Raw genomic sequence first — 576,716 nt, forward strand, 5'->3', positions numbered from 1 at the left:
TGCATATTTTTTCCTTTTAGCACTTTAAATATCTCTTGCCATTCCCTCCTGGCCTGTAGTGTTTCTGTAGAGAAATCAGCTGGTATTCTTATGGGGGTTCCCTTGTAGGTAACATTCTGTTTTTCTCTTGCTGCCTTGAGGATCCTCTCTTTATCACTAACTTTTGCCATTTTTATTATGATGTGTCTTGGTGTGGGTCTGTTTGGGTTCAGTTTGTTTGGGGCCCTCTGTGCTTCTTGTATCTTGAATCCAGTATCCTTTAGATTTGGGAAGTTTCCAGCAATAATTTCTTCAAATATATTTTCCATTCCCTTATCTTTTTCTACTCCTTCTGGAATTCCTATTATGCGTAGATTGGCCCGCTTTATATTATCCCATAGGTCTCTTATATTGCTTTCCAGTTTTTTGATTCGGTTTTCTGTCTGTTGACCAGATTGAGTGATTTCCATTATTCTATCTTCCATATCACTGATTCGTTCTTCTGCATTATTCATTCTGGTTTTTACTGCCCCTAGTTCAGTTTGCATCTCTGCAAATGAATGTTCTAGTTTTTCTTGGCTCCTCCTTATATTTTCTAGTTCCTTTCTGAGGGTATCTGCATTACTGTTCATATCTTCTCTTAATTCCTTCAGTATTTTCACTATTTCTCTTTTGAACTCCAGGTCTGTCAGACTGCCGAGATCTGTTTCATTGTTGACTGTTTTAGGTGAGTTCTCCTGTTGGTTTGACTGGGAGTGGTTTCTCAGCTTCTTCATCTTGCTTGTTGTTTTCTTTCTCCTGAGGGAGTTGTACTCTCCGTGATTGGGCAGTGTTAGCCTTGTCACTGCCGTGGAATATTTCCTGAGGGCTGGCGTTGTTGGTCAATCTTTTCTGAGGCAGTGTGGCTTTTCTGGAGTGTTGATGGGGCTAACAGTGTTTCTTTGAAGCAAAGGAGGACTTCCTGAGGGCAGACAGGACTGAGAGGTCCACACCGTGATGGTAGCAGATTTCACTTGGCCATGCAGAGCTTGCTCTGGTGTTTTTAGGCTGTGGGGTTCTTGCAGGGGGTTGGCGGTGTTGGGCAGCTGCTTTTTAGGGGTGCATCACCCCCTGGGGGCTGGAGCAGCTATCTGGGGCACTGAGAACCTGAGAGGCTCTTCCCTAGGGCAGCCCAACTCAGAAGGACAGCCTGAGAATGTAGGCGGATCTTTTCACAGTCTGGCTGAGCTTGTTGCAGCTTTTCTGGGCTGCAGGGGGTCCTGCCTGGAGCTGGCAGTCCTATGCAGCTGACCCACTAGAGCATCCCCTGGGGGCTTGGGCGGGTAGCAGGGCCGTTGGAAACCGAAGAGGCTCCTCCCCGGGGCAACCCGACTCAGAAAAACCGTCCAAGAATTAGGCCGATCTATTCACAGCCTGGCTAAGCTTGTTCTAGCTTTTCTAGGCTGCAGGCCTTTTCTCGGGGGGTGGTGCTGTTTGGTGCTGCTCTGCAGAAGTGTAGCCCCTCCAAAGGGCAAGCAGGCCTGTGCAGGGACAGCCCCTGCGGTGGTAGGCTTCAGGCAATTGTTGAGGCCAGCCCTCCTGGATGGCAGGCAGCCCCAGGTCCGTGAGAGGGTAGGGCGTGGCGGGGGTGGGGGGAGGGGATGCACTGGGAAGCAGAGTTTTCAGCTAGCTAGCGGGCCTGTAAGCTTGCTGTGGCGTGGGGGGTATTCTATGGGGACCCACCCCTTCTTCTCTCCCCTCCCCAGCACGGGCGCAGACCAGGCTCTTCTCCCAGGTTCCCTCTGATGTGGCTTTCCCCTTCCCCACCCCTGAAGTATTGCTCCCTTCCTCTGCGACAGCTTTGTTTTCTAGTCTCCCAGGCAGTCTCTGCCCCCTCAACTGGTTTCTAGACCTCCCAAGCAGTTTCAGCTCTGCCCTGCCCCCCTAGCCCGGGGACTAATCTCTGGAGGCGAGGTCTCGGTGCCCAGCCCCCACCCAGGCGTCCCCCGGCCCTTTCTCAGGGATTAACCTTCGGCGGCGAGGTCTCGGTGTTCAGCCCCCACCCAGGCGTCCCCCAGCCCCCTCTTGGGGACTAACCTTCGGCGGCGAGGTCTCGGTGCGCAGCCCCCACCCAGGCGTCTCAATTTTTGGTGACTGTGCCCGTAGTTCAGATGGTCCGTTGGGTTCTTGATCGGCTTTTCCGTACTCCGACTTACTGCTACACTCTTCTCTGCATCTGGAGATTCCTCCGGTTCGTTTGATCTTTCGCCCGGTAGGTGACTTTCCAGGGTGCGGGGTCCCTTTCTCCTCCGCAGTTCCCTTTCGGGAGCCCCCGTCTCGCTCGGATTCGCCTTCTCTCACTCTCCTCTTTTCTCCTGTTCTGCCCAATAATGTCACGAATTTCTTGCCGTTATTGGAGTTTAGGTTCCTCTGCCAGCGATTGGTTGCTGTTCTGTGCGAGTCATTTATTCTGTAGATGTGCTTTTTTTGTTGTGTTTGTGGGAGAGGGCGAGCGTGTCCCCCTACTCCTCCGCCATCTTGTCCTCCCTCCAGGGAACTCCTTTTTTTAAAAAATTTATTTTTGAGCCACTCCATTGTGGCTCAGTGGAAACGAATCCAACTAGGAACCATGAGGTTGCGGGTTCAATCCTTGGCCTTGCTTAGTGGGTTAAGGATCCGGCATTGCTGTGAGATGTGGTGTAGGTTGCAGATGTGACTCAGATTTGGCGTTGCTGTGGCTGTGGCGTAGGCCGGCAGCAATAGCTCTGATTGGACCCCTGGCTGGGAACCTCCATATGCCATGGGTGCAGCCCTCAAAAGACAAAAAAATTTTAAAAAATCAAAAATAAATACAAATTTAATTTATTGAAGTATAATTGATTTGCAATATCATGTTAATTTCTGCTGTATGGCAAAGTTCAATTATATAGGTATAGATATTTTAGATCTATAGATATATTCAATTACATAGATATTTATAAATCTATCACACATATATATATATTCTTTCAAATTCTTCATATTCAATATATTCGAATCTCAATATATTCAATATATTTTTCATATTCTTTTCCATTAGGACATATTACACGACATTGAAAAGTCCCCTGTGCTATATAATAGGACTGTGTTGTTTATCCATCCTATAGATACTAGTTTCCATCTGCTAATCTCAAACTCCAAATCCTTCCCTCCCCCAACCCCCTTCCTTGGCAACCACGAGTCAAAGCCCCTTTTAAGGGAGCCTAATAAGTGCTGTCATAACAGTGGCAGGTGTTTTCCAGCTCCTCATAAAGGCAGCCGTACCAGCAGCGTGGGCACCACCTCCATACCAACTACTCAAAGGCGATGCTGGTGGAGTGAGTACATGGGAGGACGAAGGGCATTCGCTGTGGCAGCAGGACAACCCTGCCAGGGAAGGGAGGCAGTGATGCTTCTCTGCTGGCTGGATGCTACCACTTGGACCTTGAAGATTCTCCCTCAGGCTTGTGCGAATACGGAATGAGACAAGCTAGGGTTTTCACCCCGCATTTACAAAGCCCCTTTCTTTGTGTTAATTTGAATGTAATAGCTACTCAGGAAAGATGGTAGAAAAGTTGTGGGGTGTTTTTTGTTTTTTGTTTTCTCAAACTTATGCCCTCAAGACTATTCAAGGCCTTATTTTTATTTTATTTAATTTTTTAATGATTTTTATTTTTTCCATCATAGCTGGTTTACAGTGTTCTGTCAATTTTCGAAGGTACAACAAGGTGACCCAGTCACACATACATTATATACATTCTTGTTCTCACATTATCATGCTCCATCACAGGTGACTAGATATAGTTCCCAGTGCTATACAGCAGAAAGGCCTTATTTATTTATTTTTTTTGCCATTTCTTGGGCCACTCCCCCGGCATATGGAGGTTCCCAGGCTAGGGGTCGAATCGGAGCTGTAGCCGCCGGCCTACACCAAAGCCACAGCCACAGCAATGCGGGATCTGAGCCATGTCTGCAACCTACACCACAGCTCACGGCATCACCCGATCAGAAAGGCCTTATTTTTAAATAGGGAAAAATGCAAATAGCTTGCAATACTCAGAGTCAATTTTGTTGTTGCTGTTGTTCTGGGCTAATTAAAAATTTAATACAAAAATGGAAATATCCCAATTAAGTAAAGGCTTTGGTCATTCCACAAGAAATCCTAAATATTCTATTTGGAAAAGACAACACTGACTCACGGTCGACGAGATAGGTTGCATAGGCTGTCTCCCAATCAGGAAACTTCATGGTGAATCTGATTGCACAATTCTCTTTGTCAATCAAGAGGTAGAAATACATTCAGAAGCAACAATTTAAAGAGACATTTCAACCACAAGTCATTCACAACATTTAGAAGCGTACACACAATCAAACTTGGTCTAAATTATTTAGCACGTTATATTTTAACCTCTGAGAAGGGAATGGAAGGAGGAAGGGCAGAAAATGGCCATTGAAATTCTTTCGTGTTCTCTCTTAGAGTTTAGTACTCTGGTCTTCGTGGAGTCATTGCATGTAATCGTCACCACAACCCATTTGGTTGGGTCACTTATTATTTGTTTTGCAGATGAAAAAACACAGAAGATGCAAACGATTGCATTTAGAATGGACGAGCTATGAGGGCCTATGGTACAGCACAGGGCGCTATATCCAGTCCCCAGGGATAGAACATGATGGAAGATAATATGAGAAAAAAAAAATCTATATATGTGTATGACTGGATCATTTTGCTGTACAGCAGAAATTGGCACAACATAGTAAATTAATCATACTTTAATAAAAATACTAAAATCTAAAAAAAAGAAAAATGAGTAATTTTTAAAAAGATACAAAAGAGTTCCCATCACGGCTCAGTGGTAACAAACCTGACTAGTATCCATGAGGATGCAGGTTCGATCCCTGGCCTCGCTCAGAGGGGTAAGGATCTGGCATTGCCATAAGCTGAGGGGTAGGTCACAGATGCGGCTTGGATCCCATGTTACGGTAGCTATGGTGTAGGCTGGCAGCTGCAGCCCCAATTTGACCCCTAGCCTGGGACCCTCCATATGCCATAGGCGTGGCCCTAAAATGAAAAAAAAACAACAAAAAAAGATATAAAGAGGTTAAACATCTTACCCAACGTCACCCAGTTTATAAATAACCAAAACATTGGAATAAGCTGCAGTTACAAAAGCTCCCCTTCATCTTAGGTATAGCACAGGCAGTCAGCAGAACATGCTGGAAAAAGGTGAGCTTCTTCCAAGGGATCCCACTTAAGGTTTCTACATGGGAAATAGTTTGTTGCAGATGGGGTGACCTGTCTTATTATAACTGGACAAAGAGCAGTGGCATCTCCATCTTGAGTAACATCTATGAGAAGGGAGAAGGTGCTGGCTTCCCGAACACCATTCCTAGCCGACTTCTTATTAACCTCTCTGTAAAGTCAATAATGGAGATCCCTGTCATTTTAGAAATGAAGCCGATTGTGTGACTTCCTCCTACAGAACACTGGCCATTTGCCCTCCTGGAGGTTGGATTCCGAATCCTGAAACCTCCTTCTGGCCAATTGTGATTTATATATGTATATAAATACTTTCAATAGGAGTTCCCATTGTTTCTCAGCAGATTAAGAGCCCAATATAGAGTCCATGAGGATGTGGGTTTGATCCCAGGCCTTGCTCAGTTGGTGAAGAATCCTATGTTGTCACAAGCTGTGGCATAGGTCACAGATGTGGCTCAGATCTAGCTTTGCTGTGGCTGTGGTGTGGGTCACAGCTGCAGCTCTAATTCAATCCCCTGGTCCAGGAACTTCCATATGCCACAGATGTAGCTGTAAAAAGAAAAAAAAAATTAATTTCAATAATCTGTTGAGTAATTGAAAGTTAAAATCAATCTTATTCCCACACGTTTGTTTCATAAATTATTTGCCCACATAAGAAAGTAATATTTCCTATAATTTTTATTCTTTCTTTTTATAGCCACACCTGCTGCATATGGAAGTTGCCTGGCCAGGGATTGAATCAGAGATGCAGCTGCCAGCCTACACCATAGCCACAGCAAGGTAGGATCCAAGGTGCATCTGTGACCTATGCCACAGCTCGTACCAACACCTGATGCTTAACCCACTGAGCAGGGCCAGGGATCGAACCATATCCTTACAGAGACAACATGGGGTCCTTAAGCCACTGAGCCACAACAGAACCCCATACTCCCCATGATTTTGGAGATCCTTTTAGTGATTTGTTTTTGTCAGTTAGAATGTTTCCACCCAGCCATTTGTGCTTTAAAAATGCCCTTTCCCTAGTGCTTGTAGAGTTTATCAAGCTTCTCTCATGTATTAACTCATTCAATCTTTGTGACAATCCTAAGGCACACAGGAATCTTCACTTTCCAAATTTGTTAACTGAGATTCAGAGAATCTTAGTAACTTGGGCACAAATAGTAAAGAGGAGAGACAGGACTTATCTGGTGTCCTTTGATCTTCATTGTGGCCGACCTCCCTGACTTATCTAGCAAATGCCCTGGGCCCCCAAATATTTTAGAGGTATCAGAATTTAGGCACAGTGCTCTGGGGGGGGTGCCATATAGATATATAAGCTTTTCAAGATGACAATGAGGGAGTTCCCATCGTGGCTCAGCAGTAACAAACCTGGCTATTCTCTGTGAGGACGTGGGTTCAGTCCCTGGCCTCGCTCCGTGGGTTAAGGATCCGGCATTGCCATGAGCTGTAGCATAGGTCATAGATGCAACGTGGATCCCGTGTTGCTATGACTGTGGTGTAGGCTGGCAGCTGCAGCTCAGATTTGACCCCTAGCCTGGGAACTTCCATATGCTGCAGATGTGGCCCTAAAAAGACCAAATAAATAAATAAATGACAATGAGGTAAGGCACACATGGGATGTTTCCAAGTTTACGGCTAGACCTGGCAGCCTAGTCATTCCTTTGCCATACTTGAGCCTTCCTTTACTCATAACCAAATTAAATCACTCTAAAACCATCTGATCCTATTTTCTACAGTTTTCTCAACAGCAGCCCATGCTGGCCATAACATAGGAGTCCGGGTATTTCCTTTTGACGTTTCATCAGAAAAGCATTCAATACTCCAGGAATACAGAATACTGTCTCACACTCCTGGGATCTGCATATCTACAGACCTGCTTCTTTTTATATTGAAAGTACATTTGCGCCTTTACATGTCTTTCTATCCCAAGCCTATTTTCTCAAGAAGGAATGAGAATTCCCAGAGAAAAGGCTAGGGGCTTGGCATTCCACCTGTGCACAGAAAAAGCAGCTTTCCCATTAAATGGCAAATCCTTCATCTCAGAGGTTGAATAGCCCCACACTTAAAAAAGACTTCCAGCTGGTAACATGTAAGGGGATGGAAAAAAGGCCGGTCCCAGAATATCTGCTGGCTCCAGGCCACAATATATTTTTGTTTGATACTGAATGGGAAGCATCTCACATGTTCTCTATTCCTCCCTATGAAATCTGGTCCTGTGGTCCCAGGCACATACTGCATGGGAGCCTTCATGGCTTCAGTGCCCCGCCTAGCACCCCACCAAGCTACCACCCCCTCATTTGTTTTGGGGTTTTTTTGTTTGTTTTTTTGGCTGTTTGTTTGTGTTTTTCTTTTTAGGGCTGCATCTTTGGCATATGGAAGTTTCTACGCTAGGGGTCCAATCAGAGCCATATCTGCTGGCCTACAACATAGCCATGGCAACACCGGATGCAAGCCACATCTTTGACCCACACCATCGGATCCTTAACCCACTGAGCAAGGCCAGGGATTAAACCCGCCTCCTCATGGATGCTAGTCAGGTTTGTAACCCTCTGAGCCACAATGGGAACTCCCATCCCTCGTTATCACTGATGAGAAACACACAAGACCAAGGGCTGTTTTCCTACCCTGTGTTGGAGCCACAAACTCTTTCCTGAAAAAGGCTGCAAGAATGGGAACTATTAGTCCCTCTTGGGCAGGGAAGCCCATTTGCCGTCTCCCCAATACCTCTGTAGGATCGACACCTCTGATCCCCCACAGGTGCACACCTCTCATCCCCCTTCATCCTCTTTCCAGGGAAAATTCTCTTCTTTTCCCTCCGATGTCCCTAATGCTAGATTTTCTAAATATTCAGTGTTTTAATCCTTGCTTTTTTTTTTTTTTTTTGTCTTTTTACAGTTGCACCTACAGCATATGGAAATTCCCAGGCTAGAGTTTGAATCAGAGCTGTAGCCACCAGCCTACATCGCAGCCACAGCAATGCCAGATCCAAGCCACATCTGTGACCTACACCACAGCTCATGGCCATACCGGATCCTTAACCCACTGAGCGAGGCCAGGGATCAAACCCACATCCTCAAGGAGACTAGTCAGGTTTGTTACTTCTGAGCCATGACAGGAACTCCTCTGCTCATTTTAAAATCTCTTTGTTGTTGCTGTTGTTTTGTTTCATTCGGCTTCACACATGCATGCAGAAGTGCTGGGCTGAGGATCAAACCTGAGCCATAGCCGTGACCATGCCAAGTCCTTAACCTTAACCTTGAATCCACACCTTTGGCCTTCTTAACAGAATGCCTTAGCCATCAGATAGGTTCTGATCTATTTCACTTTGGTGCAGTTATTTCCAATATAAATGAGTTCAGTTGATACAAATGAGTCCACAATCATGGGTATCAGGCCCACAGATACACTCAGTATAGGCAGACACCGCTTTTCTCCCTCTGCCTCATTCTTGGGTCATTATATTCCACTTCACAGTTTGGCTCCCACGCTTCTATAGCCCCTTGGGGTGGACAGTTTTAGGGCATGGGGTGAAGAAGTCTAGACCATGAACAGCCAAGAGTGGGGAAGCCTCTGAGGGAGAGCAATGAGCAAGGCTTTTCCTGTCTGTCTCGGTTTTGAACACATTAGGCAGTTAGCTGCCACATTTCACCTTTTTGCTTTTTTTCCTGAAAAAGCCTAAATGGAAAGATAAGACTTACACCTGTGGGCATTTAGTGTCCCTAATATTTTAGCCTGAATCAGGCACACTGCCACACCGGAGATGGCCATGCTGGACCAGGGTGGCCCTTAGCACCTGCAGCCCACCTGCTGCCCTGATGGGGCACAGACTATTCCTGCACAGAGCAAAGAGCAGAGAATGGATGAGATGAAGCAGGCAGGCAATTTGTTCTTTCCAAAGCTCCTGTGTAAAGTAACATGTCTTTTCTACCAAAGGAAATCTTTATTACTCAATTTTGCTCTGGGGTTTCCGCTGAAACGCCCTCCTCCTCTTTCCCTCTCCTCCCAGTAACAATTTGTTTCAAATTAACCAAGTGAGAAGAATGTGCACCCTGACCTGACCAGTGGGAAGGGGACAGGTACCTCACCTGCGTTAGGGATAAACAGGGAGGGTCTTTTCTTCTTTGTCCGTGCTTTTTGAGCACCCGCCCCTTCTGCAGAAGTAAAGAGCCTTGTCGAGATCTCCGTGTTCATGTGTCTCATTTTCCAACAATGACGATCTGAGCCATGTCCCCAACACCTCCAATCAGGTCACTCCACCTCCCCGAGGCAGAGTTAGCAAAGGAGCAGGATGAAATCAGGAAGATCATCCTTTGTAAGTTCCCGTGTGGAAAGAAGCATCAGGTGTGGAAATGAAACGCCCCGCTTCTAGGAAATCCCAGTGTCCTCTCTGACCTGAATGTTCCCATCCATCTGGTCTCCACTGAGGTTCAGAAGACTCCTACGTTACCTTTCCCTGATTTCCAACAATTAGTGACTCACCTCATCAAGGTCAAGGCAATATTCAATCTAGGAGGGGAGGTCTCGAGAGAAAAGAGAGGCTAGATTCCAATACGGGGATGAGACTAAAGTGTGACTAAGCCAATGGCTCCATTCCAGGTTCTGGAGAGCAGCTTATGCAAACATATGGACATCACTCAACAGGACTACCTGGAATGGGAACACCTCCGCAGAACTGCACATGTGTGGAAAGGCAGCAGAGGCTGGACGAGCACTCATTTTGCAGGACTGGAGTGGTAGCAACTCCTTAAGTCAGCTCCAGGCAGTGACATGGTGCTCAGCAAGGGTTCTAAGTGTGTCCAAAGGATGAAGCTTCCTCAATTCATTTTAAGAACCAAGAAAATTGAACAGTGTTAATGGATCCTTCATTCACTTCTTACCAAAGCTCTGCTTGTTGCTCGGTTGGTTGGTTGGTTTTTGGCCTTGCCCATGGCACACAGAAATCCCCAGGCCAGGGGTCAAATGTGAGCCACAGCAGTGACGATGCCAGATCCTTAACTACTAGGCCACCAGGAAACTCCTGCTTGTTTTTAATTGTCTGTGCGTCTACAGATCCTAGAGTGAGTATGGTCCTTCCTGCTCTTAGAGACAAAGCCCCTCTTAAGTACCAACCATGATGCTGGGATTTACCAATACTATATTAACCCATTTAATCTTCACAAACATTCTCCTGAAAAACAGGGACAACATCATGGCACAGTGGAAACGCATCTGACTAGGAACCATGAGGTTGTGGGTTCAATCTCTGGCCTCACTCAGTGGGTTAAGGATCTGGCGTTGCTGTGAGCTGTGGTGTAGGTCACAGACGTGGCTCAGATCCTGCATTGCTGTGACTGTGCCGTAGGCCGGCGGCTACAGCTCCGATTTGAACCCTAGCCTGGGAACCTCCATGTGCTGCGGGGTGCGGCCCTAAAAGACAAAAATAACAGGAACAACAACAGGAACAACAAAAATACACAATCACCTCTGATGTGGGTATTGATCAGATTTCCTCCCACTGAAGCTTTTCTCTTGGTTTCTGGATGCCTTTCCTTTCCTGGGATTAATTCCTTTTACAGTTAGAACTTTTTTTTTTTTTTTTTTTTTTTTTCTTGTTAATAGCGTATGGAAGTTCGCAGGCCAGGAGTTGAATCCGAGCTATAGCTGCCAGCCTACACCACAGCTCACAGGACCCTTAACCCACTGAGTGGGGTCATCGATCAAACCTGAATCCTCATGGATACTAGTTAGACTTGTTCCTGCCGCACTGCAATGAGAAGTCCTCCAGTTAAAGGAGTTCTTTTCTTTTCTTTTTTCTTTTTCTTTCTTTCTTTCTTTCTTTTTTTTTTTTTTTTTGCTATTTTAGGGCCGCACTTGGCAGCATATGGAAGTTCCCAGGCTAGGGGTCAAATCGGAGCTACGACTGCTGACCTGTGCCACAGCCATAGCAACTCAGGATCATTGGAGCTGCATCTGTGACCTACACCACAGCTCACAGCAAAGCCGGATCCTTAACCCACTGAGCAAGGCCAAGGATCGAACCTGCATCTTCATGGATCCTAGTCAGGTTTGTTAACCACTGAGCCATGAAGGGAACTCCCAGTTATACTTTCGGTTACAATCTCTGATTTCAAATGCCCAGGAGAGAAATAATTCACTTCACATCAAAAAGGAGGGAAAAAAACATCACATGTGATAATATTTAAAATGCCAGGGAATTCAACAACAAAATGCCTACGGAATAGCACCAGAGAAGAAACCTAATCCAGGGAAACTGGAAACTCCCTGCAGAGGAGGCCAACGCATGAATGCAAGCCATGGGTCTGTGAGGTGGCCCAGGACTTCCCAGCAGGACACCCCAATCACAGACAAAAGACTGGAGGTAGGAGTTCCTGCTGTGGTGCAATGGGATCCTTGGCATCTCTAGAGCACTGGGATGCAGGTTCGACCCCCAGCCCAGGACCATGGTTTAAGGATCTCGAATTGCAGCAATGGTGGCTCAGATTTGATTCCCGGCCTGGAACTCCACATGCTACGGGCAGCCAAAAAAGAAAAAAAAAAAAAAGGCTATGAGTAGAAAATCTTGCAATAAGAGAGCCCTTAAAGGCCTGAGCTTGAGTTTCCTGCTCACTTGGTGGGATGAAAGCTGTGAGCTGAAATTAAACTGATTTTTTACATTTAAAAAAAAAGACAATATTCTCTGCATATCTGACTTTGAGAGCTGTGATTCCCACCCACTACCCAATCATATAGAAAGGCAGAAGGGTCTCACCATGATTTTAAAACGGAAATGAACCTCTAAGAACCTCCTTGTATTTTCCAATATGAAAAGAAAATCTATTTTTATATACATGAAGGATGGGATAGAGAAAGAATAGCTTTAAGATGGAAAATTCTCATATATGGCTCATAAACACGGCAAGTACCGAGGGCAGCTGCTGGGCTTTTTTCCCAGATTCTCAGATTTTTTCATTCGGTTAGCCTGATCCAATTTTGCCCAGTTACTGGGTTCAGCCAATGTTTTTTCACTCAAGGGTCTGGCGGCGTAATGGAGCAGGAAGGCCCCTAGAGGGCAGCAAAGAGACCCGGGTTCTATGAGATGCTCCCCGCCAGGGGCCATTGGCTGGGTCCTGGGCCTTTATTTCCCTCCTCAGTCAATAAAAACTTTGGGTTAATTTACTCTCAAGCAAATGCACCTCATGGGGGCAGGGAGCAGCCACCCAGCAGGAGGAACATTTCTTTACTGGCGTTTCCAATTATCCGTGCCTGGATAATAAAAAGCAGACTATTACTCCCTTTTTATTGTTTAGAAGTTCTTTCCTGATGCTGTGCACCCTGTCATCCTCCAGCATCAGCATAAGGTTCAGATCATGCCTCTGGTCCCGCTCCATACCCCCGCTTGGACATCTTTTCCAGTTTCCAAAATCTAAGATTTTTTTTTTCTTCTCCCCAACCACCCATAAAGTTATCTTCTGTTTCTCATTATTTTTCTGCTGGACTGGGAGAGATAACAAACCAGGACTGGGGTGAGTTACCAGCAAAGACAGGAGCTAGCAAATTGGTAGGGAAAAAAGGCCCTCGTTAGCCTGCCAAAGGGTGAGTGTTATTGAAAGATGTAAAATACGCCATGACTTTGATAATGTGGAGAAATGGCTTGACACGAACTAACTGCCAGCCAAACAGAGGCAGTGACAGCTGATCCATTAGTCCGTCTTCATTTCCAAGCAGGAAGGTTCTTGTTGGTCCCCTGTGGCTTATTCAGAATCTGGCCTAAAGCATTAATTTGCAACCTTCTGAGGGCACTGCGAACTTGGATAAATTCAGATAAGCACAAGACAACTCATTTAAAAAATGCTCTTTCCCTTGTTTTGTTGGGTTCTCTGCAGTGGGTATAGGGTGTTTCTACAAGTTCTGACTTTGCTGCTTCCCATTAGAGCAGGAACTCAAAGAAGAGGTGGGAGGCCAGAGCACTGAGATGTCAAGGGGGTTTTCTTGACCAACAGACTGGCCAGGAGCACTGAGAGAGAACTCAGGCTCCCTGTCACTTAGGGAGCAGTTAGTTATATAGGAAAAGGGGTGGTTTCTATTTTTAGCACAGGTTTGTTCCTGAGCTAAGTCAGTATTCAAGGGTTGGGGGAGGCAATCTCCTTAGGAATGTGGGTAATGGTTTGGGGTAGGAGGTAGAGGGGAGTTGTAAAGAAACATCCTGTGACAAGGGACTTTTTAAGTTTAAGGGGTCTCCAGGGCAGCTCTTTGTTGGGGGAAGGATCAGACTTCTAGATTGTAAATCTGAATAGAGTTTTGGTGGTGCCCAGCAAGTCATGTCCAATTCCCCACTTAAGACTTTCCTTCCTTCTTGCAGGACTTTTACCAGCCCTGCTGGCCAGAAAAATCCCTGAGCACTTGAAGGCAGCCACACTTGAGCTGAAGATGCATGCTGAGGCTATGGAGACAGAAGATGGAAGTGGTTCAAGGGCAGAAAACCTCGTAAGTCAGCATCTCATGTCAGTTACAACCCCCTCCTCCTTTTCTCTGGCCAATCCCAGATTTTGGCAATGATTTGCTTAAGGTTCATTGCTTAGAGAAGGGAAAAAAGGAAGAAAGATAGAAGAATGGGTGAGAAAAATAAAAAACCCACCCTCAAGTCTCTAATCTCCGGGTTATCAATTCCTTCCCTTTCCATTCTTGGGTATCTCAATATCTTGGCTGGTGGGGCTCATTTGCCTCCCAGGTAAGTCTTAACTCCTCTATCCTTTGCCTATTTCAAAGTCCTTAAATTGGTCAACTAAAAATTATATATGTAAATACACATAGTTAATTGTATATTATATATAACATACAATTCTATAATATATATTGTGTAATATATATTGTTCCATTATTATAACATTATATGTTATAATATAATATTGTTACGTATTATAATATATAATGTAGTATATAATTGTATTATATAATTATATTATTTTATATCATTTATACTATACACTATATTATATGTTATTACACACACACACACACACACACACACACAGGAGTTCCACTGTGGCTCAGCAGGTTAAGGACCCATTGTTGTCTCTGTGACAATGTGGGCTAAATCCCTGGCCTGGCTCAGTGTGCTAAGGATTGGATGGATGTTGCTGAAAGCCATGGTGTAGGCCTCAGCTGAAGCTCTGATTCGACCCCTAGCCTGGGAACTTCCATGTGCAGCAGGTGTGGCTGTACAAAGCAAATAAATAAATATATACATATATATATATATATATATATTTTTTTTTTTTTGGTATAACCTGAAATTTGAGAGTTATGTTTTATTCTGAGGACAAAACTGAACCCAGGAGGCAGCATCTCAAGTAGCCCTGAGAAAACTGTTGTAAGGAGGCAAGTGGGAACTTAGGATATGCAGGAGTTTTTGCAACAAAGGGCAGGTAGTAAGAACAAAAGATTATGGCTAATAACAGAAAAGGAGATATCTCAAGCTAGGGAATTTAGTGCTTTTCTATGTATGTGAAGATGCAAGTTCTGGGCTGACTGAAACCATTCCTTTGATGTGCACTTCACTGTGGGGGCCGGTGTCCTGTGTTTTCACATCCTGAGGGCTCACCATGGGGAGTGGCTGCAGTCTGCTGGCTGCTGGATGGCAGATATTCTGCATTTCCTTCCTGAGGTCCCTCTGGGCTCACCCTTGGTGGCTGAGATTACTGACGACAGTGACATTTTTTGTTCACTGATTTGGCAGGCAGATTTGGGGCTCCACCCTGAAGGTACTTCTGTCACTCACAGCCTCAGAGTCACAGTAGCTTTTCAAACCCCTGAGACACCTTTGGGCAGTGACCTCACAGTTCTGGGCAAATACTTGCATGTTAGGTGGGGGAGAGTCTTTACAGGCAAAGGATCTTTTTTTTTTTTTCTTTTTAGGACTACACCTTCGGCATATGAAAGTGCCAAGGCCAAGGCTGTGGCCTGCACCACAGCCACTGCAACACCAGATCTAGGCTGCATCTGCAACCCATGCCTCAGCTTGTGGCAATGCCGGATCCTTAACCCACTGAGTGAGGCCAGGGATGGAGCCCACATCCTCATGGATACTAGTTGGGTTCTTAACCAGCTGAGCCACAACGGGAACTCCAAAGCAGGCAGAGGATCTTTAAATGAGGTAAAATTGTGGAAAGTCACATAATGTCTTTTCTAGCAAAGGAAATCTTGGTTACTCCATTTTGCTCTGGTTTCACTTTCCTGTGACCCCCAGCCCTCCCCTTTCCCTCTTCTCCCAATAACAATTTGCTTCAAATTAGCCAACCGGGAAGAATGTGAGCCCTGACCTGGCCAATAGGAAGGGGACAGGTACATCACCTGCGTTAGAGATAAATAGGGGAGGGTCCTTTGTTCAGCACACACACTTTTTTGGGTACCTGCGCCCTTCTGCAGAAGTAAAGAGCCTTGTCAAGATCTCCCTGTGTTCATGTGTCTCATTTTTTGACTCTGATGATCCAAGCCATGGCCCCAACAGATTTGGGGGCTCGTCCAGGATTTGGGGTCCGCTGGAGCACAGATTCTCAAGGAGGGGAGACGTGTCCCATGACCTGTTGCAGTGACCCTAAATTGAGAAGTCCTCGCCTGTGAACTTCAAACCCGCGGAGGGTTCTCGACAATGCAGGAAATCACATGACCGACCAGGCAACTTCTGTTAATGGACCAAGGTAGGAAAGATTGCGGGTGCGATCGAATACCTCCTTGGTGGTTGGGGATGGGGGTCGGTAAGCCGCAAAGGGTCTGCTGGCAGTTTCAGGTGAAACTGGTGATTTTGGGTGAAATTATAAAATCAGAGCACAATCCTCAAAAGGCCTCAGGTGAAACTGGCGATTTTGGGTGAAATTGTAAAATCAGAGCTCAATCCTCAAAAGGTCTCAGGTGAGACCAGTGGTCTCGGGTGAGACCAGCAATTTCGGAAGAAATTGGAGGATCAGAACATGATCCAGGGAAACGGGAAGTAAGTCTTCCAACCTGAACCTCCCCATGGAGGATCGAATGGGGGTGCGGGCCAGATTCCTCCGGCCCTTGCTCTGGGATTGATATTAAAGTATTGGGGCAACAATCCATGGACAAAGGACAAAAAAAGGGAAGAATAATTAAATAGAACGAAGGACAGAAAGAAGGGAAGAATGATTAAATGTTGTTTTATCTGGACACAGACACCTCTTCTCGCCCCATCCGTCCTCTGGCCAAAGTTTGGATCAGACAAGGATTGGGTCTGTCAGCAGCTCATTCAGTTTGTCCAGGACAAGTCACTGGGGTCTCAGGAGGAAACTTATTATGCTCGCCATTGGCAGCGGGGACCAGTGGTCTTATTTCTCCTTAGAGCATGGGACCAAAAGGGAAAGGAGGGGAAAACCCAAGAACATTCTGGGACCTCCACCCCTCCACGAGACCCCCGTGGCTTGCTGCCACCACCTTCCAATCTCCAAAATGGTGCTGGCCCCCTCTCCAGCCACAGCCGCCACCGCTGTCGCTGCTGGGGGCACATGGGAGGGGAGGGGCACAGAGCCCGAGCAGGCACAAGCAAACAGGCACAGCGCACTGCAGCTGCTCATAGCCAGAACAGGAGGGTTAAGCTGCAGGCACAGGCGTGCTGCCCCGGCCTGTAGGATCAAAGCCCACCACCTCAAAACCAAAGGCTATGACAGGGCCCTATACCAGACTTAGGCAAGAGTTAAAATAATATCAGGAGATCCCATCGTGGTGCAGTGGAACTGAATCTGACTAGGAACCATGAGGTTGTGGGTTCATTCCCTGGCCTTGCTCAGTGGGTTAAGGATCTGGTATTGCCATGAGCTGTGGTGTAAGTTGCAGACACAGCTCAGATCTCATGTCGCTGTGGCTGTGGAGTAGGCTGGCGGCTGCAGCTCCGACTGGACCCCTGGCCTGGGAACCTCCATGTGCTGCAGGTGCAGCCCTCAAAAGACAGAATAATAAGTAAAATAAATAAATAAATACATACATATACATATATATATATATATATATACACACACATATATAGATAGATCCTTCCAAAATAATGGATTGGAAAGATAAATTATTAGAGAACTTACTGAAAGAGACATAGAAGGTATATGTAAGAAGGAATGAGGAATGGAATTCTATTTTTATCAAGGGGAAAGAAGAGTAAGTCTGTCTTCTAGCTTGTTTTAAATGGAAAATGGAGGACAAACTAATGGATAGAGAAAGTGCTGGAAGGTTTGTGGGAAGTAAGCATTGAGAGAAGAAGGGTTACACATTGCCAGAACTCAGTTTAAAATAGGTTTGAGTAAATTAATTTTAAAATAAGCTGGTACAAAACTTAAACTTGGCTTCTCTTTGCTAAAAAAAAAAAAGTTTCCTTGGAATGCTACTTTGATAGCAGATCATATAATGTTCCTTTAAGTGGTCTGCTGTATTTGCTTTTGAGATCTCTTGTAACTTTGGTTAAGAAAGAAATATTATACACAGTGACCAAATTTTTAAAAAATGAATGATTTATTTATAAATGCTATGGAAGTCTAAAGTTTTTTTAATTCAGCTAACTTTAAAATGTTTCATGGGATCCTTGAGGCATTCAAAAAAAAAGTTAAATTTAATAAATTATTTGAAATGTTAAAATATGTAGAGAGTAATATCAAATAATGATAGACCTCAGATTATATAGATACACAGATGTTTTAATATAGATATTCTAGAACTTTTACAGTTCCTGAAGTTTGGATATATACTGGTACTATGTTATAATTCTTTTCTTTTTCCAGTTATTCCAAATTGTTATGTCACGACAGTTACCAAGTTTCATTGTCAATTGGCATTGCAATTAGATTTAAAATGTGCCTTCAGTCTTTTGTCATTGTTAGTTAATGGCTTTACTACGATTCCTCTGTAAAAATGTTTCCTTTTCTAGAAGATCTATAGAAAGAACTTCTTTTTTAAGAAATACAAATTTCTAACTTCTGGACCTTAATGGTAAGCTGAGTAAGAAATTTAGAAAAAAAAAATTCTAAAAGGGAAAATGATTTCATAAACTGTTAACAAAAAGGATTGGTGACGTTGGACTGTGTGAACTGGTAAATATGGTTATAACTTCATGGTTTCTATTTAAAATAATATGGGCTTTTAATAATACTGGCTTTTAATATCTTTTTCCAGGTATAAAGAAATTCTCCCCAACAAGCAATTTGGTAAATTATGCCTTTGTAACCAAAATAAAACATTTATCTCTTCTCTACCTGATTTCTTCAGAGAATGGAAATTCTCAGGTTTTCAGAAGCTTTATCAGATAATTAGGAAGGCCACCTTGTCTGTAGCCTGTAAAAACATCAAGGTATCTGGGTTTTTAAAACGGAAGTAATTCACTGAGATCTTTAAGATAAAAATCTTTAAGACAAACCCTCAGCATGACTTTCCTAGCCCTGAGGTGCCTTTTAAAAGCTTGATCTAAGATCCCCCATAAAGTTCTAACAAAGCCAATTTAAAAAAAAAATCTATATGATCAATTTTATTCACATAAATCATCAGGCTAAGGTTGTTGGCACCAGGCTTAATTCACAAATAAATTAGTCTTAGTTTGGCTAATATTTGATAAAAATAAGAGTAATTTTAGAGAAAGAGATGTTTCAATGAAAACTTGCTAAATCTGTTAATCTCGTTCTTTTAATTGTGGTCACTATCACTAGGACTTACTTCCTAGATGGCTCTTTGCTATCATGTTATATTGCTGCAAAGTTTAACTGAGCTTCCAAAAGAACATTCTAAGCTTGTTGCTAAAGTTTATCTCAGTAATCTATTTTTGGATAAAAATCAGATGCCCCAAAACCTACAACAAGGGGACTATGTATACTAAAAAGGATATAACATAAAAGGGATATTTCCAAGCTTGTAGAGGAAGACCCCGATCCCTTACTATGGAGCCGGGAAGAGATACAACAATTTAGGGGTTTAAGAGAGGTGCTGACAGGTGCCCCTCTTCTGGTTCTACCATCCTTTAAAAAAAAAAAACAAAAAAACATTTTATTTACTTATAAGCATGGGCTGGGATGTAAGCATGGGCTGGGAGATGGCCCTAGGAGTTCTCACACAGAAACATGGAGAAAGTCACCAGATGGTGGCCTTCCTTTCCTGCCTCCTGGACCCTGTTGCCAGAGGATGGCTGAGTACATACAGTCAGTAGCCGCCACTGCCCTATTAACTGTAGGAAACAAACAAAAAAAAAACTCACCTTTAGAGGATGGCTGACTGTGAGTATAAAAATAGGATAAGGGGACACAAATGCCTGGGTAAAATGGATGATATATTCTGTGGACACACTAGACAAAAACAGCTGTTATACTTGTGCCATAGGGAGGCCAGAGGCCCAAGTGGTTCCCTTTCCTTTGAGAGGGTCATCAGACCCACAGGGTCTTGAATGTGTGGTGGCCCTCTCCCAGGACAAAACAGCTTGAAATAATGAGTCCAGTTGGACTTTGTCACTACTATTCCCTGAGGTCTAAAGTTCTGCGGGTCAGCCCCCGAGAACTGTTCAGCAGCCAAATGAAAATGTCAGATTCTCCTCATGTCTAAAATGACAAGAGGCAAAGGTGACTTTCTTAGGCAACCTGACCAGGTACAGGGAAAACCGGTCCTACATCACCCCCACAATAAATCCCAGTTCCAAGTGCCCCAGGGAGATGTCTGGTGGAATTGCGGGAGTCCACTAAGGGGCATCCTTCTGGAATATCAAAGTGACACCCATACCTTGGTGCAATTGGCCATCCCTTTCACCCTGGCATTTAGGCCCTGATCTCAACACAGCCAATCCTGAGGAAATGAGACATCACCCCTATGGAGGGTGGTGGTCCTTTGATCCCCAGGTCTATATTGACTCAATAGGTGTGCCAAACAAATTTAAGACAAGAAATCAGGTAGCTGCTGTGTTTGAATCTGCTCTCTTTTGGTGGTCAACCATAAACAAAAATGTTAATTGGATAAACTACATCTTTTACAATCAACAAAGATTCATTCATTACTCTAGAGACGCCGTTAAAGAAATAGCTGAACAGCTAGGGCCAACTAGTCAAACAGCATGGGAAAATAGACTTGCTCTAGACATGACCCTAGTGAAAAGGGTGGATCTGTGTAATGATTGATATCCAGTGCTGCCCATTCATTCCCAACAACACTGCCCCAGACAGCACCATCACCAAGGCTCTATGTGGATTAATAACCTTAGCAGATGAGCTTTCAGAGAATTCTGGTATTAATGACCCCTTCACAGACCTTTTAGAAAATTGGCTTAAAAAGAAAAGAAAAGAAAAGAAATGGACTAAATCTTTACCCCTCAAATTGCTGTAGTTAGTGTCTGTATCTTAGTTGCATGTTATATAATTCCTTGTGCCAGTGGACTTACTCAAAAATTAATAGAAACTGCCCTAACAAAGCAACTGGGACCCCCCCTCCCCACCAAGCCAATATACTCCTGATGGACACAATAGAACATGAGAGCCAAACCATGCTCAAAGAGTTTGAAGAACAGAATATTTTATTAAAAAAAAAATGAATGGGGGGAATTGTGGAAAGTAACATAATGTCTTTTCTATCAAAGGAAATCTTGGTTACCCCATTTTGCTCCAGTTTCACCTTCCTGCGACCCCCAGCCCTCCCCTTTCCCTCTTCTCCCAATACCTGACCAATGGGAAGGGGACAGGTACGTCACCTGCATTAGGGATAAATAGGGGAGCGTCCTTTGTTTGGCATGTGCACTTTTTGGAGAACCTGTACCCTTCTGCAGAAGTAGAGCCTTGTCGAGATCTCCCTGTGTTCATGTGTCTCATTTTTCCACACTGACGATCTGAGCCATGTCCCCAGCAAAATCTATATTCAACAAGTTTGTTATTGAATTTCCAGGATGTGCCAGACACCATGCTGGGCAAAGCATCACACGTGATGGACAAAGTCCCTTCTCGCAGGAGACAGACAACCTGACAAGCCATTGAGTAAATGTGATGCATAATGAAATTTAACAGGACCCTATGGGGTTCCTGGGCACAAAAGTCTTTTTGTCCCCCATTCTTGTTTTTAGGAAATAAACCTCATTTAGCTTCCAAGACCTTCCCAGTGTTCCAAAGGGCAGGTCCAAAGGGTTGCTAATCAGGGGAGGGAGGGGATGCAGAGACCAGGGAGGAACAGTCAAGAAACAATGGTGCAGCCTTGGGGCAGGATCCTGGTTCCTCTTCAAGGAATATATGTAACAGTATCTTTTGAGTTCTGATGCAGAACCAAAACTCTCAACAAATGAAAACCTGCAAGGAGGACTGCCAGGACCAGTCCTAGAGCCTCTAAAGATCAACTTTGAAGAAAAAGGAAAGCTTGCATCTCCCCTGATTGTTATCTTGATAGGGATGGAGTAGGATAGTCACACAGGTAGTTGCAGAAGTCCCAGAGGGACCATAGATAGAAATGGAAACCTAGGGAAATTTGGGAGACCACTGTAAGCTAATGAGCACTCAAGAGGGCCATCAGAATGAAGCAGACTTGCTTAACTATAAAACCATAAATAAAAGCATGAGATGTACTGTAGGGGTGTGGAAAAGGGAACAGGGAGCTTGACAAGAGTGAAGCCATTTTGCTGCCACTGTCCATCTTGGAGAACTTAAGGTGACTCATATGAGGGCTCTGAGAAAGAAAAAAAAAAAGTCATTAGAACTTGGGAAACTCTGGGCCCCAATTGTTCTAAAGAAATTCAAAAATAGCTAGATTGAACTTGAGGTTAATCATTAAAGTAACAAGATGAGGCATTCTGTACAGCTCTACCTCTTTCTGTATCCTGCATGTAACTAAAAGTTAATGTTGCATGTTAGGCAAATAAGCACTGTAGATGTATCTCCCCCTTTCTCTTCAGGGTTCCTGATTGGGAAGCGATTCCCCTTAATAAAGCTGCTCTCCATCTTCCTCAGGTGTCCTCTGAGGTGATTTCTGGGAATTCTAGAACATTCCCTCAGGTCATTAAGTGAAAAATAAAATGAGGTCTGCATTCCAGTTCAGCAAGATAATGATCCTTAGGACCAAGAACAGGAATTTAAGGGAAAGATGACATTCCAAAATATGAGACCCTCATTATATGGAAAGCTGAGATGATTCAACATATTTTAGTATAGGTTATGACCCTTCAACTGATTTGAATGAGCTCCATGACTGTCCTAGTTTGACCTCATGGGGTCAAATACACTCTCACCTGATACAAAGGAGAAGCTAGAGATGCACGCCTGACATCTACTGGAAGGATGAGGAAGAAGGCGGTCTTTTCCCCCTCCCCACTCCCCTTGGATTATAAAACTGTAGCCCACCTAATTCTCAAGGCAAAGCCTCCTCACCTGCCCGCTTGCAGCTCTCACAAATATCTTATCTTCATAACTCTATTTCATGCCTATCACTTTGTCTCTTGCTGAATTCACTCTGTGCCGAGACACAAAGAACCTGCACCTCTAAGATCAGACACCAGGTGAGTGATTCTAATTAAAAAAACAAAAAATGGATTCAAGTCCCAATCTGGCTTCTGGCTGGGTTCAAGTCAGAGGTGTTTTTGGATTGCAAGACCACGACACAGGCATACACTCTTAGGGCCAGTCTGAGGCCAGGCTGGCCCTGAGCAACTGCTGGGTCCATCTGGACAGGCTTTGTCCAAGTTCAAGGTGCTACCTCCCTGGTATGGCACTCCTATCTGGGATGTTTTTATCTGACATCAATGCTTTCCCATGTACAAGAGGCACCTGCATAGAGTTCAGCCCAAAGCGGTGTCAGCTCTCACAATATCATCTCAAGGGTAGAGACTGCAGGGAACCAATTGCCTACAAACAAATTTAAAAAAAAGAAATCAGTAAGAACCATGTTTGCAGTGTTACAAGGTAAGTGTTCCATGAACACACCATAGATTTCTTAAGGAAAGCCAGAAGGAAAGTACAGAAGCCTAGAATTGTTGCAGGAAGGGAGGACCCCTTCCAGAACCCGAGTGTGGGCTCTTATCTAACACTCAGAAATGAATTGTCTGAGGAGACACATGTACTGACAAAGCAAGAGACTTTATTGGGAAGAGGCTCCCCAGGCAGAGAGCAGCAGGTGAGGGAACCCAGGAGAACTGCTCTGCCCCATGGCTCATGTCTCAGGTTTTAGGGGAAGCGGGTTAGTTTCTTGGTTGTCTCTGACCAATCATCTTGCTTGACCCATACTTGATCTGGCTCAGGGTCCTTCCTGGTGGTGTGGGCATTTCTCAGCCAAGAAGGATTCCAGCACCAAGGATGCTGGGAGGTTGGTGGTCTCCTTCCTCCTACCGGCCCCTTCCACATCCTCCTGGTTAGTCTTCAGGGCAGCACCATGTTCCTTATCGGTTATCATGCCCGGCCAAGGTGGTCAAGTTTTGGTCAATGGTCCCCAAACAGAATGTCAGGCCAAAGGGGTCTTCAGGCAGGATTTAGATCAAGGCTTCTCACCTGGGGTGGGGGTCTTCCCTGAACACCTGGCAAAGCATTTTCAAAGTTCTCATCCTACCAACATCCTACCCAGATTCTGACATGTTGGGGTTGTTGGGGGATGGGGGGGTGTGGAAGGAGCTGGCATTTGATTTAGAACATGGTCCTCTAGCATATTTCTGAGACTCCCTCCCCCACTTCCCTGCTCCACTCAGAGAGCCATTGATCTAATCCAGTGTCTCATTTTATAGACTGTCTAGAATCAGAGAGAGGTTAAGTGACTCCCTCACCCTTTATTTAGCAGTCAAGCTAGAACTGGAATGCCAGCTCACCCCTTTTTTTTTTTTCTTTCCCTGTGCTTTGGGCTTTTAAAGGAGGGCTAGCTCTGTGGGCTGCCACCCCCAGCCCCTGCCACTCTTCGTTGCCAGCTATGTTTCTAGTGACAGCCGCCAACATGTGTATGTCACGGTTCTCTGGAGTGGCCTGGACCCAGGTACGGCAAGGAGATGCCCCTTAAGTTGTAACAGAGCAGGACCCCAGGGGGCCTTGAGGCAGGGGGTGGGAGGTGGGGGGGGAGTCCCCTCCCCCACACCCTCTGCTTTAATTCTTCTTTGAATCACCCAGATAACAGGATCTGATCCACATCTCCCGAGTTGTTTTACAAATGGAAAAATCACCCACCCCCCACCAAAAGAAAGATGTTAACTATGTGATGACTGTGACCACATGGCCTCCAGGCCTCCTGGAGGCTAAGGATTGATGATGTTAACCTCTGGGACCCCATCTTGTGACCCCATCATCATCGACCAATCAGAGAACTATGCACAAGCTGATCGCTTACTCTGGGAGCTGCCTCCCTTACCTGGCTTTTAAAAATGTTTTTGTTTGGAGAGGTCAGTCTTTGCCGGGGGGGGGGGTGCAAAAGCCACCCATGTCCTTGCATCACCCCACAATGAACCTGCTGTTGGACTTCAAGCCCCCTTCAAGGAGAGAGTGCTCAAAACCTCCGGCCAAGACAAGAGATAAAAATGACCAGACCCAGGAGTTCCCGTCATGGCTCAGTGGTTAATGAACCCGACTAGGAACCATGAGGTTGCAGGTTCGATTCCTGGCCTTGCTCAGTGGGTTAAGGATCCGGCGTTGCCGTGAGCTGTGGTGTTGGTCGCAGATGTGGCTCAGATCCCACGTTGCTGTGGCTTTGGTGTAGGCCGGCAGCTGCAGCTCTGATTAGACCCCTAGCCTGGGAACCTCCATATGCCATGGGAAGCAGCCCTAGAAAAAGGCAAAAAGACAAAAAAAAAAAAAAAAAAAGACCAGACCCTTATCATCGACCCCCCATCTCACTGTAATGCCCCCCCTCCCCACCTTGAGCAACCTGGCCTGCTCCTTCCTGCCCCTACTAGGAAAGGTATGTGGCCCACTCCTTTTCCATCCCCTACAGAGGCCTTATACGTCCCCAACCAACCATCTAGTGTATTGTAAGACCCCTCTTTGCCCAGCCGATCTGCAAGTCAGCTGGTGTATCTTGAGACCTCTCCTCTCTCCCTGGGCTATCAAAACAGAAAAGACCACGTGCCCAGGGTCCACTGTCCCTGATCATCAGGAAATCCATCTGCTGTGTAAACAGCATCTTTCTCCTCGATAAACTTGGGGTTTTTGTTTGTTTTGTTTTGTTGCTAATTTAGGGCTATACCCACCACATAAGGAGGTTCCCAGGCTAGGGGTTGAATCAACCACAGCAACACGGGATCCAAGCCGCATCTGTGACCTAAACCAATGCTCAGGGCAATGCAGGATCCTCAACCCACTGGGCAAGACCAGGGATCAAGCCCGCATCCTCATGGATCCTAGTCGGGTTCTTTAACCACTGAGCCATGAAGGGAACTCTGATAAATGTGAATTTTCTTCACCTTGCTTTGAACTGGGAACATTCTTCTTTCCGACGCTTCTTTCAGACCACAAGGCCTTCCTCTGCTCCAAATTTAGAAAGGTTTGTTTGACCCTGCTGGGTGTCACTTATGTTTACAAAGTCCTGGGCTACCTTCATGCCTCCAAAGCAGGGGCATCTGCAGCTGGGGCGGAGGGGGAGCCCCTGTCTCAGGAGACCCTCAATGCTAGAGACCTAGGTCCTGCCCATCTGGTTTGTGAAAAGGGCTGAAAGGCACAGCTCTAGGCCTTTCAGAAAGGGCAGGTTGGGTGCAGGAGCTGGAAATGCCAGTGATGGGGTGGTAAGTCTGCTGAAAAGGGGGGTCAGTAAGGGGCACTTTTTCTTTTGACCTGTTTCCTGAGGACCTGCCAGAGACTGCAGAGGGCCAGGCAGGGAGAATTTGGCCTTGCTCTAATTATTTTCAACTCAGCAAGATACAGAGGAAGATTTGAGGTATAAAATAGTTCAGCCATGGAGACAAAGTATGAGTTACTCCCACTGTGTCCCTTCTTCTTTTTCTTCTTCTTCTTCTTCTTCTTTTTTTTTTTTTTTTTTTTTTTTTTTTTTTTTTTTTTTGCTCTTAAGAGTCACATGTGCTCTTAAAAGCACATATGGAAGTTCCCAGGCTAGGGGTCAGATGGGAGAGCTGTAGTTGCCAGCCTATGCCACAGCCACAGCAACACCAGCTCTGAGCCTCATCTGTAACCTACACCACAGCTCATGTAACCTACACCACAGCTCATGGCAATGCTGTATCCCTAACCCACTGAACAAGGCCAGGGATTGAACCCAAGACCTCATGGGTATTAGTGGGGTTCATTACTGATTAGCCACAATGAGAACTCCCCTCTGTGTCCCTTCTTAAGAGACAAGGGCCTTTGTCCACCACGGAGCCAAAGGCCACACCTCTAGATTGCACCTGCTGTTTCTGCCCTGGCCCTTCACTCTTTCATGCTCTCCCACCCACCCTGTCCCCCTCAACCAGGCATTAGTCTGCTTTCTTTTTTTCTGGGAATTAGTCTCTTTCTGAGCAGATCTTCTCTGGGCAGCAAATTTCCAATAGTGGTTAACTGGTCAATGTCAGAAATAAGCAAACAGGCCCATGTCACATCCTAGAATTCTAAGACTGTGATAACATTGACGGAGATGCAAAGGATCATGGGAGCCATACCCATTGGGGATTGGAGGTTTTTTCCTCTTCTGTAGCTTGCAAGGAGAAAGAACTAGAATGTTCTAATTTTACAGAAATAGATTTAACTTCTGATGTCAGACAACTGTAGCATAGAAGAGGAATCTCACAATCAAGCACATGGTCAGGTAGATCTTTCTGTGAGAATAGAAATGTCCCATGTCTGTGCTCAGAGGGTTTTGAACACTTGAAATGTGGCTACTGCAAATGGGGAATCATATTTTAAGTTTATTGGATTTTGCTACCTTTACAGCTACATGTGCCAAGTGGCCTCTGTATTGAACTGTTTAAGGGGTACCCAACAGACAAGTAAATGCCAGGCACCATAAGTTTGGCAAAGGCTTCTAAACGTTAATATATTCTGCTTGAGCTCTAATATGTAAATTCGAACAGGCAAAAACAGGGGACTTAGGAAGTTCCATTCTTTCTGAGGGCAAACCACAGACCCTGCTAGCTCTCGCACCATTTAAGGATGAGTAGCAATAAAAAGAAAATAAACATTGGACCCAAGAATATATTTTGATACATGAAAGGGCAAATATATGCTTCATCTTGTAGTGCGGGAAACAAAAATCTCTTTTGAAATCTATTGCTTAATGTTGCTTAAATTCTCCATAATGCTCAAGAATAGAAATGCTCTATAAGAGGAAAATTGGAAGATTAGCTGTTGAGACAACAAATGGAGGTGGAAAAATAGGTGGCTGAATATCAGGAAGAGATAAAAATGTTGTTAGATGAAATAAGGACCGATTATACACAATTGAAATGCAATCACAGAACTGCAATCTGCATTAGAAGCCCCAAAAGACAGAATCAATAATGTAAAAATCAAAGGCTCAATCTGAAAGATGCATCTTCAAAGCTCCACTTGACTATAGATTTAAAAAATGCAAAGAGACGCAAACCACTAAAGTTAAGAGGCACAAACGGAACAGAAGCAATAAGCAAATACATAATCAGAGAAAATAGTCATAAATACAAAGACAGACACAAGGCACAGATTGAAAGAGGTCATTAAAAGTAAAATAAGTAAAAAGAAGCCAAGAGATAGATATGTCTTTCATGAGGTTGTTTTTTAAGAGTTCATCAAAAATTCCAAGAGTTTTCAGGCAAACCTATCTCTTTTCCCATGCCCCCGAAAAAGAGAAAGACACAGGAGAGAATAATAGATTTAGTATTTCACCAGCTATCTTAATATCATTCTTGAGAGCCAACTGTATGCATACACAATAGCCACAGAGCTTTCATTCACCTTCCCTCTTTTACTGGATTTTTAGGGAGTTCCCTGGTGGCTCAGAGGGATAAAGATCAGTGTTGTCACTACTGTGGCCCTGGCTACAGCTATAGCATGGGTTCAATTACTGGCCCTGGAACTTCCACATGCCACAGGCACAGCCAAAAATAAAAATAGAATCAGTCTTAAAATGATAAAATTATTTTTTGGAGGGGCCATGCCCATGGCATGCAGAAATTTCCTGGGCCAGGGACCAAACCCCCACCATAGCAATGACAATGGCAAATCCTTAACCAGATGAACCACCAGGGAACTCTGATAAAAATATTTTTTAAAGTAATAATTTCATAAAGTAATTAAATACTGATCTATTTGAGAGGACATTGATTTTTTTCTCAATATTCAAGATTCCACCAATAATATCAGGGTTTTTTTCCTTATTAAAATATGAATGGTATAGCCTCTCCAGTAGTTCTTTCACAGATTTATTCAAGATAATTACATTTTGAACCCTTCATAAAACTGCATTTTTAACAATATTCAGAAATTGGTCCAAAATAGGCTATAATTTTTCACAGTTATGTCTTTTATGACTCTTAAAACTGTTAAACTTTAATGGATCATGATAAAACTAGATCTGGAGATTCTTAAGGTCAAACTCCTCATTAATTTTTTTTTCTTTTTTGCTTTTTAGGGCTGTGCCTGCGGCATATGAAAGTTCCCAGGCTAGGGGTTGAATAGGAGCTACAGCTGCCAGCCTACACCACAGCCACAGCAACACTAAGATCCGAGCTGCGTCTGCGACCTACACCACAGCTCACAGCAACAATGCCAGATCCTTTAACTCACTGAGTAAGGCCAGGGATCAAACCTGCATCCTCTTGGACACTAGTCAGGTTCTTCACCTGCTGAGCCACACGGAAACTCCTCCATCCAGAGTTTTGCCTGCGACTTTGCATCATGTCCATACCTGTGTCCTCTCCTAGCCCTCACCCTTGCTTGGGGCTCCTGCTGGGTCTGGGGCCAACCCAGCTGAAGACCCATGGCCAGCCCCAGACCAGTCACCTGTCATCCAGACCAGACTTTGATGTGACTTTTACCCACATGCCTGGAACTCAGCTGCTCTCCTTCCAGCCTCTCCTTGATGATTTCTGACCTGCCGCTTGGTCTTTTCATGAATCTGTGTTCAGACTGTGCCATGTCACAGGGTGGGGACATTTTTCAGAATGACACCCGAGTTTGCAAGAACGTCAGAAAGTCATGTGATATTGGTCTGAGTAGTTCTTTCAGGGCGATCCCTGGCTGTCTGCTCAGTGTCCTGGGTCTCTACCTGGACTCAGCTGCTTCCTGGGTCCTGCTGACACCTGGCCCTAAGGTCCCTGGGTGGGAGGCTCCCAAGATGTGACAAGGTCAGCTGGCACTGCCCTATGTTCCCACCTCAGAACGGCAATGGTCGGCAGCCAGAAGCTTCTCTCCGTGTCTTCTCTAAAAGAGCTTGTGCCAGAACAGGCATGCACGTGGGACAGAAAGCCTCCAGCAGAGAGAGAGTGAGCCCTCCCTCTTGGTTCATTTTGCAGAGAAGCTGGAGCTCCATTCATTATTATTTTTCGGGGCCGCACCTGTGGCATATTGAAGTTCCTAGGTTAGGGGTCAAATCCGAGCTGCAGCTGCGAGCCTACACCACAGCACAGCAACGTGGGATCCTTAACACCGTGATCGAGGCCAGGGATCCAACCAGAATCCTCATGGATACTAGTTGGCTCCTTACTGCTCAGCCACTGTGGGAGTCCATTTGATGAGGCTCCATTTGATGTGTTTTTGACACAGCCAGAGAACAGGAAGCAGTGTGGGCGGGGAAGAACTGGCCAGAATGGAGAGTCTTAGAATTGGTGGCAGGACTGGAAGTCTGAGCTTTTAATAGACTTACGGTAACTCAGAGGAGGATTCACAGCCACCAGGCCCCCAGTGGGCCTGTTCCAGTGTAGGTGACACTGAGAAAGCTCAGCTTCCACTTTCCCTCTTCAGCCTAGTATCAAATGGCTAAAGACCTTTTTTTTTTATCTTTCTTTTTTTTTTCCTTCGGGCCACACCTGTGGCATATGGAAGCTCCCAGGCTAGGGTTCAAATCAGAGCTACACTTGCTGACCTACACAACAGCCACAGTAACACAGGATCCAAGCCTCATCTGTGACCTACATCACGGCTCACAGCAACACTCCTTAACCCAACTGAGCGAGGCCATGGATCGAACCCACATTCTCATGGACATTAGTCGGATTCGTTTCCGCTGGGCCACAACGCCAACTCCCTAAAGCCATTTCTGAAAACTCATGTTTCCAACCCTTTCCTTCTTACGCCCTGATTTTGCTCAACTTCTACTTTCCCATCTCCCGGCTCTTGCTTCCCTGTCCAATGACCTAGAACTTTCCCACAGCTACTGCTGTTTTTTTTTTTTTTTTTGTAGAAGCCAGCCCTTTCTCTCTCCCTCCTCCCTCTGCCCAGGAAGTCGAAACCAATAAAGCGCCTTAATATTCCTAGGGAGCATCATTATCATTTGATATGCCAATGTGATAATGGGCAGTTTGCCAATTCTGTCATCTGAGAAGCAAATTGGCTTAAGTAATCACCTAAAACATCCTTTTCTAAGGGACTCCCACCCCCCCTCCCTAACACTGGAGACACCCCCTGTCATTTCCAACTGTGAGCAAGAGAGAAAATATTTTTCCTAAGTAATACCAGGGATTTGTCTGAAGTCTTTGCAGACCTTCCATTTAAAGAAAGCTCTCTTTTTTAAATTTTTTTGAAGTAAAAATTCCATGCACGCTCACGGGATTTCGGTGTTGTCAAATATTCAATTTAAACTGGCCCTGTTATTTCCATTCTCTATCCTAAGCACCGTTATTACCTGAGAGAGCTTTGTCCCCAGGAGAGCTTTCAGGGTGAAAAGCAATTCCCAAGCAATTCTTGTCTCCTGGAGGCTGCGTCCCAAAGCCACGTCCCCACCACCACCTTTGTCCCATCCAGCGCAGAGTGGGCGTTTGCAATGATTTCCATCTGGCAATCACCTGATTCCAAGGGGCAGGAGGGGAGGAATCCACAGCCTGAAAAGCACTGGGTGCTGTGCCCCAGGGGGGCAAAAGCTACAGTGGCTTCTGCTGGGAAGAGTGAACGCCTTGTCCTTTCTGCGTCTCATGCACACACATTTCCTTATCATTCCTAACACCAGGCTTCAGGGTGCCTCTTCTCTCCTTCTCAAAGGGCTCTGGGGAGTTTCCGCTGTGGTGCAATGGGATCCATGGTGCCTCGGAAGCATCAGGGCATAGGTTCGATCCCCCAGCCTGGCACAGTGGGTTAAAGGATCCGGCATTGCTGGGAGCCACATAGGTGGCAATGGAGGCTCAGATTTGACCATCCCTGGCTGGGGAACTCTATATGCTGTGGCGGGGGTGGGGGGGAACAAAAAATAAATAAAATGGGGGGCGCCTCTGGGGTGTGTGCTGTCTCCTTCAGACTCAGGCCTGGGAGTAGTGGCAGAACGTTCTCTTTGGGCTGAGGGTGATGGGGTCACTCTTGAAAATGACTGGTAGTGGCCACATATCTGAGTTTGGGATGACACCTAGGCTGCAGATCAGCCTGCAGATGCTTGCCGTGGCCAGGATGCTGCTCTGTCTTCCCCTGCTTTTGAGCTACATTGATTTGATCTCAGAGTCCATGTTCTTTGTTTCCGGATTTTTTTTTTTTTTTTTTTTTTGGCTGCACCTAGGCATGTGGAAATTCTCAGGCCAGGAACGGAATTTTCCCTGGGCTTGTGACCTGTCCCACAGCTGCAGCAACACTGGATCCTTAACCCACTGCTCCACAAGGGAACTTACTGGTTAGTTGTTTTAACTGCTAAATTGTTTGACATACTTGGTTATAAAATGAAAGTGCTTTGTCACTGTCAGCTGAGACCTGGGACACACAGGACAATTGCAGATTCACAAAAATGAAGAATGAGTGAGTCTCAGACAGAATAGAACAGACTTATGGTTGCCAAGGGGGAGGGGAAGGGAGGGGGATGGGCTGGGAATTTGGGGTTAGTGGATGCAAACTGTTGCATTGAGCACGGTTAAGCAATGAGGTCCTGCTGTACAGCACAGGGAACTCTATCTAGTCTCTTGGGATAGATCATGATGGAAGATAATATAAGAAAGGGAAGGAGTATATATGTATGACTGGGTCACTTTGCTGTACAGCAGAAACTGGCACCACATTGAAAATCAATTATACTTTAATAAAAAAAAAATTAGAATGAGTCAGAGCCGTGTCTTTGGAAAGGCCGATGGAGACAGCACACAGGCATCCTCCCATCACTGCCGAGAGCACAGAGTGAGACGCCAGACGCCTTCTGGACACCTTTGGGAGTTGACAACAGGGTAATACGGTGGGCAAAGTATTTGCAAACTCCATTTAGGATGCAGGCGGCATCGGTGTTACCCTCCTGTGATCCGGTCAAATTAAATTTTCGGAGATGCTGTAATCGCATGTCTGAAAACTGAGCTAATCTTCATGGAGAAGGTATTACTTCATTAGGGTGGGCAACACTAGAATGCATAGTTACATTCTTGAATATTCCATCCACTTCTTACTTTATATAGTAACTGAAACCATCTTGTCAGTACCCACCCCCACCCTCACCCCCCACCCCCATTTTACCCAAGAAATCTGGGCTTAGAGAGAGCAAAGGGGCTGGCACTCTAACAGCCCACATTTCCCTCTTGATAGAGCAGGGCTAAAACTCCCACATTTCTTCAATTTCAACTCCCATCTTGCTGCTGCACCTTGATGCCTCCTAGTTCATAAAATTCCGAGTTAAATTCATGATCATTTCTGTAAAGTATTTAACTTCAGGTCATTGAACCAGTGAGACTAGATATAGTTTATGGTTTTTGTTTGTTTGTTTGTTTTTTAGGGCTGCACCCACGGCATATGGAAGTTCCCAGACTAGGAGTTGAATCAGAGCTGCCGCTGCCAGCCTACACCACAGCCACAGTGATGAGGGATCTGAGCCTTGTCTGTGACCTACCTCTCAGCTCATGGCAATGCCACATCCTTACCCCACTGAACGAAGCTAGGAATGGAACTCGAATTCTCATGGATACTAGTTGGATTCGTAACCTGCTGAGCCACACTGGGAACTCCTAGATATATTTTTTTCAAATGTGTGCAGACCATCCAAGGTCATGGCTCCTGACTTACTGGAACTTACTGGAATGATCAAGGCTCCATCTGCTGATGATAAGACCAGCAGGAAGAGGGTTGGAAGTGACGGGTGGCTGGTGCAGAGAGCTAACCAGAAGAGCAAACCTCCCCTCTTTAAGAGAGGCCTCAGAGGTACACACCTCAAGACTAAGGAAGTGTGGAGTTCCCACTGTGACTCAGCAGGATTGGCAGCGTCTCTGCAGCACCAGGACACAGGTTTGGCACCGTGGGTTAAAGCATCCAGCATTGCACAGCTCCAGCATAGGTCTCAACTGAGGCTCAGATCTGATTCCTGGCCCAGGAATGCATATGTTATGGGGCGGCCAAAAAAGGGAAAAGAAAGTGATTCAAATACCTGGAGTTTCCGTTGTGGCTCAGAGGGTTAAGAACCTGGCGTAGTATCCGTGAGGATGCAGGTTGGATTTCTGGCCTCGCTCAGTGGGTTAAGGATCTGGTGTTCCCCTGAGCTGCATCATAGGTTGCAGATGTGGCTCGGATCTGGCATTGCTGTGGCTGTGGCGTAGGCTGGAAGCTGCAGCTCTGATTCAACCCCTGGCCCTGGTGCAGCCATCAAAAAATAAATAAATTTTTTAAAAGACTGAGGGAGCTGGTGAAATAAACATGACTTACCTGTAGGGATCAGGCTCCAGGAGTGGGGACCAAGAAGCCAGGTTCTGGGCAGAGTAGTCAGCAACTAGACATGGGGTGAGGGCTGTACAGAGAGACAGCAGCCTGATATTATCTGAAATAGCTCAAGACCATCGGCCTCTAGGTAGAATGTGGCAGGACAAGCCCAAACCTTGCTGGTTGCCAGATAGGTTGGGCTCAGGGACAGGGTGGCAGGTTTCTAAGCAAACATGTAGGGGGATGTCTGGTCAGCTAACAATGAAAAATTTAGGATGCAGAGCAGCAGATGCATTTAGAGAGCTGGCTCCTTTGATCTCATATCCATTTGTAGTCATTTAACTTTCTGGAGTTGGGGGGCTCATGAGTAGTTAAGCTGATTTATGCAGTGGGTTAGGCTCAAACAAACTTTATGACTCAGCAAATGTCCGTCTGACATTTATTATCACTCAAACAGACTGGCAGTCATAAATCCAGCTTCGTTTTTACAGTTAAATAGCTCCTATCAAGGGACCAAAAGGAACAAAGGGGAATCATCCACAGCTGTGCTATTCATCCTGCATCTCATCAAAAAATGGGGGGGGCATAGACATGAATAGGTCATGTCGTAATAGCTTCCTATTGACATGCATGCACGCATGTCCATGGTGTACAAATTATAAAAACATGTGCTAAACTCTGCTTGGCCCATGGAAATTTGCTCTCTTATCTCTCTGTGCTAGAGACACACTGATCACATGCACTTCTTGCCATCAGTAAGCCTGGTACCAGGTGAAAAGCCAACAGGCAGATGGAACTACTGGCAGAGATGCCTGGGGGCAGGGCAGCCGGCAGAGATGCTTGAGCCTGGGGTTGCCCATGGGGGGCACAGTGGGGGCGAGACAGATAAAGCTGCCTCTCACAGGAATTCACATTGACCACTTCTGGAACGTTCTGGGTTCTGCTCTTCTGGGGAGCTGTTCCCTATTAGAGTGATACCAGCTGCAGCCTTCTCCTGTGTAAGGTTCTGTCTCATTACGTGTTTTTAAAAACGAGGATGGTTAAAATAAGAGAGATGGGCAAGTTGGACTGAAAGGTCTCTGTGAACTCTCACACACGCTGGTTCTATTTTACATTAAATAATTGTGAGCTCGTTATCATTATTTAGGTGGTAGAAAAGAGGGGAGGAGAAGAAATCCATATGTATTTAATCTGTCTAATGTTTATAACCATCTAAGAAAAGTGTCATGAACCTCACCTTAAAGGTTGAGAAAATAAAGCTCAGAAAACTTACCTAACTTGCCCAAGATCAGAGAGCAAATCAATGGCAGAACTATTTTCTAAATTCAAGTTATTTTTAACTTCCGTAGTTGTATTTCCTCTGCAATTTTTTATTTAATAAACAGTTACTGTATCAGTATGTTCATATGTGATTAAACATAACCCATAGAACCCTTTCATCTTTGTTATGAACTGGATTATTAGAGTTTGCAAAAAAAGTTAAACAGGTTTGGGTTTTTGGATTTTCCCCTCTCAGGCTACTCATCTCTAGTCTCAGAGAATAGAGCTTTGGCTCAAGATTGAGTTCAGGGTTCCTGTTGTGGCTCAGCAGGTTAAGAACCCAGCTGGTATCATGAGGCTGCAGGTTTGATCCCTGAACCTCGCCCAGTGGGTTAAGGATCTGGCATTGCTATGAGCTGTGGTGTGGATCATGGATGCAGCTTGATCCCGCATGGCTGTGGCTGTGGCTGTGGCTGTGGTATAGGTTGCAGATGCGACTCAGACCTGGGGGTGCTGTGGCTGTGATGTAGGCTGGTGGCTGCAGCTCCGATCAGACCCCTAGCCTGGGACCTTCCCTATGCCAAAGGTGAGGCCCTAAAAAAGGGGGGAAAAATGATTGCAAAGGAAAAATGGTTTGTTCTCTTGAAATCTCAGCAATAAGTCAGATCCTATCAGACATCTCCTAAAAGTAGGAACCGTATACTCTGCCTTGCACTCGACATCGACAGGTCCTCTGGTAACCAAGGCAGGTGTTACTGTACACAAATGGGTAAGGATTGAGTCCAGACTCACCCACAGAGAGCTCACCATTCATCTGGGAAGATGGGCAATTTCTGAACGAATGAGTGGCCAGGAAAAATACTCAAGTATTTAGTTCAGTTGCACCTCCACACTTTCAAAGAAGTAAAGGGCTGATGGAATCCCCCAGGGGGATGCTCGTTTTATGGCAGAGCCCCCTGGGGGTGGTTTGTAAGGGGTACTGTCATCACAATTAAGCTCTCTACACCTAAAGGACACCAAGAGACAGTAGCTTATATACAGAGATTAATGTGAGCTTGTCATTGGCTTTCAGTTAAGTGGTAGAGAACAGGATAGGGAAGACAGAGGCTTTAAAAAACATATCTAGCAGAAATTTGTTGGCTTTTGAAAAAATGTGTCTCCAACATGCCAAATATTTTCTATACATGGACCGGATGGTCCTGTTTCGAATGACTTTTTTGGACAGCATCTTGCTCTCGTTAAGCAAGAGGGGTGGAGAAAGAGACATCCCTGCAAAGTTCTGAGCATGTGGTCCTCATAGCCAGTCAAAATGACAGCCACAAAGTAGATCCAGTAAGAGGCCAAAAATAAATAAATAAATAAATAACTCAGAAGGACAAAGTGTGGAAGGATCCAACCATTTATTATTGCTCCTCTAGCTGTCCGTGGACACCTGGAGGCCGGAGAATGTCTTTTCTCAGCTGGGTGTGATCTTCCCAGCAATGACTGCTCTAAGCTAAGAGTTAGGATGACCTTGCATCCACGACTTGCAGGACGACCATCCTTCCTTTATTCTCAAGCTCAACCAAAGAGATGATCTTTCAGACAAAAAAAGAAAGCTATCCTTACCACCTTGCTTATACATATGCAGCATTCATCATTTTCTCGGAACTCATATGAGGAAGGCTAATCACATCCTTCCATTATGAACTTCTCTGGACTATTTACAGCTAGAGTAGTGAAATGAAGGGACATGGGGTTGACCCAACATGGCAACTCTTTGGAATCTGAGCAATATACTCATTGGCACTAATGCTTTTTTTTTTTTTTTTTTTTTTTTTTGACTGCCCAACAGCATATGGAGTTTTTGGGCCAGGGATCAGACCTGAGCCCTGCAGTTGTGACCTATGCTGCAGCAATGCTGAATCCTTTAACCCACTATAGCAGGCTGGAGATGGAACCTGTGTCCTGGTGCTGCAGAGACACTGCCAATGCCATTGCACCACAGTGGGAAGCCCTGTTAATGCTGATCTGCACACAGACGAACACCCCATCCAGCCAGGAAGACAACTGCAAGAAATATGAGCATATACCACCAAAAAAATTGATTTCAAAGGAGAGCGTTTGGTCTTTGTATGGGCCACCACAAGGAAACCTTGCCCATCGTTGGTGGTCGTACAGCCAGTTTGAATCATTCCAAGTAGAAAATGCACTGAGAGTTCTCAAAAGAGCAAGGATTCAAGAGAGGAATTCATTATTGTGTACAGCAATTTCATTTTCCCCCTTAATTAAAAAATGAATAATTGAGCAGCCAAATTCACTATAGTGTACATTATTTCAACCTTCTGAAGTTGAATCAGCCCTTGCTAAGTCCAGTGACTACCTGTGGAATGAGGAAACTTGAGCTTGAACTTCAAACAACTACAGATGAGCTAGAACTTCAAACAACCACAGCTGAGCTAGAACTTCAAACAACCACAGTTGATACGACAGCTTGGCTCATGATGATAGTTTGACTACTCCTTCAATTCATTTTATTTTATTTTATTCTTTGCCTCACTCATGGCATGCAGAAGTTCCCGGACCAGGGATCGAACCTGTGCCACAGTAGTGACAATGCTGGATCCTTAACCTGCTAGGCCACCAGGGAACATCTGGTTTAACAGTTCTTCACAAACAATGGAAACCTGTTAATAGTTGGAGATAGGGAGATAGGTAATATTAGATTTTCTTTCTTTCACTCATATAATTCAAAGATTATAGAATGTGGATTTTAAAGGTCAGAAGGAATTGTTAATTAAGTTGAAGAATTTGAAATCAGCAAATAAAACTGCTTCTCAGAATGGCGACTAAGGTGTAATGAATCATACTGGGAAAAATGGGAGCAGGGTAGAGCCGGCAGGAAAATTTCTATTTAACTAGTTGCCACAGAACCTTCAAATGACATTACTAAGAAGCCGTTAGATATTAATTCCTTTTCTTTCTCTTAGGCTATATCCTTTATAAGAAAATAATAAGCATTGTTCACCATTTTTTGAGAAAGATACAAATCAAGGCAGACTTTCACCTGCACAGTAGGTAGGTGCTGAGCAGTGTATGGGCCAGCTATGACTCATCCCTCTTTAACTCAGTATATGAGGGGATTAAGGGTTACATCATATAGTCATAATCTTAAACCCATTCTGATTAATTTTTAAATATAAAGCATTGACAATTTTTGGCATTTAAACTGCTATGATGCAAAATGACTTAATACACTCTTTAAAATTGGAGTTCCCCCTGTGGTGCAATGGGCCCAGCAGTGTCTCTGTAACACCAGGACACAGGTTCAATCCCCAGCTGGGCACAGTGGGTTAAGGATCTGGGGTTGCCACAGCTGCAGCATAGGTCACAATTGCAGCTCAGATCTGATCCCTGGTGGGAACTCCATATGCTGCAAGGAGGCCAAACAAACAAACAAACAAACAAAAACAAACAGTGTTGACCGCCCCCTCTCCCCCACCTTTGAGAACTTCTGCTTTAAAATCTGCTTGAGAAAATATTTTACTTCTAGGTGCTTTTGGTTTCCTACTGTACTACATTTGCCAGGTTTGAGTTTGATGCTTTCCATCAGTGCCAGGGCTCTCAGAGTCTCATTTCACATCAAGATGTTTGTATACTGAAGTTGCCTTCATGACTCAGTGGTTAAAGAACCTGACTAGGATCCATGAGGATGTGGGTTCGATCCCTGGCCTCACTCAGCAGGTTAAGGATCTGGCATTGCCGTGAGCTGTGGTGTAGGTCGCAGTCGCAGCTTGGTTCCTGTGTTGCTGTGGCTGTGGTATAGGCCCATGGCTACAGCTCTGATTTGACCCCTAGCCTGGGAACCTCCATATGCTGCAGGTGCGGCCCTGAAAAAAGCAAACTGGAAAAACAAAAAAAGACATTTGTACATTAAATTTCAAGCCAAATTTATCAACATGAAGATAACCATGAAATATACAGATAGTTCCTTTGACATGTGTATCATAAACTGGAAAACCAAGGCACCATTTATCCAGAGATTTATAGTTTTAAGCACTTGACTTTTATTAATTAGCCAATCCACATCACAAACCTATGAGATGGGTTAGCATAATTTATTTACTTTTTGAAGCGTTCACCTAATTCTTTAAAAAAATTTTTTTTTATTAAAGTATAGTTGATTTACAGTGTTCTGTCAATTTCTGCTGTACAGCAAAGTGACCTGTCATACATATATATATGTGTGTGTGTGTGTATATATATACACACACATTCTTTTCTCATATTATCTTCCATCATATTCTGTCCCAGGAGATTAGATGTAGTTCCCTGTGCTATACAGTAGGATAGCATGGCTTTAGTATGAATGAATTAGGTAAGAAACAGCGAAAGAAAAAAGTCTGTCCCCACAATAATCTGCTGATTAGCCCCCTTCTCATTCTGGTCACAAAAGAACAAAAATCAATTCTGTCAGAAACTCCTCATTCAAAAAATCAGCTTTGGAAGAGATCCATGATCTGCCCTCACTCACTCCAGGGCTCAAATTTCCCAATGTGAGTATCAGCATTTTTCATCTATCTCATATTTTCCTCTCCTGATCTGAGTGGTCTAATAAACTCACCTCAATAGAAAGGTACAGGAGTTCCCACTGTGGCTCAGCAGGTTAAGAACCCAACTAGTATCCATGAGGTTCCAGGTTCAATCCCTGGCTTCGCTTAGTGCATTAAGGACCTGGCGTTGCCAGAAGTTGCTGCGTAGGTCACAGACGTAGCTCGGATCTGGTGTTGCCATGGCTGTGGTGTAGGCCAGCCGCTGCAGCTCTGATTCAACCCCTAGCCTAGAAACTTCCATATGCCTCAGGTGAGGCCGTAAAAATAAACAAATAAAAAAATAAATAGAAAGGTATAAAGGCTCCTTCAATTCCCATGTATGTTTATGTGTCATCTAAAAGGCAAATGAAAACTAAATCCTATTGGTCTTTGTAGGCAACCAAATTCAGATGAGTTTTATTACTACTTTTATCATATTTATGAGAGTGCTGGGCTGCGGAGACTATGCCTAACAAAAGCTCATTAACTTGGGTCGCAGTCCCTTGGCATCTGTGGCCATGACCCTGGTGCCAGCCTGGAGCATACCTCTGTACTTAAAGCAGAAAAACTCTTTGCAAACCAAGTAAATTGCATGACCAGCACAGCTTTTATCTCAAAGAGAAGATATAGATGATTTCAACCACTTAGCAACTATCTTTTTCAACGCAAAAAATGTTACTCTCATAGAAGAACATCATTAGTCTGGTGTGTTAACTCCGAATCATTTTTTCCCTTTTGGGAGTGAAACTTCAAATCAGTGGTAGATGGTTAGTTTAGCTGACATTATAAGAATACTCTGAAACCGTGCAGTAATTTAAATATTGATCATTTGGAGATCAATATTTAATCCCCTCGCTCCCATGAACTAAGATTTTACAGGAAATTCCTGGTTGCAATCTTGTCTCTCCCAGAACCTCTGTCCTCATGGGGTGGTCCTTCCAGAGCCTTCACAAGGGCCAGGGCTGCGGGAGCCTCTTCCTTTCCACCAGAATTAACTGGACCATTTGAAAAGATTTCCCTTCTTAGCTCACCCAAATCATTCATAATGAAGATGGAAGGTAAGACGAATTAATTAAACAACTATTACAATACCCCCCACTCCAAAGGGACAGAAACAATAAACCACCAGTTCCTCAGCAGAGATGCTTCCATTCACGACTCTCCCCAAATACAAATAACTTTCATAGGCTCTTCTCGTTTTAGGTAAAATATGTCACCTCCATGGCCACTGGAATGGCAATTTCCTTTATCTGCAGAGAAATTTATAAACAAACAACACACCTCAGGGTATTTGCTTTGATTGGACAGGCTGCTAAAGAATGCTGGTATTTAGAGGAGGAATTCTGGAAATAATCTGATTATTATACCAGGAAGCTTATCTATTAGAGGTTTGGCACAGCCTCTCTGAAAAGCAAAGGAAATCTACATTCACAGGCTTGTCTATATTAGGTTATTAATAAAAAAAAAAACGCTTAAAGATATGAGTTCATTCACGAAACAAACAGAAACAAAGACTTTTTCTTTCTTTCTCTCTCTTTTTTTTTTTTTTTTTTTTTTTTTTTAACTTGGACAGGCTTATTTTACAGCAGAATTGACAAATAAAGCCTTACTTTACACATTCGAAAAAAAGTCAACATTGGAGGTCTGTAGCTCTGTTGTGTGCTTTCCAAAACAGAAAAATAGATTGCTTCCCGTCAAACCCTCCTTCCTTCCCATGTGGCTGCTGTGGCTGCTGGGGCGGCTCCTTGCTGCAGGCACAGAAACTGACAATCCCAGTCCCTTCTGAGCAGACCCTTCAGGAGGGAACGGGGCCAAATTTTAAGCACCCCCATCACAACACTGCGCATGCCTGAGTCATTTCATTTACTGCTCAACTGAATTGTAGCCACCTCAGCTCTCTGTGGAAAAATAATAGACATCTAGAAAATCCTGCCGCCAGGAGATCAATCATCTGTGGTCACCATGTGCAAAAGGCAACCCCACCCTGAGCCCTAAGAAATATCCAGAATAGAAGCTAAATGCCCAGCTGGCTTTGCAGCCAGCCTGCAGGTCACCAAATCCAGGCACCCTGGAGAAGAATTCAACCTAGACAAAAAACTTTACGAGGCGGAGATTTACACTGAGAGACATTCACCATCAGAGAGTAAGGGTTTTGCGGTCTGCCGTAGTGGCTGGTGACACTTGCTCCCAAGTGGTCGAATCTTAGCTCAGCAAGAAGACTTCGGTGGGAAACCGAGGAATAGGTGACCTCAATACCCAATGTCATCATCTCTTCCGAATTCACTCACTTCTTTCCACATCATCAGCACCCCGCATGAAAGCCCACGGTGCAGGCCTACTTCCTAAAAAAAATAAAACCTTCACCGGTTTCCCTCTCATTCTGGGGTGGATCATTCTTCTTTGGAATACCTTTAGGACAACGTTTCATCAAGGTCAACTGCTGTCAAGACGTTTTTGCCGAAGAGGATCATCATGCAGGCAGACTAATTCTTTTCCTAAGCTATTATTTTGGCAGCTTGCAAAGAGGACTTGGCTTAACCTTGAGAAATTGTTCTCTGAATGATCAGGAAGGGGAAAAAAAAAAAAAAGGATGAAGTTTCCTTCTTTATTTACCCTCGTCAATCCTGTTGTTCAGATGGCAAAGCTGGCTTATACTTTTGAAGGTGAAATGAGAATTTGTGTCCATTATATATCTTCTTCGAATAGTGATTCGTCAGGTTCTGTGCACGTTGCCACTGATCACAGGCAACACGATGAAAAGAGAAAGTTTATGTCTTGATCGAAGTGGTTTACCTCTCAATCAGCAAAGATTGAACAGAATAATTCTACGTTGAAGAAATCTGAGAACAAATTGGAAATTCAGATTCTTTTTCCCCACTGTCTTTAAGTTGAAATGATGTTCCCGTGGTTGGCTATAGGATTATAATTTAGAGCATGTGCTAAATATATTATCAGGAAAGAATTTTAAAAATCCATCCAACTATTAGAACTTACCACAAAAAAAAAAAAAAAAACCTCATTCACTCTCCAAAACTAAGATTAGTTATATGTGATTCTGTGAATCCTCTTAAGAAATGTTCGTTGTTCAAGAAAGACGCTTCCTGTGGTGGTTGGTAAGCAATTCTCCACAGCAGAGAAATCCCCCCTTTTTTTTTCTCAGCTCTTGATTGATGTTTTCACTACTTATTCTTCAGGCTATAAGACAGAAGGAAACACAGTCTTACCTTCTTTCATAATTATATATTCCAATCTCTCCCCCGCTTCTCTCTCAAGTTCTTCCCATCCCCCACACCACTTTAGCCATCATATTTAAATAAAGCTGAATTTCTATGATGACTCTTTTAAGTTCTAAATAAACTACATATATAATAATTCAATAACAAAGGTCACCTTCATGGATGCAGAAGAAAATATATCTCTCTCCACTGGCAATCCAGACACTAAATTCATTCGGAGAGTTCTTTAAAATGAAAATAATACATTGAATTGTATGTATGGTGTATTGCAAATACCCACTTTTAAGTTTCAGGGTATTTGCAGAACCCTTTTTTGGGGAGGGAAGAACTACATGATAGCATTTGGATTTCAAAGAATTATAAACCCTCATTCTCAAGTCACTCGGAATTTTCAGTTAGATAAATAGGAAAAAAATGTTTCTGCTTTCACTCTCAAAAAGTGCTGATTTAGGAGTTCCCATTATGGCTCAGCAGTAATGAACCCAACTAGTATCCATGAGGACACTGGTTAGATCCCTGGCCCAGCTCAGTGGGTTAAAGATCTGGTGTTGCCATGAGCTGTAGTATAGGTTGCAGGCACTTCTTGAATTCCCTGTTGCCGTGGCTGTGGCGTAGGCTGGGCAGCTGCAGCTTGGATTCAACCCCTAGCTTAGGAACTTCCATATGCCTCAGGTGTGGCCCTAAAAAGACCAAAAAAAAAAAAAAAAAAAAAAAAAAAAAGAGCATGGAGGAGTTCCCCTTGTGGTGCAGTAGAATCTAATCCGATTAGTAACCATGAGGTTATAGGTTTGATCCCTGGACTTGCTCAGTAGGTTAAGGATCTGGTGTTGCCGTGACATGTGGTGTACATCACAGATGCAGCTAGGATCTTGCATTGCTGTGGCTGTGGTGTAGGCCAGCAGCTGTAGCTCTGACTGGACCCCTAGCCTGGGAACTTCCATATGCCTCGGGTGCAGCCCTAAAAAGACCAAAAAAAAAAGCATTGATTTAAATCAAATAGATACCTAACATTAATGAACTCTTTTGTGGTTTTTGTTTTGTTTTGTTTTGTTTTTTTAAGGTCGCACTAGCTGCATATGGAGGTCGAATCAGAGCTGTAGCTGCTGGTCTACACCACAGCCCCAGTAAGGTGGGATCCAAGCTGTGTCTTCAACCTATACCACGGCTCACAGCAACACCAGATCCTTAACGCATTGATCGAGGCCAGGGATCAAAACTTCATCCTCATGGATGCTAGTCAGATTCATTTCCACTGAGCCACAACGGGCACTCCACAATATTAATGAATTTTCAGTTGTATTTTTCTTCATGGTAAGAACATAGTGTCATGTATTTCATGCCTACTAGGTGTCATGAAAATAAAAATAAAATTTTTATTTTCTGTCATAATTGCATCCCCTCAAACACCTTTAATATGGATGATATTTCTCCCCCCATTTTAAAGATGAGACCATTGAGGCCTAAACTGGCTAATTGAATAGCACAGGTCATCAGCTCTGAAGGGATGAGCGCTGAACCCTGGGAAAGATCAGAATCAGAAGGCAAAAGAGCTTGTTGGTATTATGTAAAGGGGGTTTTTCTCGCACCTAGTAGGTAGCCTCTGGCTGCCTTGAAGCTGCCAAAAGGGCATCTTGGGTTTTTTGTTTGTTTGTTCTTGTTTTTTTTGCTTTTTAGGGCTGCACCCACGGCATATGGAGGTTCCCAGGCTAGGGGTCAAATCAGAGCTGTAGCCACTGGCCTATGCCACAGCCACAGCAACGCCAGATCCTTAACCCACTGAGTGAGGCCAGGGATCAACCCTTCATCCTCACGGATGCTCGTCAGATTCGTTTCTGCTGAGCCAGGATGGGAACGCTTCAAAAAGCATCTTCGAATAATTGCCTATTAACCCTACTGCTCTATTTTAAGAGGGGTGGGTGGCAAAATGCTGGAGCAGATCAGAATCCTCACAAGATCTTTCTATCCCTGAACCCTGAGATGGAGATACCTTAGTGGAAAAATCGGGCAGCTAAAAAGTCACAGGCTGCAAAGGAAAATTCTAACACTCACCTAGAAGCACACAGCTGATCTTGAAATTTTATTTTCAAAAAAAAAAAAAAAAAAAGTGCTGTCAATGGAATAGTCTTAGGATTTAAAAAAGATTTGAACGCCCTTGGGATAAGGCAGATCAAAAGAAAATGGAGACTATGTGCATTTTGGGGGGTTAAAAATAGATTTGAAATTGCACCTTGGAATGACCCCAGTAACTCCAGATGCTTTTTAATAATTGTGATAAAAAGAAAAAATCCTGCTTTAGAATTGCACACTCAGTTGCTGCTACCATCCGGTCATGACCTAAGGAAACTGTACAGTCCTTGTCATTTTCATGAATTAATGTGACATCAAGGTTGGAAGTTGTCACAAAGCAAATGAGTGCGATCTCATTTTTAGAAACTGCAAAGAGGAACGCTTTTCAAATTAAAACTGAAGTGCAGTATCTCCACGTAATAGGAAGAAAACCAAACGTATTTCCAGTTCAGCAGACGTCAATCATGATTATATCATTAGAAAAAACCACAAGAGAGTTTTTGGTCTTTTTTTTTTAACTTATAGTAAAAGTGGTATATTAAAACTTAATCCCATAATGAGGAAAAATATTATGCTCTTCTTTTTTATACTCAGAATAATTTTATACGCAGAATAATTATTCAGATCCTTGCTAAATACATAAAAGTAATGACAAATTAAAATGCCTTTCAATTCCATACAGCTTTTATAATTATTCATCTGTTACTGTTATTATTGCTGGAGAGGCTCCTTTGTATTTTAGTCTGCATCCCATTTCGATCCCAAAGAACACGGAAAATTTTACTGCTATTAATAAATACGCAGCCATCCAATCCGAAAAGAAAATTCTTTTTCATCTGAGAGATAAGCTGCATAATTCATGTATTTTCAGAAATGTCTTTAAATAGAGAATTGAAGAAAGGCATCAGGAAAGAGAATTCATTACATAGTTTCCACTTGCAAGGAGGGATGATCTTTGTTTTTTAAGTGTGATGCAATTTGAAGAGACAATTTCAATTGCATAGTATTTGTATCAGTCATACTCACAGGGCTTACTTTATTTTCAACATTTATCAGGGTAAAAATGATAGCAAGGTGGTCTTCGTTTCACCACCGAATTAAAACAAAAAGCAAACCTGTAGCTAAAGGTTATTTTGGGAATTTTCTCTAGGGGTCTTAGAATGCAGGTAGAAAAGCTGAGAAGAGGAGTTTCCTGGTGGCTCGGCAGATTAAGAATCTGGCATTGTTGCTGCTCTGGTGTGAGTTCCATCCCTGGCCTGGGAACATGCTGCGGCCATGGCCCAAGAGAAAAAAAGAAAAAAGGAAAGCTTGGAATAATTCGGGACAGGTACCTCCAACTTTCCGGAAGAGAATTTTCCACAGCAGGGAACCATGGGACCCCCATCTACCTTCTCTGAGCCCCTGTCGGAACTCCTGCCTCAGGAGGGACATGATAGTTTTGCAAGCAGGTCCAGTCTTCCGAGGCCCCCTTCAGAAAAGGATCACATGTGCAGGACTAGTTCCTGAGAAAGGCTTTTCTTTCCACCCATCACCCCTTTCACAGATCTGACCCAGCAGATCCAGAGAGCAAGGATGCTTGGGACGGATTCCGAGGTAGAAGTCTTATGTCATCTGATAAGGACTTCTTAATACCTGACAAGGTGCCTTGAATACAGAAGTTAAACTGTTCTCTGTTGAAAAGCACCTGAAATGTACGCTGTCTTCTGAGATCTTATCAAGGTGAGGGGAGGGAGTAGAGAAAGCGTTCTCACGGGGTGACTAGAGAAAAATGTAATGACTCCTTTGTCCCAGGCTGACTCTACACTGTTCGAAAAATCACTAAAAAGCAAAGCAAAGCCTTCTCAAGCCACCATCAAGCTCAGTGTCTGACAGCCAGGCAGCGGTTGACAGTGACTTGAAACATGAAATCGTGAGCCATGGCTTATATGAAATGATAGGACCAGGTATTGTCAGATGAGGAGAAGTTATGTTCCAGAATTTTCCATGAGTGTGTTTCTGGACAGTCATGACTCTGACTTATTCCACCTGCTGCCTGAGGGATCGATGTGCCATGAGGGACATCCAAGGGCTTTTCATCTCCGTCCAATTTATTAGGATAGTCCAATGATAAACCACATTAAGCTACATTTCCAAAACTGAACATCTCCCACTCTTTACTTCTTTCCCTACATTCTCTAACTTGGAAAGTAAGAATCCAGGGCATAAATTCAGTGTTTTGGAGTTCTTGTTATGGTTCAGTGGGTTAAGGACCCAACTATTATCCATGAGGATGCAGGTCTGATCCCTGGCCTGGCTCAGTGGGTTAAGGATCTGGCATTGCCATGAGCTACAGCGTAGGTTGCAATGTGGCTGGGATCTGGCATTTGATGTGACCTTTAGCCTGGGAACTTCCATGCCATGGGTGTGGACCTAAAAAGCCAAAAAGAAAAAGAAAGAAAGAAATTCAGTGTTTTCCCTGACTCATTTCTTTCCCTTACCCCATAACAAATCAACTACAAATCTCATTGGCTTCCTGTTTCGCTCTCCAACATGTGTTTTCTCTGCATACCTTGTCCATGGACCATGACATTGCACAGGCTTCGACCTGGCAGCTTTGCAATCAGCTCTACTGCTTCCTCGTGCTGGTGTCCTGCTGACTCCACAGGGTCCCCTCACATACTGGAGAAAACGCAATCCCACTACGGTCCTCTGCCATGTGACTGCTGCCTTCTCCAGTTGCATCTTCTGGTCCGTTGTCCCTATAACCACTCTCCACTCCGATCACAGAGAACCACTGGCGGTTTCCAACTCTGCCACACTCCCACGTGCTTCTACAGTCTACACAGTTTTTTTTTCTGCCTGAGAACTCACCCCCTGCTCCCCAGCCGCTCTCATCCCACAGAATAGAAGCCTGCTTCCTCCACATAGCCTTTCAGAAAATAATCCTGACAAAATGTAACAAAACAACAAATGTATCTGGAATCTGTTGAACAGTCACTTCTTAGGAGCAGAGAACAAAACCTCGAGAAAATGTCAAAGCTACCAGAAGTGATGGGTAAACTTCTACCCTTCAGACAAGGGGTGCAACATGTTTTGCTTCTGAGAAAGGGAATGGCAGGGGGATGAAGGAGGGATGGGTGTTGTGGTCTTTGCACGTGAGTGGAAAACGAATTTTCCGGATTTAAACCAAGGCGTAGAAAAGACAAGTTTACTGAGGCGAGAGACGCTATTTACACAGTGGGCCAACTTCCTGATAATCAGGGAACACCGACTCTGGGCACACGGTCGTGTCTATATTTATAGCCCAAAGTCAAAGGAGTGCGAGGAGTGGACTTGCCATACATCTGTTGACCTGCTGATTGGTTGGGAGAAGAATGGGGTCTTCTGATACACTTCTTGGTTGGTTGGGGAAGAATGGGGTCTTTGGATACACTTGCTGGTCGGTTGGGGGCATATGTTGCCCCTAAAGGGACAGGGTAAGGAGTGGGCTATGTAGCTTTTCTAGTCAGGGGGCAGGAAGGAGTAGGGCCAGTTTGATCAAGGGGAGGAGGTGAGAAGTGGGCTACATACCTTTCCTAGTAGGGGGCAGGAAGGAGTAGGCCAAGTTGCTGGGGTGGGGAGGTCCTTACGAGCATTGTAACAACTATGGTGAGACAGGTGGGCTGATAAGGGTCTGGGGCGTCTTATCTCAGCCAGAGGCTTTTTGAGTTTCATTTCCCTGGAGAAGCCTTGAAGTCCCACAGTGGGGAAGAAAGGGGAGAAGAGAAAGAGAATGTGGAAGAAAGGGGGAAGGGGATGAGGCAGCGAGAGAGTGGAACTAACTTTGTTTTGTGCATGACGCTGTCTCCATGATGTCCAAACCTTCAGCAGCTGTCTAAACAAATAAAATACTTGCAAAGTGTGAATTCTTTAGTCTGATTGACATGGAGGGCACTCAAAGTTATAGGGGGAGAAAGAGGCAGAAAGACCACGAGACACTGGGCGTTAAAAGCACAGACAGGGCTTTGGATCTCAACAGGTTGTGTGAACTTGGTTGGGTTGTCCTAAGCCAACCCAAGATGACTGTAACTGGATGGGCTATACAAGATGGACTTCTAACTGTCTTGGAAAAGCAAATCCCATTTATATATAACCCACGAAATACAGAAATACTTTAAGAAAATTCAGGCTAATTCAGAGAAAAGTCAGCTATTCTGAACATTCAAGAAATAGTGAGTATTCATATTACAGAATATTTAAAATGAATGCAGCCCTACCACTTCCTAATATACCTAGAGTAGCAAAATTGGCAGGACCGATCTGTGATTAACTTAGCCAAACACCTAGGAAAACAAGCCTCCTCGGCTTATATAGAATTTGCATTGTTTATATGCAAATGAATGCTCCTGATGTGTTTGAGAACAATTTATTCCCTTAAGAAGGCAAATATACTCTTTATAATCTTGTTTACACTATTCATTTGCTTTGTGACATATTTTTCATAAAATCACAAAATCATAGAACGTTTGAGACAGAAGGGACCAAAAGGAAATCCAAAGTTCTGGTTGTTTAGAGGAGAAACTCCATGGAGCCCAGGCACACCCACATACCCTCAGCATTGCCAGGGTCTGTACCCTCGTAACCCACACCCCCTTATTTGGGGTTCTAGCCACAGCCGAGGCAAATGCATACAGGTGACCAAGCAGGGCCTGTGGGTTTCCTGGGCACAAAAGCCTTTCTGTGTCCCCCATGTCTGGTTTTTAGGAAATAGGCCTCATTCAGCCTCTCTGACCTTCCTGAGTTCCAAGGAGCAGGTTCAGACAGCTGCTGATCAGGGAAGGAAGGGGATGCAGAGACAAGGGAGAAACAATCAAGAAACAATAGTACAGCCTTGGGGCAGGATCCTGGTTCCCTCTCCAGAGACACACATAATGATGTGAGCATCTTATACACCTAAGAAAAAAGTTATATTCCTTATGCTTCCTTTAGAAATGAATACTTTTAAACCGAACAGCATGGAGCCCTTCCTTGTGCTGCTTCTTTCCCGCTTCCCTCTCCCCTGAAACCTGGCCCAGTTAGGTGCCCATCTTCAATGCTTTTCCTCTACTTTTTTTTTTTTTATTCCTTTTTATGGCCCCACTTGCAGCATATAGAATTTCCCTGGCTAGAGGTTGAATTGGAGCTGCAGCTGCCAACCTATGCCACAGCCGCAGCAACTCAGGAACCAAGTCCCATCTGCAACTTAGGCCCAAGCTTGCAGCAATACTGGATCCTAACCCAGTGAGCAATGCCAAGGATTGAACCTGCATCCTTATGGATACTAGTCAGGTTTGAAACCCCCTGAGCCACAAGGAGAACTCCCCTCTATTGTTTTTCTAAGCACATGGTACTGCCGTCTTTTGTTTACTATCTGATCCCTGCGAAGAAGCCTGGGACTTTGCCTATTTCTACAGTTTCACTGCCTGGGATAAGGCCTGACCCAGGCCTTACTGATGCCTGAGCTTCTCCAAATAAACACATGAAGAAATCCAGGGAGGGGATAAGACTGTCTCTTGGGAAGAAGCCTAACTCTCAGATTCCCACATTCTCCATCTCCTGTCCTATCCTGGCCAAGTCCATTTCCAACCTGCATTTTCAGATAAGGAATATAATTAATTCAAGGCCTATCTCTCTTCTTATCTTCTGCCACGACTCTTCTTATAGATTCAAAGGACTGCTGATTTAAAGTTAGAAAACTTGGTTTTAAACTCCAACACCAGGAGATCTTGTTGTGGCTCAGCATCCACTGTGGCACATGGAAGTTCCCAGGCTAGGGGGTGATTCAGAGCTGCAGCTGCTGGCCGACACCACAGCCACCACAGCATGGGATCTGAGCTTCATCTTCAAACTACACCACAGCTCACAGCAACGCTGGATCCTCAACCCACTGAGCGAGGCCAGGAATCAAACCCAAATCCTCATGGAGACTCCATCAGGCTCTTAACCTACTGACCCACAACAGGAAAGGATGGTTGGGGGCTGATAGAGGCAACATGGGGGTCTGTACCAAGGCATGGGCCATGGAGGGGCCACAGGGGACCCTGGGACCCAAGCCACCCACTGAACCAACACAATAATGCAATTTTTATAACTGATTATTTGACATTTCTAATATTATTATCAAAACATCAAAACGTTTTGTGATGGAACCCGTGCAGTTTTATCTCCTCAAGTCTCACTTTTTTCAACTATTCAGTGAAGAGATGGACAGACTTATTCTCCAGGCTCTTTGACCTTCATCTTGCTGGAATCCTGTGGCTGGGCTAAGGTCACTGCAGTACAGATAGACTCAACCCTTTAAGTCATTCAGTTCCAAAGTCAGCAGTTTTCTGTCAGCTCCATCTGTATTACCACAAGCTCCAAAATGACAAATCCAGAGATAGGATTCTAAACTAACTTTTCCCTTTCCTTTTTAATGTATTTTTTCCTTCAAACTCAGAGTTTATTTGCTAATCAGCCACCAGCTACAAACACAGTCACACTTTTCAGCAGATGTCCAAATTCACGGCTGAAGGCTGTCAGTACATTTTGCAAACAGACCCCAACTCTATCCTATAAATGTGCTGATAGGCCAAGGAGGAGGACCAAGCAAGCCAGTGTGTGCTCACAGAGAGCCTCTGGGGCCCTTGTCTGGTGTGGCATCTGCCAAGGCAGCCAGGTCTGGACAGAAACAAAAGAAAACACACACTACAAAGAGGGGGCAGTAGTGTTTACAATGTCTATAGCAGGCAAACTCAGTGATGTGAAGACCATTCAGCCACTCTAGACACCATCCTCATAAAAATATCCACCCTGATTCCCACTCCCAACAACCCTACCCTCCATATAACCCCTGGAGAATGTCTTCCATGCCGAGCAGGTTACACTGGTGTGGAGTCGGAAATTCTGGCATCACTTGACATCATCATCTAAATCATGTAACTGAGAGAAAGCGACTTGATCTCTCTGAACCTCAGTTCTTTAAGCTCTAAATTGAAGAAAAGACATCTGCTGCACAGAGGGTTTGTGAGGAATAAGCAGGTTAATGAAAACCCTTTGTAAATGGTAAAATTAGTGGGGAAATCTATTCAAATGTAAATCATTAGAATTATAGTTTTACATAATAATGACTTTACTGTTCCTTAAAGACTATTTTATACATTTTTTTTTTTTTTTTTTTTTTTTTTTTTGGCCTCCCTTGCCTGAGGCATGCAGAAGTTCCCAGTCCAGGGATCAAATCTGAGCTGCAAATGAAATCTACACCACAGCTGCAGCAATGTCAGATCCTTAACCCCGTTATGCCAAGCAAGGGATCAAATCCACTCCTCAGTAGTGGCCTGAGGCATAGCAGTGACAATGCCAGATCCTTAACCCACTGAGCCACAAAGAGACGCCAGGAGGAGATTTTCAAGCAGTGTTGAAGGTGTTATCCAGCTTCACCTTGCTGCTTCTACTAAATGGGAAGAGTAAGAAGTTGAAGGAAGAAATGTTAAACAAAAAGGAAGCAAGACTTGATGATTTTGAAAATTCTCAGCCTCTGGGCAGGAAAATTTGCTAAAATTAAGAAATGGTGGAGTTCTTTGGTGGTCTAGCAGTTAAGGACTCAGGTCACTGTGGTGGCACAGTTTCAATCATTGGACTGAGAAATTCTGTATGTCGGAGGCACAGCCAAAAAAATGGCTTCCAAGAAATGTCATAAAAAATATGGTCTAGAGACAGAGCTGAATGAGATTAGGTTCAGAGTCCAAAACAAGGAAAGGGTGGACCGTTTACTGGGTCCCGCACAGCAGCCTGTGAAGAGAGGGAGGGTGCACCTTACACGTTGTCTCAATGGAACAAGGCATCAATTCTTCATCTTCTCAACAAAACCCAAAGCTAGAGATAGATTTTCTCAAAGAGATTTGGGGGCGTGACATTTTTCCTCATCAAATGAACCCCTATAAGATTCATAGAAATCCCACAGAGTTTTTGAGAATGATATAAGCAGGAACACAGTGACTAAAAAGAGAAGACACAGTACAAAATGAGAAGAGGCCAGCAAAATTCTATAAAAAGCACACCAAGCAAACTACCGGGGAGGGGGGAAAGAGTGTGTACTAGTTTTGTTTTGTTTTCTTTTCTTTTCTTTTTGGGGCTGCACCTATGACATGTGGACATTCCCAGGCTAGGGGTCAAATCCAAACTGCAGCTGCCAGCCACGGCCACAGCCCACACAGGATCTGAGCTTCATCTGCAACCTGCACCACAGTTCACAGCAATGCTGGATCCTTAACCCACCGAACTAGGCCAGGGATCAAACCTGCATCCTCATGCATCCTAGTCAGATTCATTTCCACTACACCACAATTGGAACTCCCAAGTGTGTACTAGCTTTCATGAAAAAGGAGGGTGGCTCAGAGGGCAGACCATCTTAATTGGATACTGACATAGCTTCCAAAAATCCCTGTATTCTGGTAATAAGACATCTCCTGTGATGTGATGCCCTGTCTTGAGTGTAGTCCAGTTTACTGCCTTGTTTCTAACCAACAGAATATGGATGGTATTATGACAAGATTAGTGTTGTGGTCCATGCATGTGGGTTGGAAGAAGAATTTCTGGCCTCAAAGAGAGGTGAAGAGAAAGAAGAGTTCATTGAGATGAAAGATGCTGCTAGTGCAGTGAAATAACTTCTTGATGATCAGCAAGAGCCAACCAACCCTGGGCCCATGGTCCTGTCTGTTTTTATAGCCCAGGAAGAAAGGAGCAGTCTCATGATACACCTGCTGACCTGCTGACTGAATGGTTGGTTGGGGGCACATAAGGCCCCTATAGGGGTTGGGGGAGGAGTGGGTCACATACCTGTCCTAGTAGGGGCAGGCCAGGTTGCTCAAAGTGGGGAAGGGGCATTACAATGAGTTGGGTGGGGCGATGATAAGAGTCTGGTCATTCTTGTCTTGGCCAGAGGCTTCAAGTTCTGTCTCCTTGAAGGGTCCTTGAAGTTTCATAGTTAGTTCATAAAGGACTGTAATTTCCATCCTGTTTCACACTCTCTCACTCTCTTGCTTTCTAGTTCAGATGACTGTAAGCTAGCCAGGCCCAGAAATGCCTCTGGTCAATATTCGGTGAGAAATGGAGACCCTTGTTTCAACAAGCAATTGGATCCTGCCAACAACCACTTAAGGGCAATGGGAAGTAACTTCACCCCTAATGCAGCCTTGACGGAAACCTTTGGAGAAATGCAAAGGCAGAGAATCCAATGAAACCATGCTTTGATTCTTTTTTTTTTTTTTTTTTTTTCCTTTTAGGATCACACCTGTGGCACGGAAGTTCCCAGGCTAGGGGTAGAATCGGAGCTGCAGCTATAGTCCTATACCACAGCCACAGCAATGCCAGATCCAAGCTGAAATCTATGATCTATGTCACAGCTCGTGGCAACGCTGGATCCTTAAACCACCCAGCAAGGCCAGGGATCAAATACACATCTGCATGGACACTAGGTTGAGTTCTTAACCCACTGAGCCACAACAGGAACTCTCATGCTTGGATTCTTGACCCATAGGAACTGTGGGATAATAAATGTTGTATTAAGGCACTGACTGAGGTTAGGGTAATTTTTTAGGCAATAATTGACAACTAACGGCCAGTATTATAAACTGCCCCCCACCTTCTCCCCTCACAATCCATATGTTGGGGTTCTAAGCTCGAATGACCTCACTGGGAAATAGTCCCTGAAGATGTAATTAGTTAAGATGAGGTAATTCTACAGTGGGGTGGGCCTCAAGTCCAGTATGACCAGCATTCTCATAAAAAGGGGAATTTTGGACACAGAGATATGTATATGGGGAGTATGCTATGTGGAAATTGGTGCTCTGCCTCCATAAGCCAAGGAACTACCAGAAGATAAGAGAGGTCTGGACCAGATCCTTCCCAGAGACTTCAGAGGGTGCCAAGACCTTGATCTCAGACTTCTGGACTCCAAAATTTTGAGACTATCAGTTTCTGTTGTTGAAGTCACTCCGTTTGTGGTACTTTGTTACAACGGCCTTGGAAAACTAACACAATCAGTAAATGGGAGAGAAAAGGGTTATAGAGAATCAAGAGGGAGTTCCCTGGTGGTTTAGTGGGTTAAGGATGCAGCACTGTTACTGCTGTGGCTGAGGTCAGTGCTGTGGCAAGGGTTTGATTCCTGGCCTGGGAACTTCCACCTGCCATGGGTGTGGCCAAAAAAAAAAAAAAAATCAAGTAGAGGAGTTCCCATTGTGGCTTGGTGGTAAGGAACCCAATTAGTATATATGGGGATATGGGTTTGATCCCTGGCATTGCTCGGTGGCTTAAGGATCCAGTGTTGCAACAAGCTGTAGTGTAGGTTGTAGACGCAGCTCAGACCCTGAGTTGATGTGGCTGTGGCATAGGCCAGCAGCTGCAGCTTGGATTCGACCCCTAGCCTGGGAACTTCCATATGCTGCAGGTGCATCCATAAAAAAGCAAAAAAAAACCCCAAAAACCAAAAACCAAAAAACAAACAAACAAAAAAAACTTAAGTAGAAAAAGATCAACCAAGGAATGTTATATTCTGGTTCCAGTAATCCTCTGAAACACTGGCACCCCCTCTCTAAATCTTAGCCAAAAAAGTAAAAGGAAAAAAGATCTATGTGTCATTATTCAAATGTCTTCACCCAAGGGCTCTTCTGATCATGCAATAAGTCATGGGACTGATGCAGAGTCACCCAGGTGGGCATGGTACCTGCTTCACACACTTGGAAAAGGTAAGTGGGGTAGAGTAACTGCAGACAAAGCAGAGCAAGCCCCACCCACAAGATGCATTAAAAAGAAAGATCCAGGAGTTCCCATTGTGGTGCAGCAGAAATGAATCCGACGAGGAACCATGAGGTTGCGGGTTCAATCCCTGCCCTTGCTCAGTGGGTTAACGATCCAGCGTTGCCGTGGGCTGTGGTGTAGGTCACAGACAGGGCTCAGATCCTGCGTTGCTGTGGCTCTGGCGTAGGATGGCAGCTACAGCTCCGATTAGACCCCTAGCCTGGGAACCTCCATATGCCGCGGGAGCGGCCCAAGAAATGGCAAAAAGGCAAAAAAAAAAAAAAAAAAAAGAAAGAAAGATCCAGGTAAGCTCATGGGCTTCTCACCCCCATCTAGATTCATTACTAACAGAAGAAAAATAAAGAGAAAATGTGATGTCCTTTTGTGTGAATTAATTTACAGCACTGGCTGACCCATTTAAAGAACCACAGGGTGAATCATTTTAACAAGAAAGACACTGTCTTCTAACCTAGCAGGCCTCTTACATAAGCTTGGTCTCTACAGAGAGACACACGTCAGCGTGGCACTGAAGGGAGCCAGTGGGCTCCTAGGCATCGAGATCCATCAGTTCCCAAACTCTATACATATTCGCTTTCAATTAATAGACAAAAAGAAATTGATTAGGGAAAATTCAGGGCTGAAAAACAGTCTCTCTGATTAAAATTCATGCTGACTGCTCTCAGCCAGGGCTAGCAAGTCCTGGTGGGGAAGAAAACCTTTTTTGTTGACTTTGTTAATACGAGAGAAGAAAGAGTGAAGAAATGAATTATATTCCACTGGTCCTCCAGGAGAAGCCCCATTCCTGAGGCAGCATAATTATTGGCTTCCAGTCTGTGACCTTGACTCCTTGATGACTGGCAGGGAAGGAAGGGAGAAGGGGAGCCAGGCTCTCCAATGCTCCCTGGGAGCTGCCAGGAATCGCTCGGCTCTAACCCCTGGCTACAGAAATGTAGTTTCTGTGCCGCTTGTAAAGCGGCACTGAACGATGGCTTAACCCTGTTTCTGCCAGGTCCTCAGAACAGGCTCCACCACATTCCACCACCAGGGGCGGGTCTGAGTGGAGCATAGCTTTTTTTAAAGCATTTCGCACACATCCACCAACCTCACGTGGAACAAATACGGAAATGAAGGTATGAGAAAGGGTGACATCTCTCAAGGTGCGTCATTTGCAATATTTTGATTAACTCTCATTTCAGAACAGCAAAGCAGCTTATGCTCATAAACAGCAAGCTCCACTTAGACATCTGCATCTGGGATCAAAATGGAACCTGTGACTGGCTGGCATGTGGCACCGGTTCTCCCAGAGTTTGTGTGCATGTGCCTGTGATCCAGCCATGGTGCTGGGAAGGAAATTTCTAGCATCTCTTGAGGCACCTGCAGTGAACTCCTGTAAGCCTGCAAACTCGCCTTTCTCAACTCTCCTGGCCAAAATTCAGGGACCCCTGTGCAGAAGCCAACCCCTGAATATAGGCAAGTATTTTGCTGGCTATTTGAGGAAGGAAATCACCATGGGGTGAAAAGGACATGAATCTTGGGCCAAAGATCTGGATGTGAATTCAAGCCTTGCCATTGACTAAATAAGTGACTTGGGGAAAGCGGTTCCAGATTTCTCAGCCCATTAATTACTATTAATCTTTAATATTTAGTAATTAATGAATATGAATATGAATGGGAATTTTAATAGTTGCCCTTTTGGAGCCCGGCACTCTTGTTGTTTGCATAGGGGCACAGAGGAACATCAAAGTGGCAAAAATCCAGCCTGTATCTTGGCATTCCTGCTGTGGTGCAGTGAGTTAAGGATCCAGCGTTGTCTCTGCTGTGGCTCAGGTCACTGTTGAGGCAGGGGTTCAATCCCCAGCCCAGGAACTTCCAGGTGCAGCCGAAAAAGAAAAAAGAAAATCCAGGCCTTATGTGTCAGTAAGAAGAAGCTGGTGATGGATGGAAATAAGTCAATTACATGCTATAATGGAAGGCAATGGGGATTACAAAGAAAAACACAGCAAGATGGGGATACAGAGTTGCTGTCTTTAGGAGGGCTGAGGGGACATGTCAATTTGTACATGCTGGGAAATTGCCAATGGACACATGGCTGTCCGGGAAGAGGTCCTTTGAGGTGTCCAAGGAGAAACAGAGGTGAGTGTGCCTGGAGCTGAGGGAAGGTGGGTGAGAAGCTGGAAAGAGGACAAAGATTTCTGGGGGACAGCACAACGACAGGGGTGCAGGGTCCTGTAGGGCACTGTATGGGCTGAGGCTTTTGTGCTGAGCAACATGGAAAAGCATCAGTGCACTCTGGACCGAGGAGTGGCCTCCCCATTAAGTGAATAAAAAGAAGATGAAGACAGGTCAAGAGGGGGAGGGGGAGGGAGGAGGAGGGAAGGGAAGATGAAGGAGAAATGGCACCAGGTGTCTTAGGGAAGAGCAAATCCGACTCCATATTGGACGAGTTTCTTTTACTTTAACCTTTGTAGTCTTTTGCTTTTGCTACACGTTCACACCCCTAAAAGGATAGGGCCTAGAGCTTAATGCATGCACCCTGGCCCTTCTCCAAAACCTTGCCTCCCATGCTGAGCCTTAAGCTCCAATACCTGTCTTTAGCTCATAGGAAACATCCACCACCTGGCCCACCTCGGAAAGGCTGCAGGAAAGAAGAAATTAACCCAAGTGGGCCCAGAGTCTGGCTAAAACCAGGAGATATTTGCAACAAATGTATGGCCTTTCCACTCCTCACTTCTCTTTGTTTCACAGATCCCAGCAAGATGGTTCTCTAGGACATTAGTCCTCCAGCTTCTTGGATTTCTGCCTTTCTGAACAAAGTCATTGTTCCTTGCCCTGGCACCTCATGTTCTGATTTACTGGCCTTTGTGCAGCAAGCAGAAGGAGCTTGGACTCAGTAACAAAAGTATTTAGACACTTCCTGGGACAGGGAAATGCTTTAAAAATGCTATTTGGGGAAGTTTTCTTGTGGCAAAGTGGGTTAAGGATCTGGCATTGTCACTGCAGTGGCTCGGCTCACTTCTGTGGCACATATTCAATCCCTGGCCTGGGAACTTACACATGTAGCCAAAAAAATAAAAATAAAAATAAATGCTGTTTTGAAGCTCTCTTCACATTCCCCAGAGAATCACAACCATTTCTCTTCCCCTTCACCCCAAGAGAGTGTGAGGCACACATACAATATTGGCAGGAAAATTTTACGTTCCCTGAATGAATGCCATGAAACTGCAATAATGGAAATGAAGTTTGGAACCAGAGTGCATTGTTTTCCTTAGATTTTGGTGATTTCTGTGGGTAATTTCTGCCTTGCTGGGTCAGGGAAGTCAGGTGGTGTTTCCCCTTCCATCCATCCATCCATCCATCCATCCATCCATCCATCCATCCATTCATCCTTACATCCATCCATCCATCCATCCATCCATCCATCCATCCATCCATCCTTCCATCCATCCATCCATCCATCCATCCATCCATCCATCCTTACATCCATCCATCCATCCATCCATCTATCCATCCATCCTTCCATCCATCCATCCATCCATCCATCCATCCATCCATCCATCCATCCTTCCATCCATCCATCCATCCATCCATCTATCCATCCATCCTTCCATCCATCCATCCATCCATCCATCCATCCATCCATCCATCCATCCTTCCATCCATCCATCCATCCTTACATCCATCCATCCATCCATCCATCTATCCATCCATCCTTCCATCCATCCATCCATCCATCCATCCATCCATCCATCCATCCTTCCATCCATCCATCCATCCTTACATCCATCCATCCATCCATCCATCTATCCATCCATCCTTCCATCCATCCATCCATCCATCCATCCATCCATCCATCCATCCTTCCATCCATTCATCTTCAGCTGACAGAGATGAAGGTACTCATGATCAGTGCCTACAGGTTCATTCCACCCACCTGTCTGGAGGGAGCAAGGAAGGATGCATTCTTCTGAAAGGCAAAGATGGGCTGATAAGAGTACCTCGTCCATGTGGTGAGAAATGCATGGCTGTTATTCTCTTTACTGACTTCTGCTAACTAGACAAAGGTCAAAATCAATACCCGGATGCCAGGGAGGCAAGTTCACTAAGTCCCTCTCTTTACAAGATTCCAGGCAGCCACTGACCGTGCTGGGGTTGTTCAAAATGCCTCCCAAAGAGGAAACGTTCACAGCTTCCAGTCCGCATCTCAAGCCTTTGAGTTATTATTTCAGCTCTGGGAAATCAGTGCTGAGGGATCTAAAATGCCAGACTGTACAAAAAGCATTTTTTTTTCCCCCAAACCAGCATCTCTTCATGCAGTCCTCAGCTGAGGGAAGGGCTCCACTGTCTAGGGCCCAAGTCAGAAACCAGAATCGTCACACACAGTTGGTGACCAAGTGATGTTATCCAAACACCTTTCTGAGCTTCCCCTTTTCCAATGTTACTGTGATAGTCAGGACATAATCTGGTCCACCTTCTCTCCTGATTCTTGATTTTCTTTTCTTTTTGCTTTTTTGCTTTTTAGGGCTGCACTGGTGTCACATGGAAGTTCCCAGACTAGGGGTCGAATTGGAGCTGCACCTGCTCCCTATACCACAGCCACAGCAACACCAGATCGGAGCCGCATCTGCAACCTACACCATAGCTCACTGCAATGCTGGATCCTTAACTCACGGAGCAAGGCCAGGGATCAAACTCTCATTCTCATGGTTACTACTCAGGTTCTTAACCTGCTGAGCCACAGCAGGAGCTCTGTCCTCTCCTGTCTCTTATCACATCATCTAACCCATTCACTCTTATATCTGGAGGTAAAAAAGAAACCTGACTAAGTCTCTTTCCGACTTAAACCTCAATAATGTCTCCCCACTTCTTACATCCTTCAGATTTATACGGTAGACTCTGATCTGGCTACTGCACATCTCGGCTTATTATTTCTCAATACCTGCCCTTCATCTTTCATCACTTTCCTCATTTCCTCCCTTATTATGTTAGTCAGATTAAGCATGCAGTTCTCAAATGTTCGAAACTGCTTTAAGCAAATCCTTTGCTCTATCTGCCCTCCCAGACTGGAGAGCTGATCCCACAGATACGCTGGGCCCCTAAGAATGTGCGTTGGAGACCTGCCCCCACAGGGAGGGTGGCCTCAGACCCAAGAGCCTAAGGGTCCAGCTCCGAATGCTTCTCCCAGACCAAGATCAAGGGCAGCTGAGATGTCAAGGTGAACGGTTTACCTAAGGCAGGGAGGTCTCCTGAGGCAGACTTCCTTCCACCCAGTCCTCCAATGACCCTGCTTTCCCTGGATGACCCAGCAATCTGGGACACTTCTGCCCAACTTCTCTTCCTCTCTCCTTCACGCAGGGTCAGCTTACCCAGATTCTCCAGGACTGCCCTGCATTTTTCTGTTACAGTTGTTCCTCCTCATAGCGTCTTATACATTTAACCCTCTCTTAGCATCTGTTTCCTGAGGTCCTGGTCCCAGATTAATACAAGGGCCGTGCAGGAAAACATGTAGGGAAAACCCACTTTTTTTTTTCTTTTAAGGGCTGCAGTGGTGGGGTGTATGGAAGTTCCAGGGCTAGGGGTTGAATCAGAGATGCAGTTTCTGGCTTATGCCACAGCCACAGCAATGCTGGATCCTTCACCCACTGAACAAGGCCAGGGATTAAACCTGTACCCTCAACGTGAACCTCAACACCAGTCAGGTTCTTAACCCACTGAGCCAGAGTGGGAACTCCGGGGAAGCCCACTTTTTATCTGGCATGTCCTCCACAAGGTATTTTAATGGTCCTTAGGTAAAACACTACCTCATACATAATGAGTACATTATATATTATAACTAATCTTAGCACTGCTAATATTAGAGAAGTAAATATCCACATGTTAGCTGAAATGCCATCATCCCTCCTACTCAACTGCATTTGCTCATCACAGCGACAGCATCTTATGTAACACCTCTGAATCCAGACAGCTGAGCACAGTGGTTGGCCCACAGCCAGACATGATTCATCAGTAGCTAGAAAAGAGCTCAGCTCATAGTAGATGCTCAGTAAGTACATGTTGAAAGAGTGAATGATTGATGTTTACTTACTACATGAAAACCCCCATGAATGGACAACACACAAATCTGGAGGTGAGGTGGAAATAAAAGAACAGAAAGAAACACAAGGCAGAAAGGGAAAATTCCAGAGTTCCCGTTGTGGCACAGTGGAAATGAACCTGACTAGAATCCATGAGGATTCAGGTTCCATCCCTGGCCTTGCTCAGTGGGTCAAGGATCCAATGTTGCCATGAGCTGTGGTGTAGGTTGCAGACACGGCTTGGATCCCAAGTTGCTGTGGCTGTGGTGTAGGCCAGTGGCTACAGCTCCGACTCAACCCCTAGCCTGGGAATCTCCATATGCTGCAGGTGTGGCCCTAAAAAAGACAAAAAGATAGAAAGATAAGGAAGAAAGAAAGAAAGAAAGAAAGAAAGAAAGAAAGAAAGAAAGAACGAACGAACGAAAGAAAGAAAGAGAGAGAAAGAGAGAGAGAGAGAAGGAAGGAAGGAAGGAAGGAAGGAATTTTTTGTTTCCTTCTTTGAAGGAATGATGGAGAATGAGCAAATTCGAACAGAAAAGGATTATAAGATACCAAATTGCCCTACTGACATCTCCATTAAAAGTATAACCGTTAGGTCAAGTATGTGAAATCTTATTTTTTTCCTTTTCATTTTTTTAGGGCCGCACCTGTGGCATATGGAAGTTCCCAGGCTAGGGGTTGAATCAGAGCTGCAGCTGCCGACCTATACCACAGCCATGGCAATAGGCCGCATCTGTGACCTACATTACAGCTCACTGCAGCAATGGATCCTTTAACCCACTGAATGAGGCCAGGGATCAAACCCCCATCCTCATGGATAATAGCCAGGTTCATAACCCGCTGAACCACAACAGGAGCTCCGGTAGGTGCCGTATTTTAAGAAAAGTCACTTAATCCAGAAGTCTCTGCATTTGCAAGTTCTCATTTCAAGAAAGGAAAGGTTGTAATATAATCAAGTGAAAAAACTTGGAAGCAAAGCTCATCTTTCTGCATTGCTTGCTGCGTGACTTTGAACAAGGACCATAACCTCCCAGAGCACTGATCTCCTATAAAAGGAGAATAATAATAAAACTTGCCATACAGCGTTTGTGAGGGTTGAATGAGATAATAAATGTGAACACCAAAAGAACAGCGTTTGACACACAATTGCTGCACAATCAACACCAGCAGCATCGACAGCCAGGGCCGGAGTGGCATCAAATGCATTTGAAATGTCCGAGATGAATTTACAACTTGGTATTTATCCAAAATTCAAATCTACTTGGAAAGGTTTCACATCATAACCTCTCTGACTCTGGCCGGACTCACTCATTCCTTTGGATTCCCCACTCCGGTTTGGAAGAACAGCTCTTCTCTGGAAGGGTCTGAGAAATTTCCCCAGGGTCATTCCCACACTTGAGGTCAGCTTGCCACCCATCAAGCTGCTGCCTCGATTTCCATTTTCAGCGAGCACCGTTCACTTTCAAGCCTTGTCCTCCAGCCTTCCATCAATACGTGCAGTTGCAAAGCTGGAATCTGAGTGCCGAATTCTCTGTCCTTCTCCCACTTGGTCCCCTTCCCCCATCCATGTTCTTACACGCCATCCACATCCTCACTTTCCCTTCCTCTTACTAAAACCGGGGTCCTGCAAAGGATCAGGTCAACTGCTTATGAAGCTGTCAGCACTTATGACTTGAACCCAGCCGGAACCCAGATTGGGACTTGAACCCATGGTATTTAAATTAGAATCACTCACCCGGTGTCTGGACTTACTGACGGTCAGGTTCTTTGTGCCTCAGCGCAGAAGCAATTCAGTGAGACACAAGTGATAGGGAAGAAATAGATTCATTACAATAAGGCACTTGTGAGAGATGCAAGCCGGCAGCCAAGGAGGCTCTGCCCTGGGATTAGATGGGCTATGGTTTTAGAATCCAAGGGGAGTGGGGGTGCGAAAAGACCCCTTCTTCCTCTTTCTTGGAGTATAGTAGCTCTTCCTTAGTATCTGGCAAGAGAGTATTTGACCCTAGAAGGTCAGACTAGGACTGTCGTGGTGCTTATTCAAATCCACAGAAAGGTGGTCCTTAAACTCCTGCCCTTGGTCTGAACCTGAATGCAGGTCTTACCCTGTCCCCCATCCAATGACCTGAGGCACATCTTGCACCTTCACTAGTCAAGCAAGCCTGCTTCTTTCTGATGGCTTTCTTGAGTGATTATTAACTTACAGTGCTCTCCCAAAGTCCCCTAGGTTTCCCTCTTTATCTTTGGTCCCCTACTGGGACTTCCGCAAATACCTATGTAACTATCCTACTCCATCCCTATGCCTTACACTAGGGATCCTTCAATTGATGGAACTAATAATTACTGAACTATTTATTCCAGGCAGTGTGTTCTGTCTTGCCAGAGATCCAATATTTTAAAGGATAGAGCATATGAGAACATGCAAATAAACACAAACAAAACTCCACTGGGAGACCTTGAGCAAGCAGGTTGAGTTGGTCCTGCAGAAGGAAGAGGAGGTTGCCATTACTGCTTGGGTAGCAGCACTGGCAGCTCAGGCAATGTCCAAGGGGACTGCTCATTGTCTATGACTCTAGAGATGTGTGGTGGCTTTTAAATACATCCACAGATGCATTCACACTCCTCCCTTAAAAGGAGGAGCTGAGGGAGTTCCCATCGTGGCTCAGTGGTTAGCGAATCCGACTAGTTACCATAGGGTTTCAGGTTCGATTCCTGGCCTTGCTCAGTGGGTTAAGGATCCGGTGTTGCCGTGAGCTGTGGTGTAGGTCGCAGACATGGCTCAGATCCTTCGTTGCTGTGGCTGTGGCTGTGGCGTAGGCCAGCAGCTACAGCTCCGATTCAACCCCTAGCCTGGGAACCTCCATATGTTGCGGCAGCGGAAAAAAAAAAGTAGAGTTAATGGTGTGTGACCCTCAAAACTTGGCCACCCAAGACACCGTGTCTTCCTCCTTGCTCTTCAGGATTTCTCACTCTGGAAGGACTTAGCTGCCATCTTGTGAAAAGAGCAATGTGTGATGAGGAACAGAGGCCTCCTGCCAACAGCCATGTGAGTTTGACATCTTGATTGCAGCTCCTTCAGCCCCCAGCAAGCCTTCCGATGACTATGTCAGGCATAATTCCTGGTTCAGAGAAACTGTGAAAAAGCAAGTGCTTGTGCTTCGAGGCTAGTTAGTTTGGGGATGCTTTGTTACATAGCAATAGTTCATACAGAGGAAATGTTTTGGCATTAGTTATGAGCAATAGGTAGTGGAATTGCCATTGTGGTTCAGAGGTAACGAACCCGACTAGCATCCACGAGGACACGGGTTCCATCCCTGGCCTCACTCAGTGGGTTAAGGATCCGGCATTGCTGTGAGCTGTGGTGTAAGTCACAGACATGGCTGGGATCCCATATGGTTGTGGCTGGAGCCAGTGACTACAGCTCCGATTCAACCCCTAGCCTGGGAACTTCCATATGCCGTGGGTGCAGCCCTAAAAAGCAAATAAAGCAAAACAAACAAGCAAACAAATGAAAACAAAAAAAATAAAAAAACTCTTGTATTTGTGTAAAAGGCAAGAATAGAAGAGGCTTCAACTACTACCACCAACTTCAAGGTTAACACCAATTTCTGCATCTGTTTCTGATCATGACAAATCCATCACCAACTTTTAGAACAAAGGAATTCTCTTGTGGCTCAGTGGGTTAAGGATATGCTGTTATTATTGCAATGGCTTGGGTCAGTGCTGTGGCAAAACTTTGATCCCTGGCCCGGGAAATTCTGCATACAGTGGGTGAAGCACCCCGCCCCCAATGAACAAAGTGATCTAGGTTCTGGAAATACGTCAATGAAATAGATATAGATTTCTGACCTCACAGAGCTCCCTTGAATGTGACAAGCTATACTAAACATATGCACAACAAGTAAAAATCTTTGTAGGAAGTGTTCATTGCGTTTCCTGCCATATCCTCATCCATCCCAGCTGAGTCATCAATGGCATTCACCAATTTTTTTTTAATACATTTTATTGGAATATAGTTGACTTAGGCCAATATTTTTATTTGCTCTTCATCCACTAGGTCTCAAATACTTCTTCATCACAATCCAGATTGACAACTGCAACAACAACAACAGCAGATGTAAGTTAACACATGGAAAGCTTGCCCAGGTTAAGCACTGTGCTTAGCTTTATGGTAAACTCTTTTTTTTCTCATCGATGGCCACCCCATGACATATCAGGGGTTCGTAAATCAGGGATCAGATCTGAGCCATAGTTGTGACCTACACTGCAGCTGTGACAACACTGCTTCCTTTAACCCACTGTGCCGGGCCAAGGGTCAAACCTATGTCCCGGAGCTGCAGAGACACCACAGATCCCATTGTGCCAAAGTGGGAACTCCACAGTCAATGATCTTATTTGAGTCTCATAACTCCATGAGGTAGGTACCGATATCCCGTTTTACAAATGAAGATACCACACCCCAGAGAGGTTTAGCTGCTTTCTCCAAGTCAGACAACTAGTGAGTTCTGTGACTAATGACTACTAGTAACAACCAGTGACTCTAAGGTCAGAACCCACGTGCTTCCCCACAAGGGGCCACAGTATGTCCTCCAGTCCCCACCGCTTCAGATGATCATTTCTTCTTCACCAAAGAGACTGATCTCACGTGACACAGACCCCCTGCCTCCTTCCCTCCAATTAATAAGACACTCATGATCCCCTTCTGTTCTCCCTCCTCCTGCTGGAGGGCAGGATCTTCCAAGCCTTGAACCCTCAGCTCCTGCTCCTCTCCGATTTCTCCCGTTCTATGCAAAAGTTAATATATTCAATGAACAGTCTAGACCCTCAGCTTCCCTTCCTCACCTCTCGTCACCCTTCAACACACCACAATCCATCATCTCTCCAGACCACCCCACAAACTGCTTTGGCTAAAATCATCAAAGCAGCCCACTTCTAGCTATCCAGATAGCACTTAGATGTTATCTTACCAGATTTCTTCCCCCATTTGACTCTGATCCTGGCTCCCTCCATCTTTTATTTGTTTTCTTTTTTTTTTTTTTGGCCATGCCCACAGAACATGGAAGTTCCTGGGCCAGGGATTGAACCCACACCACAGCAGTGACCTGAGCCAAAGCAGTGACAATGCCAGATCCTTGACCTGCTGCATCACAGGGAACCCCAAGACTCCCTCCTTCTTAAAAATCCATCCAGTGTTCTGAGACACCAGCCACATGATTCTTTCACCTCTATAACTCTTCTCTTTTGATGTCCTTTATAATATATTTTATCCACACTTAGATTTTACTATTCCCAGGGTTTTGTCTTTGCTTGCCTATCTTTTCACACTAGACCACCCTCTTTTTATTCAATAGCATTCATGCTCTTTATTTTAACAACCACCTGTAGGAGGATTCCAGGTCTTCCATCCCTAATTGGTTTTATATCCCCTCAAACTCTTACATCTAGTTTTGCAGTGGAAGGCCTTTTTTTTTTTTTTTTTTTTTTAAAGGGGTGCACCTTCAGCATATAGAAATTCCCAGGCTAGGGGTTGAATTGGAGCTGCAGTTGCCATCCTATACCACAGCCACAGCAACACTGGATCCTTAACCTTCTGAGTAGGGTCAGGGATTGAACCCGCATCCTCGTGGATACTATTTGGGTTTGTAACTGCTGAGTCCCTATGGGAAATCCTGGAATCTCTTTCTGAATGCTCCACAGACATCTCAAAATGGTGAATAAAACTGAACTCACAATTTTCTTCTTTTGCTCAGATCAACTCTTCCTCCTTTATCAAGTGATGGCACCACCATTCATCTAGTCCTTGAGTCTGAAGTCTGGAGTTATATTTTAAAGCTCACTTTCACTCATCCCTTTCTTCAACTCCTGGAACTGTTAATGCCTGAGATAATTCCCTCATCCCTTACTCCACCCAGTCCTACCATCACCCTCCTAGATCAGAAGCTCTTCACCTCTTGCCTGGACTACATTAATAAACCCTTAATTGTTGTCTCTGTTTCTAGACTTTTCCAATCTACTGCCAGAGTGATATTTTAAAAATTACTTCAAGGTGACTCTACCATCTGTAGAACCAGAGTCCTTTCTTTCTTGTATTTCATCAATAAACTCAAGTACCACTTCTTCCAAGAAGTCTTCTAGACAGGCTATTTTGTCTACCCCTCTTTTGTGATCCCACAGCACCCTCTGATTTCCCCCAACACGGCCCTTTCCATATCATAGTCAAAGTCTGTCTCTGACTGTCTTTAATTCTAGAATGCCGTGCATGCTTTCTGTCTGCTGGTCCCTTCCAGGCAAGGAGACACAGCAGTGAACATGACACAGAAAATCCCTTTTTCTTGGGAATTTGTATTCTATTTGTGAAAGTAGAGATGGATGGATGGATGAATGGATAGATGGATGGGTGGGTGGATGGATGATGGATGGGTGGATGAATGGATAGGTGGATGGATGGGTGGATGAGTGGATGAATGGATAGATGGATAGGTGGATAGATAAAAATATCAGAAGGGAATAAGTGCTAGGTAGAGAATCAAAATAAGATAATGTGGCAGAAAGCACTTCAGAGTCATTTAAGCTGAGAACTGGTGAACGAAAGGAGCTAGTCGTGATAATTGGTAGAAAAACACATTAAGAAGAAACCCCAGGTTGTGTAGGAAATATCAGTTCGGGCAGAAAAAATGTGTCTGTTTGAAAATCAGAACAAAGGTCAGCCAGTCTGCCTAGAGCACAGTGGGCAGGGGAGGTTGGTCTGAGCTGACAGAGAGGAGGGTAGATAGAGGTCAGGTCACATGGGGATCCTGAGCCTGGATGAGGAGTTTGAATTTTCTTCTGAGTGCACTGGGAGGCCTTCAGTGCACTTTCAGTAGACGAGACTAAGGTGTGGATCACATTTTTAAAAGCTCACTCTGAGTGTGTGTTAGGTATGTCAAGCCGGAAGGCAAATGTGCCCACAGGGAACAAGTAGGGGGTTGTTACAGTAAGTCCAGAAGAGATGGAAGCCTGAGGCTGGGACGAGGGTGGCCTCAGTGGAGATGGAGAGATGAGGATAGCTTTGAGAGGTGTAGAGGCAGACTCATGGGTTTGCTGATAGATTAGGTGGGAAACTGGAAGGAAAGAAAGGAATCGATTTCTAGACTTTGGCCTCGAGAGACTGGTTAAAGGGTAGTGTTTAAAGATATACAGAGGTTAGGGGAGAATGAGGTAGGACATTGTGGAGGGAAATCAAGTGGATTTTTTTTTTCATTTTTCTTCTTGTCTTTCTTATTTTATTTTATAAAGTTTGTGGTGTTTCCAAAGGATTTAATTTTTTAAATTTGTATTTATTTTATTTTACTTTATTATAGTTGATTTATACTGCTGTGTCAATTTCTGCTGTACATCAAAGTAACACAGTCATACACATATATACATTCTTTTTCTTTTCTTTTGTCTTTTGTCTTTTTTAGGGCCACACCCATGGCACATGGAGGTTCCCAGGATAGGTGGTCTATCAGGTTCTGTAGCTGCCGGCCTACATCAGAGCCACAGCAATGCCAGATCCGAGCTGTGTCTGTGACTTACACCACATCTCATGGCAACGCCAGATCTTTAACCCACTAAGCAATGCCAGGGATCGAACCCACAACCTCGTGGTTCCTAGTCGGATTCGTTTCCGCTGTGCCACGACGGGAACTCCACATTCTTTTTCTCATCTTATCTTTCATCTTGTTCTATCCCCAGAGACTGGGTAGGGTTCCCTGTGCTGTACATTAGGACCTCATTGCTTATCCATTCTAAATGTCATAGCTTGCATCTACTAACCCCAGACTTTCAGTCCATCCCACTCCCTCCCCCTTGCCAACCACAAGTCTGTTCTCTTGAACTATCGTTGACTTACAATATTATGATAGTTTCAGGTATACAACAGAGTGGGCCAATATTTTTATAGATTAGAATGCATTTAAAGTTATTGTAAAATATTGGCTAGATCCCTTGTACTATACCATGTATCCTTGCTGTGCACAGTAGTTTATACTCTTAATCCCCTGTCCCTATCTCACCCTCCATCCTTCCCTCTCCCCACTGGTAACCACTATTTTGTTCCCTCTATCTGTGATCTGTTTCTGTTTTGTTACATTCATTTGTGTTTTATTTCTTGGATTCAGCATATAATTGATAACACATTTTTTTGAAGAAGACACAGATGGCCAACAGATACATGAAAAAAAGTGCTCAACAACAGGGAAATGCGAATCAAAACCACAGTGAGATATCACCTCACACCTGTCAGAATGCCCATTATCAAAAGGTACAACACTAACAAATATTGGTGAGGGTGTTGAGAAAAGGGAGCCCTAGTACACTGTTGATGGAAATGTAAATTGGTGCAGCCACTATGGAAAATAGCATGGAGTTTCCATAAAAAGCAAATAAATAAATAAATAAAACTAGCATACTATCCAACAATTCCATTTCTGGGTATCTATTCAAAGAAAATGAAAACACTAATTTGAAAGGATATATGCACCTCGGTGTTGATAGCAGCACAATTTACAATAGCCACGATATGGAAGCAACCTGAATGTTCATTAATGGATAAATGGATAAAAAAGATGCAGTGTGTATATATAATGGACTATTACTCAGCCATGGGAAAAAAGAAATGTTGCCATTTGCAACAACATGGATGAACCTGGAGGGTATTATGCTTAATGAAATAAGTCAGACAGAGAAAAATAAATACTGCACTTTATCAAGTATTTCTTTTTTTCTTTTTGCTTTTTAGGACCACACCCATGGCACATGGCAGTTCCCAGGCTAAGGGTCAAATTGGAGGCAGGAGCTGCTGGCCACAGCAACGTCAGATCCAAGCCGCATCTGTGACCTACACCACAGCTCATGGCAACCCTGGATTCTTAGACCACTGAGCGAGACCAGGGAACCTGTGTCATCATGGATACTCGTTGGGTTCATTACCACTGAGCCACAACAGGAAGTCCTCAAGTATTCTTTTGTAATCATCTTAAGTTTGAGATCTGAAGAGAGTCTGGATTTTCAGAGGAAAGAATATATATACTGAAATACACACATGAATGTATATACATATATACACCATTAAATACATATATGATGTGGGCATATGTATATGTAGTCATATAGATAAATGAATGGTTCGTGTGTGTGTGTGTGTGTGTGTGTGTGTGTGTGTGTGTGTGTTCATGTGTTCGTGTGCTCGTGTGCTCATGTGTTGTTGGATTAGATCTTTTCTGGGAAGTGTGCTGATAGAAGAGAATAAGATACCCAAGAATGGTCCCTATAAGCCCTTCTGTGATCAATTTTTTTTGATAATCTTCCTTGGCAGACACTGGAGAGGAGGTGTTGGGCTGAGCGAGGACTTGAAGTCTGTTGTAAGGGTTTTTACCCTTCTGTTCCCTGAGGGCTGCCACACTCTCTAACTCCATCCTCATGCCAGCTTCAGTAGTTGGCTTCCTGCGGCTGGGCTGCCATCATCCGGGCCACCTAGTGACTTTCTAGCTCTGCCCACTCACAAAGTGGTTAAGCTCTTTTCTTTGGAATGATCTTCCATAATCCCATCAAACTTTAAATATATACATTGAAAGTAAAATAGACAATTTCACCAAGGGAAATTGGACATTCTATCAAAACTCGTTGTCCTGAACAAATTATATAAATGATAATACTTGCAACCACAGATGGTCTATTTTTCCCAGGAAAGCTCTGTAATAAATCCCTAAGTTAAAGCACCAGCAGAAAATGGTTTTTTCCCTTCTTTCATTCACCCATGAGAAAACAAATCATTGTATCTTTCCCCTCAAATACATTCCAGTAATTTAAATTAATTTCAGATGAAACTATGTATTCTGCAGGTGGTATTTTAATTCTCGAATATCCCAGGTTCGATTTGTTTCTAGGTGGATATTAATTATCTTACATATGTGGGTCTAGAATATTTTCATTAAAGCCATATGGTTCAGTTGAAAAAAGAAGGCCTTTCATTTATAATTTTTATGTGCACCTGAAGCAAAGAGATTCAGAACATCATCCATTAATAAAACAAGTACATTTTCCTGAGAAAACTGGAGACCTCTAAAGTTCCTCTTTGATTTTATTGTTTTCAAATGACTCGGCACTTCATGCTTTGGACACTCATCTGGCATTTAACTCTTCCTCCTTACATCGTTTCTAGTTGCTTTACGAGGGCGCTGTAGTAGTTTTGTAGCATGTTAACACGGCTAGACTGAAAGTTTGCTAGACTTTCCTTCCCTGTCTCGTTCTGGTTCTGGTTTTGTCTTTTCACACTTGAAGGTCAGTGCTTTTGTAGAGCGCTGCTGCCAAATGCACCTGTCCCTAGGGGTGGGGGTGGTCAGGGGTGAGTGCTAACAAGGAGTTCTGTCCAGCCTCACGGGGGTGGGGGGTAAGGTTCCAGCTCCTGCTCAAGCTTAGCTTGTCTGGCTCTTCTGCCCCTTCCTTCCTTCCTTCCCTCCCCCCCCCTTCTTTCTTCCTTTCTTTCTGCTTTTTAGGGCCACATCCGGAGGTGTATGGAAGTGGTCCAATCAGAGCTGCAGCTGCTGGCCTACACCACAGCCAAAGCAATGCCAGATCTGAGCTGTTGTCTGCGACCTACACCACAGCACATGGCAATGCCAGATCCTCAACCCACTGAGCAAGGCCAGGAATTGAACCTGAGTCCTCATGGATACTAGTTGGGCTCCTTACTGATGAGCCACGATGGGAACTTCCTGTTCTGCACTTTTGATCTATTTCTCTTTCCAGCAGCCTGTGCTGCATCCTCAAAGCTTCAGCATCAGATGCAAAGGCAAACAGCTTTAGAAATTTTTTAACTAGCTCCCACAGCTGCCAGAAGTTAAACCTCTGTTACAAAGGCCTGTGTGTTCCCCTGGAGGGGAATTGGGGCAGGGGAAATGAGGCAGGAACTGTCCAAGGTGCTGCCTTTTCTCTCCGCCCCTTTCCCTATGCTAAATGACATATCTACTGCCCAAGCTTTAACTTCATCCTGTCTATCCGACTCCAAAACCTCCATTTTAAGTCCTGGCTTGTATCTGCACACACTCTGTTTCCATCTACCTTCAGGACATCCCCACTCTGATAAGGTGCCATCCCTGCAAAAGCTGTGGGTCTGAAACTTAACTCTCTAAAGTCCCTGTTAGTCTCCCTCGGCACCTCTTCCATCTTCCAGGCTGGAAAAAGGCAGTCACCTTTGACTCTTGCCTCTGCTGTTCACTCAGCAAAGATTATCAAACAGTCCCTCTGAGTTCTAGAGAACAGCAGAAACCAGGGAAGAAGTTCAGTGCGTGGCACTTTTGACCCTACACGTCCAGTTGCAATAAACAGAGCTCTGTTTCCATGAAATTTCACATGCAATTATTTTAAAAGAGGGTTCTGCTATTTCCTGTGATGTTCTCACACAAAGCCCTTCCCTCTGCATGCCGCATGGCCTCATGTCAACCCCCACCCTCCACAGTTACCATCAGTGGGGCTGCAGGTCAGTCTTGCTCACCCAGTAAAAAACGGTGGTAAGAATGCCCTCAGGCCATCCTTACCCCAGCCACTGTGGGCATCCCTGTCTCAAAACTTCAGCAAGACTCCCCCGGTGAAAATCAACCACCACCTCTTTATCGATAAACCCTCTGGCTTTTTCATTCACTTCCTACTTGACTTTTTGATATTTTAGTTACTCTGTTCTGCACCCTCCTTCTTCAAATGCTTTTCTTCCTTGGCTTCTGAAGCATTCATCTGTGCTGCTCTCCTCCTGCTTGAAAAGAAATGTAAAATGTGTCATTATAGGAAAAAGGGATGACTTTACTTCCTTTGTCACCTCGTGTGTGTGTGTGTGTGTGTGTGTGTGTGTGTGTGTGCCCCTGTTCATCTCCACTCTCTTTGATCTCCCCTCTTCCCATCACACCATCACATCCACTTCAACAGCCTCCTAGGAGCTGATGACTCTCACATCTGTATCTCAACCATCATCTGTGATCTGAACTGTCTCAGAAACCTAAATGCCCACTGGAATCTCCACCTGAATGCTTCCAGACCCTTAAACTCATCCCCTCCAGAACGGAATCCATCCATGTTCCCTAGCCCAGGCTTATCCTCTGCCCCCAAGCACGTCTCTCATTTATTCACATCTGCACTAATATCTCCCTTCTCTTGATTCCTTGGGGGATGTTAAGTAGGATCACGCTCTCGTATTAGCATGTAAATGGTCTTTTATCATGTTCACCTATTCGTTTAGCCTCCTCATTTATTTTTTATTTTTTTTATTTTTTATTTTTTTTGCTATTTCTTTGGGCCGCTTCCACGGCATATGGAGGTTCTCAGGCTAGGGGTCTAATCAGAGCTGTAGCCACCTGGCCTACGCCAGAGCCACAGCAACGCGGGATCCGAGCCGCTTCTGCAACCTACACCACAGCTCACAGCAACGCCCAGATCCTTAACCCACTGAGCAAGGGCAGGGACCGAACCCGCAACCTCATGGTTCCTAGTCGGATTCGTTAACCACTGCGCCACGACGGGAACTCCTAGGAACTCCTCATTTAAACTCTAGGCTTCTCAAAGATCGGGATCACACTGTTGGCTGCTCTTCTATCCTTGCAGTATTTGACACTGAGCTACATGTAGCATAAATGCACAGAATGGATTGGGATCATTCTCAAGGATTAGGCTCTATCATAGAAGGGACACGCCAGGAAATCCTAACTGCATCTGCTGTCTAAATCCCAAAGTAGCAGATGCAATTTGACTTCTTTCTGTACTCCCAGTAGGAGAAATAATTTTAAAGTGAAAAATCACTAAGAAAAAGAAAGGTGCCAAAGTAGACTTTTTTTTAAATTTAAGTTTTTATTTTTATTTTGCTTTTTTTCAGGGCTGCACCTGTGGCATATGGAAGTTCCCAGGCTAGGGATCGAATCAGAGCTACAGCTGCTGGCTGACACCACAGCCACAGCAACGCAGGATCTGAGCAGAGTCTGAGACCTATACCACAGCTCATGGCAACACCAGATTCTTAGCCCACTGACAGAGGCCAGGGATGGAACCGCATCCCTCCAGATACTAGTCGGTTTCTTCACCCACTGAGCCACAATGGGAACTCCTAAAGTAGACTTTAAAATCTACTTTAAATTTGGGAGTTCCCGTCATGGCTCAGTGGTTAACGAATCCACCTAGGAACCATAAGGTTGCGGGTTCGATCCCTGGCCTTGCTCAGTGGGTTAAGGATCTGGCATTGCCGTGAGCTGTGGTGTAGGTTGCAGACGCGGCTTGGGTCCCGCGTTGCTATGGCTCTGGCGTAGGCCAATGGCTACAGCTCCGATTGGACCCCTAGCCTGGGAACCTCCATATGCTGCAGGAGCGGCCCAAGAAATGGCAAAAAGACAAAAAAAAAAAAAATCTGAATTTGTCTTAAACACTTCCACCCGCATGATTTTGCATGACTTGATGATCCATCTCTCCACCTCCAGCCCTCTGATTGGAGCACTTCATATAAGGACAGATGAGAAGACCATGACTCCTTAGGCTCCAGGGGCTCCATCCCTAAACATAGCCTACCCTTGAATCTCAAAACCAGTCAGAACTGGGGCAGGGGGGGAAGGGGAGGCTGGGAAGCAGAAGCAGGGCTTCTCAGCCGCTTCCAACTCCTTCCTTTGCTGCTCTTGGTCTGAACCCTGCAGGCACAGACACTGACCTTGCAGCCATGGATGCAGGAAGAGAAACCCTCACCACTTTCCCAGGCCAGGATCCCCCAGATTCTCAGATGCCTCACATCTGTTCTCCACCAACCTATCTCAGATTGAGAACAATAATGAAACTACTTATTCCCTGTCTGTCACCCAAATGGATAAAAATGGATGAGTCATGAGGTCAGTCCAGCTACCATTTTTGCTTTGGTTTTGGTTTTTAGCGCCGTACCTGCAGCATATGGAAGCTCTTAGGCTAGGGGTTGAATGGGAGCTGCAGCTGCTGGCCTACCACAGCCACAGCAACACAGGATCTGAGCCTCGTCTTCTACTTACACCATAACTTGGGCAACATCGGTCCATAACCCATTGAGTGGGGCCAGGGATCGAACAGGCAACCTCATGGTTCCTAGTTGGATTCGTTTCTGCTGTGGCATGGCAGGAACTCCAAGAAGGAGTTTCTTCAAGTTTGCCTGGCCCTGGGCCCAAAGAAGCCAAGCTTGACCTTGCCTGCCCAGCCCCCTCTGCCTTCTCTGCCCCACTGAATGACACCTTTTATATTTCTATCTTAGGCCCGCCCATCTACACTCCTGGCAGACAAGATTCTCATCGTTGTCTTCTACACATCGCATTGTACAATATCCCTGGATATTCTGTGGGAAAGTAGACAAAAGTCATTTTTTTCCCCCTCTGTGAAAAAAAACTTTGCCAATTAGCTGGCAGTTGGGTACAAGCGGAAGGGTGTTGCATTGAGAGACGAAATCACATCCTAAGGCAGGCCCAGTGGGACCGCCTGTGACATCCTCTCAGGGGAACGGAGAAATTGACACAATTAGCAGAACAATATTTTGGAACGATAGTCACCACCTTTGGTGACTTTCATCATTCCAAGTCTGTGTTGGCCTCCACCCTAATTAAACGATTGAGAAAAGAAAGGTTCTTTTTCTTTCTTTCTTCTTCTTCTTTTTTTTTTTTTTTTCCTTTTTAGGCCGCACCAGCAGCATATGGAAGTTTCCAGGCTAGGGGTCGAATCGGATCTATAGATGCCGGCCAATGCCACAGCCACAGCAATGCAGGATCTGAGCCGAATCTGTGACCTACATTGAAGGTCATGGAGACGTCAGATGGCCAACCCACTGAGCAAGGCCAGGGATTGAACTTGCATCCTCATGATACTAGTCGGATTCGTTTCTGCTGAGCCATGACAGAAACTCCTGAAAGATTCTTTTTTGTCTTTTTTTTTGTTTGTTTTTGCTTTTTAGGGACCCATCCATGGCATATGAAAGTTCCCAGGCTAGGGGGTCCAATCAGAACTGTAGCCGCCAGCCTACACCACAGCTACAGCAACACAGGATCAGAGCTGCCTCTTCGACCTACACCACAACTCACAGCAACAATGGATCCTTAACCCACCGAGCAGGCCCAGGGATCAAACCTGCATCCTCATGGTTACTAGTCGGGTTCGTTACCACTGAGCCATAACAGGAACTCCAAGAAAAGAAAGACTCTTAGGAGTTCCTGTCGTGGCACAGTGGTTAATGAATCCGACTAGGAACCATGAGGTTTCGGTTCGATCCCTGGCCTTGCTCAGTGGGTTGACGATCCAGCGTTGCTGTGAGCTGTGGTATAGGTCGCAGACACGGCTCGGATCCCACATTGCTGTGGCTCTGGTGTAGGCCGGTGGCTACAGCTCTGACTAGACCCCTAGCCTGGGAACCTCCATATGCCATGGGAGCAGCCCTGGAAAGGAAAAAGAGAAAAAAAAAAAAAAAAAGAGAGACCCTTAATTGCCAACCATCCACTATGGACACAGGAAGAGCTATTTTAATCAAAACAGCCAGTGGTAATCCTACTTCTGGGTTAAAAGAAAAATTATCTGCATGGGTAGTAAAAAAAAAGAAAAAAATCCGCTTCGGAATAATAAAGTAGTTCTTGTTAGGAATATGTGACTCAGGCTTACCCTTTATTTCTGCGTGCCATCTTATAGAAGTTAATCATGTGCTATCAATCTGTAGAACTATACACTAGAGAATGTATTATAAGCATGAAGAGAAAACAAATCCTTAGAATTGTTTTTCAATAGAAGTTGGCCAGATAAACATCTCTAATCATCATTCTTTGATCACGGATGTCACTTCCCCGATCTCTTCCCAGGAAGAGCAATGAAATATCAGGGGTGACAAGGTTTAAATCTTCATATGTAAGTAATGAAGGCTCTTCAAAGAAATCCCAGAAAATAATGAAGTTTTGAGTGAAGAAAGCAAAAGCTTTGGGGGTAGAGTCTTAGAAGGCAAGGCTTCTGTGATGGCTCAGACCGCAGAATGGCAAATGCTTCCTTGATGCCTCATCCTGTTCCTGCCTGGTGCCCCTCCTGCAACCTCAGCCTGTCTTCTCTCCTCTCTTCCCAACTCAGGTTCCAGGCTGCTTTGGATACTAAAAGCTACACCTCAAACCTACCTTCCTTGTGATAGACAGTGCTTATAAGCACAGCAGGGCTCGTGATGACCCAGCTCCACTGCACTGACAGCCGCTCGCTCAGAGAGCTCACCCACCTCTATCACTGAGACAGGTCATAAACCCTCTCCCTCAGTTTCAACAGACCCTGGAAAGGGATAGAGTGAAGGATCATTCTTTGGATCCCAAAACTTTAGTGGAGTGGAGTTCCCTTATGGCACAAGAGGTTAAGGACCCAGTGTTGTCACTGCAGCAGCTAGGTGGCTGCTGTGGTGAGGGTTCGATCTCTGGCTGGGGAATTTCCTATAAGCCCCGGGCATGACCAAAAAAATTACCTAGGTGGTCTCAGGATAGGAAATGTAACTTGTTAATTTGTCATTCTCTGCTAAGTGCCTTAGGACCTAGCATGCAATAGATGACTATGTAATGATTTTCTAAACTACTGACCCAACCAGTGAATGTCCTGGTGTCCCTTCACCATGACACGCTGTCTCACTGAAAACCTCTAGATCCTAAATGGACCAAAATCCATCCACAGAATGAACTCTCTAGATTCAATATTGAACTATTACGTGCGTGTTCTAGAAGGTAGACTATTTACTGGCTTGCTACTGGTTTCCTTGAGAGTTAAATTTAAATGAAAGATGCCTCCCAGGAGTTCCCGCTGTGACACAATGGGATAGGGTGGGGGGCAGCTGTGGTTCTGTAGCATCAGGATGCAGGTTTCATCTCCAGCCTGGCACAGTGGGTTAAAGGATCCAGCGATGCTGCAGCTATGGCATAGGTCAAAACTGTGGCTTGGATCTGATCCCTGGCCCCAGGAACTCCTTATGCCGCAGGGCAGCCAAAAAAGAAAAAAAAGAAAAAAAAAAAAAGGATGCTTTTTAATGCGCATGTATAATGAAAAGCAATGATAGATCTTTTCCTTGTACAGATGTTTTCCTGACATGTGGGTGTGAGAAAGCCTGACCCTTTCCTGTCACTTTTAAAGGAAGAGCAAATTCCTTCTAATTCACTACATTTCCTGGCTGTAATATAGCTCTCCGATTATATTCTGAACTGGTCTCTCTTTTCCACAAGAAGCATGCTTTCACCTGCAGGATTCTTATACAATATGGAAAACCAGAATTATGGCATCTGGTTCCAAGACAGAGAAAGGAAACCTGTGTAGTTGGCTCAAAAGCTTCCAGGTTTGGAGGCTGCTGAAAATTCTGAAGCTGACCCTACCCGATTGCCCTGAGTAAGTATTATAGTGACCTAAAAGTGGGATATAAAATGAGAAACTTTAAAACACCCAGCTAAACTCATCTACGACAGAGCCTGAGCAGGTCCTTTCTAAATCAGATACTGAAGAACAACTAGATTCTCATTTAGTAAGTTGCCAGACCATGAAAATCTCAGCCCTGAGAGGAAGTTTATCTTATTTAGCACTGGAAAGATATTAGCCAATGGGACCTATTATTTGAATGTTATCCATTATCAAGGAAGCAAAAATCGGAGGTCTGAAGCTCCTCTATTTGAGGCTATTCTGCAGTCTTCTTATTAGAACAGAAATAAATTCGGTGGTGATGGTTTTAGAAATCAAAAAGAGTGAGAGCACATGTTATCCTGTTAGGTGTCTTCAGAAGAAAGGGCACTTAAATAACGATGAGAAAAGCCAGATATACCTCTGGAGAGTACAACACGACCAGAAGCTGTGGGGAGAACTTTGAAGTAATTGTGTCCTGAGCTTGAAATATCGCCAACGTTTCTGAAAGCGAGCTATATAGATTTTGATTTGTATTTGACTACTCAGCATGAAACGAGCTGAGATTTCTCTGTGACCCTAAAAGCTACAGAAAAAAAAAAAAAAAAACTACATTTCCTTTTTCTTTTTTCCTATTTTTTTTGTCTTTTTGCCTTTTCTAGGGCGCACCCGTGGCATATGGAGGTTCCCAGGCTAGGGGTCTAATCGGAGCTGTAGCTGACAAGCCTACGCCAGAGCCACAGCAACGCGGGATCTGAGCCGTGTCTGTGACCTACACCACAGCTCACGGCAACACCGGATCCTTAACCCACTGAGCAACGGCAGGGATCGAACCCGCAACCTCATGGTTCTTAGTCGGATTCGTTAACTACTGAGCCATGATGGGAACTCCATACATTTCCTATTTTCTGTTAAGGACTATTAAAAAGTGACACGTATAAGACTATAATGATACTCATAGAAATGTATATTTGGGATGAGGCCCAGATTCTGGTTACATCTGACTATGCTTAACACGATATAGAAAGGTCTAGATACTATTAACTCAAGGAAGAAAAAAACAAAGACCTTCAAGATGTTTATCCTTAAGTTATAACTTAAATAACGGTGGTTAACACCTAAAGAGGTGTCTCTGTCATAAATGGAAATCATCCCCTTTTTAAGAAAACCCTTCCAATTCCGAAAAATAGGGCATTTACCAAATGCTGTGATTCAAATTTGGATCTAATAACTTAACCTCGAGATGAGCCAGAATCTAGTATGGGCTATGGCAGATAGATGCCTGTGTAAAAAGGATACCTATGACATGGCAAAATAAAATATGGTACAACAAATACTGCAAATGGAGAAGAAAAATGAGCTCCATATTATCAGAAGGTAAAGAAAATCTCTCTGGGGAATCTCAAAGAATACTAGAAGAGAGATTTTAGGAAATGCAGCCAGGAGCATAGTTCATTTCATTTTATTTACTTTCAAGGTTATTATCTATGGTCTTTGGAGAATAGTGTGCTAATTACAGATGACTGACAAAATGTAACTGGTAATCAAAAACTCGGGTGGGAGTTCTCCTGAGGCTTAAGGAGCTAGTGTTGTCACTGCAACAGCCTAGGTCACTGCTGTGGTGCAGGTTTGATCCCTGGCCTGGGAGTTTCCATGTGCCATGGGCATGGTCAAATAAAAAAATAAAGTTTTTTAAAAAGGTCAAATAGGAGTTCCCGTCGTGGCTCAGCAGTTAGCAAACCCAACTAGCATCCATGAGAACGCGGGTTTGATCCCTGGCCTCACTCAGTGGGTTAAGGATCTGGCATCGCCGTGAGCTGTGGTGTAGGTCGTAGACGCAGCTCAGATCCCTTGTTGCTATGGCTGTGGTGTAGGCCAGCAGCTACAGCTCTGATTGGACCCCTAGCTTGGGAACCTCCATATGCCGCAGAAGCGGCCCTAGAAAAGGCAAAAAGATCAAAAAAAAAAAAAAAAAAAAAAGCCGGATAAAGTGGGAGATCTGAATAGCGCTCAGGGTATAAAGATAACATAAATTGGGAGCATTCAAAACACATTCTGCCATACAAAAGAATGAACTAATGCCATTTGCAGCAACATGGATGGACCTAGAGAGGATCATACTCAGTGAAATAAGTCAGAAAGAAAAGGAAAAAAACTATATGATATCCCTTATACATGGAATCTAAACTAGGACACAAAGGAACTCATCTATGAAACAGAAACACTCACAGACACAGACAGCAGGAGGGGAGAAGGGGGAGGGGTGAACTGGGAATTTGGGGTTAGCAGATGCAAACTATTACATATAAGATAAATAAACAAGGTATATAGCACGGGGAACTACATTCAAAATCCTGTAATAAACTATAATGGAAAAGAAGGTGAAAAATTACATATATGTATGTGTATATATATACATAATTGAATCACTTTGCTGTATAGCAGACATTAGCATAACATTGTAAATCAACTATACTTCAATAAAGTACTTTTAAAAAGAATGTCCTTTCTGCTGTTGCAGGATTGAATACCACATTTGAAACTTCTGTGTACATTGAGGACTTGGAGCAGGTGGAAGGCATAAAACCACAAGTACGAGAAGAGTCTTCGCAGGCCTGTCCTAGATCCTTCTTTATAGCCCACTCTCTGATGTAGGTCACTTTGGGTTCTAAACCCTGCATGGGCTTGAGCTTTTTGGGAGAGTCCAAAACCCCAACTTTGGACAAGAAACTAGAATTTGTTATGAAGAATTTTGGAGCAATCTTTTTTTGTGAAATTCCAATGTAATTTCATTCATACAGAATGATAATTGCCACTAACTGAGAAAAAAGTTCATGCCAAGCACTAGATAAGAAGTGTTGTATTTTTTGTTATTGTTTCTGTTGTTCTTAAAACTTGGGAGTTCCCTGGAGTTCTTGTGGCTCAGCAGGTTAAGGACATGATGCAGTTTCTGTGAGGATGCAGGTTTGATCCCTGGCCCCACTCAGTGGATGAAGGATCCAGTGTTGCTGTGGCTGTGGTGTAGGCCGGAAACCACAGCTCTGATTCAACCCCTGGCCTGGGAACTTCCATATGCCTCAGGGGCAGCCATAAAAAGAAAAAAAAGAAACCTGAGTTCCCTGGTGGCCTAGAGGCTAAGAACCCTGCATTGCCACTGCTGCTGTGGCATAGGTTGAACCCCTGGCCTAGGAATTTCTGCATGTTTCAGGGGCAGCCAAAACTACAACAACAACAACAACAACAAAAATCAATCCTCACCACAATCAATTTGGCTAAGAATTTTTATAATCTGTTACATTTTATAATCTGCGTGGAAACTAAGATCCAGGGGTCTTTAAGTAATAAATTCGAGGTCACCTCATCAGGAGATGCAGAGCCAGGATTGAGTCCAGAGGGTCTCATTCTCAAGCTCCTTCCCTGAACTCCCCCTGACCAGATGCATTTACTTCATCCTGTGAATGCCAGCAACATTTTGTACCTCTTACACTTACCACATCCTATGTTGATTTTTTTTTTAATTTTATTAGAATATAGTTGACTTACAAAGTTGTGGTACTTTCAGGAGTACAGCAAAGTGAATCAATTATACACACATATATATATATATCTTTTTTTTAGATTCTTTTCCCATATAGGTTATTACACAGTATTGAGTAGATTTCCCTGTGCTATACCTCTCTACTTTATATACAATACTGTATGTCAGTCCCAACCTCCTAATTTGTCCCTCGCTCCCCATGTTTCCCCTTTGGTAACTGTAAGTTTGTTTTTGAAATCTTGGAGTCTTGTTTCTCTTTTGTAAGTTTAGTTTCATTTTTTTTATTCCATATATTAGTGATTTCATATGGTATTTATCTTTCTCTATCTGTAAAGTCCACACATTCCTAATGGCCGGTCAAAACTGGGTCAAATGTTTGATCACATTTGTGTCTTAATTGAAGGCAAATCATTATTTTACAATTTATAATCATAGAATGGAAACTTTAAGGAACGCATTTTGACATGACTGATTCAACCCCTAGTCTGGGGACTTCCATATGCCGCAGGTGTGCCCATAGGAAGAAGAATAAAAATAAGGAAGTCTCTCCCATTGTAACTGATAATTTTTTTTTTTTTTGTCTTTTTGCTATTTCTTGGGCCGTTCCCGCGGCATATGGAGGTTCCCAGGCTAGGGGTCAAGTCGGAGCTGTAGCCACCGGCCTACACCAGAGCCACAGCAACGCGGGATCTGAGCCGTGTCTGCGACCTACACCACAGCTCACAGCAACGCCAGATCCTTAACCCACTGAGCAAGGGCAGGGATTGAACCCGCAACCTCATGGTTCCTAGTCGGATTTGTTAACCATTGCGCCACGACGGGAACTCCCGGGAAAATAACAAAGTTAAAGAAGCTCAACACTGAAGTCATAAAATTAAAGAACATTAGACTGATCGAGATCATGCCTACCCCATACTCAACAAGGACACTGGAATTCGGTGAGGGGACATGAATTGAGAAGCAACAACCTTGGGGCTCTTGGTCCACCTCCCAGGCCAGGCCTGTTTGTCTCCTTCACCTCCTTCTTTTCTCTCTTGATGCAGATGCACTTTTTTTTTTTTTTTACTTTTTAGTGCTGCACGCATGGCATATGGAAGTCCCCAGGCTAGGGGTCAACTCAGGTATGTAGCTGCCAGCCTCCGCCACAGCCACAGCAATGTCAGATCCGAGCTGCATCTGAGACCTACACCACAGCTCACGGCAATGCCGGATCCTTAACCCACTGAGCAAGGCCAGGGATGGAACCCACATCCTCGAGGATGCTATGTCAGGTTCTTAACCTGCTGAGACACAATAGGAACTCCCAAAGCTGAGACTTTAAACCATCCACTCAGCACCACTCTGGAGACAGCCATGACTCATGCACATTTCAAGTAAGACCAAATAATGAGTCTGAATCCCTGCAGAAGGTGAGAAATGAGTGGGCTGAAGAACACCAGGGGTCATCAGTAATTCTATAAGTCATAAGGAAGTGTGAAAGTGCTCCCCATTTCATTCTTTTCAAGCACACAAAAGGCTTAATCTATTCACATACTGTAATTATAATTTACCCCTAGGTAGGACATATATAGCCAAGGCATGCAAGTGAGACTTAGGAAAAAATAGAACTTTTAGAACTGCCTGTGCATTAGTGCTATAGAGACGGTGTGCTTTTCTATTTGTTTGGGGGTTTGGGTTTTTTGGTTTGGTTGGTTGGTTGGTTTTTTGGGTTTGGTTTTGTTTTGTTTTTGGCTTCTCTGGCATTCTTCTATTTATAGGCTACTCTCTCTTTCATTTGAGAAGCTGGACTCTGAGGCCTTCCTTAGAAAAGGGAGGGCTTTTGACAACGATGGACGTGAATGTTCTTTTTAAAATGGACCTAAAAAAACTAAAAATAGAGTCACTCTGTGATCCAGCAATCCCACTCCTCTTGCCAAAATTCGGCCTCTATCTGCTGGTGACCAAGTGAAATGCAGAGACAGAGTTTTGGGTAAAGGAGAAAAAACAGCTTTATTGCTGTATCAGGCAAAGGGGGCCACAGCAGACTCATGCCTTAAAGACTGTGCCCCCCCCCCATTGGAAAGAATTGTGAGGAGTTTTATAGTAAAAAGGAGAAAATGGGTTTTTGGATAGGAATCAGGATTGGGACAAGCATGCATTCTTTTTTATTTGGGGGACTCTTAGTCATTAAAGCTGGAGTCAGGAGATCTCGGTATGATCATGATGGTGGGCTTCTGGGTTATTGCCCAGAATAACAGTGCTTGCGAAAAGGGCATATTGATCAGGGATTAGAACAAACTAGGAAAGTTCCTAAAAAGCATGTGGTAATAATCTCTAGCCCAAAGGCAATTATGCTCAGGGTGCCTAATCTTTAACTTGTGGGCGATTATATTCAGGGTGCAATTAAGCCAGAGAGAAGGAGAAGGAAAGACACTAACCTGTTCAGTTTTAAAGTATTCATTTCTAAAAGAAGCATAAGGAATATAACTTTCCTCTTAGGTGTATAAGATGCCCATATTATTAGGTATATTCCTTGAGGGGGAACCAGGATCCTGCTCCAAGGCTGTACTATTGTGTCTCGACTGTTTCCTCCCTTGTCTTTGCATCCCCTTCCTTCCCTGATCAGCATCTGTCTGAACCTGTCCCTAGGAACTCAGGGAAGGTCATGGAAGCTGAATGAGTGCTGTTTCCTAAATATCAGAAATGGGGGATGCAGGAGTTCCCATCGTGGCGCAGTGGTTAACGAATCCGACTAGGAACCATGAGGTTGCGGGTTCGGTCCCTGCCCTTGCTCAGTGGGTTAACGATCTGGCGTTGCCGTGAGCTGTGGTGTAGGTTGCAGACACGGCTCGGATCCCGCGTTGCTGTGGCTCTGGCTTTGGCTGGTGGCTACAGCTCTGATTCAACCCCTAGCCTGGGAACCTCCATATGCCGAGGGAGCGGCCCAAGAAATAGCAACAACAACAACAACAAAAAGACAAAAGACAAAAAAAAAAAAAAAAAAAAAAAAGAAGAAGAAAAAAAAAGAAATGGGGGATGCAGAAAGGGTTTTGTGCCCAGGAGCCCCACAGGGCCATGCTCGGTTTCATTTCTGGACATATATCCTGAAAAGGTGAAAACTCTAACTAGAAAAGACACATGCACCCCAATGTTCACAGCAGCACTATTCATAGTAGCCAAGATTGGAAGCAACTTTAATGTCCATCGATAGACAGATGAATGGAAAAAGAAGATGTACAGTAGAAGATGGACAGAACACTGTCAACCAGCTAGAATGGAAAAAATAAAAATCATTATAAAAAAAAAGATGTGACATGTATTTACGAATAGACATACACACACACACACACACACACACACACACACGCACACACACACGAATATTACTCAGCCATAAAAAAGAATGAAATAGTGCCATATGCACTGACATGGATGGACCTAGAGATGATCATACAAAGTGAAGTAAGTCAGGCAGAGAAATACATACATTATTCGATATCACTTATAGGTGGACTATAAAAAAATAATACAAATCAACTTATTTACAGAACTGAACCAGACTCACAGACATAGAAAATGAACTTATGGATACCAAAGGGGATAGGTTAGGGGAGGGATTAATTAGGAGTCTGGCAAGTGCTAGAGGGTGGGGAGAAAAGGGAACCCTCCTGCACTGTTGGTGGGAATGTAAGCTGGTACAGCCACCATGAAGAACAGTATAGAGATATCTTAGAAATCTATACATTGAACGACCATATGACCCAGCAATCCCACTCTTGGGCATATATCCGGACAAAACTTTCCTTAAAAAAGATACATGCACCCGCATGTTCATTGCAGCACTACTTACAATAGCCAAGACATGGAAACAACCCAAATGTCCATCAACAGATGATTGGATTAGGAAGATGTGGTATATATACACAATGGAATACTACTTAGCCATAAAAAAGAACAACATAATGCCATTTGCAGCAACATGGATGGAACTAGAGACTCTCATCCTAAGTGAAATAAGTCAGAAAAAGACAAATACCATATAATATCACTTATAACTGGAATCTAATATATAGCATAAATGAAATTTTCCGCAGAAAAGAAAATCATGGACTTGGAGAATAGACTTGTGGCTGCCCGGGGGGAAAGGGAGAGAGTGGGAGGAATAGGGAGCGTGGGGTTAATGGGTGCAAACTATTGCTCTTGGAATGGATTTACAGTGAAATTCTGCTGTGTAGCATTGAGAACTATGTCTAGATACTTACATCGCAGCACAACAATGGGAGGAAAAAGAATGTATACATGTGTCTGTAACTTGGTCCCCATGCTGTATAGTGGGAAAAAAAATTAGGAGTTTGGGATGAATAGATACACACAGCTATATATACAGTAGGTAAACCACAAGGATTTACCAGATTGCACGAGAAATTATATTCAATGCCTTGGAATAGCCTATCATGAAAAAGAATCTGTCCCGTATACCTGAAACTCACACAATACTGTAAATCAAATACAGTTAAATGAATAAATAAATAAATAGGACTAAATAGAGAATGCCCTTTGACCCACAGCCTGGCTCTTTCCCAACTTGGTGCAGCATCAGTGACTAGGATGTAAGTCTAGACCTTTGGTGACACTTTGGTGACTGGTGACACTCCATAGGTTCCACTTTTTATATTTACTTATTTATTTGACTTTTTAGGGCCACACCCATGGCATATGGAAGTTCCCAGGCTAGAGGTCAGACAGAGCTGTAACTGCCGGCCTACACTACAGCCACAGCAACTCTAAGATCCAAGCCTTGTCTGTGACCTACATCACAGCTCATGGCAGCACTGGATCCTGGACCCGCTGAGCAAGGCCAGGGATCAAATCCAGATCCTCATGGACGTGGGAACTCCTAGGTTCCACTTTTTAGAAGAGCTCTTTTGCACAGTCAGATTTCTTAAATGGGACAGGCAAAGCAGTTGCCTTGGATTCTAAATTCTGCTCCTTATTCCGAGCCTTTCTAAGCAGCTTTCAAATAATTATCAACTGACAAGAAATGACTTGACCCTCTTTGGGAATGTTCTCAACACTGTCTTATACTCTGCTCATCTCAGAACTCAGAACCAAAGTCCTCTGGTTATTGAAATTCTTGGTCAATGCCAATAAACCACATTGACAATTCTACAAAGAATATCTATGTTTTTAGTCTTCAAAGTCCATGCATTGATTTGTTTTTTTGTCCGCCTGTTTCCAAAGAGAACATCTTCTCTGTACACTAAGCTACTTTTATTTGGTATAAATACTAGATGTTTCTTCATGTTCAGCTTCTCTTGCAAAAATATTTATTACGATGATGCAGCTCCTCAGACAACACACTACTATCCTGAATGCAGGAAGTGATTCTGAGGTATTTAAAGCAAATCTATTCCAGCTCTGAAAATTAGACTGAACATCTATGCAATCACTTCACAAATAAATAAGTATCATGGGGAAATGAGAATTAGGAAGGCTTTTCTGGAGAATTCATACTGATTGGGAAAAGCCTCAGAAAAAAACTATGGAGATCACCATTTTTGGCTTCTCAAAGGAAGCTGCATGCTTAGAAAGTCTGATTTATTCTCTTAGACACTTGTATCTCATTTTTAACCAACTGAATTATCAAAGTAAGTAATGACAACTTTTATATCCTTTCATTCTAGGTAATATAACGTCCCGAGGCTTCAACTGTTCCCTAAACTCAAATTTAAGTACATTATGGGGAAAACTGTTCATTAGTCTATGGTATGTACTCAGGTGTCTTTAAATTTCATTTTAAACATTTGTGCTAATTGACAGCCCAGATCCCCTGGAAGTGTTGAAACATCTACTAATAGGCAATTGCTTTATATGTCAATGTGATCGTTTGCATTTCTAAACCTTTAATCTCATTAGATACTGAATATTTCTCTGGCTATTTAACCATGGGGCAAAATTTGACTGTCATTTTGCTGTTTATGACATTTTCCAAAAAAGAAAAAAGACTTTTTACTACTGGTAAAGAGGGAGATGATAATAACAGCAGTGTTTCAGTATTATTCTAACAGGAATCGTAAAGGTTGCCAATAACCTGACTTCTGCTCTTGGATCTGCCAAGAATTACTTGGGGGGCCTTGGGCAAGTCACTGGACTTCTCTGAGACTCCATTTGCTAGCCTAGAAACAGGCGATGGGGGTGTCTGGTCAATTACAGGACTACTGTGCATATTAGATATGACCCTTTCGAAGCACTTTCATCTGCGGTTCTACCCCAGCCTCACACGAGTCCCACTTCGTTTATCAGTGGTGGCACCCCACCATCGTCACCATCTTCTTCATCATCGCCACCACCATCGTCCTTGGCATTACTGGGATCAGCATTAGAACCAGCTGCCCAGGAATATATGACTGAAGGAACACTTATAAAACTAGGCAAGTAGGTTTCACACTGAATTAACTTCCTACAGCTGCCCTAAAATAAGTACCAAAAACTGAGCGGCTTCAAGGGACAGAAATTTATTCTCTCACAGTTCTAGAGGAAGTCTGAAGTCAAGATATCAGCAGGGCACACTCCCTCCAAAAGCTGTGGAGGCGAATTCTTCTTGCCTCTTTCAGACCCTGCTGGCTCAAGGTCCCTCAGCTTGTGTCCTGTTTTCACACAGCTGCCTTCTCTGTGTGCTCAAATCTCCCTTTCCTTCCTCTCCTAAAGACACCCTAGGGAATTCTTGTTATGGCTCAGCAAGTTAAGAACTAGACAGAGTATTCACCAGGATGTGGGTTCAATCCCTGGCCTCGCTCAGTAGGTTAAGGATCTGGCGAGATGTGGCTCTGATCTGGTGTTGCTGTGGCTGTGGCATAGGCCTGCAGCTGAAGCTCCAGTTAGACTCCTAGCCCAGGAATTTCCATATGCCATAAGCGCAGCAATTAAAAAAAAAAAAAAAAGACACCCTAAATCGTTCTCATCAATCCAAAATGATTTCACCTTGAGGTTCTTACCTGTTACATCTACAAAGACTCTATTAACAAATAAGGTCATATTGAGATTCTGAGTAGACACAGTTTGGGAGGGGCATGGCTAGCTTCAATAAATGGTCAAGACTGACTGGAGGCATGTTTTAGGCAGAATTTTAAGGCTGAATTCAGGATTCATAGAAGAGAGTACCAGGATCATGAGCAAAGTGCGGCAAGTGGAAGCCCTGGTTGTGTGCCTGTCACCACTTATCACTCAACCGGGAAGGAACTGAGACTTGAAGATTTGTCAGTACCAAGGTCATTCAGGGGCAAAATTACACTAGAAATAAGATTCAATGTTCTTTCCTCTACACAACTGAAAAATCTTGACTCATCACAACACTTCTCTAGAAATGATTACTAAATATATATATATGTATATATAAGACCTTGGAAAATACTGACACTTTAATACTTATGTAAACTTAGAATTATTAAGAACCAGAGTTCCTATTGTGGTGCAGCAGAAATGAATCCAACTTGTAACCATGAGGTGGTGGGTTAGATCCCTGGCCCTGCTCAGGGGGTTAAGGATCTGGTGTTGCCATGAGCTGTGGTATAGGCGGCAGACGTGGCTCAGATCCTGCATTGCTGTGACTGTGGTGTAGGCCGGCAGCTGCAGCTCTGATTAGACCCCTAGTCTGGGAACCTCCATATGCCATGGGTGTGGCCCTAAAAAGCAAAAAAAAGGAAAGAAGAATTATTAAGAAGCATTTGGCAGACTTCCATTCCCAGCTGTGGTGGACTAATTGGTCACACCAAGCTTCCACCTGAGAACAAAATAAAAGCTGGATACAATTTAAAAGAAAAACTTTTTTGACTTTGAAGAGTTTCTATAGTTGATGTTGGTGTGCTTTAAGGAAAATACTACTAGTAATAAGGAAGGACAGACAATTCATGATGACAGAAGGTGACAAAAGGGGGCCATTCAATAGGAAGACATTTAAAAAATCTCAAATTTGTATGTGTATAATAATATACCTTTAAATACATAATGCCAAAAGAAATAGATAGAATTAAGAAGTCACCTTAGCAGAGTTCCCGTCGTGGTGCAGAGGAAACGAATCCGACTAGGAACCATGAGGTTGTGAGTTCAATCCCTGGCCTCACTCAGTAGGTTAAGGATCCGGCATTGCTGTGAGCTGTGGTGTAGGTTGCAGACGAAGCTCAGATCTGGCATTGCTGTGGCTCTGGCACAGGCCAGCATCCACAGCTCCAATTAGACACCCCTAGCCTGGAAATCTCCATATGCCCTGGGTGCAGCCCTAAAAGGACAAAAAGACAAAAAAAAAAAAAAAAAGAAGAAGAAGAAGAAGTCACCTTAGAAAATCCAGAATTATAGTTGGAGGATTTTAATTATCTCTATTTCTCATGGATATAATAGGCAGACCAAAAATGAGTGAAAACAAAAATGATTTAAATAAGGTCAAGAAATTTTACCTAATTATAGACAGGACCATTTATCCAATGGTAAATTCTTTTCAAGTGATCATGGAACATGAACAAAATTGCCTATATGCCTGGAGGACAGAGCAAGCCTACACAAATTTCAAGGGACTGAAGTCATTTAAAATATGTTCTCAGACCACAATAGAATCCAGTTACAAATACAGAAAATATAAATAGAAAAACCCCACATTACATTTTACACATAACACTTCTAAACAACCAGGAGTAAAAGGAGAAATTTACAGTAAAATTTAGAAAGTACAGGGAGTTCCTTTTGTGGCTCAGTGGAAATGAATCCGACTAGTATCCATGAGGATGCAGATTTGATCCCTGGCCCCACTCAGTGGGTTAAGGATCCGGTGTTGCCTTGAGCTCTAGTGTAGGTCACAGATGTGGCTCGGATCTGGTGTTGCTGTGGCTGTGGTGTAGGCCAGTAGCTGCAGCTCCAATTTGACCCCTAGCCTGGGAACTTTCATATGCCACAAGCGCAGCCCTGAAAAAAAGCAAAAAATAAAAAATAAAACTTAAAAAGTATATTGAAGGAGTTCATGGCCCAGCAGAAATTAATCCGACTAGGAACCATGAGGTTGTAGGTTCAATTCCTGGCTTCACTCAGTGGGTTAAGGATCCAGCATTGCCATGAGCTGTGGTGTAGGTGGGAGATGAGGCTTGTATCTGGCATTGCTGTGGCTGTGGTGTAGGCTGGCAGCTGTTGCTCCCTAGCCTAGAAAGCTCCATATGCTGCAGGTATGGCCCTAGAAAAACAAAAAAGAAAGTATATTGAAATAAATAGCAATGGAAATACCACATATTAAAAGTTTAGGGATACAAAAAATTTGCTTATAGAATGCAGCTAAACAATCTGTTGAAGCTCAGTGAAAGCCTTTGATTCTTCTAGTAGAAAAAGGAGGAACACTAAAAAATTATTAACCTTCACTTTCTATGTTGTGTTAGTTTCAAGTGTACAGCAAAGAAATTCAGATATAGATATTCTTTTTCAGATTCTTTTTCATTATAAAACCCACATTTTTACACTAAGAAGCTGGGGGCCAAAAATGAAAATTAAATCCAAAGGAACTAAAAAGAAGGAATTTTTTTTTTCCTTTTTAGGGCCCCACCTGTGACATATGGATGTTCTCTGGCTAGGGTTTGAATTGGAGCTGCAGCTGCCGATCTATGCCACAGCCGCAGAAACATGGGATCCAGGCCAAGTCTGTGACTTATGCCACAGTTTGTGACAATGCCATATCCTTAACCCACTGAGCAAGGCCAAGGATAGAACCATCATATTCATGGATACTAGTCTGATTCTTAACCCACTAAGCCACAACAGAAGCCCCAGAAATAATTTTTTTTTGTCTTTTTCTTAGGGTTGCACCCACAGCATATGGAGGTTTTCAGGCTGGGGGTTGAATCGAAGCTGTAGCCACTGGCCTACACCACAGCCACAACAACGCCAGATCCGAGCCGCATCTGCAACCTACACCACATCTCATGGCAACACTGGATCCTTAACCCATTGATCGAGGCCAGGGATCGAACCTGTGTCCTCATAGATACTAGTCAGATTTGTTTCTGCTGAGCCACAACAGGAACTCCCAGAAATAATTTTTTAAATGTCAGAAAATACCTGTACATAAAGAAAATCAACAAATCCCAACCTCTGTTCATCAAAAAATTTATAAAGATGGATCTAACAAAAAAATGATCAAAAAAGGGAAGAGACACAAATAACCAATGTCTGGAATGAAAACTATTCCACAGGCCTTAAAGATAAAGCAGAGGGATAAAAAGAACAAGTTCATACCACTATATTTTAAAATGTAGATGAAATGGACAAATGGATGGAAACACATCTTTTTTTAAACAGCTACAAGAGGAAGTAAATACAAATGTGAAGTTCTATATTAAAGAACCTGAATTTCTAATAAAAAGCATATTCCCATAACATAAATCTCTAGGCCCAGATGGCTTCGCCAATGACTTTTTCTTAGTATTGGAGATGAGAAATGACAGCAGTCTGCTACCAACTCATTCAGGGATTCAAAATAGAAGGAAACATTCTCGACTTGTTTACCGAGGCCCCCCCCACACTGGAAACCAAGCCCAACGAGGATAGAACAAGAACACTGTGCAACATCCTGTGTCATAAACAAAGACACACACACACACACACTCAGGATATTCAAATTCGTTCATAAGAGCAGATGAAATAGGCCATTTCCCTCACTTCCCTCTTCAGTGCTACCTGCTACTTCTGTGGTCAAAAAACAAACACTCTTGCTTATTGGAAAGAAGGCAACACCATAGGAGACATTCCCAATGGAAGTCATGTATGTTTATGAAATTATAGCAGGGAAGAGAGGTCCTTTTCCGAAATTCATCACAGGACTCTCTACTGGCAGTCCCTGCAGTCCCATGTCCCAAGCCTGTCTGGGGGGAACCAAGGGACATAAATCAGTTAAAAGCAGGATGCTGTCGGGTTCAGTCCTGGTTCTGCCATTTGCTGGCAAGGTGATGCCGGCTAAGTGACTTAGCTTCTCTGAGCCTTACGTTTTCTCAGATCAAATAATGGGCCAATAATATTTATCTCAATGCAGTTAAGGGGACTAAATAAGGTAATAAACGGGAAGAGGGCAACCACAAATTCTGTCCCATGAAGGTTTTGTTTGTGTGTGTTTGTTTTGTTTGCTTTTTAGGGCCGCACATGCAGCGTGTGGAAGTTATGCCAGGCTGGGGGTCAAATTGGAGCTGCAGCTCCTGGCGACAACACAGGATCTGAGCCGTGTCTGCAACCTACACCGGATCCTTAACCCGCAGATCCAGACCAGGGATGGAACCTGCCTCCTCATGGATACTAGTCAGATTTGTTTCCCCTGCACCACAAGGGGAACTCCATTACTTACCTTTTAAAATCACATTCACTCAGTCAGGAATGTTTATGAAGCTCTTAACCCGTACCAAGTGCTGTGCGGGCTGATGATGGTGAGAAAATGAGGCCCTGACTTCATCCTTGAGAGCTCAGTCTCCGCACCAATGTCCCCATAAAGCTTGCCCTGGTTGCTTCTGCCCAGGTCCTCAAAGCTTGGGGCGCACACATCGTGTGTTAGAGAACAAGCTATGTGTTTATGCAACTGCTCCCCAGACTGGCAGGAAGGTCCCCGAGAGGGAGGTCTGAGTCCATTCATCTTTAGTCCCCTGGGGCACACTCAGGTCTGACACACAGTGGGTGCTGCATAAACATTCTCCGAATGAATCATTCATTATTCAGGAGGCCCTAATGTACTCGAATCTGGTAAACGATTCTGCTAATGATCATGAGAGAAATGAAAACAATTACATTCAGAAAAATTACATATTTTTGAGATATTCTTTGTTTTTCCCTATTTGGTTAATTTTAGTAGCAGTTCTAGCAACCGCTTTAAAAATGCCTAAAAGTTAAATTTTTTTAAGATGCTCAATATAAACAGAGGTGAAATTATGCCTGATTAGCCTTTTCCAGTTTAAATTCATATGAATTTGTGAGGAAAAAAATGAGCTTCCATGTAATTGAAAATAGCTGTGTATGTGAACAACTTAAAATTTCAGAGAATTTGTTAGCTTTCCATATGAATCAACAACATTCATCTAGAGACGGAAATTGGTATAAGTCATTCATAGAATTTTACTTCACCCCCCTGAGGTCTGGCCCATCCTCCAAGTAAAGATTATATTGTTTATTTTAAAACATTTAATAGAGATCTAAAAGTTTCCCAAAGTTCATACAAATGTGCTGACTGTCCTTGAAAGAATTGAAAACATGAAAAAAAAAATGTCATTACTGTGTCAAAAAAAGGGGCAGAAGTCATTCTTCAAGTAGCGCTAGGCAGACTCTGGAGACCTGAGCCGCATAAATATCAAGGGAACCTTGGAAATAAGAGATGTATTTTCCACACACTTATTTTGAAATAAGTAAAGGGGTTAGCCTATATTCATTATGCTAAAAATTACATACAAAAGGAATGGAGGGTGAAAACATGAAAGTACCTACTTGGTCTGGTGTTTAGATCCTTTCAGATGGGCATGATACTGTTCTATGGAGTTTAGAGAGACACTGCAGATGGTACATCTGTAGTTGCGCCTCAGACCTGTGGACGACAGACACACAGACCTCGTTAGCTGCATCCTTGTCATCAACCGCCTGAAGGAAACCTAGACTCTCTAGAAGGTCAGGGACAGTGTATCTTCTAAGATACATCTGGTCTACCCCACTGATGCCATTTCCATCCTTCCTCCCAGAGGCCAGTCAACAGGTCTCTTAGCAAAAGTGTGAATACTATGAGCATGCTGGAAATAGCCTGCCCCATTGCTGAATGACTGAAATTGTTTGAACATACTTCTTTGAGGTAAAATGTTTCTGCATATTTTGTCACCCAAAGAAGCCTCTTTTTTTCTTAAAGCAGAGAGATATGGTAGGCTGTCATTTTTGCAATGAAAGTTAAGACTCCAGAGAAAAACTCTGTCTTTCTGCCACCTCTATGTCAATGAAAGAATCAGACATTCAACGTAGCTATCATTCATCTGAGCGCTTCTTCCAGGATCATCTTATAAAATGCAAATACCCAAAAAAAGTACTCTATTAATTTAACCCACATGAAAACTTATTTTCCAGCAGAGAGTTGAAAAAAATAAGTTATTCATTCATTTGTTGACTCATTTCATTCATTCATAAATAGAATGTGAACTTTGAACCAGGCATTGAGGAATCCAAGAAGAATAAGACCTCCCTTGTTTTCAAGGAGTTTAGGGAAAACTTTGACTCTTTTGTAATATTGACGCACCTGGAGTCAAATGTGTCAGAAAGAAGCTTTGCCCAAGCAACCTCAAACATTTGCCACAGCTCAGAGACCCTCCATGGAAGCCATGGAATATATTCCTTTGGTAGTTATCTCCCATCAGAGAGAAAAAAGTAGACTCAGAAGCATGGTCTGAAATGTTGGATTTAAATCTTGGCTCCAATTCAGTTAAAGTACATCACCCAAATTATAAGGGGAGTAGATATTTCACCTGGAATTCAATTTAAGGTCTGACTGACTACAAAATTAAGCTCGCTACTAAAACAAAAGAGAACTGATACATGGATCAGGTTTTGTACATTGATCTGGGATCTGAAAAACAATTTCATGGTACTTCCGAAGACAAATGTCCTCAGTCATAAGGGGAAGCTAGAGAGTTCTGCAACCTAACTTCACACCATATCACCTGTTCAGAGGACCAAAACCATCCAGGCATATATGTCTCAGGTGGGCAGAAATGAAGTTATTTGGTTAAGATCATATATTATATATATATATATATATATATATAAATAGATATATATTTATATTTATATTTATATATAAACTTTCATTCAAAAAGATATATGAGCCCCTATGTTCATTGCAACATTATTCACAATAGCCAAGACAAGGAAACAACCTAAATGCCCATCGACAGATGGATTAAGAAGATGTGGTTTTATATATACATGTATGTACATATATATATAGCAACTAGAGATTATCATACTAAGAGAAGTAAGTCAGAAAAGGGAAGATAAATGCCATATGATATCACTAATATGAGTAATCTAAAATACGGTACAAATGAACTTATCTATAGAACAGAAACAGTTTGTCAGACATAGAGAATAGATTTGTGGTTCCCAAAGAGAGGGGTTTGGTGTGGGATGGACTGAGAGTTTGGGGTTGGTAGACGCAAACTATTACATTTAGGATGGATAGACAAATAAAGTCCTACAGTACAGCACAGGGTACTACATTCAATCTCTTGGAAGAGAACATGATGGAAGATAGAATGAGAAAAAAAAGTGTATATATATATATATATATATATATATATATGACTGGGTCACTGTGCTGTACAGCAGAAATTGACACAACACTGCAAATCAACTATACTCTAATAAAAAAGATAATAAATGATGGAAATAGAAAAATCATGCAAACAGTTAAAAATTAATTAATTAATTAATTAAATCTTGGCTCCAAATACCCCTGGTTGTATAATAAAGGGGAAGTCGCATAGATTCTCCCTGGCTTCAGTTTTCTCATCTACAAGGTGAAGACGAAGCCATCCACATCACAAGCTTGTAAGAATTACATGAATAAGTATGCTTAGCAAGTGAGAGCTGTTCATTGTGCTCCAAAATTCTATGCTTTACCATCATAAAAGCCAGGATATTAAACAGGTATAGCATTTTCCCCTGACTAATGCATAGCATTTCCTTTCTAAGAGACAAAATCATTCTCATTTTCCTAAAAAGAAAATAATGCACAGTCTTGGAAGAATTTTGTAACCTGCTACCTGGGTGACTTTACACAAACTATTTGACTTCTCTGAACTTTTGCTTCCTAATAGGATTGTGAGCGGGGCTGAGAATGATCAGGTATTTCTGAAAGAGTGTCCGGTTCACAATATGTGATCAACATAAATTAGCTATTGTTATGATTTCAAAGAGATGTTAAAATGGAATCTTTATTTCCCCATCTCCTGGAGGATGCTCTAAGTTGAAGTTCTAAGACACAGACGCTAGCTCTACCCAAGAGACTACAGGGGGAGGTATGGGAGCCCTGATTCAAGGTATCCAAAGAAAGTGATCAAGAACCAGTTTCCAGAGTACCCACCAAGGCGCAGTGGGTTGAAAGTATGACTGCAGTGGCTCAGGTTGCTGTGGAGGTGCAGGTTAGATCCCCAGCAGCAGTTGTCGGTTGTTGCAACTGTGGCTTGAATTCAATCCCGAGCCCAGGGAACTTCCATACGCTGTGGGTTTGGCCATTAAATAAATTCTTTTTGAAAAAAAAGAACCAGTTTCCAACTCAAGGTGACCAATCACCACCAGTTTGAAAAAGAGAATGGAGAAGAAAGAAAGAAAGATATAAGTAGACAATTTCTTAAAGATTGTAGGATGAGTTTGACTTCTCCTCCTCCATGTGAGATGGGGGATTGCTTAGCACCTGTCCACCTTCATGCTCAAAAACCCATGGGAAAAGGATTCAGGGGAACTACCTAGAGAGCTTTAGGAATGCTCCCCCCCCCCTCCCTTTTTAGCCCTGAACCTGAACCTGAGCATGGAAGTTCCCAGGCTAGGGGTCGAATCCAAGCTATAGCTATGCTGGATCCAAGCTGTGTCTTCAACCTATACCACAGCTCATGGCAATGCTGGATCCTTAACCCACTGAGTGAGACCAGATATTGAACCTGCATCCTCATGGATACAGTCAGGTTTGTTACCACTGCACCACCACGGGAACTTCAAGGAATGCCTTCTTGTGCTTAGAGACTCTACACAACTTTCAAGATGCAAAGGCCTAGGAATTGTGGCTGCCTACCTACTCTGATGGTAAAGTAAGAGGAGTGGGATGATGGGCTTGGTGTGTGTTCTCAGAACTTCAGAGTAAAAGATGTGAAGTTTCCCACAGACCATGGGTGCATCCTGTATGAGTGGTGGGGCAATGTGGCCTCAGCAGAAAGATGCCAGGAGGGTTCAGCTGGATATCTAGGGCCTTAAAGTGAGCCCAGAGAAGACCCTTAGCCCATATCAAGTAGTGCTGAGTTCTTAAAAAAGCTGTGGAATCTGCCCCACTCTTTGAACCCATGAGAAGGACTCAGTTTGCAACACCAGCTGAGTCAGGCGGTGTCTATGCTAGTTTTGAGCCTGTACCCATCAAGTCAACTTTCACCTCCCTTGCCTTTCTGCATCCCTCAGGCCTGGAGGAACCTGAAGCAAATCGCTGGGATTAAAAAAAAAAAGCTGAAGTCTCAGGCAGTGAAAAAAGAGAGGAGCCTACCACATTCTTATTCCCAGGGCTAACAGGCAGCCCAAGCAGAACTGAGATGAAGGAGGGAAACAACTAACTTTCAGTAAAGTTTGGAGATATTTAAAGATTATTGTGTATGAACAAAGAATGTCACCTGCCATTTCAGTGAACAAAGGTGCCATCAGCCATTGTAGACTCCCCCTGACAATGGCACTCCCTGAGGGGACTCAGGATGGAGAAAAGTAGGATAGTAGTCCTAGATAGTTAAGGTGAATATCAAAGGAATGATTTTTTTTATTAAGTATAGTTGACTTATTTACAATGTTTCTTCAATTTCTGATGTATGGCAAAGTGACCCAGTCACACATAGTTCCCTGTGCTGTACAGTAGGGTCCCATCATGCATCAATTCCAAATGTAAGAGTTTGCATCCAAAAACCCCAAACTGCCCATCCACCCCTCAAACCCCCACCAACCACAAGTCTTCTCTCCTTGGCCTTGATCTATTTTTGTTTTGTAGATAGGATCACTTGTGCCATATTTTAGATTCAACCTATAAATGATATCATATGGTATTTGTCTTTTTTCTTTCTGACTTACTTCACTTATTATGAGACTCTCCAGGTTGCATCCATCTTGCTGCAAATGGGATTATGTCTTTTTTATAGCTGAGTAGTATTCCACTGTGTATATATACCACATCATCTTAATCTATCCATCAGTCAGTGGACATTTAGGTTGTTTCCATGTCTTGGCTATTGTGAGTAATGCTGCAATGAACACAGGGGTGCGTGTATATTTTTGAATGAATGTTTTCTCTGGATATATGCCCAGGAGTGGGATTGCTGGATCATATGAAAAGATTTCAACAAGTCCTGACTCTTGTATCTTCCCCTAGGAATGCACTAAAATTATTAGCTTGAAATGTTTGTTTTTGTGATTAGCAGTAACCTTTTGATGTCCGAGTACAAGTTTAATTTTTTTTTTCTTTTCTCAGCAAAAACTCCTATATATCCCAGCTGCTCCTTCAACTTTTGGGAGTGGCTATCATGCAGAGAGATCCAAGAGGCTGTACCCTGGGCTTATGTCCTCAGCAAGTCCACTGAATAATACATAATCCTCGACTTTTAAGCTGTGCTTTTTTATTTTCAGTAGACACCTGGATGTATCAGTTAATGACATCAAACACATATGTGTCTAGGAGTGAAAATAAAGAATGCTTTACTCCTTCAGAGTGATTGAAAATTCATGCAACTTATCCTAGTTTTTACCCAAGGGGTAGGAAAGCATTAACTCCACAGAGATGGTTTGAAAGGGCAGTGGATGGCAAGAATAAAGTTACTTCTTAGAGTTTCCACTGCAGGAGCTTGGGTTTGGTCCCTGGCCTGGAAACTTCCGTATGTTGTGGGTATGGCCATAAAAAATAATAATAAAGTAACTTCTGATTACTTCCAATAAGTCCTATTTACTGAATATTGCAGTGTCACCAGAATTGCTTCTATGTCGATAATATGAAAGAGGGTAGAACTTCCGGTAGGTTTTCGAATTCCTCTAACCCAGTACATGTTTCAAAGAAGCCTAGTTAACATGACATCATAAGCTGGTTTGACCAGTGGAAGCACTTACTCATTTCTAGTTTCAATTACATAATAATTGGACACTGACTTATCTAAGTGTTCAATTAACAGTCAATTCAGTTATGATGAAAAAAAAAAAAAAAACAATGAAATCACAGATCTCTGGGGTCTTCTTGGGAAGCAATTTAAGGGACTCCAAAGTTTCCAGGCACAGACTGACAGTTCAGAGATGACATAGACAATGGGTGCCTCTCTATTCCATCAAGCAATGACTCCCAAATGTCCCTGTGCATCCTGTGGTGATGGTGCTAAAAGGCAGATTCTCAAGCTCAGAGTCTGCCAGTTCTGTTTCTCTAATCCTGGGAGGGGGCCTGGGAATCAATAAGAAGTTTCAGACTCGTTACTCCCACCTCCAATATACACTCACACTTTAAAAAGTACTGCCCCATAGAGTTGTATTCCTTTCAGTAACTTGAATTTGTCAGAACAATATTGGGTCTTTAAAAAAAATTATTATATTAAGAAGAGTTGTGCTTATGTGGCTTTTCCATTTGACAGGTGTGCATGATTCAGAAAGATCACTATAGTCCCCAAACCCTGGGCGCAATAAATTATCACTACCTGCATGTGAGTTGTTTGAATGCTTATCTGGAGCTGATCCATTCTCACCTTGTATGCACAGAATCAGAATATGAAAGCTAGCTCCAGGCCTTCTTGCCTCCAGAGTTCTCCATCAATCTTGTCATAATAAATGGTAACCACTATTTTTATGGGTGCTCTTCAGTCTACAGACTAATCAAAGTTCTCCCCGTAACGAATGGAGGCTCGGCAGGGCAAAGGCATAAAATATTTATGTTGAAAAATAGGCATTTTTAAGATCATCAACAAATCTAAAAAATATTCTGATCTGTTGCTTTCCGTTACAGTTCTCTTGCTCTGCAGCCAAACAGAGGCGTGGGCAGGAAATATTTGGCACTTTATTGCAATGCAAACTACAGGGAGCATAAACTAGAAAGGCAGTGCATATAAACAAGAACAAAGGCAGAGAGGGGCAGAGGAGTCCTCCCCCACACATGACAGAGTGTCCTTGGTGGGAACTTAGGACTTTACTAATGCTCAGTTGAAATCCTAATTACTTTGGAATTATACAGCTCCTTGTTTCCTGCGAGAAAAAGAGAATCTTATTAAACAAAAATGCTAGCTTTCTTATTCAATTCATTTTCCCTGCAATACCATTTTATGAGTATCCTAAAGCCTTTACAGACCTAAAGCTTATTTCTGCAGAACTGTCAATATGTGTTCACAAATATCATTCCTGCCTGCAAGGAACTGACAATCCCAGTGGAGAGAGAAGATATGTATACAAACAGTAATAGTACCAGGTCAAACACAAAATGTACTACAGACAGCATGAAGTGGAATATTATTCCTGTTGTGGCTCAGTGGTAATGAACACAACTAGTATCCATGAGGATGTGGCATTGCTGTGAGCTGTGATGTAGGCTGCAGATGTGGCTCAGATCCTGTGTTGCTGCGGTTGTGGCATAGGCCAGCAGCTGTAGCTCCAATTCAACCCCTAGACAGGGAACTCCCAAATGCTGCAGGTTCAGCCCTAAAAAAAATTAAAAAAGGAGAGAGAGAGGGAGAGAGAACAGAGCAGAAGCTTGCTTCTAACTCAAGGAACCGGGACATCTTCTTAAAGAGGCTCCACTTCTGTATTGAGATTCCCCAGCACGGTGTGTAAAACAAATGGTCCTGGAGTGCTTAGCAATATGTGACTACTCAGTTTATCTTTTCAAGTCTAGCCAAGCTGGACTTCAGATGCCCCTGCAACTTCAATTGTATCCATTCAATATTACAGAAACTTCACTGTGCATTAATTATGATGCCAGGTAGTTTGTCAAATGCCAAGAAAGTAGGAGCAAATAAAACAGAATAAATTTTCCTATGGAGCTATTTGGGTAGAGAGCAGAAACCAGGAAACAAACAAAAACATTGTGGAAGTGCTGCCAGGATGTAAAGAGAAAAATAAGAAAGTCAGGGAAAGAAGGCTGGTTTTGGACACTATGGTCAACAGAGATCTCTGAGAAGTATAAAATTAAGCTGCAGAGATGAGAATTAGCCTGTAATTTGGTTAGAGAGTTGCACAGGGAGAGTAAACAGCAATCAGCGAGGGTCAGGGTAAAATGGGCTTGGACTGTTTAAGGGACAAAAAGTGGTGAAACAGACAAACAAGCAAGCAAAACAAAACAACCGTCAACCCAGAATTCTATATCCAGCAAAAATATCCTTCAAACTTTAAAGTGGAATAAGGATATTTTCAATAAACAAAAACTAAGAATAGTTTGCCAGCAGACTTGCACAGGGAAATGCTTATAAAATTCTTCAGGCTGAAGGCAAATGACACCAGATGTAAACTCAGAACTACAGGAAAAAAACAAAGAACATCGTAAATGATTAATAGGTTGGCATATTTCTTATTGCTCTAGATTTATTTGAAGATAGAGAACAATTTTAAACAAAAAGTATAACACTGTGTTGTGTGTTGTGGAGTTTATACTGCCTATAGATGTAAAATATGTGGAGAATAGACTTGTGGCTGCCTGGGGGGAGAGGGAGGGAGTGGGAGGAATCAGGAGCTTGGGATTTATGGATGCAAACTATTGCTCTTGGAATGGATGTACAATGAGATCCTGCTGTGTAGCATTGAGAACTACATCTAGATACTCATATCACAACACAACAATGAGAGGAAAAAGTATGTATGCATGTATGTGTAACTTGGTCCCCATGCTGTACAGTGGAAAATAAATAAATAAATAAATAAAATTCTAACAGTCTCCTTGTAGACTCAGAGGATTTCACTGGAGAATTCTATAAAACACTAAAGGATTGCAGAAACAGGTAGGTTCTAAAATTTATGCAGAAATCCAAGTACCTAGAAAGGCCAAAATTATTTTGAAAAAGAAAGAAATTTCTTTGCTTTTTAGGGTCTCATCCACAGCATAGGGAAGTTCCCAGGTTAAGGGTTGAATTGGAGCTGCAACTGCAGGCCTATACCACAGCCACAGCAACACCAGATCCAAGCCACATCTGTGGCCTACACCACACAGCTCATGGCAATGCCGGATCCCCAACCCACTGAGCAAGGCCAGGGATCAGACCCGCATCCTCATGGATACTAGTCAGATTCATTTCCACTGCACCACAATGGGAACTTCTGAGGACTCACTCTTGAGGAGTTCCAGATTTGCTATGAAAGTCGACTAATTACAACAGTGTTACATAAGAAAAGGGATAGGTAAAATGTGTCAGTGGAACAGAATAGAGTCCAGAATTAGATCTACACACGAAGAATCAATTGATTTTTTTTCAGTTTTATCCAAAAATAATTGTCATACAACTCTGTGTTTAAGGTGTACCCCATGAGAGCCTGACTGACATATACATATTACAAAATAATTAACACAGTGAATTTAGTTAATATTCATCCTATCACACAGATTCAAAAAAGGGGAAAAATGTCCTCGGTTTGGAAATTTTCAAGATCTAATCTCAGCAACTTTCAAATATATCATACAGCAAAGTTAACTATAGTCATCATGTTGTTCATTACATTACTGACTTATAAAAGGACTTATTTATCTTATAACTGGAAATGTATACTTTTGACCACCTTCACTGATTTTCTTTTCTTTTCTTTTCTTAATTTTTTTAAATGGCTGCACCTGCAGCATATGGATGTTCCCAGGCTATGGGTTGAACAGGAGCTGCAGCTGCCAGCCTACGCCACAGCCATAGCAGTGTCGGAACCAAGAGCCTCATCTGTGACATATGCTGCAGCTTGTGGCAACTTCAGATCCTTAACTCACTGAGAGAGGCCAGGGATTGAACCTGCATCCTTACAGACACTCTGTCAGGTTCTTAACCTGCTAAGCCACAATGGAAACGTCACCTTCATTGATTTTCAACAAAGGTGTCAAGGCAATTCTCGGGGGAAGAAAGCTTTTGTCAGCAAATGGTGCTAGAGTAACTTGATAAACGTATGAAATTTAAAAAATGGACATCAACCTCACAACTCACTTTAAAATTAAGGTTGATTGTAGGTTTAAACGTAAAAGCTAAAACTATAGAGCTTCTAGAAAACTACAGGGGGATATTTTTATGAACTTGGCACAGGCACAGATTTCTTAGGAAATAAAACACAGTGAACATAAAAAAAAAAAAGAGATAAATTGGTTTTTTACAAAAATCAAAGGCTCATGCTTAAAAAGAGACCCATCAAGAAAACAAAAAAGGAAGCTACATCCTGGGGAAAAAAAAAATTACAATACATAATCTGATTTAGTACCTCTGTCTGGAATATACTAACTCTTACAAATCAATAATAGAAAGACAAACAATCCAAGCTTTTCAAAGAACAAAATATTTAATCAGATATGCTATAAAAGGAGATAAAAATGATCAATAAGTACATGAAAAGGTGTTCCACGTCATTTGTCACTAGGAAATGAAAATTAAAAGAACAATTAAATACCATCTCATACCCACTCCAAGTGCTAACATCAAATAAAACAATATCAAATGCAAATGACCACATGGAACAGCTCAAGTTCCCATAAAATGAACTCGAAATAAATTGGGTGAAATGAGAAAACTGTCAGTTTCTTATAAACATAGACTTAGCCTATGACTTAGAAATGCTACTCCTAGACATGTACTCAAAAGGAATAAAAACTTAGTATAAAAAAAAGACTTGTGCAAAAATGTCTATGACAACTTTATCCATAATAGCCAAAAACTCAAAATAATCAAAACATTCATTGACACAGGAACCAATAAGCAAATTACGATGTATTTATACAATGGATTAATACCTGGAAACTAAAAACAAAACAAATCTACTGATTTATGCCTCAACATAAATTAGCATCAAAAGCATCATGTGTAGGTAAAGAAGTCAGACACAAAACAGAACACAGTATGATTTCACTGACAGAAAGTTCAAGAACAGCACAGCTATTCTGTAATGGTAGAATTCACCGCAGTGTTGCTTGCCTTCTAGGCATAGGGACTGTCCAGAAGGGGACAGAGGAGAATTTTCCTGAGTAAAGTGACTTTCCTGTATCTTGAGATGGTAGTTACAGGGTATATTCATTTATCAAAAGGCATCAGATTATATACTCAAGATCAGTAGATCTCTTTAAAAAAAAAAAAAAAACAGTTGGATGGATATGGTTCTACACAGAAATCTCAGTAAACTTGAGATTTCATTTTAGCCAATTTCTGTTCTATCCTTATTTCTTCCTTACAAATTCTACTATTTTACATTCCTAGAAAGTAAACATCATATTCCTACCAATGCTTTGATTACCTTGCCACACTCCAAGAAATATTTGCATATGTTCTGTATTATAATGCTTACTAAAGCTGGACCCATACTGAAAGATGATTAATAATATAAAAGTAAAAACAAACATTTGGCTTTGAATTATTTCTCTCTCCTCTCCTTAAGCATTCGTTAATCAAACTGTTCTGTAAATGGACTTGTCATTTTCCAGTGTAAAAAATAGAGCTAACGCCTATATTTATATATGCCATATATAAGTATTGTTGTGCCTCTTTTCTCCATCTACTCATTTATTCTTTGCAACACCACAATCATTTTCCTGATTTAACACATGAAGAAACTGAGAAACAGAGATGTGCTCAAAATCACAGAGCTAGGTAGAGACACAGCTGGGTTTGAACCCATCCATTCTGCTCAGGACACTCCACACACTATGCATGCAGCCTCCTGGGACAAGAGACTAAGAATCACAGAAACATGGAAGTTTTCCTTAGGGATCATCTGGTCCAGAAATTCCCACAATGGCCCCCAGGGAATCAGTGGGCAATTGTTATGAACATTATTAGCCCATTTTCCAGATAAGAAAACCATGGTTCAAAAACATTAATGTCATAGAACTAGCCATGGGACAACCAACCTGAATCTACTGACTTTCGAATTCAAAGCTAGTGACCTTAAGAATGGCATTAGGGGAGTTTCCATTGTGACTCAGCAGAAATGAATTCGACTAGGAACCATGAGGTTGTGGGTTCGATCCCTGGCCTTGCTCAGTGGGTAAGGATCTGGCGTTGCCATGAGCTGTGGTGTAGGTCACAGATGTGGCTCACATCTGGCATTGCTGTGGCTGTGGCATAGGCCAGCAGTTGTAGCTCCAATTAGATCCCTAGCCTAGGAACCTCCATATGCTGTGGGTGCACTGGCCCTGAAAAGACAAAAGACAAAAAAAAAAAAAAAAGAATGGCACTAGGGCTTTGAAAAGAAAAATAAGAGTGAAGAAAGAAAAGCAGAAGAATCCTGTTTGAAAAAAAGAAAAAAATTAACTGGAAACTAATATAGAAAATAGGCAAATCACAACTGCTCTGGTGGAAATGGGGGTTGGCGTTTCAAACACAGTCAGACCAAACTCCAAGCAGGGAACGTAGGGGACCCAAAGTATGGGACCTTGGACTTTGTGGAAGAGTTTGAAAATCACCGCATTTTGTCCTGCTCCTCATCATAAGGATAACATGAGGAATGCTGGTGATAAGGATGGAGTAGGGTAGTTACACAGGTAGTTGTGGAAGTCCCAATAGGGGACCATAGTCAGAGAGAGAAACCTAGGGGACTTTGGAAGATGACTGTCAATTAATAATCACTCAAGAAAGCCATCAGAATGAAGCCGGCTTGCTTGACTACTGGAGGGGAGAGATATGCCTCAGGTCATTGGATGTCGAATGGGGTGAGGCCTGCATTCAAGTTCAGGCCAAGGGCAGGAGCTTAAAGACTGCCCTCCTGCTGATTTGAATAAGCACCAAGACAGTACTAGTCTGACCTTCTAGGGTCAAACCCTCTCTTACTGGATACCCAGGAGGAGCTACTATACTCCAAGAAAGAGGAAGAGGCTGTCTTTTCCCCCTCCTTGCTTCTCTTGGATTATAAAACTGTAGGCCATCTAATCCTCAGGGCGGAGCCTCCTTGCCTGGGTGCTTGTATCTCTCACAAGCTCTTACCTTAATGAATCAATTTCTTGCCTATCACTATGTCTCTCTCTGAATTCTTTCTGTGTTAAGGCACAAAGAACCTGAACCTCAGTAAGTCCAGACACCTGGTGAGTGATTCTAATTTAGAAACTGTGGGTTCAATTCCCAATCTGGGTTTAGGATGGGTTCAAGTTCCAGAACATGGGTTCAAGTACCAGTTGAGGTTCCGGCTAGGTTCAAGTCATGAATGCTAACTTTCACTGGCAGGTCTGATCTTAGGTTTGGGTTATGGATAATTTTCCTGAGAGTGTCAGGGAAGGAAACTATCCTAGTGAGGCAGAATATTAACTCAGGTACTCAGTGTAGGAGCCTGGGCTTCGAGGCATTCTTTGATATGGCCGTTGATTAACATTTGTGGCTTAAGGGCTCCAGGAAGTAACATCCCCACAGGCTTTGTTTACTGTAGGGAGTATACCTATGCCTAGATGAACATTAGTCCCTAATGCCCTGTGACTCAGTTTAGGGGAAGAAAAGGACAAAGAAACTATGAGATTTATGGGACATTTCCACCCCTAAGACCCTATTGGACAAGGACCAATACAGGTAATTGAACAAGGCCAATGGAAGAAAACCACATCTTTCTGGACCCCACATTGGTACCCTCTCCACCTCTAAGAGATAAAAACCCCTCTAGGACAATAAAGAAAGAGGGCTCTTCTCCCACTTCCCAGCAGCCCTGGGAGCTATTTGCTTTCCTTTAATAAAGACTTTGCTTGCTGCCTGTGTGTTCACGGAATTCTTCAACTGCCGTGAGCAAGAACCCGGACTCTGGTATCATCTTTCTGGTATCATCTTTCTGGTATCAGTAGGATCAGGGCTTGCTACAGTTCCAGAAGAAGAGCTGTATTATTCCCCATCCTAGAGTCATTACAATGTACAGAATGTTTAAATGCTTAACCTTCTGAATTCACCCCACCGCTTGCAGGCATAGACTGCAGGATATCTAACAGTCAATTAAACAAAGAACACAGTTTCTAAAACAATTCTTTCTCTATTTAAATAGTATCTATGCAAAGCCTTGAAAATGGAATTGGGAACCAAATGGCTTTACATCTTCAAAAGTTATTTCCAAACAAACAAAACCTCAAGCTATGGAATAAATGTATTCTCAATAATTAAAAGACAATTTTAGCCATGTTGGATGCCTGACCCAAGAAAGGACTGGAAAATTGTCACCCTACTGTGAAGATTCAGAAGGGACAGAGTAGTTTATTCTAGGTATTTGGAGAGCTGCTTTGCTAGAAGAAGGTGTAGACGTATGCTATGCAGCAGAGAATAGATGATACATTTGCATACTTTGAGCAAATCATTCCCCAGACACCCTTGATTTTAGACTTGGAGGTGATTGCTATTATTATGATTGCTATTTGTAAACTTCAAGCAACCCAAAGAATTGAACTATTTTTTTGCTTTTGTGATTTGAATTAAATATTAAGAAAACAGAAATAAGTAAACCTACTCCAAAGTAACCTATTCAAATTGTACTCAAGTGATTTGTAACCACATGTAAAATAAAAACAGGTGGATGCAATACCGTCTTCCTGGTCTGAATGTTGATGTGATACAAATGGAAATTTATAGGACATGAAATGTGCTTTTTCCCTTGGGTCCCACAGCAGTGCCATAGATCTCAATTTATATAGGCAACTGATAACATAGCAGGGCTATATGTTTTCCATGTAAAGTGTTCTCATACAATTTAGTTTTTTCTACAATACAGTTTTTGATGACAGATTGTTTTATGCATAATGTGTACAGTCCAAGGTGAAGTTGTGAATGATGACATCAAGATAAACAATGGATTACATTAACCTTAAGTGGGTTAGATTAAACTCATCAGGGCTGGTACAAAGCACATGCAGGAAAGGAGATGCACAGTTTCTTCCCTTCTCTCTCTGCCCTATGAGATGTGTTGTCCAAGCCATCTTTCATTTCTTCCCACGGGGCTGGGGATCACAGGCCCTATGATTTCCCTGGAGAATGGATCTGTCCACAGCTGTCAAAGAATCAGCCTAAGCTAGCTTTTTAGCTGCATCCACTGAGGACCCAGTGATGGCCAACTCTTTCATCATTGGCTAGAGGTCCAGAAGCATCTTTAGCAACCCTTGGTTTGGAGCTGTCCCAGCTGCCTGGTCAATCAAAAGGCCCCCAGGAAGCAGGAGACACCCTGGTAGCCATTTGCAAGAGACAGAGTCCAAGAAGGATTCAAAGGTGAAATATGAACGTAAAAAAAGCCCAAATTGTCATTATCTCCTTGGAATCACATTATAAATGAGATTGTCCTCTCTCCCTCTTTCTCTCTCACTATCAGTCACACAAAAGTAGGCTGTTGGATATATGAATATTATCTTTGGTGTCCTTCTTTGCTAATGCCTCTTGCCTGTGTGTAGATGTCTGTCTCCCAGGCCTGAGTCTTTATCTGGCTTTTAGCAGCCTGTCAAACTCTGTGTTAAGTCACAGCTATCTGCTGCTTCCTGCAATATTGGCCTTTGAAGAGGGGTGTTTGAAATGAACAAACATTCAACACTTGATGAAAACAATGAGAAAAGTGGAATTTCTTGACCCAGTGGGTTGGAGAGACTTTTTGAAGACAGTAGCCTTTGAATTCCCCAGCCACCAGAGTGCATGCTCCACCTTCCTCTGGGCCAGCCTGACACACACAATGACCTGACACCAGTGGCCCCACTGGGCCTTGGATAAGTGACTTTTCTCTAGGACACATGGCAAGAGACCACCCTGTTCAATACCATTCTCACAGTAGCTTCATCTACTTATAGAAGCATACTTGATATTGTTTAAACTACAATGAACAAAGAATAGCAATATTCACAATTTACAGATAAACGTCAATTCTAGAAAAAGGAAAGATTGTAAAAAAAATATAGAAAATGACAGTGACTCAATTATTCTAAAATATATTGAGGTCTAAGAATACAGGAAACAAAGGACATAAGAATGAGATATGGATCATTTGCAGGGGACGGAATTATGTTTGTTCCCTCTTTCAATATATGCTAGTTATTTAACCCTTAGATGTCTCTATTTCCTAATCTATAAAAGGGAGATAATAATTGTACCTACCTCAGAAAGTTTATATGAAAATTAGAAGGGTAAATGTTAGTAAACAAGTTAGAAAAGAACAAAACAGCTCAATAAATGTAAATTATGATGGTTATTTTTCATTACAATGACCTTTTGCTTTGAACAAAAATAAAGACCTAACTCATTAGTGCAAGATGTCATAGTACTATTACAGGAAGAGTTCTCTCTTTTAGCATCCTTAAGGCATGTTCAAATTATTCTGGCAAGCTGCCTTCTCTACGGATGCTATTTATACACATCTTTTTTTGCAGGTCAAATGCTCCCTTATATACTAATCATCCTATATATTTGCTTGGCATAGAGATGAATGGAAAATTATCTCTATTCCTTATTTTTTAAAAAAACAATTTTTTTTTTAAACATGGAAGATATGACATTCCATGAACTGCTTTTTAGGAAGCAGTTGACAGAGTGGTTTTCAATATGTTTTGCCTGCTTTGTTCTTAAATTGAGAGATTGAGGATATTGAATAGGTAATTAGCTAAGTCCATAAATTAGATAAAAAGGAAAATGCAGAAGGGTGTATTGGAAATTGTGTAATTGCGTCTGTTTTATTCTTTAGGAGTGCGCTCAAGAATCCATCTGAAGACCTGTTTTTATTCTTCAATTAATAGCCTGTGTTCACAATTCGATTTGTTCACTAGGGTCCTTATAAACACTGATCAGGCAGCAGTTCTGGTGAAAGCATCAGTTCCTTTCCTAAATGCTCCAACAGCCTTCCCAGGAGACAATGATGTACTGGAATAAAATATATAGACATATCGACAGACATAGATAAATCACCTCATTATTAGATTAGATTATAATTCATGGATTAGAATTTGTGAGTTCACCTACATCCTAAAATGTATTTGTTATCCCCAAAATCAAAATGGGTCATGCTTTGTGGTCATATTCGGATGACCACATGCGCATCCGCCCACATGCACATTCCTTGATGAGGTTGAACAGGTGATAACTCTGTCCCCTAGTTTCAGCTCATTGGTATATGGAATGGATGGTCAACATGAACCTGCACAGGGAACTCTACCCAATATTCTGTGATATAAATAAAGATATAAATACTTTACTTTCCCAATAAAGTATGTGGGAAAAGAAAAAAAAATCATCACTTCCCCCTCAGCTTGAAAAGGGGGTAGATTCCTGCCCCAGAATATAATGACATATTTTGTCATCATGGCCTAAATCTTGTCAAATCAATGATAATCCAATATGGAGGAGGGAGGGAGGAAATTTTTTTAAAAAAAGAGAGATGACCAAAGGGTGGAGGTGGTATGGAGTAGCCATTATAGAGCACAAAGTTCCAGCTTTGGGGCCAGTGGATGGGATTCCAATCTCAATTCTAGCCCGTTAGTGAGTGAGGCAGTCTCAGGCAAGGCACTTACCACTTCTAAACCTCATATTCCCTTTTTTTTTTTAATAAAAGGAAAATAGCCTTCACTGATAATGAGTTGTTTGCAAAGATTACAATCTATGTGAGAACTGGATATCTGATCTTCGACCCTATTTCTGGCAAAGAGCCCTTAAGCCCTTGGAATTTCCAAAGTGAGAGCATAAAAGTGTCTTTTTTTATGTTCATGAGGCTAGGAGCTGATTGCCAGCAGACCCCACCACTTGATTAGAGGGTTAAAACTTTCAGACTCACCCTTGTGATTTCTGGCTGGAGGTTGACTTAACCAACAGTGGTCAATGATTTAATCAATCATGCCCATACATAATGAAGCCTCTGTAAAAACACAAAGGACTGTGTTCGGAGAACTTCTGGTTTGGTGCACTCAGGGAGATGTGGGGAGAGTGGCTCTCCTGAAGATGTCATGAAAGATCCTAGCCCCTTACCACATACACCTCTTCCATCTGCCTGTTCCTGAGCCATATCTGTTTATAATAAACTGGTGATCTAGTAGGTAAAATATTCCCCTGAGGTCTGTGAGCTGCTCTAGGAAATGAAACCCAAGGGTAGGAGTGGGTCATTGGAACCTCCAATCTATGACCCATTGGTCAGGTAACGACCTGGACTTGTGACTGGCATCTTAAGTAGGGAGAGGCGGGGGGCGGGCATGGATGGACAGAACCCTTAACCCATGGGATCTCACTTTGCCTCTTTGTAGATGCTGTCAGAATTTAGTTCAAGTGTAGGACACCCAGGTGGTGTGCCATGAATTGCTTGTTGGTGTGGGGAACTCCTAGCCAGCCTTGGAATTGGTACCAGAACATATTTAGATATACATATTTCTCCTTGGAGCCATGGTTCAGTATCAGTTAATTCAGTTTTGGGGTGAAGGGTGGGGACCTACAGAATAACCACCTTGAATAAAAAGGATGGACTGTATATACACACAGTGGGGGAGGTCAAGGCAATGGGAGGACCTTCAGGCCACTGTGGTGACTTTGGCTCTTAATCAGAGTGTGATGGGAGCCACTGGACTAAATGTAACCAGGATCACTCTAATGTGTTTAGAGTTGTCTAAAGAGAGGCAAATGAGCAGAGGCAAGGAGACAGAGGTAAAGACCAATTACAATTACTCAGGTGAAAAAAAAAATGTCACCTGGGGAGTTCCCGTCGTGGCGCAGTGGTTAACGGATCCGACCAGGAACCATGAGGTTGCGGGTTCGGTCCCTGCCCTTGCTCAGTGGGTTAACGATCCGGCGTTGCCGTGAGCTGTGGTGTAGGTTGCAGACGCGGCTCGGATCCCGCGTTGCTGTGGCTCTGGCGTAGGCGGGTGGCTACAGCTCCGATTAGACCCCTAGTCTGGGAATTTCCATATGCCGCGAGAGCGGCCCAAGAAATGGCAAAAAACACACACAAAAAAAGTCACCTGGACCAGGGTAGTAACCCAAATTTCATAAAATGCTGAAGATGAGCTTAAAATATACCTTTATCCCCCCAAAAGAAGGAAAGCAAGAGAGCTTTAGCTGTGCAGTGTCTTCATACCTCCAAGTTCTTCATCTTCCATCCCAGCTGCTCCTCCCATGATGCTCTGCGTCAGGTCCAGTGAGTACCAATCGGCTAAGCCTTCAGCATCATCCTCCAAGGCCCCTTCCCCCCTATCCGGCTCTACCACACATTCTGTTGATTCTACCTTCCAAAGAGATCCATGACATAATCTGACATTTACAAAATTGTTTTTGTTGTGGGTAAGTACATGTAACATAGAAATTGCCACCTTGACTCTTTTTAAGGGGACAGTTCAGTGGCATAAAGCACATTCATATCACTGTGCTGCCATCACCTCCATCCATCCTCAGAATTCTTTTCATCTCACAAACTGAAACTCTGTACCCATTAAACACCAACTTTCATCCCCTCCCCCCCGCAACCTTCTACTCTATGAATATGACTGACAATTCTAAGTGTCTTATGTGGTTAGAATCACACAGGATCATGTCCTTTTGTGTCTGACTTTAGCATCGTGTCTTTAAGGCTCATCCAAGCTGTGGCATGTGTCAGAATGTCCTTCCTTTATAAGGTTGAACAATATTCCATTTGTAGAGAAATACTAATTTTTGCTTACTATTCGCCCATCCCACCACCACAGACACGCGCTTCCACCTTTTACTTACTGCAAATAACGCTGCTAGGAGCATGGTATACCCCTATCTGTCATAGTCCTTGCTTTCACCTCTTTGGGGCATATACCCAGAGGTGAGATTTCTGGATAAAATAGATCCAGAATCCATCCTTCACACCTCTGCTGCTACCACCCTAGTCTAAGCCCCCATAATGTCCCATCTGAATGATTCCAGTCAGTTCCCACATCCCTGCTTTGGCCTCTCTCCCCCCACACATTCTCAACACCACAGTCAAAGTGATCCAGTGAACAATTCAGTCCAATGGCTCCCATCACACTCTGACTAAAGGTCATCACAGTTGCAAATAGAGATTCTCATACTAAGTGAAGTAAGTCAGAAAGAGAAAGCCAAATATCATATGATATCACTAATATGTGGAATCTAAAATATGACACCAATGAATTTACCTATGAAACAGAAACAGACTCACAGACATACAGAACAGACCTGTGGTTGCCAAGGGGGAGGGGGAGGGAGTGGGATGGATGGGGAGTTTGGGGTTAGTAGCTGCAAATGATGACATGTTGAATGGATAAGCAATGAGGTCCTCCTGTACAGCACAGGGACCTCTATCCAGTCTCCTGGTATAGAACATGATGGAAGATAATACAAGAAAGGAAATGTGTATATGTATGACTGGGTCCCTTTGCTGTACAGCAGAAATTGACACAACATTGTAAATCAAATATAGTTTTATGAAAAAAAAATTCAACTAAAAAAAAAAGTCATCGCAATGGTGACACACTGTCACCCTGGCTGGACCTCCACCACTGCCTCTTGGCCTCACCTCCCCCTGCTCCCTGCCTTGCACTTCTATCCCGCCTTTGCCGCCCCCTCTGTCTGCTCAAACCCAGGTCTGTGCATGGCTCACCCTCCCCTCCTTCAGAGCTTCATCCGAGGGTCACTTTCTCTGACACCCTTCTTGATGGAGTGAATGAAACTGCAAACCTCCTGCCCTATTCCTGCCTGTCTCCTTATCTTTCTCCATAGCATGTAGCACCTTCTAACATTTTACAGATTTTGCTTTTTAAAACAAGTTTCTGCAGTTCTCCTTGTGGCCCAGCAGGTTAAGAACTCAACTAGTATCCATGAGGACTCGGGTTCGATTCCTGGCCTCACTGAGTGGGTTAAGGATCTGGCGTTGCCAAAAGCTGCGACATAGATCTTGGATGTGGCTGGGATCCAGCATTGCTGTGGTGTGGGGTAGGCTGGTAGCTGCAGTTCTGATTCGACCCCTAGCCCAGGAACTTCCATATGCTGCAAGTGCAACCCTAAAAAGAAAAAAAAAAAAAAAGTCCAAAATGTTGCATTCAAGTCTAACAGTCAAACAGGCATATATTTTTTCTCTTTTGTTCCACTTGCAATGAGTTACCTGACACCTAGAGGCACTCCATAAATATTTGGATAGATAAATGGATGACAAATGAAATGGATTGTCATTGAAAAGCTCATTTGGAGAAGCTTGACATGAAGAAGTGTTTCCTCTTGAGACAAATATCCCAGTGGTCCTTTCCTTTGGGTTACCTAGATGGGAAAATTCTCTGACCTCTTATTTGAATTTCATGGCTACTTAAAACCAATGTTTGTGGATGGGAGGGGGGACTTCAAGAGTAAATATGATGCCTCTCTCCTTCCCATCAAGATTCTCATGCATCTCTCCAAAAGGAAGTATTTGAAGAGGCAAAGAGTATATACACTTATGTATTTAACTCCTTGCCTTTTATGATACAGGATTATACCATAGTCTGAAACACACACACACACACACATACACACAATTCATTGCTTTACGTGCCAATAAAGCATGTGTATGCCACAGAGGTGGCTCAGATCTAGCATTGTATGGTTGTGGCTTAGGCAAGCACGCATATGTTATATGAATACGCTATGTGCCTATGAGCATATTTTGAACATGGAAATAAGGTACGATGTATGTTATTAAAGGGAATTGTGAATTGATGTTGGAATTCTATGTGAATACATATAGGGAAACAGACAAAATACAACCTAGTGAGATATAATCCCAACAGCTGGTTTGGTTTTCCAACTGACAGTTTCCAGGATTAACCATCACCAGGTATATGAATTGTTTTAGGATTTTTTCTGATCAGCCAATATAAATGACTGCTCTTTAGTCAACAGTTACAATCTGGTGGGAAAATTGACTGGAGAAAGTTAATAAAACAAGTAGATTTAGGCAAATCAATCAAAAGTTTTAAATTGGAGATTTTTCTGAAATCTTACAAATATCTGACCTTAACTTCTAATCCAAAACATGTCTAAAACTTTAGAATTCCTAGGGTCCCAGATTCACTTACTGCAATTTATTTCATTCTTTCTCTTTTTTTTCCCCCTCACATTACACTTAAATCTTCTAATACTCTGGCCTTTTATATCACTTGGTTATAGTCCTAGAGAATGGGGAATGTCTGATTTAGTTACATATTTCTGACATAAGGCCTGGCACATAGTAGGTATTAAGGTCTATAATTAGTTAATCAGTAGGACTCTGTCAAATAAACCCAAATACATACACATACATATAAAATGCACATGCACATAAATGCATAACATAAACTTGTATATATATATACACACACATCCATAGACCACACATGCACACACATACACACACAGACTCAAATGTTTCTACCCCAACTTTCAGGAAGTTGGAGAGTTCAATTTTCAAGGTAAAATTTGAAAGAGCTTCCCAAAGAAGGGCTTTCCTAATCTAACAGTGAAACCGAGGGGGACCCTGTGGTCCTTCCCCTCCATGTCCTCCGCCTGCCTTTTCTCTGCAGAAAAAGTTTAACCAAAGAATAAGTTTAATCAGAGAAGTAAGAAAATACAGAAGCAAAAGCAAAGAGTCAATGCGACTAAACCATAATAGGAGAGTGTGAGCAAGTCAAGGACCTCTAGTTCCTCCTCAAGGACTGTGGATCATAATCTGAGCCAAGTCCTATGAGCTGCTTTGCAGAGACCGAAACCCCCACCGGGGGGAAGATGTTAACTACGTGATGACCAGAATGTAGCCGTGACATAAGCTGCCACGATTCTGAGACCCGGCCTCAAGGAAGTGGGGAAAAAGTGACCCTGGAATCGAAGATTATTTAAAACAATCAAGTCGATGTTTGGCAGACACCACAGGACCCATTTCAAGATAATTGTTAGGGAGTTCTCATCATGGCTCAGCGGTAACGAACCTGACTAGTAAACATGAAGACTCGGGTTTGATCCCTGGCCGCACCCAGTGGGTTACGGATCCAGCATTGCTGGCAGCTGTGGTGTAGATTGCAGATATGGCTTGGATCCTGAGTTGTTGTGGCTATGGCGTAGGCTGGCAGCTGCAACACCAATTCAACTCCTAGCCTGGGAATTTCCATACGCTGCAGGTGTGGCCCTACAAAGAAAAAAAAAAAAAAAAAAAGGTAATTGTCAGAGATGACTGTGTTGTTTCTGCATGTAATTCCCTCCTTCCACCTACACAGAACCTCTCCTTTAAAAGCTCTTGCCTACTGGTTGTCGCTGGTGGGAAGTTGGCCTTTGGACATGTGTCTGCCCTTCCCCTGCAGCTGCTGGCATCCAAAATTGAGCAAACGTTCCTTTTCTCCAAATTTGTTGCTTTATTGGCTTTAGAGCAGTGAGCAGCCAGATCCCACTTTTGGTAACAACAGGTCTTCTCCATCAAAAGAGCTAAGACTCTCTTCCCTTTGGTAAAAATAGGGGCACGCGTCGTCTCATGAGATACCATCTTAGAGAATCATGAGCTTGCTTTGAACCTAAGGGTTGGCATCTGCAAAGGACCATGTGAGTATGCAGTTGGGTGGTACCTAAGCATGACTTCCTCTCCCCAGGCTTTGCGTAGAGGCAGGTGGGAGGGTGGGTTGAAGACATCTGGCAGGAGGATGTCTGAGCATGTGCTGTAGGAGGTGCAGCCTGGGGAGGCAGGTAAGGTCCCCATCACTCAGTCCAATAGAGCCCTCAGTTCCCAGCACCAAACCTTTCCTCTGTCTGCCTGCCCTCACTATGCCCAGGTCATCCTCTGCATTCCTCAGCCACAGGTATCTCTCTTTGTCAAGCAGAATTTGCAAATGTTCTTGGTCCCGAAAGATTCAAATTCATGCCACTTAATCTTTTTCTATGTTTTCATCTCCCCATTTAAATGAAAAGCTGCTTGGAAGCCACAATGGCATCTCAGGACAGTCATCGTCTTAGCTACCTCATCATCTGCAAAGACCTCCGTTCACAGGGCTGCTTACGAAACAGCCATGCAATCAAATGGAGGGGGGGACGTTCCCCTTGTGGCCTGACATAGTGTCTGTGAGGATGAGGGTTTGATCCCTGGCCCCACTCAGTGGGTTAAGGATCCAGCATTGCTGCAAGTTGCAGCAGAGGTCGCAGATGTGGCTCAGATGGCATTGCTGTGGCTGTGGTGTACAGTCGACCCCTAGCTGGGGAACTTCCATATGCTGCAGGTGCAACCGTCAAAAGAAAAAAAAAAGTGTGTGTGTGTGTGTGTGTGTGTGTGTGTGTGTGTGTGTGTCATGGGAAGGTGCAGAGGGTATTGGAAGGGAGGAGGCAGGTGATGGGTGAAGCTCTTTTTTGTCTTATTTCCATAGATTGGACAGCTGTCATTTCTCCTAGGACAAAAGGCAACAGATAAGGAATGGAAAGTTTCCCTCACATTTAGATATGCTATTATTTTGACCTCCTTCCTAATCTGAGCCCTGCTAAATTCTGCGTTCTCCCAAGATAAAAGTGGACCAACTAAAGCATTCCTGCCCAGCTCAGTACAGGATGCCATCGGGTTCTGCCCAGGTCCCAGCCCACAGATCCTACCTCCTCCTTCAAGGCAGACCCAGCTGCCCTTGACAAGACACTAGCACACACACACACACCCCTAATGCCCAGCCTCACTCCTGGGGGGTCCAGCACCCCTGGCAACCTCAGGCAGGAGGAAGTGAGGAAGTTTTAATCTCAGGAACCAGACTTCGAAACGGCTCCCGTGGAGTTCCTGCTGTGGCACGAGGGGATTGGTGGTGTCTCTGCACCACCAAGGACACAAGTTCAATCCCCAGCCTGGCACAGTGGGTTAAGAGATCTGGCATTGCTGTATCTGTGGTATAGGTAGCAACTGCAGCTCAGATCTGATCCCTGCCTTGAGAACTCCATAAGCTGTGGGGCGGCCAAATGAACAAACAAAAAAGGCTCCCAAAGTCTCGGTTGTGTAATTCAATCTCATCCCAAATCTGGAGACTAGATTCTTAATTTGGTCATGATGCTTGCTTGAGTCCTCATTCTGGAGAAGTGCTCTTTCCTCCTGTGTGCCACCCTATGTCCCAGTCCCCTTCCAAATGTCCACAAAAGGACCAGAAAGCTGTTCCCATCAGTTCTGGAACTCCAAAAAGGGCAGACAGTAAGTTAACTTTTGTCCCTCTGGCTGGGTGGGTTTGGAAAAAAAAATAATCTACTCAGTCAATCTATACATGAGCACATAGATGTCAAGCACATAACATTGACAGGCAGCAGGTTAAGACGGATCTCCAGCCCTTCAACTTGAAAATGACTCTGCCTCCCAGCAGCCCTTATTGCCTGAATATGTTCGGTTGCTGAAAGAAATCATTTAAAGGCTTCGAAGAGAACGGAAAGGCTATATTCATCTTCTAGGCCATGGGGGAGCCCCTAAGATCAAGTGACACCCAGTTTCCACTGGGACAGGGACAGGACTTTATAAGGCTGGAGGAAGATGCGTATGGGTCCTTGTGGTTTGGACTCAGGCCGGCTTTTACCACTTTATCCAAAACCTGCACTCTGGGTATGGAAAAACCATTAGCATAGCGTTCTCAAGAAGGGTTTTATTAAGCCTTGCTATTTATCAGGTTTTCAAAGTTCCCAGGAGGGCGAGGCAGACAGCAGAAAAGCTAGGAAGGGGCAGAGGGGAAAGGCAAGGGAGAAACTAGCAAGCGGCCCTCTGAGATCTGTTTTATTCCCCTTATATGGTCAGTGCTTCTCAAAATATCTGTAAAAAAGAAGCACATTTTTTTTTTTTTGGTGTTTGTTTTTATTGACTTCTAATTTTCAGTGTTGCAGACCTCACTTTTGTGAAATTCAATAAAAATTAAATTAGTAGGAAAATAAAATGAAAACAAAGGCACATAAAAAACACCAGTCCCAAATTTTATTATCGGATTCAGTGCTCTTAAAATGACTCTATAAACTTAGGGTGAAAAGTCTCTCAATGTTTCCTCTCCATCTCTGTGTGTATCTCTTTGCAGACCAGTAAAAACCTGTGCTCAGACCAGCACCGATCTGTGAATTACATTTTGCACAGGACTGCTTTAATTACGTGCCTTTTTTGTTTTTGTTTTTTTTTTTTTGGCTTTTCAGGGCCATACCTATGGCATGTAGAAGTTCCCAGGCTAGGGCTTGAATTGGAGCTATGGTTGCCAGCCACAGCCACAGCCACACCAGATCAGAGCAGCATCTGTGACTACACAATAGCTCTCAGCAATGACGGATCCTTAACCCACTGAGCAGGGCCAGGGATCAAACCTGCATCCTCATGGATACTAGTCGGGTTTGTTTCCACTGAGCCACAAGGGGATCTCCCGAATTACATGGAATTTCTTCACTGCTTCTAGAACTCAAAGCCACGCCCCCACTGGAACAAGGCCCCTGCCCCAATTCCACTTTGGGGATCTCTGTGGCTGACTCGTGTTTACCTGACAGACACCTGCTGACCACAGCCCAAGGATGGTCACCGTGCTCTTGCTTCCATGAGAACTTACCCCCCAAACCCACAGTCAGGCTTTAACATCTGCCAATCTACTCACTTGCCCGCCCTTTGAAGGGGGCCAAAACACAGGGACACCTCACGGTGACAAAACAGCAAAGTCAGACTTTTTTTTTCTTCTAGACCCTTCTCAATTTTCTTCTTACCTCCCCATCATTTTCTTGATTCCCTGATGGATAACTAATTCAACACCCTTTGGTCCATCCTCCCTCCAAGCTTTTCCTGTAGTTTTGGACCTTGGCTTCCCTCCAGTTTCATGCCCTTTATGTTCACCCAGCTGCCTTGAGAAGGTGCCTTAGAAGGCACCAGCTGACCCCATAGAGCCCCAGTGTAGGGAGGATGCTGGTCACCGAACTGGCCAGATCCAAGCCCTACCCCCTTTACCCTGTCCCAGTGTAGTCAACCAGATCCAAGGTAAGACAGCTTCTCCAACTTTTACAGTTGTAAGAAGATGAATGAATGGACAGCAATTTTAACAGATTCCCATCAGCAAACTCTACACAGCCCATTTAAAGAATAAGAATAATAATAAAAGGAACACTGTTTTCCACTAAGGTCAATCCCTGAAAACAAACAAAGCTACCAAGAATCCACAAAAAGGAGTTCCCTGGCGGCCCAGAGGGTTCAGGATCCAGCCTTGTCACTGCCATGGCTCTGTTTGATCCCCGGGAACTTCCACAAGTGGTGGACATGGCCCAACAAGCAAAAATAAGAATCCACAAATAACCCCCCACTCATGATTGAATCCAGAGCTTGGAGAGTTTCTATTTTTTGTTTTTGTGGGTTTTTTTTAGGGCTGAGCCTGCAGCATATGGAAGTTCCCAGGGTAGGGGTCGAATCCTAGCTGCAGCTGCCGGCCATAGCCACAGCCACAGCAACTCGAGATCCAAGCTGTGGATACACCACAGCTCCCAGAAATCCTTAACCCATGGAGCAAGGCCAGGGATTGAACCCACATCCTCATGGATACTAGTCGAGTTCCTTACAGCTGACCCACAATGGGAACTCCCGAGCTTCCACTGTGCACAATAAATCCAGCAAACTGAGAGATCCTTCACAGAAGCACCCACAAAACAATTGAAAATATACCAAAAATCTTGTTCTCAGGCACGAAGGCCTCCCAAGGGTATACTCATCTTTTATCTTGGATCAAACAGGCAAAACTGTGTGAGTCCATCATGCCTTAGGTGGACACAAGACTACGAAGGAAAAAGAGGTTGTGGGAGGCAGCCAGGCAAGGGTTGGAATTCATCCCATGAGGAGAGAGCCAAAGAAAATCACACAAAAACTACCCTAATCAAGTGGATGATCTGCCAAACCACAGACATGCTTTTTGTTGTTGTTGTTGTTGTTGTTGCATCTGCCTGGAAAGCTTGATTGCCAGTTGAACCACTGAAGGGAAAATGAGTCGTCTGCTTCATTTGGATGAAAACAGGAACACTTTCTTTCATAAATGGCATGAATACAATTTAATTTTGTTATCTCTCCTGCTTGGGGAAAAAAAAAAGTGCCTGGATTTTCCACAGAAAGAATCATTTGATGTTTGTACGTCTGCCGTGTTTTCTTAAGAGTGTAAATAAGAAAGAGATGGTGCCTCACCCACTTCTGAATTTCTGGGTACATCTTGGGTACAAATGGGCAGGCTTCGTAAACAGTGGAAAAGAGAGATCAAGAGGAACCTGGAGGAGTTCCCGTTGTGGCTCAGTGGTAACGAACCCAACGAGTATCCATGAGGACTCCAGTTCAATCCCTGGTCCCCCTCAGTGGGCTATAGATCTGACATTGCCACAGGCTGCAGCTCAGATCCCGAGTTGCCATGGCTGGCAGCTGCAGCTCCAATTTGACTCCTAGCCTGGGAACTTCCATATGCCACTGGTGAAGCCCTAAAAAGACCAAAAAAAAAGTGGGGGGAGGGGGGTGCTGGAAAGGATGTTGGCTGTGGAACCCAGGCTGGTCATGGAATAGACTTTCTGCTTATTCTCAAACAGGATAACCAGAGTTATCCTCTGCATTACTCTGCTAGTCTCACCTTATGGAAATGTCTCTTCATTAGCACATAAATATACAACCATCATTTTCAAAAAGACCCACAGTGGCATCCGCACTTTCCTTTGAGTTCTAAGAACAGTGGTCCATGTTTAATTGAAAAGTTCCTTTCCCAAATGCAAAAGTTGCAGAATCTTTCATTGTAGAGAGTCACTTAAAAGTAGTTTTAATGGACCGTGTAATAGCTTATTTGACTGCGCTCTTTTTATTTTAGCATAAAAGCATAAATATTCCTTTCAAATGTTGAAAATATATTCAAGGCAAAAATATGGGCCCAGCATGTCAGCTCCAGGCTTCTTTGGGTCATGGACCATTTAAAGGACATTGATCACTGGGTCATCATTCACTTTGTCTTCCTAGAACATATTATCTGTGGATTATATCTGCTCTCTGAAATTCAAACTTCAGCTTACTATCTGTGGCATGGATTCACATTTAAAAAAAAAATTTTTTTTTTTTGGCTGCCCTGTGGCGTATGGTGTTCCTGAGCCAGGGATCAGATCCGAGCCTCAACTGTGACCTAAGCCACACCTGTGGCAATGTCAGATCCTTTACCCACTGTGCCGGGCTGGGGATTGAACCTGCATCCCAGCACTTCCAAGATGCTGCCATCCTGTTGCATGATAGCAGGAACTCCTAGAAAAACATTACTCTGTCCTACACTAAATAAGTGTAGGATTTCCTTCTGGAAAAATACAAAAAAAAAAAAAAAAAAAAAAAAAGTAGGATGTTCATTATTCCAGGCACTAGCAAAGGAGAACAGTAAAGATGAAAAGTAAAAGTCTCCAATGTTCAAATGGCTTCTCAAGAGAGGTTAAAAATAAAATTTTACTATCATCTATTTTAGTTTTACAGACAAGCAGCTTAAGAGCCACAGTAAACTGGGCAGGTATGGTCTGGAATTCTCCCTGTGATCTAGAGAGCTGATTTTTAGCAAGTGTTTTTATAGTCAGACCCGCGTGGTCATGGTTGAAAGGCAGAGGTAGGGCAAGTTCATGGGCTTCGGGTTTAAAAAACCTGAGGCTTCACTTCCAGCTGCATGACTTACTGCCATGAGGCACTGCCCCTTTATTTCTCTTTACAAGAACAGAGATCATTTCATTTGCTTTGTGGGGTCATCGTGAAGGAATGGAAGGCAGTAACGTATATAAAGGACCCAGCACAGTTCATGATGTATTATAAATAATCAATAAATGTTCATTCCTAGTCTATCCTTCTTTTTTTTTTTTTTTTTTTTTTTTGTCTTTTTAGGGCCACACTCTCAGCATATGGAATTTCCCGTGCTAGGGGTCAAAGCAGAGCCCTAGCCACTGGCCTACACCGCCCAGAGCCCAGCAACCCCAGATCAGTGCTTCATCTGGGACCTACACTACAGCTTGTGGCATTACCAGATCCTCAACCCACTGAGTGAGACCAGAGATGGAACCCGCATCCTCATAGATACCAAGTGGATCCTTAACCCACTGAGCCACAGTGGGAACTCCTCTCCTTCCTTTCTTTCTCTCATGAGTCTGTTGATGCTAAGTAATAGTCACACCTGCTGTGGGGCAATATTATAGACCCAAAAGCTCATTTGAGTATCAACATGGATAGTGGGTAGGACATGCAGCTTCTATGCCAAACAAGTGATGAGCGACACCCACAGAAAATGTCTAACTCCACATCCATGGCAACTCCTTACGTTTCCTTTCTTGCCACCCTTCCCCATGGACACACAATAGCCCTTCTTTATACATGGACGTTCCTCAAGTTTCTATGCTTCACCTGCCTTTCTCCTGACTCCTCCCTTATCGCTGATCTTATCCACTCAAGGACCCCAGGTCTACCTCTGTGCTGACAATCTGAAGTCCGTGAGGTCAGTCCTGCCCTCCCTCCTAAGCTCCAGACCTATATATCCAATGGACAAGTGACCCCTCGCCTGAGTCAACACAAAGCCCTCAAGGGTCTTCATGACCTCAACCCACTCAACGCTCTGACCTCCCAATAAATGCCTTTCTCTTATTGCCTACATTCCGGTTCAATGCGTTTCCCACCCAGTCAGTCTCTGAGCTAGAAATTCTTCACCTGCCAGTTTAAGTTGGTTAAATTACCTTTGCCCTCTTCCAGAGTCCTATGTGCCCTACTCAGCTATGGATTTCATTCCTTTGTCTCTTGCTACCCCACCCTCTAACTTGCTCCTTACATCCTTGTCTACTTGTATAGCAAATGCAGAGCTTATGTGGCATCCTGGATGTCCTCAGCTAGCCAGTTTTCTGTTATTGCCACCACCAGGGGAGAGTAAGTCACCTGGCCTTGCTGAAAGCAAGGCACATGCACTGGGTGACTGGCTCCTTCAATCCATTCTGGACTTGAATGAAACATCACACTACAGGCTTGGGATCTGACATCCCAGAGCAGCCTCTGAAGGCTAGGAAGGCACGATCTGAAAGCACAAGAGCATCGAAGTTCCCATTGTGGCTCAGTGGGTTAAGGATCTGACATAGTGTCCATGAGGATGTGGGTTTAATCCCTGGCCTCGTGCAGTGGGTTAAGGATCTGGCATTGCCGCACCTGCAGCATGGGTTGCAGATGAGGCTTGGATCCAGTGCTGCCATGGCCATGGCTTAGGCCTCAGCTGCAGCTCCAATTTGACCCCTAGCCTGAGAACTTCCATCTGCTACAGGTGCAGCTGTAAAAAGAAAAGAAAAGGGGAGAAAAAAAAAAAAAAGCATGAGGGCATCAATTTTCAGTGGGGCCAGTTTGCCCCAAAGAAATCAGAGATGGGATGGATCTGGATGAAGGCACTCCCCCTCCCTTCTCCCTCTAATGGGCTCATTTCAAAGTAAGCTTCCTTGATGGAGACAGTCCAGCAGTATTCCATATACTGAGTGACAGCCCTGCTGGGTCACCTGAGGTGTTTTCTCACAGCCCATCATGAAGCAGCAGGTCACACAGAAATGCATCATGTTTTATTGATTCATATCTTTCTTTGCAGTCTCTCCATGTTTCCTCACTTCTGGCTTTGCACCCCACAAACAAAGCATTGGCATTTAATCCTTGCCTCCAGCTGTTTTCTAGGGAATCCAGGGCTAAGAAAACATCTTTTTTTTTTTTTTTTTCATGCCCATGGCATCTGGAAGTACCCAGGGCCAGGGATAGAACTCACACCACAGCAGTGACAATGCCCAATCCTTAACTTGCTGAGCCACCAGGGAATTCCAAAACTTCTGAAGGGGATTTTAGACAACTTTAAATAAAAGTTCATGTTCAATAGAACCCTTGGCTTAGGTTCCATTTTCTGTATCAAGTATTAAAGACAAATAAACATAAATATTTATAGTTTTAGAGTCTGTTGAAAGAAGGCTACATTAATTTTACAACATTTTGCTTTAGATGTTCTAGCGGCTGGAATGAAGAAGGAAACACAGTAGGTTTTGTAAGTGAATAACAATTGGGAGTAAATTTGTCAAGAGAAAAATATCTCAACTCTTACTAGATGCTGAGCTTTGGGAGGAATTGATCACGATTGTTGTGATGGTCTTTACATAAGACTCATAAAGTAATGTAATGAATCATATCCTTTATATCACGTATTTCTTACAAAGAAAATTAAGAGGGCTCCCCACGTAGATCTTTCTCATACTAGAATTTAGGGAAAGGCAATAACAAGATTTTAGGGTCGCAGATGTAAAGCATTACAACTTTACAACACAAGATGTTTCCTGAAAATTTACATGCCAGGAGATCCCATGTGGCTCAGCAGGTTAAGCATCTAGCATTATCACTGCTTTGGTTCAGGTCGCTACAGTGGCAAGGGTTCAATCCCTGGCCCAGGAATTTCTACATGCCTCAGGCGAGGAAAAAAAAAAAAAGAGAGAGAGAGAAAAAAGAAAGAAAAGACACATTTCAGGGCTTCATGAATAGGAATTCTCAGGAGTAAACATGTATTTTGCAGAGGATGAATCAAACGCACACCAAAGGTGGGATATTGGCAATTTGCAGCAGTTCAACTTAAGTGTTATCTAGAAAAATGGTGCAATTTTGATATCAGAGGTAGCCTCCAAGAATGCATTCTAAATATTACTCTAGCAGGTGGGTCACTACACAAAAAGACACCATCATTTGGATTTTAGGAATTACACAATGTGTATACAGCTAAAATGAAATGGCAAATTACAAATCAAGATTCTTACGAATATTCTTTGAGCCAATGTCTGTGACATACCCTCTGTGGTTATAGAGCCTTAGTTAAGTAAATAGCTTTGACATGCAATGTGGGATATTTAAAAACAGCAGCAGCACCCCCACCATCAATAAGCTTATAGCCTAATTTGGATGAAGAGCCACACAACAAAAGGTTACATCCCTAAGGGCAGATGATGAACCTTGAATTATGTCCACAGATACATACAATCTCCTGAATATGCAATCTACTGAGGAAACCCAAGGCTAGCCAAATGTTTCGTCTTTTCTGAAAAGATGCTTTCCTCTCATAGATGGCTTTGCTGCAGACAATTAGTGTGAGATTAAAAATCAAAACATCTTTTTGAATGAAAGTTTGTTTGGATAGATGTCTAGGAGTGGGCTTGCTGGATCACACCGTACTTCTATATTTGGTTTTCTGAGGAACCTCCATACTGTTTTCCATAGTGGTTATACTGATTTACATTCCCACCAACAGTGTAGGAGGGTTCCCACTTCTCCACACCCTCTCCAGCATTTGTTGTTTGTAGACTTGTAAATGATGGCCATTCTGACTGGTGTGAGGTGGTACCTCATCGTAGTTTTGATTTGCATTTCTCTAATAATCAGTGATGTTGAGCATTTTTTCATGGGCCTATTGCCCATCCATATCAATAGCCAAGATACAGAAACAACCTAGATGTCCATGGACAGATGAATGGATTAAGAAGATATGGTACCTATACACAAGAGAATACTATCCAGTCATAAAAAAGAACAAACTAATGTCATTTGCCACAACATGAATGCAACTAGAGATTCTCATACTAAGGGAAGCAAGTCAGAAAGAGAAAGACAAATACCATCTGACATCACTTCGATGTGGAATTTAAAATATGGCACACATGAGCCTAGCTGCACAACAGAAACAGCCTCACAGATATAAAGAGCAGACTTGTGGTTGCCAAGGGGGAGGAGGAGGGAGTGGGATGGATGGGGGGTCTAGAGTTGGTAGATGCAAACTATTACGTTTAAAATGGATAAGCACTGAGGTCCTACTGTGCTGCACAGGGCATGCTATCTGGTCTCTTAAGACAGACCCATGATGGAAGATAGGATGAGAAAAGAATGTATGTGTATGTATGAACAGGTCACTATGTTGTACAGCAGAAATCAATACAACACGGCAAATCAACTATGCTCTGATAAAAAAAAATGTAAACATTTAAAAAATAAATAAAACAAATAAGGCACGTAGCACAGATCAGATCACCAGAACGTTCTCTGAAATTCTACCCCCGTCTCCACCTTTAGAAGGCATGACTGAGACGGCCTGGCTGGTCAGAGCTGAATCACTATTGCTTGCAACACATTAGCCTGCAGGCAGGAGGTTTCCACTACCTGTGTGTGGTAACAATCTAACCAACCATTATAACAGCACTGCTTAACTTAATTTCTTTCTTTATTTTTGGCTGTGCCTGAGGCATGCAGAAGTTCCCAGGCCAGGGATCAAACCAGCAGTGACAATGCTGGGTCCTTAACCTGCTGAGCCACCAGGGAACTCCCTATGAGGATTACTTTAATATGACTTTTGCAGATTCAATATTTAGAGGTATTTTTAAACAGCAGTCCAATTAGAACAAAGAGAAAAAATTCTTTGTCCTAGAGTCTCCAGGACAAAGACGAGGCGAAGCAGTGTTTTCATTTATAACAGAGTCCCACCGGGCCTACTGGCATTTATCTCCTACATCAACTGCCTTAAGAGGCTAAACACTTGCAGACAACCCTGTCAGAGGGTCTGGGGGAAAAAGCACATATAAATAATACTTCCTGACACCAAGTATATTTCAGTGTCTGAGAGTCTCCAGATTTTAAAAATGGAACCACGGTTTAAATATGTCTTAAGAGCACCCAGTTTGTGTGGGCAGAAAATCAGAGAGTGGGAGGTTTTTAATTTTTTTTTTTTTACATCTTTTAAATTCAAGCGACCAACTCATTGGTTTAGTGTAGAAACTGCAATTGTGATTTCATTTTTATTGAGCATACTCCATTTTCCTGCAATGAGAATTATATATATATATGAAGGAGATAAGAAGCAAGGGTCTGGCTCACTCAGGCCAGCCTTGAACTAGGCTCAAAGACACATGCTCGGACTTGGTGTTAAGTGGGGTCTTAGCTTGGGTTTCTCCAGAGGTGACTGATTCAAGGAATTTAGTGTAAGAATGTTATTCCGAAGGCAATTCCAGGAAACATAGAAGGGGGACTAGGAAAACAGGTAGGGAAAATGGTTCATGAGGGATATGTTTTCCAGTAAGTGAGCTCTAAGAAGAAGGCTGAATCCTGCTGAGGATTCCAGAAGTGTGTTTGTTTATGTATTTATTTATTTTGGCCCCACCCGTGGCATGGGGAATTTCCCCGACCAGGGATCGAACCTGTCCCACAGCGACCAGAGCCCAAGCCCTCAGACTATGAGATGCTGTTGTTTCGGGATGCGGTGGGGAGTGGGGAAAGACAGCCAGAGCAACAAGGGGGTCGATCTCAAGAGGACTTGACCTCATATGACCATTCAAACTCTCTGTAGTCAGGAAGATGGCTGGGGCATGGAATGGGTAAAAGAGAAAAGCTTACGAAATAATAGAAGCACCAAAGTTTGGTCTTCTTTACATGGATGGGGCATCTTTGGCCCCTTCGATGTTTATGCGGTGCTGGGTGGGATTCAGGCTGGAAACAGACGTCGCTTCCAGATGTGTTTGTAAGGCAGGCAGTGATGGGGAAGCCATGAGTCCAGATGGGGACCACAGAAGAAGCAAGCGGGGATGGAAGCAGAGGCGGAAGGCTTTTCTCAGTCCCTGAGACAGTGGGAGGCGGTGCACCAGCAGGGAAGAGCCCAAGTAGTCGGGCACCAGAAAGAAGCAGCGACAGCCTGCAACATCTCATGAAGAGCACCGGCCAGGCATTGCCCATCTCTTAGCATGAGCTCCACGAAGCAGAGCACAGACGGTGAACGGAGCACCTCTAGGGGTCCTACTCCGGGCCCCGCTCCGCCTCTGAGTTAAGAAACACGCCCAGGGCAGAGCATGGAAGGATCAAGGTAGACCATATCCAGCACAAACAGCCCAGGTGCAAGCCCTTTCATTGTAGGTGAGTAACACCCTTTTCCAACTTGAAGCACAGCCCAGGACCATTGGCCCAAGACTCTTCAATCTAGTTTCTCCAAGGGAAACACTCCCAAGGAGAACGCAAGGTAGAAACACAATAGGCCATCAGTCAAACAAAAATCCCCGCGCTTTGGAGTTCCCACTGTGGCTCAACAGGGTTAGAGGCGCTTTGAGAGAGTTGGGACACAGGTTCGATCCCTGGTCCCCGCACAGTGATCCATCATTGCCACAGCTGCGGCTTAGGTCACAACCATGGCTCAAATCTGATCCCTGGCCTGAGAACGCCATAGGCCTATGGCGGCCTAAAAAGAAAAAAAAAAAAAAAGTCCCAGCGTTTGGAGGCAGAAATCTAGATTTTTCTCACTAGAGGTATGGAGTTCTGAAAGAGTCCAAGACATGGAAGTGTCTGGGCTCCTGGCTTGGGCAGGAACACAGCAGGCTGAGAATTGCTGTGGGACCTGGGCCGTGACCCATCTTGGGATCATTTCAGCCCTGCCTCTCTCTGTCCTGATGGGTCACTGGCAAAGGCACCCATTTTAAAGTGAAAAATAAAAGTCAGGTGTTCAGAGCCACAAGAGAGTTGAGGTGGGAGCAAGGCTGAAGTGGGAACCATCGGGGCAGCCCTCCTACCACTTCCTTCCCCAGGTCTTTCCCCAGAGCAGGCTGGGCTGATGGCTGCAGGGCACAGGACTAGGACCAAGCAAGGGGTTGCTGCCTGGGGGCCAGGGCATCTGCTACTGGATTTTTTTTTTTGCTTTTTAGGGCTGCACCCATGGTACATGTTAGTTCCCAGGCTAGGAGTCGAATCGGAGCTACAGCTACCAGCCACAGCCACAGCCGCAGCCACAGCCACAGCCACTTCCACTGTCACTGCCACTCAGGATCTGAGCTATGTCTGCAACCTGAGCACATGGCAACACCAGATCCTTAACCCACTGAGTGTGGCCAGGGTTCGAACCCACATCCTCATGGATCCTAGTCGTTTTCGTTAACCACTACGCCACGAAGGGAACTTCCTACGACTGGATTAACATCAATTGCTGTAGGGCACAGAGAACTCTACCCAACATTTTGTAATGATCTATATGGGAAAAGACTCTGAAAGAGAATAGATGTATGTTCATGTATAACTGAATCATTTTGTTGTACAGCAGAAATTATCATAACATGGTAAATCAACTACAATAAAATTTTTTAAAATGGGAGATCCCTTTGGGGCTCAGCGGGTTAAGGACTGACCCGTCTTGTCTCTGTGAGGATGGGGATTTGATCTCTGGCCTTGCTCAGTGGGTTAAGGATCTGGCATTGCTGCAGTATAGGTTGCAGATGACTCTTGGACCTGGTGTTGCCAGGGCTGTGCCCTAGGCCACAGCCAGCAACTCGGACTTGACCCTTAGCTGGGGAACTTCCACATGCTATAGGTGTAGCCATTAAAAAAGAAAAAAGAGGAGTTCCCATCATGGTTCAGTGGTTAACGAATCTGACTAGGAACCATGAGGTTGCAGGTTCAATCCCTGGCCTTGCTCAGTGGGTTAAGGATCCGGTGTTGCCATGAGCTGTGGTGTAGGTTGCAGACTCAGCTCGGATCCCGAGTTGCTGTGGCTCTGGCGTAGGCTGGTGGCTGCAGCTCCGATTGGACCCCTAGCCTGGGAATCTCCATATGCCGTGGAAGCAGCCCAAGAAATGGGAAAAAGACCGAAAAAAAGAAAAAGAAAAAAAAATACATTTAATAATTTTTTTTTAAAGACCATTTTAGTAGCTCAGGATCCTTCCTCCAAGATCTAGGAATCCCATTTAATAGCAAAGCAAGGTTTGGGTCAAGGAGAGACAGCTTAGTTTCAGGTTTTGAGATGCTCCCAACATAAACTCTATCGTATATTATTATAACACAAATTATCCAGCCAGCGACTCCTCACTCCCATTGCTTGTTTATGGGATTTTATTATTCCATTCCTGATCTAGCCACTGGGTTTCCTATTGCTTCTATTAGAGTCTCCCCATAACAAATGGCCCTGAGAGGTTACAGTTCCACAATTACAGCGCCTCAGATGATCTGCATGTGAACTGGCCCGCAAATGTAGAGGAAGATGTTTCTATCTTAGTGGCTTTCTCGGCCCAGCGTTTTTGCTGTTCAAGCTCCTTTTAAGCCTTTGCTGTACATTTATTTTTCCGCATTAGCATTTGATTATATATCCCCTGCTGCTTATTCGTTTCCAATGCATCTTAGACCATTTGGAAAACTAGCCAATTCTTGACAGAATTATTTATAATTCAATATTAGCAATGTTCTGTTCCACAAAATTGAAGGTTGAGTCGTTTTATTAGAGAAAAGACACCCACCGTTTCCCGTCTCCATTCTAACCTAATAAGGGTGGGTGATGCCTGAAAGGGGACAGTGGGCTGGGTGGGAGGTGTGATAACAGTGCTTCTAGTTGAAGCCCTCCTGGGTAGGGACTGGGGGAAGCTTGGGAAAGTGACTCAGTGCCAGACTCAGGGCTTGTGCCCAGGTGGCAGGTCTACCAACACTGGGACCACAAGTCCAGGAAAACCCACGTGTATGAAAAGCATGTCCTGTCACATCGTAAACAAAGGATGCTGCAACCATCAGGCCACGGAAGCACTGAAGCGGCCCCTGAAGGTGAGCCCTGAGGGGACTCAGGGTGAGAAAGGATGGGATCTGGAAGATAGCTGAGGTGCACGTCAAAGGAATGATTTCAGTGAGCCCAGACTCTTGCATCTTCCCATTCGTAGAAAAGCACTAAACTCAGTAACTTGAGATGTCTGGTTTTCTTTTGCTTTTTCCTTTTTCCTTTTTTTGCTTTTTAGGGCCGCACCTGTAGCATATGGAGGTTCCCAGGCTAGGGGTCAAATTAGAGCTGTAGCTGCCGGTCTGCACCACAGCCACAGCAATGCAGGATCTGAGCCACGTCTGCAACCCACAACACAGCTCACAGCAATGCCAGATCCTTAACCCACTGAGTGAGGCCAGAGATTGAACCTGCATCCTCATGGATGCTAGTCAGATTCTTTTCCACTGAGCCGTGATGGGAACTCCCAGATTCTTATCCTAAGTGAAGTCAATCAGGAAGAGAAAGGCAAATACCATATGATTTCACTTAGATGTGGAATCTAACATATGGCACAGATGAACCTAGCTGCACAACAGAAACAGATCACAGACATGGAGAACAGGCTTGCAGTTGCTCAAGGGGAGTGGGTGGGGAGGCACTGGGATTGACAGGGAGTTTGGGGTTAGTAGATATAAACCATGACATTTCTTTTTTTAAATTTTTTATTATTTAAAAAAATTTTTTAGTGCTGCATCCGTGGCCTATGGAAGTTCCCAGGCTAGGGGTTGAATCGAAGCTACAGATGCCAGCCTAAACCACAGCCACAGCAATGCAGGATCCGAGCCACATCTTTGACCTGCATCATAGCTCATGGCAACCCCAGATTCTTAACCCACTGAACAAGGCCAGGGATCCAGTCTTCATACTCATGAATCCTAGTAGGGTTTGTTAATCGCTGAGCCATGAAGGGGACTCTGAACCATGACATTTAGAATGGATAAGCAATGAGGTCCTGCACAAGGAGCTATAGCCAATGCCTTAGACTCCGTTAAATGGCTGGGACATCAAGATAAATACAAGAGTATGTGTGGCCTCAGGGAGCCCTCCATCTGGCTGGGGGACTACCAAGGACATTCTTACTTAAGGTTGGGTCCACTGCTCACTCAAAAATCAATATTCAAGAGGCAATGGGTAGAAAGGAAAGTGTGCTTGATTCCAGAGGCTGGCAACCAGGCAAGAAGGCAGACTCATGTGCAAAGGCCAACTGCCCACTGCCAATCAGTGGGCAAGAGCATTTAATGGGAAGCTTCAGGGGTGTATAAGCAGAGGAGGGCCTACATGCAGAAAGAGCAATCAGTTTTTTTTTTAATTACAGTATATTATGCACATTTTTTATTAAAGTATATTATAGTATAGTAAAGTACAGTTCCTCTGATTAAATTTGTTCTTTGACTAAAGTTCTTCTACAGACAAAAAAGCAGGCAGAGGACATGGCAGGGGAGGTCTGTCCTGGTAAGGCCCCTTAGTGTCCTGATCCATTTCATAACCACAGGATGCTGCGCAGACAGAGGAAAGGTCCCCTGATGTAACAGAAGAAGCTAGCTAGAGATCCACAGCTATCATTTAAGTGCCTGGCCTCATGGGGGAGCATGTGGCACTAGGAGAGTGTGACATAGCAGCAAGTTGGCAGATTTGGAGGCTACACTAGCATAACTACTCTGAACGCTCCTGTGTGAATCTGAAAAAGAAGACTAATAGCATTCCCCTTGCAGTGTGGGTGTGAGGATTAAAGTGAGGTAATACACAAGAAAAGGTGAAATTATGCACAAGCATTTTGAAACATGTTTTTACCAATTTGCACTTTTACTGAAAACGCAAGTTTCTCAGAAGAGAAGCCAAGAGACCAAGAGGCTAAATTGGCCATTCTGCCTCTGACTGGCCTTGCCTTGGCTGGAAGGAGTGGATGTCACCAGCCTGCAGAACCCAAATTGTTCTTTCCTACAACTGTCAGGGAATAGCACACACACAGGGGGACAAGCAGCGGCATCATACATTCTAGCAACAACCAGAAAACAACAGTTCTCGTTGTTGTAAGAAATCCATCACCCTGAGGCATGAGATATGTCGAGTCCTAAAACCACAGGGACCTTGGACAGCCCACACCAATCCTATGATGAAATAAAGGACCCTTCTTCCTCCAAGTTTCAGCCCTACCGTAATAAACCACAGAAGAAACAAAGCCTCTGCCTGCCCCATCCCTTGACTACAGTGCTGATGTGCCTGACTCCAGTGGGAGAGATTTCTATGATTGGTGGCCCTTTGTCCCTGTATCCTGTAGACACTCAAGCCTTGTGAGAAACACCACTTTGCCAGGCTTTCTTCATTGGCTCAATGTTAACACCTTTGGAGAAGGACCTGGGCCCACTCACCCACTCACACTGCCTTTCCTTGCTTGTGTCCCCAGCACCTGGTGTTTTCCTCTGTTGGTGCATCACAAGGTCCTGGGTGTGTGTCTCTTATGTGTTGTTTTCAAGCCCCCTTCAAGGAGATAGAATTCCAAGCCTCTGGCCAAGACAAGAATGAACAGTCACTTATCGTCACCCCACGTATCTCACTGTAATGCTCCCTTCTTTACCTTGATCAATCTGACCTGCTCCTTCCTGCCCCTAATAGGAAAGATCTGTGACCTACTCCTCACCCCACCCCTAGAGGCACCTTATATGCCCCCAACCAAACAGCAACAGTATCTTAAAAGCCCTCTTTCCCCAACCATTCTGCACATCAGCAGGTATATTGCAAGACCTCTCCTCTCCCTGGGCTATAAAAGCAGCCTTGACCACACACTCGGGGTCAGATCTCCCTGATTATCAGGAAGATGGCCTGCTGCTGTGTTAACAGTGTCTTTTAGTGCAATATATTTGTCTTTTCTTCGCCTTGCTTTGAATGTGGAAAATTCTTCTTTCTGACCCACGTGCACAGACCACAACACTTTGGACGGAGTTGCATGCTCCAAAAATCCATACACAGAAGCCCTAACCCCAGTTCAACTGGATCTGGAGTTGGAGTCTTTAGGAGGTATTTATGAGTAAGGTCATGAAAATGGGGTCCTGATCTGATCAGGCCACAGGTCTTAAAAGAGGAGAGAGAAATCTCTTTCTGTGTGTGCACTGAGGACAGGCATGCCCACTGGCGGGGAGGAAAGCACACCCTGAGAGTTGAGAACTGTGTTTTATTTGGTGGATTTTCTGAGGACTTGAACTCAGGACAGAGCCTCTCAGATAGCTCTAAAGGACTGCTCCTAAAACCAAGTAGTGCCCTGTGGGGCTCCTGGGCACACGAGCCTTTCTGTGTCCCTAATTTCTTATTTTTAGGGAGTAAGCTTCAACCTCCATGACCTACCCTGAGTTCCAAAGGACAAGGGTTCCAAGGTTCAAACAGTTGCTCATCAGGAAAGAGAGGGGATGCAGAGACTAGGGAGGAGCAGTCAAGAGACAATAGTGCAACCTTGGGGAAGAGTCCTGGTTCCTCCTAAAGAAATATACCTAACAGTATCTTTGAGATCTTTTACAGAACTAAAATCATCCACAAATGAAAATCAGAGAGAAAGATTATGAAAACCAGTGCTGCAGCCATTGAACACCAACTTTGAAGATGAATGAAAGCTTGCATCTGCCCTGATCCTTATCTGTGGCCCTATTTTGCACTTCCAAACTATAAAACCACCTCCTAATATCTCCCAAGGAAGTGCACAGTCTTTAGGGAAAAGCCTGCTGTGGCCTCCTTTGCCTGGCAAAGCAATAAAACTGTTCTTTCGGCTTTACCCCAAACTCTGTCTCCCAGACTTAACTGGTGCTGGTATATAGAAGTCGGTTTCTGCCACACTTAATAGGAATAGGAGCATCAGAAGGGATTTTAGCTCACAATTGAGGAAACTGAAGGAAAAAAAGTCCCCAGGGATATACAACTCATCTGTGCAAAGGACCAAGACCAGTCTCCAAGACTGACTCACCTGCTAACTCCAGCCCTGCATTCTCGACTGGTCCCTCTGCCCTTCACATATCACCATTCCTGCCACCAAGCCACAAGCAGTAAATGCACTGGGTGTCTGGGGAAATGCCAAAGCTGGTTAAGATCTACTTGTGCCTGAGCTCCATACCCAGCTCACCTTCTGGAAGAATAGACCAGATCTTTAGCCTATTGGTGTGAAGTTACCTCTATGACTAAAGCAAAGAGACCTCGTGTCTTTGTTTGTTTTGCTTTGTTTTCTTTTTATGGCTGCACCTATGGTATATGGAAGTGCCTAGGCTAGGGGTCAAATTGGAGGTGCAGCTGCAGGCCTACACCACAGCCAGAGCAATGCAGGACCTGAGCTGCATCTAGACTGCAGCTTGCAGCAACACCAGATCCTTAACCCACTGAGCGAGGCCAGGGATCGAACCCACATCCTCATGGATACTAGTCTGGTTCTTAACCCACTGAATCACAACAGGAACTCCACCCCCATGTCTTTAGATTTGAGAGAGGGCAAAGCTGTTGATTGCTAATGGGAGTTATTGGGTAGATCGGTCCCAGTTAGGATTCAACAGGGGAGGTAAAGAAAAGCACAGAGAAGATGGGAGTAGGCTGGAGAGAGCCACTGAAAACGACAGCCCTCCGCAGGAAAAGCCATGATGTGCTGGGTTTGGAGTTTGGGTGAAAAAACGAGAAGAGAACCAGGCGCTATGGAATGATCCATGTGAAGAACAAAATTTCCAAACCAAAGTTCAGCACATCTGACCCCATGATGTTCTTCCTGATATCCCCAGGCTGAATTATGTGTTCCCTCTGCAGTTCTCACCAGAGATTCTATTTATGAAAATGCATTGTTCTTATATCTGATTTCTTCTGATAGAACATGATAGGGGATCATATGACAAAAATAATGCATATATATATACACATATATATATGTATGACTGGGTCACTTTGTTGTACAGCAGAAACTGGCAGAACACGGTAAATCAACTATAATTTTAAAAAAATTTAACTGCATTGTTCTTATCTACTTTCGTCCCTATCATCCCCATGGCACTGCACCTGGTCTGGCAGACAGTCAGTAAGTGATTCTTCAATCAATCAATGATCAAACAATGAATGGATCAGAGCTGGGAAGTTTGGTTTGTCCTTGAAAATCGCAGCCATGTATTTCCCTGAAGAATATTGCTGCGGAATATTCTATCCGAAAGGCTGAGATTTTCAAGGGCATTAAGCACACTGAGAATGTACCATCACATTATGTAACTAGAACATTTTAGACTCAAATATATCTGCAGCATAGTCAGGCATTAGAATCTAATCCATAAATAAAAGACCATAAGAATGTATGTCCATATACACACAATACACACATATTTACACACATATACCCAAAAGTGTATATATACACACATATGTGTGTATCCTTGTGTGTCTGTGTGTGTGTGTCTATGTGTGTGTGTGTGTGTGTGTGTGTGTATGCAGAGAAAGAGAGAAAATATTCATTGTTCTACCATCTTTATGGACCAGGAAAACATACATACTCCCAACATTAACATTCAATAACATTTATTAACAATATTATAATTAAACTTATGATTTGAATTCTAATTTTCTACCATTTAAAATGTTTCTTGGAGTTCCAATTGTGGCTCAGTGGTAACGACCCTGACTAGTATCCATGAGGATGCAGGTTCAAGCCCTGGCCTCGCTCAGTGGGTTAAGGATCCATCATTGCCATGAGCTGTGGTGTAGGTTGTAGAAGAACCTCAGATCCCACATTGCTGTAGCTGTGGTGTAGGCCAGCAGGGGCAGCGCTGACTCGACCCCTAGCCTGAGAACTTCCACGAGCCGCAGGTGCAGCTCTAAAAAGCCAAAAACAAAAAAAACAAAAACCATTAAATAATGAGAGCAGTATCTCTTTTCTTATACAGCAATAAGTGGTCTCTGTGTTCAACTAATACATAGGTTCTTAAGGTTTGTACTTGATCCAGCCTGATCTCAGAAGGAGTCCTCTGAGAGGATGGGGAGGGAGAGGAGGATGAGCCTAGAGACAGGGAGGCAGGAGGCCAAGGGATTGGCTGCTGGAAGGTCTCACTTCCATCCCCGTGGTGGGAGGGGAAGGTGCGGCTGAGAGCGAATGGGTGGGGGTTAGGGCGAGACTTGAAATAGGCTGTCAGCTTTGAACTGTCCATGGGGAATGGGAAAGAAAGTCACACAAAGATACCTAGGAGGACTGCAGTCTGAGTTAAGAGCTGAGGAAGGATCTTGTTAACGTATCACAGCCCAAGATTTCGGTGGTTTTTTTCCCATTGGAATCTCAACATTGTGATGAGGGATGGGTGGATGGCTCCAGGTTATATGCTGGCTGAGGGGTGTACAAGAGGCCAGGAGACCTGCAGTTTCAAATCAGAGATGTTATTGAAGACAGGGAGCCAGGCTAATATCTAGATAATAAAAGAAAAGAAGGCAGGAAAGGGTCAATATGATGGTAAAATACGGATCAAAAATGAGTCCTTGGAGGCATTCCCATTGTGGTGCAGTGGAAACAAATCCAACTAGGAACCATGAGGTTGTGGGTTCAATCCCTGGCCTTGCTCAGTGGGTAGGGGATCCAGCATTGCCATGAGCTGTGGTGTAGGTCGCAGACGAGGCTTGGATCCAGCGTTGCTGTGGTGTAAGCTGTTGGCTGTAGCTCCAATTAGACCCCTAGCCTGGGAACCTCCATATGCCTCAGACGCAGCCCTAAAAAAGCAAAAAAAAAAAAAAAAAAAAAAAGATTAGCCCTTTGCCCTTTGATCTATAAGGCTGTAGCACTGAACAGGAAGATTTTTGGATGGCTTAGTATGCACAAACCATTGGGCTAAGACTTTCACATCTATTATTTCTTTTCATAATAACTATATAGTCTGCACTATGACTAATCGCTATGATAAATTTAAAGAGGTTTGGATAATTATCCAAGGTCATATTGTTGATAAACAGTACAGCTAAGAGGACTCAGCCCTCTCATCTATTATAGCAAAAGACCACATGGCAGATAGTTACAGTGAAATTAAGAAGCTTTTGAGATTAGAAAGCTGTGGTCCAAGCATGAAATTTTGGATAGAAAGAAGTCATTGCCAGAAGGCTGAAGGTCAAGAAATTTGTCCCTGGAAGTCATGAATCTCAAAGGAACAGGATTACACATCTGGAGCAAAGAGGTGGAAATCTGAATATGGCTTTAGTTAATAAACAACGAGGATATCAACATTGCTTCTGGGTTCTTTGTAACATAGAATAAAAATAAGGAAAATGCCAACACAAATTTATGCTATAGAGAATCACTACTACTTAGAATCTATATGCATAGTGATTAAGTATTTATAGTAGCCAAGACATGAAAACAGCCTAAATGTCCATTGACAAATAAACAGGTAAAGAAGATATGTGGATGTGGGATAGGAGTTCCCATTGTGGCTCAGTGGTAATGAACCCAACCAGTATCCATGAGGATGCGGGAATGATCCCTGAACTTGCTCAGTGGGTTAAGGATCTGGGCTTGCCATGAGCTGTGGCGTAGGTCACAGACATGACTCAGAGCCTGCATTGCTGTGGCTGTGGTGTAGGCCAGCAGCTGCAGCTCTGATCTGAATCCTAGCCTGGGACCTCCACATGCCATGGCTGCAGCCCTTAAAAAAAAAAAAAAGTTTCTATGGAAGATCCTATGGAGATATAATGCTTACCTCGGAAAGCCTTATACTCAGTCTTCATTTTCTATCTTGATTCTACTTCCTGGCAAAAAAACAAACAACAACAACAAAAAAAACCAACCAAACCTCATTTTTAATTCCTACTGAATGATTTTCTGCTTCATGTGAAAAGTCTCAGACCACTCATGTTGGTTCTTCCATTTGGAATGTCCAACCCTCAGTGACATTCATGCAAACTCTTCTCATGTCCGGAACAAAATCCACATTCTACACAATTTTTTTCCCTTCTCCAAATGGAAGTATAGTTGGCCCATGGTATTTGTGAGTTGTTGAATCTGCAGATAGGGAAATTGGGATGCAGAGGGCTGACTGTGCTGTGTCTCTCTCTCTCTCTTTTTTTTTTTTTTTTCATCTTGGTCTTTTTTAGGCTACACCTATAGCATATGGAAGTTCCCAAGATAGGGGCCATATCAGAGCTTTAGCCACTGGCTTACACCAAAGCCACAGTAACAAGTGATCCAAGCCACATCTGTGGCCTACACTACAGCTCACAGCAACACCAGATTTTTAACCCACTGAGCAAGGCCAGGGATTGAACCCATGTCCTCGTGGATACTAGTTGGGTTCCTTTCCTCTGAGCCTGTGTCTTTTTAATATAAGTGACTTGAGTTCCTTGGTGGCACAGGGGGTTAAGCATTCAGGTTTGCTGGAGCTGTGGCTCGGGTTCAAACCCTGGGCTTAGAATCACATGCCACAGGCATGGCCAAAAGTAAAAAATATAAGGGACTTGAGGATCCACTGATTGTGGTATGTGGATGGGGTCTGGAACCAGTCTTCTCTAGATTCCCAGGGACAACTGTATACGCTGCTTATTCGGCACAATCCCCAGCACATTTATCTGTACTTTGCATCCCTATCCTGCCTTTCATGGTTACATCCACAATTAGAAAACAATAGTTCACATTCATTGAGAACATATTCCTGCCAGGCTGGGCATGGTTCCCTTTAAATAGATTTTGTCTAAACCTCACACATCTATTAGAGTATAATGGGTATCAGTTCCATTTTATAGATGAAGAAATCGAGGTTCAGAGAGGTTGTTCCTTATACAAGCTCACGCAACCAAAGAGAAGAAGACCCCGTATTCAGACACGGTGATATCTATTATTAACCTTGTGTCCAACCCCTGTAGTATTCTACACTTGCAGATTGCAGAAATTGGCACAACATTATAACTCAACTATACTTAAGTAAATAAATTAAATAAATAAATAAATGTTTAAATAGAGAGGCATCACAAATTGCAAGGCATAATATTTCTGTTTGCTAAATGCAAACCTTAGTTCATTCCTGCAATATTTTACTTATTTGGGATAATACCGTTAATATTAAAATAGATAAATTTTGGTAAATCTTGAGAGCTTCCTAACGAGTAAGTACGGGCTAGGAGCTGAGTCTAAATCATCTTTGTATTTCCTCCAGTGCCCATGGCAATGCTTACCCCGTGGCAGAATACACAAAGATACTGAATGAGGGGATAAGCGAAACTAGCTCATAATATTTGATAAAGGAAACTTCATTTCTTTTCTTTTTTCTTTTTTTTTTTGGTCTTTTTGCCTTTTCTAGGGCTGCTCCCATGGCATATGGAGGTTCCCAGGCTAGGGGTCGAATCAGAGCTGTAGCCGCCGGCCTATGCCAGAGCCACAGCAATGCGGGATCCGAGCCACATCTGTGACCTACACCACAGCTCACAGCAACACCAGATCCTTAACCCACTGAGCAAGGGCAGGGATTGAACCCACCACCTCATGGTTCCTAGTCAGATTCATTAACCACTGAGCCATGATGGGAACTCCCAAGGAAACTTCATTTCTGAGCATATAAATAATCATGAGAGAGGGTTTATTATCAGAAGAGAAAGGACTTAGAAAGTGAGGAATAATTGGTGATGGTAGAGTAAAGGGAAAATGGGGCTACAGTAGAATACGTTTCAGGAAGACTAAAGGGAGCCACCCAAGTGTTAGAGAAGCAGCACCAACCCCAGTCACTGTTAACCAACACATTACATCCGTATACCTGCGCCTATGTCCACAAAGTCATTTTCTTACCTTTAAGAGCTTGACTTTTCTTTTTAATTGTTTTATTTCGTTTTTCTTATCTCACTCCTTAGTACCTTCTCAATGCACACCCTGTCAATGGCATACCCTTTTCTTCCAAAACTAAGTAATGTTTAAAAAGATCATCTAGGAGTGCCTACTGTGGCACAAGATTGGCGGCATCACTGTAGTGCAGAGTTCGATCCCCAGCCCGGCACAGTGGGTGAAAGAATCTGGCATTGCTGCAACTGCAGTATAGGTCACAACTTCAGTTCCTATCTGATCCCTGGCCCAGGAACTTCTATGTGCTGTGGATGCAGCCCAAAAAAAGGATCGCCTCCACTGATACATCATTTGTGTTAAGTCAGAGCCTTTATTTTTCTAATTTAAGTGTCAGAGCCAGGACTAGTGGCTGTACTAGATTGCCTGGTGGTTAAGGGAGGTGGTGAAACATGCTTTACAGTAACATTGTTTTTTTCAAAAGATGCCTCATCTATGTATGTGTCTAGGAATTTACACACACATGCATGCAAGTTAAGAGCACACATGGTGCATGATCACTTTATGTAACTCTGAACATTTGGATTTTGGTCTCCAAACTGTTTTGCATAGATATTATAGAATAGCATTGGACAACACAATTATGCTATGAGCCACATGTGTAATTTAAATTTTCTAGAAGCTATGGTTAAAAAAAAAAGACAAATCAACTGAAACTAATTTTAATAATATATTTCATCTTATATACCCAAAATATTATCATTTCAACATAGAATCACTATAAAAATATTAATGAAAAATGTGTATTATTTTCAAATGGCCAATAGCCACTGGCTAGTGGCTGCCACATTAGACGGTACAAAATGGAATGTTCGAGTTGGGAAGATGGGGATTACTTAATTGAATGCCATTAATTTACAGATTAGACCCTATGGATCTCCTGAGGTTGAATGACTTGTTCAATTCCCCTCAGTTCTAATGTAAGATATTTTCAGTTCCCTTTTTAGGCCTGTTCCCTTATTGTTTCATGGTTGAATGGAGACATAAGGAGGTGGTTTGAAGTAGAGTCAAATCATAGTCATTTAAACTTCCCGAAATAGGAGTTCCCATAGTGGTGCAGCGGAAAGGAATCTGACTAGGAACCATGAGGTTCCAGGTTCGAACCCTGGCCTTGCTCAGTGGGTTAAGGATCTGGCATTGCTGTGAGCTGTGGTGTGAGTCACAGATGTGGCTTGGATCCCACATTGCTGTGGCTGTGGTGTAGGACAGCAGCTGCAGCTCCTATTGGACTGCTGGGAACCTCCACATGCCATAGGTGAGGCCCTAAAAAAGACAAAAAGACAATAATAATAATAATAATAATAATAATAAATAAACTTCTGTAAATAGAGTTTAATGGTACCATGGGCTCTAAACCCCTCCTTTCACAAAGGAAGCAACCCAGAAAGAGAGATGGAGTCATATGTTGAGAGGGTTTCAAGCTTCAGCTTTCGGATGAGCAATCTGAGGCTCTGACTGATTAGAAGCTTCTGACCCCTTAGAAGGTTCCTGAACCACACTGAGCAGGGACCCTAACCTTGGAGGTAATTCCTCAGTTCAAGCTGAATCTTCCATCTTCAAATAAGTCAATATTGCCTCTCAGACATTAAGTCTACATGTCAGAGGTAAGCTGTTCCTTTATCTGAAACTATTTCTACTCACATCCAGTTCTTTCCAAGTTAAAGGACCACAGGGAAACCTCTCCTGCCTCATCCAATGAGTTAAGTAGAACCAAGAGTTTCTGTAGTTCTATTTATAGGGCCGTCTAGTGGCTGAACAGACTGGGCTGCAAATTCCTGGGGTGGAACATTTGGTTTCTAATGTCCTGAATACTAGCTTTACAGCGCTCACTTTTAGATGCCAGAATTTCTGTAAAAAAGATGGCCAGGCACTCAGAACTTCCTCAGGGAAAGTTTCAAAAGGGGAAGCCATCAAATCACAAAAGTGTTATTGATTTTTTGGAAAGCTCTGCTATTTTCCATCCTGTTTATTACTAACAGATGACTTAAAAATGACACAATCACAGAAATAATAATAAAAGAGAACAATACATTAGTATGTGAGTTGAACAGTGACCCGCCAAATGAGCCCTCCATCCAGAACCCCATTATGTCACCTAAGGTGGAAAGAAGGTCTTTGCAGATGCAGCTAAGGTAAGATCTCCAGATGAGCTCTGAAATGTTTTTGGCCCTTTAACTTAGCCATCTCTGCCTTCCCAATGACCTCTTCAAGACAGCCTGTGATGGGAAACAATAGCATTCACCTGACCAGTTTTCTCTTAAAGCTGTTTTTGGACAGAGACAGGATTAAGATGGTGGAATAGGACTGAAGCTCAACTTCTCTCCGAAAAACAACAAAATTCATAACTAAAGACTGAGCAATCTCCACACAAATGGACTGGAAACCTTAAAAAAGATACCCTACTACAGAAGAAAAAGAGGAGGCCACATCAAGGTGATTTCGTGATATAAACAACTCCATACCTCCCTGGTGGGAAGCTCCACAGACTGAAAACTAACTGGTTCACAGAGACTCACCTACAGGAGTGAGAGTTCTGAGCCCCACATCAAACCCTCACGTGTGGGGATCTGGCACTGGGAGAAAGAGCCCCTGGAGCATCTGGCATTGAAGGCTAGTGGGGCTTGTGCGCAGGAGCTCCACGGGACTGGGGGAAACGGAGACCCCATTCTTAAAAGGCACACACGGACTTTCACGTGCACTGGGTCCCAGGGTAGAGTGAGGTCTCCATAGGAATCTGGGTCAACCTGCAGTTCTTAGAGGACATCCTGGGAAAACAGGGGTGAATGTGGCTTGTTGTGAGGGAGGGACATTGAAGGCAAAGCTCTCAGGAATATTCAGCAGCTGCCTTTCTCTGGAGGTGGCCATTTTGGGAAAATCTGGCCCCACCCATCAGTCAGCCTGAGAAGTCCCAGGGCAAACAACAATCCAGGTGAGATCACAGCCCCACCCCTCAGTAAACAGGCTACCTAAAGAGCCCTCAGGCACACAGCTGCCTCTAATCCCATCCAGAGACAAAGCCCCACCCACCAGAGGGATTAGAATCAGCTCCACCTACCAGTGGGCAGGCATCAGCCCCTCTCATCAGGAAGCCTACAGCAAGCCCACCATACTGACTTCAGCCACAAGGGGGGCAGACACCAGGAGTAAGAGAGGCTACCACTTTATTATCTGTAAAAAGGTCACCACACCAAAAACCTATAAAAATGAAAAGACAGAGAACTACAACTCAGATGAGGGAGAAAGGAAAAACCCCAGAAAATCAGCTAAGTGATGAGGAGATTCTCAGCCTCCAGGAAAAAGACTTTAGGCTGTTGATGCTGAAGATGATGCAAGACATTGGAAATAAACTGGAGGCAAAGATGGATAACTTACAGGAAACACTGAGCAAAGAGATACACGATATAAAACTTCAACAAGAAGAGATGCAAAATACAATAACTGAAATAAAACATTCACTAGAAGCAGCTAACAGCAGAATACTGGAGGCAGAAGAACGAATAAGTGAGGTGGAGGACAGATTAGTGGAAATTACGGATGCAGAACAGAAAAGAGAAAAAAGATTGAAAACAAATGAAGAGAGTCTCAGAGAACTCTGGGACAACGTGAAACGCACCAACATCCATATTACAGGGATGTCAGAAAGAGAAGAGAGAGAGAAGGAGACAGAGAAAAAATTCCAAGAGACAATAGCTGGAAATTTCCCTAACATGCGGAAGGAATCACTCACTCAAATCCAGGAAGCACAACGAGTACTATATAAAATAAACCCAAGGAGGAATACACCAAGACACATAGTACTCAAACTCACCAAAATTAAAGACAAAGAGAAAATCTTGAAAGCAGCTAGGGAAAAGAAACACGTAACATACAAGGGAACCCCGATAAGGTTATCCGCAGATTTTTCAGCAGAAACTCTGCAGGCCAGAAGGGAGTGGCATGATATACTTAACGTGATGAAAGGAAAAAACCTCCAACCAAGATGACTTTACCCAGCAAGGCTCTCATTCAGATTTGAAGGAGACATCAAAACCTTCACAGAGAAGCAAAAGTTGAGAGCATTCAGCAACACTAAACCAGCCTCACAACAAATACTAAAGGAACTTCTCTAGGCAGAAAAGAAAAGGCCGCAATCAGAAACAAAAATTCCACAAATGACAAGGCTCACCAGTAAAGGTGTATATATACCGTAAAGATACGAAATCATCCAGGCACAATTATACCACCAAAATCAGAAATCATGAGAAGAGGTGGGTACAAATGCAGGACACTGGGGATGAACTTGCAATTAAGAGAACAACAACTTAAAACAATCTCATATACATACAGACTCTTATATCAAAACTTCAGAATGACTGCAAACCAAAAATCTACAATTTATACACAAACAAGGAATCTCTGGAGAAGAAATATATCTCATAGTAAATAAGTGCATAATCCACCATGAAGGGGGTCATTTGACATCATTCTTGGAATGCTGAAGTCTTCTTAGATCTGATTCTGACGTCCTCTCCATCAACGAATTTGTGATAATTATAATTAAATAATACAGTTATGTAACAAATTGTGAGGACGTATTTATATAGTTACACTGTTTTTTAACCAATTTATGAATTTTATATTTTACTTATTTTCAGAGGGTATATTACTTTTGCTATTCTTACCAGTTATTCTTTTTATTATGCTATATAAAATATTTAATGATATATAAGGCTTCTTCTTTATAAATTTTAGTCGCATTATATAACAATTTTAATATAATGCTAATTTTTAAAGAAAAATTGAAATGTAATAGATAATACTAAATAGTAAAGATGAAAGCCATACAAAATGGGATAAAGTATAGAATAAATTTCCTATTTGTCTCAGCATATTTTCCATTCTACTTCTCCAGAGGGAGTCACTTAATCTATTTCTTAAGATCCATGATATAATAATCTGTGTGAATGTAATTGTGTTTAAATATATGTATTTTATTCTGTAAAAAAAAAATAAAATTTCAATTAAAAAAAAGCTATTTTCATGATGACGATGGAACTCAATTACCTTTTTTAATTTCAGTCACTCCTGATCAGTAACACATTTGAAGAAATTTTTAAAAATATCCGAAATTACATAAATAATTTTGTTTTAATTTAAAAGAGCTTTATTTATTTATGTATTTATTTTGCTTTTTATGGCCACACCTGCGGCCTATGGAGGTTCCCAGACTAGGGGTCAAATCGGAGCTGCAGCTGCCAGCCTAGGCCCACAGCCACAGTAATGTGGGATCCGAGCCATGTCTGCAACCTCCACCACAGCTCATGGCAACACTGGATCCTTAACCCCCTGAGCAAGGCCAGGACTTGAACCCACGTCCTCAGGGATCCTAGTCGGGTTTGTTAACTGCTAAGCCATGAAGGGAACTCCCTAAAAGAGCTTTTGAGTCTATGTGGATAGTCATACATATGTGGCTGACATACTTCATAATCTGTTGCCAAGAGTAGGTCCTTGGGATCAGTGTCCTTCAGCGATGCGGACCTCCAAGGCGATGTCAATGAGCCACTGGGGTGCTGTTTCTGTACCGGCATTTGCAGCTGTAGCTGGAAAAACCCATGGTCCAGCTGCTTTCTGAGCAGGGACAGAGCATCATAGTGGTCCTGGCGCACACGGATTCACTTGACACCCCTAGATACTGGAGACACCTTAAGACTGTGATTATGACAACCACTTATCCCTGCCTGTGTGAGCTGTTCTGAAACTCTTTGAGCAGATTCACCCCAGCTTTACTCTAACAATCCCCTCTGAGATGCTCCCAGCAGGGTGGCCAATATTTCTGAGACCTTTCTCCCACCAGGAAAGCAAGGGAAAAACAAGTTAAACTCTGGGGCCTCTTAATTTGGTCTCACTATGCTCAAGTCACTTTGATGCTGCTGCTTTCCAGGTTGCTATGGGGTTTCCCAGAGGATAGCCACAAAGTGGCGAAAGGCCCCTTCTGCCCTATGTGTCACTCTCCCTCAACACACCTCTGCCAAATATCTCTTCATCTCTGGCCACCTCTTTCTCCCCCCAGTGCCCTCTGAGCCCCAGGAGCTAATCAGTTATTTTCCCTACACCATATCATCTCTCTATCAGCACACAACATGCTTCACTGAACAAAGGCCTCACTCTCAGAGGCAGAAAGGGAAATAAATGTACCCTCGGGAGAACTTTTGAGTTGAGTCACTCAGGCCTGGTTTCTGATTTACTCAAAAGTGTACATTTGGTGAAAACAGTGTGGAGGCCCCTTAAAAAGCTAAAAATACAGTTACCATATGATCCTGCAACCCCACTCCTGGTTATATATGTATATATATACATATACACACACACACACACGTATATGCATATATCTACATATATATGTATGTGTGTGTGTGTGTATATACCCATAGGAAACTAATATGAAACGATACATGCACCCCAGTGCTCATAGAAGCACAGTTTGCAATAGCCAAGAATGGAAACAACCAAAATGTTCATCAACAGAAGAGTGGATAAGAAGATGTGGTACATATATACAATGGACTATTAGCCATGAAAAAGAATGAAATAATGCCACTTGCAGCAACACGGATGGACCTAGAGATGATGAAACTAAGTGAAGTAAGTCAGGCAGAAAGAGAAACACCATAGGATATCACTTATAAGCGGAATCTAAAATATGACACAAATAAACTTATTTACAAAACAGAAACAGATTCACAGACAGAGAGAACAAACTTACGGTTATTAAAGGGAAAGAGGGGGGAGGGATAAATTAAGAGTTTCAGATTAATAGATACAAACTACTCTGCATAAAATAGATAAAAAACAAGGTCCTACTGTATATAGTACAGGGAACTATACTCAATAGCCTGTAATAACCTTTAATGCAAAAGAATCCATATATACATAGAAAGCTAATTTGAAACACACACACACATATGTATATATAAAACTGTATCACTTTGTTGTACCCTTGAACCTAATACAACATAACAAATCAACTGTACTTCAATTTGTAAAAAGTTTAGGAGTTCCTGTTGTGGCTCGGCAGTAATGAACCCAACTAGTAGCCATGAGGATGCAGGTTCGATCCCTGGCCTTGCTCAGTTGGTTAAGGATCCGGCATTGCCATGAGCTGCAGTGTAGTTCACAGACTAGCTCAGATCTGGTGTTGCTGTGGCTGTGGCAGTGGCCAGCAGCTGGAGCTCTGATTTGCCCCTTAGCCTGGGAACTTCCACGCGCTGTGGGTGTGGCCCTAAAAGGCAAAAAATAAAAATAAAATAACAACACAAAAATAAAAAAGTGTAGATTTGGAGCATGGACGTGAGGGGGGATGATATTAAAAAAACAGAGATATTTTGAAAAATTCCCATTTTAGACATTAACCTAGATCCCAGAGTCTTTGTATTACTGTAGAATCATATTTTGGATGTCAAAAAAAATTATTTTTGCATTTCTTCTTCAACATTGCAATCTTCTAATCACAATACATTTCTTCCAGCCATGGAAGATTCTTAGCACTAAATAGATGGAAACCACTCCCAATGCAAGAAGAGAACCCCGTGAGAGCAAGGGCCTCCCCTGTCTGGCACAGTTGAGTAGCCTCAATAAGGGAGAACTTCCCTTCCCTGTAACTGAAATCAGAATGTAACCATAATATGACGTCAAATACATGTGCCCCGTGGGGAGTTCAGAAAGGAGACAAACACGGAGAGGACACATTACCGTGGGGGGCGCTGCACTGGGTGTATCCTTGAGGTACAGCTGCATAACCAGCTGCTACAAATAGCACAACTAAAAACAACAGAAACTTATTACCCCCTAGTTTGGAGGGTGAGAATCAGAAATCTAAGTGTACACCGAATCCCACTCCCTCCAAAGGCTCGAGGGCAGGATCCCTCCCGCCCCTTCCAGCTTCTGGCGCCCCTGCCATTCCTTGGCTTGTGGAACATCCCTCCAATCCCCACCTTGGCTTCATGAGGCCTTCTGTTCGGAGTCTCTGCCTTTTCGTTCTTCCTTTTCTGTTTGTTCAAAGGACACTCACCACTGGATACAGGGCCCCATCCTAATCCAGGATGATCTCATTTTGAGATCTTACCTTAACTACATCTGCAAGGACCCTTATTCCAACTAAGGTCACATCCTGGGGTTCTGGGTGGACATATCTTTTGAGGGCCACTCTTCAACACACTATAGTGATATAGTGTTCTCTTTTCTTTTTCTTATTTCTGTGACGATATTGTTTTTTCATTATCAACTGGTAATAAGCAGGAGAGACAATAGCATAGCTTGCCCCGAAAATCTATAAAACTCTGACCAGGATGATTTCCTGCTCTGGAGACAGGGGCAAGAGAAGAAGAATCAAGTACCTCACAGATAGACATTATCTAATAGCTTTGTTTAAATATCAGATACAGCTAAGCTTTAAGTGCTATTGGACTGCATCAAGTTCATTTATTCTTTGACCCAAGAGCAGCTAAAGGTATATAAAAGAGACACTATTTGTCTAGACAAACAAAAGAGCCTCTAAGTACAGGGCAAATGAATTTGTGTTTACCCCAAGTTTGTTCCCTTAAATAGCTGGAGAGAAATAATTTTCTTATTTGATGTCACCTCTAAGTTACCTTTCACAGCCCAGAAATACTCCTAGAGAAAGATTATGTCCACGGCCTTAATTTCACCCAGAAATTTAAAAGTAAGCTGAGGCAGTAATGCTATGCATCAAGCAGTCATTTTACACATAATGAAGAGGTTCTGGAAGCCCTAATTCTGCACTCGCAGAGCTGGGCAGGAAAGGTGCACTGTTGCCTGTAAAGGTTTCCTTTCTGGGGCATCATTCAGCATGGCGATCTTCAGCTCAATTACCTTCTTTGCATTCATAACACCTTCTGATCATTTACCAAAAACAACCCAAACATCAGTAATCTCCCACAATTCACTTGTGTGTCAAAGCGTCTAAGGATGGAAGCATCCACAGATGCAGATATGGTGTTTATTTTGCAATCTGGCTTCTTTTTACAGGTGCCTTGCCACCACCTGTAATTTAGTGTAATTTTATTAATATGGACACGTGTAGGAGTGTCTTCGAGATATATCTAGAGGGCAGTCATATGGCTCTATTCTGTCTTCCCATTTGGATGGTGGATGATCTTTTCGAAAGGAAGGGCACCAATTTCCCAGTGGTCCATGTGTAAACTGCTCAGCTACTAATACAGAGAACTACCCCCCACCCCAGATCTGATGGACAACATCAGATTTTCCCTTTCAAACCTGTGCAAAGCATGTCCATTCATATGATTTCAGAGATGTCCACTTAGCCAAGGCACCAATAAAAGGTGTCTTGGCCTCTTGGAATAGAACATGATGGACGATAATATGAGAAAAAGAATGTGTGTGTGTGTGTGTGTGTGTGTGTGTGTGTATACACATACACATATATATATGACTGGATTACTTTGCTGTACAGTCAAAATTGGCACAACACTGTAAACCAACCATACTTCAATTAAAAAATAAAAAATAACAAAAAATAAATAAAATATGGCTTGGGAACTTTTTTTTTCTTTTTACAGCCACACTGCAGCATAGGGAAATTCCCAGGCTAGGGGTCTCACCGGAATTGCAGCTGCTAGCCTACACCACAGCCATGGCAACACTGGATCCGAGCTGCATCTGTGATATACATCAGAGCTTGCAGCAACCCTGGATCCTTAATCCACTGAGAGAAGCCAGGGATCAAACCCTCATCCTGGGGGACACTATGTTGGCTTCTTAACTTGCTAAGTCACAATGGGAACTCCAATTTTCAATACATCCTGATCACTGTCTTCTCTGGAGAGCAGAACACAAGTGACAAGAATGACTAGGGCAAGTTTTGTTACCCCCTCCTTCTATCTTTCCTCTGCCTCCATTTCCTTCCCCAACCAGCCCCCTGCTCCCTCCTCTGCTCTCTGTGACTTCATTCACACACTTCAGCTCAGTAGCCAGGTGTACACATGTTCCCAGAGAGCCCATCCTCCTACCTGTACTCTGGTAGGACACACACAGTAAATATTCATTTAAAGTAATTTCCACTCAAGAGTGGCCGCAGTAGTCCAAAAAGAGTCCCTGATCCCAATTTGGAAGTCTGAGGTTTGCCCCCTTGCTCTTACTAATTCTGGGGCTTAGAAAAACCCTCTCTGTGTTTTCAGTGTCTCTCTCATTATCTTTGGTGTCATGGCTATGAACATATTTACGATCGTGGGTAAGTGGCTAATAGACGTGGTCTTTGCGAGTGTGTCCTGAAAAGTATCGTTGAAGAAAGGGGAGCTTAAAGAATAGAAACATTGGCATTCCCACTGTGGCTCAGTGGGTTAAGAACCCGACATAGCGTCTGTGAGGATGCGGGTTTGATCCCTGGCCTGAGTTAAGGACTGGCCGTGGCCAAAAGCTGCAGCATAGGCTGCAGATGAAGCTTGGATCTAGTATTGCTGTGGCTATGGTGTGGGCCTCAGCTGCAACTCCAATTGGACCCCAGCCCTGGAACTTCTGTATGCTGCAGGTGCAGCCATAAAAGATCAAAAAAAAAAAAAAAAAAAAGAATAGCAATGTATACATAGATAAAAAAGAAATATATTCATAGATATATGGATAACCGAATTACTTTGCTGTACACCTGAAACTAACACAGTATTGTAAATCAACAATACTTCCATTTTTAAAAAGTCAAGAAGCTAAAAAGCAGAAATTTTAAAAATAAAACGGGGAGCTTATTAAGACAAACTAATCTAATAGTAAAGTTTGAGAGTAGAAAAGGTTGAGTTCTGACACCTTCTGGGGCCACTGTCACCGTCTCCCAGCATAAAAAAGTGTCAGTGGCCCAGGCCCTTTTCTAAAGTTTCCAGACATCTGAGCAAGCTTTTTAGACAATGGTATAAAAGATGCTGTGCTGAACGTGAGGGAGTCTAGTGATCACAACTAAAGACATTTCCAAAAGAGCCTATGAATCTTCCAATGACCTCTCATTGGCTTTTTTAATTTAATGAACATGGGAACATTTCTTAGCAGCTATCTGAGGGTGTAAACAACACATACACACACACATACACATTTTGTATGCCTTTTCTTCTTGAGAAACAGACTTGTACTCACAGCATTGATTGCAATTGAAAAACGGACTTGGCCAGGCAGTATGCTGCACAAAACTGTCACTGTGCAAAAAACCAGCATCTCTGACATAAAGTCAAGCAGTTGCTTCCAATGTTGCACATACCCATCATTTTCTTAAGCCAACGCTCAATTTATTCTGACAAACACAATCAAAGGTGTCTCAACATCCATCGACAGATGAATGGATTAAGATGTGGGGCATGTATATAAGGGAATACTACTCAGCCATAAAAAGGAACAAAGTAATGCCATTTGTAGCAACATGGATGCAACTAGAGGTTCTCATACTAAGTGAAGTAAGTCAGAAAGAGAAAGACAAATACTATATGACATCACTTAGATGTGAAATCTAAAATATAGCACAAATGAACCTATCTACAAAATAGAGACAGACTCACAGACATAGAGAACAGACTTGTGGTTCCCAAGGGGGAGGGAGAGGGAGTGGGATGGACTGGGTGTTTGGAGTTCTATATGCAAACTATTACATTTAGGATGGATATGCAATGAGGTCCTACTGCACAGCATAGAGAACTACATCCAGTTTCTTGAGAGAGAGCATCATGGAAGATAGTATGAGAAAAAGAATATATATATTCTTTTATAATATATACATTCTTTTCAAATTTTTAATATTTGAGAATATATCTATTCTTTTGAAATACATATATTTTCAAACACATATATTCTGTTCAAATACATATATTCTTTTTCAAATACGTATGTGTCTGGGTTACTTTACTGTCCAGCAGAAATTGACACAACACTGTAAATCAACTATACTCTAATTTTTAAAAAAGCGTCTCTGTGGGTTTTTTTCTTTGTTTGTTTTTTCACTTCTTTTGGTGTTTAGAAGGTCGGTTTTAAATGCCTTCACATTTCTTCAACTGCCTTCTATTATTCTTTTTGGCAAACTAATCAACAACTTGGAAAAGAAAGATAATGGGCAATGCCTGCTAACACTTTGAGGGCACTAGGAAGAAAAAAAGCCAGAAGAAATCACAAGTGGCATCGCCTAGGGGAGCTTGTGATTAAACAGTGAGGCTCTGAGCCCCAACCAGAAAGCCCTGATGGTGGATCATCCAGTACAGAAGAGTGTCTGTTTCAGACGATCAGGTCTGAGTCTAATAGGTACATCTGGGGCATGGAGGAATCTTTTATGAGGGACTAGGGCCCTAGGATCAATTTTAATTTCACTGAATCCCTAAGACGCAATGGCCAAGGGTTTTTTTTTTAAATGAAAACCTTTCATCTTTTTAAGAAACACCTCCCCCCGCCGCAGAGGGAGTCACAATACCTGTTTCTGATCGAAAGCTGTCAAAGGCGGAACGAGGTATGCTTAAAAAGTAATTGCTTCTCTAGCTGAGGCACAAGTGTGTAGTACCAGAACAAAATAACCACCTTCGAAAAGTTCCAAAAAGCAAAAGATGGCTTGAATCTCAAATACATATATATACTGAAATAGATTTTAAAAAATGAAAGACGACTCTGCAAATTCCCAGAAGGGTACACAGAACTCATGAAAGATCTGGAAGTGATATTCTCAGCCAAGTTGCAAGTGTTGGAGACGAGGTAAGCAGGAACAATTCAATAATATGAGCAAAAATAAATAACATAAAATTATTTTCAGATGATCCTAAGGATAGAACCCATTTCAGACAGACAAGACAAGCCAGCAGTTATCAAGGGAACATGCCAAGCGCCAAATCAGAGTTAATGGCAATGAGGCTGACTCAGGTTCAAAGAGGCTGACACCCTAGAAAATGTGTGATTCTTGCATTCAAGTCTGAATCGACCAAGATCTGGATAAAGTGACTTAAAAATAAGATGTCAACATGCAAGACCTTAAGGTGATGTAACTCCCCATTCCTGGTCTCCCCCAAAAGAGAGAGAGATGAATGGGATTCGGAGACCTATTACAATTCATCTTTGGAAACTGAAATCCTTCCAATGCCATATTAGAACATGTATTAGGTGGGCCATCTGCTGTAATGGAAGCTGTGAACAGAAATGGCCACTGAGACAATTCAGGCCATGAAAAATGTCTGCTTTTAAGAACCCCTGGGGAGCCCCAGCATGGCTGGGCGGTTAACAAACCCGACTATCCATGAGGACACGAGTTCAATCCCTGGCCTTGCTCCATGGGTTAAGGATCTGGCTTTGCCGTGGACTGTGGTGTAGGTCACAGACGCGGCTCTGATCTGGCGTTGCTGTGGCTGCAGTGCAGGCTGGCAGCTGCAGCTCTGATTCAACCCGTAGCCTGGGAACTTCCATATGCTGCGGGTGCAGCCCTTAAAAAAAAAAAAAAACCCGAACTCATATGACTGATGGATGGAGGGGTGGTCCTTGCTTTCCAGACTCACCGCCCTAGAGGTCAGGGAGTGGCGCGGGTACACCAGGATGCTGGAATTTGGAGTAGGTCGGGAAGACAGTCACCAAATCTTTAACCTGTCTTTATTTTACATTCCTGGAAAGGGGGTTGGTGTCTTCCACTGCGCAGCTGACATAAGAGTTAAAAAGCTCCTCTGCTTGGGAGGAAATCTGCTGAGAGCCAGCCCCTTCTACAGCCTAAGTAAGTGCTTATCAGACAGGAGAACACTTGTGTGATAAGAAACAAGGGTAGAGAAGTGAGAGGCCTGGGGAACCGGGCGGGGGGGGGGGGGGGGACTGCAGGAGAGGCAGCAAAGGCATCAGGAGAAACAAGGGTGAGCGGTCAAGTCCTATTTCTCCCACTTCTCAGTTTTGCCATTTTTAGGCTGTCCCTGGAAGTGAAAATCCTCAGGAAAAGCTTCTGGTGCTTGGGAGAAAACAGAGTATAAACAAGCTCAGCAATGAACCTCTACGCTGTTTGGATTTCTATGAAATAGAGACACTCTGAGTACATGTATAGGTTGTATCCGGAGGAATAAGAAAATGATCTGAATAGAAGGCACATCGTAAACATTAAGGGCAACAGAAAAGCTTTCAAGTTCAGTCTGTACCATAGGTAGGTGGGATCAGGTCGATACAGAAGCCTCAAGTCCTTACCTAACCATGACTAAGCAGCCTCAGTCACAGCAAGCTCAGTTTACACCTGCAGGGACTGTGCTCCTGATGGCAGGGCACCCCCTTCTGCACCCCACCCCCAGGCCTACTACTAGGTGCCCTGCTTCGTAGCTGAGCAAAGCGGGAGATGGTAAGGACTTAAGCCACAGACAGTCATGGAGAAAATAAAGAAATAAATAAATTAATTAATTTTTTAAAGGGTTGGTGACTTTTAGTCCTTGTCCTGTTTTTGTTGTTGTTGTTGGTTTGGTTTGGTGTGGGGTTTTGTTTGGTTTGGTTTGGTTTGGTTTGGTTTTGCTTTGCTTTTTTGGGCCATGCCAGCAGCATATGGAAGTCCCCAGGCTAGGGATCGAATCGGAGCTGCAGCTGACAGCCTACACTGCAGCCACAGCAATGGGAGATCCGGGCCTCATCTGTGACCTACGTCATAGCTCATGGCAACACCGGATCCCTGACCCACTGAGTGAGGCCAGGGGTTGAATCCGTATCTTCATGGATACTAATTGGATTCATTTCCACTGTGCCACAGCAGAAGCTCCTGTTTGTTTTCAATAACTTTGCAAACTTGAGGATGCCTGAGAACCAAGGCCGATGCTGAAAAATTGCAGTGAACCCATTTCCCGCTTCTCAAATGCCTTCCACTCTTTATTTTATTGAAATTTATACTTCTCAAGATATTTTGGCCTGAAGAATGAGGCCTGACATCAAGTTTACCAAATTTAGCAAAAGCACAGGTAGGATAAACAACAAAGAATTTTTAGCACGGTATGTCTCAAATATTGCAAAATTGCTGTATACCTATACTAAAAATGATGTGCTGTGTATCTGGAATTCAGGTTTATCCGATCATCTTATAGTTTATCTGATACCGGCGGGGCGGGGGGTTAAAAAAATTAAACCTGCTCCAGATAGCCTACTGTTCTAGTGGATAAGCATTAAATGATATAAGGTATTCAAAAAAATGATTATCTTGGGCTGTCAAAGACAAAGAGTAGGAAAAACATTAAACATTTAGTCATTCTAATTAGCATGGCTGAAAGGTAACACATGTACACAATCAACGTGGCTTCCAGGCAACTACAGAAACTACATACCTCAGTGTATTCCGCTTTCGTAATTTTTTTCTTTTTTTTTTTTTTTGGCCACACCTGCAATATGGAGAAGTTCCTGGGCCAGGGATTGAACCCCTGCCACAGAAGTGACAACACCAGATCCTTAACCACTAGGCCACTAGGGAATGCCCAGCTTACCTAGTTTTCTCACTTGACCAAAAAGGTCCTTTTAGGACAGTTATTTCTTTTTTTCTTTTTTTTTCTCTTTTCTCTTTTTAGGGCCGCACCCATCACACATGGAGGTTCCCAGGCTAGGGGTCCAGTCGGAGCTGTAGCCGCCGGCCTATGCCACAGCCACAGCAATGCCAAATCTGAGTTGTGTCTGTGACCTACACCACAGCTCACAGCAACGCTGGATCTTTAACCCACTGAGGGAGGCCAGGGATTGAATCTGCGTCCTCATGGATGCCCATCAGATGCGTTTCCACTGAGCCACGATGGGAACTCCCCAGGACAGTTATTTCTAATTCACTCTATTCAGTAGGAAGATAAAGACTTTGCTTCTAAACCTGATCCACAAGCATGTCCTTCCTTCAGGAGAAAAATCTGACAACCCTGTGGCAATTTTAGCCTCTCTCCTGTAAAAGCTATCTGTGCGAGGGGGGCTATTAATATTCTCTCCATTTCCTTATCTAAGAGGAGAATTGGAGGTGATGTCTGTACACTATCAGATTTAGAGGACGAGTACTGATGCGCATACGTTGGGAAGGAGTAAAAATCGATTTCCATTCTGGTGGGTCTGAAGCCTCACATCTTGGCCATATTTCATGAGAAAGCAGGGTCTGACTGCCCTAGTTTCCTCAGGACATATATTTGAAAGACACCAAAGTTTTCTCCTGGTAAAATAAGGGTATGTGTGAGCAATGTCAAACCTTATCTTCCTGCTCCCCTGTTACAGGTTTGCGAGTCTGTCACTGTCAGGGTGGAAGTTTGGGTTTGGAAATGCCTCTAAGATCACGCCTCTTCTGAGCTGAGGTGCAGGTGTAAATATCTTGGCAGCTTCAGAAGTTTTGTCCATTTCTCCGTGGCTGGTTCCCCGGTTTGTTTAACCAGACATGCCACGCGCTAGATCAGGACTAGATTCAAGGAGTTCAGAAGGTGCAGTCTGCTGTCTATGTTCATGTGGAAAGGAAACAAAAAAAAAAAAAAGAGGAGGCCAGGAAGTCTGCCTTATTATGAATAACAATAGATGGGTTACATCACATGTCCACATACCAAAGGATGCTCTGCCTATGAAAATCACTATATACGTAACACTTGGAAAACCACATTCCTTTGGAAGTATGTCAGGGACCTTAATATCCATGCAACTGGCATGATGGGGAACCCCCCAGGGGACACTTATTGACTCACTGAACAAATACTTAAGTGTTAACACTGCCGTGATGAAACAATGTACCCAGTCTCTGCCATCGCAGAGCTCTCAGGCTAGAGGGAAGAGACACCTGAAAAGGTTAGTGCCAACCATTGCGATGAGTATTGCAAGGGGAAACCACCGTGTACAGCCCTGTGGGGGAACTGAGCCTGGAATCATTCCTGAGAAAGCTTCCTAGAAGATGCTCATCTAAGGAGTTCCCATCATGGCGCAGCAGTCAGGAACCTGACTAATACCCATGGGGATGCAGGTTTGATCCCTGGCCTCAATCAGCGGGATAAGTATCTGGCATTGCCGAGAACCGTGATATGGGTCAAGGGCATGCCTCAGATTCTGCATTGCTGTGGCTGTGGCGTAGGCTGGCAGCAACAGCTCCAGCTCCAATTCGACCCCCTGGCCTGGGAACTCCCATAAGCCATGGGTGTGGCCTTAAAAAGCCAATAATAATAATAACAATAAAAAGATGCTTATCTAAGGAGAGAGCTGAAAATTTAGAAGGAATCTAGGCAGTGAATGCATGTTTAATTGTGTGTGTGTGTGTGTGTGTGTGTTTGTGTTGGCAAAAAGAAAGGAATAAGGGCAGGGTTCCAGGAATAAAACTACACAAAGATTCACAAGGAACTAAAATTCCTCCTAATGGGTAAAGTGTAAATTGAGGATGAGAGTTTTCAGAGGTGAAGTTGGAAAGGAAAATAGAAACCAGATCCTCAAATCCCTTCCAACAATATTAAGTTTAAACTTTCTCCTGAGGGCAATACTGAGCTTCTGAAGGTTTTTAACCAGGGTAATGGCATAATGAGATTTGCATTTTATAAAAAGCTCTCTGGTTGCCAAATGGGAAATAGATTGAAGAGAGAGACCACATACTGGAAGGAGATTCTTCCAGTAGAGGAATGATGAGTTAAAGGACATAGATGGAAAAAGAAAAAAAGAAGATAAAAACACTGGAAGAGAAAGAATTTGACTATATAGAGGAAAGGGGAAAAACATCTTTCAAAGTAAGCAAGAAACCTTGGTTTCTAATAGCATTCTCAAAAAATAAAAACAAAAAAGAGGAGGGGGGACCAGGATGCCTTCCAAAAACGGCTAATTCTAGGACTGAAGAAGAAAATGTAGAAGATGAGCCTCAACTGTCTTGTTGGGTCAGGCAGTAATGAAGTGCACACCAAACAAATCACAAAAATCCCACAATAATGGGAGTATATCAAAGAGACGAGGAGCTAACTACAAAAATCGTCCATGGTAAAACCTAAAACAATTTAAGCAACAAAATAGAGTAGAACTGGATTATAACCCAAAGTCTAAAATAAATATGTCCATGAGTTCCCACGGATATAAATAAATGATTAGATAAATAAAGCTGTGATTAAAAATCTCCCATGGAGAAGAATTCCAAGTAATATCTACATGTCTAATTAACTCTCAAGTAGATAGAGGATAACTCCCCACTCCTCAAGTATGGGCTGTGCACAGGGACCTCCTTCCAAAGAGCACAGTGTCAAGGTCACAGCATGACCATGAGCCCAGGTGTCAAGGTTAACATTAACAGTTACAAGTCATGGTGATCTTATTTGCATTTAAGAGGATGTATTGAGGTTGGTACTTTACCACCGTGGTCTTTGCCGCAAACATCCATACCCCATAAGGACCATAAATCATAAGGACAACACCAATTAAGGGATGTTCTCCCAAATATCTAAGCAGTACCCTCAAAACTGACAAGATCATCAAAAACAAGAAAAGTCTGGGAAACTGTCACAGCTAAGAAGAGCCTAAGGAGACATGATCCATAATCATAATGTAGCATGGACTTCTGGAACAGAAAAAGGACACTGCTAAAATTAAAGAAATTCGATTGATTATAGACTTTTTACTGAAAGTGTATCAATATTGTCTCATTAGCTGTGACAAAGGTAGCACGTAAATGTAAGATGTTAAGACTAGGAGACCCTAGGGGTGGTACAGACGAAAACTTTCTATACTGCCGTCACAGGTTTTCTGTAAATCTGAAACTCTTCTAAAATTTACTTTTAAATTATGCATAAAATATAAGTATATTGACTTATAAAATATAAGTATATTTACTTATACGTAAAATATAAGTAAGTTTACTTATATTTTGCTTAAAATTTACAACAACTGGGGAAAGGAATGAAAACCATGAATTACCGAGATAAGAAAGAACTTAAGTTCATTCAGCAAGAGTATTTTAAGGGACATATGAGGTTTTAGGGCAAGCCAGGACATAATATATATTGTACTTAAGGAAGTTAAGTTCGTTTGATAGATTAGAGAGAAGAATGTATAGAGTCAAATGGAACATTTAGGAAGTCGAGGTTCATTGTAGTACAGGCCTTTATTTGGGCAGTATCTGTACACATGGAGAAGAGAAATCAGTAGAAGAGAAACTTTATGGTAAGCCATATTCTTGCTTAGGGAAAATAATTCTCTTTAGCCCATTGAATGGGGTAAGGAGAGCTCAAAGACAGAGGTTCTAGATGAAATGCCTCATTGAGATATGACCGCCAAGCTTTAAGTGTGGCAGCAAGGTTTCCATCACTGAGTAGATTGTCACACAAGGGACATGAGTTAAAGCAAAGTTGAGTGACAGCTCAGGAGAGGCATGGTTTCCATATGAAACAAGACACATGAAAATCAAAGTGCCTTTGAACACCCTTAAGTCATCCGCAAAGTGTACAATGTATATGGATACAGCCATATACATATTCATATGTACATTGAAATGTAGCAGTAATACAGCAGGGCAATTCTGCAGAGATAATACACATCTCTTACCAACAGAATCATAATTTTACAGAATAACTCATAATACTGTGAGTTATTCACACCATGACTGATAATCATCTGCTCGGTAATAAGTTCACACAAAGAAGTGTCTCCATTGTAAACAAATAAGGTCCTCACTGGTTTCACCGGGTCTTGAGTTTCATTCATTCTGAAAATGTCTTCCTTTTAAGTGAACGGTTTAATCACTTTATATTTAATATAACTATTGATATGATCAATTTGAGGCTTCAATTCTCACTACTTTTTTTAATAATGATTTTTATTTTTTCTGTTATAGCTGGCTTACAGTGTTCTGTCAATTTTTTTACTGTATGGCAAGGTGACCCAGTCACACATACATGTATACTTTTTTTTCTCATATTATGCTCCATTATAAGTGGCTAGATATAGTTCCCAGTGTTATACAGCAGGATCTCATTGTTTTCACTACTTTTTCCCTGATGATCAAATCTGTTTTTTGCGTCTCTTCTCTTTTGGTGTTTCTTTTGATTTCATTGAATTATTTTAGAATATCATTTTAATGTATCCATTACCTTTTTAGATATTGGATAAATTGTACCTCTGAGTGATCTCTCTAGAGATTATTATACACATACTTTAACTTTTGGTTCTACTTAGAATTAATATTATATCCCCTTACAAAAAGTTTAAGAACCTTACATTTCCATTCTTTATGTTATAGATTTCAATTCTATATCATCTACATGTGGTTTAGAGGCAAAGTAGGAAATTTTATAATGATAATACAGTCAATCCACCAATAAAATAAAACAATTATTTATGCCCCTACTAATAGAGCCTTAAAAGCCTCAAAAGTATGTGACACAAAAGTTGACAGAAGAGAATTGGAAATGGACAATTCATTTATAATAATTGGAGACTTCAATATCCCATTTTCAATCTGAAAAGTATTAGGCGAAAGGTCAACAAAACAACAAAAAATCAAAGACTTGAACAACATTGTAAACCAGTTAATAACTGAATTCTACAAAGGTGTAAGATACAGGATCAATATTTTAAAAGTGTTTTTCTAAATACTTGGGATGAATAATCCAAAAAAGAAATTAGGAAACAATGCCACTTACAACTGTATGAAAAATAATACAATATTAGGGATAAGCTTACCAAAATGGGTGTAAGACTTGTATGCAGAATACTACAAAATATTGTTGAAGGAAAATTTTTAAAGACCTAAGTAAATGCAACAAATATTGTATTCATGGATTGGAAGACTTAATATTGTTAAAATGGAAATATTCCCCCAATTGAACTACAGATTCAATATTCTATTGTATTCAATACAATACTCTTAGCTCTCATTTTTAGAGAAATTGACAAAATGACCGTAAATTTCATATGGAAATGCAAGAGACCCAAAACAGACAAGATTGGCTTAAAAGAACAAATGAGGAGCACGGACGCTTCTTGATCTCCAAGTGTTATACTCATCAAGCTTGTGTGGTACTGGAATAAAGGCAGACCTATGGATCCACAGACTAGAACTGGCAGTCCGGCAATTAATCCATACATCTGTCGTCAACTGATTATCATCCAGGATGGCAAGACCATTCAATAAGGGAACAGTCCTTTCAACAAGTGTTGCTAGGACAACTGGATAGGCAAACGCTTCACACCTACTAGAATAATTAGAATCAAGAAGATAGAAAACAAAATAAATAAATAAATATAAAAACAAAGATAGAAAACAGCGAGTGTTGACAAGGATGTTGTGAAATTGTACCTCTCCTTCACTGTTGGTGGGTATGTAAAATGGTACAGCCACTTTTGAAACAGGTCTCTTCATTCCTTAAAAAATTCAGCGTAGAGTTACCACATACTCCAGCAATACCACTCTTAGTTTCATAACCAAGAGAACTGAAAACATGTGCTCACACAGAAATTTTTATGAGAATGTTCCAAGCGGTATTATTCAGAAGAGCCAAAGGTGGAAACAATCCAAATGTCCATCAGTTGCTGAGTGGTCCACACACGATGATTCAGCAATAAAAAAAAAAAAATCATCTACCGATACATGCTACGATTTAAATGGACTTGAAAACATTATGCTAAGTAAAAAAGCCAGACCCAGAAGGCACATATCGAATGATTCTATTTATACAAAATATTCAGAATCGGCAAATGCACAGAGACAGAATGTACATTAGTAGTTGCCAGGGGCTGTGGCAGGGGAAGAATGGGGAATAACTGCTGATGGTGCAGGGCTTCATGGGGCCGAAGAAACACTCTGAAACTGACGGTGTTCATGGCTGCACAACTTCGCAAAGAGACACACACGCAAAAAACAATCACTGAACTGCATACTTTCGAGCTTTATGGCATGTGAACTATATCTCCATTTTTTAAGAGAGGGATTTAAAAGCATCCTATGCATTTTTAAAAAATTAAGAAAGCCTGCTACGCTCATCTACATATTTATTATGCTTGGTGATTTTCATTCCTTCGTGAGGATCTGATTTTCCATCTGGTATTTCCTTACAGCCTGAAGAACTTCTGTAGCACTGCTTGCAGTGCAGATCTGCTGGCAACGAACTCTTTAGTTTTTGTTTATTTGAAAATGTCTTCATTACACCTTTATTCTCAAAGAATATTTTCCCTGGTTGACAGGTTTGTTTATTGGTGTGTTATTTTCCTTCCAGGACTTTGAGGAGTTCCCCTGACTTCAAGATTCACTTTGTTGTTGTTTTTTTAATGAGAAATCACCTATAAATCATATCGTTGTTACCCTCTATGTAATGTGTAATTTTTCTCTGGCTGCTTTCAAGATTTTTTTTCTTCATCTTTTGTTTTCAGCAGTTTGACTAAGATGTACATGATGGTTCAAGGCATGGTTATCTTTATATTTGTCCTAATTAGGGTTTATGAGGTTATTAAATACGTAAATTCATTTCTGTCACATGAGTTAGACTTTTTGATATTGCCCCATGCACTATTGTGGCACTTTAATTTCTTTTAATATTTTTCTATGTGTTCTTTACGTTAGGTCATTCCTATTGTTTGATTGGTTTGGGTTTTTTTTTTTTTTTCTGACTTTTTGGCAAAATCCAATTGGTGTTACAAAGACATCCAGTGAATTTTTTATTTTGAATATTTTGTTTTTCAGATCTAAAATTTCCCCTTAGTTCTTTCCATTTATATGCTGATTAGATTTCCTGTCTCCTTTTCTTTTAGAACTGCATGTGTGGCATATGAAAGTTCCCAGACTAGGGGTTGAATCAGAGCTACACCTGCCAGCCTCCGCCACAGCCACAGCAACATGGGATCTGAGCCTCGATTGTGACCTACACCACAGCTCATGGCAATGCCAGATCCTTAACCCACTGAGCAAGGCCAGGGATCAAACCCACATCCTCATGGATCCTAGATGAGTTTGTTACTGCTGAGCCATGATGGGAACTCCAGGTTCTCTATTTCTTAATTCATTAAAAGCATGTTTTCCCTGATGTCCTCATGTATGTACTTTAGTTGGATCATCTCAGTGCTAGTCTGCACTGATTGCTTTTTTCTCTTGAATGTGAGTCACATTCTCCTATTTCTCCATAGGCATGTATATTAACTCAGTATTTTATCTGGACATTATGAAGTGGTATATTGTGTAAACCCTAGATTTTGTTATATTCCTCCAAATAGTACTGATTTTGAAAGCAGGCAGTAAACTTTAGCTGAACACACACTCTCCCCCCATTATATGTGTGTTGGAGCCCAGGGTGGGAGTAGCAGCTGAAATTTCTGCTCAGTACTTTTAGCTTTTGTGAGGCTGTTTGGAGTTGGCCTCACGGATGCATGTTTAGGTGTCAGATACAAGTTTAGACAGACTATAAACACAGAATGTGAGGCTGCTGATCTATGATTTTTTCTTTCTTAAATTTTTCCTCCACTTTTTAGTGCCATTGTCCCCCAAGGCTCTTTCCTCTAGTTCTTCAAGCCATTTGGACGGTGGGCTTTTATCCGAGTCGTAACTAAGGTCAGCCCGGAGGATAAAAGCCAAGCAAACTGGGAAACTCACTCGATGTTATTTTTTTCTGCCAAGTATTCACTTCCCTCCAGTTCTTGCCTGTTTTTTGAATGCTCTTCACGGCCTTCTAGTATGGCTTTTAAATATATTGTCCCAGGTGTATAGTCTTTACCAGTGGCAGGCTTGGTCTGATGAGAGTTACTCCACTGTTAGTAGAATTTGACCCCCATGATTGGGTTCAACCACAGGGAACTCCATTCAAATCGTAACCACACTTGGAGAAAATGAGAAACAATTGGAAATAGTAGAATCACATAATCACAGATGTGTTTTGGGGTACTGTGTGGGTGCATGTGTGTTTCAGAGGCCAGGGGACCACTGAGCCCACTGAAGAAGTTTTATGTCTGAGGGCTGAAGATTGAAAATTTACAGATGGGCCTTGGAATTGAGGGAAGAGTCTGAAACAGAGATGAGACGAGGGGATGGGTAAAAGGATGAATTTGGCATTGACCCCTGCAGGTTGACTGCGAGCCTCAGGTATGAGGGCAGTAAATCAATGTGCCTCCAGAGTTCCTCCTCACTCGGTTTGCCTCCAGCCTCAAGTGGAGATAGAGTTTGTCCAGACTCAATCCAAATATAAATAAAAAGCTACCTGCTAAGACCACATACTTTACCTTGGCCCTGGAGTGCAAAAGCCCATGGTGAGAAAAAAAAAAAAGAGAGAGAGAGAGAGAAGGGACAAAATGAATCTCTTCCTTATGGATCCAAGGTAGGGTCAGCTCATCTTTACAGCTGGATTTGGACAAGACCTGATGGACCAGATTCTATTCTGGAGCTGCAGCCGTCCACACCCCTTTCACAAGGACATAGCAACAAAAGGTTCCTCTGTGGTTCAGACTGACTGGATGGAAATTAGATGGAAGAAGATGCTGAGGAGACATCGTGAGTGACCCACCCCAAAACCTCCATTGTATAAGAGAGGAAACCGAGGCTCAGAGAGGTGAGGTGACTCATCAAGGTCTCCCAGCTTCTTCTTCTTTTTTTTTTTTTTTTCCTCTTTTTAGGGCTACTCCCATGGCACATGGACGTTCCAAGGCTAGGGATCAAATCAGAGCTACACCACAGCCACAGCAACACCAGATCCAAGCCACATCTGTGACCTACACCACAGCTCAAAGCTACACCAGATCCTTTAACCCACTGAGTGAGGCCAGGGATCGAACCTACATCCTAATAGATACTAGTCAGGTTCTTAACCCAGTGAACCACGACAGGAATTCCGTAAATAACATTTTTATTGGTGGCACGCCCGATTTCTAAAGAAATCTTCCACTTTATTACTGTATATTTTTAAGTTAAAGTGCTCTTTTCCAAAGTTTCCCATTTCATCCAGTAAAGACATGTAAATCCCTTGGGGATTTTAAACACATCTTTTCAATGTTAAAATGCCTGCATGAAAATTTCCTGAAGTCAAGGACCGTGTCATGTTCGTTATTGCCTCCCAGCATCAAGCATGATAACATGTAACATAATCACCTACCTAATCAGTATTTTTTGAATGACTAGCGAATAAATACATGAAGAGCCCTTTCTTTCAGATGACCCGTTATAGCAAAGCATCTATAGGACTGAATTTGTCCACTTTCACATAGGAGTTATAGTCCTGGGCATATCACACTACAAAGGAAAGGTTCCGGACACAATTTTCCAGGACGCCTGCTGCTTCCCTGACATCAGTCTCCACCATAAAGTCCCCATTTTCTTGGGGAAGCATTCACATGAGGTGATAATTACCAGCAGCAGAATCTGTTTGATAAATAGATCGAAAGGGTAGAATAGACTACACTTTGGGGCGTGCTTTTTCCGTCCCATATCTCTGTGCATGCGTATATACAGGATACACCAGAGATCTTCAGGTAAAAGGCATTTCACAACAGTTCCCTTGCTGCAGCAACCACCATGCTGGGCACTTCCTGAAGACCAGAGGATGCCTCCTTTTGTACTCCAGGACAATGCCATCTTTATCCTCCAGGTTATCGCAATGCCTGGGACATGCTAAAAGCTCATTAAGTGTGCGTCGAAATAAGAGAGCGGAAAAAGAGCATCAGTAGGTAGATTCTACTTTGAATAAACCTGGTATTTGTTTCTTTTTTTCTTTTTAAAAAAATTATTTGTATTAAAGTATAGTTGCTTTACGGTTTTGTATCAATTCCTGCTATGCGTCATAATGACCCAGTCATACATATACATATATGTGTATATATACGCACACACATTCTTTTCTCATACTATCTTCCTTCTTGTTCTATCCCGAGAGCTTGGATATTTGGATATAGTTCCCTATGCTGTTCAGTGGACCTCACTGCTTATCCATTCTACATATAATAGTTTGCATCTACTAACCCCAAACTCTCCATCTACCCCACTTCCTCCCCTCTCCCTTGGCAACCACAAGTCTGTTCTCTATGTCTGGGAGTCTAATTTAAAAAGATACATGCACCCCTATGTTCACGGCAGCACTATTCACAATAGCCAAGACATGGAAACAACTTAAATGTCCATCCATAGATGAATGGATAAAGAAGATGTACATATATGCAATGGAATACTACTCAGTCAAAAAAAGAACAAAATAATGCCATTTGCAGCAACATGGATGAAATGAGAGATTCTCATACTAAGTGAAATAAGGCAGAAAGAGAAAGACAAATACCATATGACCACTTATTTGTGGAATTTAAAATATGGCACAAATGAACGTATCTACAAAACTGACGTTTCTTTTGTAAAGTGCAATCTCAGTTTACAATCCACTTTATGGAATCCCAACTATGGCAGAAAATTAGGACTATCTGCAGCAGCTTTGAAAAAAAAAAAAAAAAAAAAAAAAGACCCTTCTGAGTACTCTTTGGCATGGAATATAAAGCTCTAATTTTAGAGACAAAGAAAATAGTCTCCCATTGTTAAGACAGGTTTCTCCTGATTTTGCATCTTCTCACAAGTATTGTTTAGTTTGTTAAGTGACAAAGCTCAACTAATAAGGCCCACAGCTGTTTAAGAGCCAGCATGGAGTTCCTGTTGTGGCTCAGTGAGTTAAGAACCCGATTAGTATACTTGAGGATGCGGGATCCATCCCTGCCCTCGCTGAGTGGGTTAAGAAGATCTGGCATTGCCACAAATTGTGGCATAGGTAGCAGAGGTGGCTCAGATCTGGGGTTGCCCCGGCTGTGGTGTAGACCTGCAGCTGCAGCTCCAATTTGACCCCTATCCTGGGAACTTCCATGTGCTGCAGGTGTGGCCCTAAAAAGAAAAGTTCCTTGAACCTCTTAGGAAATCTGTGTGCTAAGCTCTTGCAAAATACTATCCTAGTTCTCGAGCTTAAACTAAACAATAGAGACCTTCCATCAATACCGAGGAAGGACCCGAGCGCACACTATGGAAGAAAAGAGAATTGCTCACCAGCTTCACACAATACTGTCAGCTTCCTCAGTGTAACCCAAATTGGCAACTAAATCACACTGGAGTGACCTGGATTTCAGTAGGTGTGTTTTGATGTTGCTTTTTCCCTTTTCTTGGTCAGCATCTCCAAATCAAAGATGCTAGTTCCGTGGATCAAATTTAGAGCCGTTTCCATTGCATTAGCCCACTTGGAAATTAGATAGCCAAATGGGTTTGTAGTTCTCTGTTTGATAACCTTGCCCACAACTTATAAATGGAGGCAAAAAATTCCATTTGAAAAGCTCAAGCTCGGAGCTCCACTGGTGACTCAGCAGTAATGAACCCAACTAGTATCCATGAGGACATGGGTTCAATCCCTGACCTCACTCAGTAGGTTAAGGATCCGGCATTTTCCTGAGCTGTGGTGTAGGTTGTAGACGTGCCTTGGATCCTGCGTTGCTGTGGCTGTAGTGCAGACTGGCAGCTGCTGCTTTGATGCATCCCCTAGCCTGGCAACTTCCATATGCTGCCCTTTAAAAAAAAAAAAAAAAGAAAGAAAAGAAGAGCCCAAGCTCATCTATTTTGGAACGCAGTCAGTGATGATGAAGAATTAACCCAGCTTCTCCAGACGGCGATCCATTCATCCACTTCACAAATAACAATAATGGACAAAAACCTGTCTGGGCTGAAGAAAGAACGGCCCTACAGGATGCAAATAGACTGCTGTGAATGTTCACCATCTACATTTCTGGTTGGATTGGAGCATGAACAGAAATTTAGGTTACTACTCATGTTACTCATTAAATTTGTATTTCTTTAATGAGTGTTCCCAAGGCCTTGCCGAGGCATCTTTGAGAATTTCAATGCACTGACTCCTCCTCATTTGGCTAAGGGGAGCATCTGCTGCACAGGGGAAAGAGAAATTCATGTGTCTTTCATTGGTCCCATTTTCCCCTCCGCCCACGGGACCTCAGTCTTGCCCCCACCCCCCACAGGCCACTGCAGCAATTCTATCTGGTTTCCTGCCCTCCTGAATCCCTCTGTTTCAATCCATCCGTACGAAATCCCCTTAAAGTACAGATAAGACCAGTCATGTTCCCACTAAAAAAAAGGAGGGGGAGTTCCCGCTGTGGTGCAGTACATACAGCTCAGGTCTCTGTGGAGGCCTGGTTTCTAACCCCAGCTCAGCACAGTGGGTTAAAAGGATGCGATATTGCAGCAGCTGCAGCTTGGATTCGATCCCTGCCCCAGGAACTTCCATAAACTGTGGGTGTGGCCATCCAAAAACAAAATCAGTGGCTACCAATAAAGTTCAGCTTTGCCTGACCTGTAAGGCTCTTTATCATTTGGTTCTGCTCTGTCTCTTCGACTTTATCTCACTGACACATCCAACACCACTGAACGAGATTGCTAATCAGGCTCACTCATTTGTCTCCCATTTCTCCATAACTTCAGCCATGCTGATTCCTCTGCTCTACTGAGGTATATGGAAGGATTGGCCAGGAGTTCCCATCGTGGCGCAGTGGTTAACGAATGTAACTAGGAACCATGAGGTGGCGGGTTTGATCCCTGGCCTTGCTCTGTGGGTTAAGGATCAGGCATTGCCGTGAGCTGTGGTGTAGGTTGCAGACGAGGCTGGGATCCCACGTTGCTATGGCTCTGGCGTAGGCCGGTGGCTACAGCTCCGATTCCACCCCTAGCCTGGGAACCTCCATATGCCGCGGGAGTCGGCCCAAGAAAAGGCAAAAAAAAAAAAAAAAAAAAAAAAGATTGGCCAATGGGGACCTGCTGTGGAGCACAGGGATCTCTACCCAGTATGCTGTGATAATTTACGTGGGAAAAGAGTTGGAAAGAGAATAGAGATATGTACATATACAAGAGGACTGCTTTGTTGTACAGCAGAAATGATCCCAACCTTGTAAATCCACTATAAAACTTCAAAAAATGGAAGAAAAAAAAAAAAACCAAAAAACCTGGTCACCAATGGCCACATGTTCTGATGCTTGACTTCCAAGATGGAAGTCACTTTTTCTCTATGTTCAATTCCCAAAGCACTGTGCTGGAGTAGCTTCTAAATTCCTTTTTTTTTTTCATATTAGTGTTGTATTTATTTCAACAAAGGTATTATCTTGCTCTCCTCCCTCTTCTCAAGACCAGAAACTCTTTGAGATTAGAGTATGAGGCACAGACATTTCAATATTCTATATAACTCCAGACACAGAGCCTGGTATATAATAGGTACTTAGTAAATGTTAATGAATGAGTGAATGAATGAATGAATGAATATCTCTTGTATATCACCCTATTTTCCCACTTCAATGATATGACAGGAACATGATACATTTAAGCAATTTAATTATCTAACCCAAAATGTGGGCTCTGAAGATCAGAGTCAGCCTAGATGCAACAGCTGAGGTGTCAAAACACATTAAAAATAATAATGCAAAAATAACCAGGTGTAATCCAAGCTGAGCATTTTCTTCTGGCACCTCTTCCCCTACCATTCAATTTAGAATTATGTTCTATAATTATCATATCTGCTTAAAGGTCCTATTTTCTGCTGATTCTCAACTAGATAAAATACATACAGCTTTCAGAGATCGAAAATATTCCCAGAGGGAATGAACCAAAGCTTCTGTTTTAACTTATTAAATGGAATCAAAATACACCTTGCATGCCATCATAATTTTTTAATTAAGTATTCAGGACTGGGAAATGTTCAATTATCTCTTTGAGACCTATAATTCTGAGTGCACCAGGGAACCTGGAAAATGCAGAATCTTTCAGTTGGTTAACAAGAGTGAGATCATTCAAATACCGGGCATCCATTCAGGACCTTCCTTCAATGAAATATCGTTCTGGATACTGGGAGTGATACAAAAAAGAGCAAGACATGGACCCTGCCCTCCAGATACTTTGACAAACCATCACTGGGTTAAAAGTTTCAGGACAGGGAGTTCCTGCTGTGGTGCAATGGGATCAGCAGCATCTTGGAGTGCTGGGTCAAAGGTTTGACTCCCAGCCCAGGCACAGTGGGTTAAGAATCCAGCATTGCAGCAGCTGTGACTTAGGTCATAACTGTGGCTCAGATCTGATCCCTGGCCTGGGAATTCCATATGCCTCCGGGCGGCCAAAAGTGAAAGGTTTAAAAAAAAAAAAGTATCCCGAAAGAAAACACCAAATGCCATGCCCTGGGATTCACGCTGCAGAGGAGGGCTCTGACTTATCTGGACTTGCAGTCTGGCAAGTTCAGAGTAGACCATGGGCAGGTGTCACCTCTCTGTGGAAGGGGCAACTGTCAAGGGCTCTGGAGGACCAAGTGTCCACCAACTTCTGTTGAATTCACCTCCAATTTATTTTGCATTTTCTTCCCTTTTGTTATATCCCTGCGGCTACTACTTTCTTTAAATTGGCATAATTTCTCACTGGACTAAATTAGTAGCACAGGAAAATCTACTCAATAGTTTGTGATCGTCTATATGGGAAAAAAATGGATATATTTATATATATAACTGCTTCACTTTGCTGTACACTTAAAACTAATGTAACACTGAAAGTCCACTATACGCCAATAAAATTAAATTAAAAAATACATTAGTAGCCTCCCAAGAATAACAATAAAAATAAGGATAATAATGATGATGATAATAAGCCTCCCTGCTTCCACGTTCCTTCTAATCCAGCTTCCACGTTGCTCTCTGCAGAGATCTCTTTCAAAAATACAAATATCAACGTGTAATTCTCCTGGAAAATACCTTTAAATGACTCCCCACAGCCTCCAGTGTTCCGTGGAAAGTATTCTACTCCTACCACGGTCTGACCATTTCTCCAGCTGTGTCTCCCCTTATCCCCCAAAGCAGCTTTCAGCACCAGCCATCCCACACAGCTCCCCGAGGGGGCGCTGCTGTCCCCCCCAACGCCTTTGCTTGGGCTCCATCCACAGCAGCGTCCCCGCTCAGCCACCTGACCTGTCTTCCTTCCTGTTGACTTCTGACTCATGAAAAGTGATGGAAGTGAGCCCGCCTTGAACTTGAAGCATCATAAAAAGGATGGATCCAGCTGAGGCTCTGTGGGAAGCAGCAAATCCCCTGGGAGAGGCCCAGGAGAAAAATGGAGGCATCCGTAGACACATGAGTGAGTCACTTTGTCTTTCTTCTTTTATTTGTCTTTTTTTTTTTTTTTGGTCTTTTTAGGGCCACACCTTGGCATATGGAAGTTCCCAAGCTAGGGTCGCATCAGAGCTGCAGCCACAGCAATGCCAGATCCAAGCCTCATCTTTGACCTACTCCGCAGCTCAAGGCAATGCCGGGTCCTTAATCCACTGATTAAGGCCAGGGATGGAACCCACATTTTCATGGATACTAATCGGGGTTTTTAACCCACTGAGCCACAATGGGAACTCCCTTATTTGGCTTTTTAAATCTACATGTCACTCTCTTCTTGGCTAGTTACATGAGTTTTGACAAACACACTGTGTGGCTACATAGCCACACTGAGGTCTAGACAAATCTCATACCCTCCCCACAAAATGCCCTCTTACTTCCCCATGGTGGGCAATCCCTTCCCCTCACCTCTCAGGGACCAGCAACCACTACTCTGTTTTCCAGAATGGAATGAGCCACCTTTAAAAGTGGAACTGCAGGAGTTCCTGTCGTGGCGCAGTGGTTAACGAATCCGACTGGGAACCATGAGGTTGCAGGTTCGGTCCCTGCCCTTGCTCAATGGGTTGACGATCTGGCGTTGCCATGACCTGTGGTGTAGGTTGCAGATGCGGCTCGGATCCCACGTTGCTGTGGCTCTGGCATAGGCCGGTGGCTACAGCTCCGATTCCACCCCTAGCCTGGGAACCTCCATATGCCGCGGGAGCGGCCCAAGAAATGACAAAAAGACCAAAAAAAAAAAAAAAAAAAAAAAAAAAAAGTGGAACTGCAGCCTGGGCTGACATTACAGCGGCAACCACCAGCCAGAATCCCCCAGTCAATTCACTCCCGCCCCCCGCCTTCCCCAAATTGTCTACCATTGTGGGTTATTTGGTTTTGTTTTCTAGAAGTGGGGACTCTGTCCCTGGTTCAGCCACATGCTAGTTTTACCACTTTGCTTTGCAATTGCCTAACCTTACTTGCTGTGGGTTTATAATCAGGGATGATCATTGCTGCCTTGCTTGTCTCTCAGAGTTGCAAGGGCCTCAAGTAACGCTTCCTATTTGTAAAGCTGCATGAGAAACTGTAAAGTGTGAGTACAATATTCTTTCATGGAGGTTTTTTTGTTTTCTTTTTTTTTTCTTTTTACAGCCACACCCGTGGCATAAGGAAATTCTTGGGCTAGGGAGATGCAGCTGAGACCTACACCACAGCCATGGTAATGCTGGATCCTTAACCCACCCATCAAGGCCAGGGATCAAACCCCACATCCTCACAGAGACTATATAGGGTCCTTAACCGGCTGAGCCACCACAGGAATTCCTCTACTGTTGTTTGAAGCCACTAAGTTTTGAAATCATTATTACAGTGGTTCCCTTTGGAAATGGTTCAATTTTTTTTTTCTTTTTTTAGGGCTGCACCCAAAATATATGGAAGTTCCCAGGCTAGGAGTCAAATCGGAGCTATCGCCAGCCTACACCACAGCCATAGCAATGCCAGATCTGAGCTGCGTCTGCAACCTACACTATAGCTCATGGCAACACCAGATCCTTGACCCACTGAGCAAGGGCAGGGATCGAACCCGCATCCTCATGGATCCTAGTCGGGTTTGTTAACCACTGAGTCATGACGGGAACCCCAAGAAATGGTTCATTTTTCACGTACAATGCCTTTCCTCCCTCTGGTCTTGGAGCAGATCCAGTACCCAAGTGCCCTGCACAGGTACCTTTGGTGACAAAAGGGACAGAAGGATCCCTGAGTGATATGACCAAAGTGCCTACTGCCTGCAATGTGGGCAAAGGCCAGACTAAGATTCAGTGGAACGAAATAGGAGGCAGCCAACTTTTTATCATCTGAAAGCCCGCAGCAGAAATAATTCAGAAAGTATCTCGCATTCTAGTGTTCTGCTTATTTTGGAGGCAAGTCTTCTCATTCTGATTCCTCTACAATTTTTACGATGTGAAGTCCTCGAGACGCTTCCTGTATCCTCTGGAAATGACACCCCCCCCAACTCCTCCAATAAAGGCAGAAGCTGCGTAACAGGGGGGTGTCATCAACTCTCGTGGCCTCTCTAGAAGACCTGTCTCCAGTTTTCTAGTTTTCTAGTTTTGCTTCTCAATCCTAGGCCCCCATGAAGGGTGACTCTGATCTCTTTGCATTTCTCTGTTCACACCAGATGACACAGAGTCATGAATGTGTGAGAAACTCCTTAATTAAATTGGAGAAGGCACTTTGTAAATCATTCAACCCCAGAAAACTGAGCATAGATGGTGCCCATTCTGTACTTGAATTCCAAGTGAGTTTTATGCCAAAATGTATAAGTTCCCCAACTCAACCATTTCAAACAAGTTAATGATCAAAAGAGTCTTGGTTAGTCAATGAGTCACTGGAAACTGGGGCACCTCCATTCAGGAGTCTTACCCACGGATCGAGGCCAGGGGTCGAACCCACATCCTCATGGAGCCTGTTTTCTATGGGGACAGTCACCATCCTTCTCTGGGTCTCAGATTCCTGCTCTGTAATAAGAAGGGCTCCATTCATGATGCTGGATGTCCTTTCCAGCACTGTCAGCTCAAAAATAGTATTACATTTTCAAATGAGTTCTGTTGCTGTGACTTCAGATGAGAATAACACCAGAGGAGTCTGATTTCCTCTGAAACAATGAAATAACGGTGCATTTTCTCATCCAAAAACTTTTAAAAGAATAAATAATACAGGTCTACAAAAAGATTATTCTATTTCCACCTTGCTACAATTTCATAATTTACACTCTCACTGTTTTCTAAATAAGAAATTGCCTTCTATCTGTATTGTATGCTAGCAAGAAGAAATTGAACTATAAAGAAAACCTCTAAAGTACTTTCTTTTGAATTTTATAATTCTGTAATTCAATAACTTCCTGTGTTTTCTACATTGGACTCCATACTCAGCAAGAGCTGACTGTTTTTCTTATTAAACTAAAACTTGGAAGTAGAGACAACTATTATCTATTTTTCTGTAACAAATAGCACTAAACTTGAGTCAGTAACCAGGTTATGCATATTAATAACTATTTAGGCCAATCCCATTTAAGAGTTCCTTGTTAATCTATAGTAATAATTTCTTTTTTAAAAATGTGATCTGGGAGTTCCTGTCGTGTTGCAGTAGAAATGAGTCCGACTAGGAACCATGAGGTTGCAGGTTCAAAATGTGGCCTCGCTCAGTGGGTTACAGATCTGGCATTGCTGTGAGCCGTGGTGTAGACCGGCAGCTGTAGCTCCAATTGGAGCTCTAGCCTGGGAACCTCCATATGCCGTGGGTGCGGCCCTAAAAAGAAAAAAAAAAAAAAAAAGTCATTTACCAGGAAGGCTAGGATGCTTACACAGTTCTATAGAGTTTTCAACAATTAAACAGTGTGAATACCAAAAAAAAAAAGAAAGATACAAGTTATTTTGTGCTATTAAATTACATCCAAATAATAGGTAAGACGTTACGTGTAGGTCACAGGGATCGAGGTCAGTGTATAAAAATCAATTGCATTTTCTATGCATCAGTAACAAACACATAAAAATGAAATTTCAAAAACATGTAATGTAAAATAGTGTTCAAGAGCCCAAAATGCTCAAGGATAAAGTTCACATGGTCTGTGTAAAATTTTCACACTGAAAACTACAGAATATTGCTAAAAGAACTTAAAGAAACACAAGTACATAGAAAGAGAGGGGATGTTTGTGAATTGTGAGGCTCAATATTTTAAGTAATTTAAGTAAATCTCCCCAAATGGATCTAAAGATTGAATGCAAACCAATTCGATATTGCAACAAACTTTCTATGCAGAGATTCTAAAATGTATATGAAATGAAAGATTTAGAACAGCTAACCCATCTTGAGAAAGAAGAACAAACCTGGAAAACTCATACTACTTGATGTCAGAACTTCTATAATACTAAAAAAAAAAAAAAAAAAAAAAAAAAAAAAAAAAAAAAACTATGCAGTGCTGGCATAAAGATAGAAAATAAATCAATGGAACACAATCCATTGGATAGAAATAAACACACACAATCAATAGATTTTCAAAAGAGGTGCCAAGAATATCCAATGTGGAAAAGAAAATAATGTCAACTAAATTTTGTTTCAACTAGTTAAATGTCTGAAAATGAGATGAATTTCGACCCCCTTTTCACACCATATGCAAAAATTAACTTGAGCTTCATCATAATTCTAGATGTTAGAGCTAAAACAATGAAACTTTTAGAATAAAATATGCAAGGATATCTTTGATCATGAGTGTAGGTGAAGATTTTTTTTTAGGTGGACCTAAAAAGCAATGATTATAAAAGGAAAAAAAACAAAAGGAGTTCCTGTTGTGGCTAGGTGGTAATGAACCTGACTAGTATCCATGAGGATAGGGGTTTGATACCAGGCTTTGCTCAGTGGATTAAGGATCTGGCGTTGCCATGAACTGTGGTGTAGGTCACAGACGAGGCTCAGATCCTGAGTTGCTGTGGCTGTGGCGTAGACTGGCAGCTGCAGGTCTGATTCAACCCCTAGCCTAGGAGCTCCCATGTACTGCATGTGCAGGTTTAAAAAGCAAAAAGAAAGGAAGGAAGGGAGGGAGGGAGGGAAGAGGAATTAAATTTCCATAATTCATAGTATCTGCTTATCAGACATTATATTTAAGAAAATGAAGAACCAAGTCAAAGACAACAAAGAAAGTTTCACATGACATTTCTCTGACAAAGGATTTATATGGATAATACGTGAAAACCTTCTATATACTACTCAATAATAAAAAGGCAAACAACCAAATTTTTAAAAAATATATACATGAAAAAACATTTCACAAAGGAAGATACTCATCTGGCCAAAAGACACATTTAAAAAGGACTTGACGTCATTAGTCAACACAGAAACACAAAATCATAAGGAAATACTCTCCTACACCTGATAGAATGGCTGATACTTAACAGACTGATAAAGACAAATGTTGGTGAGAATATGGAATTGATACACATTGTTTTAGGACATGTAAAATAATGCAGCTACTTTGGAAAGCATTTGGGCATTTTCTTATATAGAGTAAAAACGACACCCAGCTCATGACCCAGCAGTTCTACTCAGAGGTATTTAACAAGAGAAGTAAAACATTTGTCCACAACAATGGCAAAAAGAATGTTCATGGAAGCTTTATTCAAACTAGCACCAAAAAAAAAAAAAAAAAAAAATCGAGAGGAGAATGGATAAACAAACTGTGGGATTTTTTGTCTAGTAGAAAACCTCTCAGTGATAAAGGATAAAGGGCTACTCTGCTTTACATGTGACAAATGGACACGTATCAAAAGCAATATGAGAAGCTGGACACCAAAGAATACATTCTTTCTGCCACCATTTATATGAAGCTTTAGAACAGGTACAACTAATCTATGGTGGAAAAAATAAGAGACGTGGTTCCCTGGAAAGGGAGGTTCGGATTGACTGGGAAGATGCACATGGGGACTATGTCATGATGAAGAAGTGACGGATCTTGATAGGAGGACACAAGATCATGAAAACGCAATGAACTATAACAATATCTCTGCGACTGGAGTGGGATAGACTGGGAGTGTGGGGTTAGCAGATGCAAATCATTACACTGAGAATGGATAGACAGCAAGTTCCTACTGCAGAGCATAGGAAACTGTATTCAATATCCTGTGATAAACTCTAATGGAAAAGAACATGAAAAGGATGTATATACACACATCTGAATCCAAAACTGCATCACTTTGCTGCACAACAGAAATGAACGCAACCTTGTAAATCCATTACACCTCAGCAAAAAAAAACAAAAAACAAAAAACTCTGCACTTCATCATATGGAAAATATACACTGGGTCACCTTGCTGTACAGAGGACAACTGACAGAACACTGTAAACCAGCTATACTGGAAAAAATAAAAATAATTTAAAGTAAAAATATATACAAACATCATTTTTTATTTAGAAAAAAAGTATAATTTCCTGTAAAAATTGTTCGATCAGGATCCTTTTATCTTTTCTTTTTTTTTTTTGTCTTTTCTATGGCCATACCTGCAGCACATGGAGATTCCAAGGCTAGGGGTCCAATCAGAGCTATAGCTGCCAGCCTACGCCACAGCCACAGCAACACCAGATCCGAGCTGCGTCTGCGACCTACACCACAGCTCACGGCAACGCCAGATCCTTAACCCACTGAGCGAGTTCCCTGCAACCTCATGGTTCCTACTCAGATTCGTTAACCACTGAGCCACAACGGGAACTCCAGGATCCTTTTAGAAACGAAAATGATTGCCACGTTAAAATTGTAGGATTTTTGCTGGTTTTGATATTCTGCTTTCTTTGTTTATTCATTAAGCAATTTTGCCTAATTCGTGTCCATCAATGTTCTAGCTGTTTTTGAAAAAAATCGGTGGACAAGACAGATAGATTCCTGCTTTCAAGTTGCTAACAGTCTAAAGGAGGAGTAGGGAGAAATCAGGAAAACCATAAAAAAACAGTAAATGATGTAGTGCTTAAAAAACAGAGAAATGCTAAGAAAGAGAAAACGCCTGTGACATGGCCATATCATGCTCCAGCTGCTCAACACCATTCTTTTTTCCACTGTCTTTTTTAAAGTTTATTTTATGTCATATTTTCTATTTAGGACACAGTTGACTCATCTGTTTTTATTTTTATTTCTTTGGCTGTGCCTGTGGCATTTGGAAGTTCCCGGGGCAGGGATCGAACCCACACCACTGCAGTGACAAGGCTAGATCCTTAACCTGCTGAGCCACAAGGGAACTCCTCGACACCATTTTTCAAAAAGTTATAGAGACTCTTGTATTTACTGATGAGCATTTTTCCCTTTGCTAATTGATATATCCTGCAGTAGAAGCATTCCATAAATAGGAGAGAGAGAGAGTGTGTGTGTGTGTGTGAAAACATGCTGAATTATCATCATTGTTTTATTCCTCAAGCCGCTGCAATATTTAATGCCTGAATAAATATATATCAAAATGTCACCAGGTTGGGGAAAGAGGTTAGTTTCAAGGACATTGTGTTCAGTGCTTATCGCATTTCATGTGCTACAGGGTCATCACCACATTGAGTCATCAAGTCAAAAGAACAGCCCTTTTTATCTTCTGTATAAAAGACAAACCACTCAAATGTTAAAAAATTCAGACGCCCACGTCATTAAGATGGGGTTGTACATAAAAGATGCAGCACTGATAATTCAAAACAGACAGGAAGAGTGTGCTCTAGGAATAATTCTTCCACCAGTCATACTATCTGGCACAAAGCATAAATAAAGCCCTATTTTTCGCCTTCGGTGCCTGCCGTGAAGGAGTCACTGAGCCGACTTGTTATCTGTCAGTAACAGTGAGTCGTGGGGAGGCCTTCAGCTAAAAAATACTCCTCCTGTATTTTTTAACAAGACAGAGAGTGAGAACACAAGAAATTCCCCAACAGCCATGGTACCGACAATTCAAAAGCGTCGCCATGAGATTATCCAACATACTGAACTATTGAGCTCCACAGTGTTTTCCAATAGCTAGAAAACCTACACAAAAATAAAGTGTTTACATCTACCTTTCTCCCCCTCTCCCTTGGCAACCACAACTCTGCTCTCTATGCCCACGAGACTGTTCCTATTCTGTAGATAGGTTCATTTGTGTCATAGTTTAGATTCCACGTGTAAATGATATCTTATGGTGTTTGTCTGTTTCTGACTTACTTCACTTAGTATGAGAATCTCTAGCTGCATCCACGTTGCTGCAAATGGCATTATTTCATTCTTTTTTATGGCTGAGTAGTATTCCATTGTGTATATGCGTGGCATCATTTTTGTTGTTGTTGTTTGTTTTTCATTTTTTATATTTCTCAATGAATTTTATTACATTTCTAGTTGTATAACGATCATCACAACCCAATTTTATAGCATTTCCATTCCAAACCCCTAGCACATCTCTTTAATTTTAATCCATTCATCTGTTGCTGGACATTTAGGTTATTTCCATTTAGAATGGATAAGCAGTGAGGTCCTGCTGTACAGCACAGGGAACTATATCCAATCTCTTAGGATAGAACATGATGGAAGACAGGATGAGAAAAAGAGTGCGTGTGCGTGTGCATGTGTGTGTGTGAGCTTGGGTTGCTATGCTGTAATAGTAGAAATTGACACAACACTGTCCATCAACTATACCTTAATAAAAATAAAATTAAAAAAAAAAACCATCCTACATAAACATAATACAATTATCATATTAAGTTTAATATTTATATATTGCTATTATCTAAGGCACAGTTCATACTCTAATTTCATCAACTGAACCAATGAGGAAGTTTAGGGTTCTTTTTTCTTTTTAAAGTCTGGGATCCAATTAAAAGCATTATTACATCTCATTTTCACATGTCTTTAGTCTTTTTTATCTAAAATAATTCCCCAAACTTTTAAAATTGTTGCCCTCCTAAGATATTGACATCTCCTGAAGAATTTAAACTAGTTGTTATGTAATTACACTTTAATTTCAATTTGTCTGTTTCTTCGTGGTTATTTTCAGGGCACGTTTTCTGTCAGGAATACTGTATTGTGTCCTTCTCAATGTAGCAATCAGGACACTCACATTTAAAAAGCTACTTGATTCTTTAAAAATAAATAAATGAATAGATAGATAGGTGAATAGATAGATGAAAAGTGTTTATACCACTTGATCTTCTTTGTTGTTTTCAATGATGTAGCTTGGAAAAAAAAAGCAGTCTCTCTTCAAGCTCCATAGACGTCCTCATTGACCTCCAAATCTTTCATCTCTGCTCTGTCGTAAGATTCTTCCATGATAATGTGTTTATTTACCAGCCACAACTGATGTTTTCCTCTCTTTTGCCTGAACATATAAGGATCTGCCTACCTGGAAGGCCTCCTTACCTGCTAAAATCCCACCCCTATTTCTAGTTCCAGTTCCAGTCCTTTTCCTTTGAGGACATCTTCTCCAGCCAACACAATCAGAAATGACCTATCTCTCCCCTCAGCTCACACAGCATGATTTTCTGTCCCACTTATTTGATCTAGAAATGCCCCAGGCCACTTCCTCTCATGGCATTGCAGAGGCTCATGTCCAAGGGGTAAGAATTGCAGCCTCCACGTATGGAATCCAGTTGAAACCCAGGTTGCCGTCTCAAGACTGATTTATGAATTGTGTGAGCACTGCTATTAGGAAGATGATCCCCCGGCCATCCCCTAAAAGTGTATCTAACCTGCAAAATATCTAACGTATAGAGGAGCACCCTTTGCAGAATATTGTCTCTGAGAAAGTGCATTTCTACTTCTGCATTGCTGGCACCAGTCGATCAAAAAATGCTTGAGTGGTTGTTGATGATGAAATATTCTATTACATGCCACAAATTGTATGTGGCTTCCTAAGGAATCCACAGGATGGATCCTCACCCTACAGATTCCAACTAGCCACTCAGCAACTCCTGTGAAATCTCATGTGAACTTCAAATTTCCATCAACCAAGAAAGTCCGGGTCGAGTGGGGGATGGGAAGAGCCAGGCATTGATGCTACTGTGGCCCACAGGGCTGTTTACTCAGCTTCCTAGATATACCCATTAAAGGTCCTTCGGCTTACTTTAAGCCATGAAATAGAACCAATGTGTTGCCCTGTTGTGGCTGAATTCATAAAAGCATCTAAGTTTAAAATTAAGAGAATGCTATTTGGCCTTTTTTGCCTTGGTCTCATATTGCTTATGTACAAAGCATGTATTCAAGAGGGTGTTTAAAGATAAAGCAGAAAGGAAAAATCTGGTTCATGGATGGGTGTCTGTGACCTGAAAAGTAGTCCATGAAAACATGGCAATAACAAATACTCCACAGAAAAGGAGATGACAAGAATTTGTTTTCTATTGATTTCCTTTTTCTTCTATTTCTTTTGGATAAACCTAGATTTTTCCTTAGAAATCAAAAGAGAATCATTCCAATTTGGGACAACACAGTCCTTTCTCTGAAAGCCCATTTCTGGAGCAAAAATTAGGAGACTTTTTTCTTACCTCTTAGTTCCCCCATGTCCAGAGTTGTCCCAAGCTGTTCTAGTAAAGCAACTCTCGCTGCATTCTTTTTGTGTTTCTTGCCATCATAATGCTGCTGGGCCATCAGAGGATTGTTAAACCAGGCTGCACAGAGCCCACAGTATCTGTCGGAATCTCTTCTTTGATAGGGCGATGAGACCACTGGAGCAGTGTCCACCCTCGGAGGTTTAAGTGAGCTCAGAGGTGTAGCTGAGAAGGAAACCAGAGAGAAACACAAACCAGGTTAGTCCCCTTCTTGAGGGTACCTGTCCTCAATATCTGAAGATGCAAAAGCCTCACATTCATTCTAGAGCTCAAAAATCCAAGAGTTGATGGCAGTTAGGAAAATGATCTTTGCCAGCCTTCATTACTGAAGCTAGGATGCAAATAAAAATTCCTCATGGAGTTTCCATTTTGGCTCAGTGGGTTAAGAACCCAACTAGTATCCATGAGGATGTGGGTTCGATTGCTGCAAGCTGTGGTATAGGTCACAGATCCGGCTCGGATCCCACATTGCTGTGGCTGTGGCTGTGGCTGTGGCATAGGCTGGCAGCTATAGCTCTGCTTTGACCCCAAGCCTGGGAACTTCCATATGTCTCAGGTATGATACTAAAAAGAAAAAAAAATGCGATGGTTACATTTGACAATTCCGAAGACCATCCTTTAGGAGGAAAGCAAGATGGTTTGTTTGTTTGTTGTCCACACCCACAGTATGCAGAAGTTCCCAGGCCACCGGTTGAACCTGTGCTACTGCAGTGACAACACCAGATCCTTAAACTGATGAGCCACTGTGGAAAGAAAGGCTTTCAATAAAAATAAACTTTTAGAGGTAAGGAGTGATCTGTTAATCAAACTGAAGCCAAAACTTGAAGTAAACATTGAAAATTCATGACTTGAAAGATTCTGAATGAATTAGACATTTGTGTGTTATAAATGGAAATAACTGAAAAATAACATATTTGTCAAAGTGATGGAAAAAGATCCTTCAGTTGCATAGATTGTACCAATTGACAAAATCGTGCTAATTTTATTGTCAGTTATTTCTGTTTATTGTGAGAGGTTATTTTAAACCCATACCTTTAAAATTGATGTTTAAAGTACAATACTATTTATAAAAGACCAAAAAGACAAACACTATAGAGCAGATGTTGCTTATCTAAATGAAAAGACACACTATCACTATTTTGAGATTGCACAGCCTCAGCTATTAACACATCTATTATGAGCTTAGAGTTATTTTGGGTCCGGGGGGAAAAAAAAGAATCTAACTTGGAGAAGTTTACTAACAGAGAATAAAAATAACTTCTTTAATGCATTACAACATATAAGTTGCTTTCATCTTTTGCACATGATTCAGATTATTGTCCTGTTTCTCGGGTGATGAACTTTAAGAGATGCCGAAGCTTTACTGAAAGTTAGATATCTAGTTGTGCTAAAGGCAAGACTCCAAGCCAAATTCTTGATTTCCAAGACCAATATTCCTTTCAATATCCCTAAGAACTCTTCATACTTCTTAATAAGCAAAAGGATTCTTTTTCTCTAGACCTTAGCCATCTTTGTATTTTACATATGATTCAATTTAATTTTAGAAAAATACTCTGCTCCAAATCTTTTGGAAAAGAAAGCAAATTTAAAATTCTCACATGGTCCATTATTCATAATTCAATACAAGCAGTGTTTGTTTTTTTTTTTGATTTTTTGAGGTTTTTTTTGTTTTTTTTTTTACTTTGCCTTTGTGACGTGGAGTGTAGCTGGCAAAACCATGAAAATTAGGGTCATTCCAAGGAAAAGTTGAGATCTGGAACATCAAAAACAAATTAATAAACTACCTTGTAAACTGCCCATGATTTCAAATAATTTATGTGGACTTTTATTTTTTAGATTAAGTAACTGATATACCCACAGCTAACACAATACTCTATGGTGAAAAGCTGAAAACCTTCCTATTAAATTCAAAGATGTCCACTTTTTTTTGTCTTTTTTTAAGGCCCACCCAAAGCATATGGAGGTTCCCAGGTTAAGGGTCAAATCAGAGTTACAGCTGCCAGCCTACACCACAGCCACAGCAACACCAGATCCAAGCCACATCTGCCACCACAGCTCACGGCAATGCAGGATCCTTAACCCACTGAGCAAGGCCAGGGATTGAACCCGCATCCTCATGGATACTAGTTGGGTTCATTAACTGCTGAGCCATGACAGGAACTCCCAGAGATGCCCACTCTTCATGCCTCTATTTAACATAGCATTAGAAGTCCTAACCACAGCAATCAGACAAGAAAAATAAATACAAGGTATCCATATTGTAAGAGAAGAGGCAAAGCTGTCACTATTTGCAGATGATATGATATGTAGAGAACCCTAGAGCCTCCACCCCAAAATTATTAGAACTAATAAATGAATTTAGCCAGGCTGCAGCATACAAAATTAATATAGAGAAATCTGTTGTTCTTCTATACACTAATAATGAAATATTTAAAAAGAGAGCGTTTAAAAAATGCCATTTAAAATCACATCAAAATAATTATGGAGTTCCCATCATGGCTCAGTGGTTAAGGAATCCAACTAGGAACCATGAGGTTTCAGGTTTGATCCCTGGCCTTGCTCAGTGGATTAAGGATCCAGTGTTGCCATGACCTGTGGTGTAGTCGCAGACGTGGCTCAGATCTGACATTGCTGTGGCTCTTGTATAAGCCAGCGGCTACAGCTCCAATTAGACTCCTAGCCTGGGAACCTCTATATGCCATGGGTACGGCCCCAGAAAAGACAAAAAGACAAAATAATAATAATAATAATAATAATAACCTAGGAAAAAAGTTAATGAAGGAAGTGAAAGACCAGTATGCCAAAAAATACACATATATTTTTTGTGTGTGTGTCTTCCTTTTTTTTTTTTTTTTTTTTTTTTTTTCCTTTTCTAGGGCCACTTCCCATGACATATGTAGGTTCTCAGGCTAGGGGTCTAACCGGAGCTGTAGCCGCCGGCCTACACCAGGACCACAGCAACACGGGATCCAAGCCACGTCTGTAACCTACACCACAATTCACGGCAATGCCAGATCCTTAACCCACTGAGCAAGACCAGGGATCGAACCCACAACCTCATAGTTCCTAGTCAGATTCGTTAATCACTGCACCATGACGGGAACTCCCAAAAAATATATTTAAGAATGGAAATTGAAGATGATACAAGAAAGAGAAAACTATCCTGTGTTCTTGAATTAGAAGAATAAATACTATTAAAATGGCCATACTACCAAAAGCAATCTACAGATTTAATGCAATCCTTATCAAAATGCCTAGGACATCTTTTTTTTTTTTTCACTAAGCTAGAATAAATATTCCTAAAATTTATTTGGAACCACAAAAGGCCCCAATTTACCAAGGCAATCCTGAGGGGGAAAAACAAAAACAAAAACAAAGCTGGAACTACAACTCTCTCAGACAATACTACGAAGCTACAATAATCAAAACAGCATGGTATTAGCACAAAAAACAGACACATAGGTCAATGGGAACAGAAGAGAGAGCTCAGAAATAAACCCACACATTTAAGGATAATTAATATTCGACAAAAGAGATAAGAATGTACAATGGAGAAAAGAGAGTCTCTTCAGGTGCTGTTGGGAAGACTGCACAGCCACATGTAAAGCAATGAAAATTAGAATATTTCCCCACACCACATACAAAAACAAACTGGAAATGGTTTAAAGACCTAAATGTAAGATTAAACTGAAGAACTAGAAAAGAATGTCAAGTCAAACATTTTTGACATAAGTTGTAGCAATATTTTCTTGGATCAGTCTCCCAAAGCAAAAGGAATAAAAGCAAAAATAAGTGAACGGTACCTAAAGTTAAATATTTTACACAGCAAAGGAAACCATCACAAAGAATGATGGTTTGTCTTTCCAACAAAAGGAAAAGACAACATGTGGGATAGGAGAAAATTTTTGCAAATGATGCCACCAATAATGGGTTAATATCCAAAAATACACAAACAGCTCATACAACTCAGTATCACAAAAACAATCTAATCAAAAAATGGGCAGAAGACTTGAATAAAGATTTTACCAAAGACATACAGATGGCCAACAGGAACATGAAAAGATGCTCAACATTGGTAATTATTAGAGAAATGCAAATCAAAACCATAATGAAGTATCACTTCACACCTGTCAAAGTGGCCATTATCAAAAAGTTCATAAATAACAAATGTTGGAGAGGATGTAGAGAAAAGGAAACCTCATAAACTGTGGATGGGAATGAAAATTGGTGCAGCCACTATGGAAAACTATGGCAGTTGTTGAAAAAACTTAAAAAAAAAAAAAAGATCCAGCAATTCCACTCCTGGGTATACATCCAGGGGCAAAAAAAAGAGACTAAATTGAAAAAATACATGCAACCCCTATTTCATAGCAACATTATTTGTAATAGCCAAAACATGGAAGCAACCTAAGTGCCCACCAACAAATGTGGAATATGTGTGTGTGCATGCGTTTGTGCACGTATATGCATGTGTGTACATGAATATTACTCAGGCATAAAATGAATGATTTTTTTGCCATTTGCAGCAACATGGGTGGTACTAGAGAATATTATACTTAGGGAAGTCACTCAGATTGAGAAAGACAAATATTATATATCATTTATATGTGGAATATATAAAATAATACAAATGAATGTTTATGCAAAATAGGCTAAGAGGAGCAGAAAACAAATTTGTAGTTCCCAAAGGGGAGAGGGGGCAGGAGGGAAAATTAAGGATATGGGATTAACAGATGCAAACTACCACCCATAAACTAGATAATACCCAGGGTTTTATAATGAGCTACAATGGAATATAATCTGCAAAAACACTGCATCACTATGCTGTATACCTGAAACACAGTTAATTACCTTGATAAAAATAAATAAATGAGAGAGAAATTCTAGCTGAATAGCATTTTAATTCAGGAAATGCCTGTATTATCACAATATTTAGAGAGCCTTTTCCTACCTACCTAGAGATTTCATCAGATAGGGAAGTTTTAGCTAACTTGGATAATACCTAATGGCATTATTTCTACAGGGACTTAGGGAAATAAGAAGTCTCTTAAAAGCCTCATTGCTAGAAGCATTAATACATCAGCATATGACGATAAAACTCCAACAGGGGCTGTAATAACCTGGCAGCAACCCAGAATGTGCTTCTATAACTTAGAAATACTCAGAAAAGCAACAAATATGCAGTTGGCCTGTATGCGAAAGAACTTTGATTCACTTTTCTGAAGGACACTGGATCTTTCTTCCAAAGTTTTCTGCATCCTTATCAGTCTCTGAGGATTTATAGCTACCTATTGTTTTTCACAGAAATGGAAAACATATCACATGTTTGTAGCCTGAATGAATGTTGATTCTTGAAGCATAATTTACTTGTCTCTAAACTGGGCCCATGGAATTCCCATCATGGCTTGAGATAACAAAACTGACTAGTGTGCAAGTTCGATCCCTGGCCTTGCTCCATGGGCTAAGGATCTGGCATTGCCATGAGCTGTGGTGTGGGTCACAGACATGGACACGGCTCAGATCTGGCATTGCTGTGGGTGTGGTGTAGGCTGCCAGCTACAGCTCCAATTTGACCCCTAGCCTGGGATCTTCCAAATGACGCAGGTGCGTCCCTAAAATAAAGAAGAAGAAGAAGAAGCTAACAATAAATTAAAAAAATAAACTGGGCCCTAAAAAAATATTCAAGATTTGATTTCATCAATTGATACCTCATATACCACATTCTGGCAGGAGCAAGGCACAAGAGAAGATCCATCAAAGACGATAATCTTATCTTGCACATAGAAAGTAGCTTGATGCTGCATCTGCATTGTAGCTTCTCCCCTTTAATAATTCTAATATCCAGGGACAGCCCCAAAGTTTAATTTTTCTTATGCCTTTGTTTCCAAATGTCTTCACCAGTCACAACCCAGTTTCTATTACCTATAAAGACAAACCAGGGTAGTAGCCTGAAGGGAAGACAAACGGCTCTGAATCCAAATTGGAAGTCAAGGTTGGCTTGGGCTCCACCACCACTGAACTCAGTGACCTTTGGCAAATCTCTGACATGGTTATCTCTGTATGTTTCAGCGACTACAAATTATGCATCTCACCCTAGAAATTTTACTCTCAAACAGGAAGCCATTTACTAGGATGCATTTGTCACAGCAGCCAAACCCTCACCCCAGCTTCTGGCATGCTACCAAATGTTCTGGGGAGCCTGGAACTAAGAGCCTTCCCAGGATGTGGCGCTTTCAGTGCTGAAACAGGGAATGTTCAAGGCACCCTAAGATAAGCTGGTCACCCTCGCTTCTGGGATCAGACCTGATTTAAAATCCCACTGGAGAAAGGAATTAGGAAAAAGTTGGAAAGAATTGTTCAGGAGACTAGAGCAGCTGTTTGTTCAACCAAGCAGAGAGGACCCACTGATGTATCTTAAAGGTTTACTTGTGAGATCAACAAGTGGGTGTCCCCAAAAAAGAAAAATAAATAAATAAAGGAATTCCCGATGTGGCACAATGGGCTTGGCAGCATCTCTGCGGCACCAAGATGCAAGGTTCATCCCCAGCTTGGCGCAATAGGTTAAAAAATCCATATCTGATCCCTGGCCCAGGAACTTCGTATGCTGTGGGGTGACCAAAAGAGAAAGAAATAAATATGCCTCCAAACCCCCAAGTATGGGGCTTTCACTAATATCTCCTGTCTCCTACTCTCTCTCTCTCCCCTCTCTTTCTCTCTCTGTCTCCTCTCCCTTCTTCTTTCTTCCTCCTTCTGTCCTTTACTCACTCCCTCTTTCATTCATTCTCACAAAGGATTTGGGGGCTTTGGAAACAGTTCCATAAATGGAATCGTTTTAAAGTGTGTGGTTTTCTACCAACTCACAAAGACTCATGCACCCCAATGTTCCTAGAAGCACCATTTACAACTGTCAAGATATGGAGGCAACCTAAGTGTCCATCAATAAATGAATGGATAAATAAGAGGTGGTACATATATACAATGGAATATTACTCAGCCGTAAAAAGAAGGAAATTTTGCAGTAATGTGGATAGACTTGGGTTTGTTTGTTCCTTTGTTTGGTTTTGGCCACATCTGCAGCATGCAGAAGTTCCCGGGCCAGGAACTGAACCCACACCACAGCAGTGACTCTAGCCACTGCAGTGACAACACCTGATCCTTATTCTGTTTTGCCACAAGGGAACTCCAACATGGATGGATTCAGAGGGCGTTATGCTAGGTGGAACAGGTCAGACAGAGAAAGACAAATACAGTATGGTATCACTTATGTGTGGAATCTAAAAAAAATAACACAAATTAGTGAATATAACCAAAAAGAAACAGACTCAGAGATACAGAGAACAAACCAGTGGTTACCGGTTGGGAGGCAGAGGAGGGAATATAGGGATGGGGAAGGGGGAGGTACAAATTGTTGTGTGTAGATAGGTGACAAGGATGTATTGTACAACATGGGGAACGTAGCCAATATTTTGTAATAACTAAAGGGAAAGCAACCTTTAAATTATATGGAAACAAATATTTATAAAGTAAAATAAAAGTCCATAATATATTCCCCAAAAATATCTGTGGTTTTCTCACCTAAGGGATCTTATTCACAATACTAATTTTTCCACGTTTTGTGACATTATTCAGTTTATTCTATAATGTCTGTCCTGTGTACTTTTTTTCTCTTGACAGCTGCACCTGCAGCATATGGAAATTCCCAGGCTAGGGGTCAAATTGGGGCTGCAGTTGAGCCTATGCCATGGCCAAACAACACCAGATCTGAGCTGCATCCACACCCTACACTGCAGCTTGTGGTAACGCGGAATCCTTAAGCCAAGAGCAAGGCCAGCGATCAAACCTGCATCGTGTGACGACATCGAGTTCCCAACGCACTGAGCCACAACAGGAACTCCTGTATATATATATTTTAATTTACATTGTCACCAAATCTGGTTTGACTAATGCTGCAGCTTGAAGCTCAGGAAGATAAATCAACCATCGTAGGGCCCCTAATTAATAATCAGCAAGGGAAATAGCAAAGACCAGATCTTCTGACTTGAGGATCAGCACCATTTTTCAGTGTCAACTAGTTCCCAGTGACGCCAAGGAAGCAATAGGCCAAATAAACATACAGATTAACTGTAGAGTCAGAGCTTCAACATCTGTTCTCAGCAGGGATCATGTGGAAATCTGCCTTTTCTCTAAAATAATTTTTCTGATTTCCAGCTCCTTTCTTTCTTTCTCTATTTTCCCCCCTATTCTAAATCAAATTAATGACCGTAGGAATTCTTCAGCAACTATCTTTTTTTTTTTTTTTTTTTTTTTTTGCTTTTTAGCGTTGCACCAGCAGCATATGGAAATTTGCAGGCTAGGAGTCAAACCGGAGCTTCAGCTCCCAGCCTACACCACAGCAACACCAAATCTGAGCTGCATCTACGACCTACACCGCAGCTCACAGTAATACCAGATCCTTAACTCATTGAGTGATGCCAGGGTTCGAACGTGCATCCTCATGGATACTGGTTGGATTTTTTTCCACTGCATCACAACGGGAACTCCAGCAAGTATCACTCTTTTTTTGTACATGCTGTTGACAGTTATATCTGACTGGACCATTTCCTGCTGGCTGAGGTGGCGGCTGTCAGTACACACTGGCAGTCCAGCCTCTTCTTCAGATAAACACCTCAATTTAATGCAAACTGTGCAAAGTTGGAGCTCAAAATGTAGAATTCCTTTGTACCACTCACAGAGGATGGCGCCTCCCTTGTAGATGGTAAATGGTCAATGAACATGTGATGAATAAATGAAGAGAAAGCCTGGTAAATTTCAGTTAATATCAACTCAGGAGAGTTTCTTGTTTTAATAAATGGTTTATGAAAGCCACATTTAAAATCTTTGATGGTTTCATTAAACTTACTTTATAAGATTGAAAATGAGTTAGATGTTTGCAAGTGGCTTGGATGGATGAAGTAAATGATGGCTCTCTATACTCTGAAATACCACGCAGCAATCAAAACCATGTTTTAGGAGTTCCCATTGTGGCTCAGTGGATTAAGAACCCGACCCAGTGTCTGTGAGGATGTGGGTTTGATCCCTGGCCTCGCTCAGTAAGTTATGGATCCAGTGATCCAGGGTTGCTGTGGCTGTGGCATAGGCGGGCAGCTGCAGCTCTGATTAGACACTTAGCTTGGGAACTTCTCTATGTGGCAGGTGCAACTGTAAGAAGAAAAAAAATTCTTAGAAAAAATATTCAGTGACCTGGAGAAATGTTCAGGATATAATATAGACTAAAAGATGGATGTCATATGTGGAATGCCAACCAAAGTTCTTATTAAATTATATACATAGACATATAAATCTATGTATAAAGACTAGAGGGCTATAAATAAAAATCTTAGCAATGGCTATTTTTGAGTTATGGATTATGGGTGATGTGTTTTACATCCATGGATATACACTCTTTGATGCAGGGTAAAATACTTTTATTTTTTGTCTTTATTATAGAAGCTACATTTCTTGCTAACTTGTTCTAGTGCAAAATCTAGAAAACACTGCCTAGGGGACTTTTGGTGCCACAACCAGGTCATACATTAAATCTCAGGAGTTTTATTTGCACTAACTTATTTATTAATTTTTTTCAATTTAATTTAATTTTTATTTTACATTGGAGTATAGTTGACTTACAATGTTGGGTGAGTTTCAGGTGTGCAGCAAAGTGAGTCAGTTACACATATATCTATTATCTTTCAGATTCTTCTCTTATATAGGTTATCACAGAATTTTTTTTTTCTTTTTAGGACTGCACCTGCAGCATATGGAAGTTCCCAGGCTAAGGGTCAATTTGGAGCTGCAGCTGCCAGCGGATTCCACAAGCCACAACCACATCCACAGCAAATCTGAGCTGCATCCATGACCTCCACTGCAGCTTGTGGCAACGTAGGATCATTAACCAACCTGCAAGGCCAGGGATCAAACCCGTATCCTCACAGACACCCTGTCCGGTTTCTAACCCGCTGAGCCAGAGCGAGGAGAACCCCAGTTATCGCAGAATATTGAGTAGAGTTCCCTGTACTATACTTATTAATTTATTTTTGATTGGGTTGGAGGGGATATGTTGGAAGAAAGCTAGCCCAGTCAGATTATGATGTAAAAGCCCCAGCTTCTCCTATTTCTCCAAAAGATACAGGGCAACGCCTTTCCCACTACAGCCAATCCTGAAATGGCTCTAATAATTTAGTTGAAATGAAGCTTTTCTATTTTTTCTCGTCTGATACGTTTCAAAGTGCACACTTCTATCTGAGGCTTTAAGACAGAAAATTCCATGGGCTATTTCTGCGATGCCATGAAGGAAATTAAAGAACACTGCGAAATATCCCATGTTCCAAAAGATATGCTAGTCAACACTTCCTGAGAATAAACAATGGTGAGCATGACTTATCAGCACCATCATTCCAATTCAATTTTGTACCAACCATCTAAGCATAATCAGCCTATTAGCAGGAATTGCTTTCTCGCCCATACCACATGCAACATCCATCTTCATTAATATCGCATTTATAGATCATTGATTTTCATTAATATAGAATAATTCCCTCTGGTTCAGTCACTGATTAGGTAGGTTCTCCATAACTTAAGTATGCTTGTTTCCTGCAGTACCCTAATCTTTGGAAACAAGTCATTAAATAGAACTTCAGAGAAAATAAAAGTCCTTTTGTAACTTTCTCATGCTATTTGGCAAAAGAACCCTAAGGCTGCCATACTTCACATCCTTTTTTTTTTTTTTTTTTTTTTTCCTTTTTAGGGCCATACCCAAGGTACATGAAAGTTCCCAGGCTAGGGGTTGAATCGTTGAATCAGAGCTGCAGCCGCTGGCCTACACCACAGCCACAGCAATGCAGGATCTGAGCCGCATCTGTGACCTACACCACAGCTCACGGCAACAGTGGAAGCTTAGCCTCATGAGCAGAGCCAGGGATTGAACCCACATCCTATTGGATACTAGTTGGGTTCATTACCACTGAGACACAATGGGAACTCCTTCACATTCTCCTCTGTATTTAAAGCAGAGGGAGAGAATATAAGTTCCATGAGGACAGAATCTATATCTATTTTGTCTGCTGATGTACCCCAGGTGCCCAGAACCAGTGCATGTTAAATCAAGACTCGTGAAATGAGGAAACAGTCTCTTCTCCATTAAACTAAATAAGAGAAGGAATCATGGTTTTACTTTAGGACCTTCTGCTAGGATGTTGTGGCAGCATCCTCTGTCCAAACTGATTTTAAAAAGCTACTACATGATGGGTACACTATAGTCACAGCATTTGGTCTTCAAACATTACTCAAATTTTTTTTTTTTTTTTTTTTTTTTTTTTTGCTTTTTAGGGCCACACCCTCAGCATATGGAAGTTCCCAGGCTAGGGGCTGAATCAGAGCTGCCAACCTACACCACAGCCACAGCAACTCAGGATCAGAGCCACATCTTTGACCTACACAAAGATGCCAGCTCCTGAACCCACTAAGCAAGGGCAGGGATCGAACCCGCATCCTGATGGATACTAGTCTGGTTTGTTACCTGCTGGGCCACAATGGGAACTCCTCAATTTTCTTTTTAATGGATGCACCTGCAGCAAATGGAAGTTCCCAGGCTAGAGATTGAATCCTAGCCACAGCTGTGACCTACGAATATGTGACCTACAACAGCTGCAGCAACATAGGATCCTTTAACCCACTTCCTTTAACCCGTTGTGCCAGGCTGGGGATTGAACCCATGCCTTCAAAGTGACCTGAGCCGCTTCAGTTGGATTCTTAACCCTCTGCACCACCACCACCACAGGAACTTCCAAACACTATTCAATTAAGGTACTTTACTTCCTGTGTTCAGTCTCAAAATGTTCAGTGAGGGTCCCAGTTCTCCAACTCTGTGCAGAGGTGCCCTGGGAGGATGCAGTGGACACACAAAAGACCCCATAAGATCCCGTAAAAGCGAAGTTGCTATTGTGGCTCAGTGGGCTAAGAACCTAACTAATATCCACAAGGATGCAGGTTCGATCCCTGGCCTCTCTCAGTGGGTTAAGGATATGGCGCTGCCATGAGCTGTGATGTAGGTTGCAAATGTGGCTTGGATGTGATGTTTCTGTGGCTGTGGCATAGGTTGGCAGCTGCAGCTCCAATTCAACCCCTAACCTGGGAACTTCCATATACCATGGGTACAGCCATAAAAATATAAATAAAATTTTAAAAATAAAATGAAAGCCTGGGAAAGCATAGTGAATCCATCGAAGGGACCACTATTTCCAGGTGGGTCACAGTTTCAGCATGAAATGTGACAATCCTTCCAACGAGTTCATATTCCTATGAAGCTGGATTTGGGGCAGTTGCTTGGACCTCCCATCCCGCCACCCAATCAACAGGAACAGGAAATCAAGTCGACAAAGTCCAGGCTAAGATTTGAGAAGTGCCTGGTAGACAAGCACACCCATTATTCAGTGTGGTTATTTAAGGATAAAGGACAAAATTAAAACTTCTTCTAATACATGTGTATTATTTTTTCAGATGGCCACTACATCACAATGACATAAATACTCATGAAGCCGTTGGGGCTTGAAGAATTATGACATCATCACACTGTATTCTCTGCTTAGTGCTTGAGCAAGAATGAGTGAGCTGCTAATGGGGCATGGCTGGAAGTGGCTCTCCTCTGGAACCTCAGACAAGAGGCAGAGCCAGCATCCTGAGAGGGACTCTTGATCTAGCGCCTCCCCATGCCTGCCCCGAGCAGGTGCCATCCTCAGAGTGGTGGGTGGGAGGGCATGACCCAGATCACAGAAGGTTTTGTGAGGAGGGCGGGGAGGGCCGGTGGGCAGACTCCTAGGAAGGGATCCTAGCAGATGGTCTTTACATTCTGCCATCATTCCTGGCATCACCTAATCCATACTCCACACTCAAGGGTGAGAATGATTTACTCACCCAGCAGCATCAGCTATTCAACCGGGAGTCAGCTTCCCGCCTAGTTTCTTACCTCTCATGAATATTTATAGAGGATTCAAAGATGAGAAAAGTGATCAGTGCCAGAAGCACAGCAGAGATAAAGTACAGGCTGAGCTGAGAGGAAGACAGGGAGCAAGGGTGGCCTTTTGGCCTGGCACTGGAAGACAGCTGAAACTTTAAAAGTAAATTTAGGAAAATTAGTGTGGATACCGTCCCCTGAATACAACAGGCATCGACCTTTTCTTCTAGATTCTTAGCCAGCATCCCTCATGCCCGCAGAGGGATCACCTCACCTCTCTATTCAAACTCAGCTTGAGTTACCCTCAGCCCACATTCCTAAAAGCAACCCTGACCTTAATAAGTTATGCACGTTATGCAAATTGCCTCTGCCTTGTATTTAAAACTATGAATATTAGTTCTGTATGTATTTTGCATGCATCTATCTGGTAAATCCAAATAATCTAGAAATGAAGTATTTTATATTAACAGCCATTTGGAAACTGCTAAGTCTGAAGGTTTGGTGCTTTTGGGAGTCAGTTATGTAAGACTACAGGACTTCAAAGCCACCCAAGAACTTCTGGACGTTAGAGATTAGGACACAGATGGAGGCTACTGCAAGGCACCCCCGCCCCCAACACTTGGATCAAGAGAATCCGGAAGAATAAAGACTAAAGCAAGAAGGTTCTCCAGCCCCTAAGAGTTTAAGGCCCATGGCCTGACACCACTGCTTCACCTACTAAGCAGTGAGGTTGGTGGGTCGAGGACAATTGTTAATAAGAGAGAGATGTGAGACTAGATAAGACCTTGAAGATAAATGTCAGAAACTCATGAGGTGATTCAGTCTTTGGGGAAGCAGGAGCCTACTCAGAGCCTGAATTGTTTAGATGTAGCATCTGTAAGCATTCATTTAATTCTGGCTTTTTTTTTTTTTTTTGTCTTTTTGCCTTTTTCTAGGGCTGCTTCCTGTGGCATATGGAGATTCCCAGGCTAGGGGTCCAATCGGAGCTGTAGCCGCCGGCCTACACCAGAGCCACAGCAACACGGGATCTGAGCCATGTCTGCAACCTACACCACAGCTCACGGCAAACGCCAGATCCTTAACCCACTGAGCCAGGCCAGGGATCGAACCCGCAACCTCATGGTTCCTAGTCGGATTCGTTAACCACTGCGCCACGACGGGAACTCCTATTTAACTCTGGCTTTGACCACAAATTGCACACTTTGTTGTCAGGCATACACAGCCGAAAGGGAGTTCATGAGAGAGAACCCTTCCTGTCAGAGGAGAGGCATTAACACGCACTAGACCCTTCCTGGCTGTTTTCCTGTAGATATTATTTTTTTAATAAACTTCCTTTTCTCCTCTGTTCAAATTGACAGGTTTCTTATGGGTTTTTTGGGGCCACATCCATGGCATGTGGAAGTTCCAGGGCCAGGGATAGAACTTGTGCCACAGCCACTGCAGTGACAACACAAGATCCTTAACCACTAAGCCACCAGGGAACTCCAACAATATTCTTATTTAATAAATTCTAAAATGATTTGAGAAATATTTCTTTATGTTGCATTAATTCTACAGAAGTCTTTGTGCTTTCTTGAAAAAATTGAAAGGGATAATGGGAATAGAAAAAAAATTCACATAGTTTCTAAAGGAAATCCAACTGAAAGCAACTATGTTGCCCCATTTCCTGTTTACCCATTTCTAGTCCCCTCTAACCTTAAAAGAGCCTAATTACAGGAATGATATCACTAAGCAATTAAAACTTGCTCCAGATCTAGGCTCTCCTGAATGCACACCATGCTTTGTCTATCATGTCAATTCTTTGCCTAGACAAAAAGAAGTAAGACTAGCTCTCTAGCCCCGGTTGCCCCCCTAAGCAATCCTACAGGCAGATTAGGTCAGCAAGGTAACATCTGAAGGGAGGACCAGCTTCCCTGCATCTGAAGGGATCTCAACCTCCTGCCTCAATGATTCACTGGGATTCTTCCCTCTGCTTTCTTCCCTTTAAAAACCATCATGGCTCAGGAGTTCCTGCCATGGTGCAGTGGGTTAATGATCCGGCCTTTCTCTGTGGAGGAGCCAGTTTGATCCCCAGCCTAGCAGAGTGGGTTAAGGATCTGGTGTGGCTGCAGCTGTGGCACAGATTCCAGCTGTGGCACAGGTCTCAGCTGTGGCTCAGATTCGATCCCTGGCCTGGGAACTTCCATCCATAGCCAAGAAAAAAAAAATCATGGTTGAGCAGAATCTTTGGAGTGGGTTTCTGGATGTGAGTCCAGCTTGTCCCCAGATTGCCAGCTTTTCTGATTAAAGCATCTTTCCTTTCTACCGAAACTTGCCTCTCAAATTATTGGCCTATGAGTGATGAGAAGCCAAGCCTGGATTTGGTTACATAACCACAAGGCAGGACAGGTTTTTTGTTTTTTTGGTTTTGTATTGGGCCAAGCCTGTGGCATGCAAATGTTCCCAGGCCAGGGATTGAACCTGTGCCACAGTTGTAACCAAAGCCACAGAAGCAACAATCCTGGATCCTTAACCCACTGACCCAACAGGGAACTCCTGGATGGGGTTCTGAAATATGCAATATAATGGGACTAATGGTTCAACTTCATAGGGTTGTTGTGCGGATTCAAAGTATCTGCTTGGTAAATGTTTGTTCCCAAGCATCCTGGTCACAGAGGAAACTAAGACTGGAACACAGATCTCTTAATTCCAGTTCCGTGGTTTTCCACTGCCCTGGGCTAACTTTAGTTCTGGCAAGATAGTTCAGAGGCTGGCCCCGCAAACACTGGAAACATAGCGAGCATGAGGAAGGCAGTGTTGGGTAAGCGTAAGTCAGAAAATTTCATTTAGTGGTAGTGAAATATTCACTTATAAGTTTCCGGTTACAAACAGTAAGCAGTGCTTGGTGTAGAATAATGAGAAGTGGACATAAGTGCCAGAGGACTGGCTTGAGGATGAAAGGGGTCTGAGTCGTAGTTGAAGGATTTGGAATGGCTTAGCCAGAAGAAGCGAGGCTGAAGTATAACTTAATAATTCATGAGACACAGAGAGGATTATGGTATTTGGACAGACGTCCAGCTGTCTTCCAAAGCTTCTACAAAGGGAAAGAGGCTGAGTCTGGACCAATGGATCTTTGGAAGAGAGGTAGCTTAAGGGCTCCCTTAAGCTTGATGTGAAGCATGCTCCCTGGCTTTGGGATGGGTACCTGAGTGAGCTTTGCAAAACGTGAATATTGTCATTACCCAGGGGTGGGGGCTAGAGAGCACTGAAGCCACACTACATGATGGGACATAGAATGAAATGGAATCTTACCAAAAAGAGATAGATGAATAAGATGCTAAGTCCAGATTCTGTGAATTTCGAGGTATGACTCATTTTGTATTTGAATCTCTGGTTAAACTATACCATTAAAAACAGCAACAACAACAACTTTCTTGAATATTAAACCATCAGGGTTCATCAGCTGATTTTTAGTCCAGATAAGTCAGAGAGAAAGTTACTCTCTGATTTATCTGGACTAAAAATCACCTCCCCTGGGTGTGAAGAAAGATCAATGAAACCGTTGTCGGAGTTAGTTTTTGCCTCCCTTGCCCATCAGCATTTGATCCATTGGCTTTACTAAATAACTGAAAATGAACGTCCAGGTATGAGTATTTCATCTGCTCTATTGACTGAAAAGCCAAATGAAGATATTAATGATCAGCACTTCACACTCATCAAGATGTAATTACAGTGAGAGTTCATGAAGAGGCCCTTAACCCCAGTGTCCTCGGGTAAGTGGGACAAAGCAGCCATCAAGCCTTCCATGACTGGGGGCTCCGAGCTTCCAAAGGCTTGGTATCTTCCAGTTTTGAGGGCTGCACTTGGAATTCTCGGGTCCTGTCTTTAGCTAGCATCACTAACTCTAAGAATGGTTGCAATTCATGCTGTCTCAAAATGGCCAACATCTTCTCAATTGCCTAACTGGCTTTATGTGCAACTGAAGCCATAGCTAATGATCAACAGACCATTCAAGAGAATCACTAAGCAGGAAATCCTAGGCAAGACAAGCAGCTTCTCTGAAGGCTGACCATAGCATCAGAAAGCATGAAACTCCATCTTTCTGTTTTCAGATAAGGAAACTTGCTTGGTGTCTGGGTCACACGACAGTTTCCATGGTGGAATAACAGGGGCGAACATTCTGTTTTCCTATAGACTCACTTCATGGAAAGGATGGGTGCTTTTCTATCCCATCCAACATGAGAGCTAAGCCTTGGAGTCCAGCTTTCCCCACCCCTAGGAGAGAAGGAACGAATGTGTTTATTCTGGGCTGTCTGAGAAGCAAAGGGCTCTGGGTGTCAGAGGGAGGTGTCTGATGTCAGGAAAGGAACTGCTACTTAGGAACTAGGAAAAAAAAAAGAGGGTTGTAATATGGATAGAAGCCTTTGTGTCCAAGGTGGCAAGACCCCCTGGGCCCCAGCCCCACAAGAATGTTCATAATGGGGCCATAGCCTCCTCTTCCATAGCTTCCATTGGTACAAAGGGGATGAAACCATCAACGAGCCACTGACCTGGAGGAATACGCCAGGCTGCACAGGGAGAAAGGTATGTGAGACCCACCTCTGCGGAAGCCCTTCCCCTTGAACCTGGGTGATAAGAAAGTAGGCAGAGCCCATAGGCGAGCAGACTACTTTGAGGGTACACACATGCTTTTAGTTCCCTGTGTTGTCCTAAAGACGGAGCAGGTACCTCAAAGAAGGTCCAAGACTGGCCTTCTCACAATGCTTCAAGGCTCAAGGACAGAAGTAATTTAAATTGAGTTAAAAAAAAAGAACAAAATAATGCCATTTGCAGCAACACAGATGCAACTAGAGATTCTCATACTAAATGAAATAAGTCAGACAGAGAAATACAAATGCCATATGATATCACTTAGATGTGGGATCTAAAATATGGCACAAATGAATCTATCTACAGAACAGAAACAAACTCACAAACATAGAGAACAAATCTGTGGTTGCCAAAGGGGAGGGGGAGGGAATGGGAGAGACTGGGAGTTTAGGGTTAGTAGATGCAAACTGTTTCATTTAGAATGGATGAGCAATGAGGTCCTGCTGCACAGCACATGGAACTATATCTGAGGACAGATCATGACGGAAGATAATATTAAAAAAGGAATGGGTGTGTGTGTGTGTGTGTGTGTGTGTGTGTGTGTGTGTGTGTGTGTGCATGACTGGGTGACTTTGCTATACAGCAGGAATTGTCACAACATTGTAAATCAACTATACTTTAATTAAAAAATTACTTTTAGGAGTTCCCGTCGTGGCGCAGTGGTTAACGAATCCGACTAGGAACCATGAGGTTGCAGGTTCGATCCCTGGCCTTGTTCAGTGGGTTAAGGATCCCGTGTTGCTGTGGCTCTGGCGTAGGCTGGTGGCTATAGCTCCAATTGGACCCCTAGCCTGGGAATCTCCATATGCCATAGGAGCGGCCCTAGAAAAGGCAAAAAGACAAAATAAAAATAAAAATACTAAACAATTAATAAAAAATTAATTAATTAATTTTAGGGAGTTCCCACTATGGTGGAGTGGAAACAAATCCAACAAATATCCATGAGGATGCGAGTTCGATCCCTGGCCTCACTCAGGGGGATGGGGATCTGGCATTGCCATGAGCTATGGTATAGGCTGGTAGCTGCAGCTTGATTTGACCCCTAGCCTGGGAACTTCTATATGCCATGGGTGTGGAAAAAATAAAATAAAATAGTAAAACAAAATAAAATAAAAAAAACAAATAAAATAAAATAATAAAACAAAATAATAAAACAAATCAAATCAAATCAAATCAAAAACAAAATAATAAAACAAAATAAAATCAAATAAAAAAACAAATTTTTTAAAATATAAAGAAATAGAATATTTACTCCATTCGAGGGCTATCCAGTGATTCATATTTATTACAAATGATTACTAAAGAAACCAAACTGTCAGGCAAGACTTTTGAGGCAGATGTTTAAAATGCAGAGATATTTCAGAGGATGTGAATATGGTTTGAGATATTTACTACCTGTTATTTCAGGTAGAATCCTAACTCTACAAGGGCCTTCTCCATTTCATAAACTAGATAGTTTTAGGGTTCTCACCTTTAGTCAATGATTTAAAAGTTGTTGCCAGGGGAGTTCCCACCATGGCCCAGTGGGTTATGAACCTGACTAGTATCCATGAGGACATGGGTTCAATCCCTGGCTTCGCTCAGTGGGTTAAGGATCCAGCATTGCCATGAGCTGTGGTGTAGGTCGCAGATGTGGCTCAGAGGCTGCGTTGCTGTGGCTGTGGTGTAGGCCAGTAGCTGCAGCTCCAATTTGACCCCTAGCCTGGGAGCTTCATATATGCCCCTTGTTGAGCCTTAAAAAGACCAAAAAAAAAAAAAAAAAAAAAAAAGAAGTTTTTGCCAGAAGATCTCTCACTCACAGTGTTTTCTGAACAGTAATGAATTCTGCATATGGATGCCAAGTCCTGACCTTGTATCCTACTGACAATCTCAGAGTGAGCACAGGAAATTGATTATTTTATTGTTCTACTGTATGCCTTCCTAAAAAAGGTGTCAAAGAACAGTTTCTGGAATAAAGGGATAGCTCCATGATAAAAGCTGCGGAAGTCATCAACTATCTTACACAACCGTTTGATTGCCTGGAAGAGAAAAGTAAGTTTACAGTATTTAAAAAGATTTGTGAGAATCACGTAGAAAGTAGCCTCACTGTTAAGAGCTTTAATTCTACCCAGTCGCTGATCTTTCACTTTATTGGTCATCAAATATAAAATAAAAAGATAGTAGCCTGGATCTAATCATTGCTCCAAGCAAGCCTCCTATAATCCAGTGTATGAAAACCTGGCCAAAAGAATTTGGCTCCCCTCCCACTGCTGATGCATTTAAGCCTCACTCCCTGTAGAGCAGTCAGTGGCCTGATGGGTGGGGTTTCCCCTGAGAGTGTGACAGCAGGGAAAGACCATTGCAAGGAAGAGACGCCTCTTTGCCATCAACCAGTTGTATCTCCCTGGGCAAATAATTTCACCTCTCTAGGTCTCAGTGTCCTCATCAGAAGAATGAGGTGATTGAAATAATGATTGGTGCCCTTCCAGCTCTGCAATCTGCAAATCTGCTACTTGCTGTATTTATAAGCATTCCAAAAGCCAAAGGCATCATCGGAACAAATGCACTGATCTGCAGACAATGCCTTAGATCATGCCAGCTTTGCTAATTTAAAAGAAAATGCACCACTATGAAGCTCTGCCTGTCTGAAAAAGTGTTGTTTGCATCTATTAAGACAAGTATCAGGACAGGTTACGGCAGGCAAACCAAATAATCTGATTCGGATGACAGAACTGCTGTGGTGGATAAAACTTTCTATGCAAATATGAGGCGCGGATTGCACCTGAAACGCATATATTACTCAAAATGTGAATTTATGTAACTTTCAAACCGAGCCAGAATACCGAGATCTTTATTCATTCAACAGGGAGCTCAAAGAAGCGATTCAGTATCTGCCATAGAAATTTATGGAAAAGTTCTGAAGCCTTGTCTCGCTCATTTTCAACAGGAAACAAGGCAAAAAGAAGAAAAGCAACAAGATTTCAGAAGAGGAACAGACCATAAACATACCTGCACATGAGACAAGAGTGGATGGGATTGCTGCTTGTCTGCTCCTTTCCCTACACTGTTCACTGCTCCTACAAACAAGGAATCCCTTTTTTTTTTAGCTTCAAATTTTTTCTTATTGAGAGACATTCTTTGTGTTGTGTGTGTGTGAGTTAAGTTTTCTTTGGAACAAAATGAGGACTCTAGCCTGGGAAGCAGCATTTCAGAGAGCTCTGAGATGCTGCTCCCCAGATGGGGGAAGGTCAGAACATACACGATTTTGGTGGAGGGAAGTACATGTAACCAAGCACACATTTTTTGCAGAAGGTCACTGCTGGTCATAAGGAGCAGGCATCACCATGAAGGATATTAGTGCTTTTCTAAATATGAGCAGAGGCAAGAATTGGCTCATAAAATCTTCCCCCCTCCCCCCAAAAAAATCAGAGTTCCCATTGTGGAGTAGCAGAAAGGAATCCGACTAGGATCCATGAGGATGTGGCTTCGATCCCTGGCCTCGCTCAGTGGGTTAAGGATCTGGCATTGCCATGAACTGTGGTGTGGGTTGCAGACGTGGCTTGGATCCCTCCTTGCTGTGGCTGTGGCTGTGGCTGTGGTGTAGGCCAGCAGCTACAGCTCTGATCGACCCCTAGCCTGGGAACCTCCATATACTGTGGGTACAGCCCTAAAAAGTAAAAAAAAAAAAAAAACAACAACAAAAAACTGTCTGAAGACCTGTTCTGCCAGCTTTCCCAGAGGACAGACTGCCTCACTTCTGATCCCACCCTGAGCTCCTTTCAGGGAGTGTTGAAAGTTAGCAGGTGTAGCAGCTCAAGATTCAGTCCTGAGAGGCAGATGGCAAGTGCCCATCTCCAGCCAGTAGGGCATCCTTGTGGTCATAAATCTGACGCTGGTTTGATAGGCATTTCAGGACCATTTCAACCCACATTGCTAGGAATGCTCATTCCCAGATCTGGCAAGGATTTCACCGAGAGGCCCCTCGATGTGATATTACTAGACTCGGCCTTATGAACAGCAGCCAGCAGTCTCTGGACCACCCATCTTACAAGTCTGTCATGGTCCAGGAAAATATTCCCTCTTGTTACATCTTCCCATATCTAGAGTTACACTATTACAATCGCTGACCTGATAAAGAACCATGTTCCTGTTCAATTGCTGCAAGGGGCCTCGTCATCATTATTTTTTGTTTGTTTGTTTTTGTCTTTTTGCCATTTCTTGGGCCGCTCCCTCGGCATGTGGAGGTTCCCAGGCTAGGGGTCCAATCGGAGCTGTAGCCACTGGCCTACGCCAGAGCCACAGCAACGCGGGATCCAAGCCTCGTCTGTGACCTACACCACAGCTCACGGCAACGCCGGATCCTTAACCCACTGAGCAAGGGCAGGGATCGAACCCGCAACCTCATGGTTCCTAGCCAGATTCATTAACCACTGCGCCACGACTGGGACCCCTCGTCATCGTTATTTTTGTGGGAGGTTCAGTCACACATTTGGCAACACAAGCTACAATAATCTTGTTAAATAGGCAAAATGCGAATCACATGACTAAAAGCATTAATAGAGTTATAAGTAAATATTTACGCCAAGAGCTTCCAACGCCAAAGCAGATTTTGAAGATGTCCTCAAGACAAGTCAGTGGGCCAGTTAAGGCAGAAGCTGGATCCTTCATATGGTTCATTAAACGTTATAGGGTTCATTATATTAGAGGATTTATCAGGTATGAAAACAGCATTCAGTTTGAATTCTGGCACAGGTGCCTCCCCGAGATGCTCTAAGGCTGTACAGGGCCGTGCAGTTCTGTAGCAACACTTTTCTCGTCATAGAGACCTCAGATTTCAGTAGGCTGATAGTCTAGTTGCTATCATTTAAAGCCTGTTGAGTGCCTTTTTAAAAATTTTATCAGGAGTTCCCATCGTGGCACAGTGGTTAACGAATCCGACTAGGAACCATAAGGTTGCGGGTTCGATCTCTGGCCTTGCCCTGTGGGTTGAGGATCCGGCGTTGCCGTGAGCTGCGGTGTAGGTTGAGCCGCTTTGCTGTGGCTCTGGTGTAGGGAGGTGGCTACAGCTCCGATTTGACCCCCAGCCTGGGAACCTCCATATGCCGCGGGAGTGGCCCAAGAAATGGCAAATAGACCAAAAAAAAAAAAAAATTATCAGACGATCGTTGAGTTACAATGGGAGAGACTTCCTTATTTTTATTCTTCTTCCTATGGCCACACCTGTGGCATATGGAAGTCCCCAGACTAGGGGTTGAATCAGAGCTACAGCTGCAGGCCTAGGCCACAGCCACAGTAATGCAGGATCTGAGCCAAGTCTGTGACCTACACCACAGCTCACAGCATCGATGGATCCTTAACCCATTGAGCAGGGCCAGGGATCAAAGCTGCCTCCTCCCAGATATTGTGTCTGATTCTTAACCTGCTGAGCCACAGCGGGAACTCCAATGAGAGACATTCTTAATTGAAACATCTGTCTATGAAATATGTAAATATCTGTCTCTGGTACTTCATTGTTTCCAATCATCTTTTGTTTTAGGGCCCCATCCAAGGCATGTGGAGGTGCCCAGGCTAGGGGTCCAATGAGAACTACAGCTGCAGGCCTACGCCACAGCCACAGCAATGCCAGATCTCAGCCATGTCTTTGACCTCCACCACAGCTCGCAGCAACGCCGGATCCTCAATCCACCGGGCGAGGCCAGGAATCAAACCTGCATCCTCATGAATGCTAGTCAGATTCGTTTCCACTGAGCCACGACGGGAACGCCTGTTTCCATCATCTTAAGTTAGAGCCTTGGGGTTTGAACTAGGAAATCATGAAGGTGATGTTTCTGATCCACTCTCTTACTAATTCTCAGTTATAATCATTGATTGTACCATTAGATTAAACTCAGCCTACCCAATTATAGTTTTACAGGGTCTTTCCAATATGACCTATTTTCATTTCACTATTGAAAGAAAAGACTTTTTGAAAGTTACACTCTGAAAATGTAATGAATGTAACATACTGTTTGTCACTTCAACAGTTATTTCTTGCTGTCTGTGATAGTGACATTCTATGACCTCTCCAAGGACCCTGCATTGGCAAATAGGGACCGACAGAGGGTTCCTTGAAGACATAGAGAGTTAGGTTCCTGTGAGCCTGTGGTCTCATCAACCGGTCAATAGAGAATCTTGTTTTCCGTGTGCTTCTGTTTAAAGACACCTGCTTTAATATATATTTTTGATTCACTAACATTTAACTCAAAGCTGATCTACCACAACCCAGGCCCCAACCATGCTTATCTAAACACACACATTTTCCCTGGAAGGCATATCACAGCCTTCTTGCACTGAGAAGCACTAGACTGCACTTCGGCACCATCCCAGGGAGCCACAATCGAAATGGCAAAATCTTCCAGGGAGAGCACGAAAAATGCAAAACACCTGGCAGGAAGTAGATTGCAAAAAGGCCACTTGTTTGCAGTGTGAGAATGGCAATTTAGAAGGCAGAGTGTTCCCCTCAAATGAGAACATGCCCAGGAGGCAACTCGAATTTTTCACCCCTTTGCACACATCTGTGAGCAACCACGAAATGCCATGAGTATTGACTTCGTGGCTACATTTTAGTGAGTGGGTAAGTTCACAAATACAGAATCCAGCAAATAATGAGGATTGTCTTTTTGTGTTTACTCACACATATGTATACACAACAATATATTCATTCAACATATAATCATGTGGCAGGCATTATATTATGTGTTTTACACATATCATCCCCTTTATCATAATAATTCTATAGTCTCAGTAACACCATCATCTTCCCAATACAGAATTGAGGGCTGAGGAGTTAACTTGCAAAAAGTTCAACACAGATAGAACTAGAATTTAAACCTAAGTCTGAATTCAGAGCCTATGTTTGTGCTATACATTATTCTATATACAAACTGATTTTGTTTTCTAAAATCAAGCAAGCAGCTAGATGCACCATTTCTTATAAAACTGGAAAGCCACTGCCTTTGATCATGATATTTAATTTTAAATAATCAAGGTAAGGCAATTTGAAAACCAAGCTAGAAATATTTAAATGCCTATCATGATTCTTTTTTAAAATTTTTTATTTAAGTATAGTTTATTGACAATATTGTGCCATGCCTATAATTATTCCAATGCAAGCTTCCGAAGTTCAATCATCTAACAAATATTTATTAAACACCTGCTATGTGCCAAGAACTGTTGTAGGTGCAGCCATCAACAGGGAGGCAAGGCCATAATTCCTCTACGGCACATCGCAAAACCATTCATCCATTTCCTAGGGTTAAGACACATACCCCACTATAGCAACCTCACGCTCTCGCTGGTCAAAAATGAAAGCATGGTTATTGCTAAATTTGATGCCATTACCTGTCAGGCCCCCGGTGATGGCTGGAAATTCTATAAAAGAAAGTGCTTAGTATCCATTTGGGCTAAGAATTCCTAGAAGCTTATGTGGGAAACAGTAACTCCTGGGAACAATGGATCCAGCAGGCTCGATTGGGCTCTCCTGTGATAACCAATAACCCCCAAGTGCCACAACAAAGACCTCTTTTTTGCTCTTGCAAAGTCTTAGGTAGGTTGGATGGCCTCCTCCATCCTGTAACCTGGTCTAAAGAAATGTACCCCCAACCAGCTGAAAGGTAGGAGCAAAGGGGTTTAGGATGAGCAATGTCTGCCACAACCACAAATAAATGTTCTCTTTAATCCTAAACATAATACCTAACTGTATAGATCATGGGTAATCTTTCCTTTTTTGGCATGTCCTTGGCATGTACAAATTCACACCGGTCACAGATCAAACCCACCACAGCAGTGACCCGAGCCACTGCGGTGACAACACGGGATGCTTAAGCTGCTGCACCCCCAGGGAACTCCAGTTTATGGATAATCTTAAATTTCATTTTGCCCGATTTCACTTTCACTTCGTAGACCATGGGGAGGATCTGAAGTTCAAAGCTTTGATTCTAGGCTTCAAAATTTCTTCTAAATAATTTATATTTTTTTTCAAAAACAGCTTTTTTTTTTTTTTAAAAAAAAGAATAGTTCAAGGATATTTTCTTTTAGGATTTTCTTCAGGATTTTGAGCAAGATCTCAATCTTATTCTTACTCCAATTATCTTGTTTGAATGAGTTGGTCATCAAGAAAAAGGGGAGGCGTTGCCACTGTGGCTCAGTGGGTTAAGGATCCAGTGAGATAGTAGCTGTGGCTTGGATTTGAACCCTGGCCTGTGAACTTCCATGCAGGTGCAGCCAAAACAAAGGAAAAAGAAGAAAAAGAAAAAGGGCGAAGAATTTGCTAGCTAGCAAGCATAAAATCAGGACCGGCAACTTCAGTTAAATGAAGGTGTTTGTGGACTCTATTGAGTCATGTGCCCCCCAAATTCATGTCCACTCAGAATTTCAGGATGGGAATTCCTCTGGAAAAAGGTCTGTGCAGACGTCATTAGTGAAGCTAACACGGGGGGTCATCCTGGACCAGGGGTGAGCTCTGCATTCACTAACTGGTATCTTTACGCGAAAAGGAAAGGACACAGAAACTGAGGAAGAAGGGCATGGGACACTGGAAGCAGAGATGGGGTATGTCTAGAAAGCCATGGGCTGCCTGCAGCTGCCAGGGGGGACGGTTCTTCCCTAGAGCCTGGAGAAGGCTCAGGGCCCTGCCCACACATTGCTCTCAGACGTCTAGCCTCCAGAACTGTGAGCAGGAATTTCTATCCCATCAAGCCACCCAGTTTATGAGCATTTGTTACAGAAGCCCTGGGAAGCATACAGATTAGACCTCTGTTTTCAAATGAGACTGACAAATCAGGAGATATTAAGCATATTAAAGTTGGGGCAAGAGCTGGTTACAATTTCAACTCTTTTGTTTCTCATCAGTGTATTTGAACTTCAGTCTGAGGGGACATATTTGCTGTCGCACATGTCCTGTAGCTTCTCTGGAGAGTGCTTTGTTCTTCAAAAGGAGACGCCACTGGGTTTCCCTCATTCTCTGTTCTTTTTTTTTTCCTTTTTTACAGCCACACCAAGGCATATGGAAGTTCCCAGGCTGGGGGTCGAATAAGAGCTGCAGCCACTGGCCTACGCCACAGCCACAGCCACAGCCACACCAGATCGGAGCTGCATTTATGACCTACACTGCAGCTCGTGGCAAGGCCAGATCCTTAACCAACTGAGTAAGGCCAGGAATCAAACCCACATCCTCATAGATCCTAGTCAGGTTCTTAGCCTGCTGAGCCACAAAGGGAACTCCAAGAAATATGAATTCCATAGGCAACCTCAGTGGCCTCTTGCCACGTAGCACATATTCGCAGGTTCTGAGAATTAGCAAGTGGACAGAGTTGAATGAACTCTTTGGTCTCCTGCAGGCAGGGACCATGCCCTTGGAGCACTATCCATGGCAGACCTGCACCATCGCACATACATCCTTCTAGGCCACAGGCAGCCTCTTGGGGAGAAACAGACACAGCTTAGGGCACAGGAGCCCAGAAGGAAGCCGTTGCCCAAGGCACAGCCTCCAGGCTCTGTCTGGTCCTTCATCTTCCCCATTCTGATCTCAGCTTCACCTGCAAACTCAGCTCTCTGGGAGGGGTCTCTGGGGCTGATCCCTGCCTTCCGTGGGCAGGTTTGGCATCTAGTTTCCAGCCCTTTCATCACTTTCTATTTCTCCTCAGAAAAACCAGCTTCTTTTTTTGTTTTTTGTTTTTGCTTTTGTTTTTGTCTTTTTGCCATTTCTTGAGCCGCTCCCACGGCATATGGAGATTCCCAGGCTAGAGGTCGAATCAGCGTTGTAGCCACCAGCCTACGCCAGAGACACAGCAACTCAGGATCCGAGCCACATCTACAACCTACACCACAGCTCATGGCAACACCGGATCCTTAACCCACCGAGCAAGGCCAGGGATTAAACCTGCAACCTCATGGTTCCTAGTCGGATTCGTTAACCCCTGAGCCACGACGGGAACTCCAAAACCAAATTCTTTGGTATTCCCCTCTGGGCCTTCATTCTGGTGTCTGGCTCCTTAATTGATCCTTCAGAGACCTTGAGTTCTGGTCTTGAAAATGATTTACTATCGCCTCGACTTGCCAGGTCCTAGTCCCAGACGCAAAATCCTCCCCTTGGCTTGGTGGCTGTGTCTCTCTCCTGATGATGGGTTTCCTTGATGTCAGAGCCTAGTGTGTCTCCTCAGCTCCATGGCCACCCCTGCCCCTGGGTCATGGTACCCACTCCCCACAACCACTAGCACCAGCACCGCCCCCTCTCCTGGCCTTGGTCCACAGAACATCCTGGAAATGTCTGTCTCCAAGGAGACCCAACCCCACATCCCCTTGTGCTGCTCCCAAGGCAGCGTTTGAACAACCCCATTACATCAGCGGCTCTGAGAGAGGAAAGAGGGGGGGCTATTTACTCCTCCACACCAACTCACTTACCAAATGCTCACCTGTGAATAACAAGACCTGCCTCTTTTCAAAGCACGTCTCAATCTATTGTTTGCTCTGCAGAAGGGCCAGTGAGATAAATGTATCCAACATGAGAATCAAATGGCAGATGAGAAAATGCAAAAGATGATGGAGCTACCAAAGATGATGGGACCAGGCAGAGTGGGGCCTGACGTCCTGTCTCCTGATCCCAGGCCAGGATTTTTTCTGCCCTTGTTACCTCACTGGGTCAAGACTGTAGGTAGCACCTGCCGAGAATCTCAGGGGTGGAAGGACTTTCAATGTCCTCCAAGCTAACCACGTCACCAGGGACTCTAAATGTTCTATAAGCAGAGGTCTCATTTGTGGCTCAGCAGGTTAAGAACCCGACACAATCTCTATGAGGATACGGGTTTGATCCCTAGCCTCACGCAGTGGGTTAAGGATCTGGCATTGCTGCAAATTGCAGGGCAGGCCGGGAGCTGCGGCTCCAATTCAGCCTCTAGCCTGGGAATTTCTATAGGTCACAGGTGCGAGCGTAAAAAAATAAAAATAAACAAATCAATGTCCTTAGGATGGGAACGCAATGGGGTCTTACTATACATCACAGGGGACTTTATCCAGTCTCTTTGGATAGACCATGATGGAAGATAATAGAAGCAAGGCAATGTCTATAAATGTATGACTGGGTCAATTGGCTGTACAGCAGAAACTGAAACAACATTGTAAATCAACTATACTTTAATTTAAAAAAATATCCTATAAGCTAATGTCATGATAGTGGAACCCTCTCAGGAAATGCCTTGTTAAGAGGTCAGCCAGCCTCTGCTTCAACAGTCCCCACAGCTGCACCTGTTACCTTTAAGTATCTCTGAGTATTAATGAACTCTTCCTTATCTTGAGCTCGGACCTAGCTCCCTAATTTCTGCCCACGCTTTGGTTATATCTGTTACACGCAAGCACACCACATGCTTGCTTACACACACACACATACACACACACACACACACACACACACACACACAGCATGACTCGTTCTTTTCTATGACTGCCTTCTGAGTTGTCTCTTTTCCATGCTAAATAATCGTGCTTCCTTTCCTCTTCCTCCAGTGAGAGGATTCCCATGCTCTTCCTTGCCCTGGCCTGTATCTTCTGAGTCACCTCTAAACACTCCCCATCGGAGTTCCCATCGTGGCGCAGTGGTTAACGAATCTGACTAGGAACCATGAGGTTTCGGGTTCGATCCTGGCCTTGCTCAGTGGGTTGAGGATCCGGCATTGCCGTGAGCTGTGGTATAGGTTGCAGACGTGGCTCGGATCCTGTGTTGCTGTGGCTGTGGCATAGGTCGGCAACTGCAGCTCCAATTCGACCCCTAGCCTGAGAACCTCCATGTGCCGTGGGAGCTGCCCAAGAAATGGCAAGAAGACAAAAAAATAAAAAATAAACACTTCCCATAGCTTGGCAGTGACCAGATCACAACTACATCAATCTTGCCTCAGATTTGGGCAAGATCTCCACACTGAGGTCGGCCAACCTACGAGAACATGGTGGATCTTGAGTCCTCTCCGTGCTCCTCATCTCACAGAAGGATCTAGAAGAGGCTGAAGCAGAGCAGAGATGCTGGACCTGGGTTTTGTTCCGGGAGCCCTGCCAAGCATTTCAGAAATTCCAGTAAGCACACACTCATCCGGAAAAGGCAAATCAAACTGCAATGAATTCTGCAGGATTCCCAGCTGATGCTTGACCAAAGTGCACCTTGAGCAGGAGGAAAGGTAACGATTCTCAGGTACCAATGCCTCACCCTCATCGGATGGAGCAGCTCAGAGAAGCCACAAGTTGGGCTTCAGTTATTCTTGCCCAGCAATCACTGCAGTTCAAGAGCGTGCCATCCTGCCATTCTTGGAGGGAAGCCTCCACAGCACACATGAGCAGAAGTGCTTCTCTCCTGCATCTTAATTCGGTGGGTTAAGTTATAGTTTGTTTTTATGGCTGCACCCACAGCATATGGAAGTTGCCCAGCCAGGGAATGAATCCCAGCTGCAGCAAGGCTGGATCTTTTAACCCACTGCTACCAGCCAGGAATGAATCTGAACCTCTGCAGCAACCCGAGCCACTGCAGCCAGATTTTTTGTTTCTTTTTTTTTTTAGGACTGAGCCTGCACCCATGGCATATGGAAGCTCCCAGGCTAGGGGTCAAAATGGAGCTGCAGCTGATGGCCTACACCACAGCCACAGCAAGGCCAGATCCAAGCTGCGGCTGTAGCCTTCACCACAGCTTATGGCAACACTGGATCCTTAACCCGCTGATCGAGACCAGGGATTGAACTAGCATCCTCATGGATCCCAGTCGGGTTTGTTACCACTGAGCCATGACAGGAACTCCTTGCAGTCAGATTATTAACCCACTGCACCACAGTGGGAGCTCCTGGTTGAGTTTTATATGTTCTTTTTTTTCCCCTTTTGTTTTCATCATAGACTTAATTTCAAGACAAGCTGGTTGATGAGGCAGGGAAGTTCCCAGATGTGCAGAGGGAAGCCCTAGCCACATCTTGGCAGGTAATGTGGCTAGGCATGGCTGTGGGCGGCAAGGGCAGAGGGCTGGAAAGCCTGACTCGATTCAAGGAGTTGAAGCGGCTGCACTTGGGAGCTCAGGACACCCATGGCCTGGGCATCCTTTACTGCTGCCTCTTGGTCCTTATCCTGTATTTGTAGTAACTGAAATTGTGCTTGAGACCAAGCCTCCTAGGATTGGAAGCCAGGTTCCCGATGTGTCCTTACACTTGGTTTCTAGCCCTGGACTCTTGTCTAAAATGATGATATGTAGTTCCCATCATGGCTCAGCAGTGACGAACCTGACTGGTATCCATGAGGATGTGGGTTCAATCCTTGGCCTCGCTCAGCGGGTGAAGGATCAGGCATTGCCATGAGCTGTGGTATAGGTCACAGATGCAGCCTGGATTCTGCATTGCTGTGGCTGTGGGGTAGGCTGGCAGCCACAGCTGCATTTCAACCCCTAGCCTGGGAACTTCCGTATGCCATGGGTGAGGCCCTAAAAAGTCAAAAACATAAAAAATAAATAATACAATGATGATGTTCTGCCATGCTCTTCGCAGTCTTTCCTTTCCCTAGAACCCCAGGTCTGCAGCCAGAGCTCCGTTACCACCTGCCTAGCTTTCCCAATGCTAGGACCTTGCTCCAGACTGCATGATCTCTGGTCCCAGAAACTCCATTGCTAGATTCCGCTTTTGATCAGGCCCTCAACCTTCATTCTCCGTCTCACCTCCCAGTGCCTGCCCTCTGCTCCCACATGTGCTTGAGGACTCAGCTCCCTGCAGGAGGTCATGTGACTTCCTCTGCTCCCTGCCAGCAGCTGGGATTGACATCAACTCCAGCCCAGGGACCAGCTGGGCAGCCCAGCCCCTCTACTTCTGTCTGGAATCGCCATGTTCCAAGGTCCTTTCTGCTTAGAGGAGAGGTTAAACTGGGGGGAAATGTGCAGCCCAGGAACCCTAAGCTTATGAGAAAGGTGGGTGCTGGGAAAAGATAAGCAGCATCAGTAACCCCAGCCAGGCCACGAGCTGTCAGTAGCCACTTACACCCTGCTCACCTCATGGCTTCCTGACCCGCCCAGCAACTCGATTTCTGACCCAGTGAGGACTGGAGCAGCTCCATGGACACCAAGACTTAGCTCATTAAGTAAACAGTGCATTTGAAGTATTTTAGATATTTTCCCCCCTTTGGAATATATTGATGACAACTAGCAAATTACCCCCCAAGTTATAGTTACCAGCTCTGAGGGTAACTCAGAAAAACCAACTGGTGCCTGGTTGTCTTAAGGGTGTACTGAAATGCACAAAGCACTAATTTTTTTTTTTTTTTTGGCCATGTGATTTTTTTTTTTACAGAAATAATAACTCCCATTTGCTAACTGATGTGATAAACAACGATACAGCATCTTTTCTTCCATCGCCACCTCCAAAATTAAATTTAACAGCGATACTCTGCTTAGGCAGAGAGAACAAATGGGCTGGTTACTCATTCACGGAAAACAGGTAAAAATTTTCCAGTGGCTGTTTCTCTGAGCTGTCTATTTTAAGAGATTTGAGGGGGAGTAGGTTATAAGGTGAGTATCCAGCCTTTCAGAGAGCAAAAATCAGGAGTTTCAATCCAGTAGCTGCTTATCAAAAAGTCAGTACACAGAGTGTGCCCCAACCAAGCTGAGTTTGCCTCCAAATCCCATGTATTTTGCAACCCCATCCTACATCTGAATGTCATAGCCACCTTTACAAAAACAACATTCTTTTAGTTAAACTAAGTAGGAAAATATAGTGAAAAGAAGCCTTGCTCATCTCCAGGTAAAAGATTTTCTTTTTCCTCAAGAAAAACCCCAGTAAAGAGAAAAGCCAAGTATTGTTTTAGACGCTCTTCAATTTCCAAAATACCATTTAAAAAATAATTACACCCACGATTTATGCATGATTCATTAGGCAGCGAGATACAATGCACTGCTACATTTTAATTGCTTTGAAAAAGTCGACATCGTGAAACATACCCTCCACTTCTTGGGATTGTAACCCAGTCTAGTGACATCTCTGTCACAATGTAAACCTTGTCCAAATAGCCTTTCTCGATTAAACTGTTAGCAGTCGTGTTTTCATTCTATAGCTTGATAGACTTCTGAAGGATTTTTTTTTTTTTTTTTTGCTTAAGCAATTGAAAAGTCAAATGATCTGTTATTGACATGAAGCTTTTTATTGTGAAAATTAATAAGCTTGAATTGCAGGATGCCCTCAGAAGGTGACTGGAATGCCATGAGGGTGGGGGTGGGGGAACAGCCCCCTTCAGTGGTCTGCAAATGAAAGTGTTTCACCAGACTGCCTTTTTTAGAGTTCCCGTCATGGCTCCTCGGCAGGTTAAGCACTGCCTAGTACCCATGAGGATGCAGGTTCAATCCCTGGTCTGGTTCAATGGGTGAACAATCCCGCATTGCTACAAGCTGCCGTATAGGTTGCAGATGTGGCTCAGATCCTGTGTGGCTGTGGTGCAGGTGAGAACTGCAGCTCCAATTCGAACCCTAGCCTGGGAACTTCCATATGCTGCAGGGGCTGCTGTAAAAAGAAAAAAAAAAAGGATTACCGTCTTCCTCCTCCCCACGGCCACCAAAGTAAAAACATTCTCCAGGCATAAGCCGTGAAGCAATATGTATATGATACACTCTCCATCACCCCTACTGACTACAGACCAAAGCTAGTAAAGGCCAGTGTTCATTACATAATAGATTATCTTACATAATATATAATAAACATGATAGACCATGTCGCACAGGAGGTAGATGGCCATTCAGAGGAGGCAAACTGCTGAATTACACATCTGAAGGTGCCAAGTTAAGAGGACCAGCTCCTGCAGGTGGATCTAATGGCCTTATGACAGCCAGTTCCACTGGGCTACCTGCCCATCGCTTTAGGTTTGGAAGGGCATCCACCCTTAGACTCTGATCCTGGCAGCTGCCCAGAGAGGGAGCCTGGTTAACGGAACAGGCGAGGGTGCTGAGATTTCGGCATCTCTCTACCATGCTGTTCAGACACATACCTGTGGTCTTTAATGGGGTTTTCTCTCCTAGCAACAGTTTTAACCTTTTGGCATGGATTTTGCCTTGATAATGTGACTCAGCCACCACTGCTGAGGTGAAGGACATGTTACAGAGCGTACAGCACTTGTTTTTATCCACCATGTCAGCATCATTTCCCTGCAAGGAAGAAGACAGAAGGAAAAAAAAAAATTAGAAACAGCCCCAAGGCCTCTGATTTCCTTTTTCCATTCCATTCTGTTGCATATGAGACTTAGTACAAACTTTCTTTCTTTCTTCCTCCCTTTTTTCCTTTCTTTCTCTCTTTCTTTTTTGACTGCACCTGCAGCATTCGGAAGTGCCTCAGCCAGGGATCAAAACTGCATCACAGCAGCAACCCGAGCCACCGCAGTCACAATGCCAGACCCTTCACCATTGGGCCACCAAGGAACTCCCACCACAGACTTTCTTTTAAAAAAAATGCCTATTTTGTCTTTGCTCTGCAATGTTCCTCTCCCTCTCCCCACCTCTTTCTTTTTATGGCTGCACTTGCATCATATGGATGCTCCCAGGCCAGGGGTTAAATGGGAGCTGCGGCTACACCACAGTCACAGCAACACCCTTTGCAACCTACACCGAAGCACGCGGCAACACTGGATCCTCACCCCACTGAGCGAGGCCAGGGATTGAACCCTCATCCTCAGGGACACTATGCCAGGTTCTTAACCCCCTGAGCCACAAGGGGAACTCCTTTTTTTTTTCCAGCATGATAATCATCATCAAAATTTTCTCAGTTAGTAAGTAATCTCATATATATTTAATAGGAACCACTACTACCAGTCACTGGGAACAGAGGACAGACAAACCTGCAGACTTGAGCTACTTGCAGAAAAACGGCGCCCAGGATAGGAAGACGACATTGGCTTTGGCACCGTGCGGAAAGCTGTCTCTAATTTCACCCATTGTACTCATAAAAGTATGTACAATATCAGAGTTTACACAGCCTGAATTAATCAGCAAAAAATATCATTTAGCATTCAGCTCTGCCTTTGACCCATTTCAGCCTCACCAGGATACGTGACCCCATGTTCAAGATTTTTTCTTAAAGATTTCTTTAAGGAAATGAATCTTTTTCACAGTTTAATTTGCGTCTCTATCTTAAAGGGATGACGACTGTGCTGGCAGACTTTTTCCAGGAGAATTCGTGTGATGTTCCTTTTCTTCAGGAAAGGTGATTCATTAACTGCTGCACAAAATACTTAAATCCAACCAGACTTTTCTTCCTTTGTAAGACTTAATGAAAATGAACCATGATTCAGGAAAAAAAAATAATAAGTCCTTTGTTAGACCACATGACCTGGCTTTTGTGCCCACCGATCATCAATTACCTATATTATATGAGGGGAAGATTAAGCCATTGGCTCCCCTCCTGCCGAGGTAGAAATTAAGGGTAAAGAGGACTTTCAGATAAGAAGTTAATCTGTCCCTTAATGGAACGGCCAGAGCAAAGCATCTCTTTGTTAAAGAGCAGCCTTGAGTGAGTATGTGGCCCCACAATAGCCCCCAAAGTGCAATTTTAAATGGCATAGGGAGGAGGAGGGGTATGGATGGGATGGAGCAAGGGCATTCTATCATTTTTCTGCATAATAAGAAGGTGCCTGCTGCCCTGCAGATTTTGTGGCAGGAAGAAAACAAACTCCATCTTTTTTTTTTCCTTTTCTTTTTTTGCTTTTTAGAGCTGCACCTGCAGCATACAGAAGTTCCCAAGCTAGGGGTCACATCCGAGCAATGGCTGCTGGCCTACACCACAGGCACAGCAACGCGCCATCCAAGCCACGGCTGCGACCTATATCACAGGTCAAGACAACATCAGATCCTTAATCCACAGGGTGAGGCCAGGGATCGAACCTGTGTCCTCATGGACACTAGTCGGGTTGGTTACCACTGAGCCACAATGGGGCTGTCCCCAAATCTTTCCATCTTAAGGCATCCGTTGGCAATGTCGGTGATGATTAGCACACGTCCTTGGGAGAAGTGGTGGGGGGGGCGTGTTTCAGGAGGCTGGTTTGCAGTTCAGGTATTGGGGGTGAGGGGAAGACCCCATAACAGCTTCTGAGATTTCCAGGTCCACCTATGGAGTTCCCCCGTGGCTCTGTGGGTTAAGGATCTGGTGTTGTCAATGCTCTGGCGCACGTTTGATCCCTAGCCCAGGAACTTCCACCTGTCGTGGGCATGGCCAAGTGAAGCCCCACCTCCAGCCATTTATTCTCTTGACCTTAGCTTAGAAAATTTTGGCATGTCCCACCCCCTGATCACAGTTCAAGAGTGAGACTCGAGAAAATGTAGGGGTTGGGGTGGGGGTCAGCGAGAGGATGATGGATTCTATGGAAAGAGGAGAAGCTTCCCAAAATGGGCCTCTCCTGGAGAAGCACACACCCCAGGACATAACACCTTGCTAGGCACTGAGGCTGGTTCCACTGAGCGCATCCTGGCTGAGGGTTTAAAGCTGAGGTGCTCTGAATTTTCTCCTCAATCAAAACCTCAAAAGAGGAGTTCCCATCATGGCTCAGCGGAGAACGAATCTGGCTAGCATCCATGAGGATGCAGGTTTGATCCCTGGCCTCGCTCAGTGGGTTAAGGATCTGGCGTTGCGGTGAGCGGTGGTGTAGGTTGCAGACGCAGCTCAGATCTGGCGTTGCTGTGGCTGTGGTGTAGGCCGGCGGCTACAGCTCCGATTGGACCCCAGCCTGGGAACCTCCATATTCGGTGAGTGTGGATCTAAAAAGCAAGACAAAAAACAAACAACAACCATAACAAAACAAAGAAAGAAAAGAAAAAAGAAATCATAAGGGCTTTTATCTCTTGGTGTGATTGGCTGTGGAGCTGGAGGGACCAGCAAGGCAAGGGAGGAACTGGCTGCCCCTCCCCGACACGTCCAACCAAGCACAGGGGCTGCCTCAGACCCCTGGGTGGGGTGGGATTGGGGGGCAGCCAGGAATATCAGGAAACACACCTCAGGGAGTTAGAGACCCATGTGAGCCCAGCCAATGAGGAATGGCTAGCTCAGGAGGGCACTTGCCCACTCTGCGTAAGTAGATATTGGTCCCAGATTTGGGGAGAAAATAAGGAAGGTTATCAAGGTGGATGAGGTTGCCCAAAGCACCTGTTTTCATCTCCTCATGAGTAATATGGGTCAAAGTATATAATTTTTCTTACAATTAGGCACCAGATCATAAGGCAAAGCTTAACTCCCAATCACTGCCTACATAGAATCTATGCAGCCCTTCCACCATTTCTAGCAAAACTGCCCGCCCAGCCTCAAGAACCAGTCCCCTTCCACCCAGAGCGCCAAAGTGTAGACCTTTCTACAGAGATGCTGGGAGCCTGGACACAGTGGCTAATGTCATTATATGAAGTCTATTCAGGACCGGTTTCTGGAGCAAAGAATAGCCCTTGAACTGGATAAGGACTGGTGGATTGAGGTATTCATTCATCCAACACATTTTAAAGGACCCACTAAATACATGAGATGCTGTGTTAGGTAAGTATAACTCTACTCCCTGTTATTAAGGAGGTTGAGGCCAGGAGAAATGGAGAAGGCAGGCATGCAATGAAAGGAAAACACTATGATTAATGAAATACAGTCTCAGATTGGACCCACACGCTCCTAATGGTAAGGTAAGAAGTTTCTTAACGTAAATTGGCCTATTTGCGTGGATTTTCTTTTTTGAGTTCTTTTTTTTTTTTTTTTTTTTTTTTTTTTGCTCTTTAGGGCCGCATCTGCGGCATATGGAGATTCCTAGGCTAGGGGTCCAACCAGAGCTACAGCTGCCAGCCACAGCAACTCGGAATCCGAGCCGCATCTGTGACCTACACCACAGCTCACTGCAACAACAGCTCCTTAAACCACTGAGCGAGGCCAGGGATCCAACTTGCAACCTCATAGTTCCTCGTCGGAAGTCCTTTCCGCTGCGCCACAATGGGAACTCCATGGATTTTCATCTTCACGTCTTTCTCATGTCTGGGATGTCCTTCCTCACCATCTCTCAGCTAATCTCATCTTTCCAGAACCTGTCTTTATGGCTCATTTTAACCATCACTTCCTTGAAATGAATCTTCTTCTGCCTCCCTCTGCTATCCTGCAGAAGTGGGCCACTGGCCTAGGGTCCTCTGTGTGTCCTGTACATACTATTTTATTATTTTATTTTATTTTATTTTATTTCATTTCATTTCATTTTTACAGCCACACCTGCAGTATATGAAAGTTCCCAGACTAGGGGTCAAATTGGAGCTGCAGCTGCCAGCCTACACCATAGTCACAGCAACGCAGGATCCAAGCCACATATGCAGCCTATGCTGCAGCTTGTGGAAACACCAGATCCTTAACCCACTGAATGAGGCCAGGGATCAAACATCCCTCTTCATGGACACTATGTCCGATTCTTCACCCACTGAACTACGATGGGAATTCCTACGCTTTTATGATAGAACATTTAACTCTGATATTTATTTGTTTCCTGTTCTTCCCCCTCATGAGGAATTTTCTCAAGATCAAAGGAATGGTTTCACTGATACTGAGGCCCCAGCTCCCAGCACAATGCTTGCCACTCAGTGGAACCTGCAGATGCTTATCGAATGAACAGAAGATCAGGGGAGGGTCCGTCTGTGAGGTTAGGAACTGGCATGCCATAAAAAGTCCAAAGAGGAGGAGTTCCTGTCGTGGCTCAGTGGTTAGCAAATCCAATTAGGAACCATGAGGTTGCAGGTTCGATCCCTGGCCTTGCTCAGTGGGTTGGGGATCTGGCATTGCCGTGAGCTGTGGTGTAGGTTGCAGACGCGGCTCGGCTCCCGTGTTGCTGTGGCTGTGGTGTAGGCCGGTGGCTACAGCTCCAATTAGACCCCTAGCCTGGGAACCTCCATATGCCACGGGAGCTGCCCAAGAAATGGCAGAAAGATAAAAAAATAAAGTAAAAATCCAAAGAGGAGACAGGGACCACAAGGCAGTCAGCCCCAATCTTTCAAACAAACAGGGAGTTGGCCAGAAAAAGAACCAGAGGTTTCTTTATACAGGAACTTGAGGGTTTTGAGTAGGGGAACATTTGCCCCAAATTAATATGCGTTTCATCATGGTTTTAATATATAGTCTTAGATTTTGGCTCTGCTGGGCAATTGCATTCACATCATCCAGAAGAATCTAAGAATAATAGAGGTGGAAAAAACCACGAATTGTTATACAAGAAGATACCATGGCATGTAGTTGTAACATGCTGCAGAAAAGGGACCAAGAAAGTTTAAGTATCTGACAAGAGAGGGGCTGTGATGCCCTGAGAAGTTAAGCAGCTTTTGAGGTCCATAGGACAACTTGTGTGGGATATTTTACTGAAAGGGTCAGTGTCACTAATATGATGCCGCCAATTCTGATTCCTCTAATGACCTAGGGGAGACAAAATTAGAGACACAGAAAGAATCTCAATATTAACCAAAGGCCTGGAAAGTGCCAGAATTTAATTATGTATTCTTGGGTACCCAAATCCCAAATTAATGCCTCCTTGCAAATACAGATCGGATCGTCATTGCTGGAGTCTCCCCACTGCACTCAGGGCCCTGTTAGGACATGGCTCGGGGTAGACATTCCATCAAGACGGATGAAGTCACCTCAATGAACACATTTGGAGTTTCTGGCTTAAAGAACTCAGAATGGCCTCAAGCTACCAAGTGAATGAAAGGGAACCCAAGATTATCTTAAAATATGAGTTTCAACCTGGAGGCAAGAATTCAGTCAGACCTTTTTCAATGCAGTATCCATAAGGCTGAAAAAAAAAAAAAAAAAAAGAGTTTGCAGAGTGTCCTAAGGCTGCTTAGTCAAAGCATTTTGCAAAGTTAAGACGCTTTCAGAAGAACTCGATCTAGGTGGAAAACCCTGGTCAACTCAGCCAAGAGATCCAGTCCCAAAAGCCCTTTCTATTTTTACTTTTTTTTTTTTTGATGGCTGTACCCACGGCATATGGAAGTTCCCAGGCTAGGGGTTGAATAGGAGCTGAAGCTACCTGCCTACACCACAGCCATGGCAACACCGGATCTGAGTTACATCTGTGAACTACCTCACAGCTTGCAGCAACGCCAGACCCTCAACCCGCTGAGGGAGGCCAAGGATCAAACCTGCATCCTCGCATCTACAACCCGCTGAACCACAATGGTAATTCGGTAAAATGCTGAATTTTTACTTGCTTTATTTTTACTTGTCTTCATGTTCCTTTACTTTAGGTGAATCTAAAAAGTCTAAGAGAGGGACTCCCTTTCAGAGGTCAGGGTGAGGAATTCCGTGAAAATTGTTCCCTGGCAAAACAACCGTAACTGATGAAAATTCTTTTTTAAAAAATTCTTTAAAACCTCTGAGAATTATCCTGAAAGTAAACACCAAATTAAAAAAATATGTATTTAGTCCAGACAATACACTAGGAGTTCCCTGGTAGCCTAGTGGGTTAGGGATCTGGCATTGTCATGCTGTGGCTTGGGTCGCTCCCTGCTCCCTGGCCTTGGAACTTCTGCATGCCAGGGACATGGTCAAAAAAAAAAAGGAAAAATGTACTAAATCTCATTAAGAACGGTGACAGTTTACAGTGCTACAGAAACAAACCCTCTCCCTTCCTACAGTCCCTCCAGCTCAGCATGATGGAAGCTCCACCCTGCTGTGTGTGGTCAAGAAAGTAGGGCTCCCTTTCCTGGAGCTCCCAGTTTAGAGATATCAGGAAGAAGAGACCCGCCAACACTAACCACATCCCCTTTAGCTCCGAGATGGAGAAGCAAAATCCTTGGCAATGTAGCCCAGAGCTAGGTTCTCCTTCTTCCACCCTTATTCATAGGACAGAAGCTTTGTAGACCAAAAGTAGGGGAACTCTGGTTGACTGTGCCCCAGTTTGCTTGTAGGATAGAGGTTCTGTTCCAGGGGGAACAAGCTAAGGCCAGAGGCTGCCACCTCTGCCCAGATAATGAAGCAGGGCTGTCACTCTGAGAGAAGCAGCAGCTCAGAGATTTTTCTATAAGAACAGAGCGGGAAACAGGGAACTGTAAGAACAGAAGGAGCCTAAACTCTCCCCAGGGGACTGTGTTTGAAATAGAGTGTGGGAATGTTTAAGCCTAAGGATGCACCCCAAAACAATGGGGATTTGGGTGTAGGCAATTGAGAGGAAGTTGATAGCTCCATCAGAGTAACAAGCTAAGCCACAGCCCAGCCTGCTTATCAGAGAGAAGCAGGGTACAAGCCAGCTAAGGCAAGCCTTCCTGGAATCAGAACAAACTTCAAAGGGCAGCCTCAAAAACAAGCTACACAAAGGACTGGGTTTAATCAAATCAGCATATATACCCTAGAGCACTCAGCAAAAACAATAGACTAATCATCCAGCAATCAGCAGAGCTTAAGAGCTAGGTGTCAGGGCTTTTTTAAATTATTTATTTATTTATTTATTTATTTTGCTTTTTAGGGCCGAACCCAAGGCACATGGAGGCTCCCAAGCCAGGAGTCAAATCTGAGCTACCCACCGCCGCCGCCACCCTACGCCACAGCCACAGCAACGCAGGATCCCAGCGGCTTCCACAACTGACAACACAGCCCATGGCAACACCAGATCCCCAACCCGCTGAGTGAGGCCTGGGATCGAACCCACAACCTCATGGTTCCTAGTCGGATTTGTTTCCACTGCGCCACGACAGGAACTTTTAGGTGTCATTTTAAGCAGAGGCACACAGCTTAACAGAGATCAGGGAAAGAGACAGAGTCCTGCAAAAACCATTGTCATCCAACAACGACTGTCCACTTTCTTAAGGCTTTTCCTCTGAGCAATGATGTTTACAAGGACTTTCCAACAGAGGGGAAGCTGCATTTGCAAATTTACGGACTTGCAAATAGGTGTGAGTAACCCCCCATCACTCCTGGTGGTGCTTTTATGGTGATTCACAGACACGTGAGAGGCAGCAAAAAAAAAAATCGGAGTCACTGAACACACAGGTTCCTGGCTGAGCTCGAACAAGGCAACACTGTTTCACCTCCCAGGCTCTACACAAGTGTTCTTTTCATGGCCCACTCCGTTCCATGTGTTTTTCATCTTTGTGCTTTGCTTTGGCGATTCTACTGCTTGGAATGACCCCCAAGGGAAATGCTGGAGGAGTGGGTAGTGTTCTCAAGTGCAAGAAGGCTGTAATGGGCCTTCCACCGAAAATACATGTGTTTACATAAGCTTCATTCAGGCAGGAGTAATAGCGATGCTGGCTGTTTCAGGCTGAGGTTAATCCATCAACAACACTCTACATCCAGGATAAGGGAGAGAAAATTCACCAATGTGTATGGGAGTTCGCTCTGAAAAGTGCTCAAGTGCAGGATGGCGCTGTGGAAAAGATGGAGAAGTGGCTAAAATGTGGATTCACGAGTTAACTGCCAACAGAAAAAGCATAATGGACAATGCTGTTGGGAGGCTAAAGGAAGATGAAAGGTACCCTACCACCCAGAGTCAGGAAACTAGGCAATGTTTCTCAGCTCATTTTATCAGAAAAAAAAAAAAAAAAAAAAAACCTATGTATAGGGAGTTCCCCTGGTGGCTCAGCAAGTTACCAACCCGACAAGTCTCCATGAGGATCCAGGTTCAATCCCAGGCCTCGCTCAGTAGGTTAAGGATCCGGTGTTGCCATGAGCTGTGGTGTCAGTCGCAGATGTGGCCTGGATCCCTTGTTGCTGTGGCTGTGTGCTGGCAGCTGCAGTCCAATTCATCCCTGAGTCTGGGAATTTCCATATGCCATAGGTGCAGCCCTAAAAAAGCAAACAAACAAACAAAACACTATGTGCAATGAATTATGTGTAAGGAATGTATATTGAATAGGACATCTTTAAAGAGAAACACACATAAAAAGAGGTCATGTCTTGATGAATTGACAAAAGTCTTGTGGCCAGTGGCTTGTAGGAACTTACCCCTGCATTTCCCCAGGAGCAATGGCTCAGTATTTGCTAATTCAGAACAGGTGACTTTAGAGAGCATCACTGTAAGGCGAGTGCAGAGAAAGAGAGAACCAGCTGGGTGTTCAGGCAAAGAGAAAATTTATTAGAGGGAAAGAAGAGGGTGACCGACCCTTGAAAAGCGCCAGCCCCCTGCCCTTCTGGTGGGTCCTTCTTATACCCCACAGATGGGAAATTGGACGTCCTGGAGCGGGAGGTGGCTGGTTTACATGTAGCCTGCACTGGACTCTGGTGGTCATGTAGTCATGAGGAAGTCGGAGGTGTCCCAAGGTAGGGGGGTCTCGTAGTGCTGGGAACGTAGGCACCAGTGGCAAAATCAGGATGTTGCTTGAGCAAGGTGATCGGTCTCATGGGTCACTGTGCCCTCGTATTTAATGTACGAGGTCAGCACAATGAGCCATGTTAACAATGAGCCCCCATGTAGGCCCGACCACAACTACATGAGACATGAGACTGGAAGGCACATTTCATCAAGAGAAATAAAAACCAAGCCCCACGTAAAACTGTGGACATAAATATTCATAACAGTATACTTCCTGAGAGCCCAGAAGTAGAAATAACCCATATGCCCATCACCTGAAGAACAGGGAAATAAAATGTCCTGTAACCCATACAAGGCACATGATGAGCAATAAAAACAAGAAGCTATGGATACCTGCTACAACCCAGATGAATCTTGAAACACGTTATGCTGAGTGAAAGAAGCCAGTCACAAAGACCATATGTTATATGAGTCCATTTATATGGCACGTTCAGAATAGGAAAATCTGCAAAAACAGAAAGTAGCTGAATGCTCGCCTCGGGGTAGGAGGATGGGGAGGGAGGGTGAAGAAAAATGAGGAGCAGCTACAAACAGGCACAGGGTCTTTTCTTGGTGATGATAACATTCTACGGTTAATTGTGGTAATAGTTCCACAATGCCGAGCATGCACTAAAAACCCTTGAACTGTACATCTTAACTAGGTGAATTGTTTATATCATACAGTGAATTATATCTCAATAAAATTGTAATAGAAAAAAAAAAAAGCCTAGGAGTTCTCATTGTGGCTCAGCAGGTTAAGGACCCAACGCTTTCTCTATGAGGATGCAGGTTTGATCCCTGGCCTAGCTAAGTGGGTTACAGATCTGGTGTGTCACCGTGGCTGTGGTGCAGCTGCAGCTTCAATTTGACCCCTGGCCCAGGAACTACCATAGGCAGCAAATACAGCCATAAAAAGCGGGGGTGGGAGGGGGCTAAGAGATGCATTTAAATGATTCCTAAAACCCAAAGGAATACTGACATTTGAAGCACAACTTTTCTTTTCTGGGCATCTTCTGCGTGGAGGCAAAGCCACCAAGAAAGGGAAAAATAAAAAGTATTTTGTGCATGTGGACTGCCTTATAGTATATGGAATTCCACTCAGGACCAGCTGGACATCTTGGAATTCTCAACAGTGGTGTCTCTTTCAGCTAAAGCCATTTCACGGAGGTGACAGCACTCTACATTCAGCGTCAACTAAACTACACCTAAAGGCAAAAGCCACCTGACACCCTCTGCTAGAGCCAGAAATACATGTACCTCCCAGCACACACCCTGCAGTAAGATGAAATATCCAAAAAAATGCAACTCTCTCCAGAAGTATGCATGCAGTTGCTTATCATCTTGGTATTTAGAAAGAGGCAGCAGGCAGGGAAGCTTCTTCCCCTCCTCTCCTACTTTACTGGGACTGAAAGACCTAGAAGATGCTTCCTGACGGAATACAGGGTCCTGAGCGATCTTTCTGCTGCTGTTCTCTCCCCTGTATCCTGTTCTGTGCCACTGAGGCCAGCTTGTTCTCTCGATTCCCAGCCTATTGAGATCACATCCAGATGCTGGTCCATCTCACCCAGGGGAACTGAGGACGCCCAGCACCTTCATCCGCATCTTCGTCATGGACCTGGCTCAGTCCTTAACATCCGTGTGTTAAGTTGTCATCAGGTCTATTCCTTTCATTGTTTTGTCAGCCAGTTCTTAGGACCATCTTTCCACAAATATCTTGAAGGCAAGAACTATAGGAATAATCCGCCACCCACCTCCAGAGCCCGCCGTAGATCTGGTTACGTTGAAGAGATTCAATAGACATGAAATAAATTGCTACTGAATGAATGGCTTGACGTGGCCTTCCGTGATCCAGCCCCAACTTGGTCACATACATCCATTTTCTTTTTCTTTCTTATTTTCTTTTTACGGCTATACCTGAGGCATATAGGAGTTCCCAGGCTAGGGATCAAATCGGAGCTACCATGGCAACACCAGATCCCAGCCACATCTGTGACCTATGCTGCAACTTTCAGAAACACTAGATCCTTAACTCACTGAGCAAGGCAGGGATCAAGCCAGCATCCTCACAAACACTCAAGCCAGGTTCTTAACCCACTGAGCCACAGAAGGAACTCCACATACATCCATTTTCCAGAAAATTTTCTCCCCCTGTCCTCTTCCCAGCACTATTGCTCAGTTGGTATGAAGCTCAGCTCAGTACTGAAAAATGGGGTAGAGACAGTGGCATGTCATCGTGAGAGTTTGCCCACACAAGGATGCGTCGTCCCAGCTAGAAAAGTGGGTCGTGTCTAGACATCCCAAAAGGAAGCTGCAGTGTCTGCATGGGAGCTGGCGGGAGCCTCGTGGCCCACGGTTGACTAGAGCGATGCACATCCTGCCACATGAATGGACACCTTCCCTCAGTTTCCCCAGAGGATCAGGCAAAGTCGTCCTTTTGGCAATAAGGGGAAGCGAGAGGAAGATTCCTCCTCTGGGGGGATGTAGAATGTGCCGTGTGCTTTGGGTATTTGGAAAACATCAGTTTGGTTTGTTTTTCAGTCACTGAAGAAATATTTAAACAGATGGTAACAGCACTTACAAGACCCCAAAAGGGAGAAATTAGCCAGGGCTCCTGAGAGAGGACAAACACCTAAGTAAGATAAGCCCCACTAACAAAGGGAAGCAGCTGACAGAACTGTTGCACATCAATAGATGCGCCCCTGAGAACAAAGGCGATTGGGAGGGACAGAGGGGAAGGTGCGGGGGGACCAAGGGGTAAAAGCTCCCAAGAAAAATGCCAAGCTAAAAGCTGCACTTTCTGTCTGAGACACTACTTGAAGGTTGAAGAGCGGAGACAGCCTTAAAATTGGCATGCCATCCATGCCCAAGGGACCTTCCTTCAGAGCAATGCTGTTCCCCATGGCATCTGCATGCTCAGACTCCAGGGTACCAGCACAGCCGCCTCTTCTGAGAGTCATATGTGCCAAATGTCCTATGAGATGCCTTGGATATTTTCCCACGCGTAGTTTTCATCATGACTCTAAAACAGGCTTAGATTTCTTCTTCTTCCCTTTTCCCTCATCCCCCCCCCCCAGTACAAGCCATTGGCAAATCCTGTCAGCTTGTCCTCCAATTATACCCCCAAACTCCAATTCTACCCCCGCATCTCTCAACTCCACATTTATGTTCTTTTCTCCATCACTCGCCTCCCTCCCCTCTCATCCTCAGAATCTTGAGTCCTTTCTCCATTCCATACCTGTCTTTTGCATTCTTCATTCTTTTTTTTTTTTTAGGGCTGCACCCTCAGCAGATGGCAGTTCCCAAGCTAGGGGTTGAATTGGAGCTACAGCTGCAGCCCACACCACAGCAAGGCGGGATCCGAGCCATGTCTGCAACCTACACCACGGCTCATGGCAACAGTGGATTGCTGACCCACTGAGCAAAGCCGGGGATCAAACCCACATCCTCATGGATCCTAGTAGAATTCTCTTCTGCCGCAACAGGAACTTCCTTATTTCACATTCTAAATGATATGCTTTAGACATTTACGTTGACTTGCTTGTTATCTATCCTCTACCACTAAATTATTTAGTTCTGTGTGCCCAATGTCCAGAACAGCAGCACTGACTTGAGTCTGTGATAAAAGCCACAACTACAATCACATTTAAATTTTCTAATAGCCATATTAAAAAAAATTAAAAGAGGGAGTTCCCGTTGTAGCAATGGATGCACATTACCTTATTTTATCTTTTTCGTGGAATTTACTCATATGTGACATTTTTCTCATTTACTGGTGTATGCGTTTAATGCCTGTCTTCTACCATTCTAGTGTATGCTTTTTGAGGCCAGGAACTCTGTTTGGTCCACAGCTCTACCCCCCAGTGCCTATAAGTGCACCTGTCAATAATGTCTGCTACTGAGTGAAAAAAAATACGTACACACAAAATAAAAGGAGAATTCTGAATAGATCATGACTGCAGTGGGATAGTTTTAAAATTCCTCTAAACCCCTAAATAAAAACAGAACTCAAAGGCCAAACAAAAAACCTTTAGACAACACTTGCAACAAATCTAGATGACAAGGTATTCCCAAGAAACTTCAAAATACAAGTGACAAAAAAGCAACAAGAGTTGGAAAGCCTGTGGGTCTGAGAGTCTGTGTAGGAAAACAGAGTGAAGCTAGGGAGCATCTGCTGGATCTCAGAGCAGCAGGACCCCCCATGGCCAGCAAGGACCATGAGAGCAGCCACTGAAATCAGAAGGGCTTGCTCGATCCCAACAACATGCTGGTATGAGGGTCTAGGGAAGCTCAGAAGAGGCAAGCACAGGAGTTCCCTTGTGGCTCAGCGGGTTAAGAACCTGAGTAGTATCCACTAAGCCACAATGGGACTTCCTGTAAGACTTTGAATGCAATGTTTTATTCCCAAAATAATTGGAGTGACATAGTTTACATTCTCAAGGGAAAAACATGTGAGTGAGCCCTCCCCTCTTTTTATATCCAGCAAACCTGACATTTCAATAGAAAGACATTTCAATAGACATTTCAAAAGAAAGTTCAATGAAACCAAGGAACTCAGGTAATTTTGTTCTCAAGAGTCTTTCCTGTTGTATCTACTGAAATGACTAGAGAGACGTCAACAGACTGAGGAATGGAAATGCTGTGAAATCAGATACTTATGATCATTGTGATAAATTCATCTGAGCAATTTCAAATAAATAAATTAATTAATCAACTTAAAAAAGACATCAACAGAAGATTAGTGGTTGCAGGATATATGTGGTTACCTATGAAATTAAGATAAAGGGGGTCAGCAGGGAGAAGTATACTATGTAGTGGTATACAATCAGATACTGTGGATTTTGCCACTGTTTAAATTCGGGAGAATATGTATTGCAAAAAAGATTTAATTTATGAGTTGACATATTGGTGATATAGTATTAGCATTGTTGTTTGCAAGATGTTATGTGTAAAATATTGGCTAGAGTAACTGAGTAATTATGGGATTTTTCTAATCTTGTCATTTCCTGTGTCTCTGGGAATCAAGATGCTCAAAGTGGAGAAAGAGTAAATACAAGAATATGGAGGAGTAAGTACAAACCCGGAAAACATGATTGAATGGGAAAAATGAGTATTGACTCGTGAGGTCTATGTAAACACATATCTTTCTGAGTTCCATCCACTGAAGAGACCCAAAAACAATTACAAGCTCAGTACAACATCCCTGGCACTCAGAAACCTAGCAATCTTGAACTACTACTCCCACTAAAAGAAACGCAGTATTTGGGGAGGAAAAAAAGCTAATTCCAGGAACTGTACAAGATGAGCCTAGAATTTCTTGCCATACTAGATAACAAGAACTCTATCAAAGACAACCACAGCCATGACACAAGGGGTCGGGGCAAACTTGAAGAGGCTCCCACCGGCCAAAGATGGGACAATGTGAACTTGAACGTGGACAGTAATTGCAACTGATCAAAACCCACCAAGATACATTAGATCCATGCCTTCAGAATAGTATTTCTTAAAAGTCTATTTGGTCACCTTTGCACAGTAACAAGGAAGCAGTTCCTTCATTGGAAAATTGAAAAGTAAACGGACAGAATAAAGCAGTACTTCTGCATCTCCTCAAAGAACTGTAGCACAGAGCACCAAACAGTAAATGATGAAAAGTGCTTGTCCAAAATAATTCCAATTAATCAATGAAAAAAATGATCAAATGAAATAATTTTGCAAGCCTCAGTGAATGAATAGATGGCGGCTTTCGGTGTTGACAGCTGCTAACATCACCAAAATAGAGACAATCAGATATCATGTGTCTTTGGATGAAAGAACCCAACACTATTTCCAGTCTTGCCAAATGCATCAATCCTGAATCCTATCAAGTCTCTGGATCCATCTGCTAATTTGCAGGGAAAAGGAAAGCTAGGAGAAAGTGCTGAACGGAACCACAAATACACATTCAGCAAAACCTACACTGTAGAAAATTCTGAATGTCAAAGGCCCCCGGGTTTGGGTTTTTTTTTTTTTTTTCAACAAGTAAATTATAAGGAAAAGAAGCAAATGGAGAAGAAAACCACAGACTCAATGAAAACAGGAATGTCAAGTTATAAAAAATAATTAGGCAAGACTAAACTATGATAATTAGGGAGGCACACTTTGTCATCAAACTATACAAAAGTCTGAGAAAGCAGGTGTGGAAAAACTAGGGTAGCGGTTTACTTTGCTGTCACTAAGAGAGCCAAGGAAGGGATGAAGATCCTGGGGTGAGTGACCTAAGTCCCGGTCACAGGGGATTTTGCCTTAACATTCATTAAGTGACACATCTATTTTTTGGGGGGGTAGAATCTTACATCTAAGTTTTATTTTCTAATGAAAGATTTAAAAGAAAGATGGATTCCAGGGAGTTCCCGTGAAGGCTCAGCAGAAATGAATCCAACTATCCATGAGGAGGCAAGTTCAATTCCTGACCTTGCCCAGTGGGTTAAGGATCTGGCATTACCGTGAGCTGTGGTGTAGGTTGCAGATGTGGTTCAGATCCCATGTTGCTGTGGCTGTGGTGTAGGCCGGCAGCTGTAGCTCTGATTCTACCCCTAGCCTGGGAACTTCCATATGCTGTAGGTATGGCCCTAAAAGCAAAAACAAACAAACAAACAAACAAAAAACAAAAAAACAAAGAAAAAGGAGGTGGCTTCCAGTTAAAAGTGCACCTGGCTAGCAGCCTAAGTGTCTCCCTGAGTATAACTCTAGATTACTAATGAAGAATGAAAGAGATGAAATGCACACTAAAAATTAATTTGATAGACCACCTGATACGAGGACTTAAAGTGAACTTCCACTTGCTGTAAGGCAAAAGGAGTTCAATTGAGATAGTAATAGAATTCCCCCGTAGGGTAGTGGTGAGGATTAAGTGAATTTACAGGTAGAAAGTACTTAGACTGGGGCCTGACCAGGAGCAAAACTATATTTAAGAATAAGCTACTGTTTTATTATAAACCTACCCAGGGCCATGTCTCATAAAAGAAAGACCACTGAAACAAAAAAAAATACCCATGGTGGCTCAGTGGGTTAAGAACCTGACATAGTGTCTGTGAGGATGAGGGTTCTATCCTTGGCCTCACTCAGTGGGTTAAGGATCCAGCATTGCTGCAAGCTGCTGTACAGATCACAGAGGTGGCTCAGATCCGCTGTCGCCATGGCTGTGGTGTAGGTTACAGCTGCAGCTTCAGTTTGACCCCTAACCCAGGAACTTCCATATGGTGCAGGTACGGCTGTAAAAAGAAAAAAAAAAAAAAAAAAGAAAGAAAGAAAGAAAAATAAAAATATTTACTTTCCACTGTCCTTCCCCCAAACTCAGATTTGCACCACCATCAACAAAATGGGAGAAAAAAAAAAGAACTCATTTGGCTTTCTCGAACTGATGAAATGCTTACAACTTATTATCTCTCTGTATCCACTCTGGGTCATTCTTGTGTAATTATCTGGGTAGGGAAATGCAACTAATCCATTATATGTTGATGGATGGAGCTTTCCATCTCACCAGCCAAAAAGATGGGCTACAGGGGCCGAGACAGGATGCTCAACATCTCGGGGGGTCATGGCTATAAAGTGATGCAGCCACTCCTAGTGTTGGAAAACCAAGAGGCGAGGGTAAGAAAATATGCTACTGAGAAAGCAAGGCTTTAGTACAAAGTTGAAGATCTTGCAAAAGCTAGGGGTGGACCAGGAACTATGCCCATTCAACCACATTTAATAATGGCTCTAAGAAAGGAGATAGAGAATTGGCCAGTTGGACACCAAGAGAACTCATTTCTTCTCAAATTTATTTCCAAATTCAAAGCAACTTTAACCACTGGACATCAGGGGAAAAAAATGAACCTGCATTTCTTCTTCAAGAGAAAAAAAAAAAAAAACAGAAAGCTGAGGTAATCTTGAAAATTAAAAATTAGGAGGGATTTAGCTTCAAATATGAAAAACATAAAACTTTAAGAGTTTTTAAGGTAGGTTTTCACTACAGAGAGGCTAATGAAACAAAACAAATGAAGAAACACTAAAGAATATATTCAAATTAGTATGTAATAAAGGGAAATTTCAAGTCAGTGAGGAAAATGACATTACTAAATAAATGGAATCAGTAATTGAATAATAATTTGGAGGAAATAATAAAGCCATAAAATAATTAGAAGAAATACATGGAAACATTCATATAATCTTAGGATGGGTTAAACTTTTAGAGCATAGCATCAAAAAACAGTTCAAAACAGAGAAGATAAGCATATACCATTCCACGAATATTAAAATGTCCTGTATATCAATACCATGAGGATATTTAAAAGCAAATGGGGAGTTCCAGGTGTGGCTCAGTCATAACAAACCCCACTAGTGTCCACAAGGATGTGGGTTTGATCCCTGCTTTTTTTCAGTGGGTTTCAGCTCCAGTGGTGCCATGAGCTGTGATGCAGTTTGCAGACACGGCTCAAATACCATGTTGCTGTGGCTGTAGTGTAAGCTAGCAGCTACAGCTCTGATTTGACCCCCAGGCTGGGAACTTTCATATGTAGCAGATGTGGCCCTAAAAAGCAAAAAAAAAAAAAAAAATACACACACACACACACACACACACACACATATATATAAACATTCATATAATCTTAGGATAGGTAAAACTTTTAAAGTATAAAATCAAAAAACAGTTCAAAACAGAGAAGATAGGCATATCCCATTCCAGAAACATTAAAATGTTCAGTATATCAATATCATGATGATATTTAAAAGCAGCAAATGGCAGAAAATATTAACCATATGCATTTTTAAATGCTTAGCAATATAAAAAGCATTGGCAAAACACTAAAAGAAAGCTGACCAACTTCCTTCCCAAATTAAGCAGAGAATATCAACTAAAAATGTATAAAAGAAATATACATGTCCAATTAAAATATGAAAAAAGATCAATCATACTAGCGAGCAATCAAAGAAACATAAAAATGCTTCATGGTACTTTTTTTTACACATAAAGTTGGGAACATTTTTTTAAAATCTAATATTGTCAAAGGTGAGGAGAAATGAACATTCTAAATCAGTGCCTGAGAAAAAATATAGCCTTTCCAGAGAGACATTTGAGAATATACATTAAAAAATCTTAGGAGTTCCCATTGTGGCTCAGTGGGTTATGTACCCAGCTAGTATCCATGAGGTTGTGGGTTCAATCCCTGGCCTAGCTCAGTGGGTTAAGGATCCAATGTTACCAGAGCTCTGGTGTAGGCTGCAGACACAGCTTGGACCCGAGTTGCTGTGGCTGTGGTGTAGGCTGGAAGCCTCAGCCCCAATTCGACCCCTAGGCTGAGAACTTCCTTATACTGCGGGTAAGGCCCCAAAAAGAAAAAAAAAAAAATCTTAAAGGCCTATTCTTCTTGACCAGAAATTTCTTTTCTGGAAATTCATCCTAAGGAAATAATCAGAATTTGAGTGAATACACACAAGATTGTTTGCTAAAGCACTGATTATAATAGCCAAATGCAAAAATGTACACACTGAGATTAATAGAGGATAATATTTGAACGAACTGTTATATCAGTTATTAAACTAATGTTTAATAAACTGTGGCATATTTACATATGGGCGTGACGGAAAACGAAGTTATTAAATGAAAGCAAAGCTATTAAAGTCACTGGTAGAAGATATTTATGGGTGTGGAATACAATTTCTGATGCATGGCTAAGCTCATTTAAACAAGTATTTATGGAATGTCAACTCTGCCTTGGGGACAGTGCAAGGAACAATTCAGGTGACAACTCCTGTCATGTAGCTTATATTCTAGTTGAGGCAAGTGATAGTAATTAAGATAAAAAAGTAAAATAACAGTATGTTAGTCATGATTGCTAAGGAAAAGAAAATAATGAAAGGAGAAATGAAATCGTAAAATTGTCCTAGAAGACGTCACTGTGGAAGGGATTTTATTTGGGGGGGGGGCATTGGCAGGATTTATTTATTTATTTGTTTGTTTTTAATTTTATTGTCTCTTTAGGACCACACCTGCACCACATGGAGGTTCCCAGGCTAGGAGTTGAATCAGAGCTGTAGCCACTGTCCTACGCCAGAGCCACAGCAACGCCAGATCTGAGCTGCGTCTGCAACCTACACCACAGCTCACGGCAATGCCAGACCCTTAACCCACTGAGCGAGGCCAGGAACCAAATCTGCGTCCTCATGGATGCTAGTCAGGTTCATTTCTGCTGAGCCGTGAAGGGAACTCCCTGTTTTTTAATTTAAAAAATTTATTGGAGTAGAGTTGACTTACAATGCTATGTTAGTTTCCAGTGTACAGCAAAGTAATTCAGTTATATATATATACACATATCTATTCTTTTTTCAGATTTTTCCCATCTAGATTATCACAGAATATTGCGGGACCTTGCTGTTTATCAGTTTTACATGCAGTAGTGTGTTTATGTTAATCCCAACCTCCTAATTTATCTGGAAGGGACCTTGGAATAAAGACCTGAAAGAAGTGATGACTAGTCATGCTGGTACCCAAAGGAAGAGTGTCCGAAGTGGAGGGAACAGCAAGTATTAAAGTCCTGAGCATGAGGTGCCCACAGTGTCCACAGGGCAGCAAGGAGACAGGAGCAGCCGGAGCACAGAGGATGGGAACAGAGGTCAGGGAGGCGACCAAGCCAGGAGCCTGGTGCAAATACTAGGTCATAATAAATGCAAAGTCATGTAGAGGCAACCAGCACGGGCCACATACCACCACATACAAAGAGAAGTACTTGCATGTGTGTGCAGACCCTTCATTTATTCATCTACAGAGAAGGCAGGGGAGAAAAGAGAAGAGTGAAACCAACAACTGGAAAGACATTTGGGATGTTTCTATGTCTTGGCTATTGTGACTAGTGCTGCAGTGAATATGCAGGTGCATGTGTCTTTTTTAAGGAAAGTTTTGTCCAGATATATGCCCAAGAGTGGGATTGCTAGGTCATATGGTAGTCCTATGTACGGACTTCTAGGGTACCTCCAAACTGTTCTCCATAGTGGTTGTACAACAGCCAAGACATGGAAACAACCCAAATGTCCATCAACAGATGATTGGATTAGGAAGATGGGTATGGAATACTACTCAGCCATAAAAAAGAACAAAATAACGCCATTTGCAGCAACCTGGATAGAACTAGAGACTCTCACACTGAACGAAATAAGTCAGAAAGAGAAAGACAAATACCATATGATATCACTTATATCTGGAACCTAATATACAGCACAAATGAGTGACTCAGTTAATATATAGATATACAGTTATACATACTTTTTCATAATCTTTTCCATTAGAATTTATTACAACATATTGAATGTAATTCCCTGTGCTGTACAGTAGGAAAGGAAGTCAACTTTTTTTTTTTTGTATAGGCACCACACCTGTTCCCAGGCCAAGGGTTGAATCAGACCTGCAGCTGAAGCCTGCGCCACAGCCACTACAACACCAGATATTTAACCCACCAACTGAGGCCAGGGATTGAACCACATCTTCACAGAGACAACTGTCGGGTCCTTAACCTGCTGAGCCACAATGGGAACTGCAGGAAGTCAAATTTTAAAAAATAATTTTTAAAAGAAAGAGTGAGCGTATCTTGATTCCCACTAGCCTGGAAGTTATCAGTGAAACGGTGTGAGATCACGCATTTTTAGACAAGATGCCCTTTCGGCAACAGATGGGGCAGATCTACAAGAATGTCTCTGGTTAGCAGAGCCACCAGCATGAACCACCAACTGGGACCCCTTGTCTACGACCTCTTGTCCCACAGGTTCCCACACGGGTCAAATTACTTACCTATGCAGACTTCTGAACAAATCTGAGTTCCAGAAACACCCTGACCCTACCGCTCATGAAGGTAAACTGCCGAGGCAGCAAGAAGTGGGATGCAAATCTACAAATGGGATCTTATGTCTCTACCACCCCAAAGGCCACTCCCAGTCCTCAGCTGTCTGTAGAGAAGACAGTCAAAAGCACACATCATGGAGTTCTCGCTGTGGCTCAGCCAGTTAAGAACCTGCCTAGTATCCATGAGGTTATGGGTTCCATCCCTGGCCTCGCTCAGTGGGTTAAGGATCCAGCATTGCCACAATTTGCTACATAGGTGACAGATGCAGCGCGGATCCCTCATTGCTGTGGCTGTGGTATAGACCACCAGCTGCAGCTCCAATTCAACCCCTAGCCTGGGAACTTCCACATGTCCCTAAAAAGACAAACACAAAGCAAAAACAAAAACAAAAAAAAAAAAGAAGCACATATCATGCTCCAATTCCACTGGTATCATGAGAGCATCGGGGAAAAGAAATGAAAGGATCTGACCTAAAGAAATAAATTAATGGAAGGTTTTGAAGGGCAAAGATATATCTCCACTGGATATACCATAAAAACACAGAAAAGAAAGTCTAGATTTTCCATCTGTGGCACCCAGATGTGCAGCATCAGCAGATGTTCTTCATGGGAGTCTGCCTCCCTTCAGGGAGAGTCAGTTTGATTGGGAGTTGAACATCCAGCCTTTTTTTTTTTCTCACCTTTTTTCTAGGCCTGCACCCGTGGCATATGGAGGTTCCCAGGCTAGGGGTCTAATCAGAATTGTAGTTGCTGGCCTACTTCACAGCCACAGCAACACCAGATCTGAGCCACAACTGTGACCTACACCACAGCTCATGGCAATGCCAGATCCTTAACCCACTGAGCAAGGCCAGGGATCGAACCTGCATCCTCATAGATACTAGTCAGATTCCTTTCCGCTGAGTCACAGCAGGAACTCCGAACATCTAGCCTTTTATAGGAGATCTGCATTCCTGCTTTGTGCTCTGGTTCCAAAAGCAGGGTCTCCTAATGATACCAGCGGCCAGCCAGTCTCATCTTGGTCTCCGGTTTGTTAGATTTGGGAAGAGCTGGGTCATGAACGCCTTCTCAGCACAGGATTCAGAGACCATATGCTCTCCCCTCCTATTTTCTCAATGGCCAACATTCCTGAAATTGTTTCCCTGGTAAATTAATCTCCTTGGATATAAAACTCTTGTTCTCCAATAGAAAGTTCTGAGCAGTTCCTTTTAACAGAGGGATGAACTGAAACATTCTGGGTTTCTTTTATAATCCTGTAATTTTGTCTGTGATTGCTCAGTAATACCATCTTTTCCCTGTAGGTTGGAACCTTCCATTTACTATTAAACCTTGCACACACCAAAGGCCCTTAAGTCCAGATTCTGCCAGATGGACAGAACTGTGAAAAATACCTTTGAATATGTACTTGTTTCTCTCTCTCTCTCTCTCTTTTTTTTTTTTTTTTTTTTTTAAGGAGCATAGAGAACAAAGAAGCAGTTTACTAAGGCAAAAACGAGAGGACACAAAGAAGAGTGCAGGATTCTCCCTGTGAGGGACAGCTTGCAGGGTTTTTTTGGTCCCCATTTTTATCTCTTTTTTTTAATTATTTCCCCCATTTTTTTTCCACTGTGCAACATGGGAACCCAGTTACACATACATGTATACATGCTTTTTTCTCCCATTGTCATACATGCTTTTTTCTCCCATTGTCGTGCTCCGTTGTAAGTATCTAGACATGGTTCTCAGTGCTGCACAGCAGGATCTCATGGTTAATCCATTCCAAGAGCAGTAGTTTGCATGTACTTGTTTCTGATGCAGGCTGCACAGAAAGATTCAGAACGCATCACATAGTCGAACTAGCCTTTCTGTGTCAGTTCAACAAAGCAAACCACGCCAAAGAAACACTTTCTACTGGGAAGTAGGCAAAATGAAACCGTCAGTGAAAAATGCCCATTTCTTGAAAAAACTCCATGTAGTTATCACTTCAGAAAACCAGCCTCCGGCAGGGACTAAATTTAGCAAAGGAAGGTTACTGAGGGCTTGGATGGTAGGATCCTTTTTATTTTATTTTTAAATAAACTATTTATTTTGGAATAACCTTAAGTGTACAGGAAAGTTGCAAGAATAGTACAGAAAGTTCCCATACACCGTTCACTCAGCTTTCCCGAATAATCATCCCTTACATAACCATGACACGTGTTTTTGAAACCAAGGCACTAACATCAGTGCATTTACTACTAGCTAAACTGTAAACTTAATTTGGTTTTCACCAGTTTTTCCCCTCAGATTCTTTTTCTGTTCCAGGATCCAATCCAGGACACCACATTGCATTTAGCAGCCTGTTTCTTCCGTTGCTTTTTACTCCTTCTTGCCAGCTTCTGGATTAGAACTTCATATAGAATAGCTGCTTATAAATAGCTGTTAATTAACTAACACAGGCTCCTGGGTTTCGTAATCGGCAGAAATTCTGCTCCAAACATCAAGCAACACAGCCCCCCTAGGGATTAGGCTGGCCTGTCCCACACTTAGACACTCTCTTAGGTGGGTCTAGGATCAGAGCAAGAAATCTATCTGGGGCCCTGGTGAACTGGATCATCGAAATAAGCCCCCCTAATTCCTATCCCTAAAGATAAGGATAAGCCAGCGTGTTGTGGGGGAAGCTCTTTGCCACAATACTCTCAGGCTGTCTGGGATGACAAACCATTTAAGAAACTGCAGTTAGGAAGTCCTCACTGTGGCTCAGTGATAATGAACCTGACTGGTATCTATGAGGATGAGAGTTCGATCCCTGACCTCGATCAGTGGATTAAGGATCCAGCATTGCCACAATTTGCTGCATTGGTCACAGATGCAGCTCGGATCCTGTGTTGCTGTGGCTGTGGTGTAGGCCGGCAGCTGCAGCTCCAATTTGAGCCCTAGCCTGGGAACTTCCATATGTCACAGCTGTGGCCCTAAAAAGAAAAAAAAGAAACTTCATTTATTTTTTTTTAATTGCCAGTTTTTGCAAAGGCTACAGTATGAGGATCTGGGCAACACTGGGAAAAACAGAAATCCCCCTTGATTCCTGAGAGCATCTCATTCTGACAACAGTTCCTGTGCTATTACCAGCTCAGCAGCCTCCCACACCCTCTCCCCACTCAACTCACCTCCACAACAGTGAGAGAAAGAGACACAACGCAGAGAAAAACTCAGAAAAACCTTTAGCCCAAAGCCAGGTCTGCAAAAAAGCTGTTTAGACAGTGGTTCTCAGCCCTGCTCTGAGGTTTGCATATAAAGTTTTTGCAGGTGCAGGAAAATGGTTTCCCGAGTGGAAGCAACCATCTCTCACATCCTTGTGAACTAGAGTCCCAATTTCTTTTTATATCTTTTTTCTTTTTACGGCTGCACTTGCTGCCTAGGTAAGTTCCCAGGCCAGGGGTCAAATTGGAGCTGCAGCTGTAGCCTATGCCACAGCCACAGCAAAACTGGATTCGAGCTGCATCTACGACCTATACCCAGCTCATGGCGGTGCCAGATCCTTAACCCACTGAGCAAGGCCGGGGATCGAACCTGCATCCTCACTAACACTGTGTCAGATTCTTAACTCACTGAGCCACAGTGGGAACTCCTCCAGTTCCAATTTATCCCATCCAAGTACTAACCAGGCCCAACCCTGCTTAGCTTCTGAGATCCAACGAGATCGGGCGTGTTCAGGGTGGCATGGCCAGAGACTCGAGTTCCAGTTCCTAATGACACCGTCCCCTAAATCTCTGATGTACCTACTCTTCCCAAGGTCCAAATGTAGCACCAACCTGGAATCTCAGGGACCCTCAGGTGAGGAAGAAAGAAATAATCAGATCTGATTCTTGGAGGTGCCCCAGAAAGCAACCTGAGGGCTCTCCCTCAATGCATTCTACCACAACCACGTTTTTCCTTTTCTTTCTTTCCTTTCTCTTTCTTTCTTTCTTTCCTTCTTTCCATTTTTTAGGGCTGCACCTGTAGCATATGGAAGTTCCCAGGCTAGGGGTCACATTGAAGCTGCAGCTGCCAGCCTACACCACAGCCACAGCAACGCCAGATCCTAGCTGCATCTGTGACCTACACCACCACTCACCACAGTGCCAGATCCGGAACCCACTGAGTGGGGCCAGAGATCAAACCCGCGTCTTAATGGATACCAGTCAGGTTTGTTTCCACTGAGCCATGACAGGAACTCCCTTTTTTCTTTTTTAAATTAACAAGTTGGCATGAATTTCGTTAAGACTTTGAGGAAGAAAGAAGCGGTAGAGGAAGCAGTGAGAATGTGGACCTAGATAGTCAGCCAGATGCATGAAGGTGGCTTGATCTCCGTGAGCCCCAGGGCACAAGCCCCACACCCCCAGGAGCCCCTGTCCTCCCTCAGGGCTAATCCTGGAGACAGCGCCACAGAGGACCAAGCCAGCATCTATGCCATCCTAGGTCAACAATGCACTCACCCTTCCCTGATTCCAACGACACCCATGAATGTCTGCATCTGAACCTTATCAACGTCCTCTTCTTTTTTTTTTTTTTTTTGGTCTTTTTGCCATTTCTAGGGCTGCTTCTGAGGCATATGGAGGTTCCCAGGCTAGGGGTTGAATCAGCACTGTGGTTTCCGGCCTACGCCACAGCAACACGGGATCCGAGCCACATCTGCAATCTACACCACAGCTCACGGCAACGCCAGATCCTTAACCCACTGAGCAAGGCCAGGGATCAAACCTGCAACCTCATGGTTCCTAGTCAGATTCGTTAACCCCTGAGCCACGACGGGAACTCCCTGAACCTTACCAACTTCCCGGCAATGCTATTTAGCCTCAGAAACTGATCTGGAAACATCAGCACTGTGAATGATCCAGAGGAAATTCATGCCTTTCTGGTGACTCATGTCTCCACTGATGGTGACAATCAGCACTGTGGAGAGTGAGAGGTCCTAAGATAAGCATGACATTCAGGGCAACGGTCCCCCAGTTTAATATAGTTTTTTAAAATTTTCTAAAAAGTCTTATGATTGTTTTGGGTAAATATGAGTCCTGATCTGAGGTCAGAAGCACTTGCAACATCCCCCCACCCTGCCATCACCGTCTGAAATATAGGAAAAGGATGACAGGGAGTGTGACATCCATGGCCAGCTAGGTCACAGGTCAGATCCAATTTCAGAATCACAGGGCGGACTCTTCAAAGCCCCCATCTCCTGATAGAACCATGCGAATGACGGGAGGCAGGATCAGAGACAAAACAGCAAATGCCATGGGAAAGCTAGTTTTAAGCCTTCTGGGGGCACTGAGGGGAGAGGTTTTTTAAACCATAAAGCTTCATCTTAAAGCCAAAGCATGTGCCTGCATTTTAGAACTATCAGCCAGACGTATCTTAGTGGGTAGAGAATTTATATCCATCATCAGATAAGTACACAATCTGATCATAAACATCATAAAGCCATCTTTCTTTCTATGCCTGGAACTATCTTTCCTAGCACTTTCTGCTTTACAAAGAGCCCTAAAAGTGGCCATACGTAAAATGTCATCAAATATAATCATCACATTCAAATTTTTCTCCAAAAAAGGTGATTAGCCATTTATTTCTTTTTTTGGCTCGGATACACAAAAATAAAACTATGTGATGAAACCCCTATGGGAAAGGCCACATTTGGAACCAAGACGCAACCCTTCTGCGCGTGAGCAAGAAAAAACAAGGGCGATGCATCTGCTGAACAAAGCTTCCGGGAAGTGATGGAGATGGACTCACAGAAGAGACCCAGCAGATGGATCCATCTTTACCTACTAGCGCACGCGGGCTCCCTGCCCAGACACGCAAGCGCATGTGCACTCACCCATACACAATGCACATACACGGGCAGGCACACGTTCACACGCACATACATGTGTGCACACAGATGCAGGCATGCACGGACTCATACACTCATAAACTAGTCCTCCTAGTCCCCAACATTCACCTTCTCAACGTAACAATGACCCACATACAAGAAAATGCTTTCCAAGGAGTGCAAAGCCTCACCCACCCCTGGGACGAGGCCCTTTCTCCCCCTCCCGACTGACCCTGGACGTGCACCTCCATCCAGGGAAAAACTGGAGGTGAAGGCAGTCACAAGAAGTGTTAACCGATGCCCAGAAGCGGAGCTCTCCGAGCGCAGCCTATGGGGACCAGGGACCCAGAAGCCCTTCCGTCAGGAGCATGAGCATCTGTATTGGATCCCAGATCCACCTTCTCAAGGAAACCGTACTGTAGAGATTGGTTAGGTGGAGCTGAAAGGTTGATTCTTCCCCTCAAGCACATGATGGGCTGATGAGGATCAGTGGACCAGGTGGAAATCGAACCAGCTTTTATAGTATCATTTCTATGGAAAAAAAGATTCCGAACTCCAGGCAAAGAGTCACAAGTGAATCATTAGAACACCGTGCATTTGTACTCTGGGGACTACCGAGGAGGGGCAGGGGCTAGCTTTTTGCCTGTTGTCTTGAAGAAGGACACAGCCAGTGGATGGCAGTGAGCTCTATGGGGCTGGCGGAGGATCCTGGAAATGTCACATCTGAAAATGCACTCAGGTGATGATTGCTACCGCCCTCCCGGGGGCAAAGCTGCCTCCTGAAGTCACTCTGCTAAGCACCTTTGCCCTTGAACACAAGCCAACTGTGCCCTCAAGAGCCAGGTAGCTGCCTTGTTTTGTCTGCATTGCAGGTTTTTCTTGTCCTATGGGTTGACTTTCCTCTGCCTTTTTTCTCCATTTTTTAAATTAAATTATAGTTGATTTACAGTGTTGTGCCAATTTCTGCTATAGAGAAAAGTAACCCAGTCATACATACACATATACACATTCCCTTTCTTATATTATCTTCATCATTGTGTATGCCAAGAGACTAGATATAGTTCCCTGTGCTATACAGCAGGACCTCATTGCTCATCCAGTCTAAATGTAATAGTTTGTGTCTGCCAACCCCAAACGCCAAGTCCATCCCACTCCCCTCCCCCGCCTTTGGCAACTACAAGTCTGTTCTCCATGTCTGTGAGTCTGTTCCTCTGACCTTGCCGTCTTTACAGAAAATCCACTCCCCATGCTCTCTTTCTCAACTCTGACCCAGCAATTTGCCCTGGGATAAAGAGCCACGTGAAAACAGGTAGACTAACCACATTCTGGGCCTTCCCTTGGTAATGCGAACCAAAGAGGATGGGGAGGGGAAGAAGCGACAGACCCATTCCAGGAGCCAGATGCGGTGTCTGTGGTGCTCCCGAGCTTCAAGGGAAGTCAGGACGTCAAATGACTTTCTCGGTTTGTAGTAGGATTTGAAGCTGATTAGCTTGCACGTAGGCGATGTGCTCTGTCGGTGTTCGATTTTGTTCTGAGCTGTTTTGTAGATCAGCACATCATTGGACAATGTTTTAAGATGACATCTAGCTTTTCAGTGGACTGACTCATATGCACAGATGTTTATTCATCATTTGCTACATGCCAGGCCTCAGAGATGACGATATAGACGCTGACCTTCAAGAACTCACGGTGAAAGGGGAGAGAATGACATATAACCGGATCAGTAGCTTTCATAGGCTGATGTGTTCTATCGTCAACAAGGGGAGGCACAGCAGAGAAAATAACTCTTCTTAAGAAAGCTAGGACCTTCCTAGGGAAGAAATATTTAAACGGGGTTTTGAAGGATGAGGAGGACATTGCCAAGGATATGCAAATGTAGGGATGAGAAAGGGAAGAAATGCAGAGTAGAGTCCCTGGATGAGAAGACAAAGTGAACAGGTGGGCAGGACTCAGGACCAAAAGAGGCTCAAATCCCAGGATGAGGAGGTGACCGGATATTCTTAGCTCCTCAGGCTCATCTACAAAACAGTTTTACTAATGAAGGATCAGAAGTCAAGTTCATGTTTCTTGTTGAATCTCTCTGCATTTCCACCAACGAAGCTGAAACAGCCACTCCTTTCCATCACTACAGGACTTGCAAGTGGACACTTAGATGATAGGCTGCCTCCCTAAGAGCCTTGCCTCTGGGGAGGCGGGTGGGGGCGGAGCCTGCAGGGGGCGTGGTCTCAGGGTTCCCGGACATCAGAGCTGCGCTTCCGGGGACACCTGTGTGTTGATTGCTGCTAAGCCACCTGGCAGCAACTTAAAAAACACAGATTTTTCAATTAATTATAAAGTGACTATAAGGCTATAGGGAAACTGATTCAGAAGAGGTAGAGGGGTTCACATCTCATCTTTGCTGTGTTTAGTCATTCTCAGAAGAGGCAGAGAAGACCTCATTAGAAACTAAGCTAATAGGGAGTTCCCGTCCATTATTCAATGGAAATGAATCTGACTATTATCCAGGAAAAAGCAGGTTTGATCCCTGGCCTTGTTCAGTGGGTTAAAGATCTGGTGTTGCCATGAGGTATGGTGTAGGTTGAAGCCATGGGCTCGGATCTGGCATGGCTGTGGCGTAGGCTGATTGGACTCCTAGCCTGGGAACCGCCATATGCCATGGGCACGGCCCTAAAAAATAAAGCCCCCCCCCCAAAAAAAAAAACCAAAGAAACTAGGCTAATGTAACATCTTTCCTCGGGTGCCTCTTAAGGGAGAGGAGGTTCTTCTGTTCTGTTTTCTTTTTGCCTGTGGTTGTATTCATCAGAATCCACCAAGATACTGGCTATAAGCATGTGTTAGGATGACAGAGCATATACTTCTATTCTACACGGGGTGCAAGGAGCAGCTGTTTGAAAGCAGGACAAAAAGGAGGACTCCCTGCTGAGTCAGGGAGGCAGCGGCGCTGCTGACCCTGCGAGGCAGTCACAAAGGAGGACCATCAAACAGCCGTGGGAACACTCTCGCTCCAGGGCACCACACACTGAGGACAACTGAAATCAAAATCATGATTTCATTTCCTCCTACTACCAGAGACAGTGTTGCATTTAAAGAGACATGGAGAATGAGAGATAAGAAAAGGGCTTGCACAATGAACACAAAGTTTTCTGCATATGTGTTATATTCAACTGTGTAACTTGTCCAATATTGCACAATTTTGCACAACCACCAGATCATGTAACCAGGATCCTCCCATTTCCACTCTGCTTTTCCTCTCTCTCTCTCTCTCTCTCTCTCTCTCTCTCTCTCTCTCTCTCTCTTTTTTTCCCCTCAACATATATTCATCACTGGGACTTTTCCAGATGAGTCTTGTACCTGATTTCCATTACCCCATGTTGGTTTGGACAGAGTTCATTTTTATCTCAAATAGTACCCTGACTAAAGGTGACAAACAAGAACTTTCAGAAATAGTCTTTCTTATTTCCCTAATTAGAACAACATTCCTGTGCAGGCCATTCAGATGCACCTGCCTTGGTGCAAACCCTGAAGACAAATCATGTTGCCTTCATTTGGTCAAAGAGGTTTTGAGTTAAAGCAGATGGATGGAAGGAAACTTTCTCCAGATATAAGTTTCTCCTTCACCCAGTGGCATCAAGTTCACGGGCTTTTCTAGACAAATGCTTTCCCCCAAAATGCAGCCAATCATGAACTATTTAGTAACTGATTAAGCAGAGTGTCAATTATGCAAATCTATGGTTTCTCAACTTTCTTTCCCTTGACTTTGGCCTTTCCACCATCTAACTGCAGGTGGCTCTCACCTATGAAAGAAGGGAAATGAGAGACAGGCAAGTGGCCATTGTGTGCCCCATCAACTCTGATTACCTGAAGTTGGCCGAGGATATATCTTGGGTCAGAGGTCCAACTCTGGCCCACTGTCTGCTTTCTGTAAACAAAGCATTATTGGAGCACTGTTACTGTCATTCATTAGCTTATATGCTATCTGTGGTGCTTTTGCATACATCAGAGCTGAGTATTTGCAACGGAAACCGCACTGCTCTCAAAGCTTCAAACACTAACCAGTGGCCCCTTACAGAGGAAGCTTGCTGACCCCTGTGTTAGGTGTTTGGGCTAGTGAGCTCAGCTTTTTAGAACAAACGCTGAGACTGAAGGACTCACGTCCTCTAGCTTCTAAGGCCAGATGTCACACAGGCCCCCAAGAAGAACATTATAAAGACCACTCTAGGTTACCAGAAATGCAGAAAAAAAGGTATTTTGGAAGGATGCTTTTGGTTGCAAGTAAGCAAAAACACCAAACAACTGACCTGAGGAATTCATTTTCTCACATTGTAAGTCAGGAGGAAATTTAGCTTAAGGTTAGTTTTATCGGTGGCCTGGCAGCTCAACAAGTACCAGGTTCCTTTGCTCTTTCTGGCTAGCTGCGTTTAGCCTGTGCAATGTATGCTTCAGGCTAACTGTCCTCATGGCCCTAAGATGGCTGCAGAATTCAAGTCATCTCAACCTCACACAGCAATGTCCAACAACAGAACAGTCTTTTCCTTATGTTTGTTTTCAAGACTGAGTCAAACTGTTCCCAAAATTGCCACACTCTTTCTCGACTATCTTGTCCCCTATCTCAGTAGCCAGGATAGCACCACACACCTGTGGATCAAGCCAGTGACTTTGATAAGGACACAGAACCAATGCTTCCTCCAGTAAGGATCCAGCCCTTGGTCCTGGGATGGACGCCTCTCTCCCCTGACCTTATGGCTTAGCTGAGAAGGGTGGGTATGCGAAAAAAATTAGGGCTCTACCAAAAGGAAAAAAAAAGCATAAAAATGGATATTAAGTAGACAAACAACAATGTCTGTTGTAGATCGACATGTATCTCTTTTCACCACTAGAATAACTCACAAGTCATGTCCAATTAGTGATGAGCAAGTCATACATATTATATATAGATATAATATATAATAGATGCAATATAATATATATATATTATATGTACATATGTATACACACACAGAGAGAGAACTTTATAGAGAATACTTTCTATTTTAAAGATTAAAATAGTTCCAGGAGCTATCACTTTGAACTTGAAACTTGGGTACATCATTTTAACTCTCTGAACTTTAAGAGGTTAAGACAGATTGAAAATCTCTTCAAGGTCTGGGACACAAAACTCATTATTAATTCAAAACCTTAAGTAAAGGAACATTCGTATTTGGATAAATATTTTATTGCTATGGTTTTATATTTATTAGCTGCATTTTTACACAAAGCATATGAGCTAACCTTTAAAAAAAAAAAAATCTCTATACCAAAAGGGAAAATGAGTAGCCATGGGAACTGGCGCTAACAGGAAATTAGGGAAGAAAAACATTAAAGAAAGATGTAAGGAGAATATGTAAAAAAGCCAACCATGTTCCCAGAGAGTTGCTTATAAGAAGAACCACCTAAACCTGACTACTAAGCTTTCTACGATTCGCAACAAGAAGGCAAACACAGTTAGTTACACGGCTGGCCTTGCTCATGAGATAAAATCATGTAGTGGCTTAGAGGAAGCACAGCTTCCCTCAATAGTAAGACAGGATAAATTTTGGAGTTCCTATTGTGGCTCAGCGAGTTAAGAACCCAATGTAGTCACTGTGAGGGTGTGGGTTTGATCCCTGGCCTCACACAGTGGGTTGCAGGAAGCTGGGGCATAGGTCATAGCTGCAGCTCTAATTCACTGTAGCCCTGGACCTTCCATATGCCGCAGGCGCAGGCATAAAAAAAAAAAAAAAAAAAAAAAAAAAAAGATAAATGTCACTCATGTCTCCTAATAAGAAATACATTGCAATAGGTATTATTCTTAATATCAACATTTTAAAGTTTGACCTATAAGTTAAAGTAATGCTAACTGCTGAAACAAACCAGCCCTAATATTTCCATGCCTTAGCACAGTACAAATGTATTTCTTGATGACATACATTCAAGGCTGGCGTTTCTGGCCAGTGGGTGGCCAGCATCTTTCCACATTATGGCTTCAGCCTTCTCTGGGGACTCAGAGCCCTCTGCATTCTGCTAACACAAGATTTCTCAACCTTGGCACAACTGACATTTTAGAACAGACGGTGTTCTGCCGTGAGGACTGTCCTGTCGTTGTAGGATGTTTAGAAACATCATAGGCCATTACACACTAGATGCTAGAAGCGGAACAATCTAACACGACTCCAAATACTGCCAAATACCCCCTGGGGGTAAAATTGCTTCTGGTTGAAGATGGGGAAAGAAAGTAAAGAAAGCACATTTCTTTTTTTTTCTTTTTTTCCTTTTTTTTTTAGTTTTATGACCACACCCACAGCCTATGGAAGTTCCCAGGCCAGGGACTGAATCTGATCTGCAGGTGCACTAATGCTGGATGCTTTAACTCACTGCACCAGGCGGGGATAGAACCTTCACTGCCACAGCAACTTGAGCTGCTCTAGTCAGATTCTTTCTTTTTTTTTTGGTCTTTTTAGGGCCGCACCTGCGGCATACGGAGGTTCCCAGGCCAGGGGTTAAATCAGAGCTATAGCCACTGGCCTACGCCTCAGCCACAGCAACACCAGATCCGAGCCACGTCTGCACCCTACACCACAGCTCATAGCAACGCCAGATCCTTAACCCACTGAGTGAGGCCAGGGATCGAACCTGTGTCCTCATGGATCCTAGTCAGATTCATTTCCATGAGCCATGACAGGAACTCCCTGCTCTAGTCAGATTCTTAACCCAATGTGCCATGGCAAGAACTCCACGTTTCCTTTTTATTGATGTATAATATACAAGTGGGCAGATCATCAATGTTCAGTTCAGGGAGTTGTGACCATTGCTACACCTCTGTGATAATCGCCATCTAAGACAGATGTTAGCCATTGCACTTACCCAGAAAGCTTCCCAGTACTCTGCCCAGGCAGTCGTCATCCCCTCCCAGACATTTCCAGCGATTAGTTTTGTCTAGTGTCAGACTCTGTCCATACACATAGAATCACACCATCTGCATTCTTTAGTGTTTGGCTCCTTTGCACTATGTTTTGCACTTCACCTGTGTGTTGCATGGAGCAGTGTTCTTTCCCTCGTATTGATGTCTTTAGCTATTAACTTGCTTTCTTTTTTTTGCTTTCTTTCCCTTTTATTTTTTTGGCTTTGCCTGTTGCATGCAGGATTTCCCAAGCCAGGGATAGAACCACGGAAGTAACCAGAACCACAGCAGTGACAACACTGGATTCTTAACCTGCTGAGCCATCAGGGAACTCCTAACCTGCTTTCTTTTTAAAGTCCTTCCTGAAGTGATGTGATGAGAACGACAATTGCTGAGAAATGACTTGTGACCCATCTGAATGTAAAAAAGGCCGGAAAATAATGTCCCTTGCTGGGCAGTCACTTGTCAGGGTGATTCTATACTCTGGAAGGTGGAGCATAAATCTTTTGCAAGACAGTTAATTATCTCTTTCGTATCTCGCATCCAAATGGGAGAAATATATAGTGCTTCTGGCCTTTAGGCTAGAAGAAGCGAGAGTTATGAGAAGTACTTACATTATATGTACAGGAAGATTTGAAATAAAGTCTAAAAAACAATTAGCTCTGCAAATATTTTACTAGTCAATGATGTTAAATAACAAAATAAACTCACACTGCAGTTAATTATCCACACAGTCTCCCTAATACTAAATAACCCATCAATATCCAAAACAATCAAGAACTTTCAGCAGATGCATGCTAATGCTTTTTGAACATTTTTCCTTAAAGAGTCAATGTTTTAAATATAAATTATTCAGCCTCATTGACCAGGTATAAACGGTACTATGTTTGAATAGCCATATTATGTTTAAAATCTGCAGATGTGTGATTCACAGAAGACTCAACCTGCATTTCAAATGATGTGAGTGTATTTAACTTAAATGAAAAAAAGTAACCTCGAAATGTAAGTCAAGTATCTGTCATCACATGTACCCATAAATGGAAGCACATTATTCATGAATTCATAAATATTTTCAGAATAAAATCTTTCCAGATCAAAAGAGCCTGCTCCCTAAAAACATAGCGAGAGATGGCGCTCCCATCGTGGCTCAGTGGTTAATGAACCTGACTAATATCCACGAGGATGTGGGTTCGATCCCTGGCCTTGCTCAGTGGGTTGTGGCATTGCCGTGAGCTGTGGTGTAGGTTGTAGATGCAGCTCGGATCCCGAGTTGCTGTGGCTGTAGCTCAGGCTGGCGGCTACAGCTGCAATTCGACCCCTAGCCTGGGAATCTCCATATGCCACAGGTGTGGCTGTAAAAACACAATAGACAAAAAAAAAAAAAAAAAAAAACAACCTTAATGAGAGAATGCATAGTCTTTTCTATTTTAATAGTCCTAAAAGATAAAACAGACTAGCATTTGCTGCTTTATGTTCACTGATGATTTAATACATACAAACACTATTAAAATATGTGAGAGTAAAACTGTAATGGAAGATGAACTGAGATATATATATACACACATACACATCGCTCATTTGAAAAGATGGGCATAGCTATTAAAATGGCATCATACGAAAATAGGAAGTTTGTATTTATGCGCATGAATATGCCACCACTTAATGATCTTGATTGGTTTTCCTAACCTAATACATTCACAGCACCTAATTCTTCACTCTCTTTAAAATACTTGATTTGGACACATTGCATATTTCTGTGTATGTGGGTTTCCAGCCTGGGTTTCCTGAAAGGGTTCAGACTCAAGTGTGTACATGGAGGGTCTGACAGATGTAGACCCAGCACGGGCCTCAGAGAAAGAATCTAGGGGAATGATTTACAATAGCCAAGACATGGAAGCAACACAAATGTCCATCAGCAGAGGAATGGATAAAGAAGATGTGGTACATATACACAGTGGAATATTACTCAGCCATAAAAAGAATGAAATCATGCCATTTGCAGCAACATGGATGGACCTAGAAACTATCATACTAAGTGACGTTAGTCAGACAGTGAAAGACAAACATCATATGATATCACCTATATGTGGAAGCTAAAAAAAAAAGATACAAATGAACTTATCTGCAGAAGATAAACAGACTCGCAGACTTTAAAAACAAAGTTATGGTTACTAAAGGGGACAGGTGCTGGGGTGGGGGAATGGACTGGGGGTTTGGGACTGGCATATGCACACTGAGGTATATGGAATGGCTGGCCAAAGAGGGCGCAGGGAGCTCTACTCAGGATTCTGTGATGTGGGGTAGAGAGAATGGATATGTGTACATGTATGACCGGATCAATTTGCTGTACAGCAGAAATCATCATGACCTTACAAATCAACTACATTTCAGTAACACTTTAAAAAAAAGAATCCAGGAAGACTCCAAGGAAGTACCTCCTCCCTGGAGGAAGAGCAAACAGATTGGGCTCAAATACAAAGGGTCCTGAGAAGAGGACCTGAAACAGGAAGGTCAAAGCCAGGAACAGGTCCTGGGAGGCAGGTGGGCCCAGCAAGCAAGAGATTATATACAGACATCAGATAGACTGAGGGTCCTGGGCTCCCATCCTCAGACGTCCAGGCAGAAAGGAGGCATCTGGCATTAGAGCGGGTGGCCAGCAGGGGGCTGGGCCCAAGTCATGGAGCTGGATTCTTGTCCAGGACTCATGCCATGGAGGAAATGGGAATTGGCAAGATCAGGTGCCTGCCCTTAACGGCAGCTAGGTCACCACAATGGGAACTGGACAGAGGAGAAAGGACAGTGTATCACGTACCCGAGCCCAGTTGTCCATGAGGCCTGGATAAGCCTCCCAGCAAACATGACCAATGCTGGTTTTAAGAGTTGTGGGTTTGGGGTTCCCATCGTGGCTCAGTGGTTAATGAATCCGACTAGAAACCATGAGGTTGCGGGTTCGATCCCTAGCCTTGCTCAGTAGGTTAAGGATCTGGCATTACCGTGAGCTGTGGTGTAGGTTGCAGACGTGGCTCAGGTCCCACATTGCTGTGGCTCTGGTGTAGGCTGGTGGCTACAGCTCCGATTAGACCCCTAGCCTGGGAACCTCCATATGCCGCAGGAGCAGCCCAAGAAATGGCAAAAAGACAAAAAAAAAAAAAAAAAAAAAGAAAAGAAAAGAAAAAAAGAGTTGTGGGCTGGATGTTCATCCTCTCTTCCCCAAATGGGCCCCAGGTGCCTTGGCTGTGGGAAGAAAAGGGATGCCGAATTTGGGAAGGAGGGACAGGTTGCCTGTGACCTTCATGCCTTTAACAAAAAATTCATATCACAGTTGAAGGATACTGACATTCTTTTAGAAGAGCCTCAAATCCACCTTTGCAGGGAAAATTATTATTAGGGGAGAAGAGCAGTCAAAGGGCAGAAGAGATCGCATTCGTGTGCCTTCCTTAGATTCGCCATTGTCTTCGCCAAAATCAAAACTGTGGTGTATTTCACTTTCAACTGAAAATGCCCTGAAACTCTATCATGCTCCACGTTTTAAAGAGCCATTGACGGAAAGAGAGTAACTGCATCTCATTTGCCATGCCTGCCTGGCCACAATGTTAATTCACTGGACTCGTGGTAATAATATGATACACTTCAAAGTGAATCCTCTCTATGCTATGGAATTAACTAGAGTTGTTCAGGGGCCTGTGAACAAGTTGCTGAAATGCAGAAGTTTTGGGGTTAGCTGGGCAGTCACAGCCTATTACAAGTTGTGTCAAAGCAATTTCAGCGGCAAGCAAAGGAGGCTTGCTACTCTCTGTGGTGCCTTAGGTGTGATTTTCAGATGTCATTAAGAATGACATAGACATGGATTCCAGATAACTCTTCTAGGTGGGCTCCATTTGAAGAATTCTTAGGTGAGAGAGAGAATCTTAGAGCATGTCTAAATTAGCATGATGTTATTTGCTGCAATAAAGAATTTTCTATTTACTCAACAACTATTATTCATTTATTCATTCCTTCATTCCACAAATGTTTGAGCCTCCCCAGGAGTAAGGAATGATACAAGTAAGGCATATTTGCCCTGAAGGAGCTGTTACCCCTGAAGACACCTATCAACAATTAGCTAGTTCCAGGAGGTGACAGATAAAGACGAGATGCCGTGAATGGTAACATGATGCAGATGCCACTTCCAGCAGGAAATTAAAGGAAAGCTTTTCAAAGAAGATGGTGGGGAGTTCCCATTATGGCTCAGCCCGTAAAGAACCCGACTAGTCTCTGTGAGGACGCGGGTTGGATCCCTGGCCTCACTCAGTGGGTTAAGGCTTCCTCAATGTCATCAGCTATGGCATAGATCACAGACGTGGCTTGGATCTGACATTGCTGTGGCTGTGGCATAGGCCCAGAGCTGCAGCTCTGATTCGCCCTCTAGCCTGGAAACTTCCATATGCCTCAGGTGTGGCTTTAAAAAGAAAAGGAAAAAAAAAATAAGGAGAAAGTGGCCCAGCTGACTCAGAGCTAGCAGGGCTTTAGTAGTTAGAAATTGACCACAGAAAAGAGGAGCAATCTAGACATGCAGAGGTGAGCAGAGAATGAGGACAGGAAACTAGAAGGCATATTCGGGTTCGGCCAAGGGACCCACTTGTCCAGCTGTGGATTTTGAACAAGAGTTGGGATTGGAAACAGAATGGTAAAGGTCAATTGGAGCCAAATGAAGAAAAGCCATCAATTCCAGGGTAGAGGAATGTGGGATGGGTCTGATGGGCGATCGGGAGCCACAAAGCTTTCTGCAAAGAAAAGGAACAGGATGAAAGCTTGTTTGATGAGAGCAACATTCTCTTCTGAATTGCCAAGCATCCTCCATAGGGAAAGAAGATTGAAAGAAACGACATCAGATACAAATATGTCACATGGTTTGGTAGAGAAGTGACCTCATGTCATTTTCCCCTGGGTACTGAAGGAGGCACGTCTGTGTGTTAGGGTCTGGAGGAGGTTCGTGGTGCTTCATGGGACATGTCATGGTGTTAACTAAACAGAGCACACGTTTTCAGCTGGGGCTTCACATAGGAGGAGGTTCTTCCTCCCAAGAGTCTTTCAGGGGCTCCATCATCCCCAGCCTTGAGGAAGATGCAGACACATATGGGTTAGAGGGAACTGTAGTCCGATGGTACTACCATCATGGCTAAGAAATCACAGTTATCGGGAGTTCCCGTCATGGGGCAGTGGTTAACGAATCCGACTAGGAACCATGAGGTTGCGGGTTCGATCCCTGGCCTTGTTCAGTGGGTTAAGGATCCGGCATTGCCGTGAGCTGTGGTGTAGGTTGCAGACGCAGCTTGGATCCTGCATTGCTGTGGCTGTGGTGTAGGCTGGCAGCTACAGCTCTGATTAGACCCCTAGCCCTAGCCCGGGAACCTCCATGTACCACGGGAGCGGCCCAAGAAATGTCAAAAAGACAAAAAGACCAAAAAAAAAAAAAAAAAAAAAAAAAAGAAAAGAAAAGAAAAAGAAATCACAGTTATCAAAGACACACTTTGCTCAGGACCAAACCAAGACCACGCTATTGATGGAGGTCTGGAGCCAGTACCAGTCATTCCAGAGCAGACTGGACTCTTTGGGGCAAGAGCAGTGGGGGCTTCAGAGAATAAACCGTAGACATGATTGGTTCAGAAACTGATTCTCTTGGTGCTGCTGGTAAATGTTACTCATGAATTCTTCATGCGGAGGACCTGGAGACTGCTCTGAAAACCCACAACCTCTTCTTTTTATCTTTATTTTCATTTTTTTTTCTCTTCTGGCCGCCCCACGGCATATGGAGTTCCTGGCTCAGGGATCAGATCCTAGCCACAGTCGAGTCCTAAGAAGCAGCTGTGACAACATCAGATCCTTAGCCCACTGTGCCGGGCAGGGGATCGAATGTGTCCCAGTGCTCCAAGATGCCGCTGATCCCATTTTGCCACAGTGGGAACTCTCCACTACCTCTTCTTATGTTTAGTTTCATATCAGGCTCTATAGGAAACCAACTACAGCTCCTGGAGTGCAGATGTGATTATTCAGGGTGCATCTGCTCATTAGCGCTATAAAGAAGCAAGGGGACCGACCCCACTAGGTACTGGTATCCATTCAATACCTAGATAGAGAGAACCCTTCTGAAATTTAACCACGATCCCTGTGTCCACATCGTGTGTGTTTGGAGGCAGGGCAAGCAAGATGGCAGATGATCCAAAGTTCCAGGTTACCAAGGCTTATATGCTCCAGGACCAGCTACACTTGCAATAACTCCAAGAGTAGTAACTTATGGCTTTTGGCTTGGATACATGCAGAAGAGAAGCCGAGTGGGGCTTGGGAATGTTTGGGAAACCAGGAAGACAATGACACTCCTTGTCAAGGAACAGTAGTTAGGTAGGATGATGACTTCAGTTGAGACTGTGTTGATCTGGGATGGGAGTCCAGAGAAAGATACAGGCATTGGAAACATGGAGTAAAAGATGAGCAGAAAGGTCAGGGAACAAGAGCAAACACTTCTCAAACTAAAATGCAAACCAGGAGTTCCCATTGTGGTGCAGCAGTTAACAAACTCGACTAGCATCCATGAGGTTACAGGTTCAACCCCTGGCCTTGCTCAGTGGGTTAAGGATCTGGCATTGCCATGAGCTGTGGTGAAGGTTGCAGACACAGCTCGGATCTGGCATTGCTGTGGCTGTGGTGTAGGCCAGCAACTGTAGCTCCGATTCTATCCCTATCCTGGGAATCTCTATATGCTGTATGTGTAGCCCTAAAAATTAAAAAAAAAAAGAAAGAAAGAAAGAAAGAAAGAAATGTAAACCAATAAAAAATACTCTTAAAACCAGTTCCCCACTTACACTTTTCTAGAACTATCTTCTAGAACTATCTGGGAAGATTAAAATGAAATACATCTTTAATTACCTTAATAGTGTATTTGACATTAAATAGAAAATAATTTTCTATATTTTAAGAGAAATAAGTAAAAAGCAATACTCCTTTTAAGGAACTGTGAAGTCAAGAATGCCTCTCATTCTTGAATTAGTCAATATACTTAATGAGGGAACTATCATTGCAATAAAAATTTTAGGCTCTAACTGTTGCTTATAAGTTATTTTTTAATAGAATTACTGGAGGTTTTACGCCATTCTGAGCTTCAGGTTTTGATCATAAATCGAGAGCCAAAATTTGCAACCCATTGCTGGTGTTCAGCATTTGTGTTGTTGTCTTTTTGTCTTTTTAGGGACACACCCATGGCATGTAGAGGTTCCCAGGATAGGGGTCCAATAAGAGCCGTAGCTGCCAGCCTATGCTAGAGCCACAACAACTTGGGATCTGAGCTGCATCTGCCACCTACACCACAGATCACAGCACTGCTGGATCCCTAACCCACTGAGCAAGGCCAGGGATTGAAACCAAATCCTCATGGATGCTAGTCGGGTTCGTTAACCACTAAGCCACAGCGGAAACTCCCGTTCATCATTTTTAAGAACGTAGAATCAAATCCTAATTCAAAGAGTGAACACCTGTGTTGAGTGTTAATACATATTGTGTGTTTCTGTCTTATGGACTTTTCTCCCCTTCTGACCTTCAGGTGTGCTGACTGCTGGAATTAATCCTTTTAGGTCACTCCAGAAATAGAATTTAGAAGGTGGGTTCCTACTGACAGGCAGCCACCCAACTCCTCTGTACATCAGGGATCCAGGCATTTTTTTTCCAGCTCCACACTCAGGCAAAACAAAACGTCCCTGCACAAACTCTTGATGCCAAAAAATCCGACCAGTCCAATAGAACCCACTAAAATATTCCACTTCCCAAGGACTAGAGTCTTTGTTTGTTGACTGCATCCCCAATGCCTAGAGCCGTGTCTGGCATCCAGTAGGCGTTCAGTAAATATTTGCTGGATGGATCGATCAATAACCATCCAACTAAAATTTTCCTTTCTCAACAGACACACCTTTGGCATTTTAGACAGACCTGTTCTTACCTGTGAAAGACTGCCGTGTGCATTTTAAGACAATTAGGACCTCGATACACCTCTGCTCAACTCAAGGAGACCCCATTGTAACAACCCCAAACACCCTCGCACATTTTCAAATGGCCCCTAATACCTTGCAAACCAGGTATTGACCCTTGTTTTAAGATCCAGTATGGGAAACATGGAATTTATTTGGGGCATCGGCCTGAAAACCCCAATCAATATTATGAAACTGCAAAATAAAACAAAATCTGGAATATTTGAGGGGAGACTTGATAATTTCTATGAAAAGAAAAATATGCCCACTGCTAAGAAAGTGCCCAGGGGAAAGATGCTGGGCTAGAAAGAACTAGCTTTCTCTCTTGAGAAAAACTCATGGGTCTAGTCTCCCCACTGTCTATAGAGAAGCAGATCCAAGTGTATAAAGGAACTCCAAGGGCAAGTAAGATCCACTTTACATTATGCATGAACTTGTGCAGAACACGCTTATTCCATAAGGCTACAGACAGCTATTCCAGAGGCCAATGCTGAAGATACCCCAAAGACATCTGACACTGCCCAAAACTTAAGAAATCTTTAAAGACATTAAAAATCAATAGAAATGACTTTTTCTGAGATAATGCTCTCTTGTTTGAATGTTGCAAGACAGAGTATTGCTTTGTAATTAAAGGAATGTGCAAGGGGTTTTTTTAAAAGAAGAATGACAATAATAACTTAAACAGGAGTTCCCGTTGTGGCACAGTGGAAACGAATCCAACTAGGAACCATGAGGTTGTGGGTTCAATCCCTGGCCTTGCTCAGTGGGTTAAGGATCCGGCATTGCCGTGAGCTGTGGTGTAGGTCGCAGACACGGATCTGGCATTGCTGTGACTGTGGTGTAGGCTGGGAGCTGTAGCTCTGATTTGACCCCCAGCCTGGTAACCTCCATATGCTGCGGGTGTGGGCCAAAAAGCAAAACAAAAACAAAAACAAAAAAAAAAACCTTAAACATAGCATACAGGCTGGGCTCAGTGTCAGTTTTTATTGCAAATAATGCAGTCAAGTCAGTATCTATTGGGACCTAAAAATTCCAGAGCCTGTTGAGTTTGATTTTTGAAGAAGAGAAATTATTTCCAACTCTTTCTTGGGAGGATGCCCGAGACTAGATGACAGCAAGGCCCGTTTCTGGCAGGGCTGACTCAGCTTTCAATTGAGGGAGAGTGTGACCATTTGAATTGCTCGCCAAATCTGAGGTTCCAGGCAGAAACCCTCCCTTGTCACAGCTACAAAACCCCAGGTTTAATATCTATAGCACTACCGTCAAGTTGCATAAGTAGAGCCATCATAAGGATCCTTGATGGTGAGAAATCTGCAAGCAAAGGTGCTAAACACCCAACACTTAGCACCGTGTTTGGGGCATATTTGGAGTTTAATAAATATTGGCTGAATAAAGGAATAAGAGATGACCTTATCCCACAGGAAGTTTAAATGATATTTAGTATCTTCTGTTTACAGAGGACAAGATAACGTTCCATACATTTAATGAGGATTTTCATAAAAATAGTTAAATACAGGAATTCCTGTCGTGGCTCAGCAGGGTAAGAACCTGACATAGTTTCCGTGAGGACGCGGGTTGGGTCCCTGGCCTCACTCAGTGGGTTAAGGATCTGGCATTGCCACGAGCTGTGACACAGGTCTCAGCTGCAGCTCTGATTTGACCCCTAGCCTGTGAACTACCATATGCCGCAGGTTACAGCCATTAAAAAAAAAAAAAAAAAAAAAGTTGAATATTCCTTTTGGGTGCCATAAGAGTAAGAACGAATTCTCTAAAAAAAGACCCTCTTTGAAGGTAGCCCATGTTCAGACAGTGACAGCTATTTAAAAAAACGTTATTGAAATACAGGCTATGAGATAGAAACTTGATGAAACTTTTGAGAGCTCATTTCAGGTATTTAACTCACTATAAAGCTTGAGGAAATACATTTTGTGTTGCAGCCATTTTTCTGGCTCTCCTTACAGAGAATGGACCGCCATACAGCTGCCCATAGTCAAGTGCAAAGTTTAGTGCCCACAGTCGGCCATTGTCCTCTAAAGCAGAGTTCACTGTCTCTCTGGTAAGACTGTGCAAACCAAAGCATGTGAACATTGAATCACAGGCACCCCAGACATATTCAGAGTCCCTGAACATCATGCCTCAAAGAGAGCTGGGAAAGCTTCTTGCTTTTTCAGAAAGAGAAACAGGCACAGAGAGCCTGAGTGACCTGTCCCAGGTCACACAGCACAGCACGTCAGTAGCTGTAATGACCCTGGAAATCGGCTCCCCTTAAAAGCTCAGATTCCAGGGAGTTTCCACTGTGGCTCAGAGGGTTACAAACCAGACTAGTATCCATAAGGATTCAGGGTCTATCCCTGGCCTTGCTCAGTGGGTTAGAGAACTGGCATTGCTTCAGTGTAGGTCACACACACGGCTCAGATCCGGCATTGCTGTGGCTGTGGAGTAGGCCAGCAGCTGTAGCTCTGATTTGATTCCTAGCCTAGGAATTCCCATATGCCGCAGGTGAGACTCTAAAAAGCGAAAAAAAAAAAAAGAAAAAAAAGCTAAGACTCTCAGATGCATTCTGGAGGAACACAAACAGAAACAGTGAGAAAAACATCAGTACCTAGCAGCATGCTGCTACAGCATGAAGCAGCAGAAACACGATAAAATATCCATCTTCCGACTGTCCAGACATCAGGTGGGAGGAAGAAGAGCTGAATTTACCTGGCCTGGGCTTTCAGAATCCTTCAACCACAAGAGCCTCAGGACCATGACGGAGGGAAAGGGAAAGCCAGCACTGGAGGGTATTTGCTGGCTGAGGGTCTGAGTCCAAGAAGACAGGTAAGGTCCACTGGTAAAATGAGGATGGCTCCCCAGCCTGTGCTGAACTCCGCAGAGAAGCCACCATGAAAATGCACAGGAGGCATTCCCACTGTGGCTCAGCGGGTTAAAAACCCGACATAGTATCCATGAGGATGCGGGTTCGATTCCTGCCCTTTCTCAGTGGTTAGGATCCCAAGTTGCCACATGCTGCAGAGTAGATCACAGATGTGACTCAGATTCAAGGTAGCTGTGGCTGTGGCTGTGGCATAGACCAGCAGCTGCAGCTCCGATTCACCCCATAGCCTGGGGAACTTGCATATGCTGCAAGTGCAACCTTAAAAAAAAAAAGGGAGAGAAAGAGAAAGAAAGAAAATGCACAGGACATAGAGGAAAGGACCCTATTGACCATGTATACTCATAACAGGGAGCAAGCCGAAGCCAGGAAAGGGCAGGCATTTCCCCTCAAATCTGGATGTTACCCAGAAACATTTGCTCTCCTGACATTGCTATTTTTTACCTCTTCTGGAACTTAGTCTTATCTAACAATCTCAGAGAGGCCTCCGTCCATGATACTTTTTTTTTTTTTTAGGGCCACAGCTGCAGCATATAGAGGTTCCTGGCTAGGGGTCAAGTCGGAGCTGTAGCTAAGGCCTACACCACAGCCACAGCCACACCAGATCTGAGCCATGTCTGTGACCTATACCACAGCTCATGGAAATGCCGGATACTTAACCCACTGAGCGAGGCCAGGGATCGAACCCGCAACCTCATGTCTACTAGTCAGGTTCGTTACCACTGAACCACAACAGGAATTCCAGTAAGTACTTCTTGAGCAACAATGGTGAGCAAAGTAAGGCATGAGCGCCAGGGCCACAAAATGAAGAGGCCTGGTGTCCGACAGGGCAGCTACCATAAAGGCAGCAAAAACAGGAAACAAAAATCACCTAAATCCTTGGGAGTGATTTTTGCAAGTTGATAACAAGTTTTGAGGAATACGAAGACGAGGCTCCAAAGAAGAAGGATAGGTGAGATGGGAATTCACGGGGGGAGGGGGTGGGTTTTTCAGTTCTAGAAGGATCCTCTGGCCTCTGAGGGAGAGATGAAGAGAGTGGCCAGGATGTGGAAACCAGAGAGGAGACAATGGGAGAAGAAGAAGGTTGGGGAGGCTCTGCAGATATAGCAAGTGGGATTGGCTTATGCATGGAAAGAGGGGGCTGAAAACACAAATGACTCCACAGGGTCTGGTGTGGGGCTACGTTTGCCAAGACTGGGAAGACAGGGAATAGGTTTAGTTTTGACAGAACCTAGCGCCCAGGAGACTTCCAGATGGACAGCTCCTTAAAGCACTTAGATACACAGGTCGAGAAGTGGGAGGGAAGTGGAGAGACAGGGCGGTGATGGGAGCTATGGCAGCAAATGGAACTCTACAGAAAGAACCTTTAGAAAGAGAAGAGATGGAGGCCAAGAATGGGATCTCTCAGCATGCGGAAATTTAAGAATGTAATGGAAGCAAGCCATTAAAGGAGAATGAAGAGAAGGCAGACATACAGAAGAAGAAGGAAGGAAAGTCAGAGAACCCAAGAAAACACTAGTTCTTAAAGTAACATTAAGAACAGTCATTGGTAAGCTCAGTTGAGAAAACAACAGCATAGCCCATGGACACAGGTCATTTGTAGGTGATGAGGAACCTTGACCAAAGTTTTAAGCAGGACCCATTGGCCAGGTGGGTGGGAAATAAATGAGGTGAGGAGCCAGCATAAATGTGCCCAAGGAGGAGTTCCCATCATGGTGCAGTGGTTAACGAATCCAACTAGGAACCATGAGGTTGTGGGTTCGGTCCCTGCCCTTGCTCAGTGGGTTAAGGATCCGGCGTTGCCGTGAGCTGTGGTGTAGGTTGCAGACGCGGCTCAGATCCCCCATTGCTGTGGCTCTAGTGTAGGCTGGTGGCTACAGCTCCGATTAGACCCCTAGCCTGGGAACCTCCGTGTGCCACAGGAGCAGCCCAAGAAATGGCAAAAAGACAAAAAAAAAAAAAAAATGTGCCCAAGGAAAGGAAGTGAAGTCCAAGGAGGTCTGATTATACATCTATATCCATACACACAGAGAGGAAGATTTATTCCGATGTATCTCCCTATATAGAGACACAGGCTGTGGAAAATGGCATAAAGTCTCGGCTCTGTAACCTTCAAACTAAATGCCATTAAACAAGTTATTTAATCTTTCTTATTCTCAGCTTAATGTTTTAATGAAAAGAATAATGGTACCCATCTCGAAGAGTTACATGGAACAAGGTGCATGAAACAGCTTAGAGTCTGGGGCCCAAGATGCCCTGGGTAAGGCTATTCATTAATATAATTTCCACTGTTGCTCCTCACACCAAGTCACTGAAGGTGCTGGGGAAAGAGCACTGAAAAAAGCAAAGCAAAGAGGTGCAGCCTGGATGTGTGGAAAGGAAAGGGTTAAGGGGTTGGCACTATGGATGGGTATGGTACTGACAGTGTATCCTAGGAGTTAGGAATTAGAGAGCTAGAGGAATGGGAAGTTGAGATTAGAAGTTTATATGTCGCCAGGTGGGTAGGAAGTCAATAAGTAAGTAAAAGTTGCTGGATACAAAATTAATATACAGAAATCTGTTGCATTTTTGTATACTAACAACAAAAGATCAGGAAGAGAAATTAAGAAAACAATCCTATTTACCATCACTTCAAAAGAATAAAATACCATGCAAATCAAAGCTACAGTGAGGCACCACCTCACACAGATGAGAATAGCCATCATTAATAAGTTTACAAATAACAGATGCTGGAGAGGGTGTGGAGAGAAGAGAACCCTCCTACACTGTTGGCGGAAATGTACATTGGTACAATCACTATGGAAAACAGTATGGAGGTTCCTAAGAAAATTAAATATAGAACTACCATAGGATCCAGCAATCCCACTCCCAGGCATATATCTGGAAAAACTACAATTCAAAAAGATGCGTGCATCCCTATGTTCATAGCAGCACTATTCACAATAGCCAAGACATGGAAACAACTTAAATGTTCATCTACAGATGAATGGATTAATCAGATGTGGTGCATGTGTACAATAAAATACTACTCCGCCATAAAAAAGATGAAATAATGCCATTTGCAGCAACATGGATGCAACTAGAGATTCTCATACTAAGTGAAGTCAGAAAGAGACAAATACCATATGATATCACTTAAGTGTGGAATCTAAAATATGGCACTAATGAACGTATCTACAGAACAGAAACAGACTCGCAGACACAGAGAACAGATTTGTGGGTGCCAAGGGGGAGGGGGGAGGGAATGAGATGGACTGGGAGTTTGAGGTTAGTAGATGCAGACTATTACATGAGGAATGGATATGCAATGAGGTCCTGCTGTATAGCACAGGGAACTATATCCAGTCATTTAGGATAGACCATGATGGAAGATAATATAAGAAAGTAAAGGTACGTAAATGTATGACTGATTCACTTTGTTGCACAGCAGAAACTGGCACAACATTGTAAATCAACTATGCTTTTAAAAAGAATAAAAAAATCTAGGAATAAATTTACCTGTGGAGAAAAAAAGACCTATACTATATAACTATAAGATGCTGATTGAAAGAAATCAAAGATGACACAAATAAATGGAAAGATAGACTGTGTTCTTGGACTGGCAGAATTAGCATTACTAAAAGGACTGAGTCTACCATCTGGCCATCACCAGGAACAGCTACCCAAGGCAATCTATAGATTTAAGGCAATATCTATCGAACTACCAATGGCATTTTTCACAGAATTAGAAAAAAAAAAAAGTCTAAGATTTGGATGGAAACACAAAAGAGAGAAGTTTGTATGTTGCATTTTAATCCTTCAGAAAAGATTTGGAGTTCCCGTTGTGGCTCAGTGGTTGGCGAATCCAACAAGGAACCATGAGGTTGCAGGTTCGATCCCTGGCCTTGCTCAGTGGGTTAAGGATCCGGCATTGCCGTGAGCTGTGGTGTAGGTCACGGATGAAGCTCGGATCCCGAGTTGCTGTGCCTGTGGTGTAGGCCGGTGGCTACAGCTCCAATTAGACCCCTAGCCTGGGAACCTCCATATGCCGCAGAAGCAGCCCTAGAAACAGCAAAAAGCCAAAAAAAAAAAAAAAAAAGAGAGAGAGAGATTTAATGCCAGGTAATAATGAAGGCAAATGACTAAGGCCAGGAGGAGACAAAAATCATTCCTTTGTTCCTAAGAAACAAATACTTCTTAAGAAATGATGATGTGGTTTGTGGAGCCAGAGACATACCATGAAATGAAGTTGAAACCCCACCGCAAAGCGTGGAGGTCAGGGTGCAGGATGGCTTGACTCCAGGGAGGCGAAGTTTGTTCCTGGTGGTGGCTGGATGGTAGACCAGTGATCCAACAGGACACAGGCTAAGGCCATGGAATCAGCTAAAGGAGGGCACAGGGGTGTGGAAGGAATGAAGCCAGAAGTAGATAGATAGTGGCAGGCAATTGCCCTCCACTGGGGTGTTTTCAGTTAAGGGCAGAAGGTGGAGGGGGTGACCTGTGGAAAGGCTGAGTATAAGGGCTATTGCTTTTCCCCTGGGAGGTAAACGTGTCCCAAGAGGGAATATTGGCACCAGCCTCAGGACCCAAGGGCTTTCCAGAACAAGCAAAACTGCTTTAAAAAAAAAAAAATTAGCTACAGAAGTTCCCACTGTGGTGCAACAGGATTGCTCATGTCTCTGGAGCGCTGGGACACAGGTTCGATCCCCAGCCAGCACAATGGGTTAAGGATCTGTTCTTGCCACAGCTGTAGCATAGGCTGAAACTGCAGTTCAAATCTGATCCCTGGCCCAGGAACCCCATATGCCCCGGGTCGGCCAAAAAAGAAAAAAGAAAAAAAAAAATTCGCTGCAAACTATGCAAAGAAAACTGCAAAACTGCTATTGCTAAACGTTTAATTAAATGTACACAAAATGTATCATTATGTCAACTTCATTAATTGTTAAATTTAGTGCTCATAAAAATTTCATTACATTTAGAAAACAATTAGTATGTTAGATTCACCCTTTTTGCAAGAACCCCAGAGTAAGCACAACGGTCGTCAAGAAATGGCAGTCAGTTGTAAATGGAATTGCTTTCTCATAACCAAATGATTTAAAAAATGCAATTATTATAATTCTTTCAAATTTTTACAATAAAACGTCTTTAATGGGGAATATGGATGTTCATATATTTGATATAATGCTTGAAAAGCTTCCAGGGGCTTAGGACAGGGATTCCTGAGATGGAGGAAAGATGCGGGGGAAAAGAAAGATAAGGGCAAAGGAGGAAACCCTAACCTCTCACCAGGAGCAAGTTAGAATCTTCTGTAACCTTGACATTCTCTGCAGCTCAAAGAATCTTAACCTATGTGTGCTCGAAGCATAGAGATCCTTTAAAACAATCTTTAAAAAAAAAAGTACAATCAATTTACAAAGTTGTGTTCATTTCTGCTGTACAGCAAAGCGATTCAGTAACATACATTATTTTTCATATTCTTTTCCATTATTATTTATCACAGGATATTGAATGCAGTTCCCTGTGCTCTACAGTAGGACCTCGTTGTTTATCCATCCCATGTTGGCATCTGCTAATTCCAAACTTCTAATCCATCCTCCCCCCCACCCTCCTCCCCCTTGGCGATTGCAAGTCTGTTCTCTTTGTCTGTGAGTCTGCTCAAAATAGTCTTTTTGAGTGCATAAAGCAAAAGGCATGGGATTGCAAAAGAAACCAATTGTAGTGAAATACCGCCAACAAAACACTTCACATTTCCGTAATAAAAAGATAGTGTAACATACAGGCTTCTTTAGAAAATAGCGCGGCTTGTTTCATTTCATAGCAGCGATGAGCATAAGTGATATTGCAGGATATCTTCAACAATAGTGATGTGTTTGCAAAACATCTGTGGCTTGTATTGGCGTCAGGAATTGCTACTATTACTATGGTTTGCTCCTCACACTTATAGTTGAAATAAATACTAAATTTCAAGATGTCAAGGCACACAAACACGTAATTTTTTCCCAAGTTCGCAAATCTCTAGAATTCTACCCACAGATCCCTTGCAAAGTCATGAATCCCTGATTTAAAAAACATGCTTTTGCTCCTGTACAGATAAACAGATTTGGGGGGGTGGGGTGGATTAAAGGAATGAGAAGCTGGGGCAGCAATGTGTTGGGTGACTTACAGGGACCTCAAATTCAAAGGTGCTCCCTCAAATTTTCATTTCCTCTTTCTGAACTACTTTGTATGTTCTGGCAGAATCTATTTTGGTTGGATTTTGGTTTTATCTCCTTTAGCAAAACGTCTTTTGAACGCCAGATCATTTGGACTGGAAGATGGAAGACAATTTCACAGATAAGGAGTGGGGGAGGGGAGAACAAACTGTAAACGTGAATAAAGGATAAATGACATATGATAAGACCTGGAAAAGGTTATGCGTATTTAGAAAAGATGGACATAACCACAGGACATGATAATCAAGTTTGCTATTAATTACCGTTTACCAACCACATAGTGAACTCGCATTTTTACCTACCAAATCAGCAAAGATTAAAAAGATTACATACTTATCAGACACAACTTAGAAGCTCTTTACAAGGAGATCCTGCTGAATAGCATTGAGAACTATGTCTAGGTACTCATGTTGCAACAGAAGAAAGGGTGGGGGAAAAACTGTAATTGTAATGTATACATGTAAGGATAACCTGACCCCCTTGCTGTACAGTGGGAAAATTAAAAAAAAAAAAAAGAAAAAAAAGGAAATAAAAAGATTACATACAGCAAAAATTGATCCAACATTGTAAATCAATTTTATACTTTAATAAAAATGTTGCAATAAATGTAAAAATGCAAAAAAAAAGATTAGTAATATCTAGTGTCTGTGAGGGTGAAATAAAATGGACACTTTTTTTTTTCCTTTTTGCTTTTTATGGCCACACCTGTGGCATGTAGACATTCCCAGTTTAGAAGCCAAATTGGAGCTATAGCCACCAAAGACCTATGTCACAGTCACAGCAACTCAGGATCCGAGCCGTGTCTGCGACCTACACTGCAGCTCGTGACAAGGCCAGATCCTTAACCCACTGAGCGAGGCCTGGGATGGACCCCACAGCCTCATGAATACTAATCAGATTCATTTCCACTGAGCCACGATGGGAACTCCGAAAATGGACACTTTCAAACTTGTGGGAATACAAGTCAGTATAATCTTCCTAGCAGGCAGTAGGGCTACACATCAAAAGGCTGTAACACAGCAATGCCACTAACATGACCATAGTCTAAATAAATACCTGGACAAGCAGACAAAAACATAGTTAAATTATTGATATAGCATAAATATCCATTAATTAGAGATTAAATAAATAAATTTCAGAATATGCATTCAAAATATTTAAGGAGTTCCCATCACGGCACAGCGGAAACAAATCCGACTAGGAACCATGAGGTTTTGGGTTCGATCCCTGGCCTTGCTCAGTGGGTTAAGGATTCGGCATTGCCATGAGCTGTGGTGTAGGTTGCAGACGCAGCTCAGATCTGGCATTGCTATGGCTGTGGTATAGGCCGGTGGCTAGGGCTCTGACTCAACCCCTAGCCTGGGAACCTCCATATGCTGAGGGTGCGGCCTCCCCACTCCCCCCAAAAAAAACACTTAAAAGAAAGCATTTGTGGCACAGTGGGTTAAGAATCTGACTGCAGTGGCTTGGGTCACTGTGAAAGGGAGGGTTTGATCCCTGGCCCAGCACAGTGTGTTAAGGATCCAGTATTGCCACAGCTGTGGCTTAGGTGATAAAGAGCTAGCTTTTATACTATGCTTCAAATTTCTTCTAAATAATTTATATTTTCTTCCAAAAAAAAGCTTTTTTAAGAACAGTTCAAGGATGCTTTTTAGGATTTGCTTAGGGATTTTGAGTAAAAACTCAATTTCATTCTTATTCCAATTATCTTGTATGAGTTTGTCATAAAGGAAAAGGGGAGGAGTTCCTGCTGTGACACAGTGGGTTAAGGACCTGGCATTGCTGCAGCTGTGGCTCTGATTCAATCCCTGGCTCTGGAACTTCCATAAGCCGTGAGTATGGCCATTAAAAAAATGATAAGATACGTGTGTTAAGTGTTGCCATAGGAATTTGGCTGAACTATTTTATTACATAAAAAAGCAGGACACAGACATTATCTATAGTGTGACCCCATTTCTGCCCAAAAAAAAGTATGTCTATATAGTTCATACATTATTTATATATAAATACTATATATAGCATATATACACATACTATGTATGTGTATATACAAATGTGTGTATATAGAGAGAAATGCAACTCTCAAACTATTTCAAAATATTTCCCATATATACATATACACAGATATATCAAAGTACAAAAAAAAAGGAATTTATATCATACAATTAACAATGACGTATCTCGGGGTGAGACTTTAGGTTTCAACTAAAACAAGTAAATAAATAAGCCAATTTAGAAAGTAAGAATCACTGTAAATCATTTTTATAATCATAGAGGGAAATAACAAAGCTATTCCTGTTTGACAGAAAGGAACCTGGTTTCTGTGTTCACCAAAGGCAGACTTCTTTAAAAAGGAGCCTTTGAATAATTGAACTTTTTCTCGACTCAACAAGAATTCAGGGCTTTTAAACACTTGGTGAATTGGGTAGTTTCAGTTAACACCTGAAAGCGGTAACTTGTGATGACAGCGGAATAGGAAATTTCTTCCTGAGTATTTCTGATGGCCCCGAGGTGTCCGGCAGATGTCCTCAGACAGCTTGCTGTTCCCAGGTTCCCCTGGCTTAAGGTCCCACTAAGCATTTCCTGAGGACTAGGATTTGCTTGAAGAGCAATGATGTTTAGCATGGACAGAGGTCTGGCTCAAACCCAACTGTTATTTTCTTGTTCACTTATTCACTCACCATCCCTGTGCTAACTACTGTAAAAGGCAATCACATATTCCCTGCCCTCTGGACGTTACCATGGCAAGGGATGCTCTCGGTACATAGGAAACACGCACACATACACCCGTACGCGTATATATATTTTTTCTTTCACAAAATGGGATGCCGAGGGGATCTTCAAGGTGCAAATGCTGTTTCAGATGGACCACAAATGAGAAATGGGCTTCTTAAGGCAAAGAAGGGGAAGAATGGGCATCCTTTTCTGGGAGGGTCAGCAGCTCAAAAAAAAAAAAAAAAAAAAAAGAAAGAAGACACTGGGTGACCCACTTCCAGGAACAAGGAGAATCTGATCCGACGTGATTTTAGGTTTCCCCTGGGTCAATGCCAGGAGCCAAGTCCAGGAGGCTGGCCGGATGGGAAAATGAGGGTGTGTTAAAGGGACCCCTTGGAGAGACTCCCTACCTGAGATCAAGGCTCCGTGGCACTGTGTTTGGAAATTCTCACTGGAAGAAGGCAGAAAAGACCCACAGATTGCTTCCGGTGGGTCCAGTTCTTCATCTGGACTTTAACTCGGTCCCCAGGAAGCAGAGACAGAAGGCAAGCCTGATCGCACCCAGGAGCTGGGGGTAGGGTGAGGGTAAGGAGAGGACAAGGGGCATGACCCCTCTGCAGACCCCCAACTTCTTTAGTCATCAGGCTCCATGCCTTGTATGTTTCCACAGAATATCAGGGATGCCCTGCTCATTCGTGTCCCAAATGAGGTGAAAGAAATGTGAAAAAGCATTCAGGGCCCCCCATTTCTGTCCTAAGGAAAAAAAAAAAACCTGGGGTCAGATCCCCACCCCCTTCCCCTCAAGCACCTCTTCTGAATCTCCTGAATGTAGTCACCTGGCTCCACTCCATTGTAATGAACAAGGGTCCCTCCAAGTGAGTGACTGAGCAAAGCCACCCTGGGTACAGGACACCCAGCACAGTTCAAGACTTACATCTCTATTCACAATAGCCAAGACATGGAAACAACCCAAATGTCCATCAACCCGATGAACTGATTAAGAAGATGTGGTACATATATACACAGTGGAATACTACTCAGCCATAAAAGAGAATGAAACAATGCCATTGTCAGCTATAAGGATGCAACTAGAGATTCTCATGCTACATGGAGTTAAGTCAGAAAGAGAAGGATAAATACAATATGATAGGATTTATATGTGGAATCTAAAATACGGCACAAATGAACCTATCTACAGAAAAGAAGTAGACTTACCAACATGGAGAACAGACTTGTGATTGCCAAGGGGGAGGAAGGGATGGACTGGGATGGACTGGGAGGTTGGGGGTAGCAGATGCAAACAATTACATTTAGAATGGATAGACAATGAGGTCCTGCTGTACAATACAGGGAACTATATTCAATCTCTTGGAATAGAACATGGTGGAAAATAAGAACAAGAATATATATGTATATATATGTATGACTGGGTCACTATGCTGTATAGCAGAAATTGACAAAACACTGCAAATCAACCATAATTTTATTTTTTTTAAAAAAAAGACTTGCATCTTTATGAAGGGAAACTGGGAATAAAGAGTGGGTGAAATCCTTTGGCTGGATCTGTCCTTGGTATCTTGCAATCATGACCTACCTTAGAACAAAAATAACAAGTGAGACAAGCTCTAGTTAGGCAGCTCTTGGGTGTTCTGTCAAGTTTAGATTGTATCCTACAAGAAAATGCATCAAAGGGAACATAAAGAAGATGGGACAAGATCAGACCTAGATAGAAGAAAGGCAATTCTTGTGACAAAATTTCTAGGCTGGATAGAAGCAAAGACAGGCTTAGAACGAGGGTCAGGGGGCAGAGGCATTAGGTCAGGTGGGAGTTGATGATGGCTTGATCTCATTCTGAAATAGCAGGAAGGGACACGTAAGAGGGATCAGACAGGGAGGAATGCGGCAGTGAGCGGGGCTGATGTATCTCAATAGTTTTCAGCCTGAGAAAATGGAAGGAGCTTGGTTTTATTAACTCATAAAAGGACGTATAGGAGGGAAAGCGGGTTTTCATGGGGAGAACAGATAAGTCCATGAGGTGTGGTTATTCTCACTGGAAAATACCTGAAAGTCCATTATCTGTGACCATGAAGCTCTATTTTCAACATAGAAAAGCAAACCTCCCTTATACAAGGTGAAAGAAGCCAGATACAAAATGTATTCTGGGGAGGTGACGAAAAGATTCAGGAATTAGATACTCATGGTGGCTGTGCAATTCTGACTGTACTGAAAACACTGAAGTGTGCACTTTAAAAGGGTAAATGTTAGGGTACGTGAATGTTATCTCAATAAAGCCATTATTAAAAGTGAAACAAGATACGTTGTCATGGGTGGAAGCCAAGCTGATCACATGGCCTCCACTACTGCAGCATCAGCATTATGACGGATGGGACTTTTGTCCTGGTGGGGACCTTCCCAGTGAGAAGGGGAAGCTCAGTGGACGGGACAAGAGTCTGAAGTCTAAAATGAGGACCCTGGAATGTATATAGATGTATGACTGGGTCCCTTTGCTGTACAGCAGAAATTGACAAAACACTGTAAATCAGCTATACTTTAATAAAAAAAATTTAATAAAAATAAATAAATAAAAGCATTTGTGGTTGCCAAGGGGGGAGGGGGAGGGAGTGGGATGGATTGGGAACTTGGGGTTAATAGATGCAGATTATTGCCATAGGAATGGATAAGCAATGAGATCCTGCTGTGTAGCACTGGGAACTAGGTCTAGTCACTTATGATGGAGCATGATAATGTGAGAAAAAAGAATCTACACATGTATGTGTAACTGGGTCACCATGCTGTACAGTAGACAATTGACAGAACACTGTAAACCAGCTATAATGAAAAAAAAAATCATGTCTAGATACTCATGTTGCAACAGAAGAAATGGTGGGGGAAAAACTGTAATTGTAATGTATACATGTAAGGATAACCTGACCCCCTTGCTGTACAGTGGGAAAATAAAATTTAAAAAAAAATAAAAAATTAAAAGAAAATCATTATATAATTAAATAAATAATAAATAAATAAATAAATAAGTAAAAGCGTCAGGGCAGTAATGCAGGGAAGTGGCATGTTAAAGGGTTTTCCCCTGTTAGCATATGCACACTCTGGTTTATGGAACGACTGGCCAATGGGCACCTGCCATGCAGCACAGAGAACTCTACCCAATATTCTGTGATAATCCATGTGGGAAAGAATCTGGAAAAGAATGGATGTGTGGACATGTATAACTGAATCACCGTGTCGTGCAGCAGAAATTATCACAATATTGTACATTGACTGTACATCAATAAAAATTTTTTAAATGAAAATTAAAAACATTTTAATAAAAAAATAAAAAATAAAAATTCCAGATTAAAAAAGGCATTTTTACCACGCATATATCTGCATTTCCCTGAATAGAGAGATATTTCCTCATGCTTAAAATTTGAGCAAAACCAAAGACTTAGGCACCTTAGTATAAATGAGCCTATAGATCTTTTCTCAAGCCAAGGCTTGGACAGGAGTATCAGAGTGTCAAGCACAGCGGCCTTGTGAGGGGACAAAGGGGCAGGAGGTGGATTACAGATATCCAGTCCCTTATTGCATGTGATGCCCAGAGCCCGAGCTCCAGGCAACCGTCCTCCATTTCCGGTCAGAGAATGGGGTTCACACTGCACCTGCCCCTCAACCCCATGTGCCAGAAGGTAAGAAAGCAAAAGGACATTTGATATTTCTTAGTGCCTATCACTCAACTTCCCTTCTTGAAGAAACAAAAAGGGACCATTCGGGATTGTCCTATTGAGGAATGAAGCCGTAAGATGCAAAAAAAAAAAAAAAAAAAAATGTTCTTTAGCTGATTTTCTCCTCTGCCTCGACTTTGACAGTAATGGGCTAAGCCTCCTTTACACAGCACATCACCTTCCTCCTCTGTCTGCTGCCCCCCTCGTGTCCTCCGAGGCCTCATGTCTTCCCAGCAAGAGGTTTCCAGGCCCCCTGCCTCTCCTGAGCTCCCTCCTCTCCCTAGAGGTCCTCTACCACACAAACCACACACACACATAAACATACATGCACACATACACACACACACACACATATATACATACACACAGATACATATACCTACACGCTATACACACACAAAAACAGATAAATGTGCATACACACAGAGACCACACACATAAACATACATACATACACACATAAACACACGTATATGCACACACACATATATACATACGCATGTGCACATAAAAACAAACATATATATACACATAAACACACATGTATATGCATACACTTACACACATGCACACACACACACCCGTATCTCCACCCACCTCTGAGTTCCAGACATGCATCTCCAATGCCTGGTTGACGTCACCTCCAAAATGTCTTAATTGCTGCTCAAAATCAACAAGTCTAAAACAAATGGTCTGCTTCCAGAGTTTTCTCTCTGTAACAGCTTTTGCCTCTACTGCTATGTAACAAACCAAATCAAAACTTAATCTTAGGACAACAACCATTTACCAAGCCCAAGATGGCAGCAGGCGGGCAATTCGGGCAGGGCTCAGCCAAGGGGTCCTCCAGGTCTGGGCCAGGCTTGGCTGCACTCCACAATGGGAGGCGGGTCTGAGGCTGGTTCTGTGGCTTCTGGCAGCCTGCACTGGCATGCCCACAGCTACGTCCACTTGCCTCCCAACCCTCCACTCAGCAGGTGCAGACTGCTTGCAGGAGTCCAAAAGCATCGCAAGTCTTAACACCTGCTTTTCGTGTCTCCACTGGAGATGCATTTCTACTGTTTCGCTGATGAAAGCAAACTGCCCCTTTTTAGCCCTGCGTCAGGTTGAGAGAATGATGCCAGTGGGTGTGGGTACAAGGGGATGGAAACAAATGGAGCCCGACTGCAATCAGCTGTCCATTGCTGAAGAAGTTAACTGTAAATTGCCTCATATTGCTCCCTCTGATCTCCACTTCCTCTGCCCCAACCCTAGCTCCCCTAAACCTCTACAAGCCTCTTGGCAGGTCTTCTCACTCCCCCTCTGCGACCTCCTGCCAGCTTGCCTCCACACAGCAACAGAGTGATTTGCAAAAGCCAAATCTGATCATTGCAGTCTCCTGGCATAAAATTCTTCAAAGAATTAAAACAAAAACTTCTTTTGATAGCTTTGAAATAGGGTCCTTGATCACACAGAGTACATGACGCCTGTTTTTCCAGTATCATTATTTTTTTTCTTTTTAGGGCCCCACCTGCAGCATATGGAGGTTCCCAGATTAGGGGTCGAATTGAAGCTGCAGCTGCCGGCCTACACCACAGCCACAGCAACGCAGGATCCGAGCCGTGTCTGCAACCTAGGCTGCAGCTTGCAGCAATGCCAGATCCTTAACCCACTGAGTGAGGCCAGAAATTGAACTCATAGACACTGTGTCAGGTTCTTAACCTGCTGTGCCACAAGGGGAACTCCCAGTATCATCAGTAATAGTGCCCTTTCACTTGCACAAGTGTCCCGGTTGGGATGGGTTGGGACAGTCCCTTACATCTTTGGCCTTCCCCTAAAAGCCTCAAGGGGGTCTGGGTCCTCCTCTGTGATGGTTCTAGCCTCTTCCGCCACCACACCCTGCATTATTCTGGCCCAGCCATGCTTGCCTTCCCTACATTCCTCCCCAAATGTTCATAAACAACGTTCCTGCTCCCTAGACTGATCCTCCTTACCCCTCACTCAGTAGAAACCCAAGCACCCTTCAGATGCCACTTAGGAGTCATTGCTAAGAGAGACTCCTCCAGATCCCAGACAGGCTGTCCCCCATAACAAGCTCTCTTGGCACCAGGCCCACTCACCGCAGCACTTATCAGAGTTGCCTTCTTCAGCCAAGGGCAGCGACCTTGTCTGGGTCTGGCTTTGCTCACCACTGACTCTATGTCTGGAATTGGCACATATTAATGGATTATATAGATGAATAATTATAGCATTAGAAAATAAAAGAAATACCTGTAATGATGAGCAATCCACCATCCAGTTTACGTGTGAATTATAATATTGGCTTCCAGACCGAAATAGACATTTTTCCAAAGAAGACATATGGATGGCCAGCAGGCACATGAAAAAATAGCAGACACTATTAGAGAAATGTCCATCAAAACTACAGTGAGGAGTTCCCATTGTGGTGCAGCGGAAACGAATCTGACTAGGAACCATGAGGTTGTGGGTTCAATCCCTGGCCTCACTCAGTGGGTTAAAGATCCGGCGTTGCCATGAACTGTGGTGTAGGTTGCAGATGTGGCTTGGATCTGGCATTGCTGGGGCCGTGATATAGGCAAGCAGCTGTAGCTCTGATTCGACCCCTAGCCTGGGAACCTCCATATGGCACGGGTGCAGCCCTAAAAAGAAAAGAAAAAAAAAACTGCAATGAGGTCCAACCTCACACTGATCAGAATGGCCACCACTAATAAGTCCACAAATAAATACTGGAGAGGGTGTGGACAAAAGGGAACCCTCCTACACTGAGGGTGGGTATGTAAATTGGTACAATCACCATAGAAAAGTGTATGGAGGTTCCTCAGAAAACTAAATATAGAACTAACATACAATCCAGCAACCTTACTCCTGGGCATGTATCCAGACAAAACTACAACTCAAAAACATATATGCACTCCTAAGTTCATAGTAGCACTATCCACAATAGCCAAGACATGGAAACAATCTAAATGTTTGTTGAATGGATTAAGAAGATGTGGTACAGATACACAATGGAATACTACTCAGCCATTAAAAAGAACGAAATAATGCCATTTGCAGCAACATAGATGCAATTAGAGATTCTCATACTAAGTAAAGTAAGTCAGAAAGAGAAAAACAAATGCCATATGTTATCACTTATATGGGGAATTTAAGATATGGCACAACGGATCCTATCTACAAAACAGAAACAGAATCACAGACATGAAGAACAGACTTGGGGTTGCCAAAGGGAAGAGGGAGGGAGTGGGATGAACTGGGAGTTTGGTTAGTAGATGCAAACTATTACACTTAGAATGGATAATCAATTTAAAAAAAGAATGGATAAGCAATGAGGTCCTACTGTACAGCCCAGGGAACTATATCCAATCACTTGGTATAGAACATGATGAAAGATAATATGAGAAAAAGAATGTATACATGTGTATGACTGGATCACTATGCTGTACAACAGAAATTAATACAATACTGTAAATCAACTATACTTTAATAAACTTTTTTTAAAAATCTAAAAGAATAGTAATAATGACATTGGCTGCCAGAGAGTATTTACATCACATTTCATGCAGATTGGAAAGCAACAAGTGATCTTTTAATTCAGACAAGGAAATAATCCAGAAATGTTTAAGGATTGGTCCAAAACCTCTCAGACTTTCTTTTTTTTTTTTTTTTTTTTTTTTTTTGTCTTTTTAGGGTGACATCTGCAGCATACGGAGGTTCCCAGGCTAGGGGTCAAATCGGAGCGGTAGCTGCTGGCCGATGCCACAGCCACAGCAATGCAGGATCCGAGCTGTGTCTGGGACCTACCCCACCACTCGCAGCAACGCCGGATCTTTAACCCACTGAGTAAGGCCAGGGATTGAATGTGCATCTTCATGGATATTAGTCTGGTTGGTTAACTGCTGAGCTGTGATGGGAACTCCCTCTCAGACTTTCTTGAAGTCCAAGAGAAATGCAGACAGGACTATAGGTTTTCTGTTTTATTTCAAGGTGACAAGCCTTCCACAGTGAAGCCTAGCAGTCCCTTCCAAATTCAGGTATTCTTTGGTGATGATTTAACTGTACTTTTTGTCTTGTTAGCATTCTGGTTGTTTTCTCTTTCTCTCCTCTTTCCTTCTGTTTCTCTCCTTTTGACTTCATGATATGAAGGCAAAGAACTGCTGCTCAGTACAATACACCCCAATACACACCAAAATAAAATAAAATAAAATAAAATATTAAAATGCAGAGTGTATATGGAGAGAGGAATGGAAGGGAGAGACACTCAAACCCCTTATTTCTTGGTGTTTGGAAAATTTCAGATCATAATTCCACTTTGAATTTTCCCATTCCCATTACGGCAATGGACAGAATGGGTAATGAGAGATCAAACAAACTAATTTATCAATTCTCAGATTATGGCATCATGCTCACTCATTTCTAGGGTTGCTAATGCCAGCCAGTGACCTTCCAGGAATACGTATAGTTAAAATGTGAAGAGGAAATTTAATAAGAAAAGGTCAACCATCACTCAGTGCAGCAATGAAACAAGACTCTTTTTCTTTTATAATAAAATATTAAATTTTTTTTAAAAACCAACATTGTGTCTTACAATACATATTCAGTACTTATAGCCCAAACTATAATGGCTATTTAAATTATAAGGAGGATAATATTTGCTGAGCTCTTGAGTAGTGGAACCCATCGACATTCCTTTAAAGGTCAACTGTAAAACCCCGTTAATAACTTTGAAGAAAAATGCCTTTTTTCCATCAGGCAGTCACAATAAAAATCATTTCCTTTTAACTGTGTTTGGCAAAAAGACAAAGCTAATAGATAAATTCTGCATGATTACAGCATTACTTGGCTCTGCAGTGTCACGGATCAAGAGAAACACTTCCTACACAAGCAGCAGGTAATGGTCCTATGCCATTCACTCCCATATGCTTCCAGAGAGAGTTTCGATGGCACTTCAAGAATGACATGCTTAAACAGCTGCATTTTTAATATCTATTAAAGTTGCTGTGCCATGATGGAATCATGTCACCCATGAGCGGAAGGGACGAGAAATATGACCAACCCCACCACGCACGCACGTGGCAGAGGGGTGTGCATGCTGTCACCCCAGCTATTCCAAACATCTAACTCCCTTCTGCTTACACTCAACTAGGGGGGCTGGAGAGCAGCCAAGTCATGACAAGACACACGTGTTCCCCCACGATGTGCAGATACCAGCACCCCACTTTTCACTCTCAGTATTAACTTAGGTTCCTTAAAACAAATATGACAGTGTGGATGCACGCTGCAATATTTCCTGTCAGTTTGCCTAGTTCCTTGGCAATCACCAAGGGCTTCTACAGAAAATGTATCTCTCAGAGTCCCCATCGTGGCGCAGTTAACGAATCCGACTAGGAACCATGAGGTTGCGGGTTCGGTCCCTGGCCTTGCTCAGTAGGTTAAGGATCCGGCGTTGCCGTGAGCTGTGGTGTGGGTTGCAGACGTGGCTCGGATCCCTCGTTGCTGTGGCTCTGGCATAGGCTGGTGGCTATAGCTCTGATTAGACCCCTAGCTTGGGAACCTCCATATGCCACGGGAGCAGCTCAAGAAAAAGGCAAAAAAAAGACCAAAAAAAAGAAAATGTATCTCTCAACAGCATTACGTTCTGGAGTATAGACCATCGACTGTCCCCAGTAGCTCATTCTAACCTTTTGGATGTATATTTCTTCCCCATCATATGTAGCTGCAGAAAGACATTCACTGGAGTTCCCTGGTGGCTCAAGAGTTAAGGATCCAGCATGGTCACTGCAGTGGTGTGTGTTCGATCCCGGGAACTTTCAGAACTTTTGCATGCCATGGGTGCAGCCAAAAAATAAAATAAAATGACGTTCTCCATCGCCTGGGCCCTTAGAAAGGCAGAAAAGGTAACAGGTGAGGAGCATTTACCACTACCAACACCCTCCCACAGCGCACTGAGCCCCACGCTCCTATTTTATGTCATATGATCACATGTATTCTTCTCTGTAGTCCTGGAACATGTGAGTTGTTGTTACCATTTTTCAGATAAGGAGATTAAGTCTCAGAAACATTAGGGGCTTTGACCATGGTCACCCAGCCAGCAGGAGTTGGAGGCTAGACGCATGGCCAGGGAAGTTCGCAAAGCCTATGATTCTTAGTACACTGCATCGGACAGAACCTCAACATTTAACCCCTGGGGTTCTCAACAGGTCTGAAAGGCCATCTGTCCTCAGGAGGGACCTGGGGGAAGAACATGATTGGGATGAACCCTGGCAGGCTCACTGGGAGATGCCCTTAAATCCCTCCCCTATAGAATGTTCTACAGGAACCTAACACTATTGACATCACAAATATGTGAAATGGCTGAGCCAAGAATAATGTGTGTTTCTTTCTTTTTTTTTTTTTTTTTTTTTTTTTTTTGTCTTTTTGCTATTTCTTGGGCCGCTCCCGTGGCATATGGAGATTCCCAGGCTAGGGGTCTAATCGGAGCTGTAGCCACCAGCCTACACCAGAGCCACAGCAACACGGGATCCGAGCCACATCTGCAACCTGCACCACAGCTCACGGCAACACCAGATCGTCAACCCACTGAGCAAGGGCAGGGACCGAACCTGCAACCTCGTGGTTCCTAGTCAGATTCATTAACCACTGCGCCACAACGGGAATGTGTGTTTCTTAAAAATAAACACATTCGGTGTTCCCGGTGTGTCTCAGAAGGTTAAGAATCTAACCAGTATCCATGAGAATGCAGGTTCAATCCCTGGCCTCGCTCGGTGGGTTAGGGATCCAGAGTTGCTGCAAGTTGCAATGTAGGTAACAGATGTGGCTCGGATTTGGTGTTGCTGTGGCTGTGGTGTAGGCCAGCAGCTGCAGCTCTAATTCCATCCCTAGCCTGGGAACTTCCATATGCTACAGGTGCAGCCATAAAAAGAAAAACAATAATAAAAAATAAAGACATTCCATGCATCAAAGGCTGCCACAGGGAGGTGGGGGAGGGGTGACTGAGAAAGGTACCAGAATTAGACGACCTCGGTTTTGATGCCCTGCATGCTTCTACCACCCTCCGAACTTCTCTATGTCATGTGTACAAAGGGCACAATAAACCCCCATGGGAGAATGTGTTCTGAGAATTACATAAGCTCACACACGCAGAGCTCCCACTGCAGTCTCTCATGCGGGGCTGGATCTAAGTCCAAAAAGCCATTTTCCTGCAAACTAGTACAACTCAGGACCATCATCTCTATTTTTGAATGCATTTCCCAAGGCTTTCTTGGGAAAGGATGGTGTTTATCATTCATCACTGTCTCAGCACTACTTGCACCAAATGCAGGTCATGGGCAGTTATAAATGTATCATTTATTCTGATGTCACAACCCTTGACTGGTTCTAAGGCAAGAAGGAGAAAAATAAAAGACATAACTATATAGATATAGAAATACAGATATATACACATCCATATACATACACATACATAAAAGCATATATATATATACATACATATGTGTACATATTGCAGGAAGGAGAAAAATAAAAGATATGTACACATCCATATATATACACATATATAAAAGCATATATATATATATACACACACATACATATATATATATATGAACACATCTACCTAAACCGAGCCAAACGGTCACAAGACAGAATGTAGGGAAGGAAACAGACTTATTTGTTCTGCAAGAATAATATTCTGGGAGTTCCCGTCGTGGCGCAGTGGTTAACAAATCCGACTAGGAACCATGAGGTTGCAGGTTCGGTCCCTGGCCTTGCTCAGTGGGTTAACATCTGGCGTTGCCGTGAGCTGTGGTGTAGGTTGCAGACGCAGCTCGGATCCCGCGTTGCTGTGGCTCTGGTGTAGGCCGGTGGCTACAGCTCCAATTTGACCCCTAGCCTGGGAACCTCCATATGCCGCGGGAGCGGCCCAAAGAAATGGCAAAAAGACAAAAAAATAAATTAATTAAAAAAATATATATTCTGAGCATGAAGAATGCCCAGAGGTGATGAAAGAGAAACAGAATGGGCACACAGGGTCTCGTAGGGGGATGACAGCAGGTATGATTTATGACAGGGCTGCACGAGGGTACAGATGCACACTGCTAGGGAGGACAGAGGAAGGAAGGGAAGCAAGATGCCCGTCGCCCTCCCTGTAGCCAGGGAAGGGATAAAGATAAATGGACCCAGGAACAGAAGGCAAGAAACCTGATTAAAAATGAGTGATAAAAACGTTCAGAATAGAGTTGGGATTCAAGAGAAACATAAATTTATGGTTTGTGAGATTCTAGCACATTCACCGAGGGCATCTACAGGGAGGGGAATAATTGAGACAGGAAAAGAGAAGCTTGAGATACGGACCCCTGAAAGAGGAGACCTAGCAAAAAGGGAAGAGAGAGCTGCAGACCGCAGCTGTCATGTGCCTAGGGGTGCCTGTGCACCCCTGCTACCCACCTCCTCCCCCAAAAGCCAACCTGTACACTTACATTTCAGAGCTGGCCTCAGAGAGCAATGATCACAGAACATACAGCTCTTTGGTAATCTGTGGTCACCACAATTCTTTAATTCTTTTATTCTGGTCTAAAATGGATTCTGATTCATTTAAAAGAGCATCCGTAGGAGTTCCCATTATGGCTCAGTGAATTAAGAACCCGACTAGTATCCATAAGGATGTGGGTTCGATCCCTGTCCTCTCTCAGTGGCTTAAGGATTCGCTGTTGCTGCAAGCTGCATCGGAGGTCACAGATTAGGCTTGGATCCTGCATTGCTGTGGCTGTGGTGTAGGCTGGCAGCTGCACCTCTGATTCGACCCTTAGCCTGGGAACTTCCATATGCCACAGGTGTGACCCTGAAAAGAAACAAAGCTTGGGGGGCTCTGTATTGTGCCCAGATAGAGACATGTGCTGAGGGATCTGACCTGGCTTAAGGTCACCCAATAGGCATGCTCACCCTCTTTATCCCCGAGGCAGTGCCAGACCGTCCTCCAGAGAACTTTTGTTCATTTGCTTTTCAGGGCCACACTTTCGGCCTATGGAGGTTCCCAGGCTAGGGGTCGAATCGGAGCTGTAGCGGCTGGCCTACACCACAGCCACAGCAATGCCAGATCCAAGCTGAATATACAAACTACATCACAGTTCACAGCAACTCTGGATCCTTAACCCACTGAGCAAGGCCAGGGATCAAACCTGTGTCCTGATGGATGCTAGTCAAATTCATTTCCACTGCACCACAAAGGGAACTCCCCAGAGAAGAACCTTTTGACCGTCAAGTCCCATTTCTACTGTAGCTGGAAGAGTTGGGACCTGGAAAGGCTATCTACCTCTGTTAGCTGCACATCAACTCCTGCTGACACAGCCTTCACTTACAGTACAACAGAATCCAGCCTCGAGAAGACAGGCCATGCCTAGTATCAGAGGCGGCCAGTAAGAGGGCAGCTGGTTGCCTGGGGGAGGATAGATTTGGAAGGTGTAGGTCATGATCAAAAGTGAGAGAAAAAGAATGTATATATATGCATAACTGTGTCACTATGCTATAGAGCAGGTATTGACACAACACGGTAAATCAACTATAATTTTAAAAAGAAGGAGGAGATGATGATGATGTAGAGAAGAAGAAGAAGAGGATGAAGAAGAAAAGAGGAAGAAGAAGAAGAGGCAGGAGAAGAAGAGAAGTAGAAAAGAAGGAGAAGAAGGAGGAAGAGGAGGAGAAGGAGGAAGAGGAGGAGGAAGAGGAGGAAGAGGAGGAGGAAGAAGAGGAGGAAGAGGAGAAGAAGAGGAAGAAGAAGAAAAGAAGAGGAAGAGGAAGGAGAAGAAGAGGAGGAAGAGGAGGAGAAGACGGTGGTGAGGGAGAAGAAGAGGAAGGAGACGGAGAAGGAGAAGAAGCAGCAGCTACTGGCTGCAGGATGGGCTTGTGCTTTGAGAGAACCTGCCTCTCCCTTTCCTTGGGTTTTTTTCCTGTTTTTAATGTGCTCCATGTGGGTCTGAGAACCTAGTGAAGGTGCTTACAGAAACTGTCCATAACCCTCAGGTTTTCTTGAACAAAGTCAATTTCACCGAGTCGTCTTTTAACAAAACCACTTTCATAGGCATATTTCTAAAGTATGATTTCATGGAGATGCTCCATAAGGCTTTCTATACAAATCATAATTTGTTAATTAAAACCACTTTTTTTTTGGCTTTTTAGGGCCGCACATGGGGCCTATGGAAGTTCCCAGGCTAGGCTGGAGCTGCAGCTGCCAGCCTACACCACAGCCACATCAACTCAGGATCCATGCTGCATCTGCGACCCACACCGCAGCTTGCACCAATACCAGATCCTTAACCCACTGAACGAGGCCAGGAATCAAACTCGAATCCTCGTGGATACTAGGCGGGTTCTTAACCCAGTGAGCCACAACGGGAATCCCTATTCATTACAGCTATTTTAAATCACAATTATTTTAAAGAAAAAGAAAACAATGAGATGGTACTCTATGATGAAGATATGAATATGATTTAGTGACCCCCCCCCTCCCTCCCCGTTGAGGTGCTCAGGTACTAAGGTGAGTAAGGCAAAGCCCATGCACTTGAGAAGTTGAAAATTGTGCTCCTGGGTCTTTTAAAGGAAGGAAGAATGGGATGGAGCCCCTGGGAATCACTGGACCTAAGTCCTAAGACCACATCCGATCTGTTCCCACCCTCTGAGTAACTCCAGGTTTCCTGCTGGAGGCATATTATCTAACCATTGCCAACTTCCGCATCCCAGCAACATCCTGCTGGGATCCTTGATCGAAGGCACCAGGGTTCTGGTACTGTCAGTCCCCTCCCCAGCCCCTCATCTGGTGACTGGAACTCACTCCACACACCAGCTTTGGACCTCAGCGCACCAGGAGGACACCTCTAGCTGGTGCTTCTGTGGGCTCCACCTCTTGGCCTGGCCCCTGGGTGGCCTCCCTCTCCATTTGAGAAGTAGAAAGTCTTGATGGGGAAGAAGCTCTGAGGACAAAGCGGGGCAGCGGGGGGGACGGGCGCCCCCCCACCCCCCACCCCCCCAACCCTTGGTCTCTTCTCCGTTGTGGCTCCCTACTCCTTGGCTCAGGGCAAGTTCACATCTATGTAAATTTAGCCCTGCTCAGCCAGGATCCACATGGAGAGTGGGTTTTCCTGCCATCCTGCCCTGCTTCTCAGCTCTTTCTGCCCCTTAGGTCACAGTCTTAAGGATTAAGGTTATTGCGGCTGTGGGAGTGGGGGTGGGGCAGCAACCATCCGGTTGTGCAAGTTCTCAACCTGGATGCCATTCGGAGACCATCTTCTCATCCGTTTTTACCTACGTAATTGTCCCTCGGAGCTATTTATTTCTCATTTTTCACTGCTGCCATTATCCTCATCGGAGGCCATGCTCTTTCAGCAGATAAAAGAGAGTTTCACATATTGAAGTCATGCTGGCTTATATGTGAGTTAACTTGAATTTTACGCTAACTAGGAGTTCCCATCATGGCTCAGCAGTTAACCAACCCAACTAGTATCCATGAGGATGCAGTTTGGATCGCTGGTCTTGCTCAGTGGGTTAAGCATCTGACGTTGCCGTGAGATGTGGTGTAGGTTGCAGACACGGCTCAGATCCCATGCTGCTGTGGCTGTGGCACAGGTCATCGGCTACAGCTCCAATTCGACCCCTAGCCTGGGAACCTGCACATGCTGAGAGTGCGACCCTCTCAAAAAGACAAAAAAAAAAAAAAAAAGAATTTTATGCTAACTGGAACAGTCTGATTATGGCTTATCAAACCTACATTGTACATCTGCTTTAATTGTTAAAGAAAAGGGTTCATGGCCAGAAGCAAAGAATGTCCATGTTAAAAATAAAGATGAAACGCCTCTCTTTCTGGGACTCCTTCCATGCTGGTGCTCCTTCTATGATAAGACTCCCTTCCCAGATGCCAAGACCACAGAGACTTGCTGTGTACCTGCTGATCTGCAGGAATGTATCCCTGACTTGTTTGATGTTCTTTGTTCTGACAAGGCAGAAAACTGTACTGAGGGAGTTCCCTAGTGGCTCAGTGGGTTAAGGATCTGATGTCACTGCTGTTGTGTGGGTTCCCTGGCCCTGGACCTTCCACATCCTGTGGGTGTGGCAAAAAAAAAAAAACTCACCTAAAAATCATGCTATTCTGAAACAGTTTCTCAAGGTAATCTGAGAAGCTGTCTTCCAGGCTATAGTCTTTAGTTTGGCTCAATTAAATCTAAATCTCCTTTCTTTTTTTTCTTTTTAAAGCCACACCTGTGGCATATGGAAGCTCCCAGGCCAGGAGTATAAGTGGCTCAGATCCCACATTGCTGTGGCTCTGGCACAGGCTGGCAGCTACAGCTCCAATTCAACTCCTGGTCTGGAAACTTCCATATGTGGCAGGTGTGGCCCTAAAAAGAAAAGAAAAAAAAATCTACATGAAAGAATATTGTACTCTTGCTTTACAGTTTCTCATGCAGCTTTACAAATAGGAAGCTTTATGTGAGGCCCTCACAACTCAGAGACAAGCAAGGCAGCAATGATCATCCCTGACTATAAACTCATGGCAAGTAAGCTTAGGCAATTGCAAAGCAAAGTTGTAAAACTAACTTTACAACTTTTCATGTGGCTGAACCAGGGACAGAGTCCCCACTTCTAGCTTTAAATATGCAGCCAAGACCCAGCCTTGTTGGTGGATACACCCCTCTTTGAGACTCCCCCATGAATTCAGCAGCAGACCACTCGAAAAAATGGGAAAGGTAGACAAAATAAATGCCAATATTATGTACTATATAGGTTTGAACTTTTGTCCACCACTGAATCTCCATTTTTTTCTTTTTTATGTTCCCAGGCTAGGAGTCGAACCAGAGCTGCAGCTGCCCTTCTACCCCACAGCCAGAGCAACTCAGATCCAAGCTGCATCTGTGACCCACACTGCAGCGTGCAGCAATACCAGATCCATAACTACTGAGCAAGGCCATGGATCAAACCCTCATCCTCACGGCCATTATATTGGGTTCTTAACCCACTGAGCCACAACGAGAACTCCCCAATCTCCATTTTGTCTCCACTGCTGTCCTAGGTGAATACCGCCCCCCCCCCCACAAATTCATGTCCGCCTTGCACAGGAGACCTTATTTGGAAAGAGGTTCTATTCAGATGTAATGAATTACAGTAAAGTCACCCCAGATTAGCGTGGGTCTTCAATCCATTGACTGGTATCCTTATAAAAAGAGGAGAGACACACAGAAATACACACAGGGAAGAAAACAGGTTCGGGATGCAGCTACAAACCAAGGAATGCCACAGCTTTCCAGCCACCACCAGCAAGCAGCCAAGAGAGAAGCATGGGCTAGACTTCCAATCAGAGCCTCCAGAGAGAGGTCCTGTCGACAACTTGATTTGAGATGTGTAGCCTCCAGAACAGTGAGAGAATACATTTCTGCTGTTGGAAGCCAACCAGTACGCAGTAATTTGTTACAGGAGACCCAGAAAACGAACACCTAGTGGCACTCCGCATCCAGAAACACCTTTGAGTTGTGTTTCGCTAAAGATATTACTCGGGTGGAGTCTACAATCGGAGGCGGCCTTTCCCATTCTTCATTTAGATCATCTGCCTCCATCCTTCAAGAGTCAGCTGAGGGTCACTTTCCTCAGGAACCACTGTCCTGCCTCCATCCTGCCAGGGACCCTGCCCTTGTGCGCAGTTTGCAGTGAAAAAAATTAATTTTTGCCTATTGAGAGATGGAGAAGACATTCGGGCTTATCCATGAGTGAATGTGAATTTTATGCTAACTGTAGCAACCTATTAGCGGCCTAGCTAACATACATTGTACACCGACTCTAATTAAAAGGGCATGCAGAAGAATGTCCCTGTTAAAAATAAAGATGAGGGAATTCCCATTGTGGCTCAGTGGGTTACGGACCCACTGTTATCTCTGCAAGGATGCATGTTTGATTCCCAGCCTCACAAAAGGACCCACTGTTACTTCTGTAACGATGCGGGTTCAATTCCTAGCTTCACAAAAGGACACACTGTTACCTCTGTAAGGATGTAGGTCGGATCCCCAGCCTTGCTCAGTGGGTTAAGCATCCAGCATTGCCACAAGCTGCCGCATAGGTTGCCGACAAGGCTCAGATCTGATGTTGCTGTGGCTCTGCTGCAGGCATGCAACTGCAACTCTGATTTGACACCTAGCCTAGGAACTTCCATATTTGGCCTTAAAAAGAAAAAGAAAAGAAAAGAAAAGAAAATAGATACAATCTCGGGAAATGTGGAAGATGCCCAGGAATAGGATTCAGGGAAGCAGAGTCTCAACCAAAGCCTGACAAAATTGGACCAGTCTTGTTTTCACCTTTGTAATCACAGAGAAACAGGATTAGAATGAGTCTTCCCAATCTGAAATCCAGGCTGTTCAGGGACCTGTGAAAGCAGAAATGGAGGTTCTCTAGCTATGCTGAATAGTTCAGGCCTAAGGGAAACCACATAAATATTTAGGAGCGATACGTCTGATCACACAAACCAAATGTCAAGTGCCTCCACTCAGAAGGCGTTACCTGAACTCCACGTAGAAACACTGTTGACTGAATACTGACTGGTAATATGCGTTGGCAGTTACTTTACCGAATAAAAATAAAAGTCAAATTAAATCACCTCTTAACTGTTAAGTGCTGTTTCTCAAGCAGGCAAACAGGTCCCTCCCCGCCCCCCCAAAGCATAGGATCCACGAGTGGGAAGATAATAAAAAGGACCACTGGTGAAAAACTGCGGCTCTCAAGGGACTAGATAATCCTGAAAGTTCATTTGGGCTCTAAGGCTCACAGGATTGCTGAAAATTTCTCTAAGGCAATCAACTATAACAATTTATTTTGTATTTAATTTTACTCTGTGGCCTCAAGGGGGAAATGCCTTGCTCTAAAGTTTCAGGGGAAAAAAAAAAAACAAAAAAAAAAAAACAGAAAAACCAGTCGAGGAGTCCAAAGGGAAAAGCAGGGAATTGCAAAAGCTGGAAAGGCCAGAAAACAGAAATGAATTTTTTTGGGGGGGAGCCGCATATGGAAGTTCCCAGGCTAGGGGTTGAATCAGAGCTGCAGCTGCCAGCCTGCACCACAACCACAGCAATACAGAATCCGAGCCACGTCTGCAACCTACACCACAGTTCATGGCAACGCCAGATCCTTAACCCACTGAGTGAGGCGAGGGATTGAACCCGAGTCCTCATGAACACTAGCTGGGTTCGTTACCACTGTGCCGCAACAGGAACTCCACTAGGTCGGGTTCTTAACCCACTGAGCCACAACGGGAAATCCTGGCTTTAAGTTTTTAAAAAACAACAACAATTTAAAAAGTCCTATGACCCTAGACTAGAAATGGAAATACATCTGAGGATAAGAAGAGGCACTTGTGTTCATCTGTATGTAAAGTTGGAGTTGCTGTGTCTTCCCAGGGGGCTAAGAAGGGGGCAGGGAGACATGGCTGCCATTACCCATCAATTTGAGGAATCACTCCAGAGCCCAAAGTTCCTGGGTGATCAGAATTTGGAAAACTGGCCAAAATTTTCTATTTTCAGAAGCATTCACTTTGTTGGCTATTTGGGGCAGCCATGAAAAGCTTCTCCAGGAGTTCACACTGTGACTCAGCAGGTTACACACCTAACACGTATCCATGAGGACTCGGGTTCGATCCCTGGCCTTGCTCAGTGTGTTAAGGATCCGGCGTTGCCATGAGCTGTGGTGCAAGTCACAGACTCAACTTGGATCTGGCATTGCTGTGGCTGTGGTGTAGGCCGGCAGCTGCAGCTCCTATTCAACCCCTAGCCTGGGAACCTCCATATGCCGCAGGTACAGCCCTAAAAAGAAATACAAAAATAAACAAATACAAAGTTCTCCATCAGTTAGGACTGGGATGCACCGCAGCCCCCGGGAGCAGGGCAGGTGAGAGGATGGGCGAGACTAGAGAAGCTCGTGGACCGTAGTTGTTCATTCTCCCAAGGACACAGGTTGCGGTGGAGAGGGGATCAGTAATAGTAACGCACAAAGGGAGCACTTCGAAAACAAAGAGTTATATACATGAGTTACCTGTACATTAGAGGTTATTATGATCCCCATTCTACAACCCTGTGGAGATAAACACCAACCAAATGAGAACCAGAAAGGCTATTTCAGAGTTCCCTGGTGGCTCAGCGGGTTATGGATCCAGCATTGTCACTGCTCTGGTTCAGGTACCTGCTGTGTCACAAGTTTTGTCCTTTTTTTTTCTCTTTTATCTTTTTTTGAGGGCCAAACCCTTGGCACCTGGAGGTTCCCTGGCTAGGGGTCGAATTGGAGCTGCAGCTGCCAACCTACACCACAGCAACAGCAACTCAGGATCCGAGCCCCATCTAAGACCCATGCCACAGCTCACAGCAACACCAGATCCTTAACCCAGTGAGCTAGGCCAGGGATCAAACCCGCATCCTCATGGATACTAGCTAGGTTCATTAACCACTGAGCCACAACAGGAACTCCTGTGTCACAGGTTTGATCCTTGGCCTGGGATCTTCCATGTGCCACAGGCTTAGCACACCCAAAAAAAATATTTTTAAAGGCTATTTATGTAGAGCTTGCTGTAGCAAGGGAGCCACCAACATCACCTGCATTTGGAGAAAATTCAAAGACCAGCAGAGAACTGGGGACACTTCATAATGAAAAAAAAAGGGTAGGTGTCACCTGTGCCCCTATTTGAGGCTGTTGGCGTGTGGAAATTGGAGCCAGTTATAAGTGGACACCCCATGTGATTGGTCAGACATGAGCATTTGGCATTTTCTGGTTGGTTCTAAATAGGAAGCAGGGATGGATATTAGGGAAGGTGTCAGCTCTCCATCACATCCTGGCCATCGGGGCCTGTGGGTACATCGGTATTTTTTTGACTCCCAGGATACTTACTAGAGACAATGGCTTGACTTCCTATAATCTGACTCACAGCAGGCAGGCTTCTGCGCGAGGGGACTATAGATGAACAGGTTGGTTTTCCCAACTGGTTGCCACAGGCTGGCGGTCAATGTTCTATTCTTACATATGGCCTGACCATTGTCCTTCTCTACATTCAGTCTCTCAACCCTTAGGTGTGAGTCTGTACAAAAGAAAATTGTGGTCCTGGAGCTCTCTTGTGGCTCAGTGGGTTAAGGATCTGGCTTGGGTCACTGCTGTGGCAAGCGTTTGATGCCTGGCCCGGGAACTTCCACATGCTGCAGGTGCAGCCAGAAGAAATTGGTCCAAAAAGTTACCCACATGGACTTTCAGTGCCCTGGAGAGGGGCTGGGGGCAGCTTCCACACAGCATCTTAGGCATCAAGATGCCTAACAGAAGTGCTGTATTCATATCTGCAATATCCATGCAGCCTAATAAAAGCATCAACTATCTCCTTCGAGAAGCAAGATCATGATGCTGCTTTTCCTATTTACTGATTTGCTTTCAGACCGTGATTAACAAGCCATAGAAAATGATTTCAACTACATATCATTGGTAGAGCTGAGTTTTCAAAACCCAGGAACATGTTCTCAGAGGGGTCTTGGGTAAAGAATCCTTGCAGGAGTTCCCATCGTGGCTCAGCGGTAATGAACCCAACTAGTAACCTTGAGGACTCAGGTTTCATCCCCGGTCCCTGCTCAGTGGGTTAAATGATCCAGCCTTGCTGTGAGCTGTGGTGCAGGTTACAGAAGTAGTTTGGATCTGGTGTTGCTGTGGCTGCGGCTTGGGCTGGCAGGTGTAGTTCCAATTCGACTCCTAGCCTGGGAACTTCCATATGCCATGGGCGTAGCCCTGGAAAAAAAAAAAAAAAGAATCCCTGCAAATACCTATTCTGTAAAATCTGAACTTCTCCCCCGCTCTGTGTACCGACCCCAAGGAATCCAGCAGAACCTGAGCCTGAGTGGGGTGGAGCATGGTTCTGGACATAGAAGCCAAGACTGGGTCCTTGAGGTCAAGCTTGAGTCCAAGTGTCCCTTTGTGTTTGCCTCTGAAGGGGAACAGAACATGCCACCCCAAAGCATGCCACTTTGTCCTACAGAGTTTTCTGAATAATGTTACTGAAGAAACAGCAGGTGCAAGAAGGACACTTTGACCATCCTTTGCCCCCCTGAGGACAGGAAATAAATCCCCCATGTGAAAAGCACCCTCCCTGGACCAGGACATAGAGAAACATCCTGATCAGAGATAGGAATTCAGGGCTGAGAAGCCTGTATAAACAAACCTTGTTGCTTCTTCACGAATGTGTTACCCCAAGCCTCAACTCCTTTGTCTTGTGCATTCTTCACACGTTTACTGTTTTTTCACCTAAGAAGCACATAAAAACTGCCTGCTTTGGACTTTCCGTTGTGGCTCAGTGGGTTAAGAACTCAACTAGTATCCATGAGGATGTGTGTTCAATCACTGGCTTCACTCACGGGGTTAAGGATCCGACATTGCCCCAAGCCAAGGCATAGGTCACAGATGTGGCTCGGATCCCATGTTGCTGCAGCTCTGATTCCATCCCTAGCCTGGGAACTTCCATATGCTGCAGGTATGGCCTTAAAAAGACAAAGAAAATATATAGTGAAAGAAGTTAACATGGAATAAAAAATAGCACTGATCCCCCAGGGTAGGTGTTTATTAACATTTGTACACAGCACCATGGAGTCACAGGGCGGGTGAGTTATGCCAGGGCTGCCTGGCCAAGGAGGGTGTCACCACTGCAGAGACGGCATTTGAGCCGGGGTCTTTGGGCTCAGATGGATTGTACCAGATGGAGGCGGTGGGAGTGAGGAGGGAGATGGGGGTTTTCTTGGATGTATCCCTAGCAAAAGAACCTATTAAGCCACAGGCATCAGCCTAAGCCAGCTTTTATGCAATCTCAGAATCCTGTTGCTACACCAAAGACCTTCTCTCCATCAGCTGTTCACAGAGAGAACAGAATTAGGTTTTTGTAAGTTTCCCCTTGAAATTATTCAGCGATGGTGCCCGTATGTCTTCCTTCAATGGCCTTTCCTAAGAGTCAGAAACAACAGGATTCACCGACACTTAACAGTTCGCTCTTTGAAACAGATTATTTTCCCTCCCCTCAAGGTCTAATCAGGAAGCTTGCACTGAGCTCCTAGGGAGCCCTCCATCCAGTGTAGGGGAGGAAGACTTTCCCCCTCTGGATTTCTTGGCTGGTCTCATAATTAAACTGATACAAGACAGATGAACAGGAGAAAAACAAATGTAATTTCACACATGTGGAAGCCCCCAAGATAGGAGGCTCAAAGAAATGGCCAAAACAGTCAAGTTTTTTTTTTTTTTCTTTCTTTCTTTCTTTTTCATGTTGCACCTGCAGCATATGGAAGTTCCTGGACTAGGGGTCAGATCGGAGCTGCAGCTGCTGGCCTATACCACAGCCACCGCCACACCAGATCCAAGCTGCTCTGTGACCTACACTGCACTTGGGGCAACACCAGATCCTAAACCCACTGAGCGAGGCCAGGGATTGAACCCACATCCTCACTGAGACTACGTTGGGTTCTCATAGCAAGAACTCCTCTCTCACTATATTTGAGTCTCTGTGTCTTATTGGTTTCTGTGTCCTCAGCAGGCAGTAAAGAAACATCCACAGCATCCAGATTAGCCTGGTCAGGAACAGGTCCTTCTGTGATGCTAAGACGTGTGTGCCTGCCATTTGAGAACACCGCCAGCCCTGACGCTCTCTCTACCTTGGGTCACCTGCAGGTACCTTCCTCTCGCTCTCTCTCCTGAAAATAATGCAAGTTCAGTTTTCGTCATCTCTTCGATGATTATGGATTCATTTTTAATAAGAAAAGAAGACTGGCATCGAAATGGCAGCAGAGAGAAAACAGGACCACAAGTGCAGTGAGGGGGTGGGGTACCACCTCTACACCGGCCGCCTCTCAGGGCATCCGAGGGCTCAGCTATGGATGGATATAGGAATATTCCACTCATTAAGAACAGGTCCCTTGCTGGGAAGAATATTCATCCCATCAGTCTTCGCCTTGTCCTGGCTGAGGGAAACCCTTTGCTCTGACTTGATACCCTCAAAACCACCTTCTAATTGTCATTCGTCTTCCCAAGTAAACATTCCCTCAGGGGACAGTGATGCTGATCAAAAACTCCCGTATTTTTACTTGCAAGAGGTGCACAGTTTTCATTCCAAATGAACAAACTGCTGTTCTGTTTTACACACCAAAGGAAACATAAATTATGTACCGAGCAAAGCATCTGATAATCGCTGACGGGTCTGCCCTTAGGTCACGTCTTCTGAAGCCGCCTGCCTCCTCCCACCCAACCTCATCTGTCTCAGCCCCACTGTGGGTTCTTAGGCCCCAGCACGACAGCATCAGAAAGTCTCCCAACTGAAAAGGGAACTCTCCTTCACTGTTGGTGGGAATGTACATTACAAACACAGTATGGAGGTTCCTCGGAAAGCTGAATATAGAACTACCATATGATCCAGCAATCCCACTCCTGGGCATATATCTGAACAAAACTTTTCACTCAAAAAGATACACGCACCCCTATGTTCATTGCAGCGCTATTCATAATAGCCAAGACATGGAAACCACCTAAAATGTTCATCAGCAGAGGAATGGATTAAGATATGGTACATATACACAATGGAACACTACTTAGCCAAAAGAGAGAATAAAATAATGCCATCTGCAGCAACATGGATGCAACTAGAGATTCTCATACTAAATGAAGTGAGTCAGACAGAGAAAGACAAATACCATATGATATCACTTAGATGTGGAATCTAAAATATGGCACAAATGAACCTATCTATAAAACAGAAACAAGCTCACAGACATGGGAAACAGACTTGGGGTTGCCAAGTGGAAAGACGGAGGGAGTAGGATGGACTGGGAGTTTGGGTTTGCAGATGCAAACTATTCCATTTAGAATGGATAAGCAATGAGGTCCTGCTGTACAGCCCAGGAACTATAGCCAAACTCTTAGGAAAGAACATGATGGAAGACAGGATGAGAAAAATAATGTATATGTATATAGGACTGGGTCCCTCTGCTGTACAGCAGAAATTGGTACAATGTTGTAAATCAACAATACTTTAATAACAAAATTCACCCTAAAAAAATCTCCCAACACTCTACTGGGAAGTTCTGGCAGGAAATAGGGAAAAGACTGGCTTACACATAATATTTTCTGGACTGTTTAGGGAGAATGCCTTCTACTCATCTGGTTTTCCCACTCAGCTGGACATCACCACAATTCCTAGACCTGCAAAGTTCTCAGCAAACAGAAGAAGCTGTCTAAGGATAGCGCGTGGTGCCAGATACTCACATTTTCTGATCGGAGCCTCTTGGCAGGACACCCACCATCTCTGGGGTGAAGCATGTAATACAGTCGGACCTTGCTTGCATGTTTTCGACTCTGGGAAGGCAAAGCAGAAGCAGATACTGTGAAAGAGAAGGCACAGTGGAAACATAGCCAGTGTCTGCAAATGCCCAGAAGTACGTTCATTAGAAAACACTTGAGGAGTTCCTGTTGTGGCCCAGTAGAAACAAATCTGTCTAGGAGCCATGAGGTTGCGGGTTCGATCCCTGGCCTCGCTCGGTGGGTTGAGGATCCAGCGTTGCCATGAACTGTGGTGTAGGTCGCAGACACGGCTTGCATCTGGCGCTGCTGTGGCTGTGGCGTAGGCCAGCAGCTGCAGCTCTGATTAAACCCCTAGCCTGGGAACCTCCATATGCCACAAGTGCGGCCCTAAAAACAAAACAAAACAAAACAAAAATTAGGAAACACTTGAGTACTTCCTATGGGTCCCATGGCATGAAGCCATAGACAGGTTAAGTGACTTTTCCAAGGTCATTAAGCCAACATCATTTCAGGATTAGAAGACAGAGTTGATGAAGAAAGGGGAAACCATCGGGATCCCTTAGCCTCCAGTGAATGGTATATTTAATTGTCTTTGAAAGTAAGAACAGATTGGAGTTCTGCTGGGGAGAGCAGATTACAGATCCAGAGTTGTTTCTACAGTGGCTCAGGTTTCTGCAGTGGGTTAAGGATCCAGTGTTGCTGCTGCAACTGTGGCATAGGTCGCAGCTGCAGCTCAGATTTCATCCCTGGCCTGGGAACCTCTATATGTCTTGGATGTGGCTCCCCCCAAAAAAGTCAGACCAGGTCAGCAAAGGTGATAATACAAAGATATTATTTACCATGATGAAGAGCTAGGTCTCCCTGCCCTGTGGAAGAGGGTACAATGCCACCCTGAGAGCCTGAATATACACAAAACCTCTAAGCATGAGCAGAGCCAAGCTCCATGCAAGCAGGCAGATGGAACTGAAACAAGTCCCATTCCTGCAGATTAGTGGCACAATGGACTTCTGTCTGTACCAACTGTCCATGCCCAGTGTGGAGAAACTGATCAGTTCTTAATCCCATCTTTTTTCTCTTCCTTCACTCAACTGAGAGCCCATCCAAACTCCCCTCACCTTGAAAGATCACTGCAGTTCTAATTTCTAAGTTGCTACCTGTGGCAGGATGGTGGATCAAAAAGAGCACCAAGAAAAGAGGCAGAAGAAGTTCAGAATTCCAGTTACAGCTCTACCGCTTTTTAGCTGCAAGATATCCCTCGAGTCATGACATCAAACAAGTCACTTACTTTAATTTGGTTATAGCCAAGATGAGTCTCATTTCTCCATGCACAAAATGAATACAGTGATATTCATCAGGGTTTCCATGAGACTCGGATGAGACAATGTTTAGGAAAAACTGTAATCCACATAATGTTAAACATCCCTTGCTGCAGACTGCACCAGTCCTAACTTTGAGCTCCAGGTGGTCTCTGTAACGTGAATTCTCCATGAATCTACTGCTGCCTGATTCTAGTTCCCCAGCCCTTTCCTTTACTCAGAGATTATTTACTCCTTTTCCAGGCTTTGGTTTCCCTTGTCCATTCTTTACAGCTGGGTTCTAGCCAAAATCCTGAATGATGGTTTGCCTTCATGGATTCGCCACAAACGCAAAGGGGTGTTTTTTCAGAGAATATGCAGCAAATTGCATCTTGTTTTACAGGACATAGTGGAATCCTTTCTATCTGGTTTTCCTTATTTATCACTTTTTTAATTCCCTCATTTTGCCTGGAGCAAGAAGACTGTGCTTCCAAAGAGTCCTCGGACACTTCCAAGGACTTTACATAGGTTTAAAAGTGCTGTGGGAACAAGAAAAATATCACAGGCATAAAAAAGTACTGATGCATGATTTTGAAATATATTTGTAGCCATTTCTAGGTCACATAGTAAGTTTTAACCAAGGGATATCTGGAGTTTTGTTTGCCTGAAAGATTTGTAGGACAGAAAGATAGAGAACTATATGAGCCCATGTCAGAAGATTTGATTTCAGTATCATTGTTCAACTTCTGCCTGTTTTTGAGAATGACACTGTGTGAAGTGGCACTTTTCATTTTGCAAATAAATATGATGGTTTCTCCAAGGTATATACCTTTTCGACGGTATTGTGGGTTTTTTGAAGGTAAGGAGTAATGGGAATATTGGGAATACCACACCAGTCAAAAAAATAAAAAAGAAAGTGTCATTGACAAAGGAATGGATAAAGAAGATGTGGTACATATACACAATGGAATAATACTCAGCCATAAAAAAGAATGAGATGATGCCATTTACAGCAAAATGGATGGATCTAGAGATTGGCACACTAAGTGACATAAATCAGATAAACAGGGTGTGATATCTTTTATAGATAGCATCATTCCACCATTTATAGGTGAAATCTAAAACATGATACAAATGAACAAATCTGTGAAACAAACAGATTCACAGACAAAGAGAACAGACGTGTGGTTGCCAAGGGGGTGGGGTGGAGGAAAGGACAGGGAGTTTGGGATTAGCAGATGTCAGCTATCATGTAGAGAATGGATAAGCAGCAAGGTCCTCCTGCAGAGCACAGAGAACTATATTCCGTATCCAGAGATGAACCATAATGGAAAAGAATATGAAAAAGAATGTATCTCTTTGCTGAATCACTGACTCACTTTGCTGCACAGCAAAAATTGGCCCGACACCGTAAATCAACCATACTTCAATTTAAAAAATAAAAGAGAAAGAGGTGACAACCTGAAGGACACAGAGCCTGGGCTGGTGAAGAGCGCACACAGACAGGTAACTGGTGAAAAGACAAAGCGATATCAGCATGCGCTTAAATGTGGCCGCAGTGGGTTTTCAATTTTGCGTGTGTTACTACAGAAGAACTTCTTATCACAGTCCCTGCATCATCCATCTACTCAGGGTCCTGGATTTCCAGGGAACAAAATCACAGACAAATTGAAAATCTCATCATGCAGCTTGTTTTGTGGTTGTTGGGTTTGTTTGTTTTTTTTTTCTTCTTTCTGCTTTCCTAAAATATTACATTTCTTTCAAAAAGACTATTTCCAGCAATGGCAGAGTTCACTAGGTTATTTACTTGCAGTTTGACAAAACTAGTAAAAACCCATTAGCTGGGGAAAAGGAGGCGTGGGAAGAGAACAGCTCTGCTGTGAAGCCACTAGGGATGGGAGATGTTGGGATGGGAGGTTTCTCTGCAATTTTGTTCACTGGAGGCTTGTTTTTCTCCTTCGGCTTCCCAGGCTCTGAGTCTGATGGAAGGACCTTCCTGCCCCACAGTCTGAATGAAGAGAAACAGAGCCTCAGTAAACATCACCTGATTCTGGACTGATGGGGGAGATGCTCTGGCTCATCCTTTACCTGCATCCCTTTTGCCTGGTCCTCTCTTTTCCTTCTGCGGCTTTTTCCAGCCTGGCGGGGGGCCGGAGCCAGTGTCTCCCTACCCTGACTTGAGGGAGGAAGTAAAAACCTCAAAAACAGTCCGCTCCCCAGTGAGAGGGGTTCAGAGACACCATGCCAGTTAGTCTGATTCAAACTCAAAGCCACAAATGATGTTGATTGACCCAGGGAAAGATGTTCCTGGCAGAATATTGCAGCTGGTGCTCAGTCCTGCAGCTCTGCCAGCATCCTCACCTTTTTCCCCTGGGGCACACTCACCTCCTTGTCCAGATAGGACACAGAGTCACCTAACCACGTCTGCCTCCACATGGCCTCTTTCATCCACCTCCTCTCAACATACCCTTAACTATCCCCCATTGCTTGAAATTTGGTACATATACCTCCCTCCTTTCCATTTATTCCAAAAATAAAACCTTGCCCACAAAATGTTAAAATGACAACTGAGCAGGAGTTCCCTGGTGGCTCGGCAAGTTAAGGATCCAGCCTTGTCGCTGCTTTGGCTCGAGTTGCAGCTATGGCTCAGGTTAGAACCCTGGCTCGAGAACTTCCACATGCCACAGGCATGACCAAAAAGAAATTTTGAGCAAAGATGTTCACTGCAGCATTATCTAAATAAGAACAATCAAAAAACTGGAAGACGGCTACATTTTTAACAATAGGAAATGGGTTCAAGCAGCCGTGGAATGCCCTTATGTTCGGTTGGAAACTGAAACAATGCTTTCTGTATAATGAATATTGGATGGAAGGTGCTAAACTCAAAATTGCCTGTATACTATGATGACAATTAAATCAAGATTCGTAAATACAAAGAAAGAGGTGGAAAAGGAAAAAGAAACAAAGCATGATTTATTAGCACAGGTGGAGTGTGAATGGTTTTCATTTTTCTTTCTTTTTTTTTTTTAGGGCTGCACCTGTGGCATATGGATGTTCCCCAGTCAGGGGTCGAATTGGAGCTGTTGTTGAGGCCTGGGCCACAGCCACAGCGACACTGGATCTGAGCTGCATCTTCAACCTATGATCAGCTTGTGGCAACATCAGACCCTTAACCCACTGAGCAAGGCCAGGGATCAAACCCACATCCTCATGGAGACTATTCTGGGTTCTTAACCCGCTGAGCCACAACAGGAGCTCACTTTTAATTTTTATAACAAATTTGCCTTGAACATAAAAATAATTATAACTTCACAATACTTGTCTTGTAATTTCTGATTACGTCTAGTTTATATGCACAGTAATTACAATTAGTAAAAAACATCCGTATCTGGAATGCACTTAACATACACTGATACAATCGACCACGTTTCCCTTCACCCTCGTTAACATCTTACCAACATTTAAAATGCATATTTTTTTCACTGCAGTTCTTAGCAATGAGATGAGGCTCCTTAACCCAAGAGCAGTATATGGTATTTAAGAACTTTAAACTTTATTTTGGTGCAGACAAATTCTTTGGTAAATATGTGTACTTTCCACAATGCAGTCACTTTAGCTTTCTACGTATGATTGGAAACTGGGATGACAAGTGCTAGAAGAAAGCTACTTCTTTTTTTTTTTTTTCTTTTTTTAATGGCTAAAGCTGCTGCATATGCAAGTTCCCAGGCTAGGGGTTGAATCAGAGCTGCAGCTGCCAGCCTACACCACAGCCACGGCAACACAGAATCCTTAACCCACTGGGCGTCTGCAACCTATCCCACAGCTCCGGTGACGTCAGATCCTTAACCCACTGAGCAGAGCCAGGGATCGAACCTGGATCCTCATGATACTAGTCAGGTTCATTACCACTGAGCCATAACAGGAACTCCAAGAAAGCTACTTCTCAAACCACCTTCTGTCATCCAAATAAACATGAACAACAGCAACTCCTGATGACATTTCCAGAGATCTTTTAATACCTAAAATCTGTACTGCCTTAAAGAGTTTGAAAAGACCAACTGCCAACAGACAGGAACTTAAAAGAGAAAACTGTTATCTTACAAGTTAAATGTATGTATTACAGAGTTTCAGAAGGGGACCGTTACTTTCTGAGAAAGAAAAAAAAAAAAAACACCATGAAAAAGAAATTACAATCCCTGCCCCTTGCATTGAAAATCAATCCCTGGTCCTTTCCAGCCTTCATATTTGCATTTTAAGCAAAAGCCATTACTTTCATTCAAACCACATCACCTTTAAGCTTCCCAGATAGGCCAGAAATTACCAAGTCTTCCACTTTAATTAAAGCCTTTGCCCTCATTGCTGGGCTTTGCATGGGGGCAGATCTATCTGCAGATTAGTTTCTTTGGCTGAAACAATCTCCTAGTCCTTGAAGAAAGAGTCTAAAGTGGAAATCCAGGCCAGCCTTCTCTTTGGGGGGATAAAAAACGAGGCAAACCTCTATTTCAGATGGATTGCTGTGAAAGGAGAGGGCGAAATACACAAAAATAGAAGAGGTCTGTGCTTCACCTAAATAGCCATCTTCCGTGATCACACATGCCTCAAAAAAATTCGCAACTCAAATTTGTTTCCAACGAGGACTCCTGATTTCTGTGCTCATAAAATGTGGCAATAACAACGCAAACTTCATATCTGCACACTGCTCCCAACAGCCTCTAAAGTCCTTTCATATTTATCCTCTCATTTTCTCCTCCAATCACAGTTGTGAGGCTGGCAGGAGACGTGTTATTTCAAATAAGCTTTCAAGATCCATGGCTGATTTCCTAGTCAAATCTTCTCCAGCTTATTTCATCATAGGTCTCTAATTATACCTCTTCCAGAAACCAGCTAAAATAAGCCCAGGGCTAGAAGAAAAAGAGAAAACCTGGAACAGACTGATTGTTACAGAAGAGTGATTCTCACAAGCCACCAATCTGGAGGCGACTCCGCTCGTTCTAAGGTAAAGAGGAGCCGATTAGAGACAGAAAAATACCGAGGTGGGAACTCCTGGCAGCATCTGGTTGATGTGAGTTGGGGGGGGGGAGTCTCTCCCTCAGGAAGGAGGAGAGGGCGCCCTGGCAGAGCCCCACTTGACCCTCTGAGGTTGAGAGTGAAGAGCTGAGCTCTGGAAAAGCTGCAAGGCAACTTCACTTCAAAGTCAAGGTCAAGTGCACATAAAACAAGAGAAAATCTCCTGTCACCTGTTGGAGATCCTTGCTGATCAGTGGGGCTCTTTCCCAGAGTGGTACACCTTTCCTTATTACCACAGGAAGGCAGTTGGACACAGAAACCTACAGTGAAAGATGGACCCACTGGAAATCCAGGAAAGGATGACTGATCCCTGGAGAAAGGCTTTACCAACACAGAGAAGGAAGGAGAAATCTAGGAAGAGGAGACTGACCCCTGGGGAAAGGCTTTACCAACACACAAGGCTGCTGGGCTACTGCCATGGTCTGTAATCCAGCCCCACAGCTAGAATTGGATTAGAAGATCCTAATTTCATTCATGTGGACCATGAAAGGATCCAAGGTCAATCCACCCACACTGGGAACCTATATCAGGCCTTAGCCTTCTGTTCCGATGAGCAGCACGCATAAAAAAATGACGTGACACAAAAAAAGACATGGGAAAAGCTCTCAAGAAAGAGACAGCAAGGATTTTTTTTTTTCCCTTTGCAAAATACTCGCCCCAATAAATAGAAGTTTTAAGTGGCACAGGTTTCAGGCCATTTCATTTAAGAAAATATGTTAACTGAGGACAAAAGCCCAAAGATGAGATAAGACAACTGATTACGATGAAGTGTACTGAGTTAATAATGTAAGGACATTAAATCTATCACAAGCTAGATTTAGAAGGTCTTTCTCAGCAGGACAAGAGCAGTATCCCTACGGCAGGTCAGTGTGAAGTCAAGACAGAGTCACTTCCTAGAACGCAGAAGAATAGGATAAAGAAGTAAGGAAAGTGATATTGGAGATCTGACAAATGAAAAACCAGAGCAAATACTGTGTGGCTTTAGCTGTAGAATATAGACCCCAAAAAATGGAATAGAATAAAAACTGGGAAAATAGACCCAATAGTAAGGTACCAAAAAAAAAAAAAAAAAGTAGGAATATAAATCTAATTTTGTTATTGGGAAGTTTTCTAAACAAAGCAAAAGAAGTAGTACTGATAGATATGGCTATTTATCTATCTATCTATATGTTTGTGTGTGTATATATGTTTCTAATCTGAACTACATGCATATAAGAGGCAAACCACAAAGTAGGAAAAATACTTGCAGTGTGTAAAAGAAAGTGATCTCGTATCTTTAAGACAAATAAGCATCTAACAAATTATAAGAAAAAACAATATTAAAATAGGCAAAAGACATAAATAGGAATTATAGAAATGCATATAGCTAAAAGCTATATAAAGAGAAGTTCATCCCATAATCAAAGCGATTTATGACAAACCCACAGCAAATATAATACTCCATGGAGAAAAATCAAAAGCCATCCCATTCAAATCTGGAACAAGACAAGGATGCCCACTCTCACCACTGCTATTCAACATAGTTTTGGAAGTCCTAGCCACAGCAATTAGACAAACAAAAGAAATAAAAGGCATCCAACTAGGAAGAGAAGAGATAAAACTGTCACTCTATGCAGACAACATGATACTATATGTAGAAAACCCTAAGGACTCAACGCAAAAACTACTTGAACTGATTAATAAGTTCAGCAAAGTAGCAGGATATAAGATTAACATTCAGAAGTCAGTCGCATTTCTGTATACCAACAATGAAATATTAGAAAAGGAATACAGAAATACAATACCTTTTAAAATTGCACCTCAAAAAATCAAATACCTCAGAATACACCTGAGCAAGGAGGTAAAGAACTTATATGCCAAGAACTATAAAACTTTAATTAAAGAAATTAAAGAAGATGTAAAGAAATGGAAAGATATTCCATGTTCATTGATTGGAAAAATCAATATTGTAAAAATGGTCATACTACCCAAAGCAATCTACAGGTTCAATGCAATCCCTATCAAATTACCCATGACATTTTTCACAGAACTAGAACAAACAATCCAAACATTTATATGGAACCACAAAAGACCCAGAATTGCCAAAGCAATCCTGAGAAACAAAAACCAAGCAAGGGGCATAACTCTCCCAGACTTCAAGCAATATTACAAAGCCACAGTCATCAAAACAGTGTGGTACTGGTATCAAAACAGACAGACCAACCAATGGAACAGAAAAGAAAACCCAGAAATAAACCCTGACATCTATGGTCAATTAATCTTTGACAAAGGAGGCAAGAGCATAATATGGGAAAAAGAAAGTCTATTCAGCAAGCATTGCTGGGAAACCTGGACAGCTGCATGCAAAGCAATAAAATTAGAACACATCCTCACACCATGCACAATAATAAACTCCAAATGGCTGAAAGACTTAAATATAAGACAAGACACTATCAAACTCCTGGAAGAGAACATAGGCAAAACACTCTCTGACATCAACCTCATGAATATTTTCTCAGGTCAGGCTCCTGAGGCAACAGAAATAAGAGCAAAAATAAACCAATGGGACCTAATCAAACTGACAAGCTCTTGCACAGCAAAGGAAACCAAAAAGAAAACAAAAAGACAACCTACAGAATGGGAGAAAATAGTTTCAAATAATGCAACAGACAAAGGCTTAATCTCTAGAATATACAAGCAAAATATACAACTCAATAGCAAAAAAGCCAATCATCCAATGGAAAAATGGGCAAAAGACCTGAAGAGATTGTTCTCCAAAGAAGATATACAGATGGCCAATAAGCACATGAAAAAATGCTCAACATCACTGATTATAATAGAAATGTAAATCAAGAGAGAGGATTAAGATGGCAGAATGGAAGGACTGGAGCTCAACTTCTCTCCTAAAAACAACAAAATTCACAACTGAAGACTAAGCAATCTCCACCCAAATGGACCAGAAACCTTATAAAAGATACCCTACTCCAGAAGAAAAAGAGGAGGCCACATCAAGAGGTAGGAGGGGTGATTTCATGATATAAATAACCTCATACCTCCCAGGTGGGAAGCTCCACAGACTGAAAACTAACTGGTTCACAGAGACTCACCTACAGGAGTGAGAGTTCTGAGCCCCACATCAAACCCTCACGTGTGGGGATCTGGCACAGAGAAAAAGAGCCCCTGGAGCATCTGGCATTGAAGGCCAGTGGGGCTTGTGTGCAGGAGCTCCACGGGACTGGGGGAAACGGAGACCCCATCCTTAAAAGGCACACACGGACTTTCACGTGTGCTGGGTCCCAGGGTAGAGAGAGGTCTCCATAGGAATCTGGGTCAAACCTGACTGCAGTTCTTGGAGGACATCCTGGGAAAACAGGGGTGAATGTGGCTTGTTGTGAGGGAGGGACATTGAAGGCAAAACTCTCAGGAATATTCAGCAGCTGCCTTTCTCTGGAGGTGGCCATTTTGGGAAAATCTGGCCCCACCCATCAGTCAGCCTGAGAAGCCCCAGGGCAAACAACAATCCAGGTGAGATCACAGCTCCGCCCCTCAGTAAACAGGCTACCTAAAGAGCCCTCAGGCACACAGCTGCCTCTAATCCCATCCAGAGACTGAGCCCCACCCACCAGAGGGATTAGAATCAGCTCCACCTACCAGTGGGCAGGCATCGGCCCCTCCCATAAGGAAGCCTACAGCAAGCCCACCATACTGACTTCAGCCACAAGGAGGGCAGACACCAGAAGTAAGAGAGGCTACCACTTTATTATCTGTAAAAAGGTCACCACACCAAAAACCTATAAAAATGAAAAGACAGAGAACTACAACTCAGATGAGGGAGAAAGGAAAAACCCCAGAAAATCAGCTAAGTGATGAGGAGATTCTCAGCCTCCAGGAAAAAGACTTTAGGCTGTTGATGCTGAAGATGATGCAAGACATTGGAAATAAACTGGAGGCAAAGATGGATAACTTACAGGAAACACTGAGCAAAGAGATACAAGATATAAAACTTCAACAAGAAGAGATGCAAAATACAATAACTGAAATAAAAAACTCACTAGAAGCAGCTAACAGCAGAATACAGGAGGCAGAAGAATGAATAAGTGAGGTGGAGGACACATTAGTGGAAATTACGGATGCAGAACAGAAAAGAGAAAAAAGATTGAAAACAAATGAAGAGAGTCTCAGAAAACTCTGGGACAAAGTTAAAAGCACCAACATCCATATTATAGGGATGCCTGAAGGAGAAAAGAGAGAGAAGGGGACAGAGAAAATATTCCAAGAGACAATAGCCGAAAACCTCCCTAACATGGGGAAGGAATCACTCACTCAAATCCAGGAAGCACAACGACTACCATATAAAATAAACCCAAGGAGGAATACACCAAGACACATATTAAACTAAGCAAAATTAAAGACAAAGACAAAATCTTGAAAGCAGCTAGGGAAAAGAAACACGTAACATACAAGGGAACCCCGATAAGGTTATCGGCAGATTTTTCAGCAGAAGCTCTGCAGGCCAGAAGGGAGTAGCATGATATACTTAATGTGATGAAAGGAAAAAACCTCCAACCAAGATGACTTTACCCAGCAAGGCTCTCATTCAGATTTGAAGGAGACATCGAAACCTTCACAGATAAGCAAAAGTTTAGAGAATTCAGCAACACTAAACCAGCCTCACAACAAATACTAAAGGAACTTCTCTAGGCAGAAAAGAAAAGACAGCAACAGGGAACAAAAATTCCACAAATGACAAGGCTCACCAGTAAAGGTGTATATATACCGTAAAGATACGAAATCATCCAGGCACAATTATACCACCAAAATCAGAAATCATGAGAAGAGGTGGGTACAAATGCAGGACACTGGAGATGACCTTGCAATTAAGAGACCAACAACTTAAAACAATCTCATATACATACAGATTCTTATATCAAAACTTCAGAATGACTGCAAACCAAAAATGTACAATTGATATACAAACAAGGAATCTCTGGAGAAGAAATATATCTCATAGTAAATAAGTGCATAATCCACCATGAAGGGGGTCATTTGACATCATTCTTGGAATGCCGAAGTCTTCTTAGATATGATTCTGATTTCCTCTCCATCAAAGAATTTGTGATAATTATAATTAAATCATGCAACTGTACAATTAAATAATACAGTTCTACGATTGTATTGTTAATAACCATTTCTCTCCATGGTACAATGTAAGGTCTATAATGTCTTGTTTATCACATCACCTAGAATGGTGTAATGCCTATACTGAAGAATCAATAAAATGTAACAAATTGTGAGGACATATTTATATAGTTACACTGTTTTTTAACCAATTTATGCATTTTATATTTTACTGATTTTCAGAGGGTGTATTATTTTTGTTATTCTTACCAGTTATTCTTTTTATTATGCTATATAAAATATTTAATGGTATATAAGGCTTCCTTCTATATAAATTTTAGTTGCATAATATATGCAATTTTAATATAATGCTAATATTTAAAGAAAAATTGAAATGTAATAGATAATACTAAATAGTAAAGATGAAAGCCACACAAAATGGGATAAAGTATAGAATAAATTTCCTATTTGTCTCAGCATATTTTCTATTCCACTTCTCCAGAGGGAGACACTTAATCTGTTTCTTAAGATCCATGACATAATAATCTGTGTGAATGTAATTGTGTTTAAATATATGTATTTTATTCTGTAAAAAAATTTTTTTAATTAAAAAAAAGAAAAATGCAAATCAAAACTACCATGAGATATCACCTCACACCAGTCCGAATGGCCATCATTAATAAGTCTACAAATAGCAAGTGCTGGAGGGGTTGTGGAGAAAAGGGAGCCCTCCTGCACTGCTGGTGGGAATGTAAACTGGTACAGCCACTATGGAGAACAGTTTAGAGATACCTTAGAAATCTATACATTGAACTACCATATGACCCCACAATCCCCCTCTTGGGCATATATCCAGACAAAAGTTTCCTTGAAAAAGACACATGCACCCGCATGTTCACTGCAGCACTATTCACAATAGCCAAGACATGGAAACAACCCAAGTGTCCATCAACATAAGATTGGATTAGGAAGATGTGGTATATATACACAATGGAATACTACTCGGCCATAAAAAAGAATGACATAATGCCATCTGCAGCAACATGAATGGAACTAGAGACTCTCATACTGAGTGAAATAAGTCAGAAAAACAAAGACAAATACCATATAACATCACTTATAACTGGAATCTAATATACAGCATAAATGAACATTTCCACAGAAAAGAAAATCATGGACTTGGATTATAGACTTGCAGCTGCCTGGAGGGAGAGGGAGGGAGTGGGAGGGATCAGGAGCTTGGGGTTATTGGATGCAAACTATTGCTCTTGGAGTGGATTTACAGTGAGATCCTGCTGTGTAGCATTGAGAACTATGTCTAGATACTTATATCGCAACAGAACAAAGGGTGGAAAAAAAATGTATACATGTAAGTGTAACTTGGTCACCATGCTGTACAGCAGAAAAAAAATAAATAAAAAAAGAGTTCATCCAAATTCTACCTTACATATTTTAAATTAAAATTATGCATATTTTTACCCATTAAACTGAGAAATACTTACAAAATATACATATCTATATCAGTAAAGGTACAAGAAAACTAAGATTAATAGGCATATAAATTGATACATTCTTCCTCGATGGAAATTTTGCAATATATATTCATTCAAAAGGCAAAGACTTATTTGATCCAAAATCCTAGTTCTACGAGTTCATTTTAAGGAAGCAATCAGACACATATACTGCAGTTTATTTATAATAGTGATATTAAAAATAGAAATATACAGAAAATGAAAAAATAAGCTAAATGTAAATGAGAAGGATAAATATTAGGATTTATCTATATGCTAGATTACCAAACTTCCATTAACAAGCATACTAATACTACTGAATGACATAAAAAGTATCTGTGAAATAGTATTAAGAAAAAAAGTCTGTTTCAAATCAGAATATAAACAATGTCAAAAATTTTATATGTGGGTACTATGTTCGTGATTGTGTACATAGACAGGCAGAAGACATAAAGAGACATTTCTCCAAAGAAGACATACAGATAGCCAGAAGGCATGTGAAAAAAAAAATGCCCAATGTCCCTAATTATTAGAGAAATGCAAATCAAAACTACAATGAGGTACTACCAGTCAGAATGGCCATCATTAACAAGTCAACAAACAACAAATGCTAGAGAGGATGTGGGGAAAAGGGAACCCTTCTTCACTGTTAGTGGGAATGTAAATTTGTACAACCACTATGGAAAACAGTACGGAGATACCTCAGAAAACTAAATATAGAACAACCATATGGCCCAGCAATCCTCTTCCTGGGCATATATCAGGACAAAACTTTCATTGAAAAAGATATATGCACCCATATATTTATCGCAGCACTATTCACAAGAGCCAAGACATGGGAACAATCTAAATGCCAATCAACAGATGATTGGATTAAGAGGATGTGGTACGTATATACAATGGAATACTACTCAGCCATAAAAAGGATAAAATAATGCCATTTGCAGCAACATGGATGGAACTAGAGACTCTCATCCTGAGTGAGGTAAGTCAGAAAGAAAAAGATACCACATGGTATCACTTATATGTGGAGTCTAACATATGGCACAAGTGATCTATCTACAAAACAGAAACAGATCATTGGGAGTGGGATGGATTGGGAGTCTGGGGTTAGTAAATGCAAACTGTTATATTTGGAGGCAATGGGCAATGGGGTCCTGCTGTGTAGCACAGGGAACAATATCCAGTCACTTGTGATAGATTAGGATGGAGGATAATGTAAGAAAAAGAATATATATCCATATGTATGTGTGTGTGTTATGTATATATGTATGTGTATGTGTGTGTGTGTGTGTGTGTGTATATATACATATATATATGTACAACTGGGTGCATACACCCAGATGTATAACTGGATCACTTTGCTGTACAGCAGAAATTGGCAGAAATTGTAAATCAACTATAATAAAAAAATTTAAAAAGACGATGTGGTACCTACATCACATGGAATATTACTCAACCACAAAAATAATAAGATAACGCCATTCGCAGCAACATAGATGGGCCTAGGATGAACGTATTAGGTGAACTAAGACAGAGAAAGAAACATCACAGGAGATCACATATGTGGAATCTAATAAAAATGATTTTAAAAAGCTTATTTATAAAACAAACAAATTCACAGTTTTCAAGATCAGACTGCAGTTACCAAAGGAGAAACCACGGGCAGAGGGGGTGGGTGGCGATAAATTGGGATGCTAGGGTTAACACATGCACACGACTGTATATAAAACAGATAACCAACAAGGGGCTACTGTACAGCACAGGGAGGTCTACTCGATGTTCTGTAATAACCTAAATGGGAAAAAAGAATGGGTAGATGTATGTGTATGACAGATTCACTCTGCTGTAAACCTGAAGCTACTGCAGCATTGTAAATCAACTACACCCCAATAAAGTTAAAAAAAATACATTTAAAAAGAACAAAGAAGGGACATAAAAAAGTCTAAGGGAGTTCCTGTTGTGGCTCAGGGGAAACGAATCTGACTAGCATCCATGAGGACACAGGTTTAATTCCCAGCCTTGCTCAGTGGGTTAAGGATCTGGCATTGCTGTGAGCTGTGGTATAGGTCACAGACATGGCTTGCATCTGGCATTGCTGTGGCTATGGTGTGGGCCAGAAGCTACAACTCTAATTTGACCCCTAGCCTGGGAAACTCCATATGCTGTGGGTTAGGCCCTAAAAAGACCGAAAAAAAAAAAAAAAAAAAGTCTAGGAAGAAACACATCAAAATTCCTTATGACAGACCACAGGTGTCTTTCATGTATGCTATTTTTGAATTTACCAAACTCCTTAAGGGACCCAGTCATTCCTATAATTAAAGGGGGAAAAAAAATCACAGTTTTCAAGGTTCATTCCAGTTTTGACGACTTACCATTCTAATTGTTTTACCTTAAGATGAAGAAAATAAGTCACAGAAAGACCAAGAGACTTGCTTAAGAGCTCACAACTTGTAAATTCGCAGAGGATGGATTATGCCTATTATTATTATCATTATTACTATTATCACTATTATTGTATCCCCATCATCTATCACTGTACCTGTTCCGTAAACGCATGTCAGTTGAGGGACTGAATGCATGAATGAAAGAATGAGGCAATCCCAGAATAAGAACCTAAGACTCTTGATTAATTAAAGCAATTGTGCAGAAGTACACGTCCATGATTACCATAGATGCCCTTCTACTCTGCAAATGAAATCAAGCCCACCTCCCAACTCTTCCCATCCCTGTCCCCCACTGGCAGTGCAGGTCCCAGAGGAGGGGGAGCCTGCAGACCAGACAGAATTCTAGGCAACAGCTCCTGCAGGCATTTTGCAGAACATGCACCTCGGAGGAAAAGCTCTCAGCAGAGGACTGACGGGAGCTGAGCCTGAATATAAACTCAGAGGAGACCAAGGAATTGCTGCAGCTGGATCAAAGTCCAGATCCATAGCGAGTCCTTGCCACAGCCACCATGGCACGTGCAGATCCAGCTGGCTGAGCAAGAGGATGCTTGAGACAGGCCTCCAGTGCCTCCACTGTTTCCAAGAAGTCCAATTCAGCAGACGCTGGCTTGGTCCATCTCATTTAACCTGTGGTCAGACATGAAGACCACAGCCTAGAGTGACAGATAACTTAGTTTTTAATTATAGGATCACAGGCATTTGTACCGATATGGACTGAACTGTAGGAACCCCCCAAAAAAAATTTATATGTGGAAGCCTTAGAACCCCCCCCCTTGCATTTCTGTACTTCAAGACAGGTAATTAAGGTTGAATGGCATCAGAAGGGTAGAGTCCTAATCCAATAGCATCGGGGTCCTTTTAAGAGGAGGAGGAGACACCAGCGAGAACTTTGTCTTTCCGCATGCCCAAGGAAAGGCCATGTGAGGACACCTCCTTGCAAGGAGGTGGCTGTTCTGCAATCCAGGAAGAGAGGCTTCACCACAAACCATGCCAGCACCTTGATCTCAGACTTCCAGCTCCAGAACCACAGGAAAGTAAATGTCTGTTGTGTAAGCCCCAGTTGATGCTATTTTGTCTCAGCAGCCCAAACTGCCTAAGACAGGTGCCATCACCCACACCAGGTACTCCCTTGGGTGGTTTTTCTCCTTGTACACAATAATTGATCCATTTTTTGAAAGCAAATAGGATAGGCTTCACGTTTCTAAAATTAGGTCACTTTTTTTTTTTTTCGAAATAGTTTCAAAAGAGCATTTGAAAGGGGAAATGCTTATCTGAAATCCGTATTGGAAAAAAAAAAAAAGAGTTTCTGTTGAAAAAAAAGGATATGCAGTGGGCTGTGTGGCATTCATGATCGTGTAAACAAGTTTGCACTAAATCTGTACTTCCGTCTGCCTACACAAGTGAGTGCATCAGTGCATTACAATTTTAAATCAAAGTCTTACAACTCAAAAAATTACATGACCAGCAAAGCTCAGAGGGACCATATTCCTGTGGCGTGAGGACAGAGCGAAATAAGTCTCCATGATGTCTGGCATTTTAATCAAAATCATGTGAGAAGCAAGAAAACACCAGGCGTTTCTGCTATGGTGCAACGGGTTAAGAATACGGCTACAAGGAGTTCCCTCCATGACTCAGTGGTTCAATCCCTGGCCTTGCTCAGTGGGTTAAGGATCCCGTGTTTCCATGAACTGTGGTATGGGTCGCAGACATGGCTTGGATCCTGCATTGCTGTGCCTGTGGTATAGGCCAGCAGCTGCAGCTCCAATTGAACCCCCAGCCTGGGAAACTTCATATGCTCTGGATGCAGCCCTAAAAAGACAAAAGACAAAACAAAAAAAAGAGGATATGACAGAGGTGGCTCAGGTCACTGTGGAGGCGAGGGTTCGATCCCTGGCCCAGCACAGTGGGTTAAGGATCAATGCTGAAGCTGTGGTATAGGCCACAGCTGCAGCTCCAATTCGACCCCTAGTGTGGGAAATTCCATATGCTGCTGGTGTGGCTATAAGCAAACAAAGAAGGAAGGAAGAAAAGAAATAATAGAGCACTGGAGGATAAATAATGCAATATACCTCATCTCAGCCTCACTTTTGCAGTATGGGAAAATAAAAATGCTTTTTTTCCTCTGGAACTTCCTATAAAGAAGTTAGAGATGAAGGCAAAAATAAAACCAGTGAGATCAGTGATTAAAGGCAGAGAAGACCGGGTGATCTGAAGCCACAAAGCCGTCAAATCCTCCTGCAATGTGAAAGCTTAAACAACACAGGCCAATCCTGCGCTATCATTTCCCAAAGTCTCCTGGTTTCTCTTATAAAATTCATACCTGGAATCAGAAAAACTTCAGCACTTTACAAAAACATCAGTGTGTAAGGTCTTCCAAGATTAACTCTACCATGGCCAAGGGCATATACTCGCCTCCACCTATTTGCCTGGAGTGAAGTTTAGGCGGTGGAGAAACCAGGGTCAAACCTAGTTGCTGGTCCTGTGAGGGGGAGGATGGTCACCCAGACAACCCAACAAACACGACAACAGGGGCAAAGCTCACCCATGGCCTCACTAACTCTATTCGATACTTTTCCCATCCCATTCTCTTCTTACCCTATCACTTTATATTCTGTGGAATGTACAGTATAATTATTCTCAAATTGAACTCTGTTCTTAGGGCTCCATCTTCAATTCTCATTATTTTTATAGTCTGGATCGATCCCCATTGTGCCCCTTTGAAAGTTCTGCATAGAGGAGTTCCCATCGTGGTGCAGTGGTTAACAAATCTGACTAGGAACCACGAGGTTGCAGGTTCGATCCCTGGCCTCGCTCAGTGGGTTAAGGATCTGGTGTTGCAGTGAGCTGTGGTGTAGATCACAGACGCAGCTCGGATGCCACATTGCTTTGGCTCTGGCAAAGGCCAGCAGCTGCAGCTCCGATTAGACCCCTAGCCTGGGAACCTCCATATGCCATAGGTGCGGACCTAGAAAGGGCAAAAAGACAAAAAAATTAAATTAAAAAAAAAAAAAAGTTCTGCACAGAGCATTTCCTGTATAAAAACAGTGCTGACTATCTAAATAGTCGAGTGAGCAGAAGCTTTTTTGTTCTGTAGTCTGTTTTTGTTTTATATACGTGTATAGTAATTGCTTGTTTTTGCTTGGGTTGCCTCTGCTTTCGATGTCAAACCCCCCAAAAATCACTGCCAAGACTGACATCAAGGCATTAACTTCCTATGTTTTCTTCTGAGAGTTTTATTATTTCAGGTTTTACGTTTCAGTGGGAAGGTAAATTGGCACGGCCACTTGGAAAATAGAAGAGAGGTTCCTCAAACAAAATTAAAGATAGAGCTACCATATGATCTAGCAATCCCAGTTCTGGGCACACATCCCAAAGAAATGAAAACAGGATATCAAAAAGGTATCTGCACTCTCATGTCCATTGCCGCATTATTCACAATTACTCGCAACACTCATATACCATAAGACATGAGACAACCTAAGTGTCCATCAAGGAATGAGTGGATCAAGAAGATGCGGTACCCCTTAATAAAGGGGCATTATTCAGTCATGACAATGAAGGAAGTCCTCCAAGTTGAGACACAAGGATGGCCCTGAAGGCCTTACACTGAAGTGTGATAAATGAGACAAAGAGAAATACTGCATGGAATCGTTTATATGCAGTGTTTAAAAATTAATTAATTAGAAGTTCCCATCGTGGCGCAGCAGAAACAAATCCAACTGGGAACCATGAGGTTGCAGGTTTGATCCCTGGCCTTGCTCAGTGGGTTAAGGATCTGCCATTGCCATGAGCTGTGATGTAAGACGCAGCTCCGATCTGGTGTCGCTGTGGCTGTGGCGCAGGCCAACAGCTATAGCTCTGATTCGACCCCTAGCCTGGGGACCTCCATATGCTGCCGGTGTGGCCCTAAAAAGACAAAAATAATAATTAACTAATTAATTAATTAATTAAAAGTGGAACTCGAAGAAATAGTAGAAAAGGAGCTGCCAGAGGGCACTGGGTAAGGGAAATAGGGAAAGACTGGTAAAAGGGATACAAGCGTTCAACTCAAAGATGAACAAGGTTTGTGAATCTAATATCAAACATGGTAATATAGTTGCTAACACTGTGCTGTAAATTGAAATTTGCTAAGAGAGAACTTCACTGATCTCATAAAAATAGATAAATAGGATATGTGAGGTGATGGATGTATTAATTAACTATGTGGGGGGGATCCTTTGATATGCACATCAAATAAACATGACATGCACTTTAAATATATTACAAATTTATTGGTGAATTATACCTCAATAAAGCTAAAAGAATAAGTAAATAAACGGCCAGATGACACAGGCTATAGAACAGAGCTCAAGGAGTCCTCGCTTTGAACACAGCAAGAGTGAAAATAATAATAATAACATAAAAACTTTAAAATTGGACTAACAAGACAGAAGAAAACATAGAATATTTGCCTAACAAAGAGATTTTTCTTTCATTTATCAAGAACCAATATTTTAGAAGTTGCTTTCCTCTGATTTACTTGAAATGTGACTTTATTTTTGATGATTTCTTATTCATTCTCTTTTCAAGAATACTTGTAGGTACATATAACTTTTTTTACTTGCTTGTTTGCTTGTCTTCCTTTTTAGGGCCACACCTGTGGCATATGGAGGTTCCCAGGCTAGGGGTCAAATTGGAGCTCAGCTGCTGGCCTATACCACAGCCACGGCAACACTGGATCCTTAACCAACTGAGCAAGGCCAGGGATCAACCCATGTCCTCATGGATACCAGTCGGGTTCGTTAACCACTGAGTCACGACAGGAACTCCCAGCACTTCACACTTAGCCCCTCCAGCTCCTATAATGAAATACCAGGGATGGCAGAAATTTATTTCTCCCAATTCTGGAGGATGGAAGTCTGAGGTCAGTATGCCAGCAGCCTCAGTTCCTAGGGATATCCCTCTTCTAGTCTGCAGATTGCCTCCTGCTCAACCCTCACAGGGCAGAAAGAGGGCAAGCTAGTTCTCTGGTCTGTGTCGGGCATGAATCCCATTCGTGGAGGCTCCTCTCTCTCATGAATTACTTTCCAAAGTCCCCATCTCAAAATACCATTCCCAGGCTAGGAGTCAAATTGGAGCTGTAGCTGCTGGCCTACGCCACAGCCACAGCAACGTAGGATCCGGGCCGCATCTGCAACCTACACCACAGCTCACAGCAACGCCAGATCCTTAAACCACTGAGCGAGGCTAGAGATCAAATCCACATCCCCATGGATACTACTTGGGTTCTTAACCTGCTGAGCCGCAAGGGGAACTCCATATATAACTTTTATAATCTGAAAAAGTTATAAGCAATTTACCAGGAATATTTTTCCGTGTAAAATAATGTGCAAAGAATGGAACGTCCATTCCTCCCTACCCTGCAATGCCCCCTCCCCACCCCACATTTAGGTAGATTTTTGCACACAAACTTAGCGGTTGAAGTGTGGGGGATGGGAAGCCTCACCACTCCTGAAATTCAGAAGGTCCGGCAGCCACACCACACATCTAATGGAAAAATAGGTTATTAGCTTACTTTCACTTAATGATGGGAAACTAGAAATTTTTTTGCTCTCAAATCCCTAGAGTCAAGTATCTGGAAGCATATTTTATGTTTCCAGAAATATTTGCTCTGTTTAATACCACTCTCCAGACCTTAAGGGCACGCAGGCATGTGGCTGCCAGCTGCAACTCCGCGGTCCCCTCTAGCTCACAGCCACCTGCATTTCAATTTCTCTGTTTGCCTATTCAAAGTGCCAGATTTTAATCTGTTTGCAGGTTGCTTTGATCTGAGAGCGTGATTAAAGAAAAAGAGGGAATTTCTGAAATAATCCATTCTCTCTAACTGGGTGGTTCAGAAAGATAGGCATGTTCAGTAGGAGATGATTTTATTCAGCAAATACTCCCCGGGGTCCCCGTATCTCTCCTTTCCCTCAGCTGGAGGGACCAGGGAGAGGCTAAAAGAGCCAGAGGCTCTCACATCCATCTGCCATGGAGGGGAGAGCGCGACCCTCGGGGAGAGCAGGGAGGCGCCCTGGGATCCCCTGGTCCCAGCCCATCACCCACCCTTCTGGTGTTGCTGTGGCTGTGAGACCAGACCAGAGTAGTTCTTTTGCTTCCAATCCTTCCCCAAGTTTGGTTCCTGGACTACCTGTTTCAGAATCATAGGGAGGTTTTGCCTGTTTGCTTATTTGTTTGTTTGTTTAAGGAAATTTCCAGACCAAATAACAAGAATCACTAGGGCTGAGGGACTGGGAGTTGGGTTTTTCAAGCTCCCCAACTGCTTAGAAGGCAAGCGGATTTTTGAAAACCCTGCTTTATTTTCCCTTTTTTTCTCTTTTTTCTTCTTTTTATGGCCCCAACCGCGGCATATGGAAGTTCCTGGGCTAGCAGTCGAATCAGAGTTGCAGCCTCCAACCTACACCACAGGCACAGCCACTCCGGATCCAAGCCACATTTGCAACCTACACCGCAGCTTGTGGCAATGACAGATCCTTAACCTGCTGAGTGATGCTAGGGATCAAACTGGCATCCTCGTGGGGTTCTTAACCCGCAGAGCCACAACGGGAACTCCTATTTTCCCTCTTTTCTAATTGGCTGCTCTCCTTCCTGTTCTGTGACTGCCAAGACTAGATTGAAAGAAAAAGAAAACAGACCGGGGAGAGCTCTCTCCTGCTTCAGCTGGATCATACTTCAGTGTGAAGCAAAACTGGAAAGAGCCAGTCTCCCTGCCAACCTCCCAGAGACCTGCAAAGAGCAGAGACCTGCAAAGAAAGAGGCTGCCTTGACATCGGGCAGTTCTCAGACTCTGTCTCTGCCACTTTCCACCAGCTTCCTCACCTTCCCCTCTTGCTTCCATCCTTCTCTTCCTAAAGGTCTTCAGAACATCTCCGGTAGGTATCATATTGTCCTATTCAAACTCAATTCTTCCAAGAAGAACTGTCTGTCTTTTTTTTTTTGGCCTTTTCAGGGCTGCACCCGTGGCATATGGAGGTTCCCAGGCTAGGGGTTGAATAGGAGCTGTAGTCACTGGCCTACATCACAGCCACAGCAATGCCAGATTCCAGCTGTGTCTGCGACATACACCACAGCTCACTGCTATGTGGATACTTAACCCATTGAGTGAGGCCAGGGATTGAACCCGCATCTTCGTGGATACTAATCAGGTTCGTTACCACTGAGCCAAAATGGGAACTTCTTGTCTAACCCCCTTTGCTTATGTCTCTTTGTCTGGAATGCCAGCATTTTTGCAGGCAACCAGGCACAAAACCAAGTGACACAAAAATACTGGAAAAATAGCAACCACAATTCCAAAGAAGGATGATAAATATATTTAAGGAGTTAAGAAGGTATTACCCATATAAAGAAACATAAATCATAAAACATAGAAGGCAGAAATACTAGGAAGTAGGATTACACAGCATGATCACATGAGATTTACTGGATTTGACAGAAGAAAATTCATCAGTGCGTTTATGAATGTTGAACCATGTGACTGCTATTTCTATAGCGCAAAGCATTGAAATACTGGAAATTTCATATGGTTCAACTTTAGTTTTCTTGTATCATCAGAAAAAAAATACATCTTGTTTTTAAAAGAAATGAAAATGTACGTGCGCACAAAAATCTGCAGACAGTTTTGTTTTTTTTTTTTTTTTTTTTTTTTTTTTGTCTTTTTGCCATTTCTTGGGCCGCTCCTGTGGCATATGGAGGTTCCCAGGTTAGGGGTCTAATCGGAGCTGTAGCTGCCAGCCTACGCCAGAGCCACAGCAACATAGGATCCAAGCCGCATCTGTGATCTACACCACTACTCAAGGCAACGCCAGATCATTAACCCACTGAGCAAAGGCAGGGATCAAACCCGCAACCTCATGGTTCCTAGTCGGATTCGTTAACCACTGCACCACAACGAGAACTCCTACAGACAGATTTTTACAGAAGTCTTATTCATAACTGTCAAAACTGGGAAGCAACCAAGGTGTCCTTCAGTAGGTGAATGGATAGACTGTGGTACATCCAGACGATGGGATATTATTCAGCACTAAAAAAGAAATGAGCTATCGTGCCATGAAAAAATGTGGAGGACACTTAAATGCAGGGTCCTAAATGAAAGAAGTCAATCTGAAAAGATTACCTACTGTATGATTCCAACTCCATGACATTCTGGAAAAGATAAAATGATGGAGACAATGAAAAGATCAGTCGTTGCCAGGAGTTAGGGAGGGATGAATAGGCAGAGCCCAGAGGATCTTTACGGCAGTGGAAATAGGATATTATAATGATGGATGGATGGATGTTATTATTTTTCCAAGCCCATCAAATGTACAACAAATACCAAGAGCAAATAAACCCTAAGGTAAACTATGGACTTCAATGAGGATGATCTGTCAGTGTAGGTTCATCAGTTGTGACAAATGTACCGTCCGGTATGGATGCTGCAATGGGGGCAGCTGTGCCTGTGTGAGGGGCAGGGAGTATATATGAAATCTCTGTACCTTCCTCTCAATTTTGCCGTGAACTTAAAAATTGCTCTTAAAAATAGCCTATTAAATTATAAAAATTACTTTCAATGCCAAAACCCTTAATTAAAATTGACAAATTGAATACCACATTGCATTTTTAAAAAATGTATCATGATCAATAATGGATTGTTTAAAAAGTGCAAGCATGGTGCAACATCAGAAAGATCAATGCTATTTACTACATTAATAGACTAAAGGAAGAGAAAAATCATTATCTCAGCCAATACAAAAAAAAGATATAAAATCCAGTACCTATTTATACTTAAAAAAAAAAAAACAACTTAGTAAACTCGGAAAAGATAGGAATATTCCTTTCTTCAAAGAACTGAAAAAATCTACAACAATCATTATACTTAATGGAGAAATTTTGATTGTATGCATTTAAAGACTAGTAACAAACCAAATACAACCTCTGTCACTCTTGCTGCTGGTCACGCACTTGGCTTCTCATTAACACCAAAGAAAAAGAGATCTAAGCAAGGAACGGAAGAGCTGAAACTCACTGCAAATAATAAAAAAAAAGGAACTAGAGAAAGTGATGAATCAATAGACCATTAGAATTCTGTGAAAATCTACGGGGGAAAAGAATCTGAAAGAGAGTGGATGTGTGTACATGTATAACTGAATCACTTTACTGTACAGGAGAAATTATCACAACACTGTAAATCAACTATACTTCTGTAAAACTCTAAAAATGAAAAAATATATATTTTGCCTAACCACATGTGTTTACAGTTGAACAATGCTTCACTCTGTGTCTTACATATTTACTTGCATGTGTTTAATGGTTCTATTATTATTCGATTAATAATAACAAACTACATCTATAAAAATCAATACAAGAATAGCAATGGGATCCTGCTGTGTAGCACTGGGAACTCTGTCTAGTCATTTATGAGAGAACATGTAATGTGAGAAAAAAGAATGTATACATGTATGTGTAACTGGGTCACCATGCTGTACAGTAGAAAAAAAAATATATATATATAAATGATTAAAAAAAGAATATCATCTTTGTGTATTCTTAGCATTTCTGAGGAAATAGACTAATTATACTCCTTGTTGGACTTCATAGTTTCAGGCATGTATTTTTATCATCCATGACTGTTGTGTCACCAGTATTCGTCTCCGGTCTGTATTTAAGTCTCTCTTTCTCTTTTTAAGGCCACACCTATGGCATAAGGAAGTTCCAGGCTCGGAGTCAAATCGGAGCTACAGCTACAGACATAAACCACAGCCATGGCCACTCCAGATCTCAGCTGCATCTGCAACATATGCCACAGCTCACAGCAACACCAGATCCTTAACCCAAGGAGCAAGGGGTTGAACCAGGGATTGAACCCACATCCTCAAGGACACTATGTTGGGCTCTTAACCCACGGAGCCACAACAGGAACTCCTGTATTTAAGTCGCTTTTGTTCATTTGTTTCACATTTTTATCAATTAAATCATTCATTGATAATAATCACATGGTTCACCAAAAAATAAAAATAAAAATAGACCATTAGAACTCGTAGGAGAGTTTAGTGGGATTGATGGACGTGGAGATACAGGGCCCAGATCCTCGTACATGGGGACCGTGTGGCCCCTGCTATTCTTGAGTACCGTCGGCAGCCAGACTTCAGCTGCCAACCCTTTCGGAGATACCCAAGGCCAAGTTCTTCTCCAGGTACAGGCATAGAAGAACATAAATCAATAAATACCAGGGAGTTCCCATTGTGGCTCAGCAGTAACAAACCCAACTAGTATCCACGAGGATTCAGGGTCAGTCCCTGGTCTTGCTCAGTGGGTTAAGGTTCCAGCGTTGCTACAAGCTGTGGTGTAGGTCGCAGACATGGCTTGGATCCCACAGTGCCGTTGCTGTTGCTGTGGCATAGGCCAGGAGGTATAGCTCCGATTCAACCCCTAACCTGGGAAATTCCATATGCCAAAGGTGCAGCCCTGAAAAAGCAAAATAAATAAATACATAAACGTCAGGAGAGGCACCTTGCATAGACCAATTTTGAGAAGCCATTAGGAACTGTGAATGTAATTAACTGCTCCGGGTGACCCAGCTAGTAGGTTGTGTACAAGGTTACACAACTAGTAGGCTGTGTACAAGCTTACAAAGGTAGTGGGTCGTATAGAGTTGGTATTTGAACCCAGGTTTTCTCATCCCTGGGGCATTCTCCACGGAAGGAGATCTGGGCTGTGGATCTCCCCTTTAGGGATCCTCAAGGCCAAGTTCTTCCCAGGGTATGTGCATAGAAGAACATAAATCAATAAATATCAGGAGAAGCATCTTGCCTCGAACACCCTTGAGAAGGTGTTAGGAACCTTGAGTGTGATTTACTGTTCCCGGGGACACATCTAGTAGGTTGCGTACAAGGTTACACATCCAGGGACAAAAGTCTTTTTTTTTTTATTTTTTTGTATTAAAATATGACTGATTTATAATGTAGGGGAGAGCGTCTTAACTGCAATGTCATACCACAGGATAATTTCCAGGGATCACAAAATGCATATCTGTGTTTCTGTATATTTGTTGATTCTCTTCCTAGCTCCTGGGACACACACCTGCCTCCTATTATAAATGTAATAACCCTTCCACGTCTATTCCAAGACCAACACCTCTATGGACTCTTCCACAGTTGCTCCAGAATCAAATTCCATCCTCTTCTAACCTCTCACAGCTCCTTATCATGCATTTTACCCTCTGGATAATTTTCATTGGAGCAATTCATGAAATATTCCTCAGCCTATCAAATGCACATCTAGTAGCCCACAGCCTATCTCATGCAGCCCCAGACCACAACCACTTCGGCGAAAGGGCAGTGTCTGAATCTGCTATAGTCTCCCAGGGCAAGGTGTAGAGTAGGTGTCCAAAAATTGCCACTCAATGTAGATCAATCACAGATAGTGCATCAGGTGGTCTCGCTGTCCCAAGACTGACCATCAAACTTCGTTCTGCTTGTCTTTCTCAAACATATGGTCAAGTGTTCTATAATTTCTTCCTTACCCTCATCATTCTTGACAATCTAATTTTGATTCAGAATCTCTTCCCGAAAGTCAGCCCACAGATAAATATGCACATATAAAGTTGGCCCAAGACGGCAGAGAAGCGTTTAACCAGTGTAATCATGCATTCAGGCTGGACACGTTCTCATCCAAGGAAAATAATAGCATCTTCATCCTAACATTACTGGGCATCCGATGATTATGCAGCATCACGCGTGGTCCTTTCCCTCCGCCACCTGCTCTTAACTAGATTTCAAGCCAGCCTGTCCCACTTCTTTTCACCTGCTGACTGATTGACTGTTTCATATAAATGGACTAAAATTTAGAAAACTGATGAATAAGGGTGGAAAAAATGATGACTATTATTTTTTTAAAGGATAGAGGGTTTCTCGCTGTCTTCAGCTCCCCAACAGCCCCCTGCAGTTGTTTCTGGCTTACATGACAAAAACACAGCAGCCAAGGGGGGCATGGGGAGGGGAGGGCTGCGGCTGCTGGTTCTTTTCTTCTTTGCTGAATTAGGAATCCAGCAGAAATTAGTGCCTTCAACGAGACCATCTGTTCTCCTCCACACGCTTCTTTCTTCTGGACTTCAGCTAGGGGTGATACGTGGCTGTTAAGTCACTTTTAAATCCAATTCCTGGTATTTCAGATCTTACTGCTCTCCGCTGAGAGGGAAGTTATGAAATTGGGCCAAGCAAAACGAGGGAGGAAATTAACTCGTGTTGGTGGCCGATTAAGGTCCTAGTTTTCTTTTACTGGATTAAACCAAGTCTTGCAAAAATGCCTGTGATATTTCAGCTATGAGAAGAGTTCTATGGACTGTGGCAGGTAAACAGTGGGGGCAATTATATAATAATCATTCATTCACTCATTTACTCTCCAAACCCTTGATCTGTCATATGTACAGATGGTGGTCAAAAACCACCACCACGTCATGTATCATGTGGATTATTATCATTATTATTATTTGGTCTTTTTAGGGCCTCACCGACAGCATATGAAGGTTCCCAGGCTAGGGGTCAAATCAGAGCTGTAGCTGCCAACCTACGCCACAGCCACAGTAATATGGGATCCAAGCCACGACTGCAACCTACACTACAGCTCACAGCAACACCAGATCTTTAACCCACTGAGCGAGGCCAGGGATCGAACCCAAGTTCTCATGGATGCTAATCAGGTTTGTTTCCGCTGAGCCGTGACAGAAATTCCACATGCGGATTATTTTGGTTGGTTAGTGCTACAACAAAAGATGCTACCACAAGGAAGACTACCCAGCATACATTTTTTTTTTTTTACTTTTTAAAAATTGAAGTATTGTTTATTTACAGTATTGTGCCAATTTCTGCCGTACAGCAAAGTGACCCAGACATACACACACACATATATATATACTTTATTTTTCTCCTATCACCCACCATCATGTTCTATCCCAAGAGGTTGGACACAGTTCCCTATGCTATACAGTAGGACCTCACTTTCCAGTTATTCTCTGGTAAAATCTCATCACCTTCCATGAGTATCTATTCACTCCTAGTGCCTCCCAATTTACTGGCCAGAATTCATTCAGCTACCCTTCTGCAGCCTGGGATTTCTTGATCAATTCTCTTTTGGCTTTGCTACATGTTTCATAGCATTCCCCCTCCTCTAGACTCTGGGCCCTAGAATAGATGTACACAAACATAGGTTGTGCTAACAGAAGAAAACTGGAGTCACATTTCACCAAAGGCTATTTTAGGTCCAAAGACAAGTAGGTAGAATGTAATTTTGATATCAGTTACAAAGATTAAAACAAAACAGAAAGCTGGATTCTGAGCATAAAGACAGGCTAACTTTCTAAAATTGGGTTCACAAGAGAAGTTGCTGAAAGGCTGGTAAAGGAACACACATAACCTTTGAGATACTGACGATGGTCCCTTAACTATACAATGCAAAGGTAGAACATGACAATGCTTTTTGTATTTTTTTTTCTTTAGGGCCACACCTGCGGTACATGGAGGTTCCCAGGCTAGGGATCGAATTGGAGCTGTAGCTGCCGGCCTACGCCACAGCCATAGCAACGCAGGATCTGAGCCATGTCTGCAACCTCCACCACAGCTCACTGCAACACCAGATCCTTAACCCACTGAGAGAGGCCAGGGATCGAACCCACAACCTCATGATTACTAGGCAGAGAACACGACAATTTTTAATGCCCCAATCAATGGTAACACTCTGTGATTCATGACATGCATACTTTGGAAACACCATTGCAAATTTAGAACACTAAATGCTTATGTTATAACAGAAGGAAGATCTCAAATCCATGTCTTCAGCTTCTACCTGAAAAAATTAGGGGGAAAAAAGAGCAAATTAATCCTAATAAAAGGAAAAATAAGGAAAAAATAAATATCAAAATGGAAGTCATGAAAGAAAGCAGAAAAAAATAGAGAAAAATCAGTGAAAGCAAAAGCTAGTTCTTTGAGATCAATAAAATTGATAAGCCTCTAGTCAGACTGATCAGCCAAAAAAAAAAAAAACCGTAAGAAGACACAAATCACCAACATCAAAGATGAAGTAGCTAGCAGCCATATAGACACTACAGATATTAAAACATTAATGAGAATATCATAAACAACTTTATGCCTATTAATTCTACAACTTAAATGAAATGAAAAAAATTCCTTGAAAAATAAAAACTACCGAACCTCAGTGAAGAAAAGATAACCCAAATAGCATATCTAGTAAAGAAGTTGAATTTGTAGTTTAAAACCTTCCACAAAGGAAACATCACACTCAGATTGTTTGGGAAATTCTACCAAACATTTAAGGATGAGGTAACCTCAACTGTACACAAACGCTTCCAGAAATTGAAGAGGAAGGAACATTTCCCCACTTATTCTACAAGACCAGCATAATTCTGACACGAGAAACAAAGATATTCTAAAGAAAGAAAACAACAGATTAGTACTCTTCATGAACATAGATGTAAGAATTCTTAACAAATTTATAGCAAATGAAATCCAACAATGTGTTAAAAGAATAACACATCATGACTAAGTAAATTTGCCCCAGTAATATCAGGTAGGTATAATATCTGAAAATCAGTTCATAAAATTCACCATATTTACTACCCCCCCCAAAAAAAAGGGGGGGGAGAGAAAACTCCTGTGAACATCTAAATAGATGCAGAAAATACATTTGAGAAAATCCAAAATCTGCTCCTGATAAGAACCATCAGCAAAAATTAAGAATAGGAGAGCATATCCTCAAGTTGATAAATGCATCTATTAAAAAAAAAAAAAAAAACTAAAGCTAAGATGATACTTAATGGCAAAAGACTTAATATTTTCCCCAAGATAAATTAGGCAATGATGTCCACTCTCCCTTCTTCTATTCAATATTGTACTAGAGGTTCCAGCCAGTGCAATAAAGCATGAAAAAGAAAATGCATCAAAGATTATAAAGTGAAAGACTAAAGATACAAATGGACAACAGCAAACATGCTACCCACAGGTCTAGTAACCAGCCTTCGAAGTTAACCTGCTATCTGCAGTAATCAATCCAGAAAATCAAACTATTGTTTGCAGCAACCAGTCCAAGAAGCCAAATAGTAATGCCTGTGGCAATAGTCCAAAACTTCAGGAACATGATTAGTAACTGTGGTGTCCCTAATTTTTTCCTCTGCTTACAACTTATGACCAACGGGCAAAAGATAAATATACATCTCAAACCAGTGACAGAGTTTACCCACCTATAGCTTCCCCATTGCTAAGAGCTGCCGACCAGGACACGTCAACCTCTTTTTTTTTTTCCCAACTGTAAAGTTTTCTCACTCCTCTGCCCATCTTTGAGTTTCTGCAAAACACAAATGATGACTAAACCCTTACTACAGCTATCTTTAAATAAATAGCTTCGGCTTGTTCTCATTTGAGTGGTCTTCATTTATTTCTCTAAAACAAAGAAATAAAACTGTTTTTATTTACAAACAAGAGTTATGTGTAGAAAACAATATAGACTCTTAAAAACTCTTAGAACTAAGCACTGTATTAGTAATATTTCAGGATGTAAGATTGATACTCAGAATTCAATTGCATAGGTACTAGCAACAGCCAATCAGTTATTGACTTTTTAAATTCACTATTTACAACAGATCAAAAATTGAAATACTTGAAGTAAATCTGACAAATCATATTCAAGTCCTATATACTAGAAACTCTAATACATTGCTGAGAGAAATTAAAGAAAAATTAAATACATTAAAAATTTTACTGCATTCATGGATTACAAGACTCAGTGTCTATTCCTCTTGTAAGTTATTTATAACTCCAATGTAATTACAATAAAAAAAATCTGTGTAGCCTTTTTATTTGTATGAACTGATGAACTGATTGTAAAATGCATATGAATATGCAATGTACTTAAAATAATTAAAACAACTTTAAAAACAAAGAACAGAGTTAAGAGAGCCAGAATAAAAAGGTGGTGGGGATATGGACTCTGGATTGATTGATTTGTAGTTGAAAAGGGTGCCCCCCACCCAAAGAAGGACTCCTCCCAAGGTCATGGTGGGAGGCAAGGAGAGGGCTAAGGCAAGGTGACTGGGGCACATTCTCAGGTCGTACAGAACAGGGCGTGTTCAGCGTCTGTACTCAGGGCAGAGAGAAACATCCAGTTCACAGAAACTAGAAATATGGTTAATACACATGCAGTCACAGGTCATGACCCTCAGAAAGGCGGTGCCCTGGGTTTAATACTCTGCTGTCATCATCTTGAAATTCTTAATAATTTATGAACAAGGTCCACTTCACTGTGTAGCTGGTCCTGCATGTGAGAGCAGGAAGAGGAAGAATTTGGGGTGTGTACCTGCCACCACCCCTTCCTTCCTGCTGGTCCATGCTTTCCCTGTGCCTTCCTTTGTTCCTCTTTTGTGCCCTCTCCAGCTGCTCCAGGTCCCCTGGTTCCAAGGACCCCATGGTCCAATATCCCCTGGGGTGGTAAATTGCCATTGTAAATCTGAGAAGGTTCACCCCCCTTGCTGGCTTCCCTAAGCTCCCACCTCACCTTTGTAAACCATCTTTTCATTCGTGCTCATTGGCCATGCCTTCTGTGCGCCCCTGTTTCCAGCCTGGACCCTGCCAGATGCTGGGAATGGACAGATGTGTAGAAGGGACAATGACAGTCAGAGAATGAGGAAGAAAGCACGGACTTGACAGGTCCCCAAACCATAAGACAGGACAAAAAGCAGCAGGAAGTTCAAGGGCCCATGGGGTCCCTAAGAACCTAAGCCTAGGAAAGCCCAGACTCTCCAGGGCAGAGTGCACAGTATGAAAACAGCCAAGCACAGATATGACAGCAAGAGAGTAACACACATTTGTAGAGGATTTCAGATACACTGACCCAGCTGCTCTGATCCTCCAAGAACCCTGAGGCTCAAAGAGGCTTAGCAACCAGCACAGTCCTTCTCCAGGGCTCCAGGCTGAACTAGGTTGCCTTCTGTTCCCACCTCTCCTCCCCTGGCTCCAGCCCTCCCTGATGTAAGCTCCTGAGGGAAGGGCAGTGACCTGTCTGAACTGTTCACTGACTCCCCAGTGCTCAGAACCACACCCCCAGAGCACAGCTCCTGTGCTGTCAATCATATTTGTTGACTCACAACTGGCTCTGAGGCCAAAGCACCTTTCATTACACTGGGCAACATGGCTCTCGTTTTCTCATCCTGAGAAATCTACACTCCACTTTGTATCCTACAGACAAAGAAGCTTCAGAAGGCCAGGATTGGACCCTGGTGCCCCCTGCCAGTCCACCTATCAGGTCTTTGTGAGGATTTCTGGTCTAGCTGGGAAGGTCCCCACATGGCTGGGAAGCAATGAGGGGGGCTTAAAAATGCACTCATTTTGCTGCCCAGCCAAGACAAGCAGTGAGCTCACTTCCTGTGGGATTATAGAGAAAGGTCCAGCTGCAAATAGGTATGGGTACAAGACTTGTCTGGATGGGCCCTGAAGCACAACAGTGTCTTATGCTAATTTTTTATTATTTTACCTGTAATAAAAATCCTGTTTCACAACCTAAATGTCCATCAACAGATGAATAGATTAAGATGATGTGGTATCTATACACAATGGAATACTACTCAGCCATAAAAAAGAACAAAATAATGCCATTTTCAGCAACGTGGATGGAACTAGAGACTCTCATACTAAGTGAAATAACTCAGAAAGAGAAATACCATATGATATTACTTGTATCTGGAATATAATATATGGCACAAATGAAACTTTCCACTGAAAAGAAACTCATGGACTTGGAGAAAAGACTTGTGGTTGCCAAGGGGGAGGGGGATGGAGTAGGAAAGACTGGGAATTTGGGGTAATAGATGCAAACTATTGCCTTTGGAATGGATAAGCACTGAGAACTATCTAGTCACTTATGATGGAGCATGATGGAGGATAATGTGAGAAAAAGAATGCGTATGTATATATATTAAAATATGTGTGTGTGAAACTTTTTTTGGACGTGAAAAAGATAAAATGTTGGCAATTTCAACCTTTCTGTACAGTGGAAAATTGACAGAACACTGTAAACCACCTATAATGGAAACATAAAAATCATTTAAAATAAAAAAATGATTTAAAAAAAAATCCTGTTTCAGAGTTGTGGCTCAGTGGGTTAAGGACCCAGCATAGTCTCCGTGATGATGTGGGTTTGATTCTGGGCCTTGCTCCATGGGCCAAGTCTCTGGTGTCGCTGCAAGCTGTGGCATAGGTGGCAGAGGCAGCTCAGATCCAGTGTTGCCATGGCTGTGACACAGGCCAGAAACTCCAATTTAGCCCCTAGCCTGGGAATTCCCATGTGCCACAGGTGTGGTTGTAAAAAGAAAAGAAAAAAAAAAATCCTGTCTCACTTTCAATTTTCTACACTTTAGCATTTGAGTTATATACTAAGAGTATATGTATGTTGAAATATGAGAAACTTTTTTTGGAAGTGAAAAAGATCAAATGTTGGCAATATCAACCTTATATCTCTTCCATAAACAGAAAATTACAACTTGATTTTTTTAAAAAAATTGAAAACAGGTCCACAAAAACCTGCGTGCATATGCTTAACAGAAACTTTGTTCATAATTATGAAGATTTGGAAGCAATCAAGATGTCACTAAGATTCACAAAGTAGGTGAATAGATAAATAAACTGTGGTACATCCAGAAAATGGAACAGTATATAGCCATGAAAAAAGATAAAGGAAACTGAAAGGCATATTACTAAGTGAAAGAAGCCAATGTGAAAAGTCTACACACTGTGTGACTCCAACTCTATGACATTCTGGAAAAGACAAAACTATGGAGGTGGATAAAAAATTAACTGGATGCCTCAGCCTTACATGGAGGGAAGGACAGAGCATGATGGATGTTTAGGGCAATGAAACTATTCTGTGCAATACAGCAATTATGGACACAAAACCTATAAAGTGTGTAATACAAACAGTGAACCCAAGGTAAACCATGGACTTTCAGTGATAATGTGTCATCATAGGCTCCTGGATTATAAAAAATATACCACACCAATGCAGGGTGTTCACAGTAGGAGAAACATGGGGCTGAGGGAATATATGGAAATTCTCTGTATTTTCTGCTCATTTTTTTGAGCAGAAAATCTGAAACTTTTTAAAATGCAGAGTTCCCGTTGTGGCTCAGCAGTTTAAGGATCTGACTAATATCCATGAGGATGTGGGTTCCATCCCTGGCCTCGGTCAGTGGATTAAGGATCCCAAGTGGCCACAAACTGCAGCATAGGTCACTCATGCAGCTCAGATCTGGCATTGCTGTGGCTGTGGTATAGTGTGGCAGTTGCAGCTCTTGATTCGACCCCTAGCCAGGGAATGTCCATATGCCACAGGTACAGCCATAAAAAGACAAAAAAGGGAGTTCCCATCATGGTGCAGCAGAAGCAAATCTGACTAGGAACCGTGAGGTTACAGTTCGATCCCTGGCCTCGCTCAGTGGGTTAAGGATCTGGTGTTGCTGTGAGCTGTGGTGTAGGTTGCAGGCATGGCTTGGATCCCATGTTGCTGTGGCTGTGATGTAGGCTGGCAGCTACAGCTCTGATTGGATCCCTAGCCTGGGAATTTGCATATGCTGTGGGTGCTGCCCTTAAAAAAAATAAATACATCTAAAACTGCTCTAAAAATTAGTCAATTAATTAAAAAAACAAAAAAAAACACCTTGCCTTTCATGGCCAGGTAGAGATTGAAGGACAGGTGAGATCAGGGAGAGAAAGCCTGGGACAGGCTGTGTGTTCCTGGGGCTGGGGTCTTCAAGGAGCTCAGACAGGTCCCAAAGACATGCGCCATTGACTTTCCAATCTGCCTAGGCTGACCTTCCTTTCCTAATAGCGTGACTTCACGGCAGCCTGGAACTCCTCTTGTGAGATTGCTGTTTCCTTTCAAGCATCCCAAATCTTCCATTTGGGGGTGTTTCTAAAGCTCTGGTGACGTTTACTCTTATCTCCAAGTCATGCCAAAAAGTCGCATGCTTGCAAACGTTTCCAACTAAAACGAACAGCTCGTGACAAGCAGTGTCCTCAGGGCTTTCAAACCTGCAAGTCTGTGAGTTCTGGGACCACTCCATTGTATCTGGGTCATTTTTCTGGCCCTAAGGTTTCTCAAGGTTGAGGGGGCCCCCTGAGAGGTGACATCTGTAATTACAATCCCTCTGGATTCTTCTCTCTCCCCTTTTTAAGAAAGGTGCGACAGACCAGCCCCTCCTTTTGTAATCTCAGTAGAAGCACATATTTGTGTATTTTCTGCCCCAGATCTGTACATTCCTCAAGGACTTCTATCTGCAGAAAACAAAGCCTGTTTATTTCTCCCTGTTCTCCTGTATTCTCTTTCAGTTAAACAGAAGGGCCACTTTCCCCAAAGAGAAGTTCCCTTGGAATTAGTTATCTGTGGGCTGATTCAAGAGAGATCAAAAGGCTATCTTGATTTTTCCTTTTCCTAGAATCATTTGAGTGGAATCATAAATATCATTAAATAAAATCCATCGATCCATCCGCATGGATGTCCAACATGACACAGTACTCGGCCAACGAAACTTGTCAGTGTGATCAGAAGGTCAGGATTCATTAAGGAAGAAACCGCCCTCTGGAGTCTGGGTGGGAAATAGCTGGTCTACACCATGAAATGACAAGGGGTGTTGAGATCCACCCAGACTCAGAATGCAAGAATGTGTTTACTCAACACTATGGCGCAGGACCTGTCTCCATTATGGATATTAGATGAAACATGCACCCAGAGATGAAATCTACACACATCATGTGCATTTCACAAAGTACTGCACCAGCCCAGTGATCTGGGCTCTAGCTGCAGGGGGTCAACAGTCAGGCTTCTACATCAGGCTGCTTTTTGAGGGTTTTGCCTGGGATTTTACTGCCTCCTTAGCCTGAGGTATGGGATGGAAAAGAGACCAGTGCAAGGAGAAGCCACAGGCCATTCACCAGCATGTGCTATTTCGACCAGGACGCCACAAGGTAGCACAATGCAGATGGGCACTGTCCCCAGGCTCTTCTGACCCACCCTTTCTTATGGACACAGGTGTCCCCACCCTAGGCATGTCCCTCACCTGCAGCCTCCGTTTTCTCTCCTTGGGTCTGTCTCAGCCAGGTTCCCAGACAGACAGCCACTGTCATGGATATATTGGGCTACCGCGTGACAATGGTTGTGTTAAGGGAGAAATGAGAATTTGCAGAAGGGGCTGGAGGGAGATTAGGTGACAATGGCAAACAGAACCTCATCGTCCTGGCAGCAGAGGGGAAAAGAAGGCCCTAGAAGCTCAAAAGATGGAAAGGAACAGATGCAGACATGCTGTGTGTCGGCTTGGAAACCCAGACAAAGCCATCGAGAGTTCCTGGAGCTTTCCTTTCCAACTCTTCTCCTTAAAGATTCCTAAGCAATCCTAGTTCACGGTCCTGCCATAACAGTCACCCCCAGACCTTCCGATCACAGTCTGCTCTGGACCAAGCCCTTTGCCTTGCAAGCCCTAACCTTGGGCCATATTTACAGCTCGGCACCCATCATAGCATCTGACCTGGGGGCAGACCTCTTGGGCAGCTGTGGCCAACGGTGTGAACACTTGGGCATCAGACTCCTGCAAAGAGGCACTTCTGCTCTTGTGTCCTAAAGACACAAGAAAGCCTCATGCAACATCCCATTAGGCATTCGAAAGGTGCAAGGTACCCATATGACATCGCATGATCACCAGACTGCGAGACTGCTTTTCAGGGTAATTTCTAGCCAACGTAGTTAACTCTAGAATTTACCGTCACAGGGATGTGCTTCGGAGCCTCGGCTGTCCTGAGGTTGCAGGGAGAATTGAGTGTCACACCTGCTTCCTCCCTGGGGGGTCCCTTTTTGCTTTCACTGGCTGCAGCGACACATCAATTAGGAAACTGTTCTCATCAGTGGAATGCAGTATTGATTTAAAGCTGTGAACCTGAGGCTTGGGGTATAAACTCCTCCACTCCAATTTATTTGATACAATCCATTGCATTAATGTTGCATCTAAAAAGTTCCCCATAGCTTATCACAAACGTACTCCGTTCTGCAAATTGCAAACCAAACCGAGGGCATTCTTGAGCATTCAAAGTGATGTTTTACATTCCAATCACTACGACAAGTGTCTTAGGGTTTGTCCAAGACACTGCTCACCCAGGTTCTCATCCTGTTCCTATTTCAAAATGAACCTGAGGAGCAAAAGAAGGACTTTCAAATATGGCCACAACTTTTGAGTTTTCTACGTTTTCTTTCTCTTTTTCTTTTTCTCCTTTCTTTTCACTCCAGGTCTTAAGTAGCATCTCGATGTGTCTGAGGAGATGGAGAGGTTTGCGCTGTGATCCCTCTCCACCAGAAAAACCTCCCTGTCCCTGGTTGGCAGGGGTGGACGTGGCTATAAAGACAGGGAAGATGCTATGTCATATGTCACCTGCCTTGAAAGCAGAGTTAGGGCATACGTCACACAGCTGCCTTGGGGCACACACCTGCCAAGGAGCACGCACCTACAGAGGCTCCAGGATGCCCTGGAGAGAAAGCGGATGCCAACCCCACTGCTGCTTGGGGTATACACCCCACCCACCCAAACATCCCACCAGCCTGCATTCTCCCCCACCTTTTCCCTTTGGGGGAGACGGTCCCTGCATGAGTCACTCAGATCAGCACCCAGATGAAAACAAGAACATGGCCATTCCATCTCAGGATGTTTGGATGTTTCTCTTTGTACCATTTAGCTCAGGAGAAGGTAAAGAGCAAGTGCTTCAATCAGCAATTCACAGAATAATTCACCATGCTATCCGCTAACCACCACCCTGAATTTCACCCAGCCCTTTATCACTGTCTCAGTGGTATTTAGAAAAAAAAAAGGAAAGAAAGAAAACTTTGAAAACTGCAGACTTAGAGTTTTGCCTCCGAAGCACTAATTAGAATGGTGTCTCGTTCCCTCCTTGGCAGCCCCTCACAGCTGCTGCCCAGAGGGGAAGTCAAGGTCACTGGATCTGCACCCCTGAAGCACCTTTCATGGTATTTTCTTTTGCTTCTTCATCGAATCCTGCCTAGAATTTTTCCCCAGGTCATCTTGTTTTTTTCTCTTCCTTTCGGGTGTTGGGGGAAGCTACACAAAATTCGAGACCAAATGGCCATCGGCTGTGTTCAGAGAACTGACCCACACCAGGCAGGATTCACGTCCGCACCAAGCATTCCAGCCCTGGGGAAGGGACCCCGCTCTGGAGCGGGCCGACTCCCTGGATCTCCACCTCCAGGCTCCCTGTGCTCCTGCAGACCAGGCTGCACATATTCCCTATGCACTTGACTTTGGAGCATGGGGCCATCAGCCTGAGCCTCCTTTCTCCCAGACCTAACTGCTGAAACCTTCAGAGAGAGCTCACCTCTGCTCTGAGAATTGCATCCTACGACCCACCACCCCCTACTCACATCCCACCCACCAAGACATGGCACAGCACTCAGCCAGGTGTCAGGGTGGGTCTGATCTAATCCCTTGGGCAACCTGATGCCTCTAACAAGGATGTACGCATTTATCCCAGCCTTCCAGGGACCGCCCCCCTCATACAGTCACAGAGACAACACCATTCATACTTTTATTCTTGGGCCCCCGGCTCAGCATTTGGTACATTCTAAGAGTACAGTGCATGCTAGTTTTGTTTTGTTTCTTTTAGGGCCACACCTGCCACATATGGAACTTCCCGGGCTAGTTGAATCAGAGCTACAGCTTCAGCCACAGCAATACCACATCTGGGCTGCATCTGCAAACTACACCACAGCTTGCAGCAACTCTGGATTTTTAACCCATTGGGTCCTTAACCAGCTGAGCCACAATGGGAACTCCAGTACATGCTTGTTGAATGGAAAGGAGTACACATGAACTCAAGGATATTGTCACCTGACTTTTCTCAGACAGAGAAAGGAGAGATTGTGACAGGACCAAAGAAGGTAATATTTGGGAAATGTCCTAATAACAGAGTCCAGATCCTATGGCTGAGCAAATTACCTAAATTTTCTGAACTGCAATTTTTTCAAGGGACACGTTGCAAAATCATGATATCTACCGCTCAAGAGTCCTTAAAAGAACAACAGGCGATGATGCACGTAGAGAATGAGACAGGGCCTGGTCCTCAGTGAATGCGAGAGCTGCCGGGCATAAGAGCTTGGGTAGGGAAGTGTATCAGGCAGGGAGTGGTTGGCGAGCCCCCACTTTTCACATACAATGTCCACCATGATGAGATGCGCCTGCAGTAGCTACACTAGAACAGATAGATGATAGACAGGTAATAGGTGGATAGACAGGCAGATACATGATAGATATGGGTAGATGAATACATGATAGATAATGGATAAACACACAGACAGACAGATTCAGGCCAAGACTCTGAAGTCCAGGTCAAAGCCCTCCAAGGGATGAGCTAGGTGGGAAATTAGCAAGGATGTAAGGGTGCCTGGCAGGTCCCTTTGGTGACCTCCTGAGGGAGGATGCCAGCAGGCCAAGCCTTTCCCCCTTTCAGGTCTCGACTGCCCTCCTTAGCTTCAGAGCATGAAGGCAAGAGGACTCAGTTACATCAAACCACCTGGTGTGTGTATGTGGGGGGATGCTCTACAACCTGGTGGCGGGGGAAACACTCATCAAACCACCTGGCGAGGGGTGGGTGTCTCCCCTTCCTGGTTGCCTGCTTCTTTTGAGTCTGTGCAAGTCTCTAAAAACCTCTAAATCCAAGCGTGAACCAGGGCGGCCTCACTCTGAGACCTGATCTGCAAGTCAGTGCCCCATAAAAGTGTCAGGAAGAACTTTGCACTGTCCTCCTCCTCCTCCCTGTCCAACATTCATCAGGCCCCACAGCAGGATGTGTTCTCGCCAACCTGCATGGCTCGGTTTCAAGGTCCTGGTACCAGGCTAGTAATGTATGACCACCTGCAGGGCAGGACATCTTATTTCTCCAGCCCAGCTGCAAACTCTCAGAAAAAAAGACGTGGTTGAAAAGCAGAAAAGAACGTTTAGAAACCAATAAACATCTCTACTCCCTGACTGATTCTACCTTGAGGAGCTGACTTGAGTTTCCATATGCTGCATAAATCCACCCTATTTTAGAACCACAGAGGTCTCTGCTGACTTTCCTCATAATCTCAAACCCTGCCTACTTCTGTTGGCTCTGACAGGAAAACCTCATTGACAAAGTAGATAATTCATACTTGCTTTCCCCAAACAGCAGTTGGCTGAGATTAATTTTTCCTTATCTTTACTGCTTTCTTGCTATTTCTCATCTTTACTATCCAGGGCTTTATTCTGGGCCAACACAATGTTTTATCAGTGAATAAAACAACGACAAAAATTAGAGGCACTTTTGGTAAATGGACCTCCTCCACCCCCACCTCATCCCCCAGCTCCAGATTTCTGAAGAGTTTCTTCCATTTGGAGGGATTGTTTTTCAGACAAAATCTCCTCAATTGGCTCAACCACCTTTAGCATCTAGTCTAACATCCCTGTGTCTGTTTCTGTCCCACAATAGATGATATGCAGAAGGTGGAGAGATGATAGATGGATAAATAATAGATAGATAGATGAGAGAGAAGCTAGATGCTAGATAGATAGATGGATGAATGACAGATAATAGATGATAGATAGATAGATAGATGATAGATAGATAGATAGATAGATAGATAGATAGATAGATAGATGATAGAGAAATGATAGATAATGGATAATAGATGGATATACAGACAGATAAATGATAGATATAGACAGATAAATAGATGATATATAATGGATAAGCAGAAAGATAGATGATAGATAGATAGATAGATAGATAGATAGAGAAATGATAGATAATGGATAATAGATGGATATACAGACAAATGACAGATATATACAGATAAATAGATGATAGATAATGGATAAGCAGAAAGATAGATGATAGATAATATATGATAGATAGATGATAGATAGATAGATAGATAGATAGGTAGCGGTATAAGAGCTCTGATATCCATGGAAAAGAGAAACAGAAAGAATGAGACAAGAATGGAAACAAAGTTTTGTTTTCATTATTCCAAATTCACAGATCTGTCCCCTTCACCATGGGAGGTTCCTCACTAGGGCGCTGAAGACTCTCCTACATGGTTTTCAATTTAATATACGCCCATAAAGGGAGCTCTTGAACAATTAAAGTATAAAAGAAAAATTTTAAAACACCACCAACATACATAGAAAGTAGGTAAAATCAATTGTTAAATCCATCCATCTAGTGATCAACTTAATAATCTAAATCCTCAGCTCTGCTGCACTTGGAGATCATTGGAGCAAAAGGGATTAAGCCCTAAGAGGAGCAATTAATTAGTGGGCTCTGATATGCAATGTGTCTCAAATGTAAGTAAAAAAATTACTCAAGTGGCCAGGAGAACAAAATTCTTAAGGATCTAATGACTTTTGAGAAAAAATAATTTGATAAAGTTATATTCCAAAAAAGTAGCTTTTGTTATCACAGAAAAGGAGAATGATTCATCTTTATACCCGGTAAAATACATGCACCAAAATTTTCATTAAGGGGAGTTCCCATTTGGCTAAGGACCCAATGTTGTCTCTGCAAGGATGTGGATTCAATCCCTCACTCAGTGGGTTAAGGATCCAGTGTTGCCACAAGCTGCAGTATAGGTCACAGATGCAGCTTGGATCTGGTGTTGCCATAGCTCTGGCATAGGCCACAGCTGCATCTCCAATTTGACCCCTGCCCCAGGGCCTTCCATATGCAACAAGTACAGCCATAAATATACACAACATTTTTTAAAAACTGGGAGTTCCCTGGTGGCTCAGAGGGTTAAGGGTCCAGTGAAGTCACTGCCATGGCTCAGGTCTCTGCTATAGCACTGATTCAGTCCCTGGCCTGGAAACTTCCACATGCCATAGGTACAGCCAAAAAAAAAAAAAAAAAAAAAAACAGGAAAAATTTTGAAGAGTAAAAGAACTTTTAGAATCTCAAGAGTACATCCATGTACCAAGTGTGAAAAACACTATAAACATCTTGCATCTGGACAGTTCAATCAACAGTGTGTGAACACTTAACTAGAATCTCAGAGCCTCAAACCTCCAGGGAAGCACACACAGGGCATCAGGGTTGTGCTTTGTTTCTTTTTCTTTTTTTAAATTCAGGGCATCACAAATGACTATTTCCCGAAGACCTGGATAAGAGCTTTTGCACGGTCACACACATGACAAGTGTCCAAGTACAGAAAAGCAAGATTTCCTGAATGTGATCTTGAGTAACCTTGTGCTGCCACAGAATCGGAATTTTGTTCTTATATTAAGCAACCATATTCCTCTCTTTTAATTATTAAAGAGGGAATACAAATCTAATCCACAGAAAAGACACGGATTTTTTTTTTAATTTTCACATTTCATTACATGGAAAAGAGTAAGTCAAATCGAATTTTCTTTCTAACCAAGTCACCCTAAATGTCTGCGATGAATAACACATACTAGGCTTCCCTAACGGTACCTACACCTTCTCATTTGTATGGCTGTCACTTCCGCTCCCATCTAAATGAGTGTATGAGGTTTGTCTTTTTCATCTAGGGATCCCCGTGGAGGAGAAAAATGGAATCTATTACGGGGCCTTTACACCATGTAGATGTTCAAAAAATAGGTTGGGAGAATAAATGCAGACACACATCGGGAGCGTTGATCACCGCACTCCTGACGGAGAAGAAAATGCTCCGAAACAGAAGCCAGTCAGTCACCTCTCTGAGTCCTATACTCCTTGGCTGACCTAAATACAAGAATACCAGCCAGTGTTCCCTTCCATCCCCAATGTCACAAAAAGGACCTGAAGACACTTGAGGTTTCGCAGACCCACGTCAGAGTAAGACCCTCTTAGGTTCTGGAGTCAACCCTGAACATCTGCATGTGCTGAATGGGGATGAAGCCAGTTCCGCACCAGGCACCCCACATCTTTCAGAGATTGAGGGGATCGGCCTGGACCTTCCAGCCCAGCGCGGCTCTTCATTGTTATTAAACAGGGACTGTGTCTCTCTGCCACATTAATATTTTAGCGACAAGATTGCTTTCCTGAGCAAACACATTTTGGTCTCCAAGGTGCTAATGAAGTAAACATCTCTTCTTATTCCTTCACTCAGAAAACATTTCAGGAAAAATTCTAAATGTCACAGAAGCCCAGGGACATCAGATTAACTCCCAAACTTGGTTTCCACCTCAAAAGAATCAGCATATGGATTAATCCATAAATACCACCCTCCTGTGTCTTATCTCATGCATGCCATGCCATTCAAAGACCTCTTGGGTTGTTGAAGCACCAGAGCCAAGGGTACCATATGTTTTTAGTGCTCTCAGCTTATCCAGCTCTAGACTTTAAATCATTTATTCCAAATGTGGTCTTGTCCTCTTGCTACACACAATCCCAAAGCCAAAAGACTTGATTAATTCTCTGCATGGTGACACAAATTAAAATAGCTTCTTTTTTCTCAACCACTCCCACAGCATGCAGGAATTCCCGGGCCAGGAATCGAACCTTTGCCACAGCAGTGACAACACCGGATCCTTAACTGCTGAGCCACCAGGGAACTCCTAAAACAGCATTTAAACTTGGAAAACCTCATTATCCTGAAGCTTTCTTCTATGGATTTGGATAAGGTGCAGGTCAAATCATGTCTCTGGGTCATCATAATTATATTGATTGAAAAGCAGATGCAAGACAACACAGCCAACAGGACCCAGGTGAGACCCATCACTAGCAAAATAAAGAAGATGTCCTATGACACTTTCGTTTATGAAACCAAAAGTTTTTTTCTTTACATCAAAGAGACTATCATGGGAGCACCTGAAACAATAAAGATTTCAATAAAGAATGTTACAGCACTTTGCAAAAAAGACATGGTAATGAAAATGCAGGCTAAAGATGAAACCGGGGGAAAAAAAACACAGCATATTTTGGCTTTTTATTACAGGATATTTAAGAGACAGCTTGGCAATAAATGTTAACATCTTTCTAATGGCTGGGAATGCAGTTGTACGAAACTGAAAACTCACCTTGACTTATTGACATATCTGAGTTTTAAGTTACACTGCTCAGCCCTAGAGGAAATGCACCACACTGAGAAAAAAAAAAAAAAAGTGCTTAGCCCCACTCGATAAATGGAGGTAAGTGTGAGCTACTGTTACAAGACCACATTAGGCATTTTCACTCAGGGGAGGAAACAAAGGGAACCAGATGAAACAGGAAGCAAATCAGTAAAGAGGGAGAATAAAAGACTGAAATGTAACAGAGGAGGCCAGAAATAATAACCTTCCATAGGATATCAATTAACAGAAAACAAACAAACTGGTATTCATCATGACCTTCTAAGTTGAAAAGTGGGGGGGGAAGAAATTAAAAGCATGACACTAGCAGCATTTTACAATAGCCAAGATATGGAAGCAACCCAAATGTCCATCAACAGAGGAATTGATAAAGAGGCTGTGGTACATATATACAATGGACTACTACTCATCCATAAAAAAGAATGAAATAATGCCATCTGGAGCAGCATGGATGCAACCAAACATTCTCATACTAAGTGAAGTAAGTCAGAAAGAGAAAGATAAATACCACATGATATCACTTATATGTGGAGTCTGAAATATGGCACAGATGAACCTATCTACTGAACAGAAACAGAGGCACAGACACAGAGAACAGACTTGTGGTTGCCAAGGGAGATAGGGAAGGGAGTGGAATGGACTGGGAGTTTGTGGTTAGCAGACGCAAACTATTATAAGTAGAATAGATAAACAAAAAGGTCCTACCAGGGACTACACTCAATACTCTGCAATAAACCATAATGGAAAAGAATGTGAAAAAGAATACATATATATATATAACTGAATCACTTCACCATATAGCAGAAATTAACACAACATTGCAAATCAACTACACTTCAATAAAATAAAAATAATAAAAGCATGACCCTTGTCCTCAACACAATTCCACTTTAGTTGAAGAGTAATGATTAAATTTTGGCCAAAGAATAGCAAGGAATACATTTCAAGAAGAACTAAATCATGCAACCATTGTGTTGTCCTCATATGTTATGTTTACTAAGTTATATTCCTCTGAAATTTTAATGTAAAAATTGGATTAAAATTGAATATATGGATAGGTATCCCTACTTTAAGATGACTTAAAGATATCAATTCTGTTCAAGTCCATTCTTAAACTTGATAGAATGCCAACTGAAATTTCAACTGAGCTTGTGCATTTATCCAACCATTTCTAGGAACCACACACGTGTATGCTGCACAACTAGCCAAGATGGCTCTGCAATGACAGAGGAAAGAGTGTGACGTGTCACTCCTAGATACAGATATGACACCAAAGCATTGTAATCAATACACTATGGACTGGCCCAGATAGACAGATAGAATCACAGAGTAGAATGAAAAGGTCTGATTCGGAGTCAAGGACGTGAAAAATGAACATATGATAAAAATGACACTACAAAGCATGGAGAAAGATGGACTGTAGAGAGAGGTAAGTAGAGTGGCTCACTGTATGGGGGAAAATCAAAGTGGATTCCTACCTTATACAATTAATAAAGGTCAACCCCAAACAGTTAAAGACATGAATGTGAAAAACAGAAATGTCAGATTAACAGGAGCTGGGAGACTTAGTGTTTGGTGCTCAATCAATGGGAAGAACATCTTAAAGAAACTGTGCAGCAAAAAGTTTATTAAATGGATCACATAAGAATTAACAAGCTTGTTCCTGCTGTGGCGCAGTGGGTTAATGATCCCAATGCAGCAGCTCAGGTAGCAGCTGCCCCTTGGATTCAATTCCTGGCCCAGCAACTTCCATATGCCATGCACACACACACATGCGCACACACACACACACACACAAATTAGCAAGCTTAGCAAATAAAATTGACACAGAGCATCACAAGCTCTTTGTTAATTCAGACATAATAAATGACTGAATAGGAGAAGTTGTTTCCAAAGTCTAAATCTGAGAAAGCCTCTACAAGGAAATCAAAGAAGAAAAAAAAACAAGAATGTCAATAGAGAAACTGACAGTATGCACAGAAATCACCAATAAGAAGAGAACAAAAGGGCTAAGAAGTCTACAAAAAAAAAATTGTTCAAACTTTATGATCATCAGAGAAATGCAATTGAAAATGACCAGATGTCAAATAGCAACTAGATTGAGGAAAAAAATGAGAAAGCTGGACAAAGCTGGTTCTTGGCAGAGAAAAGGATCTGGGAACCGTCACACACTAGCCCTCTCCTGAGCGAGGCTCAAAGCGATGACAAGGCTTACAAGGTCCACTCTTGTCTGTGTGTCTGTCCATCTCAGATAAATCCCAACACAAGTCCCTTAGGAAACATGGTCGAGGGTGTTTGTCCAGCATCGCTTGTGATCATGAGGCCCTAAGAGCAATCTATGTGGCCATCCCTGAGGGAATGGGAAAGTTAAAATCTGGTACTTGCTCATTATGAAAGGGAGCTACCTGCAGTGAGTAGGAGCTAGAGATGAGATACGCAGGGCAGGTAAGAACATGGATGGTTCTTAGAAACAAGCCACTGAATGAAATAGTCAGATGAGAATTAAACTCACTTCGCAATGCCATGAAAAACACATGCCTACCCCGTGCATAATGACTTCCTTCCAAAGACGGTGAGATGGAAAAGGAGGAAAAAGCAAATCTTCAGTGCACAAACCTGAGCACACTACCTAGAACCAGGGGATCAAGGTCACTGTCAACAGTGATGCATCCTGGTTGACAAGCAGACCCTTGATAGGATGGGGATAAGGATGCTTCTTCACCTCTGGAGTCTTCCCACCAAGAACCCACAACCCTGGTCTAATGAGCAAATCAGTGAACAAATCTCCATCGGGGGCCATTCTACTAAATGCCTGCCCAGCAATCCTCAATATTATCCAGGTCATCAAAAACAAGGATAATCTGAGAAACTGACACAGTCCAGAGGAGCCTAAAGACACAGAATGACTAAACATACCATGGAATCCTGGACAGGAGCCTGGAACTGAAAAAGGACGTTAGGCGAAGACTTTTAAAGGAAACCGGAACAAAGTATGGACCTCATACTTTACAATGGATGTTTTAGAATAATAATCTTGAATCCTTAGCTGGGCCAGAGGTACCACAGTAACTCTAAGTGTCAACAGCAGGAGAGAAAGGGTCAGGGGACACAAAAGCATTCCATGCAACACTTGCAACTTTTTTGTCAATTTAAAACTAGAGTAAAATAAAAATTATTTTGATATATGCATGCCCACAAAGCAATACACATTTTAAAGAACAGTGCCAAATCAAAAACATATCAATCCTAATAAAATGTTTCCCCGTGGGGATGCAGGTGAGGTGGGTGTAAGGTAGGGGGTAAAACAAAAGAAGTCACCCTAAACTTTTTAGGGTACAGAAGAGGCAACTAAATTCTGGAGTGAGGTGACTTAGCTTAGATTATATCTGCAACCCCGGGCTTTGACCTTGAGGACACCAGAGGCCCTTTTCCTCCCTCAGGTCAGCTCTGGCCACTCTGAGGATAAGCTGAGTGAATTCACTCCAAGAATAAGAAAGGAAGAATTTAGCAGGTGAGCAAGAGAGAGAATAAATGTTTCCATGAAGTGGACAAAGAAGATGCTGCTTTGATCCTTCAAAGCAACTCCCAGAATCCCACAGGGTTCCCCAGGTTGACCTTGGGGTGGGAGGGTGCTGGCTTTAGGGTCATAGAAAACCGGGGAGGAGTTCCCATCACAGCTCAGCAGAAATGAATCTGACTAGCATCCATGAGGATGAAGGTTCGATCCCCGACCTCACTCAGTGGGTTAAGGATCCAGTGTGGCCATGAGCTGCGGTGTGTAGGTCACAGACGGGGCTTGGATCTTGTGTTGCTGTGGTTGTGGTGTAGGCCAGCAGCTACAGTTCCGATTTGACCACTAGCCTGGGAACCTCCATATGCTGCGGATGTTGCCCTAAAAAGACAAGAAAGAAAGAAAGAAAGAAAGAGAGAGAGAGAGAGAGAGAGAGAGAGAGAGAGAGAGAAAGAAAGAAAGAAAGAAAGAAAGAAAGAAAGAAAGAAAGAAAGAAAGAAAGAAAGAAAGAAAGAAAGAGAAAGAGAGAGAGAGAGAGGGAGGGAGGGATGGAGGAAGGAAGGGAGGAAAGAACTGTGGAGTAAGATAAGAGGTTCATTTAGGGTCAAGCTTGGAGAGGTTCACTTTCCAGGACATAGACTTTTATTACCCGTAAGTCAATAGCAACAAGGAATTAATGAACAACAGGATCGAGTAGGATTTCTGGAACCGGAAGACCAGGAGACATCTCCAGTCAAGGGCAACTTTTGGGACTGCAAAGCCGGAGCAGGAGGCATAATATTTGCGGCAGAGATGGAAAAGAGTTTCGTTCTATTTTCTCAGGAAAATCTAAAACTTTCCTACTGCATGTAGGTTTTTCAAGGTGAAGGAGCGCTGTTTCTACATTTGAATCAGTAAAGTGGACAGGAGAGCCTTCAGAGAAGCTGGTGTCGTCGTGGTGGCTGGACGTCCCCAGAGGCCAGGAGACCTGAAAAGCCAGGAGGGGAGGAAGGAGCTGCAAGAAGGATGGGGGGGGCAGTTTGAAGGTGACTGGGGTCCTGCTTGATTAGGTGCACTTATAGCCTCAAGAAAAGGGATGGAATGCAAAGTCAGAAAGATTCCCCCTCAAAATTCACTCATCCTAGGGAGAGCTGAAAGAAACTAATTAAATGCTCAAATCACAGAGACAGAGGGAAGGGTGGTGTTCTGAACGCCTTCTCCAAGCATGAGAAGAAACGTGGGCAAGTCATGTGGCTTAGGAGTTCCCACTGTGGCTCAGTGGTAATGAACCCGACTAGTAACCACAAGGATGTGGGTTTGATCCTTGGCCTTGCTCGACAGGTTAAGGATCTGGCACTGCTGAGAGCTGTGGTGTAGGTCACAGATGCTCCTCGGATCCTGCATAGCTGTGGCGTAGGCATAGGGGGGCAGCTGCAGCTTCAATTCAACCCCTAGCCTGGGAACCTCCATATGCCTTGGGTGTGGCCCTAAAAAGACAAACAAAAACAAAAAAGACACGCAGTTTAGATCAACCCTTCAACCCACTTACTTAGGTCATTAGCCTTTAGGAATCCCCCGTCTGCTAATATATACTTTTTAAAAAATCCAAAAGCCCATATGGTTCCATGACTTGGAGGTCAGGCATACATATGTTTTCAAGTGAAGGTTGGGAAAGGAAAACTGGAAAAAAAAAATCATTCACCATCAATAACCATTATGTTATGTATGAGCCAGGACCTGAAAAGTAATTGACATGTGCCTCACGCATGGAGGATTCATAGGGTGAGTCTTCCTGCTCTCAGAGTTTTATCAAGGCTGCTAAGGAGTTATCAGTCAACTCAGTAGCTGTTTTCTTTACAAGTCATGATACATTCGTGTCATGAGAATCACTGCCATAATGAAAACAAACAATGAAGGATGCTGCATGTTAACATTTGTGAAAAATAAACACATGGAAAAAATTAAGTTGCATCAAGGAGTTCCCATTGTGTTCAGTGGTGATGACCAGCATCCATGAGGATGCAGGTTTGATTCCTGGCCTCACTCAGTGGGTTAAGGATCCCAAGTTGCTGTGGCTGTGGTATAGGCCGGCGGCTGTACCTCCAATTTGACCCCTAGCCTAGGAACCTCCATATGCTGCAGGTGTGGTCCTAAAAATCAAAAAAAGAAAACAATTTAGTTGCATTAATATGCATGGATTATCTCAAAAAAAATTGGTCATCCTAGATTCTTCCAAGAAGGAGAATTGGGTAGCTGAAAAACAGGAATAGGTGAGAAGGTGTTCACATTATACGCTCTTCCCCACTTCTTCAATTCTGGGTCATCTAAATGTGCCCCCACATCAAAAAAAAAATGTTAAAAATTAAAAAGATGAAATATTTATATGTTTATCCTCTGTGATTTTCTTCAAAGACTTAAAGAAGGCACATCAAAATACATCCACATCTAACACAAAAGGATGGAATAAATAATTGAGAGACACAGATTTCCAATAAATCAGGGAAAGAAAATAATAACAGCATGCAGAGGTAAAAGGGAGCACAATATATATACCCCCAGCATCCCATCTAGTTGCTGGATGTGGCCGTGAATTTGGGGGTGAAAGCAAAGCAGGAAACAAGATCAGAGCCAGGGGCTTGGGAGGAACCACTTTCCCAAGGAGAAAAATAACTTTTCTTGTAAGGGTGAATGAAAAGAAATTTCTCCCAAACATCCATCTTTTTTTTTTTTAAGATTTGTATTTTTTCCATTATAGTTGATTTACAAGGGTCTGTCAATTTCTGCTGTACAGCAAAGTGACTCAGTCATACATATATATCCATCTTTAGAAGACACGGGGTACAACAGACAGCTCTCTCCAAGCACATGGCGCAGGTGGAGAGGCTTCTGGGGGTGGCTCCCAGACCCCTTGAGTGTGGGGTGGGCAGGTGACTCACCACCCCAGGGCCTCAGAGCTCAGAGTCTTGGAGACCAGATGGCCGATCCTGAAAAGGCAGAGCAGAGCGGGGCTCCTCCCACTCAGGACATAGGCTCCCCAAATTCTGACTGGAAAATCTCTGTGCTTGGCCAATTAAGTCGGAGGAATTGGAGAGAAAATCCCCATTTGATAGCATTTTATTCCTTCGTCTCTTAGACACACAACACAGGTTTGCTTCAGTTTTCTACGCAGCGTGGTAAAGAAATAGCATCAACTTCATAGCAGCCCTAAGACACTTGGTCTTTCGGAGTTTTTTCTGTGTTTGTTTTCCAAGACCTCTCCCTTCGAGATGGACAGCCTTTCCTCTCCTCTTCCTTCTTCTCCACCTCCGCTCTCTAGCCCCAATGAACCAAAGCACGTCCTAATCACTGTGTCCCCTTCGGTGTCACACACAGGGCACAGAAGCAGTGTTGTCTGTTCACCAAAGCAGCTCTATTTTCCTCCCGGGCACCCAGCTAAGCCACAGTGCCCGGCCTCTCCTGCACTCAGAAGAAAACAAGTGAGTGAGCTCCGGTCAGTGGAATGTGGGTGGTTTTGATGTTGCCACTTGCAGACCTGGCCCCTAAAACATCCTGCACCATCACCCACATTGCCTGTCAATCCCCCCACCAAAACCAGCTAGATTTTGATACTCAGAGCAACACCAGAAACAAAGATGGTGGAGTCTCGGTCAACTTTCTTTTTTCTTTTATTTATTTATTTATTTATTTATTTTTGTCTTTTTGCCTTTTCTAGGGCCGCTCCCTCGGCATGTGAAGGTTCCCAGGCTAGGGGTCGAATCGGAGCTGTAGCCACCGGCCTACGCCAGAGCCACAGCAACGCAGGATCCGAGCTGCATCTGCAACCTACACCACAGCTCACGGCAACGCCAGATGGTTAACCCACTGAGCAAGGGCAGGGATAGAACCCGCAACCTCATGGTTCCTAGTCAGTCAGATTCGTTAACCACTGCGCCACGAAGAAAACTCCTCGGTCAACTTTCTTAAACAATGATGTGGTATGAAAACCCCCTCTGGTAACCCACAATGGGCTGTGATGTGGGCAATAAATCAATTTTTATTTTTAAGATGTTGAAATTTTTGTGACTGTGGTTAGCCTACCTTGGCTAAAATAGAATTAGTTGTTCTTCCATAACAAAAAACATAAGTGGGAGTTCCCGATGTGGCTCATTGGGTTAAGGACCCGATGTTGTCTAGGTGAGAACGCAGGTTCGATCCCTGTCTCTGCTCAGTGGGTTAAGGATCTGGCATTGCCACAAAATGTGGCGTATATCACAGATGCGGCTCAGATCCGGTGTTGCCGTGGCTGTAGCTCTAATTCACACCCTATCCTGGGAACTTTTATATGCCACAGGTGTGGCCATAAAAAGAAAAACAGGGGAAAAAAACCATAAATGTTTGGCGTGGGTCACACCTTTGGCTTGGATTCGACCCCTAGCTCGGGAACTTCCATATGCCATGGGGGTGGCCAAAAAAGAAAAAAAAAAAAAAGATTTAAAAAAGACATTGTGTGTTTGTTGGGAGATCCCAAGAGACTTCACACTGTGACTAAATCCTTTGGCAAAAGTCAAATTAAGGATGTGGTCTTTCTACCTCCTTTTAGATAATCTCAAGGTACCCACCATTAAACTGAAAAATAGAAAGAGGCACCAAGGTGAAAAAGCAATGAAATAAACAAACGGCTTTGAAATACATCTAGGAAAAATCATATGGTTATGACACGCGGAGCTTTCTGAAAGGAAACAAATCATAAGCCTTCTACATTATTGAGAGAATTTTATTACTAAAGCAGGTATGATCTTGAATTAGAAAAGCTTTGAATATTCTCCAAGCCTGAAATCAATCTCAGGAAGGAAGTGGGCTGTGAGTGCTGGCAGTCCTGAAGAAGGATATAGGACCAGGGTCCATTTCTGATGTGTCAAGGAGGACAATGGACAGGGAAGAACTCTGGGGGGCAGAGATGGGGGTAATTGGGACAAATGGACACGAAGTCCCTCCTGGAGGGAAGATGGGAATCTATTTGAGCAACTTCCCCCTAGCTCTTTGGAAAGAGAAACTTCCCAATGCCCACCCTGCAGGACGCTGACTTTGCTATGATCTAGTAATCACGCTTTGCCTTTTCTTCCTTTTTCTGGATGGAAAATGTTCCTGCCGTCATCACCACTCTAAAGTGTAGGAAGAGAAGGGGTAATTCTGTCTCTTTTTTCATAGTTTGCTGAACCAAGAAGACTCACATCCAAAACTGAGAGAGAGACACCCCACCGCCACCGCCACTACTACTACCTCCCCTCCCAGAGATCCTGAAATTTGAGCTGTTGGCAGAGACTGGGTGGCATTTCGAGGTTGTTCCCCTTAGACAAGGGATGGATATTTGGTGACAGAGGGGACGACCGTGGCAGCAATGGCCCTATGTGTTTGTTGTACCCATTTCATTCCCTTGAGCTTTTAAAGAGCACTTCCTAACTTCCCTGGCATTTAAGCGGGACCATGTGATGGAGTTCTAGCCAATGGAATGACTCCTAAAATCCACTGTGTGATGTCATAGGCTCCCAGCAAATGAGAACTCATGAATCTCCTGCTGTTCACCAATCAGCACTAAGCTCAGTCTGACAACTGCTCTTGATCAACGTCTGTGTTGCCCCAAGTTGAGTGTGTTCTTTAAGCTACTGTTGTTTACTTCACTGTAGACTCTCTATCAATCATCCACTTTATGTTCCAGTGAACTGTTTTGATTAATAACAACTGATTAAAGGTAAAAGGGCCAGACACTGGACTAAAACAACAGAAAAAAAAGAAGAGTTACAAATTTTACAGATGCTTAAGAGTCTTCAATGAAATGATCAAGAAGCAGAGGTTAAAGAGCATCAGGTAATCAGGGACATTCTGAAAGGTAATAAGAATTGCTTTCGCCTGGGTAAGTGCACCCACAATTGTAGTAAGTGCATCTGGGAGAAATTAAGCATGTCGAAGACTGAAACAGCAAGTCTCACTAACAGTGCAAAGAAGGCATCGCCACAGGAACCCTGAGATGAAGATGTTTTATTGTCCCCACCTAGTTAGCATTTGCATCTCTAGGAACCCATCACCAGTGATACCCAGGAAAGGTGTGGATATAGAGAGCCCTGCCAGTATTCATGTCCAGTTAGCCTGGAACCTGGCAGGACTGATGGGCTGTAGAAACACAACTTGGTATTGACCCCCAATTCTCATACCTGGGCAAGGAGTTGTCCAGCCTGCATGGTTACTCAGGTAGCTAGAAAAGAAGCAGCAGCAAAGTGGAGAAGCAAGTGTGAGGGACTAAGGGAGAGAAGACAAAAAAAGGCACTGGTGGCATCAAAAAGTCAAGACACTCAGGTTTGACACTCTGAGTCAAGACACTTGAGTGGTGCAGTGGTTTAGGGATCCAGCATTATTACTGCTGCAGCATGGGTTTGATCCCTGGCCCAGGAACTTCTGCACCAGGCTGCAGGTGCAGCCAAAAAAATTCCCCCCAAAACAAAAGACAAAACAGTCAAGCCACTAATCAAAGCATATTAGAGACCTGATTTTTACCTTAGTGTCCCTACCCACAAAATGTTTACATCCATTTACTATTGGACCTACAGGGACAAGAAAAATGCCATTCAGCTGTTATCTGCTCTAAACAGAAGCTAGGGAAGGCCAGAGTTCTATGGAAGGCAGTCAAAACAGGTGAGACAGAAAAATCTGTTTTAGCATAACCCGTAGGTTCGATGCACCTGCTCTAATGATGAGAGAAAATACTAGATTCTGACATTCCCGGGTGGGTGAATGAGGTTCACTTGCCAGAACAGATATTCCTACAAGATTCAGAGATGTATGAAGAGCTTCCCATCAGTTTAGAGAGAATCATCTTTCCTACCACAGCAGACCTGTCACCCCTACATTGAAGGTCGTGCTGAGTACAGACCAACTCCCAACATACATCAACCTTCTTCCCTGTTGCACCCATACTGCTTCCATTAAACCCTCTCCACTGCTTCCGTCCACCAGCTGCCACCTCCAGCCTCTTCAGATCAACCTACAGGTCCCAATGAGCAAGGACCACAGGCCAAGCTCCAGGGTGATGCTGTGGAAATAAATGAAAAATACAAGACATGCCTCCGCCCTGCCCTCAGAAAGCTTGCCACCAGAGCCATGAAATTCACAAGGACTGATGACTTACACAGCCCACAAAGCAACACAAGGGGTGTTAGGGTTCACAGAAAGGGGCAAGCCCTTGGGGCTGGCATGTTGCTGGTTGGTTTCATTGCATCTGCCTAACAAGATCTCTCTCTCTTAGATCTACTCACTCATCTCCTTCCTTTAGCTTTATGCCAGAAAAGAATCTTTCTGCCCTTTGGGTTTCGTTTCTCATGATCTTCCCTGTACCAGAAAACAACCCCTTCCCTCACTGCAAGCAACTCTTCCCTCTTTGCTGAAAATTATTCTTTAGCCACTTGAAGCTTGGAGCAAACTACTCAAGTGGCCTCACTGGGAAATCATTTCTCGTCTCTGTGACATTCAGGCATGTTCATTTGAAAGCTTTCTCTTCCTCTCTGTGTCTGTGTCTACTTCTTCTATTGATTCAGACTATTCAAACAGAGAGCAGAGACAACATCTAATTATATCTTCCACCAAAACATTAACATGTTATTAATGCTTAGCAAGTAAGAAAAAAAAAGCAATAATGTCCTTATGTTTCCCCATTTAGTCACCCCACGACCTCATGTGCAAAAAGAGTTCTTAAAAGTAGAGTGTGGAGGAGTTCCCGTTGTGGCTCAGCAGTAATGAACCTGACTAGTATCCATGATGATAGGATGCAGGTCCAATCCCTGACCCTGCTCAGCCGGTTAAGGATCCTGCATTGCCTTCAGCTGTGATGTAGCTCAGATCTGGTGTTGCTGCAGCTGTGGCATAGGCTGGCAGCTATGGCTCTGAATTCAACCCTTAGCCTGGGCACCTTCATATATTGGGGGTGTGGCCCTAAAAAGAAAAAAAAAAGGAGAGTATGGAAGGGTTTAGTCCGTTAGACATATATGAGGTTGTTTGGTCCTCCTATATAAAGGTTCAAGTTTCAAAATGAGGTGTGAAGCCATTAGACAATAATCCATCTTCCATGGTTTTTTTCTCTCCCATGTCAATGGACTGGTATGCACATCTCTTGGCAAAACTCCTATCAAAGCTACTCTCTTCCCAACAATACACATTGATCATCGTCAACAGGTTGTCATTCAGAAATGCTCAGTTACACTTTATGCTCTTAAATACTGAAGAGCCTCACAGGAGTCCAGGCTCCCCTTTCCTTAGCTCCTTGAGCCCACCCTACCTGTAAGTGCTGCCAGCCTTTCTTCTCTAAAACACATCTGGTCCATCCAGGCCGGTCTCCTTGGAAATGCCAAGGCTTCTTATTCCAATAACCCCTGCATTAAATCCCTCCACTGAAGCCTAGATAATTCATGTCATCCCCTCAAATCTTTCTTGACCATAATAGAGCTTGGAGATGACTCACCCTTAGGAATTTGGAATATTCAAAGCTCTAAACAGTCAATAGCACACAAAACCAAAAAACAAACAAACAAAAAAAAGAGTTCCCATTGTGGCTCAGCGGTAGCAAACCCGACTAGTATCCATGAGGACATGGTTCCATCCCTGGCCTCGCTCTGTGGGTTAAGGATCTGACATTGATGTGAGCTGTGGTATAGGTTGCAGACACGGCTCAGATCCTGTGTTGCTGTGACTGTGGCACAGGCCAGCGGCTACAGATCTGATTGGACCCCTAGCCTGGGAACCTCCATATGCCAAGGGTGCAGCCCTAAAAAGAAAACAGGAACGTCAATAGCACAACATAGCATGCATCACAAAGCCAAAAAGACAGAAGAACTAATACTGTGTTTATATCAAATTACATCAGCCACTCCTTAAGAACAGAATGTAGAGATCCAGAACAAGGTAACACACACATATATACCACACCAAACAACAAATTCTTTTCCTTCCAATGACGTTTATGAGCTTCCTGGGGGCAGTGACTACCCCTCATAGAACCCAGAACCCCTGAAATAACTAACATTAAGAGGGCTGGGCAGGGAGTTGCCTTTGTGGTACAGTGGAAATGAATCCGACTAGCATCCATGAGGATGCAGCTTCGATCCCTGGCCTCACTCCGTGGTTCGGGGATCCAGCATTGCCGTGACCTGTGGTGTAGGTCGAAGATGCGGCTCAGATCCCACATTGCTGTGGCTGTAGCGTAGGCCGGCAGCTATAGCTCTGACTCAACCCCTAGCCTGAGAATTTCTGTATGCCATGAAATTTGGGGCCCCAAAAAGCAAACCAACAAACAAAAAACAGTAGTGGGCAGGCAGAAAGTTCACAGTGGGTTCTCACTGTTGTTGTTTGTTTTTTTTTTTTTCATAAGGAAGCTCGGGATGTGATCTGGTCAAACGGAGGAGTAAAACCATACTAAGTCATAAATCAGGGATAGAGCACTGAGAATAAGGGTGACCCCATTTTCCATGAATTGAGTGGGCTTTAGGACTCACAGAGACCCACTCTCCATGCAAGAGGGGGTGTGTGGAGGGAGCGAGGGGTGAATGGAAGCAGTATCAGGTCCCAGATGGCTTTCAAGATCATCTGACAGAAGCCATCCCCTAGAGATGCAGGACTGAGAAGCCAGAAGTTCAGACAAGGTGCCTTCGGCCTGAGTGTTGCTTTTTCACCCCCGCCCCGCCAGCACCACTGCAGCTCTTTCTCCCCAAAGGAAATGCCCCCATCTGCCTGGTGGCAGGAAGCAAACCATCACTCAGTGTTCCCATCCCTGGTTAACGGGAATGCACTTAATGTTGTTTTGATGATGTGTAACACTGTTAATTGCAGATCTATTGTAATTGCTTTCTTTTCTCTGTCTCATCTCTGCTACACGCAACAAATACCAAGCCATTAAACTGTGTCACAGCAGTACAGTGTGGAAACAGGAAAACTCGAATCCAAATAACTGAGCAGCTAAGGTTGTTTTTTTTTTTTCCTTTTAAAACAAAATTGTTGTTGTTTTTGATTTCCTGACATGACTCTGTCTAGCTCAGTTAACCACAAAGCAGGGCTGGGACGGTGTCACTAGGTTATTTTTGTCAACAAAAGCTCACTGAACAGCTAGGAAGTACTGGCCCTGTTCCAGAAATTACAGAAGATTGAATGAATAAAATTGTTTCTGGCCTAAAGAATCTAGGAAGATGATTAAAAATGGAACCCAAAAGTCTAATAAAGGAAGAGGCTTTATTAGATTAGATTAGAAATTCCGTAAGAGAGGCTACGGAATTTCAGAGCAGGGATGAATTCCCTGATTTTCCTTCGCTGGGGAAATGGAATTAATAAAATCACATGTGTTTACAAAGCAACATCTATAGGCTTTAGAAATTCGTAATTTCCAAAGATAGCTATCTTCTGTTTGAGATGATGCTTTTAGGTTTCCATTTACTTCTTCTTACACTTGACTGCCTATTGACAAAAGACTACGCTGACTTTTTTCCACAGGGGCTAATTTTTAAGTTTTCTCTGAAGAGCAAGTTTTATTAGCCTTTACCCAAATATGGCTGCCATGGAGTTAATAATGAAAAAGCAACATAATTTCACACACTGGGCACACTGTACAGCTTCCAAAGTGTTTTCACAAATACCATTTCAAGGAGGTCTCCTCTGGTCGCCACAAAACCAGGAGGAGAACACGGGGTCAGATGAATGCCTGGCTGGGTGTTGACGTGTGCATCTGATTATGATTCTTTTCATCGTGCACAGAGGAATCTGAGGCTCAGAGGAGTTTGCTGAGTGACAATGACAACTGGCATTTTTCAGACGTCAGACAAAAAGAAAATTGCTGGCTAAGCCCTTCAATCTAAAATTACTTACAAATTATTACCCTTGAAAGCTCATGTTCTCACTGGTATGTGTTCTAACGGCCCTGAGCAGCATCTCAGGGCCCCAGCCTCCCCACTTCCTCCGACTGAGGCATCTCATTCCCTCCCAGAAACTGGTACCATCTCTCTTCTCATCCTCTCTTCCCCAATAAAGGATCAAAAGACAGCCATTTGAACTTCCATCCTAAAAAGCCAAAGCCACTGAATTATGTTCTTCAAGAGTATTTGGGGGTTCCTGCTGTGGCACAGCAGGTTAAGAACTCGACAAAGTGTCCTTGAGGATGTGGGTTGGATCCCTGGTCTCGATCAGTGGGTTAAGGATCTTGAGGTGCCGCAAGGTTCGGTCTAGGTCACAGATGCGGCTTGGATCTGGCATTGCGGTGTGGCTTGGGCCGGCAGCTACAGCTCTAATTCAACACCTGGCCTGGGAACCTCCAGGTGCTGCAGGTATGACGGTAAAAAATTTAAAAATAAAAAAATAAAAGAGTATTTGGGCTTTAAAATTTGTTATCACTCTGCCAGGGAAGACTTTTTGCTGACAAACATTTTTAGGGCAGCAGCCATAAGGTGGAAGGACTCTGGTGCTGAAACACTGACACTGCCCTGTTTCCCGCAGGGATTAAGAAAGGTGCTCTGAGCTCTTCTTCAGGGTCAGAGACAGAAAGAGAAGCTGGCGCTAATGCATCCTTGCCTGTGTCCCCGGGATGAGCAATGACACATTTAACAAGTAGAGAAAGCCCACTGGGTCTCCAGGGGCTGAGGAACAAAAGGGAAAAGCAGAAGCTGGGAAGAAGCCAAGGGCCTGAGATGACAATGTCATCGTCGTTGTCATGTCCTCTGTCCCTGTGTGCCCTGCCCCCGCCCCAGCTCCAACCCAACGCACGCGCATTTGTCCCCAGCCGGACCTCAGACTGTACAGGCTCAAGCCCTGTGGTTCTTAAATCCTGCTCCAAGTCCCAAAGGGGGTGCTCTCAAGTCCCACGGCCATACCCCAGGCTGCTCCTTCTTCCAAAAACCCTGAGCGTGAAACGCTGTTCTTACCTCGTAGTGGGCCACTCGCTGAGATTCCGATATGAGCTGCGCACTGCACACCTTGCAGTAACTGTCTGTAAATAAATCCTGATCGATATCGGAGGACTTCATCAGGCTAAAAGAGAATCAACAGAAGAGAAGAAAAATGAGTTCACCCCTTTGATGTTTACTCAGGACATTATGCATATGAAGAAGCCGGGAGCAAAGCCATGGTGACGGTGCTTAGCTTCTGAGATCAGACGAGATAGGGTGCGTTCTGGGTGGTATGGCCCATAGACCAAACTTAACCACCGTAACCCTTGGGGCTACCATGTCAACCAACCTTAGTGTCCAAATGGCCATTTTCTTATAACTGCCCAACAGCCTGGCTGCTACTCTGAAAAATGGAAACCCAGCTTTAGCTTCCTTTGACACATCAGACTGACATCGAATGTATGGCCAAGGATGTATACGAGCAGACATCTTCAAAAAAATTTATAGCACCCAGAAATGGTAAGCACTCGATAGATCCAAGAAGAGGAAATAGGTTGAGTGAATTTTGATACATCTACACTCTAAATACTACCTGACTCCCCAATTCAAGCTCAGATCAAATCCTTTAAGAGACTCTTCAGTGATACAGGGAAAAGTTTACCATTAAAACAAAGGTTGAGGGAGTTGCCTTCATGACTCAGCATTTAACGAACCCAACTAGGATCCATGAAGATGTGAGTTTGATCCCTGGCCTCAATCAGTAGGATTTGGTGTTGGCGTGAGCTGTGGTGTAGGTCCCAGACACGTCTCAAATCCCGAGTTACTGTGGCTGTGGTGTAGGCTGGTAGCTACAGCTCTGATTCGACCCCAAGCCTGGGAACTTTCCTGTGCTGCAGATGTGGCCCTAAAAAGAAAAAAAAAAAAAAAAAAAAACCCAAAGTTGACGAGTCAGTATTATGGACTTATTTTCAAAATGTATAGATGTTGGGAGTTCTCATGGTGGCTCAGTGGTTAACAAACCTGACTAGTGCCCATGAGGATGCAGGTTCGATTCCTGGCCTCATTCAGTAGGTTAAAGATCTACCGTTGCCCTGAGCTGTGGTGTAGGTTGCAGACAAGGCTTGGATCTGGCGTTGCTGTGGCTGTGGTATAGGCTGGCAGCTGCAGCTCCGATTCAACCCCTAGCCTAGGAATCTCTATGTGCCATGGTTGCAGCCCTAAAAAGCCAAAAAAAAAAAAAATGTGTAGATGCATGGGAAAATATTCCAGGAAGTTTTAACAAAATGTTAACAGCAGTTATCTTTGCAAGGTTATAGGTAATTATGTAATTTTCTTGATTTTTATTTTTGTGTGTGTTGTAGTGCCTGTGGCAGGCAGAAGTAGTTCCCAGGCCAGGGATCCAACCTTTGCCACAGCAGCAACCAAGGCCACAGCAGTGACAATCTCAGATCCTTAACCCACTGTGCCACCAAGGAATGCCCAATTTCTTTAAAATTTCCTATAATAATCACACATTGCTTTTGTAGTACAAGGAAACATGTAGCTTTGTCAACAGCATTATAAGCAAAGTCAAATCGAGTTTTGAGTTCAAGAGCTCTACTAGGACAACTCAGGAGTTCCCATTGTGGCTGAGCAGTGACAAACCCGACTCATATCCATAAGGATGCAGGTTCAATCCCTGGCCTCACTCAGTGGGTTAAGAATCCTGAGTTGCTGTGGCTGTGATGTAGGCCTTTTGCTGCAGCTCGGATTCAACCCCTAGCCTGGGAACTTCCATAAGCCACAGATGCAGACATAAAAAGAAAGAAAAAAGTCAAGTCAGACTAAACTAGGAGTTCCAGTTGTGGTGCAGCGGAAATGAATCCGACTAGGAACAATGAGGTGGCAGGTTCGATCCCTGGCCCCGCTCAGTGGTTTAAGGATCCAGCATTGCCATGAGCTGTAGTGTAGGTCACAGACATGACTCGGATCTGACATTGCTGTGGCTCTGGTGTAAGCTGGCAGCTGCAGCTCCGATTTGACCCCTAGCCTGGGAACCTCCATATGCCGTGGTTATAGCCCTAAAAAGACAAAAAGACAAAAAAAAAAAAAAAAAAGACTAAACTAACTATAACTCTTTTTGCAAGTTTCTACCTTGTAAAAAGAGGAGGCCTGGAGGATCCCACTGAGTCTTCCACATTTAGAGCAGATGAAATTCACAAAGGCCACTTCCCACACCACCACTGAGCCCACAGAGGGGAAGAAACACATCCTCACATTCCAAAGGCTAAATCAAAATGCAGCCAGGCTTCTCAGGCTTGTGAAAGTGCCCTGACACGGACGTGTCCCACACAGCTGACATGTAATGTCACCACCTTGGCAACACACACCAGCAGCTCAGAATCCTCTCCTCCAACCCCCAAATCCTCTTCATCTTAACCTCCTCCCTGCCAGAGTAAGAGTCAGGACTGTGCCAGACGGCACGCATGTGAAGAGGCAAGAGAAGTGCAGAAAGGGAGGCACCCTGAACCCCATCCTACCCCAGCACCCTCACTGTACACATGACAATGTCCAAAGTCACACTGTCGATATTGGCCACTGCCACAAGCACTGTCCAGCATCCATGGTTCCAATTTCCACTCTTCAAATCCATCCCAGTTCTAGCTGTGGGGACCTGGGTGAGTCACTAAACCCTCCAGAGCTGTTTTCTCCCTCTAGAAATTGAGATGTATTTCCCACACCTCCTTAGAGAATTGTGGGGAAGATTAAAGGAGAAAGATAGAAGCAGGCACTCTACAAACTCTAAATCTCCCTCTAATTGAAAAGCGTCATGATCACTTTTTGTTTTTTTTTTGTTTTTTTTTGCTTTTTTTGGCCTCCCCACCCACCCACCCACCGCCCATCCGTTATATGGAATTCCTGGGCCAGGGGTCAGATGTGAGCCCCAGTTATGACCTATGCCACACCAGATGTTTTAACCCATTGTGCCAGGCTAGGGGTCGAATCATCATCCTGGCACTGCAAAGATGCCACCAATCCTGTTTTGCCACAGCAGGAACTACCGTGATCACTTTTTAAATGATATCCCAATATTGGTAAGATATTGGGCAAGGCTTGACTAATGCAACAAAATGAAAAATTGTACTTCACCTTAGATGTTTTATAAAATCATCTGGAGTTCCTGTCGTGGGTCAGAGAGTTAAGGAGCCAACATAGTCTCTCTGAGGACATGGGTTCAGACCCTGACCTCGCTCAGGGAGTTAAAGATACAGTACTGCTGTGGCTGTGGTATAGGCTGGCAGCTGCAGCTCTGATTTGGCCCCTGGCCTGGGAACTTCCATATGCCACAGGTGCGGCCCTAAAAAGATAAATAAATAAATAAACACATAAAATTTAAAAATAAAAAATCATCTAAATATTTGGGTCATGGGAATAAAAGTATCTGCCTGCAATAAAAGGCTGCCTGCCTCAACAACTCCACACTCACTTTCTACCTTGCCCTTGGCTGTCTTGGTTTAGGGCATTTGGCCTCTATATTAAGCAATTCAAAAGGACTCACAGTTTCTGCTACTCAGATCAGGTTACCTCGGGTTTTCCAATGCCCTGAGTCCCTGTAGTAATGCCAGAGATTAAGGACCAGTGACCCTCACAGCTGATGTGGACCTGTTGTTTCTGGAAGACTCATTCTGGGCAGACAGCCTGGTCAGCCTGGTGTACAGCACCCACAGGGCCTGAAGATCCACTAACTTGCCCGGCAACCTGTTTGTTTGTTTTTTCTTTAAGGGCCGCAGGTGCAGCCTACAGAAGTTTCCAGCTAGGGCTCAAATTGGAGTTGCAGTTGCTGGCCTACGCCACAGCCACAGCAGCTCAGGATCTGAGCCATGTGACCTATACCACAGGATCCTTAACCCACTCTGCGAGGCCAGGGATTCAACCTACAGCCTCATGGATACTCATCAGATTCATTACCACCAAGCCACAGTGGGAACTCCCTGTGTTAGGTACTTTTTAAGGCTGAGTCAAAATCTGCCCCACTGTAGATATACTCAGTTATTCTTTGAGAACAACACAGAATAATTCTACTCTTCCTTCTCATGAGATCCACCCTTAAGTACTGAATATAGCTCTCTTCTATCTATTCCCAAACCCTGTCCTGCTTTATCATCTTAGTCTATGTCTCTTTTTCTTTCTTTTTATGGCCACACTTGGAGCATGTGGAAGTTCCTGGGCCAGGGGTTGAATCAGAGCTGCAAGTGTGACCTGCACCACAGGCAGGGTAACACCAGATCCAAGCCACATCTGCAACCTACACCACAGCTTGCAGCAAAGTCAGACCCTTAACCCACTGACTGAGGCCAGGGATCAAACCTTCATCCTCACAGAGACAACACTGGGTTCTTAACCCACTGGGCCACAATGGGAACTCCCATGTCTATCTTTTTATAGGCCATCTTCAAAAGCCGTGCCCAGAACAGAATGAAACATCCTGCATAGGATCACAAACCCAAATGGCCATCCCAAATAGCCATGGCCATTTGTAATGGTCCGTATTCACATCTTAGAATGCAGATGGAGAAGAGGGGCTTTGATGATGCGAGAATGTAGTACAACATTTTGAAATGTCAAATGGGGAAAGAAAGCTTAGTAAGGTATATTTTTGAAAGCAAGCTCCTATAAGTAGTTGTGTTTAAATATTATCATGTTCCCTGCTATTTCTAATAAAGAAGCGCCTGAAAATAGATTCATGGGTGACCTGGTTAATAGGAATCTCCAAACTCGCTGCACACTCCCTCCTCATTATACAACCAACTGCAGAAATCAAACACTGCGAAAGGATATTCAAGGTACGTGTCGGACCAAGTGAGGCCCGTAGGAGTCTGAGTCTCGGTAAAGCAGCTGTGCAGCAGAAATAGCTTTAAAGGCAGAATATAAAATGTGTATCCTAAAAAAAAAAAGAAATTCAAAGAGGAAGAGAATATCATGGCTTTTTCCACTGTTTTATGTAAGAATATTGAGGGAACGAACCCACATGCAATAAAATGGCAATAATGACCCCTCTCAAATCTGAAAGGCTAAAATCTGGAATCTGTAGAATACCTGGATAAGGAAAATTCCAGTGGGAGGCCATTAGTGGACAAGTGTCAGGCTGGTTTGTGCATGACACCTTTTCTCTAAGAAAAAAGAACGCTCTCTGCGTAGGTCACTTCAGACAACCAGAGGATCTGATTTATGATTCGAAGAGCAGAATTTCCAAGAGAGAGAAGGCTGTCACTCACTTCCCTCCTCCTGCTTGTTTAGAATAGAAATCTCAACCTCACAGGTCCTCAGAAGTTACAGGAGAACCTGGTCAGAAAAGCACCAGAAAACCTGACCAGCATTCCTTGGCCTTGTCCATGGTGCTGAATCCTCAGCCAGCTCAGAGAGGGTACTGAGTTACTGACCACCACCGGTCAGTACTACCGTCCTTCAGACTCAATGTGTGATGACCCTCGACTCTAGGAATACTCTGATTAAACTGAACTCTGAGGCATTGGGACATTGTGAAGAGGGAGGCAAAAGTAAGGGAAGGAAAGGGGGAGCAGTTTGACTTCCTGGATTTGAAAGTTACCTGCATAAAAGCTTCCTCAGGGAGTTTCCGTCATCATGGTGCAGCAGAAATGAATCTGACTAGGAACCATGAGGTTGCAGGTTCAATCCCTGGCCTCACTCAGTGGGTTAAGGATCTGGCATTGCTGTGGCTGTGGTGTAGACCGGCAGCTACAGCTCCAATTAGACCCCTAGTCTGGGAACCTCCATATGCCATGGGTGTAGCCCTAAAAAGACAAAAAAAAAAAAACAAAAAACTTCCTCAATGTCACCCATCCAGGCACATTCCAAAGCAAACATGGCAGTTTTGAATAATCTATCATTCTTCTGTATTCACGTACGAAAGGGCTACCCATATTTCAATAAAGGAAAGGCCTAGAGTGGAGTTGGAAGTGATATTAGACTAGGAATATGATCAGATTTTTCTTATTTGCTATCCCAGGACTCTACGCAGCCAGAGACCTATTCAAATGCGTAGCAATGACAGTGTAAGACTCAGAGATGTCGCTCAGGATAATAAACACAGAAAATCCAGAGGGGGGAGCTTTGTTTATTTAGTAATGGTTATTGTGGATCTATTATGTGTGTGAGACACCAAGATAACAGAAGGCACAACTCCTGTCTTCCAAAGATTGATGAGCTATTGAGCGAGAAAAGAGATAACACGCCAAATACCTAAGGCACGGGCACCAGGTGGAATCTGGCTGCTAAAAAAAAAAAAAAAAAAGTGCTACAAGATTTGAAGAGATAAGAGGTATGATAGCAAACTCTTCAAGGGAGTTTTATAAGAGCTTAAAATTTAACAATGGATAGGATTAGGAGTTTCCATTGTGGCTCAGTAGATGAACCCTAATAGTGTCCATGAGGACATGGGTTCGATCCCTGGCCTTGCTCAGTGGGTTAAGGATCTGGCATTGCTGCAAGCTGCTACATATGTAGCAGATGCAGCTCAGATTCCGAGTTGCTGTGGCTGTGGCATAAGCCAGAAGTTGCAGCTCTGATTTGACCCCTAGCCTGGGAACTTCCATATGCCATAGGTATGGCCCTACAATGACAAAAGAAGAAGAATAAGGGGAAGAAGAAGAGGAAGGGGAAGAGGAAGGGGAAGAAGAAGAATATATAGGATTAGAATGGAAGGAAAGAGATTCCATCTCAAGAGTTAATTCTCTTCCCTGGCACACACACAAAAAAAATCTTACTCTCAGTAGGTATAAGAAGATCTTTACAAAGGGCATTGGTGGGGCTAATTTGGGATTATGCAGCATAAGGGGAAGAGGCAGCAAACTGCAAGGAAGCTCAAGATCCAGACAGAAGGATGAGAGCCAGGTCTGCACATGTTACTCAAAGGTGCAAGGAATGGCCTTTTCCAGAATCTTCAAATGCTGATAGGACATCTTCCTTTCTGCTTCTTTCTGCTCCTCAAAAGCAGATTTCAGGAGCATGGGCTGAAAACCCAAAGAAACCTGAGGCTTCCTGGCCAAGATTAATATCTTTCATTTCATTCCATTTCTAATAATGGTAAAATAGCTTCTGACTCAAAGATCCCCAAACCCCATATAGGACTCTTAGGAGGAAAAACAAGACATTAGCTCAAATCCAAGTTTGGTGACTCGCCAACTAGGTTTCTGAGAAAGTTATATGTCCTTCTTGAGCCCTGTTTTCCTCATTTGTGAAATGGAAAAACACTCTCACGGGGTTACTGCGATGATTAGAGAAGATGTAGATTAAAAAAGCACCTATGAAAGACTGCAGCATGTGGCAGGCACTCAAAAACAGATTACAAATATTATTAATTCTATATTATCATTATTCTTATGTTCAGGAGGGATGCTGTAAAATATTTAAGCCAAAAAATGAATAAAACCACATGCAGGACTAAGGGGGAAGATGAACGCAGTTGGTGTGCTGAAATCCTAGCCTTTTTTTGCCATCACAGGTTTCTCTTTGGTATTAACAGTATCATCCACAGAAATGTCTTGTTTCCACGGAATTCCAGTGCCTGCTGATGCTCAGGCATTACACCTGCGAAAATCCCCATACTTCATGAATGTGTAAAATCCGTTGTCACTGCCAGTAGGTGCTAAGAGTGGCAGATGGAGTGATTTGATGAGAACCACGTCCCACCCTCTCTCTTGTCCACTACTGCTCTTCTCCCTGTGACCTGCTTCCCAGGGGGACAAAAAGGAAACCACATGCCACCCAAAGTCTGGGTGCAGATCAGCTCTCTGCACCCACAGCCACACCCTGCAGTGGCCCTGCCATGGCCACAGCAGTCAGGCTCCCCAGAATGGCATCTCCTGTCCCTTGGGGAGAAAAGAGAAGCTTGGACCCCCACCCCACCATTTGAGTGAAAATGCCCAAATCTTTGGAGTAAAAATGCCCAAATCCTCCACGAGGAGGCAGCCATGGTGAGGGCTGAGCCGATGGACACAGAACTCGGTACCCCACTGCCACTTACGGACTTGTTACTCAACTCCTAAGCCTTAGTTTCTCATCTGGAAAATGAGGCTGATGACTCTACCTGCCTCTTGGAGGAATTAAATCGAGTGGTAAGGCCCTTTAGCGCTAAGCCCGACTCAGGAGCACCACTTAATACCTTTATAACAGCAAAATAAAATCCTTATCCCTTCTGGGTCCAGAGCTTTCACAAGGGTCAGACACTGTTGGGAGTATTTTTAGATGCAATTCCTGATACTGCTGAGTTCACAGAGTCAGAGAGAGTGGCAGTTTGGAAAGTCAGAAATATGCCCCTAAGTGCAAGTGCAGTGCTTTGGTTGAAACTGGCTTGGGTCTTAAATCTTAAGGGTTTGTTTTTGTTTTTTGTTTTTTTAGGGCCAAACCCACAGCATATGGAAGTTCCCAGGCTAGGGGTCAAATCGAAGGTTAAGCTGCTGGCCTACACCACAGCCACAGCAACGCAGGATCCCTGATCCACTGAGCGAGGCCAGGGATTGAACCCGTACCCTCATGGTTACTCATTGGATTCATTTCCACTGCACCATGACGGGAACTTCCCCTTTCTGCTTTATCTTTAAACACCTTCTTGATTGTATGCTCTTGTACATGAGCAGTATGAGACTGTGTCTGTGACCTACATCACAGCTCGAGGCAAAGCCGGATCCTTAACCCATTGATCGAGGCCAGGGATTGAACCCGCATCCTCATGGATACCAGTCAAATTCTTAACCCTCTGAGCTGCAACAGAGGCTTAAATCCTATTTTTAAAACGCCAGAGAAGGAGAAAATGAACAGAGAGTAGGTTAATTGATCTTACAGGTGAGATTTGGAGTGAAAATGCCCAAATCTTTGGAGTAAAAATGACCAAAGCATTTCAGCACAGTGAGCCTTTCAACCTGTCCTATTGTCTGTCTCAGGAGTATCATTAAAAATCTGAAAATGGAGTTCCTGTTGTGGCTGTGCTGTTTAAGAACCCAACTAGTATCCATGAGGATGTGGGTTCCATCCCTGGCCTCACTCAGTGGGTTAAGGATCCAGTATGGCCTTGAGTTGTGGTGTAGGTGGAAGATGTAGCTGGGATGCAGTGTTGCCGTGGCTGTGACATAGTCCAGCAGCTGCAGCTCCAATTCGACCCCTAGCCTGGGAACTTCCATATGCCACAGTTGTGGCCCGAAAAAAAGTAAATAAAAATAAAATTATTAACATCCCGAAGGCTACTGAAATGGTTCCTGTTTTGTTTTACCAGTACTTGGAGTGGTTCCCTACTAAGAGGAGGAAAGTTATAAGAATTGGCACCAGTCTATTTTCAGCAAAAAAAACAGTAAGGCCGGGTCTGCTTCTTTGTGATCTTTCGAGGTTTTTGTTTTTGGTTTTCTTTCTTTTTTGGCCACCCCCCAGCAAAGTTCCCAGGCCAGGGATCAGACATGAGCTGTGAACCAGGGATCAGATTCAACCTACACCACAGCCGTGACAATGCCAGATCCTTTAACCCACGGTACTGGGCCGGGGATCCCATCTGCGCCCTAGTGTAGCTCCAGAGATGCTGCCGGTCCTGTTGCATCACACTGGGAACTCCTAGAGTTTTTATTCCACTTGCAAAAGGGCCCTGAACTGGAACCCACTTTTGGTGTTTTTGTGACTGTGGCCCAGTCTTTGCTCCCACCCCCTTTCAGGCCCTGCCACTGTCCCAAGGGCAGGCAAAACACCTTACTCCCTGGTCTCCCTGGCATCAGATGAGAAGGATTTAGGAGACAAATAAGTAACTCTGCAAATATCCACACAGTGACTGCCCCACCCCACCCCCCACATCTAGGGCCCAGGAGCCCCCACAGACAGGCTAGAAGCAGGGTCAGTCTTGTCCCTTCGCATCTTTCTCCACGTGAAGGTGGGGGATGCAGAGCTGGTTACTGTGGCAGCAGACCAAGTAGCCTTACAAAAAAAAAAAAAAATGATCATAGAAAGTGCTCCAGAAATGGAAACATATTGGTCTCCCAGGAAATAGCACCCAAGGGAAAAAAGGGGCAGAGAGCAAACAGATGGAGTAGATGCCTGACCCCAGCTCTCGGGGGCTGCAGACCCAGAACACCCGCCCCCCAGGTGGCCAAACAGGGAATCTGGAACCTGCGTGAAGTGGCTGAGACCAGGGTGAAGACAACCAGCTTGAGGAAGTTTTTGATTTCCTGGTCGGGGGATGAAGCCCTTTCTTGTGATTGGACACTGCCTTCCACCTTCCTAATGATGCTCAGATAAAGGAATGTGGTGGTCCAGGCTCCTCACTGTATATTGTCCAAGTGCAGGTGCAAGCCCTGCTTTCCAGCCTGAGCTTTGGAGAGAGAGAGAAAGGGAACTTTCCACACCGCTCTCTTCTCCCTCTTGGCATCGCCAGGAGCTGCAGAGCTGACTCACACCGCTTGAATAATTGCCTTTTAATGGCACCATTTTCTTCCCTTGTAAAACCAGGCTCTGAGATCCTGACTCAGAGGCATCGGCCTCTGCTGGGCCCAGGGCCATGGAACCATATTTGTCAGTCTCACCCACATATGGCACAGGCTGGTTGATGACATTGGGGGCAGAGAGCAGCACACATACCCCCAGCCAGGGCCAACCTCAGGGCATACACTTGTGCACCTTCCACCGTGAGGAGGTGTGTACGCCTGGCTCCTTGCCACTTCTGGCCCCTTGTGCCTTGTCTGGATGTAGGATTCTGGTTTGTAGACTCCAGGGCGGGGCTGAGTGGAACCCAAGCTGCTGACAGCTCTGGCCCCTTAGATTTTCTATGAAATTCACTAAATAGCCTCTTCTCAATCCAGGATATTATATTATATTAGCCTCGCTAAGACCTCCCCCCATTTACTCATCACTTGGGTTTTATTGAGCATTTACTATGTGCCTGTGCTCTTCTAGGCACTCTATTGGCCACAATGAACAGGCCCTCCAAGGGTCAGATCTCACGAGAAGTTTCACACACTGACCTAGGCGCACACTATTCTGCATGGCCAGAATCCCCGTCTCCTCTGACACATAAATAGAAAATGTGGAGTTCCTCTCATGGCTCAGTGGTTAACAAATCCAACTGGGAACCATGAGGTGGTGGGTTCGATCCCTGGCCTCGCTCAGTGGGTTAAGGATCTGGCGTTGCCGTGAGCTGTGGTGTAGATTGCAGGCGCGGCTCCAATCCCATGTTGCTGTGGCTCTGGCGTAGGCCGGCGGCTATAGCTCCGATGAGACCCGTAGCCTGTAAACCTCCATATGGTGCAGGTGTGGCCCCAGAAAAGACCAAAAAAAAAAATTTTTCACACCAGCTGGTATGCGGTAGTTGCTCTCTCCCATGTATCATTCTAGAATCCTTACTTGTGCTAAGATTTTTCTTTTCTTTCCTTTTTTATTTTTTATTTTTTTGCTTTTTAGGGCCACACCCATGGCATATGGAGGTTCCCAGCCTAAGGGTCTAATTGGAGCTACAGCTGCCAACCTAAGCCACAGTCACAGCAACACAGGATCTGAGCTGCATCTGTGACCAACACCACAGCTCAAAGCAACACTGGATCCTTAACCCACCAAGCAAGGCCAGGGATCGAACCCACAACCTCATGGTTACTAGTCGGATTTGTTTCCACTGTGCCACAACGGGAACGCCACCCTGCTAAGATTTCAGTGTTGGCCCTTGGCCTCTGCCTTACAATGGGCAGAGGCGGGGGGTGGGTGGGCAGGTATTTCAAAGGGTGACAGCCCTTCTGGGTGGGTTTCCCAAAGGCCCTAGCAGGAGGCTGCTGAGGGGCGAGCCCATGGGGTGTGGCGATAACCAGCCATGAGCTCATCTACCCTCCAGCTGGGCAGCCTGATGGAGCACCTCCATCAAGAGAAACACCATTTCTTTTGCAGGGTATTAATGCGTCAACTCCAGCACCTCTGCAGTCACAGTGGGTCAGAAGCATTTTTCTTTCTGCTCTCTCAGAGGGCTGACATGGGTGGTAGGTGGAGAGCTTGGGTTTTCCATTGCTTTATCCCTTCAAGCCAGAGCAAACACGGAGCCCCCAGAACGCGAGGTAAGCCAGAGGCCCCAAGGAAAACAAAAATCACTAGCCCACAAAAAGGAGGAGAGAAGAGAGAAAATATGAGGGAGGTGAGCTCACTTCTTCTGCTTTCTGTCATTCGTTTCATTAAATGAAAGGGCTGTGCACCCGGGTGGAAAAGCCACTCGCATCTTAAGGCATAGGCTCCCGCCCCCTCCCCCACCACCACTCAGAGGAAGAAAAGCCAGCGTGGATTCCTCTCTCCCCAACTTGCCAGCTGCCTGCGTGGAGCAGGTGCACCCTCCAAACGGGTGGATTTTCTTAACAAGCTGCAAGACAACACGATCTTTCTCTTTAACAGTGGCAACAAGCCTGTGAAAACACGGGTTTGAAATAAGCATTCCATCACTGTAACTGGTTTACATGATTTATCTTCACAAGACCGCCCCTACTGAACCAGACAGATTGAGGGCAGATTCGAATGCAGCGGATCACATCCAGGGCTCCGAGGCGCAGTTCTGCACCTGTATCCAACTGCAGCCGGGCCAAGCTGCTGCGGGGGAAAACCATCACTTTATTCTCATCCACACTCCAAGGATGCTGCTGCCTGGCTGTCAGTCAGCCAGCGGACATTCTCAACCCCACTCCCCACTCCAGCCTGCTAACTCGGCTTCTCCGAGGATGTCTGTCTGGTCGGGGTTTGTTTGCCTCTTTTCTTAAAATCAGCAAACGTGTAGAGTCCATGTAATAGTATCCGGAGTGGCCAAGAGGGGAAAACACAGGAATTAAAATGTTGCAAAGGTAGGGACTATCCCTCCTGACCAAAGCCTGCCCCTTCCATGAGATCTTTCAATCAGAACTTCTTCTCCCATCTGAGTTGGTTGGAGATCTTGTGCCACTTCTTGCTTTGGGATGCAGCAAGGAGTAGTGGAAATAATGATGGGTTAGGGAATTCAGCGCCCAGGGGAAGCTGAGCATAAAAATGTAAGTGTATTGAGCTCATTAATAAACAATAAAGGGATTAGTAAAAATTCAAATATCGGATGATATCAAGTGTGGGTGAAGGTAATGGACACACAAGGGATATTTTATACATTTTTGATAGAAAGAGCAGTTTGAAATTTAATTTTATGTGTTATCTCAGCAAGCTAAGCATGCCAGCAACTGCACTCCTGGTTTACAGGCAAGAAATATTCTTGCTCATCGCACGACACGAGGCGTGTGAAGGATGATGATAGTAGCATTGTTCAAACAGAAAAACCTACAATCAGCACAACACGCATCAGCAGGAGAGGGCTGGATAAATGGGGGCAGAGTCACAACGTGAGTCAGGCACAGCAGCACCCAAGAACACGGATGGTCTGTGGCAACCTAATGTCCACATGAGAAAAGGAAGTCAAAGAGCACGTGCACGAGCTCCTTCCCACTAAATCAAAATTTTAAAAAATGGGTCCGTCTTTAGGATGCATGTAAACAAGATACAGCTCTGAAAATGTGTGGCCAACAAATGAGGACAGGATTCAGCATGGGGATTACCGCCCGAGGACAGGATGAGAGGTCACGTTGACTACATGCAAGTTGTTCCAGAGCTTAACTTTGCTTTGGAAGTTGTTGTGGGGATGCTCATGCTGCTATTAAAGAGAGTAAATGATAGTGATGGTGATGATAATGATAGTGAGATAGGTAGATAGATAGATAGATAGATAGATAGATAGATAGACAGACAGACAGACAGATAGATAATGGATAGTAGAAAGATAGATGATAGACAAATAGGCAGATAGATGGTAGATGGACAGATGATAGATAGGTAGATAAATGATAGGGAGTTCCCATCATGGTGCAGTGGAAACAAATCCAACTAGGAACCATGTTTTAGATTCAATCCTTGGTCTCGCTCAGTGAGTTAAGGATCCGGCGTAGCTGTGAGCTGTGTTGTAGGCCGGCAGCTGTAGCTCCAATTAGACCCCTAGCCTGGGAATCTCCATATGCTGTGGGTGTGGCCGTAAAAAGCCAAAATAATAATAATAATAATAAGGTAGATGATAGAAGGATAGATTGGTAGATAGATAAGAGATAGATGGATAATAGATGATAGAAAGATTAAACAATAGATGAGTAGATAGATAAGAGATAGTGGAGAGGTAGGTAGATAGATAATAGATGATAGATAATGCACAGATGAGAAAGAATAGATGGAATGATGGATGGATGGATGGATAGTAGAAAGAAAGATGATAGACAGTAGATATATAGATGATAGATGATTGATAAATAAGATAGATGATAGAAGGATAGATTGGTACATAGATAAGAGATATATGGATGATGATAGATAATGGATAGAAGATAGATAACAGATGATAGATGAAGTGACAGATAAATAGGTAAGAGATAGGTGGATAGGTAGGTAGACAGATGATTGATAGATAATGGATAGATGAGAAAGAATAGATGGAATGATGGATAGATAGATATATGACTGAAATAATAGATGGTAAATGGAAGGTGATAAATAGATAATACATATGAGATAGATGGATAGATATGCAGGCAAATACATAGATAGAGAATAGATTAGAGATGACTGATAGATAATGGATAGATGAAAGAGAATAGACAGATGTGACAGATAGATAGGATGATGGTTAGATAGACACCACCTGTGCACCAATGATAGATAACTTTCTGGAAACGAATCCTGCACACTTTTTGTAACACAGACATAGTTACATTTTTCCTTCTTCCCAGCCACAAAAAGCAGTCTGCCTTTCTCATCCTCTCTTGCAGTTAGGGCACTCTGTTCTAGTTCTGGCCCAAGCAGTCTGAGCAAGAGTGAAGTGCATGCTTGTAGGCTGGCCCTGGAAAGCCAGCTGCATGACCTTCTGTCTGCTTTCCCTCCTAGGGGCTGGATTCTCAGGCCCTAGTCCACCTTGGAGGTCACGTGTCAAAACCTCTGAAAGCCTGAGCTCCCGTGTGGCCACATGGAAAGGAGTCCTGTGTCCCCAACCCCTAGTGCTCAGTGGATGTTCTGTGATTGAGAAATAAACTTCTAAGCCACTTAGCACCACTTCGAAGTGCACTAAGCCACTAGATTCCAGCGTTTATCTAGCATTGCCTTAACCTACTCAACTCAAACATCGGTAGCACAACATGGATGGAAAAAAGTTCCGTGGAAGTGTACCTTTTTACTTTAGTTTAATCTCTTACATGCTTTCGAGGGAGCTGGAAAAAGCCAGGCTCCCAAGGGTCTTACACTCATTGTGCCCTGAGCTCTCTCTGGGTGAGGGCATTAAACAGTCCTGACCTCCCCGAGAACGCTTATTCAGGGCAGCACCCATCTCTTCCTCATTTGACCAGATACACGGTGTTTTGATGGGATCTAACATCAAGCCATTTATGGGAAACATCGCTTCATTTGAAGACAAGGTCTGTGGACCAGTGTGTACACCAGAAGCACCTTTTCAGGTACTTTAACCAGGAGCCCCTTTTCCAATAGCAGTGGCGCTGGCTAGGAGGGCTGCTCTCTTTCTCTCGGTTTTTCAGACGTCCTTCCCATGCTCACACATTGGTGCTGGCGTCTTGCACAATCTGCTTTGCCACCTTCATGGCAGGGGACCGAGCAGATGGTCATGACCCCCGGATGTCAGGTAATGGACAAGGGCCTCACATCAGAGTAGCAGGGCCTTGCTTGTCACCTCGCCAGAAATGACAGCTTGGCCATCTGGCAACAGCCCTGATGTTAGGAAGAAGCTCCCCTCTCCCCATGCCACTTCCTAACATAGTTACCCTTTCAAATACTTGCCCTGAGTCAATTATTCTTGCCTTGTCAACTGAGAGGAGCAGGGGGTGGGCAGTTTCCAGGAAATGAAACCATGTTCATACAGATTCCTGGCTGAGCAGTTGGTGCCTTCACGGAAAAGTGGGGCTGAGTGTGGGCTTCAAGTATGGGCTGAGTGCCCTTCTAAAGCCACACCCCGCCCCCTTCATCAATTCTGCTCTAGTGGTACCCCGGCCCATAGCCTGGCAGGGAATCCTCAGCCCCTCTACCCAACCTGCCGTCTACCCAGAGCAGACGGGCCCCAGACAAGTACCCCTGCTCAGCCTCCCTCCTACCTGCCTTTCCCACCTGCTGGGGGGAAGATGGGCTGCCCAGTGGAAAAGAGGTCAGTGTCGTGGATGGAGGGCCGTGGAAGAGGAATGAAACGTGAGGGAGGTCGGAAAGAAAAAGACAAACACCGTATGATATCACTTAGATGTGGAATCTAAAATACAGCACAGATGAACCTACCTACAGGACAGAAACAGACTCACAGAGAACAGACTTGTGGTTGCCAAGGGGGGAGGGAGTGGGATGGAGGGGAGTTTGGGGTTACTCGGATGCAAACGATTCCATTTAGAATGGATCAGCAATGAGGTCCTGCCGTATAGCGCAGGGAACTCTATCCAATCTCTTGGGATAGAACATGATGGAAGATAATATGAGAAAAAGAATGTGTGTATATGTTTGACTGGGTCACCTTGCTAGAGCCAAAATTAACACAGCACTGTAAATCAATGGTACTCTAATCAAAGTAATATTTTTTAAAAATGGAGGCACATTTTAATAATTTCACTTTTCCTATCCTATGTTCAGATAGGGAATATATAATCTTAAAAACCACACATTGCTATTCAAGTGTTTTAATAAATGCTTTAATATTATCGGAAAAAAAAAAAAGGCCAAGAATTGTCTCTGGCATGCTATATCTGGACACAGGCTGGATACTCCCTAATAACCTGCAAAAACAGAGAGATGCACTGCAGCCGAATCCCATTTTCCAGCACTTTGATCTGCAGGCTCCATTGTGGTGTTGGTTACTATCATGCCATCTGAATTGAACTTGATGCTGCTAAGTTCCATAATGTCAAAGAAGTCATAGTTCGGTAACACGTCCTACCCACTGCTAAAAATAGTGTTTCTTCCCACACAGCTAATTCCTAATGAGATATTTCAAGCCACCTGGCACCCGGGGGCGTTCCCCGCAGCATCTTTTCTGGAGCCCCATGAAATGAGAATTGTATCCAACCGTATCCATTGAATGATGCGTTCAGGGGGCAAGAAGGGACCGCACAGGTTATTTGGTCCTGTGCTAAGAGACATCCCTTGGCGATGGCCTGAGACCCACAGTCAGTGTGATCCTCGAGTAGAACGTGAGACCTTGCAACATATTTCTGCAGGGAACGCCCGGAAGCAGGGCTGGCCCCTGTCACCTTTACTGCCTGGCTTTCTTCCAGGACCTTAGCCATTCTTACAGTTTCTGATGAGAAACAGTTTGAAGCCTGAACAAGTGTTAACTCCCACTGAAATGCAAATGCATCTGGGGAGCAGGCAAAGCTCCTACCTGCTGCGCCAGCCAACAAGTCCCAGCCATCCCTGAGCCTAGCTGTGCATCTCAAACAGTGCGCCCTGTGCACTCAGCATCCCCTCATCTTGTTAAATCCTAGACTGTTCTCTCCTCTTCCTCCCCCTGCTCATCTGGAGGTAGGTGCCACCTCCCCGGGAGGCAGTGCCTCTTCTCACCCAAGCAGGGTTAGGAATCCCTCTCTAGGTCCTCCCGGCTGCCTGGGGACACACTACATAACAGGCACAGTAGATGCTGCACCCTGGGAGGGCTGTGTTCCCCACAGACCCCGAGCCTTGACTGGCAGAACTGTCTCTCCTCTGGACCCCATACCCAAAGCGTTCTAAGCCTGTCAGCTATCGCTGCATTAGCCAAACTCAAATGCACAGAAGATGCAATGTCCAAACTCAAATGCACAGAAGATGCAAATGTCCAAAGAGAACTTGCTGTTTCTTTTTTCTTTCTTTTCTTTTCTTTCCTTTATGGCTGTACCTGTGGTAGGTGGAAGTTCCCAGGCTAGGGGTCCAGTGGGAGCTACAACTGCTGGCCTACACCACAGCCGCAGCAACACCATATCTGTACTGCATCTGTGACCTATGCCACAGCTCACAGCGATGCCAGATCCTTAACCCACTGAGCAAGGCCAGGATCTGAACCTGCATCTTCACAGACATTATGTAGGGTTCTTAACCCGCTGAGCCACAACAAGAACTCAGAGACCTTGCTGTTTCTATTCTTTGAGTCTTATGCTGAAACTAATTCAGCAGAGCCCAGAGAATGGTCTCAAAGAAAACAACTCCAAGAGCTGCCCTGGACAGACCCTCTCCCGGGAGAGGCAAGCAGACCAGACCCACCTACACAGACACATCAGCATCTTAGAGCCCTCAGAGGAGCTCTGCTTTCCAATTAGAAAATCCAGCCTCTGCGACCTGGCCCGGGGTCGGGGGAGAGGTCAGCCTAAAGTCTCCGCTCCCCCACGGGAGCCCCTCCCTCACACTGAGTCTCAGCTGCAGCAGGAGGAGTGACACTGATAGGAATAAACACGCTTTCCTGGGGCAGCAGTGTCCAAGAGGACCAAGTTCACCAACGCTTCCTCTGTCCACGCAGGGCACTGCTGTTGTGTTCGCCACACCATCCCGCAGCCGTGAGTTAGCCTTATCCACTGTTCAGACCACACCAGTGGGACGTCTGGCAAAACACCACTAGGTCATCACCATCAGGGTCAAGATCAACTGACTACGACAGGTTGAACGTGTCGCGCCAAGGAGGTGGGTTGAAGCCCGCACTCCCAGGATGTGGGAAGTGACTTTCTTTAAAGACAAGGGTCGGGAGATCCCGTTGTGGCACAATCCGACTAGGAGCCATGAGGTTGCAGGTTCGATCCCTGGCCTTGCTCTGTGGGTTAACGATCTGGCATTGCCCTGAGCTGTGGTGTAGGTTGCAGAAGAGGCTTGGATCCTGTGTTGCTGTGGCTCTGGCGTAGGCTGGTGGCCACAGCTCTGATTTGACCCCTAGCCTGGGAACCTCCATATGCCGCGGGAGCAGCTCAAGAAAAGGCAAAAAGACAGAAAAAAAAAAAAAGAAAGAAAGATAAGGTCTTCGCAAGTATAAGAAAGGTAAGACGAAGTCACTGGATCAGAGTGGGTCCTAATCCAACAACTAGTGTCCTTACAAGAAGAGGGAACTACATATACACGCATGACCGGGTCACTTTCCTGTACAGAAGAAATTGACACAACACTGTAAACGAACTATACTCTAATAAAAAATTTAAAAATTAAAAATAAAATGAAAAAGGAATTCCCGTCCTGGCTCAGTGGTAACGAACCTAACCAGTGCCCATGAGGACATGGGTTTGATCCCCGGCCTCGCTCAGGATCCGGCATTGCCGTGAGCTGTGGTATAGGTCACAGTCGTGTTTTGGATCCTTCATTGCTATGGCTGTGGTGTAGACCAGCAGCTACAGCTTTGGTTCAACCCCTAGCCGGGGAACTTCCATGTGCTGTGGGTGTGGCCCTAAAAAGAGAAATAGATAAATACATATATGTATATGTGTGTATATACACACATATACATAAATAATAAATTGAAGAAGAAAAGGAAACCTGGACCAAAGGGGAGATGCCTGTGGAAAAACAGAAGCATCGGCGGGGGTGGCATATCAACAAACCAAGTGTGCCAGAAACCACCAGAGCATGAAGACACAAGGAGGTATGCTCCCCTAGAACCTTCAGAGAGAGCGTGGTCCTGCCACACCTTGATTTCTCAGAAATGACTACACCGCGCAAGCTTTTGATGCCTTGCAGTAATTTCCACATGATGACGTTGTACAGCCTTCACCATAGCCCTGGGAGGTGGCTACAAAAAGCCCACATGAGGAGTTCCCGTTGTGGCTCAGTTGGTTAAGAACCCAACTAGTATCCATGAGGATGCAGGTTCCATCCCTGGCCTCACTCAGTGGGTTAAGGATCTGGTGTTGCCGTGAGCTGTGAACTGTGGGGTAAGTCACAGACACAGCTCAGATCTAGCATTGCTGTGGCTGCGGCCTAGGTCAGCAGTTGCAGCTCTGATTGGATCCCTAGCCTGGGAACTTCCATATGCTGCAGGTGCAGCCCTGAAAAGGAAAGGAAAGGAAAGAAAAAGAAAACCCACATGGCACATCCAAGGTAAGGTCAGCATACAACTAACACAAACAGAGCAGGAACTCAAATCTCTGTCTCTGAGTCCACCGTCTTTCCAGATCTTTACTTAGTTTTTATTTGGCTACACTCACGGTATATGGAAGTTCCCAGGCCAGGGACTGAATACAAGCCAAGGCTGTAACCTACATCACAGCTGCATTAATCCTGGATCCTTTAACCCACTGGGGAATGAACTCACCGCAGGGTTCGAACCCTCGCCTCTGCAGCGACCAGAGCTGCTGCAGTCAGGTTCTTAAGTCATCACGCCACAGTGGGAACTCCTTTCCAGAGCTTTAAAATCAATTGCTCTCACATTTGCTTTAAAGGTCTGCTGAGCCTTGTTAAAACATTTCAGTTACCTTCCTTTCTTTGCTAAAAGGAGAGAGAGTTGGAAGTTCTGATGGAATTCCAGCTCTCATGGTCAGGAAAAGCCTGGCCGGTCTCAGCCGCCACCTGCCCTGTTTTGTCACAGATCTGCCCAGGGTTGCTGCACTTGATTTGGGGGTCAGGAGAAAGCAGTAATTTACAAGCTGTCTTCACCTGCCAGTGTCATCAAGGGAGTCCATAGCAATTAGGTACTTGTAATCACTTAATCCACTTTAAATCTCTGCAAGAGGAACGTAATGATTATGCAGTTCTATTCTGGTGGCTCCTTGGCTGGTCTTTGGGTGACCAGAGTCCTAGAGAATATTCTAAAATATGTTTTCTATTTTTTTTATTTTTTATTTGTTTGCCTTTTCTAGGGACGCTCCTGCGGCATATGGAGGTTCCCAGGCTAGGGGTCAAATCGGAGCTGTAGCCACGGCCTATGCCAGAGCCACAGCAACTCGGGATCTGAGCCATGTCTGCAACCTACACCACAGCTCATGGCAACGCCAGATCCTTAACCCACTGAGCAAGGCCAGGGATCGAACCCATGTCCTCAGGTTTGTTACTACTGAGCCCCAGTGGGAACTCCTAAACATTTCAGCTTTTATCTCCAGGTCCTCAGAACCTCCCCAGCCTTACAACAGCCACAGTGGTCCATCCACCCAGAAGCCCATCATTTATCCAACAGTTGTCAGCTCCATGGACTCAATGGTCACCCCCGAGCCTGTTTTTTGTCTTTCTTCTGGGGAACTAATGCCTGCCAGTTATCCACACACATCCTGGTGACAGAAGAGGCTCTTGGTCACCCCAAGGACTACCAGTGAAGGAAAAGTCAGTTAAATGGATTTGCTGCCCACTTTGATTTCTGATTGGTTGGGTGATTGGGAGGCAAGACTGGGAAATAAGCCCAGCAGGCCTCTGCACTGAGTTCCAGGATCTGTCCCTTCCTTCTTTCCCTCTGGGTTTATGGACTGCGTAGACACGGCGTCCAGAACACCAGGACTCGCACAACCGGCTTTGGCTCAGTTCAGCCAAAGGGCAAACCCTGACCCTGAGCATCTTCTTCAGCCCAACCCAGGGCCTCTGAAAACCTCCCAAGGATACACACTGGCAGACCTGACAACTGGAAAGGGAAGAAGGGGACCCTGGGACAGAAAACATAGGAGTTGAATGAAATAACAGCTGACCCTGCCTTGGCAACAAAACTTTTTGGCTTTCCAAAGGGATTCCACATAGCCACCTTGAATTTTAAACTCCACACAGGATAGTAAAACCATCTTGGTGTCACACTGAGACCCAATGAAGACCCAACCTATCTGGAGAGAAGCATAATTCAAAAAGATACATGCACCCCCATGTTCACTGCAGCACTATTTGCAATAGCCAGGACATGGAAACAACCTAAATGTCCATCCACAGAGGAAGAGAGAAAGAAGATGGGGTACCTGTATCCCATGGAATATTAGTCATCCATAAAAAAAGAATGAATTACTGCCATTTGCAACAACATGGATGAACCTAGACATTATCATACGAAGTGAAGTTAGAGAGTGAAAGACAAACGTCATATAATATCACTTATACATGGAATCTAAGAAAAGGATACAAAATGAACTTATCTGCAGAGCAGAAATGGACTCACAGACTTTGAAAAATGTATGGTTACCAAAGGGGACTGGGAGAGGGAATTGTCATATGCCCACTGGGGTACATGGAATGACGGGCCAACAGGGACCTGCTGTAGAGCACAGGGAACTCGACCCGATATTCTGTGATGATCTCTGCGGGAGAAGAATCTGAGAGATGGAATGTGTGCATGTGTATAACTGAATCACTTTGCTGTACTATAAAACAGTTATAATTCAATAAAACTTTTTAAAATGAAAAATAGAAAATAAACAGAGGTGCAGAGGGATTAAGGGGCTTTTCATCAGGTCACTTCATCTGACACAGGTGACAGAGCATCAGAACTCTGTCACCTGTGTCATTGCTGTGAGTAGTAGAAATAACAGGCTGCTTCCAGGGGAAGGGCCACAGGGTGACTTCAGTGCCTCAGCGGCAAAAGCAAAGATCCCGAATACACCAGGAGAGGGGCTGTTTTAGATTCTGTCCCACGTAACATGATGGCAGGTGCTGAGGGAGGCTCTGAGCTCAGTATCCATCACCAATAAGTTTCTCATCTCCCGCCCTTCACAGCCTCACCTTTCAATGAGTTTGGGTCTCCCATTTCTCTGGGACTTGCATCCTCTCCCAAACGAAGTATGGGAACACCCTAGACCTGCTCCCAGATCCATACAGCCAAACAGCACCAGCGAGAACACTGTCAAGCTGCCGGCCTACACCACAGCCACAGCATCGTGGGATCCAAGCTGCATGTGTGACCTATGTCACAGCTCACGGCAGCAACAGATCCTTCAACCCACTGAGAGAGGACAGGAATTGAATCACATCCTCATGGATACTAGCCTGGCTCTGAACCCGCTGAGACACGATGGGAACTCCCGCTGTCAGCATCTTCATAATTTTCTTTTTTTTTTTTTTTGTCTTTTTGCCTTTTCTAGGGCCGCTTCCCATGGCATATGGAGGTTCCCAGGCTAGGGGTCCAATAGGAGCTACAGCTGCCGGCCTACATCACAGCCACAGCAAAGCCAGATCCTTAACACACTGAGCCAGGCCAGGGATCAAACCCGCAACCCCATGGTTCCTAGTTGGATTCGTTAACCACTGCGCCACGACAGGAACTTCAAGCATCTTCATAATTTTCAAAGGCTTGGATTCTCCAGAGAAAATCCTCTCATTTTGAGACCCTCCCCTCCTGCCAATCGCCCTTGGAAGAGGACAGAACGTTATTCGAGGGAATCTCGGCATCAATTACAGACACCCGCCCTTGGATTTCCAGTCACTCCCAGACGCCACACGCCAGTGGGTCCCTCTGCTGCTTCTGGAAGATGATACGCAGCCTCTGCTGCCGTGGATGAGATGCTCTATCAGACCTGCGGGTTGTGGCAGCTTCTGAAAACATAGCCACATCTTGTAATTTGACTGTAGGCAGGACAGTTGCTCACGTTCAGGCAATGTAGTCCTGAATCCCAAGAGATGGCCAGAAGAACATGGCAAAAAGCTGTGTTTGCTGTCTGAGGAATCTGTTAGGAGAGGTTTTAACCTTACAGGCTAAATGCACTTGCTAGTTTTTTGGGGGTTTGTTTTTTTTTCTTTTAGGTCAGGTCGCCTCACCAGCCTCACTGGAGCGGACCGGTGAGGGCGGAGATGTTTTGAACAAGGATTGAGCAGAGTGTCAATTAGGACCGGCCCCCAAAAGAGGCAAGATGGGAAAAGGAGGGACCAGCCAACTGACAAATGGGTTCCATGCAGGGAAGATGGGGTCTCTCCCCCTCTGTGGATCCTGGAATTCCAGTGTTTGGACTTCAGCCTCTTTCAAAGCCTGGAAAAGCTTCAGATCCGCAATAGCCTTCCTGAGGCAGCCGAGAAAGAACAAGTCCATCTGCCAAAGGTGCATGGAATAATGTGCCAGCCAGCCGGCTCTGGCTGAGCCTGGATGCTGAGGGGCTGTGAGCTTCTTCCAGACTCACACCTGTTGTTTTTTCTTAAAGCCTGTTACATACCTCTTTTTTACATTTTTTTAATTTTTATTAACATATAATCAATTTCTACAATGTTGTGCCTATTTCTGCTCTACAGATCCAGTCATACATATGGACACATTCCCTTTCTTTTTTTCACTTTTGAAAGTTTTATTGAAGTATACTTGATTTACAATGTTGTGCCAATTTCTGCTGTACAGCAAAGCAACCTAGTCATATATAAATATATACACATTCCCTTTCTCATATTCTCTTCCATCATGGTCTATCCCAAGAGATTGGATATAGCTCCCTGTGCTAGAGTAGAACCTCATTGCTTGTCCATTCTAAGTGGAATAGTTTGCTTCTACTAACCTCACCGTTTCCATATTTCTGTCTCCTCAAGCCATCCCACCGTTCCCAGCCCCTCCCTCAGCCTGCTTTCCAATTTTCCAAACGAGAAGACCAAATCCTCCTGTTCCCACCTGTGCTTCTCAGACACAAAGGGAGACCAAGGGTCCTGGAGCTGGGGTCTGGGGTCTGGGGTCCGTGGAGGCTGGTTCCACGGAGGGAGCAGGTTCCCGGGGCAGGTCTGTAGCAGCTGCCTCAGAACTGCCTGCCTCCAGATTCCGTAATTAAAGTCACTGGGTGTTTGATCACCTCTCTGATGCAGAGTAATTAAAATCCTGCACTGTTTGTTTTTCATTTACTTTGATAAATGGCGAAAACTGTTAACAAGCGAAGGCTGCGGTGTTCCCCCTCAGCCACCCTTGGTCCCCCACCCACCCCCGCTGCTTCCATGATCATCCTTCTTCCCTCTGAGTGGGGACCACATCAGGAGTGCACTCTGCCCCAGAGTGGGGACCTGGCTGCGTACATCCACAGGGCTGCTGGGAAGGTACCTGAAGACGACCTGTCAGGGAGGGCTGATCCTCTCTTTTCAAACTTTTGAGGGGAGTGGGGGTCCAGGTAGGTCTTGGTTTTATTCATTTTTTAATTTTTAAATTTTTTAGGGCCCCACCTGCCATATATGGAAGTTCCTAGGCTAGAGGTCAAATTGGAGCTACAGCTGCTGGCCTACGCCACAGCCGCAGTAACACTGGATTCAAGCCCCATCTGTGCCTACACCAAAGCCTATGGCAACACCAGATCCTTAACCCACTGAGTGAGGCCAGGGATTGAACCTGCATCCTCATGGATACTAGTCAGGTTCTTAACCCACTGAGCCACAATGGAAATTCTAGGTCTTGATTTTAAAGGGAAAACTAAAAGAACAAAAAGTGTAAGCTCATGACCTTCTGTTTGGCTTGTAAAGGCATCCCCCTTTCCCAAGCCCTTATGAAAAAGAGACGGGGCGATCCAGTCACCTGGGAGAAAACATTCAAGTTTCAGTCTCCCCATCCGGGAAATGGATATAGTCTTGTTTGCTCTTGAACTTATCACACTAAGATACCGTGATAATTAAGCAGCAGGTTATCCATGAGAACCTTGCCACGAGGTGCAAAGAATTAGAGCCTTAGACTCTAATTGATGTCAGCAAGTTTCCTGCATTCTCCCGGCCTCCCTGTGACTTGGCACAGAGGGAGACCCTGGCAGCTTCCCAAAGCAATTTAGTCTCTCTGGTTAAAGGAGAGGGGCACTGGAGCAGGATAGGTCAGGGGAAGAAGTGGGAGGGCAAGGGGGTTCCAGGCAAATCTCCGCACCATCTTCTGTGAAAAGAGCTTGCCCGTTCCTCTTACAAGCCTCTAGAAAATGCTGGAGGCCCCAGGTAGCCAGCTGGTCTCGGATGTTGCAACTTGGTTTCCTAAGCAGTGCCACAACTGTGGCAAATGCAAGAAAAATGTCCATCTGCTAATAATGAACGTGTCTCAGTAACCGGGTTGTGAGACAAGTGGAGGTGCCTATAGAGGTGATTTCTGTCCTGGGAGTTGCCTCCTGTGTCATCTCTCATGTGGCAGCTTGGATCCATCCAGCAGGTGCAGGCTGAGCCTCCTTAAGTCAAGTCCAGTGACTGCAAGGCTCTGACCAGGAAACCCAAGGTCAGCCCTTCTTTGTCTCCAGAGAGTGCTATCCTGCCCAAGGATGATGCAAAATCTGTTTCAAAATCACTCACGAAATGGCCTCTAATTTAAGCCCCCAACTTTTCCTCAGAACCACAGGGACCCAGCAACCTTCTGGACATGGCTTTATTTTGAAAACCAGGAGAGGTTTTTCTGCTGGACTCTGTATGCAGACGCCCCTTTTGCCCACCTCCTTGTGCCATCAGCCATCCTGGGAAAAAGATGTCAACCTGAGCAGAGGGAAATGAAATCCAACAGGCTGGAGAAACCAGGGGAAAGGGCTTCTAATGGTGTGATTCGGAGGAAAATGACTGTGCTCAGGACAACGCCCAGCAGTACAGAAGCAAATTGCCCTGAAGGGGAAATGTCTTCTCCACGTAGATGTCACACATTCCATTCCTGGACGCCAGGTTCTGTACTTGGGGCCAGTGTCCATCCTATTACCTGAGTATTATACCCGAGTATTCCCAGACACACAACGAAGTGTTTGAACTAAAACCATCACCAGTGGAGTTCCTACGGTGGCTCAGCAGGTTACGAACCTGACTAGCATCCATGCGAATGCTAGTATCCATGAGAATGTTAGGGTTCAATATCTGGCCTCGATCAATGGGTTAAAGACTCAGCGTTGCTGCAAGATGCTGTGTAGGTTGCAGACGCAGCTCAGATCTAGCATTGCTGTGGCTGTGATGTAGGCCAGCAGCTGCAGCTCCAATTCGACTCCTAGCCTGGGAACTTCCATATGCCACGGGTGTGGCCCTAAAAATAAAAATAAAATAAAACTATCACCAACACCCAAAAAGACAATGATTATTTTCAGCTCTTTGGAGGAATCTAAGGGAACTAAACTTTTCGGGAAAAAGTAGGAGGTGAGTAAGACATAAGTCAAGCAGCACTACTTTCTACAGTAGGAAAAGCACAGGCCTGGGGGACACCATGGTGACCCAGAAATTCCACTCCTTGGGTATACATCCAAAAAAAACAAAAACACTGACTCACAAAGATACATGCACTCAATGCTCACAGCAACGTTATTAACAATAACCAGGATATGGAAGCAACCTAAGTATCTATCAACGGATGAATGGATAAAGAGGCTGTGGTACATTTATACACAATGGAATACTACTCAGCCATAAAAAGAATGAAATGATGCCATTCGCAGCAACATGGATGGGCTTGGAGAGTATTACACTCATTGAAATAAGTCAGACAAAGGCAAATACTGTACAGTATCACTTATATGTAGACTCTAAAAAGCAAAACACCCTAGTGACTATAACAAAAAGGAAACAAACTCTCAGATAAAGAGAACTAACTAGTGGTTACCCGTGGGGATAGGGAAGTGGGAACAGGCAAATGGGGTGGGGGACTAAGAGGTACAAATGACTGTGTATAACATAAATAAGCATCAAGGATATATTGCAAAGCACAGGAAATATGGCCAATACTTTATAGTAACTATAAATGGAGTATAGACCCTTTTAAAATTGTGAATCACTAGGTTGTACACCTGAAACTGACATCATACAGCAAATCAACTCTACTTCGACGAAAAATAATTTTTTAAAAAACATAAAACATTTTTTTAGAAGGGGTGATGACTGACTATGCCATCTGCAAAGTTACAGAACGTTGGGGAGTTATTTAATCACTGAGCCTGAATTTACTCATCACTAAAATAGGGGTATAATACTCACATCATATACTGTTGTGAGGAAAACAAGGAACACAAAGTATGTAACAGCTTGGTGCCCAGAAGGGATTAAATAAATGGGAGCTACTATGATCTTTATCACTACTTATGATATTACGGCTCTGCGGGGGGAGGGGGAAGGGGTAAATCAGGAGTTTGGGACTAACAGATAAACACTACTGTATATAAAATAGATAAACAACAGAGACCTACTATATAGCACAGGAAACTCCATTCGATATCTTGTAATAACCTCTAATAGAAAAGAATCTGAAATTCTTTTCATAGATACATGTTATATATATATATACATATATATACATGCGTCATTTTGCTGTACACCTGAAACCTTGTAAATCAACTATACTTCAATAAAAAGTCATGTGTGTTGAAGATAAATAAGTAAATAATAAATTTGTAAAGGTTACAGCTTTGGGAAGGATTGTCTGTTTCTCCATTCATTCCCTTCCTCAATTCAAAAGTCTCTTCACTCTGATTCCTGATCATAGAAATAAAACCAGCCCCCGCATCATTCCAGCCAGCCCCAAAGAATATGCTTTGGAAAGGACTCCAGATCCAGCACCAAGGAGAGCGCAGGGGTCCCCTGCAGGTCACTGCTCTCTGCTCCTGGCAGATGGTGAGTCCTGCAGGGGGACCAGCTGCTGTCGGGCTGCTGGGTACCACCCCACACTGGCATCACGAGTTTCCAGGTCAGGCGGCACAGCTGCCTAGAGACCGCCGGAGAACTCAGCCTGCAGATCTAGACATGAGGCAGGGAGGAAGAGGCGAAGGCCGCCAGCCTCTCCCCAGCCTCACACCAGCCATGGCTGACCCCAGGCCACTCTCGACTCACAACTGCCCTGTCTTCAGCATTCTGAAAGCAAGCAAACGTGTCAAGACACTCCACAAGGAACAGTCTTCTGCTTTCCTGCGTACTTCCATTATTTACTCATAATATATTTATAAGTAATGACATTCCTCCGCCCACACCTCTCCCACAGTCACAGGAAGGAGGCGTAAGATGAAATGTTCTAAGCTTCCCAGGAGAAAGAGATAAAAGATGTTGTTTCTAAATCTTGGGGTCCCTCAAAATTGCAATCCAATCGTGCCACCTGCTCCTTAAAGACCACACACCTGCTCTGACTCCTGGATTCCCCTGGACCTCGGTCATTCTCAACATATTCCCAAGAATAGGGTCAGAAGAGGATAACTCACCCAGATGGCATTACTCACTCCATCTTTTCTGCTTCCAAAGCACTGTGACTTGAGATGGATACACACAATTGTGTGTCTGTGTGTGTGTGTGTGTGTGTGTATCTCTTTCGTCAGGAAATCCTTCAACACCTAGATTAGTGTCTTTCACAGAGTAGGTATTGATCGATGTATGCTCGATTATACTGTAGTTTATAGACTTGCTGACCCAACAGAACTCAAACCTAACTCAAATCCAAAGAGAACTTCTGAACACCATCTGTGCATTCCCAACCCTCGAGGCTTCCTCATAGCAGTAAATGGTGCAAGCGCTCACCCAGCTGCTCAGGGCAGAAACCCGAGATCCCTCCTTGATGGCTCTTTGCTCCCACCCACATCCCATCTATTAACAAGACTGCTGCTTCCAACTCAGAAAAATAGATCCTGAATCAGACAACGTCTTACTGTCTTCGGCAGGTGCGCCTGGAGCCCAAGCCTCCATCCTCTCTCACCTGGGCTCCTGCAAGCAGCTCACTGCTCTCCCAGGCTCCCTCTTGCCATCTGATAGTCCATCCTTCCAGGGGCTGGGATGATTTCATCTGTCAATCAGATACAGTCGCTTTCCTGCCGAAAGCCCAGCAAAGCTTCCCAGGCAACGAGAATAAAATCCAACCCAGCTAGTCGGCAGGAAGCCCTGCCTGATTTGGACCCCACCTGCCTCTCCAGCCACATCTCCCCTCGACTCGGCCTCCTCACTCATACCCACCGGCTTCACCAGCCTTTCCTCCATCCACTTGAAAGCACCAAGCTCGTTCTTGCAACGTTCATCCACCCGATTTTCTCCTGGCTGCCTTGTCCCAAGTATGACCAAGCCCCCCCAGGAGCACACCCACCCACCCTCCTCCTGCTGACCTTGCTCTCTGTCGGGTCATTCTGTTTTCTCCCCCGTAGAGCTCAAACCAGTACACAAGGTGATGCCATGCATTTGTGTGCTTGTTGTCTAACTTCTAATTTAAGCTCTTTAGATATAGACTTCCTCTGTCTTTTGTTTATTTTATTTTATTTTATTTTATTTTATTTTATTTGTCTTTTTGCCTTTTCTAGGGCTGCTTCCCATGACATATGGAGGTTGCCAGGCTAGGGGTCTAATTGGAGCTGTAGCCTAATTAGACCCCTACACCAGAGCCAGATCAACACGGGATACAAACCGTGTCTACGACCTACACCACAGCTCACGGCAAGGCCAGGGATCGAACCTGCAACCAACCTCATGGTTCCTAGTCTGATTCATTAACTACTGCGTCGCCACAACAGGAACTCCCTCCTCTGTCTTTTGGATAGTTGTATCTCCAGGGCCTGGAATGCTGCCAGGGACACAGGAGGTCCTCGATAAACACTTATGGACTGAGTCAAACAAGTGGCTTCATGCAATTAGTGCCACCTCCAGCATCCAAGCTCCTTCTCACTGACTTCAGCTTTGCACACGCATGTATATTTATAGATCACACTGGGGGAGGGAAGGGGGACTCTCCAGCGCTGTTATGCAAACCTTCCACCTCATGACCATCCTCGCAGATGACTGGTTTGCAAATACGAATATTTTTTTCTTACAGAAGATGTAAGCCTAGCAGTTCTCAAAAAAAATTTTTTTTTTTGTTCTCGGGACCCCTTTACACATTTAAAAATTACTGAGAATCCAAAAGAGGATTTTGTTTGTGTGGGGAATATCTATTAGTATTGAATGGGATATAAATTTAAGCTGAGGAATTTTTAATTGTTTTTATTAAAGTACTGTTGATCTACAGTGTTGTGCTCATTGCTGCTGTACAGCAAAGTGACTCAGTCTTACCAGTATATATATATTCTTTTTTTTTTTTTTAGGGCTGCGCCTATAGCTTATGGAAGTTCCCAGGCTAGAGGTTGAATTGGAACTACAGCTGCCAGCCTATACCACAGCCACAGTAGCACAGCCACACTGGATCCGAGCCACATCTGCGACCTGTGCCACAGTTTGCAACAATGCCGGATCCTCAACCCACTGAGGCCAGGGATCGAACCCACATCCTCATGGAGACTACATCGGATTCTTCGCCCAATGAACCACAACAGGAACCCCTACGTTCCCTTTCTCATCTTATCTTCCATTATGTTCTATCTTAAGAGATTGGATATAGTTCCCTGTGCTGTACAGTAGAACCTCATTGCTTGTCTATTCTAAATGTAACATAAACTGAGAAAATTTTTAAATATTTACTACCTTTGGAGTTCCCACCGTGGCTCAGCGGAAATGAATCCGACTAGGAACCATGAGGTTGCGGGTTCGATCCCTGGCCTTGCTCAATGGGTTAAGGATCCAGCATTGCTATGAGCTGTGGTGTAGGTCACAGACGCGGCTCAGATCTGGCATTGCTATGGCTCTGGCATAGGCCAGCAGCAACAGCTCCGATTACACCACTAGCCTGGGAACCTCCATATGCCATGAGTGCAGCCCTAAAAATACAAAAAAAAAAAAAAGACAAATAAATAAATAGTATTACCTTACTCAAAAATAACAGCAGTAGGAGTTTCTATTGGCTCAGTGAAAACGAATCTGACTAGTGTCCACAAGGACACAGGTTCAATCCCTGGCCTCACTCAGTGGGTTGAGAATCCAGCATTGTTATGAGCTGTGATGTAGGTCAAACACAGCTTGGATCCCACGTTGCTGTGGCTGTGGTATAGGCTCCAGCTGCAGCTCTAATTGGACGCATAGCCTGGGAACATCAATATGTAGCAGATGCAGCCCTAAAAAAATAAAATTAAATAAAAATTAAAAAGACGAAAAATAACAGTAATAAACCATTAAATTTTCACATATATTATATATTATGTAAAACTAACTATATCCTAAATATGCTAAGGTATCCTGGGTTGGATACTGGAAGAGAAAAAGGACATTAATGGAAAAACAGGGGAAATCCAAATAAAGTCTATAGGTTACTTAATAACAGTATGCAAATGCAACAAATTATGTTAAGGTTAATAATCGTTTCTAAATGTTAAATACTTCGCCTGACAGATACACTAGGGTAATGTAACATGTCAACTCTGGAGAACATTAAATAAAAAGGATACAGAAACTCTTTACTATGTTTGGAATTTTTCTTTTTTTATTTTTATGAAAGTATAGTTGATTTACAATGTTCTGTCAATCTGTGCTGTTCAGCATAGTGACCCAGTCATATACATATGTACATTCTTTTTCTCAGACCATCTTCTGTCCTGTCATGTTCTATCTTAAGAGACTGGATACAGTTCCCTGTGCTGTACAGCAGGACCTCGTTGCGTATCCACTCTAAACGTAATAGTTTGCATCTACCAACCCCAAACTCCCCATCCAACCCACTCCCACCCTCTTCCCCAGAACTAACTTAAAAGACAAGACTTGTTTTTAAAAGCTGTGTTTAAATAAATTAGTGTGAAGAGTGGCATTGTTTCACATTTTTAGCAAATCTCTTTTATGTCTGGCTCAATAGAAGGGAATTTGGATTCTTGTATCTGTGTCTGCATTGAATCTACTGTGATATGCTATTTTAGTTGAAATATACAAAGAAAATCCAGTTCACACAGACATATTGAAAAGGGAAGAATTTAATAGGCTTACCACACAATTATGGATTTTTTTCCATGATACGACATCAAAATTTGACAAAGGGCGACTTCTTAAAAGTTAATTGCCATGTGAAATATGAGACAGTATCAGTGAACTTTTTGTACCTTGTTATAATAATAACTCTGTTGGTCTATCTTATATTTTGGATGGATCTTCTATCCATCAATGGTTTCATAACAACATGCATTGATCATGTAAAAAACAGTTCACTGATTTATGTAAATCTTTCCAATTTTGACAAATTTCATTACACAATATCAAAAAAGTACATTCATTACTATCAACCATCTCATCAGAAAGTCCTTAAGGTTTGGGAAACTGTCAATTCATCGTGATAGACGCAAACTTTCCAAAATTCTAATTTTCACTTGAATGCTTGAATTTGATCACAAGTAAAAAACAAAACAAAAAACAAAACACAAAAAAAAACCCACAGCCAGGTGTATTCCTTGAAATGGCAGGTTTGTTTCATTAAGGTTTAGGAAACTACCCCCCAAATATTTAAATTTCAATAGTCTTTTTTTTTTTATCTTTTATGGTGGCATTGAAGGCACATGGAGGTTCCCAGGCTAGGGGTCGAATTGGAGCTATAGCTGCCTGTCTACACCACAGCCACAGCAACGCAGGATCTGAGCCACGTCTGCAACCTACACCACAGTTCACTGCAACACGGATCCTTAACCCACTGAGTGAGGCCAGGGATAGAACCTGCGTCCTCATGGCTACTAGTCGGGTTCATGAACTGCTGAGCTACGACGGGACCTCCTAAAGAGTCATTTTTCTCAAAGAGTAGTTTCTCTACCAGCCTTTTTTTCAAGTAAAAATATTCCATAAAAAATTGCTAGGCCAGTACACAACTCAAACAACTAGCTGCGCTGGTACTTTTCCTCAGGACAACTTTTGCACAGAGTAACACAAGTCCTTTGTGGATCACTTCCACCTCATCACACAGGATGTTAAAAAGATGTGCCCTCAAGCGTTGATAATTAATACAATTATTCATTTCTAAAACTTCAACTAGGACATCCTTAAGTGCAACTGACAGTTTGGGGGTTTGTTTTACTGCTTCGAGTATCTGGCAGTAGGAGTTCCCATTGCGGCTCAGTGGAAATGAATACGACCAATATCCATGAGGATTCAGATTCCATCGATGGCCTCACTCTGTGCATTAAGGATCTGGTATTGCCGTGAGCTGTGGTGTAGGTCTCAGATGCAGCTCAGATCCGGTGTTTCTGTGGCTGTGATGTAGGCCGGCAGCCGCAGCTCTGATTCGACCCCTAGCCTGGAAACGTCCGTATTTTTTTAGAGTGCAGCTCTAAAAAGAAAGAAAGAAAGAGAGAGAGAGAGAGGGAGGGAGGGAGGGAGAGAGAAAGAAAGAAAGAGAGAGAAAGAAAGAAAGAGAAAGAAAGAAAGAAAGAAAGAAAGAAAGAAAGAAAGAAAGAAAGAAAGAAAGAAAGAAAGAAAGAGGGAGAGAGGGAGGGAGGGAAAGAAAGAAAGAAAGAAAGAAAGAAAGAGGGAGAGAGGGAGGGAGGGAAAGAAAGAAAGAAAGAAAGAAAGAAAGAAAGAAAGAAAGAGAGAGAGAGAGAGAGAGAGAGAGAGAGAAAGAAAGAAAGGAAGAAAGAAAGAAAGAGAAAGAAAGAATTAAAAGAAAAGTGTGCAGGCATTGCACTGACTTCTAGTACGTGGCGTTATTACCTTGATTTGGACTAAGGCCCAAACACTTTGCTCTTGCCTCACTGGTCCAGGTTTCGACACTTTCTACAAGGGTCTCCAGCAATTTTAACAAGTAGAAAATGCAAATAGCACCTTAATAGGGAGTTCCCGCCGCAGCACAGTGGAAACGCATCCGACTAGGAACCATGAGGTTGCAGGTTTGACCCCTGGCCTTGCTTAGTGGGTTAAGGATCCAGCATTGCTGTGGCTATGGGGTAGGTCGGCAGATACAGCTCTGATTAGACCCCTAGCCTGGGAACCTCCATATGCTGTGAATGCGGCCCTAAAAAGCAAAAAGAAAAAAAGAAAAAAAAAAAGAAAGAAAGAAAGAAAGAAAAGAAAAATCAAATAGCACCTTAATAGGAAGATGACAATTAACCTCGACTTCACAGACATCCTGCAAGGGTCTTATGAGACCCTGGTGGTCTTTGGACTACATTTTGCAAACCACTGTTCCAAGTGATTTACCAGTAAGATACCTCCAAATGCAAACATTTAAAGAGAACCAAATGGAGTTCCTGCTTAGTGCAGCAGGTTAAGAATCCAACTGCAGGGAGTTCCCACTGTGGCTCAGCCGGTTAAGAATCTGACTAGTATCCAGGAGGATGCAAATTCAATCCCTTGCCTTACTCAGTGGGTTAAGGATCCAGCGTTGCTGCAAGTTGCAGGGTAACTCATGGATGCGGCTTGGACCTGGTGTTGCCGTGGCTGTGGTGTAGGCCTGTAGCTGCATCCAGTTCATCCTCCAGCCCAGGAACTTCCATATGCCGCAGGTGTGGCCCAAAATAAAATAAAATAAATAAAACAGTGCAGAGGAGAAAGGCAAAAGACTCTGGCCAGATAACAGTGGTGGCCAGTGTCTACACTGGGTGGAGGGAAAGGAGGAAGACAAGGAAATACTTGTCGGTTTAATGGAAGCTCAAAATCCAAGGACAGGCAGGACATTTTTGAGGTGAAGTTTATACCAGACGAATACTCTATACCAACCATGTCTGCAACTCCCAAGGCTAATTTGAACACGGTGGCATTCACGCTTTTCTTCCGTTCCCCACTGTTTGTGTTCATTTCAAATGACACTGGGCTTCAAAAACTGGCCACCTGCCCACTTAACTTGGGCTCTTTGTTAATGATTTGCCTAGACCAAAGCCATGTGTGCTTGCACGATCTTTGTGACAAGCTGGGGTGTTTTACTCTGCAGAGCCAGGACTTCCAGAAACTCCCAGGGGGCTCCTGCTAGAGCCCATTAGAGATGCTTACGGCTTTTCTGCTGACTGCTTTGATGGCCCTGGTGTCAAACGACTCAAAAGCCCTCAGGCTCTCAGTTGCTAGGCTCGGAAGATATGAAGCAGAGGGCCAGAGACATTTTCAGCAAGATAAAAATGGTTTCCGTCCCAGTGAATCCACAGGCTCAGTAGGGGTGGGGAAGAACAGCCCTTGACCGCACAGCCAGAGACACTTGAGGGCATCGGAACCAATCCACACAGAGGTGGGAGCATTCTCCCAAAGAGAAAAATGACCAGAGTTTTTCAAGTCTACGCATCCCTTACCCAGCTAGGTCTGTCCTCCCACCATTTGCTGCTCTCATGATGCCCAGCATCTTTTTTTTTTAATTTTATTGAAGTATAGGTGATTCCCAATGTTGTGATCATTTCTGCTGTACAGCAGAATGATTCAGTTTTACATAGACACGTGTCCAGCGTTTTTTTTCCGATTCTTTTCCCATGTAGGTTATTATAGAATATTGGGTAGAGTTCCCTGTGCTACACAGCAGGTTCCCACTGACCATCCATTCCATTATAATAGCGCACACGTGCCAATTGCAAACCCCAATCCATTCCTCCCCTCATCTGTTCTCTGTGGTAACCATAAGTTTGTTTTTGAAGACTGTGAGTCTGTTTCCATTTTGTAATTAAGTTCATTTTTATCCCCCTTTTTTTTAAGATTCCACATAGAAGTGATATCCTATGATGCTGGTCTTCCTCACTTACTTCACTCAGCATGAAAATCCCTAGGTCCATTCGTGTTGCTGCAAATGGCATGATTTCATTCTTTTTTATGGCTGAGTAATATTCTATTATATATATAATGTGATATATATATATATATATATATATATATCACATTTTTTAAAATCCATTCCTCTCTTCCGTAATATTTAGGTTGCTTTCACGTCTTGGCTATTGTAAATAGTGCTGCAGTGAACACTGGGGTGCCTGTATCTTTTCAAATTATGATTTACTCCAGATAGATGCCAGGGAGTGGGATTGCTGGATCATATGGTGGTTCTATTTTTAATTTTTTGAGGAACCCCCATACTGTCCTCCACAGTGGTTATACCAATGCACCTTTCCATCAACAGTGTAGGAGGGTCTCCTTTTCTCCCTACCCTCTCCAGCATTTGTTGCTTGTAGACTTTGAATGATGGCCATTCTGACCCGTATGAAAAAAGGCCATCAGCATCACTTTTTAAGGACAGCCTCCACCTAGGAATCCCTCCCACAAGACCCTCAGGCTCTGAATAGTGAATGAGCCTCAGGGAGTCCTAGTTCCCATGGGCTATATATGGGCCAGGGAGGGGAGATGATGGATTCTCTATTATGCTGCTACTATCCCTTCCTCTGTATTTGTCTCAGCTCTCTAAATAGATCATGGGCCTTTAGTAAGGACATGGTGAGTGACAAAGGAATTTAGAAATACTAAGGATAATTCAGAGGAGAAAACGTTCTTCCTGGACCCCTTTCCTCTCGGTGTCCTGGGATGCCCTATGGAGGAAACAGAACTGAGTAGCCCATACGAGGCCGGAAGGAGTGGAAAAAGAAGACCAAAGCAAGACGGTATTCCAGGTGAGGGAGGACATAGGCATGGCGAGAGATGGTTGTGCTGTACAGAATGTGGTACCACGCTGGCAGGAGTGCAAGGGTAAAGCATGGAAATCAGTGAAGATAACAGAGGGAAAGCAGGTTGCACCCATAATAAAGAGGAAATTGAACGTCCGACTGCAGGGCACTGGGGAAATTAAGGTCATTGAGACAACGGCGGCCCAGCAGGGTGTGTGGAAGGGAAGGTGGTACACGAAGCAGGAGACAGCAACCCAGAAGACGTCATGGAGGATGGACGCTGGAGCATCTTGGCTCAAAGGATGTCCTAGTCCCCCAGGGGCAGACGTTGAGGGAGCAGCAAAGAAGCCCTTTCCAAGGAGAGGAAACAGCATGGGAAGAGGTGTTAAGGCTTGAAGCAGCATCTTGCATTCAGGACTCCATAGGCACTAAGACATTGCTGCAAGGGGGTGTAAGGGAGCTTTGGGGGCTGAAGATCTCAATGTAGACAGCATCAGGACCTCCAGGGCAGGCAGCAAATTTCCAGCACGCACTTCAAAGAGCACAAGGAATTCCAAGGAACTTCAGGGGCTGCAACCATACAGGGAGGACAGATGGGAATCCTATCTCCCTTCAAAAAAAAACAAAAACAAAAAGTGCTGGGAGTTCCTGTCGTTGTACAGCGTAAACAAGTCTGATTAGGAACCATGAGGTTGTGGCTTGGATCCTTGGCCCCACTAAGGATCCGGCATTGCCGTGAGCTGCTGTGTAGGTCACAGACACAACTCAGATCTGGTGTGGCTGTGGCTGTGGCATAGGCCAGCGGCTACAGCTCCAATTCGACCCTTAGCCTGGGAACCTCTATATGCCGCAGGTGCCGCCCCCCCCAAAAAAAGTTCTGCTCTGAAGGAAGTGTTCCCCATAAAATTCATAATTCATGACAAGCTGGAAAACTCCCCACAGTGGTGTCAGTCATTAAAGGTCTCCAAAAGCAAGGGACTGAAGCAATGGAGAAGCCACCAGAGCAGGACCAGCAGCCTGGCTGCCTGGAGTGAGACAGGCAAGTGAAGACATCAAGGCTGAGTTCAGTTGGGAGACAATCAAGACTGGGCTAGGACTATTACTAAAGAAAAGAATTAAATTAAAAAAAAAAAAGATGCAACTGAGAGCAATGTCAAGAAAGCATTCACTGGGACTCGGTGGTTAATTTTACATGAGGTGAGATTCACTCCACAACCGAAAAGATAACCATTAAAAGGCCAACAGGGAGTTCCAGGCATGGCTCAGCAGTGAATGAATCTGACTGGCATCCATGAGGACACAGGTTTGATCCCTGGCCTTGCTCACTGGGTTGAGGATCCTGAGTTGTGGTGAGCTGTGGTGTAGATCACAGAGGCAGCTCAGATTCTGGATTGCTATGGTTGTGGCAGAGGCTTGGAACCTCTATACGCCACAGGTGCGGCTCTTAAAAAAAAAAAAAAAAAAAAAAAAAAAAGGCCGACAGTACCAACTGCTGGGGAGGGGACAGAGTCCTGCAAACTCATGGATTGATGGTTGGGGGAAAACAGTGCATCCACTTTGGAAAACTCTTTAGCAGTTTTTGTTAATGTGACATACACCTACTCCCTCACCAACTATTTCAAGCCTATATATATCTACCCAAGAGAAATAAAAATACCCCTAAAAGAATAAACATACTAACTTTGCTCATAAAAGGAAAACAACTGGAAATTTCCCATCTGCACATCAACAAGAAAGTGGACAACCCAGTTTTGGTATCCAACAGAACATAATTCCACAGTAAAAAAGAATGCAGTACCCATGTAAGGAATAACTTCAAAAAATATGGGCAGGGCAAAAGAAGACAGAAAAGTAGACGATGTATGATTCCACTTATATGAAGTTCAAGAACAGGAGTTCCTGTTGTGGCTCAGTGGTTAACAAATCTGACTAGCATCCATGAGGATGCAGGTTCGCTCCCTAGCCTCGCTCAGTAGGTTAAGGATCCAGTGCTGCTGTGAGCTGTGGTGTAGGTTGCAGATGCGGCTCAGATCTGGCATTGCTATGGCTGTGGCCCAGGCCAGCAGCTACAGCTCTGATTGGACCCCTAGCCTGGGAACATGCATATGTCCTGAGTGTGGCCCTAAAAAAAAAAAAGCAAAAACAAAACAAACAAACAAGAACAGGCAAGACTACTCTCTGAGAGAAATGAGAACAATGGAGGGTTATTGGCTAGAAAGGAGCAGGAGAGAAGGTTCAGGGGTGATATAGGTTGCATATTTTAGGGGGGTGAGAGACAATTGAAATATTTGTCAAAACTCATTGCACTTGACACTTAAGAGCAAGGCATTTTTACCATTATGCTCGGAAACACACTTCAGTGATTTTTTTCACCTAAGGAATCTGGAGGAAGGTAAGCTCAAAGGGGGCTCAAATGTTCACCCGGACAGGCAGGAGGAAGACATTTCCATGAAGGAAACAGAGAATCAGTGGGGAGGTGGGGGGGAGATGAAGCTCATTTTCACTTCCCTTGAAACTTCCACTTTCTACTCTGAAATACTTGGGCTTTGTCTTCTACCTTCTATTAGATCATAAGCTCCCTGAAATCTCCTCAGTACAAGGCTGGGCAGAATGGACCCTCTCTCCCTGGGTGCTGCCTTGGCATTAATCAGGTGGTGGTTTTTTTCTCATCCCTCTGGACCCCAAGGTCGACAGGCTTCCTAAGCAAGGAAGAGGGAAGCCCTGATGAATGACGACAGGTCGAAGTGCTACCTACCTCTGTCTGAGAAGATGGTCTCAGAGAGGTTGAACGCCTTCAACCAGAGGAGGGACCAAGGGGACGATTGCAGTTCCAGGAAGGGCCAACTGCAGGGGTCACATGAGAGGGTTTCCCGTACCCTCAGCTCACATTAGCTGCTCCCCCAGCAAGAGTTCAGGTCGGTCCTCCCAGAACCAGAAAACGCTCTTATTACAAATCCCTTCTCTCTCGCAGGAGTCAGAATGGCCATCATTAACCAGTCAACAAATAGCAAATGCTGGAGAGGATGTGAAGAAAAGGGAACCCTCCTACACTCTTGGTGGGAATGTAAATTGGTGCAGATGCTACCGAAAACCGTGTGGCGCTTCTTCAGAAAACTAAATATAGAACTACCCAGGAGTTCCCGTCGTAGCTCAGTGGTTAACGAATCCGACTAGGAACCAGGAGGTTGCGGGTTCAATCTGTGGCCTTGCTCAGTGGGTTAAGGATCCAGCGTTGCTGTGAGCTGTGGTGTAGGTTGCAGACGCAGCTCAGATCCCGTGTTGCTGTGGCTCTGGCATAGGCCGGTGGCTACAGCTCCGATTCGACCCCTAGCCTGGGAACCTCCATATGCCATAGGAGCAGCCCAAGAAAATGGCAAAAAAAGGACAAAAAAAAAAAAAAAAGGAACTACCCTATGATCCAGCAACCCCACACCTGGGCAAACATCCAGACAAAACTTTAGTTCATTGAAAACATACCCGCACCCCTATGTTCACAGCAGCACTATTCACAATAGCCAAGACATGGCAACAACAACCTAAATGTCCATGATACAGGAACGAATTAAGAAGATGTGGTACATATATACAATGGAATACTACTCAGCCACAAAAAAGAACAAAATAATGCCACTGGCAGCAACGTGGATGGACCTAGAGAGTCTCTACTCAGTGAAGTCAGTCAGAAGAAAGACAAATACCATATCACATCACTTGGATGTGGAATTTAAAATATGTCAAAATGACCCTATCTACAAAATAGAAACAGACTCATAGACCTAGAGAACAGACTCATGGTTGCCAAGGAGGAGGGGGAGGGAGCGGGATGGGTGGGGAGTCTGGGGTTAGTGGAAGCAAACTATTCCATTAAGACTGGAACAGCAATGAGGTCCTGCTGTACAGCACAGGGAACTCTATCCAATCTCTTGGGGTGGAACATTGGTGGAAGACAGTATGAGAAAAAGAATGTATGTATCTGTATGACTGGGTCACTTTTCTGTACAGCAGAAATTGACAGAACATGATAAATCAACTCTAATAAAAATAAATAAATAAATAAATAAATAATCCTGGCACACGTGCACACACACACACACACACAAAATCAGGAGGTGAGGGATGTTCTTGTGAGGGATTTCATCCAGTTTAAACTCTTCCACCTTCCAGGTGTTCCCGTTATGGCATAGTGGTTAATGAATCCAACTAGGAACCATGAGGTTGCAGGTTCGATCTGTGGCCTTGCTCAGTGGGTTAAGGATCCAGCGTTGCCGTGAGCTGTGGCATAGGTTGCAGATGTGGCTCAGATCCCGCGTTGCTGTGGCTCTGGCATAGGCTGGCGGCTACAGCTCCGATTCAACCCCTAGCCTGGGAACCTCCATATGCTGCGAGAGCAGCCCTAGAAAAGGCAAAAAGACTAAATAAATAAATAAATAAATAATCCTGGCGCACATGCACACACACAAAATCCCTTCTCTCGGCTCCTCTGTTTCATCCACCATGCTCATTTGCCTGCCCCCTGTCCTCCTTGTCAACATCGTCAGATACTTGAAATCGACACACATTCACTATACAGGGTCCTTGCCAGTCACCTGCTCCATGGGACAAAAAAATGAGGTGGCCCTAAAGGATTACCTTTTTTTTTTAGGGTCATCTGCAGCATATGGAAGTTCCCTGTCCAGGAGTCAAAGCATAGCTGCAGCTGCTGACCTATACCACAGCCTATAAGGATCCTTAACCCACTGAGCAGGTCAGGGATTGAACCTGCAATCTCGTGGATACCAGTCAGATTCATTTCCACTGAGCCACAATGGGAACTTCAGCACAGCCATGTTTGTTTGTTTGTTTTTGTCTTTTTAGGGCCACACCTGCAGCATATGGAGGTTCAAATTGGAGCTATGACTGCTGCCTACACCACAGCCACAGCAATGCCAGATCTGACCCACGTCTGCAACCTACATCACAGCTCACGGCAACGCCAGATCTTTAACCCTCTGAGTGAGACCAGGGATCAAACCAGCGTCCTCATGGATACTAGTCAGATTTGTTTCTGCTGAGCCATGATGGGAACTCCCAGCACAGCCATGTTTATGATCAGTGGGGAAGTGTGGCATGTCCTGGCTTGCTCCCATCTTTAAGATGCTGCATGCTTGTGTGTAATTAAATTGGGGGAGTGGCAGCGATCACTCCTGAGGTCCAAAGAAAGCCTCAGTAATTGCCCTTGAGCATGTACATACTGCTTCCTCCTCAGCAGGGCCAGGGCTGCCAGGACCTTCCTGGCCACTACTGACCTCAGTGACTTCAGAATGATTGTGTTTCCCTAGGGAAATGTGATGTATGCAAAATACCAGGTAAAGTTGTATATCTGCCTTCAAGGCCTCCCTGCCTCCCCCCACCAACTCAGCTGCGGGGAGCCGTCCCACGTAGCTCTCCCCGACAGGGTGGTCACCCCCAACCCAGCAGAGGATGAAGAGGCTTAACCACAGAGTTCCCGTTGTGGCTCAGCATGTTAAGAATCTGACTAGTATCCCCTAGGATGTGGGTTCAATCCCTGGCCTTGCTAAGTGGGTTAGGGATCCAATGTTGCCATGAGCTGTGGTGTAGGTCACATGTGAAGCTCGGATCCAGTGTTGCTGTGGCTGTGGTGTATGCCGGCAGCTGTAGCTCTGATCTGACCCCTAGTCTGGGAACCTCCATATGGCATAGATGCTGCCCTAAAAGGCCAAAAAAAAAAAAAAAAGAGTCTCAACTGGGGACACAATCCCATAGAAAGAAGAGTGATGCTTCTACCATTTTTTCTCTCCATCCTCCTCTCCCCTACATGCATGGAAACCCAGATATTTATTCTAAGAGTGGAGGGTCTGGCAACACACACACATATATATATAAAAGATTCTGAGTTAATTGTCAAATGAGGAAGATTACAGACCCAGCTATCACCTTCAGTGGGCTTTGAACATGAGCAAAACAACTCTGATTAGAGTAGGAGGACTCAGTAGTTCCCACTGTGACTCAGAGGTAATGAACCCAACTAGTATCCATGAGGATTCGGGTTCGATCTTCAGCCTCGCTCAGGGGGTTAAAGATCCAGCATTGCTGTGAGCTGTGGTGTAGGTCGCAGATGTGGCTCAGATCCTTCATTCCTGTAGCTGTGGTGTAGGCCAGCAGCTGCAGCTCCAACTGGACTCCTAGCCTGAGAACTTCCATATGCTGCACATGTTATCCTAAAAAAAAAACGTGGGACTTAAGGAGTTCCCATTGTGGCTCAGCAGGTTAAGAGCTCCACATAGCATCCTTGAGGATGTAGGTTCGATCCCTGGTCTCACTCAGTGGGTTAAGGATCCAGCCTTGCCGCAAGATGAAGCATAGGTCACAAATGCAGCTCAAATCCAGTGTTGCCCTGACTATGGTGTAGACAGACAGCTGCAGCTCCAATTCAACCCCTAGCCTGGGAACTTCCACATGCTGTAGGAGTAGCCATTAAAGGAGAAAAAAAAAGGAAAGGAAAGGAAAGGAAAGGAAAGGAAGAGCAAGGCTCAAGGTAAGAGGCAGTGACTCTGCTGCCAGGCTACACATGCCCTATCAGGTATCAAGGCAGATGCCATGTGTTCATAGCAGATGCTCTGATTGCAATCACAGTGGTGGGGAATATAAGTTACCCTGCTGTGTAACCAAGCTTCTATATATACCAATGAATGTCGAGTTGAGTCATGTTAAGTCTGGAGTAAGAAAGTGCCAAGGACCACAGCACCCCACATTCTAACAGGGAGATGATGTCACAGAACCTCTTCCCTCAGCATCCCCCAGATCCGCTTTCAGCCTTCCTGCTCCAACAACTTGAAAATAGAGCAAAAAAAAATGTGGAGGTTGGTCTGAAGGACGCGGTTGTTAATTCCATTTACTGAGAAGCAACAAAATTTTATGCAGTAAAGCAAAAAGAGTAAGGACTTTCTGGCCAGATAAATCGGGACTGATCCTAGCTTTGGAGTCTGGGCCTAGGGCAAGTCACAGACCATTGCAACCCCAATTTCCACACCTGGAAATCTGGATAATGATATTTGCTTATACACAGTTGGTGTTTGGTAATGACCCCTGCCGCAAAAGCCTCCCTCCTAGAGATCTTCCAACCCAAAAGGAACTGATCACTGGCGTGGTTTTAGTACCAGCCTGAGACAAGGCGGGGGGTCCATCAGATGAGGGACAGCCAAGCTGAACCCAGATGTCAGCCAGGAGTCACCAGGGCCACTGTCGCATGTTACCTGCCCCCCGACTTACAGGCATAAGCAATGATGATTAGAACAGACATGTTTTCACTTTAGAACAATATCCGCTATCATCCTAGGTTCTTTCAAAAGATGGTAATCCCTCTCATGAGGACCTTGCCACCTTGGACAGCGGCAATGCCTCCCCTGCTTGCTTCTGGGACCCCGTGTGAAGCTGTGGGAGGAGCCAAGGCTGAGTGACAGCCCTGGAGACATCGGGTTACAGCTACCATAACAGCTCCTGAATCTTTACAACCTGTGGGGAATTCTGGCAGAGAACACAGGCTACCTACTCCAGGGCCTCTCCCATGATTGGAAACAGCTTCCAACTTGATCCCAAACCATCAACAGATATTCATGAGCAACTACTTGTGCACTTGAAATAGGAGAGGCAGAAGCCAGGCGCTGACCCTGTCCTCATGGAGCCGACAATCTAGAGATGGAGGGAACGTCCATATGCCACAGGTATGCCTGTGAAAAGGATTACACACACACACACACACACACACACACACACGTGCGCTCTCATTATAGCCTTTACCTATATAAAGTAATCATCACACATTATCACTGGCTCAGCAATCCAATCGTAAACTTCTAGAAAATAGGAATATATATATATATATGTCATTTTAGGGCCACACCCCAGGCATATGGAAGTTCCCAGGCTAGGGGTCTAATCAGAGCTGTAGCCGCCACCCTATACCACAGCCACAGCAATGTCAGATCTGAGCCGCGTCTGTGACCTACACTACAGCTCACTGCAATGCCGGATCCTTAACCCACTGAGCAAGGCCCGGGATCAAACCCAGGTTCATTACCACTGCGCCACCATGGGAACTCGGGAATATGTTTTTATTCATATTTTCTCTGTACATCTTGTGCCTTGCAAAATTCCAACCCACAGAAGGTGCCCGAGCAATGTTTGTGCCTGGCATGGGGCTGAATGCCTTGACTATACCTTCTGAATCCCTTTCCCAGTAGATGGATGCATCTGACTTTTGCTTGGCTGGAATAAACGAGAGTGGTGTTGTCCCAGGCTCCGGAAATCTGGCCCACATTGCCCTGGACAGAAAGGCCCCTGTCCATCTGCCAGTGTCTAGAAAATCAGCAGAAAATGGCCTCTGTTGAGATTCATTTTCCCTTTGAGAGTTTCCCCTCCTCTCCTTACTATACTGGCTGTACACCTACCCATCAAACCCAGCACTGAAACTTTACAGACCCGAAAGCATTGGCATTTCCAAATAAGTTGGAAAGAAATTGAGAAAAATCCATTTCTAATGGTGGGGTGTCAGGCAAGGTGGCCCTCAGCTGGCTCGCCCTGCTGGCACGGATCAAGTTGTCCCCATTTGGGTGGGAAAGGATGATCCTGATGACTGAGATGATGGCCGAAACATCTTAAGAGCAAGGGCAAAAAGAGGTCAAAGGTCATGCTTCCCTGTGCAGCCTGGGTACCTGACCCAATTCATGGCAGTCTTGAGCCCAGTCATGACATCATGACCCCAGGTCATATGGGTGGGGTGACACAGATGATGCAGCACCTCAATTCTAAGTTCTTCCTTCATCTCTTTAATGGCAGTGGGGTTGTGACGTTCCCAAGTGACTAGTGTTCTTTCTGCACCATTATGGCACAAGTTGAATGGGAGCAAACATAGAGACAGCCCCCAGCATGTGAGGTAATAGCAGTAAAAAGTCTACCAAATTATAGTTCTCAAAAAGTGAACCGTTATGTCACAACATATCAAAAGTTGAAAACGCACTGAAACTGATTTGGATGATACAAAATTCCAATATTTATGAGGAACCAAGTTCCTAAAAATATAAAATCCTGAACACTTTCATTGAAACGCTTTATGAATTCTTCCTCTATTTAGTAAGTTGGTTCTTTAAATAAAAGAGTGACAGTGCACCCGGCACGGAATTTTACTGAATGAATTCTGAACAGGGTCAGGCCAGAATGTGGAACTAAATCGTAAGAGCCCATTGTGAAACCAAGCAGGGCCCTGCGGGCTCCTGGGGACACAAGCCTTTCTGTGCCCCCCATTTCTTGTTTTTAGGGAATAAACTTCAGCCTCCATGACCGTCCCCGAGTTCCAAAGGGCAGTTGCTAATCCAGGAAGGGAGGGGACGCAGAAACCAGGGAGATGCAGCTTTGGGGCAGGATCCTGGTTCCTCCTCAAGGAATAAAGATAACAGTATCACTGAATTATTCTGCAGAACTAAAACCTTCACCAAATGGAAGATGTTAATGAAGCATTCTTTTTTCTGGAAAGAAGACCTCCAGACCACTGAACACCAGCTTTGAAAACAAGGCAAGCTTGCATCTACACTGATCCTCATCTTTGGCCCTATTTTTCACTCCCAGACTCTAAAACTGCCTCCCAATCTCTCCTAAGGGGGGCACAGTCTTTGAGGCATTAGCTTGCTGTGACCCTCCTTTGCTTGGCAAAGCGATAAAGCCATTTTTTCCTCCTTCACCCCAAACTCTGTCTCTGAATTTCTCTTCGGCACCAGTGAGCAGAGGCCGAGTCCTGGCAACAACTGTGATGCAAGATTCCCCTGAAAATGTCGTTTTTTGGTGCGGCTGTCATTCGGCAGCGGTGAGGACTGAGAGAGTCAACATTTTGCTGCATTCCCAAGTTCTCCACGACTTGTTCAAGAGGGACAAATGCCACTCTCTCTGCTTCTGAGCTTCAGACAGTGTTTTGCATGATCAGGTCCATGACCAAAGGGGAGTCATGAATGCAGAATCAAATGTACCAAGACACACAGGGGCCACCATCCCTCAGAAAACGTCCCCTTCAAACACAATCTTCCACACGATTCCACCTGCATTGCTGTCAGGGTGTGAGAAGAATGGACCCACCTGGAGCACTGGGGCCACCCAAGCAGGACATGAACTTGGCCCCCAGGGCAACCTTGCCAGTGACCCAAGGCTCCTTTCTTCTGGGTCCACAAAGGATGCGCAGTGAACACTGACAATGACCCAGCATCTTTTCCAGGCTGAACCCCAGCTGGGTGATTTAAGTACACGGTTCATCTCTCCCCAGCAAAGTCCTAGGAGGGATTACATCATTCTTATTTTACTGGGACTCAGAAGGAAACTGGAACTGAGAAAGACACCTGAACCCGCACAGCCTCAGTTTATAAAGCTGAGACTTAGTCCCAGGCTTGCTGATTCCACCTTCTACTGTTTCCTTGCACCAGGCAGAATATGAAAGACTGAAACCTAAAGATGCCCTCCATTCTCCCACTGACTTTCCCAACAAATTTTTGGATGTTAGAATGCCCCGCCAACTCGCCGGTTTCTCAAAAGGAAAGAAAGCCGGGAAGCAAGGAAATGGGTATAAAATATCCTCAGGAGTTCCCATTGTGTCTCAGAGGGCTAAGGACCCAGCATAGTGTCAGTGAGGATGTGTGTTCAATCCCTGGCCTCACTCAGTGAATCAAGGATCCAGTGATGCCACAAGCCTCTGTGTAGGTGGCAGATGCGGCTCCAATTTCACCCCCGGCCCTCGAACTTCCACTTGCCGCACATGTGACCATGAAAAGAAAAAGGAAAAAAAAAGCCTCGGCTCCAGGGGTGACCTTGCACAGCCCCACTCCCAGCCAGCCTGGTGTTCCCTAACGTCCGGCTCCTGGTCGGAAGCCTAGATGAACAATTCTGGTTCACAGCATCCTCAGAACTCAGCATTCTCAGAATGAAGCAGGAGATAGGTCGGTCCCAGGCTGAACAAGTGTTATCTGTTCCCTGTGGACAGAAAACTACAAGATAAAACCTGCATCCTGCTTGGGTAAAAGATAGAGACCATCTATTTCTCTGTCTTGGGGTCAAGGAGACCCCCTGGAACTATACACTCGCAGAAAGGTTCCTCCGGGTCAGAGAAAAGAGGGGCACCAGACCGTAGTACATCCTGTCAACTCCCTGGAGACCCCTGCGCTAAAGTCCATCCTGAGGGCGGGGCCCGGAGTCAGGCCAAAGCAAAGGAAGCAAGATGATTGGTCAGAGGAAGCCCGAAAGGGCCGCCCCCACACGAGTGATTTAAATGGCCTCCAAAGCACTAGCCGCTCTCTTCCTCTCTTTTCCTCCCTGTGTCTCTGTCCTCCCCTCTCCCTTCCACCCCCCCAACCCACTGCCTGTGCTTGTATTTTTTTTTTCTACACCTATCCTCTCTCTCTCTTTTTTTTTGGGGGGGGGGGTCTTTTGTCTTTTTAGGGCTTCACCCATGGCATATGGAGATTCCCAGGCTAGGGGTCTAACTGGAGCTACGGCTGCCAGCCTACTCCACAGGCACAGCAATGCAGGATCCAAGCCGCCTCTTCGACCTACACCACAGCTCCCCGCAATGCTGGATCCTTAACCCACTGAGCAAGGCCAGGGATCAAACCCACAACCGCATGCTTCCTAGTCAGATTCGTTTCCACTGGACCACAACGGGAACCACCTCTCTTCTTCTCTCTTTAAATAATTACTTAATTGCCTCACTACCCTCAGTCTCTTTGCCGAATTCTTTCTCCAAAGGGACAAAGTTCTGGGGGCCTACCTCAAAGGGATTAGGGTTTAGCATTCTCACCCAGGCACCAGAGAACAAGAATACAGCACTGCCATTCCTGACCGGCCCAGGCCACTAGAAAGAAGGGGATCCCCCCACCCCATGGCTCTCCCCTGGAATTTGAATCCGCAGGGCTGTTGCCATCTGCTGCGGCACTTTCCCGTCTCCCCTGCCTGCTGTTAAGGGTTGGTGGGCACCAAAGGACCCAGAGCCCCGGAGCAGGAGGGTTCTGCATACAGTTGCCAGTGTCCTGGGGCTGGAAAACCTCAAACGCCCCATTGTCAGCAGATCCATTTCCACTAATAGCTGGTGGATGTGCATTCAGAGCCCACGGGCACCCCAGGCACATTTCCAGCAGAAGATGTGGCACACACAGGAATTCATCTGAATCCAGCAAAAATCACTTAGCTTAATAACGCTGCCCTGATTTAATTTTAACTTTTCATAAAGCATGAGAGATGAGCGGGGGTACGCGCGTAGTGTTTTATGGATGACTGATGAGACCAGGCTCACATCTGGCTGTTTTATCTTTTTTTTTTTTTTTTTTTTTTTAACAACTTCCAAAAAGAAGGGGGTTGGGAAAGGAAGTGGGTGGATAATTAAGAGGAGGGCAGCACCTGCAAGCACAAGCAAGATGCCCTGGGGGGGGGGGGGGCTGGCTCAGAGAGCCAGCAAGTAGCTGGCCTAGGTTGATAGACTCAGCGCTGGGGCTGTGGGTGTCCAACAGGAAAGGCACACACACACACACATTTATACACACACATAGGGCACACTAGGGAAGAAACAGGAGTATATCCCCTCCCCACCCCCATCCTGTCTGCTTCTAGGCAGTGTCCTCAGGGCACAGTCAGCCCAAAGGCCACCCACAGAGTGACTCTGGCTTGCGGGCACCAGATTGAAACAGATGTTGTAGCAAAGTCATCCCGAACACTCCTCTTTCTCCTGTTCTAACTGCAAACTCCATCTAGCCCTCTAGCAACCCCGCAGCTATGCACCCTCACCCCTCACCTACACTGTTACCTAGTCTCCTCCTGGCTCCCTGCACATCCTCTCCTGCCCCCCTACTCTCGTCTCAGAGGTGCAACCAGAGTGATCCTGATAACAGAAATCAGATCCTAAGATTCCAGGGGCTTCTCATTCGTCTGAGTAAAAGCCAGGGTGGCTACCAAGCTCCACTTGACCCCATTCTTCCTGCCTATTTGCCTCCATTCAAATCACCAATTGCTCTGCCCTTGCTCCATAGGTCTAGCCTCATGGCCTCTTTACTGCCTCTCAAACATGCCAGGGATGCTCCACCCCAGGGTCTTTGCACCTGCTGTTTCCTCAGCCTGCAAGGCTCTTTCACAGACACCCCCAAGGCTCACTCTTCATCTCCTTTGTGTCTGTCCAAACGTCACCTTACCATCCAATGTAAACTACCAACCCTCTCTGTCTTCTAGCATCCCCAGTGCCTCTTACCCTCTTTTTATTTTCCACCCGGCACTTAGCATCTTATAAAAATCCTATGGAATTTGACTATTGATTTGTCTTGTTTGTCTCCTCCTGGGCAGAGATGAGTGTCCTCACTGCACCCCAGAAGTTAGCCAATGTCTGGCACAAATAAATTATTAATATATTTGCATAATACATAAGCATCATTTTAATATATTTGTTGAAGGAGGAACAAATGATTTGTTCTGATTTGCAAGTGTATTCATATACTAAAATGTAATCCCATTAAGTTGGTATTTATGAATCTCCGGTTTTTTTTGTTTTTTTTGTTTTTTTTTTTTTTGTCTTTTTGCCTTTTCTAGAGCCACTCCCTCGGCACATGGAGGTTCCCAGGCTAGGGGTCTAGTCAGAGCTGTAGCCGCCGGCCTACACCAGAGCCACAGCAATGCAGGATCCAAGCCTACACCACAGATCACGGCAACGCTGGTTCCTTAACCCACTGAGCAAGGCCAGGGATCGAACCCACAACCTCGTGGTTCCTAGTCGGATTCGGATTCGTTAACCACTGAACCACAATGGGAACTCCTCTCCTGTATTCAAAATAAGAAGACTAGACAACATCAAGAGGGCCACGATGGGGGATGGGGGAGGGAACAGCAGCTTGGGAACATCTGGGGAGGACAGGCCAGCTTCCCAGCCTCTCAGCCTTCAGCTCCCAGTAGCTCTAGGGCTTTGCCTGCAGGAGCATCTTAGCTCTGCCACAGAGCACCAGCACGAGAATGAAACCCAGCTCCCCTCCTGCACCCGTACTGTCTGAGGGTTTAGGCCTAGTTTTCTCAAGATGTAACCATGCAAGGCCCTGTAGGGCTCCTGGGCACATAAGCCTTTCCATGTCCTCTATATCTTGGTTTTAGGCAATAAGCTTCAGCCTCCATGACCTTCCCTGAGTTCCAAAGGGCAGGTTCAAACAGTTGCTAATCCCAGGGGAGGGAGGGGATGCTGGAGACCAGGGAGGAGCAGTCAAGAGACAATAGTGCAGCCTTGGGGCAGGGTCCTGGTTCCCCCTTAAGGAATACACTGAGCATTATATCTTTGAGTTCTTTTTTTTTTTTTTTTTTTTTTTTGTCTTTTTGCCATTTCTTGGGCCACTCCTGCAGCATATGGATGTTCCCAGGCTAGGGGTCAAATTGGAGCTATAGCCACCGGCCTATGCCAGAGCCACAGCAGCACAGGATCCAAGCCGCATCTGCAACCTACACCACAGCTCACCGCAATGCCGGATCCTTAACCCACTGAGCAAGACCAGGGATTGAACCCACAAACTCATGGTTCCTAGTCGGATTCGTTAACTACTGAGCCACGACAGGAACTCCTATCTTTGAGTTCTTATGCAGAACTAAAACCCCCAACAAATGGAAGAACTACTTGATGAAGAAGGAGGACCACCAGAACCAGTCTTGGGGCCACTAAATACCCACTTTGAGAAACAATGCAAGCTTGCCGCTACCCTGATCCTCATCTATGGCCTTGATCCTTATTCCACTCCCCCAAGTATAAAATCACTTCCTAAGCCCTTCCAAAGGGGGCACAGTCTTTAAGTCATTACCCTGCTGTGGTCCCCTTTGCCTGCAAAGCAATAAAAGCTATCTTTTTCTCTTTCACCTAAAATTCATGTCTCTGTGTTTCTATTCGGCCCCAGTGGACAGAGGCCAATTTCCAGCAACAAGGACACAAGACCTTCGAGCCCTGGGACAAGACTGGAAGGGCCAAGACAAGGAGCAGGAGGGGAGCAAGTAGGTTGGATTCTCAAGGCAGAACAGAGTCCAAGGTCATCTGATCTGGCCTGCCCCTCACCCCAGCTTGGAGTAATATCTCCTCTACACCCTCCTGGCCCTAAAGCTGATGAGTGAGCCTTAAAGCTACACGCTGACCTTGAGGAGAACAGGTGGAATGCCTGTCCATCCCCCTCCACTGGCACCAACAGGTGCATGCGTCAGCCTGCCTGGATCCAGGTTCTACTGGTCTGGTCTATTCTGCACACACACACACCCCCAGCCCAGATCCATGAGGTAAGGCCATCATGCATATGGAGGTATCCTATTGAATTTATCTGTTAATTTTATCTATTACACCCAACTGAAGCTCCCCTTCCTGACCTCATAGCCCTGGGCTTTTCCCTTCACCCAGCCCCATTTCCACTGCTCCCCTGTCTGACCCCTCTGGTGAGACACTATTCCTCATTCTTACGCATCTCATGCTGTTCCCATCTCTATTCACTTTTGTTTGTGTTATGCCTTTTCACTGGAAAGCCCTCCCCTTAGCTGTACAAATACCACTCAAGCTTCTGGAAGGTCCAGTTCAACTTAGAAATTCTAGGAGTTCCCATTGTGGCTCAGCGGTAACAAGCCTGACTGGTATCCATGAGGATGCGGGTTCGATCCCTGGCCTGGCTCAGTGGGTTAAAGGATCTGGCATTGCCATGAGCTGTGATGTAGGTCCCAGATGCAGCTCAGATCCAGTGTTGCTGTGGCTGTGGCATAGGTTGGCAGCTACAGCTCCAATTCAACCTCTAGCCTGGGAACTTCCCTGTGCTTTGGGTGCAGCCCTAAAAAGCAAAAGATAATAATAACAATAATAATAATAAGACATTCTAGAAGACTCTGATTCAGCCACCCCCAAGGGTGGGCCAGTAAGCCCTGAGGGCACTCAGGAAAGAAACAAAGAAGACCAGCCCACAGCTGAGGTGCCCATCAAGGGAGGGATCCCAGTAAGCCCAGACCTTTGCATCTTCCCATAGAGACGGGGTTTCTAGAAATCTTCTTCTGTAAATCTGGTTATCTGTAAACGTTTTATTCCTATTACCTTCCCTTTTCTGCAAAAACTCTTATCCTAGCTCCTCCTTCACCTCCTTGGAGTAGTTTTCTCAGGACTACCAGAGATGCTGTCTCCCAGGCCCAAATAAAACTTGACTCTCAATTTACAGGTTGTCCATTTTTTAAATGGATGCTTCTTTTAGCCTTGACTTCATTCTCTATGAAAGACTAGAAGAGTACACCCTCCCAGGGTCATTAGAAGGACAAAATGAGATGATCCTTGAACTCTATTACGGGAGGGACTTGGGGGGGGGGGTACTTACTCACCTGATGCCCAGGACGGGAACTGCCACAATGTTCTCAGTGATAAAAATGTGAGTGTTTACTGCACATAAAAGTCCTCATATAATCTGGTGTGTGGTAAATAATAATAAAAAAAAAACAGAATATTGTTGCATTCTTTTTTTTTGCCACACCCAAGGCATGCAGAAGTTCTGAGACCAGGGATCACTGAATTTGCACCACAGCAATGACTCAAGCCACAGCAGTGACAAAGCCGGATCCTTAACCTCTGAGCCAACAGGGACCTCCAATAATCGTGGTCTTTTTTTTTTTTTTTTTTTTTTTTTTTTGTCTTTTTGCCTTTTCTAGGGCCGCTCCCGCAGTATATAGAGGTTCCCAGGCTAGGGGTCTAATCGGAGCTGTAGCCGCCAGCCTACGCCAGAGCCACAGCAACATGGGATCCGAGCCACATCTGTGACCTCCACCACAGCTCACGGCAACGCCGGATCCTTAACCCACTGAGCAAGGGCAGGGATCGAACCCGCCACCTCATGGTTCCTAGTTAGATGCGTTAACCACTGCGCCACGACGGGAACTCCCAATAATCATAGTCTTAAGCAAACTAGAGAACACTGCAGAACCACTCACTGAAGAACTCCACACACGCTCAGCAGGACTCCCCCCTGAAACAGAGCAGGGCCCTGTAAGGCCCTGGGCACACAAGTCTTTCTGTGTCCCCCATTTCTTATTTTGGGGGAATGGGCTTCAGACTCCATGACCTTCCCTGAGAAGGGCAGGTTCAAACAGCTGCTCGTCAGGGAAGGGATGGGATGCAGAGACAAGGGAGGAAGAGTCCAGAAACCATACTGCAGCCAAGGAGTATAAATAAGAGCATCTGAGTTCTTCCACAGAACTAAACCCCCCAACAAATGGGAGATGCTAAGGAAGCATTCTTCGGGCCTTGCCAAAAGGCAGAATCACCAGTTTTGAAAAACAATTAAAACTTGCCTCTACCTCGATCCTTATCTGTGAGCCTCTTTTTCACTCCCAAACTATAAAACCACCTCCTACTCTCTCCCAAAGTGGAGTATAGTCTTTAGGGCATTAGCCTGCTGTGACCCTCCTTTGCCTGGCCAAGCAATAAAGCTATTTTTCCTCCTTCACCCACAACTGTGTCTCCGAGTTTCTATTTAGCACCTCTGGACAGAGACAACATCCCCACCTCCCCTCCTGCTCTTTCTCACCCATCTCTTTCCTAGTCTGTCTCTCTCCTTCCGTGAGGATCTTTCCAATTTTCCCAAAGATAAAAATAAAGACGTCTGGGCATTCCCACTGTGGTGCAACAGGATCGCCAGTATCCCTGGAGGGCTGGGAGGCAGGTTCGATCACCGGCCCAGCACAGAAGGTTAAGGATCCAGGGCTACCACAGCTTCGGCGTAGGTTTCAACTGTGGCTCAGATCTGATCCCTGGCCCAGGAACTCCATATGTTGGGGGCAGGCAAGAAAGAAAAAAGAAAAAAAAAATCAAGAAGTCAATTCTGGAAGGGAAGATCATCCTTCCCTAGAAGTTAATGACTTATTTCATCAATGTCTTTCTTGTGCTGCTAAAGGCCTCTGTATTCCTCCCAGAGCGAGGGTGAATTCTTAGACCTACAGAACGTTTCTGACACACGCTTGTCCCTGCAACACCAGGCACATAATAGAGGCTGAAAAAAGAATTGTTGCATAACTGGATGAATATACCATGGGCTGAATAAAGCTGATTTTATTCCAGTGGACCTTAAGAACCAACGGCAAAAATGGGTTTAGGCTGTGGTCTCACAAATCAAGTGACTCTTTTCCGGGCTAAGGAAGAGGTTACTGCAGCAAGGCAGGCTTTAAAGAGACACCCTCTGCGAGAAAGGGCCCCTGTTTCCCGAGCCATCTACCCCTTTGGTGTAGTTATGGGATGTATGTGTCCCCCTTTCCTCTCTTCACTGGCCCCTCTATTTGTAAAGCAAGCCCATGACCGTCCAAGGAGTTTGGTGGATGAGTGAGATGGTTCACGTGAAACCTCTACCCCTGGGAATGTGAACACGTCAAAGGAAGCACATTCATTATTACTCCACTATCAGGTGAAGACAGGCCTCAACAACTTAGTGCCCCACCGAGATACATGGCAAGAACTTGTGTTTTACAAAAGTCACCCCATCATTTGCTGAGGGTTGTTATAGGGCAGGCAAAGAGGATGGCGAAGAGAGGGCTTCCCTGTCTTTTTTTTTTTTTTTTTTTTGCTTTTTAGGGCCAAACTCATGGCATATGGAGGTTCCCAGGCTAGGAGTCAAATTGGAGCTACAGCTGCCAGCCTACCCACAAACATAGCAACACCAGATCCAAGCCGCATCTGCGACCTACACCACAGCTCACGGCAACACCGGATCCTTAACCCACTGAGTGAGTCCAGGGATCGAACCCTCAACGTCATGGTTCCTAGTTGGATTCGTTTCTGCTGAGCCACGACAGGAGCTCCTACAGGGCTTCCTTAAAGTACTTGCCGTGCCCTCTGTGATGAGGGTACAGACACAACTAGAAGTAACTGGGAACAGCGGAGAAAGTCACCATGGGAGTTCCTGTCGTGGCTCAGCAGTAACGAACCCGACTAACACTCTAGAGGATGTGGGTTCAATCTCCAGCCTTGCTCAGTGGGTTAAGAATCTGGCATTGCCATGAGCTGGGGTGTAGGTTGAAGATGCAGCTCAGATGCCGCATTGCTGTGGCTCAGGCGTAGGCCAGCAGCTGTAGCTCTGATTTGACCCCTAGCCTGGGAACATCCATGTGCTGTTGGTGCGGCCCTAAAAAGACAAAAATTAAAAGAAAAAAAAAGTCACCCTGTCTCTGTACCTTTGTATCCAGAAATATCAAAAGCATTCCTTTGCAAGGGACAAGAAATTCCCAGAACCTCCACGGAGCTGCGGAAGTTAGAGGGGTGGAAGCAAGGGGTGGTGGAAAAATGACACGAAAAAGAGATTCCTTAACAAAAAAGAAGCAGACTCACAGATCTAGAGAACAAAGTAGTGGGGACCAGTAGGGACAGAGAAGGGGGTAGAGGCAAGATAAGGGTAGGGTCTTAAGAGGTATAAAAATAAGCTATAAGAGGGAATTCCTGCTGTGGCAAAGTTGGTTAGTAATCTGAATGCAGCGGCTAGGGTCCCTGTGGAGGCGTGGGTTTGATTCCTGCCCAAGCCCCGTGGGTTAAAGGATCTGGTGTTGCTGCAGCTGCAGCTCAGATTCAATCCCTGGCCTGGGAACTTTCACAAAGTAATGAATGAATTAATTAATGAATTAAGCTACCAGGCTATATTGTACAAGACAGGGACTAGATCCAGTAGTTTATAATAACTACAAATGGAATGTGATCTTTAAAACTGTGAGTCACATAGTTCCTGTCGTGGCTCAGCAGAAACAAATCTGACTATCACACATGAGGACGCAGGTTCAATCCCTGGCCTCACTCAGTGGGTTAAGGATCCAGCAATTGCTGTTGAGCTGGGGCATAGGGCACAGATGTGGCTCAGATCTGGTGTTGCTTTGGCTGTGGCATAGGCCGGCGGCTACAGATCCAATTCGACCCCCTAGCCTGGGGACCTCCATATGCCGCAGGTGCTGCCCTAAAAAGACAAAAAAATAAATAAATTTAAAAAAAAAAAAAAACCTGTGAGTAACTATATTGTATACCCGTAACTTATACAATGTTCATCAACTGTACTTTAATCAGTCAATGAATAAAAAGAGATCCCCAGAGTTCCCACTGTTGGGTTAAGAATCCAACTGCACTGGCTCAGGTTGCTGTGGAGTCAAGGGTTCAATCCCCAGCCCAGTGCAGTGAGTTAAGGAATCAGCATAGCTGCAGCTGTGGCATAGGTCACAGCTGTGGCTCAGATTTCAGCTCTGGCCCAGGAAATTCCATATGCCATGGGTAAGGCCATTAAAAAAGGCGGGGAGGATTCCAGACCAAGATTCAGCGCCATGACCACCACCAGCAGGGAGCTTGGTCTGCCAGGATAAATGAGGCCCACCAGTCAGCCCAGGACAAGACCAGGTGGGAACTGACCCTCCTCCCACAGCCCTTCTCTGCCTCAGTGTCAGAAGCCAGTCCTTTCCCTGGGGGCCCAGTTCCCTCATCCTGTTCCCCCTCCTCATAGGACGTGCTCTAGGCAAGGAGGTGCTACACTGTCCCCAGTGAGTCTAAACAGGGAATAAGGACACAAGAGTTACACTCCTCAATGTGTGTGTTTTCAGCTGGGGTGGAAGCCTAATAGGAAAGACATTCATCTCACTATTGGACTTGCTGGGGGGAAAAAAGCATGTGACACGATGGCCAAGCACAATGGGATATTTGCAGTCAGGGCCAACCTAGGCAAATTTGGGCAAATGTGGTCACGGTGGCTGTCGGTGACCTTCGGCTGAAAGCAGAGGGCGAGTGTTAAGACATCTGGAATCCTCTGGAATCCCAGCAACTCGGCCGTTGCTTTCTCAGCCCCTGCATTCCTGTCACTGCCACCGGGCTCAGTCACACACTCCCAGGCACACACACTCCGCAGGGGTGGGAAATGCACTCCCCAGGGAGGGACTCAGCAGGCAGAGCCTCCAAAGTGAGGTAGAATAATAACTTACTTAGTGTAGGAGCATGGGCTTCGATGCATTCTTTTTTTTTTCTTTTTGTTTTTTGAGGGCCACACCAGAAGCAGAGAAGAATGAGATCCATGACACCAGTGAAGGAAATGCTTTTTTTTTTTTTTTTTTTTTTTTGTCTTTTTGCCTTTTCTAGGGACACTCCGGTGGCACATGGAGGTTCCCAGGCTAGGGGTCAAACTGGAGCTACAGCTGCCAGCCTACATCACAGCCACAGCAACGAGGGATCCAAGCTGTATCTGCAACCTACACCACAGCTCACGGCAACGCCAGATCCTTAACGCACTGAGCAAGGCCAGGGATCGAACCTGTATCCTCATGGACGCTAGTCAGATTCGTTTCTGCTGAGCCACAATGGGAACCCCTTCGATGCATTCTTTGATATGGCCATTGATTAACATCTGTGGCTTAAGGGCTCCAGGAAGTAACATCCCCACAGGCCTTGTTTATTATAGGGAATGTACCTGTTTTACACCCAGATAACCCACGTCTTAACCAATAGAAACAGAATGAGAGGAATGGCAACTCTCAGTCTAAGGAAACAAAGAGCAAAGAAACCATAAAACTTATGGGGGGATTTCCACTTTTAAGACCCCTATTGGACAAGGACTGATATAGGTAACTGGGCAAGGCTAATGGGGAAAATCCACATATTTCTGGACCCCACAGTGGTACCCCCCTCATCTTTAAGAGATAAAAACCTCTATGGGACAATAGAGAGGGGGACTCTTCTCCCCCTTCCAGCCTGTCCTGGGAGCTGTTTGCTTTCCTCTAATAAAGACTTTGCTTGCTTGCTGCCTGTGTGTTCTCAAAGTTCATTCTTCGGCTCTGTGAACAAGAACCAGGATTTGGGGGAACATCTTTCCAGTCACAAAAGCACCCCAGGGCTCCCCAGCTCAGGAAGAGGTAGAAGGAGGCCCTCCACGTGCATGTGGAAACATGCTTCCTTCAGGCACGGACCTGTCACAGGATGCGGCTGTTGCTAGGTAACAGTGATCCCCTCCACTCTCTCCCTCCCAAGCCTCCCCCACCTGGACAAGGAGGCACGTGTACAACCCGGTAAGTGCTCCCCGTGTGTGTCGTGAAAGCCCCCTCCTGGGTAGGCAGGCACTGGTCTCATCTTAGAATGCAACATTTCTGTGCTTAAAATGACAAGGCTATTGTCAGCGTTGAATGCGGGGAGAGGGACACTGCCAGTTGAGGGCATGGTGGGGAGAAGAAAAGAGATGTTGCTTGTTTTGGGTTTTGTTCACTGTTTGAGAATTTAAGATGGGGGTGGGAATTTGCTATTCCATGCGGGTCCTCAGACCCCAAGCTGCTAGAGCCATCAGCAGGGGCCGGCCAGCTGAACCCTCCATGGACCAGCCCAGCAGAAATCGTGGCCTCCAGGATTTTAAATAATCAGGGGCTGTCAGGACCAATAAGACTCAGTCTTGAAGCCCTGAGAGGTTAAAAAAATTAAAAAAAAAAAAATCCTCCATGCAAGGTGACGAAGAGATTTAGATGAAGCATCCTTCTGGACAACGAAGAGGGCAGCTGCAGCTCAGAGATGTGTCGCCTCTGGCCCATCTGAAACCCCCCCCCCCCCCCCCCCCCGCCCCGTGTCACCTGACCGGCCACCCAGGCCCTGGGCCAAACCTCCCTGGTTGCACCCGCGGCACATGTGCAGAGAAAAGATAATGTTAATGTCACTCCTTGTTTGTTTTTTCTGTCGACCAGAATGCCCACTTATCAGTATTTAATGGCTCTCAGACACACAGCTATTTTAGAACATTATCCAAGATGCAAATGAGTCACTGAAAGCTGTGGCGGCGACCTTTCCCTGTCTCTGGGTGCATGTTTCCAAAGCCAGGGCAGCTTCCTGGTAGCCCGGCTTGGGGAAGGGTCTCCGACAGAGCGGGGGGACATGGACCTGGACTGGGGGGAGGGGCAGAGACACCCCCCCCCCAGCCAAATGGCCACAGATCTTTGAAGAGCCACCTCCCTTTTTGCCAGAGAAGTCCGGGGGGACTCTGATGAGAAAGCCAGGCAGTCCAGTGACCTCAGGAGGTCCCCAGGGAGAGCCCTCTGCCTCTTGGATGATCCCGAGACACAGAATCTGGTCCAATAAGGTCACCCCTGCAAAGTAGTCAGGGAAGTAAAATAGTTCACATTCACTGGGTGTTAGGCAACAGGACCTTTTAGGGAGCACACATCCTCCCCACTCTTTGTGACTTTGATGATGTCCATCTGACGCACAGTCGTCAGTGTGAACTGGCGGTCAGTGTGACTAGGTGAAGCCGGGCACACAAGAAGGCAGCTCACGGTCCCCACAAGCCCACAGCTCCCAGTCCCAGACTAGAAAAAGGAAAGAAAAATTTAAGGAGCTAAACTGCACCTTCTCACATCATAGGTCCTTTTTTTTTTTTTTTTTTTTGGTCTTTTTTTGTTTTAAGTGCTGCACCTGCAGCTAGGGGTCAAATCGCAGCTGCAGCTGCCAGCCCACACCACAGCCACAGCCACACCAGATCCGAGCCATGTCTGTGACCTACACCACAACTCACGGCAACACCGGATCCTTAACCCATGGAGCAAGGCCAGGGATCGAACCTACGTCCTCAAAGATGCTAGTCAGATTTGTTTCCACTGAGCCATGATGGGAACTCCTTCTTTTTTTTTTTTGTCTTGAAGCTTCTTTCCACAGGACCACATGCACTCAAGCACACACACCTACCTGCCTTTTCTAACTTCCACCCAAGACACAACCCCTGAAGGAACACTCGGACTGGCAGTGTTTCCATAGCTCCCTAGATCTGAGGGCCCCCAAAACTGAGGGCCATCTTGACCTCTTCCCACCCCCTCCAACCCCACCCCACCCCAGGGACCCCTCTCTCCTCCCCCTCTCTTCATCCATGAAGTAGGATGCTCTGGCAGCAGTCACTATGGTGAGGCTAAGGGCTGGATTGTGAAATCCTTGGCCAGGTAAGGTGCTGGACTGCCTGTTCGAATCTGGGCCTCAGTTTCCCTCCTGTATAGGATGAGTTCATAACAGTGCCTACCTCACAGGGTGGATAGAAAGACTAAGTGAAGAAAGTGTCTCAGTAAATGCCATCATTATCATTATAGAGCAGTTGCTAAAAAATCAGAAGTAGGCGTTCCCACTGTGGCACAGGGAGTTAAGAATCCAACTGCAGTGACTCAGGTGGCTGTGAAGGTGCGGGTTTGATCCCCAGCCTGGAGCAGAGGGTTAAAGGATCCTGCATTGCCACCGCTGTGGCTTGGATTCCATCCCTGGCCTGGGAACTTCCATATGCCATGGTGTGGCAGTAAAATTAAAAAAAAAAATTTAATTTAAAATTCAGAAGTAGGAGTTCCTATTGTTGCTCAGTGGATTAAGGACCTGACCTAGTCTCCCTGAGGATGTGGGTTTGATCCCTGGCCTCATTCAGCCAGTCAAGGATCTGGTGTTGCTATGCCTGTGGTGTAGGCCTGCAGCTATGGCTCTGATTTGACCCCTAGACTGGAACTCCCATATGCCAATCAGAAGTAACCTAGGTGCGGAAAGATACCAATTCCTCTCCATTGGTCTCCAATCATTAATGCCCTAATCCAGGGCACCATCGCTTCTTGCCTGGACTGTTGTAAAAGCCTTGAGTCTCTCTGACTCCATAATCCCATCTCTCCACTCCCTCTTTCATGCCACTCAAGGGTCCAGGAGCCAGTCATTAACTTATATCCTTCTCCTTAACCTGTAATATCCCTCTGTTCCTTTATGAGATAGAGTCTGATTCCCCATAAAGCTCTTCACAGCCGGCCCATGTCTCTTCAAGTTCACCTCCCATCACACTGCTCCCAGCTGCCAGCAAAGGCCTTCGAGCCACTTTATCTAGGAGAACCACTGCACACAACTCAGTGCTGTCCTCTAGAAAGCCCCTCCAGGTCCAGCCTGGCAACTGATCACTCTCTCTTCCAAGACCCAGCCCTACCTCTGGCTATGTTGGCCTCTGCCTCCTCTTGCTGATGGAGTATTAACAACAGGAGCTATGTGTCAGGCATCTCATTTCCTGGCCTTGTGGCCAGCCCAGAGTAGATATCCCTTATGCACCTGTGGAGAGAAGACTCCCCTCTTGCCACAACACAGTCACGAGCAAGTTCAGTGTCAGCACATTCTGATCCCTGGGACCAGCCCACTGGGAACACTGTCACGAAGCAGCCCCCTGGGTCAGCCTGGTTACACTTTGAACCAGCTCTCTCTACCAACAGAACAGAATGCTAATCAGAAATCTCCGAAGCCTGGGGTCACACAGAAATCCTTCCCCACCTCCCCTTCCCCACTCTAGCTCCCAGAATCCAAAGGAACATTTCATTTTTAGTCGTAATCACACTCTGTTGGCATACTAATTAACACCAATTAATCGTCTTCATTAGGTGTGATTATGGCTGGGAGAGAAAAGATGAGTTCTAAGGAAATTGTGCTTCTGTCCAGTGTCCTGGTGGCTCATGTGATCAACCCACCCAAAGTCAACCATCCTGCTCCATCAGAGCCCCTGGATGGTGTCAACGAAGCAAAATGGCCAGGTGGGGAAGTGGCAGATGCAGAGATTGAACCTGAACAATTACCAGAGGGTAACCAAGGTCTTTCCACCACAGGAATTCTTTGCAACCAGAACAGCTCCTGAAATATGATACATCCATCAGTGAGAGATGATTCCTGAGTCCCTGAGGAGACAGCCTAGATGAGTGATGCTATGGCGCACCTACGCCTATGTGTTCCCAGTTCAACAAGGACCAGCTCAGAGCACCTCACTTGCCCGAGACTCTCCTAGCCCTTCCCATCACTGGTGTTAAGAGCGGCAGCCTGCCAATGGTTCAGGCCGAAACCCTCCCCGTGGTTCAGGCCAAAATCCCCCCAGGCATCCTTGATTCCTTGTCCTCTCCTTTATCACAATCGTAAAATTCAAAACACATACAGACTCTGACCACTTTCTCATTGCCTCCAACCTGGCCCAGGTCAGCCACCTGGACCACTGCTGTTGCCCCTAGGTTGGTCTCCTGTTTCCGCCTTCTCTGCCTTCCCTCTGTTCTAAACATAACAGCTGGGAGTTCCCGTCATGGTGCAGCGGAAACGAATCCGCCTAGGAACCATGAGGTTGAGGGTTCAATACCTGGCTTCGCTCAGTGGGTTAAGGATCCGGCATGGCTGTGAGCTGTGGTGTAGGTCAAAGACGTGGCTTGGATCCCGAGTTATTGTGACTGTGGTGTAGGCCAGCAGCCACAGCTCCAATTCGACCCCTGCCGGGGAACTTCCATATGCTGCAGGTGCAGGCCTAAGAAGACAAAAAAAAAAATAAATAAACATAACATCATTTCCGATGATGGAAATTCTAAGGATTCTGTGATAAGTGGAATAGGGGTGGAGCGGGGGGGCGAGGGGGGGTTAATAGAAACACAAAGTGGGACTATTTGAAAAGCATAATTAACCTTTATAGACCAGTCTCCTTTCCATTCCCACTGCTCACATTCTTTTTTTTCTAATTTTATTTTTTGTATTATAGTTGATTTACAATGTTGTCAATTTCTGGTGTACAGCAAAGTGACACAGTCATGCACATATATATATACTGTTTTTCTCACATTATCCTCCATCATGTTCCATCACAAGTGATTAGATAGAGTTCCCTGTGCTATATAGCAGGATCTCATTGCTTATCCACTTCAAATGCAAGAGTTTGCATCTACTAACCCCAGACTCCCCGTCCATCCCACTCCCTCCCCACCCCTCTTGCCTCTTCCAGGGTCTCTGCTCACACCATCACCCCAGCCCAGAACCTCAGTCCTTCCCCCCTTTTACATCCTAGACTAACAGTCTCGAATTTTCTGTCACCGAGTAGGACCCAGTGGGGCCTTCCCAGAGTGGAACCCCACTCATGTCCTCTCTATACAAAAACTTTAGTCAAAGAATCAATTGAATCAGAGAAGGGAGAAAATACAGAGAAAAAGGAAAACAGTCAAGCAAGACTGAATAATGATAGTTTAGCCATTCAACAAAGTCAAGGACTTGTAGTTCTTCAAAGACTATAGATGCTATGCTAAGCCATGTCCTTGGAGCGGTTTTGCAGGTGCCGAAGCCCTATCAGGTGGGAGAAACCAACTGTATTGTGTCCGTAAGCACACAGACCCCACGTGGGTTGGAACCAGAAGGTTGATGACGCTGATCCCCAATGACCTCACCACCAACCAATCAGGAAAGTGTCCATGTGCTGACCACACCCCTCTCCTCAAACACTGTGAGACTTCTCCCTGCCCCCTCCGGGGTGGGGGGGGGCAGTCCTTGAGGCACTAGCTGGCTGTGTTCCTGGCTCTTAAAGCTACTTTTTATGTTTTCCTCCAACTCTGTCTCCATGTTGCTACTTGGCATCAGTGGACAGAGGCAACTGAGATTTTGGCAAGACCGCCTCACCCTTGCACTTGCAGCCTGCTCCAACTACCCAGCACTAACCCTCTTCTGCATCCTCCTGTATCCCAAGGCCCCTTCCTTGTTCTCTGGTCATCTGATACCTGTTCCAGCTCCAAGTCTACATCGTAGGCAACTCCTGGGCCTCTTTTGCAGCCTTGGCACAGTTCTGAGCACAGAGAAGGCATGGCATGATATGTCTGTGTTCCAGTGCCTGCCTTCCACCCTCCGCCCCCACCAGATGCAGAACTGGCCAGTGATGGGTGCACCCATCATGTCCACTGCAAAGATCGTCACCCCTTGGAACTCTCTGGAAGAAAAGAACCTCTGAGAGAGTGAGGGCTACATTCAGGCTCACCTGCAGATGAGGGGAGTGGAAGGTACAGGTGAAAGTGTTCTTTTGCCTGTTTTTGTTTTTTGTTTGTTTGTCTTTTCAGAGCCGCACCTGCAGCATATGGAGGTTCCCAGGCTAGGAGTCTAATTGGAGCTGTAGCTGCCAGCCTATGTCACAGCCATGCCAGATTCATTCAGTGTCTGCGACCTACCCCACAACTCACAGCAACACTGTGTCCTTGACCCACTGAGCGAGGCCAGGGATCGAACCTGTGTCCTCGTGGATACTAGTCAGATTTGTTTCCACTGAGCCATGATGGGAACTCCCCATGTGCTTGTTTTTGAATGAATGGGTATAATTCATGGGTATATGGAGAAGACCCCAGGATGAGAGTGAACCTCAGAATCCAGCCTAGCAATTCCCTACTTCATAGCTGGAATGATCCACCCACTCAAATCCTACAATCGGGGAGCCCGACTGACCGCCCTCCCAGAGAAGAATGCCCTCAAAGCTAACAGGGCACATTTTTCCTATGCTTCCCCCACATCCTCACCCCCCCAGGCAAAAACTGTAAAATCTGCTTTTCCACTTGGCCTTTGTGCCCCCGACTAAGCACATCTAATTTAAACACAGCTTATTGGAGTTCCCGTCATGGCGCAGTGGTTAACGAATCCGACTAGGAACCATGAGGGTGCGGGTTCGGTCCCTGCCTTTGCTCAGTGGGTTAACGATCCGGCGTTGCCGTGAGCTGTGGTGTAGGTTGCAGACGCGGCTCGGGTCCCGCGTTGCTGTGGCTCTGGCGTAGGCCGGGGGCTACAGTTCCAATTGGACCCCTAGCCTGGGAACCTCCATATGCTGCGAGAGTGGCCCAAAGAAATAGCAAAAAGACAAAAAAAATAAAAATAAAAAAATAAAAAAAATAAACACAGCTTATTAAGGGCTGCACTTTTGCACCGCATGAATGGTTCTTGGCTCTGGGAACTTTTCTGTAGCGTGTTTCCCTCATCATGACTGGAGGCCTGAGTGGGCTGGGCTGCAACAGAGGTGGCTTCAGACCCCGCTTATCTCAGTGAGCAAGACCAGAGAAGGTGGTGGTGTCTGTAGTCAGGACCCAGCAGGAGAAAACTAACTGCCCCTCTTGTTGTTCTCCTGCTGGATCTTCCACCTGTGCTGCTCAGAAGGTCAAGGGCAGAGCAGAGGAAAGCACCAACAGAAAGAACTTGGATGCACTGATCCGCACTGAACATGGCAGCATCCATGCCCAGGACTGGCCGGGATACCCCCCAGAAGCATCTCCGGGAGGGATCTGCACAGCCAGGGGCAAAGCTAGTCTTACATCTCTGTGTGGCTAGGCTCCATTCCTGAGTTTCAGCTTTCTGACCCCTCTGCCCCCACCTCAACCTCAAGAGGAACACCTGAGCTAAGGTAACTGACCCCCCGACTCCCTCATCCGATGTGCAAACTCTCATCCGATGCAAGCCTCTCATCCGATGTGCAAACTCTTCTCTGCATCCAAGCCTGGCCTCTGCCCAACACCAGCCCCTCCAGTGTGATGCACAGAGAGGGAGGACCAAGCAGCACGTGAACTTGTTTCAGACAAGGGCAGATATTAAAAAGGAACTGCTAAGGAGCTTGCACCTGACAAGTATTAAACAGAACCCAGCATGCTGGTGCTTGTAGCCCATTTGATAAGAAGGAAAGAAAGAAGGAAAGAAAGAAGGAAGGAAAGAAAGAAAGAAAGAAAGAAAGAAAGAAAGAAAGAAAGAAAGAAAGAAAGAAAGAAAGAAAGAAAGAAAGAGAGGAAGGAAGGAAGGAAGGAAGGAAGGAAGGAAGGAAGGAAGGAAGGAAGGAAGGGGAAGAAAGAAATGAAAGAGTCTGGGTCTGAAAAGAACTGGATGCCAGCACAAGCTTCTGGGGGCTTGCAGCCTCCCGTGAGCAAAGAAAATATCAATGATTTCCCAAAGAGGCTAAGGTGTGTGGTGGGTGGTGCCTTGGGGAGGGGAGTAAGAAGTGGCAGAGTCAGGGTTTGGGCTACAGGACACGGGCTGCTTGGGGCTCAACAGAGGTGAGACAGTCCACCCAGCCTGCTCCCTGCCCACCCAGCAGGGGCTAGTCAGGCTACAGCAGAGGAGGGAGGATGTGTTGATCGCCTCCTGTGCATCCACCCAGACGAGGTCAGGCCTCCCCCCAACCCCAACCAAGGCTGTAAGAGCCCAGGGCCAAGCTGCCATGGGAGAATCTGTACCACACAGAGGCCAGGGATAGAGTGGGAAAGAGAAGATGCATGTACTTGCCTGGAACATGGCTATTCAACCCCTGGGTCAAGGGTGGCCACCGGCTGCCCTCCAATGGCTTCAAGGGAGAGTAACTGGGCTCAGCGACAGGAAGGGAGACGGGGTTGTTGGCCTTAAATTCAAAAGTATTGTCAACTGGGGAAAACTCACGCCTGTTGCAAGGAATGGAGAGAAACAGAAGCGATCTAGGATGGTTTAAGGCAAGTTACTGCTGAGGTCCTGCCTAAAAGATTGCCGTTAGGGGTTGAAAAGGTGCAGACTCCCCCCCCCCACTCAAATTTCTATGAGGCCCTAAAGCCCCCAGCCCCTCCTAACATGACCTTCTTTGGAACAGAGGTAATAAAGTTAAAATGAGGTCAGGAGGTCCAATCCAAGAAGACTGCTGTCCTCATGAAAAGGGGACATTGGGACCCAGGGCCAGACACACAGACAATGTGACGAGGCACAGGGAGAAGGACAGCCATCTGCAAGCCAAGGAGAAAGGCCTGGATCAGCCCCTCCCCTCAGAACCTCAGGAGGAAACAGCCCTGCTGCCATCTTGACCTGGGATCTCCCGCCCTGAGAACCTGGATGTCTGTGGTTGAAGCCACCTCGTCTGTGGTACTTTGTCACCCCCAGTGCTGGCAACCTAAGACAACGGTGAGGCTCCCTGCCACTGAGAAATGTCCCCAGGAACTGATAACAGGTAGCTTTTCAAGCCTGGTCCAATCCTTTACTCATAAAGCCACCCTCTTGCTGAACTGTGCCTTTTGACAACAGGGACTGATTTAATTGAACACTGCTCGCACAAAGTAGATCCTTGGAAAGGCATTTGTTTTCAGTTGCTGTTGTTGAAAGCTCTTTAACTCCTTTCTACCTAACTCGTAAAAAAAGAAAATAAACAAAAACACATACATGTTTGAGCACATTCAAGATTTCTCCTTATGTCTAAATATAACTATAAACATGTGTGTGCGTGTGTATGTGTAGAAAGAGGGAGGGAATCTTCTCCCAAGACTTTCAGTGGGTGGCAGGAAAAAAAAAAAGTGAGCATCACATCTGCATTATAGCTGATGTTTGCTACTATTTATAGAGCCGGCCCTGGCCCTGTCAGATCTTTAAAAGCAGCCAAACATCTGGGCACATTCCAAAGCAAAGAGGAAGAACCCAAGTCACAACATATTACGCCCGTGGAAGGCTGCATCTTTACAAAAGTTGCAATTTACATTTGCTAAACAGAATCTTGTGCCTCAGAGGATCTTAGGGAACCAGATTCTGGCAGCCTGAGTAATGAAAGAATAACACAGTAACCACTGTTTTTTTCACATTTCAAAAAATTCTGAAGGGAGAATTCCCCTTGCTGCTCCATGGGTTAAGAACCCAACTAGTATCCATGAGGATGTGGGTTTGATCCCTGGCCTCACTCATTGGGTTAAGGATCCAGTGTTGCCACAAGCTGTGGCATAGGTCGAAGATGTGGTTTGGATCCCATGTGGCCGTGTCTGTGGTGTAGGCCAGCAGCTGCAGCTCTGATTCAACTCCTAGCCTGAGAACTTCCATATGCCTCGGGTGCAGCCCTAAAAAAGCAAAAAAAAAAAAAAAGAAAAGAAAAGAAAGAAAGAAAGAAAGAAAAAGAAAAAGTTCTGAAAGGAATGAATGAACAATTTCCAGATGGCTGAGAGCACAGGGCATCAATTCAGAAACGGGCCTTCAAGTGGCCAGTGGCCCTCGACCGGCCCGCACGAGAGGCAGCCCCACTGAACTGAAATCGGCAGCTATCCTGGAAGGTCCTTGGCGGGACCACTGTTCAGTCCCAAACTGTCCTCTGCTCCCCACTCAAAGGCAGGTGTCACCCATCCCTGCCCCCACCTCTCAGAACTGTCCTAGGATGAATTAAAAATATATATTTAGGGAATTCCCTGGTAGCGCAGCAAGTTAAGGACCCAGTGTTTTTACTGCTGTGGCTTTGGTCACTGCTGTGGCACAGATTCCACCCCTGGCCTGGGACCTTCCCCAGGAGCAACCATAAAAAGAAAACAAGAGGAGCTCCCACTGTGGTGCAACAGAATCAGCAGTGTCTCTGGAGAGAGCGCTGGAATGCAGGTTCGATCCCCAGCCCCGCACCATGGGTTAAGGATCTGACATTGACCTCCATATGCTGCAGGGCAACCAAAAAAGAAAAAAGAAAAATATTTACATTTATGTAACATTTGAGCACCTGCACTAAAAGAAAAAAAAAATCACTATTTCTATAATATTTCAAAGACCTACGGCAAGTGGTCCTACTTTAAGCAAAACCCATGTACAAAAACAAAAAAACAAAAAAAAACGGATTTTGAAAACATGTATATCACAACTAAGTTGTCCAACATAGTACGAGAAAAGAGTGAGCTGCTCAGAAGTCTCCACTTTAGTCACCAGGAAAGCCCAGCCCCTAGCCCAGGACCAGGCACGTTCCTGTCCTCAAAAGGCATTTATTGTTCATAGATGCAAACTATTGCATTTGGAGTGGATAAGCAATGAGATCCTGCTGTAGAGCACAGGGAACTATGTCTAGTCACATGAGATGGAACATGATGGAGGATAATGTGAGAAAAAGAACATACATATATATACACACACACATATATATATATACGACTGGGTCACCTTGCTATGCAGACAATTGTAAATCAACTATAATGGAAAAAATAAAATTCTTTAAAAAAAAAGGCATTTGCTGAATGAAAGCATTATTTCTTTCCTTTTTTTGTTTTTTTGTTTGTTTGTTTGTTTTTAGGCCCGCATCTGAGACATATGAAAGTTCCCAGTCTAAGGGTTGAATCAGAGCTGCAGATGCTGGCCTATACCACAGCAATGCCAGGTGCAAGCCGCTTCTGTGACCTATATCACGGCTCATGACAAAGCCAGATCCTGGATCCACTGAGCAAGGCCAGGGATTGAACCTGCATCCTCGTGGATGCTAGTCAGATTCGTTTCTGCTGTGCCACAATGGGAACTCTCTGAAAGCATTATTTCTGTTAAACAGCCAGCTCCATCAGCACACTTCCTGAGTTATGAAATTTGCAAACATTCCCCAATATGCACAGTGCTGCAGGTGTGATGCCCTGGAACATGGCCCAGTTTGGGGACAGCTGTGACCTGGGAGGCACCGCTGCCCTGGATGCCCTGCCTCTGCCAAGTGTTTGCCTCCATCCCCTCTGGCGTCTCCAGCCCCACGTTCCACCAGGGCTGCTTCTTCATCCGAGGACACCTCTTCCTGGCGTCCCAGTGACAATGGCCAGCCGAGAGGGCAGTCTGTTCCAGTCTGGCAGTGGCTTTGGCAGGGACACAACATGCAGGTTGTTACCATGTCTGGGGCTTCCGAGAAGCTAATGAATTTCCGGGCAGGGAGCAAACCGAGGTGGGCTTCCCACTGGGCGTGGCGCCATTCCTCATCACATAACCCATTTCTGTCTCTTTGTTCCAAAAGGTTTCCTTCTATCCCCCCAATATTTCTTTCTTCCAACTTAGGGAGGGGTAAGAGGAAGATCCACACAAAGCCTCCGCACAAGCCTCTGGGGAACCCACGCCAGGCCCGACCCACACAGAAATGCTTCCAAAACAGCACAAGAACCTGGTCCACTCAGGTTACTGGATCTCATGTTCTGTCTGTAACTTTTATTGTTTTTATAATAATAATCTTATATAATTATATATTATATTTTGTATAATGTGATTATATAACATATTAGATCTCATATAATATACTATTATATATTTTTTTTATTAAAAGTTAATAAAGCCTCATTGTAAGGTACTTGGAAACCATAAAAAAAAAAGAAAACTCACCGTCATACTCTGACCATCCAGAAAAAAATCTCTGTTAGCATTTGGGTGTATTTCATTCATGTATATATATTTATGTAGACACATGTAGATATATATACACATCTGTGTACACATATACGTACATGCACACACATGTATATTGTGTGTATTACACGTATGTATGCAAAAGGTATGTACATGCATGTATGTATATCTATATATACATGTCTGTGTGTGCATGTGTATATATATATATATACACCTATGTGTAGCTATGTATATGTGTGTACATATATATACATATACACACATACATATATACACACATACATACATACACATATTTCATTAGCCAGTTTAGAAGATATGTTTAACATACAGCTTCAGGAGCATTGTCTCATTAGCATTCTTCAAATAGTTTATCTTTTTTTTTTTTCAGGGCTGCACTCAAGGCATATGGAGGTTCCCAGGTTAGGGATCGAATTGGAGCTGTAGCCACCAGCCTACACCACAGCCACAGCAACGCAGGATCCTCAACCCACTGAGCGAGGCCAGAGGTGGAACCTGCATCTTCATGGATGCTCGTCAAGCCACGACGGGAACTCCGCATTCAAATATTTTATATGGCTGCCTACTATTCCATTGTATGGACGTACCATCATTTACTTAAGCAGCTCACTACTCCCGGGGAAAGTCGAGTCTAGTTTTTTCAGACGATAAATAGCCCCACAGTGAACAATTGTGTGCACAACACGTATCTTCTCACATTTCTGAATATTTCCTTAGGATAGAATCCTAGAAGTCAGTCAAAAGTACAAAAAGCCCCCCCAAATCATGCTTTCAGAACGATTGCATCAATTATAGTTCTATTAACAGAATATTACACCAATCTACCATATCTCTGAGCAATGTCATTTTCAACCTTCAGTAATTTAAGAGCTGGAAAAATGGCATCTCATTTCCATTTTAATTAGCATTTTTATTATTGTTATTATTGGTACTGTTATCCGTGGTGAGGGTTTGACTTGAACGGCTCACTAACCCCTACACCGCATCCCCAGAAGGTGGACTGTTTCATCCTCACTCTACAGAGGGAAACACCTGAGGCCCAGTGAAGTGACTTGCACAAAGTCAAACAGCTGACTTTCAGAGCCAGAATCAAAGCCCACAGCCCATTCACCTTACTTTTTTTTTTTCTTTTTACACTGTACCTGCAGCCTATGGATGTTCCCAGGCTAGGGGTAGAATCAGAGCTGCAGCTGCCAGCCCATGCCACAGCCATGGCAACATCGGATCCTTAACCCACTGAAATAGGATCGAACCCACATATTCACAGACACTGTGTTAGGTGTTGAATGCGCTGAGCCACATCAGGGATGGCACAGCCACCAGATTTTTCTTCTATGGAGTCAAATATTTCTCCATGGGTTTTTAGCCACTGTATTTCATTTGCTCTGAACTGTAGTAAATTCCTTCTTCTGTGTAGAAAAAAAGAAACAGCCCTCAGCACTGTGGGCGTCTTGACACTCCACACGGGTACCAAGATTCACACATCTCCCCCAACTCCTCCCTGCCTGAGCCCAATCCAAACAAGTCAAGAATGACACAGCGTCTCCCCTCTACATTGAAAAGAGTTTAAACTGTCTTCACCCGCCCTGGAATTGAACTTAACTTAGAAAGGGAACTATCCTTTCACAGTCAAAGAAGGATCAACTGCCCTGAGCAGTTGAGGTCTTGCCCTCTGCTGGTGCCCTCTGGTGCAGGGCTATCTGTTGGGTTTGAGAGCACTCTTCCAACCTAACAGAGAGCCCTGCACCACAGGCTAGAAGGAAGGCTGGCTGGGATGGGGGCATTTCTTTCCTTCGAAGTCACCTGCTCACCCAGGAATTCATGCCGCAGAAAAGTTCTGCAGGATCATAAACCAGCCTTGTGCCTGCCTCAGAGCTCACTCTGCAACTCACAGCGATCATTTGCTTGATTCAGCTCAGGTTAGAGAGATGGATAGGATTTTCCCACAAATCACTTGATTAGTATGAGAAATCTATGCTCCTGCTGTTCTAAGCATTGCGGGGCTTTCTGGTTGCCTCAGATCTCTCTCTCAATATTATGGTTCTTGCAGCTTTACAGAGTTCTCTGCCCAGGATTATTTTTTGAAGGCACTGCACGATTTGGCAATGCTACACTGTTCCTCTGGGGTACCTTGACTGGCAATGTTTGGAAGAAAAGGGATTGATCTCTGAAACTTGGGGTTTTCGATCTTTTTACTCACCCCTCTGGGATCGGCAGCAGAACCACCCAGAATGCACCAACTGGCTTCTTCTGAACCCATCCCCCTACCCTGGTCCATACCCTGGTCCATCTTTAGATGCCACCCACCCCCACCCTGCCCCGACACCCACTCCCCTCCACCCCACACTATCATCACCTCACATTACTTTCCCTCGGGCCCTCGCTATATTATAAGCACCATGCTGGACACTCTAACACTTAATCCCTATAACAAACCTCCGAGGTGGGTATCAGAAGGTCATGCTAAACTGGGGAAACCAAGGTTTGATCAGCCATGTGAACCATCTGAGCCAGGTCTGCGGAGTTGCCTTGGGTTAGATAAGGTCAAGGTCCCTCCACCTCTGGGCTTCCATCTCCTCTGTTTTATCTCAAATCGACCTCCGGGAATAAGATTTGGAGAAAAGATGAGTGATGGCTCTTCCTTGATCAGCCCTGAACCACAAACTCCTTATTGCTTTTTTTGCTCCCACAAAGGACCTCATCGCCTAAGTGAGCACAATGTGTTGGACCCTCTGCCATGCAATTAAAGTCCCCGCTCAGAGAAACTGGCAGGCTCAGGGCCAGTCTTGTCTGAACCCACCCCTCCTTCCTGACTGCACAGATGGTGCCTGAGGACACTTTCTGAAAGAACCCCTCACCCCGATCAGGTGTCCCTCTCGCTCTCGTGCTGGGTCCCCACAGCACAGCCTGGGTCAAGGTGGCCACCTGGCTTTTCTGCCGGGTTTCAATCTTGGACTCTTCTTTGTGCCAAAGCCCCAGGTCACCATCCTTCCATATAATCTCACTTCCCTGCTCTGGTTTCCTGTCTCTTTCACTGTGGACCTAAAAAGGAGCTGTTCTATGTCTTCATGGTCTATTTCTTTTTTCTTTTTTTGGCCACACCTCAGCACACAGGAGTTCCCAGGCCAGAGATCAAACCCAAGCCATGGCAGTGACCACGTCAAGTCCTTAACCACCAGGCCACCGGGGAACTCATGTCTTCATTGTTTATATCAGCAGTTCCCTCTTCCCAAACTACAGGGAAGGCTGGAATCCCTCTCTTGGAGGCCGTATTTCCTAAACCCACTTCGACCCCCACTCCAGGCCAGATCACGTGACCTGGGTCAGGTGCCTTCGCTCCCTAGGACATTGTCTTAAGGTAAAAACTAGAGAGAAGAATCTTCCTCTCATTTCCTCCTCCCTCCTGCCTCATAGTAAGATGTTTAAAAAAAAAAAAAAAAAAAAAAAAAACAGAAAAACAGGGATTCCCATTGTGGCTCAGTGGTAATGAATCCAACTAGTATCCATGAGGATGCGGGTTCAATCCCTGGCTTCGCTCAGTGGGTCACCAGAAGGGTCTAGCGTGGCTGTGGCTGTGATGTGGGCTGGCAGTTGCAGCTCCACTTCAACCCTTAGCCTGGGAACTTCCATATGCCGAGGGTGCAGCCCTAAAAAGACAAAAAAAATGAAAAGAAAAAACAACAAAAGTCAGAAGTCTCCAAAAAAAAAACCTTTGGGGGAAGCACAGTGAGGGTCCCCCAGTTCTTCCTTACCTCTGGCCAATGGCCTTTCAGACCCTACACAACAGTCGTAATTCCAGGCAAGCTATTCCATTTCTTCAAAATATAATTGTCAAAAAAAAAGGTAATTATGAGTGGTGATGGATGTTTGTTATCTAGACTTATTTCACAATACATAGAATGAGTGACTTATTAGGCGGTATGCCTGAAACTTATAATTTTATAAGTCAATTATATCTCAATTTTAAGAACGTGCAATCATCCCAGAGCCATCTGGACAGACAGCTCCAGGACTGTAGGACTCTGAGGCTGATTTCTAAGGACTCTCAATCTACACCCTCATCTCAGCCTTATTAATTCTGTCAAGACTCTTGAGAATTTACAGGGCCCCTTTTATGGTGATGGCCTCGGCAGAAACCTTTAAATTTTGATTTAGAGACTCAAACCTCACTCTGTCATCGTCTCCCGTCCTCTCCCTCTGGGCTCAAAGGACGTCTTTCTCTCCCCACACCAAGGGCCCAGGTCCCTCCCTTTCTCTGTCACAGGATCCAAAGTGGCCTCTGAGCTCCCCGCTGGCCTCCGTGTCACTAGCTTCAATTCTCCCTTCCTGAAAACACTCCCCTTAGGCTTTGACATTCTCCCCTGGGGGGACCTCCCTCTTCTCTCCTGAGCTGCTCTAAGTCTCCTCTGCAGGTTCAATTTCACAGCCTAGATCCAAGGTCAGCAAATATGGCCCTCAAGCATGTTGTTATAAATAAAGTTTTATTGAACACAACCACACCTGGTTGGCCATTGTCACCAGGAAGCCAGGAAGAGGGCAGAGCTGAGTCACTGCAGCAAAATCTAAAATATTTACTGTCTGGCCCTTCAAGAAAAAGTTGGCCAGGAATTCTCTTGTCACGCAGTGGGTTAAAGATCCCAGCCTTGTCACTGCAGCAGCTCCAGTCATGTGGGTTCGATTCCTGGTCCCAGAACTTCCACAAGCCGTGCATGAGGCCAAATTAAAATAAAATTCCTACCTTAAAGGAAGGAAGGAAGGAAAGAAGGGAGGGAGGAAAGGAAAGGAAAGGAGGGAAAAAGGAAGGGAGGGAGGGAGGAAGAAAGGAGGGAGGAAAGGAGAGAGGGAGGGAGGAAGGAAAGAGGAAAGAAAGGAAGAAAAAGTTGGCCAATTCCTATCCCAGACTCCCAAACACAGGAGTTTCTAGAACCCAGTCTATCCACGGTCACTCTCCAGATGGTCCTATCTGGTTCAATACTTTTTTTTTTTTTTTTTTTTGCTATTTTTTTATTTTAGTGAAGTGTAATTGATGTACAAAGTTGTGTTGATGTACGAAGTTGTATTACTCTCTGCTGCACAGCAAAGTGATTCCGTTACACACATTCATGTATCCATCCCCATATAGGTCATCACAGGATACTGAGTAATTTCCCGGTGCATACACACTTTCAGTATTATCAGGGCACTGTCAACTCCCAAGATATTTCTCCAGCAGAGCCCGCGTCTCTGAACTCCAGACCCATCACCCTGCTGAATGCCGCACACGTCATTGAGATGCCTGGAAGCTCCCCAAATAAAACCCCCACTTCCCCCTCCCCCAATCCTTTCCATCTTGTGCCAAAAGCCTTGGAAGTCACTCTCAAACCTCTTTTATCTCTCAAACCCCACCTTCTGCACACCAGCAAATCCTAGCGGTTCCACCTCCAAAATAAGTGCTGACTTTGACCACTTAACCCTCCACTGCTCCCATCCTAATCCAAGGCACCCCCTCTCTTGCCAGGATCACTGCCTCCAGGCAGCCCTCCAGCAGGGCTCTCAACACACACACACACACACACACACACACACGGCAGCCAGAGTGATTGTTTCCATCCTAGATGACATCAGTCCTCTGCTCAGAACCTCCCAGTGGTTTGAGGACGGCACCCTAGCCTCAGGGCTACCCCGAAACCTCAAGGGTCTCCAGTTTCAGAACCCCTGCTGGTGGACAGCTCTCTCCAAACATCCGCAAGGATGGACAGTCCTCCTCTCAGCTCCAGTGTCACTTTATTACCCCTCCCCACTCCACCCCACCATCACCAACCCCCCCCCCCAGAGCCCCACGTTCTGCTTCACTTTCCCTACTGCACTGATTGGCCTTCCTAAGTACCTAACTCATTTGTTCACCCTCCGTCCCCGCGACTAGAATAGAAGCTCTAACAGAACGAGGCCTGTATGGGCTTTGTCCACTTCTGTCTTCTCAACATGGAGAGCTGTGCTTATCAGTTCTCAATATCTGAGCAATGAACAAGTGGACGCAGAAAATTTCAGAAGCTCCTGTCACCTCTTAAGGAAGCAGGGTGGGGAAGAGAAGCACGTGGCTTCCATCGTGGAGAAGTCGGAAAGGACCACAGCACAGAGCTGGTACAGCCCTGAGCCAGCAGCATCTCTCCCTGAACCCATTGCAGGGAACAGACTGAAGCAAGCCAGTCCCCAGGGACAGGGGGACCAGCCCCCAGCTGCTCCACACATTCCTCTGCAGAGCCTTCCAGAGGGGGCAGAAAGGGGAAGGGGCTGCTCTGGAGGCACATGGAACCAACACTGCCTCTTCTCTCTCCCCTGCAGATCACCTGCTGGGCCCCAGAGGGGTGAGCAGGATGGGGAGTCACAGCAGACAAGGCACCAGGCTTGGAATCCACAGCTCACCAGCACAAGTAGTTTGTGGGCCTTAACCAGGCCAAGCCCCAGTTTCCTCTCTGTGAAAGGAGGTTAAGGACCAAATGTTTTAAAATTTGAAAATATGGGAGTTCCCATCAGGGTGCAGCAGAAACAAATCCAACTAGGAACCATGAGGTGGTGGGTTCGATCCCTGGCCTTGCTCAGTGGGTTAAGGACCCTCAAAGATGTGGCTCGGATCTGGCATTGCTGTGGCTGTGGTGTGGGCCAACAGCTGTAGCTCCCATTTGACCCCTAGCCTGGGAACCTCCATATGATGCGGGTGTGGCCTATAAAGGGCAAAAAAAAAAAAATTGAAAATATGGAAGTTGCTCTTTGAAGTTGCTCTGTGGCACAGCAGGTTAAGGATCTGCTGTTGCCACAGCTATGGTGCAGGTGACAAGGTGGCGTAGGTTCGATCCCTGGCCCAGGAACGTCCACATTCCCCAGGGGTGGCCAAAGAAAAAATTGAAAATACAATCAGCCCTCCCTGTCTGTGGGTTTCCTCACCGCGGTTATGGGGTGGGGAAGGGAAATTTTAAGGGATTTGAGTGTCCCTGGAGTTTGGTGTCCTGAGTCGGGGGATCCTAAAATCCATCCCCTGCTGAGACAGAGGGATGACTATAAAGGGTGGTCTTGGACTCTTTTTCTTTTCTTTCTTTCTTTTTTTTTTAATTATAGTTGATTGACAATGTTCTGCCAATTCCGCTGTATAGCAAAATGACCCAGTCACACATATATACATTCTTTTTCTCATAAGATCTTGCATCATGTTCTATCCCAAGTGACTGGATTTAGTTCCCTGTGCTGTACAAGTAGGACCGCATTGCTTCTCCATTCTCAATGGAATAGTTTACATCTACTAACCCCAAACTCCCTGTCCATCCCACACCCTCCCTCCTCCCCCTTGACAACCCACAAGTCTGTTCTCCACGTCAGACTCTTTTTATTTTCTTATTTGCTCCTATCGCACCTAAAAGGCTACAGTGTAAAAAGAGATTGTGCTGGAGTTCCCATTGTGGCGCAGTGGTTAACGAATCTGACTAGGAACCATGAGGTTTCGGGTTCGATCCCTGCCCTTGCTCAGTGGGTTAAGGATCCGGCATTGCCGTGAGCTGTGGTGTGGGTCCCAGACACAGCTCGGATCCTGTGTTGCTGTGGCTGTGGCATAGGCCAGTGGCTGTGGCTCCGATTTGACCCCTAGCCTGGGAACCTCCATATGCCACAGGAGTGGCCCCAGAAAAGGCAAAAAGACAAAAAAAAAAAAAAAAAAAGAGGTCGTGCTTATGGCTTTCAATGTGCTGTTAGTTGATCCCTCATTGCCAAACATCCACCCCGAGTTTCCACCTATTCCCCATCTGCTCCTGTTTCTTTGGTCTTTGTCTTTTTGTCTCATAACTTCTCCTTCCTCTCCCCACATGCTGAAAACCCCGAATTCCGGGCAGGCGGGGAGGGCTGGCGGAACCTAGAATGGGAACCAACTTAACTCCCTCTCCTCCTGGAACCTCACCCTATCCTTGCCTCCTATCGGCAAGAACTAAAGCCCAGAGAGATGGCACGAGGGTACCATTCCACAGGAGAGCCTCCGACCCATTTCCCCTCCCTCCGTCCTTCCCTGCCCTCCCTCTGGCTGAACACGCTAAAGCTCATCCCCTTGGCTCCCGCTTGTTCAACAGAGGGCTTTCTGAGAACCCAACAAAGCCGGGACTCCAGGCTTCTCAGCAGCCCGACGGCCACACTGGCTCTGGGCTCCAGACCACCGCTCACACCAAGAATGCCCTCTTCCTTCCATGTGGATGGCCCTCACCTTTCAGGGCTCAGGACCCTCCGCCTCCTGAGCCTTCTGTGGCCACTTGCACCCCCACTGACACCCACTTTCTCAGCACCTACCCCGGACCTCGATTTAGGACTCAGATGAATACACCTGGGACCAGAAGTCATCTCACCTGTGCTGCACTTAAGCCCTCCAGTGTCCACCAGGGACCCAAGGCACCCTGCCCACCCCTCCGTGGCCCAGGCAGGCAAAAGCCTGATGGTCACAAGGTCAGTTGGGCAGTTTTTACTGGTAGGCAGAAAACCCGGCTCTTTCCATACTGGCCCTGCTGCCTGCCCCACCCAAGGAGTCTGGCTTTGCCTTTTCAAGCATCAGTTTCTTCCTCTGCAAAGCGGGGGTAAGGACACCTTCCCCACCTGCCTCCGAGGCTTGGGGACACAGAACACCATACACCCGTGCATTACTTTTTTTTTTTTTTTTTTTTTTTGTCTTTTTGTCTTTTCTAGGGCCGCTCCTACAGGATATAGAGGTTCCCAGGCTAGGGGTCGAATCGGAGCTGTAGCCACCGGCCTATGCCAGAGCCACAGCAACGCAGGATCCAAGCCGCGTCTGCAACCTACACAGCTCAACGCAACGCTGGATCCTTAACCCACTGAGCAAGGCCAGGGATCGAACCCGAATCCTCATCGTTCCTAGTCGGATTCATTAACCACTGAGCCACCACAGGAACTTCAGACCCGTGCATTACTATTAAAATAAATAGAGCAGCAAATCAGCCACTCAGCCTGCCCCCCTCCTCACCCTGCCGGACCTTCAGGCAAGCAGAGCCACTTTTCCAATTAAGCCCACCCACGAAAGCCTGAAGGACGTGCCCATCAGAGCCACCACCTGCCCCGCTGAGGGACACCCCCGACACCCCACGTGGCCCGGGCACACATCACGGAGCCAGCCAGCTGTGACTTCCAGCGGGTGCGGGAGCAGACTCGGGCTGCCCCTCATTGCAACAAGGGAAAACACAGCGGGAAGCCAAGACATTCCGGAAAAGCAGCGACAAATGAGATCACAGGAGGCAGAAGAGGGAGGTGGCCTCTGGAGAGCCTTCAGCACCTGAAGCCCCTTCTCTAAGAGCGTTCGCTGTCAGTGCAGCCACTTGGTCTTAATGAGTGTGGGAATAAAGCCAAAGGCATTGCTTCTGGAAAGGAGGGGAGGGGGGATCACACCGCCCTGGTGAAAATCTGCCAGCCCAGCCAATGCCACAGCACCAGAAGCCTAACAAAACTGCCCATCTGGACCAGCCTCAGCATCCATGTCCCCAGGGGCCTAGCTCTGGCACTCACTGGCTCTGTGATCCTGGCCGAGTCTCAGCCTCTCTGAGCCTCAACTTCTCAACTTGTCAAATCAGCAGAGGGATGTGATGCCTGTCCACACATCACCTGAAATGCTAAGATGGGTCTGACCACTGTAGACAGGGCCTGGGGGTGAGGTGGAGACAATGGAGCAGGATGCCACAGCCCAGTGTCACCACACCCAGTGCGAGATCTCGCCCCCTCCACCCTTAGCCAGGATGGATGTGGGGTGCACAGGCTGCATTGCCTGGGCACGCTGACCTGATCTTGCCAAGGGCGATGGACGCTCTTTAGTGAGAACCCAGGATCTGACCCACGGCTACGTACATACAGTCACTGCTCAAACATTCGTGGTTAGAGGACGTGGCTTAAAGAGCATGTGTTTTTCTGATTTGTAAAATAGCACGGTTCCTGTAGGAAATGTATTTATTTGGAAAAAAAAATGTGTTTATTTGGGAAATAAACACAAGTTGAACAAAATCAAAAATCAAATGTTTCCTAAAACCCAGAAAGAACCACCATTGTCACTTTGATATATTTGTATTCCATTCTATTTTCTCATGACTATATACATCATTTTTTTTTTTTACAAAATAGCATTTATACTCTATTTACTTTTAAACCTTTATGTACTTAATATATATAGTGGCATTTACCCGTGTCCTTAAATATCATTCAATGTCATTTTACCAGCTCCCTTGATTCTCATTTTATGGATGCACCATATTAGATTTAACTAATCCCCCCACACAATGTTTTGTTATAATGACTAATGCTAAAAGGAATATTCTTGATTAGAACTGTTTGGCACAGCTCTGACAATTTCCTTAGGATAAATTCCTAGAAGAGGAATTGCTAACTGGTTCAAAGGGTACATCTTAGAGACACGTGTCTTTTGTTTGCAAATTATTTCCCTGCCAGCTAAGTTTGAAAATGTCCATTTCCCACTCTTTTGTTTGTTTGTTTGTTTTTCTTTTCTTTTCTTTTTCCTTTTTTTTTTTTTCTTTTTCTTTTTTCTTTTTAGGGCCGCACCCACAGCATTTGGAATTTCCTAGGCTAGGGGTTGAATCGAAGCTGTAGCTGCCAGCCTGCACCACAGTCACAGCAACACCAGATCTGAGCCACAGCTTTCGACAACACCATAGCCTTAACCCACTGAGTGAGGCCACAGGTCAAACTGGCATCATCACGGACACCATGTTGGGTTCTTAACCCCCTGAGCCACAACGGGAGCTCCCATTTCCCACTCTGAACAGCCCCGATGCTCACCTTCCTTCTTCTCTCTGGTAGGTGGGTAATGGCATCTTGGTTTTAATTTCAGATTTTAATAATGAGTGAGGCTGGACACCTCTGCATGTTTTTCTGGACATTTGTGTTTCTTCCTCTATGTTTAAACTACCGCTTCACATCCTTTGCCCACTTTTCCGTCAAGGGACAGACTGATTTGTTAACATTTCTATGAAGGAGAGAATTAGTCTACAGCCGCCTTTGATGACTTTGCCCCCGTGCTTAACAATCATCTCCAGCGAGTTCCCGTCGTGGCTCAGTGGTTAACGAATCCGACTAGGAACCATGAGGTTGCAGGTTTGATCCCTGGCCTTTCTCAGTGGGTTAAGGATCCGGCATTGCCGTGAGCTGTGGTACAGGTCGCAGACGCGGTTCGGTTCCCACATTGCTGAGGCTCTGGTGTAGACCTGCGGTGGCTACAGCTCCAATTAGACCCCTAGCCTGGGAACCTCCATATGCTGCAGGAGTGGCCCTAGAAAAAGCAAAAAGGAAAAAAAAAGAAAAATCGTCTCCATTAGAGCCTCAATGCTAATGTCTAGCTTGTATCATTTTCCTGATGTTTAAACCCATTCGTTCTCATCCTGTCTTCAGTGGCAGGCACCCCTCTTTCATCTAACAGTCCGACCTTTCCTCTCACCTGTCAGCCGCCTTTCTGGGGATTTTTGCCTGATCTAGTGGAACTCCTGATGCCAGAGCACTCTGCTTTGATGCCGGCCCCCGTCTCCTTAGACTCCTTCCGAGCCTTCAAGCCTTTCCCACCTGGACCACAATCAAGGGCTTCAGAACCCACCTCTCCATCCCAGGCTTGCCCCTCCCAAACCTCACCTCCACTCCCCTTTTCCCCATCTCATTTCCCCTAAATGCAAAGGTGATGGATGATCTTTCTTCCTGCCTAAAACCCTTCCGCCCCTCAGTTTGGCCAGCTGGTCCCTCTCCACTTAGGAGCACTCATGTCTCCTCCTCCCATGCCCCCAAAACTTACCTCGGGTCTTCAGACGGAGCCACACCAAGTGGTACCCCTGGTGTTCCAGGGCACACTGTCTCATGCTTCTGGGTCTTGAAATCTGGCTGCCCTCCCTCTCCCCTCCCCCAGCCACCTGCTTATTTCTCAAACCGCCCTTGGGTGGTCCCCTCTCTGATGTTGCCAAGTGAGGGTACCCAGGGCAGCCTGCATCCAGGCGACAGCACTGTGATGCCTACTGCACTATGTGCATCTCATGCAGTGGGTGGCACCAAAATTGAGGACAGAAGTGTGGACAGTCTCCGTAACCCACGGGTTTCCCATCCTTCCTCGTGCTGCCCACCCCTCCTCTCTCTTCCTCATCTTCCCAAGCTCTCTCCATCCTTCAAGCCTATCCCACGTCCAGCCTCAGACCCTGGCGCCCAGTGTTCTCTCTCCCTTGGGCAACTCTGCACCTTCCGTCCTGGTTGTTCCCTGGACAGACATCCTGCTTGGCTGCCTCTGGGGTCGATGGTCCTTCCAGGCAGGATCCCACTGAAGACCCTCCTGGTTTCTGGCAGACCCCCCGGGGCCTGCCTCGGTGCCCTCAAAGTCTCCATCAGGGTCAGCCCAGAGACACACCAGCCCTGCCAGGCACTCGCTACTGCCCCCTAGCGATCCCTGCACAAACCTCTGCACTCTCTCCCTTTTTCTCAGTAACTCCACACATGCTCCCTAATTATGTATTTATTTGGTGCTGCTCATTTCACCACTTCATTCTGCTGCCTACGAGACTCAAACCACCAGAAGGCAAAGCTGTCCCCAGCCTCTGCCTCAATCTCCAGAGTGCCAGCTCTGCTTTCATCCCCAGGCCTCCAGCTGGACCACAGCCCTTCGCTCTCACCCCGGGGCCCCAGGGAGCCAGCCTCAGGCTGGAGGCAGCCTCCCGGGTACCCGAGCACCCAGGAGGTAGCTCTGCCCAGAAATGAATCAAGTCTGGCTGGGAAAGAAGGTAGATGTCCACGCTGTAGAGGCATCTCTCAGAAATGAAAATCCAGCTGAAATTCAAAATTCTGTTTAGTTGTGTAAAGGGAACAGGCCACCTGTCTTCTCCAGGTCCCATGGGAGCTGTGGAGCTCTTTTATTTCATTTGTCCCATGAGGACAACTAAAGGCGCTTGCCTTGGTAAGATGCAGATTAAATAATCTTTTCTTTTCTTCCCATCTCTCTAACCAGTCCCCACAGTTGTCCCCTGTCCCCTCCTTTCCGCCCCCGTGTCTGGCGTGCATTCCACTGACCCTGACCCTGCAGAAGCCCCTTCTGGTCCGGCAACTGGGACCAGAGCATCGACCACTTAAATCAGAGGAGCCGGAGTTGGTTGCACGAGGGGTGTCAGTAGCAGGCACTCAGTAAACACTTCTCACCTCTGGGGCTTCCTGTCTCCGTTGCTTAGACAGACAGAACCCAGGAAAAGGAAACAGTTCCTTCAGTTTGGAAACAGGAAAAAAAAAAAAAAAAAAAAACTACAAAGCAAATAACACTGGCTCGGGTTGGAGGACCTTGCCTCTGGCCCCGGCTTGGCCATCGGGTCCCTGTGTGACGACACCAAGGCCTGTCACTTCTCTGAGCCTCATTCTCCAGGTCTGGGGATGAAAAGTGCGGCTTGAGGAGAAAGGTCCTCCAGCCACAGAAGGGACCCACCCCTCAGGCGGCAGGTGGACAGCGGCTGTCTACCTCGTCCGTCCCTCGATGGAAAAAAGGGGAGGTTTCGGGGAAACAGCAAAGGACGTTGGCAGGAAGAGGCCGGGATCCCTACACTGGACAGTCCCTGCCTTTCACCTCCCCGTTGCCCCCCACCTCTCCCTCCGGCTGTATCTCTGGCGCATCCGTTTCCTAAAGACCATCACGGAGGCTCCAAACCTTCCCTTTTTAACAACTCTTGCTGATGGAAAATTCTTCCTTATACCTAATCTAAGTCCATCTGCTGCAATTTCTGTCTATTTTCTCTCGTTCAATCCTGACTGGAGATGGAGAACAGCTGGTCGCCAGCCTCCATATACCATCCCCTCCTAAACCAAAATCAGTTATTACATCACCCCTCAGCCTGTTTTCCGTCTGGTGTTAACATCCACCGCGCCGGCTGACCTGCCTTCGGGGGATTCTGGGTCTGAAAGCATCGCTGGGCACTGGGGCCACATCTGAGCAGCACTGCAACCCAAGTCCTCCAGGGGCTGCGACGTCCCCAGCTGGAGGTAGGACTCAGGTGGCAAAGTCCAGAAAGAAGGTCAGAGCAGAAAAGGGATGGACCACCACACAGTCCAAACCCCGGGCTTTTCCTGAAGGTCAGGAAAGGCAAGTAGATGCAATGCCCAAGGTCAAATCTGAGGGATCAAGCTCCAGCTGCTGGACCCTAAATGCTACCAGCGCAACGCCCTGAGCAACGGCAGTAGGTCCTGGATGTAAGAGCAGACTCGAGCCTTGATAGAAAAGCCCACAGCCCCAGTGGCACAGACACTCCTGTTCCAAACGCAGTCTCCCCGTTCCTGTTAGCAGACAGCTGAAACTCCACTCGCCACAGCTTTGAATCACATTCCGCACTCAGACAGCTCAGAAAAAAACAGCAACCTGGTTAACTGTTCACATTTTAGTATGAATAAGTCAGCTAGCTCTTGATGGATTCAGAGGTGAGAAGAGAACAGAACACAAAGAATGGGAGACTGACACACATGCACAAACAGCACTGCTTGAGGTTTTCCAAGGTCAGTCCGGCCCCTGGAGGCGGAGGGCATGTGAGCCCAGCACAGCCAAGGGTGGGGGCTGAGTCTGGAGGGAATTCCTCGTGCAGGGCAGCTGTACCACCTCGGGTGCCCAGTGAGGTCTGAAAGTGGACACAGTGCTTCCCCAGTGCCGACCCCATGCAAATCCCCAAATTCCTGACTCTCCTGCGTTTCCTGTTTCAGAAGGAAAGGAAGCAAGGTGACTAATATTAAATCTCAGCCTCCAGGGTGCCTTTAAGTGACAGCAAGGAGGAACCAGAAGGGAAGCAAGAAAAGAGAGGCATCTATGGGGATTAAGAAAGATTGTTTAGGTCCCTGCTTTGGTGTGAAACAGCACGCAAGTGGGGTGGGAGGAGGGGGCCAGGTGAGCATATGGAAAAGGAAGCCAGGTGAACTATTTTTTTTGTGCCCTCTGACTTATGAAATTTCCCCGGGCCAGGGATCGAACCCACGCCCCAGCAGTGACCTGAGCCATAGCAGTGATGATGCCAGATGCTTAACCTACTGCACCCCAAGAGAAATCCAAAGGTGTCTGTTTGTTTGTTTTTTTAATTTCTTAATGAATTTTATTACATTTATAGGTGCACAACAATCATCACAATGAAATGTTACAGCATTTCCCTCCCAAACCCTCAATGTACTGCCCCCACTCCCCAAGTTGTCTCAAAGGTCTCTGTTTTTTGTTTGTTTGTTTTATGGGGGACCATGCCTGTGGCATTCGGAAGTTCCCAGGCCCAGGGATCAAACCCGAGCCACAGCAGTGAGGATGCCGAATCCTTAAGCCACTGAGCCACCAGGGAAGTCCAAGGTGAACTATTTAACAATTTTAATTTTGCCTAGGAAATTTTCCTAAGTGAAGAAGGTCGGGAGGGAAGAACAGAGTAGCGTGAATGCTTCTCAGAGCTGAGATTTCCAAACAGCCTTCACCCTGTCTTGAATAAACAGAAGTGTCACACGCCAACCTCTCTACCTTTCCGAGACAATTTCTGACCTCCAGACACACACCTCCAGGACAACCAGGAGTTCACACATCCACCAGAGAAGAAGACAGGTCAGCAGCATTTACAAAAACACATAACGCGATAGACGTGCTTATTCAATTTCCCCAAACCATAAAATTAAATTTTAAAACAGAAGACTAAAAAGGCTCATCTCTGATTTTAAAAAAAAAAAAAATGCAGTATGTCTTCAATCCTATTTCAGGGGATAGTTTTCATTAGCAGCAACCTCGGCACAAAATGACAAGATCAAAGCAGGTTAGCAAAGAGATGATTTACTGATGTGTTTATGATGAAAACGATAAAAGGGAAGAAGCGCAGAAAAGTACAGGAGGCACTTTTACCTGCCAGGGAAATCACCCCGGGCTCGTGAAGGCAAAAAGAGGCAACCTTTGCACAACACAGCGGTTAAACGAGAGAGAACCTGGTTGGTCAGCTGGGGAGAGATCTCCGCATGGCGCTTGTACAGGGTCCAGGTTTAAGCTACCACATTTGATGAAACAAACGAGTAACAGATTTAATTTCCTGAACACTCATCAGTCCCTTCAGACACAAGCAGGCGCCTGGGCTTCATAAGGGAGGGATCAGCCTAACACCAGCCAGAGATGAAATTTTCTCAACTGGATCCCAGGGAGGCTGGGGCCTCGGTGTTAAGTCCCATCCAAGGTGAAGTGGTGATGATGGTGTCCCGCATCTCGTCTATTCTTCTTCAGCTCCCATTAGGCTTTTTTTAGCCCAAAGTTGTTATTTTAATGATCTTTGTTCCAAATGGGGAACTACAAGGAAGAGGAAGGCGGAGGAGAGGGAGGGAGGGAAGCAAGAATTCCATCGTGTCCCACTGGCACTTTCCAGCTCTCTCAGCTCCCTCCCCCACCCTCCCTTCTCCCTCCGCATGAGTCACCACTCCACTTGGAGCTGGATTCCAAGCTTTACTTTTAATGTCCTCTATCACGACAGACATCTAGCAGATCAGCATCTGCGGAAGGGACCTACGATTTCACCACCTGTCCCCAATTCTAGACACCCCTCCAACACAAAAGCGTGTCCCCGTGTTACTAACCGCCTTCGTGAAAACCAAGGTGCCCCCTTTCCAAATCCCCCCACCTGCTGGCTGGCTGTCGCCTCTCCTGGGCTCTCTGAGGGGGTTCACCGGCCCTATCGTTGGTCAAAGATGCCCCTAACAGGCGATAAAAGTCCACTCCAGACTCTCAAACACGAAGGCAGGCTCATCTGCGGGGCTGCAAGCTTGTTTGGTTGACTGTCAGAGGCAACATGTACAGAGAAGAAAGCTGACTGTATCCCGACCAAGAAAAAAAATAAATAAAAAAGTCAGGCAGCTGGGTTTTTTTTAACCATTGTGAGTAGAGCTTCGGCAATAACAGCTCCCACTCAAAAGAGCTGTGTAAAGGAGGTGGAGGAGCAGCCGTCGTGGAGGTGAATAGCAAACAAGAATTAAAGAGTGAAGGTGATTCATGGAGTCACCCTCCACACCTCGGCGGCGGGAAGGATGTCCTAGGGGCCAGGTGTCCTGGATGAGCCCTCCTAGAATGTCCACATCTTGCCAGGCCTGGGAATCAAACTTCCCAGCTCCGGGTCCAGGCTAGGAGTCCACGGCAGGAAGTGCCCCTGATGTCCCCAGGGCCTCAGGGACGTAGACCATCAGTCCCGGACTGGGAGCCTCTGAGGACCCCGCCGATCAGAGGACACACCTGGTGACGTGCTGGAGGGCATTCAAATTGGAGCTGCTGGCCTGAAAGCGGGATGTTCAAGACCGAAGAGCCCATCACTTTCTCCCCTGGGAAGCTTGCTTCCTAGGACACTCACCTACCTAACATTCCCATCGGCAGAAGCGTAGGGAAAGGACTTCTCTGGGGACCCAACATGAGACTTGGAGCAAGCAGGGCTGTTGTGGTCCCACTGCTCAGAAATGAGCAAGGATGCTACCCAGCTGGACCAGCCTCCTGCCACACCAGCTTTTTTCCTTGAAGAGCATCCCGAGCAGCGGGGCTGGTGGCTCCAGCCACCTCTGGGCCACAGAAGCACCTGCGCACCTAACCCGAGCCAGCCCTGTGCCCCTGCCACCAGAGCTACCGGGGGCTTGCTTAGCCCCTAACAGCCCATCCCTGATGAGGGGTACCCTTCACTGGAGATACATTTCACTCCATCCCCTTTTGATCTCAGTGTACACCGAGCCTGGATAGTCTTCCAGAGTTTTCGGGAGCCTAATCCACGGAGTGATGTCTTTTCCTCTGCAAACTGTTTTGTTGGTTTCCTCACCAAGTTGTGTGACACGCGGATGCCCATCAGGGCAAACAGGACAGTCACCCACACCCCCCGGGAAATGGCTCCTTCCACCAAATTAAGTGAGCTGAGACAGAGCAGGCAAGGGGGAGGCGGGGGAGGAAGGAGACTGAGGTTTGAGGAAGGACTCAAGCTGAAGGTCACCAGAGTTGGGGGACAAGAGGTCAAGGTAACGGCAAGGCGGCAGACCCTAGGGTGGAAAACCCAACCAAACCCTCACGCTCCCTGGAATCAGCCTCACCAGCGACAGACAGGGTCCCACAGGGAAGTGGCCCATCCAGGGTCCAACTCCCTTCACCCAACAAACCTGAATCTACACCCCAACCTGGCAGCCACCCCAGCCCAGAGACCAGACCTATTTTCCACCAACCTGAGCACAGCTAATTGAGAGAGTAAGTAAACAAACCCAGTTCCAGACAGCGCAGAAGTTTTCCAAATCGTCAGCTGGTTTCCCTCCCAGCACAAGACGGTGGTTCCCCACCTCTGTCACGTTTCCTCCCCTAAACTTTTCTTTCTGCAACCCCTCTACAATAGGCGAAACTGCCAGCCGCCAAGGATGTCAGAGCAGGCGCAGCGCCCCCAGCACGCAGCGGGAGTACCTTTTCCGCGGAGCAGAGGGGCCGGTGCCCAGAGGCTCGCTGCCCTGCCGAGCCGTGGAAGGATGCTGCCGGGCTGGAGCACGCTGAGGATTACGCGTTCCTGTCTCTGCGACCAGACCTTTTCGGCGGCTCGGACCAACTGTGCTAGCGATGCACTTAGCAATTATCTGCTGGCGCCGACGCCCCGCCCTCTGCTCCTGCGATTGGCTCCCCGATCCCGGGCAAGACTGCATTGGTTTCAGACGACCTCACTCATTGCTTCGGTTCCTACTATTATCTAAGCCATCAAAGGAAATAATTCCAGGTTTCATTGACAACCTGTAAGGCTCTCCTCCGGCCCCGGTGTTGGGGGGCAGCCCTGGGAGGGCAGCGGAGGAAGGAGGAGAGAGTAGAAAAAGTGGGGGTGTGGGGGAGAGGGAGAGCCGAGATGGGGTGGGGGGGGGTTGTGAGAGAGAGATGGAGACAGAGAGAGAGAGAGAGAGAGAGCTATCAGGCAATCAGATTCTTGCACCAGCATTTCAACTTCCACAAAACACAGCCCATAGCAACAATTTTCTGGCCTTATTTTTCCCCCAGCTGATGAATGTTCCTGAGGGCAGAAGAGAAATAGGATGGTGGGGTTTCTTTCTGCCTGTGTAACACAGGCTCTGGGAAGCAGAGCAAGGTGAGGGCTGGAGGAATCCAGCGATGTTTTTCCTGGGGCCACCCTGGAGGGCATGTGAAGGTCATTTTAGCTTATGGAGGGGCACAGATTACACATCTTCCCTGGATTTAGCCATCCCTTCTTTCCCTTGCGGTCCACCTAAGCCCCCAGCCTGAGAAAATGGTTTCCCTCTTCACCCTATTCAGTCACAGAAGAGCTGATTTTAAAGTCAGCGAAAGTCTGGGATTCCTCACTAGCTTCTCCGGAGGGTGGGTGTCCAGAGAAACAGGCAATAGAAGCTATTGTTTCTGCTCCGACCCACACTTTTGCTGGTTCTCACCTGGCTGCGGTGAATTGCTTAGACTCCCATCATCAGCCAAAGCCAGGGAGAGAGAAGGAACTCACCAAGGGGTGGAAACAGCTCAAAGGCTTTTCCTTGCTCAACAGGGAATCAAGCCTGAGGCGTGCCCCCCCCCTTTTTTTTATATCTTTAATGCATTTTTTTCATCGGGTGGAAAGGACATCATTCGACAGCTGAATTTCTTAAGAGGGAGACAAAGAATTTTCAAAGTCTTTTGAAGAAAGCTCATAGACTATCGAATTTCAGATTAGTTAGAACGAGCCCTCCCCCCTGCCCCAGGATCTGCACATCTTTAGGTCCAGGCTGTGGTTCCGGTCCATCCCCTGTAGCCTGGAACCACTGCAATCTTGATCCTCATCTGCATCCTTGGAAGCAAATGGCATGTTCCCCGTCTTGGCCAGTGAGCATCTGCCTCATGGGAATATGCCTGGATTCCCTGAATCCGTCCCTGAATACATTGCAAGCTCTGTAAGGACAGAGCTCGCATCATGTATATCTTTATAATTCCACTGACAGAACCTAGCACTCGATAAGTGGGCTGACTAATAAAACCCAATTCAAAACCCTAGAATATGCCTCTGAGCCTCCTGGCTTCATCATTCCTTTGTGACCCCATTCATCCAGCTGGAAGGGCAGGGAGGGGGCCCATCCTGGATTCCAGCAGGTAAAAATTCGGGACTAAACACTGGGCTGGCTGTAGCCATGCCCCAAGCTCTCAGTCTCCCTCTTCTTGCTGGAAAATGAGGCAGCTCCTCATTTGATGTCTTCTTTCTCCCTCAAGCGTTTGAAGGAAATGAGAGGATGTGGGATGCACATTTTATTTAGGAGATGGATACCGCACCCAAAAAAAAAAAAAAAAAAAAAAAAAACAGTCATTTCCATCATGTCTTACTATCAGCATGGCTAGAAAGAGAGTGGCTATATGTTAGGAATCAAAAATGAGGACATGGATGTAGCAAAATATTTGTTTTCCACTTCATCCATTTGTCTAGATGAAATTCTTACAGAGGCACGGGGATAGAATTAAACTTAGCTTGTGCCTTTAAGATTGACCCTGTCCCAGAAAAAAATCTGGCTTGTTCAGTCATGGTGTAAAAACCGTAAATAATACTTTTATGATTTAAGCCGGAAGATTTTCACTTCCAAGAGAAAGCGAGCTTCAGCTCTGTGCCTTTACGCTATCCCTCTGCCCCCCTTAAAAAAATAAGGAGAAATCAACTAAATTATAAGAAGTCTCTTGAGCACCTATCAAAGGTTCAGTCATCCTCAAAAGAAAAAGAAAGCAATGCAAGTGATTTTGCTAAAATGCTTTGTCTCAAACACCAGGTCCTTACACATACTTTTTGCCTTTTGAAGATGAGAGCGAGAGAGAGCACACGCTATAAACAGTTGTTTATGTCAGAGCCTTTTAAACTGCCTGGTCATAAAATATTCTCTTTGAGAGAAGGATGAGCCCTTTGTATCCTATAGATCAACTGCTTAATTCTGAGAGTTGGAAAAGGCAGATTACATATGCAGATGCCTCTGATACTTGCATTTGTATTAAATATCACCTCCATGCCATGTAAATGCTCTGGGGTATGAAATGTACCCAATTCCATTTCGTGGGCGGCGCCCTGGCAAAAGGACTCCATTTTGATTGTAACAATTTCAGGGCATTCGTGGCCTTGAAAGAGGAGTTCACGTTCCATGTTGAGTAATTAAGGGGAGACTGTGGATTTCTTTACGAAATCACAAATTAAAGAGCAGGCGTTGGTGCCACCGTCCTTCTCGTGGGTAAACCATTCGCTGCTACAGATTCGCCTGACCCGCAGTGGGAGGCTGGAGGAACCCTGTGTTTACTCTGCTGCTTATATCATTTTCTCAGTTATCATTTATTTATGCCAAATTCTGTTCCTAAAAGGGAGAAGAGGAGAATAAATCTAGGCGGTGCCAAGAAAGAAGAAAATGTGTGAAAACATGAGGAAAAAAACAACAACAACACAAAAGAGACTTTCAGCCCTACATCCTGGCTGATGGAGCTGAGCTGCAGGGTACCATCTTGGAAAACGTGATATTAACACGATTTCTGAAAACCAGCACTGGAGGGATGAAGGGCTTTATAGAAAACTCCCGCACTGCTTCCTAAGTAGAGTAACTTGGACGAACATAGTCACAGCTTTCTGTTCTAGCTGATGGCTGTTGCGAAACTTTATGTAATCTGATTCCCTCCCCCTCCACCCACCCATTCCACCCCCCAGATCAAACCTGTGGAGCCAGTGACATTTCACTAAGTACCAGAGGGGATTGTGGTTGCCAGGAAGGTGTCAGTCACCGGGAACCATTCTTAATGATTTCATTAATTACTAATGAGTCTTCTGAAAGTTGGTATTAAAATAGACAGCGCTTCTTGAGGTTGGAAGACAGTAAGGGACATTTTATTATTTGAAACTCCCTGCTAAACAAAAGTGGGGGATTCTGGGCATTCAAAGCATGATGTTGTCAATAACCCAAAAGAGAGAGAAAGAGACAGAAACAGACAGAGATTTGCAAGACAAAATTGCCCACTGAAATTCTGTTTTGTTACTGTTGAATTTCTTCCTGAGAAACAGGGAGCTGAAAGCTGTCCTTAAACATTGTCCAGCAATGCACCCATTGGCAGGTGTTGAGGAACTGAATGCCTTCCATGAGGCTGGCACACCACACACACATGGCAGAAGGCTCCTGCCAGAGCAAAGATCTGTCCACATGCGACCCCACCCCTACCCCTCTCTGCCAGGACTCATGCCCTGTACGGAATCTTCTTGACAGGACCCATCCATCACAGTATTCCCTCATTTGTAAATCAGGGTAATTTTATCTTTCTAGGGCTGTCAAGAGTATGTTGGCAAATCAACCTACAAAGGGCCATACAAAGGTCCTACTGCTTGATATTAAGGCACCACGTCCTGAATTGGCCATTATTCACTAGACTCACAGCTCCTCTGCTGGAGCAGTGCTGGATCAGCTCTTGGAGTGAGAACAGAAGATGCTCAGAGAGGCAGAAAAGATGCCCCAGGCACAGAGCACAGCCTCAGGCAGTGAGATTTCATTTCCTATCACCTAAGGAAATTCCCAAACCATCATGAGATGCCTGCCATATGGAGGAGGGTACCCGGGAGTATAATGATGTCATCCAGGGAGCTTCTAGATGCCGAGATGCCTTCAAATATGCAAATTTATCACAAAAGTCAAGCCAATTTTGTATACTACTCCAAAATACGTCCATGTTGGATTTCCCATTGTGACTCACTGCAACCCAACTAGCATCCATGAGAACATGGGTTCAATCCCTGGCCTCACTCAGTGGGTTAAGGGACTGGCATTGCTGTGGGCTGTGGTGTAGGTCACAGATGAGGCTTGGATCCCGCATTCCTGTGGCTGTGGTGTAGGCCAGCAGCTACAGCTCCAATTTGACCCCTAGCCTGGAAATATCCATATGCTGTGCAAACAGCCCTATTTAAAAAAAAAAAAGAAGGAAAGAAAGAAGGAAGGAAGGAAGGAAGGAAGGAAGGAAGGAAGGAAGGAAGGAAGGAAAGAAAGAAAGAAAGAAAGAAAGAAAGAAAGAAAGAAAGAAAGAAAGAAAGAAAGAAAGAAAGAAAGAAAGAAAGAAAGAAAGAAAATTCATCCATGTTTGTGTTAGTACATGAGTTGGAGACTGATTTGCCCCAAGTATTGGCAGAACATTGAGTTTCCAGGAAGACGCTGCCTATTTGTGAGTAGCCTGGGGTTTGAGAAACACAGGCCTCAAGTTTCTAATCTGCTCTCTGCCTGGCTTCCAGAGGCAAACCTCCTCTTTTGTCAAACCTGTCAAACCTTCTCTGCTCTCATCCTCATGGGCGCTGATCCCATCACAGCCCTTCCTGAGCAGCATGCTCACTCCTGGCCTCCTGCCACCCGCACCCCCGGGCTGTCCCAGCGTCTCCCTCCCATCTGCCTTCTCCTGTAGGACTTGCAGCCATCCTCTGGGGCCCAGCCTCATCTCTCCTTCCTCCACTTCTCCTGTATGCCAGGATGCTTCCATCTTTCCCTGTGCCACCCAAAATGAGTCACCTTCTTGCTTGTATTTTCATTATTGTGTCCATGTGACTGTTTTCACATCAGCATCTCCATGTTACATTTCCTTGGTAGCCTTAACACACCCCCCCACATCACCCCCACATCAAAAGTGATACCCACAGAAATTAAGATAGTGCTGGACAAACACTTAGAAATCCCAACAATAGAGTTCCTGCTGTGACTCAGCGGGTTAAGAACCCAACATAGTGTCCGTGAGGATGTGGGTTCAATCCCTGGCCTCGCTCAGTGGGTCAAGGATCCTGTGTTTCCATGGCTTTGGTGGAGGCCTCAGCTGCAGGTCCGATTAGACCCCTGGGCTAGGAACTTCCAGGTGCCTCAGGTTCCGCCATAAAAGGAAAAAAGAAAAAGAAACCCAACAAGAAGAGTTAGTGACAAAGTGGACAGATCTATTTCATTCATGGCTGGAGGAAATGGACTTAGCAGGTAACATCTGGCCCCAGGGTCACCATGACCTGTTCAAAATGTTCAGGAGGGGAGTAAGTATCCCATCTTGGCCTCTTGGGTCACATACAAGCTTTTCATTCTTAGCATCAGTGGAAAACAAGGAGCTGAGAGCATCACAATGGCAACAGGACCGGATTTTTCCCTCCCTTCTACACCCTTGCCCTTCCTCCAGCAAGGAGGGAGCCTTGGTAAGGCCAGAGAGGTTCCTTTTAACAGAAGAATGCATTTAAGTTACCGAGGAAGAGTGATAAACATTAGCAAGGAAACATTGGCCTGTCATGAAGATGTATTTGAAGAGAGTACTTTCCATCAAGAATATTTGACCCAGAAGTTCCAGTCATGGCTAAATGGTAATGAACCAGACTAGTATCCATGAGGACTTGGGTTCGATCCCCGGTCTTGCTCGTTGAGTTAAGGATCTGGTGTTGCTGCAAGCTGTGGCATAGGTTGCAGAGGTGCCTCCAAATCAACCCCTGGCCTGGGAACTTCCATATGCTGCAGGTGCTGCCCTAAAGAGCCAAAAAAAAAAAAAAGAGAGAGAGAGAAGAAGGGAGGGAGGGAGGAAGGAATGAAGAGAAAGGAAGAAAGAAAGAACGAAGGAAGGAAGGAAGGAAGGAAGAAAGAAAGGAAAGAAAGAAAGAAAGGGAAAGAAATTAATTTGGTTACATGTAACAATCATGGAATTTGTTAGCTAAATGTCTAGAGTGTTTGAGACTTAAAAGACTCGACTCCTGCCACAACACCAGGCTCAGAACTGCTAGGGAATTCACCCCATCTCCTGGACATCTGTTCTGAGCTACTCTCCAGAAGACTGGTGTTAAGTTTCCTCCATAACAACTCCTAGAACACCAGCTTCCCTTGGTGTCTCCCCACCAAGATCCTCACTGGTTTGCTGATCAAACTCTAAGCCTTTTATTCTGTGTCCTTGCCAAAGGATCTGGACCACTCTCCTCCGAAGGGAGCCCATTAAGATTCTCTCAGGGACCCTTTGCCAAAAGCCCCCCAATGAAATTAGCTCCTTCCTCCTCAGTGAGAGATGTTTCTATTTTACCACTGGTTTATTAATTGAACCACATACTCTTTTTACTTCGTTTTATGATCATACGACAATCAGGGTCTCTTTTAAACAAAGTCCCTTGACGTGTTAGAAGAGTAGAGAATGGCCAGTTGGGGTCCATTCACACAGAGGCCAGGGCAGAAGGCATAGGACAAATGAAGAGTCAATCTTGGGATCTGAACCACAGAAAACAGTGTGACTCTTCCAGGGATCTTAGGAAACAGCAAGGCTCTCTCCTCTAGACAGAATGGTTTAAACTAAAGTCTCCCTCGGAGTTCCTGCTGTGGCACAACAGGATCTTCAGTGTCTTGGGAGAACTGGGATGCCGGTTCGATCCTTGGTTGGGCACAGTGGGTTAAGGATCCAGCATTGCCACAGCTGTGGTGAAGGTTGCAACTGCCACTCAGATCTGTTCCCTGGCCCAGGAACTCCACATGCTGCAGAGAGGTCAAAAAAAAAATTTTAGTAAAATTTAAATATTTTTTAAAATATTTTTTTAAATAAAAAAACAAAGTCTCCCTGGAGGCGTGGCCGCCATGTTCCCTCAGAGTTCCCTCTGATCTCTAAATTCCAGTGGTTTATCTCTTCTGGATCCCCGCCCCTCTTTCTCTCATGCCTCTCTCTCCCTTTTCCTTTTCAGTTTTCAACATTATACCCTCTTGATAAATATTCTGAAAATGTCTTCTTCTATCTGTAAGTCAAACTATATTCACCACTGAGCGATTTCCAGCAAAGGAGACATGAAAATCGGACCAAGTGGAATAAATAAACTTTACCTCTTTGCCTAGATTGTCTGGAGAAGCAAAGAAGAGCAGCTGTTCGTTTTTTTTAAAGATTTTAGGCTACAAGTTTTGCACGAGGGCAGAGTGACATAAAGCCATAGTAGGTGGCTCTGTGGAGCAATTTCTTGATTTTTCTTCAGAGCTGGGTTGGGGGGTTAGACTCAGGTCACCTCAGCCAGGGACTTCTTGGTGCTGAAATTCTTTCAAATCCATTTCTAAGCCTGCAGCATGAATGTCCAAGGGGGCTGGTGGTTCCAGCAGAGTGACAGATGAGGAAGAAAAGAGTGATGGAGTCAACATTTCAGCGTAAATCTCCTTAATATCAGCTTTACAAAACATCTGAGTGATGAAGTTTCAGAATCCAACCCTGCGTTTTAGCTATTCAAGAACTGTTAAAAAGGTCTAAGCTTCCAGAGGAAAGCTTTGCAATCACACAAGCTCCTTAAGACAGTCTCCAGAGCCCAGGACATTGAAGGGCTGGAAGAGGATGAATCTGCCGATGTATTTGCAGCATTATCACTGCCATGATTAAGCATGGCCTATCATCTTTTTTTTTTTTTTTTCCCCAACTTTCAAGGCACAGCAGGACTTCCGTAATCTGCAGCTTCTATGAGCTGGTGTGTTTTTTCTGGGTCCTTTCTTCTTGGCTCCAAGGAGGGCAACCTTTGTCTCAGGAAATATGGTCCTTTTGCCCTTGTAATGGGCACAGTGCAAATGACCTGGCCTGTGAGAATGAGAGCACACATGTGGCAGAGCCCTAAGTGTAGGGTTTAATAAGGTTACTAATCCATTGCACAGAGAGCCCCAGCTGGAGTTTTCCATCTTGACCAATGAGGGAAAGACTTCTCAAAGTTGCAGCGTAAATGGAGAGGTTCTCCAGAACTGGGGACTCCTCAGCTGATACTGAAGGTCTTAAGAGGCGGGGGTCAGGTGGGGGTGAGTTGGGGTCCCACGCAGACATTTATCAAAGAGTGTTAATCAAGAGAACATTTTGTTTTTTATTATTTTTTTACTTTTATTTTTTATTTTCAATGCTTTTTAGGGCCACATCCGCAGCTTATGGAGGTTCCCAGGCTAGGGGGCAAATGAGAGCTGCAGCTGCCAGCCTACACCACAGCTACAGCAATGCAGGATCTGAGCCACATCTGCAACCTACATCACAGCTCACGGCAACCTCAGATCCTTTAACACCCAGAATGAGGCCAGGGATGGAACCCACGTCCTCATGGATACTAGTCGGATTTGTTTCCACTGCACCATTATAGGAACTCCAAGAGAACATTTTAAAAACCAAGATCAACAAAAACAACCTGTACTATTCAATACACAATGATGATGGGAGATGGGAAATCAAGGTATATAGGGCTTGGTACCCGATAGGGGTCTGTGAATATTGGTTGAAGAAGGAATGGGTAGATGAATGAATTAGATCACTGGCTTAAACATTTGGCCCGTTGTTTTTCTTTTTTTCTTTTTACGGCCACACCTGCGACATATGGAAGTTCCCAGGCTAGGGCTTGAATATACCAGAGCCACAGCAATGCTGAGCAAGGCCAGGGATCAAACCTGAATCATCACTGACTCTATGTCGTGTCCTTAACTCTCTAAGCCTTAGAGGGAACAACCACCTTTGGCCCATTTAATGTGAACTTTCATTTCCTAGAGTAACACATTATATGCTTGTAGGAGGAAATGATTTCCTTTCTCCTTTTACATTAAAAGATGAGGAACACTTCCGATCCATCACTGCCTTGTACGTCCCTGGGCACACAAGCGATGCCGCACAAATCTACCTTCAACCTTTCCCGCTGATTTCTTCAAACCTCACTACAAGGTTTGGAGGGCTCACTCACACTGCTGAAAATTTCCTCTGGAGGTTGGGGTGCCTGTGACAAATAAAAGACTTCCTTAAGTCGTTCTGGAAGGATGCCTTAATGTCATTGCTGAAACTTTATTGACATCTGGTCAAGGCCCTTAGTAATAGGAAGAGTTGGTGTGGAGTTCGAGTTTTGTTGAAATATTCTAAAATATAATTTATTTGAATGAGTTGGCTTGGGCTGCCAAAACACAATACCTTAGGCCCGGTGGCTTAAAACAGTCATTTATTTTGGTGGGAATGTAAATTGGTACAGCCACTATGGAAAACAGTGGAGGTTCCTCAAAAAACTAAATATAGAACTACCATGGGATCCAGCAATCCCACTCCTGGGCATCTATCCAGAGAAAACTATAATTAGAAAAGATATATCCACTCCAGTTTTCATTGCAGCACTGTTGACAATAGCCACGACATGGAAACAATATAAATGTCCATCCACAGAGAAATGGATAAAGAAGATGTGTTACATGTATACAATGGAATACTACTAAGCCATAAAAAGAATGAAATAATGCCATTTGTAGCAACATGGATCAAATAGGAATGATCATACTAAGTGAAGTAAGTCAGATAAAGACTAAATAGCATATGATATCACTTCTATGTGGAATCTAAAAAAAAAAGGATACAGGAATTCCCATTGTGGCTCAGTGGGTTAATAACCTGACATAGTATCCATGGGGATGTGGGTTTGATCCCTGGCCTCACTCAGTGGGTTAAGGATCCAGTGTTGCCACAAGCTGTGGCATAATGGGTCATGGATGTGGCTGAGATCCTGTGTTTCTGTGGCTGTGGTAGGCTGGCAGTGCAGCTCTGATGCAACTCCTAGTCTTGGAAATTCCATATGCTACAGATTCAGCTGCAAAAAGAAAAAATAATAAAATAAAATAAAAAATTTTAAAAGGATACATACGAACTTATTTGCAGAACAGAAACAGACTCACAGACTTTGAAAACCTTATGGTTACCAAAGGGGACAGCTAGGGAGCGGGAGGGATAGGCTGGGAGTTTGGGATTGGCATATGCTCTCTATATGGAACGACTGGCCAACAGGGACCTGCTATATAGCACAGGGAACCCTACCCAATATTCTGCAATGATCTACATGGGAAAAGAATCTGAAAAAGCATTGATATGTGTACATGTATAACTTAATCACTTTGTTGAATAGCTGAACTTAACATGGCATTGTAAATCCACTCTACTTCAATAAAACTTAAAAAAAAAAAAAAAAGTCATGGGAGTTCCCGTCGTGGCGCAGTGGTTAACAAATCCGACTAGGAACCATGAGGACGCAGGTTCGATCCCTGGCCTTGCTCAGTGGGTTAAGGATCCAGTGTTGTCATGAGCTGTGTTGTAGGTTGCAGACGTGGCTCAGATCCCGCATCACTGTTGCTCTGGCGTAGGCCAGCAGCTACAGTCCGATTCGACCCCTAGCCTGGGAACCTCCATATGCCGTGGGTGCAGCCCTAGAAAAGGCAAAAAGACAAAACGAACAAACAAAAAACAGTCATTTATTTTTTCACAGTCTGGAGGCTAGAGGTCCCAGGTCAAGTTCCGCTGTGTCCTCACATGGAGGAGAGAGAGGGCTCCCTGGTGTCTCTTGGTACAAGAGCACCAATCCTGTTGGATCAGGGACACGCCCAGGACTTCACATCCCCTTCAGTATTCCCAGAAAGGCTCCACCTCCTATGGTCACACTGGCAACTGGGACATCAACATAAGAATTAGAGGGAGACACAAGTCAGTCTATAGCCACATCTTTTTATCTTATTGCAATTGTCGGAGCACAATTATTCCTGAAGACGAAGTGGAATATATGACATCCCAATAACGTATACCTCCCTGTGTGGCTGCTGGAAATGCTCTTCCTTTCCTTTCCCTCTATTTGGCCCCTCCTTTTTCTTTTCACGGCTGTCACCATTAAATTCACTAAATTTTCAATATTAGAACTTTTTACAATTAAAGTACAGTTGATGTCCAGTGTTGTGCCAATCTCTGCTGTGAAGAAGAGTGATCCTGTCTGTCTCTCTTTCTGTGTATACACATCCCCTTTCTCATATTATCTTCATCCTGTTCTAGCCCAAAAAACTGGATATATTTCCATGTGGGGTACAGTGGGACCACATTGCTTATCCATTCTAAATGAAATAGTTTGCATCTACTAAACCCAGACTCCCAGTCCATCCCACTCCTTCCACCTCCCCCTTGGCAACAAGTCTGTTCTCCATGAATGTGTGTCTGTTTCTGTTCTGTAGAGATGTTCATGCATTAAGAAGATATGGTATGTATACACAATGGAATACTACTTAGCTATAAAAAAGAAGAAAGTAATGCCATCTGCAGGAACATGGATGCAACTGGAGATTCTCATACTAAGGGAAGTAAGTCAGAACGAGAAAGGCAAATATCATTTGACATCACTTATATGTGGAATCTCAAACATTTTTCAGATGTAAGAGAATAAAGGCCCCACTCTTTGTGCATTATAATCCAAGATGCCCTACACTATTTTTTGCAATCTGATATATCCCTCCTTTTCATAGCCACCAACTGCATCTTCAAGCTTTGAAGCATCCTCCAGAATCCTGAGTCTGCCTACTTCATCTTGAGTGACCTCCTCTGGGGATTCCTGGTGTGATCATACCCCACCCCAAGCCCTAATCCCTGCCCCTTTGCTGCATGAGCAGACATGCCAGGTGACAGAGCACCTTGTCCACCTGCAGACCTCTGTGCCAAAAGGTAGGTGATCAGTAAATGCTTATAGAAGAAATGACACATCCATTGGTCTGAAGTCATTGCCATTTTCAGAGCAGGCTGAAAAAAAAGATGTAACTTGTTGATGGATATTTGTCATTTTGTCTTTGATCTGGCCAGAGCTGGATTAGGAAGCAAAGGATCTGGTTTTGATTCCCAGTTACATCCTTTTCTATCAGAGCATCCAATCTTCTCTGAGGTTTAGATTCCATACCTTTAAAAGGTGTATCAGTGCCTTTTTAAAAATAAGGTTGGGAGGACTATTACATGAGCTAATGTATCTGAACTCATCAACAGAGTGCTGAAGACAAAGCAGTTCTCAATAAATGTATTTTCAGCCTGAATAATGTCACAGGAGAATAATGCATGATGACTTCTTGTTAATGTGTTTATTAAAGTTTGCTGGACTATTTACTACCTTTTGGGAACATTCTCCTGGATGGAAGCACACTGATACAAGGCAAATTATGGTTTCCTCCTTATCAATTATAAAAGAGTCAGCGCCTCTTAAGATGGTTGCTTCAAAGGACTATTGCAGACCAAAGATAAGAGCAATTTCCCTTTTTTAAAAAGAATAACTTGGTAAACAAATATGTAAGCCTTTTCAATGCAAACAATTCAAAAGACAGTACTGAGGAGAAATGTCTTAAAGAAATAAAACAATAAATACAGTTTGGCACTTTAAACGAATCATCAAATTTACTTTAATCTGGCCGGATTTTACTCTCCAAAATATTTAAGTCCAAAGTTCCTTCAAATAAGTTTATAAGGCTTACTCTTTATCCCTCTAATAAAAAATCTTCAAGATCACTATGTTGACTTTAGCATTATAGGGACATATGTCACTTTGGCCTCAACAATCGTGAGCTATGAAAACACTACATAATGAGGAGTTCCCATCACAGCTCAGCAGTGACGAAACTGACCAGTATCCATGAGGATGCTGGTTTCATCTCTGGCTTCACTCAGTGGGTTAATGATCCTGATCCCACATGCGGTGAGCTGTGGTCTAAGTCGCAGATGCAGCTCGGATCTGGCGTTTCTGTTGCTGTGGCTGTGGCATAGGCCAGCAGATGCAGTTGACCCCTAGTCTGAAAACTTACATATACCACAGGTGTGGCCCTAAAAATAGAAAAAAATGAAAGAAAAAAAACACATTGCATAATGAAACTATGGAAAACAAGGAAAACTATACTTTGCAAAAAATTCCTTGAGAATGCATTAATAAACAAGAATGACTTTAATACATATATTAATAACCAAAAAAGCTGAAAAAAAATTAAAAGATTATTGTTCGTTTTTTTTGTTTTGTTTTGTTTTTCTTTTTTTGCTTTTTAGGGCCGCACCCACGGCATATAGAAGTTTCCAGGCTAGGGATGGAATCAGAGATGCAGCTGCTGGCCTACCCCACAGCCACAGCAATGCCAGATTTGTGCTACATCTGCAAGCTACACCACTGCTCACAGCAGCATGGGATCCTTAACCCCCTGAGCGATGCCAGGAATAGAACCTATGTCCTCATGGATACTTGTCAGGTTCGTTACTGCTGAGCCACGATGGGAATGCCTTGACATTTTAAAAATAAATGTTTAAAATAAACAGAAGAAGAGGTCCATTAAAACAAAACCAGAAATTAATAAATTAGGAAACCAAAAAGGGAAAGATTAATACACAATTAAATGGGTCTTTGACAAAAGCAAATAATACAATTAATGAACCACTAACTCATCCAATTGAGCAAGAGAAAGAAGCACAATTTTTCAAAATAAGGATAAAAAAGAAACCACCTCAAACATAGGAGAACTTAAAATAATCTAAAGAGAATATTTGTTTCAGCTTTATGCAAATAAGTATAAAAACCCAGACGCAGTAGAAAATGTGAGACTAACATGTAGCATTGATGAAATACTACATCCAAAGAGAACATTACCATAAAACAAATAGAGAAAATTATCAAAGAACTAGGCCCCCAAGAGGTATCTGTCCCAGCCAGTCTTGCAGTGAAATACTACCCCAGACTTCAGGAAAAGATAAAACTGATGTTATTAAAACTGACCCAAAGCATCTTCAACAGAAGAAAATCATCTAAATCTTTCTCTAAGGAAAAAATAATACTGATAACAAAGTCCAAAAAGATAGCACATACACAAAATATGGGCTAACTTCACTTATGAATATTAAAGCAAAAATCTTAAACAGAATTCAAGACAAACACTCTCAAGTCATACATTAAAAGAATAATGCACCATGACTATGTGAAATTTATTGCAGAATGAAACTGATTCAATATTAAAAAATTGATTTGACATCGTTTGCCACATTATTATATCAAAATAGATTAAATTGTCATGGGACTGCTCGCAAGGAGAGACCTTTCTTTTCTTTTATGTATAAATATGATATGTATAGATAATGAGTGTGTATATATATAATGTGTATATATATGTGTGTGTGTGTATACGTTCTTTTTCAGATTCATTTACATTATAGCTTATTATGAGACACTAAATATAGTCCCTTGTACTATGCACTAGGTTCTTGATGTTTATTTTATGCATAGTAGTTTGTATCTGTTAATTATCTTGCCCCCCCCTGCCCCCGCACCGCCCCCTTTGGTAACTGAGTTTGTTTTCTTTATCTGACCGCCCCCTTTGGTAACTGAGTTTGTTTTCTTTATCTGACCGCCCCCTTTGGTAACTGAGTTTGTTTTCTTTATCTGTGAGTCTGTTTCTGTTTTGTATATAAATTCATTAGTATCACTTTTTTTGATTCCCCATACAAGTGATATCACATGGCATTTGTGTTTCTCTTTCCAACTTCGCTTAGTATGATCATATCTAGTTGCATCCATGTTGCTGCAAACTATGTTATTTTGTTCTTTTTTACGGCTGAGTAGTATTCCATTGTATACCCATTCTTTATCCATTCTTCATATCAATGGATATTTTTGTCACTAAAGAGACACTATCAATTCTTGATACAAATTTTTATGGACTAGAAATACACAGGTACTTCATAAAAGATAAGAAACTCCTATGTACATATTTGTGTGTATCCTTATATAGATATCACCACAAATGCTAGTGTGAGACTTAACGTAGCTGTACAACAAGCATTCCCATTAAAGTGAAAAATGAAATAAGTATATTTATTGTAACCATTTTTATTTAATATTGTTCTGGAGACAGAGCTTACACAATTATGAAAGAAAAGTATGAATTTTGAGGAAAAAGAAGTATTACTCTTTTTATGTTGTCTGATATGTAATTGTATATTTAGAGAAGATAAGAGAATAAAGTTATGAATAATACAAATTTTAAAGACATCTGAGTATATAATTAGTATACCAAACTAAATAATGTTGTATAAATTGAAAATTACTTGGAAGATACAATGAAAATATAGTAAGAGTAAAGGAAAATACTTGGGAACTTACATAAAAAATGTGTAACACCTGCGTGATTAAAATTTTTAAATGCATTGAGGAACACAAATGAACCATTTAATAAATAAAAGGCATGATATGTTCTCAAACAGAAATATGTAGCATTATAAAGATGTCAATTCTCCCTAAGTTAATTTATGAAACAATGCACATAAAACCTCTAAAATAATGTGCATAGAACCCACAGCACTTTTGGAAGGACAAGGGGAAGCAAACAGGTTCTATTGTTCATAGCAAAAAATCAATGAGAAAGAAGAGTGAGGAATTTTTTTTTAAAGTATAGCCCTACCAACTATTAAAATATATTGTAAGCTATAAGAATTAAGAGAATGTTGGCCTGTTTCTTGTCTAAACAGACCAGTTAATGCCTTCAAATAGAAAGTCCTGAGGTCAATTTGACTTCATGTAATAAAAATAGCATTTCAAATCAATGTAGCAAATATGGATTATTTTGAAAACCGCATTGGGATAAGCTGCTACCATCTGGAAAAAATAAGGTATAATCTTAAGTGCATGTTTTCCATAAAATAAAATTCTGATGAGTCAAAAATTTGCATACAATAAAGAAAATACTAAAAGTAGCCAAAGTATACTAGAAGATTTTGTGTTACCATTTTTAATGGGGAGAGTCTTCCTAAGTATGATAACAAAATTCAGACAAAAATTTTTTTAAAAAATCTGCATATTTGTTCACAGCAACAAAAATGCTTCTAGGTATCACTTATATCTGGAATCTAATGTATGGCACAAATGAACCTTGCCACAGAAAAGGAAATCATGGACTTGGAGAATAGACTTGTGGTTGCCAAGGGAGATGGGGAGGGAATGGGATGGATTGGGAGCTTGGGGTCAATAGATGCAGACTATTGCCTTCGGAATGGATGAGCAATGAGATCCTGCTGTGTAGTACTGGGAACTATGTCTAGTCACTCATGATGGAGCATGATAATGTGAGAAAAAAGATTGTATACTTGTATGTGTAACTGGGTCACCATGCTGTACAGTAGAAAAAAAAGTTGTATTGGGGAAATAACAATTTTAAAAAAATAAAAAAATAAATGCTTCTAGGCGTTCCCACTATGGTTCAGCCGGTTAAGGACCTGATGTTGTTTCCATAAGGATGTAGGTTCAATCCCTCGCCTTGCTCAGTGGGTTAAGGATCCAGCATTGCTGCGAGCTGTGATATTGGTGTCAGATGTTGCTTGGATCTGGCATGGTTATGTCCGTGGGCCTGCAGCTGCAGCTCTGATTTGACCCCTGGCCTGGAAACTTCCATATGCCACGGGTACTGCTAAAAAGAAAGCTTCTGAAATGCAAATGGGGTGGGGGGCTGAGAGGCACAGAGTAAACAAGATCAGAAGGCAAATAACACAATGGAAATAAAATTTGCAAGTAATAGTACAGATATACAATGAATTTCCTTAATATATAAACATTCCCTATGAATCCAGAGCTCCCGTCTTGGCTCAGTGGAGACAAACCTGACTCATATCCATGAGGACGCAGGTTGGATACCTGGCCTCTCTCAGTGGGTTAAGGGTCTGGTGTTGCCTTGAGCTGTGGTGTAGGCCAGCAGCTACAGCTCTGATTCGATTCCTAACCTGGAACCCTCCACATGCCATGGTGCGGCCCTTAAAAGAAAAAAAAGAAAAAAGATTTCTTATAAAGCCACAAAAGACCGATAACTGGTAGGAAAATGAACAAAAAAAGAAACAATATTTATTTTTGCAAAACCTCTTAAACATAAGGATGTTCAATACAACTGCCCTGGATACAAATGAAAAACACAACCAGGTATTCTTCACCTACCATAAGTTCACCTAACCCAAAAGTGAAAAACACCTGATAGGACCTGGCGTTGGCCGTGGTACAAGGAGACAGGTACCCCGTTCTTGGTAGTACTCCAGAAAGTTGGCCCTATTGACAACATGTAAGATATTCTCTTTGTTCTCACAATTTCACTTCTAGGGATTTAGACCCCAGATAGATGCCCACATGTGTGAAATGAAGTATGTGCAAAGGTATTTATCACAGCATTGTTTGGAACAGCAAAAGAGCGGACACAACCCAAATGTGTTAAATAATTTCTAGTACCTCCAGTCAGTAAAAGATGATGCGGCCCTTTAAAAACACAGAGGTGTCGCCATGGGACCTGATGTGTGAGCAGCCCCTGAGGTATGCTGCAAACAAATAAAAGCAAAAAGAAGGATGCCTCAAATAGTGCACTGTTCTTTGTGTAAAACAGAAAGAAACAGAGAGGCGGGTATCGAAATGTGGGCTTGTCCGCATATGAGATGCTCTGGGGACACACGGGGAGCCGCTACCAGTGAGCCTCATGAGGCAGAGGACCTACTTACTGGATCCAGCACTGAGACAGAGACAACTTTTTGAATCTACAACTTTCTGATTTTGTACCATATGCACACATTGTTTATAAAAGTAAATAAGGTTTTAAAGCCCTTGACTCTATTCTTTTCTTTGAGATCCTGAGGTTTACAACTAATCAAAAAATAAGGAGTTCCTATTGTGGCTCAGTGGGTTAAGAACCTGACATAGTGTCTGTGAGGATGCAGGTTCGATCCCTGGCCTCAATCAGTGAGTTAAGGATCCGGCGTTGCCGTGAGCTGCAGCATAGTTTGCAGATTCAGCTCAGATCCGGTATTGCTGTGGCTATGGTGTAGGCTGGCACCTGCAGCTCCGATCTGACCCCTAGCCCAGGAACTTCTATATGATGCAGGGGCAGCTATAAAATGAAAAAAAAATTAAATACATTAAAATAAAAATGATCAACAGACAGAGAAAAGAGTTTAAAAAGCAAATAGTGGACTTCCTGTTGTGGCTCAGTGGTAACAACCCTGACTAGTATCCCCGAGGATACAGATTCCATCCCTGGCTCCGAGAGGTGGGTTAAGGATCCGGTGTTGCTATGGGCTGTGGTGTGGGTCGCAGACGTGGCTCGGATCTGATGTTTCAATGGCTGTGGCTGCGGCGTAGGCCATCAGCTGCAGCTCTGATGCGTCTCCCACCTTGGGAACTTGCATATGCCACAGGCACTGCCCTTAAAAAATTAATAAATACAAGCAAATAGTATTAGACAGATATTAGACCAGAAAAGCAAATGTTCTTTACCTCTCCTGCTTCTCATCCACACAGCTACAGTTTCGGAAAAAAATAGGATTTGAGTGCATTTTCTGCACAACAACTCTACTCCTATAACCTTAGGGAGATGCTCCCTTCCCTCCTGGCCTCAGCTCCTGCATTTTTATAATGAGATCCTTGGACTGGACACTTTCCAGAGTCCCTCTAGCTCCAAAATTCTATAAAACATTGCCCTGATCTTTCCCTGAGGTCATCTTATTAAACTTGCTTCACCATTAGCCCACAAAGTAGGGATTACCAGCTGCTAACTATTGCTTGAAACTTCCTCTTCATTTAAATAAAATTGTTCCCTTATCAACCTTTCTTTTAAGGCCAAGTTTATAGAAAAGGATTCTATCCACCCACCTCTTTTTATTAACAAAGCTTGTTTTTGTATATACATCCCAATTTGTACCATTGTTTGTTTTGTAGAAGCCGGTCCTATTTCTGATTCAAACGGTGCCTAGTGGAAATTTAAAACAGGGCAAAATTTACTTCCAAAGTAGAGGAGGAGTTCCCATCGTGGCTCAGTGGTTAAGGAATCTGACTAGGAACCATGAGGTTGGGAACTATGAGGCTGCGGGTTCAATCCCTGGCCTCACTCAGTGGGTTAAGGATCTGGTGCTGCTGTGAGCTGTGGTGTAGGTCACAGACTCGGCTTGGATCCTGCATTCCCCTTATAGGGTTTTTGGGTTTTGTTTTGTTTTGTTTTTTAAGGCAAGACAATGCTCAGGAAAGAAAATTTCTCTTCCTGTTAACGATCTCTTTACAAATCCTATGCTTGCTTTTCGGGAAAGCCCTGGGGCTCAGGGTGCTTCTGTTGCCAAAACTCTGTCCAATGGTGCCAAATAGAAACACGAGTTTTGGGTGAAGGAGAAAAGAAATAGCTTTTATTGCTTCACCAGGCAAAGGAGGCCACAGCAGGCTAATGCCTTAAACACTGTGCCCTCCATTGGGAAGAGCTGCTGTGAGTTTTATAGTAAAAAGAGAAAAACAGGGTTCCAGGTAAGAATCAAGGATGAGAGCAAATATGCCTTCTTCTTTTTGGGGGGGAATCTTTAGTCGTGGAGGTTAGGAGTAGAAAATAGGGCCACAGGTAAGGATCCGGGTAGGTACAAGCTTGCCTTCTTCAAAGCGGACGTTATGGGACCCAGGACTGGTTCTGGTGGATCGCCTTCTTTCTGCAATGAAGAATGCTTCATTAAGTAATTAACATCTTTCATTTGTTGGGGTTTTCGTTCTGCAGAAGAGCTCAAAGATACAGTTATATGCATCCCTTGAGGGGGAACCAGGATCCCGCCCCAAGGCTGCACTACTGTTTCTTTTTTTTTTTTTTTTTTTTTTTTGTCTTTTTGCCATTTCTTGGGCCGCTCCCGCGGCATATGGAGGTTCCCAGGCTAGGGGTCCAATCGGAGCTGTAGCTGCCAGCCTACGCCAGAGCCACAGCAACGCAGGATCCGAGCCGCGTCTGCAACCTACACCACAGCTCACGGCAACGCCGGATCGTTAACCCACTGAGCAAGGGCAGGGAGCGAACCCACAACCTCATGGTTCCTAGTCGGATTCATTAAGCACTGCGCCACGACAGGAACTCCGACTACTGTTTCTTGATTGTTTCTCCCATGTCTCTGCATCCCCTTCCTTCCCTGATCAGCAACTGTCTGAACCTGCTCCTTGGAACTCAGGAAGGTCAGGGAGGCTGAATGAGGCCCATTTCCTAAAAACAAGACATGGGGGACACAGAAAGGCTTTTGTGCCCAGGAAACTCACAGGGCCCTGCTCAGTTACATCTCTCCCTACTGGTCCCTGGCCTGTCCCTCCCCAGAGGAATCTCAAGAGTGGATCCGTTTCCAGGGGCTGATTTAGCCAGTGGGAACATCACCCAATGCCTGGGGCTCCCTTCCTTAATCCTGTCTGACCCTGCTTTTGGATAATTTCTAGTAAATGTCTGGTATCTTCGTTCCTGCTTCAGTGACAAGCCTGAGGGAGAGTTACTTAAGTCACTTGACCAAAATATATTTTGGAACGTGGGAATAGCATAGTTTTGTTTTTGTACAAAAGGATTACTTGGGTTCAAAATCTTGTTCACAGACTTGTTAGCTGTGATGTAGTGACAGAACATAAATTTCTCAGGCTGTTAGGGCCTCTAGTTTCTTTTTTGCACAATGGAAATAATAACACCTACCTTGCAAGGTTTTGCAAAGGTTATAAAAAATACATATTATATAATATAAATAATATATGTAACATGACCAGTATACATTGTGTATATATATATATTAATGCCTAGGTTATATAGTATATAATATATATTGGTGCAGGAGGAAAAACATGGACCTTATTATTTAACCACTCTGAACCTCAGTTTCCATTCCAGAAAAATAGACATATTAATAGGTCCTAAATCACAGTGTTGCCAGAGAGCTAAGCACACTGTCAATTAAAAAAAAAAAAAAATTGCACAACCTGAAAGTTAAGAATTACGTTTTCTTTGGCAGACAAAACTGAAGACTAACTCTGAGGGACAGCTCCAAAGAGGCAAGGGGTGGGAGCAAGGATATATAGGCGTTTTTACAACAAAGACCAGGTCTTTGGAACATCAAAAGATTACTGTTAATTAAAGACAACCAGGCATCTCATTTAGCGCTTTTCTATGTATTGGAAGAGACAAGAATCTGGGCTCCTTGAAATCATTCCTTTGATAAAAACCTCAGTTCTCTGGGGCCAGCATTCCGTGCTTTCTCATCCTGAGTCGCCTCAAGGTGCATCCTTTTGGGCGTGGGGGTGCTGCACTGGCTGAGGGCTAAATGGCAGGCATCCTGCCTCTATCCTGAGTTCCCTCTGGGCTCACATCCCCACCACCCCCGCCACCCCCACCACCCCCACCCCCTGCCTTCAGGCATCTGTAATGTGATGGCTTAATGGCTGCAACATCCTCTGTTGACTGGTATTGTTGCCAAAACTCGGCCTCTGTCCACGGGTGCCAAAAAGAAACAGGGAAACAGAGTTTTGGGTAAAGAAGAAAAGAATAGCTTTTATTGCTTTGCCAGGCACGGGAGGCCACAGCAGGCTAATGCCTTAAACACTGTGCCCTCCATTGGAAGAACTGCTGTGAGTTTTATAGTCAAAAGGAGGAAAAAAATAGGATTCTGGATAAGAATCAGGGATGAGGGCAAATATGCCTTACTCTTTCTTTGGGGGAAACTTTAGTCATCAAAGCTGGTGTCATGAGATCGCAGCATGATCCTGGTAGTCTTCTGAGTTTTCATATCTCAATTTTTCTAAGATAAAAATACCTGCCAAAGGGCATATTGATCAGAGATTAGGGCAATCTTGGAAAGGACCCCTCAAACACATCATGTTTTATAATCTTTGACCTACAGGCAATTGTATTCAGGGTGCCTAATCTGTAGTTCATGGGTAATTGTGTTTAGGGTTCAATTAAGCCAGGGAGAGGCACAAGGAAGGGCTCTAAGCTATTCAATTTTAAACTAGAAATTTCTAAAAGAACCATCAGAAATATAACTTTTCTCCGGAGTTCCTGTTGTGGCTCAATGGTTTAAGAACCCGACTAGTATCCAGGAGGATGCAGGTTCGATACCTGACCTCACTCAGTGGGTTAAGGATCTGGTGTTGCCATGAGCTGTGGTGTGGCTTGCAGATGTGGCTCAGATCTGGCATTGTTGTGGCTGTGGCTGTGGCTGTGGTGTGAGGTGGCAGCTGCGGCTCTGATTCAACCCTTAGCCTGGAGAACTTCCATATGCCACAGGTGGGGCCCTAAAAAGAAAAAATAATAAAATTAAAAAGAAATATAACTTTTCTCTTAGGTGCGTGAGGTGCCTGCATCAATATGGCGGCAACGTTTTTTTCAATTGACAACACATAAAGCACACTGTCCAGCAAAGAGCAGGAGCTCAACAAATATCTTCTAATGTCATTACAGCAGGATTACGCCAGCAATCAGTATGCAGTATGTATGATGATTTTTGCTCATTTCTTACAGTGGCTGTCCAGAAGCCCAGGGTGAGGTTTGTAGGGGTCCATGCAACATGCCCAGGAAGAAACAACACAGACCACCTGAGTGGGGTTCCAGGAGCATCCCAGCAGGAAATCATTCTTCCTGCTCTCTCAGCAGAGAGGGTCTGGAGGTTGGACTTGGTACTTTCAAAAGATGGCCCAGGCCTTCTTTAGAGAAGAGGAGGTGACGTCATGATGGATGACGAAGGTGAGGGACCCTGAACAAAGAAACAGGTTCTACCAGCAGTATCATGACCTGACCAGGGTCTGGCTCTACTTCCTCACCTATTTAGTTAGGACTTATCTAGTTTCAGGATAAGCGTAAAACACAAAGATTTTCCAAATGACAGGGATAGAGAAGGATAGCTCCATGCGTAGTTATAGAAGACCCCATAGAGGACCAAAGATAGAGAGGAAAACCTAGGGGACTTTAGGAGACCACTGTAAGTTAATAATTGCTCAAGAAAGCCACCAGAATGTCACGGAGTGATGCAGGCTGCTTAAATATAAAACTATAAATAAAAGCAAGAGATATGTCTCAGGTCATTAAGTGAAAGATAAAACGAAGCCTGCGTTCAAGTTTAGCAAGATAATGATCCTTAGGATCAAGGGCAGGAGTGTAAGGGAAAGATGACATTGCAAAGGAGGAGACCCTCATTATCCCAGACTCTGAGATGATTCAGCATATTTTAGCATATGATTTCAACACTTTTTTCCTTCTGTTGAATTGAGTAAGCGCCATGACAGTCCCAGTTTGATCTCGTAGCGTCAAATACTTTCTTACATGACACGACGGAGGAGCTAGTGATGTACGCCTGATGTCTACTCAAAGAATGAGAAAAAAGGTGGTCTTTTCCCCCTCCCCCACTTTCCTTGGATTATAAAAACACAGCCCATCTCATTCTCGGGGCAGAGCCTCCTCGCCTGTCTGCTTGAATCTCTCACAAGAGTCCTATCTTAATAAATATATTTCTATCCCTTTGTCCCTCGTTGAATTCCTTCTGTGCTGAGACACAAGGAACCTGAGCCTCAGGAAGTCCAGATAGCAGGCAAATGATTCCCATGAAAAAACCTGGGGGTTCGAGTCCCAGTCTAGGTTCTGGCTGGGCTTGAGTCAGAGGGGTTCTCAGTTTCACGAAGCATTTATGTTGGAACCTGATTCCTAGATCTTCTCCTGGGAATGGGGGTGGGGGCAGAGAGAATAAAGGAAATAGAGTGGGCTGGGGTTGGGGTGCACAGGGAAGTGAGCGCTTCCAGGAGCATCTTTCTCCCAGACCCCAAAAAAGGAACTCCATCAATCCCGGAGAAATCCTCTGAAGTTCCCTCCAGGAAAACTTCAAACCTTAGGACGACTGCTGATTCAGCACCTCTGATAAAACAGAGCAGATGGAGGTCCAGGCATGTTGGGGTCCCGCCACCTCGTGGCTTCACCACCAGCAGTTTTGAGGGCCAACAGCTCACTCCGGAGTATTGACTCGGCCACAGCTGTTTGTATACAGCGAGTCCACCCCATCAAGACTGGAAGATGAACAGCAGCAGTGGAGGGCGGCAGCGCCTCACGTGATCCACAGCCCACGACTCCAGATGCACCCAGGAGCCCTTAGCTGCCTGAGAATTTTAGTGCGTGAGGGGGAAGCTTTTCAAGTCAATTAGCATTTCATCGTCCCTAAGCTCAATCACAGGGATCAGCTGTGAAGTTACTAAAGCCATTACCCGGGGCTGGAGTCGCCAGTCATGTTTGAAATGTCAGTGCATTTGCCCTGACACCATCTCCCCTCTTCCCACCATCCCTCCCAATCAGAGGTCCTGGTAAATTGGTAACATTTCACAAGAGCAGGGAGGTCATCCTTCAGTCTTAGGACCAAGAACCTTGAAACACCAGTGGAGTCATTTCAGCTTGGCTCTGTCCTGAGAAAATAAGGCAGCATCAGACATGTGGAAGGAGCTGGGAACCAGGGCAAGGTGGGCATGTCAGTTCTGAAGCTCCTTCGCCCACAAGGTGTCTTGTGTTCCCCAAGGGGAGATTCTTGTCTCCTTGCAGAAGGAAATCAGAAACAAGACGGAAATCGAGAAAGAAAGTGAGGATTTATTGAAGTGAGGAATACACCTCTTAAAGAGAGGTGGCCAGAGAGGTGAGCAGCCGCCCTGTGTTTCTTTGGCGCCCTTTATAAGGGGCATCCAAATGCATGGGTGGAATAGTCACTAGAAAAGAGGAGTTTGGCAGGGTCCTATTCCCTAATTTTCATTCCAGCTCCACCTTCTGGAAAGGAAGAAGGGTTTTTTTCCCTTATTTAGCTTTGATTGGAAGTGTCATGGCATCAGTGCATGATGGGTACTTATTATCTGCATAGCTAATTTTATTACAATTTTATTATAATGAGGGCATAATGAGCAACCGGTTACGTTTGGATGCTAGAGATTCAGGCCCTTTTCCCCCTTTCTTTGTCTGCTTATCACCCCAAAATGTGTGGATTCCTATCAGTCTGGACGTTCTTGCTTTTCTTTGTCCTTGGACCCCGCTGCTTGCAAGATGCGTGGTTTCCTGCCATCTGGCCCCATGCCCTTCTTTCTCTGCTCATACCTAGGTACCTGCCTGCTGTAACACCTGCATCCTGCCAAAGCTTTCAAGGAGTCACAGGCTGCAGGGGTGGAAAGGAGAGCCTGGATGACCCGGCTCATTGTCTCTACAAGCAAAAGAGAGAATTGTCTGGGATTGACGAAGGATTGCAAAAATGTAGTTTTTTGTGCTCTAAAGATCTGAGAGAGATTGGTAAGTAAGTAGTACCTTGATTAGTTGTTAACAATACCCACTGGCCCTTCCGCTTTGCTGCATCTAGATTCCCCTATGCAGCCCCTTGCTTCCGGGTGGGGACACGTGACGATTCTCACCAATGGACCATGAGCAGAAAGGGTTCTCCTCCTCTCTGGGCAGAGGTCAAGCAGGGGTGCTTTCTTCAAAGCTCCCTTCTTCCTGTCCTCCCAGCTCAGGGCTCTGAGGACCTGAGGAAAATGGTACCTCAGTATGGAAGTACCCCGAGTCCCTCATAGCTGCAAAGCTCGGAGCCCCTCCCGACAACTCCAACCCTAAGCACCGAACTGAACCACAAGCAAACCCTTAACCTGTGTGGATGAAGATGGTCCCTGCCACATCAGTACACAAAAGATGCTGTGGCCGTCAAGCCATTAGCCACTGGAGCTGCCCGCAAGGTGCATCCTGAGGGGATTCACGATGGAGGAAAAACAAGATTCTGGCCCTAGATGCTGAGGCGTGTATCAAAGGAATAATTTCGGTGAGCCGAGAATTATGTAACTTCCCCCACATAGAAAAGCATTAAATTTATTAACTTGAAATGTCTGGTTTTTTCTTTAATTAAAATAAGCTTTTGATGTTCCAGTTACCTGGGGAGTTTGTGAGGTGTTTTTTGTTTTTCGGGTTTTTTTTTCCTTTTCTTTTTTTTCAAAACTCCTGTAGATCCTGGTTCCTCCCTTACCTTTTATTTATTTTTTTTTTTTTTTTGCCTTTTTGTCTTTTTGTTGTTGCCGTTGTTGTTGTTGTTGCTATTTCTTGGGCTGCTCCCGCGGCATATGGAGGTTCCCAGGCTAGGGGTCGAATCGGAGCTGTAGCCACCGGCCTACGCCAGAGCCACAGCAACGCAGGATCCGAGCCACGTCTGCAACCTACACCACAGCTCACGGCAACGCCGGATCGTTAACCCACTGAGCAAGGGCAGGGACCGAACCCGCAACCTCATGGTTCCTAGTCGGATTCGTTAACCACTGCGCCACGACGGGAACTCCGCTGCTGTGATTTTAGATTGTTTGTTAAAACAGCTACCATTAACCATCCTGACAAAAATGACATAATCAGAATTACAGAAAAAATATTGGTCGTAGGTGTATGTATAAACAACAAAGCAATTGAAAGTGTGCAAAACTAGGGAGCTGGTTAAATAAACTATGGTGCACATGTCTTTAAAATAATGCTAATGACATGGGGATATGATATAAAGTTAAGTGGTTTTTTTTTTACTACAAAGATTAGGAACCCCAAAGTAATTGTAAAGTAAGAAGAAGGTCACAGAATTATTTTTTACTTTTTTTTTTTTTCTTTTTGCTATTTCTTTGGGTCGCTCCCGCGGCATTATGGAGGTTCCCAGGCTAGGGGTCAAATCGGAGCTGTTGCCCCCAGCCTACACCAGAGCCACAGCAACTCGGGATCCGAGCTGCATCTGCAACATACACCAAAGCTCATGGCAACACCGGATCCTTAACCCACTGAGCAAGGGCAGGGGCCGAACCTGCAACTTCATGGTTCCTAGTCGGATTCGTAACCACTGAGCCACGACGGGAACTCCTATTTTTCACTTTTTATTATAATTAATTTACAATGTTCTGTCAATTTCTGCTGTACAGCAATGTGCCCCAGTTATACATATATATATACACATTCTTTTTCTCATATTATCTTCTATCATGTTCTATCACAAGTGATTCGGTACATTTCCCTGTGCTATAGAGCAGGATTTCATTGCTTACCTACTCAAAATGTAATAGTTTGCATCTGCTAACTCCAAACTCCCTGTCCATCCCACTCCCTCCCCCTTGTCACCCACGAGTCAGCTCTCCATGCCTGTGAGTCTGTTTCTGTTCTGTAGGTAGGTTCATTTGTGCCATATTTTAGATTCCACATATAAGTGATATCATTATGGCATTTGTCTTCCCCTCTCTGACTTAACTTCACTTAGTATGGGAATCTCCAGTTGCATCCATGTTCCTGCAAATGTCATTATCTTGTTTTTTGCTTTTTGTTTGGTTGTGTTTTTTTTGTTTTTTGTTTTTTTTGGCTTTTTAGGGTATATGGAGGTTCTCAGGCTAGGGATCGAATCAGAGCTGAAGCCACCGGCCTACACAGCAGCCACAGCAATGTCGGATCCGAGCCACATTTGCGACCTACACCACAGTTCACGGCAATGCCAGATCCTTAACCCACTGAGCGAGGCAAGGGATCGAACCTGCATCCTCATGGATACCAGTCAGATTCGTTTCCCCTGAACCATGACAGGAACTCCCATTTTGTTCTTTTTTATGGCTGCTTGGTGGAATTATTTAATCTCCCTTCCCTTCTGTCCATTCTTCTCATCATGGCAGCTATGCCCCTACATTCTTCTTCAGATATTCTTGCACAAACTCCCCTCCACCAGCCTACTGACCTGGAGCATCCCCTCCCTTCATGCCCCCAATATTGTACCCCAAAACTAAAGGACAGGTCTACTCAGCTGAACAAGAATCACGAGAAGAAGGAGGGAGAGGCTGCTAGCAATCCTGTGTCAACAAATGCTCACCCATCACCTCTGGCAGAAGGAACTTCATTTGTCCTCCTCTTCCCAACATAAGAACCTTGCTCACCTCTGCCCCAGGGTCAAAAGCAATTCCCGTCATCAGAGAAAAATTAAGGAGTTCTCCACTGCCAGTCAAAGGAAGTGAGGGTGTTTCTGATGGACTTCAGGCAGGGAGGGAAAGCACATTTAGCATAGTAAAACCCTCCTTCACAATACGTAAAGAGAAGAGGTAAAAGTTATGAGGAGTTCCCACCATGGCTCAGCGGTAACGAAGCCAAAGTATCCATGAGGACGAGGGTTCAATCCCTGGCTTTGCTCAGTGGGTTAAGGATCCCATGTTTCTGTGAGCAGTGGTGTTGGTCATAGATGTGGCTCAGATCCCATGCTGCTGTGGCTGTGGTGTAGGGCCGCAGCTGCATCTCTGTTTTGACTTCTAGCCTGGGAACCTTCATATGCCATGAGTGCTGCCCTAAAAAGACAAAGAAAAAAGTCATATTAAATTGAAGAATCAAAAAGTTCTTTTATTGAAAGAAATCATTCTTGATGGTGAATTTTGTGAGTTTTTTGGGTTTTTTGGTTTTTGGTTTTGTCTTTTTAGGGCCACACCCATGGCATGTGTAAGCTCCCGGGCTAGAGGACGAATGGAGCTGTAGCTGCCGGCCTACACCACAACCACAGCAATGCAGGATCCGAACGACATCTGAGACCTACACCACAGCTCATGACAACACTGGATCCTTAACCCACTGAGCAAGGCCAGGGATCAAACCTGTGTCCTCGTGGGTAGCAGTCAGGTCCATAACATGCTGAGCCACAGTGGGAGCTCCTCAGTTTTATTTTTGATCTCACATAAGAAGTCAGCTGCAGCCTGGGTTGGAATTCCCTCCCCAAGGCCAGCCACCTCCGTGTGCACATCCCACTTTCCACCCCACAGCCCCACCTTCGGAACAGGAGCTTCCCCACCTCCCGTGGGAGGGTGCCCTGGATTGGAGTGATCCCGACCTCTGGAGTGGTGGCATCATGAAACGATGTACAAGCCCCACAGGCCCTGTGTTTAAAGAAGTAAAAGTCTTTTCCTTTAGCCTCCCAGGCCTCCCCTCGGCTTCAAAAGGCCGACTCCAGAGTTAATGATTAGGGAATATTGTTAAAAACTAGTTAACTTGGTCTCCATGATGTTATGCCCCACCTTGGCTCACTAACTTATTACTCATGGTTACCTTCTAGTTAGACTTTTGTTTATTTGTTTGTTTTTGTCTTTTTGCCCTTTCTAGGGCCACTCCCATGGCATATGGAGGTTCCCAGGCTAGGGGTCGAATCGGAGTTGTAGCCACTGGCTTACAACAGAGCCAAAGCAACGCGGGATCCGAGCCACATCTCATGGCAACGCCGTGATCACTATAGCTCACGGCACAGCTCACGGCAGCACCGGATCCTTAACCCATTGAGCAAGGCCAGGGATCGAACCCACGACCTCATGGTTCCTAATCGGATTCATTAACCACTGCACCACAATGGGAGCTCCTAGTTAAAGTTCTTTTGAACCTAGTGTTTTCTTTTCCTTAGAAACACTTCCGAACACCCTCTTCCTTTCGTGAGCAACCTTCACTGCAGAGAGAAGGTCAAGGGTGATAACCCCAAAGACCACCAGCAACCGTCCCCGGACCACCTGACTCCAGCCTTGATGACTTTGAAATGATCTATGGAAGGAGAAGAATGCAGGCTCCCTAATCCATATCAACAGCCTTGTTTTTTCCCAGCTAAACCTATAAACCCCTTGCAGTCTCCCCTCCAGGGAGGACAGTTTGGAGGTGCTAGCCTGCTGTGGCCTCCTTTGCCTGGCAAAGCAATGAAGCTGTTCTTCCTGCTTCACGCAAAAGTCTGTCTCTTAATTGGGGCTGGTGTACAGTGGACGTGTTTCAGCTGCAGTCACAGGCTTACACTTAAAAACATGAAGACAAAAGATTATTTCACAGGGAAGGGAGGCACATCCTGAGAAAAGGACATTGAAGGAATCAAAGGAAATGGCTATGGATAGTGAGAGAATAAGAAAAAAAGGTAGGACAAGTGCCATGTGGGACACCCCAATGCACACATGCCACCCCCAAAATGCCTAGACTATCTTGATGGGTCCAAGTGAATTAAATGGTTTGATCAGGGGCAACATATTGGGCCCACAACCTAAAGTCTTTAATAACACATTGCTTAAATCTTCATTGGGAAGTTCCCATTGTGACTCAGCGGGTTAAGGACCCAGCATCGTCTCCCTGAGGATATGGGTTCCATCCCTGGCCTCACTCAGGGGAAAAAGATCTGGCATTGCTGGAAGCTGAGGTGTAGGTTGCAGATGCGTCTCGGATCCAGTATTGTCATGGCTGTGGTGGAGGCCAGCAGCTGCAGCTCCAATTCAGCCCCTGGCCTGGGAACTTCCATATGACCCAGGTGCGGCCCTAAAAAGCAAAAAAACAAAAAACAAACAAACAAAAAAAACCCAAATAAACAAAAACTTTCATTGAACCTCCGTAGCCACTCAGGGTTAGGAAAATGGCAGCTGGTTTGTGGTCAACAGCAGACAAGAGCATCATCTTGTTTTTGGAGACTGGGGGGCAGGAATTGTTTTCTGAAAGGGAGCCAACCTAAAAAAGCTGCCCTCCCCAATCCCCCAGAGGGTAGCTAGAGGCACTTCCCATGGGATACTCCATTTCCCTATGAAGGAAATGGCCCATCATAAAGTTGTGTGTGTGTGTGTGTGTGTGTGTGTGTGTATGTGTTTAATTTACCTAGTTACCTATCCAACTAAAAGAGCAAACTCAAAAAAATCCTTCAAGTGCTTACCTCTGTGTGATAGGATCAGGGTGAAATTAGTTTGCTTTCTTTTTTTTTTTTTTTTTTTTTTGTCTTTTTAGGGCTGTACTTCGGCAAATGGATGTTCCCAGGCTAGGGATTTAATCGGAGCTACAGCTGCTGGCCTACACCGCAGCCACAATGACATGGGATCTGAGCTGCATCTGCGACCTACACCACAGCTCATAGCAACGCCGGATCCTTAACCCTCTGAGCAAGGCCAGGGATCGAATCCACAACCTCATGGTTCCTAGTCGGATTCGTTAATCACTGAGCCATGACGGGAACTTCTGTTTTCTTTTTTACCTTTTCAGTGTTTTTGAAATACCCTACAAAGACAGTAAACGACTTCATAAAGAGAACAAAATCAACATCATTTATAAACGAACCCCTCTGTAATCTTATTATAAGTGAATGTCTCCTGAGCAGGTGGCATCGAAGAGACTTTGATTTTTCTTCCCCTTCAAACAAAGTAATATGCCAGGGGTACTGATGCCACACATGGACATCACTGGTTTCAGAGTTTCCCATCAGCTCTCCAGGGCTTCATGGCATCCCTGGGAAGCAGGCGGTTGGTGGGTCCCAGCCCTCTTTTAGAGATGAGAGGCAGGGTCAAAAAGGCACCTTCTGGAGTTCCCATCATGGCACAGTGGTTAGCGAATCCAACTAGGAACCATGAGGTTGCGGGTTCGATCCCTGGCCTTGCTCAGTGGATTAGGGATCCGGCGTTGCCGTGAGCTGTGGTGTAGCTTGCAGACGCAGCTGCATAGGCCGGTGACGGCTCCAGTTTCAATTAGACCCCTAGCCTGGGAACCTCCATATACTGTGGGAAGCGGCCCTAGAAAAGGCAAAAGAAAAAAGAAAAAAAGAAAGGCACTTTCTGTCTTAGTCAAAGGCTCTGCACTGAAGTGCAGGCACTAGCTCTAAGCCTCCTCTGGCCAGAGCCTCTGACATAGGAAATGACCCATCTGCACTCACATCCACCCACAGCCTGTGCTCTGGAGCCCACAGCTTCCACCTCCCAACCTCTGAAGCTGGTACTGGAGCAGGAGAAGGAAGGAACAGCTAAGCCCAGCCAGGATGCCCGCGCTCCTCTTGGCTCCCTCCCAAGTTGGGGAAGTGGGATGTCAGTGGAACTGGGGCTTTCTCATCATTAGATCGTCAGTAGCAGATGGTCAGTGGTGAGCCCCCTCGCCAGTGATTTCTTTCCTTACTTTAGTTACTTAACTTTTTTTGGGGGGGGGCTGCACCCAAAGCATATGGAATTTCCCAGGCTAGGGGTTAAATCGGAACTATAGCCGCCACCCTACAACACAGCCACAACAATGTCAGATCCGAGCCGTGTCTGTGACCTACACCACAGTTCACAGCAATGCTGGATCCTTAACCCACTGAGCAGGGATGGAACCTTCATCCTCAAGGATACTAGTCAGGTTTGTCACTGCTGAGCCAAGATGGGAACTCCTTTAGTTACCCAACTTTTTATAAGACTGCATGTCTTATCAAATCAGGAGTTCACACACACACGTGGATACATAATACAAGTTGTCCCCATAGGACCCCTCTTCCTCTACTCTCTGCCCCCCCCCCCATTTTTCTAATCACCTTGACTAGTGACAGTGCTTTTTTTTTTCCTCTACCTGAGTCGGGTGGGTGGGGGATGTGTCACTTTGAAAAAAAGTTGCCTCATACTTGCCCATATAAAATGTAGGGTCAGAGTTCCCTGGTGGCCTAGGGGTTAAGGATCCAGCATTGTCACTGCTGTGGTTCTGGTTACTGCTATAGTGTGGGTTCCATCCCTGTCCTGGGAACTTCTTCATGCTGTGGGTGAAGCCCCCCAAAAAAGGTAACAGTGTTCCAGTTACCTCAGCCTACCATCTGTTCAGGGCTTCAAAATGATCCTGTTTTCTGGGCCTTCAGAGTAGATAGGTATGAATTAAATGACAAAGCTCTAGGCTGTGTCAGAAAGAGGGAGTAAGTAATACCATTTCTAGGACACGCATCTTGATTGTTGTTTTATCTTTGCCCATTGAGGGGATCCTTTTCGACGCTGACCCATCTGGAAGTTTTTTTTCCCACCAAGTGTAAATTTTAGCTTCGACAGAACACGGGCCCCAGATAAGCCACAAACAGGAACTTCACAACGAGGAAAAGGAGAGGGCTCTAAAAACTGGATCGGAGGAAAACAGGCATTTTGCAGAGAGCATGAAAGGAAGGCACTGCTTCTATGTCACTGAAGAGGACTCTACTTAAAACAGAATTTTGAGATATGACACCTCCAGGGACTTGAATTCTCTCTAATTAGTAAATACAGAGTTTGCACCATCTCAACATGGAATAATCTAAAATAAGGCAAGAGGCAGAGATTGACAACCTGGGTTTCGAATGAGGGGGTGCTCTGAACAGGGCAAACACTGGAGAAGATTGTACTCAAGTTTTTGTCTACCCTTGTGAGGAAGGTTACTCTTAAGAACATCAGGAGTTCCCGTCGTAGCTCGGTGGAAACGCATCTGACTAGGAACCATGAGGTTGCAGGTTCGATCCCTGGCCTTGCTCAGTGGGTTAAGGATCTAGAGTTGCCCTGAGCTGTGGTGTAGGTCGCAGACACGGCTCAGATCCCCCATTCCTGTGTCTGTGGCAGGCCGGCAGCTGCAGCTTCGATTCCACACCTAGCCTGGGAACATCCATATGCACGAGTGCGGTCCTTAAAAACAAAAAATAAAAATCAGGAGTTTTTGTAGGTTGGATCCCTGGCCTTGCTCAGTGAGTTAAGCATCTGGCGTTGCAGTGAGCTGTGGTGTAGGTCGAAGATGAAGCTCAGGTCTGGTGTGGCCATGGCTGTGGTATAGGCTGGCAGCTACAGCTCCAATTTGACCCCTAGCTTGGGAACCTCCATATGCCACAGGTGCAGCCCTAAAAAGACCAAAAAAAAAGGGAACATCAGTAAAAATTGCTAAGATCCTTCAATTAATCTTTGTGTTGTCTGGGTAAAAGCAGAGGGGGGCAAAAAACCCCAGTAATGGTGATGGATCATATCTGGACCATGGGTGTGTCATTGGCAATGACATTATAACCCGTTGATTGTTGCAATGGGCTAGTCATTGTCAAGGACACTTTCTGGGTTTTTTTTTGAATATTCTTGAACATAAAGGATAGGATCAAACCCATGCAATAGTAGTGACCCCAGCAACAGCAGTGACATTTCAGATCTTTAAACACTGGGCCACTAGGGAACTCCAAGGACACTTTCAAATATTGCACTAATGGGAGCTCCCGTTGAGCCTCAGTGGTAATAAACCCAATGATTATCCATGAGGACATGGGTTCGCTCCCTGGTCTTGCTCAGTGGGTTCAGGATCTAGCCTTGCATGAGCTGTGGGGTAGGTGGCAGATGTGGCTCGGATCAGGCGTTGCTGTGGCTGAGGTGTAGGCTGGCCGTTACAGCTCTGATTTGACGCCTAGCCTGGGAACTTTCATATGCCACAGGGGCAGCCCTAAAAAAACAAAAGAAAATATTGTGCTGATCTTCCTATCCACACCCCAGTGACAGCATGGTGGGTCCCACTTCACCACTTCACAGAGCAGTAAACTGAGGCTCAGCCAGGGTATGTGTGACTTTATAACACCAAATACAGAAAAGAATAAAGAAAAAAAATGCCCCCAGAGTCAAATTCCCTCTGTTATTTTAATCACTTTTTCTGCACTTGTATTATTAAAATTTTAACAAAATTGAATTACTCCATCTAGTAGTCTGTGCCCTGCTTTTATACTAGTTCTTCCCATCATTAAATATTCTTTGAGAAAATCATTTTTAATGAATGAACTGTTTTCCATTCTTAAGTTGGGCCATCAATTATTTAACCAATTCCCTATTGTGGGACTTTTGGGTACTTTCTAATATTTTTTCTATTACACTAATGGCTGAGATGAATATTCTTGAACATAAATCTTGTACATAAATTTGATTTTTTGCCTTAGGATAAAATCCTAAAAGTAAAATTCCTGGCTCAAAGCATATGAACATTTTTAAGGCTGTTGATACACAAATTGCCAGATTACCCTCCAGAAGGTTTGCACCAATTTACATTCCCATCAGCAGAAACAGATTAAAAACAGTCTTTTTCCTATGTCCTCAGCCACAAATTTTGGGCATTTTTTTTTAAACTTTCTACCAACTAAATGAGCAAAAATTTAGAGATTCATAACTTTGCATTTGTTTGTTGGGTAGAAATGGAACATCTTTGTGTTTCTTGGGCATAAGCTTCAGTTCTTTTTTTAAAAAAAAAATTTATTCAGGTATAGTTGATTTACAATGTTGTGCTAATTTCTGCTGTACAGCAAAAGTGACCCAGTCATACATATACCTACATTCTCTTTCTCGTATTATCTTCCATCTTGGTTGATCCCAAAAGACTGGATATAGTTCCCTGTGGTGAACAGTAGCACCTCATTTCTTTCTTTTTTTTTTTTTAATTTTAAAAAATTTTTTAATTTTTTGTCTTTTTGCCTTTTCTAGGGCCGCTCCTTCAACATATGGAGGTTCCAAGGCTGGGGGTCAAATCGGAGCTGTAGCCGCTGGCCTACACCAGAGCCACAGCGATGCAGGATCTGAGCCATGTCTGCAACCTACACCACAGTTCACGGCAACGCTGGTTCCTTAACCCACTGAGCAAGGGCAGGGATCGAACCCACAACCTCGTGGTTCCTAGTCGGATTCGTTAACCACTGAGCCACAACGGGAACTCCTAGCACTTCATTTCTTATCCATTCTAAATGTAATAGTTGGAATCTACTAACCCCAGACTCTCCATCCATCATCCCACTCCCTCCCCCTTGGCAACCACAAGTCAGTTCTCCATGCCTGTGAGTCTGTTTCTATTCTGTAGATGGGTTCATTTGTGCCCTATTTTATTCTTTTTAATATTTTTATTTTTTTATTTTTTTGCTTTTTTAGGGCCACACCCGTGGTACATGAAAGCTCCCAGGCTAGGGGTTGAATCAGAGCTACAGCTGCCGGCCTATACCACAGCTACAGCAACACAGGATCTAAGCCGTATCTGAGACCTACACCACAGCTCATGGCAATGCTGGATCCTTAAGCCACTGAGCAAGGCAAGGGATCGAACCCACAAACTCATGGTTCCTAGTCAGATTCGTTTCCACTGTGCCGCAATGGGAACTCCCTGTGCCCTATTATAGATCCCATATATAAGTGATATCATGTGGTATTTGTCTTTCCCTCTCTGACTTCACTTAATATGAGAATCTCTAGTTGCATCCATGTTGCTACAAACAGCGTTATTTTGATAAGCTTTTCTTCTATCATGAACGCCCCATCACATCTTCTACCTACTTATTTATTTATTTATTGCTTTTTAGGGCTGCACCCATGGCATATGGAGGTTCCCAGGCTACGGGTCAAATCAGAGCTAGAGCTGCCGGGCTACGCCACAACCACAGCAACTCATGAACCGAGAAGTGTCTGTGACCTACGCCACAGCTCACAGCAACACCAGATCCTTAACCTGCTGAGCGAGGCCAGGGATGGAACCTACATTCTCATGGATACTAATTGGGTTCGCTTCTGCTGCACCACAATGGGAACTCCTACCCATTTATTTATCTCCGTGTTGGGAGAGTCTGGGATGCAGAAGCTGTTCAGTACTTGGTATGGTTCTGCACCTGCTGATACAGAATCCTCTGTGATTGAAAGATGATTGCTGCTTCATACTCACAGATGTCATCACCTCTACAGCCTGGTCTTGGGGCTGGAAGTGATGTCACCCTGGTCCAACCACAAGGGCTCTGGAGGAATTAAATTCAGATCCCTGGATATAGAAACTCACCAGCAACCAGGACTGGTCCTTCAGGACCAAAGGACTCTGCAGTGCGTAATTTCTCACCAACTTGACCTTCCTCCTGCCTTCACCCGGTGACTGAATGAGGCCAGGCTGCCGCAGAGACACAGCTGTGGCTCTCTCCCCTCAGGAGTGGGGCTGAAAGGCCAGCAGGAGAGTAGATCATTTTTGCAGATGGCAGAGACACCCGCCAGGTGACCCAGAGGCCCAGCAGGAGGAAGGGTCTGTCTTCACCTTCTGGAGGGGGAGCACCTTTCTCAAAAAAAAAAAAAAAAAAAAAAAAGGTTGGGGGGATACAGCAGCTCCCGTGGCAGTAAACACAAACCATGCAACAATCCAGGATGAACCTGACCTGGAGTAATGAGCCCCTCCTCTCTGAAGTCAGGCTCTCTCTATGGGTGAGTCTTGGCCTAAAATCCCCACAGCTTGTGGTTCACGCCCTTGTCTCCCCAACAAGAACAGCAAGTTCAGGCATCCAGTTCCTGGGAGTGAAACTCTTTGTAGTTGCCATGGCTGAATGGATGAGTGAGTGATAAATGAACAAAACGTTTTTTTTCCCCAGCACTTTCAGGCTGTTTCTAAATGACAGATTTACACAGCAGGCTCCCCCCCCGACTCCAAAGTGCAGACTATTTGCAGACTTTTCTCTCTCTCCCTGTACGCCTGGCGCACAGTAGGATAAATTATGGAAGGAAGGAATGAAGCAAACCATATCTCAGCCACAATAACACCTACCCGAGCTCCTCTTTTTTAAAGCTCTTCCTCTAGGAGATGTATAAACTGCAGGAGGACTCAAAACCACTCCCCAATGTCGGGGGTTTTTTTGTTTTTGTTTTTGTTTTTTTGCAGGTCTTTTTTTTGGTGGGGGGGTCACAGTTGCAGCATGTGGAGGTTCCCAGGCTAGGGGCTGAAATGGAGCTGCAGCTACCAGTCTACACCACAGCCACAGCCACGCAGGATACAAGCTGCATCTGCGACCTATACCACAGTTCACGGGAACGCCAGATCCTTAACCCACTGAGCAGGGCCAGGGATCGAACCCTCATCCTCATGGGTACTAATCGGGTTCGTTACCACTGAGCCACAGTGGGAACTCCCCCAGAGTCATTTGTGTGAGCCAGGCTTTGCATTGTTCCTTGGTGGCTATGGGCCACCAGAGGAGCAATGTGTGGCCACTGTCTCACAGGATTTGGGGAATTAGCGAAATGTCTGTCTTTTGTGTCCCAAGGCTGCTGAAAAACCATGCTTCCTGGAAAAGGAGAGAGACGGGGCCAGCACCCCACCTGGTTAACGTGTGCAGATGACTGTAAGTTCCAGCAGGACACAAATCAGCTTAAATTGGCAGAACCCAGGTGCCAGGCCCTGACAATAGCTTAAGGGGGCTTTGCAACAGGCCCTGCCTCAAAGCATGCCCGGGGCTGGATCAGATAGAGATGCTGTCTGAAGAGACAGGCGGGTGTGGCTCTTTCATTTTTTTAATTTTTTAATTAGAGGTGATTGACAATGTTTTGTCAATTTCTGCTGTACAGCAAAGTGACCCAGTCATACATAGATATACATTCTTTTTCTCAAAAAATCTTCCATCATGTTCCATCACAAGTGATTGGATATAGTTCCCTGTGCCATACAACAGGATCTCAATGCTTACCCACTCCAAATGCAATAGTTTGCATCTACTAACCCGAAACTCCCTGTCCATCCATCCCCCTCCCCCTCCCCCTCTGTAACCAAAAGTCTGTTCTCTGTGACCATGATTTTGTTTCTGTTCTGTAGATGGTTCATTTGTGCCATATTTTAGATTTCACATAAAAGGGATATCGTATGGTATCTGTCTTTCTCTTTCTGACTTACAGTGCTTTTCATGATGAGTTTTGTCATGAGAGAGTACCCCAGAGCCCAACACTGGGGGAGAGGTTGCATATCCCCCACAGCAAGAAGGGCACGGGGTTTGGGGGGGGGGGGGTCCCGGGGGGAGGATGCTCCAGACAGGGGACCTGGCAGCCAGCAACCCGGTCAGCCTGTCAGTAGGGGGCCCCTCTGCCCCCAGACACCAGGAGCACTCTCTTCCTGAATAATTGAGCTTCCCATCCAGAAGAAGGTCTGTTCTCTCCTTATAGGAACATTAGAGCTTCTAAATATTTCAGGATCCCTGGATTGGAGAGGGTCGCTCAGTGCGCCCTTTGAATAAACAAAGCCAACATCAGCTGCCTCTGGGATGGCTTCGAACAAAACCATCAGGACGGAAAAATCTCTGCTCCCGCCCTTCCTCCCGCCACCCTTATTCGTCCGGTCTTTCTGGCTGCATTCAGTGACCTGTCTCTTTTTGGGAGCCGTTGAAGCGTACTTGTTAGGAGCGCGGTTCTGTGGTCCTTGAAGGTGGGTGCCCTGGGGGCCCTCAACCACGCTGGCCTCCCTGCCGTCCCTGCAGGCTTCCATAAGGGCTTCAGCAGAGAACAAGTCACGCTCAGCGGATCTGTGGGACCTCTTGCAGGCTATCCTGTGCGCCTTCCTGGGAACTCTCACGTGACTACAAAACCAGCCCTGTAAACACCCAGCTGCACCAAGCGGAGACATTCACCTTTTCCTGACTCTATCCTCATCAAGCGCCACACGCGCATTCTTTGTTGTCTGAATACTTAAATATTTATTTATTTTATTTACTTTTACTCAGTGAATTTTATTAGATTTATAGTTGCACAACGATCACCGCAACCCCGTTTTAAAGCCTTTCCATCCCAAATCCCCAGCACATCCACCATCCCCCAAATGCCTCCTTTGGAAACCATAAGTTTTGCAAAGTCTGTGAGTCAGTATCTGTTCTGCAAAGAAGTTCATTGTGTCCTTTTTTAAGCTTCCACATGTAAGTGATAGCATTTGATGTTGTGTCTAACTGTCTGACTGACTTCACTTAGCATGATAATTTCTAGGTCCATCCATGTTGCTGCAAATGCCGTTATTTCTTTCCTTTTAATGGCTGAGTAATATTCCATTGTGTATATGGACCACATCTTCTGGATCCACTCCTCTGTCGACGGACATTTAGGTTGTTTCCATGTCTTGGCTATTGCATATAGTGCTGCAAGGAACATTGAAGTACATGCATCTTTTCAAGTCATGGTTTTCTCTGGATAGATGCCCACAAGTGGGATTGCTAGATCAAATGGTAATTCTATTTTTAGCTTTCTGAGGAATCTCCATACTGTTTTCCACCAACTTACGTTTCCACCAATAGCACACACCCAGATGTGTTGGGGGACAGGGGTGCCCTACTGTTCTGGGACAGTGCCACCCTAAAGGCAAGCCCACCCCTGACAGAACCCTTCACTAAAGTTTGCCTCCTGCAGGTGGACTGTCCTCTCTGGGTCCCATGCAAACCCATCAAGGGGTGGTGACTCCCAGCAGAGACACTGTCCATGCCAGCTGCCCCAGCATCACCACCCCACTTGCATCTGCTCTGGGTTTTCACACTGTGTGTTCCCCCATCCCCTCCATGTGTCTCCGGCTATGTGTGCACCTCCCTGTGCTGTTAAGCCTGAGCCTTGCCACACACATCTATGCTTGGAGGGGCTGGAGGAGGCTGCTCCCCAGTGGGCTTCACCCCAGGGTCCTGGCACCCAGTCTGCTTCCCCTTGGGGAGGTGATGGAGCCACACAGAAGGATTCCCAGAAGCTCTCCCTGCCTGGGACGTTGAGGGCTCTCTAATGCTGGGTCCACGGGAGAGAACATGCAGTCTCCCTCTTGTTAGTTTCACTGAAGGAGGAATGTACAGGGGCCAAGTCAGTAAAGCAAGAGAGATGAATCCGTAAGAGATGAATCCATCACACATCCGTAAGTGATGGTGAGCTGTGCTCAAGACAGCATCGGCACCCACTGGGAGGGGAAGTTAGTCTTATAAAGGGTTGTGGTGGCAATCCCTGGTGAAGGTCTATGGTGGGAACTTGTGGCAAGGACAGTGAAGGGAAGCTTACATAATTTGGAGAAGTGGTAGGGGGTCGAGTCCCATGATCGAGTGATTGTGGCAGGGAAAATCATAGGGGAAGGGAAACATTAGCACAATGAGAGAAGAGGGTTGGGGTCCGAGTCGCACGACCAGGGAAGTACAGCAACAGGAATTGATTTACAGGGGGGTGTTAAACTGGTTAATCTTTGCAGGCAGTTGTTTCCTGTAAACCATTGTCCTTTTTTCTTTTTTTGTCTTTCTAGGGCCGCACCTGCGGCATATGGAAGTTTGAGGGCTAGGGTCAAATCTGAGCTGCAGCTGCCGGCCTACACCACAGCCACAGGAATGCAGGATGCTTAACCCACTGAGTGAGGCCAGGGATCAAACCCTTATCCTCATGGATGCTAGTCTTAACCTACTGAGCCATAACGGGAACTCTGACCATTATTTATTACTGTCCAGCTTCCAACAGCCGCATTCCCAGGGAGGGGGGCTTCTTCCATTCTCCTGGGACCTATTACCTCTCTCACCTGTCCTCCATCACCTGCCTGGGCGCCCCGTCCCCTCTGAAGATACAAACTAAACCTCCTCCGGGGGCGTGGCCTGGTAAGAGGGGCGGCCCAGGTCCAAGCATGTCCCGCCCTCTTCCCCAGCCTCTAGATCTGAGGGCGGGGCCGAAGGCTAAACTCTGGGCCCCTCCTCTCTCAAACCCACAAAAGATAAGAGAGGAGGCAGATCTGCCCACCTTGCTGGTTCCTCACTCCACCCACCAATAGGTAATATGGTCCTGGAGGTTTTTCTTAAGCTGCCAGCCTCACTGTCTTAGCTTCAAAGGTACACACACCTGGGACCCCAGGTCGGGGGGCATCCTTTCCTGTTCCAATTACCCTCAATTCTACACCTAAGCGTTTGGGTTAGCGGACAGCAGGGGACGACCTGTTCCTGGGATTTGTCATTTCCAAGGGCTCTTGAATGCAGAGAGAGTTCCAAGAGTCAGAGGAATTTAGCTCCAGTGGGGAATTTACAGGTAGTCAGGCCAACCTTTCTGGCTGGACGACGAACGAAGCACTCCCTTAAATCTCACCATGCAGGCATTTGATGACCCAGGCTGGCCAGTGTGGCTCTCTTAAGGATGCTTGTGATAGAGTTCCCTGGTGGCCAGTGGTTAAGGATCTGGCGTTGCCACTGCTGTGGCTTGGGTGGCTGCTGTGGCCCCAGTTCCATCCCTGGCCAGGGAACTTGCAGGTGCTGCCAAAAAAAAAAAAAAAAGGATGCTCGTGATATTGATTGCCTTGCTGCACCTCCCAGCTAAAGGTGTAGCCTTAGGAAGAAGGCTGGATCCAGACCATCAGGCAATCATATTTACCCATTGATTGACCATCATCCTCTCTGCATTCTCTCTCACTTTGGAAGTTTTAGTGCAACACATTTCGATCCCCACTTTAAAATGAAATCATTAGCCTCTAAATAATTACCCTTGCATCGATCGGAGGGCTTGTGATCTGCACATACTCACCTGAGCTTGTCGATCTGCCCAGTGAAGGGAAGCGTTGCCCAAAGGTCTTTCTTGGAGCTTCAGAGGCTAAAACCTGAGGATTGATGGGGGGTCCACATGTGGAATCGAAAGAGAGAGACTCCAGCTGCCGGAGAAGAAGAAACTGTTCATGCCGTTCCTAGGTAGCAAGTTCTCATAGTAACTGGCATCCCTTCCCCATCACTACCGTGAAACGGTAACATGGGCACATGTCTCTATGTCCTTTTCCTAACGCTAAATTATCTCTCTTTTTTTTTTTTTTCATCTTTTTTTAAGTCCACACCTGTAGCATATGGACGTTCCTGGGCTAGGGCTCAAGTAAGAATGCCGCAGCCACGGCAACACCAGATCTGAGCCATATCTGTGACCCACGCAGCAGCTTGCAGCAACATGAGATCCTTAACCCACTGAGCAAGGTCAAGGATTGAACCCACATCCTCACAGAGAAAAATGTCAGTTTCTTAACCCACTGAGCCACAATGGGAACTCCCTAAATTATCTTTTAAAATACCTTACCTTTGTTTTTGTTTTTATCTTTTTAGGGCTGCACTCATGGCATATGGAGCTTCCCAGGCTAGGGGTCAAATTGGAGCTGTAGACGCTGGCTGGCACCACAGCTCACAGCAATGCCAGATCCTTAACCTACTGAGTGAGGCCAGGGATTGAACCTGTGTCTTCATGGATGTTAGTCAGATTCATTTCCGCTGAGCCACAATGGGAATGCCCTAAAATATTATTATTATTATTATTATTTTGGTCTTTCTGCCTTTTCTAGGGCCACTCCTGTAGCATATGGAGGTTCCCAGGCTAGGGGTCTAATGGGAGCTGTAGCCACCGGCCTACACCAGAGCCACAGCAACTTGGGATCTGAGCCGCGTCTGCGACCTACACCACAGCTCACAGCAACGCGGGATCCTTCACCCACTGAGTAAGGGCAGCAATCGAACCCACAACCGCATGGTTCCTAGTCGGATTCGTTAACCACTGCACCACAACGGGAACTCCACCCTAAAATATTTTAACTTGGTGTGTTGTTGTATAGGAGAGTCGCTGAGTGATCTAATTGAAACTGGGACCACTGACTGCATGAATAACTTAATATATGGTTACAGCCAGGAAGTTGCAACATCTCTGGGGACCTGCAGTCCCCAAGACCACTGTGCAGGGAGGATCCAGCAGCCAATTCACTGCTCATCCACCTGCAGGCTCCCCTGTCAATTGCTTACGTAGCCTCCTCTCTGTATCTTCCCACAGAGCAGCTCATGGTGCTGGACCAACTGAACCCAAAGCTTCCAGAGCCTCTTCTGCTGGCCATATGGGACACTGATCCCAAGAGTTGCGGCAGCAAAATACAATTCTCTAGTCAACGAAATGGGAAATCTTGCACAGTTTGTCCTCTTTCCAAGGGTCCACCCGATTTTTGGTTAGTCAAGCCTCTTAGATAACCTTTAAGAGACACGCCTATGCTTTTTTTCTAAACTCACTAACCTTTTCCCATAATGAAATTTTTATTAATATCCTGCAGACCTGGGCTTCGCAAAAACACTCAGAAAGCCTTTTCCAGAATGGCATAGATGGGGTCTACAACAATCACTCTTCTGCAAATGCAGCAGTGAACTTTGCATGACTGTTTCAAGAATGTTTAATTAAAGCCAAGGGCATGATTCCTAAAACGCAATTCAATGAAGATAATTATGCAAGGAAATAAACTAATATGGTTCAAGTAATTGGCCTTCTGGTAGCCCAGGGAGATCCATCCGTCTCAGAGTGCCTACAGGGGTGGACAGGGCAGGGGACCCTGGACAGTCACCCCGGAGTGGCACCTATCTCCCCCAGGCTTTGTTAGTACTAGGCATCCAGCAGTCTGGTTAGATTCTCAGAAGGAAAACAAAAGCTCCGTTATCTTGGTTGAGTAATTGAGGATAGGATCCAGATGATTTGGAGATAAGAAAAGCAAAATGGCAGAGATGCCATCCAATGGGAAAACTGAATGGGTTAATCCGGGTTCTCACCTGAATGGAGTCTCCACGCTCCTCAAGGTCAGAGGCATGGATGGACTTGCCTGAGGTCACACAGTGAGTAGGTAAGAGGAGAAAGTCTCGGCCAGTTTCCTGACCCTCCCCACGATGATGCTGTTCTGTGATCACTCACCCTACCTACTGCCCAGAGACCTCGGCTCTCCTTGAATTTCGTTTTCACTGCTGCACCTGCAGTATAGGAAAGTTCCCAGGCTAGGGGTCAACTCAGAGCTGCAGCTGCTGGCCTACACCACAGCTATAGCCACATAGGATCCAAGCCATGTCTGCGACCTACACCACAGCTCACGGCAACACTGGATCCCTGATACACTGAGGAGAGGTCAGGGATCCAACCTGCCTCTTCATAGATACTAGTCAGATTCATTTCCACTGAGCCACGACAGGAACTCATCTTCTTGAATATTTTGAAATGAGCTGTGATCTTGCCATTTTAATGTAGCCAGAAGTTTTTGTATTGTTTTGTTTGGTTTTGTTTTTATGAAGTAACTGGAAGACTGAGATCCCGGGTGATGGGGAACTGGAGAGGAAAGGGAAGGAAAAGAAGAAAAATAGGTGAAGTGTGTCCTCCAGAACTCCGGCTCTTTTATTTGAAAATATCATTTTTCCAGTACTTTAACCATAAAAGCCATAATGATTTTGATAATGGCAGTGGCCATGATATACTGAGCCCCTGCTTGGTGCCATGTTCTGCCTGCAGCTTGCCTCCTCCGACTCTCTTTGCTCGTTCCTTCTCATTTTTCTGATGTTCAAGTATTGGAATGTGCCACCCACTCCTTTTCTTTTCTTTTTTTATTTTTTAAAATTTCATTGAAGTATCATTGATTTACAAGTTTGTGATAATTTCTGCTGTATAACAAAGTGATTCAGTCATACAAATACACACATCCAATCTCTTTCAGATCCTTTTCCCGCATAGATGATCACAGAATATTGGACAGAGGTCTCCATTGGCCAACTATTATATATACCACAATGTACATATGCCAACCCCCAATGCCCAGGCCATCCCTCCCCTCCCACCTGTCCCCTTTGGTAACCATAAGTTTGTTTTCAAAGTCTGTGAGTCTGTGTTTAGGGCTGCACCTACAGCATATGGAGGTTCCCAGGCTAGGGGTCTAATTGGAGCTACAGCTCTGGCCTACACCAGAGCCACAGCAACGCCAGGTCCAAGCTGCATCTGCAACCTACACCACAGCTTATGGCAACGCCAGATCCTTAACCCATTGAGCAAAGCCAGGGATTGAACCTGCACCCTCGAGGATACCAGTCAGATTCATTTCCTCTGAGGAACTCCCCCATCTCATTTGGAGTAAACCTATAAGGCTGAGTGCTCACCAAACACACACACACACACACACACACACACACATATACACACACACACACACCCCTCTTCTCTGTCCTCTTCTCCTCCATACCCCTCATCCCTCCCCCTCCTGCCTCACAAAGCGTCTTCATGTTCCTTGAACTTGCTGGGCATTCTCCCACCTCAGCATCTTAAAACTTGCTCTTTTCTGTACCTGGACATCTACATGGCACCTCATTTTCTGCCAGTTTCCACTCAAGTGTAGTCTTATAAGAGACACCTGCCTTGGCTGCCCTTTAAGAAAGAGTTACCCCCTTACCGTGGCTTTATTTTTCCTTTAATGCACACACACTGTTAACCTCTTCCCCACCCCACCCCACCACCACCATGGCTTTATTTTTCCCTCTTAGTATCATAAGCATCTATCACCAATGCCATTGCTGAGCTATTCCTCTTTTCACATTGGACGATAAACATCCTAAGAATGGAAGCTTTATGTTCTGTTTACTGCTTCCCTTCCAGGACCTAGAATACAGCTTAGTATGTACTTAGATGTTTATTTTTTTATTAATACATAATGGATTTACAGTGGTCTTCAATGTCTGCTGTACAGCAGAGTCACCCTGCCATTCATACATATACATTCCCTTTTTTATTTATTTTAATTTTTTTGTCTTCTTGCCTTTTCTAGGGCCGGTCCCACGGCATGTGTAGGTTCCCAGGCTAGGGGTCGAATCGGAGCTGTAGCCACTGACCTACACCAGAGCCACAGCAACGCGGGATCCGAGCCGCGTCTACGACCTACACTACAGCTCACGGCAACGCCGGAACCCTAACCCACTGAGCGAGGCCAGGGATCGAACCCACAACCTCATGGTTCCTAGTCGGATTCGTTAACCACTGCGCCATGACGAGAACTCCACATTCCCTTTTTTATATTATCTTCCTTCATGGTCTATCCCAAGAGATTGGATAGAGTTCCCTGTGCTTTACAGCAGGACCTGGTTGTTTATTCATTCTACATGGAAGAATTTGCATCTATTTCTGTCAAACATTAAGTCAATGAGTGCAGGTACCACGATCCAATTTTAAGAGACTCTTAGAAGTTGATAACCCACCAAAGACGAGTAAGTGGTAAGTGCAACCAGTAAGTTCTCCAGATGCTATAGTGTTTTCCTTGGTGTCCAGTCCCCTGTGGGGTCAGCATGTCCATCTTGTCCACAACAATAAGGCATCCTCTTCTCACAACCTCTCTTCTCCTGCTTCTGGGAAACAAATCGCTCTCAGCGTCCATGGTGGGAAAGTGAACACACACCGGGGGCAGCAGGCAGAGAGTGGCACAGGATGCGTGAGGTTTTATGGATGCCCCAAACAGGTCCTCTTGTCATCGAGCTGCTGAAATGCATGTAGCCAGCCCAGGGTTCCTGGGCACCTCCCTCAGAGGAAAAGCAGGGCCTCCAAAGGGGTCTGGAGATGCCCATGGTGGCTTGGCTGAGCCTCCTTTGGGACTGCTCAGCACATGCACTGCTTAAGCTCCTGGATCAATCCTGAGATATGGAAAACAGCAGGAAATCTATCTCCATCATTGCAACTCAGCTGGGTTCCCGAGGGCCTTGCCCAGCTGGCAAAGTGACCCCCGCTGTACTATTCTTGCAGGCCCATCATTAAGCCCAAGGTCCCCCATCCCTTCCTGGGAACACAGTGTGTGACTTGCCCTCTGACCAAGGCTGTGGTGGGGGAAGGGGGAGCCAGTGGAGGCCCCCAACCCAGATCTGCCAGCAGATGACACTGCCCTGCCCAGCTGCCTGCAGGATGGACTGGGAGGGACAGAGAAGCAGATACCAGGCCAGCCTCCCACGTCCCCCCACCCCCCCCGCCCAGGGTGCTGACTCCCCACCAGCTCTCCCCTAGGAGCCACAGCCCACAGGCTCTGCAGGCTTGTGAGTAGGTCTCTGCAGAGCCTGAAACTCCAGCTTGTATTCCTCCTCCCAGGCTCTTCCCTGAGGCCATAAGAAGAAATCGCATCAGAATAACATCAATCTATTGATATAGGTCCCGCCAGCCTTTCTGAACAGAATACCAAAGCCTCAAGCCTGCTCTCTCTCTCCACTGCCTTGCACCCTAACTACAGCCTCTGGGTGCTCTTCTAGGTTCTGTGGATCCTAAGCTGAGCTCTGAGACTGCAGGGTCTCTACTCAGTTGATGCTGAGAGGTGCGGTGTGGGGGTGTGTGTGCAGGGGGGAGGATGGGAGACAGATGGAAATGAGAATGCAGAACTGGACAGGTCGCAGAGAAAAATCCAATAGCTCTGCTCTTGCTGCTACTTAGGAAACCTCATTTCTCCAAGTGCCTCTGATCACTCCTCATCCCAAGGCCATGTGGCCTGGGAGTCTTGCTTCTTCCCATTTCACAGATTGATCTGGGAGTCTGAAGACAGGTTGACAGACTGGGTCCTGTCACCCTGCCGCCGTTGCTGCTGCCGTTGCTCCTGATGGTGATGATGGTTATGATGATGCTGATGCTGTTGCTACTGCTGATGGTGATGATGCAAATGCTGCTGATGCTGATGCTGATTCTGATGATGGTTATGATGCTGATGGTGCTGTGGCTGCTCCTGGTGGTGATGATGGTTATGATGATGCGGATGATGCTGATGCTGATATTGCTGATAGTAATGATGGTGATGCTGTCACAGCATCTCTTCTGGCCCCTCCCCTTTCCTAAATCTACTTGTTGCCCTGCTCCTAAGCCCATGAGTCTCACATGAGTCCCTGCAATATCAGAAGTCACCATGTGTTGAGGGAGCAATAAAAGGGCCATGGGAAGTGTAATCACAAAGTAGGAAAAGCTAAGTTTAGGAAAGATAAACAGATTTCTTTACTGCAGGACTTCTCAGAGCCTTTAATTTGTGTGTTCAGATGGGAATCCCCAGGAGGAAAATCACGCTGCTGAGTTGTCTTACTTTATAAGAGAATGTGTTTTTCAAGGCAATCTGTTCCACAGGAAAGCTTCAGAGACCTATTTTGTGAATCGTCACCATTGGCCTGAAACTTGGCCTGGGACCTGGGGAGGACCTCAGGAGAGCAGACGATGAGGTAGGACAGAGACAGCCCCCCCCCCCTTCAAAGAAGCATGACGCCCCTATCACTACTGTGTGGCCTTGGGTGGAATTGCCGCATGTTTGGGAAAAAAGGACAGGGGTGGGGGCGACAAGGGCAGGTGTTCCTTTTCCTCTTTGCACTGGATCTGCTGCATTTCCCTCTGTCTGATGGCAAATACTCTCAGCCCCCTTTGTCACTTTGGACAGAGCCCTCTCCTTTCCTGCTATTTCACTCAGGGGAAATTAAAGCCGACAGAGGCAATTTTTACAAGGCAGACCAAGAAAGGTACTTGAAATTCCATGCAACTCCTCATTTAAATGTCTGGGATCCCCTGCCTGGCTAGACTCTGCACTTCATCATTCTGAAGTGTGAACGCGCTGCCACGGACTTTCCGCAGCTCTTGCATCTGATGCCAAAGTTTTCTGGAAGATTGACACTCAGAAGGTTAGCCAGGACCATTATTCTGTTTTAGGCTGTGCTTTCTGTGTGTATTTATGTGGTTGATGACCAAGGGTCATGGTCTGTCTGGGTCTCAATTTTACAGATGAATAAATTAGATTGTATTGCTTCCTCTAAGGATAAGCACGTATTTGGGGATGAATGCATAATCATCAGATTCAAAAGGGGCTGATAGAGAATCCTCATAACGGGAGAAGCTCATCTAGCAGAATAACCCATTTAGGTCACGGTCTGGGTTTAAGTTTGGCTGGGTAGGGTAACCCCCAAAATACAGCTTGAAGTATTACTCAGCCTTGGGACTTCCTGTTGTGATTCAGCAGAAATGAATCCAGCTAGAATCTATGAAGATGTGGGTTCATTCCCTGGCCTCGCTCGGTGGGTTAAGGATCCTGCATTGCCTTGAGCTGTGGTGCAGGTCACAGAGGCAGCTTGGATCCCACCTTGCTGGAGCAGCGGTGTAGGCCAGCAGCTGCAGCTCTGATTCGACCCCTAGCCTGGGAACTTCCGTAGGTCATGGGTGCAGCCTTAAAAAGCAAAAGACAAAAACAAAAAAACAAGCCTCTAGCCCTTCCCTTTCCTGTCCGTGTCCTTTCTTGGAAGGACGTTCACGTTCACCAGCAGAAATTTGGATGCAAGGACTTAGCGCCAGGATCCGGGTGCCTGTGGATCAAAGAAGAAAGCAGGTCAATGACTCAGAGCTCAGGAACATTGACCCCTAGGGGATCACATAAGGTCCCAGAGAGGTGGACACCAGTCTGTGCCCATGGAGAGGTCCCAGGAGGAAGAGCTTGTGGGAATCGTGGAAAAGGAAGAGTACATAGCGTCAGCCAGTATCTGCTAGCAGAACGGGGACCTCAGCTCCTCCAAGGTCACATCCACATCTCTCCTTGCAGGAGCTGGGAGGAATCCAAGACACCGCCGGGGGCTGGGAGAGGCAGAGCATCCCCACCCCCATGCGATCCTGTTACATCATCCAGCCGCACCATCTCCAAGGACCCCAGAGCCCCAAACCCCAGGAGAGAGGTACCGCATAGCATCCCTGTGGGAATCCGCCCCGCCCCCGCAAAAGCCGCTTCTGTCTGCAGAAGTACGTTTCTGCCTGAACTTTATCCTTAAGTGGATCTGGTGCATTCTCTCCTACAATATTTATGACCCCCATCAATTTTTCATCCATCCCATCACTCACCTCTGAGTCGAGTTTGGAAACTTTCCCTCTGCGTTCTCCTTCTCCTAAGGGTCAGATGGAGACCGGAGTGGAGCACCAGGAACCTGCTGCACCATCCGCCCCGCATCCTCCTGCCCGGGAATCTGAGCATCTGCCAGCTCATCCGCCCCACTTTCTAATCCGATCACAGTTTGATTGCACCTCAAACATCCAACCTCACCTCCAGCCTCTGCTCCCCACCCCCATCGCCTCTTCCCACAGTGATCTGCAAACATAAGGCTTCCCCTCCGGCCCCGGGTGGGGGGAGGGGGGGCCCTGCGGCTTCTGACCTTGTCCTTCCTTTGGTGCACCTGGCCCTGCCGCGTCCACCCTCCAAGCCCAGATCATGCCACTACTTCCATGAAGCCACCTTTCCCCCTCGTTTAACCCCCTCACCCTCTCCTTGCTTATCCCTGTTTCATTTCAGCAAAGATCCAGTATTTCGATGATCTTGAACCACTCTCTTCACTGAAATGCAAGCTCCCTAAAGACAGCAACAGCACCCTCAGCCTTCTGTGGTCTGGTCCCCATGGGGCTTAGGTAGGTAGTACCTGCTGTGTAGCAGGTGCATCAAAAATAACTAGATACATAAGTAACAAAGAGTAAAATAACGTGGCGTTCTCACTATGGTGAAACAGGATCAGTGGTGCCTTGGGAGCTTTAGGATGCAGGTTTGATCCCCAGCTCGGCACAGTGGGTTAAAGATCCAGCATTGCCACAGCTGTGGCTTGGGTTGCAACTATAGCTCAGATCCGATCCCTCTGCTTGGGAACTCCATATGCCTCGGGGCAGCCAAAAAAGAAAAGAAAATGATAAAATGATAACTCATAAAATAATTATGAATCCACAATTTAAGACCTAACATGGTTGAAATCATTAGCGACTTTTCACTGTAGTAACTGGGTCTTGTTCTTGTCTAGTCTGATCTCAGATGTAATGAGGAGAGTACTCAGAGGTGTTTCATCTCTGACACAGAGAGTAGTACTTGTATTTAATAATAATAGCAATTGCTCCAATTTCTTGAGCACTTACTCTGGGCTTGAGGCAGCAAAGTGTTTTATGGGCTCCAGCTTGCTGACCTCCCAAGTAATTGCTGTTATCGGTCCCCATTGCACTAGGAGGCACAGAGAATGTGCCTTGTCCAGGACACCTGGCTAATATGCAATAGAGAAACTGCTCCAGTGCTGTAGCCTAGACCTAGGGCTGGTTCTTAAACATCATCTCATTTCTTCCACTGCCGCCTCCCTGTGCACAGTTCACAGCAAGGCAGCCTAAACCGAGGACAACTGCAGTCACCACCAACTGCCGGTGCAACCAACCCAGCAAAAGAGGGGAAGCTCCAGTTAACAGGTGGAAGGAGCATAAGCATTTGTATCTGCTCCCCCCCCAAAACAGCACAAAGGTTGTGGTAAAGGAATGACAAAGAGGTCTGTCCCTCAAAGACAGTGAGAGCGGGAGAAGCCACAACAGCAGAACAATTCTGGAAGTCACAGAGTTGGGGGGAGAATGGAATGACACCATGCAGGGCAGACAAAGCTGAGCGGCTTACCCATTCACCAGAAGGACCCTGCAGTCCCAGAACGAGGCACTGAGTTGTGGGGAAGGTGAGACAAAGGCAGAGACTGAAAACAGGACTGTCTGGATATCTTCTACCAGGAATCAGGTCCCCAGGCCCCCTTCCCTGCACAACCAAAGAACGGCTCCTTTTCTTCATCAGCTCTGGCTGCTATAACAAAATTCCGTAGGAGTTCCCATTGTGGTGCAGCAGAAACGAACCCAGCTAGTATTCATGAGAATGCAGGTTCGATCCCTGACCTCGCTCAGTGGGTTGGCAATCGGAGTTGCCGTGAGCTGTGGTGTAGGTCGAAGATGAGGCTCAGATCCCACATTGCTGTGGCTATGGCGTAGGCTGGCAGCTAAAGCTCAAATTCAACCCCTAGCCTGGGAACTTCCATGTGCTGTGGGTGCAGCCCTAAAAAGACCAAAAAATAAAATTCCACTGACTGAGTGGTTTTGATGCCAAACATTCGTCTCTCATAGTTCTGGAGGTGTGGCAGCCCAACATCAAGGTGCTGGCCAGTTCATGGCTGTCCTACAGATGGCCGCCTTCTTGCTCCCTCCTCACTTGGCAAGAGTGAGGGAGGGAAGGGAACTCTCTGGGCTTCTCTTAAAAGGGCACTAATCTCACCCTCAGGACCTCAGACACAGAACTGTGTACACAGTACAGACATACATTCATACACAAAACAAACCAAGGGGAAGAGGGAGGTGGGAAGTGAACCAGGAGAGGAAAAGGCCAGATCCCAGAACCAGTGAGACATCAGAGAAACTGACAAGAAGTTCTGAGACAACAGTCCAGTGTCATGTGGGGAAAGAAGGTAGCAGAAAAACAGAAAGCTTCAGGAGAAAGATCTCCAGGAGTAAAAGTAGAACTAAGAAGACGGAGGAGAATGAGAAGGAGGAGGAGGGGGAGGGGGTGGAGGAAGGAGAGGAAGGGGAGGGGGAGGAAGGGGAGGAGGGGGAAGGAGGAGGAGGGGGGAGGAGGAGGGGGGAGGAGGGGGAAGAGGAGGAGAAGTGGGAGGAAGGAGGGGGAGGAGGAGAGGGGGAGGAGGAGGGAGGGGGAGGAGGAGAGGGGGAGGAGGGGGAGAAGCAGCAGCCTGTCAGTCTGCTTCTCTGATCAAATCCTGATCAATACTAAATAAAGTAAATGAAAGAAATTTCTACCTTGAGGGAAAAAGGAACCAAAAAATGTGTAAGAGCAAAAACATAACCATAGTACACCATATTGCTTAGTAGTAGACAATAATTGTATGAGCTTAATAACACAACAATGACTAGTTTATCCAAAATTGTGATAGGACCATACTGAGAACATGTGATGGGGACGTGCACCTGTTCAGGTGGAAGGGATAAGAAAGCTAACTCCTCAGCCAAGTTTATTCCTGCCACTGGGCTGTTCCACTGGCAGTTCCCTCTGCCTAGAACACTATTCCCCAGGCAGGACATGGCCCACTCCTTTATTTGATTCAAGTCTTCTTAAATGTCACTTCTTTGGCCCAAGATATCTAAAATACTGCTCACCTAACCTACAGTACCTGGATCACCTCATTCTGCTTTGTTTTTCTTTATAGCATTTCCTAACTGCATATAATATGAAACTTAACAGGGATTCCCGCTGTGGCTCACTGAGTGAAGAACCTAACAGTGTCCATGAGGATGTGGGTTCGATCCCTGTCCTCTCTCAGGAATCAGTGGGTTAAGGATCCAGCATTGCCATGAGCTGTGGTGTAGGCCACAGACGCAGCTGGGCTCTGGCATTGCTGTGGCTGTGGTACAGGCTGGTAGCTGCAGCCATTCGATCCCTAGACTGGAAGCTTCCATATGTTGCAGGTGCAGCCATTAAAAAGAAAATAAAAAGCCTTACAGAATAGTGCTTGCCACACAGTAGATACCTAAGTGGTTGAAGAAAATAATGAATGAATTAGCAAGATATGAAATCAATGGCCAATGTCTTGCTCAGCTTGAGTTTCTCCAAAAGCAGATCCTCAGACAAGGGTGAATACAAAAGCTTATTTGGAGGTGTCACCAGGGGATTTGAGGGGAGGGTAATAGGGTTAGTGTTTAATGGGTTCCCCCCCTCCCACCCGGGCTTCATTTTGAGATGACAAAAAATTCTGAAGATGGAGGGGGTGATGGTTACACAACAATATGAATGTCCTGAATGCTGCTGAGCTGTACACTTAAAGGTGGTTAACATGCTGAGTTCCCATCGTGGCTCAGTGGTTAACGAACCTCACTAGGAACCATGAGATTGCAGGTTTGATCCCTGGCCTTGCTCAGTGGGTTAAGGACCTGGCATTGCCATGAGCAGACGAGGCTTGGCTCTGTTGTTGCTGTGGCTATGGCGTAGGCCCACAGCTGTAGCTCCGATTCAACCCCTAGCCTGGAACCCTCCATATGCTTCAGGTGCAGCCCTAGAAAGACAAAAGACAAAAAAAAAATAGTGGTTGACGTGCTAAGTTTTATGTTATGTATATGTAACCACAATTTAAAAAAGGTATATATGAGTTTTTTTGTTTGTTTTTTTTAAGCTGGAGTTACCTTGAGGCACAGAGAATTAAGGATCCAGCATTGTTCCTACAGCTGTGGCCTGGGACAGGAACTTCCTTCCACATGCCAGGGACACCAAAAAAAAAAAAAAAAAAAAAAAAAAAGTTACATTGGAGAAACAGAAATCCCCCTAGAGAAATGGAGAAAACAGCAGAGCCACTAAGAAAGGTGTGTGATAAACCAGAATCCTCTAGAGCAACTAGATCTATTTTTCTTTTCTTTTTCTTTTTAGGGCCATACCCAAAGCATATGGAAGCCCCAGGCTAGGGGTCAAATTGGAGCTACAGCTGCCGGCCAATGCCACAGCCACAGCAATGCAGGATCCCAGCTGCGTCTGCCACCTACACCACAGCTCACGGCAACACCGGATCCTTAACCCACTGAGCGAGGCCAGGGATCAAACCTGCAACCTCATGGTTCGTGATCAGATTCATTTCCACGTCGCCATGATGGGAACTCCTAGAGCAACTAGATCTTAATCCCGAAGAGCAATTCTGGGTGGAGAGGGTGGTGGTGCAATGCATGCCCCCAGATCATTCCACCTGCAGCAGCAAGGGAATGAGGGCATTTATACACCAAGTCCCAGCAAGTTGGGGGCTGCTTCCAACGACTCCTTAGCACTTCCCGCCTTCCCTGGGCACCAGCCTGGTGGTCTTTGAAGCAAGTCCCCAGGCAAAGAGATGACACATGGGCAACAAGATACAGCCAGCTGCCCTGAAGAAGTGAGCCCTGAGGGACATGGATGGGGCACTGACAGGTCTGTGACAATGCCTAAAACTGTGGGGTCCTTAGAAACATGGCGTTAAATGCCTCAAGCCACAGCCAGAAGGTTTAAGAGGGGTTGCATGCAGGGAGCAGGATTGAGGAAAAAGGCAATTACTATAGTGAGTCAAAAATTTCTCTAATTTTTAGAAGTATTATTTCATTTTTATATGTCCAGCTATTATTTTGAAAAGGAAAAAAAATGAATTTTAAATGAGCAGGAACATCACCAGGAAGTCCCCCACACTGATTTGGTTCTCATTTTTTTCATGAGAAAAATGTCACAGAATGATTAACCAGCCCTGCGGAAAAGGAACTCATTGAATGTTAATTGAAGAGGACTGTGTGCCAGATACACTGGAAACCAGTAATCAGTTGTAGGCAATTCTCAACACTCTCCAGTAAGCTCCTGCTATGTGCCAGGAATGGTGCCTCCTGTTAGCAAGATGAAGAGGTGAGAGACCCTGGTGCTTCAGGTGATAAGTCTCCCTGCAAAATTCAAGTCCACTCAGAACTTCAAAAAGTGTCCTCATTTGTATGTAAGTGTTTTGCAGACGTAGTTTGTTAAGATGAGGTCATACTGGATGAGGGTGGGCCCCAAATCCAGTGACTGGGGTCTTTTTTAGAAGGTGGGTGAGGACACAGACACAGAGAGGAGAAGGTGTGTGAAGATGCAGGCAGAGGAGGTGCTACTGTGGTGGAACGGGATCGGCAGCGTCTCTGCAGGGCCAGGATGCAGGTTCCATCCCCAGCCAGCACAGTAGATTAAAAGCTCCAACGTTGCTGAAGCATATGCAGCAAGGTGGTCAAAAAAAAAAAAAAAAAAAAAAAAGAAAGGAAAAAAATGCAGGCAAAGAGGGGAGAGATGTGACCACAAGCCAAGGACACCAAGCTTGCCAGCAACCAGGATAAGAGAAGAGAGGGACATGGAACAAGCCCTTCCCTAGAGGCTGCAAAGGAAACGTGGCCCCGCCCACACCTTGATGCCAGCCTTCCAGCCTCCAGAGCTGTGAGAGAATAAACTCCTGCTTTAAGTTTGTGGCCATTGTCACAGCAGCCCTAGGAAGCTAATGCAACCCTGTTCGTAGAAGTCCATGATCTGGGGAGGTGACCTTAGCCTTGAAAGGTGTGTGCTTCCCCTTCCTGTTCCTCTGCCTGTGCTTAGAATGTGAGCCCTGTGAGCTGAGCTGGACCACCTGTCTGGGACAGTGAATGGAAGCTGTGCATGAATTGAGGGAGATGCGTCCACCAGGTAGAAGCCTTGGCAGCCACGCCCCCTGCAGGCAGCCACGCCCCCTCAGGCAGCCACGCCCCCTGCAGGCAGCCACGCCTGGGGACGTCAGGGAAAGTGGCTCAGGAAAAGCAAGGGCAGCTGGTTTTGAGAACATGCAACGGTGTTTGTCAGATTGCCAGCCAGGCCGTGGGGTGGCAGGTGGGCATTTCAGAGAGACATGGAGGGTGGAAGGGAACAGCTCCGTGATACCACTCAGCCACAAAAAAAGAACAGAATAATGCCATTTGCAGCAACATGGATGGAACTAGAGATGCTCATACTAAGTGAACTAAGTCAAAGAGAAAGACAAATACCATATATCACTTAGATGTAGAATCTAAAAAAATTGCACAAATGAGCATATCTACAGAACAGAAACAGAAATAAAGAACAAACTTGTGTTTGCCAAAGGAGAGGTGGGAGGTAGCAGGATGGACTGGAAGCTTGGGGTTAGCAGATGCAAACTATTACATTGAAAATAGATAAGCAGGAGTTCCTGTTGTGGCTCGGCAGGTTAAAAACACTTCATGGTCTCTGTGAGGATGCAGTTTTCATCCCTGGCCTCGCTCAGTGTTAGGAATCCAGCATTACGAATCCAACCAGTGATGTAGGTTGCTGATGCAACTCCAGTTCAACCCCTGACCTGGGGAACTTCTACAGGTTCTACAGGTGAGCCCTGTAAAAAGAAAAGAAAAAGAAAAAAAAAAGAATGGATAAGCAATGAAGTCCTACTGTGTAGCACAGGGAAATATATCCAGTCTCCTGGGATAGACCGTGAGGCAAAGAATATTTTAAAAAAAAGAACATATGTATATATGTATGAAAAAAATAAATCCACATGAATACCAAAAAAGAGGAAATTAACAGTGGCTCTGCCAACATGTCAAATATGCAATGTCTTCATTACACTATTGAAGATGCTTTCATTCTGCTCCACTGTTTCAAGTTTATGATTTGCATATCTCAGAGGGAAAAGCTCTGTGTTATACATGTTACACTACAGTCATGAGTCTTATAATAAATGTGATGACAGTATAAAAGAAAGAAAGGAGGAGTTCCCGTCGTGGCACAGTGGTTAACGAATCCGACTAGGAACTATGAGGTTGCAGGTTCGATCCCTGGTCTTGTTCAGTGGGTTAGAGATCCGGCATTGCCGTGAGCTGTGGTGTAGGTCACAGACGCGGCTCGGATCCCGCGTGGCTGTGGCTCTGGCGTAGGCCGGTGGCTACAGCTCCGATTCGACCCCTAGCCTGGGAACCTCCATATGCCGCGGGAGCGGCCCTAGAAAAAGCAAAACGACAAAAAAAAAAAAAAAGGAAGGAAGGAGGGAAGAAAGAAAGAACAGTTCTGTGGACAGACCTGTAGTTCTGCACAGGTGACACACAGGGACACGGCAGACAGGGATGGGGCTGCAGGGGCATGGATGCCATTCCCAGCACCTGTCATAAGGAAGAACCACCCCAGAGGGTAGAGCAGCAGAGCAATAGTATCAGATTAACACGGTGGAAAGAGCACTTGGCTAAAGTGGGGGTAGCTTGGAGGAAAGAAGGGAGCGAGAGAGACCAGGTCAAAGGTTCTCGAAGGGGCTTCCTAGTGCAATGATATTGAGGGTCAATAGGAGTGCAGAGATTCTGGGGACAAAGAGGAAGGCACAGCTTCAAAATGCAATTTAGGAGGCTGAGTTGATTGGCTGTGGGATGTGAGAGGACCCCTCCTGGCTGGTTTGGAACTTAAACAAGAGGAGCTGGGTGCCGGGGGACAATGGGAGGTGGGAAGGCTAAGTGTGGAGTCAAACAATGGACTATTCAGGATCATTCAGCCCCAGATCATCCTCATAGAAGGTCCCAGGCTAGGAGTAGAATCAGAGCTGCAGCTGCTGGTCTATGCCACAGCCACACTAACTCAGGATCTGAGCTGTGTCTTTGACCTACACTGAAGCTCACGGCAATACCAGATCCTTCACACACTGAGTGAGGCCAGGGATCGAACCCACATCCTCATGGATACTCCTTGGATGCATTCCCGCTGCACCATATGGGAAATCCAGATCATCCTTCTGAATTCTGGAGACGACATTGTTTCCAGAGGGTTCCCTGTTTTCCAGCGGCAGAGTCACCAGAGGGCACCAGGAGGGGGGATGAGGCACCAGGCTATCAGCAAGGATGTTTTCCCACCCACTCAAACCAGCCTGATGCACCCTTCAGGAGATCTATTGGGATCCGCACCAGCCAATCAGTGCCCCACCTCAGAGCCCTGAGCTCCTGAACCAAATTCCTGAGGTTTCAGCCCAGAAGGCTGTGCTCTCTCTGCGTGGCCTGACTCTCAGCTCCACAGAGCCCCCCTGCCCCCCGGGAGCCTCTGGCATCTTTTACCCCCACCTCTTCCCTCCGTACCTGGCTTTGGTGCCAGAAGCTGCTTCTGATGGTCACCTTAGCACTCCACCTTTGCACCTTGTCCTCTACTGCTTCTTACCCAATTTCCTCTATTGGATTCACTCCAGTAAATACTGGGTCCTGACTGATAGTGCTATTGACACCCAGAGTGGTCTCAGGGAATAGACCCCCAAGGACAAGACTCAGGGCTGGTTCAGGTCACCTCCCTGGTCCCCTGAGATGCCCTGGATGGAGCCATCGGGAAGCGGTGATTGGTCGGGTGTTAGGAAGGGTACCTTTGTGCAGCCTCAGTGAGGTCATGGTTCATCCATGAGGACCAGAGAAGAGAAAGGGCTGAGGGTGGAACCCCAACTTTTAGGAAGTAGAAGAACTGTACTTGGGGGCCTAGACAGAATTAGATAGAGTAACCTGAAAATTAGGAGCAAAATTGGGAAACCACAATTCGTTCTTCCCCAAGAAAGGAAGGTTCTGAGAGGGAAGCGGCCCTCCTTACAAAAGCTAAGACAGTGAGTTCCCATTTCTCATGCCCCCCCAGTCCATTCCTCCAAGACAATGCCCCCTCTCCAATGAGATGCCACAGTTCGCTGGGCGGGGTGGGGGTGGGGGTGCTTCCCAGTGCTTGTGGGGTCCGGGGACCATCTGGTCCTACGAGGTCAAAACCAGAAAATATCATTATCATACTTAGAAGTAATTTCCTTTTTTCACTGTGTACACTTCATTATCATCTAGTTATAATTTTTTTTTTTTTGTCTTTTCGCCATTTTCTTGGGCTGCTCCTGTGGCATATTGGAGGTTCCCAGCCTAAGGGTCTAATCGGAGCTGTAGCCACCACCCTACACCACAGCCACAGCAACTCGGGGTCCAAACCATGTCTGCAACCTACACCAAAGCTCACGGCAACGCCGGATCCTTAACCCACTGAGCAAGGCCAGGAATCGAACCCGCAACCTTGTGGTTCCTAGTCAGATTCGTTAACCACTGCACCACAACAGGAACTCCTCTACTTATAATTTTTAAAATTGCCTGTATTACTTAAGAATGTCCTTAAAGCAGTGAAAGGTATTCGTTTTATTAAATTTCGACTCCCAACAAACATCTTTTTAATATTTTATGTGATGAAGTGAGAAATATACGTGAAACACTTTAGCTGCATAGTAAAGTGTGACGTTTGTCTGGAGGAAAAGCTCCGGTGTAATTGTTTGAGTGGTGAGCTGAACTGACCATTTTTTCCTGGGACACTGGTTTTATTTTAAACAAATCCTGGCAGACAAACCTGGTTGCTCAGACTTGAATATTTGAAAGATACTTTCAGAGTTCCCACTGGGGCACAGTGGGTTAAGAAGCTGACTGCAGTGGCTCAGAGGCACGGATTGGATCCGGGACCCCAGCAGGTTACAGTGGGTCCCAGCGGGCTGCAGTCGGTCAAAGGATCTTGCTCTTGCGTTGCCATGGCTGTGCCTTGGACTCAGTCCCCAGCCTGGAAACTTCCATATGACACAGGTATGGTCATTAAAAGGAAAAAAAGAAATATACTTTCACAAAAAATGCATGAAGCGACCCTTTCGCTCTCAGGAAAGCTAACATGATTTGTTGTCAGTGGTAAAATTCTACCTTTCAGGTTTCACATTGCAGCAACACTTCAGAAATTGCCACTTGTCAAGTTTGGGTATAAAATCGGAGAAGAATACACACCATTACCTGAAAAGGCTATTAAAATATTACTATCTTTTTCAACGACACATTTGAGTGAGGCCAGATTTTCTTTGCATGCTTCAACCAAAATGACAAATAATAATAGGCTGTAGAGGCAGACACAAAGAGCAGCTGTCTTCCACTAGAGAGATATTTTTCATGTACAAAAATGAGTGCCTTTCTTCATTAATTTTTTTTCAGAAAATAGTTATCTTTCATAGATATGTTATTTATATCAACATATAATGGTTTTTAGTAAGACTTTTTTGGACACTCCCCATGACACGCAGAACTTCCAGGGCTGGAGATGGAACCCTCTCCACAGCCGGGATCCAAGCCGCTGTGGTGACAATGCCAGATCCTTAATCCGCCGAGCCACCACGTAATTCCAAGTCTTTATTTTTAGAGCAGGTTTTAGTTCACAGCAATTTTGAGAGGAAGGTACAGAGATTTTTATATACCCTTTGCCCTTCCACATGCATGCCTCCCCCATGCTCACAATGTCCCCCACCAGAGTGGAACCTGTGTTACAATGAACAGACTTGCATCGACACATCATAAACACACAAAGCCCATAATTTGCACTAGGGTTCACTCTTGGTGTGGTTCATTCTATGAGTTTGGAAAATGGATAATGATAAACATCTATCATTATGATATCACAGATTATACAGCTATAATGTAAATAGATAATAACTGCTCTAATATTGCTGTTTTTTTAATGCATTAATAAATTTATTATTAATATCGATATTGATATTAATAATGAATTCCTGGTACATAAATGGATCAAACCCATATAATCAATAGCTCTCTAAAGTCCTCTAAAATTTTTTTAGTAGTGGAAAGAACCTTTTTTTTTTTTTTTTTTTTTTTTGTCTTTTGTCTTTTGTCTTTTTTGTTGTTGTTGTTATTGTTGCTATTTCTTGGGCCGCTCCCGCGGCATATGGAGGTTCCCAGGCTAGGGGTCGAATCAGAGCTGTAGCCACTGGCCTACGCCAGAGCCACAGCAACGCGGGATCCGAGCCATGTCTGCAACCTACACCACAGCTCACGGCAACGCCAGATCGTTAACCCACTGAGCAAGGGCAGGGATCGAACCTGCAACCTCATGGTTCCTAGTTGGATTCGTTAACCACTGCACCACAACGGGAACTCCAGGAAAGAACCTTGAGGTTAAGACATCCTATTGCAGAGGATACTCATTCATGAAAAAAAAAGAGAAACATACAACACCTTTATTTATTTTAAATAATTTTTTCTTTAAAATTTAAATTTCATTAAAAATGTATTACAAATGTTATTTTAATTTTATTCTGTATGTAGCTAGGTTTTACCCAAACGGTAAAAATTACATAGGCAGAAAACCCAAAAAACTCATGCAAAGCTAAGTCAGCTTGGAGAATGAAGAAAAAAGTAGAACGACTTGCTCACTAAATGTCCTATCAGTCCATAGGAATAGACAGCACACGCAAGAATGAAAACAGCCCTCAGGAAAGAAGAAAGAACCAAGGCAGAGCCCTGTGGATATGCAAGAATGGTACAGCCCCCCAAATTATATTGGAACAGACTGTTATTATAAGGTGTTGGCAAAATGGTCTCACTAGATTAAGAAAAATAGAACTGGATCCTTAAGGTAACATTTCAAGATAGATTCCAAACAGACTAAATATCTACATGTGAAGGACGCAACTGTATATATGTAAATAGATCATTACAAAAGCCAATTGGTGTACGATCTAGGGCTACAAAAGATGCTTTTTTTTTTTTTCTTTTTAGGGTCCCATCTGTGGCACATGGAAGTTCCAGGGCTAGGAGTCGAATCAGAGCTGTAGCTGCCAGGCACAGCAATACCAGATCCGAGCCACATTTTCAACCTACACCACAACGCACAGCAACGCCAGATCCTTAACCCACTGAGCGAGGCCAGGGATCAAACCCACATCCTCACAGACACTATGTTGTGTTTTTAACCACTGAACCACAATGGGAACTCCTAGAAAAGATTCTTAAAGAAAATCTAAAAAGCATAATATGCAAAAAAAATTGATGGATTTGAAAACATCAAAACTAAGGATTTTTTACTGTGAAAGTTAACAAACAGCAAAATTGGAAGAGATATTTACAGTGTTCAAAACTGACAAGGGACTATTATCGAAAATCTTTAAGAAAACTCCCACAAATCAAAAAAATCAACCAGAAAAATCAGAAGCCTCAAAGGAAAATGATCAATAACCACGAACAGTCAGCTCACAGAAGGGAAATCCTGGAGGCACAGGCACCCGGAGAGGTATTCGCATCGATTAGCAGTTAGAGAAATGCAAATTAACCAATAAGGCTCCATCACTTAACATCTGCCAGCTTGGTAAATATTAGAAAGATGGATAAAGCCAGCAGGTGTTGAGGGTGTGGGGATGTGGGGGGCCCTGGGCAGTGTTGGTACCCGTGTAAAGGGTGCAGACATTCTGAGATCATTCGAAGTGTCTAGATTAAGCCCTCGAATACCCTGTGACCCTAAGTCTGTTCCTGGGTATAGATCACAGAGAAACTCTCAAAGTGCCCACACAAGCCTGTATAGTGAGATTTTTTGTTTTGGGTTTCTTTTTTGTTTGTTTGTTTCTTGTTTTTGCTTTGTAGGGCTGCACTTGCAGCACATGGAGGTTCCCAAGCTAGGTGTCTAATCGAAGGTACGACTGCTGACCTACGCCACAGCAACGCCAGATCCTTAACCCACTGAGCGAGGCCAGGGATCGAACCTGCAACCTCATGGTTCCTAGTCAGATTCGTTAACCACTGAGCCATGACGGGAACTCCATGTATGTTGAGCATTGATGGGGTGAGCATCCAGTTCCGGGGGAAGGGTGCAATAAATATGGCAGACGCACACGATGGAGCCCTGTAGCAATTAGAGGCAACAGGCCAGAAGTACCCAGACCAACAGGAAGAGACGGTACAAATGTATAAATGTATTGTTGCATTAAAAAAAAAATAGAAGAAAACTCAGTTCTACTTATGCACATTAAAATACTTGTGGTCGATATATCATCTGCAACAGCACAAACCAAAATGAAAGAACACAGAACGACTTAGAGGGGTCTCCACCAGAGGGAAGGAGAGCAAAAAGGAATAAATAATAAATGGGAGTGACAAGAGAGGGGCCGTGCAGGAGCAGATGCTAAGTTACCCTGTGATGAAGAGAGAGGGTTTGGAAATCGGAATGGGGCTGCCTGGGGCTCTCCCTGGCTGCCTGACCGGAGGTCTCATCCGCTGCTGTGTAGTGAGAAGGCAGAGGGGTCCTTTGGGACCACCGCCTCTGACCCCCTATCTCTGTCCTACCTGCCAGTAAAGAGCTGCTTAAATTTTCATGGACCAGTGTGCATCGGGATGGGAGAAAGAGCAAAGAGGTACGCATTTGTCTGTGTTCTCCAGAGAAGCACAACCAGCAGGTGATGTGCATATGCTTCTCTACAGCTACCTACCTATCTATCCATCCAACCATCTATCCATCTGTCATCTGTCTATCCACCTTTCTATCTATCCATCCATCTGTGTCTATCAATCTATCCATCCATCTCTGTTTATCTATCGATCCATCTAACTATCAATTTATGCCTATCTCTCTATCTCTCTCTCTAGCCATCCATCCATCTGCCTGTCCAGCAATTTGTGTCTCTCTCCCTATCAATCTATTTATCTATATAAATAACTTATATTTATCTATCTAAAAAACTTATATTTGTAAGCTATTGTTAGATAGAGAGAGGGGGCTGGGTAGAGAAATATTTCATCTGTATGTCAAGAAAGAAAGAGATGCATTCGAGGAATTGGCTCATCCTGCTTTTGGGGCTGGCAAGTTTGAATCCGTAGGGCAGGCCAGCAGGCTGCAGACTCTCCAGCAGGACTGGAGGCTGCAGTCTTGAGGAAGAATTTCTTCTTTCTCAGGGAAACCTGGTTTTGCTTGTAAGACATTCCAACTGATTGCACGAAGCCGACTAGATGATCAAGAATGGTTTCCTGAGTTCCTGTCGTGGCTCAGTGGTTAAGGAACCCAACTAGTATCCATGAGGACGCAGGTTTGATCCCTGGCCTCGCTCAGTGGGTTAAGGATCTGGCATTGCTGTGAACTGTGGTATAGGTTGCAGACGCGGCTTGGATCCCACATTGCTGTGGCTGTGGCGTAGGCCAGCAGCTGTAGCTCTGATTCAACCCCTAGCCTGGGAACCTCCATCTGCCATGGGTGCAGCCCACAAAAGACAAAAAACAAAACAAAACAGAACAAAACAAAAACCTCTTCTGCTTCAAGTCAGCTGATTCTAGATACCATCTACAAAAATCTACATCTACAAAATCCCTTTACCACAATATCTAGGTTCATGTCGGATTGAATAACCAGGTGCCCTAGACCAGCCAATGTGACACCTCCAATGACCCAGCACAGATGGTCTCCAGCTCACATGGGAATAGTCTTGGGCCACAGATTGATTACAGACAATTGGGTGTCCAGGGCTATCTACCTACAAGTACCAACCAGGCAGAACAAGGATGACACCTCCTCTCCCTTGCTTTCTGCCACCTCCCTCCCTCCCTCCCAGCACAGCTAGGGCTCAGCTCCATCAAGCAGGTGGTAGTACAACCTCGATGTACGCATGAGGATGCAGGCTCAGAGGGGTCATTGATGTAATTTGCTTTAGGCCACTTGCTAGAGCTGGTGCATCCTCTCAAGCCAGACTGACTCCTTCCTCAGCAGTTACCCGGCTTTCAACCCAGCAGAGCTCCCTACCCTTCTTCCTCTGGTCACTTTAACTGCCTCTCCCTTGAGCTCCCAGAAAGCCCATGAGAACCACAGGTATAGCTCTCGCCTCTCCAAATTGCATCTAGTCCATTCCCTGCCTTTGCCACCAAACTCCAGATTCCTGGCCCTCCCTGCGTTTCTGGCCTCATCTGACTCTAGCACATACTTGGTATAAGAAACAAGAGTGGGGAGTTCCCGTTGTGGCTCAGCAGGTTAAGTACACAGCTAGTATCCATGAGGTTGCAGGTTCGATCCCTGGCCTCACTGGGTGGGTTAAGGATCCAACGTTGCTATGAGCTGTGGTGTAGGTCACAGACAATGCTCAGATCTGGCATGGCTGTGGCTGCAGCTCCAATTCGACCCATAGTCTGGGAACTTCCGTGTGCCACAGGTGCAGCCCCAAGACAAAGAAAGGAAGGAAGGAAGGATGGGAGGGAGAGAGGAAGGGAGAAAGAAAGAAACAAGAGTGTCCAGTGGTCTTCTTTTCCAGAACAGACTGAGATACAAGGAGATGGAAGACCTGTGTTCACATCTCTGTGACGACCCTGCCTGTCTGGCCAGAGCGGCCCTAACCCAAGCTGGCCCATCTTATGAAATCTGAAACCAGAACCAACAGAGGGATCAGCAGTGACCAGGAAGAGGGTCCGTCCGAGTAACAGAGGTGAGCTAAGGCAGACCTGCAGCTCCCACTGCTGGAGGCGTCTCCAGCTGCCACCCACCTGCCCCAAGCTTAGGTGGGCAACATCTCTCTCAATGCACCATCCTGAATTCAGGACAGTCAGGGTGAAACTGCTAAAACCCGGAGCCCCAAACACAATGGCTCAAACAAAGCAGAAGTCCAAGTGGCACAACATTGAAAATCAACTATATTTTAATTAAAAAATAATAAAATATTAAAAATAAAAGCAAAGCAGAAATTCACGCCTGGCAGAGTGACGATCCAGCTCACTGCCAGCAGCCCAGCCATCCTCAGCGCCACACGCGTCCCCAGGCCATTCCAGTAAAGCTGCTCCAGCCAAGAGGAGGAGGGACAGATATTAAGGGCGATTCTGCCAGGAGATCTCGGGCGCAGCCTAGAGGTGGCACGTGGAACTCCTGCTCCCTCCTGGCAAGGGCACGGAGGTCTGATCACACCCAGCGGGTGTAGGGATGGGGCTGGGGCTGGGGGATGTTGTCCATGGCTGGACACCCATCCACCCCCCACTCCCCCCCCACCCCACCCCCGAGGTTAGTCTGGAGGAGGAAAGAGCAGCTTTGCTGGACACCAGTAATCCTCGGCTGATAGATTCTAACAACGCTTTCCCCCCACCCCCGCCCCAGACTAGTCAGCCTTCTTTCATCACTTACAATCAGAGGAAACTCACTGGACTCAGTAGGCGCCCGTACGCCTGGTGAACCAGATCCTTAGCCCACTGCAGCGAGCCAGGGATGGAACCTGAGCCTCCGCAGGAGCCAGAGCCGCTGAAGAGACAACGTTGCATAAAGTGAGAGGAGGTGCAGAGGAACCACTTTGCTCACAGGAGGCACTCTCCTGTCTACAGGCCATGTTGTTATGGGGTCCCGCCTGTGCCTCAGTGACGGCAGTCGCCCAAATCAGATGGAGTTTCAGGCCACATGTCCAGGGCTCTCAAACCTGTGGGAGACTTGAAAGCCAACATCACTATGACACACGTACACAGTCTCAAAGGCAGACAGTCCCTTCTGGAGCGCCTCTGTAAAAGAAAGCCCTGGAGTTCCCACTGTGGCTCAGCAGGTTATGAACCCCACTAATATCCATGAGGACGCCAGTTCAGTTCCTGGCCTGGTTCAGTGGGTTAAGGATCCAGTGGTTGCCATGAGCTGTGGTGTAGGTCACAGACACGGCTCGGATCCTGAGTTGCTGTGGCTGTGCTGTAGGCCGGTAGCTGCAACTCCGATTCAACCCCTAGCCTGGGAACTTCCATATGCTGCAGATGTGGCCCTAAAAAGAAAGAAAAAAGGAAAAGAAAAGAACCCCCCCCCCCATCTCAAAGGAGTCAGCCCAAGTTCCGTCATGATCGAGCACCCAAACCAGGAGAGCAGATTGGATCTTGGGCAGGGAGTAAGGAGTCTCCCAAGGGTGATCAGATCTGCCTAAGGAAGCTGAGTGGTTCCTTGGTCCTGACTGTTGTTAGTTTCATTTGTCAGTTTTCGACTAGACTCTGTCCCCCACAACCCCCTCCACACTTCCCCCACCCAGGCAACTTGGCTTTGTTTTACAGCGATGACAAGGATCAGGTGTTGGTTGGTATCTGCACTTTCTCACCTCGGCCAGCCTGCTGGGATCCTCTCTCAAATGCGCCGTGAACTCTAATTGCTCTTTGTCAAACGTCTGTACTGCTTTTCCGTCTGACTTGCTGCTAGTGCTCAGAGAACTTCAGTGGCCAAGAGGCTGTTAGCTAATTTTCAAAATGTTATTATCAGGGATGTGACTCTGTCAACACTTACTGGTGATGACGCTCCAGCCACCGTTTGCCTTTTAAGTTTGGGTGCAGAAAAGATGCAGTTTCAGGGGAGTTCCCTGGTGGTCTAGTGGTTAGGACATGGCACTTTCACCACTGCAGCCAGGGGTTCAATCCCTGGTCTGGGAACTGAGACCTCACATCAAGCTCCTGCATGCCTCTCTGCATGCTGCAGCCAAAAAAAAATGTTTAAATAAAAATAGGAGGAGTTCCCATTGCGGCTCAGCAGTAATGAACCTGACTAGTATTCATGAGGTTGTGGGTATGATCCCTGACCTCACTCAGTGGGTTAAAGATCCAGTGTTGTCATGAGCTATGGTGTAGGTCGCAGACGTGGCTCGGATCCTGCATTGCTGGATCTGCACAGTGTAGGTTGGCAGTTACAGCTCCAGTTCAACCTCTAGCCTGGGAACCTCCATATGCCGTGGGCGCGGCCCTAAAAAAAATAGCAAAAAATAAATAAATAAAATAAAATAAAAAGATGCAGTTTCAGTGGGGATCCCAGTACAGTGCATTGTGCCCAACTTGTCCTCTGTCCCCTGAACCGCCACTGTGAGGATGACAAAATGTGTTGTGTGGGGAAGATGACAGCAGCTGGGTAATTTGCTTTGAGAAACTGCAGCAGAGTTTAGTGCAATACAGAGGCCTGCTTGCCAGGGTTCAAGACCAAGGCAGTCCTCACAGGCTTAGCGTTTAAACAGATGTCACGTAAGAAAAAATTACCCATTTCTTGACAGTCACTTGAACAACCTGCTTTTGATGATAAACAAACACACGAGCCCCATGTAACAATTTCATTCTTTGCCTTAGAACCTGTATCTGGAAAATAAAAGATTTAGTCTTAGGGACAGGACTGACCATCACCTTGATTTAACAGGGAGTCCAGGTTTTCTTCCCATTTCATCCACTCAACACCTCTGGGAAAGTAAGCAAGTCCCCCGTCCATGTTTCAGGGATCAGTGGGACAGGACAGAGAGGAGAGCAGCAAGGCAGCAGGGCAAGAAACAGGAACTACAATATGTATTCAGTTTCTTGTAAAATAACTGACCTCACAGACACTGGAGGATCTTGTATTTTCATAGAAATCTATAAATGCTTTCTGAGTATGTGTGTGCCTTTTTTGGCTGTACCCAGGGCATATGGAAGTTTCTGGGCCAGGGACTGAATCCAAGCCACATCCTCGGCCTATGCCATAGCTCCAGCTCTGCTAGATCCTTAGCTCACTGCACCTGACTGGGGATCAAACCAGCAACCTCACAGAGACGAGCTGGATCATTAACCCACTGCGCCACAGCAGGAACTCCTATAAATGCTTTTTAAAGAGAAAAAATCTCTTGGCATTATTATTAATTACCTTGAAAAATAATTTAAAAACCAATAGACTGGAGTTCCCGTCGTGGCTCAGTGGTTAACGAATCCAACTAGGAACCATGAGGTTGCGTGTTCGATCCCTGGCCTCGATCAGTGGGTTAAGGATCCGGCGTTGCCAAGAGCTATGGTGTAGGTCGCAGACGCGGCTCGGATCCCGCATTGCTGTGGCTCTGGCGTAGGCCATTGGCTACAGCTCCGATTAGACCCCTAGCTTGGGAACCTCCCTATGCCATTGGTTCGGCCCTAGAAAAGACAAAAAAAAAAAAAAAGGACAAAAAAAAAAAAAAAAACACCAAGAGACTGAGTTTCCAAGTGGGTTATCTTTTGCTTGCTTTTGCTTGTACCATATTGATAAGGAAGCCTGGATACCAGCCAGGGCACCTGGACTAAGGTCAGAAGACCTGCATTCAAGTCCCAGCTCTGCCCCTCACCATCTATGCAACCCTGGAATCCCTGCCCTCCTCTTGATCTCTTTCCCCTGCCAAAGATAGTCAGGCGAAGCTGTGCTTTGTAAAGTCTGTGGCTTTGCATGATGTTAGGTTTGGAGTGCACACCACAGCAGATGTGGCTGGTGGTCCACTTGGACCCACTGAATCTTCTCCTGCGTGCGCACCCGACCTTCCCACCTCTGCAGGTTCTGAGTCTAAGGGTCTGCACCTGGACCGCTTCTCAGGTCTGTCCTGGGCTCCCCAAGTCAGCTGGGCCCAGGAGAACTGAGGTCCCTAGGGGGGTTACACCTCCCTTCCCCTAGGCAAGATGTGACTGCCCTGCTCTAGGGTAGCTGAGGCTGGCCCCTCCCTTGACCTCTTCCCTTCCCTGTCTGCTCCCCCATGCCCTTCCCACTTTCTCCTAGGAGCATCTGCATGCTCTGCTTCTGCAGACCCTGACGGAAAATGCACATCTAATGGGCAGAGCAGAATTAACAGGAATGGTAAAAGAGCTCTCTGTGTCTGAGATGCAACGTTATTGATCACTGAAGAGGTTTGCACCTAAGATAAATAGGCACCCAGAACAGCAGGACTTACTAGTCTCTGAATCTCCAGAACCAGGAGGTGAGGGATGTTCTTGTGAGGGATCTCATCCAGTTTAAAACTCTTCCACCTTCCAAAGGGTCCTGCAGAAGCACCCATGTGCTCTGAGTTTGCAAACCAAACAAGCGGGGCTGGTGGTGAGAAGTGGTATGTTGGAGATCAAGGCTAGAGGTTGATGGACAGAAACACAGAGGGAGAAATGTGCTCAGAGACTGTGTTCATTGCTGCTGGGTGAACAAAGGATGGAGCCAGGAAGCATCATTTCTGCAGTGGTCCATGTACGGGTTGGAAAAGAATTTCCAGACTCAGAGGTGGGTGAAGAGAAGGACGAGTTTATTGAGGCGAGAACGCTGCTAACACAGTGGGCTGACTTGCTGATGATCAGGGAAAGCCGACCCTGAGCTCATGGTCCTGTCCTTTTTTATAGCCCAGGGACAAAGGTGAGAGGAGAGGTTTTACAATACACCTGCTGGTTGGCTGGGGGCATAATTTCTCTATAGGTGCGGGGAGAGATGCAGGCCAAATACCTTTACTAATATGGGACAGGAGAGAATAGGCTGAGTCACTGAAGGTGTTGGGGGTGAGGTGGGGGGAGGTTAAGAACTTTGTAACAGTTGCAATGAGACTGGTGGGGTGATAAGTGTCTGATAATTGTTGTATTTTTTTTTTTTTTTTGCTTTTTTGCTCTTTAGGGCCACACCTGAGGCATATGGAAGTTCCCAGGCTAGGGGTCAAATCAGAGCTACACCACAGCCACAGCAATGTGGGAATCCAAGCCACACCTGGCACCTACACTGCAGCCTGTGGCAATGCCGGATCCTCAACCCACTGATCAAGGCCAGGGATTGAATCTGAACTCTCATGGATACTAGTCGGGTTCCTAACCGGCTGAACCACAACAGGAATTCCCTAATCGTTTTTATCCTAACCAGAGGCTCTTTGAGTTTATCTCCTTAGAGAGGACTTGAAGTCCCACAGATTCTTTCCCAGACTTCCAGGTCTGGAGGAGTGTGAAATAGCCAATGGCCTGTCCCTCCTCTACCGCCACCTTGTCCTCTCTGCCTTCCTAGCTCCTTCCTGCCCTCCCCAACACACGGGGACAACCATGTGTCACACACCCTGTGAAGCCCTATGGATCTGAAGGAGAAGAACCTGCCCCATCATGGGATCGATGGTCCAGGCAGGACCAGAAGGATGGGCAGAGGGCCTTGCCGTGGGGTATTTTCAAAGGTCTAGGGGTTAGAATTGTCCCCCTGGAGAAGAGGCTCTGGAGGTGAGCCTTGAGCAATGCCTGTGGCAGCAGGCGAGAAAGAAGGGCATTCCAGAAACACAAAACAAGTGGCAGGGGCTGCCCAGAGAATGAGGCCAAGCTGCCAGAGCTTTGGGTGGATGGTGGGGGGCAGTGCTGGGGAGACAGGGCAGGAAAGGGACCAGGTAGCTGGGAGAAGAAAGCTGCAGACAGCACGAAGCACCTTCAATTCACAGCCAGGGGCTTGACCTTCAACCTGTGGGCAGTGCGCAGGGACGGATGGGTCTGCCCTTCAAATGCCTCCAAGGTCACCCAGATGCCTCTGAGTCCCTCAGCCTCCAAATCTCAGGAGATGGAGCCTGCTTCCCAGGACTCCCTCTTCCCGCCACGGTGCCAAAGCCAGAGGCTGCTAATTTCCACTCCCATTAAGCTCTGCTGCAGGACCCTGGAGTCCCTTAATGAATAGCAGCCCGATAACCTGTTCTGCACAAAAGGAGGAATTAAGAACTCATTTATATCAGTGACAGGGAAGAAAAGGAACAGCCATCTTACCTCAGCCAGATCGCAGAGATACCAGCTTTATGGCATCTTAATTAGATCTCCTCGGTCCCCTTGTTTTTATTTCGTGTTTGCCTTTTTAAAATTAAAGGAAGACTACCCCTCATCCCACGCCACCGGAGCGCAGATTTTATGGAGAGAATACGGATGATGAGTCTTCTGAATGCCCCATGGGGGTGCTGAGGAGTGAGGGGAAGGTGGTCTCTTCTGCCTGAGGCAGGTGAATAATTACTTTGCCTAATGAACTCGAACTTGAGAAGCTCCATGCGCTACCTGCGGAGGATGCTTTACCGGCAGCATGAGTCCGGACCAAGGTGGCTTCCTGGGTGGGGCGAGGGATGGTTTAGAGCAGGAGGGAGTGGGAACCGCAGGCAGCTCTCATGGTGAGAGCTTTCCTGTGTGTCAGGGTGTTGAATGAAAATGTGAGGGACTCGGGAAATTTAGGAGAGAGGCACCCAGGAGGGAGGGAGTATGATGGGAGGAGGCAGGTGCAAGGCCAAGGCCAAGGAGGATGCCAGAGCCCAGAGACCTAGGTTGAGAGCTGTGGGATGCTGGGTGAGTTAGTTTCCTTCTCTCGGTTTTGGTTTATTCCTCAGTAAAACACAATTAAATTAGACCCAGTCACCTCCAGGGCCCTGTCCAATTCCAAGAGGCTTCACGCCCATGAAAAAAAAAGGTGAGGGGTAGCACTGGGATCAGCAGCGTCTCTATAGCACCAGGATGCAGGTTCAATACCCAGCCTGTCACAGTGGGTTAAAGAATCCTGCATGGCCACAGCTGTGGCACAGTTTGCAACAGCAGCTTGGATTTGATCCCTGGCCTGGGAACTCCATATGCCTCATGGCAGACAAAGAAAGGGGGGGTGAGAAGCCCCAGAGGTGCTGTTAGAGGTGGGGAGCAAGGGCTGACCCAGGAAGGACACAAGGTCAGCTATATCCTCTGAGGGTTTCCACCGACTTCAGGTGCAAAACACTCAAAGATGCTTCGCCCCAGACTCTCAAAGACATACAAGCCAGCCTCTACCAGCTTCCCAAATATCTCCCACAACCCCTCTGCCCCAACTCTCTGAGGTTGGTTTTGTGCCAGAGACACGGAAGAGTAGTCTCAGCTGAGCTTGGAAAACCAGCCTGGCTGACTTCTCTTCCCCATCCACCATCCCGGAGACGGACAGTCATATTTTCCCACGTGAGCTGTGCCACTCGGTCTTCCGGCATCGCTCCCGGCCGCCCTCTCATCTCTCCTCTCTGTCTCTGTGTGTAGTTATGGCAGGACAGTGGGAGCTGGTGTCCAGCCTGTGCAGAGGACTCGGCCAGCAAACGGCGCCAGGTGGCCAAACTTGGGTCAGAAATACGGAAATGACGATCATCAAATAGAAAAGGTCAGGAGTTCCCACTGTGGCTCAGTGGGTTAAGAGCCCCACAGAGCATCCATGAGGAGGCAGATTCCATCCCTTAACTCAGTGGGTTGTCTCAAGCTGTGGTGTAGGCTACAGATGCAGCTCCGATCCAATGTTGCTGTGGCTGTGGTATAGACCAGCCGCTGCAGCTCCAACTCAATCCCTAGCCCGGGAACTTCCATGTGATGTTGGTGTGGCCCGAAAAAGAAAAGAGGACAAAAGAAAAGGTTGGGAACACAGAGACCAAAACCAAGGCATCGGGAGTTCCCGTCGTGGCGCAGTGGAAACCAATCCGACTAGGAACCAGGAGGTTGTGGGTTCCATCCCTGGCCTCACTAAGTGGGTGGAGGATCCGGCATTCCCGGTGCTGTGGTGTAGGTCGCAGACACAGCTTGGACCTGGCATCGCTGTGGGCCGGCAGCTGTAGCTCTGATTCAAACCTTAGTCTGGGAACCTCCATATGCCTCGGGTGTGGCCCTAAAAAGGACAAAAGACAAAAAAAAAAAAAAAAAAAAAAAAAAAAAAAAAAAAAACCGCCAAGGTATCAAGTCAGAGTAAAACACTTAAAGGAGGGATAGCAAAGTGCAGCCTGTTGCCTGCTGTGTAGGTAACATTTCACTGGAGCACAGCTACACCCGTGCATTGACCTAAGGTCTAGGGCTGCTTTTGCACTAAGACGGCAGAGCTGAAACCACGTGATCTATGGGACTTGACAGAAAAGCCTGGACAACACAGGCTGTGAGGGTGGACTCAGATCGACCCTCCAGTTCTGCATAAAGAGCTGACCCTCTAGGTCTCCCACCTTGACCTCCAAGCAGAGCTTCCTTGGGGAGTAAGTCTGCTCAGAGCAAGTCCCATGGAAGCAGCAGCCCAGGGTCCCCACTGCTGGAACTTTGCACACACACACACACACACACACACACACACACACACACAGACGGGTATGTGCACACACTCGGCCACAATTCTGAGATTCCTCATTCTCCAGATAGGGCATGTCAGCTCTTCAGATGCTTGGTCTACACAGCGATCTAACTGCCAAGTGGGACACGCTGATCCACCCACGAGGTGCGTCAATGTTGAGCCCCCACTCAGGGCCCCTCCCTGAGCTCAGCTCCATGATTCATCAATTACGGCTAGCCAATTCCCCAAAGACTCAGAAGTGGAGAATGAGCAGGGCTGTGAAGAAAGTAATGCAAGATACATATTACATGGTCCACATATATTTCCGCAGACAGACACAAAACCAGCTGCAAAGATTGGGACAGTCAGCCTTCAGTGGCGTCACAGGTGAGTGAGGGGCGCCCTCCGGCTTTGCCACATGCCCAAAGAACCTCCCCATTTTTGCTACTGGGCAAGAATGTTGTTTTTTGTTTTTGTTTTTTGCCTTTTTTTTTTGCCTCTTCTAGGGCCGCTTCCCGGGGCATATGGAGGTTCCCAGGCTAGGGGTCTAATCGAAGCTGTAGCCGCCCGCCTACATCAGAGCCACAGCAACTCAGGATCTGAGCTGCGTCTGCAACCTACACCACAGCTCACGGCAACGCCGGATCCTTAACCCACTGAGCAAGGCCAGGAATTGAACCCTCATCCTCACGAATGCTAGTCAGGTTTGCTACCCACTGAACCACAATGGGAACTCCCAAGACTGGTTTTTTTGTGTTTTTTTTTTTTAATATATTTTTCCATTTATTTGTATTTTCAATTCATTTCATCATTTTTGGTAGTTTCGGATGTACAGCTCTTTCACCTCCTTGGTTGAACTTATTCCTAAGTATTTTATTTATTTATTTTTATTTTTGCTTTTTAGGGCCACACCCATGGCACATGGAGGTTCCCAGGCTAGGGGTGGAATCAGAGCTGAAGCCGCCGGCCTATACCACATCTCATGGCCACGCTGGATCTTAAACCCACGAAGCAAGGCCAGGGATCGAACCCATAACCTCATGGCTCCTAGTCGGGTTTGTTGACGGCTGAGCCACGACGGGAACTCCTAGACTGTTTTTATTCTTGGAGAGGGCGATCTGTTCACCCTCAGGCTCCCCTGCCGTAGCGGAGGGAATGGCCTGAGCACCCATGGGATAAGCCCGTGGGTGGGAATAGAGCGGGGGAGGGGCTGGGGAGAGATCGGGGTATTTGTAAGGTGGTGAGAATGGAATTGCAACTGGAAGATGGTTGTCTTGTTGGCATGAAGGAGTTGCTCAGGTTTTTTAGCAGAAGCAAGGACCTGATGACCCATTCCTGATGCTCCCCAGGAAGGTGTGAGGCACCAGGACCTCTGGGTAAATCCAGGGATTCTCCCAGGAAGGCGAAATGTGCAGAAGGTCCTCTATCCTGCCAAGCTCGCTCTTCTAACCTGACCGTGACCGGCTCCTCCGGATCTGTCTTTAATAAAAAAGAGAGAGACCACTGTACTGCCGTTGCTGCTGCTGCTCTCAAACCTCCGTGAGGGTCCCCCAAGGTCCCTTTCCCTCCCTTTGACCTCGGGGAGCCTGGACGGAGGGTGCACTGGAAGAATCTCTGAGAAGCTCTGCCTGGATGCCCGGATGTGTCCTTGGAAACGACACACAAGTACAAAATTGGGTTGGATCTAATGGGGCTTTTTTTTTTTTTTTTTTTGCTTTCTAAGGCTGAATATGGCAGCATATGGATGGTCCCCAGCTAGGGGTCCAATCAGAACTGCAGCTGCCGGCCTACACCACAGCCCCAGCGAGAGAAGATCGGAGCGGTAGCTGGGACCTATACCACAGCTCAGGCCAAGGCCGGACCTTAATCCACAGAGCAGGTCAAGGATCAAACCTGCATCTTCATGGATACTAATCAGATGCCTTACCACTGAGCCACAACGGGAACTCCCTGATGGGGCTTTTTGTTCCAGGAACAGGTCACTGTGGGGAATAGCCCACAATCATAAGAATGGGTTGATGGCAGCAAAGTCGTGCCCTGTGGCTGACACCCAGGGGTCTTTTCTTGGGGTGCCGGCTCCACAGGAGGGATGTGAGAGATCGGATTCCACTACACGAGTTTCCCTGCGGAGATGGACGGGGCCCCAAAGCCACCCAGTGCTCCATCACCCCTGTGCATCTGCACACACTGGTCCTTCCCCCGAGGGTCCCTCCCGGCTCCCCCATCCCGCCTTGCCTAGTCCCTGAGCCTTCACTGAGTCTTCTTTTCAAGCTCATCGGGCTTCTGCCCAGCCTTCCACAGACAGAAGGAGTGGCGGCCCCTTCCGTCCTGGAACTGCCTCTGCCTGGACCTCCATCCCACCTGCAGGTAACTCCCTTGAAGTCCCAGCCCTGCCCCCAGACCCCGAGTGCCTCCAGGGTGGGGCTGTATCCTATCCATCTTCACGGCTCCTACTGGGATATTCTACAATGAGAAATAAAAGATTTAGAAACCAGCTGGCTAATGCCTGGTGCATCTGTCGCAACAGGGCAGGGGGTCATGACAGCGGAGGCCTCCAGGAGAGCAGAATGACTGAGTATCCTGGGAGGAGAAAGTGATGGATGCTTGATATCAAACATCCCGGGAACTGCTTGCTCCCTGGGAATCCGTGATCCGCTGTCTCGTTCTCATTGCTCCAGACTTTTGCCCCCTTAGCCTTCTCTGCACCTGCTGCCTGCTCACTTGTCCCGGCTACTACACCAGGAATCCCAACAGCAGTTCCAAGTCACAAAACAACACTGTCAGAGCCTCTGGGCCTTGGAGATCCAGGGCTGAGGATGCCCCAGTGGCCAATCCCTGCACAGTTTGGCAGGACAGGGCTCTGGAGCTCTTCAGCAGCCCCCTTGCTCAGTCAAAGAGGACTTTTTTTTTTTTTTTTTTTTCACAACCACACCTGCAGCATATGCAAGTCCCAGCCAGGGATCAAATCCACAGCCACCACAACACGGGATTCTATCCGCATCTTCAACCCGAGTGAGGCTAGGGATGAAGCAAATCCTCACAGAGACCACAGGTCCTTAACCCTCTGAGCCACAAGGGAACCCCCAGAGTTGACTTACTTTTTGGTTCAGTCTGTCATAATTATAAATTTGGCTTCCACAAGAAAGATATCTTTTAAAATAATGACTCTGCCAGTAAAACAAGATTGAAAATCTTGAGGACTAGAACAGGAAGTTCTCTTGTCCAAGGTCTCAAGATCAGGAAATGACAAACCATGGTCCAAAACTGGGCTTTTCCACTTGCCCCCCCCCTTCTCCATCACCAGCCTCTGATGGCAGCAATAAGCCATTTCCAAACCCATGTGCTCTTCAGGGCCCTGGCTTAAGAAGATCCTTTTGAAGTTACTGAGCAAAACACCAGGGGCTGGTGTACCCACTGTGGCTCAGCAGTAATGAACCTGACTAGTATCCATGAAGACGCAGGTTCGATCCCTGGCCTCGCTCAGTGGGTTAAGGATCTGGTGTTGCCGTGAACTATGGTGTAGGTCGCAGTCGTGGCTCAGATCCCGTAATGCTGTGATGCTGTGGCTGCGGTGCAGTCTGGCAGCTGTAGCTCTGATTCAACCCCTAACCTAGAAACTTCCATATGCCATGGGTGCAGCCCTAAAAGAAAAAAAATAAAATAAAAGATAACACCGGGATTTGGGTCCTGAGGATCTGGAAGGATGGAGTTGCTATGACAAGACGAGAAAGGCCACCAGTGGAACGGGTTTGAACCAGGAAGCCGGTAGTTCAGCTTTCACAGGTTGGGTTTGTGGTGCCTATTGACTGTCAACTGGAAAGCAAGTCGGGTGCATAAGAGTGGAATTTGTCAGGGGGTGTAGGACCTGGAGGTGGAGACCAGGAGTCATGGTCTAGAGATGGTAATTAAAGCCACCACACTCATAAGAGCAAGACGGAAGTGAGTGTAGTAAAAAAGAAAACTACAAATGATGCCCCAAGGAGAGACCAGCAAAGAGACTGGGAGGGGAGATGAGTGAGAAAAGAACTTGCTGTTGGAGATCGGCTGAAAGAAAAAACGTGCATCCAGGAGGAGGGATTGGGGGGCTGAAGTCACACCAAAGGGGACTTGGAGTCTGGATTTAACAATAAGAAGGTCACAGGAGCTTTTCGTTTTGTTTTGTTTTTATGTCCTCACCGGCAGCATCTGGAACTTCTGGGGCCAGGGATCGAATGGGAGCTGCAGCTGCAACCTACACCACAGCTGCATCAATGCCAGATCCTTAACCCACTGTGCCAGGACAGGGATTGAACCCGCTTCCTCTGCAGCAACCAGAGCGGGAACTTCCATAAGCCACAGAGGCAGCTGTAAAAAGATAGATAGATAGATAAATAAATGTAACAGATTTGAAATGTAATGAACTTCTTTTGAATCCTTAGGCAGAGTGTCTTTAAAAAGAGGCATCCTATCGGTATTATGGCACAGAAATTGCAATAATTGCAGTGATTGTTGCAATAATTGCAACAAGTCCATGAGAAGCAATGTTTGGCCACCCTCACATCTGTAAGTCAGCTGTGAGCAGCAAGCTCCTGTCCAGCCAAGAGTCTCATCGCCAGCTGGGCTGACACGCCTCTCTGCCTGTGTGGAGTCTTTGGTCCAGGCAATCTCTCCCTTCCAGCTTCCTCCTCCCTATTTGGGACATTGACCCTGAGTCAATTAAGTGCTATCTGCCTCTGGTCTGAGAGGATCTCTGGTTATGCAGCTCAGAGCCCCAACACTACAACCACATCTTCGAGACTAGGGGACAGAGCTGTGATCAGGTGATCAGAGGCTGGTGACCAAGCTGGGGGGGGGGGGGGGGGCAGGGGGCAGCCAGGCAGCTTGTTACCTGAAAACTCAGCACCTTGGCAGGAAATTTCAAACCAATACCATGAAAAATAAAATACAGCCACTGAGACTCCCCAAAATATTTATTTTTCTTTTCTTTTTAGGACCATACCCACAGCATACGAAGGTTCCCAGGCTAGGAGTCGAATCGGAGTTGTAGCTGCCGGCCTACACCAGAGCCACAGCAACGCCAGATCTGAGCCCTGTCTGCGACCTATACCACAGCTCACGGCAACGCCAGATCCTTAACCCACTGAGCGAGGCCAGGGATCAAACCCGCAACCTCATGGTTCCTAGTCGGATTTGTTTCTGCTGTGCCACAATGGGAATTCCCCTCCAAAAATAAAACATAGTTTAAATGTCTGGCATAGAACGTGTGCCCACTAAACCAATGTTTTCACAAGCATCATAGTAAGGGTTTTCTGATTTGTTTCTTGATTCTTTGCATGTTCCCTTCCCTTTCATGCTGAAAATAAAGAATTGGAAGGGACGGATTCCAGCATCTCTTTAGTTCTTCGCTTCTTCTCAAATAAGACACCTCTGTATTTTTGGTAGGAGGTCTTTTCTTAGAACCTTTATCAGCAGTTAGAAAAGGAGGCAGCAGTGTCAGGATTTGATGAAAGGATGAGCTTTTGATGGTATGAATCTGGGAGGGTAGCAGAGACAGCAAATCCTTGTAGACCCGGTATCTGAGCACCACTTACCAGTACAAAGGAATGAGTCAAAAGCCATTCCCGACTTCCTGAGACATACAACAAGGCAATCATATTGAAGTGTTAACTCTGCCAGGGTGAAAGAATGACAGGGGGAACCCCTTCCAAGGTGTCTATCTGCCCTGTTTCCTTCATCTCTCCCTCCCCCCACTCCTCCCCAGAATTCTAACGTTATTTTGTCTCATCCGTTACAATAAGGATCCATTGAAAAGGTTAAAGGTTTATTTGCTTTAGTTTATTTTTCTAAGTAGAAAAAGCAATAAACATCACCAAGAATGTATCCCGAGCATTCATTCTCTCGGATGCATTAACAGAGACAATCAATACAAATTACCTTGGTCCAGGAACAGAAGTCGGTGAAGCCACGCCCCGGAGCCGGAGGTGGGCAAAAGCAGGAAAGGGCGCTTTTTCCAGGCAAAATCTGCCACCACGTGGAAGAGGGAGGAACTGCAGCCGCCTGCCCCTCAAAGCCCAGGCCCAATTAACTTCCACCAGCAACGAAAAGATGGATGCTCTGAGCAAAGGTCAAAATGTAGCTCCGAACCACTCAAAGTAGAGATTGTTGAGAAGACAATGCCATCCCACTTTCCATCAGCCTAGCTCACCAAGGGAACATGGAGAATAACATGTGGTTTGGGCTTAGAAATCAACCCGGTGGCTCCGATTCCCTTTGCTCTCACCACTCTACACCCTACCCTGGAGGAAAGAGCCACTGACCATCAAACCAAAATGGTGAAGGTGCAGCTCACCTTGTTTGTTCTCTCTCTCTTTTTTTTTATCTCTCTCTCTCTTTTTTTTTTTTTTTTTTTTTTTTTTGGCTTTTTAGGGCTGCATCCACAGCACATGAAAGCGCCCAGGCTAAGGGTTGAATCGGAGCTGCAGCTACCTGCCTACACCACAGCTACATCAACGCCAGATCTGAGCCATGTCTGCCACCTACACCACAGCTCACGGCAGCGCGGGATCCTTAACCCACTGAGCGAGGCCAGGGATCGAACCTGCATCTTCATGGTTACTAGTCGTGTTCATTACCATTGAGTCACAAGAGGAACTTCTCTTTTTCTTTTTCTTTTCTTTCTTTTTTAAGGGCAAACAACAGGATGGCGGAGAAGTCTCACCGTGGTGCTGTGTCCTTTCTCTTCTTGGTTAATGAACAAAGGAAGTCCCCAGGAGACCCCTGTTGGCGGCACATGGGTTTGCTGAGTGTAGAGGGAAGTCTCCCCACTTCTGATCAGCACCTCGGACAGAAAAGGGGGGGGCACCTTCATTCTGAGCCGGACTTGGAGCTGCTGAGGGCCCAGCCAGGTGGCCGTGGTGGTGCAGACAAGGGCCGCAGGAATCCGGGTGAGAGCTGGTCTGTAAATCTGTGACCTCCAGGAGGGGTGGAGATCCCAGCAAGGTCAAGGCCAAGCCCTCTACCCTTCCCCCCACAACCCGGTTGAGTGGCACTAGTCTGGGGTAGGCGATACCTCCTAGAGAATAAAGAATGGCGGGGGTGTGGAGACATGGGGGTCGGGGAAGGGAACCCCGGGCCGTTCTGGCCCCCCAGCATACCTCCCACAGGCTGCCAGAAAAGAGTGGCACTTGTCCTGTTGCTTGTCAGGGTCCCTCCTGGACTCTGGGCTTCTGGAAAGCAGGTCTTCTGTCCCTTTCACCCATGAAAATAATCCTGACCAATGGTGGGCGTGCAATGAATGTTTGATGGAGGAAGAAAAAGAGGAGGGATGGGGGCAGAAACAGAGTAATGGGGAGTCCACTCGGTCCTGCTTCCTCCCCAGTCAGCAAGGCAAAACCTGGAACATTTCCCACCCCGAGCATGTACTCCTGTATGGCTGGGATGGGGGAAGGAAGGGTTGTTTGTTCTTTTCATTTCTTTTCTGTTTTTTTATTTATTCATTTTTTTTGGCCACATCTGAGGCATATGGAAGTTCCTGGGCCAGGGATTGAATCCAAGCAGCAGCTGCGACCTACACCACAGCTGCAGCAACAGCAGCTCCTTAACCCACAGCACTGGGGCCAGGGATCAAACCTGCACCTCTGCAGTCGCAGGAGATGCCACAGAAGCAATGTCAGATCCTTAACCTGCTGCACCACAGTGGGAACGCCTTAATTTTGCATTGCAAATCCACAAAACATTAAAAGACTAGAACGATGACACAGTATGCCGTGCACTTAAATTTACTGTTTCATTGGAATCTAGTTTATCTTTCCTGTATTTCTTCTTTGCAAAAATAAAATACATACCCACTTACTTATTTTCATCTCCCCACATTTCTCACACAGACACAAAATAAATGGTAACAGCTTTGCATTTTGCTTTTGCCTGCTAATATATTCTGAAAACGACTCAATGTCAGTTCCTAGAACTCTTCTCGAGCTGTGTCCGGGGATCTGCTCTGTGAATATATCACAGTTTATGCAACCAATCTCCCAGGGATAGGCTTTTAGCCTGTCCCAAATATCTTGCCATTACAAATATCTGTAATAAATAACTTTCTGCATATATTGTTTTAAATTGGTGAGGATATGTTCTCACAGGAAGTTTCTAGGACTGGGATTGCTGGCTAAGGTTGAATATGTCGTTTTGTTTGCTATTTCCCTTTCCCCATCCACAGGGACCAGCCCATCTTCCATAGTGGCCAGCACTACAGGGGAGTGTCCCGTCCCCCACAGCCTTGCCAGCAGCATGCTGTTAAGTCTTTGAATTTTTTCCAAGTTTATAGGTGAGAAATATCTTGCTGTGTGTCCATGTGTGTGTATGTGTTTTAGGGTCACACCTGTGGCACATGAAAGTTCCCAGGCTAGGGGTCAAATCGGACTTGTAGCCACGGACCTACACCACAGCCACAGCAGCATGGGATCTGAGCCGCGTCTGCCACCTACACCACAGCTCACAGCAACGCCGCATCCTTAACCCACTTAGCGAGGCCAGGGATGGAACCTGCATCATCATGGATGCTAGTAAGATTCATTTTCACTGAGCCATGATGGGAACTCCACATTTTTCACATTAAAATTTTTAAAAATTTTACATAGTCCAACTTACCAGACTTCTTAAATCATATCTGAATTGGCTACTCTTTAAAGAGAGCCCTGTATGACAGTGGAGGTGTAGGAAATCTTGCCTTGTTCCTGACAGTCTGGAAACATTTGTATTGTTTTATGAGTAACATGTAGTTTTAAGCCCAAAATGGTATACCTGTTAATGTAATAGTACACAGACACACAGATGCACACACATCATGTTAAGAAGTATCCACCCAGAATGTAAATTGGTACAGCCACTATGGAGAACAGCTTGGAATACCTTAGAAATCTATACATAGAACTTCCATATGACCCTGCAATCCCACTCTTGGGCATATATCCGGACAAAACTCTACTTAAAAGAGACACAGGCACCCGCATGTTCATTGCAGCACTATTCACAATAGCCAGGACATGGCAACAACCCAAATGTCCATCAACAGAGGAATGGATTCGGAAGATGTGGTATATGTACACAGTGGAATACTACTCAGCCATAAAAAAGAAAGACATAATGCCATTTGCAGCAACATGGATGGAACTAGAGACTCTCATACTGAGTGAAATGAGCCGGAAAGACAAAGACAAATACCATATGATATCACTTATAACTGGAATCTAATATCCAGCACAAATGAACATCTCCTCAGAAAAGAAAATCATGGACTTAGAGAACAGACTTGTGGCTGCCTGATGGGAGAGGGAGGGAGTAGAAGGGATAGGGAGCTTGGGGTTATCAGATACAACTTAGAATAGATTTGCAAGGAGATCCTGCTGAGTAGCATTGAGAACTACGTCCAGACACTCATATTGCAACAGAACAAAGGGTGGGGGAAAAAATGTATACATGTAAGGATAACTTGATCCCATGCTGTACAGTGGGAAAAAAATAAAAAATAAAATAAATAAAAAGAAGTATCCACCCGTTAATATTTACTGCATATTACTATATAAGGAATAGCTGCTGGATTGTGTTGAAGGCTTATATCCATTCATGAACATAGACAAGATTTTTCTGTTAATTAGTATGAATTATATCAATTGATTTCCTCATATTGCACCCTTTTTGCATTTTCTTTTTTTAAGAGCAACACCCGAGGCATATGGTCATTCCCAGATTAGGGGTTGAATCAGAACTGCAGCTGAGGCCTACGCCACAGCCACAGCAACACCAGATTTTAACCACTTCTGCAATCTACACCACAGCTTAACCCACTGAGCGAGGCCAGGGATCAAACCCGCATCCTCATGGATACCATTTGGGTTCTTTACCCACTGAGCCACAATGGGAACTCCCATTTTTGTATTCTCAAAATAAACCTCACTTAGTTACAATGAGTTATTTTCTTAACATTATACTAAATTCTCTTTGCTACCATGTGGGATTTTGTCTAGCTATTCATAAGTGAGAATAATCTGCAATTTTCTCTTTTTTGATATCTTTAGCATGTTTGGTGTGAATATAGTATGCGTCATAAAAATAATTTGAAAGCAATGCTTTTTAAGCCCTGCAAAAATTGGGATAATATTAGTCTTTACAGTTTTGATATAAATCAGCTTTAAAATCATCTGGGCTTGGTGAGTTTTTCTGTTTTTTTTAATGGCCTAGTACTTTGATGACCTTCTGTATTTCTTCAGTAGAAGTTGGTCTGTTTAATAGTTTCCCTATTGAAATCGATTTGGGTAAATTGCATTTGCCTAGGGAATTAGCCATTTCATCTAGGTTTTAAAACATTTTGCATAGTGCCTTTGTGCTCTTGTGATACAATAAGAAACACACATTTGGTCTTTGCGGGGTGGAAACTTCCTTCCTTCCTAGGTGCTTAGGCTGATCTAATAATCAAATTGACATAAGACAGATTAACAGGAGAAAAACAAATTGAATTTTGTACATACATGAGTCTCACAAAACTATGAGACCCAAAGGCAGTCAGGCAATTGAGGCTTATACGTCAAAAAAAAAAAAAATGGAATGGGAGTTCCCTTGCCACTCAGCAGTTAACAAACCTAGCTAGTATCCATGAGGATGAGCATTCGATCCCTGGACTTGCTCAGTGGGTTGAGGATCTGGCGTTGCCACATGCTGTAATGTAGGTCACAGATTCGGCTCAGATCTGGCACTCCTGTGGCTGTGGTGTACACCTGCAGCTGCAACGCTGATTCGACCCCTAGTCTGGGAACCTCCATACGTTGCAGATGCAACCATAAAAAAGAAAAAGGAAGGAAGGGGGGAGGGAGCAAGGGAGGGAGGAAAGAAGAAACATGTGTTGATTAGGAAACAAGGAAGCTACGTGTAAGCGGTGGGACTCAGCCATCCGCTAACCTAGGGCACAGGGAAGAGACGCTTTCCATGTTCAGAACACTTGGAGGGTCCAAAGATCCCACAGGACTCCTATACCCTCAAATCCTCCTTCTCCTATTACCTCCTCCCAGCCTTTACCCCATCTCGTAAGTAGGAGCAAAGAGGAAGTCAAAAAAGGGAATAGTCTATATAGAGTCTAGGGTACTGAAACCTGATCAGAAGATCCAGTTCACCTCCCACCGCCCCCTCTCCCAACCCAGTTCCAGTTCCAGGGAGATACGCCTCTGAATTCAGTATCAGTATAGATAAAGCTGGACTGTTATCTCACCTCCGAAGACTCTGTGACTCTCTTATGAAACATGAAGATGCTTCTAAAAGTAGAGGAGTTCCCATCGTGGCTCAGTGGTTAATGAATCCGACTAGGAACCATGAGGTGGCAGGTTCGATCCCTGGCCTTGCTCAGTGGGTTAATGATCCAGCATTGCCATGAGCTGTGGTGTAGGTTGTAGACGCGGCTCGGATCCCGAGTTGCTGTAGCTCTGGCGTAGGCTGGTGGCTACATCTCCAATTCAACCCCTAGCCTGGGAACCTCCATATGCCGCAGGAGCGGCCCAAGAGATGGCAAAAAGACAAAGAAAAATAATAATAATAAAAATAAATAAATAAGAGTAGAAACTGCCATGAGAACATGCATAATGACGATAAGCCATCGAGATGTCACACATTTCAGTGAGATCAGTGACCACCTCAATGTAGGGTCATTCTAGGCGTCTGTGACGGGACACCAGGGGCAAAGGAGAGAAGAAATCACCCCCTTCCCCTTGGATTGGACATCTGCTGGGGAAGCTCTGTGAGTACCACGGGGATGGAGGTATAAGCCGGTTTGAACCAAAAAGCCCTCAATTAGGTGGAGAGGCATGTCCTTGACAACGGGCAGTTTTGTACTGGGGCCTTTGGAAGCCAAACGGAGAACAAAGGCTAGATCGGTCCTTGGCATCTTCACGAAAGATCTTTGACCATTTCTTCTCCTTTGAGCCCTTAGTTACTCTAAGAATAGAAACCAAGAATTGGAGAAGCCTGCAGCTTCTTCTCTGGTTCTTGGCTTGCTAACCTTCCTCTGGGGCTTGAAACAAATGAACAGGAGAGTGGCTTTTTACAGGATTCTGAGAGAGGGGCGGGTGTGGAAGAGGCTTGGTCTCAGGGCAGCTGCATAAGGATTAGGCTGCCTCAGGGTTATATCTCATATCCCCTCAGTTGGCTAAAACCTGATTTGCCTCCAGCCCTGCCTCTCTTCAAGGTCTCTGGGGCCGCTGGGGAATCCTTCTCTTCTCTGTGCCCTAAAACTCCCTGTGCTAACAGAGAGTTAGTATTTGCTGTCTTTGATGCAATTTTCCTCTGTAAAATATCCCAGCACCTAATTAATGTTTGGTACCTTTAACTAATCCTCTTCCCCTCTAATCATCTTCAAAAGTTGATAAATAAGAAGTTACGCCATATGGGTGTTCCCTTTGTGACTCAGCAGGTTAAGAACCTGACCTAGTCTCCGTGAGGATGCATGTTCGATCCCTGGCCTTGGTCAGTGGATTAAGGATCCAGCATTGCTGAAAGCTGCTGTGTACGTTGCAGATTTGGCTTGGATCTGGTGTTATGGTGGCTGTGGTGTAGGCCAGCAGCTGTAGCTCCAATTGGATCCCTAGCCTGGGAACTTTCATATGCCACGAGTGCAGCCCTTAAAAGACAAAAAGAAAAAAGAAAAAAGGGGGGGTTACATCATACATTATATATCTAGTATACATACAGTTTGCTCTACCAAATACAGATATTTCGTGGACATTGTTGGTTACCCACTCACTTTCTGTTTCTCCTTCTTCCTTGCTAATAGATTTTACTTTGAGTATTTAAATTACTGTGTGACTCTGAGAAGGCGATCCCAGAAGGTCCTAGTTCATCTGAGCCAGTTCTGATCATTCCATTTCCCCCGCCAGTGATTTGCGTAAGAGGCGATGCAGGGTTTCATTCTGGCCAGTGGTACATGATCGGACATGGACCAGGGCACTTCTGAGAAGGGAAGGAATTTCTCCCTCCCAAGAAGGCGGACACCTCCCCATCCCCGCCTCGTGTCACACCCAGCCTGGAACAACAGCCCCCAGCCTGAGAATGAAGCCAGGCCTCTTGTTCTGTGGAAGAGTGAACTGTCTTTGGTTTCAGCTAGTTATGTCAGGCTTTTCCATGCCAGCAACTGAAAATATCGAATCCAAGAGTGTGAGGAACAGAAAGGACGTCTGTGTGGAAACTTCCCCGCGCAGCCATCCATGCTTAAGAAGTCTATTGTCAACTCATTACGAAACCTTGAGTGGGAAAATGTTTATGTGGCAGAAGGGCATGATTTTAATGTAGGAAGATTTCCCCACAACCCCTTTATCGCACAAGGTTTGCAGATTCTGTACAAAAATACCTGTATTGTATATTGAGGAACTTTTCAAAAGAAGCCTTGTTTTAAAGGGGTGTACTATGGGGGTATAATATTTCACTTCCCTTTGACTTACCAGTACACCAGCTTCTTGGTTTGTTTTTTGTTTGTTTGTTTTTTGCCATTTCTTGGGCCGATCCCACAGCATATGGCGGTTCCCAGGCTAGGGGTCCAATCGGAGCTGTAGCTGCCAAGCCTACACCACAGCCACAGCAATGCAGGATCCTTAACCCACTGAGCAAGGCCAGGGATCGAACCCACAACCTCATGGTTCCTAGTCGGATTCGCTAACTACTGAGCCACGATGGGAACTCCCACCAGCTTCTTAACAAAGGCTGGATGCTGAGAGGAGTGCTCGCCTACTCATGAAGGGGAAAACAGGTGGAGTCTCTATCACAATCGGCCTTGTGTACCTCTGCTCAAATTGTTACTTCCAGTTGCCACCAAAACCTAGGCAGCCACCCCGAGGTTTTTATCCCACCGAAGACGAAAGGAAACTAAAACTTAAAGGTTTAACTCACCCCAAAGATCACCAGGAAACCTGATTTTACAAAATGAATTCTTGGAATTCCCATCATGGCTCAGTAGTTAATGAATCCGATTAGGAACCATGAGGTTGAGGGTTCGATCCCTGGCCTTGATCAGTGGGTTAAGGATCCGGCATTGCCGTGAGCTGTGGTGTAGGTTGCAGACATGGTTTGGATCCCACATTGCTGTGGCTGTGGCATGGGCCGGTGGCTACAGCTCCAATTAGACCCCCGGCCTAGGAACCTCTATATGCCACGGGAGTGGCTCAAGAAAAGGCAAAAAGACCACCCTTTTTTTTTTAGGGCTGCAGGTAAAGCACATCTGGTCTCAGTGTGGTCACAAAAGATCGTGTGTGTCAGGGAGCAAGAGAGAAAGATTTGAATTCGCAGGCAAAGGGAGAAAATGCACATTTCTCGTCATATTGCTCCATATTCCCCACTACATGTCATCCAAAAAGTATCCTTGGGTTTTTTTTTTGGTGGTGCCTGCAGTATGCAGAAGTTCTAGGATCTGGGATCGAACCTACACCACAGCAGTGACTTGAGGCACAGCAGTGAAAATGACAGATCCCCAACCCATTCAGCCACCAGGAAAGCCTTCATCTAGTTTGGTTTTCAAGGGCAGTCATCCAATGACTTCTTAAGGAGCACTAACTACATGCATGAAGTCATGCTAGGTATCTTACCCCAAACCAGGTTAGGCAAGTCACAAATTCTCTGAGCCTTCAGTTCCACAGCTAGAAAAAATAAATAAGGAGTTCCCATTGTGGCTCGGTGGTTTAAAAACATGACTGTATCCATGAGGATGTGGGTTCAATCCCTGGCCTCACTCAGTGGATTGTTGCTATGAGCTGTGGTGTAGGTCACAGACTCGGCTCTGACTGGTGTTGCTGTGGCTGTGGTGTAGGCCGGCAGCTGCAGCCCCAATTCGACCCCTAGCCTGGGAATTTCCATATGTTGCCGGTGTAGCCCAAAAAAGAAAAAAAAAATTTAAGTCTGTTAAATAAAACACTTTCAGTCAATGTTGGTGGAGGAAGAAGCAAGATATTTGGGGGTATCCTGGTCCATTTAACAGATGGGGAAAACCAAGTCTGGAGAGGTGCAGGTAGTCAATTGCACAAGGCCACACGGGGGAGGGTGGCTCAGTTATCACCCAGTGTTCTAGCTCCTGAGCCTGGATCTCATCCCTCTGCCCACAGCACCTTCTGAGTCCCAGAAAGCCTTCAGACTCTGATGCAATCATGACGGATTTATTCAACCCAACTGCTCACTTGACACCAGGGAGGTCTATGACAGAGAAAGGTGATTCTCAGAAATACGACTAAAGAAACAAGAAAATATAGTAGAATGTATCAGTCATCCACAAAGAATATTCCTAATATCCAGTGACCCAATCTCCAAACCCCAAATCAAATACAGTAATTAATTCCCCATATACAGAGCTCGGATGTGTGGACAGATCTCAAAATCGTCAAGAGCAATCTAAGAATCTATCTACACATCAGGGATTAACTTTAGCTAAATGAATAATGCCATATACTTATAAATGAATTCTTTTTGGCTGTGTCCAAGGCATGCACAAGTTACCTAGCCAGAGATCAAACCTGCCACAGCAGCTACCTGAACCCCAGCAGTGATAACCCCAGATCCTTAACCCACTGAGCCACCAGGGAACTCCTAACTTACAAATTAATTTTTTTTTCTTTTGAAGGCCACACCTGGGTATGGAAGTACCTAGGCTAGAGGTCAAATTGAAGCAGCAGCTGCTAGCCTACACCACAACCACAGCGATGCCGGCTTCAAGCCACGTCTGTGACCTACATGCAGCTTTCGGCAACACCAAATCCTTAACCCACTGAGGGAGGCCAGAGATCAAACTGGAATCCTCTCAGACACTGTGTCGGGTTCTCAAACCACTGAGCCACAACAGGAACTCCATAAATGAATTTTAAATGAATTGAAGGCTGTTGTGTCTTAGAGAAGACATTCACTTAAACAGATTATTGAATTTATATTATCTCTTTGTCATTAGGCTTCCTTGTCTAATCAATAGTTACTAAATTGGAAGAAGTGTCATTCTGAATCTCTCCTTGCTGAAAAGTGACTGGGCACCCTGACCGCAGTACTGAGCCTGACAATGGAACAAATGTTCCATTTGTTACAATGGTTGCTTTCCAAGTGGACTCGGAGTGCGGCTGACAAGTCTTTCAAACCGAATTGCCTAGCTCTGTTTAGGTATATCCACCGGAAGTAAATACGGACACAATTTATTTTGAGTTCTATCCAGAAGCTTCTTCTAGAAAGAGATTCTATTTTCAGCCCAGGATAAAGTCGGCACTGGCTAACATAAGCTCTCTGTTTTCTTTTTCTTTTCTTTTGTCTCTTTTAGGGCCACACCTGCAGCATACGGAGGTTCCGAGGCTTAGGATCGAATCAGAGCTGCAGTCACTGGCCTACGCCACAGTCATAGCAACAGCAACACGGGATCCAAGCCACGGCTGCGACCTACACCACAGCTCACTGCCACGCTGGATCTTTAACCCACTCGGTGAGGCCAGAGATCGAACCTGCATTCTCACGGATGCTAGTCAGATTCATTTCCACTGAGCCATGGCGGGAACTCTGGGCTCTCTGTTTTCTAACAATGAGTAGCTGCCTCAAGTCACAGAGATCGTCCAGTTACTGTGAGTGTATAAAAGAGCTGGGTGCAGGAGTTTCCACTGTGGCGCGACGGGATCAATAGCATCTCTGCAGTGCCAGGACGAAGGTTCAAACACTGGCCTGGCAGTGGGTTAAAGGATCCGGCATTTCCTCAGCTGTGGTGTAGGTAGCAACTGCGGCTCGGATCTGATCCCTGGCTCAGGAACTCCATATGCTGAGGGGAGGCCAAAAAAAAAAAAAAAAGCTGGGTACAACCATTTATCAGGGTCACGGCAGATGAGATTTCTACCCTGGGCTGGAGATGCTAATAGCCTCAAAGGACCATTCTGATTTGAAATCCAGTGTTCTAAGAGAAGGCCCGGGAGCGATTTTCTGAGACACCCCAAAGCAAATGTAATGACTTGCGCACACGCGATGGCTCCCGTTTGTCATTCCCCCCTTGCGGCTGCCTGCCCCTCCCCCCAGCCTTCCATGAAGTTCGCGAAGCCTAGAAGAGTTGGCTTCTGGGCAGCAATTTAATACCCGTGTAAAAGTGAGATGAAGATCTTGGAGTCAAGAGAGCTGTGTCCAGGGAACAGGGCAGGCTTTATTAGCTCCTCCTCAATTAAACTGGAAAAGCTTTGGGCTCCAAAATGAACTATCTTGGGGCGACAGAGAGAGATCGTTTTTTGTAAAGAGCAGAAACCTCTGGAGACAATGCAGGCTCTGTTTCACCTGGGAAGAAGCAGGGGAAGGGGGGGGGTCTCTTATCTACCTTCAACAGCTATTTGCAGCGAGGGAGCAAATGCCCTAGTGAGGGAGGGGGTGACCAACAAGAGACCTTCAGGGACCTTCTCCAACTCCAAGTACTGCACCCAGATTCCAGCGTGCCCTACTCTGTAGGAACATGCATCCCCCTTTTCCCGTGAGGCTCCTTCTTGTGAAAAAATGTTATGGACCCCAAAACCATTGAGATGCTGACACTCTGGTGCAGAAAGAGCAGAGGACAAGCAGAGAGGGTGTGTGAGCCCGGGGTGGGAGGGGCTGATGGATCCCTGATATCGCGAGAGATCCCAAGAAAGGCGGGGATGGAAAAGGGATATAATGTCGGAGGATGAAGCTGATGCCTGGTCACAAGGGACCTTGTGTGCCCTGGGGAGATGCTCCTGCAGATTTCAGAGTGGACAAGGGTTCTGAGAAGGGAAGTGACGTAGGTGTGGACCTATCTGCGGGGATGTATTCAGATGCCCTCCCCACACATACCCACCACTTCCTAAGCCAAGTGAAGATGCGTGGATGGGAGGTATGAATTGTGGTATCCTTGGGGTGTAAGAGGTTGATGGGGCCACAGGAAGTATTCCCACCCAAAGGAATAGACTATTGGAGGGATGTGGAGAAAATTAGGAACCTATAAATGAGATAAGAAAGCAACCATCAGGAGTGTCTGTTGTGGTTAAGAATCTAACTAGTATCAATGAGTATGTGGGTTCCATCCCTGGCCTGGTTCAGTGGGTTAAGGATCCCTCATTGCCACAAGCTGCAGTGTAGGTTGCAGATGTGGCTCCGATCTTGTGTTGCTGTGGCTGTGGTGTAGGTCAGCAGCTGCAGCTCCTATTTGACCCTTAGCTGGGAATTTCCATATGCTGCAGGTGCAGCCATAAAAAGAAGAAAGAAAGAAAGTAACAATGAAACGGTACAAGAGCAACCAGCAAAGTCAGGAGTGGGGTAGGGGTTGGGGCCAGGAGCCAAGGCATACACCATCCAGGCACCATCCGCCCTTCTCCCATCCAAGCTCCACTTCCCTTGGGGGCAGGGGTGGGAGGTTGCAGGGGTTAGCAAACCTGGAATCAAACCTGGAATCAATGGTGACCACTGCTTGGTCAATTTCATTCTTGGTCCTTAAAGAGGAGAGCAGTGGATGTGAAGGCTCAGAAGGTCAAGAGGTCATGGCCTTGGTCTTGGTCCCAAAATGCTGAGTCTGAACTGACCTTGACTATAGGATCTTTGGGAAGTCACCTGGCTTCTCTTGGGCATCATTGTCTCCAACTGGAAATCCAAGGGGTTGGCTTATTTGCTTCTGCTCTCAACTCAAACAAGCTCTATTTCTATAAGGAGATGGAGTTATCAGTTATCTCCCCAACCTGGCTGGACCAATTAAGCATGTCCATCCTCCCCAGTGGCCAGGAATATAGAAATCGAATGCAGCAGCCAGCTGTTTCAAAAATAGAGCATTTCCTTTTCCACCTTCAACCTGCCATAATGTACAGGCCCCACATCATACCTGGCTCCCAGGATTATGATTATAATACTCTGTTTCTCTGCTTTTGTTTTTTCATTTTTTAAAGTTTTATTGAAGTATAGTTGATTTACAATGTTGAGATAATTTCTGCTGTACAACAAAGTGTTCAGTTATACATATACACACATCCATTCTTTTTCCTTTTTTAATTTTTTTATTAAAGTATAGCTGATGTAGAGTTGTGTCAATTTCTGCTGTAGAGCACAGTGACTCAGTCATACATATATATATACATTCTTTTTTTCATAGTCTTCCATCATGTTCTACCCTAAGAAATGGGATCTAGTTCCCTGTGCTGTATGGCAGGACCTCATTGCTTATCCATTCTAAATGTAATAGTTTGCATCTACTAACCCCAAACTACTGTCAATCCCACTCCTTCCTGTCTCCCTCTTGGCAACTGCAAGTCTGTTCTCTATGTCTATGAATCTGTTTCTGTTTCATAGATAAGTTCACTTGTGCCATATTTTAGATTCCACATCTAAGTGATTTCATATGGTATTTGTCTTTCTCTTTCTGACTTACTTAGTATGAGAACCTCTAGATCCATCCATATTGCTATGAATGGCATTATTTTGTTCTTTTTTATGGCTGAGTAGTATTCCATTGTGTATATGTACCACATCTTCTTTATCCATTCATCTGTTGATGGACATTTGGGTTGTTTCCATGTCTTGGCTATTGTGAGTAGTGCTGCAATGAACATTGGGTGCACATACCTTTTTGAATGATAGTTTGTCCAAATGGCCGAAGTAGCTCAGTTAGGAGAGTATTAGACTGAATTATAATTTGCCTGGAAATACACCCAGGAGTGGGATTTCTGGGGCATATACTAGTTATATATTTAGTTTTCTGAGGAACCTCCATTCTGTCCATTCTTTTTCAGATTATTTTCCCATATAGATAACCGGTTCCTCCTCTTAGACCTCTCTGAAAGTCAGTTTAGAACATCTTTAAAAGTCTTGAGTGGGGAGTTCCCATTTTGGCTCAGCACATTAAGAGCCTGACTAGTATCCATGAGGATGCAGGTCCAATCCTTTGCCTTGCTTATCGGGTTAAGGATCCAGCGTTGCTGTGGCTGTGGTGTAAGTGGCAACTGCAGCTACAGCTCCAATTCAACCCTTAGCCTGGGAACTTCCATATCCAGCAGGTGCAGCCCTAAAAAATGTTGAAGGAAGGAAGGAAGGAAGGAAGGAAGGAAGGAAGGAAGGAAAGAAGGAAGGAAGGAAGGAAGGAAGGAAGGAAGGAAGGAAGGAAGGAAGGAAGGAAGAAAGGAAGAAAGAAAGAAAGAAAGAAAGAAAGAAAGAGAAAGAAAGAAAGAGAAAGAAAGAGAAAGAAAGAAAGAAAGAAAGAAAGAAAGAAAGAAAGAAAGAAAGAAAGAAAGAAAGAAAGAAAGAAAGAGAAAGAAAGAGAAAAAAAGAAAGAAAGAGGGAGGGAGGGGGAGGGAAAGGGAAGGGAAGGGAAGGGAAGGGAAGGGAAAGAAACAACAGAATTTTGTGTGAGCTCTGACCCTCCAATACCCCCCAGGGGCCCATCAGGTCTCCAATCACCAGGCCTCACATATTTCTTTCCATCCAGTGTGTTTCCAAACAGAAACCATTCCATATTTTATTTTCTGTCTTCATCCTGGGCTGGGGTCCTTCTCCCCAAAACTCTCCCCCCTCCCAAGACCTTTCCAACGTTCATCCCAGAGTTCCCAATGCTCAGTGACCTCACTGCCCTGTGGCTAGATGCCAACAGCTCGCAATCCATTTCTGGTACCTGAACTCCACTTGGCAGGCAAGGTGCTGACTGGCCATTCACATTCAAGCCCAACACATCCAAAGACAAGCTGGTCATCTCTGCCTCCAAGTCCACTCTTCGTATAGCATCACTGTCTCAATAAATTGCACCATCTTAGCTCAAGCCAGCAAGTGGTGTGGGGTTGGGGGGGAGGGGGTCATCGTGGATACCTGCCTTGCTCATGCCCAGATCTTCTCTTTTCTACCACCTAAACCTCAGGAATCCATTCACTTCTCTCCACCTGCATTGCTGCCATATCTAGATGGGCCATCTTTTTCACCTGGACACCAGCCATAGCTTCCTGATTAGTTTCCCTGTGTCCAACTCTTACCCCCTACAGTGTATCCTCCATCCTGACAGGTGATGTTAGCAAACCTTATCAAGTCATTTCTCTGTTTAAAACCCAATGGAGTTCCCATTGTGGCTCAGTGGGTTAGGAATCCCACATGGTGTCTGTGAGGTTGCAGGTTAAATCCCCGGCCTTGATCAGAGGGTTAAGAATCCGGTGTTGCCTCAAGCTGCAGCATAGGCCACAGAAGTGGCTTGGATCCAGTGTGGCTGTGGTGGAGGCCGGCAGCTGCAGCTCTGGTTCAACCCATAGCGCAGGAACTTCCATATGTCACAGGTGCAGCCATAAAAAGAAAAGAAACAAACCAACCCAAAACAGCTCCCTCCGCCTTTACACCAAGTCCAAATCCTTCGTGTGGCCTAGAGGCACTCAGTAGGCACCTCCTGCATACCCCCAACACCCACACACACACAATCACTTTCCCTTTTTCTCTGCTCTAGCAATTCTGGACTTCTTTCAATTTATCAACATTCCACTTAAACATCAATTCCATAGAGAAACCATCCCTGTGTTCGTATAATGATCAAGCCCTTTATTTTCTTCTATGTCTCTAGCATCTAAAACTGTGGGAGGCACTCAGTGAACACTGAACACCTATCAAATGAATGCATGCATGAAGAAATCTACTCTTTTTTTGGGGGGGGGGTCTTTTTTGTCTTTTGGGGCTGTACCCGAGGCATGTGGACATTCCTAGGTGAGGGGTCCAAGCAGAACTGTAGCCACTGGCCTACACCCCAGCCCCAGTAACGTCAGATCCGAGACGAGTCTGCGACCTATACCACAGCTCATGGTAACGCCAGATCCTTAACCCCCTGAGCAAGGCCAGGGATCGAACCCGAGTCCTCACGGATGCTAGTTGGGTTTGCCAACTACTGAGCCACGATGGGAACTCTCTGAAGGAATCTGCTCTTAACAGAGACAGTGGTGTTTGCAGTGAACTTGATTTCCAAAGAAAATTGCATTTACTAAGCCAGGTTTGCCCTATTGGTCTGGCCCACGAAAATTTTTACAGCTAGCGTGACCATTTATCATTCAAATCAAGACATTTTGAGAGTGAAAATAGGTGCTAAAATTTGTTAAAATTATATATTTTTCAATATACTTTTATTGAATAGCTTACTGATTTTTTTAAATATCAGTGGACCTATGAAATTGTTCTATTTGAAGGTAAAAATCATTTATAAAATTAATTTCAAAAATAAAATACTTCCATTCCAAAAATAAATAAACACTTCAAAACTGAAAATGTCTTAAAAAAATGGAAGTCCATGCATTAAGATAACAAAACTTATTTATATTGATTATCCAAACATTGAAAAATAACACAAGCAGAGTAAAATTATCTTTGGTACCTACTCATGTATTTAAGTTCATTGGTAAAATGCATTTGTCTCAAATTACACATCATTGATATATTTCTGGGCTTTTTGTTTCAAAATGGTATTATTTTTAATTCCTCCATAAATCAGCTACAGTCCCTTTCAAAGTTGCAACTTACAACCAATAATATGAAAATGTTGATAGGTCAGTTGCATCTTCTCTGTAAACTACAACATTTTTATTTAAAAAAACCTTAACAACAAATTCTACTAAATGAAGAGGAATCTCAATTCCAATTTTTCTCCCATGGAAATGTGTAAATATTTCAACCCAAATATTCTCACACTTTCTTTTTTTTTTTTTTTTTTTTTTTTTTTGGCCTCTATTCAGAGCAGCTTTCTTTAACAAGTACTTTAGTAAGACAAAACACTGATTAAATTGCCCCATCCTTTTAGACATTTGGCTATATTTAGAGGTTGCAAAGTTTGTAGGTCTTATCAATGTTTTTCTATTCTGGTACTGAATATATACTCTTCAATTAAAAATGGCAACTCCACAAATTGAGCTGTTTCAAAGTGAAATCATAGACTAGCAGCAGTAATTCTTATTCACCATTTCGCATTGTGTGATTTCTTCACTTCTCCTGGCTTTTCTAGAGATAAACTTCAATGGTTTCCTTTTTTGCAAACTTTGCCTTCAAAACTGCAACATTACAATTTGCTAAAGTTTTCAAAAGTTAATGATTTTTGGTGCTCTGTTGTTGAATATTTCCTTTAAAGGTTTTCAACACCTTTTGAACTAAAATAAAAATTTAGAGAACTCATTTCCAGAATATCCAAATCATCACAGAGCTTGACTCACAAAGGCTCAAATAGTTCTAAAAGTCCAATTGGTAGCAAGCAATGAAGAAAGCAAGCACATACTGCCAACACTAAACTATTTGAGAATTCGACATCAACTTCATCAGAACATTTTGCAGTTCGGTTATTCTGTGTAGATCTGAAAATATTCATAAATATTTAATTGATTTTCCTACTTGGGGTATCTGATGACATTTTATAAAACTGGCATCACTTATTGGTGTAGGAAGTTCTTCCCTTAATGGAGCCCACACATCAACAGCTATGACTTCATTGTTTGGACAGGCCAGGAGAACTTGGGGTTCAAGATGAGTAATTCTAGAGATCTGGAACCAGCAATACTGCATCCCACATTCCAATATTTGTGAAGAGGGTGTCTCTCAAATTACATGATCTTATCACAAAAACAAAACAAAACAAAAAAGACACATGGAAACCTTTGGCAGTAATGATATAGGTCTTTTATGTGGTGATAATTTCTTGGCTGTATGCTTGTGTGTACATTAAATATGTGCAGTTTATTTTATGTTATTTATACCTCAATAGAGCTGTTTAATTTTTTAAAAATTTTAATTGTAGAATTAACTTAGGCAACAGAAATTTTGTAAATAAAGGCATTGATATAAATGAAAATTAATATTCTTCAGAGTAATTGAAAAACATACTTTCTTTTTTTCCTTTTTTGTCTTTTTTTTGCCATTTCTTGGGCCGCTCCCGCCGGCATATGGAGGTTCCCAGGCTAGGGGTCGGATCGGAGCTATAGCCGCTGGCCTACGCCAGAGCCACAGCAACGTGGGATCCAAGCTGCATCTGCGACCTACACCACAGCTCACGGCAATGCAGGATCCTTAACCCACTGAGCAAGGCCAGGGACCGAACCCGCAACCTCATGGTTCCTAGTCGGATTCGTTAACCCCTGCGCCATGATGGGAACTCCAAAAAAACATACTTTCTAAACCTGCTTATAGTCTTCCTGAAACAATTTCTGGAGTAACTTTTGAATGAGATGTTGACCTTCTTTGCCAGATTTGAGCTCTTTGGGTTTTGGGTGGTCACTGACACCGCTGAGCCCTCCATGGTGTACAGCGAAGGCCAACACATATTTTGTGCTCATTACATGTTCATCATCAACTTTCTTAAGAAAGAGAAATTTAGTACCTCTATCATTTTGTATTTAAAATGCACTTAATTTTTTTTTAACAACCATTGAGGTCTTGAAAAGGATTGCATTAGTTGGGAAAGAACTGATATCTTGATATAATTTAAGTTTTCTAATGTAGGAATATACTATATTTATGCCCTCATCTATTTAGATTGTCTTTAATTTATCTCAATATCACTTTAGAGTTTTACGTATAGAAATTTGACACATTTTTTGTGGTATGTATTCCTAAGTATTGATTTGTTTCATGCTCTTTATTTATTTATTTATTTATTTATTTTATTTATTTATTTTTTTGTCTTTTTGCTATTTTCTTGGGAGCTGTAGCCACCGGCAGAGCCACAGCAACGCGGGATCCGAGCCGCGTCTACAACCTACACCACAGCTCATGGCAACGCCGGATCTCCAACCCACTGAGCAAGGGCAGGGACCGAACCCGCAACCTCATGGTTCCTAGTCGGATTCGTTAACCACTGAGCCACGACGGGATCTCCATGTTTCATGCTCTTTTAGATGGTATTTTTTTTTTCATATTTCTTTTTCTACCTGTTTGATACTGGGATATAGAAAGGAAATTAATTTTCCTACATCAACTTTGTTAACTTTGTAAACTTAGTTATCTTAATTTTTACATGAAGATTATTATTCTGAATTTTCTAGTGCATAAATATATCATCTAGGAATAATTCCTTCTTCTTTACTTCTAGCCCTCATATATTTTTCATGCTTTATTGTTCTGGTGAGTAGCTCCAGTACAAGGTTGCACAGAATTGGTGTTGGTGAATTGTACTTCATTTTCCAGCTAGTTCTTGCAAATGGTAAACCCACTTGCAAAACCAAATCACTACAAAATAAACAAAATAGTTACATGATTCCATAAGATGAATGACACAATCCGTGTAGCTAGAGTGTAGATAACTAGCTCCACATGATGACAATTCAGCCTCAATTTCCTACACGTATTTCACCTACACCAAGCCCACAATTTCTGGTGTTTTCCCACAAGCTGATGGTGGCCTAGAGTCTTCCTGCATCTGGGCCAGAGCACCGGTGTGCATGAAAGTGGCCAAGACACTAAGCGGTCCCATAGGTACAGGAGTGACAGGTGCCTCCCCACCTCAACCTCGTTCCGCTTGAGAAGGGAGTGTGTACCCTGAGCAGCAGCATCTATACCTGTCCTTCACAGAAAGGTGTGGATGTCTTTCAACTGGGAGAGCTGGGAAAAAAGGAGTGGTTGCTTATCATCTTCTAGATAAAATCACATGTATCTCCTATGGTACTCAGCAAGGTCATGGGAACCGCCAAGAGGAAGTCTATCAAAGCTACCCAGGCTTTACCTCAATGGAATGATAGATAGATAATCACAGTTCATTTAAAAATGAAGAAGGGGATTCCCACTGTGGCTCGGCGGAAACAAATCCAACTAGTATCCATGAGGATGCAGGTTCGATTCCTGGCCTCGCTCAGTGAGTCAGGAATCCAGCGTTGCCGTGAGCTGGGGTGTGGGTCACAGATGCGACTTGGATCCCGTGTTGCTGTGGCTGTGGCATGTGCCGGCAGCTAAGCTCTGATCTGACCCCTAGCCTGGGAACTTCCATATCCCACATGTGCAGCCATAAAAAGCAAAATAATAAAAATAATAAATACAAATAAAAATGAAGAATCAAAACCGGGTGCTGGGCCAACAGGCACAAGCTACCTGAGCCCTAGACAAACCAAGACCTGTGTGCCTCTTTATCTTTCCCTGGCATCAGAAATTATTTTCATTTTCGATTATTGTGCATGGGTGAAATCTGATGCAAAAAAATTTGGAAGATATCTACAACCGTCAGTATTTGTCCTCTATCAACAGCTCGAATAATTCCCACTTCAAAAGAGTTAATCTGGGGGAGTTCCCGTCGTGGCGCAGTGGTTAATGAATCCGACTAGGAACCATGAAGTTTCGGGTTCGGTCCCTGCCCTTGCTCAGTGGGTTAAGGATCCTTCGTTGCCGTGAGCTGTGGTGTAGGTCGAAGACGCAGCTAGGATCCCGCGTTGCTGTGGCTCTGGCGTAGGCCGGTGGCTACAGCTCCAATTCGACCCCTAGCCGGGAACCTCCATATGCTGCGGGAGCAGCCCAAGAAATGGCAAAAAGACCCCCAAAAAAAAAAAAAAAGAGTTAATCTTAGTGGAAGAGAAGAAGATGGTGAAGGAAGGGCAGGAAAGAGAGAAGCCATCAACATCCAAGCAATGGAACTATTCTGAGAACATTTCATTATTCTGTGGGCCTTTTAGAACAAAACTGAAAAGTCAATCTCCCAGGCGCTGTTTAAAAATTTTCTTTTTGGGGTCCGTCCTTCTCATCTGACTGGTGGATGTTAATGAGGCAGGAGAGCAGTGGGGAGGTGTGTGTACTTTGGGGTGGGGGAGGTGGTATTAAGACTGGAATTTGTCATCCCTTAAGTATTATTCCCCCAAAGCCATGACCTACCTTCAAAGTAATAAAGAAAGAAAAAAGTCAGGAAGGGAGGAAGAGAGGGGGAGGGAGGAAGAAAGAAAGACAGACAGACAGAAAGAAAGAAAGAAAGAGAGGGGAGTTCCCATCACCGCACAGCGGAAACGAATCTGACTAGGAACCATAAGGTGGTGGGTTCGATCCCTGGCCTCGTTCAGTGGGTTAAGGATCTGGCGTTGCCCTGAACTGTGGTGTACATTGCAGACTGGGCTCAGATGCTGCGTGGCTGTGGCGTAGGCCAGCGGCTACAGATCCGATAGGACCTCTAGCCTGGGAACCAACATATGCTGCAGGTGCGGCCCTAAAAAAAGACCAAAAAAAAAGAAAGAAAGGAAGATGGAGAAAGACCCTTTTTCCAAATGGCAAAACTTCCATTAGATTTATGCTTGGAGCTCAGCAAGTGCAGGATACAGACTAGGATCCCCGAGAGCTCTGCTCCCACTCTCAAGCTTCCAACAGAAAAACTGTGGGATGAGAGCTGTTTTGAGGGGCCAGGAGAGAGGGTGAGCAATAACCCTGGCCTTGGGTGTCATCCAAAGTGATTGCAGGCTACTGAAATTTTATCTTATTGTATTTTAATTTTTTGGCCACGCCCCCAGCATGTGGAAGTTCCCGGGCCAGGGATGGAAGCCACACCACAGCAGTGCTGAGCTACCAGGGAACTGCCTCAGGCTGCCGAAATTTTTAGAAAAACATCACTGTCCCCAAACCTGCACAGACATCTTCTCCCCTATAGCATTTACCCTGAAACAATGCTTTAGCAGAGCCTTGACACAAAATAACATGTATCTGGTCATCCACTCACAGCCCAGAGGGCCTCCCCAGGGGTAGGCAGCTCTCTCTGCGGAAAGGGCCAACTCCCTTTCTCCCCTCAAAGGGAGATGCTTCAGTTCAAATCAAGGACTGGATGCCGTTAGCAGGATGAACCAGGGTCTCAAACTCCCTACAGTCAAAACTCATCACTGCAAACTCGGCTGATCCCAAGCCCCACAACAGTTCCTTTATCCTGGATGACAGGGTCCCTTCAGCCATTGTTTCTGAACAGGGAACAAAGGGGAAACTAAAGGCTGAGCTGCTGATCAGTGGTTGTGATGTTTACTGGCCATTAAAGCAGTTTTTAAGGTTCTCTAAGGCAGGGCAGCCTCCTCCTTTCCACTCTCTTCTCTGTTCAACACAAATGTTTCTGAACATCAAAACAGGGCTTTGGGCCTTAAAAGGTTTCTTTCTTTCTTCCTTCCTATCTTTCCTTCTGTCTGTCTTTCTTTCCTTTCTTCTTTCTATCACCCATGGCATGTGGAAGTTCCCAGGCCAGTGACTGAACCTGCGCCACAGCACTGACAATGCCAGGTCCTTAACCTGCTGAACCACCAGGGAACTCTTCAAAAATGTTCTATTTACAAGTAGTGTTGGTGGTATAGTGGTGAGCATAGCTGTCTTCCAAAAGTTTTCTATTTACAGATATTCAATCAATACAGACCCTTCTGGCCCCTCAAGCCCTCGAGTGAGGACGACATACAGTGTGAGGACTTTCTCAACTGGTCTTTCCTTGCCCAACAGGAGCAAAACTCCCACCCTGGAATCTACTACCAGTGAGCCATTGATGTACGGAGTGACCAAGGGCAGCAGAGGTGCCTCTCTGAGCCTGTTTCTCCCAAGCGGGAGGCAAGGGTTCCGGGCTCTGAAGGGCTTGTTTCATGCAGGCAGAGGTGAGGATGCTGGTCAGACATTATTAGGGTACCGCAGCCCATTGCATTCCCGTCTGCTTCCCAAATGGCCAGGGTCGCAGCGAAGACTGTACATGACCCGAATACATTTGCATGTGATTTTGCCTCCAGAGTTTAGTAAACGCCTTCGTTTCTAAGAAGGGCAAATTAGATTCAATGGCCCAAGCATTTTCCAACACAATAGTTTGGATAGGATGCACACAAAATGCAGGACAGATTTCCCAACCAATTCCTCTCATCAGCTTTGTGATGGAGAATGGCCGGCTGATGAGGAAGCACTTGTGTAAAGAAGGGAAGGAAATAAGGAAGAGTCAGGGGGAAGGGAAACTAGCAGAGGTTGAGAATAGATTGGAAAGGAAGCAAATAGACATCCTTTTCACAATTCTCCACGTAGTTCTTTGAAGCTTCCCTCTTTAGCTCCTCAACTCTCCCAAAGGTTAACTTTGGTTTGTGTTGGCTTTTTATGTGAGCATAGGCTGAAAGAAGTGAAGGGAGGGATAGAATTTTTCTTGGCTTTGCACCCTCAGTGCCTGGACTGGAGCCTGGCCCCACCAGGCTAGAGTTTATTCTCCTTTTTAATTAAAAAAAAAAACAAAAAACAATTGTTACCTGGATAACTGCCGTGCAGATGCCAAGGGAAAAGGGGGAGGGAGTGGGATGGACCAGGAAATTTGGGGTTGGTAGACGCAAACTATTATGTTTAGAATAGGTAAGCAATGAGGTCCTGCTGTATAGCACAGGAAACTATATCCAGTCTCTTGGGATAGAACATAATAGAAGATAATATGAGAAAAAGAATGTGTATGTAGACACATATGTATAGACATATACATATCTATACACACACACATTTTTGTGTGAACATAACTTTTCATAAACCCACACAATTGTTAGTGAGCTTTCATATACGTTTTATCAGATTATGATACATGTAATTGTTGCCCCATACTGTCCTTGAACTCGTGCTGAATTTAGTGCTGGGGTGCTGCCGGCTTAATCCTCATAAGAAACCAAGGCTCCTTAAAGACCAGCTGGTGAGTGGCAGCTGGGTTTCAGATCCCAGGCGGACTTGATGATGCTCTTAGCAACTGTGCTTTGCAGCTTCCATTGCCAAAGCTTCCAGATCACAGCCCCCAGCCACTTGGGAGAGAGCAAAGCTGACTGCAAAAGATGCAATTGACAGACTCAAGAGCTGAACCCTGAGCAATTGCAGCCCTGGAGACTGAGAATTCTCTGTCATTATCGCAACCCGCCGCAAGGAAAGGGATGTGTTTTGCTTTTGGAACTAGTCAGCTTGAATTAAATCAGGGAGAGGGTGCTGGTTGGTATCCCTGGGGAAATGGGTTTCCAGACGACTAGAAATGGGGGGAGCTGAGGTTCTGAGACACCTGGGCACTGACCCTGCTCTACCCGTCCACGCCCAGGAGAATTTGGAGCTGGTAGTGCTGAATTTGGCGCAAGGACTAGGGGAGCCCTGAGTTTACAAGATTCCTCTGATGCCTTGGTTCTCTCCTGAATACCTGGAGAGGCTTTAGAAGCTGCTCCTGCCTGGGTTTCACTCCCAGAGCTACCAATTTCACTAAGCTGAGTGTCTGGTTGTTTTCTTGTTCATGTCTTCTCTTTTTATTTTATTTTAATTTGTATTTTATGTATATTTTATATTTTATGTTAATTTTTATGTTATTTTATATTTTATATTATTTATCTAATATAAATATGATGTTTTTGTTTTATATACTATTTTATTTTATTTTTTATTTATATTGGAAGTTCCTTGGGCTAGAGGTTGAATTGGAGCTGCAGCTGCAGCCTATGCCACAGCCACGACAACCCCAGATCTGAGCCACATCTGCAACCTCTGTCACAGCCTGCAGCAACACTGGATCCTTAACCCACTGAGTGAGGCCAGGGATCAAACCCACATCCTCAGGGAGACAATGTTAAGTCCTTAGCCTGCTGAGCCTGTCTTCTCTTTTTAAATCTTGTTTACTTTTGAATAGATATTACATGCCTTATGACATAGATTTCAAACGCATACAAGGCCAGTAAGTCTCCATCTAAGCCCTGTCCTCAACCACTCACTCCTCTCAGAGGTGACCTCAAGAAATCATTTTATTTTACTTCATTTTATTTTTTATTGTTCGGCTGCACCTGCAGTATTCAAAAGTTCCCAGGCCAAGGATTGAACCCCAGCCACAGCAGCGACCCCAGCTGCTGCAGTGACAATGCTGGTTCTTTAACCTACTGAGCCAGCAGGGAACTCCCCAGACATCATTTTAAAACAAACAAGGGAGTTCCCATCATGGCTCAGTGGAAACACATCTGACTAGGAACCCTGAGGTTGCGGGTTCGATCCCTGGCCTCACTCAGTGGGTTAAGGATCAGGCATTGCTGTGAGCTATGGTATGGATTGCAGACGCAGCTTGGATCTGGCGTTACTGTGGCTGTGATGTAGGCTGGCAGCTGTAGGTCTGATTAGACCCCTAGTCTGGGAACTTCCAAACGCCACAGGTGCAGCCCTAAAAAGCAAAAAAAAAAAAAAAAAAAAAAAAAGAAAGAAAAGAAAAGAAAACAGACAAGAAATCACATTTAAAGATAAAAGGAAAACGTCACAGGCACTGACTGTCCAGCACTTTGCTTTGTTGCCTTGTCTATATGTCTTGACCGTCCTTGCTTTTTAAAAAGTTTCCCCTACTAGTAACATCTGGCTTTTGTGTGGTACCTGTGTTACAATTGATGTACCAATATTGACACATTACTATTAAGGAGAGTCCAGAGTTAACACTAGGGTTCCCTCTTGATGCTGTACATTTCATGGGTTTTAACAAGTACCCACCATTCTAGTACCACACAGAAGAGTTCCACGGCCTTAAACATCCCCTGTGGCCCCCCCTCCCTGCCCCCTCACACCTGGTGACCACTGATCTTTTCACTGTCTCCGTAATTTTGCCTTTTCCAGAAAGTCATTTACTTGGAACCATCCAGGATGCAGTGTTTTCAGATTGTCTTCTTTCACTTACCAAGACACATGTAAGATTCCTCCAGGCCTTTTCAGGGCTTCGTAGCTCCTTTCTTTGTCTAGCTGAATTGATACCCCATTGTATGGATATAGAGCGCTTCGTTTACCCGTTCTCCTATTGAAGGCCATCTGAGTGGCCATCTGAGTTGCCATCTGAGTTGCTTCCAAGTTTAGGTAACTATGAATAAAGCTGCTATAAACATCTCTGTACAGGTTTTTTTGTGTGGACATAACTTTTCAGTGCTTTGGGGTAAATACCAAGGAGTATGATTCTTGGATTGCGTATTAAGAAGGTGTTTCATTTTGCAAGAAACTGCCAAACTGTTTTCCAAAGCAGCTGTACTCTTTTGCATTCCCATCAGCAATGAATGGGAGTTCTTGTTGCTCCACGTCCTCATCAGCATTTGATGCTGTCAGTGCTTTGGATACGGGCCATTCCAATAAGTATACAATGCGCCTCATTGTTGTTTCGATTTGCAACACCCTAATGACCTGTGATGTTGAGCCTCTTTTCATGTTCTTATTTTCCATAAGCACATGAGTCTTCTTTGGTGAGGTGTGTGTTCAGCTCTTTGGCCCATTTTTAATTAGGTTGCTTGTTTCTTATTGTTGAGCTTTAAAATTCTTGGTATATTTTAGATACTAGCCCATTATCAGATTTGTGTTTTGCAAATATTTTCTCCCAGTCTGTGGCTTGTCCTTTCATTCTCTGAACAGAATCTTCTGCAGAAGTTTTTTTCCCATTTCCTTTTTAATTTTTTTTATTAAACTATAGTTGATTTACGATGTAGTGCCAAAAGTTTTTAATTTTAATGAAGTCTGAGTAATTTTTTTCTTTCGTGGATTGTGTTTTTGGTGTTATATCTAACAGTCATCATTAAACCAAAGGTCACGTACACGTTCTCTTATGTTATCTTCCAGGATTTTTACAGTGTTACATTTTACACTTGGGACTACGACCCAGTTTGAGTTAATTTTTGTGAGGGGTGGAAGGTCTGTGTCTAGATTCATTTTTTTGCACATGTATATCCAGTTGCTCCAGCACCTGCACAGTAAGGTGACCCAGTTACATATACATGTATACATTCTTTCACTTGCTTTAAAAGGAAGATTCAAATTAAATAAGTCAGGAACTGGGGAGTTCCCAGTGTGCGCAGCAGAAATGAATCCGACTAGGAACCATGAGGTTTCGGGTTCGATCCCTGGCCTCGCTTAGTGGGTTAAGGATCCGGTGTTGCCATGAGCTGTGGTGTAAGTCACAGAAGCAGCTCAGATCTGGTGTTGCTGTGGCTGTGGTGTAGGCCGGCAGCAACAGCTCCGATTAGTCCCCTAGTCTGGGAACCTCCATATGCTGCAGCTGGGGTCCTAAAAAGACAAGACCAAAAATAAATTAAAAAAAAAAAATAGTAAGTCGGGAACTTAAATAGTGAGTGTGTGTGTAAGTAGCCACCTCCCTGAAATCCTTAAATACCAGAGATGCTGCACAGGGGTTGAGTATGGCGAGATGCTAAGCTCTGTGGAAAGCTTGGGCTGGGAGCCAGAACAGCAGCAGATGAGGCCAAAGCTAGGATGGAGAAGGGAGAGGATTCAAACTCTTCCAGCTTAGAGGCAGTCCCCGCGATGATCCTGGCTAAGGGCTTCCTCCGTCCCGTCAAGTCACCCCCTTGGTAGGGACCACAGGCAGAAACAAGGCCCTGGAGAGGGGTGTGGGGTGGTTAGAATGAAGTCAGGGCTTCCACCCTGGGAGGTTACAAAGGCAGAGCAGGAAGAACAGGGCTGGGAAAGCGGGGCAGCCTCCGTGCCAGTGGCAGAGCCCAGGGTGTGCAGCTGGAGGCCAGGTCCAGTCCCCAGGGCCACCCAGGCAGGAAAGAGATTACACAGGAGAGAGGGAGCCACTGCCAGGAACTGGGGGGAGAAAGGACCGAGGCAGGAGCTCAGTGGGAGCCCACAGGCAGCTTGCAGTAAGTGTCTGTGGAACAAATGACCAAATAAACAAATGATTTGCAGATTCAATCATTTGATATCACCCTTCCTGTGATCATCATCATCATATTTTATAATATTATATAATCATAGTTATAGTTATATTGAAAATATTCATAAACATAGTACTTGTAGGGCTTACATTTGTGCCTCTCATTTGTGCTAGACCGTGACTTCTTTTTTTTTTCTCTCTCTCTTTTTAGGACTGCCCCCACGGCATATGGAGTTCCCAGGCTAGGGGTCCAATGGGAGCTGCAGCTGCCAGCCTATGCCACAGCCATGAGAGATCCGAGCTGTATCTGCAACTACACCACAGCCAACGGCAATGCCAGATCCTTAACCCACCGATCCAGGCCAGGGATTGAACGCGAATCCTCTTGGATACTAGTTGAGTTTTTTACCCGATGGCCCATGATGGGAACTCCCTCCCTTTAAGTTGTGAGCAGACAACCTTGGTACCCAAAGAAAAATGAGCATCATGTCATTTACTGCGACTAAAACATAACCAAGAAAATGGCCTGTTGGCCCCTTTGTATAAGTGTTACCGTATTGCATGGTAAAGAAGCTCAGGGGTCAGTCAGATCATAGATTACTTCTATTGATGTTCTCAACCCAGACACCAAGTTTCAGAGCTTTGTTTTCTTGCTATTTTGCAGTACATAGAATTGACATCAATGCTGACTCATTTCCCTGTATTTCCTATCTCTCATTTAATCAAATACCCTTAGAATCTTGAAGCAGAACTAGGAAATTGGAGGTGTGCATTTGAGCCTCTGCTTAACACAGAAAATCTTCTTATAAGAAACCCTCACAACACACACACACACACACACACACACACACACACACACACACACACTGTCCTCCAGCTCACTCCCCCCCGCCCAGGTTATATACCCTAAGAAAGAGCCCAGATATCAGAAACTGCAGGTATGTTGGAAATTACAATAACTCTGGCTCAGGTCATTGGTGTCAGAAAGTGAGACAAGTGGACAAGGAGAAATCTCGACAAGGCTCTTTACTTCTGCAGAAGGGCGCAGGTACTCCAAGAAGTGTGTGCGCAGAACAAAGGACCCTCCCCTATTTATCCCTAATGCAGGTGACGTACCTGTCCCCTTCCCATTGGTCAGGTCAGGGCTCACACTCTTCCCAGTTGGCTAATTTGAAGCAAATTGTTATTGGGAGAAGAGGGAAAGGGGAGGGGTGGGGGGTCACAGGGAGATGAAACCAGAGCAAAATGGAGTAACCAAGATTTCCTTTGCTAGAAAAGACATTTTGTTACTTTCCATAGGTATCAGGCTGTGGGTGGCCTGCCCTGAGGTCATGGTCATCTACAGGAAGAGGAAATGAAGGGGAGGGGAGATGGCACAGAGAGAATCTTGGGATGGGGGCATCTTATATTTGAGAAAAGAGAGGAACTGGGTTAGAATCGGGAGGGAGGGGGAGTTCCTGTTGTGGATCAGTGGTAAGAGTAACAAACCCGACTAGTATCCACGAGGACACAGGTTCAACCCCTGGCCCCGATCAGTGGGTTAAGGATCCAGCATTGCCGTGAGCTGTGATGTGGATCACCGACCTGACTCAGATGTGGCATTGCTGTGGCTGTGGTGTAGACTGGCAGCTGCAGCTCCAATTTGACCCCTAGCCTGGAGAACTTCCATATGCCTCAGGTACAGCCCTAAAAAGACAAAAAAAGAAAAAAAAAAGAAAAGAAAGAAAGGAAAAGAATTGGGAGAGAATGTGTTGTGGGGAGAGGAAGAAAGAAAAAGATGTTTTGAAACCTACTCTTTCTTCTCACCCAGCTCTGGCCCCCAAAGAATTAAAGCAGATTTATGTTACCAGGCAGCCTTGGCAACAGTGAGCTCAGTGGCCTGAAGATGTCGATCTCCGCCTGTCTAAAGATACTATCTTGCTGCTGCCAGATGCTGGTCTAACCAGAGTCAGTCCTAGACCCCAGCTACAGATAAAAGGCTCTTATGAGCAAATACCTGGGAGGCAGAACTTACTGGTTCGAACGAGTTTCTGTCAAAGTGGGAAAAAAAACCAAACAACAAAAAACAAACAAACAAAAACCTCAGAGAGCTTTCTGTTTTGATAGAGCCAGCCAGGTGGTGGAGAAGTCAAGCACGAATAAAGCAAAGAGGAAGAAAAGGTCAGGGAGGAAGAATTTCCGATATGGGACTTTCTGATTCAGCATCTGGTTGACCATTGATTCCATTTCGAAAGGCAATTTGAATGTTTTTGTTCTGTGAGTGGGCATAGATTTCTAGCCCCTCTGCTTTTTTGTTCTTTTTCTTTTTACAGCCACACCTTGAGCATTTGGAAGTTTCCAGGCTAGGGGTTGAATCAGAGCTGCAGCTGCCAGCCTACACCACAGCCACAGCAGCAAAAGACCCAAGCCCCATCTGTGACCTACGCTGCAGCTTGCAGTAATGCTGGATCCTTAATCCACTGAGTGAGGCCAGGGATCGAACCCACATCCTCGTGGATGCTAGTCAGGTTCTTAATCTGCTGAGTCACAACAGAACTCCTCTAGCGCCTCCACTTTTGTGTTGAAATATCCCAGCTTGATTTTTTTCTCTTCCCTTTCTAAGCCATGTGACCCTGTGGCTCTGTCTGCCAGCTTTCCTCGTTGTGAAAACCTTGTACTCTACTTTGGAGGTATCAACCATGTCTCTCACTAAGCCATGAACTCCTCCAGGGCAGCGAGCATCTGTGCCTAATTTCTTTCCTTCAGATAATGTGGGGTTCAGCACAGTGGGCCAGAGAGATCTGTTCTCAGGGATCCCCAAGATAACCCTCAGGTTCAATGATTCTCTAGAAGAACTCACAGAATTCAGAAAAGCAATTATATTCACAGTTATGTGTTTTTTGTTTTTCCTTTTTAAGGCCTCACCTGCTGTATATGGAAATTCCTGGGCTAGAGGTCAAATTGGAGCTGAGCTGTGACTTATGCACCACAGCCATGGCAACACCACATCCAAACCGCATCCTCCATCCAGCTGTGGCAATGCTGGATCCTTAACCCACTGAGCAAGGCCAGGGATCAAACCCCCCATCCTCACGGAGACTATGTTGGGTCCTTAACCCATTGTGCCATGATGGAAACCTCAAAGTTATGATTTATGATAACAGCAAGATACAGGTTACTAGCAGAAAGTTAAAAGATACATAAAGCAGAATCCAGGTGAGAGAGACCACACATGACCTTCAAGTTGTCCTCTCCCCACAGGGTTCTACACCATGTGGAATTCTCCCAGCAAACAGTGCATGACAACACCAAGTGGAGAACTGCCAACCTGGGAAGCTCACCTGAGCCTTGATGTCCAGGTTGGTCACATAGGTTTGGGGTGTCCACCTTGTCAATCATGGCTTCTTAGCTTTTGGCCACTCCAGAGGTCACACTGATACCATGTGGCCCAGCACCCCCATCCTCCACTGTATATCTCATTGTTAGCAATACTTTCTGGCATGGCTCAGGACCCCAGACAAACAGAGATACCTGAGATCAGGCAAAATATTCCAAGGCTTTGAGGTATATTTCCCAGCAGCCATCAAAGGTCAGAATTTATTTGTAATGTTTAGGGTTTGGATACCCTGGAACTGCCAAGTTAAACTTTTATTGCACAGGATCAAAACAAGGAAAACTCTTCACCATGGGTTCATGTTCTGACCCATCATAGTCTGGTTCTAAGCAGACCCACCCAGGCTTACAAATGAAAACCATTCTGGCTGAGGATAGAGTCCACCCAAATGAGAATGGACAGCTTCCTGGTGCTGAACTTTTTAAATGAACCTGACTAGTATCCATGAGGACAAGGGTTCAATCCCTGTCCTCACTCAGTGGGTTAATGATACGGTGTTGCTGTGAGCTGCAGTGCAGGTCACAGATGCGGCTCGGATCTGGAATTGGCTGTGGCATAGGTCGGCAGCTACAGCTCCATCTGGCCTGCTGCAGAGGTCCAGGTCACTGCTGTGGCACAGGTTTGATCACTGGTCCCAGGAACTCCCGCATGTCACAGGCATGGCCAAAAAAAAAAGAAAAGAAAAAGAAAGGGGGAAAGAAATGAGCATGCTTGCAAAACAATATCTCTCACCTTTGTTGAAGTTTTTTATCTGTGAATTTCATGCTTCTGGGGCAAACATTAAATTAAAAAGTGAAGTGAGGGCTTATGTTTTGATATGCCAGATATACTTGCTTTCTCTAAATGCAGTGGGATTCCACTGTCATAAGGATTGAAACTATAAAGTAGAATACCCTCTATCAAAAAGAGAGTTCAAAATACCTCTGAAAGAAAGTAGATGGGAGTTCGTTGCCAGATAAGGCAAGCCAATAAAGGGATGGTCTGGGTGAACAGTTGTCAAAGTGTGGGCTGCAGAACCCTGGAGATATGCCAGCCTCTCGAAGAGTGTCAGTAAGTTCATTATTATATTTTCATAATAATGCTAAAATGCAATTGACCTTTTCAACTTTGCTAACATCTGCGCTGACAGTCCAAAAGCAATGGTGGTGGCCTCATTATGAATCTGGCACCATCCTGCCCCAGCAGTCACTGTATTATCCACTCCTACTCACTTGCAAGGGAAAAAAAAAATCAATTTCACCGAAGACTGTTGTAATAATTGTTACATGTTGAAACATTGCATTATTCACTCCCATGCATTTGCAAAGGAAAAAAAATCAATTTCACCTAAGAATGTTATAATAATTGTTACATGTTGAAATAATAAAATTACTAACTGTATTAATGGTGACCTTTAAGTTTTGGTGTAGAACAGAATATGTATACAGAATTATCTAGCAAGGCTACTAAAATGCATTTTCTAGCTATAGAGCTGGGTGAAGGCACATGTTCTCTATTGCTTCAACCAAACCATCATATCACAGCAGATTGAATGCAGAAGTGGAAATGAAAACCCAGGAGATTTTTATTAACCCAGACATTGAAGAGATTTGTAGAAATGTAAAACACCAGCCTTCTCACTAAATTGTTTTGATTTGGACAATGTGGTTATTGTCCATGAAAAAAAAAAAATACAGGGAATTCCCATTGTGGCTCAGTGGGTTAAGAACCCAAAGTGGTACCTGTGAGGATGTGGGTTCAATCCCTGGCCTCCTTTAGTAGGTTAGGTATCCAGAGCCACCACAAGCCAAGGCATAGGTCTTGGATGCAGCCATCAAAAAAGGAAAAAGAAATATGTCTTTTCTATTAACAGGTAATGAGCTTGTTACTATTTTGAAATAAATGAATAAATAACTACTTTTTAAAAATTTCTCATTTTTAAGAGTTCCCTGGTGTCCTAGCAGTTAAGGATCCAGTGTTGTCATTACTGTGGCTCAGGCCACTGCCGTGGCACAGGCTCATGGATTCCATCCTGAGAACTTCTGCAGGCCATGGGCACAGTCAAAAAATAAACATAAATTTTAAAATGTTTTTAAATTTCCCAGTTTTAATTTCTGATTCAGTAAACTTTGATATATACAACCCAGGTAAGTAAAACTTTGTTAGCATTCTCAATAATGTTTAACAATGTAGAGTCCTCTATGAGGTACCACCTCACACAAGTCAGAATAGCCATCATTAATAAGTCCACAAATAACAAATGCTGGAGAGGGTATGGGAAAAAAAGGAACCCTCCTAGATTGATGGTGGGAATGTAAATTGGTACAACCACTATGGAAAACAGTATGGCGGTACCTCAGAAAACTAGATATAGAACTACCATACGATCCAGCAATCCTACTCTTGGACAAAACTTTCCTTGAAAAAGACACATGCACCCGTATGTTCATTGCAACACTATTCACAATAGCCAAGACGTGGAAACAACCTAAATGTCCATCAACAGATGAATGGATTAAGAAGATGTGGCATATATACACAATGGGTTACTACTCGGTCATAAAAAAGAACAAATAATGCCATTTGCAGCAATATGGATGGAACTAGAGACTCTCATATTGAGTGAAATAAGTCAGAATGAGAAAGACAAATACCATATGATACCACTTATATCTGGAATGTAACATATGGCACAAATAAACCTTCCCATAGAAAAGAACTCATGCACTTGGAGAACACCAACAGACTTGTGGTTGCCAAGGGAGAGGAGGAGTAAGTGGGATGGACTGGGACTCTGGAGTTAATAGATGCAAACTATTGCATTTGGGTTGGATAAGCAATGAGATCCTGCTGTATAGCACTGGGAACTATATCTAGTCACTTATGATGGAACATGATGGAGGATAATGTGAGAAAAAGAATGTATATACATATGTGTGACTGGGCCACTTCGCTGTACAATAGAAACTTGACAGAACACGGTGAACCAACTGTGATGGAAAAAGTAAAAATCATTTAAAAAAAAAAAAAAGAATATAGAGTCCAGGAATTCCTGCTTTGGTGCAGTGGGTTAAGGATCCAGCAATGTCTCTATGGAGGCTTGGGTTTGAATCCCAGCCCAGCGCAGGGGGTTAAGGATCTGGAGCTGCCGCACAGGCCTAGTAAGTTGAGGATCCAGGGTGGCCACAGCTGTGGCATAGGTTGCAGCTGCAACTCGAACGCCATCCCTGCCCTGGGAACTTCCAAATGTCGTGGGTGCAGCCATTTAAAAAAAAAAGTAGAGTCCAGAGGCCAGTGTGTTTGAGAATGTCTAGTCTAGATCATGCTTCATCTGTCTGTTCATCCAGAGATTTTGACAGCTGGGTCACCTTGAAGGGTAAGACTAAGGAATGAAGCTGAAAGCCGGGGACACATGACAAGTCTGTATGGGGGACCATCAGGAGTTATTTCTAGATCTAGATCTGCCACGCCCTGCCTGGAACTGTCCTGTTTTTTTACTGAAAGTTCCACACACCCCCTCCCCACCCCCAGGAAATCCCTGTGGAAAAACTAGGGAGGAAACCCACACAGGCTGAAAGCAGCACTATCTTTATTGTCAAGTGGACGTGGCAGAGGCTATGTGCCTTCATAGATGCTGTCATTGCCACTTCCCCTTGAGCACTGATGTCAGTAACCTCGATTCATGGTTCACACTAGTGGATCACCCAGGGTTTCCCCCTCTAGGGACCTGATTCCAGTGTGTGATTGACATGCACTCTAACTTTGACTTTGCCCGAGAGTAACAGCTGTGCTCTGCATTGAGATCGAGTTGGTGTATTCACACTGCGAATATTGTGATCACGTTCTCTGAGTTCATGTCATCAAAATGACAACGACCCAGACATTCCTGAACAAGACTGAACAGCTGTGTTATTTTAATAACAGAGGGAGGGATGCATGCAATTGAATCTGGGGAATAAATAACCAAATGTTTGTTTGTTTGTTTGTTTTCTTTTTATGGCCACACCTGCTGGATATGGAAGTTCCCTGGACTAGGGGTCGAATCAGAGCTGCAGCTGCAGGTCTACACCACAGACACAGCAACTCGGGGTCTGAGCTGCATCTGTGACCTACACCACAGCTCATGGCAAAGCAGGATCCTTAACCCACTGAGCGAGGCCAGGGATCAAACCCACATCCTCATGGTTCTTAATCCCCTGAGCCACAGCAGGAACTCCCAATCAAAAGTTTTTTTGTTTCCCCAAAGACACCAACACTCAGTCACAAATAGTGGCTGCTGAATTATCTTGAGTATGCCATACACAAAAACATATGGTGCATCCTGGCACTGTGGTTAACAAATCCGACTAAGAACCATGGGGTTGCAGGTCCGATCCCTGGCCTTGCTCGGTGGGTTGACGATCCGGCGTTGCCGTGAGCTGTGGTGTAGGTTGCAGACGCGGCTTGGATCCTGCGTTGCTGTGGCTCTGGTGTAGACCGGTGGCCACAGCTCCAATTCGACCCCTAGCCTGGGAACCTCCATATGCCGCGGGAGGGGCCCAAGAAATGGCAAAAAGACAAAAAAAAAACCAAAAAACAAAAAACATATGATTGTCTTCTTCCTGATTGCTCTATGACATTGAGTGAAGTAGGAACATTACATATTCTGATTAAGAAGATGAAACTGAAATGACTTGTGGGCAAAAAAAGGGGAACATTTTGATAAATTTTATATTGCGCACTAATGCGGCAACATCTTCTTTCTTTAAGATTTTACCAAGGATTATACTTTTACTGTAAATCCAATGAAGTACTGAATTGTAGCCACTAAAAAAAAATCCTTCCCCTAGCTCTTAGGCACTTTGATTTCAAAAATGGAATTTCGAAACCTCTTAATCAACAATCTTGTCCAAATAAAACTAGACTTTACCTCTCTATCTGCGTATTTGGCAAACGACACGAACGTAAACTTTGGCAAATTCTTGTTCCTGTGTAAAGTGTTCGCCAAGAAAATGAAAAGATCATACCTGTCAAATGTCGTTCACACCTTGTAGGAACACTGTTAAAAAGAGAGATGTAATCCGTTTATCTGCGATACTGAGGCTTTCATAATGAAAGAATTTTGATCACTTTTCATTTGCTTCAAAAGAGTCAGAAGCACTTAGATTGTTGACAGTTTATAAAAACAGAAGGAAGTTGCTTCTTGACTACAAGATGGCTATTTTTGTTGCCACAGAAATTAAAAGATCAGCCTATCCTATAATCCTATTTTCTATTTATGTAGGACAAGAAGAATGTGGAAACACAAGAATATTTGGAATCACACTGAGGATGAAAATGGAGAAAAGCATTACAGTAAAACAGAGACTTTTGTACAGTTTCTCCAAAACAGTTTGATGAGCTGTGAAGAGGTCATAAGCCCCCTAGAAAAGGAAGCACTGGAGTTCCCACTGTGGCTCAGCGGTAATGAACCTGACATCTATGAAGATGCGGGTTCAATCACTGGCCCCAATCAGTGGGTTAAGGATCCAGCATTGCTGTGAGCTGAGGTGTAGATCACAGACACACCCCAGATCCTGCTATGCTGTGGCTGTGATGTGTGGTGTAGGCCAGCAGCTCTGATTCAATACCTAACCTGGGAACTTCCATATGCTGTGGGTGTGGCCTTAAAAACAAAAAAAAAAAAAAAAAAAAAGAAAGAAAGAAAAGAAAGAATAAAGAATAAAAAAGGATTCAGTCACGGCATCTGAGTTGTTTTATGGAAAATGTAAGTTGCAATAAAATTCACATAGCAAAAGAGTTAATGACTCATTTTTTTGGAAATAAGACTATTGCAGGACTCCAAAAAAAATCGTACCAGAAATGAGCAGCCACGTTATATAGCATTTTCTGTTAAATAGTAATTTGTTTACTAACACCAGGATTTACTGAAAATCCAGCTTGGATTTCACAAGTTCCAAATCCTTCTGTGTTTTTAGAGCCTTTTCCCCAGCAAAGAAAGATTTAATTTATGATGGCAGCCGGAGTGCCATCAGAGTGCTTAAAAGTGATGGACATTTTTTTTTAAATCTTTTATTTATTTATTTATTTATTCGTGTTTTTTTAGGGCCGCACCCGAGGCATATGGAAGTTCTCAGGCTAGGGGTCAATGGAGCTACAGCAGTCAGCCTACACCACAGCTCACGGCAACACCAGATTTTTAACCCACCGAGCGAGGCCGGGGATCGAACCTGCATCCTCATGGATACTAGTTGGATTCATTTCTGCTGCAGCACAATGGGAACTCCGTCCTTTTGATGGAGTATGTAGCTTGTTGCCATCACGTTGGCCTGACCCACAAAATTTTGGTAATACAAACTTAATAAGAGCAGAGCTAAAAGGCAGTGAATTTTGAGTATTCTGTTTCACTACTACAGAAAAGAAAAGTCTCTTTTAAAGCTGTAGGCAGTTCAAAGAAGTATGAATGGAAAAGGAAACAGAAAGAAAAAAAATATAGCCACTGTGGCAGGGGACAAAAAATATGTCATTGTGATTTTTATTAAATATATGTAGTAGCTAAGTAGTTATTCCTATTGTTTCCTTTGTAAAGTCTCACTGTATGCTTTCGAACACACAATAATATAGCCTAAAAAAGTGAAAATATACAATAAATAGGTTTCCCCAAAGTGTTAAGATAAATTACTTATCAGAAGAGAAAAACATTATGAAAATATTACATTTTCTTACACATTATTTAATTATTATCAATTATTTTAATTATTTATTATTAATTCTTTTACTGTTAATTACTAATTAATTGCCACTGTTAACTAGTCCTACTGTTATCTTTTCTTTTTTTTTTTTTATCTTTTGTCTTTTTTCTTTTTAGCGCTGCTCCTGCGGCATATGGAAGTTCCCAGGCTAGGGGTCTAATCGGAGCTGTAGCTGCTGACCTATGCCACAGTCACAGCAACGTGGGATCCAAGCCGCGTCTGCAACCTACACCACAGCTCACGGCAATGCCAGATCCTTAACCCAGTGAGCAAGGCCAGGGATCGAACCTGCCACCTCATGGTTCCTAGTTGGGTTCGTTTCCACTGCGCCATGACGGGAACGCCTGCTGTCTTTTTAAAATAAAACAGAATAATACATATTAGAGAATAACCTACTGTTGCAAATTAACACCTATTTTTCCTATTTTTGTGTTAAATTATAACACACTTAGGTATAATTCTTTTCTATTATATGATTATGGGTCTTTTGGTTTTGTTTTTTTAACTCAGTGAATTTTATTACATTTATTACAATAATCATCACAACCCAATTTTATAGCATTTCCATCCCAAACCACAGCACATCCCCCGACCCCAAACCTGCCTCCTTTGGAAAACATAAGCTTTTCAAACCCTGTGAGTCAGTATCTGTTCTGCAAAGAAGTTCATTGTATCTTTTTTTTAGATTCCACACATAAGTGATAGCATATGACTTTGGTGTCTTACTGACTTCACTTAGCATGATAATTTCTAGGTCCATCCATGTTGCTGCAAATGTCATTATTTCCTTTCTTTTTTGGCTGAGTAATATTCCATTGTGTATACGTACCATATCCTTTTTATTCACCCCTCTGTTGATGGACATTTAGCTTGCTTCCAAGTCTTAGCTGTTGTATATAGTGCTGCAATGAACATTGGAGTATCTTTTTGAGTCATGGTTTTCTTTGGATAGATGCCCAGGAGTGGGATTGCTGGATCAAATGTTAATTCTATTTTTAGTTTTTGAGTACTCTCGATACCATTTTCCACAGTGGTCACACCAGTTTACATTCCCACCAACAGTGTAATAGGGTTCCCTTTTCTCCACATTTATTATTTGAAGACTTTTTGATGATGGCCATTCTGGCTGGTGTCAAGTGGTACCTCATCTTTTCATGAGTTTTTTGGCCATCCAGATGTATTCTTGGAAGAATTATCTGTTTATATCTTCTGCCCATTTTTTGATGGGGTTATTCGTTTTTTGGTATTGAGCTGCAGGAGGTGTTTATAAATTTTGGAGATTAATCCCTTGTCAGTCACTTCATTTGCAAATATTTTCCCCTATTCTGTGGGTTCTTTTTTTGTTTAGGGTTTCCTTTGCTGTGCAAAACTTTTCAGTTTCATTAGGTCCCATTTGTTTATTTTTATCTTTATTGTCATTACTCTAGGAGGGGGATTTGAGAAGATATTGCTGTGATTTATGTCAGAGAGTGTTTGGCCTATGTTTTCCCCTAAGAGTTTTGTAGCGTCCTGTCTTATATTTAGGTCTTTAACCCATAAAAAGTTTGTTTTTGTGTATGGTGTTAGGAAATGTTCTAATTTCATTCTTTTACATGTAGCTGTCCAGTTTTCCCAGCACCACTTATTGAAGGGGCCGTCTTTTCTCCATTGTATATCCTTGCCTCCTTAGTCATAGGTTAGTTGACTGTAGGTGCATGGGTTTAACTCTGAATTTTCTATCCTGTTCCACTGATCTATATTTCTGTTTTTGTGACAGTACCATATGGTTTTGATGACTGTCGCTTTGTAGTATAGTCTGAAGTTAGGGAGCCCAATTCTTCCAGCTCCATTTTTCTTTCTCCATTTTGCTTTGGCTGTTTTCGTTTGGTTTTGATTTTTTTTTTTTTTTTTTTTTTGGTTTGCTTTGGTTTTTCTGTCTAATACAACTGGGGCCCAAGTTGGGTCTCTAAAAAAATTGATCACCCTGCCTTTATCACCAATATTGTGGTATCCAAATCATCTCTGAATAAATCAGATAAATTTTGGGGAAAATTAATGAGAAATAAAATTTTGCCCACCACAGCAGTAAACAAAGGATGTCACAGTCATCAGTGATTGTAGTCACCACCAAGTCTAGAGGAAACTCAGGAAGGAAACACAGATTACCTGCCATCCAGCTGCCATCAGATTGCAGCCACTCCCCAAGGTGAGCCCTGAGGAAACTCCGGATGTGAAAACACAGGATACTGGCCCAGACAGCTGAGATGCATGTCAAAGGAATGATTTCAGTGAGCCCAGACCTTGCATCTTCCCATACAAAGAAAAGCACTAAATTCCTTAACTTGATATACTTGGCTTTCTTTTATTAACACTAATCTTTTGTTTCTACTCCCTGCCCTTTGTTGCAAAATTCCCTTATATCCTAGCTCTCCTCCTCCTTTAAGGACCACTTTTCTCAGGGTAATTTGAGATGCTGCCTCCTGGCTTAAGTCCTCATATTGCCCCAAATTAAACTTAACTCTCAACTTTTAGGGTGTGCATATTCAACATTAGGTTTCTGGTGACCTAAAATAAGGCTCTTTTTCTCTTCTCTCCTCTTCTTTTCTTTTCTTTTTCTCTTTTTGTGGCTGCACCCTTGACATATGGAAGTTCCTGGGCTAGGAGTCGAATCAGAGCCACAGCTGCAGCCTACACCACAGCCACAGCAACGCTAGATCCGAGCCACCTCTGTGACCTATACCACTGCTCATGGCAACACCAGATCTTCAACCTACTGAGCAAGGCCAGGGTTTGAACCTGCAACCTCATGAACACTATGTTGGGTTCTTAATCCACTGAGCTATGACATGAACTCTGAGGCCCTCTTTCAAGCACAGAGATGGAGAGAAGGCCCCCAATCTCCCAGCTGACTCCTCTGGCGCTCAGCTGAAGGAAAATCTACCAGTTCACAACCCTGCTTTGCCTCACACAATGAATGTGCCTGGCAAGAACCCTTTGTGGAAGTTCCCATTTCAGCTCAGCAGTAACGAGCCCAACTTGTATCCATGAGGATGCGGGTTTGATCCCTGGTCTCAGTCAGTGGGTGAAAGCATCCCGCGTTGCTGCATGCTGTGGTATAGGCTGACAGCTGCAGCTCTGATTTGACTCATAGTCTGGGAACTTCCATGTGCCACAGGTGTGGCCCTAAAAAGGGAGGGGTGGAGAATCCCTCCTAGAAGGAGGAGCCTCACCAGGAATCAGGCTCCTTACACAGCATCACTACTGGATAGTCTCACATGCTGAATAAATTTTTCTCCTGTTGATATGTCTATTGCCAGTTAATGTTCAGGTCCTCAGTAATTAGACCTAAATTGTTAGAGGAAAAGTTTTCCTCCCAAAATTTTAGTAACAAAGATGGGGTGGTCAGGACTCCTCGAGCCTGCAGTGCAGCTATCAGGGGTGCTGAGCAAGCCAGCACAGGTAAGGGTAAGCTTTCTTATCAATCAGACTCCCAGATCCCTATTCAAGGTCTGGTCAAGTGAGGGCAGTAAGATTGCCTCTCTCTCTTTTTTCTTTTAGGTGGGATTATCTAAAATTTAGATTTACAGGATAAACTTTTTCATTAGAACGAATACTTTGGGGAGTTCCTGTCATGGCACAGCAGAAACGAATCTGAGTAGGAACCATGGGGTTGCGGGTTCGATCTCTGGCCTCGCTCAGTGGGTTGAGGATTCTGTGTTGCTATGGCTCTGGTGTAGGCTGGCAGCTGTAGCTCTGATCGGACCCCTGGCCTGGGAACCTCCATATGCCGCGGGTACAGCCCTGAAAAGACAAAAAAAAAAAAAAAAGAATGAGTTCTTTGTGTATTTGATTCTTAGGTTTGGATCAGTCGATAGGGATGGAGTAGAACTGTCACACAGGTAGTTGCTAAAGTCCCACTGGGGACCAAAGATAGAGAGGGAAACCTAGGGGACTTTGGGAGACCACTGTAAGTTAATGATGGCTCAAGGAGCTTGGTCCTTCTATTGGCCCCTCCCAAATTCTTCCAGTTAGTTTTATTATGAGCTGGCATCTCCTCCCTCTTTTTGGCTCTTCCTAGATTCCCCTGATTACTTTTTAGGGCAGACCAGGTCCTTTATTGGGACCTCCTGTTATGAGACACCCCTTGCACGTGATTATCCTGGCCAAGGCAGGCAATTTTGGTCAACGAGTTCCCAATGGTTACCAAGGTAACCAAGAGACGACCTCCAAAAAAATAGGTGCAAGAGATTACCCTGGGGGAACTGGAAGGGGGTTTGGAAGGGAGAAGAGGACCAGGTCACCAGTTTTCCATCAAGAACTTTTCCACTAGCGTCTGAGTTCCTGCTGTGCACAAACTACTTTGATAAAAAGAATATGAAAGTGGTGAAAGCCAAGTCCCTGTAGTGCTTGAGGACAAGGTGTGGACATCACTGTCCTACCCTACACCCCACACCCCCCAGAGCCCCCTCCTCCCCATCCCCCATGGCTGCCAAGGACGTAGCACAAAACTGAGCAGGAAACATGAACATTCCCTGGGACTCACATCTGGGCAGGAGTCCCAGGAAAGCTTGTGGAAATGGATTGAGACTTCAAACTCCAGACCCGAGTTAAGTGCATATTCAATTGCAAATGTGTCTCCCCCAGGCTCACAGTCAAGGGGGGACGGGGGTTATTCATGTGCTAATCAGAACTCACCACAACAAGGTTGTGCATCCGCAGCGAAAATCAGTACAAATTGTTAGTGCAGAGACACGTTCCAGAAGCCAAAAGGGAACAGACTTCAAAGTAAAGAAGCCGCCTCCAGTTTATTATGGAAAATCTGATTTTCCCTCCTCCTCCCGCAGTGTAGCCTTTCTTTGGACAGTCAACGGAAATGTACACAAGGCAAATCTGAGTTTGCAGAGCTTCGCCTTCACATGCAATTGTACACCCGCCTTCTTTAGCTCCAGGGGCTTGGAGAATAGGACAGGCCTGCCCTATTGCATGCACAGGAGTTTTTTTTTTTTCCAAGAAAATCCCAAAACTGAGGGATCTACCCTAAAGGTTGCCAACTTTTCTAGGTTCGCAGTGTTCTCAGTGTCTCAATAAAAATTGTGTATCATGCCAGGCCAAAGGAAATGCATTAAGTAGTTGGATCCCAAACAACTTGGTACAGATATTTATGTTCTACCAACTCAATAGCCAGTTGAAAAATATATACCCGTAGGAGTTCCTGCTGTGGCACAGTGGGTTAAGAAGCCGACTGCAGTGGCTCGGGTGGCTGTGGAAGCCCCGGTTGGATCCTGGGCTCAGCACAGTGGGCTAAAGGATTCCGCATTGCAGCAGCTGTGGCTGATTCAATCCCTAGCTGGGGAACTTCCATATGATGTGGGTGTATATTGTATACATTTTTATATCTGTATGTATAAATATATGGATATATATTTGTATATATACTCATAAATTGAAAAAAATTAAAAATATATATACATGTGTATGTGTATATATATATATATATATGCACACATAAATTGAAAAAAGAATTTTATTCTTAACCACAACTACTTACTACCAGGATGTAGGGTTTGTATGCACATGTTTTAGGGTACTGCCACCCTCATCTCCTGTTCCCCATTGATTTTTCATGTAATACCTCATTTCTTTTTTTTTCTTCCCATTATAGTGTTCTGGCAATATTCTACTGTATATAGCAAAGTGACCTAACCACACATACATATATACATTCTTTTTCTCACATTATCTTCATAAGTCACTAGATGACTTATGAATCTAGTCATCATAAGTGACTAGATTTAGTTCCCAGTGCTATACAGCAGGATCTCATTGCTTATCCATTCCAAAGGCAATAGTTGGCATCTATTAACCCCAGATTCCCTGTCCATCCCACTCCCTCCCCCTCCCCCTTGGCAAGTACAAGTCTGTTCTCCAAGTTCATGTTTCTTTTCTGCGCCATATATTCCAGATATAAGTGATATCATATGGTATTTGTCTTTCTTTTTCTGACTTACCTCACTTAGTATGAGAGTCTAGTTCCACGGATACTTCGTCTTCGTCACAGCGTAGCATGGGAGAAATAAATTTACCTCAAGCCTCCTGAGTCTTAGCTGAGATTCCTATAATAAAAGACAAACTAACAAGAGAAAAACAAACAGAAGTTTGTAAACATGTTCATCCCCTGTATACATGTGCAATACCTGGGGAAAATGAATAAATTCTCTGAGGTGGCTTAAAATTCTGGTTTAGGGAGTTCCCTTTGTGGCTCAGCAGTTAACATACCCGACTAGGATCCATTAAGATGCAAGTTCGATCCCTGGCCTTGCTCCGTGGGTTAAGGATCCGGCCTTGCCATGAGCTGTGGTGTAGGCCGGCAGCCTGATTTGACCCCTAGCCTGGGAACTTCCATGTGCAGCAGGTGCAGCCCTAAAAAAACAAACCAAAAAACCCCTCAGGTTTAAATGCCACCCTCAGAGGGAAAAGGAGGGCCGGAGGTACGCCTCTTAGAGGAGAGTAAGGGATTTTCAAGAAAGATGAATGGATCCTTGGAAGAATAGAGGGGATATAGACTAGCTGGGAAAAATTTTTGGGTATGGTGTTGATTTCTAGTTTTTGCTCCCCTGATCAGGTAAGCAGATGGGGTTGGGGGTCCCCCAAGAAACAGAACAGGCTTGACTTTCTTGACCTAAGAGAAGCCCTTTTGTCCTAAGCCGTACTGTGAACTGGCCTGGCTGCCATGCTTGCCTTCGAACAGGTCTCAGTAATTAAGGATCTTTAGGAGACACAGGAAGGCAGGAGTAGAGAAAAGGCAGTCAGACAATAGTTAGTGACAGTAATTCCTCCTCAAGGGATGTATAGAATAATACACCTTCGAGTTCTTCGAGAACTAAGGCTCCACCCAACTGGAGGACAGAATGAAGGTGTTAACCCTTCGGGCTTCAATCAACTAAGACTTGGACTCTGTCAACCTTGGTCCCAATTCTATGCTGAATTCTCCTCTGCTCAAGTCCCTTTGTGAATATATTACACATACCCTCAGCTTAAAACTGATGGAAATTAAGATAATTCTGGCTCGGGTCGCCAGTGTCAGAAAGTGAGACACATGGACAAGCAGAAATCTCGACAAGACTTTACTTCTGCAGAAGGGCGCGGGTCCTCCAAAAAGCATGTGCATCGAACAAAGGACCCTCCCCTATTTATCCCTAACGCAGGTGATGCACCCGTCCCCTTCCCACTGGTCAGGTCAGGGTGCACATTCTTCGCGGTTGGCTAATTGAAACAAATTGTTGCTGGGAAAAGAGGTAAACAGGAAGGGGGTTGCAGGGGCATCTCCACCGAAACCAGAGCAAAATGGAGTAACCAAGATTTCCTTTGATAGAAAAGACATTATGTGACTTTCCACAAAACTACCCCAATTTTGCTGTTTGGGGAGACACTGCTTTGGGAACAATCCCCTGAGTGTTTTCCTTTCTTCCTGCTGTAATAAATCCTTCCTTCTCCCTCTCTTTGGCTTGGTTGTGTCCGTCTATTGGCTCGACATCCACCAAGGGGCCGATGCAGTTTTTAGGTAACAGTAAGAGTCCTTGGATTCACTGGTGGCTTGGCGGGTTAAGAATCCAGTGTTGTCACTGCTGTGACTGGGGTTCGATCCCTGGCCTGGGAATTTCTGCATGCTATGGGCGTGGCCAAAATACAAAAAGGAAAAAAAAAGAAAAAAGAAGTCCTTTGGTGGATGAAACTCCCAGGAAGGAGATCTATGGCAACTGGTATTAAGGCTTTTGGAGGGTCTGTCTTTAGGCAGATCGGGGGAGTTCAGAGAAAGCCTTTCCCCTGCACTTGCTCTTTTTCCGGTTCCTACAGTTTTAGTACAAATATGCCAAAATGGCCTATTTTAGGGTAGCATGTCCTAAACCCCTAAAGTCGTATTTTGAGAGCTCCTATTATCGTCCAGCAGCTACCTCAGAAAACACAGGCTCTAAAAGGATAGGGTGTCCCCAAAAGGAACTACTGCTGAAACTGTGGACCATCTTTTGCTAGTAACTAGTGAGTAAATCATAAGGTGTCTAACAGAGGTCAAGTTCCTCCCACATTTCAACCATATCCTGCAGTCTCCTGTGAACTCACTGAGATCCTGGGGAAGGCACTGGGTAAGATAAGACAATGCGTGAATCACGGACCCATCCCAGGCACAGTTGAGGCCAGGAGTTCCTGCTGTGGCTCAGTGGAAACGGATCCAACTAGTATCCATGAGGACCCAGATTTGATTCCTGGCCTCACTCAGTGGGTTAAGGATCCAGCATTGCTGTGGCTGTGGTGTAGGCCAGCAGGTCTAGCTCCAATTTGAGCCCTAGCCTGGGAACTTCCATATGGCATGGGTGCAGCCCTAAAAAGACCAAAAAAAAAAAGTTGAGGACATAGTTTTCTGAAAAATTACATAGAGAATTTTAAGTGGCAGCTGATGGGAACTGGGTGACTTTAAACACATACCAAATAATCAGAATTTCCAAAAACTTGTTCCTCTGATCTTTAATGCTATCAGCAGAAAACCATTACCACAAAAACTGCCAGAACATTCAAAAGACTTCTTGAGCTAGAAATTAGGAAAGAATGTTTAAACTAGGAGGCGTGATGAAAATAAGGTTGCCCAACTCCTCCATTGTAAAGTAGAGAATTTAGGATTTCCCACTGTGGCACAGTGGGTTAAGGAACTGGTGTTGCCACTGTTGTGGTGTAGGTCACAGCTGTAGCTCAGATTTTATCCTTGGTCCGGGAACTTCCATATGCTGCAGGTGGGACAAAAAAATAAAATAGATAATTTATTAACTAATATTATTTAGCTCTTACTTACATCAATCACTATGCAAAGTGCTTTACTGCATTAACTCATGTATCTATACCACAGTCCCATGTGTGGCTATTATTTATCCTCATTTTACGGATGAGTAAACTGAGGCAGAAATTTGCCCAGCAGGTGAAAAACTAGCCTGAGACTCCATCCCACCTGGCCAAGAAGCCCAAGCTCTTCCTCACATGGAAAAAAGAACCTGGTAATGGAGTTCCCATCCTGGCGCAGTGGTTAACGAATCTGACTAGGAACCATGAGGTTGCGGGTTTGATCCCTGCCCTTGCTCAGTGGGTTAAGGATCCTGCGTTGTCGTGAGCTGTGGTATAGGTTGCAGACTCGGCTCAGATCCCGAGTTGCTGTGGCTCTGGTGTAGGCCGGTGGCTACAGCTCCGATTAGACGCCTAGCCTGGGAATCTCCATATGCCTTGGGAGTGGCCCTAGAAAAAGGCAAAAAGACAAAAAAGAAAAAGAGAGAAAGAAATAAAAGAGAACCTGGTAAGATTCTTCACTAGATTTGGTTCAGTACTTGACAATTTACAACCTGCTTTTGAATCACTTACCTTGTCCTAGATGCCTCCTCAGCCAGGGGTTTGTGGGGGTGGGTGGGTGGTTATTTCTTTAGTTAAAACTCTTACTTCATTATGGGGCAAGCCCAGCTTTCTGATGAGATCATAGTTCATTGATTTTTTTTTTTTTTTTTTTCTTTTTAGGGCATATGGAAGTCCTCAGGCTAGGTCAAATTAGAGCTGCTGCTGAGGCCTATACCACAGCCATAGCAACACTGGATCCGAGCTGCATCTGCAACCTACACTGCAGTTTTTGACAGGACTGGATCCTTAACCTACTGAGCAAGGCCAGTAATCAGATCCACATCTTCACAGACACTATGTCAGGTTCTTAACCAGCTGAGCCACAACGGGAACTCCTGATTTATTTCCCCATAAATTTTCTAAGATAATACAAGTGACATTGTGGAGGGAAATTAAAAGACTATTACTGTTCACTAATCTTTAGATAAAATAATAATAGCTTCAAACATTGTGCCAAGCCCTTTACCTCATGAAGCCCTTTCCACAACCTTGTAAAGTAGATGCTTCCCCCATTTTACAGATGAGGAAACTGAGGCTCAGAAGCACTTCTTAGCCATGGTCCTTCAGCTATTTCTAGAGTTGATGCTAAGCCTTTTTTTTTTTTTTTTTTTTTAAGGGCTGCACTTGCAGCACATGGATGTCCCCAGGCTGAGGGATTAATTGGAGATGCAGCTGCTGGCCTAGCCACAGAGATGGCAACACGGGATCTAAGCCCATCTGTGACCTACACCACAGCTCACAGCAAAGCAGGATCCTTAACCCACTGATCAAGGCCAGGGACCGAACCCACATCCTCACGGATACTAGTCAGGTTCATTACCTCTGAGCCACGGTGGGAATTCCGAGTTGACTCTAGTTTTTTAGAGATGATTCTAAAACCTAACATATGCTTAACCATTGTTCAGCTTTTACAAAACCTGATTTGGTGAAAATTATATGCTTCAATTCCAGGAACTAAAGAGAGTTTTCACTGGCAATTCTCTTGTCAGGAGGGAAAAAAATTCATCTTACTTGCTACAAAATACAATTGAGACTTTGTAAGCACTATTTTCTGTTTTCAGAAATTGGTGGAAACAACTGGAATGATAACATGGAGAGGTCCAGAGACAGAGTCTTTATTGAATTTGGCTCCTTGTGCAAGTAGAGCAGTGGAATTTAAGGAGATAAAAAGTCACCAAGAACTACAACTGCAGAGAGTCGCTTAGGAAAACAAGGAAATGAATGGAGTTAAACTCTGATGTGGTACCACAAGCCTGACCTTTTCCTTCTCACATCCCTCAGCCACGTGAGCATTCTACCGGTTTATAGGTGAGGAAACTGAGGATGAGGTGGTCAAGACATAGGGTGGAGATGGGGCTTGAACTCCCAAATCTGAGCTCTTTCTCCTTGCAGACTTCCAGACCAAGGAATTCACAATGTACACAGTGGAAAGTGTTATTGGTGCAAATGTACAAATCAACAAGTACGAGCAATATCTTTTAACAATTTCTAAATAGTAAGTAAAGCATCAATAACAATTAATTTAAAGATTCCAGAGTTCCTGTTGGGGCTCAGTGGGTTCAGAACACAACATTGTGTCCGTGACAGTGATAACAGCATTGTAAAAACTGAAGACAAGTCTCCTAGAAGAGATGTCCCAGCCTGGACAGGCTCCCTTAGTTGGAATGTCAAGCAGAGCAATGCTGAGCTAAGCTCATGTCCCGGGACCTTTCTGTCACGGCAACCTCTGGCTTTGGAGGCTTACACAGAATGAGGCCAAACACACTGAAATGGGAAGGGAGAAAGAGGAAGGAACGAAGGAAGGGAAAGAAAAGAGAAAGAAAGAGAGGGAGGGAAGGAAGGAAGGAAAGAATTTTTTTGTTTTTTATTCTGTTTTTTAAATTAGTATCTACTCATACAATTGTTGCTAGGATAAGTGAGTTAATTTATGTCAAGTGCTTAGAACAGTGTAAACACATAGTAAGAGAAATAGGAAAGAAAAATCTGACTCCATATTGGATTTGCATCTCTTACCTTACCCTCTGTATTCTACAGCTTTTGCTCTGAGTTAAGAATATTGCCTAGAGCTTGAAATATACAGGAGAGCCCATTTAGAAGCCCGTTCATATAGAGATAAAACGTTGCAAAAAAGAGAATAACATTGGTCTTGTTGAAGGTTTACAAGAACATCACGACCTGACCTACATGGACAGTTGCAAGAACAAAGTTTTTTTTTTTTTTTGTCTTTTTGCTGTTTCTTTGGGCCGCTCCTGCAGCATATGGAGGTTCCCAGGCTAGGGGTCAAATCGGAGCTGTAGCCACCGGCCTACACCAGAGCCACAGCAACGCTGCGACCTACGCCACAGCTCACGGCAACACCGGATCGTTAACCCACTGAGCAAGGGCAGGAATCAAACCCAAAACCTCATGGTTCCTAGTCAGATTCGTTAACCACTGCGCCACGATGGGAACTCCAAGAGCAAAGTATTCTTATAACAAGAAGTTTGCAACAACCAATCACTCCCCTCCCTCACCTTGCCTTTAAAGGTGCTCTGCTGAAACCCATCAGAGATTTGGGCGGGGGGGGGTTAGGTAGGAGCCACTCATCTTCCTACGCAGCCATGCAATAAATCTTTGCAAACCCCGACGTTTCAGTGTGTTTGGCCTCATTGTGTATCAGGAACACAAACTTGGGTTGGGTAACATAAGCACTCCAAATTAGTGTTGCCTATTTTTGCTTCTATCATTATTACCATTCTGACACCCATTGACCTACACTGTCATTCTGTGTAAGACTCCAAAGCCAGAGGTTGCTATGACAGAAAGGTCCCGGGACATGAGCTTAGCTCAGCATTGCTCTGCTTGACATTCCAACTAAGGGAGCCTGTCCAGGCTGGGACATCTCTTCTAGGAGACTTGTCTTCAGTTTTTAGAATGCTGTTATCACTATTTGAAGACATATTCTTAAGTGCGTAAGTGTTGAATCTGAATTCAGAATTTGGCTTGTTAGGAATACATCATCAAACTGGAAAAAAATGAGTTCTATTATAATCTTAAATTTCAAAAAAAATTATGACAAAGAGTAACCTAAAAAGATTAAATTGATCATGTCTGTTTTATTTCTTCTGGAGTTAAAAATAAGCTCATATAATATGTGATGGAGGCATAGGAAGAAGGGGAAGATGAGAAAAATGTTACCGTTTAAAAAGAGTGGTACCTGGTATTTTTAAGCCTTCCTTCCCCCCAAAAAAAGTAATATGTCTGTTATCTAAAATAGAGCATATACTTCTGACAGAGACCAGAAGTTTTGACATTTGTCACTTTAGGCAATAATTTACCTATATAACCCTTTATGATTCTTTTTGGTTCTTAGCACTTCCTGCTTTGCATTAACAGAGTTTTACAAATTCATCTCCCCTGCCAGAGAGAAAACTCCTTAGAAATAGAGATTACTTTAACTTTGCATCTCCAGAATATTCCCATTTGTGTTTTGGGACATAATAGCCTCTTGATTACTATTTAAATGAATAAGTTACACATTCGGTGAGTATTTAACAAACATCCACTTATCTCTATAGTCCTATCTTGACACTGTCAGGGATATAGA

At 44.4% G+C, this 576,716-nt stretch overlaps 1 protein-coding gene across 2 annotated transcripts; it reads right to left on the bottom strand.

Moving 5' to 3' along the window:
• Nucleotides 1-40,111: 40,111 nt before the first annotated feature.
• Nucleotides 40,112-446,001, bottom strand: ZMAT4 (zinc finger matrin-type 4). 2 transcript variants are annotated; one of them, XM_021077599.2, is made up of 7 exons: nucleotides 445,859-446,001; nucleotides 356,338-356,443; nucleotides 296,316-296,405; nucleotides 217,697-217,853; nucleotides 184,021-184,248; nucleotides 95,264-95,360; nucleotides 40,112-42,917 (listed from the first exon to the last, which is right to left on the bottom strand). In XM_021077599.2, the coding sequence occupies exons 2-7, from the start codon at nucleotides 356,437-356,439 to the stop codon at nucleotides 42,902-42,904; spliced, it is 690 nt and encodes a 229-aa protein (XP_020933258.1). In that variant the 5' UTR covers nucleotides 356,440-356,443; nucleotides 445,859-446,001; the 3' UTR covers nucleotides 40,112-42,901. The 2 variants fall into 2 exon arrangements, with proteins under 2 accessions (XP_020933258.1, XP_084860389.1); XM_085004263.1 differs by lacking the exon at nucleotides 296,316-296,405.
• Between the last annotated feature and the right edge of the window lie 130,715 nt (nucleotides 446,002-576,716).

Source organism: Sus scrofa, chromosome 17 (assembly GCF_054392235.1).
Source record: "Sus scrofa isolate SSC_HxYL_T2T_F1_AM1 chromosome 17, Sscrofa_HxYL_maternal_Yorkshire_Landrace_v2.0, whole genome shotgun sequence".
Classification (NCBI taxonomy): Eukaryota; Metazoa; Chordata; class Mammalia; order Artiodactyla; family Suidae; genus Sus; species Sus scrofa.

Coding starts and splice junctions, on each gene's coding strand:
- ZMAT4 (XM_021077599.2), bottom strand. CDS start 356,439: ATGAAGTCCTCCGATATCGATCAGGATTTATTTACAGACAGTTACTGC. Junction 296,406..356,337: donor AGCGAGTGGCCCACTACGAG/GTAAGAACAGCG, acceptor TTGCCTTCCCAG/AGTCGAAAACATGCAAGCAA. Junction 217,854..296,315: donor AGAGGCTCCGATCAGAAAAT/GTGAGTATCTGG, acceptor TCTTCCTTGCAG/GGAAATGATGCTGACATGGT.